Raw genomic sequence first — 438316 nt, 5'->3', positions numbered from 1 at the left:
CTTCCCAGTGCTGCTAGAATTCTCTTAATGTAACATGACCCTGATTATATCCCTCTTCTGTAAAATCCTTCAGTGCCCCAGTAGAAAAATGGGCAAGGGCCTTTGTAACAGACAGCCCTCAGAGGAACAACTGCAAGTTAACATGAAGATTTTAAAAGTTCAGAGTCAAAATACTGATCTGTGCTAACAGATAAACCTCAAAAACATTATGAAAGTGAAGGAAGCTAGATGCAAAAGACTAACAGTTTCATTTATATGAAATGTCTAGACAGGGCAAATTTATAGGAACAGAAAGCAAAATAGCAGTTGCCTCTGGGGGTGGGAGCAGGGATTCACTGTATATGGCTCTGTGGAGGAGATTTTCTAGGGTGATAGAAATGTTCTAAAAGTGGATTATGGTAATAGTTGCACAACTATATAATTACTAAAATCATTGAACTGTACACTTACATTGAATTTTATGAAGTGTAAATTATCCCTTGAAGCAGTTTTAAAAAAGGTTCAACCTCAGTAGAAAAGTAATTTAAAATGCTTTCTCCTTGTCGAATACTAAAATAATAATAACATTATTATTATACACTGAAAAAGGTATGGGAATGAACACTCATACACAAGTGGCTGGTGTAAAAGTGGGTGTAAACTTTCTGAAGGTAATTTGACAGTATGCATCAGAGCCTCAGAATGCTCATATACTTTGACTCACTTCCAGATGTATGTCCTAATTGGAAGGTGTGGATATATAAACACAAAGAGATATTTATATCTTTACTATTTGTAATGGAAGAATTAGAAACAACCTAAATGTCCAACAATAGGAGATAAATTATAGAATACTCATCAATAGAATACTGTTTAACTATTTAAAATGATGATGCAGATGCCTATATGTAATAAGTGTCAAAAAGATGTTTATAAATATAAGTCAAGAGAGAGTACAATTATGTATAGAATTTAAAACATTTGTGTATATATATGTATATATTTGGAAGTTTATATAACATGAATTTTGGGCATCTCTGGGTATTAGGACTATTGGGTGTTTCTTTTCTCGTTTGTTTATCTGTATTTTCTAAAGTTTTTAAAGGTATCATGTTTTATGAAAAAAAGCAATAAAAGTTTTTTTTCTTAAAAAAGAAAATATCTTTCACTGACTTCTCATGACTTTAACTATAAGGATCCCTTTTGATAATATAACAAAGTCCTTTGGACCCTCACACAATAGTAGTTCTGTTTTTAGTATTTATTGATTTATAAAAATAATGACCAAAAGCTACTATAACTTCTATACCACTTATACATAGCTTTGAATATATTATTAAAGTATCTACAAACATTTAAACAAGCGCCCCCCACCCCCTGCACACACACACACACACACACACACACACACCTTTTAGACCTATTTATTTAGTCTACATTATAAACTTTGAAACAACTCTGTGGTCTGCAGGTTGGGAAGGACCAACCTAGAGAATAAAACAGAAATGCTTTAGCTTGGTAACCAAGGCTTTTTATTACAATCTTTATACCTTTCGAACCTCACACCAGTTCATACAAAACTACTAATTCTCTCTTATTCCATCTGCTTTTGTACATGCTGTGCCCTGAGCCTGACGTGCCCTTTTCCTTTTGTACACTTGACAAATGTTTATCTTTCAGGACATTGCTTGGAAATCAGCCTTCTTAACTGCCTCCCAAATAGTTTAGGTGCCCCCTTTTCTGTGCTGTCCACTTCACACATGCTTTTATTGTAGCATTTACCACATTGTATTGTAATCACTGGCTGTGTATATTTCACCATCCAGAGGAGGAAGTTCACCTTTGTACCCACTGCTTCTAGCACATTGTCTGCAATAGAAGAGGTGCCTGCAATCTCAGTTGAATGAGTGCACAGAGAAAGACCCAGTCCTTGCCCTTAAGGCACGTGTAGTCTAGTTAGGGAGAGGTGCCTGTCTAATATATGATTAGTCCTATAATAAAATATGTGAATGAGCACACAGAAGAGTTAATGATTAATTTTGACTTGGTAATTAGGAATTGCTTTCCAGAATAGGGTCCATTTGAATTAAACTTATTTTGACAAGTTGCAGAAAGGAGGAATAAAAGCCTTGAGTCCCTTGTTACACTTTAGAAATTCATTTTGTAGAAAAATGGAAATGACTCACCAGTTACTCCCTGAACTTCCAGCTCTCCAGCTACCCTCAGCCCTAGCTAAGCCTGGTTCCCACTGCCCCAGCTTCCCTTTCCTCTCATCTCATTGTCAAAAATCACTGACAATAAATTTCCTTTTTAGGATGCTGAGTTGGCACTCTAATCTGGCAAAGAGTTTGCTTACCTGGTCAGATACATGTTTGGGTGGTAAGAAAAAGTGCTATGTGAGGGCATGGGAGAACTGATTTCTAATCCTGGCTTTGCCATAGAATCACTGAATAGACTAGCTTTATGACACATTCACACTTTTTTTTTTTTTAATTTCATTTACTTATTTTTGGCTGCATTGGGTCTTCGTTGCTGTGCGCGGGCTTTCTCTAGCTGCGATGAGCAGGGGCTACTCTTCACTGCGGTGGCTACTCTTGCTGCAGAGCACGGGCTCTAGAGCGCAGGCTCAGCAGTTGTGGCGCACGGGCTTAGCTGCTCCGCAGCATGTGGGATCTTCCAGGACCAGGGATCAAACCCGTGTCCCCTGCATTGGCAGGCGGAGTCCTAACCACTGCGCCACCAGGGAAGCCCCACATTCACACTTCTTGGCCCTCAGTTTCTTCTTTAGCCAAATTGGAGGTAGTTAGAATAATTATACCTCTTTTACCTAATTTATATAATTTTTAGAAGAATATATAACACTATGTAAAAACACCTTATTAAGCTGTGATACACTGTACAAATGCTCAGTCTGGGGATTATATCATTACATTCCTGAAAACACTTCCTGGAATTGGCCAGACTCCTCCTATTGAGGGGCTGTACAGCTTAAGAAGAGAAGCATGGCAGTGGGTTGGGAAAAGAAATCTTGTCTTGTACAGTCAGGTGAATGGTTTTCAAGTGAGTGTGGGTGATAAAACATCTGGAAATCATAGAAACACAAAATATTGATGCATTTAATTACATCATACAAATCAGGACTACTTAGTCCTAGTTAGTCCTGACTTTTCTGGCAAAACCATGATTATGTTATATGTATACAAATAAAAAGTAAAGGAGATATCCTACTCCTCAGCTCTTTCCTCAGTCTAAGCCCAAAGTAGGGTTACTTGAGCCCTTTACTCACTGTAGTAGTCAGGGTTCTCAGAAAAATAGAACCAATAGGAGACAGGTAGATAGATAGATGATGATAGATAGATAGATAGATAGATAGATAAATAGATGGATAGGAAGGTATCTTAAAGAATTGATTCACGTGATTGTAGAGGCTGGTAAGTCCAAAATCTGCAGGGCAGGCTGGCAGGCTAGAGACCCAGGAAAGCGCTGACGTTACAGGCAGCCCGCAGGCAGAATTCCCTCTTCCTCAGGGGATGTCAGTCTTTCTCTTAAGGCCTTCAACTGATTGGATGAGGCCCACCCACATTATGGAGAGTGATCTGCTTTACTCAGAGTCTATTGATTTCAGTGTTTATCTCATCTTAAAAGGAACTTCAGAGCAACATCCAGCCATGTTTGACCAAATGTCTGATACCACCGCCTAGCCAAGATGACACAGAATTAACCATCATACTCACCAACTTTCAAATCACAGCAGCAGGTTGCAAACAGTTTCCCCCTCCCTTCCTTATCAGTTTTCCAGGAATTTCTTAAGGCTGAATGTCCAATGGCGGTGCTGGGTATGCCGTGTTAGGAGATAGCATGTCATGTGATAGCAGGTCCAGCAGACAGCAGCTCTGAAACACTGAGACATGAGGCCCAACTGGGACAGCTTCCAGGGACGAGCCAGTCCGGGGGCCAGGAGTGACCTGCAGAAAGGGATCCTCTGGTCAGGCCATTGCTCAAGGCCCAGCAGCAAACAGTGCCCTCACAAAGCAGTTCTAATCCTGTCCATTGGGCCCAGCACCTCCCAGGTCACAGACTGAGCCAAAAGGCAGCATCAGGTTAAGTTTGAATGACAAACTTAACCTGACGCTGGTGAAACACTCAGAGGCTGTCTTTAATTACAGTTGAGTTTGTTCTCTTTTTTTCACATTTACAGGTTGTTCTAAGGTTTTCTTTAATTGTGTATTATGCAAAGGCCAAGTCTAAATCATCTCCGACAGCCCTGCTACTCTGAATCCTGATTCGAAATCTTGGTGAAGGTGTATTTTGTTGTTTCTCTAAGTCCTTCTCAAGTAGTTCTCTTGGTTCCTTTGTTTCTGATGACTTTTTGTCTAATACCTGGAGAATATTAATGTTCTATGGTTAATCAGATTTAGACTGCTGCAGGAATTGTGTTAGTTTATCAAGTTAACTCAAGAGGATTCTCTGGGGAAAAAAAGCTAAGGTTTGCAGAGGTTCCAGTAGTTCTCAACCCTGACCGACTTCACTGGGCTCAATACTGTACCAAAAGCAGCCAAACCTATTTCCCCAGCACTACTCAACTGTTTGGAAATTGCCAGTTGTTACTCTCTAAGTGTTTTGGTTACTGCTTTATCCTTAACACCTGTTACTTTGTCACATGGCGGATGGACGCTCAGGAAATACTTGTTGATGGAATGAACAAGATACCTGGTAGAATAATTTGTTGTAACAAATCAAACTACAAACAAAATAGAAAGTATGAGTGAATGCTTCTCTTGGCTGTGTATGGATAAAAACTATCTTAAGTTTATGAGCCATGGAGGAAATCATCTGGAAAAAAAGGTGTAGATTTGATTACATACATAAACCTGTTAAACTCTACAGATCAAAAAAATTATAAGCTACATTTAAGAAGAAATATCAAACTGAGAAAATATTGGCTACATATGTGGCATATCAATGTGAAAGTAAATAAGGGGGAGAAATCTAAGATTCCAGTTCAAAAATGGGAAGAACATAAAAACAGACAATTCACAAAAGAGGAAGTACAAATGACTAACAGTCATAAAATAATAGAAACCATTTTCTAACAACTACTATTAAGAAAAAGAAAAAATATCAGTGCTCATTACTGACTAGGGTGCACTAGTTGGTCACACTCCTTCATATTTGCTCTTGATCATCAAAGCCAAGATTTTAAAACTCAAAGCTAGGCATTGAATCAGTTTCTTTCTCTGCATTTTAGCTGTTTAGACCCTACCTTGGGAGCAGTACAAAACAAAAGCCCTGGGACTTCCCTGGTGGTCCAGTGGTCAAGAATCCGCCTTCCAATGCAGGGGACTAGGGTTTGATCCCTGGTCGGGGAACTAAGATCCCACATGCCACAGAGCAACTAAGCCTGCGCGCCACAACTACAGAGCTCTCACGCCTCAATGAGAGAGCCTGTGTGCTGCAAACTACAGAGCCCATGCGCCCTGGAGCCCGCGCGCCACAACTAGAAAAGAGAAAACCCGCAAGCCACGACTAGAGAGAAGCCCACGCACCACAGCGAAGAGCCCGCGCGCCGCAACCGAAGATCCCGCATGCCTCAACGAAGATCCCATGTGCTGCAACTAAGACCCAATGCAGCCAAGAAAAACCATTTTTTTAATAAATAAATATCCCAGAGCAGTCTAAAGCTCTAGGCTTAAAAAAAAAAAAAAAAAGCCCTCACTGCTGCTGAAATGATGGAAGAGGGGTAGGAGGACAAATAATTGAGACCTGTAAGATTAATATTATAGTATTATTCTATTACAAGTAGGTAGGGATCAAATATATTTGATTAATTTGAGGGGTGTAATCTATATGTAGTCCACCAACACTTAATCTCAGTCATTCATACCTTCAATGAAAGAATCATCAGTGACTACAGAAAATTATGAAATCAGTTATATTATTGATACTGCTTTTTATTGGGTATTGGTTTCTCAAAGGTCCAGAGAGAATGATGGAATATAGCATCAAGTTTGTTATGTATAGCTATGTCAGACAAGTAATTTCTTCTTTCAAAATTCTTTCTCTCTTTCAAAAAACTATCAGTTTATTCTAATTAAAATTTAATAGAGTTTTTATCATTAACACAGGCCTCAAAACTGAGAAAAATTACAAATCATGTGAGTTTCAGAATCTTTTTTTTTTTTTTTTTGCTTGCTAATCACAAATCACAATGTGAATTTCTACAAGAGCAGGGTGCCATGTCACAAAAGATCAGTCTGGCTTCAGAGTCTGTTCTTATTTTCCCTGTGTGGAGGACAGATGTTTTTTGTTGAATCGGGACCATAATTTGCATCTGGTAGGACAATGGGCCGTATTTTCTTCTCCTGTCCACACGTGGAAGCTACACTGACAACAGCAAGAGCTGCTCAGAGATAGATGCAAACTTTGGCTCAGTCAGTGCAAAATTCAGCCTGATTTTTAAAAGTAAATAATCCAGTTAACATCTAGTGAAGAGCAAACCAGCTAGTGGATTTGGAAGTTTCCTTTAGAATTTCTTGAAATTTTCCTTTGAAATTTCCAGCCCAGGGTATGAAGTAATTCCAGACTCTAATGAGCTTCAGAGGCCTCTCTGGCTGTAAATAAGAACCAAAATAATTGTCTATATTGGTTCCAGGACCTTCTTAGGCAGTAGATAATTTATTGTTTGTTATGCCCTATGTCCTGGTTTTCCCTCAGTGATTGATGTGTTCTCTTCTTTTTTCAGATGGCTTTTCTAATATTCACCTTTCTTCAAAATGATCCTGAAAGATGAGCCAGAAGTCCCATAACTGCTTTCCATAGGGGGAAGCTGGGGCCCAGAAAGGTTAAGCAAATTCCCTACCAGGGCAACAGAGGAACTCTAGGTTCTCAAGTGGCTATGGAAATCTAGTCAAAATGGAATGAAACTTCTGCTTCCTTAGGTTATCTTTCCTGTTTGTTTAAAATTAAATCCTTTCCATTTTATCAGTTCCTAGGAGATTGTTTTTGACACATGTAAATTTGGAGTCCCCTCTAATTGGAACCAGTTTTCTCCAGGACACCCCAGTCATTGGTTATGAGGCCTCTCCTCCTCATATAAACACAGCCCTCAGGACTTGCCTGGTGGTCCGGTGGGTCAGACTCCAAGCTCCCAATGCAGGGGGCCTGGGTTCGATCCCTGGTTGGGGAACTAGATCTCAGCATGCGTGCTGCAACTAAGACCTGGCACAGCCTAAATAAATAAGTAAATAAATATTAAAAAGAAAAGAAACCTAGCCTTTTAAAAATAAAAAAAATAAAAATAAAAATAAAAAAATACAGCCCTTGTCTGGCCAAGCAGGCCATTGCTGATCAATGTCACCAATATTACCCAGAGGATGTAGAGTGATCCGTTTAACTGCTGGCCCTGGAGTGTATTGTCTATGAAACCCATGTATTCAGGGGTTTTTCACTTAGTAAAGCTGTTTGAACATATTTACTCTCAGAGTTTTATTATTTACTTTTAGATTCCAAGATATTTTGATCATCTGAATTGAGAAAGAAAAATTTAACCTTGAGAAAGGAGAAAAAGTAGAGAGGGAGTTACTGGTTTTGTGAATTTTAGATTTTCCCAGGGAAAAAGTTGAAAAGGGGACAATTCTATTTTTAGGAGCACAAAATTCTTGAGCCATATGATGTACTTCCCTTTTCATAGAGTGAAGTTAGAAGGACTCTAAGAGATTTTTTTAGTCCAACCTCTCCACCTTACAGATGAGGAAATTGAATTCAAGTAAGTTTTGATGTGTCTTAGAGCCACTTCCCTGTCATTGTGTATACATTTACCTTATTTTTTTTTTTTAAAGCTGTGTAACATTCTATAAGGATGCATCTTAATTTATTTAGCCATATTGCTTTGAGGAATATTTTGGTTATTTCCAATTTTTTTCCACTATTATAAACAATGCTGCAATGAATAACCTTGTACAGGTGTCTTAGTATTTACTTAGTATTTTTACAGGATAGATAACCAGAAACGAAGTAAAAATTTTAGTAGAAATAGTCCTCTTAGGAAATTGTACCCATGGCTGCACATCCTTGCCAACACTGGATATTATCAAACTTTTAAGTTGTTTTTCTGTTTTTTTGTTTTTTCTTATTTTGGTCATGCCGCGAGGCTTGTAGGATCTCAGTTCCCTGACCAGGGATTGAACCCGGGCCATGGCAGTGAAAGAGCCGAATCCTAACCACCAGACGACCAGGGAACTCCCCGAATTTAAGTTTTTAAAATAAGTTTGGTCTTTTACATTTAGCTCATTGACCTATCTGAAACGTGATTTCCTGTGTTGTGTGAGATGGGGGCCTAACCTCCTCATTTTGTCAATATTGAGTGTGAGAGGAGGAGCGGAGCACGAGGTGTGGGAAGAGAAAGGAAGGCAGCTAAAGGCAACCACCAGGTTACACAATCCACTCATCAAAATAAAAGCCCTCAGCTTACCAGACCTGACCCCTGTGGACACCTTAGAAGGCCAGTTAGGGACCATGTAGAACGGTTGCATCGTGTATGCATTTGGGGATTTAACTGTACAGGCTTTTAAGCTTCTGAGGGCCCAGATACTAGCAACTTTAGGACATTTTAAGAGACTTTTAAATGTAATTTTCCTACCATGTCAACAATAAAACCTGAACTGTCTGTCTACCCTCCACCCAGCCCCTGCTCTAGATGTAGCTAGAGCATGCTGCCTTCTGAGGGTTCCGTTGCGTGCCTCACCCACACACAACCTCCAAGGATCTTATGAAAATGTTCCTTCTAGTAGCATATGTACACACATAGTACGTTCCGGAAAGGATTTTGAAGTTTTTCAGTGATTTTTTTTGGTACCCCTTATGTATATGTACCCAGCTGCCCTAATCCGTAACCCCGTTTCTCTCCACACTTCAGAATTCTTCTCAACACAGTGCTCTGGCAGCCATAACCAATTGATCAGTGTTGACCCACAGGTGGAATCAGTTTGCCATCTCTCGTCTAGGTCACTGTTAGTAAAAGTCCCATGGTATTAGTGGAAGATTTTTGTCTTGAGTGTACGCGTTTTATCACCATGATGTGCGTCAGTGGTCTCACCCAAAGATTCGAGACAAGGGTTATTGGAGGTGGTCTGGCCACCCGTGGAAAAATAGGATGTGGCTTTTTGGGGAAGAAGGTCCTTCCTTTTTCCTTTAAGGGCTGAGGTGAGTCATAATTCTTCCTGCTTTATCTATCAAAGGGCAGGGTCTGTGATATGATTTCATATCAAGAGTTCAGAGGTTGCCGAAGTGGGGATAGCAGATTCCTTTGGTGCCCTACCCACATTCTCTAGCACTCCCTGCTACGATTAAAGCACTTGGCTTCTGTGACTCCTCCTGAAGACTTTTGCTCTGGTTGCAGAACCTCACGTGGCTTGTGCACAGGGCAAGTGACAAGTGCTGGGCAATCCATGCCCTCAGGAGCAGCATTCAACCAGTAACAGGTGGGAATTATGGTACAACACTCCAAGGGGTACTCTGCAGTTTCCAAGGAGTCTCCCAGCTGCCCCAGTGGCAATGGGCTTGTGAATGCTTCCTCTCTATGAACTACCTTCCCCTCCCTGTCTCACATCCCCATTCCTCTACCGAGATCCCCTTCCAAATAACCGACTTGCACTCCAATCCTTTTTTCAGAATCTGCTTCTGAGAGAACCCAAACTAAGACAGGAGGGGACATCGCCTTTATAGTGGGGGATGACATATCTTTTTGAGCACTGATACTAGCTAACAAAGCATTTTAAGGAGCTACCTATGAGTAATAATGAAATGTAATTCTTCACTCGGTAAAGAGATGCAAAGATTCTTCTGTTTTTTGTAGAAACAAGGGAGCTATAAAAGATAGGGTAGGGAACCCCTATCGTACCTGACACCACCTAGCTGAAACATTGGGGGTGCTGAGCTTGCTAAGAAAATCTCCACAAGAGCCTGGGACCGCAGAGAGGTCCAGGCTCAAGCACCAGTAACTGTACCAGAGGTGGCAGTGATAAATAAAATATTACATTGTGATTTTTCCATTTGAAAAAATTATAAATATATCCTTATTTCAAAATAATATGTCACTTCAGAATTGCCAAACGTCGTTTGATGGTGTTATCTGAAAAAAAAGCACAACCTAAAAGTTGAGAATTATGTTTTATTCAGCAGGCATACTGAGGATATAAGCCCAGGAGATGGGCTCTCAGATAGCTCTGAGGGACTGTTCTAAAGAAGTAAGGGAGAAGCCAGGATATATAGGAGTTTTTGCAAAACAAACAAAAAAACCAGGTAGTCAAACACCAAAAGATTACTGTTAATTAAAAAAAAACAGACTTCTCAAGTTAATGAATTTAGTGCTTTTCTATGTATGAGAAAATGCAAGAGTCTGGGCTTAATGAAATTATTCCTTTGATATGCATCTTAACTATCTAGGGCCAGTATCTTTTTTTGGGTGTACTGCTGGAGGCAGTTGCAGTGACTGATGGCCTGATGGCTACAACATCCTTTGTTTGCTGATAAGGCAACATTCTTTGTCCACAGGGCCTCATTTTGGTCATAAATTCAACCAACATTTGGGAGGCATTTCATGAGCAATTTTGTCCCAAGTCACTAGAAAGTCTTCCTACACCAGGCAAAAATTCTGGGCCACTCACTGTGCTGATAATCTAAAATTCTCTGGATCGCCTGGTTTACGAGTTTAGTATAATCCAGGAAATGTTTTCCCTTGTTGCTTTTTCTCATACCTAGAATTGCACTATGATAATTATTCTATATAGAGCTACATATATGATCAACTATCTTGAGATGTCATTAATTTTGTTGGAGGCCAGGTTACACACTCGTAATGCAAGAGACAACAATCATAAAATAGGATATAAGTAATACAGCTAGCAACATTAATAAAGTCATAGTGCAACAGAGAGAGGCACAAGGCATAAATAATTTGAAAACAACAGAGAGAGCACATTAAAACAATGATTAGTATAACTATTTGTAATCTGGTCACAATAAGCCATCAGGTCCACAGGAGAACCAGGTGGAGAAGCCAAATTCTGGAAGGATCAGGTTGAGAGAAAAAGATAAATATTTCATCTTCTTTACAAAAGTATACTTTATCAGTTTGTTGTAGGTCATAATTAGTGTAAGAGGAAAGGTTTTCTAGAAAACAAAGATTAAAAGCCAGTATATTTTTTAAAAGTCATAAAATTATAAACCATATTTATCAGTTCAGTCCTGTGTAATTAATTCCTGTTGATCTGGATGAAATCATCAGGTTTTCCATTAGAGTTTTCAATTTCTTACCCAGTTCAGTGGTATGATCTAAAAGTTATCAGAAACTTATAATTGTTAAAAAGTCCTTTTTATGAATCTTCTTGAAGATCTTCATTTTACGAAAGCGTCAGAGTAAAACAATGATTGTTTATAAACAGCAAAATACTTAAAATGGCATGGTTAAAGATTTGATTATAATGCAATTGACAAGGAACTTGGATATTTCTGTGACATACAACATTTTAAGATAATAGCTAGAATTATGCCTGATAACCTTATACCAGGACATATCAGACTTTTAGGAATGCCACATAAATTTTGGAATACATACATATTAAAGTCATCTAACCTAAGAAGGTTTTTCTTTTCTTTTTTCTTTTTTTTACGTCTTTATTGGATTATAATTGCTTTACAATATTGTGTTAGTTTCTGCTGTACAACAAAGTGAATCAGCTATATGTATATATATATCCCCTCCCTCTTGAGCCTCCCTCCCACCCTCCCTATCCCACCCCTCTAGGTGGTCACAAAGCACCGAGCTGATCTCCCTGTCCTATACAGCAGCTTCCCACTAGCTATCTATTTTACACATGGTAGTGTATATCTGTCAGTGCTACTCTCTCACTCATCCCAGCCTAAGAAGGTTTTATCACCACTTATTTGACAATGTTTCTCATATAATTTAACATAAATAAACCTAGTTAATTTAATATCTCCCTTTGGGATGTTTCAGGGGCCCTTTGAAGCATCCCAAAGTTAGCTGGAGGTCAAAAGAACTTTATTTAGAATTTGACTAGGGGAAGTTTGTGAAAGATATCAAAAGGTTTTAAAACACTTGGTTAAATAGGATCCTAGGTTGCTGTGAAACAATACTTATTTATTCAACCAAAGTGACAATAAAAGATTTTTAAGGCAAATACAGATCATTTAGAAGGCAAATAAATTCACAGTTTGTTATTAAAAGTAGCTCAACATTCCAAGAAAACTTCGTTCTCTTAACAGAGAGAGAGAACCAAATTCCAGTCCTGCACCAGCCCACCCTCAATAACAAAATTTATTTACCTAATTATATTTAACCCAATCCCAGCCTACCATGTACAAAACTCTTCTCTCAGGGTTCCCTTTCTACAAACCTTCCACAACTTTCTGTGTCTGTATTAGTTTATCTCTTATTCTCCTGTTCCATTTAGAGATAACAAGCTGTAGGACAAAATCACCCTTGCCCCTTAAGAAAATGTATTTCCATTTTTCATACCTTCTCTTGTTGAAAACACACATCCTACTTTCCTTGCATACTGACATGTTTCCCTTATTATTTCTAGTAGCTTTATTTACATATTACAATTTTAACCCTTAAAAACTTTAATCTCTAGTGAAAACTGACAAGCTGCAAGTAATTGTGAACTGTTGGTCATACCAGCGTTTCCTAGTTGGCAAATTTAGGAATATTTCATAACCTCTAGAAACATACTTCTTCTGATAGCATAATTTCTGTTCTCAGTGTTGTGCAAGAAATGTGTCTAATAAACCCCAAACATCTTTAGTTTTGCTCTCATAAGAAGACAAAAGCAGACCTGTTTAGCAATTAATGTTCCAGTATTTTATCTTATTCAAAATGACCTGACTATTAAATGAATTCTCTTCATTTAAGTTAATTTAGCAAAACTAAGGTTTCAAGTTACCAAAAACCTGGAGAAACTATTTTAGATAGACATACCAAAACATAATTATTCCTAAAGAGTTCACCTGAAAACTCTTATCTCATTTACCTTTATTTTATAACTTATGAAAATATCATACCAAGTTATCATACCAGCTGCAATGGCTGATGGCTTGACGGCCAAAACATCTTTTGTTTACTGAAATGGCAGGCGACGTTCTTTGGCTACAATGGAACGATTGTAACTGTTCTTAGGTTTTGTTTTTTTAATTTAAATAATTGTTTAAATGTTCATGTTTTTATGAAATTATATTGGTAGAAGATACTGTTTTAAATAATATTCTTATCTGCCAGAATTAAAAGCTGCCAACCATTTGCCAGCGTCCCTCTTTTATTGGGCAGGGGGTGCGGGCACAGTGTCATGAAATCCTAAACTCTGGGAGCCACTGATCACAAGCCCACATGGGTACACCCTTTCTAACACAGGGGTTTACACAAAACTAGCCACGTAGTAAAGTCAGTGTAGTGGCTGGTCCCTGGCAGCACAGGCCAGCCTGACTGCCATGTGTTGGGGTGATAGCAGAGGCACAGATTTCTCACAGAATGTTCTTCTGGGGCCAGCTGGCAAATCCCTGGCCCCTTGAGCCCAATGCCTGTCCTTGGGCTCTTCACCTGGCCCCCAGGATTTCTCTGGGATGTTCCTAAGCTTAGTCCAAATGCTTCACTGCCCCTGCACCTCTCTCAGCACCGAGACGTGCAGAGAAGAGAGACTCCTCTTGCTTTCAGTCAATTCCCCGATCTCCTAATACCCCTGCTGGGGGTCTTCACATTGGAAAAGAGCCTGCCATCATAGCAAAGGCTATTTTTGTTCTTGATGATGTTGTTTTAACTGCTTTGAGGACAGAATGTCAATCTATTGTGAAAATTTATTGCAAATTATACTTATCATTCCATCCCTCAAATATGTTCCTCCAGTAATAAAGTGCCATGGTTTATCTGCACACAAATAAAATTCAAGCCCATTCATAATTATAAATTGATAGAAACCAAAGGTACCATTAATAACAAATAAGGAACACAACTTTGGACAAAATAGAAGATGATAGTAGCTAAACTGAGAATATTCTCACAAAAAGAGAAAGGCTAGGTAATTTTTTTTTGGTGTAAGAAATGCAATTCATAGGCCCTCTCACTTGTGAGCATAGATGGCAAAATCCTCCCAAAAAAATATTGGCAAACTGAATTCCATAAGACATAGAAAAAGGCTGTACATTTTAACTACCCTGAAATTTTTAACAACTCTGAATTTTTACTCCCCCCCCTTCATTTAATGTTTTTGACATCATATTTTGCATGTTTTTATTTTGTGTATTCCATAACCACTTATTGTGAATGTGGATGATTACACTACTTTTGTCTTTTAACCTTCCTACAAGCTTTATATGTTGTTGATCTACAGCATTTACTGTATATTTGCCTTTACCAATGAGATTTTTTTCTTTCATAATTTTCATATTTCTAGTTGTGCTCTTTTAAGGCCAGGTAATTTTTTAAAGAGATTGAGACAAGTACTAAAAATGAGGTCAATCGTATAAAAAGAGAATGCCTATTTCCTGGGTTCTGAGGAAGTGAATTAAATGGGAGCAGCTTTTTAAACTGAATAAGATGGGGGTAGGTGGGCAGCATCTTCCTGCCTCTTTTTACACATAGAGATTCCAGCATGGAAGATCAGAGGCATTGCTCTTCAAATTCTTAGACAAATTGTCCCTCTGGAAAAGCACTCTTGTTTTCTGTAAATAGTAATTTTATAGTATGTATCCAGTCTAGGTGGCAATGTGACCAAAGAAGCATTGGGCAAGGCATTCAGAAGATTCAACTGGCTAGGCCATTCTTGAACTGAGATTCCAGATGTAAGAGTTTGCTAGGGCTGCTGTAACAGAGTAGCACAAACTGAGCTTAAACAACAAAAATTTATTGTCTCACAGTTCTGGAGGCTAGAAATCCAAAATCAAAGTGTTGGCAAGGCTGTTTCCTTCTGAAGGCTGTGAGGGAAGGATCTGTTCCCTGCCCCTCTCCTTGGCTTGCAGATGGTTGGCTTCATGTTCACATAGTATTCTCCCTGTATACGTGCCTCTGTCCAAATTTCTCCTTCTTATAAGTACACCATTCATATTGGTTTATACCCAACCCCGCTTACCTCACTTTAACTTATATGTCTGTAAAGACCCTATCCGCAAATAAGATTACTTTCTGAGATCTTGGGTGTTAGGACTTTAATAAATGAATTTTGGGGAAACTCAATTCAACCCATAACACTGGCAACCTCTCTGGCTTCAGCTTCTCATATTTAGAGAAGAATGTTGGCCTTAATGCTCCTTAAGGGCTCTTTCAATCCCAGCTTTCCAAGATTGTCTCAGCCCTTTTGAAGCTGCCAAGTCTGGCCCCCCTATTTATGGGACTATAAATATAAAAATTTTCCTGACCCAAGCCTGCCAGCCAGTCCTGGAGGGCGGAAAATGAGAAGGGAAATGCTGCAAGGGTGGAGTTTTCCTTTAACCTTTTGTTATTTGCAGGAGTTCTGTAATCAGACAAACATTCAGGGCGTGGTGAACCGGGGGTCCTGACATCTGAAGGCAAATAAGCAAACTCGAATGACATTTGTTCTTTTCCAAATCCCAAGGTTTTCTGTGCTCCAACTATAGATGACAAAACTGTTCCAGGAGAGTGTTTTGTTCTCCCTGCCAGTTCATTAGTAACAGAACGGTTGCTGGGCTGTAATCCAGCCATGCTGACATCAGTTCCCCAGTAAAAGAAGGACAGAACTGGAGCTGGGTCTGTGCAGCCAACAGGGATCAGGAGGGCTCAGCTGTACTGACACGTTGGCAAAAAAAAGGGAAAGGAGGAAGGAAGGAAGGAAGGAAGGAAGGGAGGAAGGGAGGAAGGGAGGGAGGCAGGGAGGAAAAGGAGAAGAAAGTTGGGAAAGTTTATAGAAATGAAGAGGCCATCCAGGTTCCTCAAGGGACTCAGACAGGAAAGCAGGAGGGAGGGAGTGCTAGGCATGGTGATAACCCAAAATAAGTTCTGGCCAGCATCGTCTTCAGTATTTAGAAAAATTGGGGTTTGCTTAACCTATAAATAAAAACCATGAGTTTTAGAAACCTAACCTAACAGCATGTGTGTGAAAAGAAACCTATATAAGGAAGCTGAGCAGGACTGTAGTTATGGGAGGCCCAGTAACAGCCCACTTCCTTTCTCTGTGCCTTTTTTATTCATCTCTAAATGTGGGGATGGTAATACAATTGCACTCTTCTCAACTTAAAAATACTTTTATTCTGAATCACCTGACAAGTCTTCTTCCCCCTGCACAGCACTTATAGCCATTAAGAGATCTTCCAGAGCCCCTTTATCACTCTAGCAGGCCCTGCTGGAAGCTTCCAACACTCCAGATGCTAAATGCAGTCCGTAGCTCAGTCACCGACCCCTCACTATTTTCCTTGTCTTGATAAAATGCCAAATTTTTATGTTTAAGCTATGTTTTATTAGGAGCTTCCTGAGCTTTCTTTCCATGGAATTTCTCCATTCCCACTCCTGGACTTTCCTCCCAGCTTTTATGATATTAGAGAGTGAGCTTGCATGTCACTGTATGAAGTTTGAAAAGCCTGGATATTATATGAGTGTGTCCACATCTCACCTTCTGTTTCTGCCACCTGTAGCAGGGCAGGAAAGGGGGGGAAAAATCATCCTTGTGGCCCCATTCCCAGCTTCTCAGAGGCAGATTGTGTGCCTGATGGGGCAGGCACGTTCCTGGCTGCACAGTGGCTGAACAAAAGGTCTCTCTCTGCCTGAAGAAAACCAGGACACCAATGAGCTCATCACAAAAGAAAAATCTGGAGTTAGGTCGACTGAGGATGAATTATAACACATTTCAACAACTTACTGTGGCTCAACCCCATTTTTCAACTCAGTTACCCTTGATGTATGTATCTCGAAATTCTACATTCTGCCGTCTCTCCCCATCTATACCCTCAGATACTGACTCTTAAATCCTCCCAATTAAATTGGACTCTTGGATACTAAACTTGACTCTTCTTTAGAAATCGTATTTATTTATTTATTCATCCATTCATTCATTCAACAGCAAGGGTTGGGTGTCTCCCACCCACCAAGCATGGTGCTCGGTCATGGGGATGCACAGGATAATAGGAAAGGCTTCCTGCCCTGGAGGAGCTCCTGGTTCCAGGTCTCCTACAACCTATGAGGGCTCTGGATTTGGGTTTTGACTTTGACTTTTTGCATTTATAGCTTCCTTTCCAAGGAGGAACTTGGTTTTCTTGCTAATGCAGAACATGGATACTTGCCAAATCCCTGAACTCGAACAGACATCTGGTCCCAACTTCTCCTGGTTCTTCTTGTTTCTGAAGCCCAGCACAGCAGCCCTTTGCCTGGAGTTTCCATTTGAGTTCAGAAGTTTTGTCTACATACTGAAGGTTACATCCTATGGAGCCTCTAAGATGTTGCCTCTGTGGGATCTCTGCCCTGTTTCCTCAGCCTAACCACCACCGGACTATGACAGAGTTCTGAGAGCCCAGGATATCTGAGAGCTCAGCTGTGACAAATGAAAGTGGGAGCCAAAGGAGAACATTTAAGCTATTTCCCTTCGGAACCAATCCAGTCGGGCTGCATAGTCAGAGTGGTGTCTGGTGGCACAACCCTGCCAGGCCCCTGGGAGCCCAGGTCTGCCCGGCGCAAGCTGTTTGGCCACCCTTGCTGTGTCGCCTTCCGGCAGGGACAGTGAGGAGGTGGTTACAGTGATGTACAGAGGAAAGCAAGTGGGCACTGGGTACAGCCTATGCCTAAGAGGCAGTCGTACCTAGAAGGTACTCCTGCCAAAAGTGCTGCATGTGCAGCAGCGCAGGGGATGGAAAAAAAAATCCTTGTGGTCCCACTGAATCTAATCGGGAGGAAATAATCAGACATCCAAACTGTGGACATTCTACAAAACAATTGTCCTGAACTCTTCAAAAATATCCAAGTCAAGACACCCTACTATATAAAAATAGACAACTAATAAGGACCTACTGTACAGCACAGGAAACTCTTCTCAATACTCTGTAATGACCTATATGGGAAAGGAATCTAAAACAGAGTGGATATATGTATATGTATAACTGATTTGCTTTGCTGTACAGCAGAAACTAACACAACATTGTAAATCAACGATCCTCCAGTAAAAATTTTTTTATAAAAGAAAGAAAGATTAAAAAAAAACAAACAAGGGAGCTGTTCTAGACTAAAGAAAACTAGAGACATGACAGCTAAATGCAGTGCATGATCCTTGATTGGATCCTGAACTGAAAAACAATACAGCCATAAAAGACATTATCAAGGGCTTCCCTGGTGGCGCAGTGGTTAAGAATCTGCCTGCCAGTGCAGGGGACACTGGTTCGAGCCCTGGTCCAGGAAGATCCCACGTGCCATGGAGCAACTAAGCCCGTGCGCCACAACTACTGAGCCTGCGCTCTAGAACCCGCGAGCCACAACTACTGAAGCCCGTGCGCCTAGAGCCCATGCTCTGCAACAAGAGAAGCCACCACAATGAGAAGCCCTCGCAGCAAAACGAAGAGTAGCCCCTGCTCGCTGCAATTAGAGAAAGCCCGCTCACAGCAAAAATAAAATAAATAAAATAAATTTATTTAAAAAAAAAGACATTATCAAGACAACTGTGTGTGTGTCTGTGTGCATAGGAAGAGAAAGAAAGAAAAACAAATGTGGTAAAGTGTTAACGATTAGTAAATCCAAGTGAGGGATATATGGCTATTCATTGTACCGCTTTCTCAACTTTGCTGCAGGGTGGAAGAGTGGCAGTGAGAGGGAAGAGATGGCCTGAGCAGAGCGGCAGGAGCCAGGGGAGGCATGGCAGCTCCAGCCAGCTCTGGACCACGTTCCAGTCCCAGTGAAAAAGCAGGGACCTGGCAGGCAGACTGACCATAAACACAGGGAACCTGCAGCTTAGTGCACACCTGGGTCAATCCCACCATCTGGGGGCCAGATGTGGGTGCAGCAGGCAAATTCCAAGCCCACTAATAAGCAAAGAACTCTCGATAATGCCACGTGTAGCCTTCGGAGGCTCAGGACTGAGAAATGCTGAATGATCAAGTGTCGGCCGTTGTTCCAGAGGCCAGACAGGACTGACGCCAGCAGGAACTGACATGTCTGCGTGTTGTTGGCTGAGGAGCCCAAAAGCCCAAGGTAGGGTAAGGGCTCATTAGGAGGCAGGGGCCTAACTGGATTCTGTTTACCCTTAACTGGTTAAGTTTGCATTGCCAGATTAAGTTACTGATTAAGCCCACAGATGTACCCCTAGCCTCCCCCCCACACACATTTTTTTGTCTTCTATTCTGTATTTGTAATTCTTTCTGGCTGTCGCTGCTCCTCTCCTGGTTTTATGCCATTATGATGTGTGGAAACATCAGAAGACCTCTCTACAGTGTCTTAAAATGCCTGAGTACAAAGATGAACAAAAAAAATCTATCAAAGCTGGTTTTGGACTCAGTACTGTGATGTGTCATTTCCAAAGGTCAGAGAGCTGAGTGCTAAAGTGACCAAATTTCCAAGCCCTCTGGATTTGCCATCTTTTGGCATTTCCATAAGTTTTCTGGCCCCTAAAGGAATCGCTGATTTCTCTTTCCTGACTCTCTTTTAATCTCAGCTGTCCTGAGCAGAGCTTCCCCAATTCTGGACAGGACCAGCTGGTCAGCCCTCTCCTCTCCGGGGCTCCTGAGTTTTCTTCCTCTGTATGCGGAGATGTACAGTTCAGAAGGTCAGCCAGGGGTTGGTGTGACGGATCCAGCCAAGGGCTCTGCTCAGTTTCCACCATGCGGCTCAGAAACAAAGCAGCCACGATGAGTATTGCCAAGACCATGTGCTGAGAGCCAGGAGTAGATGAATTCCCGGTGTGAGTAAGGAAAACAGCAAGCGAGTTTGCTGCGACTGTGATTAACATGCAGGATTCCTCCGGTAAAAGGCCCCTCCTGACAAACCATCACATTTGCAGAAGTGGATTCAAGCAAACCCCAGTGGTTTTCAACCTCAGTCTCTTTCTCTCGCACACCCTCTCTCTCTTTTCCCTTTCTTTGGCAGCAAATCCCTATGTTCAAATATACATTTTAGATAAAAACCAGTACACAAAAGAGATCAAGATTCAGCCTGTCTGATTTTTTGTGGAGGCTGTGGACCCACGTGGCCCCTCCCCCAGTCACCCCAGGGTAATTTCAGGGTATTGTTCGGCCCCATGGAACCCACGGTTTGAAAACCATTGCTCTGGTCTGTCTTCCCCACACACAGAGGGAATACGGATCTTCTCTGATCTTGACTCCTCAGCTGCTCCCCAAACAACACTCCCCCACCCCTCCCCCAAACTGTTTTTATGCTTCAACACATGCCAAGAACTTTATCGGGTGAGATTTGTTGTATTTCTGTCTTAAAAGTTGGAAAGTGTCCTTTGATGGAAAATGAGTCTAATGATAACTTGTGATATCTTCAAAAAAGAGCATTGGCCTGAACTTAATGTATTTTATTCCCCTAGAAAAATAGAGGTGTGATCATGTGGTTTCATTTCCTTGAGGTCAAGAAGGCAGCATTTACAGATGGTTCTCTCACCTCCCCCGTGAGATGGGAGAACCCAGGCTGCGGCTGTCCTCACTGGTTCTGTTGCATTGGCTTTGTGTTAACGCAATATCTTGGATCGAATTGAACTTGCTTCATTTTTTGATTATTACACATGCTGCTTAATTTTCCTGCCATTGACCACTAGTTACATTTTCATCTATAACCTCAGATGCCATGGGACAGAAAACTGTGAGAAAGTTCATCTCTGAAGCAATGGAAAGTTCCCAGATGTGAGAACAACACAGCAGCCTATGGTGGGAAAGGCCACTAAACAGCTTTATTACATCAGCTATCACAAATAGCAAAGACTCTTGGGGTGGAAAAATTATTATTTTATAAGATTACCAGTCATCCCAGAAGAACAATGTGTTTTTAGCCATTCATTTCAAAGTTGGCTCATTCCTCAGCTACTTACTTATTTTTCCTTTTTTTTTCAATAGTGGTTAGACTGTATTTCTCTAGGCCACACCAGCCAGAATGCTGTGCACTCTGAATTTACAAATAGTGATGAGCTGGGTCTCTCCTGTTTTTATCCTCACCTCTAGTCCCCACCAATGCCCCTTCCGGGAGTCCCCAGAGAGCATCTCACCGGGACTCACCAAAAAACGCAGGACCATCGTGGGCTGCCACCACTGTCTTCCTCGGCCCTGTCCCTCTCCAGTGATGTCAACTGCCCAGCCTGCACTCCCCAGGCAGCTGTACGATGGTGCCTCAAGGCTGCCTCCAATGTCCCCAGCCAACAACTCCTCCAGGCACATTGCCACTGCCAATACACAGGGGCCTTCAGTGTACCATTGTGGAGAGGAATATTCTGGAGGTCATGAAGTTTAGGGACAAAATGGGAGAAAGTCCTCTCCCTTTTGGGTAATATATCTATATGAATGGAATACTGAAGCAGTACTATCTTTCATCCAGTGTCTTAGAGGATTTTTTTTGTTTGTTTGTTTATTTATTTTTGGCTGCATTGGGTCTTCATTGCTGCGCGCGGGCTTTTTTTAGTTGCAGCGAGTGGGGGATACTCTTCGTTGTGGTGCACGGGCTTCTCATTGCGATGGCTTCTCTTGTTGCAGAGCACGGGCTCTAGGCGTGCAGGCCTCAGTAGTTGTGGCACGAGGGCGTCAGTAGTTGTGGCACACGGGCTCAGTAGTTGTGGCTCGCGGGCTCTAGAGCACAGGCTCAGTAGTTGTGGTACACGGGCTTAGTTGCTCCGAGGCATGTGGGATCTTCCCGGACCAGGGCTCGAACCCGTGTCCCCTGCATTGGCAGGCGGATTCTTAACCACTGCACCACCAGGGAAGTCCCTCTTAGAGTTTTTAATGAGAATAATTATCTTAGCCCATTCAGGATGCTATACCAGAAATACCACAGACTAGGGGGCTTATAAATATCAGAAATTTATTTGTCACAGTTCTGGAGGCTGGAAGTCCAAGATCAGAGTGCAATCATGGTTGGGTTCTGGGGCGGACCCTCTTCTGCGCTGCAGACTGCTGACTTCTTGCTGTATCCTCACATGGCACAGGGAGCTAGGGAAATCTGTGGGGTCTCTTTTATAAGGGTGCTAATCCCATGCATGAGGGCTCCAAGCTCATGACCTAATCATCTCCCAAAAGCCCCACCTTCTAGTACCATCACATTGGGGGGTTAGGATTTCAACATCTGAATTTTAGGAGGACACAAACATTCAAACCATAGAAATCATGCTTTCAAATTTTACGCACAGGCCTTTCTCTTCTAGGACTCAGTCCTGGGTACATGGAGGCAAGACCAGGGTTTGGGGAATCCTGTGTTTTCGGAACTATGCCTCACACCAAAAGCCTTAATAAACTTTTCTGTTTAAGTCTGTCTTCCCTTAAATTAGTTCTCTCTCCCAAGTTTATTCTTCCTCTTAAAAATCCGTTTCTGACATCTGAGTTCACCAAACAGGCCCAGACACATCTGAACCCCAGCAGGGGATGGCTTAGGCTTAAGCTAAGGAGGCCATCGTTATATAACTTTCAAGTTTAAATTTACTGTAGGCTCTTTAGCCAATATGTATGCCTTTATTTTTCTTGAAACAGATAATATCAGTCATTCATTCCCAAGTTAGTCGTTTTCTTTTCTTTTGCCTTTTCCTTATGAGCTCTTGGATGTCAAAAGGCAGATTGGCAAGGTCATTACTGATCATTTGATTCATGCACATTAATTATGTAAGTATGAAGTGTATCATTCCTATTTCTTCCAGGTCAGCATTCTGTTTGCCTAAAATAAATTTACTCAAATGGATCTTTACTAGGATGTGGAGCAGTTGGAACCCTCATACATTGCTGGTGGGAATGTAAAACAATGCAGCCACTTTGGAAATCAGTCCCGCGGTTCCTCAAAGAAGTTGAACATGGAGTTACCATATGACCCAACAATTCCACTCCTAGGTATATACCTGTGAGAACTGAAAACATATGTTCACATAACAACTTGTATACTTGTGTTCATAGCATCATTATCCATCATAGCCCCGAAGTGGAAACAACACGAATATCCATCGACTGATGAATGGACAAATAAAATGTGATATATGCATGCAATGGAATATTATTCAGACACATAAAGGAATGAAGCCCTGACATATGCTACAATTAGGATGACTTATTTTTTATTGTAAAATTCTATGTATTTCACTAAATAAATGAGTATATATTGATATTTTTCATTTTCTTTTAGCTGGTTTCATCAGCTAAAACAGGAAAACGGTGGAGGTTTTTTCTTTTTTTAAATTGAGATGCAACTCACATAGCATAGCCTCCCCCCACCCCCCGCTTTTAATGCATACAATTCAGTGGTTTTTAGTATATTCACAGATATCTGCAACCATCACCACTATCTAATTCCACAACATTCTCATCACCCCAAAAAGAAACCTCATACCAATTAGCAGTCCCTCCCCCTTTCCCTACCCTCCAGCCCCTGGCAACTACAAATCTCCTTTCTGCCTCTATGGATTTGCTTGTTCTAGAGATTTCGTGTAAATAAAATCATATGATAGGTGGCCTTTTGTGTCTGCCTTCTTCTACTTAGCTAATGTCTTCAAGGTTCATCCAAACTGTGACCAACACAGATATATTCCTGCCTTCACAGGGAGATACGGGCAATTCAGTACAGCACACGGCTCTGTGGGAGCATGTGGAAGGAACACTCACTCAGACATGATGGGCCAGGGAAATCTTTCTGGACCCCTTGCTTCCTACTAGAGGCCTGAAGTTGAGCCAGAGTCAGGGACACAAAGAGCAGACTGAGGAGAAAGAGGAAATGGCATATGCAAGGACCCTGAGATGGGAGAGAACACAGCATGTTCTGGGAACTGAAAACAGTTCAGGTCCAATCTAAACATTTGGTCTGCGCTGAGTCCAGACTATTACATTTAGGAATTCAGCACTTTGCCAGGGTTCCAGCTTGTTCACACTTTATTCTGTGTGTCAGTCCATTAGAATGTTTTCAGCTGCAAGTAACAGAGGCTGACTCCCACAGGTTTAAAGATTAAGGACATTTATTGCCTCATATGACAGGGTGGGCAGACTTCAGGGTTGGTGGATTCAGTGGCTTAACAATGTCATTAGGGGGACTTCCCTGGGGGTCCAGTGGTTAAGAGTCTGCCTTCCAGTGCAGGGGTTTGATCCCTGGTCGGGGAGCTAGGATCCCACATGCTGCGGGGCAACTGAGCCTGCATGCCACAACTACTGAGCCTGCACGCCTCAACTAGAGAGCCCATGTGCTGCAAACTACAGAGCCCAGGTGCTCTGGAGCCCATGCACCACAACTACAGAGAAGCCCACGCGCCACAACGGAAGAGCCAACACGCTGCAATGAAGACCCTGCAACTAAGACCTGACGCAGCCAAAAATAAAATAAAATAAAAAACAACAACAAAAACAATGTCACTAGGGACCCAAGTTCTTTCTGTCTGTCTCTCTGCTAATTACCTGTTCAGCTTCTCTCTAAGGCAAGTTCCCCTTGAGGCCACACAACCTGGGACAACATGTTTCCCTGTTATTTTTCAACAAGAGAGACACTTACCTCTGTTTTCTGAAAGCCCCAGCAAGGATTCCCTGACATCTCATTGGCACAAGTTCCTGAACAGAGTCCTGGTGAGGGAGCAGTTACCATGAGCAGCTTGGATTAATTACGTGGCAATGGCTGGAGCACTGGGGAGTCAACCTCAGTGTGACCACACTGGGGACCCTAAACACAGTTGGGTGCCTTGGGCTGGCAATGCATTCACCAGCAGCTGCCTTGGGGTTCATCTCCCACTCTTGTATCCAAAAATATATCCAAGCCCAACTTCAAAGTAGAATGAGTAATGTGGTTTCTGTTCCACAGGTTTTGTGAGAACTGGCTATCATACCAACAAACTTCCTAAAAATTATCGGTAAACCTCTTTGTCTTTCCTCAGATTTCTACTCCTCACCACAGGCACTACATCTCTTTCTCTCTCTCTGCCCCGTCTTCCTCCCGAGACCTCTTACAGCCAAACTGGTTGTTTCCTCTTTTCCCACTCCCTTTCTTTAAATCACTTAGCTTGCATTTTCCTCTCAACACAAACTACTGCTGCCCCATGCAAAGGAACAGAATTTCAGGTAATTCTACTGTTCCTCTTGCATGTTTCCAAGGGCTTCAATTCACTCTGCCAAGAATTCATCAGGAGATCTGGACACTCACACTGGTGTCTCTACACACAAAGATCCTCATCACTTCAAACTCTTTCAACTCAATAAGCTTATTAATCATCAATCATTATTAAAATTTATGGGCAGTTCTCCAGAGATAAACCCACGCACATATGGTCACCTTATCTTTGATTAAGGAGGGACGAATATACAATGGAGAAAAGACAGCCTCTTCAATAAGTGGTGCTGGGAAAACTGGACAGTTACATGTGAAAGAATGAAAGTAGAACACTTCCTAACACCATACACAAAAATAAACTCAAAATGGATTAAAGACCTAAATGTAAGGCCAGACACTATAAAACTCTTAGAGGAAAACATAGGCAGAACACTCTATGACATAAATCACAACAAGATCCTTTTGACCCACCTCCTAGAGAAATGGAAATAAAAATAAAAATAAACAAATGGGATCTAATGAAACTTAAAAGCTTTTGCAAGCAAAGGAAACCATAAAGATGAAAAGACAGCCCTCAGAATGGGAGAAAATATTTGCAAATGAAGCAACTGACAAAGGATTAATCTCCAAAATATACAAGCAGCTCATGCAGCTCAATATCAAAAAAACAAACAACCCAAATGGGCAGAAGACCTAAATAAACATTTCTCCAAAGAAGATATACGGATTGCCAACAAACACATGGAAGGATGCTCAACATCACTAATCATTAGAGAAATGCAAATCAAAACTACAATGAGATATCACCACACAACAGTCAGAATGGCCATCATCAAAAAAATCTACAAACAATGAATGCTGGAGAGGGTTTGGAGAAAAGGGGACCCTCTTGCACTGTTGGTGGGAATGTAAATTGATACAGCCACTATGGAGAACAGTAGGGAGGTTCCTTAAAAACTAAAAATAGAACTACCATACAACCCAGCAATCCCACTACTGGGCATGTACCCTGAGAAAACCATAATTCAAAAAGAGTCATGTACCACAATGTTCATTGCAGCTCTATTTACAATAGCCAGGACATGGAAGCAACCTAAGTGTCCATCGACAGATGAATGGATAAAGAAGATGTGGCACATATATACAATGGAATATTACTCAGCCATAAAAAGAAACGAAATTGAGTTATTTGTAGTGAAGTGGATGGACCTAGAGTCTGTCATACAGAGTGAAGTAAGTAAGTCAGAAAGAGAAAAATAAATACCGTATGCTAACACATATATATGGAATCTAAAAAAAAAAAAAAAAGGTTCTGAAGAACCTAGCGGCAGGACAGGAATAAAGACGCAGACATAGAGAATGGACTTGAGGACACGGGGAGGGGGAAGGGTAAGCTGGGATGAAGTGAGAGAGTGGCATGGACATATATACATTACCAAATGTAAAACAGATAGCTAGTGGGAAGCAGCCACATAGCACAGGGAGATCAGCTCAGTGCTTTGTGACCACCTAGAGGGGTGGGGTAGGGAGGGTGGGAGGGAGACACAAGAGGGAGGAGATATGGGGATGTATGTGTATGTATAGTTGATTCACTTTGTTATACAGCAAAAACTAACGGCATTGTCAAGCAATCATACTCCAATAAAGATGTTAAAAAAAAATTTATGGGCAGTTCTATTTGGGGAAAAATAACTTCAATGTGGCTAAAATACCACAACCATGTCCAAAGAGAAACAAAAAATTAGCAAGTATTTGTAAAATACGTGACAATTCCCTTAATGTACATAATTACTTTTACCTTCACTAAGAAAAAGATGAACATCCCAAGGTAAAAGATATGAACTGTCAGTTTACAAAAGAGAAAGAGAAAAAGAGATAACGTTTATCTTAATTATGGCCTACTAGATTGGCAAAGATTTAAAAAATTGCTAACACCTGGTGTTGGCAAGAATCTGGAGCAGTAAGTGCTATTGATGAGATGTCAATTGGAACAACTTCTCTGAAAGTCGATCTGCATTTCTATCAATATTTAAAATATATTTACTTTTGATCAAGCAATTAACACTTCTAGGAATTTATTCTAAGGAACTATTCAGGCAAGGGCATAAAAATCTATGTACAGGATATTCATCATTACTCTTTTTATAATAGCAAAATTGAAAAATTTTACTGTCCAGCTATAGGGGGTTAATTTAATGAATTATGGGAAATTTGTGTTTTTAAAAACTTGCTTACATATGATTGTATCTCAAGACCCTAGCTCAGTGACTGGTACATATATGACTATTTATTGAATAAATAAGCAAATAAATATAGTAGATATTCTATAGCCTTTACAAATGATGATGCAAATTTAAATTCACTGAAATGGAAAGCTATCTGTCAACTATTGTTGAAAGGAAAAGCACAGCACAAAACGGCATGAATAGAATAATCTCATCTTTGCATGAAAAAGCATGTGTGTGTGTATCCACAGAAAAATGTTTAGAAGGCTATATACCAAAATGTAAATTGTGGTTCTTCCTAAATGGTGAGGTTATAGGTGGGTTTTTTTGCATTTTTCTTTTTACCTTTAAGTGATGTCTGGATTATTTATTCTAAGCATATATTACTTTTATGTAAGAAAAAGGAAATATGTATATTTAGTTAGAACAACAACAGCAATAAATATCTCTATGAATACATGTGCCAGAAACACATACACATGAAAGTAAGCATAAAGTACTTTGTAGTTTTACATATCTTGCTGCGATAACCTGAAGATGACAAAGTCCTTGTAGAAGCTTGCCACCAGGAAAACTCAACAAACTGTCAAAATTTTTTCCAAAAGTATACAAAAAGCCAAGTCACAGAGAGTTCTTCAGTAATACACTGTGTGATGACGTACTAGGTAGACAAGGAGGCAGATGGCACTGGCTTAGGCCTGGTCAAGGGGCCTTTCCTGGACTACAGGATCTAGGGGGCCCAGCTGTGGTCCTCCTCTGGCCACCATCTTCCCCACAGGCCCAGAAGTCCAAGGAGCCAAGCTCATCCACTTCTAGATCATGCTCCAAGCATCTGGGAACTACAACAGGTCCCTGCACCTGCTTCTTGCACAGCCTTCTTCCCGAAATGTGACCTCCAGAGGGTCACTGAGCTGGTAGTGTGCACTTTCCAAGCCCAAAAGGTGACCAACGGGTGTTGATCGGTGGAGGTATGGGTGACTGGGGTGTCCACACATGTGTGTGCAAGTATCCCAAGAGTGAGACCTGGGTTGGGCAAGGGGTGCAAAGGGAATGGGAATAGACCAGAGGCTGGTTTTCCACATTCCAGTGTGGAACTCTGAAGAACTCTGATAATGCCAAACTTGAAGCCAACCTTCCAGGTCATTATGAAGGTATATTTGTAAAGGAAGGGGGTTAAAATATGCTGTGTACAGCATGTTGGCTTAATTTATTATTTTTCATAATTGTATGCATGCATTGTACGCGGGCCTTCATTTGTATTCTTGCCCTAGGTTCCACAAATGTGAGGGACAGGCCTGGAGGCAGAGAACAAAATCAAGCAGACCAGTTTGTCATCTGAGAAAACTCATATCATGGGAGTGGGTCTGCAGAAGAGCATAGATGGTGCTCTCTCACCTCATGGACAACTTAGACCTAGACCTGTCTTGATGACATCTATGGCTTCCCAATACATCCACTGGTACCATCTGGACTCTAGTAAAGCAGAGAACCGATGATGAAAGGCCTAGAATATACCCAGTTCATCAGTGAAAGCAATGTTTATTAAACAACAATTGATAGGTCAAGTTCTTGCTAAGAATGGACAATAGGATCCCCAAACATTTGGGGTCTCAAGCTGTGGAGATACCTGAGACTTACATGGGAAAAAAAAACAAAAAAACCCCCTGCTTTCTAGAAAAGCACTGCTTCCTGGGAGTCCCAACTTGGGATTATGTGTGAGTTTGAGACAGAGTCAAAAATAATAACAAAGGACAATTCATAGAAAAGGAAATGCAATTACATTTTAAATATATGAAATATTTTCTACCTCACAATAAGAAACATAAAAAAATTAAAGCACACTTTTCACATATGTGTTATCAACGATCAAATGATTTGATAATAAACAGCATTAGGTTAGATGAAAGACAATTGGCAATCACATGCATTTTTGGTGGAAGTGTCAAGTGGTACATCCTGTTTGAAGCTATGTTTTGGCAACATCCATCAAAAAGCAAAATGTACATAATCTTTGACACAGCAATCTCATCTCGAGAAACTTATCAGATAGATACACACCTCCTTGTATAGGTGTACAAAGAAATTTGCAGCTTGTGTATTGTGTGGAGTAGGGGAAGATTGGAAACAACTTGAAATTTCATCAATAGGATACTGGTTAAGTAAATGATGCTTCATCCATTCAGTGGAATGCTATATTACTGTTAAAAAAGAAATAGGTTGCTTTACAAACTGCTTACAACATGTTTCAATATACGCAGAGAAAAAAAATTGTCACCAAGGATAGTACTGGGACAATTAAATTTCCTGAAGTTGCTCATTGTATCATGGTTAGGTACAAGAATGTCCTTGTTCTTAGGAGATACACAAACAAGTATTTAGGGATGAAGATGTCTGCTACTCACTCTGAAATGGTTCGGCAATAATAATAGTAACAATAATAATGATAATCAAAATTATCTATAGATATAAAGAGAATGCAATTGTGGCAAAATATTAATTGATGAATCTAGGTGAAAGGCATACGAGAGTTTATCTTACTAGTCTTGCAACTTTTCTGAAGGTTTGAATTTTTTAAAAAGAAAAAGTTTACAAAGAAAGAAACAAGAGGTGCAGAGCAGTCTATAGTGTACTACCTTTTGGGAGAAATGTATACTCTACCTCTGGAAGGAAACAGAAGCTGATACCAGTGGTTGCTTCTGGGATGGGGAATTGGCCTGAGGAATGGTGTAGGAGGGAGATTTACTATATAGTTTCCCTAACTGTACTGCTGGGACCACTTCAATTTTTTTTTAACTTGTGCACATATGCTTTATTCAAACTGAGAGAGAAAGAGAGAGAGACAGAGACAAAGACAGAAAAAATTGTTCAAAAAGTAGCCACAGCTACTAACCAAAAAGCACAACTTCACTTCCATTGCACAAATTGTTAGAAAAACTGTCACTTCTCCTAATCCATTTTAGGCATGCCCACATACACTGACTAAAATCAGTCTCATTCTAAAGAAATGAAGGTCAGAACAAAAAATACTGCTGCCCAGAAACAAGCACAGTTGATTTTTCCTGTTTCCTTGTAGCCTTTTCCCTGCACACATTTTTTTTGAACATAGTTGAGATCATACTTATATAACTTTATGATCTACCTCTTTTTTTGTCTTAATATTATCTCAAACATCTTCTCATGTTCTTGAAAACTCTTTTTAGACAAAAATTTTAATAGCTGAATGATATACTGTCCTGTGATGTCTTACAATGTATCTGACCATTCCCTGTTGTTGGACATTCAGATTTGCAGGGGTTTTTTTTCTATAATAAGTAAATCTGCAGTGAACATAATGACTTAAAACTCTTCATCTCTTTTCAGTTATTTCCTTAAGCTAGGTTCCTAGTAGAGAAACTACAGGGTCGTGGGGTATTAACACATTGAAACACTCTTGAGATGAATTGTCAAATTCTTTTCTTAAAAGATTGTTCCAACACTGCTTCTTGCAACGCCAAGGGCCTTCTAAAGTCTGTGGTGACGGGAGCCTCAGTCGCTGTGGACCGGGCTAGAAGTCGGGGAGCTGTGTTGCGGTCCCTGCCCTGCTACAAAGCAGCTGTGTGATCCTGAGAAAAGCAATTTTAAAAATGATTCTAAAATATGTGTAAACGTTACATGATTTTTAAATCACTTTCACATTTTTTTCGCAAACCTCACAACCACCCCCTGAAACAGCAAGGAGATATTATTCCCACTTGAAATATCGGAAAGTGAGGCCCAGGACACTTAAGTGATTTTTCCGGGGTCACAACTTGTAAACATGGAACACACAACTTCTGGTTCCTTCTTCAGAATTATTTCTATTATCTCACACTGCCCCTTTCTTTTCATCTTGTCGTACAATCATTCTGGATCTCAAGATAGGGATTGTCCTAGAGCTTCCCAGACTTTACTGTGCATATATCCTCAGGGGAGGCTTGTTACTAACATGCTGATTCTAATCAGGAGGTCAGGGTAGCACTCAAGAGTCTACATTCCTAACAAGCTCTAGATGAAACAACGCTAGTCTGTGGACTGCACTTTGAATAGCAAAGTACAAGTCAGTCTCTTAAACTTCTCTTGGCAAAATGTTCCACATTTCAGTACTTTTCACCTAAAAATCAAATTGTTTCATATACAGAAGCCATTTATCATATAGAACCCCCCAGATTCCAGAATGTATAGATCCGTAGATGAGGATCAATAACTGACCACAGCCTGGATTCCATAATTTTCTGCCACAGTGTCAAGTAATGAAGCTTTAAAAAGAACATAAGTCTGATAAAGAAGCTCTTCAAAACAAAGGACCAGCCCAATACTGAGTATGACATTTGGCTGGGGAGGCCAGAGCTATCCACCCAAGAAGTTGTGAGAAAAAAATAATAGATTGACTGTATTGGTTAATTATATGTGGCAATTGATGGAAGAGTTTAAGGTGAGTCTTTGAGGTTGCAAGGCTGGATGATAGGTAAGTGATGGTACCATTAGCAAAAATAGGGACATCAGGAGATGTGCTGACTAGAAAAATAGTCATAACAACAATTGCCCCTACCAACTTATATCCTGGCATGGCCCAGAATATTATGATTGCAATAGCAGAAGAAAGATTAATTTGAGATAATTTTGTGTTAACTTTCTGATTATTAGTTAACATTCTGTCTTTTGACTATAAAAACAGCTGCTGGTCAACAGATGAATGGATAAAGAAGATGTGGCACATATATACAATGGAATATTACTCAGCCATAAAAAGAAACGAAATTGAGTTGTATGTAGTGAGGTGGATGGACCTTGAGTCTGTCATACAGAGTGAAGTAAGAAAGAGTAAAACAAATACCGTATGCTAACACATATATATGGAATCTAAAAATAAAAATAAAAATGGCTCTGAAGAACCTAGGGGCAGGACGGGAATAAAGATGCAGATGTAGAGAATGGACTTGAGGACACGGGGAGGGGGAAGGATAAGCTGGGACGAAGTGAGAGAGTGGCGTGGACAGACATACACTACCAAATGTAAAATAGATAGCTAGTGGGAAGCAGCCACATAGCACAGGGAGATCAGCTCGGTGCTTTGTGTCCACCTAGAGGGGTGGGATAGGGAGGGTGGGAGGGAGGGAGACGCAAGAGGGAGGGGATATGGGGATATATGTATAGCTGATTCACTTTGTTATACAGCAGAAACTAACACACCATTGTTCAGCAATTATACTCCAATAAAGATGTTAAAAAAAAACAGCTGCTGGGCTTATACTTGGTTTTCTAGGGGTGATGGATATGCATAGATTTCTTCCTCCTCTCACCCTTCCAAACAACTGTCATTGGTAACACAATTGACTAGGAATAGAGAGAAATTTGCATGCTTGGATCAGGGCCAAACTAGTTTGTCTCTGTGGGATTCAGACTCAGAAGTGCTATCGAGAATTCCCGCTCTTTCCCACTCTCAGCACATATAGTTTTATAAAGGATTTAATCTAATACTGATTTCATCCTGATTTAGCAGGATCCACTAGAAACTTCCTTGCTGGAATCTTAAATTGTTTATGACTGAGTTCAGCTCACAAATGCACTGGCTTCATTGCCTTGCGGAGGCCTTGATGGCCTCAGAATAGCACAGTTATTTGCAGCAAAGGGCAGACCTTTGTACTGCACTGGCAGCCTCTCCTCGGTAGAGCTCGTGGGAGCCTGAGAGGAAGAAGCCCAGACACGCACGCAACTTCCTCCTCTGTTCATCAATTCACTCCATTGTCTTTTCTTGGTGGCTTGACCTCGTGCCACAATTGTAAGGTATCTTAGGAAATTCTGAGATGTAAATTTTAGCTCTTGCTGTACAGACAGAATATTTTTAATTAAAAGGAAAGCAATAGTAGAAACATATTTTCAAAGAAGAGGGTTGGATTCTGTTTAAGCCACATGTCTTCATCAAATTCCAACTGGGATAGTTCCATATGCGGATTTTTTTTCTTCTCACTTCTTACCTCGGATAATTAACAAGAATTTGTGGAACACCACTCTGTTCAGAGCACAATAATAGTATGCCACTGTTTAGAGTTCAAAACAAGGCGCTAATTCAATAAACCCAATAAAAGAATTTGGTGGGGTTTTTCCCCCCCCCTTTTGGAATAGACATTTTAATCTGAGCAATTAACTGTATTTCAAAGGTAGAATTATGTGGCATCATAGAGCATGATTCATCATAAATTTCCAGTTGACTATGGAAAGAGATGGGACTGTGATATGAAGCCACCAAGAAAAAGATTTATCTTCATTCCTTCCTCTCTTCTGGCTTTTGACAGTTTTAGTGGTGGGAGAGATGCTCCAAGCCTAAAGAAAAGACAGATACATCAGTATCTGTCACAGTAGAGATAAGTAATAAGTCCTCAGAATAATTCTGTTTTTGTCTGGCCATTAAAACCTGCACTGTACATTTTTAAAAATTAATTAATTAATTAATTAATTTGGCTGTGTTGGGTCTTCATTGCTGCGCACAGGCTTTCTCTAGTTGCCACGAACGGGGGCTACACTTCGTTGCGGTGCACGGGCTTCTCACTGTGGTGGATTCTCTTTTTGCTGAGCACGGTCTCCAGGTGCACGGGCTTCAGTAGTTGTGGCTCATGGGCTCTAGAGCGCAGGCTCAGTAGTTGTGGTGCACGGGGTTAGTTGCTCCGCGGCATGTGGGATCTTCCCACACCAGGGCTTGAACCTGTGTCCCCTGCATTGGCAGGTGGATTCCTAACCACTGCACTACCAGGGAAATCCCTGCCCTGTGTATTTATCACTCTTTTCAATCATTTCTTGGGCCAGTAAGCCTGACATAAGCAAAGAAATTAGTTCAGATATATTGTTAATCACAGGATAGCCTTAGAGAAGAGGCAACTGATTCAGAACAACTTATTATTTCAACCACAGTCACACAGCAGGAAAACACCCCAAACCAAATAAATTCCCCACAACTTGCATAAGAACAAATCCACAGAAAGAGAAGATAAAGCTCTGCAGGAAACCAGCTAGATTGCATTTATTACTTCTGCTGTTTGGCAAAATCTTTTTGACATATACTTTTTAAAACTTTCTTATCTATGGGACCAGTGGAGTTCTTTGAAATGTCACTTCACCTTGACATTCAAAATGATGACCAAGCTTAGTTTACTGGCTGTGTCCAAACACAGGAGAGAATTTAGGTAAAGTTTCTGGTTTGGACCAAAGAGAACATTTTTTGGTAATCTGGAGCATGTTTCATTTATGTTTCACTTTCAGTAATTGTTTGACAGAGACTAAACTATTTGTGTTGCTTCAAGCTTTGCATTTATGTTTTGGGATATTGTACCAAATCTTTCAAAATATCTGATTTATTAAGTTGTATAGAGCCCAGATATCATTTGAAGGTAATATAGTTTGCCAACCAAATAATAATAATGATGATGATGATGATGATGATGCAGGAGGCTGCAAATAAGAAAAGAGTTTATCTGGGGTCTTAAGAATTGCATTTCAAGAGACACAGATTTGGGTAACTCCGAAGGAGTGTTCCGCAGAAGAGAAAGAGTCAGGGGTTTATACAGACAAAAAGCCACAAGTTTGTTAAAAGTTGCCTGGAGAGAATTATGATCAACTTGGCATGAAAATATTTGTCCTTAAGGAATCACTAGTTGTTTTAAGGTAGGGGTCTGATAAGTAGATAGACTGTCAAGAGTTATTTTAGGATAAGGGTCCGATAAGTATCTTGAGTTTCTGGCTGGTGTTTTTGATAACTTCATCAGGTCAAAAGTTCAGATTCCATCCAAGCTGAGATGTTGCATAAGTCACACTTCCTAAGAGTTCCATTTAAGAGTGCTCTCTTAGCAATACCAACTCCATTTTGACTTCCTTTCGTAGCTTTTACCTGTGATTATAAAGTTAAATCCATTGGCATCAAAACCTCAAACTGTTCATTCTTATGTCCTTAGAAACATGGTTTAAAATGTTGAGTATGACATGAATATATCCCCAGTTGATATTTTCCTTATCTTGCAGGACATCATAGAAGGCAGTCTTAGCATCAATGACAAGCTGTGTTATTATTTTTAATTGAAAATTTAATTGAGGTAATTGTAGATCCACATGCAATTGTAAGAAATAATACAGTGAGATCCTGTGTACACTTTGCCCAGTTTCCCCCAGTGGTAACATGTTCTAAAACTATAGTACAATACAACAACCTGGATGCTGACATTGATACAATCCAGTTCTACTTGGACTTGTGTGTGTGTGTGTTTATTTATACAGTGTTATCATCTATGTAGTTTTGCGTATCCACCACACAGTCAAGATACAGACAGTTCCATCACCACAAGCGTTCCTTATGTTGTCTTTTGTAACACACAGTCTTCCCTCCTACCCCCCAAACTGTATTATTTTTTGACTTACCAGTTAGTTCTCCATGTAAATTGGAAAGCCAGTATATATAGTGATTAAGAATGGCTCAGAAGTCCCCGTTGCCTGGGTTTGAATCCTGACTCTGCCACCATGCCAGGTAATGTACATACATGATCTTATTTAATGCTCACAAAAGCCTCCTGAGATAAGTATTCTTGTCCCTGTTTTCATATGAGGAAACGAAGCCTTAGAGACATTAAGTATAATACAGAATTTACCCAAAGTAACACTCTAGTAAACATTTTCGCAAGTTTCAAAATCAGATCCATCTGATCCCAAAACTGATGCTTTTCCACAATAGCAAACATATTAATTACAAGTGTTCCAGTTAGAGCATTGTGCTGGTTGTTAAGCTACTGTCTCAACCTCAAACTCACCCTACTCTTCACTGCTTTGCGTTACAAACCACAACTCTCCGTAGCCAGTTGGCTCCCCGATAGGTTCTGCAAATAGAAAGCTGTAAGGGGACAAGTTACTGGCTCCTTGCCATTTGTTCGTTGTTCCTATCAGCATCACCCTGGAAACAGCTCTTTACCCTGGCAGTGGCAGTTCCTTCTAGTGGATTCCAGTTTGCAAGTTGTCTGCATTCCCAGCACCAGCGTCATTTCACACACTCAATGGTGCCATGCCATCCAACCACACCCCCTCCCAGAGATCTGGGTCCTGACTCCTCTGGATCTCTCCTCTGAGTTCCTGAGGCATCTTATATCTTCAGGCCCCACCCCCATGGTTCCAAATTTTAATAATCCAGCCTCTACCTTTTGCTCCTCCAGTCCTAAACATGGTAATCACCTCCTGAAGTTACTTACTTCTATGATATCTTAATGCTCTCTTTTTGTCCAGCACATGGTAAACAATTCTTTATATTAAATTCTCTCTGTTAAAATAATTGTTCTGCTTTCTGACTCCTGATTGGACCCTGACTGGTACAACTAGCTAGCTCATAATTTGGAAATTTATTTGCAAGATTGACCAAAAGTGTGGCAAAATTGTTTCCTCTAGCAAATAGGACATGTTATAATGTTAAGAAAAAATATTCAAAACTTTAAAAATAAGGCAAAATGATGACTGTATGTCTGTCCTTTCAGTGTCACACTGGCATTGTCTAACAGGCCTACCCACATAATTACATACTTCTCTAGAGAAATGCACCTTTGTTTAACTTATTATTTATTATTGCTTAGGGCCTACACTCTGTGAAATTAGACATAAACTTGTAGAAGATTAAGTGGTAAATGATTTTTGCAGAGTAGAGTTGTAAATTATTTCTGTTGGATAGAAAAAGGAATCACAAAGTTTATAGTTTTATTACCCTAAGGGCACTGAAGTTTTAAAAAGCTAATAGACTTTATTTCTTAGAATTTTAGGTTCACAGATAAACTGAACAGATAGTACAGACAGTTTAATATATGCTCTCTCCTCTTTACCCCACCTCCCTTGTTTCCCCTATTAATAACATCTTGCATTAGTGTGGAACATTGTTACAATCGATGAACCAATATTGATACATTATTAACTAAAGTCCATAGTTTACCTTACAGTTTATTCTTTGTGTTGTACAGTTCTAAGGGATTTAACAGCTGCATAATGTTATGTACCCACCATTACAGTATCATACAGAATAGTTTCACTGCCCTAAAAATCTCCGGTGCTTCACCTATTCAACCCTCCCCACCTACCCTGAATCCCTGGCAACCACTGATCTACTTATTGTCTCTAGTTTTGCTTTTTCCAGAATGTCATGTAGTTGGAATCACACAATATGTAGCATTTTCAGCCTGTCTTCTTTCACTTATGAAAGAATAATAATAATATGAACTTAAGGTTCCTCCATGTCTTTGGAGGTCATTTCTTTTTATATCACAGTTTATTCGTCCATTCACCTATTGAAGGACATCTTGGTAGTTTCCCTGTTTTTAGCACTTATAAATAAAGCTTCTATAAATATTTGTGTGCAGGTTTTTGTGTGGACATAAGTTCTCATTTGTGTTTGCTGGATCATATGTGTGGACAAAGAATGCGGCCTGCCATATCAGTAAACAAAGGATGTTGCAGTCATCAAGCCCTCTGCAGCTGCCCCTGTCAGTGCACCCTGAGAGCATTCGGGAGAGAGAAAAACGGGATACTGGCTCTAGATAGTTAAGGCGCGTATCAAAGGAGTAAGTTCATTAAGTCCAGATTCTCACATCTTCCCATACATAGAAAAGTGCTAAATTCATTAACTTGAGATGGCTGTTTTTTCTTTTTTCTTTTTTTTTTTTTCTAAAGTGGAAAGAGTTGACAGTTTTTTTTTTCTTTAATTTATTTTTTTTAATGATATTCTTGTCTGCTTACATTCTTTTTATGTATGTATGTATGGCTGTGCTGGGTCTTCGTTTCTGTGCGAGGGCTTTCTCTAGTTGTGGCAAGCGGGGGCCACTCTTCATCGCGGTGCACGGGCCTGTCACTATCGCGGTCTCTCGTTGCCGAGCACAGGCTCCAGACGCGCAGGCTCAGTAGTTGTGGCTCACGGGCCTAGTTGCTCCACGGCATGTGGGATCTTCCCAGACCAGGGCTCGAACCCGTGTCCCCTGCATTGGCAGGCAGATTCTCAACCACTGCGCCACCAGGGAAGCCCTGTTTTTTGTTTAATTAGCAGTAACCTTCTGACATTAGACTGCCTTTTTTTTTTTTTTTTTTCCTGAAAACTCCTGTGTATCTTGGCTTCTCCCTTACCTCTTTGAAACAGTCCCTCAGAGCTATCTGAGAGGCTATCTCCCGGGCTGAAGTCCTCAGTAAGCCTGCCAAATAAAACATAACTCTCAACTTTTAGGTTGTGCATTTTTTTTCAGTCGACATATGGTAAGGGTATATTTAGCTTTATGAGAAACTGCTAAACTGTCTTCCAAAGTGGCTGCATCATTTTGCATTCCCATCTTTTAAGATTTATTAATTAATTAATTTATTTTTGGCTGCATTGGGTCTTTGTTGCTGTGCACGGGCTTTCTCTAGCTGCAGTGAGCGAGGGCTACTCTTCGTTGTGGTGCGCGGGCTTCTCATTGCAGTGGCTTCTCTTGTTGCAGAGCATGGACTCTAGGTGCGCAGGCTTCAGTACTTGTGGTGTGTGGGCTCAATAGTTGTGGCTCAAGGGCTCTAGAGCACAGGCTCAGTAGTTGTGGTGCACAGGCTTATTTGCTCCGCAGCATGTGGGATCTTCCCAGACCAGGGCTCGAATCAGTGTCCCCTGAATTGGCAGGCAAATTCTTAACCACTGTGCCACCAGGGAAGTCCCTACATTCTCATTTGTTTAAAAATCTAATTTAGCAATCTTATTCCTGAATTCTTTCTTCCCAAAACTACATATACTTAGCCTCCTGAATTCTCTTATGAACCAGTTTTACCATCTTGATGGCTCCCCAAGTAATAAGGTAAATAAACATTTGGCATGTGCTCATTTAAATATTTGGGCCATGTTTTTCACTTTCTAAATATTATACTTTGACAATAATAGCCAACCATATTTCCCACATGAAAGATGACCCTGCTGATTCACCCTTCTTTTATTTTTCTAAGGCATGGTAATGACCTTTACAGTCACACTCTGAATGACTTTCCCACGTGTGAACTCCCATGTAAACTGGCTCAACAACCCTTCGAAAAGTTAATATTTTACAAATGCAAAAGAGCACCTGGTGAACATTCCAGTAAACTGATCCATAGATGTGTTTAAAAAAAAAGCTTCAATTTGGGAACCAATTACTGGATAAATGCTAAGTCATCCTGGCATAAATCCGATTAAAGTAAAATTTTCAAGTCACACAGCCTCCTTTTTTCTATATGTTTTAAAATTTGGTGGCCTCTGTTAAGGGAGAGGATGGAAATCAATCCTCTGCAACTGTGTCTTAGGCTTATATCCAAGAATTAGAATGCTTACAGGGTTTTGAGGCCTACAGGCTGAATTCTGACACTACACAGACCGTCCACAGGCAGGGTAGAAAGAGTAGAATTACACGTCGCAGTCAGGGAAGCTAGGGTGCATGGTTTGAATGTCAAGGGCATTCTTGGGCTTGCTGCAAACCTCATTCTGATTCGTCCATTTTCAGATTGTTGAGCTGAAGTCTTTTCCCCTGCAGTTTTAAGTTATTCCAGACCATGGATAGAATGGTTCACTCTCCCCACTCTCCTCAGATGTGGAGCCCCTGGGCAGCAGCTGGCACTTTGCATATGTAACTTGCACACATACCCTCCTCAACTAATGTAAAGGTCCCAACATAAACATTAGTTCTCACCAGTGTTCCAAGGATTTTAAAGGCTTTGGTGCTGTAAAAAAAATATTTAGTCAGCTTGTGACAGCTACAATCCTGCTCCTGTTTCAGCTTTTAAAAAAAAAGAAGGAAAAAAAAAAAAAAAAAGGAAACCATACTCATTTCTTCCTTCCACAGCTCAGTGAAGTTCCAAAAAGTAGAAAGAATCCCTTAGCTTGCCTCATTGGTAGAAACGCCTGGTTGGGACATTCCTTTGGGCACTTTAGCTGAAAACTGCATACCTCTGGGACCAAAGCATCCCTGCTTTAGTCGCCAGTCTCAGAACTGACTGTGAACTGTCTACAGAGATAGGAGAAGTCTGTGCAAACCCTCCCAGAGAAAACAACACAAACCACACCTGACCCCAGATGGAGGTTGCATTTCCAGAGAGAAAACACAGCCACTGAGATAGTAGCATTCCTCAGGATCTCTTTATTCTGACTGCTGAGCAGGCAACCACCTTTTGGGGAGTGCTTTTTCTGTTTCCATCATATCCAGGGAAGTGTAGGAAACTCTTTCACCCAGTGAAATGAGACAGTGGCCAGTATGACACACTTGGTATCCTTCTCCAAGGTGCCATCCTTACAAGAGAAGGAACCCTGCCCTATAGGAAATGGAAAAGCTGATGGGGCCTTTTCTATCTAGGATACTCATGGCTGTTTTCCTGCTGGAGACTGTGCTTAATTCCTTGTTTCACTTGGCAATGAGCAAGCGAGGAAAACAAGGGTATTAATATGATCATTGACATTTGAACTTCCTGGGTACACCCTGTGCTTGTACCCAAGTGCTGAACAGAATTTTTAAAAAAGATTATCTCTGTGTGTGTACGAATGAGACTAAAAGTTGCCACAAACTTAAATCATTCATTTTCCTTTGTCCCAGAAAAACACATTTTTGTCTCTGTGGCATTTGAATCAACTATTCTTTCCTTTCAGAGTTTTGGCATTTGAAAAGGTTTTATGTCATGAAATGACTTTATTTATGTATTCTGCAACTCCTGCCACAAAGCCTTAGGGCACGCCAATTAAAAACACAACAGCAAAGAAGTGAAGCAATGTGATGATTTTCCATCAATGAAATGATTTCCATCAGCAAGCTCCTTGCAAAATGACACTGCTATTTGGTGACTCAAATGCCATAAATCTGATTCTTTCTGGGTTTGTGGCAAATCTCACCTGCTGTGGTCTTGGCTGGTGACATGGGATTTTGATCCGGCTGCCATTTTTTGATCCATGGCCCCCATCTCTCCTTTCTTAGAAAGGTGGAAAATCAGCAGGGCTGTAGGTGCTGGAAAAACAGAGGTCCTGGTTGCAGTCTCCTGTGGGTTGTTCCATAGTCCATTTATGGACCATGACCTATAGAATTCAAATTCTGGGACATCTGAAGTCTGCCCCATATTCTTGGCATTTTAAATCTGCCCACAAGAGAGTTTACCAGAAAAGGGATCTCTGAGGTGAGGAGCTGGTGTCTACATCTTTGCCTCAAACGGTCAACATTTCTCAGAACAACTCAGCTGGGAACTCTTCTGAGAAATAAGCTGACATCATAGAGTTGAAGGACTTATTGCCTCAAGACTCTAATGCTCTAGAAAATTCAAAGCCACTATTTGTTTAAAACTGACTCTAGCTTGGAGTCAGATGCACTGATGCCTCCTTACAAGCAAATGGAGGACTTGTGCCCCAGGAGCAAGTGTCCTCTGCTGTGAGGGATTCCAGTGTCAGCAGTTTGTGTGATTTATACAGTGGTAAGAACACATTTGGTGGAAACCCCCCAGCAAAAGCAATTCATATATCTATCCCTGTTGCCTTTCCCCCACCTACTTTGGCCTTCTTAAATAGCCTAATCTACCTAACTGCATGTTTGGCATTCTGAAAATGCAACATTAACAGTGACCAAAGAGAATAAATTAAAGATAGAAGACGTTTAGGTGTTTGAATGACCTAATCAAATCTCTAACAACTCCCTCCCTGACTCCCTACCATCTTCTTCCTTTTTTTTAAATTAAAAAGTAGAGGTAATTCCCTGGCAGTCCAGTGGTTAGGCCTCCACGCTTCCACTGCAGGGGTCACGGGTTCTCCCTTGTCAGGAAACTAAGATTCCGCAATCTGTGTGGCACAGCCACCAAAAAGAAAAAGAAAAAAAGACAAAAGAAAAAGCACAGAGAGGACCTTCAAGATGGCGGAGGAGTAAGACATGGAGATCACCTTCTTCCTCACAAATACGTCAAAAATACATCTACATGTGGAACAACTCCTACAGAACACATAATGAATGCTGGCAGAAGACCTCAGACCTCCCAAAAGCCGTGTGGCTGACAGGGCCTTGGTGCTCTGGCCAGGTGTCAGGCCTGAGCCTCTGAGGGGGGAGAACCAAGTTCAGGACATTGGACCACCAGAGACCTCCTGACCCCACGTAATATCAATCGGCGAGAGCTCTCCCAGTGATCTCCATCTCAACACTAAGACCCAGCTCCACTCAATGACTAGCAAGCTCCAGTGCTGGACACTCTATGCCAAACAACTAGCAAGACAGGAACACAACCCCACCTATTAGCAGAGAGGCTGCCTAACATCATACTACATTCACAGACACCCCAAAACACACCACCGGACATGGTCCTGCCCACCAGAAAGACAAGTTCCAGCCTCATCCACCAGTCCCCTCTACCAGGAAGCCTACACAACCCACTGAACCAGCCTTACCCACTAGGTGCAGACAACAAAAACAACAGGAACTAAGAACCTGCAGCCTGAGAAAAGGAGACCCCAAGCACAGTAAGCTAAGCAAAATGAGAAGACAGAGAAACACACAGCAGATGAAGGAGCAAGGTAAAAACCCACCAGACCAAGCAAATGAAGAGGAAATAGGCAGTCTATCTGAAAAAGAATTCACAGTAATAATAGTAAAGATGATCCAAAATCTTGGCAATAGAATGGAGAAAATACAAGAAACGTTTAACAAGGACCAAGAAGAACTAAAGAGCAAACAAACAATGATGATCAACACAATAAATGAAATTTAAAATTCTCTAGAAGGAATCAATAGCAGAATAACTGAGGCAGAAGAACGGATAAGTGACCTGGAAGATAAAATAGTGGAAATAACTACCACAGAGCAGAATAAAGAAAAAAGAATGAAAAGAACTGAGGACAGTCTCAGAGACCTCTGGGACAACACTAAATGCATGAACATTCAAATTATAGGGGTCCCAGAAGAAGAAGAGAAAAGAAAGGGACTGAGAAAATATTTGAAGAGATTATAGTTGAAAACTTCCCTAATATGGGAAAGGAAATAGTCAATCAAGGCCAGGAAGCACAGAGAGTCCCATACAGGATAAAACCAAGGAGGAACACTCCAAGACACATATTAATCAAACTATCAGAAATTAAATACAAAGAAAAAATATTAAAAGCAGCAAGGGAAAAGCAACAAATAACATACAAGGGAATCCCCGTAAGGTTAACAGCTGATCTTTCAGCAGAAACTCTGCAAGCCAGAAGGGAGTGGCAGGACATATTTAATGTGATGAAAGGGAAAAACCTATAATCAAGATTACTCTACCCAGCAAGGATCTCATTCAGATTCGACAGAGAAATTAAAACCTTTACAGACAAGCAAAAGTTAAGAGAATTCAGCACCACCAAACCAGCTTTACAACAAATGCTAAAGGAACTTCTCTAAGCAGGAAACACAAGAGAAGGGAAAGACCTACAATAACAAACCCCAAACAATTAAGAAAATGGTAATAGGAACATACATATCGATAATTACCTTAAACATAAATGGAATAAATGCTCAAACCAAAAGACATAGACTGGCTGAATGGACACAAAAACAAGACCCATATATATGCTGTCTACAAGAGACCCACTTCAGACTTGGGACACATACAGACTGAAAGTGAGGGGATGGAAAAAGATGTTCCATGCAAATGGAAATAAAAAAAAGCTGGAGTAGCAATTCTCATATCAGACAAAAGAGACTTTAAAATAGAGACTATTACAAGAGACAAAGAAGGACACTATATAATGATCAAGGGATCAATCCAAGAGCAAGATATAGCAATTGTAAATATTTATGCACTCAACATAGGAGCACCTCAATACATAAGGCAAATGCTAACAGTCATAAAAGAGGAAATCGACAGTAACACAATCATAGTAAGGGACTTTAACACCCCACTTTCACCAATGGACAGATCATCCAAAATGAAAATAAATAAGGAAACACAAGCTTTAAATGACACATTAAACAAGATGGACTTAATTGATATTTGTAGGACATTCCATCCAAAAACAACAGAATACACTTTCTTCTCAAGTGCTCATGGAACATTCTCTAGGATAGATCATATCTTGGGTAACAAATCAAGTCTTGGTAAATTTAAGAAAATTGAAATCGTATCAAGTATCTTTTCTGACAATGCTATTGGACTAGATATCAATTACAGGAAAAAATCTGTAAAAAATACAAACACATGGAGGCTAAACAATATGCTACTAAATAACCAAAAGATCATTGAAGAAATCAAAGAGGAATTCAAAAAGTACCTAGAAACAAATGACAAGGAAAACACGACGGCCCAAAACCTATGGGATGTAGCAAAAGCAGTTCTAAGAGGGAAGTTTATAGCAATACAATCCTACCTGAAGAAACAAGAAAAATCTCAAATAAACAATCTAACCTTACACCTAAAAGAACCAAAAGAAGAATAACTAAAACCCAAAATTAGTAGAAGGAAAGAAATCATAAAGATCAGAGCAGAAATAAATGAAATAGAAACAAAGAAAACAATAGCAAAGATCACTAAAACTAAAAGCTGGTTCTTTGAAAAGATAAGCCAAATTGATAAACCTTTAGCCAGACTCATCAAGAAAAAGAGGGAGAAAACTCAAATCAACAGAATTAGAAATGAAAAAGGAGAAGTAACAACGGACACTGCAGAAATACAAAGGATCATGAGAGATTACAACAAGCAACTCTATGCCAATAAAATGGACAACCTGGAAGAAATGGACAAATTCTTAGAAAAGCACAACCTTCCCAGACTGAACCAGGAAGAAATACAAAATGTAAACAGATCAATCACAAGCACTGAAATTGAGACTGTGATTAAAAATCTTTCAACAAACAGAAGCCCAGGACCAGAAGGATTCACAAGAGAATTCTATCAAACATTTAGAGAAGAGCTAACACCTATCCTTCTCAAACTCTTCCAAAACATAGCAGAGGGGGGAACACTCCCAAACTCATTCTACAAGGCCACCATCACCCTGATACCAAAACCAGACAAAGATGTCACAAAGAAAGAAAACTACAGGCCAATATCACTGATGAACACAGATGGAAAAATCCTCAACAAAATGCTAGCAAACAGAATCCAACAGCACATTAAAAGGATCATACACCATGATCAAGTGGGGTTTATCCCAGAAATGCAAGGATTCTTCAATATATGCAAATCAATCAATATGATAAACCATATTAACAAACTGAAGAATAAAAACCATATGATAATCTCAATAGATGCTGAAGAAGCTTTCAACAAAATTCAACACCCATTTATGATAAAAACTCTTCAGAAAGTGGGAATAGAGGGAACTTACCTCAACATAATAAAGGCCATATATGACAAACCCACAGCCAACATCATTCTCAGTGGCGAAAAACTGAAACCATTTCCACTAAGATCAGGAACAAGACAAGGTTGCCCACTCTCACCACTATCATTCAACATAGTTTTGGAAGTTTTAGCCACAGCAATCAGAGAAGAGAAAGAAATACAAGGAATCCAAATTGGAAAAGAAGAAGTAAAACTGTCACTGTTTGCAGATGACATGATACTATACATAGAGAATCCTAAAGATGCCACCAGAAAACTACTAGAGCTAATCAATGAATGTGGTAAAGTAGCAGGATACAAAATTAATGCACAGAAATGTCTTGCATTCCTATACACTAATGATGAAAAATCTGAAAGAGAAATTAAAGAAACACTCCCATTTACCATTGCAACAAACAGAATAAAATACCTAGGAATAAACAGACCTAAGGAGACAAAAGACCTGTATGCAGAAAACTATAAGACCCTGATGAAAGAAATTAAAGATGATACAAACAGATGGAGAGATATACCATGTTCTTGGATTGGAAGAATCAACATTGTGAAAATGACTATACCACCCAAAGCAATCTACAGATTCAGTGCAATCCCTATTAAATTACCAATGGCATTCTTCACAGAATTAGAACAAAAAATTTCACAATTTGTATGAAAACACAAAAGACCCCGAATAGCCGAAGCAATCTTGAGAAAGAAAAATGGAGCTGGAGGAATCAGGCTCCCTGTCTTCAGACTATACTACAAAGCTACAGTAATCAAGACAGTATGGTACTGGAACAAAAACAGAAATATGGATCAATGGAACAGGATAGAAAGCCCAGAGATAATCCCATGCACATATGGTCACCTTATTTTTGATCAAGGAGGCAAGAATATATAATGGAGAAAAGACAGCCTCTTCAATAAGTTGTGTTGGGAAAGTTGGACAGCTACATTTAAAAGAATGAAATTAGAGCACTCCCTAACACCATACACAAAAATAAACTCAAAATGGATTAAAGACCTAAATGTAAGGCCAGGCACTATAAAACTCTTAGAGGAAAACATAGGCAGAACACTCTATGACATAAATCACAGCAAGATCCTTTTTGACCCAGCTCCTAGAGAAATGGAAATAAAAACAAAAATAAACCAATGGAACCTAATGAAACTTTAAAGCTTTTGCACAGCAAAGGAAACCATAAACAAGATGAAAAGACAACCTTCAGAATGGGAGAAAATATTTGCAAACGAAGCAACTGACAAAGGATTAATCTCCAAAATATACAAGCAGCTCATGCAGCTCAATATCAGTAAAGCAAAAAACCCAATCCAATAATGGGCAGAAGACCTAAATAAACATTTCTCCAAAGAAGATATACAGATTGCCAACAAACACATGAAAGGATGCTCAACATCACTAATCACTAGAGAAATGCAAATCAAAACTACAGTGAGGTATCACCTCACACCGGTCAGGGCATCATCAAAAAATCTACAAACAATAAATGCTGGAGAGGGTGTGGAGAAAAGGTAATCCTCTTGCACTGCTGGTGGGAATGTAAATTGATACAGCCACTATGGAGAACAGTATGGAGTTTCCTTAAAAAACTAAAAATAGAACTACCATACGACCCAGCAATCCCACTACTGGGCATATACCCTGAGAAAACCATAATTCAGAAAGAGTCATGTACCAAAATGTTCATTGCAGCTCTATTTACAATAGCCAGGACATGGAAGCAACCTAAGTGTCCATCAACATATGAATAGTTAAAGAAGATGTGGCACATATATACAATGGAATCTTAACCATAAAAAGAAATGAAATTGAGTTATTTGTAGTGAGGTGGATGGACCTAGAATCTGTCATACAGACTGAAGTAAGAAAGAGTGAAACAAATACCATATATACATATATATGGAATCTAAAAATAAAAATAAAAATTGTTCTGAAGAACCTAGGGGCAGGACAGGAATAAAGACGTAGACATAGAGAATGGACTTGAGGACATGGGGAGGGGGAAGGGTATGCTGAGACGAAGCGAGAGAGTGGCACTGATATATATACACTGATATATATACACTACCAAATGTCAAATAGATAGCCAGTGGGAAGCAGCACATAGCACAGGGAGATCATCTCGGTGCTTTGTGACCACCTAGAGGTGTGGGGTAGGGAGGGTGGGAGGGAGACGTGAGAGGGAGGGGATATGGGGATATATGTATATGTATAGTTAATTCACTTTGTTATACAGCAGCAACTAACACAACAATGTAAAGCAATTATACTCCAATAAAGATGTTAAAAAAATAAATAAAAATAAATTGCAAAAAAAAAGTACAGCATATACACATGGAAAAATAATTATTAGAGCACAAATAATTTTTTAAAATCTTTCATAGTTCCATGAATTAGAAACAATTATTGTAACAGCTTTTTTCTATGCAGAAATTTTATGTATTTTGTATTATAAATCATATATATAATATTATACTGTATTATAAATTATCACACATTCTATAAACAATTTACGTAAGAAATAAAGGAGAAACTAACATTTCCTAGAGTCTCAACCCACAACAGATGATAATATTATCTACTATATATCAAGATTATATATATTATATAAAACATAAAGTAATTGATATATACAATATCTATATTGATATATACTGTCTAATATATATCTACTACATATTATTTATTATATATAAATCACTTGATATTTTTACCAAATGGCTTATACTATATATTCTGTTCTGTAATTTGCTTTTTTTCACATAACAATATATCTAGACATCTTTCAAAGTCCAGATGTAAGTATCAACTCCATTTTTAAAATGACTATATAGTATCCCATTGCATGAGATGTACCATAGTATTGTTTCTAATCTCTACTGAGAAAGATTTGTTGTTCCTAGTTTTTTGATATTGTAAACAATGGAGTAGACATCCTTGTATATTTATCTTTGCACATCTATTTGGGAAATGGAATTGTTGGATCAAGGGACATTGTGCATATATTTTAAAGTAAAATAATAATTACATTATATATAATTATGTCCTTCACTTCCACTAAAGATTATATCATTTCATGATCTCACATTAACTTTGTAAGTATCAATTCAATGCAAAATGTCTCACCCAGTGAATTCATACTTCTAAGCCATATGAATACTGTATACATGAGACACTTACACCTCACTGTTTTTAACTACTAATGCTAGTGGCTGGCTTTAACCACATCCTGTGTGGGACTCAGTGTGGCTATAAAACATGTCTTATTTGAGGCAAACAAATACATAAGCAATTTTTAAAATTTTCTTTATATCTGTAAAGATAGGAAAAGACACAAAAAGTCACATTCCATAATTTTACTAAGGGAATAAGCCAATGTTTCAAAGATGAAAAAATATTTCTTGATAGCACATGTAAGCCACCTAAGATTTTAGTGAAAAGTCTAAAAAATAGTCATTTTTTAAATCCATCCTGTATATACTACTTTACATCTGCTAATACTTCAATAAAATATTTTTAAAAATAGTCATGTCAGAGCGAGAGGATGCTTCTAGCTAAAATGGTTCTTTAGCTGTTAACCTAGGAAACCACAGTGTTTCCTGATCATAATGTTTGCTGCCCTGGTTTCTCATCCCCTGGTTTATGCATACATTGTTCCTGGCTAACAGGTGTCAGACAGTTTCAAACCACGGTAGTTAATAAACACAATACTTAAAATGCAGACTAATGAGCCTGTTCAAACCCATGTCTCCAAGCTGCATTAAATCACACCTCTATCAAGAGCCTGATTCCCAGAAACATGAAGTGTATCGGACCATGCAATTCTGGAAACTTTTATTAATCTGCTCTTTGTAAAGCACTGTCCATAATCCAGGATTTTTAAAAATGAGTAAATGGAACACTTTTTTCAAATAAAATTTTATATAGAAAGCTAATATTTAAAACATTAAAGAAAACTGCTCAGGTCCAAGCCAGATCCAGGCTCACAGCCCCACTTCTCCAGCTCTTTCCCCAGGACTGTGGTCCTTGAGGTGCATCCTCAGACAGCAGTTGGGTGTAAAATAAGCAAGAAATAAAACAAAATAATAGATGAGATATTGATAAGGAGAAGGGCCAAATCTGCAAAAAACGAATTCTCTTTTTTCCCAAGAAACAAATATTCACTGAATGAATTTTTTTAAATTAATTTTTGGCCACACCCTGTAGCACGTGAACTTCCCACGACCAGGAATGGAACCCATGCCCCCTGCATTGGAAGCACAGAGTCTTAACCGCTGGACCACCAGGGAAATCCTATTGAATGAATTTATAACCAATTCTGTTGACCTTAACACACACATCTGAATGTGCTCACACAAACATCTGAATTAATACATGCACACATATTCTGATAGACACTCTAACATACAATAAACATTTTGTGACATTGTTATAATTTTCTAACCAGATTCTTTCTCCCCTTCTTTCTTAAAAATAGAGCTCCATTTTCCCCCCTCAGGGAAGTGGTACATTTAGTTAATAATACTACTTTCCCAGATCCTTTGCAGCTAAGGTGGCAATATGACCCAGTTCTGGCCAACAGATATTAGTAGAATCTAACAGAGCATTTTAGAATCTAGTAGAACATCTGTGAACACTTTGTGAAAGGGATAGATGTATCTGGCTCGCACCTTAACTTGAATATAATCAAGAAGGGGTCCAACCTTTTTCTGGAAGGGGGATAAACTGACAAGCTTCAATAAGAGTACACAATTTCCTATGCGGGTTTCAGCAAATGTTCTGCTTTCTTTATTAGGTTTACTTTAACTAAATTTTCTAGCACTGCCAATCATATTGCCATTTCATATATGCTGTTGTACTTAGCATCATATTTCAAGTTTCTAACAAATTTGAAATGAACACAATCTAATATAATTCTGATTTAATACTCCATTTAGGCTTTCTTGAGTTATTAATTCTTTTAAGGTTCAGAAGAATCTTATATAATTTTGTCTTCCTTATTGTACTAAAAGTTCTTCTTACATAAAAACACATAGGTAGACATAATTTTTAAAACCCCAAATCTTGAATTCAATTATAATCAGAGGTCATTTATTATCTTAACACCTGGTATTTGACTAATATTAGACCCGCTAAACCATTCCCTGTCCTATTTTTTGGAATCTCCTTTCTTTTAATTGAAGTATAGCTGGTCTACAATATTATGTTAGTTCCAGGTGTGCTACACAGGGATTTGACATTTGCATATATTATGAAATGATCACCACAATAAATCTAGGAACCATCTGTCCCCATACAAAGTTATTACAATATTATTGGTCATACTCCTTATGCTGTATACTTCATCACTGTGGCTTATATATTTTATAACTGGAGGTTTGTACCTCTTAATCTCCTTCACCTATTTGTCCCACACACACCCCTCCCCTCTGGCAACCACCAGTTCTCTATCTATGAGTCTTTTCATTTTGTTTTATTTGTTTGTTTGTTTTGTTATTTAGATTCCACATATGGTATTTGTCTTTGTCTGACTTTTAAAAAAAATATTTATTTATTTATTTATTTGGCTGCACTGGGTCTTAGTTGCAGCACACTGGATCTTCGTTGCCATGTGTGGGATCTTTGTTGCAGCATGTGGGATCTTTTAGTTGTGGCATGTGAACTCTTAGTTGCAGCATGTGAGATCTAGTTCCCTGACCAGGGACTTATTTCAGTTAGCATAATATCCTCTAGATCCATCCATGGTGTGGCAAATGGAAATATTTCATTTTTTAATGGCTGAGTAATATTCCATTGTATATATATACCACATTTTCTTTATCCATTCATCTCTCAATGGACATTCAGGTTGCTTCTGTATCTTGGCTGTTTTAAATAATGTTGCAATGACATTGGTATATATAACTTTTAGAATTAGTGGGTTTTTTCTCCTTTGGGTAAATACCCAGACGTGAGATTGCTGGATCATGTGGCAGTTCTACTTTTAATTTTTTGAGGAACCTTCATACTGTGCCATAGTGGCTATAACAATTTACAATCCTACCAAGAGTGCATGAGGATCCTCTTTTCTCTACATCCACATCAACACTTCTTTGTTGTCTTTTTGATAACAGCCATTCTGACAGGTGTGAAACAGTATCTCATTGTGGTTTTGATTTGCATTCCCCTAGTGATTAGTGATGTTGAGCATCTTTTCACATGTCTGTTGGCCCCCTGTATGTCTTCTTTGAAAAAATGTTTATTCAGGTCCTCTGCCCATTTTTTAATTGGATTGTTTGTTTTTTTGATGTTGAGTTTTATTAGTTCTTGGTATCATTTTGATATTAACCCCTTATCTGATGTGTCCTTTGCAAATATCTTTTCCCATTCAGCAGGCTGCTTTTTCATTTTGTTGATAGTTTTCCTTTGCTGTGCCGAAAGATTTTTAATTTGATGTTATGCCATTTGCTTATTTTTGCTTTTGTTTCCCTTGCCTAAGGCGACAGATCCAAAAACATTGCTAAGACTGGTGTCAAACAGCATACTGCCTGTTTTCTTCTAGGAGTTTCATGGTTTCAGGTCTTACATTTAAGTCTTTAATCCATTTTGAGCTTATTTTTGTATATGATGTGTATATATATATGAGTCTTTTGCATGTAGCTGTCCACTTTTCCCAGCACCATTTGTTGAAGAGGCTGTCTTTTTCCCATTGTATATTCTTACCTCCTTTGTTGTAGATTAATTGACCATATAAACATGGGTTTATTTCTGGGCTCTCTGTTCTGTTCCATTGACCCATGTGTCTGTTTTTGTGTCAGTACCATACTGTTTTGATTACTGTAGCTTTGTAATATAACTTGAAATAGGGACATGTGATACCTCCAGCTTTGTTCTTTCTCAAGATCGTTTTGCCATTTGGGGTCTTTTGTATTTCCATACGAATTTTATAATTATTTGTTCTAGTTCTGTGAAAAATGTCATTGGTATTTTGATAGGGATTGTATTGAATCTGTAGATTGCCTTGGGTAGTATGTTCATTTTAACAATATTAATTTTTCCAATCTATGAGCATGATGTATTTTTCCATTTATTTGTATCATCTTCAATTTCTTTCATAAATGTCTTATAGTTTTCTGAGTACAGGTCTTTTACCTCCTTGGTTAGGTTTAGTCCTAAGTATTTTATTCTTTTTGATGCAATTGTAAATGGGATTGTTTTCTTATTTTACCTTTCTGATAGCTCTTTGTTAGTGTATAGAAATGCAACAAATTTCTGCATATTAATTTTGTATGCTGCAACTTTACTGAATTCATTTATTAATTCTAATAGTTTTTTGGAGGCATCTTTAGGATTTTCTATGTATAGTATCATGTCATCTGCAAACAGTGAAAGTTTTACTTCTTTCCAATTTGGGTTCCTTTATTTCTTTTTCTTCTCTTATTGCTGTGGCTAGGACTTCTAATACTATGTTGAATAAAAGTGGTGAGAGTGGGCATGCTTGTCTTGTTCCTGATCTTAGAGGGAATGCTTTCAGCTTTTCACCATTGAGAATGATGTTAGCTGTGGGTTTGTCATATATGGCCTTAATTATGTTGAGGTATGTTCCCTCTATACCTGCTTTGTGGAGAGTTTTTATCATAAATCAATGATGAATTTTATCAAAAGCTTTTTCTGCATCTACTGAGATGATTATATGATTTTACTACTTTTGTCTTTTAACCTTCCTACTAGCTTTATAAGGGGTTGGTTGATCTACCATCTTTACCATATATCTGCCTTTACCATTGAGATTTTTTCCTTTCATAATTTTCTTTTTTGTAGTTGTGGTCTTTTCTTTTCTCCTTAGAGAAGTCCCTTTAACATTTTTTTGTAAAGCCAGTTTGGTGGTGCTGAACTCTTTTAGCTTTTGTTTGTCTGTAAAACTTTTTATCTCTGTATGATACCTTGCCAGGTAGAGCATTATTGCTTCTTCTTTTTTCTTAAATATAACTTTATTTATTTATCTATTTTTGGCTGTATGGGGTCTTTGATGCTGCACACGAGCTTTCTCTAGTTGCAGTGAACAGGTCTACTCTTTGTTGAAGTGCACAGGTTCTCATCGTGGTGGCTTCTCTTGTCGCAGAACATGGGCTCTAGGTTCATGGGCTTCAGTAGTTGTGGCACGCAGGCTCAGTGGCTGTGGCTTGTGGGCTCTAGAATGCAGGCTCAGCAGTTGTGGCGCATGGGCTTAGTTGATCCAATGCATGTCGGATCTTCCGGGACCACGGCTTGAACTCGTGTGCCCTGCATTGGCAGGCAGATTCTTAACAACTGCACCACTAGGGAAGTCCTTGTTTTTTTGTTGTTGCTGTTGTCTTGTGTTTTGGTTTTCTTTTTCCTTTCATCACTTTAAATATATTGTGTCACTCCCTTCTGGCCTGCAAAATTTCTGCTGAAAAGTAAGATCATAGTCTAGGGAATTCCCTGGCAGTCCAGTGGACCAAATATCAGTTGCTTGTTACATTAGATTTCTACCACAGTTTTGTAACTAAAAGTCTAGTATTACTGGGAAAACAATTAAGATTTAGGAGAAAGCAGATGTATTGAGATTAATGGGTTAATTTTTCACTGTAAGTTGGTACATTTAGTATTTTTATTTATTAAAATTCCATGAAATCAAAATTTCTGTGTAACTAGTCTCACTCAATAACTAGGACATATAATTTTTTAAATCAAAAATTAAAGTGTTGATGTACAATATTATGTTAGTTTCAGATCTACTATATATTAACTTGACATTTGCATACATTATGAGATGATCACCATGATGAGTCTAGTGACTATCTGTCCCCATACAGAGTTATTTAAAGGATAAAAATACTGGACTTCCCTGGTGGCGCAGTAGTTAAGAATCCACCTGCCAATGCAGGGGACACGGGTTCAAGCCCTGGTCCAGGAAGATCCCACATGCCGCGGAGCAGCTAAGCCTGTGTACCACAACTACTGAGTCCGCGTGCCACAGCTACTGAAGCCCGCACGCCTAGAGCCCGTGCTCTGCAACAAGAGAAGTCACCGCAATGAGAAGCCTGTGCACTGCAACAAAGAGTAGCCCCTGCTCACTGCAACTAGAGAAAGCCGGTGCACAGCAACAAAGACCCAACACAGACAAAAAAATAAACACTAATTGTCTTTGTTTTGGGGGTATTAAATTATTGTTGATTTTTTCATCTTTTTTTCTTTTTCATTATCCATACATTTCTAAAAGAATGAGCATTCAGGGACCTCCCTGGTGGCGCAGTGGTTAAGAATCCACCTGCCAATGCAGGGGACATGGGTTCGAGCCCTGGTCCGGGAAGATCCCACATGCCGCAGAGCACCTAAGCCCGTGCACCACAGCTACTGAGCCTGTGCTCTAGAGCCCACGAGCCACAACTACTGAAGTCGGTGTGCCTAGAGCCCATGCTCCACAACAAGAGAAGCCACCGCAATGAGAAGCCCGCGCACCACGTCGAAGAGTAGCCCCTGCTCTCCACAACTAAAGAAAGTCCGCGCACAGCAACAAAGACCCAATGCAGCCAAAAATAAATAAATTAATTAATTAATTAATTTGAAAAGAATGAGCATTCATCTTTTTCTAAGTTGAAAAAGAAAACAAAGTTAAAATTAAAATATAAACCAAGGGTTTGTTTGCTTCTTTTTCTTTTTAGAAAGAACATTGATAATGCTAACCATAAAGGGGGAAATTGACACATTTGTCTGGATTGTATTAAAATTAAGAATTTCTGCTCCTCAAAAGACAACCAATATATCCAACTGCAAAGTACTTCCCAGATCCAGTTCCAATGTGTGTGTGTGTGTGTGTGTGTGTGTGTGTGTGTGTGTGTGTGTGTGTGTAGGCTTCCCATACCAACAACCAATTCTTGGATGCCCGCAGGTTGTTTGAGAATTCAAAGCAATTCTGACACTATCTACCTGGAGGTAGAATCAGATTCCACAGGTAAAGAGCTCAGTCCCACAAGACCACCCTCTGCTTTAGACACCCAGGTTACCTGTGCTTCTGACCAACTGGCTGCACAAATGGAAGGTTCCGATGACTCCCTGCAACTCAGGGTGCCAATTGCAATCCAGGTTGTTTGTTACCTGTACTTCTGAGCAACTGGCTAAAAATCAGAGATTCCCATACCCCCTCCTTTGTTTCGATTAATTGGCTAAAATAGCTCACGAACTCAGAGAAACATTTTACTTACTGGATTATCAGTTTATTATAAAAGGATATGATAAAGGATACAGATGCATAGGACAAGGGATGGGCAAAGGGCCAAGAGCTTCCATGCCCTCTCCACAGGGACCACTCTCCCCAAATCTTCACATGTTCACCAAGCCAGAAGCTCTCCAAAGCCTGTTCTTGTGAGTTTTTATGAAAGCTTTATTACATAGGCATGATTGATTAAATAATTCGTTATTGGCAATTGATTCAACCTCCAATGCTCTAATAGGCCCTCTGCACAAGTTGCTTATATGGCTTATATGTCTATAGCACTTGCAGCTAAGTATGCATAGCATTTGTTCTCTATTTTCCCCTTTAAACAAATCTTCTGTGGTAGGCAGAATCATGCTTCCCCTCCAAAGGTATCCATGTCCTAATTACCAGAACCTGTAAATACGTAATTTTATATGACAAAAGAGACTTTCCAGGTGTAATTAAATTAAGAACTTTGAGGAGATTATCCTGGGATATCTGGGTGAGCCCAAACTAAAATCACAGGTGTCCTTGAAACTGGAGAACTTCACCCAGATGTGGTCAGAAGGAGATATGACGATTGAAGAATGTTCAGAGAGGTGCAATGTTGCTGGCTGGGGGGATGAGGGAGACCATGAGCCAAGGAATATGGGCAGCCTTTAGAAGCTGGAGAAGGCAAAGAAATGGATTCTCCCCTAGAGCCTCCAGAAAGGAGCACAGTCCTGCCAACACTTTGATTTTTTAGCCCAGCGAGACATGTTAGAATCCTGCCCTATAGAACTGTAAGATAACACATGTGTGTTGTTTTTAGCCACTAGTTTGTGGCAATTTGTAATAGCAGCAATAGAAAACTAATACACCTTCCTTCTCCTGATTGTTGGAAATGCATTTTTTAAGAGATATGTCATGCTTTCACCCCTTATGAGCCGCCACTATCGGCAGCAGCAATAATGATCCTAGAATGTCAAAAGTTTGGCAAGACTGGGAGTTCTTAACTGTATTGCATCAAAACAGATATGCAAGGAGTAAAGGGCACAGAGGGCTTATTTACAGTTCGACCTCTTCACTGTCCTTGGAGGCTCTGTGCTGTTTGAATGAAAAGAAGTGCTGTTTCTGCAAGGTACAGAGATCAGGGAAATGCTCCTACATATACCTGCCCTTGGTGTAACAACAAAAATAACTTCATAAATAGGCAAATCATTCAAGTAAACACATGGCATGCCAGTGATTCTAAAAACCCATTCACACATCTGAGAGCTGGTTATACCTCCCTGAACTGGGGCCAAGAAGATGATCTTTCCAAGGTCCCCAACAATAAGAGAATAATATAACAAGCAGAGAACTCTGTTGTTATTAACAAGCCAGCAAAATAATAACTTGAGAGTGTGCCAGTCAATGGCAACCTACTCTCTCTACCCATATTCTCTGATAGGACTTTTGATTTTTTTTCCAGTTGTTTTGAAAGTGTTATGTAAATACAGCTTTAAGAGAGGTTTCTTAAATTCTGGAATTTAAGAATTTAGGAATTCTGGAACCACCATTAGAGCTAATATTTGATACATGACATTGACACATCATAGTTTCTGGATACTTGCTAATTTGGGTTGAAAATTGTTTGGCCTTATCTTGTAAAGTTGAACATATGCACACCTGTGTTAGTTTCCTATGGATGCTGTAGCAAATCACCACAAACTTGATGGCTTAAAACAACAGAAATTTATTCTCTCACAGTTGTGGAACCAGAAGTCCAAAATCAGTTTCACTGGACTGATTCAAACTGTTGACAGGGAATTTTGCCTTCTTCTCTTCTGTCTGGAATCAAATCTCCTTTTGCCTCCCACTTATAAGGACACTTGTGACTGCATTTAGAGCCCACCTGGATGATCTAGGATAATTTCCTGATCTCAGGGTCCTTCACTTAATCACATCTGCAAAGACTCTTTTTCCATGTAAGTTAACAAGATCTTTGGGGGCCATTGTCAGCCTACCACAATACCCTAGCCATTCCACTCCTATTAAATGCTCTAGAGATACTCCTGCCAAAGTGCACCAAGAAACATATACAAGACTGTTCATACGTGTATTTTTCGAAGTGCGTTTTAAAAGTCCAAAGGAAACCACCCAGATGTTTGTTGATAGGTGAATGGAGTAATAATGAGTGGCATATTCACCTAAAGAGAAATTTATCCATTAGTGACAATGACTGATCTGTAGCAACAGGAAGCATGAATAAGCAGTAGAAACAATGGTGAGTGAAAAAGCAAATCCTCACTTACTAATGTACATGATATGATACTGTTTTTATAAAGCTCAAAACATGTAAAATATTAACCAGGGACAAATATGTGGTAAAGTCATGATTTTCTTTTAAATAAAGGCAATGATAAAGACAAAATTTAGAATGCAGTAACCTCTGGGTTAGTGGCGGTAGAAAATGGAGCAGGCTGGGGGTTTGGGATTGGGAAGGAACACTCAGGTAACATCAACAATATTGGAGACGTTTTAGCTCTTACGTTGGGTAGTGAGCCCTAAGGTGTTTATTTTCTTATGCTTTACAATTTACACACATTACAAATATTCCTTTATATGTATCAAATATTTTTAAAAACCCTAAGGTAATGGACCTAGAGGGTAGTATGCTAAGTGAAATAAGTCAGACAGAGAAAGACAAATACCGTATGATTTCACTTACATGGGGAATGTAAAAAAAACCAAAACCCAGAAAAACCCAACCAACCAAACCAAACCAACCCGAAACAGACTCATAGATACAGAGAACAAACTGGTGGTTGCCAGAGGGGAGGAGGGAGGGAAGTGGGCAAAATAGGTGAAGGAGAGTAAGAGGTAAAAACTTCCCGTTATAAAATAAACAGGTCACGAGGATATAATGTATAGCACAGGGAATATAGTCGATAATACTGTAATAACTTTGTATGGGGACAGATGACTACTAGACTTATCATGATGATCATTTCATAATGTATTTAAATGTCAAATCACAGAATTGTATACCTGAAACTAACATTGTATGTCAATTATACTTCAATAAAAAACCAAAACCAAAACAAACAAACAAACAAAACCCTCAAAAAATCCCCATGGTAATTAGTGGCATTGTGTTAGGCATTTTTTGAAGCTAGGTATATAGACTCAAGCTGGTTACAGAAAACAGAGGGACTTATCACAAGGATTCATATGGATAAGAACTGGGAAGCCTCTGGGATTTGAAGCAGCTGAAGTATTGACTTCGATCTCCTCCGTTCTTGTATGCAAAGGGGAAGAGTCTGGTGCAGCAAGGCTGGTTCAGCTATAAACAGGTTATCTAACAAATTCTTAACTTGCTGGTAGCTTCATTTTTGAGAGCAGTGTTTCCTCCCTAAATATAACAATCACACAGAGTAATTAAAAAAATTACCAGATTTAATAAATCAGAATTTTCAAGACCCCAGATAATCTGCATATTTAATAAGCATAGCAGGTGATTCTCATTATCAGGGAAACCTGGGAAATTTCTGGAGCATTGTTTCTCAAACGTTAATGTGCACAGGAGTCACTTGGGATCTTTCTGAAATGCAGATTTTGATTCAGTAGGTCCACAGTGGAATCTGAGTGTGCCTTTCTGAGAAGCCTCAGGTAATGCAGACACTGCCAGTTGAGGGCACTATTTGAGCGGCAAGTTTCTAGAGCTCAGTATAGTGTCACAGACCCCTTTTGAAAATCTGGGGGCTTCCCTGGTGGCGCAGTGGTTAAGAATCCGCCTGCCAATGCAGGGGACACGAGTTCGGGCCCTGGTCCGGGAAGATCCCACATGCCGCGGAGCAACTAAGCCCGTTCGCCACAACTACTGAGCCTGCGCTCTAGAGCCTGCGAGCCACAGCTACTGAGCCCTCATGCCACAGTTACTGAAGCCCACACACCTAGAGCCCATGCTCCGCAACAAGAGAAGCCACTGCAATGAGAAGCCTGCGCACCGCAACGAAGAGTAGCCCCCGCTCGCCGCAACTAGAGAAAGCCCGCACGCAGCACTGAAGACCCAACGCAGCCAAAAATAAAATAAATTAAAAAAAAAAAAGAAAATCTGGGAAGAGCTATCTATAGACCCATTTCTCAGCAAAATTTCACACATAGAATTTTACAATTGCAAAGGGTTTGGAGCACCCCTGGACACTGTCCTTAGGCCAAGGTTAATAGGATACACCATCAACCTGGTTCTGATGAAATGACAGGAGTCTTTGAATAATAACATCCAACATTTATTGAGCACCGACTATATGCCTTGGCACTATGCTAAGAGTTCTAGACGTATCATCTCATTTAATCCTCACAACAAACCTATGAGGAAGGTACTGTTATCATTCTCATCTTACAAATAAGGAACTGGTGCATAGAACGTTTTAAGTAATTTGCTCAAGTGTATTCAGTGAGTCTGATTCCTGAGCCCAGGTGTTGAATTACTACGTTGTACTGCAGTCTTAGTGCATAGCAATTACTTTGAAGAAAGTAATTTATTTTATTAAAATCTGTCTGGAGAGTGAAAATGTGGACTGACTAGACCCGAGGTTTTCAAATTCTGACGGGCATCAGAATCTCCTGGGGCATTTGTTAAACATGATAAAACAATGCTTGAGTTCCATCCTAGCATAGAATCTCTGGGGATGGGGAAGGGAATTTGTGTATTTAACCAATGCCCCAGATGATTCTAATGTGTAAAGTTTGAGTATCATTGCCATAGATTTTACAAAGGGCAGTGTTTTAAAAATCCAAAGGTAAGCTGAAATTTGTTATGTGAGAAACTCTGAAAGGGAAGGTGGCTCTGAGGGTTAGGAAGTTCCTAGAAATGCTTTTCTGACTCTGATATTAATGAGGAAGAAAAGCAGGGGAAGTTTCCTTTGCAGTCCAATCAGGAGTATTCCATAATACAGTCACTTAGAAGGGGACAGATCCACTTTTTCTTAAAGTTTATGATATTTATTACTGGGGTTGTTTACAGAAAATAATCTCTTTTCCACTATTAAAAAAAATTTTTTTTATTCAAGTATAGTTGATTTACAATGTTGTGTTAGTTTTGGGTATACAGCAAAGTGATATCTATCTATCTATCTATATATATCTTGTTGGTTATCTATTTTATATATAGTAGTGTGTATCTGTTAATCCCAAACTCCTAGTTTATCCCTTCCCCCCTTTCCCCTTTGGTAACCACGAGTTTGTTTTCTATGCCTGTGGGTCTATTTCTGTTTTGTATATAAGTTCATTTGTATCCTTTTTTCTTTTAGATTCCACATATAAGCGGTATCGTATATTTGTCTTTCTCTGGTTTACTTCACTTAATATGATAATCTCCACTGTTAATTTAGACATAAGAATAGGTGTTTGTCTCATGTAACCTCCTTTTAGAACTTTTACTTTAAATACCATAAAACTGTCTATATCTGGGAAAATACTAGTATTTTTTTTTAAATGTGAGGAGGGAGGAAAGATTCACTTTTTAAAGTACAGTTGGCCCTTGAACAACGAGGGTTTGAACTGCTCGGGTCCCCTTATACTTGTTTTTTTCCACTAAATGCATACTATAGCACTGCCTGATCCCCATTCGGTAGAATGCATGGATGTTGAACCTAGGATACGGAGGGTCAACAGTAAAGTTATTCTCGGATTTTCAGCTGAGGGTCAGCTCCCCTAACCCCCAAATTGTTCAAGGGTCAACTGTAGCTCACATTATCGAGGACACAAAAATATACTTATAAAGTGGTGTCATGAGCCTGTAAGAAGAGAGGAGGGAAAATTAACCCTACTCCTCACCTCTGCCCCCAGACAAGCTTAAATTTGGGGGGAAAAAGCTAGAATAACAACAGAGAGCGTGGGGGGCATAGCTTGACTCTCTCTTAGACTGTTGTTTATTTTTTGTTTTCTGTTCATTTGTTTATTCAAGCAATTTATCAACAACAACAAAAAAAACTGCATGTGATTTCATTGGGCCAAGTACAGCTCTAGGAGCTGGGGATACAGAGGTGAAGAAGGCTTACTCCCTTTGCTTTAAGGAGGTGAGTTAACCAGTTATATCAATACAGGGATGAGGTTTAACAAAGCACAAACTGGGGGTTGTGAACAGAAAAGAAATTAAAAGATGAGAGAAGGGAGAATTTTAGTATGATTTCTAAAACAGCTGAAGAAGGTGGAGTCTGATTAAAGACTAGTAACTGGATGGCAATCCTACTCAAGATTTTTTTTTTAAGAAAAATATATACGATGTCTTTAAGGCTATAGATATTTTATAGGCAATTAACTTCTCTACCTCTGGTGATATACTATTTTAAGAGATGGTTAAAGGAATAATTTGTGAGCATCCTAGAGAAAGGAAGTGGTGATAACCTGAGACCAGAATAACTCAGCGAGACCAGCCCCATCTCTTTGGTAGATTAGGGAACCATGGTAAATTTGCATTTGAGTGGGTGGTAGGGAAACAAATAATAGATGTGGATTCACAGAAATCTTTGTTTTTGAAAAAATATGTATTGTGTGTCTGCCTAGATCAGACATTTGCAACAATTGCACCTACATTTTTATATTTGATTATCACAATAAGCCGATTAAGGAAATATTGTCTTCCTAAAAAAACAAACAGAAAACTCAGGCCCTCCAAGCTTGACACTGAAGGAGAATCTTGGTGGAAGAACATCTTGGTGGAGCTGGTTTGTCCACCCACAAGGCCTCCAACTCTGATCCTAGGGATTCACCTCCTTTTACGGAGGTGAATTACTCTCGCAAGTACTTTCCTCACATTTGTAGACTGGCTCAATTATAATAGAAGGCTTTCCCCTTAATACTCTGCAACAAAGCTGAAAAAGGGCTGGAAGCCATAAACAAGATTTTAGGAACCACAGAAGATAACAAAATGGAAATAAACACAGAAAAGGACTTGAAATTAAATATGGTTTACAAAATAAGGTTTATTCATCTTGAATTTACAGCCCACTGCAGAGTATGACTTCCTCTCACTACTAGATTACTTGTTTTAAATGACTGTTTTAAGCATGTCGTTATGTATTTTCAGTGATGTATTTTTACCCCCAGACACACTTTAAAGCTACAAAGTGCTATAACCTACCTTCTAGAACCTTATCTTCTACTAGTCTTCAATGTGAGTTCCTTGTTTCACAGCCTTTCCTACTCAAAGACCCCAGAATATGTCACTTGTTTTGCCTCTATGCTCAAACCATTCTTCAACATCCATTCTAGATACGAAAATTGTTTTATTCAGGGCTTTGTGGTTTCAAGGACCAGAAATTCAATTAAATTAGCTCAAGTAAAAGGCTTTCTTAGAGTAGTATGATATGTGATTTCTCAGAAGTAGTAATCAAAGTACTCTTGAGCCTTGTATCAGTTGTGAATATTTGAGACTTAAGCAATTTTTTTCCCTCACATTAGAAGAAATCTGGAGGTAGCCAAGTTGCTGGTTGTTTTAGTAGCTCAAGATTAAAAAGACCAGTGATGTTCCTCTTCTTGACCATTCCCTCATGATCACAAGGTGGCTGCTGTAACTCTAAATATCATGTCCATGTTAAAGGAAGGTAGGAAGCAGAGGGAAGCGAAACCAGCCTTTTCCTTTGGTGAGGAAAATAAAAACTTTCACAGAAATCTGCCAGTAGACTTCTGCTTACATTACATTTACAATAACTCTGTCACATAGTTGCTTATAAAGGAAGTGAAATGACAAGCCACATATTGGAAGGAAAAATTTACAACACAAAGAATTGCTACTGAGAATATAAAAAGAACTTCTATAGTTTGATAAAAATAAGATAAACAACCTAATAGAAAAACAGGCAAAAATGTGAATAGGCAATTGACAGAAGAGGAAACATTTTTGGTGAATAAATTTAGGAAAAGATGCCCAACCACATTAGTGATCAGGGAAATGCAAATTAAGACTATGTTGAAATATAGACTATATCTATTAAATTACCCAAAATTAAGAAATCTCAAAATATTAAGTGTTGATGTAAATGTGGAGTCTTATCTACCATTGGTGGGGGTGGAGTAAAATGGTATAACCGCCTAGCAATCCAATCTGGGATTTTTCAGTGAAGTTGGATTTTTGCATACCCCATGATGCAGCAGTTCCACAGCTAGCGATTCCACACAGGAGACATGTACATGAATGTTCACAGCAGCATTATTTGTAATAGCAGGAATGGAAATAACCCAGATGGTCATTGTCAGAAGAATGAATAAAATGATACATTTATACGATACACCTGCAATGATTGCAGCAACATGAATGGGTGTAAGAAATGAGTGAAAAAAATCAAGGGCAGAAAACTACATATATGGCATAATGTTTTTAAAAGATAAAATACAAGAAGGCTAAACAATATATATTTTCAGAGATACATACACGTGTGGTCATGTGTTTTTGAAAAAACAAAGCAAGAAAAAGATAAACACAAAATTCAGGATAGTGGTTACTTTTCCTGAAGCAGGGAACAAGAAAGGGATTGAACACACAGGTAGATTCAATGATACCACAATGCACTAGGTATTAAGTTGAGTAGTGGATTCCCAGTTGTCTATTATTATGCTTCATAACTTACTTATATGTTATATATATATTTATGTATCAAATGTTACATAATAAAAAACTTTAATAAGGTAATAAATAGCTTTGACAATAAGTACAAAAAGGATTATATCATATTGTGAAATTATTTTTGGGAGGGAGACACATGTACTAGGGAATCAGACACTTACATTTTTAATTGTTTTAGTTTTACAATGTTTTTTGAGTATAATAAACACTACATTTGCTTCAGTCCAGGTGGGGAGAAAGGACATAAGCACATACAAACACAAATGCTCTAAAGGAATTTATTCTTATTACTGTGCAGAAACTTTATAAAATAAAAAGAAGTACGCACTGTTGGAACAGAGAGATGGAGACGTACCAATAACACTATGTTAAAGAACAGTGCCAGTAGAGGTGTGGGGACAGAAGTGAGACTACACAAGTATTTAAGGAGAAATTAAAAGGGAGGTTGTAGATTACAGTCTCCTTTTCAAAATGCTTAGTAATAAAAGAAGAGAGGAAATTAGTTTCTCTCTTCTTCAGAGATTCTTCAGGACTATTCTTCCCAAGCCCACTCTATTTTGCTTTTGTATTTGATGGCTGTATTACAGAGACAAAAATACAGACCCCAGGACAAACTTTGCTAGGCATTTAAGAAAATCTCTAAGGTTTCATGTCCTATCCAGGGACACACTAGTACCTACCCCCAAGGGGGTGTTAATGGTGTCACTATATAATCAGTGTTTCCTTTTTATTATTTTCACCATCATTTCAAGGTTACTTAACTCATTCTCAATTCTAGTGATCACACTAGAACCCAATCATGATAATAAACCAAAACAAATAAACAACACTCTCTCCAAAAACTAACAAAACCCCCACCTCAAAGCAAAATGACATTTCTTAATCATTCTCTCAACTGAAGACTTACTGCTTATAATCTGCACATAGCACAGATCCCGTTTAAAATCACAGGGCATGACAATGCATTTTAATGGACTTTGCTTTGTTGATCTTTTTTTTTTTTTTTTTTCCCATGCTCATCGACTTGTGGGATCTTAGTTCCTCAACCAGGGATCAAACCCAGACCCTTGGCAGTAAAAGCACAGAGTCCTAACCACTGGACCGCCAGGGAGTTACTTTCCTGTTGATCTATTTTTAAAGCTATTATTTGTAACTCCTCCAAAGGGAAAACATTTCTTATTAACTGTCTTCTTTACTAGCTTCTCACCTAAGAAAATGGCTGTTGGTGTGGGAGAGACAGGAAAGAACAATGTAACTCTCACCTTCTTGTGAAGTCTCCAGAGCTCCCAGGTGAACACCCCGTCCCCTTGCTTGCCTCCTGTACACCAACACACTTCTATCACGATATTCAGCTAACACATGCCAAACACTTACATACCACAAGTAAGTTCAATTCACTGTGGCCTTACAATTTGGGGTCCCTGTAACTCTGGAAGTAAGGGAAGTCAGAGAATAAACAATGGCACATCTTTCTCGGGTATAAAGTGTTTAATGGTTTCAGAAGATATTTAGACAAAAGGTGAAATCCAATGTTCACATTCCTTTTAAAGAAAAACATGCTTCTTCAAATACATTTTTTTGCTTGTTAGGGGATCACTTGGGGCAAGATATTCAGATTCCCTGAGGGTGATAGTATCTCTCCACTGATTTTATGACTGTTTTGCAGGCAAAGTCAGAAGTACTAGGTAACAGTTTTCAATTTGTCTCACATCTTATGAATGAGGAGAGATACCAATGGTTAACATCTGTAGAGGGTTTAAGCTTTTAGAAAACACTTTCATGTGTATTTTTTCTGGACTTTATCACTTCTTGACTAGAACACAGAGCAGGGATTATCAACATCCCAATTTTACAGGTTAGGAAACTGAGATTACTAAATTTTGCTAGGGTCCTCCTGGAATCAGGGGTGAGAGGAATAAAGAAAACTCATTCTGACACTTGTTAAAGTGGTGAGGAAGACTTTATTCCAAACTATTGCAATAGGGGGTCATAACTTGCAACAGGAGAAAGCAATTGTGCTCAACTCCGAAAACAGCAAAGACATCTGGGAGTTTATCACAGGCAACAGACAAGCAGAGTGAGCGGGTTAGTGGATGGAAAATTAAGAGAAGACATTAAGGGTAGGGGGATTCCTGCTTAAAGGCAGGCCAAGGACTTATATATTAAAGGACTTATGTATAAAGGAATTTGATCACATATGAAAAGTAACCAGATACCAAGGGTACAGGGATGACTTAGAATTCACGCTAATACGGGGCTCTGCCCTACCAGATTCGAAAGCCTCAATGGAGGCCCAGGCGAGTAGAGGGCTCAGAGGAGCCTGGCTAAAGTTTGGACAGGGAGAGAGTCTTTGTCACTGACTACCCCGTTCCTCTTTATTACCCAATCCCCATGAGGAGAGCTGGCAGGCAGCGGGGTCGAGGGTCCAGCTCTCCCCACGAGTCAGCAATAACCGGCGGCCAGGGTTGCGGAGGCCAGGTTAGGCGACCACCGGCAGAAAATGGATCTGAGCAACACCCCTCGCACCGCACGGGAGGTGACCCCACACTCCGCCCGTCCGCCGCGCGGCCCACTTGAGGGGCGGGCTGCGCAGGTCGGGCGGGGCGGGGCCAGAGGCGCCGATTGGCTGGCGCGCCCCGGCCTGGTGTTTCCCCGGCCCCGCCCCGTCACCCCTCACTGACCGCTCCGCCTCTGCTGCGCTCCCCAAGCCCGCGAGGCCGCGCGCAGGCGGGTCCCGCGCTGCCCCGCGGGAGGGGCCGAGCCCGTGTTCCTCCTCCCTACCGGTCCCCATCCTTAAAGCACGAGTCCGGACGCCCCGCCTGTTGGAGACGGCGCCTGGACCTGGACAGTGAGCAGCCGGGGCGGGCCAGGGCCGACTGAGGAGGGCCTGAGGCAGCGGACCCGCCGCGGCTGGCACACGAGCCTCTCGGCCCCGACTGAGTGGTTGCGGGAGCTGCGAGGGAAGGGGTCGCGGGCGCCATTGCTGCCCGTCAGAACGCCGCAGGGTCCCCGTCAGGCCTCGGCTGCTCTCCCCCGGCTGGGAGGAGCCGTCGCCAGTCCCCGGCCCGGTCTCGTGAATCGGGTGCCTAGTCTGCCGCCCGCGCCGAGACCATGTTTGACAAGACGCGACTGCCGTACGTGGCCCTCGATGTGCTCTGCGTGTTGCTGGGTACGTACGCGCCGCCGGCCGGAGGGGCGTGTGCGCGCGAGCCCGGGGTGTGGGTGCACCGGTGGGTTGCGGGTGTGTGTCCGCTGGGAGGGGACTCGGCGAGAGCCGCGGGCGGGCGTGGGGTGGGGGTGTGTGTGTGCCTGACGCACGAGCCGTGCCGGGCGAGACGCTGGGGGCGGCTTCCGCAGCCCGGGGACCCCGCTTCGCAGCCCGCACCCCGGTTCCCGCGTGGCCGCTGCTGTTTGTCGCCCGGCGGTGCGCTGAGCCCACCCTGCTTGGAAGCTGTTCACGCCTCTGCGCTCCATCCCTTGCTCTCCTGTCCTCTGTTTCCCCTTCCACTCCCAGCCCGGAGCGTGGGCTCTTCCCCTCTCGGCTGTAGGGAAGCCTGGTCACTGGCTCATCAGGTTCAGTAGCGAAACAGGAGGTTTGATGCATTGGGGGTTCTCAGTAACTGGCGCCAGTGCCAGGTTTATCTTACTTGTGGGAAGCCGTTTAAATTTCCGTCTATAAAAGACTAGAACTCTCCTAATTAGAAGGTGTTATTTACCAGCTTGTAAATTGTCAGGCTGTAAGTGGGTGTGATGATGCCAGGTTTCTGCCTATAGGTTTGAAGAACCTTGCTTTTTGGGGGCTGGAGTGGGGATGGTGTGCCCCAGACCTGCTGTGTCCTTCTCTGCACAGACCTTGCCATTGTGTAGCTTTCCATCTCCTGTGAGAGCCCAGAAGGAGCACTAGACATTTCTTTGGCTGCAGCAAATTTGGCGTTGTCTTCCTGACAGAAGAGTTCAGTTGTGGGTCTTCTGGTTGCCAGTTGCTCTTTTATTTTGACGAGAAAGAATTGAAGTCATTTGGCCAAGGGATAGGCGTTGGGAGGAGAGAGTTTCACCTTTTCAGTATGTATTGTGTAAGGCAGTATCTTTGAACTATTTATGTGTTATGGAAAAAACGACAAGAACACCTGCTCGATGTTTGGGTAGTCCTACTCATGGTTGAGTATCGAAGTAATGGTATTGGCAAGTTCTCAGCGTTGGTTGGAGAGCTGTGACTTTAGCATCCTAGATGCAGGTCTGCATAATGGCTTTTCAGTGATAGGAAATTTCCCCCGGTTTTAATCCAGTATTCCACTCTCTTGCCTCAAACGTGACCGTTTAGGTGCTGGCAGTCTTGCCGAATTTTTACAAATTCTGTTACCTGTTTTCTGAGGAAAAATCTCTTTTTTATGAAGCATCTTTATTGTTTACGAAGACACTTACTGTATAGCTCCACAGTGAATTTTAGGAATTCAGTTTAGGAAAGGGAAACACGATTTTGGAACACTATTTTTATAGAAGCACAAGTGATCCTTTCAGATGTCCGGACATATTCATAATTACATTAAATATATTCAAATTTATTTTCAGTGAAAAGCTTACCTTGGTAAAGATGTTATATTTAAAAATGTATTTTAACTTGTACTGAATGTTAGTGGAGGTTTGTTAAACTTCATTTATATTATAGTGAAGGGAGAGGAAAATGTTTAGTCATAAGTGACTGATAATTCTAATATATTGGATATTATTCTGTCATTGCCACATATTGTGTACTGTCAGAATTATATATAAACTTCCCCTTTTCCTACCTTGTGGGAGTTGGTAATTTATGAAACAAACGTCATGTTTTCTCTTTGGGCCAAACACTGAACCAGGATAGACGAAACATAATACTGCTCTGAGGTAGCTCAGTGTTATTAAACAGAAAGCCATATGGTAAATCTATGTTTTGTTTTGTTTTAATTCATGTATAATGGAGGAACCTATATGCAGTACAACTTTATAAATTGTAGGTTCTTGCAGTCTGTATTTTCAATATGATGGAAACATCACATAATTGTCCTATAGAGGTAAGAGTAATTTTATTGCTACATGGACCTGACAGTTGCAGAATTTATGACGGCTCTCAAAAAAGATAAAATTGTGTTTATGATTTTAAGTATTTTTGATGGTTTTGGAAAAAGCTTGTTTTGGGGACTTATGCATTTAGTATCAGTATCAGATACTGATACCGATCTATTTGAAACACATTTTATATGTTCTTGTGTTACTAGAGTTTTAAAGTAATTGAGTGTATTGTCAAGATAAGCCCAGAATTCCCTATTCCTAAATAGAAAGTGAAGTGTTATTTTAATTTGGTATATACGATGACATTAGATTTAACAGTATCAACACTCCATTACAAGCAGCAATGAAGGCGAACAGTGATGCTAGAGATACAAAGCATTTTCATGCTGAGTTTTGGGAGATAATATATTTTTATAGCAAACTCACCTTTCTAGTGGAGTCTAAGGGTCCACTTTAAACCAAACTTTAAATTTGGTTTTCATTCACCTTACTGACAGCAGGAGATTGGCGGCCTAAAATCGTGATAGCTCAAAGAGGGTTATCAACCTGGCATTAACTTTTTTCTTTTTCTTTGGAGAACTACAGGTGAGATTTGACTATAGCAACAAAAAGATGATTAAGCACTTCATAAGTACAGGGTTATGTGAAAGTGATTCATAATTATAATGTGAATATGTTCCAGGTTCTGTTAATGATCACCCAACATCATATAGTGTATCCATTTGATATGCTGATATTATGTGATTGTGTTACATGGCTACTGTATAATATTACAGAAGGTGACGTCTGTTGAAGTGATAGTTAAACATGCTTGTGGGGGGGGTGTGGGTTGTGCATGCGCGCACGTGTGTATACGCGTTTCTACCCCAAATCAGTGTTATCTATCACTGCTGTGAAACGTGAGTTCCTCCACATAATATACCCAGATTATTAGTTCCTTTAGTGGATCTGGTCAATTCTTGGAAGAAGAGTGAGAATTTTGAGAGATGATGTGTATTTGATTCCTTTCTGAGATGGAGCGTGGTCTTGCCATCTTTCTCTGGCTCTTTTGATAATGAGTTCTATGATTGTAGAAAAGGCCATAAATACCATCTGAGCACACAAGAAAAGCTGCTCTACAGAGACTGGTAGTGGGCTGGTATGAAAGCTGTGTTTTTGCTCAATGTTTTAAACCATGTCCTGAATAAAACTTATTAGTGTTTAATTGCTGAGGGTCATTCTAGATTTTATGCACCCTGGCATTGGGCTGCCAGTTAATGGACACTGAGTCCACTAATTGATTCAGTGCACATTGATTGAAGGCTAACTCTGTTCCAAGTTCATGTTAAGTGCTAGGGATACAAAGATGAATAAGACAATCTGTGCCCTAAAGGAGTTCAGGGTCTAATGAGGGAGAAACAAACAAGAGTCACAACACATCATGATAAGTGTAATAATGAAGGTATGGAATAGATGGCCTTTGAGTACAAAGAAGAGAGTTGCTCTAGATGTGATCCATTAAAGATAAAAGGGTTGTCTGTTTATTCTTAGAGATGCAGAAATGACAAAAATTACCTAGGACTACTCTTAGAATCTTTTTTTTTTTCTTCCTCAACTTGATATAGGGCAGTGGGAACCCAAATAAGTACCTGTGTTTATGACTTTTTTGCAGGTTCTCATGATGCCTAGAAGATTTGGGTGGAACTGGCAAAACCTTTTTATGTGCCTGTGTTTTGCTGGGTGGCGGTCATTTGGAATATCCTTCTGTATTGTATATTCTCCTTTTGCCCCTTCAGATCTTTTCTCCACCCTGCTCTTGCTTTTTGGTTTCTGGTTGGCTTTGACCAATGGGACAAGAGCAGGAGGCCTGGAAGAGCCAGTTTACTCCTGCTGGATTTGTGTTGCCAGAGCTGTTCTGTGTTTTGTGAGTAGGTCACAGCTTCTATTCAGTGGCCTTCTGTGCCAGCCAGCTACAGTTACAGATCTTTCTGGGTTCTGGTAACCCTTTACTTGCCCCTTTAGGCCTAGAGATGATAATGACTTCCTCATGTTGCTGGTGTGGGAGTATTCCACCATCCCCTGCTGCTTTCCCTAAACCCTGCCTATACTTTTGAAGATGATTCCTTCATTAAATTCTCTCTTGAAAACCTTATTTGGATGTGCTGTTTTCTCTCCAGGGCCCTACTGATAATACTCATGTTATGTCCAAACAGATCTGAGGTAACTTCCCTTTCTGCACTTGACACCAGTTACAGTTTCCCATAATAGCAGGTGATACAGCAACTCATGGGCCGCAACATGGGCTTTCTTGGAATGGAGGGGGTCATGGTTACCTCAGCATGCTGCAAATGTGGTCTCATCATTATGCCAAATCAGAGTCAATAAATTTAGGGGAAAATGTGGCAGCAAAAAACATTGGCAGCCATAGGTGGTTGTGGAATCCCTGTTACTTATTCTTCTCCAGTAATTATGCTGACATCATCCTGCCCCTTAAGTAGTACCCCTCAAGAGTGCTCCCTTTCCTGACCCTGAATCTGGGCCCCTTTCTCAAGGAAAAATCAAATACTTAATGAAAGAGTCTCACTTGCTAAATAGTCTGCAGCCTTCCCTTTTCTCCTAACATTTATTTGTTCATTCACTCATTATTGGGTGAATTCACTCATGTATTTGTTTCTTATCTAGTAGGTGCTGGGCATTCTGTTAGATATCAAAGAGGTAAATAAATAAATAGGACATAGTGCCTATCCTACTTGCCATTTCAACTTCTGTTAACTTCTATTCAGCAAACTTCTTTTGCTTCTGATGAAAGTTTACTGTGCTCTCTCTCAAGTTTACTTGTTTCTCTGTTTTATGTAACTGTTCTCTTTCCTCTCAGCCACAGAGAGAGAGAAGGAATCTCAAAAGATGAACAAAAATTTGTCAAACTGGCATATTCTTGGGTCAGACTGGCCTCCTGTTGCAAGGCTTTTTCTACCTTTAAATGGCTAGTTTGGAACAAAAGCAGAGGCCTGGAGGAAATTGATAGTATTTGGCTCTAGTTGGTTTTATACAGTTGACTTTAAACTTAAATTTACCTTGCTTGGAATAGAGTATGGAAATATTCAGAGAGCATTCCCCTCTATAGCTTTTATGAAAAGTAATTTTTTCCTTTATATTCTTTTTGAATTACATCCTTTTGGAAACTCATGGACATGCTATGAAGCTTTATTAATTTCTTTCTTGTTTAGTCATTTTTGGCTGAGTTCTACCAAAGTTTCCTATGTGTTACTTAGCTTGTGGAATTATTCTAATTCTTTTTGATAAGAAATTAAAGTTTAAATTGTTACTGTTTACCCTGCTAAAAAAGAAGTTGGTTGTAAGTCATTAAACACCCACATTTTAAGTGAACCAGTTAACATGTAGCTTCAGTTTTATGGAAAGGAATTTGGAATGTTAATTGTTTGTTTCCTCCTAATTTGGGTGGCTTAATTCAGCATATGAGATGGAAATATACAGTCCATATAATAAGCTAGTTAGGGATTATATGGACACTGTCTTGCCTCTTTTCTTATTTTCTTTCCGAAAAAGCATTCATTCAGATATTATGAGCAGTGGTTACAAGTAACTTTCTTCTTTCTTTTTGGCCCTCTTCTTTTTCTACTTACCTTATTTTTCATTTTCACTTTTTCCACTCCAGCCTGCTTTCCTTCTTCCCTTCAACCTTCTTACTGTCTAGGTTTAAAGCCCAGATGGCTCAGAGTTGTTTTTTACTTAACTGAAACTAGTCTAACATTGGGAATGACTTTTTCTTTAAAACATTAGATAGCACAGTCTAGTGACGGACTCTGGATCCAGACTGCCTAGGTTCACATTCCAGCTGCTCCATTTACTAGCTGTGTGACCTTGGGCAAATTTCCTCTTTGTGCCTCTGTTGCCTCAGCTGTATAATGATAAAAGTACCTACCTTGTATGGTTGTTGTGAGGCTTAAATGAGCCAATATATAAAGGGCTTAGAGCAGTGCCTTGCACTTAATGTCCACAATATGTTTGTCAAATAAAATTAATCATCTATAATCCTACTATAACAACATCATTATTTTAGTAAAAATAACATCAACATCGTTTTGTAATAGGGACAAAAACACAAACTCTAAACCGTTTCCCATGAGTACTCATGGAATGTCTTTGAAGCTTACAGAACATCTTGAAATAGTAGTGTTTTATCATTCACATGTAAAAACCACATATATGATCTTCAGGTAGTGGTAATCCCAGCTATGGTAGAAATCGATCTGTATAGTCTATGGTAGAATGTAATTAAACAAATGGAAAAACTGTTACTTTATACAGTGGTTAAGTCCTGAATTTCAACTTAATCAAGAAAATGGAGTTAGCCACACTCTGGTCACCTTCACTGTTTTTATTATCCAGGCCTTGGAAATGATTGAGTGACCATGTAAAAAAGTAGACTTAATATTCCTAAATTTTTTGAATGACCTTAATTGTGTATCCTCATTTGTGTAAATTCTATTGTTTGAATTCCTATCTGCAGTTAAGCAGGCAGCAAAGAAAAAGCTATTGTGTAATACCTCTTCATACCCCCTCTCCCTCTTACCCCTGTTTTTCCAATCAGGTTTTATTTATTTATTTATTTGCTTGCTTGCTTGCTTGCCGTGGCACGCGGCTTGTTGGATCCTAGTTCCCTGACCAGGGATTGAACCGAGGCCCCCTGCGGTGGAAGCGTGGAGGCCTAACCACTGGACCTCCAGGGAATTCCCTCAGATATTTATTTTGACATATGTTTACCTGATACTATTTTTTATGTTGTGTTTAACACAATGTTAAGTTTTTAAAATATCTGACTTTGCAACATCCTTCATTTATTTATTTATTAGCTATTATGTGCTAAGTACAATGCTAGGAGCTGTAATAATCACTGTGAAAAAGATAGGTAAGGTCTCTATGCTAATATATAAGACAATTACAGATGTTTGTGAATGCCATGGAAGAATGAAAACAAGGTTAGAAGAGAGTGAGATGTTGGGGGGTGGCAATCTCAAGGAAGGCTTCTCTGATGAGGGCATTTTTGATTTCAGATTTAAGGATGAAAGTTAGTTGGTCATGGAGGAGCTGCAAGAAGATGATTCCAGGCATAGGGAAGAGCAGGCGTTGAGGGCTAAAGGGGCAAAGGGCATTTGTAACAGAAAAGAGGCCGGTGTGGCTGGAATATAGTATGTATCCATGATATTCTTAATAGTGAACTTTGTAACTTATTTCTAAATGTCAGAGTGGATAATAATAGTAACTGACATTTACTTAGTGCTCACTAGGCCCTGTGTGGCTGTGAGGTCTCTAAAAAACCCGCTCACGGAGGATAGCTTGTTCATCTTCATTCTGTAGATGATGGAACTAAGGCCTAGAGTAGTTGGGAAACTCCCAGTGTAACTCAGGTAAGAAGTGGTATGGTTGGGAATTGGGAAATGCGTTTTTAAGGATTATAGCTTTTTTTTTTTTATTTATTAAATTTATTTATTATTATTATTTATTAAGTAGGCTCTTATTTATTTTTGGCTATGTTGGGTCTTCGTTTCTGTGCGAGGGCTTTCTCTAGTTGCGGCGAGTGGGGGCCACTCTTCATCGCGGTGCGCGGGCCTCTCACGATCGCGGCCTCTCTTGTTGCGGAGCACAGGCTCCAGACGCGCAGGCTCAGTAGTTGTGGCTCACGGGCCTAGTTGCTCCGCGGCATGTGGGATCTTCCCAGACCAGGGCTCGAACCCGTGTCCCCTGCATTAGCAGGCAGACTCTCAACCACTGCGCCACCAGGGAAGCCCAAGGATTATAGCTCTTGAATTCAGATTGACTGGTCCAGATTTGAGAAATGAAGAGGGTGAGGAATGAAGGATTGAGGGAATTAATTGGCTGTAAAAGCAGTGGTTATTTTAGGTGGCCTAAATGTTTTATGACTATGTTCTATATGGTGTGGCTGCAGAGTCAGTTTCTGCTCATCATGTTTTGAGCGTGTGTCTGCTGTCCAAAGGAGGCACTTTAAGTTTTCATAAGTCAAACGCATAATAACTACTAAGAGTTTGCTAGGAGGGTATGTCATACTGGAAGATGTAACTGATTTGCCCTGTTCAGTAGCATACCCACAGACTTCTTCTTCAAATACGTTGTTGTAGTAGGCATTTCTACTCAGTAAAGGAAGACCTTTGTCCTTCATTGCATTTCACGTGAGTCATGTGTATAGAGTTCAGAGTCACCTTTCGTAACTCATTCCAGCAGATATAGTTAGAGCCTCATGGTTTAGTTCTCAGTTGTCACTGCTTGGAAATGTTTCCTGAGTCTTTTTTCAGGGTGGAGTGCCCAGGAAAATGACATATAGGAAATGTGTAGCGGATGAGCTCTTGAGTTAATTGGCAGCTTGTTAAGCCAGGTTCTGCCTTGCCTTTTGGTTCATTTACGTCAGCAGGAAGAGAGATGGGTTGGCTGCTTAGGTGCTTGAGGTAGATGAGAAGAAGAGAAGAAAAACGTTCCTTATTGAATGAATAAATGAGCCTTTGGTAAATGTTTTACATAAACTCATGAATCATCACAGAACTGTATGGTATTAGCCTATGGTATTAGCCTCATTGTATGCCCTAGCACTGGTAATACAAAAATGGGTGAAAAAATAAAACAAAACCCATGGATCTCAAATAGCTTCTTGCTTACTCTGGAAGACAGACTCATAACAATGACAATACTGTATGGTAAGTTGAGTGCCTGATATGTCACAGCACTTTGGTTACTAAGAGTGAGTGAGATAGGGTCTCCATCCCCAAGAGGTACACAGAACACTGTAAGGGGAGAGAAGTAGGAATTTGAATTAAGTCTGTCTGTATTTCAAAATAGGTTCTCCTGAGACCACTGCTTTTACTTTCCAGCAGAGGTACTGTAAACCTTTGGGAACATCACTCTTGGCTAGTGCTAAATTCTGGAAATAATTCCTGTAGATAGTTCAGAATCCATCTATATTACTGGGTGGAAACACTGTAATACCGGTGCTTAGGAAGTGCGTGGCGCATGGTAGGCATTCAGATATTTGTTGCCTGAGTGAGTAGGCAATAGACTTGAGGCAGCCACTCTTCTGGGGTTGGAATTCTCACTCCATCTATTACTAACTGTACGACATTGGGCAGGTTGCTTCAACTCTCTATGAGTTTTGTCATCTAATGTGGAAAAAGATGATGATAATAGTGTCTTTCTCATAGTGCTGTGAAATTAGATGAGATGATGTATGAGACAGTGTATGTGAAGTGTTCAGCGTATTCCTTGCCTGTGCTATTGTTGTTATCATTATCATTGTTAAGTTAATAAACCAATTTAGTACCACTGACCCAGTCTGTTATTTAAACTTGATACCATGTGCTGGAGACTTTTCTTTTGGAACATTATTTAGTGTAGTTCTAGCTTCAGTTTAAGCAGCATTTAAATTGGAACCTGGTTCATATTTCAGTTTTTAGTGTCCAGATCACTATGGGAGATGTTTTGATTACTTCTAACCTGTTTCTTTCTGGAATCAGATACCTTACTCAGATCTTCTCGTTTTACTTCTAGGTAAGCAGTATTCCCACAGCTCATAGACAAAGTACCCAAATGAATGTTTGTGGTTGTAGAGAGAAGAGCAGACTAGAAATACGAATAAACAAAGGTGTGTGTGAAGTGGGAATGGCATGGTTGAGATAGTCATAAGTTCACTTAGTACTCAAATTTTAAAACATGAAGATTTTATTTCTTGAATATAAACTGGTCAAAAGCTAATAACTTGCAATACAGGTTGAAGTATAGCTGTAATACAGCTAAACATAACCAGTTCTTATAACTTCTCTTGATCAATAAGAATTTTTCCTTTTTTTCTTTCCATAGAGTTTTAAAAATAAATGTATATAGTGATCACATCCATCTGCAGTGTTCTTGGATAGTCCTAATTTTAGGTAACAGTCTTCTTCATAGAGGCAGTTTGTTAAATGTATGACTAAATGTAATTTAAAGTCATACTTTTATAATATTTTTCTTAAAAAAACTATTAAACCACACTTTTTCAAATGACATCCCAATTTGATTTAGAAAATATACCTAGCATGGTTATGCAGTGCAGCAGAAGCAAGTGACGTTTATTGTATTTTACTTTTTTAAAAATGGCATTGATACAAGAGAGGAATTTTGAATATGCTCCTTCTCAGATATTGTCTGTGTCTAACCCAGTGGCCCAGTTGGAGAAAAGGTCTCTTAATTTGTGATGTTATCAAAACTTGTTAGGCAAGTTATGGGTAATACTCAACTTTATAGCTAGTGTTGGATATCTACATTAATATGAGAGAGATTCTAAGTTCTGCCATTGAATATAGTTTAATTACTAATCAAATCTAATAAATAAATAAACTACCTTTTAAGAAGATAAGTTTTTGCATTAGGATTTGACATTGTGGATGATTTTTCACTGAATAACAATTTTGTTTATGTAACTTTTTTTAAAGGGTTCAAAGTGTGGTCTGGTAGTGAAAGAGGTTGGCTTGGAAGTCAAATTCTAGTCTTGCTTCTGCTACTCTCTCTGATCACATGGGCAAGATCACCTGGGCTCCTTTGTCTACTTATATGTAAAGTATAGTGAGAATAATGTCTGCCTTGCCTATCTCTCCGGATTATAGGGGTGAGCAAACCTTGCTTATTAAGGAGAGTCAGTAGCTGCAGAATATATTGGAGCAGTTGATACCACTGGACTCAGGGTAGGAAAACAAAGAGCACATGGTAAATGGGACATTTTGAGCAACTGCAGCAGACTTGCAGGAGATCAATTATAAATCTAGCCTGGCCATGAAGGCAGTGAGTGTTGTCAGCAGAAAATAGGAAAAAGCTGAAGACTGATTGAAGTATTCAGGAAGTAGTGATATAAGAAAAATGGGCCCTGATACAAAGTAATGTAGGCCCCCTGCTTGAGCCTCTTCTTTTGCCACACATAGGTATATGACTTTATCAGTGACCAAATGGCTCATGAAATCTTGCAACTAGTTGGTTACTCTTATGTCAGCCATATTGTGAGAAATCGTAACATATGCTACCTTGAGAAGCCAAAGCAAAATATAATTTGGTCAGACTCACTGAAATTTCAGTGAAGGGAGATTTTCAGGTTTAAAAAAGATAAAGAATAATGTTCACCTACTACCAAATTAAAAAGAAAAAACGAAAAAAGAAAGAAACCACAATTCTAACCATCTGCTTAGTATCAGGAGATTGTCATCTGTATGAACAGCAATTTGTCTTCGGCTAAGACTATCAAATTCTTTTGGCAAAGATCTGAAATGCCAGGGGAATGTCTTCTAACTTTATATCCACCTGTGCTATATTCTATTCCAGTGACTTGCAGAATAGTAAATAGGAGAGAGGTGTTCTTTGAAATAAAATAATAACATAATCTAGGATTATGTTTCTGTTTTCCTCAGTACTAGTCTTGCAGTTTGTTAGCCAGTTAATGATTGGAATGGTGAGACCTTAATGTTACTGTTTAGCTGTAGCTGGCAGAATGATTCATTACTACGTAGGGCATTGGGATATAGCTATCATTGAACAGTTAAGGAATTTTGTCTATCCTATAGCCCTGGAAACCCACCACCAATTAGAAGTATGTACATCATAATTAAAATACCATGGCCGAAGTTGTAAGAAAATCTTGACAAAATTGAGTCCTATTTAAGAGTCATATTTTTTGTTGGCTAATAATTTAAAACTTACACTTAAAAACATTGAGTAGTTGTGACTGAAATTTTAAACTCGTAAGCCTCTGTAGCCCAAAGGCCCTGATGTTGGCTTTGGCTAACTTAATTTCTTCTGATAAAAAGGGAGGCAAAGAGGAGAGTGAGGAAAAGGAACGTTTAAAAAAACGAAGAAGTAAATATTGCTATAGTCTGTTTTTACCTTCCAAGAGGAAGTCAGGAGAGGGTGAAGCTTCTTTGAGAGGAAGAGGGCCAGTAGGATTAATCATGAGGATGTACCTCACAAGGCCTGAGATTGCTGCCCAGTACAGAGACTGTAGTGGAGGTTCTGATTTTCAGTTGGATAAATCTAAGGGTCACATTTATAGTGATTTAAATTTCCTGAAGTAAGGAATTTGTCCTTTAGGTTGATCAACTATAATTCAACCTATGTTTAGGATTTACTAGGAAAAAAGCAGATTGCTGGAAAAATTTTGTTATAGTTACCCTTACTTCATGTCCTCAGACTTTTCATAATTAAGAATGAAATATTGAGATTGGAGGGGAATTTCCTGGCGGTCCAGTGGTTAGGACTCGGCTCTTTCACTGCCGTGGCCTGGGTTCGATCCCTGGTTGGGGAACTAAGATCCACAAGCTGCCCAGTGTGGCAAAATCAATCAATCAATCAATCAAATTTTTAAAAAAGGAATGAAATATTGAGGTTAGAAGACAGCATAACTTGGTTGAGTATTTTGTAAATTAAAAGCAGAAGAGTTTGAAATTTTGAACTGTCAGGTACATCAAACAGAATTGTGGCAGAAATGTTATAGCTCATATAGGGGCTAGCCATAGGCATGTTTTAGTGTATTATCTGAATATAATTCAGAAGAAGGTGTTTATGTTCTAGGAGATAAAGACATATTAATACTGTGTATAATAAAGGGGGTGAATGGGTACTTTCTGAGGGGGCTAGCATCATATCTGTGCAAACTATAATTACTCAAAATAAGAGGGGAATGGACTGTTGTATTATTTTAAAGCAGTTTAAATGTAGGGTGTTACTTTGCAATTTCAACAGAACTTTATTAAAATATTTTGTATGTTATCAAGATACTAAATAAGTTTCCATTTATTTTTACTAATGTATAAAAGTTTTACAGAATTATTTTATATTGATAGGATGCATAAAAGTTAAAGAATATGGACACTGGAAACATACTGGTCTGAGTTTGAATTCTAGTTCTGTCACCTACCATTAGGGTAAATCACCCAAGTTGACAACTTCAGTTTCTTTATCTGAAAAGGACTGGGTCTTCATCTGTATGTTCTCCTTGACTGTGATGCAATGTCCACTACATAGTAGGCATTTGTTTATTCCAGTAATATTAGTTCTTCACATATTATGTGCTAGGCTCTGTCTTAGGCAGTGGAGATGCATATAATCACACAAATAAGTATAAAAATGAACCAATAAGTGCTATGAAGGAGAGGTATGGGTACTATGAGAGTTTATAAAAAGGGTTTTGAATAAGGAGGATAGGGTAGCTTTTTAAAATGATGACTTTGGCTGCAGGGAGGAATAATAGATTGAAGCTGGAAAAGAATGGATTTAGGGAGATCAGTTAGGAGGCTGTTGCAGCCGTCCAAATGAGATAATGGTAGTGAAAGTAAAGAGGTGCTGGTGGAAATGGAGAAAAGTTTGAAGGGATTTGTGAGGTATCTGAGAGGTAAAATGGACAGGTTTTGGTGACATATTGAAAGTGGAAAGTCAGAGAGAAATGTCAAAGATAGTTCTGAAAGTTCTGGCTTGCATAATTGGATAGATGTTGGTTTCTGTAATAACTGAGCTGGGGAGCACTAAGAGAGAACCCATTTGAGATGGGAAGGGGGATGGAGATGAGATAGTGAGTTGGGTTTTCAGCATGTTGTGTTTAAGGTGCCTTTGAATTTTCCAAGAGGAAGTATCAAGTCCTTGTTTGGATAAATGGGTCGAAAGCCCAAAGGAACTGTCTGATTTTGGGAGTCATTGGCATATTCATGGTAATTGAAGTCATGAGAATTGATGAAACCTCAGGCAGAAGTTATAAAGTGAAAAGGAAAGAAGGTTTAGGACTGAGCTATGAGAAACACCAACTTTTTAGATTGGTTGGAGGAAATGAAAAATACCAAGACTGAGAGGGAGGGAACACTTTAAAAACCAGGAGAATGTTTCTGGAAAGCCAAGTGAAGAGAATGCTTCAAGGAGAGAGTGGTAACAATGTCTACATTCTCCTGAAATGTAAGATAACACTTGGAAAGTGTCCACTGGGTTTAGTTACACAAAGGTCATTGATAACCTTATGTAAAGCCATTTTTAAATTGGGGTGGGCTGGAGGCTTCCCTGGTGGCGCAGTGGTTAAGAATCCGCCTGCCAATGCAGGGGACACAGGTTCAAGCCCTGGTCCGGGAAGATCCCACATGCCACAGAGCAACTAAGACCGTGTGCCCCAACTACTGAGCCTGCGAGCCGCAACTACTGAAGCCCGTGCCCCTAGAGCCTGTGCTCCGCAACAAAGAGAAGCCACCGCAATGAAAAGCCCACGCACTGCAACGAAGAGTAGCCCCTGCTCGCGGCAGCTAGAGAAAGCCCACGTGCAGCAGCAAAGACCCAACGCAGCCAAAAATAAATAAATGAAATAAATATATTTATTAAAAAAAAATGTTAAAAAAATAAATTGGGGTGGGCTGAGAAGTGAGTAGTTGGTGAAGTGGAAATCTGTAGCTATTGGTAATTCTTTTAAAAAGTTGCACTTAGAAGGGAGAGTGTAGTAGCCAATAGTCTGGGATAATAGGTTGTCATGGTTTCCTGTGATATGCTCAATGGGGGAAGAAGGATCTTGCCAGATAGAGGAACCATTTTTAGGTCAACGGTATAGGAATAGTTGAACTCTTCTTACAGAACCCTCTTTACTGAGAACACTGGATTATTTGATATCCTTGTTTTCCAAAGCAACTGTTACCAAATGTGGTGGAGTTTGGGATATGAAGCCTGGTAGACTTGGTTTCAAAATTCTGCTTTGCTATGTATTCTTGCTTCAGGTCACACGAATTCTTATTTAGTCTTGTTGAGCTTCAGTTTCTTCACTTGCATAATGGAGCGAATACTGTCTACTTCACAGGTTTGTTAGGAACAAATGAGAATCTATGTAAATAAAGTACGTGGTACTTAGTAGGCATTCAACAAACTAATATCTGCCTGTCTTTTTTTTCTTGCTTCCCATAGCAGCTGCTGTTTATTGTGTAGTTTCAGCGTTGCATGTTTGCTCTTAGCCATAAAGGAATAATTTGCGGGAGTTCTTCCTTCTTGCAACTTATCTTCTGTATAAAATAACTCGAGTGGTACAAACATAGATTTTTGGGAAAACGGATATATGATTTGCTACTGCAATGATAACTATTAAAAAAAGAATTTTACCAAACTTTTTGGCTTTTGTGCCTTTTTAAAAAAGTGTGTGTGTTTTAAACAAAGCTTACTAATTTAGATATGCCACTTTGGTAACTTCCTGCCAAAGTTAGAGTTTTTATGTTTTCCTTCTGAGACACACCTTAGTATAACTTTATTTTAGTTTCTGGAACCTTGCCATTTGGCATAATTTCAGACTAGACATGATGGATCCACATAAATACTTTTAAGATTTAAAATACACAATACATTTTTTTTTATAGGTGGGGGCATGTGAACTCTTAAAAGCAGTTGCGGTCTCAGGTCTGGATTTTATTTGGTTGTTTAAAATTTATTTGTAGTTTTGATTCTTGAATTACTTCTTATGCATATTTTGTACCAAAATGGTGAAATCAAGTCAGTCAGGTTTCTTTTCTACAAGTTCAGTTGCTAAAGCAATCTCCTTAAAGGATTTAATATCTGCCCCCCAACCACCACCATACACAGTCTCTAAAGAGGAATTAATTTATGTATATACCCTTCTAGACAATGACTATTCTAGAAATTCTATAAAGACATTAGAGTGCCAGCTTTAGTCAAGAATCAGTATGATAGTAAACATACACTTTTTATTCTTTGGAATATAGGTCTTCCTGCTGAATGGGAGAAGTTGTCTCTTGCCCAGTTGCTAATAAGGGAGACTTCATTGGTTAAGGGAAGTTTGTGGATGGTATTGCTGAGACTGGAAGTCTCATTGGTTCAGAGAGAGAAGTAACTTAATCAGGTGATCTCACCTGAACACAGGACGCTTTGTCTTATAAGCTTAAATAATACTGAGATAAAACCCTACAGGTCAATTTCTTTAAGCTAAAGACTAAATAAACTCTGTAGAAACTATGTTTCAAAGAGGAACCTTCCCCTGATTCACTCTTACATATATTTTAAAAATTTATTTATTTTATTTATTTATTTTTGGCTGTGTTGGGTCTTTGCTTTTGAGCGTTGGCTTTCTCTAGTTGTGGTGAGCGGGGGGCTACTCTTCATTGTGGTGTGCGGGCTTCTCGCTGCGGTGGCTTCTCTTTGTTGCAGAGCACGGGCTTTAGGTGCGCGGGCTTTAGTAGTTGTGGCTCGCAGGTTGTAGAGCGCAGGCTCAGTAGTTATGGTGCACGGGCTTAGTTGCTCCGTGGCATGTGGGATCTTCCCGGACCAGGGATCGAACCCATGTCCCCTGCATTGGCAGATGGATTCTTAACCACTGCGCCACCAGGGAAGCCCCACTATCTTATATTGTCTTCTGAAATCTTTTGGCTTTGGATAAACCTTTGAAGAAAGATACAGTAGTTAATATTTGATGAAATGTTCCTGTGTATCTGTTTATAGATTTTCTTTAAAAAAAAAATTAATTAATTTATTTTTGGCTGCGTTGGGTCTTTGTTGCTGTGCACATGCTTTCCCTAGTTGCCGCGAGTGGGGGCTACTCTTCATCGTGCTGTGCGGGCTTCTCATTGCGGTGGCTTCTCTTATGAAGCGCAGGCTCTAGGCGCGTGGGCTCAGTAGTTGTGGCGCACGGGCTTAGTTACTCTGCGGCATGTGGTATCTTCCCAGACCAGGGATTGAACCCGTGTCCCCTGCATTGGCAGACGGATTCTTAACCACTGCGCCACCAGGGAGGTCCCATGTTCATAGATTTTCCAAGTTAAAATAACTTTTTCACTGGAGGAACTTCTTATATCTTGTTTCTTTCCCCAAAGGTATATAGTTTGTAATATATTTTGCTATTTGTACTTCGGAAATACATAGTGTTTCATTATATGGATTCAGCATAATGCATTTAACCCCAGTTTTCAACATTTGAGTCTTGGATATGGAATAACATCATTAGTAAAATCTAGATTAGTTTTTTCTTTTAAAATAATTATTCTGTGATTTCCAAATTTTCTAAAATTAACATGTAATAAATTGGTAAACTCTAAAAAGCCCAGAAAAGAATATAAATATCACTACTAATCTTACTGCCACCCAGAGATGACCTCTTTTAACATTTTGCCACCCAGAGATGACCTCTTTTAACATTTTGGTTATATATCTTTCCAGACACTTTTTAAAAAAACCTGTGCTCTAAGTGGAAATACACTGTCTTCAAATGAGCTAAAGAAGACTGTTAGGAAACTTCTCAGAAGAAATGATAGATCCCTCCCCCCACACCCCACCCCACCCCCCCCGCCAAAAAAAAAATCTGCCTAAAGTCCTTGTAGACTAAGCTAGAAGTCTGTATTAACTGAGAATATCCTTCCAATGTTGAAGAAAAAAAGAAATTTCAGACAGAATTCAACATACAAACCAATACAAGTCATTCTTTGTAATCATGTATGTATCCAGCATAACTTTGATACTAACATGGCAAGGACATCTTATATATATATATAAACATCCATATATATATATATATATATATATATATCCACATATATATATCCATTCTCTCTTATGAAAATATTAAGAAAAAATTAGGAATAGAATTTTACCAAACTGAATCTAGTTATCTAAAAGACAGTATATTACAGTAAAGTTTGATAAGGTCCCAAAAAAATCAACTGAAATTTTAGAAGCAGTTGATTTTATTGGACGTGACTGGAAAATTTTTAAAAATTGATTTTGAAGAAAGAAAATATTTTTCCAAATGCGCTTATATATACATCTATATCATTTATTGAATAAATCTATTTATATTTACATATTTATATTTATTTTTATATTCAATAAATATAAACTGTAGGTATAGTAGACATCAGACTCTGTATTCAGTGTTAGGCATCTGTTTTAAACAAGATTCATTTCTTGCCCTCAAGTAGCTTGCAGTTTATTGAAAATATAGTTGAGGCCTAGTGATAGTGGTAAGAAAAAGAAAAAAAGAGGGAGGAAACAATTAAAAGCATTTTCATTAAGGGGAATAGACAATTCCTAAGCAGGTATTGGTATGAAATAGAGTGATGAGTAGATCATACAGTTTTTTTTTTTTTTTAAAGATTGATTGATTGATTGATTGATTGATTGCTATGTTGGGTCTTCGTTTCTGTGCTAGGGCTTTCTCTAGTTGGGGCCAGCGGGGGCCACTCTTCATCGCAGTGCGCGGGCCTCTCACTATCGTGGCCTCCCTTGTTGCGGAGCACAGGCTCCAGACGCGCAGGCTCAGTAGTTGTGGCTCACGGGCCTAGTTGCTCCGCGGCATGTGGGATCTTCCCAGACCAGGGCGCGAACCCGTGTCCCCTGCATTAGCAGGCAGATTCTCAACCACTGCGCCACCAGGGAAGCCCCGATCATACAGTTTTATGTCTTACGTTGTTCTGTGCTGTCATTTCATGTCATGTGATATGATGCGAAATTATATTAAGGAGTAGAGAGACCACTTACTAATGGCAGTACTTGGATTTAGGAGCCTCATCACATTTGTCAGTTAAAAGATAACCTAGCTACGATGTGGCACATGGACTCGAAAACTCAAGAGGGGCTTCAAGAGTATAAAAAATTATCATAACACTTGTGAAAATTAATCAGAATAAACCAGGGAAATGACTGGAAATTTAAAAGAAGTATGTGGACTGTGAGGGAGAGGAGCAGTAGGAACTCTCATTTACTGCTGGTGGGATTGCAAAATAGTGCACCCAGTTTGAAAGACAGTTTGGCAGTTTCTTACAAAACTAAACATACTCTTGCACAGGATCTAATAATCATGCTCCTTGGTATTTACCCAAATGTAAAAAATCTTATGTCCATACAAAATCCTGCATGTGGATATTTATAGCAGCTTTACTCATAATTGTCAAAATTTGGAATTTTTGGAATTCCGAAATTTTGGAATTTGGAAGCAACAGTGATATCCTTCAGGAGGTGAATGAATAAACTATGGTACATCCAGACTAAGCAAAAAGTCATGAAAAGACATGGAGGAACCTTAAATGTATATCACTAAGTGAAAGAAACCAATCTGAAAGGGGTACATACTGTATGACTTCCACTATTTGACATTCCAGAAAAGACAAAACTATGGACAATTGTTGCCAGGAGTTAGAGGAGAGAGAAGGATGAATAGGTGGAGCATAGTGGATTTTGGGGTCAACGAAACTACTCTTTGTAATACTGTAATGGTAGATGCATGTCATTCTACATTTGTCCAAACCCATAGAATGTACTACACCAAGAGTGAACCCTAATGTAAAGTATGGACACTGGATGACAATTATTTGTCAATGTAGGTTCATTAAGTGTAACAAGTGTACCACTTTGGAGGGATTATTGTTAATGTGGGAGGCTGTGCATGTGTGGGGAAAAGAGGTATGTGGGCAATCTTTGTACCTTCCACTTAATTTTGCTGTGAACCTAACACTGCTCTGGAAAAAATAAAGTCTATTTAAATAAAAAAAAAATAAAATAGATAACTAACAAGGACCTACAGTATAGCACAGGGAACTCTGCTCAGTATTTTGTTAATAACCGAAATGGGAAAAGAATTTGAAAAAGAATAGATACATGTATATGTATAACTGAATCACTTAGCTGTACACCTGAAACTAACACAACATTGTTAATCAGTTATGCTCTGATATAAAATAAGAATTTAAAAACAAACAAACAAAAAAACCTGTGCTCTAAAAAAAAAACAAGTTGGGATATTACTTCATGTACTCTTTTTAACATAGTCTTGTACAAAGTTACTTTTAATGGTTATGTGTGTTTCATTGTTTGTATTTGGCATAATCCACTTTACCTCCATTTTTAAATACTTAGGTTATTTGCAGTTTTTGTGCTGTAATTCTGTATACAACATCTTAGTAGAAACTTTGGAAAACCTTCTCGGGTCGCCCATCCCAAACTATCTCAGTGTGTTCTGGCCTTTTCTGCCTGCTTCTCTCTCTCTTCCAGTACTTCCTTCTTTAACAGTAAGACCAGATCAGGTGGACAAGCTATTCTTCAAACAATTTATTAACTATCAGGCAATGAACATGCTGGCCTCTGTGAATTCAGGGATCAGAGAGAGACATAGACCCATTTTACTTGCCAGAGATAAATAATTTCAATACATCAGTTAAGTGTTGTGATGATTTTATGTATGTATCAGGTCCGTGGGAACTCAGAAAGAGATCAGTGGTTGTGAAGGCAGTAGGCAGAGGAGAAAGATCTGGGAATAAGCATTTAATTAAGCTCTCTTCATATGCCAGGTAATATGCTAGGCATCTTACTAGGCTCTTAGTTTACAACAGGTAGGTACATAAATTATATTTATTTGCAGCCACCATATGAGGAAACTGAGCTTAGATAAGTAGATAATTTGCCCATGCTCACTCAAGTAGTAACTGGGAGAATGCCCAGAGTAAACCCAATGAGGTGTATCTGACTATAAAGCCTCAGCTCTATCTGGGATCCCACCCTGCCACACCAAAGGAAAGATTCCAGGAGGAGCTGAATAGAAAGAAGCTAGAATGGCAAGTAGATGTCAGCTAGGTGGAGGGGGTGGGGTCATTGTTTGGAGCTTGGCAAGAGGTTTGAAACAAGTGAGGGGAGTCGAGAGAGGTGATATGAGGCTTAAGCCAACATTAAGAAAAAATTTGTATATAGTAAAATTCACTCTTTTGGGATACAGTTGTGTGAATTTAGACAATTCAGAATTTAGAGTCATGTAACCACCACACAATCAAGATACAGAACTAGTCTCTTCCCCGCCCCCCCCCCCAAATTCCCTCAGGCTTCTCTTTTGTAGTCAACTCCTCCCACCATTCTCCACCTCTGACAACCATGGGTCTGTTCTTCATCCTATAATGTCATATAAACGGAATGTCATATAATGCCGTATAGTAAATGGAATCATACAGTATGTAGCCTTTTGAGTCTGGCCTCTTCACTTAACATAATGCATTTTTAATTAGGTGGCCATTAATGATGTAAATGTTACCGTATAATTTTGCTGAAGTTTTTTGCTTATTTCAAAATGTGCTTATATCATCTCCAAGTCCAGCTTCATGTAAACAGAATGTTTTGGGTTTTTTTTTTGGCTGAGAAATGATTAATAGTTATAGCTTCAAATATCAAAGAAGCCCAAAATAGATTCCTGATAAGTGCCCAGGAGAAAGTAAAATAGAAAAAAATCAGCTGTCTCTCCCCACACCCTACTGTGTCAGCCATCTCCTTGCCTTTTGCATGTAGAAATCTGCATGGAAAGTTTGCTACTGAGTGTGACCTTTGCCAGCATGAAAAAAAAAGGGAACAGCTGTTACCATAAGAGGGTGGAAGGAATTAATGTTGTTCCTGGCCAGTTGGCACTGTGTGCCTTTCTGGGACAGTAACAACAGGTGACCAACTTCTGCTTTTTATTTTTGTTATCGTATAAATAAATAGGCTAACTTGTTTTTTGTGTGGAAATCTCAGGGTCCATATTAAAATAAACTGCCCACGTAGTTGTCCTGGATTTTTTTTTAAAACTGTTTAAGTACTTACACAAATTTATTTTAAGTGTCTTAATGAACTAAGAGAGTCCAAGGTTGAGGATATTATAGGTAATTATTGACAGAAAACCACAAAGAGTAAAAACCTTCTTTGGTAAATGTCACTTATATCTAAACTGCACTTTATCCCTTTTGTTCCAACTTAAACAGAAAACCAACAAGATAACTAAGTACTTTTTATAGTAAAACCATGTCAGCCACAGAGAGGTGGCGACTACAAGCCAGTGACCAGAATGTAGGTGTTCCTAAATGCCGAGGGTGCACTGTTCTTTGAACTCTTGCCCCTGGATACTTTGTGTGCCATCTCTGTGAATCACACCCAAATATATAGTGCTCTCGACCACTGACCCCTCCCATGTAACTCCAGGCTCTTCACCTTCTCCCCCTCTACCTTGCACAAACTCATCTTCTTGAGGTACAGCTTTCATCAAGTCCTTTCTTGCTCAGGAGCCAGTGTTGATTTTTCATTTCTTTTTGAAGCATATCCAAATTATTTACCTGGAATTGAAAATCCTTATACTGTAGTTTCGCTTTGCCCATTCATATTTCTCTTATTCCTCATTTCCCTCTACCCTATTATAGTTGGAGCATCCTGTTGTTTTTGTTTTTTAAATTGTCTGGCAACAGACTGAGCTCAGTTATCAATCTTTAATTCGTTACTAATTGTTTCCCATTGCAGGTATTTTGAATATTTTTTCTACTCTGTTAAAACCTCCAGTTATCTCCTGCTCTCCTCATTTTTTAGCAAATGGTACCATTTCCCACTTCATTTAGAAGGCTTTAGAGTCAGATAAGTGCATATTTGAATCCTGGATGCATCACTTACCATCAAGGCTGGTAGACAGTATGCATATGAGTCTTCCTTTCCCTGCCCACAACCCTCCCGTGGACCTCCTCAAGATCCCACAACTAAAAGGTTGAAGCAGAACTCAGCTCCTCCAGCACCAACTGGCATCTGTTCTGAGTGGCCAGTGCTGGTGCAGTACTAGTTGTTAAACATTTTTAATTTCACCCTTATTACATGTATGACTTTAAGCTAGTTATCCTCTCTGAGTCATCCTCTCATCTTTAAAATGGGGATAATAATACCAAGGTGACTCTTTGTTCATTCATCAAATATTTGTTGAGGGCCTGCCTTGTTCTAAGCACTGTCTTAGGTGCTTGGGGTATATCAGAGAACAAAACAAACATATTCATGCCTTCTTGGAGCTTGTGTTCTAGTATTCTGAGGATTAAATGAAAATTACTGTTAAATGTTCAGTATGGTGCCAGACCCATAGAGATGCTCACACTGTTTCAGCCCCCTTTCTTCCCTTTTGCCACACTGTTTTCATCAGGGCCAAAGGGCCCAGGGGAGTGTGGGGGGGGGAAAGGGTGAAGCCAATACTAATAACTGGATATGGCATCCCCAGAGAGTAACCAGGACCTGACTACATTGCATAGCAATACAAATCAAACAGGAAACACTAAAAAAACCCCAACACTAGCCAACCCTGCTCTTGATGAGTTGATAGTCTTGGTCGTCTGTGTATGCTTACATTTCCTCTCATCTCCTGTGGATCCATCTCCATCCATTCATCCTCATTCTCAAGTCCTCCTCTCCCACCACCTGCATTTCACCACATCAGCTCACTATATCACATCTTTTGCACCATAGAGAAGACCAAAAAAATCATTAACCTTCTTTTGCAGTATTCGTCCTTCAAGGTGTAGACCAAGTTCTCCCCCTTCCTTCCTTTTTATCACAAGGCATTTAAAAGTTTCTACCCACTTACTCTCATTCTCTAATTCTTTGCAGTTTTTCTGTTTTCACTCAGAGTACTGCAGTTCTTCTATCAGGATTCATCAGTGACCTCTTGTGTGTTCTTTTTCTGCTTAGCTTTTTAAGTGGCATCTGCTATTGTTAAGACGATCTGAACCCAGAAGGCTCACGGCCTCATTGACCCAGGGTTTGAATCCTAATTCTGCAACCTAAGTTGCCTTGGGTAGGTTTCTTCATCTTCAAAATGATGTAATAACATTTCCTCTTTAAAGTTACTAAAGACCATCTAGCATACTGTCAGGGAGTTAAGTAAAAACTGTTATTGACATTTTTGAAAAGTGCCCCCTCATTTTCCCTGACACTATTCTTTCATGTTCTTTACCCTACTTACCTGGTAGTTCATTGCTTATTAGTTGGTTATGTTGTCTTTCTTTTTTCTTTCTAAGATTATGGTTGTTGTCACTTTCTCTGATCTTCATAAAATCTCATGGCTTCAGCTATCCCCTTTATAATTGAAATTTCACATATTCATCTTTACTCTGCATTCTCTCTCGAGTGTCAGATTATGAATGTCTAGCTGTGTGCTAGACATGAAACATTTGTCAAATGATCAGGACTAAGAATCAGGAAGGAGTCTGCATTTGATCTGTAGAGGAAACAAGCTATCCTATCTGGCAGACTTACTAGTTTCACTTAAGTTGGTAAAATTTTAAATGACTTTCTTTACTTTTGGACATCAATGATCCTTTATAAAGGAGGGGAAGAAAACCCTTTATGTTCAGAAATAACATACAACTCCTGTCAATTGGCAGGAAGATTTTTCATGTGATTCTGGAAAGATTTGCAACACCTGTTTCCAAAGAAAGCAAGAAAAATATTGCATGTTTTTCTCTCCAAAATGTATTTTGTTCAAACTGAATTGGACACCAAATAAAGAACATTCCTTAAATTTGGAATGAATAGAATTTTCTAAAAACTGCTCAGGTAACACAAAGTAGTAAAGAGCCAAAAAAATTTTATTTACTTTTAACCTTGGACTTCTAAAAGGAGAAAATGAAAGGGTTTGTAGAAGCAAATTTCACGAAAGTAACTGTAGACTTACTTGTTAGACCCAAATATACATGTAGAGAAATGAACAAACATGGTTAAATTTATATATGCTGGATTTTTTTTTTGGAAGGGAGAATATTTCTTACATATGGGTTTTATCCATTACCTTTCTGGTGAAACATCAGCTCCTAGAAGCAGTTCCCTCACTGTTTATTTTTCTTGTAAGTTTGCTGTTTATTTTTCTTGTAAGTTTTGCTGAGGTTTCTTATTTCTCTTCCATAGTTTGCCTCAAAGTGTACTTACACATTAGGATGGCTCAATCAATTCAAGTGTAGTAGATTAAGATATATGCTAGGTCACACAGAGCAACTCCACCTTCACCCCCAGTCTGACCAACAGAAGGAAATCAGCTGTTTGTCTCTACACAGACCAGCTTAAGCTCATAGAATCATGGATTGAAAAGGGACTGGAGAGATGTCATTCTTCTTTTTCATTTGTAGCTAAGAAACTGAGACCCTGGTGGTTAGTGTCCTTTCCTAAAAGAGAGGTGGTATGATATGAAAAGAAGAGGAACTTTTTGTTAAAGTCCTGGCTTCCCTCTTTACCAACTGGGTAATACTGGTATCTGCCTTAGTACACACCCAAGAGCTGTGTACTCTTGGGTGAGTTGCTTAAGATCTGTGAGTTTCTGATAAAATTTAGCTCAGAGATATAGTTAGTGCCGTTTCAAATTTTTAATAATTTGCTGTATTTGGGTTTTGTTTTCTTAAACTTGAGCAAGACTGATTATTTTGTCAACCTGTAAAAACTCATTTGGTGGGGCTTCCCTGGTGGCGCAGTGGTTAAGAGTCTGCCGATGCAGGGGACATGGGTTCGAGCCCTGGTCCAGGAATATCCCACATGCCGTGGAGCAGCTAAGCCCGTGCGCCACAACTACTGAGCCTGCGCTCTAGAGCCTGCGAGCCACAACTACTGAGCCTGCGAGCCACAACTACTGAAGCCCGCATGCCTAGAGCCCGTGCTCCGCAACAAGAGAAGACACTGCGATGAGAAGCCCGCGCATCACAACGAAGAGTAGCCCCCACTCGCCGTAGCTAGAGAAAGCCTGCGCACGGCAACGAAGACCCAATGCAGCCAAAAATAAATAAATAAAATAAATAAGTTTATATTAAAAAAAACTCATTTGGTTTTATTGATCTGATTTTTTGATAAATTGATCTGATTTTTCCTTTTTCTATTTCATTAATCTCCTATATTCTTTCACTTTCTCGAGCTTTTAAAAGATAAGTTATTGTGTTGAATGTTTCATTAATTTCTAATGTATAAATTTAAGACTACATTTTCATGTGTAGTATTTTAACTTTATACTTTAAATTTTGATTTGTCATATTTTCATTCACATCAAACTGTTTTGTGGTTTATATCTTAACTTTTCTATGACTTAGTGACTTGGAAGTTTTCAAACATGCAGATTTAGGGGGATACTCTTTCTTTCCCCTTTGTAGAATTGTTAGGGATAGAATATAGGCAAATATCTGGCAAATAGTAGGTATTCAACAGATATTGTACTTTTCTTTAAAGAAATAAACTTTGACTCTTGAAATTAGAACAGGAAACATAATATTGCAATAAGTATGTAAGTAATACTAAAAGTGACTTTAGTTCTATAATATACCCAAATAAGGAGACGAAGTATAAAGAGCAAAGAGGGATGATGGGAAGAGGGTAAAATTGGGAGGAGGGGAAGGAGGAAGGAGAATTAAGGGAAGATGTAGGAATATCAGGTTGAATTAATTCTAGTTTCTTTGAGGTCATATTCTACTGATCACTTAGGTCTGTGAACTTTAGGATATTAATTATTTTTATTATGTTTCATATACTTTTATAGTAGAAGTGTCCATAGATGACCGTTTTTGGGTGTGTGTGTGTGCGCAGGTTGTGAAACTATATGGCAGAAGTTCATGTGTTTTTGAGGAGAGGGTCCATAGTTTCATTAGAAACTTAAAGGGGTCTGTGAACCCCAAGAAGTTAAGAACTGCTACTTTAGAGACTTCACTATGTGGGATAACTCGAGAAGCCTACCAGGAAAGAATTCTGTTTTTTCCTGTTCTAACAGTAATGACTACTACCCACTTGAGAGAGACTGAGTGTTCCTTATAATTCCTTAGGTTAGAAGCAGATGATCAGGCGATGTACTAAGAACAGAATTTAGCTTTTACTGAAGTGAAACTTAAAACTATATTGTATTTTATAAGCATAAGTATTGTGCTGCTTGGAATGAATTACAAAAACCTACATGCCTTTGATTAGTATTATTTGTATACAGCTAAGCCGAGTGTTCATGGCCTCCATTCAGGGTAGGAATAATTCTGGGAGTTAGAAGAAGCAGTTGGTAGTTGCTCCGCAGATGGGGTGCTGTAAAGGTGGGCTTTGGGCAGCCAGAGACAAGAAGGCACTCTGCTGGGTTAGAGATTAAGGGCTTCTTACCCAGGACAGAAGAGTGGGAGGATTTGAGGTTGGTGAGCCAGGTAGGAGAGTACCCCAGACAAACTTGACCGGCCCTCTTCCTTCCCCTTATAGGAAGGTTAGTTGCCTGGAGAGAGAAGCCAATTCAGGGTTCTTAAATTTGAGGGATGCAGCAGGGACAGGTTCTTAAAGGAAGAAGCAAGCCAAAAGTATTCTTTAAAGGAAGCAAGCCAAAAGTATTCACGTAGGGGAATTTTATTCTGGGCATTGGCTCACAGTTAAATCTGTGTTTACTCAAGTACTTCATAATTATTTCCTCTTAAGTTAGGGAATCAAAGTTAGTTTTGCTGTGTATTAAGTGTTAATGAAATTTGATGGCTCTCAACCTTAGTTTATTTTTAACCCCCTAAATCTGCATTATCCATTATGAAAGCCTCTAGCCATATGTAGCTATTTAAGATGAAATTAATTAAAATAAAACAAAAAATTAGTCCTTCATTCTCACCAGCCACATATCAAGTGCTCATTAGTCGAGTGTGACTAGTGGCTACTGTATTGGACAGCATGTTGTATTGGTTATTTTTGTCATCACAGAAAATTTCATTAGACACTGCCCTAAATGAAATTGTTTATTTTCTTTCCTCTGTCCTCCATCAGACTAACGGTTTATATTAATATGTAATCAATTTTGAGGTTTTGTTTAAATCAAAAACTTGAATGACCCACTGGAGTAATATTCCTTTGCTTATGACATAATTAAAAAGACAGTGCCACCCTTTTAGAATGATCTGCCTGAGTACCATTATTTTATAAGATTTTTCAAGAAGTGGTGACTAAAATAAGTATATTCATTATGGCTTGTATGTGATTACCCCTGCTAAACTGATGACCTTCTACTAAACTGATGACCCTCTAGATTATTTCTGCTGCCTATAAGATAAGCATGTTCTGGAAGGGCCTAAAGTGTTGTAACAAAATTTCTAATGTCAAAAAATCTTAGACCTTGGAAATTTGTTTTGTACACTTTTTAGGAGATACTAAACTTATAGCTATTATGATCTACCTACTTCATATGTGGTAAATCATTGTAGTTCTCAAAAGTTGCAAGAGAGGAAAACCCCCAAAAGTAATAATTTCACTGTAGGCCTACTTCTCTGAGAGCCTATCAATCAGGCATAAAAGCCAAAGGATAATTTCTGTTACTTTGTTACTATTACTTTGTTTTTTGTTTTAAACAGAATAGAAAAATAGGCTTTTTCCTTTGCCCTGGTTTCAAACAATCTCTTTACCATAGATGGGACTTTTTCAGTTAAGTTGCATGTATAACAATTTCAGGAAACACAGCGAGAAAGGTTTCATTGTGATAAAGTGTTTTTTAAAATTCAAAATTAATGATCATGATCTTTTGTTTTATTATGAAATATTCAAACATGGAAGTACATACAGTGGAAAATTAGTTTTCTACCTGATTTGTATTAATACCATCTGGAAATAGCTACTTGAAAGTTGGTTATATATTCTAGGCTTTCCAATGTATATTTAGACATAAATGCAAGTAATTTGTTTTATATAAATGAAACTATACTAAATATAATGTTTTTACAGATTAGTTTGCCTACTAAACAGTATATACATATACATATATTTCTGTGTATATGATTCATACTCATGCTATTGATTAGGTTTAAAATTTTTTTCCCCAGATTTTATGGTAGGACATCTAAAGCATAAATATGTTTTATATGAAGATAATATACAGTTGTAGTGTATGTGCAGCTGCTTTAGCATGATAGTGACCTATATGTGCTCAATACATGTTAATTTCCGTTCGTCTTTTTGGACATATATGAGAAAGGCCGTGGAAGATGATTAACTGGTTTTTTCACTATAAAGCAAACCTTTCTCTTAATCATATTTGTGTTTTGTGATTCAGGTTTATAAATTACTACAAGACTAGCAGGGTTGCTATTTTAAGAGTCTTGCAAGCTAGGCTGCCCCAACTATTTTAGGTGCTTCTGGTAAGAGCAGATATTTCCTAGTGCGTAAGAGACCACATTATGATTTATCCTTTTAACTGAGAGGGCACAGTATAGTATGTACTGTAAAGTTGTACAGTATGTGAAAACGTTTTACATGGGAATCTTGGAACAAAGTCCTTTGCTAACTTTGAAGATGTATAGAATGGATGCTGAGATTGGGAATTCAACACTTCTTTTATGGAGTAGGATATGTTATTTTGTGCTTTGTGATAAAATTTCAGGTCTGATTGTTTCTGTAGGTTCTAGAGAAGATATTAGGAAAAGATGGATCGAGAGCTGATTGTTAATTATTTGTAAAGTCCTATTTTGAAGTATTATTGCTTTATACTCCTCATTTCATCTGGAAATCTGATCCTTCTGCTTTCCTGCAGGGAATTTGTGGACATCTGTTTTGGGTGGATCAGTAAAGAAGATTGAATTGGGGTCCCAACTCCTTTTTTCATTGAGAAAAGAGTAGGGGGTGCTGCTGAGAGAAGTGCTTCTGCAATAGCCATGTCTTAAGCTTTGCTTGGAGATAATGCTGGACTGTACAAAAATTGCCTTCAAGATTCCAGGAATTTGTGAATCGTAAATTTCTTTTAGCAATTAACGTGGGTGTATCAGTCTTTTTATCTTTATTTGTTAGCACTTTGTGTTCCCAGTGGAAAACAAGCTTGAGAAATAATTGTTAGAATATAGAATTGGAAGTGCTTCCCTAGCATGTTCTCAGACTTAAGATCGTTAACCAGTTTTGTTTGTGTTTTGTTCTTTTCTTGGTTTATTTGTTTTAACTTGGGTCTTGTGGAGAGAAAAATAACTTAAAACTTTTCAGGACCTAAGTTTATAGTTATACAAAATTATTATTATGTGCCTCAGAGGCTTTTGCATGCTTGTTTATTCATTGGTTCATTTATTCATTCAACATATATTCCTTGAAGTGCTTACTATAGGCAGGATTGTGGGGGAAGTCTATCAGTTAGTAATCTACTCAGGGTAAAGGACAAATGGAAAATGTATTTTGTAGAGAGTCCAAAGGCTGAAGATAGGGGTGGGGTGTGTGTGTGTGTGTGTGTGTGTGTGTGTGTGTGTGTATTTAAGAGAGAGATAGACACACATCCATATATACATATACAGAGACGTGGTCCATAGTTCTGTGGGAAAAATCTCCTAAACATTTTTAGAACTGTCTTTTCTTCTTTTTCCCACTGTTATTTCTTTATTTCAAGCCCTCAACATCTCTCATATACACTAGTATTTCTTGCCTCTGGACTTTCCTCTATTCTAACTTCACACTTCTTTTTCCTTTATACAATTTTTCCCAGAGTCTTTTCCCCCACTAAGGCAGAGATTGGGTTGTGTGTCTCCTGTTACCCACAGAATAGAGTCCAAACTTCTTAATATATAGTCTGAATATAGATTCTGTAAATAGTCCCTTTATTAAACTCTCCTGAGTTATCTACATTTAGTTACTAGACTCTATTTCATGCTGAGACCCTGACGGGTCTTACCTTCTGCCTCCCGGTTCTGGATAGCTTTTTCCCCGTGTGGACCTGCTCTCGTCGTTGTCTACCTTGTCCTCAGTACTAGGAGGCTCACTTTGCCCTTTGGCTTCTAGATGGGTTTGAAGAATGGGAAGCGCTGGAAGGAGAGTGGGGTTTCTTCTCCTGGAGTCCTCCTGCCAACTCCTGTCACGTTGGCTCTCCCAGAGGTCATACCTCTTTGAACCTTTTAGGTCTAGGAGTGGTTGCAGCTTCAGAAGATTGTACTATCTCTTGACTTTGCCCTCACCATACCTTGTAAATAGTCCCTTATTAAGCTCTTCTTAAGTTCCCCAGTTTGGGGGTGCTGTTTCCTGCTGGGATCCTGACTGCTACATTGTCTAAGTCATCTAAGCTTCAGTTCCGTTTGCAGTTACAGCTGTGTTATTTTCCAGTAGCGCTTATCTCTCTCTTATTAAAAATTTTGTGGTAAGGTCTTTTTCATTCCTTTCCTTTTTTAGTGTTTTTAGGCCTTCCCTTTAAAAAATTTTTCCTTTCCTGGCACTGTGGCTGCCGTGTCATAGGAATTGAAATGTCTGAGTGAATAATGAGAGGAGATTTTCAAGAAGATGGACACTTAAATTTCCCTGTGGTATCTGAAATTGAGAAAATAGGGAAAGGTGTAGTGGGTACTGAAGTCAGTATAGTTACTTTAATAATGTCTAGATTTATATTTCATTCTTTTCAAAACGTAAACTTAGGACTTGTTTTTCTTTACCTTTGCTTCTACATATTAGAAATTAACATTGTTTCTCTTTAAAATGCATTTTAGATTTATTCCATTGGAATATTTTGTAACAACCTGTCTTTAAGGAAGTATGTACTATATATAAAATGGGAGATATTTCAATTATTACTTAATTGGAGAAGAATATAGGAAATAAATATATATATATGTATGTATCTATCTCCAGGTATTCATTTATCTATCTTCCTCAATATAGCTTAGAGAAGATGTGCTAAGAGCAGACATACAGTAGCTAACAAATGTGTTTATTAGCAGTATTGAACTTTTAAAAGTGACTTCTCTTAAGGGAATTTCAATTAAGAGAAAAATACCCTAGAATTATGATTAGTGTCAAAAATAGTTTCTATATCCTTTATATATAAAGGAAAGAATATACGTGTCCTATGAAAGAGTTTGTTTTGAGAAGAATCTTCCTATAATACTAACTTTGACATAGAACTCTCTATTACTACCCTAAAAAATTACCACTGAAAATAATTTCTGTGTAGATAGAGAATATTTCATTGCTTTTTAGAGTAGAGGTGTCTGTTTACTCTGGGGGGATGGCTGTGCCTCTGTGTGTGTGTGTGTGTGTGTGTGTGTGTGTCTGTGTCTCTGTGTGTGTGTGTCTGTGTGTGTGTGTGTGTGTGTTTCTCTGTGTGTGTGTGTGTGTGTGTCTGTGTGTGTGTGTGTCTTAGTCTGCTTGGGCTGCCATAACAAAATACCAAAAACTAGGTGGCTTAACAACAGAAATTTGTTTTCTCAGAGTTCTAGAGGCTGGGATTCTGAGATCAGGGTGCCAGCATGGTCAGGTTCTTTTGAGGGTTCTCTTCCTGGCTTGCAGATGGCCACATTCTTGTTGTATCCTCACATGGCCTTTCCTTGGATGTGTGCGTGTGGAAAGAGAACTCTCTCTCTCTCCTCCTTTTCTCATAAGGCCACCAATCTTATTGAATTAGGACCCTACCTTTATGATCTCATTTAGCTTAATTACCTCCTAAAAGTCCTATCTCCAATTATAGTAAAATTGGGAGTTAGAACTTCAACGTAAGAATTTGGGGGGACAGACGCAATTCAGCCCATAGTGGTGTGCGTGTGTATGTGTATATATAAATCATATGAGTAATAGAGGAAATCATTGTGATATATTTAACTTGAAGAAAGAGATTCATGCTTAGACAATGACAACCCAATATTGAAACTCATTATTGAAGTTTCTTCATAAAGATGTGGTGTTAGTGGATGTGGTGTAAGATATTTTCTCACAGAGTATATATGACACCTTTTTTCCTCAGACCTCATTGTCTTTACTCTGTTCTCACTCTTCTTGATGTTTTAGCATTGACGTCCTACATTTAACCTAGTACAGACTTGATACTCTAAGCTACTTTCATTGGCTTTTTGTATAACAACATTGTCTTCTCTATTGTTCATTCTTGTGTTTAAAGAATGGTCAATATGTTCTGCTGAATGAGAGAGACACAGCCCCTGCCCTCTAGAGCACGTAATCATCTCCCGTCCCTCTCTCTCCTGCAGTCTCTTTTCATGATTTCACTATGGATATTAGTCCTTACCTGATTGTTTTTATTGATCTCTGTTAGTCTTGACTTTAGGCTTTCTCTGAGACTGTTTTATTCTCCTGGCTTAAGTTACCACCTCCAATGCCAACAATCTGCAAATCTGTCTCTACTTCTGATCTTCATCCTGCATTATATTCCTTTCGCCGTTCAGTGAATTTTTACTGAGAGCCAACTGTGTGCCTGGTCCGAAGGATACAAGAATGATATAGTCTTTGTCCTCAAGTTGCTGACAAAATGCAAAAAGCAGTTTAAAATACTATGTAATGGGTGTGTGTCCAAGGTGCCATGGAGCAGATAAGTAGGGAGTGCCTTACTTATCAGGGAAAGGGAAACAAGGGGACAGGTATCCCCAACAGAAGGCTGAACATATAGGTAGGTACCTAAGGTTTTGAAAACATAGTATGTTCAGGCAACAGGAAATGGTTCAGTGTGATCGGAGCCTTAAGAGCTGCATGGGGAAGAGTGAAAGATGAGGCTGAGCTTTTAAAGTGTCAGATTACCCCAAAGGCAATATTTTCAATACTCAACTAATTTTCTTTCATCATAAACCAGCTGCCCGTCCCAACTTCACATTTTTGTCAATGGGACCATCATTCTCCCTATTCCCAAAGCCTGAAGTGTCATCTTCAGGTCTGCCTCAACGATTGTGACCAGTCCTCAAATTGAGTCATTTCCATATTCAAAACACTCTTTCTTGTGTCCTTTTCTATTTTCCCTGTCAGCATACTACTTAACACTTAATTAGTAGATTATTTCAAAGCTGTGTTAAATGCTCCCCTTTCTAATTTTTTTTTAAAGTTAATTTTTAAAACCCCTTATTTTACTCTGTTACTAACCCTGAGCAAAAGAGGACAGTGATATTTTATTTATTGCTACAGGATAAGTCCTTTCTTAGGCCAGTATTTTAAATACATAATTCTTTTTGTTAAACCCCAAAGTCTCAGGTTCTCTTCCTCCCATTAAAAACCACACAATTGTGGAATTAAGAGTAATCTGCAGAGAAGATTTTGTTTCATTAACGTTGAGTTTTTATTATGAACATAACATGTATTTTATACTGAACAAGCTTTTTCAAAGGACAGGTACCCCTCACCCCAATCATCTTCCTTGTCACAATTCTGTTAATTTAGCGAATCACTTGCCTCCATGGGAGACATTATGTATACACTGACTCTAGGAACAGATAGCCTGTGTTGTAATCCTGGTTGCACTACTTACTAGTTCCAGCAAGTGTCCTCATTTCTTAAAGCCTCATAATAATTTTATGTGAAAAAAGGGGGCAGTGATGTTACCTACTTCACAAGGTTGAGGTAAGGATTGAGTTAATCTGTGTAGCCTAGTGCTTGGCATGTGTGAGCACGCAGTACATGTTCGCTATGAAATGTTATGTACCTTGAAAACTTCTTGCTCTTTCTCTCTGTACTCTTGTTGGTGTGACCTCATGCTGCTCTTGCATCCCTCTACCACTAAATGCTCTCCTTGAGGCCCTCCCTATTGCCTATGATTTACCTGCTGCTTCAAGTTCAGCTCAGTTGCCTGTTCTTTAATAGTCTTTTTTGAAAACTTAATTAATGTATTTAATTTATTTACTTTTGTTGGGTCTTTGTTGCTGCACGCAGGCTTTCTCTAGCTGTGGCGGGCAGGGGCTACTCTTAGTTGCAGTGTGTGGGCTTCTCATTGTAGTGGCTTCTCTTGTTGCAGAGCATGGGCTCTAGGCACACGGGCTTCAGTAGTTGTGGCATGTGGGCTCAGTAGTTGTGTCTCGTGGGCTCAGTAGTTGTGGCTCATGGGCTCTAGAGCGCAGGCTCAGTAGTTGTGGCGCACGGGCTTAGCTGCTCTGCGGCATGTGGGATCTTCCCGGACCAGGGCTCGAACCCGTGTCTCCTGCTTTGGCAGGCAGATTCTTAACCACTGCGCCACCAGGGAAGCCCTAATAGTCTTTTCTAACTACTCCAGTTCACGTTGACCTCTGAATTCCTATAGGGCCTTTTATATCATTTTAGAAATTAGTCATATTTTCTCTTTTATGGTATTCCTTTTAACATTTACATACAGTAAAATGTACTTTTTTTTTGGGTACAGTTCTGTGAGTTTTGACAAATACTTAGAGTTGTGGAATTACCATCACAATCAAGATATAGAACAATTTCATCATCCCTCAAAAATCTGTCTTAGTATTATTACTTTTAAAACTGCTTCCTGAGTATGCATTCTGTTGCTACATGTACAATTTAGGCTCTTGAACCGAGTGCCCGTTTTACACTAATTGTCTCCTCTATGTATGGCATACTCTAGTATCAAGGATATAGTAAGTAGATGCGTGACTGTTTGAATTGTATAAAACAAAGCCTAAAAGTGTGGTAAATTTAAACATACTAAGAAATTACTAATTTAAGTTATTTAACTTCTCTTTGGTCTTTCATTTTATTTGGGTGAAAAATTTCAAATGAACATTATTCCTGTATAACTTGTTAAAGTGATTTTGGAGCCTTGCCAGGGCCAATAAAAACCATTTTTAATTTGTCTTCAGAAAACAAAGGGCTTGTTTCTGTTCTTATTATCAGATATACTTACAGTTTCTATTTTTTTCTAACCCTATTAATTTAAATTTTAATATGAAACAAAATCTTGTATCTTTTCCCTCCTTGACTGCATTTGGCTGTTATGATGTATTATTGATTATTAAATATATTTACTGAGTTTTGTCTTTTTTTCTTAAACATATTTAATGTATTGAGCAATTCAGTTAAAAATGAATTACGTACAACATGTAAAATACAAAACCTTCCTGTTCTCTCAACTTTATTTTTTCACGGGCCAATGTTGCTGTCTTCCCTTGGGGTTTCCTTTATTGATTGTCCCTAAAATCAGAGGTCAACGCAAGTAAGAGAATTTAAACTTGATAAAGGTGGGGCTGATGTGGACAAGCTAATGATGCCTGGTTTTCTCAGTCTTTACTCTTGGATGTAATGGAATAGTGATCCTTTTTCAGAAAGGGCAAAATACGGTTAAGATTTGCATCCCATTCAGTAGACTTTACTTCCTAATGAAGTGAATTGAATTTAACCATGTGTGTCTTTTTTTCCCTTCTCTAACAGCTTCCATGCCTATGGCTGTTCTAAATTTGGGCCAAATATATCCATTTCAGAGAGGCTTTTTCTGTAAAGACAACAGCATCCAGTATCCGTACCATGACAGTACCGTCACAACCACTGTCCTCAACACAGTGGGGCTTGGTTTACCCATTTCCTGTGTAAGTAAATGAATAAGTAGGTAGTGATGGGTTTGTTGTGCTGGAGGTTTTATGAAGTGATCGAATTGGGGTGGGGGTAAATCCATAGTACTGTCGTCACCAGTGTTGGTGTGGTGAATGATTGCTTAAAGAATATAGCCACTGCTTCAGTCCAGGGCAGTGTTTCTCCAGTTAAAGGGAGATATTGCCCCAAATAACTTGATGTCATCATAAAGAATTATAGAATGATTATTTTAGAATGAAGAGTTCATTTAAGTCATTTTGGATCAACACTTTTCAGTAGACAAGTGAAGAAACTTAGGCCCAGATACTTGCTCAAGCCCAGTAAGCTATTTTACGGCAGAGCTGAAACTAAGATTATGCTTGTTTTATCATGTTAAATGGAAATTGAGGCCACAAAAAAGGAGATAGATTTATTTGTTAAATTTGAGAATACAGCTCATCAGAAAGAATGTAAATACATATGCAAAAGAAGATCCTCAGAATATATCAAAACTATATCACTGTTTTTTAAGTTGTACCATTCATCAGTTTGTAGGTTAATATTGGGTTTCATTACTTTAAATAACTGGACACTTTGCTTCTAGGTTAAATTTCACAAACTAGCTTAAGGTTGGCACTTGAGATATTGTGCTTACTTTCTCTATCCTTAGTTCGGATTCCTGCACCTTGCCCTGTGTCTCTCTGTGTGAGTTGGAAATGGATGAGAAGAAGCAGAATAAAGATTTACCTCCTTGAGTGTCTTGGGAGTCCAGCAGATCATGCCATACTTCTCTTTCGACAGCTTGTCTCTCGTCAGTTGCCTTCCCCAGATAGTTGACTTACATTTTTTTTATTGTTTTAGCAAACTCTGAAGCCGTATTTCCACAGTGGGACAGACTAGCTTTTCTTTCCCTATTTTGCCCCCAAATTGGCTAAGAATAATAGCCTTGTTCTTTGGTTTTTCAGTTCATATTTGAGTTCATTTTGCTTTTTTTGGCTAGCATATTATTTTTTTATTTTTTGGTGATGTCTTTAGCACAGTATTCTGAAGGTGAAGAGAACTTGGATTTAGTTATGTTTCAAGATATATTAAATATTTCCACATGCAGTCTATACATCCTAATTTGATTAAAGCCACTTTTATAGGAGTAAAACGGAAAGAAAATTTGGGGTTAGTTTAAGGAAATATTTGCTTTTTTCCTAAGAAGTAAACTCTATGATAACTGGTAACCTCTATTTTAGCCACCAGGCTTATGAAACAATATGCAGGAAAGCATATAGATAGATGGAAGAACATTTATGTAAACATATCTTAATGTGCAAAAAAACCTTTACTCTAAGTTCATTAAAAAATGTGTTATTTGAAATCCTGTATGTCTCCATTGTATGAAGTGTTTGCCTATTAAAATTCTCTTACTCTAGGATGTGGATTACTCCCATTTTTGATTGGGGATTTTAGCGACATCATTCTTGGTGATTATTGTAAAAAACACAGAAATGTCAGTAGCCTTTTAAACCAAAATTTAGAGTAATGGACTTTGGATTATCCTTTTCAACTGTTGTGGTGTGTGTGAATGCAACAAAAAAAACCCCAGGATTTTGTATTTCAGCACAAGTATTTTTCTAGCATTGATTATTATGTAGATTATTGCTACAAGTATTATTAGTGTGCTATATTAAGTAGATAATATACACAGTTTTAAAGGATAAAATACAACTTGGAAGAAATATTTTCCCCTATTTTTGGTATTCTAATTGCTTTCAGATTACTTTTTTAAAATCACTTTTACTCCCTTTATTAATGTCTGAGGAAAATGACAATACAGGATAAGTTTTGGGGATTGCATTATTATATAATACTGCATCTCTAAAGTTTGAGATTCGGCAATATTTGGGAAGATGAGGGAGATCATTTACTGTGGATATATGGAGTTTCTCAAGGTCTTTGTTTTTGGCATACAGTTTGAAAAATCATATATCTTTAGGTGACTGTCCCAAAGGAGGTAAATGAGGCCCAGTTTTTTAAAAAATTTTTGAGTAGCTACTTAAATGGTAATAAAAAATTGCTATGAAGAAAAGAAATGGATGGGTTAATAATATGTTTATTTTTATAAGCTGTAAAGTAATATATAAGTAAAGTGTTATATATGGCAAAAGTGGCCATAAGAGCCCTGCACTGTAGGAGGACATTGGTGTTTGTTGGGTTTTATGGCATGACGAGTCTCTCGTGCCACCCTTTCCTGTACTAGTCCAGAAAGCTTGTATCAAAATGGCCTATTGCCCACACTTGAATATTTTAACTCCTTTGTTTCCATGTTGACGTTAAGTGCTGTGCTGCCTTTTCCCAGTTTCCCCCCAATTGGACAAGGCAATAAGCCTTGCTAGGGTAAGAATGGTCTGTTTTGCTCCACTTGTATCCTTAGTGTCAAGCACATTGCTTGGTATGTAATAGGTGTTTAATAAATATAGATAGAAAAATTTAATGAAAAAATACTAAATGTGAAATGGAATAAGATTGTCACTTATGTTTAATAATAATTACTACCTTGAAAATTCAGCTTAGCTCTTTGGAAATATATTGTATTTCCAAGTCATCTCTTAATATCAGATAACCTCATTAAAATAGCTTTTCAGGAAAAAAATGGAACGCTATCATACTGAATATATATCCTGATTAGAGATATCTTAAAATATGGGGGAACGTCTACTGGAATGAAAGAAATATGGTATTATGGAGCTTAATTTCTTAGGTTGGAAAAAAGTTTTATTTCCTTGTTTACTTATTCCGATGTGGAGCTGTATTTTTTTGTCTACATTGTTGTGGAAAATACTGCTTCAGTCCGTTCATATGAGCATTTATTCCAGTACCCTTTTTTTATATAATTGTCACAAAATGAAGTAGTACCAGATGCATCCCTAAGTAATTTGTTATAATCACAAACATTTTCTTTGTTTAAAACTGCTTTTTATACTACCGTTGGAAGAGGTAATGTAAAGATTTGGTATATTAAGTATTTGTCGTACATCCATTTTACAGAACGCTTGAAAATATTTTGATAAATTTTAATATATTGGATGAACGTAAAGGAAAGAAAAGTTATATAAATATTGAGTATATACTGCCAATAATGAAAACTAAAGCTCAGTTTCACATTAACCAAGCTTACTGAATTCCACTGCTGGTTTCCTAAATGCTGTGGCTTTTTAAAGGATTCACAGGAAAAAATTTCTGCTCATAAAATCTTCCTTTTTTTAAAAAATAAATTTATTTATTTATTTATGGCTGCATTGGGTCTGTGTTGCGCGCAGGCTTCTCTAGTTGCAGCGAGCGGGAGCTACTCTTCATTGCAGTATGCACGCTTCTCATTGTGGTGGCTTCTCTTGCTGCGGAACTCGGGCTCTAGGCGTGTGGGCTTCAGTAGTTGTGGTGCATGGGCTCAGTTGTTGTGGCTTGTGGGCTCTAGAGCGCAGGCTCAGTAGTTGTGGCACAAGGGCTTAGTTGCTTCGTGGCATGTGGGATCTTCCTGGACCAGGGCTCGAACCTGTGTCCCCTCATTGGCAGGAGGATTCTTAACCACTGCGCCGCCAGGAAGTCCCAAAATCTTCTTTTTAAAAGTAGTTTCAGGGAATGTTACGAATGCCTTTGCTAAAGGTTAAGTCAACAGCTGTTGCTTCACACACTGAGTACATCTCTATTAAATTACTAGACATTGTCTTTTAACTTTTCTACTGCATGTATCTTGACAAATCTGCAGGATTTAAGTGGGTTAAATGTTATTCCTGGATGGGAATTCTGATTTTTGAGAAACCCTAAAATCTCTTTCTACTAAGTGAGCTTCATCAGTGAATTATATGTGATAAGAAGATAATTGAGGGCTTCCCTGGTGGCGCAGCGGTTAAGAATCTGCCTGCCAATGCAGGGGACATGGGTTCAATCCCTGGCCCGGGAAGATCCCACATGCTGCGGAGCAACTATGCCCATGCGCCACAACTACTGAGCCTGCACTCTAGAGCCCGCGAGCCGCAACTTCTGAGCCCATGTGCCACAACTACTGAGCCCATGTGCCACAACTACTGAAGCCTGCAGGCCTAGAGCCCGTGCTCTGCAACAAGAGAAGCCACGACAACGAGAAGCCCACGCACCACAACAAAGAGTAGCTCCCGCTCGCCACAACTAGAGAAAGCCCGTGCATAGCAATGAAGACCTAATACAGCCAAAAATAAAAACAAATAAATTTATTTAAAAAAAAAGAAGATAATTGAAATTAAAATGTTCATTTTGCCTCCCACCAGGAATTAAGTCCTTTTACAGAGCATCTAAACTTGCACTCAGAGTTACACCCCTACCCCTGCCACTTTTTCAAGCAGAAGTGACATAATTTTTTAATTTGTTAAATATTGAACTGGCAGAATGACCAAACAAAAATATTTTTGATGGATGTAATGAGATTAATATGCAGTTATGTTAAAATATATGAAAAAGGTCAAATTTATCTTTTTCATTAATTCCTTTTTATAAAATAGGCCAAATATATATATATATTTTTAAATAAACCTTTCATCTCTGAATACATGAAAATTCTAGCATGGTAATATCTGTGTTTTTCTGTTATGGACCAAAGAGTTTGAAGGCAGAGTATATCAGTATAACTTATTTTGGGAATGTCATCTGTTATACTTTAGGTAAAAGTGAAGTGAAGGCATTTGTGTTAATATTTCATAAGTTTATTTTCCTCTTTCATAAATACTATTTTGAAAACTCTAGCTGGGGGTATTATATACTCTACTTTTTTAGGTCCTAGAAAATTGGTTGAACTTGTGACATTGTTTCCTTGAACATTTTTGTAATTAAAAATAAATTTGCAGCTTGGATTTGGCAGTGAGTTTTTAGATAACAACGCCAAAAGCATGGTCCATGAGAGAAATAATAAGTTGTACTTAATTAAAATTAAAAACTTCCGCTCTGTGTAAAGCTACACACTGGGGGAAAATATTTATAAAACACATATCTGATAAAGGACTTGTGTCCAAAATATACAAAGAACTCTTAAAACGCAACAAAAAACAAACAGCCCAATCAAAAAGTGGCAAAAAAGTCTGAATAGACACCTCAGTGAAGAAGATATACAAATGGCAAATAAGCATATGAAAAGATGCCCCATATCACACTTCATTAGGGAATTGTAAACTAAAACAACAGTGAGATTCCTCTACACATCTATTAGAATGGCTGAAATTTGAAACACTGACGACACCACATGCTGTGAGGATGTGGAGCAACAGAAGTTCTCAGTCACTGCTGGTGGGAATGTAACATGGTAAAGCCACTTTGGAAGACTCGCAGTTTTTTACGAAACTAAACATAGGCTTACCATAGGACCTAGCAATGGAGCTCCTAGGTATTTACCCAAATGCGTTGAAAACTTATGTCCGCATAAAAACCAGCACATGATGTTTATAGCGGCTTTATTCATAATTGCCAAAGCTTGGAAGCGACTGAGATGTCCTTCAGTAGGTGAATGGGTAAACTCTGGTACATCCATACAATGGAATATTATTCAGCTAAAAATAAATCAGCTATCTAGCCATAAAAACACATGGAAGAACCTTAAACACATATTGCTAAATGAAAGAAGCCAATCTGAAAAGACTACCTAGTGTATGATTATAGCCGTATGACATTCTGGAAAAGGCAAAACTATGGAGATAGTAAAAAGATCAGTGGTTACTAGGGGTTGGTGGGAGGACAGAGGAGGAATGAACAGTTGGGGTACAGAGGATTTTTAGGGAAGTGAAACTATTCTGTATGATATGGTAATGATGGATGCATGACATTATGTATTTGTCAAAACCTATAGAACTGTACAACAGGAAGAATAACCCTTAATGTAAACTATGGAGTTAATAATAATGTATCAATATTGGTTCATCAGTTATAACAAATAAACCATACCAATGAAAATTGTTCGTGATAGAGGAAATTAATTAAAGGTGGTAGTTATGGAGAGGGAGTGTATCTTTTACTCTCTGCTCAGTTTTTTTAATAAACCTAAAATTACTTTAAGAAATAAAGTATATTAATCTTAAAAATTTTGAAAAGAAAAAAAATTTGCTCACAAAGTCTGGTGAAATGTCAGTGCTCTTTGTCCAAATAATATTAGTAATGATGATTATCCTCATAGTTAGTGAATAATTTATACATTCATTGCTAGGAATAGGATTACTTGATAAGATGTAAAGAGTAAAATTTCAGGGCTTTGCTTCATATAATTTATCTATTTGTTAACTCATTTTATGTGAGTATTTGTTTTGCCTTGAGATCATTGGTTCTTGCCAAAGGAAAGGAGTGCAAAATTGGTTGACAGTTAAATAAATAAAATACTTTTAACTTATAAGACTTAATATCTAGTGAAGACTTAAATTTAGAAAACATGATAGTACTTAAAAATTCAGCGCAAGCTTTCAGTTTTTATAATGAAACAAAAAACAAGCAACTGAAATCTTGTCATAGTCCTATAATTAAGAAAATATATGTGTGGGATGTATTTAGTTCATTTTATGTAAGGGACCATTACCATTTCAAGTTTTATTATGTAGTAGATCTATATAATACATTAAAAATTTTTTGGCTCTCTGAAAAATAATAGGTTGAGTTTAGCATCTTTTAACAGTGAAGATTTTATCTAAATACAGGTTCACAGTCCATTATCCGGAACTCTTGGAGCCAGAACTTTCTGAATTTTTGAAAGGTTATATGATTCATACACCTTATGTAATGCCCTCAGCAGGGTCTAGGACAGTACCTTGTAATCAAAGACACTAATTTTTATGTAGTGAAATAAGACTAGTCAAAATAAGTGGGGTAAATAAAGGCTGGGGTCATTCCTTCATTTGTTCACGTTAAGTTTTGCCATTAGATAAGTTCAGGTTAGGCTTTGGTGCCAAATGTCATGAAAGAACTAGGATTTTGAGGGCTTTGGGTTTTAGAATAAGGGATTATGGGCCTTTTAATGAAAGCTGATTTAAAATTATTTATTTCTTAGTCATGTTATGTGGTTACTTTAAACAAATATTTGAAAATCCTAAGTTTAGTTTTTGTTGAGAAGCAGGACCTATGGTTAAAAGTGTAGGCTTAGAACTGTTTATGCGAAACGAACTCATTTGTGATTGGAGCGCAGGGTTAGTGATGTAAACCATAAAAGATGAACATGTCCAATGCAGTACAGTGATTTTTGAATATTACCTTATTCAGTAATTGTGAAGTATGAGCCTAAATATTACACTGTAAAGAACATTTTGGTGTTTCCCTGTAGCTACAAATAGCTTATATTTCATATTTGGCTTTCTGGAAAATCACTTAATATTCTACTCTAGCCAAATTATTGTGGGCTCCATCTTTAAATAAGAATTTTAAAGCGTCTCCACCATTTCTGTCAATTATCTTTAAGCTTCCATATTTAGAATGAGAATGAGATAGCATTTTAAAAATGGCAGTTTACTGCTTTATCGTGAACCTGTGTTTGTAACACGACAAGAAATGAAATTCTGTTTACTTGTAGAAAGAAAAATTTTTGTGTTTTTACACCTGTTTTTGGACTATGAACAGTCAACACCAGTTCAGAGTGTGGTTCAGAAAGGTAACCTGCTTTCGGAGGCAGGTCCCAATTGCTGCATCTCTGGCACCAGGGTAGGTAAAGCAGTGAGGAATCTTTTTAATCAGACTTTCCAAAGGCTGTCTTGGCTTAGAGGGCTGGGTGAGTGTGAGAGGAGATTAGATTTGGGATCTTGTTAAATCTAGGGAAATATAAGCAGGGGTCACTGGCAGGACAATAAGAGTGGGGAGGATGGTCTAGTGATTCACTGATTTTCTCGGTAGAATATGTGGGATTGCGTATGTTTTCAATCAAATACATTCTTATACTTGAGTATTAATCTTCTGATACACTTAAAGGCATCCTTTTAGAAGCTACCAAAATTTGAGAGAAAAAATGAAATTTCTGACAAATTAATTTCTCTGTAACTTGGGGGAGTATGCCCTTGTGTAATTTTAGCAGCAGATTTCCTGTTTCCAATGTGGAGAGTAACTGTTTTGTGGGACCCAGTAAGAAAAATCACTGGACAAGGAGATGGAAAGAGCAACTGCGAAGGCACCCATTTTGTTTACTGTAAAATTTTGTTTATTCCCTAAGAAAAGATTATAATTGGGTACTCACTGGTTTAGAATTTTTGCGTATATGGTAAATGGAAGGCTGTGTTTGTTCTATCATTTATTGAGTGTCTTTTGTGTCTGAGGTACTTCTGTGTTATAGATTCTTTCCTCATGACAACTCTCTGAGGTTGGCAGGTATTTCTCTTTTATAGCTACTAAGAGGCTAAGTTGGGATTTTAACCCTACCAAGTCTGCATCCTCTGTTGTTCACATTTTTTTTGACTATCCCTCCTTGTTTTCAGTGTGGCGTGGGTCTATTTTGATGGAAAGTAGGTAAATCCAGTAAACTCTTTTGGTTTTCTTTTTTTTTTTAGAAATTCACGTTCTTTTATTTATTTATTTATTTATTTATGACTGTGTTGAGTCTTCGTTTCTGTGCGAGGGCTTTCTCTAGTTGCGGCAAGTGGGGACCACTCTTCATCGCGGTGCGCGGGCCTCTCACCATCGCGGCCTCTCCTGTTGCGGAGCACAGGCTCCAGACGCGCAGGCTCAGCAACTGTGGCTCACGGGCCCAGCCGCTCCGCGGCACGTGGGATCTTCCCAGACCAGGGCTCGAACCCGTGTCCCCCGCATCGGCAGGCAGACTCTCAACCACTGCGCCACCAGGGAAGCCCTTTTGGTTTTCTTTTATCAGTTAAAAGTTGTGAATATGAGTCTAGGTGGTGAAGATTAGAGGAGAGTGGTGGGAAACTTGGGTTAGTGTGATAGCAGCCACCAAAGCATGTAGAGGAGCTTATCTGTCTAGGTTGACTTTATCACCTAGAAGAATTTCTGAATCATGATCTAGACTTGTTGAGTGAAAATCTGAATTTGAATCTTGTTTCCTAGCTCTACTCCTGAAATTCAGTATGACCTTATGCAAGTCACTTGATCTGTTCATATATATTTCTCTAACTATAAAAAGGATGCTTTTTGGTTTATCAGAAAGCCATGAGAAGAGGGTTTGTTTCTTTGATGCCAACACCTAACCTATCTCAAAGTCTGTCCTTGTTCTTAAGAAGAGAGTTCACTGATTTAACTCCCAGTATAGTAAACCACTTTGGTATTATACTTTGGAGAAAGGCACTGCCAATTATCCATCATTTATGCAGGAGTGTAATGCTTTGCTTGTATTTCTTTCCCTGATCTTTTCTCATTGTCTATCTTTACTACTCATTTTGGGCTTAAATATGCTTTTCTCTGGACCTTAAAGCAACTCTAGAAGAATGCATGGTCGTTTATTGTACTTGATATACTTCAGTAGCTTCCTTGGGAATTTTTTAAGAATAAACTGCTTTTCCCCCTCCAATTTAATAAGAAATTTTCAGTTCCCTTAACTTTTCTACCTCAGAGATACTGTCCTTTGTCTGCCTCAGCCATTTACCTCCCATGTCATATCCTAGTTGATGCCATTTCTAATAACTTAAACCCCTCCATAATCTGAATTTTAAGCATTCTACTCTATAATCACCACCTTTATGCAAATAGTTCCTGTCAATCACCAGCAATTTCCAAGTTGTTAAATCCAGTGCTCTTCAATCTTACTTGAATCTCTCAGCACCGTAATAAAACATTTAGAAATGTTTTATTTTGAAAAAATTGTAGACTCATAGAAGTTGAAAAATAGTTCAGAGTTCCCATGTACCCGTCACACAGCTCCCCCCGAAGATGACATCTTACGTAACTATGGTTAAATCATCAGTACTGTTAACCAGAATACAGACCGTATTCAGATATCACCAGTTTTTACATGCACTCTTTTTGTGTATGTGTATAATTCTGTGAAATTTATCACTTGTATAGATTCGTGTAACCATTACCACAGTCAGGGTTCAGAATTGTTTATCACCTCATAAAAACTCCCTCCTACCATCTCTCTGTGTCACATCCTCTCCCAATCCCTAACCCTTGGCAACCACTAACCTACTCTCTACTATACCTACTATAATTCTATCAAGTATGTTATATATATGGATTCATACAGTATTTATCCTTTTTAAATTGGCTTTTTTTCCCCTTGAAGTTACACCCTTGAGATCTATCCAAGTTGTTGAGTACATCAATGGTGTGTTGGTGTTTTTCTTTTCTATCGAGTAGTATTCTGATATATGGATGTATCACAGCTTACTTATCTGTTTGTCTATTAAGGAACATGTTGGTTATTTCCAGTTTTTGACTATTACAAATAAGACTCTATGAACATGTGTCTACAGGTTTTTGGGTGAATACAAGTTTTAATTTTTCTAGGGTAGATAGCCAGTAATAGGATTTCTAGGTCTTTTGGTAAATGTATGTTTAAATTTATAAGAAACTGCCAAACTGTTTTCCAGAGTGGTTGAACCATTTTGCATTCTCTCCAGCAGTGTATAATGTTCTGCATCTTCGCCAGCACTAGTATTGTCAGTATTTTTTATTTTTACCGTCTGTAAGTGTGTAGTAATATCTCATTAGGGTTTTCATTTGCTTTTCTCTAATGGCTACTGATGTTGAACACCTTTTCACGTGCTTGCTTGCTATCCATGCATACATACCTCTTTGGTGAAGTGTATGTTCAAGTCTTTTGCTCATTTTCAGATTAGATTTTTTGAAACTGTGTAGTTTAGGGAGATCTTCATATATTCTGGTATAGAAAGTCTTTTGTTGAATATGAGATTTGCAAGTATTTTTTTTTACCAGTCTGTAGCTTATCTTTTCATTTTCTTGAAAGTATCTTTTGAGAGCACAAGTTTTTGGGTTTTTTTTTATTTTTATTTTTTTATTTATTTATGGCTATGTTGGGTCTTCGTTTCTGTGCGAGGGCTTTCTCTAGTTGCGGCAAGTGGGGGCCGCTCTTCATCAAGGTGCGCGGGCCTCTCACTATCGCGGCCTCTCTTGTTGCGGAGCACAGGCTCCAGACGCGCAGGCTCAGTAATTGTGGCTCACGGGCCTAGTTGCTCCACGGCATGTGGGATCTTCCCAGACCAGGGCTCGAACCCGTGTCCCCTGCATTGGCAGGCAGATTCTCAACCACTGTGCCACCAGGGAAGCCCAGGTTTTTGGTTTTGATGAATCAAGTTTATGAATATACATTTTTTTCTTTTATAGACTCTGCTTTTGGTGTTATGTCTAAGAATTCTTCACCTAACCCTATTACGAAGACTTTTTTCTATGTTTTCTTCGAAAAGTTTTACAATTTTCTGTGTTCCGCTTATCTCTGTGATCCATTTTGTGTTGAGTTATGTATAAAGGGTGAGGTTTAGGTCAAAGTTCATCTTTTTTGTGTGTGTGTGTATAGGTGACCAGTTGTTCCAACATCATTTGCTAAAATGACTCTCCTTTCTCCATTGAGTTGCTTTTGTACCTTTGTAAAAAAAAAAAAAAAAAATTAGTTGGCTGTCCTCTTGTGGGTCTATTTCTGGACTCTGTTCTTGCTTCATTGATATACTATATGTCTTTCCTTCCTCTTATACCACACTGTCTTGATTACTGTAGTTATATATTGGTGGTAAAAAAAGATATACTGAGTAGCTTAAAATCAAATGGGAAAAAATAAAATACAGTACATTTTTCTAAAAAAAAATTCAGGAAGTATTACTCCTCCAAGTTTATTATTCTTTTTCAAATTTGCTTTAGCTGTCTAGTTCCCTTGCTTTTCCACATAAATTTTAGAATCAATCTATCTATGAAAAAATCTGGCTGGAATTTTGATAAGAATTGCATTAAAAGTTGTAGATCAATTTGGGCAGAATTGACATCTTTACTTTGTTAAATATTCCAATCCATGAAGATGATATGTCTTTTCATTTATTTAGGTCTTTGATTTTTTTCATCACTGTTTTGTAGTTTTCAGCGTACAGATCCTATATTTTATTAGGTTTGTACCTAAGTATTTCAGTTTTCTGAACTATTATAAATGGTATTGTGTTTTTAATTTTGGTTTCCAGTTGTTCATTGCTACTATATAGAAGTATGATTGATTTTTGTGGGTTGACCTTATATCCTGTGATCTTGCTACACACACTTATTAGTTCTAGGAGTTCGGGGATAGATTTCTTGGGGTTTTCTATACTCTCCTGGTTTTAATTCTACTTTAGTGGCTGCTTTTTCTCATTCTACTTTGCAACTTCCTTCTCTTCTTCCTGACCTTTTAATTTTGCAGTTCTCTGGGTATCAGTCCTTGGGTCCTCTTTTCTCCTCTATACTCATTCCTTGGTGATCTCATCCAGTTTCATGGCTCTAATACCACCTCTATGTTAAATTTATATCTTCAGCCTGGACCTTTCCCCCAGTGAACCTTACATACAACTGCGTCCCTGACATCTCTACTAATAGGCAACTCAAACTTGATGCATCCAAGTATGAACTCTTGGATTTATTCCTTGCTCCCCCTATTCAGTCTCTATAGTCTTCCTCATCTCAGTTAATCCAACTTTAAACTTTTGGTCTCCCAAATGGAAAATCTTAGGATCATTATTGACTCCTCATTTCTCACACTCATATCCAGTCCATCCATCAGTAAATACCATTGATGCTACTTTCAAAATAAATCCAGAATTTGACCACGGTAGGACACGTGCCATTACCTGCAGTCCCTTCCCAACTCAAGCCTGTGCCTTGTACAGAGCAGTAGGAACTCAGTTAATTGTTAAATAATTGAATTGAATAATTGCTTCTTTATTAGAGAAATCTCTGAGCTCTTTCTCTAGTTGAATTATAATGTCCCTTAATGTTGACAGAAATAACAATTATTTTTACATCTTCCTTAAGTGTCCTGCATTCTTAAGACTGTGATTATGGATTCTTAAGACTGTGATTACGGATGCCACTCTCTCCTGGGCACCTGATATGTTTTATATACATATAATGGCATACTATTCTGCAATAAAAAGGAACACAATACCAATCTATGCTACACCATGGATGAAACTTAAAACAAAAATTTTTCCTGGAGACATTTGTGTAGTTTTCACTGGAAGAGTTCCTCCCTTAATGTGTAAAAAAGTTTTTAACCATAGTTTCTCAGTTTTGCTGGACACTCCATCACCAGTCTTTCTAAAACAGTTGTTAGCATTTATATTATGGTTTCAAGATCCTGATTATTTGTGTAAGAGGAAGTTGAAGAAGATGTTGTGCGAACTTGATCTTATGTTGTCTTTTCCTGTCTCTGGTAAAAGGATGGAGAAGTGTTCTTGTGTGTTTAGTTTGTGGAAGCAATGAGTTATATATCACTTATTCTCTTTTGAACCATTATAAATATTCACTCGTAGAAGGTGGAAGGCTATATTTATTTGTGGGTGAGTATGAGTTTACTATGCGTAGAATCTGATTCTTAAATGGGCTAATACGACTAGCCACGTGGGCATATTAAAAAGCAGAATGTGGGAATGTAAAGTGGTGCAGCTATTTTGGAAGAGCAGTTTGGCAGTTTCTTAAAAAGTTAAACGTAAACTTACCACATGACCCAGACATTCCACTCCTAGGAGTCTACTCATTTAAAATGAAAATAATGTCCACACAAAGACTTGTACATGAATGTTTATAGTGATATTAGTCATAATAGACAAAAACTGGAAACAACCCAAGTATCCATTAACTGGTGACTGGATAAACCAAATGTAACATATACATACAATACGATACTATTTAGCAATAAAAAGGAACAAAATGCATGCTACAACATGGATGAACCTCAAAAATATTATGTTAAGTGATATAAGCCACTTACAAAATACCACATATTGTATGGCTCCATTTTTATGAAATGTTCAGAAAAGGCAAATCTGTGTAGATACAGAAAACATGCGAGTGGTTGCCTGGGGTTGGTGGTGGGAACAAAGGTTGAATGCAGATGGGCTCATGGGAATTTTTTGGGTAAGGAAAATGTTCTAAAACTGGATTGTGGTGATGGTTGCACAACTCTCTACATTTACCAAAGTCATTGAATTATGTATTTAGAGTGGATAAAGTTTTTGGTTTGTAAATTATACCTCAATGAAGTTGTTTTAAAGAAGGAAATGGAAATGAATTTTGTAAACTGAAGTATTAAGAGAAACATTGTATGACAAATGCAGTCATTTGACAAATGATGAAAAGGGATTGTTTTAGAAATGTAATCTTTCAGGTAAAAGGAAAAGGGTACTTGATTTGAATAGATGAAAGAGTAAATGGAACCCTTCACTTTTGCCCTAAAATCTATAGTGAATGTCAAAGATAGCATCAGATATCTTTAAAATTTTGCATTTCTGTAACATTTGTATACTGTGGCTGGTAGAATAAATAGGTGGTGTAAAAAAACTTTTCTGGAACAGTTTGTCAAGGACCTTAACATTTATATCCTTTGCTATAATTCCACACAAAAAATATATTCTAAGGAAATAATTAGAAGTGCAAACAAGGATTGGTATTTAGAAATGTTCATTATAGCATTATAGAGGGTAATCAAACAATAAAAACCTATATGGTCTCAGAGTAGGGGGAATGGTTATAATTGTTTTAGTTATGGCTCTGTTGGTTGCAAGGAGCAGAATCCCTTTCTAACTAGCTTAAGTGAAATTGGGTTTTGTTGAAAGGATACAAGGTACTTTAACAACCCCCCAAACAGCAAGATCAGTGCAGCCCTTTGGTAGCGGGGAACCAAAGCTGCTTTCACCTTTTCTCACTTTCGGGTCAGACTAGTCACTTCAGTTTTCTTTGCAGACCTGTTTTATCCTCAGCCTCTTCTCCAGCCAGTCTTCTAGTGCATTGATCAGTCCTGTTTGCCAGCTCTGACTGAATCAGTCTTTGTTCTAGTTCCAAAATTTCCAGAGCAGGACTCTAGACTAGCTCATCTTTTCCAACCCTAAGTGGGTCAGTGAACAACTGGTGATTTGGTCTTCCTCTCCATCCGTCTTTGGGGGGTCTACGTTCAGCTTTAGTTATTTAGTGAAAATGAAATGGCATTGGGTAATGACTTTGATGTAATACATCTCATGAGTTTATATGAGAGATTGCAAATATTAATATTAATTTAAAACATTTCTAGGGCCTTCCACAGAAGGCCCAGTCTCTTTCTTCACTTAAACTCTCAGAAGGATAGTGTGCATTTGTGGTAGATTCATGCTTATTTTCTTATCATTTCTTACTAAAACCTCTGTGGTCTGGTTTCCACTCCTTGTTCCTTATTGAAACCACTTTTGCTAAGTTTGGCGATTGAAAACCCATTGGACACTGTGGACCAATCACCACCTCCTGAAATGCTGTCTTTGGACTTGGTCTCAATGATGCCGCTTTCTCCTGACCTTCCCTCAGCCCAGCAAGTCTGCTGCCTCAGTGGATCCTCTTGCTGTGCTCATCCCTTTAGTATTGCTATTGCCCCATGCCTCGCCTTTCACTTCTTTTCACTTACACAATTTCTTTTACCGCTGTGACTTCAGGGGTGCTTTATATCCCCAAATCCTGTCTCTATACCAGACCCCTTCTGCTGAGATTCTGACTCTGATAACCAACACCTTTTTGAATATCACCACTTAGAGCCTCACCAGTTCGTGTTCTTTTGACACTTCATAGCTCTTTGTATCTCTGTTTATTCTCTGCTGTAATTATGTACTGTGCCTTATTCAACTTTGTATTCTTAGTATCATTTCACAGAATTCCTTGCACAATGGATTCACTCAGTATTTGCCCACTTGAATATTCCTGTTTTTAAAAATGGACTAATTATACTTGTTCGTGATTTTGTTTCCCACAAATTTTTTTTCTAAATCTGAGTAATTTCTTTTGTGGTCCAAGGGAAAAAAACAACTTACTGTTAATGGGTATGCTTAAGAACATTTTTCAATATATTTGGGTCTATTAATACAAATTTTTCTTGAGAATAAGGATAGAAAGCCTACTGAGTTTTGGACACTAATCATATGTGGATTTAATTTCTGTACTACATACCTTTTCTTACTCCAAAAGAAAGAAATGCTAATTGAAAAATTCAACCAATTCGGAAATATGCATTGTAGACACTGCAAGTTTCCATTATTATATATAGAGTTCTTACAAGTAAAATGAATTCTAGAAGTGGAGGTTCTTTGTAAATACAAAATAAATTTGCTCATTGAGTTAGAGTTGAAGGCTGAGCGTTTAGTTATTGCATAGGGCTGGCGACAATTAAAATCATAGATCTGAGTATTCACCTCCACGGTGTGTACTGTTAAGTGCAAAAGGTTTGTGCTGCAACTGTGGTATTTGTATTAAAGGCTTGGGCATTTCAGCCCTTCCTCTGTATGCAGACAATTTGGTGAATCAGAGGATAGTCTGAATTCAGATATGAGAGGTAGTATAAGGGTCAGTTAGCAAAGTCAGCTCTAGTTTAATTTTTTTTTTTAATGTTGCATTACTAGAAATATAGCTTTGGGAAACTTGTGAGCATCTTAAAGACTTAAAAAAAAAAACCCAACAACCATTTGCCTTTTTAATTTGCATCTTCACTAGATAAATGGTACATGAAGCAAGAATAAATTAAATTCTAATTACTCCATTTGCTAATAGAGAGCCTTAAGGGAAAAAGCCCTCTAATTCATAGTGAAAATGAAGTGTAAGGATTTTCTCTGACTTTCATTTACTTCCCTTTCTCTTCTCCTTCCCACCTAGTGTAATAAAATGAGCTAAGGCAATACTTTTTAACATGAACCTGCAGGCTAAGAGTTATTAGATTTATTTATCTTGTTTTATTTTATTGGTAAGAGATATCTTTCCTATAGCACCGTTTTTCATTCTCTGAAATTCACAGGTTCTAGCCACATTATAAACCTATTCTTTAATAACTATTTTGTTGGCTAGATATTTATTTATTGTTGTTTGAGGTGAAAATGTTTGTGCTCAAATGTTTTATTTTTTATCTTTTTTTAATAAATTTATTTTATTTTTGGCTGCGTTGGGTCTTCGTTGCTGCGCGCGGGCTTTCTCTAGTTGTGGCGAGCAGGGGCTACTCTTTGTCGTGGCGCGCGGACTTCTCATTGCGATGATTTCTCGTTGCGGACAAGAAATGGGCTCTAGGTGCGCGGGCTTCAGTAGCTGTGGCACGTGGGCTCAGTAGTTGTGGCTTGCGGGCTCTAGAGCGCAGGCGCAGTAGTTGTGGCACACGGGATTAGTTGCTCCGCAACATGTGGGATCTTCCCGGACCAGGGCTCGAGCCCATGTTCCCTGCATTGGCAGGTGGATTCTTAACCACTGAGCCATCAGGGAAGCCCTGTGCTCGAATGTTTTAAAATATTACTGGAAACTTGAAATTTATCTCCTTGTATCTAGATACTAACATTGTAGCTGACTAACTTATTCATTCCTCTTGAAAGATTAAGAATGCTACTCTTTGTTTTTTTCATTTATTTTATTTTTTAATGATTACCACAATAGGTTTAGTGAACGTCCATCATCTCATACAGACACAACATTAAAGAAATAGAAAAAAAAATTTTTTCCCTTGTGATGAGAACTTTTAGGATGAACTCTGTTAACAATTTATAACATACAGCAGTGTTAATTATCTTTATCATGTTGCACATCGCTAGTACTTATTTATCTTTTTTTTTAAACATCTTTATTGGAGTATACTTGCTTTACAATGTTGTGTTAGTTTCTGCTGTATAACAAAGTGAATCACCTACATGCATACATATATCCCCATATCCCCTCCCTCCCACCTTCCCTATCCCACCCCTCTAGGTGGTCACAAAGCACAGAGCTGATCTCCCTGTTCTATGCAGCTGCTTCCCACTAGCTAGCTATTTTATTTATTTATTTTTTAACATCTTTATTGGACTATAATTGCTTTACACTGGTGTGTTAGTTTCTGCTGTATAACAAAGTGAATCAGCTATAGGTATACATATATCCCCATATCCCCTCCCTCTTGCGTCTCCCTCCCACCCTCGCTAGCCCACCCCTCTAGGTGGTCACATTTATTTATCTTATAAATGGAAGTTTGTGCTTTTTGACTACCTTCATCTAATTCCCCTTCCCCCAACCAATGCCTCTGATAGCTACAAATCTGATCTCTTTCTCAGTGAGTTTGTTTGTTTGTTTTTGAAGTATAATTGACCTATAACATTATGTTAGTTTCTGGTATACAACATAGTGATTTGATATTTCTGTACATTTCAAAATGATCACCATGATAAATCTAGTTGTCATCCATTACCATACAAAGATAGAACATAATTATTAACTATATTCCCCACACTGTACATTTCATACCTGTGACTCATATATTTTGTAACTGAAAGTTTGTACCTCTTAATCTCCTTCACCTGTTTCTCTCCTTGCCCCAACCCCTTCGCTTCTGTCAGCCACCTGTTTGTTCTCTGTATCTATGACTTCGGTTATGTTTGTTCACTTGTTTTGATTTTTAGGTTCCACATACGAGATCATATGTCGTTCTCTGTTTGACTTACTTCACTTAGCATAATTCCCTCTAGGTCCATCCATGTTGTCGCTTATGGCAAGATTTCATTCTTTTTTATGGCTGAGTAATATTCCATTGTATATATACAGCACATCTCTTTTATCCATTCATCTTTTGATGGGCACTTAGGTTGCTTCCGTACCTTGGCTATTGTAAATGATGCTGCAGTGAACATGGGGTGCATATATCCTCTCTAATTAGCGTTCTTGTTTTCTTCAGATAAATACCCAGGGGTGGAATTGCTGGGTCATATGGTAGTTCTATTTTTAGTTTTTTGAGGAACTTCCATATGGTTTTCCATAGTGGCTGCACCAATTTACATTCCTACCAACAGTGCATGAGGGTTCCCCTTTTTCCACATCCTTACCAACACTTATTTGTTTTCTTTTGGATAATAGCCATTATGACATGTGTGAGGTGACATCTTATTGTGGTTTTGATTTGCATTTCCCGGATGATTAGTGATGTTGACTATCTTTTCATGCGTCTGTTGGCCATCTGTACGTCTTTGGAAAAATGTCTATTCAGATCCTCTGCCCATTTAAAAATCAGGTTGTTTGTTTTTTTGATGTTGAATTGTATATTTTGTATATTAACCCCTTATCAGATATATCCTTTGCAAATATCTTCTCCCGTTCAGTAGTTGGCCTTTTTGTTTTGTTGATAGTTACCTTTGTTGTGCAAAAGCTTTTCAGTTTGATGTAGTCCCATTTGTTTATTTTTGCTTTTGTCTCCCTTGCTTGAGGAGACATATCTTCAAAAAAATATTGCTAAGACTGATGTCAAAGAAGTTACTGCCTGTGTTTTTTTCTAGAAGTTTTATGGTTTCAGGTCTGACACTTAAGTCTTTAATCCATTTTGATTATTTTTGTTCACAGTGTGAGAGAGCAGTCCAGTTTGATTCTTCTCAATGTAGCTATCCAGTTTTCCCAACACCATGTATTGAAGAGGCTGTCTTTTCATTTTTAGTCTGTGTGTGTCTTTAGATCTAAAGTGTGTCTCTTATAGGCAGCATATATATAGTTCTTCTTTTTGTATGCATTCAGCAGTCTGTCTTTTGATTGGAGTATTTATATTTAAAGTAATTATTGATATGTGTGTACTTATTGCCATTCTGTTAATTGTTTAGGGGTTGTTTTTGTAGTTCTTTTCTGTTTCTTCTTTTGCTCTCTTTCCTTGTGATTTGATGACTATCTGTAATGTTATATTTGGACTCTTTTCTCTTTTTTATCAGTGTATCTATTATAGATTTTTGGTTTCTGGTTACCATGTGGCTATATATATATATATATATATATATATATATATATATATGATTATTTTAGGTTGCTGATCTGTTAAGTTTAAATGCTTTTTAACCACCCTTCATTTTTACTTCTCCCTCCCCCAACCCCCGTTTACTGTTTGTGATGTCATATTTTACATCCTTTTGTTTTGTATATTGCTTTGCTTATTTTGGATATAGATGACTTTACTACTTTTGTCTTTTAACCTTCCTACTAGCTTTATACATGGTTGATCTACTACCTTTATTATATATTTGCCTTTACCAATGAAATTTTTCCTTTCATAGTTTTCATAGTTATAATTATGGTTTTTTCTTTTCCACTTAGAGAAGTCCCTTTAACATTTCTTGTAAAGCTGGTTTCCTGGTGTTGAACTCTTCTGTTTTTTTTTTTTTTTTTAACATCTTTCTTGGAATATAATTGCTTTACAATGTTGTGTTAGTTTCTGCAGTATAACAAAGTGAATCAGCTATACGTATACATATATCACCATATCCCCTCCCTCTTGCGTCTCCCTCTCGCCCTCCCTATCCTACCCCTCTAGGTGGTCACAAAGCACGGAGCTGATCTCCCTGTGCTATGCAGCTGCTTCCCACTAGCTATCTGTTTGACATTTGGTAGTGTATATATGTCAGTGCTACTCTCTCACTTCGTCCCAGTGTACCCTTCCCCCTCCCCTGGTCCTCAGGTCCATTCTCTACATCTGCATCTTTATTCCTGTCCAGCCGCTAGGTTCTTCAGAACCATTTTTTTTTTTTTTGTAGATTCCATATATATTTTTTAGCATACGGTATTTGTTTTTCTTTTTCTGACTTACTTCACTCTGTATGACAGTCTCTAGGTCCATCTACCTTACTACAAATAACTCAATTTCATTTCTTTTTATGGCGAGTAATATGCCATAGTATATATGTGTGACATTTTCTTTATCCATTCATCTGTAAATGAACACTTAGGTTGCTTCCATGTCCTGGGTATTCTAAATAGTGCTGCAGTGACCATTGTGGTTCATGACTCTTTTTGAATTATGCTTTTCTCAGGGTATTTGCCCAGTAGTGGGATTGCTGGGTCATATGGTGGTTCTATTTTTAGTTTTTTTTTTTTTAAATGTTTTCTGGTCTTTCTCCCTGTCTCACTCTTTTTTTTTTTTTTAATTTATTTGTTTATTCATTTATTTATTTATTTTTGGCTGTGTTGGGTCTTCGTTTCTGTGCGAGGGCTTTCTCTAGTTGTGGCAAGCGGGGGCCACTCTTCATCGCGGTGCGTGGGCCTCTCACTATCGTGGCCTCTCTTGTTGTGGAGCACAGGCTCCAGACGCACAGGCTCAGTAGTTGTGGCTCACGGGCCTAGTTGCTCCGCGGCATGTGGGATCTTCCCAGACCAGGGCTCGAACCCACGTCCCCTGCATTTGCAGGCAGATTCTCAACTACTGCGCCACCAGGGAAGCCCTATTTTTAGTTTTTTAAGGAACCTCCATACTGTTCTCCATAGGGGCTGTATCAATTTACATTCCCACCAACAGTGCAAGAGGGTTCCCTTTTTTCCACACCCTCTCCAGCATTTATTGTTTGTAGATTTTTGATGATGGCTGTTCTGACTGGTGTGAGGTGATACCTCATTGTAGTTTTGACTTGCATTTCTCTAATGATTAGTGATGTTGAGCATCCTTTCATGTGTTTGTTGGCAATCTGTATATTTAGGTCTTCTGCCCATTGTTGGATTGGGTTGTTTGTATTTTTGATATTTAGCTGCATGAGCTGCTTGTAAATTTTGGTGATTAATCCTTTGTCAGTTGCTTCGTTTGCAAATATTTTCTCCCATTCTGAAGGTTGTCTTTTCATCTTGTTTATGGTTTCCTTTGCTGTGCAAAAGTTTCTAAGTTTCATTAGGTCCCATTTGTTTATTTTTGTTTTTATTTCCATTTCTCTAGGAGGTGGGTCAAAAAGGATCTTGCTGTGATTTATGTCATAGAGCGTTCTGCCTATGTTTTCCTCTAAGAGTTTGATAGTGTCTGGCCTTACATTTAGGTCTTTAATCCATTTTGAGTTTATTTCTGTGTATGGTCTTAGGGAGTGTTCTAATTTCATTCTTTTACATGTAGCTGTCCAGTTTTCCCATCACCACTTATTGAAGAGACTGTCTTTTCTCCACTGTATATTCTTACCTCCTTGATCAAAGATAAGGTGGCCATATGTGCGTGGGTTTATCTCTGGGCTTTCTATCTTGTTCCATTGATCTGTATTGCTGTTTTGTGTCAGTACCGTACTGTCTTGATTACTGTAGCTTTGTGGTATAGTCTGAAGTCAGGGAGCCTGATTCCTCCAGCTCTGTTTTTCTTCCTCAAGACTGCTTTGGCTATTCAGGGTCTTTTGTGTTTCCATACAAATTGTGAAATTTTTTGTTCTAGTTCTGTGAAAAATGCCATTGGTAGTTGTTGTTGTTTTTTTTTAATTTATTTTTATTTATTTATTTTTTTGGCTCTGTTGGGTCTTCGTTTCTGTGCGAGGGCTTTCTCTAGTTGTGGCAAGTGGGGGCCACTCTTCATTGTGGTGCACAGGCGTCTCACTATCGTGGCCTCTCTTGTTGCGGAGCACAGGCTCCAGACGCGCAGGCTCAGTAGTTGTGGCTCATGGGCCTAGTTGCTCCGCGGCATGTGGGATCTTCCCAGACCAGGGCTCGAACCTGCGTCCCCTGCATTAGCAGGCAGATTCTCAACCACTGCGCCACCAGGGAAGCCCCATTGGTAGTTTGATAGGGATTGCATTGAATCTGTAGATTGCTTTGGGTAGTATAGTCATTTTCACAATGTTGATTCTTCCAATCCAAGAACATAGTATATCTCTCCATCTGTTTGTATCATCTTTAATTTCTTTCATCAGTGTCTTACAGTTTTCTGCATATAGGTTTTTTGTCTCCTTAGGTAGGTTTATTCCTAGGTATTTTATTCTTTTTGTTGCTGTGGTAAATGGGAGTGTTTCCTTAATTTCTCTTTCAGATTTTTCATCTTTAGTGAATAGGAATGCAAGAGGTTTCTGTGCATTAATTTTGTATCCTGCTGCTGTACCAAATTCACTGATGAGCTCTAGTAGTTTTCTGGTAGCATCTTTTGGATTCTCTATGTATAATATCGTGTCATCTGCAAACAGTGACAGTTTTACTTCTTCTTTTCCAATTTGGATTCCTTGTATTTCTTTCTCTTCTCTGATTGCTCTGGCTAAAACTTCCAAAACTATGTTGAATGATAGTGGTGAGAGTGGGCAACCTTGTCTTGTTCCTGATCTTAGTGGAAATGGTTTCAGTTTTTCACCACTGAGAACGATGTTGCCTGTGGGTTTGTCATACATGACCTTTATTATGTTGAGGTAAGTTCTCTCTATGCATACCTTCCAGAGAGTTTTTATCATAAATGGGTTTTGAATTTTGTCAAAAGCTTCTTCAGCATCTATTGAGATTATTGTATGGTTTTTATCCTTCAATTTGTTAATATGGTTTATCACATTGATTGATTTGCATATATTAAAGAATCCTTGCATTCCTGGGGTAAACCCCACTTGATCATGGTGTATGATCCTTTTAATGTGCTGTTGGATTCTGTTTGCTAGTATTTTGTTGATGATTTTTGCATCTATGTTCATCAGTGATATTGGCCTGTAGTTTTCTTTTTTTGTGACATCTTTGTCTGGTTTTGGTATCAGGGTGATGGTGGCCTTGTGGAATGAGTTTGGGGGTGTTCCGCTCTCTGCTATATTTTGGAAGAGTCTGGGAAGGATAGGTGTTAGCTCTTCTCTAAATGTTTGATAGAATTCTCCTGTGAATCCGTCTGGTCCTGGACTTTTGTTTGTTGGAAGATTTTTAATCACAGTTTCAATTTCATTACTTGTGATTGGTTTGTTTATATTTTCTATTTTTTCCTGGTTCAGTCTGGGAAGGTTGTGCTTTTTTAAGAATTTGTCCATTTCTTCCAGGTTGTCCATTTTATTGGCATAGAGTTGCTTGTAGTAATCTCTCATGATCCTTTGTATTTCTGCAGTGTCAGTTGTTACTTCTTTTTCATTTCTAATTCTGTTGATTTGAGTCTTCTCCCTCTTTTTCTTGATGAGTCTGGCTAAAGGTTTATCAATTTTGTTTATCTTTTCAAAGAACCAGCTTTTAGTTTTATTGATCTTTGCTATTGTTTTCTTTGTTTCTATTTCATTTCTTTCTGATCTGATTTTTATGATTTTTTTGCTTCTGCTAACTTTGGATTTCTTTTGTTCTTCTTTCTCTAATCACTTTGGGTGTAAGATTAGGTTGTTTATTTAAGATATTTCTTGTTTCTTGAGGTAGGAGTGTATTGCCATAAACTTCCCTCTTAGAACTGCTTTTGCTGCATCCCATAGGCTTTGGATTGTTGTGTTTTCATTGTCATTTGTTTCTAGGTATTTTTTGATTTCCTCTTTGATTTCTTCAGTGATCTTTTGGTTAATTAATAGTGTATTGTTTAACCTCCATGTGTTTGTATTTTTTACAGTTTTTGTTCCTGTAATTAATATCTAGGTCAATAGCATTGTGTTTGGAAAAGATACTTGATGACGATTTCAATTTTCTTAAATTTACCAAGGCTTGATTTGTGACCCAAGATATGATCTATCCTGGAGAATGTCCCATGAGCACTTGAGAAGAAAGTGTATTCTGTTGTTTTTGGATGGAATGTCTTATAAATATCAATTAAGTCCATCTTGTTTAATGTATCATTTAAAGCTTGTATTTCCTTATTTATTTTCATTTTGGATGATCTGTCCATTGGTGAAAGTGGAGTGTTAAAAGTCCCCTACTATTATTGTGTTACTGTCGATTTCCTCTTTTATGACTGTTAGCATTTACCTTATGTATTGAGGTTCTCCTATGTTGGGTGCATAAGTATTTACAATTGTTATTTCTTCTTGGATTGATCCTTTGATCATTATATAGTGTCCTTCTTTGTCTCTTGTAATAGTCTTTATTTTAAAGTCTCTTTTGTCTGATATGAGAATTGCTACTCCAGCTTTCTTTTGATTTCCATTTGCATGGAATATCTTTTTCCATCCCCTCACTTTCAGTCTGTATGTGTCCCTAGGCCTGAAGTGGGTCTCTTGTAGACAGCATATATATGGGTCTTATTTTTGTGTCCATTCAGCCAGTCTGTGTCTTTTGGTTGGAGCAATTAATCCATTTACATTCAAGGTAATTATCAATATGTATGTTCCTATTACCATTTTCTTAATTGTTTTGGGTTTGTTATTGTAGGTCTTTTCCTTCTCTTATGTTTCCTGCCTAGAGAAGTTCCTTTAGCATTTGTTGTAGAGCTGGTTTGGTGGTGCTGAGTTCTCTTAGCTTTTGCTTGTCTGTAAAGGTTTTATTTTCTCCATCAAATCTGAATGAGATCCTTGCTGGGTAGAGTAATCTTGATTGTAGGTTTTTCCCTTTCATCACTTTAAATATGTCCTGCCACTCCCTACTGGCTTGCAGAGTTTCTACTGAAAGATCTGCTGTTAAACTTATGGGGAGTCCCTTGTATGTTATTTGTTGCCTTTCCCTTGCTGCTTTTAATACTATTTCTTTAATTTTTGATAGTTTGATTAATATGTGTCTTGGTATGTTTCTCCTTGGATTTATTCTGTATGGTACTTTCTGCACTTCCTGGACCTGATTATTTCCTTTCCCATATTAGGGAAGTTTTCAACTATAATCTCTTCAAATATTTTCTCAGTCTCTTTGTTTTTCTCTTCTTCTGGGACCCCTATGTTTCGAGTGTTGGTGTGTTTAATGTTGTCCCAGAGGTGTCTGTGACTGTCCTCAATTCTTTTCATTCTTTTTTCTTTATTCTGCTCTGCGGTAGTTATTTCTGCTATTTTGTGTTCCAGGTTACTTATCCATTCTTCTGCCTCAGTTATTCTGCTATTGATTCCTTGTAGAGAATTTTTAATTTCATTTATTGTGTTGTTCATTACTGTTTGTTTGCTCTTTGGTTCTTCTAGGTCCTTGTTAAACGTTTCTTGTATTTTCTCCATTCTATTTCCAAGATTTTGGATCATCTTTACTATCATTATTCTGAATTCTTTTTCAGGTAGACTGCCTGTTTCCTCTTCATTTGTTTGTTTTGGTGAGTTTTTACTTTGCTCCTTCATCTGCTGCATATTTCTCTGTCTTCTTATTTTGCTTAACTTACTGTGTTTGGGGTCTCCTTTTTGTAGGCTGCAGGTTCGCAGTTCCCGTTGTTTTTGGTGTCTGCCCCCAGTGGGTAAGGCTGGTTCAGTGGGTTGTGTAGGCTTCCTGGTGGAGGGGACTGGTGCCTGTGTTCTGATGGATGAGGCTCGATCTTGTCTTTCTGGTGGGCGGGACCGTGTCCGGTGGCGTGTTTTGGGGTGTCTGTGAACGTGGTATGATTTTAGGCAGCCTCTCTGCTAATGGGTGGGGTTGTGTTCCTGTCTTGGTAGTTGTTTGGCATGGGGTGTGCAGCACTGGACCTTGCTGGTCGTTGTGTGGAGCTTGTTCTTAGTGTTGATACGGAGATCTCTGGGAGAGCTCTTGCTGATTGATAGTACATGGGGCCGGGAGGTCTCTGGGTGGTCCAGTGTCCTGATCTCAGCTCTCCCACCTCAGAGGCTCAGGCCTCATACCCAGCCGGAGCACCAAGACACTGTCAGCCACACGGCCTGGTCCATAGTTGCACATAAAATGTGCTCCATTGTGAAGACTTTCAAAGCCAGAAACCGGAGGACAAAACTGTACTGCACAGCCAACTTTGTAACTATCTGCCCAAACAACCCTACTGCGTGGAGCCTTTCAGCTGCTCCCAAACGTTGATACCTTTTTCCAACTGCCAAGCACTGGGGCAGCCAGTGCTGCTTTGGGGAATTTTTTTTTTTTTAATATCTTTATTGGAGTATAATTGCTTTTCAATGTTGTGTTAGTTTCTGGCTTTGGGCCATTTTGAAGGGAAGGTCATCAGGACAGGTGATCCTGGCAACTTCTAGGGGTTTACCTGAAAATTCCCCGATCATGCTGGCTAGCCATGAGTAGCAAGGATCCTGGCTGGCTGTGCCAAAATTTGTTATGTAGTCCGAGCTTGTACTGGTGTTGAACTCTTCGCTTTTGCTTGTGTTTAAAACTTTGATCTCTCTTTCACATCTGAGTGAAAGCCTTGCCAGATAGAGTATTCTTGGTTGTAGGTTTTTACTTTTCATCTCTTTAAATACATTGTGTCACTCCCTTCTGGCCTGCAGAGTTTCTGCTGAGAAGTTTAGCTGATAGCTTTATGGGGGTTCCCTTGTAGGTAACTTGTTGCTTTTACCATGCTGCTTTCAATGTTGTTTCTTTATTTTTAATTTTTGCCGTTTTAATTATAATGTTCTTGGTGGGCTGCTTTTTAGGTTGATCCTGTTTGAGACTCTCTGTGCTTCCTGGACCTGGATGTTTTCCCAGAAGTCTCTTAAACTCTCCTCATTTGTTTTTATTCTTTTCTTTTTCTTTCTTTTGTTCAGTTTCAGTGATTTACACAATTCTGCCTTCCAGTTCCTTTGTATCATATAATGTTCTGTTGATTCCTTCTAGAGTATTTTTTATTTCAGTTATTGCATTCTTCAGTGCTGTTTGGTTCTTCTTTATATTTTCTAACTGTTCATCCATTCTTCTCACAAGTTCTTCGAGCATCTTTATGATCATTATCTTAAACTTTTTCAGGTAGGTTGCTTATCTCCACTTCACTTAGTTCTTCTTCTGGGGTTTTATCTTGTTTCTTTACTTGGAATGTTTTTCTCTGTTTCCTCAATTTGCGTAATTCACTGTTTTTATTTCTGTGTATTTGGTAGGTTGGTTACATTTCCTGATCTTGGAGGAGTGGCTTTATGTAGGAGATGTCCTCTGTGGCCCAGCAGTGTACTCCTCTCTGGTCACCAGAGCTTTGTGTTCTATGGGTGCCCTCTATAGGGGCTGCATGGGTCCTTCTTCTTTTGTGGCTGGCTGACAATTGTGGGTGTACTGGTTTGCGTCGGTGGCCCTCGGTCCCGTTGGCTGCCAGGCCCTGCCTTGTGTGGAGGCTGCCAACTGCTGGTGGATGGGGTTGGGTGGTGGGTGGGGCTGGGTCATGGCTTGGCTGGCTGCATGGCCACCCACCACCCAACCTGGTAATGGCCTGCAGGTGGTTGGCTGGATTCTGACATGGCTGGCCGAGGGGCCCAAGGTGTCCTGCAGCTGGTGTTGGCCTGCTGTTGGGCGGGGCCAGGGCCCTGGGTGTCCGGGGTGGTGCCAGACTACTAGTGGGTGGGCCGGGTCTTTACGCAACTTGCTGTGGGGGGGCTGTGGTGGTCCTGGGGCTTGGGTTGGCTTGCTGGTGGGCAGTGTCGGGGCCCAGGAGGACCTGGGGCTAGTGCCGGCCCACTGATGGGCAGAACCAGGTCCTGGGGTCTTTGGCTGTGGGGCCTGAAAGTTCTGGAGCTGGTGTTGGCCCCCTGTGGGCAGTGCCTGGGCCCAGAGTTTGTGGCTGCAGGGCCTTGGGGGTTCTGGGGGTGGTGTCTGCCACAGGTGGGTGGGGCTGGGGCCCCTCAGATCCTCGGGGCTGGTGCCAGACCCCTAGTGTGTGAGGCCGGGACTGGGGCTAGTGCTGGCCCACTGGTGGGTGGGGCTGGGTCAGATGACTAGCTGTGTGTGTGTGTATGTGAGTGGTTCCTGGGGGTCCCAGTGCTGGTGGTGGCCCACTTGTAGGTGGGGCCGGGTCCTGGGTCCTATGGTGGGTGATGTCATGTGCTGGGATGGCTGGGGGCTCAGGGGGTTCTACAGCAGTCAACCTGTTGGTGGGTAGGTCTGTGTTCCTGCGCACCTAGCTGCCTGGCTTGGGGCATCCCAGGGCTGGTGCTGTCTGGTGGGCAGGCCTGGTCTGCCACTGACTGGCTAGAGGGAAGATTCTAAAGTGGCACTTAGCAGCACCAGTGTCCTGGTGGTGGGATGAGCTTTCCAAAATGGCTGCTGCCAGCGTCGTTGTTCCCAGAGTGAGTTTCAGTTGTCTTCTGCCTCCTGGGAGTCTCTCCAAGATCAGCAAGTGGGTCCTACCCAAGCTCCATTCAAATAACTGCTTCTGCCCTGGGTCTTGAAACATAGGAGATTTTGTGTGTGCTCTCTTAAGAGTGGAGTCTTTATTTTCCACAGCCCTCCGGCTCTCCCAGAAGTAAGCCCTACTGGCTTTCAGAGCCAAACAGTCTGGAGGTTCATCTTACTTGTGTACACCCCCGGGTTGAGGAGCCTGATGTGGAGCTAGGACCTTTTGCTCCTTGGGGAGAACCTCTGCAGTTGTAATAGTCTCCCATTTGTGGGTTGCCTACGCTGGGAATATGGATGATGACGATACTGCATCTTCACCTTTTCTACTTGTCTTGTTGTGGTTTCTTCTTTATAGCTTTAGCTGTAGAAGATCTTTTCTGCTAATCTTCAGGTCACTCTTATGGATAGTTGCTCTGTAAATAATCATGATTTTGCTGTGCCTGTTGAAGGAGGTGAGCTCAGGGTCTTCCTTCTCTGCCATCTTGGCCACTGCTTGCATCATAAAGACTTCTAATGGTTTAACAGCTTGGCAAATTGGTTAACACAAAAAAATAAACTTTGGTTCATGTATTCAGAGTCTAAATGAAAAACAGGAAGATAAATAAAAAGAACCAGTAATGGGCTTCTCCTTTTCATTTGGCCCTTGTGGATTGAACACATTTGATACTTGTAGTCTATGCATTAGGCAGAGTGGCAGAAGCTTGGTTGTCATTGAGCCTTTAGGGCTTAGCAGAGTTGATGAGAAACTGTAGATGGTCATCAAGACTTGGAGCTTCATGGAAAGAACACCTGAATATACAGTGAGTATGTTAGCTTAGTGGTTATGGTATTACTGCTGGGAGAATGGGTCACTTAGGGAGAGAATCATCCATACCTGGAAAAGTCTTGAAGCAGAACTCATGTTGAGGGTTTCTGCTAAACTCTATCTCTTAGAAAGCAGTCCTGGTCAGTATTAATCAGGATGCCGGGTGCAGTGATGAAGTAAAGGAGGACTGAATTCTTAAAGTTCTGATTTAGACAAAAGTTTAGACATTTTGAGATGAGGAGATGAGTGTGAGGCATGATCTTTAGGGAAAACGTTGATGATGAAAAAAAGGGAGCTCTTTTAGGTGCTTTTGTGCTTGACTCCGTTGTCCATCTTTTCTTAAGAAGCTTGGTTTAAGTTTAGACTGCTTTCCATAGCAGCTCTAAACTTGCTGTAGACAGTACAGAAATGAGTGGATAAACTTTATTTAGATACTCCGATAGCTTAGCCAGTGACCGTGACCTGTCCAAATATGGTAGTAATATCAAGATAAAATGGGGAATGTCAAAATGCTGTTTTTAACCTTTTGGAAGTAAAGCTCCTGACAAAATAGTTTGAAAATAGTGTTGAAAACCCTATGATTAAATGACAACAAGAGCATGAGAAGAGATTTTTTTCCCCCTAAAATCAGTTTAGTGTATTTGGGCAGAAACAAAGGGAAGAAGTTGCTCTTGGTTAAATTGGTTGATAGAGGATTTGGAGGCATTGTTTCCTGTAGAAAAAAGATCTGTACCCTGAACTATAATTTTTCTAACTTCTGTTGCATGTGTTGCTGCATTTCCTTTTTCCATGTGCTCTTATTATTTTCGTGGCAAATGTGTTTTTAAACATGGTCTCTGGGATAATTATCGCCATTAATTAGTTTTGATATTCCTTTTTAATGATATTTTCATTTATTCCTTTTGCTAGCTGGATTGCCTTTTGCAATTCTTACTTCAAGGCATACCCCTTTCCAACGAGGATTATTCTGTAATGATGAGTCCATCAAGTACCCTTACAAAGAAGACACCATACCTTATCCGTTATTAGGTGGAATAATCATTCCATTCAGTATTATCGTTGTAAGTTAAATCCACTTTTCCAAGTTTATCACTTTTGGGCAATTGGCTTAGTTTTGTGTTAACCTGTTAATGATTGAATGTATAACCCTCTAAAACAATGTGTTTTTTTAACCTTTACTGTTATTTGATCAAAATAATCTCAGCTATTTTAAGTGGGGCCAAAAGAGCAACAATGTATAATCAGAAGAACCTTACTGAACATGTGTAGGTTTTATGCTAACCTTTGTAAGTCACTGTGATTTTTTTTAGAGCTCCAATTTGCTGTTGTTTCAGTAATGCAATAGATGACTATTATATCAATGTATTTCTAGCATACTTTTTACCTAGGATATTATTTTATAATTTATTGAGACTGTGCATATGAACTGACTTTCTAGTTACTGAGTTCTAGAAAAGTCTTAACAGGTGTTAAGACTTCATTTAACCCATGTTTAGTTTAGTTTAAAGAATTTTTAGGTAACGGCAGAAATAGGAGAGAGGAGCCCGAATTCTATATATAATTAGAAGTGAACATGACAAAGAATTTTTACTGGTACTAAAACACTGTAGTAATTATTGTTTTCTAGGATTTCAGGTGGGAATGCTTAGAGAATGTGCTCTGGGGAGAAGATATCAAGTGATTAGACTACATGATTTTTATAATCGCTTGACTTGGATTCTATGACTTTAATTAGTTTTATGCTCCATAACTTGTAACTTTAGAAATAAGATTTATGTTACAAGCAGGAAATATGGTCTCATCCAGGAGACAGGCCAAAAAGATAATAGCATAGGCTTGTCTGTTCTGGAGTTTATTAAAAAACAAAACAGATCTTCTTGATTTAGAAATTTAATGTCTTATTGCAGAATGATCACAGCTCCTTGTTAGCACTAAAAGTTAATCAACTCATAATTTGTGGTGTATAATTAATAAAAGAAAACCTCTGCTATACAAATGTTTGTTTCGCAAGACTCTGAGCTCCTTGAAGGTAGAGGGTGGTGCCTTGTTCATCTTGGTATCCTCACTGTTGCCATGGACCCTGGCATGTCCTACGTGCTGGAATGAAACTTGAGAGATTTTGCCGTAATGTTGGTGACTCTCCTACAGTATAGTGAAGTTTTAAGAAATCAGTAGTTTGTTTAATCTAGACAGATCTTTACACTGAGTTTTTACTATTAAAAGAAAGAAAGCCAAGCCTATGATCCTTCCATTAAAGAGGGAGTATGAGCATCAGGGTCTTTTTTTAAAGTATATGTTTCTGGGACTTCCCTAGTGACGCAGTGGTTAAGAATCCACCTGCCAGTGCAGGCGACACGGGTTCGAGCCCTGGTCCAGGAAGATCCCACATGCCGCGGAGCAGCTAAGCCCGTGCGCCACAACTACTGAGCCTGCGCTCTAGAGCCCGCGAGCCACAGCTACTGAGCCCGAGTGCCATAACTACTGAAGCCCGCATGCCTAGAGCCCGTGCTCTGCAACAAGAGAAGCCACTGCAGTGAGAAGCCCACGCACCACAACGAAGAGTAGCCCCCGCTCGCCACAACTAGAGAAAGCTGGCGCACAGCAACAAAGACCCGATGCAGCCTAAGTAAATAAATAAATAAATAAATAAATAAATAAATAAATAAATAAATAAATAAAATTAAAAAAAAATAAATTATGTGTTTCTGAGAGAATAGCTCTTTAAATATAAAAATTTTAGTAGGACTCTTCTGCAATTAGTAGCTGATTTCAGACAGGATTCAAGTACTCAAACACTGCTACAAATGTACTTGTCTTTCAATTCTACTTGTCTTTGTGTCTCAGTAAGAAGGATGCTGCATAAGCAAAACTACAGAAATCTGCTACAGACCAGAGGCCTGCAACAGGCCAGGGTGCTGTGTAGCCTGCACAGCTGGTGCAGAACCTGACAGGCACTCAGCTAGCAAAAGCTTGTCATTTGTATTTTATTAACTTGGAAGTTTTGATTATTTCACCATCACCTGTGAGAAAGTTATCTTTATAAAACAGCAAGTAAGTTGAGTGTAGTTTTCTGAAAAAAGAGCAGACTGTTTAAAGGTGCTGTAAAAGTACTTTTTTCATATCAACTGTATCAACAAAGACAAACACTGCTTAGGGCAGTGGTTTTATGTACTAATTTAAAATAATTTCAGTTTATTCATTAACTCAGCTTCTTTCAGGCAGCACTTGGTTAGACTTGTATATGTTTAATTTAATTTCTAGAAAGTAAATTATTTCTTTAGAAAAAAAATCAGGACTATGATTGGGACTTCATACCAGGCCTTTGATTTGACTTGCAAATGATCCACACATATATGAGTGAGTGAGGGAGCCAGGTAGAGAATCAGAATTAATATAGTTTCTCAGAAGCCAAGGGAGAATTTCAATAAGGACAAAATAGTCAGTGATGTCTTACACTACTGAGAAGTTAAGATTTGGTTTGATAAAAATCTGTTTGATCTGATGAGACCATTTTGACTTTTTTGGAGAGATATTCAGTAGAATAAAGGGAATGGAGGTATTTAGAGATATTTAGGAAGGAGTGGAAGTACGCCATTGATTTTAGACTGTTCTTTGGGAAGGTGGGTCCTGAGTGGAAGACACATAACTGTAGTGACAGTGTAGAGATGTATAAAATTATCTTGGTTGGTGGAGATATAAAGAAGATGGTGAGAAAATACTCTGGGACATAGGTTTTAAATGGTTGAATCACGCTGATTTAGATAATTATTAGCTTTGATCTTCAAAGTATTCTGTCTTACTCCCCAAACATCATCTTTAGTTCTTTAATAATTTATCCTGTCTTTATTTGGAGTAGTAAATAACGCGTGACCAGTAATCTCAGCTCTAGGATTAGGGCACAGTTAATTTAAGCGTGGACTTCACCAGAGGCTGAGTTGGCATAAATGGCTCAAAGGGCAAGATAAGGTGTTAAAATGAAACGAAAATATGTCTTGCGTGTGTAGTGCAGTGCACAGACACATCCCTGCATTTGATTTAGAAGAATTAATTTAGAACATCTCTATTGTCTGTTTTTTATATGATAAAAAAATGATGTAAGTCGACCTAGCATTTGTTGGCTTTAGAGCCCCCCACACCCTTTTCCCAGAATTAAGGGTTAAGTTTCAGCATATACCACTTCTGTAGATCAACTTTTAATCTGTGCGCAGTGCTCTGAATGTTCCTAGTGAACTGATTTTCGGTCATCAGTGGCAGGAACCAGGGTTTAGGTGGCCCTAAACAATGATCATTAGGACTAGGAAGACTCACAGAGACCAATACTTGTTTTTGGAAAGTAGTTGAGTGCTTACGCAAGAAGAGCTGACAACTGAGAAGTGGAAGTTTTGACTGCTCAAATTGTGGTTGACTAATATATTTGGTATATATTTCAAATTATCAAAGGTCAACTCCATAACAAAACATTAGAGATATCCTTTCTTGCTGCTAATCTATCAAGGCAGTTGCTGGAACACCTTAACAGCCTGAGGAGACTGTAATATACTTTAATTCAAGGCCTCTAAGGCAATCGCCGGGGAGAACCCTAAGCACAGTTGGGGAGGTATGGTATCCCCAGAAGTGCGTGTGGTTTTCCTCTCCTGTGAGGCCTGTTCTCAGCAAAGGTTTGATTAAGTCATTCACATTAAGGATTATAATGAGGAATATATTTCTATGGGGTTTAATGTGTTTAAACTAAGGGTGTTTACATTTTACCCAAGAGGCAGCACCTTGAATTGAAATTTACTGACCACCAGCTCTGTTTTAGGTCACTATGGTGGTACTAGCTTTCTATTCAACTAAAAATTCATTCTTGCTTTTGTAGAGTTCATAGTCTAGTTGTCAAAGGTATAACATTCTAATTATGGAATTCTAGGAGCCTTTGAGCCAGATGAGGAAAAAATTTTTGATATCAGGTTCTTGAAATCCCTTTCAGGAGGCAACCATTTATTTCATCTGTGGTAAGGCTCACCCTGAAGACAATTAGTCGTCACTAATGGAAATGTTTGAATGCTTTGTAAAATTGTTTATGTAAATTTAAGAGGAAGCAGTGAAACTCTTAAGTGAAACTTTGTGATTTATATCCACCCCCAACATAAATTAGCAAGCAGAATTTTTTTTGTTTAAGTGTTTATTTTGGTCTCAGGTAGCTAGAGCGTGGCTTATTTTATCAGCAATTGTAATTTTTTGTAATGTTGCCATTCAGTATTTTTTCAAATTTCTCAGAATATTGGCCTGTGAACTTGGGAAGTATTTGAAAACCTTTTTATGCCTTTAAAATAATTACACTGGTGCGTGCTCACACACACACTCTAATAGAATCTAGGAAGCATCTGACTCCCATTTTACAAAAGTCAGTGAAAATTAAAGAGGAAGGAATCACTTGAAATGTTGTCTTGGAGAAGGAGAGCATCAAGTGTGTGTTTGGTCTTTTAATGAGACTTGTTAAGGAAGCCAGCCAGCCCTAAATGTCTCCGGAGAGGCAGGACTGGGAGGCCTTGACAGCTGATCTCTGCCCTCTGTACCCTTTGGCCTCTGTGTTTGATCCCTGCTTTTATTATATTGGCTTTTTCCTCTCTGTGAGACTGTTTTACCCTTTTTAACATGATGAATATTTTTGATTCAAAGGAATGTTTGATGCAAATGCAGACTCTGTCAGATAAAAGTACTTATTGTAAGGGATATTCTAATTGGGAAGTTTGTATTCTTTGAAAAACCATGGTTTTTATCCTCCATGATACATCACTGTCTACTTATTAAGGCTCAGTTTAATTGAATATAAGAAAAGAAATAAGGTTTTATTGTTTCAAGGTAGACTTTGAAATTATTTTGGCTTTGCCATTGCTCTGTAAGCAAAATATCAGTTGATCTGATACCTTTTTTTGTGGTCTAGAATTAGATATCCTGTTCTCCATTTGAAAAGGAAAAAAGGGGGGAGGTATTTTTAAAACAAATATTTTATTGTGATTTACCATTTTCTTTTCTATTTTTTACTTTGTTTAAAGTGCCTGGTTGCTGCTTTAACATATTATTTTTCTGTTTTTTTTTTTCAGATGATTGTTGGAGAAACCCTATCTGTTTACTTTAACCTCTTGCACTCGAATTCCTTTATCAGGAATAACTACATAGCCACTATTTACAAAGCCATTGGAACATTTTTATTTGGTGCAGCTGCTAGTCAGTCCCTGACTGATATTGCCAAGTATTCGATAGGCAGACTGCGGCCTCACTTCTTGGATGTTTGTGACCCAGACTGGTCAAAAATCAACTGCAGTGATGGCTACATTGAAAACTTCATATGTCAAGGGAATGCACAAAAAGTGAAGGAGGGCAGGTGCGTGTTAAATTTTTAATGCTTGTTTTATCTTGTGTATTCTTGGAATAGAAGGTTTCAGTGATTGGAAGATGAGCCATCCACTAACTCAGAGAGAGAGAAGATAGTGTAATCACCAGGAGATGAACTGAGATCATGTTTGATCTATTTTCTCTACTTACTCTTTTTTCCTGTTTTATCCCTATACTCTATTTAAGAGCATTTTAATGCAACTCTTTTCATCTTCAGTGTGTAATAATATAAAATGAACCTTTTAGATCATACAGACCAGGGTCAGCAAACTTTTTCTTAAGGTGCCAGATAATAAATATTTTAGGCTTTGTGGGCCGTATGTTGACTGGTATCCAACTCTGCCTTTGTAGCAGGAAAAAGCAGTCACAGACAGTCCTTGAACAAATGGGTGTAGCTGTGTCCCAGTGAAACTTTATTTATTACATAAACAGTGGCTGCCCTGTGGGTTATAGTTTGCTTACTTCTGATCTAGTCCAACCAGATATGAAGCTCTGCTAGATCTCTTAGTATTCTTAGAGTATATTTTTTGTAAGGTAACTTCATTCATATTTTGATAGCTCTAGGTCCTCAGGTTGCTTTCTTATAACACACTTGTTGGGCTACTTTCTACATCAGGAGCACTGTTTAGACATGAATGAAAGAGAATGTTTGGAATCCAGAAGGTCTAATGCCTTTAATTTATAGATGAGCAGACAGAGGGCCAGTAACATTGAATAAAGCCACTAATTAGTAGCAGAGCCAATTCCTCATCCCAAGTCTCAGAATTATCAATCTTTCCTTTTCTATATGTTTGACCTTCTTGTATTTTAAGATAGCTGTTACCATTTTCCTTTATTTATTCATCCAACAAATACTTTCTCTCAGAAAAACATCCTCTGATTTTTTTTTTTTTAGTGTATGATTCCCAGACACTTTATTGTCCTTGTTAGTTCTTTTGTAAGTCACAGAGGCCTGCTAGTACCCCGCGGTATTTGCATTTAGTGGGGATGAAAAAACACCTTATTTAAGAGTATGCATTATGCTATGTGCTTGGCATTCAGCAGTGAACAAGACAGCTCTGGTGTCTATCTTCATGGAGCTTAGTCTAGCAGGGAAGACTTACATTAAACAAATGTTGACAATGGAATAGAACCTCCCTGTTGATAACAAGGCCAAAGAATAGACAGGCTGTTGAATGGCAAGCTCTGAGGTGATGATATGAGGCCTGATATGGGTGTAAAGTCTTAATGAAGGGGGGAAAGTGACTTAAGTGCTAATTGGTTGAGAAGTAGATAGTGGAAGGTGGTATTGTTGATTTGAGCTTAGGTAAGCAAACATTTTTTATATGAGGGAAAGAACGGTCCAGAAATGGCTTTGAGGAATGATGAAGATAATCAAGACCAACACTGGACTCTTAAGGTGTGGGATGTAGATATCTCATTCTCTGCTTTGATAGTAATACAGGGCCAAGCAGTGTCCTAGGGAAAGGCTCTTTAATTTAATGACTAGGAGATGTGAAGCTTCAGTGAAGAGTTTGAAGACACAGGGAAATACAGAGGATTTTAACCATAGAATTGGAATTCCAGAATGTACAGTGGAGGAGTTGGGTTGGAAGGGATAATTAGTGGCTTGGCTGAAGAAGAGAAAGCTTATTTTGATAGAGATTGCTTCTAATTTGCTGATCAGTTTGTGAAGAACTGCCATTTTGATATTAAGTCCTTAATCCATGAGTATGGTATATCTTTCCATTTATTTGATGTTCTTTAGTTTCTCTTAGCAATAGTTTTTAGATTTTGGTGTCCATGTCGTGCACACATTTTGTTAAATATATCACTGAGTTTTTAATATTTCTTGATGCTATTATGAAAGGGTTTTAAAATAATTTTTAAATTGATTTCTAGTTGTTATGTTTAGAAATAAAACAAACAAACAAAAAGTTGGTTTTTTTATATGGTTTTATTTGGCCTTTTATCCTATAACCTTGTTAATGTAACTTATTAGTTGGAGTAACTTCTTTTATAGGTTCTTCAAGATTTTCTCTGTTCCTCTTCATACTGTCTGTGAATAAAGAGAGTTATACTTCTTTTTTTCCCTTCTATATTGCCTTTTATTTCTTTTCCTTGCTATATTATACTGGCTAAGACTGCTAATACAATGTTGAAAGAAGTGGTGAGAGCAGATATGCTTGTCTTATTCCTGACCTTAGGTAGAAAGCACTCAGTGTTTCACCATTAAATATATTACCTATGTGTTTTCTGTAGATGTCCTTTATTAGATTTTTGTCATAAGTGTGTGGTTTGTCAGATGCTTTTTCTATGGCTGTTGAGAAGGTCATATTGTTTTTCTTCTTTATTCTCTCAATACAATGTATCCCTTTAATTTTGGAATATTAAAGCAACTTTTCATTCCTGGGAATAAACTCCACTTGGTCATGGTATATGAAATCTTTTTATATTAAGTGGATTCAATTTGCTAATGTTTTGTTAATGATTTTTACTTCTGTGTTCATGAGTGTTATTTGTCTATAGTTTTCTTGTAAAGTTGTTGCCTAGATTTGGTATCAATGTTTGGTATTAAGGTTTGGTAGAATTTGCCAGTAAATACATTTAGACTTGGAGTTTTCTTTGTAGGAATGTTTTTTTGAAAAATGGATGTAGGATTGTCAGGTTATCGCTTTCTTTTTTTTAAAAATTTATTTATTTAATTTATTTGTTTTTGGCTGCGTTGGGTGTTTGTTGCTGTGCGCAGGCTTTCTCTAGTTGCGGCAAGCGGGGACTGCTGTTCATTGCAGTGCATGGGCTTCTCATTGTGGTGGCTTCTCTTGTTGCGGAGCACAGCTCTAGGTGCGTGGGCTTCAGTAGTTGTGGCACGCGGGCTCAGTAGTTGTGGCTCACGAGCTCTAGAGCGCAGGCTCAGTAGTTGTGGCGCACGGGCTTAGTTGCCCTGTGGTATGTGGGATCTTCCCAGACCAGGACTTGAACCCGTGTCCCCTGCATTGGCAGGCGGATTCCTAACCATTGCACCACCAGGGAAGTCCTAGTTATCTCTTTCTTATATGAGCTTTCGTCATTTGCCTTTTAAGGATTTGTCCATTTATCTAAATTATCAAATTTATTGACATCAAGTTGTTCACAGTGTCTCCTCACTGTCCTTTTATTGTTTGTAAGAAGTGTAGAGCAAGCCCCTCTTACATTCCTGCCATTGATAATTTGTGTCTTAATCTCTTTTTTCTGGAGTGGTCTGGCGTGAAGCTTTCAATTTTATTAATCTTTTTATTAGTTTCACTGGTTTCTTTTGGGGTCATTGACTTTATTGTTTTTCTGTATTCAATTTCCTTTATTTCTGCTATTTTATTTACTTCTGCTTGCTTTCAGTTGTATATGCTCTTTTTTGTAGTTTCATAAGGTAGAAACCTAGATCATTAGCTATGTCACAAATTTTGATATATTGTATCTTCATTTTCATTTAACTAAAAATATTTTCTAATTTCCCTTGTGTTTTCCTCTTTGATCTACGGGTTATTTCTTTCTGTAATTTATTTCTGGTTAAATTACATTGTAATCATAGAACATACTTTGTATGATTAGAATGCTTTTAAATTTATTGAGGTTCATTTCATTGCCCAGCATATGATCTGTCCTTGAGAATATACCATGTGCATTTGAAGAGAATGTGTATTCTGCTGTTTTGGGGGTGGAATGTTCTATAGATGTAAATTTGGTCAAGTTGATTGATAGTGTTATTCAAATAATCTATATCTGTATGAATTTTCTACAGAGATGTTTTGTCAGTTATTCTTAGGCGTTTGAAATCTCTATAACTGTTGATTGTTTTTGTTCTTTCCTTTCTGTTAGCTTTTGTTTCATTTATTTTGTGATTCTGCTCTTTGTTGTATAACATTTCTAAATGTTCTTTTTTCCAGCTGTAGGTACCCTTTTCTGTATGAACTGTCTCTCTTTTTTTTGAATTTTTGAATTTTATTTATTTTTTTATACAGCAGGTTCTTATTAGTTGTCTATTTGATACATATTAGTGTATATATGAACTGTCTCTCTTTGTTTCTAGAAATATCCTTTACCTTAAGTCTATTTTGTCTGATAATAATATATAGCCACTCTCGTACTCTCATGTTTTATTGCTTGGATAGTATATATTTTCCATAAGTAAAACTTCTGGTTCATTTGAATCTTTGAATATAAAGTGCGTTTGTTGGATATTTAAAGTATGTAGGTCAGATCTTGTTTATACTTTTTAATCTAGTGTAAAAATCCCTGCTTTTTGATTAGAGTGTTTAATTAATTCACATTTAATGTAATTATCCATTGTGGACTTAGGTCTGCCATTTTGCTCTGTGTTTTCTATTTGTCTCATCTTGCTATCTTTTTTTTAAATTGAGGAATAATTGACATGTAATGTATTATAACATCATATTAGTTTCAGGTGTAATTTCTTTTTTTTCATCTCTTTTGATTTCTTTCTATTCTTATACTGCTTTCTTGTGTATTACACAAATATTTTTTAGTGTAAAATTTTAAGTATTCTACTGACATTTAGTCTAATTTTTTGGTTATTTTTTAGTGTTTCTCTAGTGATTACATCTTTTTGTCATAATTTACTTCAAGTTAATGCTGACTTTTTTAAATTAATTTTTGAATTTTATTTAATTTATTTTTTTATACAGCAGGTTCTTATTAGTCATCAATTTTATACACATCAGTGTATACATGTCAATCCCAGTCGCCCAATTCAGCACACCACCATCCCCAACCCCCCCCCCCCCCGCGGCTTTCCCCCCTTGGTGTCCATATGTTTGTTCTCTACATCTGTGTCTCAACTTCTGCCCTGCACACCGGTTCATCTGTACCATTTTTCTAGGTTCCACATAAATGCATTAATATACGATATTTGTTTTTCTCTTTCTGACTTACTTCACTCTGTATGACAGTCTCTAGATCCATCCATGTCTCAACAAATGACTCAATTTCGTTCCTTTTAATGGCTGAGTAATGTTCCACTGTATACATGTACCACAACTTCTTTATCCATTCGTCTGTCGATGGGCATTTAGGTTGCTTCCATGACCTGGCTATTGTAGATAGTGCTGCAGTGAACATTGGGGTGCATGTGTCTTTTTGAATTATGGTTTTCTCTGGGTATATGCCCAGTAGTGGGATTGCTGGATCATATGGTAATTCTATTTTTAGTTTTTTAAGGAACCTCCATAGTGTTCTCCATAGTGGCTGTATCGATTTACATTCCCACCAACAGTGCAAGATGGTTCCCTTTTCTCCACACCCTCTCCAGCATTTGTTGTTTGTAGATTTTCTGATGATGCCCATTCTAACTGGTGTGAGGTGATACCTCATTGTAGTTTTGATTTGCGTTTCTCTAACAATTAGTGATGTTGAGCAGCTTTTCATGTGCTTCTTAGCCATCCGTATGTCTTCTTTGGAGAAATGTCTATTTAGGTCTTCTGTCCATTTTTGGATTGGGTTGTTTATTTCTTTAATGTTGAGCTGCATGAGCTGTTTATATATTTTGCAGATTAATCTTTTGTCCGTTGATTCATTTGCAAATATTTTCTCCCATTCTGAAGGTTGTCTTTTAGTCTTGTTTACGGTTTCATTTGCTGTGCAAAAGCTTTTAAGCTTCATTAGGTCCCATTTGTTTATTTTTGTTTTTATTTCCATTACTCTAGGAGGTGGGTCAAAAAAGATCTGGCTGTGATTTATGTCAAAGAGTGTTCTTCCTATATTTTCCTCTAAGAGTTTTATAGGGTCTGGTCTTACATTTAGGTCTCGAATCCATTTTGAGTTTATTTTTGTGTATGGTGTTAGAGAATGTTCTAATTTCATTCTTTTACATGTAGCTGTCCAGTTTTCCCAGCACCACTTATTGAAGAGACTGTCTTTTCTCCATTGTATATCCTTGCCTCCTTTGTCATAGATTAGTTGACTATAGGTGCGTGGGTTTATCTCTGGGCTTTCTAACTTGTTGCATTGATCTATGTTTCTGTTTTTGTGCCAGTACCATATTGTCTTGATTACTGTAGCTTTGTTAGTATAGTCTGAAGTCAGGGAGTCTGATTCTTCCAGCTCCGTTTTTTTCCCTCAAGACTGCTTTGGCTATTCGGGGTCTTTTGTGTCTCCATACAAATTTTAAGATTTTTTTGTTCTAGTTCTGTAAAAAATGCCATTGGTAATTTGATAGGGATTGCATTGAATCTGTAGATTGCTTTGGGTAGTATAGTCATTTTCACAATATTGATTCTTCCAATCCAAGAACATGTTATATCTCTCCATCTGTTGGTATCATCTTTAATTTCTTTCATCAGTGTCTTATAGTTTTCTGCATACAGGTCTTCTGTCTCCCTAGGTAGGTTTATTCCTAGGTATTTTATTCTTTTTGTTGCAATGGTAACTGGGAGTGTTTCCTTAATTTCTTTTTCAGATTTTTCATCATTAGTGTTTAGGAACGCAAGAGATTTCTGTGCATTAATTTTGTATCCTGCAACTTTACCACATTCATTGATTAGCTCTAGTAGTTTTCTGGTGGCATCTTTAGGATTCTCTATGTATAGTATCATGTCATCTGCAAACAGTGACAGTTTTACTTCTTCTTTTCCAATTGGTATTCCTTTTATTTTTTTTTCTTCTCTGATTGTCATGGCTAGGACTTCCAAAACTATGTTGAATAATAGTGGTGAGAGTGGACATCCTTGTCTTGTTCCTGATCTTAGAGGAAATGCTTTCAGTTTTTCTCCATTGAGAATGATGTTTGCTGTGGGTTTGTCGAATATGGCCTTTATTATGTTGAGGTAGGTTCCCTCTTTGCCCACTTTCTGGAGAGTTTTTATCATAAATGGGTGTTGAATTTTGTCAAAAGCCTTTTCTGCATCTATTGAGATGATCATATGGTTTTTCTTCTTCAATTTGTTAATATGGTGTATCACATTGATTGATTTGCGTATATTGAAGAATCCTTGCATCCCTGGGATAAATCCCACTTGATCATGGTGCATGATCCTTTTAATGTGTTGTTGGATTCTGTTTGCTAGTATTTTGTTGAGGATTTTTGCATCTATATTCATCAGTGATATGGGTCTGTAATTTTCTTTTTTTGTAGTATCTTTGTCTGGTTTTGGTATCAGGGTGATGGTGGCCTCCTAGAATGAGTTTGGGAGTGTTCCTTCCTCTGCAAATTTTTGGAAGAGTTTGAGAAGGATGGGTGTTAGCTCTTCTCTAAATGTTTGATAGAATTCGCCTGTGAAGCCATCTGGACCTGGACTTCTGTTTGTTGGAATATTTTTAATCAGAGTTTCAATTTCATTACTTGTGATTTGTCTGTTCATATTTTCTATTTCTTCCTGGTTCAGTCTTGGAAGGTTATACCTTTCTAAGAATTTGTCCATTTCTTCCAGGTTGTCCATTTTATTGGCATAGAGCTGCTTGTAGTAGTCTCTTATGATGCTTTGTATTTCTGTGGTGTCCCTTGTAACTTCTCCCTTTTCATTTCTAATTTTATTGATTTGAGTCCTCTCCCTCTTTTTCTTGATGAGTCTGGCTAAAGGTTTATCAATTTTGTTTATCTTCTCAAAGAACCAACTTTTAGTTTTATTGATCTTTGCTATTGTTTTTTTGTTTCTATTTCATTTATTTCTGCTCTGATCTTTATGATTTCTTTCCTTCTGCTAACTTTGGGTTTTCTTTGTTCTTTCTCTAGTTCCTTTAGGTGTAAGGTTAGATGGTTTATTTGAGATTTTGCTTGTTTCTTGAGGTAGGCTTGTATAGCTATAAACTTCCCTCTTAGAACTGCTTTTGCTGCATCCCATAGGTTTTGGATGGTCGTGTTTTCATTGTCATTTGTCTCTAGGTATTGTTTGATTTCCTCCTTGATTTCTTCAGTGATCTCTTGGTTATTTAGTAACGTATTGTTTAGCCTCCACATGTTGTGTTTTTTACGTTTTTTTCCCTGTAATTCATTTCTAATCTCATAGCGTTGTGGTCAGAAAAGATGCTTGATATGATTTCAGTTTTCTTAAATTTACTGAGGCTTGATTTGTGACCCAAGATGTGATCTGTCCTGGAGAATGTTCTGTGTGCACTTGAGAAGAAAGTGTAATCTGCTCTTTTTGGATGGAATGTCCTATAAATGTCAATTAAATCTATCTGGTCTATTGTGTCATTTGAAGCTTCTGTTTCCTTATTTATTTTCATTTTGGGTGATCTGTCCATTGGTGTAAGTGAGTTGTTAAAGACCCCCACTATTATTGTGTTAGTGTCGATTTCCTCTTTTATAGCTGTTAGCAGTTGCCTTATGTATTGAGGTGCTCCTATGTTGGCTGCATATATATTTATAATTGTTATATCTTCTTCTTGGATTGATCCCCTGATCATTATGTAGTGTCCTTCCTTGTCTCTTGTAACATTCTTTATTTTAAAGTCTATTTTATCTGATATGAGTATTGCTACTCCAGCTTTCTTTTGATTTCCATTTGCATGGAATATCTTTTTCCATCTCCTCACTTTCAGTCTGAATGTGTTCCTAGGTCTGAAGTGGGTCTCTTGTGGACAGCATATATATGGGTCTTGTTTTTGTATCCATTCAGCAAGCCTGTGTCTTTTGGTTGGAACATTTAATGCTTTCACGTTTAGGGTAATTATCGATATGTATGCTCCTATGACCATTTTCTTAATTGTTTTTGGTTTGTTTTTGTAGGTCCTTTTCTTCTCTTGTGTTTCCCACTTAGAGAAGTTCCTTTAGCATTTGTTGTAGAGCTGGTTAGGTGGTGCTGAATTCTCTTAGCTTTTGCTTGTCTGTAAAGCTTTTGATTTCTCCATGGAATCTGAATGAGATCCTTGTCGGGTAGAGTAATCTTGGTTGTAGTTTCTTCCCTTTCATCACTTTAAGTATATCATGCCACTCCCTTCTGGCTTGTAGAGTTTCTGCTGAGAAATCAGCTGTTAATCTTATGGGAGTTCCCTTGTATGTTATTTGTCGTTTTTCCCTTGCTGCTTTTAATAATTTTTCTTTGTTTTTAATTTTTGCCAATTTAATTACTGTGTGTCTCGGCGTGTTTCTCCTTGGCTTTATCCTGTATGGGACTCTCTGCACTCCCTGGACTTGGGTGGCTATTTCCTTTCCCATGTTAGGAATGTTTTCGACTATAATCTCTTCAAATATTTTCTCTGGTCCTTTCTCTCTCTCTTCTCCTTCTGGGACCCCTATAATGCGAATGTTGTTGTGTTTAATGTTGCCCCAGAGTTCTCTTAGGCCGTCTTCATTTCTTTTCATTCTTTTTTCTTTATTCTGTTCCGCAGCAGTGAATTCCACCATTCTGTCTTCCAGGTCACTTATCCGTTCTTCTGCCTCAGTTATTCTGCTATTGATTCCTTGTAGTGTAGTTTTCATTTCAGTTATTGTATTGTTCATCTCTGTTTGTTTGTTCTTTATTTCTCCTAGGTTTTTGTTAAACATTTCTTGCATCTTCTCGATATTTGCCTCCATTCTTTTTCCGAGGTCCTGGATCATCTTCACTATCATTATTCTGAATTCTTTTTCTGGAAGGTTGCTTATCTCCACTTCATTTAGTTGTTTTTCTGGCGGTTTATCTTGTTCCTTTATCTGGTACATAGCCCTCTGCCTTTTCATCTTGTCTGTCTTTCTGTGAATGTGGTTTTTGTTCCACAGGCTGCAGGATTGTAGTTCTTCTTGCTTCTGCTGTCTGCCCTGTGGTGGATGAGGCTATCTAAGAGGCTTGTGCAAGTTTCCTGATGGGAGGGACTGGTGGTGGGTAGAGCTGACTGTTGCTCTGGTGGTCGGAGCTCAGTAAAACTTTAATCTGCTTGACTGTTGATGGGTGGGGCTGGGTTCCCTCCCTGTTGGTTGTTTGGCCTGAGGCAACCCAACACTGGAGCCTACCTGGGCTCTTTGGTGGGGCTAATGGTGGACTCTGGGAGGGCTCACGCCAAGGAGTACTTCCTAGAACTTCTGCTGCCAGTGTCCTTGTCCCCACGGTGAGCCACAGCCACCCTCCCGCCTCCGCAGGAAACCCTCCAACACTAGCAGGTAGGTCTGGTTCAGTCTCCCCTGGGGTCACTGCTCCTTCCCCTGTGTCCCGATGTGCATACCACTTTGTGTGTGCCCTCCAAGAGTGGCGTCTCTCTTTCCCTCAGTTCTGTCGAAGTCCTGCATTCAAATCCCAGTAGCCTTCAAACTCTCTGATTCTCTAGGAATTCCTCCTCCTGTTGCTGGACTCGCAGGTTGGGAAGCCTGACGTGCGGCTCAGAACCTTCACTCCAGTGGGTGGACTACTGTGGTATAAGTGTTCTCCAGTCTGTGAGTCACCCACCCAGCAGTTACGGGATTTGATTTTATTGTGATTGCGCCCCTCCTACCATCTCATTGTGGCTTCTCCTTTGTCTTTGGATGTGGGGTATCTTTTTTGGTGAGTTCCAGTGTCTTCCTGTCGATGATTGTCCAGCAGCTCGTTGTGATTCTGCTGTTCTCACAAGAGGGAGTGAGAGCACGTCCTTCTACTCTGCCATCTTGGTTCGTCTAAACAATGCTGACTTTCTTATGGCAAAATTAGCCCTTTGTATACAGTATAGCTCTGTGCCCCCAGCCTCCACATGCTTTGGGTTATTACTGTCATATATATTACATCTGTATACATTATAAACTCAACAAAATTGTGTTGTAATTTTTGCTTTAAACAGTCACGTTTAAAGAAATTAATAGAAGAAATTAAGTGAAAGTCTCTTTAATGATTAGGAGACGTAGTGAATCTTCAGTGAAGAGTTTAAAGATACAGGAAAATACAGGTTTCTATGTTTATAGAACTGGATTTCCAGAGTGCCCAGTGGAGGGTTTGGAATTCCAGTTACCATCTGGTGTAATTTCTCTCAGGCTGAAGAAATTTCTTTAGTATTTTCGTGGCTCAGGTTTGCTAGCAACAAATTCTCAGCTTTTTTTTTTGGTCTGGAAATACCTTTTCTTTGCTTTAATTTTTCAAGAATAATTTTGCTGGATATAAAATTCTTTGGTATTTTCCTTTCCAAATTTTGTAATATGTCATTGCACAGTCTTCTGGTTTCTATCGTTTCTGATGAGAAATAATTTGTTAGTTATATTCCCCTTTATGTGATGTATTATTTTCTCTCATACTGCTTTTGTTAATTTTACTGTTTTGTGTCTAGGTATGGTTCTGTCTTTATATTTGTACTACTCAGAGTTTGTTGAGCTTCTTTATAGGTTTCACCATTCTAGTCTTAGTTCAGTACTTTTTCATCAAGCACTATGCCTGTGTCTTTGAGAATATCTTTCCTACATTAACCAACAGAAAATAGACAGGAAAACTCGAATGTTTTTCTCTCAGCCAGGGAATTTAAGAAAGTCACTGTGGTGATGAGTGTTTACCTAAACTCCAGAAAATGTTTTTGTAAATGCTTCTTAAAGTACACAAATTCATTACACATGTATTGTTTTTCTGGTTCAGGTACATAAATCTTAACTCAAACTTTTTTTGTGACCTATCTTATTGAGAGATTTTTCTTTCTTATACAAGCCACTTGGACAAAATTTGAAGTAATATAATTTAGTTAAAATGGTATTAAAAGAATTACATTTTTCAGTCCATATGTGTCATCCTCTCTATCTCTTCCTAGTGTACCCAAATTGGCCAATGTGTACTATTACTCTCATTGTACTTTTGACTTAAGTACACTTGGGTTTTTTACCCATCATCATTTCACATTTCTACATCAACCTACAAGCAGTTTTCCACTTAAAGTCCTATGTAAAGGTCAGGAAAACAATCTCCTCCAAAGCAGTATGAATATCTGGATAACTCAAATTGCAAAGCTATGTATATTGCAAATAATTATTTTATTATTTTTTTTAAACCCTTCAAAGACTTCCCATCACTCTTTTTTCTTTTTTAAAATTTATTTATTTATTTATTTATTTATTTATTTATTGTTGGCTGTGTTGGGTCTTCGTTGCTGCGCGCGGACTTTCTCTAGTTGCGGCAAGCGGGGGCTACTCTTTGTTGCAGTGCGTGGGCTTCTCATTGCAGTGGCTTCTCTTGTTGCGGAGCATGGGCTCTAGGCACATGGACTTCAGTAGTTGTGGCACGTGGCCTCAGTAGTTGTGGCTCATGGGCTCTAGAGCACAGGCTCAGTAGTTGTGGTGCACGGGCTTAGTTGCTCCGCGGCATGTGGGATCTTCCTGGACCAGGGCTCGAACCCATGTCCCCTGCATTGGCAGGCAGATTCTTAACCACCGCACCACCAGGGAAGTCCCGCAAATAATTATTATCTATAGTTTTCAATGAAGAACATCTGTTAGTAAGTTTTGGGGTTCTGAAACAAGGATAAAGGAAAATCAAACATAGAAATGAAATTTTAAGAAAACTGTATCTTATGAGAAAAATGTGATTTCCATCAGTGTTTCCAGAATGAATTAGTTGTTGCTGGTTTCAGAGCTGTATAACTTCGGTACATAACTGTGGCTTTGTGTTGCTGTTCTATTGTGGAGCATAGTTTGGTTGGATACAGACTTTCCTATTCCTTTTCTCTTGAATTTTAAAGTCAGGATGCCAAGAATGCAAAAACATTTCAGTCTAGAACCGTCTATAAGTTTATTAGGAGTATGGTGTAATCTGCTCTTTTATTTATCTCCACAGCCTGCCCCCTGTAAGTTTTTAATTATAAAATTATAATGTTTGATAGAGGGAAGAGAACATAGGCACCCAAAATGAGTCATTTTTGTTGACTATAAATGAGTCAGAGTTACATCTTAGGATGAGAGTACCCTTTTGCAACTTTGGTTTTTGGTCTTGATTTTTTTCTCATTTGTTCTCTTATTTCTTTTTCTCTTTCTCCCTCCTCCCTTCTTGCTCATGTGTACACTTTTGTGCTGTCTGATATCACTGATGTTGCACGACTTTTACTGGGCTTCATTTGTGGTGACCATTGGGTCCTAACATAGAAGTGAGAACATAATGGACTAGAATGGAATAATTGTAATATCCAGAGAGTCCTATTCATTGTTTAAAATCAATACCCTTGAATTTACTATGAAATAAAAGGGGCTTATAACTGTAACAGTAGGACTTCCAGCTGCTGTTGCTTGTGCCAATGAGAATAGCATTGCTCTCAGTTTTTGAAAAAAAATTACTGACGATCCCAGATAGTTCAGACCTGTATCTCCCTTCGGAGGTCGAGATTCTCTTTAGAGAATCAGTGGCTCTCACATATCAGTGGTTCATTAGAATCACCTGGAAGGTTTGTTAAAACAGATTTCTGGGGCTTCATCTCCAAGTGTTTGATTCAGAAGGTTTGGGGTAGGGTCTGAAAATTTGTATTTCTAACAAGTTCCCAGATGCTGCTGCTGTGTTGATCTTGGGACCACACTTTGAGAACCACTGCTTTATATCACCTGTATATGGGAACACGACCTTGCATGACATCTCAGGCTGTGAGAGCTGATATTCACCCTATAGGGTGAATTTAAGATTGTGCACAGTGAGCTGGTCTGTTTATGATAATACAGTATAGAAACTATTGGCTTCTTTGAGAGATTTACTTTTTTTCTGGCTTTTATTTAAATTATATTTATTTAGAATAAACTCAGTGTTCCTGATCAATTCCTAGTGACTGATCTCTGGCTGTGTGAATCAGATATTCAGCACAAAGTTGTTTCTGTTTGGATTATAGCAGCTTATATTGCTTAGACGTTTAATTGCAATATGTTTGGTCGAGTGGGAGAAATAATTTTCCTTTTCTCTCTCTCTCTCTCTCTCTCTTTATTTATTTACTTATTTACTTACTTATTTATTTATTTATTTATGGCTGCATTGGGTCTTTGTTGCTGCGCGCAGGCTTTCTCTAGTTGCAGTGAGCAGGGGCTACTCTTCTTTGTGCTGCGCGGGCTTCTCACTGTGGTGGCTTCTCTTGTGGAGCATGGGCTCTAGGCGCGTGGGCTTCAGTAGCTGTGGCTCGCGGGCTCAGTAGTTGTGGCTCACGGGCTCTAGAGTGCAGGCTCAGTAGTTGTGGCACACGGGCTTAGTTGTTCCGAGGCATGTGGGATCTTCCCGGATCAGGTCTCGAACCCTTGTCCCCTGCATTGGCAGGCTGATTCTTAACCACTGCGCCCCCAGGGAAGTCCCTCCTTTTCTTTTTGTAATGCAGCCCACATGCAGGTAAATAAAGCTGAAGTTTGAGGGTGTGCCTTCTGGAATAGTGAAAAACCATTGTAACTAGACTGGCTGGCTGTGGTACTAAGTACCTGGTAAAACCTGCTTTATACTTTGAGAGAATGGCTTCTTCTGTGTAGCCTAATTGTAAACATCACTGGATAAGCCTTTATGCCTTCAAAAAGATTCATTTGTTCAGGCTGATCTGTATTTCTCAAGCATGTGTGTATCAGTAAACTAAACAACCTTCTTTTTAGTCATATCTGTATGGAAATATCAATGTATAGAATGAAAGAGAGGATGATTTTAAAAGATCCTTCACTCTAAGAGCATTAGTATTAGTGTATTTAATAGGAGGTGACTTCAAGGCCAGCACCTCTTTCCACCTCCTCTGTTCTGAATAGCAAGCAGTACCTGACAGTTTAGGTTGTAGCTGTGACTGCTTGTTCACCCCCATACCACCCTGACTCTTTTTGCCCCTGTGTTTCTCACATTTAGCCACATTGGAATCATGTGGACAGTTTGTTAAAATAACAGACTGCTGGGCCTCACCCTCAGAGTTTCTGATTCAGTGGGTCTGGGGTGGGGCTCAAGACTTTGCATTTCTAAAAAAGTGTTCCCAGATGGTGCTTTGGCTGCTGATCTGAGAACCACTGCTTCAGCGTATTCCAGGGAGTTACTGGAATTCAACTAATACCTATTACTTGTAAGTCCTAGTTAGTGTAAGCGCTACCAAGGTGTGCCTGTTGCTCTTGTGGTGCCCACTACGTAGGAGCTGAGACATGTTTGGAGATTGTGTGGGTGATAGAAAGTGATACGTGCCTTAAAGGAGTGAAGATAAAATGCTACATGAAATCAGAGGGTGGTAATACTACTTCTAGTAGAGGAGGCATTTTGGAGGATGAGTAAGGTTTGAATGTGTAGAATTGGGAAGGAATATATCTCAGGTCCAGGGAGCAACATGATTAAAGGCTGGAGACTTAAGAGTATACAAGCAGTATTTTATTAGACTTAGTTTCAGTATAACCTGTTTGATTTTTGGGGTTTTGTTTGTTAAATTATAAAGGCAGTCTGGGGCATTTAAAGCTAAGGAAACGTTTCCTCTTTGATTAGAAAATGAAAATGTAGTTGTACAACATGATACCTAATTTTTATGCAAAATTCTGATTTAGCCTGTGTTGCATTCATGCATTCCATATAATTTTATCTGTTTTAATGTGGAAATAAAAGCAAAGGATTTTCCCCCCTTAGATTTAACTTGGTGCCTCATTCTTTTTCCTGAGAGGCGGAAAGAGTTGAGTCTACGTGTGACTCTGTTTTGGCTGAGGTGCAAGTTTGCAAAGATATGAAAGAGCCTTTCTTCACTTTCTGTGACTCCGTGCCACTATTTATTGGTAAATATTTGTATACCATAATTTATTTTAAAAACCATCAAACATCCTATCCCCAGCACACACCAGACTAGCAATACTCTTAAGTTTTAGATGTTTGACATTTCATTCTATTCCCCTCCTTCCCTTTTAAATGCTTGTTTAGAGAATTAATTATGAACAAATCCATCAGCTTTTTGAATTACCCCTTGGATTTTCTTCTCAGTTTTTGAATTAGAATGTAGGTCTTGCAATGGATATATTAAGATGACACATATCCTTGGGTTTTAATAAATCAACCAGTGCTTTATATTAAATGTTAAAAGGCTACTAAATCATATTAATATGTCATCAGCTGATTACTTCATACTGATGCTTTGTACCTTCTCCTTAGAACTCTTGAATTCCACATTGCCACCTTTGAAATATGAAAAAAAATGTTTCATAGATATATTAGTGAGTACTTTTTCCAGATTAAAATATAATGATAAACCCCATGGATCAAGTGGTAAAGTGTAAGTTTTCATTCAAAATAAATGTGAACGATACCCTTAGCTATTTTCCTCTAATAGCAAATAAATATTTTTATTGAGAGGTAGGAAGTAAGTTGAATTTGTGAACAGCAAAACAAGCCTAACGTATGGGTTTTATTAGCTACATATTCAAAGAATTGAAATCTGCATTTGAGTGATTTTTAAATAAAACACAGTATTTTTCTGTTTTAAGTAGGTTTTGTGATAAAAAGAGAAGATGGAAAACAGGAAAAGCATCATCATTCCCTTGGATGTGACTATCTTCAAAAAGTACCCAAACTGTTGACTTAATCCTGAGTGTATTCCTACTTGAGGTCAAAATTACTTTTCTTCTCATTTCTCTCCCTTTGCCATTGAAAGTGTGGTTCTCTGCTCTGATCAGCAGGCTGGGTGTCACCTGGGAGCTTGTTAGACATGCAGAGTCTTGCATCCCAGCATTGGCCCTACCCGTAACCTCTCCATTTTGAACAAGGTCTCCGTACATTAGTTTGAGGAGCAAGCCCTGCTCTGTCTTGTGACTTTGCTGTACCAAATGGCACTAGTCTCACCTGGACCAGCTGATTTCCTAACAGGTTACTACTGGTCAGTAACGTAATGACTTCTAGGTGCCTGGATCTTGCCTTTCTTGTGATGCTGTTCTCTACTGAATAAGTAGACAGAAAAAGCTTGTGTTGCTGTGGGATTTTTAACGCTACTCTTTTGGGAGAGTGAGGTTTGGGAAGACACTAGATAACATTATCTAATAACGTTACTATTCATTTATATAATAAATGAGCTTAACATGTATGTACTTGGCTAACTTTTTCTTTTATTTTTTCTTATGTAATCTATTGCAGCTGCAATATTTTGCTTCTCAGGTAATGTTTGGAAATTTATGAAGAAGTTGGGCAGTTTTCAAGATTTTGTTTTATTGAAGGATAGAAATGAATCTTTTAAAAATTGAGAAAATTCTTCATATAGGCAATGGAAAGTAGCATTCAGACAATACATAAAACCTTTTTCCTTATTTGTCAACCCTTGTTGTTTTGCTTTGGGTTTTGGCCACTTACATTTGCTTTGAGAATGCTTTTAAAAAACTTAAATTGTTTTCTATTTACAACAGAATATATCTGTCACTTCATCATTGTGGATATCATCTGCTCCACTAATCTGATTGCTTTTGATTGTAAAGTAAAAAAGGTCTCTGGACATTTTACACACATTATTAAAATGTTTGCCAGATGTGTTGGGAAACATGCATTAGGTACTGTATGTTTAAGCTCGTAACATTTTGACATTGAAACTCCTAATTCCCCTGAACTTTGATGATAAAGTCAGAATTCCTAACCACTGTAAGGGGAAACACAGCAGAGGGCAATGCTGTTAAAATCAGATAATTTATCGTATGTGGCTTGCTACAATTTATTGGCATAGACTAAGCTAAGCATAGCATTTAATTACATGATGAAATTATCATGCAAAGATAACATATTTTCCTTAGTTTTATTTTATGCATTTTGTTCAGTACAAGTAACAAGACACAAGATTGCTGAGGTGTACTTCTTGTGGATGGTGGGGGGATGGGCAGAAAAGGTGGATTTGTATATAATGTTTAAAATATGAAAAGTGTAAGAATTTAATATTTTCTGGGATAATTAAATAAAAATGATTATTCAAGAGATTAGATTCTACTTTAGCTTAAAAAAATAAATTGAGCACCTACCCTGTGCGTGATAATGGTGTTGGGTGTTAGGGATACAAGATGAATTAAGATGTGATCTCAGCCAGGGAGGATGAGAGTTTACCAGCAATTTTTCTTTTGTTTAGCTGTACCTTCCGAATTTTTATAATGAACATATCTTATGTAATAAAAAAAATACAGAAATTCCTATTTAAAAAGTCTTGTTCCACCCCTACCCATCTGATATATTGGAGGAAGAGAGTACAGTTATAGATGATTTTACTGTAAGAAGGTTGGTGCTAAGACAGACGTGTTCATTGAGTGCTGATGATTTCTCCTTTGTAGAGAAAGAAAGGGCAGTAACTTCAACCTAGCTGTTCAAGAAAGGTTTCTTGGAGGAAACAGTGGCTCTCATATAATAATTATTAAAGAAAAGTGGGAAGCCCAGGCCAGGCAGAGGGACGAATAAGCGCAGAGAGTGTGAAACATGGTGTGTGCTGGGAAATTTAAGTAGTTTTGTAGCAGATGAGAGATTGGTGGGGCTTATGAAGGGTCTGTTATTCAGCAGTTTGTGCTCATGAAGGGTTTGAAACAGGAGAGTAACTCTGTTTTTATACTTGTAAAAAATATTTAGCTTTCCTCCACTTAATTCTAATCTAAATATATACTAAAATGGGTAATTTTAGCAGGAATCGATATAATTTTCTTTTCTCTTAACAGCAGAAGGAGTTGAGATACTAAAGGAAATGTGACTTTTCTGCTTTTCTCCATCATGTAGAAAGAAAGGTTTCTCTAAGTGGCACTCTGCTAGTCCTGTAGCCTGAGCTCTACTGATATAATCTGGTCTAATCTGAAAGGAACCAAGAGTGACCTGTCTGGCCAGCTTCCTGTTGGGCTCTAATAATTTTACATCTATGTGGGCCTTTGTCTCTTCTCTTGCCACTGGCAGTGTCTGCTTCAGCTCAGATCTAAAGTTCTGCATTGGTGCAGTTCTAAAGACAGTTTTATTGATGTCTTGAGCCTCATCCTTCTTGACCCTGGTGCCCAAGGGTTGGTGGTGATTTCATGTTCTGTGTTAGGGCTGGAAGTGGAGCGTTCTAGCTAGGTGCTAATAGGCTTTCTTGGCCTTGGTGTTGTCTTTTTGGGGGAGGGCTTAAACTAAAAATCTCTCCATCTTGCCTCTAGCTAGCAATCCTGCCTCTTAAAAAAGATAAACAATGTTGAAAGTGATTTAGAACTGTCTCTTCCTTCTGTCTTACTCTGAAATCTTTTCCCTTTTAGCCAGTAGTCTCCTTGTTCAACTGTTTTCAAAAGGAGGTTGGTAGGCAAGGTATTATTAGTTGCCGCGTCGGAATACTTCACACTGTGTCCTTTGTTTAATCTACCGCTTGCCGCTTGTTTCCTTTTTAACTGGCTTAGATAAGGTGGCTTAGGTGATTTGGAGTCTTTTTGCACCAGGTCATGAATTTTCCCCCATGCCAAAGGAAACTTGTGACCTCTCTTCCCCTAGTTAGTGCACCTATGCATGTTTTACCCTTTGTCATACCAACTCTCTCCTCATCTGTTGTTAGAGTCACACAGTTTCCCTGATGAGAGTTTGGAACCATTTCTTCCCGTCACCTGATATTCAAGACACGCACAGTTCTACTTTCCTTTATCTGAAGGTTCTCAGCAACTTCCTACTTTCCAGATTCCTGCGTTTTGCAAGATTCTTCCCTAGACAAAAGACACATGATCATTTGTTTTTAGTCATCAAATGGTTCATTAAATCAAGAGTTAAAAATACCCTATGCATGAACTAATTGTCTCCTACTTTTTTTCTCCTTTTTTTCATTTTCCGTGGTCCTGCTGGCTTCTCTCCCTTAAGTTTCGTGATCTAATATCTGTGGATATTTGATTGTTTGGTATATGATTAACTGATGTTAGTGGCTATGCAGTGGTGTTTGATGCTTTAATATTAATGAGTAAAATTGAATAGTAACATGTGACTTATTTCAGATAGGCATATTACTTTTATGTATAAAGTGGCTTGGTTAAAATTGACCCCATATAATGTGGCATAGCTTTATATAGAAATATAATAAAATCATGGTAAAAATAATTCAAGGAATGTATGACAGGGTTTTTGCTGCTGATGAAATAAGTTTTCAATCTCTGGGTGGTTCAAGGATATAAGATGAATTTACATTATTTTTTGTTGTATTTTATTTAAATTAAATTGGTTGGGATCACCTTATGTTCCTCCACCATTTATTACCTTTGTCTTTGTATCCTTTAGAGCAGAGATACTCTGCAGTTCTTGCATTTCTAGATAGTCTGATCTCTTTAAAAAATCTTCCTTCTTCAAACACTCAGTATTAAACTAACATGTGTATTGGCTCTGTTACTTGTAATAACCAGAGTTAATATACTGAATTTCAGTGGTTTTAAATTATGTGCATATTTTTTTTATTGGAAACACAACTTGTGATATTTAAAAATACACATAAATGTCCAAACATTTGATTGAAAGATGTGAAAACAGGCTTCTAGGGCCTGAGTCACTGCTGGGTTCTGGGCATGAACTTATAGGTAGAGAGCTGCTTTTGTTTTTGTTTTTTAAATAAGGACAAAGTTTATTTTTTTAAACTTTATTTATTTATTGGTTGATTTTTGGCTGTGTTGGGTCTTCATTGCTTTGCGTGGGCTTTCTCTAGTTGCGGTGAGCCGGGGCTATTCCTTGTTGCGGTGCGCGGGCTTCTCATTGTTGTGGCTTCTCCTGTTGCAGAGCATGGGCTCTAGGCGCCTGGGCTTCAGTAGTTGCGGCACGTGGGCTCAGTAGTTGTGGCTCACAGGCTCTAGAGCACAGGCTTAGTAGTTGTGGCGCATGGGCTTAGTTGCTCCGAGGCATGTGGGAATCTTCCCGGGCCAGGGCTTGAACCCGTGTTCCCTGCATTGGCAAGCGGATTCTTAACCTCTGCGCCACCAGGGAAGTCTCGGGGAGCTGCTTTTTTACTCCAAGTAGTAGCATGGTTGGCAGAGAAGCTCTCAGGGAAACTATTGCTCAGGAAGAGGAGTTTGGGGTGGGGTGTGTGTGTTTTTGTGTGTGTGTGTGTGTGTGTGTGTGTGTAGTGGGGAAGAGGTTTGTAGGAAATTTATAGCAAGCATATTGAAGATACTTTGATTACCATTTAAAATATTTTCATATATATATATATTATCCCTATAATAACAGGTTGTGTTTCTAATATCATTACTGTAAAATGTGAAAGTTTTTTTTTTTTAATCCCCATTTGATAGTTTTCCCCAGAGCCACTGTTAACAGTTTGTGTATCCTTTCTGTTGTTTTCTATGTATTTTTACATTAAATGTGAAATATAGTTTATGTGGTTTACATAAATGACATTTTAAAATATATCCTGGAGATAATTTTTTGTCGGTTCACATAGAGTTACTTAATTCCTTCTAGCTGATTTGTAGTATTCAGAAAAACAGTGATAGAATCATCTCTTGGGTCCTTGAGTTGCCAGCAGTGTTGCAGCAAACATCTTTGTGCTGGTGCTGTGTTTCTCTAGGATGCCTTGATGCCTTGAAGTGGAATTACATATAGATAGATACATTTAGATAGATGTTGCCAGACCACCCTCTTAGAAGTGTGTGCTTGTATCAATTGAGTATGAAAGTATTAATTTGTCCCATTTTATAGCCTACTTGAGTCCCCAGGTATCTTAGATGTGAGTTTTTTTAAGATAATAACTTGATATCTCATTGCTTAAGTGTTTAGTAACAGTTATTGGTTTTACAAATCCTTTTGAAATAAAGTAGGATGAATATGGGGAAATTGTTCATTAAGGGTCATTCCTCCTATGTACCGTTGTGTGGGACATATTTTAACTTTTTTACTGGATCAGTCCATGTTTAAAGGTTATCACAGAAGGGAAATTTAACATGTCCTTCAAGTTAATTTGCTGTTATGTAAACTTTATAATCAGGAAATAACGTTTGGAGAAAATGCCCCATTTTGCAATTTGACTTCCTTTTATTTGGTCTTTATAGCATACAAAGAACAAATTAGTATTCTCTTAAGATGATTATTTGCACGTAGATGACATTTATTTTGTCACAGATGGTCTCAGTTCTTCCTCATATAGTCACACATGTTGCCATGTATAAGCAGCGACCCCTGTTCTTTCTGATGGGTGCGCCCTGCCTGGAGGCGGCAGGGTTAACGTTGACGCTGCGCTTGCCTGCCATTCACAGGGGTGGACTCATGGTACGGTGGGAAAGAGTTGGGAAGATGCAGATTTAAACCTCAAAGTGATGTGACTTTTGAGCTAGTTGCTGAACCTCTGGGAGGTTCCGTTTTCTCTATGTGTAAAATAGGATTGACAGTTCCTATTACGGGGGTTTTTGTAAAGAGTGGAAATTCTGTGTATTAAGTACCTGAACATAGAAGGTACTCAATAGCTTGTCACCATTAACAGTCTTTTGACAACCTTTCTGCTTTAGAACGCTTTAGGAAGCAATTTTAGGATGAATTTTAGGAGAAAAAAGGAAGTTCTCCTAATTGCAACAGAGCCACTTTGGCATACCCAGTGAACTGGTGGAATAGTAATAATTGGAAACATTTGTGAGTGCTGGCCACTTTATAATTAAAAACAAACTGTTTTTGCCAAACTATTGTGTCTCCTAGTAGAGCAGTTTATTTTCGATAACATTTTATTGGTTCTAAGTCTTGTTTAAAAAAAGATTGCTTCTAAAGACGCAGACGTAGAGAATGGACTTGAGGACATGGGGAGGGGGAAGGGTAAGCTGGGATGAAGTGAGAGAGTGGCATGGACATATATACACTCCCAAATGTAAAACAGATAGCTAGTGGGAAGCAGCCACATAGCACAGGGAGATCAGCTCGGTGCTTTGTGACCACCTAGAGGGATGGAATAGGGCGGGTGGGAGGGAGACGTAAGAAGGAGGAGATATGGGGATATATGTATATGTACAGCTGATTCACTTTGTTGTAAAGCAGAAACTAACACACCATTGTAAAGCAATTATACTCCAATAAAGATGTTAAAAAAAAAAAGATTGCTTCTATTTCTGGCAATATGGAGGATTAGAAATGCTTACTGATACAGTTCAACTAAACATGCTAGATGATATAGCACACATATACATATGCACATGTTTGTATTATATATTAAAATATACATAAATCTTAAAATACATATAAATCTTTTAAATAAGTAGCTGAGCTGGTGGGAGAGTAAAGGAATTTTTATGAGGCTGGGGTCAGTTAATGCTGTAGATTTGATGTGTGCCCTGAAAGTACCTGCCAATTCCTGGTAGCCTAGAGCCTGAGTTTTGATAGTCTCTGAACATGGGGCACAGGAGATAAAGGCTGAGGCCAGAGCAGTGTAGAAAGACAAATGGAAGGCCCGTGGATACTATAAGGACTGTCAAAGGGCAACATCCTCCCAGGAGGAACCATCAAAAAGAATTCTTAATCATAATATCATACTTGTACTCTTCTGAGGCCAGAATTCATACTATCTGTGTGGCTTAAAGAAAAAAAAAAAAAGGAGAAGTTTGAAGTGGATTGATAGTGAATCCAGCAGAAGAGAACACATATTTCTGGAAGAATTCTCTTTAAAGCAAGGACTCTTAAGCTTCCCTGCATGCAGAATCCCAAGAATATGAGCTCATACTCTAATATAAATGAACATATAATCTATTCTAAGTGAGAGTCAGCAGATAAAACAAACTACATAAACTCTCAAAGATTGCAGATATTAGAATTACCCTATTAGAATATAAAATCAACATATCTGCTGTATAGAAGTAAATTAAGAAGAGACTGAGAAGATGATGTAGGATCAAGAGAATCAAAATTCACTAGAAAGATTTGCAAAAGATCCAAAGAGATCTTCTATAAATGATACATACATAGTAATTTAAATAAAAAAAACCAGATTGATTAAGCAGATTAGACACAGTGAAAGGGAGGGAAGATATACCTGAGGAGACTAAGATTAAAAATAGAAAAGAAAGGTTAAGAGATGTGGTGGGATAGAATGAAATGTCTAACATGTTGAATCAGAATCTCAGAAAATGATAATAGGATGGAGGATACATAATTCAAAGATGAAATGATTGAGACCTATCTATCCAAAACTGGTGAAGTATACAAATCCTCAGACATAGGAAGCCAACGAATACTAAAACAGATAAAAGGAAATTCTTACTTAGAGACATGATAACAAAACTGCAGAATATTGCAGACTTTGGGGGTAGAGGAAGCAATTACAGAGAAAAGACATATAACTCAGAAAGGCATGGCAGACATATGGCTCACATTTTAACAGCAAATGTAGAAGCCAGAAGATAGTATGATGATATCCTCAAAGTGATGAGAAAAAAATCATCAACCTAGAATTCAGGGTATCATCATTCAAGAATTAATGCAAAATAAAGACATTTTCAACTAAAAGAATAACTAAAGGTGTAACCGTTTTGTGTTTTTTACTGTCTTGTGAGTTGGGAAGAGGAAAGGAAGAAAAGTCAGGTGGTAGGGGAAGAGCAGTGAGGTGGCTAGGAGGTTATTTGTGATTTAACCTCCTGGTGAACCCCAGAATACTTAGTAAATTCCATTAAAAAATTAAGAAACACTTTGTGTGAGTTGATTGCTTCTGATGACTGATAAAAGCTGGATTTGGTTGTCTTTGCAGTTTGTAAGGCTGAATGCTGATGTCGATGTTATGGTGAATTGAGGAGTAGGAACTCAGACCCTGGGGGGGGGGGGCGGATGGCTGTGAACACTCTTAAGGCTGTGGTTTTGGGGTTCAGACCAGGTTTAATGAGTTCTCCCAGGAGAAAGGGATGCCCTGGCTGACAAATGTTAAGGAAAAAAGTCATCTTAAGTTTGCTATTTGGAATAGAATCCCATTCACAGCAAGTTACATAGACAAGACCAGTCTACTTGCTCATTGTTTACTAGACCATGCCCTGGAGTTAATGCAAACAGCTGCATTTCAGAATATATTTTTATCTCTGTAAATTTTCTTTTTGAATAGTCTTTCATAAGCTTTGATGGAAAGCTAGCTTAAATTGTTACTGTATGTATCTACTTTGATCAGAGTGGCTATAGTGAAGTGAGATGGTAGTCTAGGATTGGTTAAAATCTTAAGAACAGAGCAGGGTTCTTAGACCAGGGCCAAAATCTTAAACTTTTCAGTTGAGGTCACTGTGATGAAAACAATCTGCATTTTGACTACTCTTTGGATTTTATTAAAGTATCCATACAATTGTTTGTTCATTTGTGAATTATGGACATAATAAAATGCCCTTAAAAGCTGTATCTCCTAGAGACTTCAATAAAGAGATTTGTATGGAATATGAAAATAATTTGAATTCATGTTTTCGGTGTTTTATTGTTTTCTTTTGAATGGAAATAAAAGCCAATGTTACCGTGATGTGTTTGATAATTTACTGTGGGTGAAGACTTAGAGACTGAGTCTCTAAGCTCTCCCTTTATGTTTTTAATCCCTGTCTGTCGAAGTCAGAGCCAGACTTCTTTGGCTGATCTTAAACTGGATAAAATATCTGTTTACATATTCAGAATAAATAACTAAAAACATTTTGTTTTCAACTAATGAAATCACCCTGTGAATGAACCAGAGGTGTTTGAAGCCATTACATGAGTTTGGTTTTTATGATTTTTGTGGCACAATCTACAGTGAATACTCTGAACATGGAGTTTCAGTGAAACTTTTAACTTGCTTGGCTTTGAGAACATTTCTGTGATCATGGTCATGTTGGCTTGATGGGACTTGACAATCCTTGAAATTGGCTTTTATTAACTTTAGGCTCTTCAATATAACTTACTGAAACTAGCCATAAAATATACAGAACTCTGCTCAAATTATCTGATTTAAAACAAGGATTTGTATTGATCTTTCGATAGCCAAGTAGTTGGGAAGGCTAAAAGTGATTTATTTTTCTTGTTTTACATAGATTAAACCCAGGATAATTATCAAGTTTCATTACGTAAATCCTATTTGGCACAGGAAGTTGGAATATTCTCTTTTTTAGGAATGTATCTGATTATAAAAGAGACTATCGTAATTCTTGGTGGAATCATCATCAGTATCTGCATAGGAAATCTCCACTCTCCTACTTACTCTCAGTTGCCAAACGTACACACATGACTTTCTGATATGTGTTTTAGGAGTCTTTTCTCCTCTCTGAATCAGGGGAACCAAACTCCTTTTGAACCAAATAGGGTATAATAAGTAAAATACTTAAGAACCTGGTTCCTCTTGGTTTTGTTCTTAAGTGCAATAGAATTAAGTTTTGTAAGCATGCTGTCATTTTTAGGTAGAAAGATGATACCTAGATGTTTATAGACTATAATATTGAAAGAGCTGGTTCATTTGGTACAGGACTATCCGTGCACAGTGTGAAAATAAATGTCAAACAAAAGCACTTACTCTGGTGGGAGATCTAAGGCAAGATGCTAAAATAACACTTTAAAATTTTTGAATTTATTTTTTAAAAAGTAGTCAACTTGTGAGTGTTCCAAAGGAGGTATTCATTACTGCTGTTCAGGGACAAATCCTTCAAGTGGAAAATAAAACTTAAATCATGGTCACAGAAGTTTTTATGTAATAAAGTCAGGCCACTTATGCCAGTTATGGCTTGTCATGTATTACTTCAGAAATGCTTGGCAAGTTTGTTCTCAGCGACTCATTACCCATCCTAAAAGTATCAATAAAATGATACTGAGTAGAAATCGGACCTCAGACCCTCCTAGGACTCTTTAACTGCCCCCTGCCCCACCCTTCTGATTTCTGAAGGTAAGGGGAGGGAGCTGTGTACACTGGGGAGGTAAGGAGATTTATGAAATAAAAAATATTCTTGGTCTGTAGGAGAGAAAATTAATGTTTCTCTTCTTTCTCTTCTAGATTGTCCTTTTACTCGGGCCACTCTTCGTTCTCCATGTACTGCATGATGTTCGTGGCAGTAAGTACTTGGTGTCTGTTGCGGGTGGCTTACGTGCTGCTTGCACTTCGTGTGTTCAGGTTTGGTGTCCTCTCCTGTGAGACCCCTCTGACCCCCTCATCGGCTTCACTTCTCAGTCAGCTGTGAGCCGTTGCTGGCTGCACTAAGTCCCGAGGAGAGCTGGAAGCCTGTGCTCCTGCCAAAGCCAGTCACAATCGTTTGAAGCAGCTTCTTGCCCTGCATTTAGAGGAGGCAGGCAGGCGCGCTGTATAGCAAGCTGCGAATTGGGAACCTTCAGGATAATAGGGAGGCTTTACTCCTGAAGCAGACAAGTGGTCGAGGACACTTGTCACTTTTCTGACAGTGGTAGAGGCCTAAACCGATAACCATCAAGTCTGCAAGCCTGGTGCTGAGAATGAGGTGACGTGTCCCCTTACTTTGGGACACATTTTCTGAAGAGGTTTTCTGGAACATACGAACAGCTTCTGCGTAATCTCGGCAGGGCACTGCTCTGGTACACAGGCCGAGGTGACTGCTGCTCCTCACAGCCTCACCGGACCGAGAGCCCTGGCGTCATCTGCGTGGCGTGGGTGCCGAGCAGCCTGCCTTCCCTGGGGGCTGCCGGGGTGGGGACTTCTGATTACTGGATGTGAAGGCAGCTGTTGTTGCTCCTGTTCGAGCAGGTTTTATTTTCCTTCCACTTTGTGAAACATCTCCCAGACTGCTTTCCATGGGACTAGAAAGGTTCTAACTTCAGGGAGAGCCAGTTGCTGCTTCAGGAGCTTGTCATCTATACAGTCTCCCGATGGCGATTCTGATTGCACTTGCATTATGCAAAGTCAGCAGTGAAGAGTTAGAGAAGACTGGCACCCATATTTTGCATATCAAACTAGAGATGAATGTGTAGTGAGAGTAATTAGTGGAAGACCAGGCTTTAGGGTACACACAAGGGGTCTTTAAAAGTCAACTTAATTGACTTTTATTTTTTATAATGTCTTCTGTGTCTGTGTGTCTCTCTGTATGTATAAAATTATCAAGATTTGGTGGGAAAAGAAGGGAGAGGAGAAGATCTCTACCTTAACAGATCAGCTGTAATTTTTGTCTTGATTTTCTTTGTAAGTGGATTTTTTTATATAGTTGTGCTGTGTAAATTTGTTGTTTCCCATTCCCCTTCCCCCTCTGATCACATTAAGTGCTATATGATATTAAATTCATGACATGGATTAAAGATTCACGATGTGTATTGTTAAGAGTAGCCTGCTGGGAGTTATTTGGTTTCATTTAGAGAGAATTTAACATCAGTTTTACCAAATCTTCCTTTTTTTTTTTAAATTCTAATTTATTTATTTATTTTTGGCTGTGTTGGGTCTTTGCTTCTGTGCGAGGGCTTTCTCTAGTTGTGGCAAGTGGGGGCCACTCTTCATCGCGGTGCGCGGGCCTCTCACTATTGCGGCCTCTCTTGTTGCGGAGCACAGGCTCCAGATGCGCAGGCTCAGTAGTTGTGGCTCACGGGCCCAGTCGCTCCGCGGCATGTAGGATCTTCCCAGACCAGGGCTCAAACCCGTGTCCCCTGCATTGGCAGGCGGATTCTCAACCACTGCGCCACCAGGGAAGCCCCTCTTCCTTTTATTTGAAAAAAAAAATTCCAAAAAATGAAAGAACGTAAAATTTATAAAACGTAAAAATTGCAGATGTGTTATATAAAATTCAAACCCAAACTTCAAAACCTTTTCAATAGAGCTAATTTTTGGCTTCTTCAACATTTCTGGAAATTGCAAGGCTTTCATCTTATGTTAATTTTGTGAGGAAGCAACAGTGTACCAATTCAGTAGAATTTAGAGCTCCCTTTTTAAAATATTCACCCAAATGTTTCTGAAAATGTGCCATGGGAAATGTGACTTATTTGACGGTAGTAACAGCAAATACTGTTCTAGCAATCTCTGTTCATTTATCTTTCTAGGAAAAATTACCTGTTTTCTAAAGGGAGCCACCATATTTTTTTCTCTTTAAACAGGAAATGGGGACTGGGGGAGAAGGGGAAGGCTGGCAATGGCTAGAGCTATTAATATATCCTGAGAACTTTTCCCAAAGCAAAGTTTGTGACTATACTGAACAGCTTTTGAATGTTTGTATCCCCCAGAGCCAGACATCACCAGGGCTACTTTTGTGGTTTGTTATTAACTCACCTGTGTGTCAGTATCTTTAAGTCCCGTTTTATGAGAGAGAACTAAGAATCTGAGGTTTGGTTGATATTGATGATGATTTGCATTTACACTACTCTTAATTTTTGACTCCTTCTGAAAGCTCCCATGAAGTAGGAGTGGAGGGAGGATTGCCACCCTTTCACAGATGGGGAAATAGGGGCCTTGGGAGGAGGCTGCTAAGGTCTACAAGCTCTCTGGGAATCTCTTGTTAATCAGGCTCCCTTGCTTTGTTGACTACTTGAGCTGGACCCTCGTCCAGTTATTTCGAAGAAGGTCAGGTGATGCAGATCTCTGAAAATAAAATGGTGACATATAACTTCCACCGTTTTTTTTTTTATAAATTTATTTTATTATAAATTATTATTATTTTTTTTGGCTGCTTTGGGTCTTCGTTGCTGCGCATGGGCTTTTCTCTGTTTGCGGCGAGCGAGGGCTACTCTTCGTTGTGGTGCACGGGCTTTTCATTGCGGTGGCTTCTCGTTGCAGAGCATGGGCTCTAGGCACGCGGGCTTCAGTAGTTGTGGCATGCAGGCTCAGTAGTTGCGGCACGCAGGCTCAGTAGTTGTGGCTCGCAGGCTCTAGAGTGCAGGCTCAGTAGTTGTGGTGCACAGGCTTAGTTGCTCCGTGGCATGTGGGATCTTCCTGGACCAGGGATCGAACCCGTGTCCCCTGCATTGGGAGGTGGATTCTTAAGCACTGTGCCACCAGGGAAGCCCGCCACCCACTGTTTTTAATTTCAAAGAATATTCTCAGCTGTATCATACTCCATGCCTTATATTTATTTTTGCTCTTCTTCTTTGCTCCTTGACCCTTCTTAAAATATCTGTATATTCGCTCAAATAGAAACTTTTACTGAGCTCTTTTGTGAAATATGAAATTAACGTATAGAGGATGAAATTATAGAGGGCCTCGATGGCCAGCCCACTCTGTGGACACCCAGGAGCAAACGAGGAGGCAAATTAGGGCTATAAGCAGAGGGCAGATTACCTCAACTTTAGTTTGGTGATTGGGTCAGTATCAGCTATTTAGATGTAAAGGTATAATGCAAAAGAAAAAGTTCAAATAGGTTTGTCATAGACCAGGAAATTTTTGGAGAAGCAAGCAGACCAGAGCAGCCATGCGCTGCGTTTCAGTGACTCTGAGCAGTGGAAATATTTAGTTGATGTGGATGTAGACTCCAGCTTTTATTTCAGCCCCTGAACACACAGATGTCTCCTTGCCTTCCAGCGTTCACATTTATATACCACACTTAACCACTACGCCCCCACCCCAGATTCCTTAGGCAATGACTCGTCTCGCTCCCCGAGGCATCTTGGCATCCATGTGTCAGTCCCAGATTCGGGTGGACATGTAGTCATTTAAATCCTCTCAGGACAGTTTTTGATAGCCAGAACTTCCCTGTCAGTTCCTGACACCCAGAAATTAACTTCTGGTTACAAATGTCTCTTAAAGAAAATACCTGACCATTGTTCTGCTCAGGCAGGGAGTGGAGCCCTGCACACTGTACAGCGCCTGGAGTTAGACCTGTGAAAACCACCGAGGTTGGCGGCAGCGCAGGGTAGGGTCGCACGTAGCCAGTTGATGTGCTTAGTGACTCCCCTGGCGTTTGGCCACGTGCCAAAGAGTCCAAATTTACTTGATTGTTCAGGAAAAGAGGAATGGGATGAGACTGTCCTTTTTCCAGTACAGTAAGGAATACACTGAAGTACTTTTCCCAGCACTGTCATATTTTAGCTGTAACCCCAGAGTGTTTCTATCACTGCCTGTTATGAAATTTCTATATGAAACTCTACAATAGGAACCCAAGTACCTCTCAGTGTCAGTGCTTCAGCTTGGCTTCCCTCCCTGCTGCAGAATGCCTTGTATCTGGGCCTTGCCCCCATCTCTGTGTTTAGATAGTGCTTGCCCCCATCTCTGTCTTACTCAGACCCTCTGACACCACCTGCTTTCCTCAGCATTTGTACAGTCCCTCATCTGGCATTGACCATACACTACCTAGCACTGTTGATATTTCATGAAGATGTTTCCCAAACTGTGAATTAATGTGAGCATTGGGCAAATGGCCCATAAACTACATGAATCCTGCCTAATTTTAAAGTAGGATTTGAGATTTAAATTTAGGAACTCTGTGAATCCTAAAGATGGTAAAATTAAAGTCTAGAGAAGAATAAACTGAGGCCTGCCTTGCAGTGCTCTCCTGGCCAGGTCTCTCATCAGATGAAGGTGGAACAGCACAATGTGCCTGGCTTGGTATTAGAAGCAATGTTTCAAAATAAGTAGACCAAGGTATATTTCTTTGTGTTGAGCATGCTGTTGCTAGTCTAATTCAGGGGTTGGCAGATTTTTTCAGTCACAGGTCAGATAATATTTAGGCTTTCTAAGCCAGGTGCAATCTCAGTCGCATATTCTTTTTTTTCAAATAGCCCTTTAAAAATGTGAAAATAATTCCTTGACTGTGGTTGAAAATGAGGGGGGGACCCTCTTATTTTTTTTTATATGATTTTTAAAATTTTATTTATTTTATTTACTTATTTTTGGCTGCATTGGGTCTTCATTGCTGTGCATGCGCTTTCTCTAGTTGCGGTGAGCGGGGGCTACTCTTTGCAGTGCACGCGCTTCTCATCGCGGTGGCTTCTCTTGTTGCGGAGCATGGGCTCTAGGCGTGCGGGCTTCAGTAGTTGTGGCACGCAGGCTTCAGTAGTTGTGGCTCACGGGCTCTAGAGCACAGGCTCAGTAGTTGTGGCGCACGGGCTTAGTTGCTCTGCGGCATGTGGGATCTTCCCGGACCAGGGCTTGAACCCGTGTCCCCTGCATTGGCAGGCGGATTCTTAACCACTGCACCACCAGGGAAGCTGGAAACCCTCTTATTTTAAGAATAAAGTACAGGTGTACCTTATTTTATTGTGCTTCACTTTATCACACTTCACAGATAGTACGTTCTTTGTAAATTGAAGATTTGTGGCAACCCTGCACCAAGCAAGTCTATGGGTGCCATTTTTCCAATAGCATTTGCTCACTTCGTGTCTCTGTGTCACATTTTGGTAATTCTCAAAATATTTCAGACTTCTTCTTTATTACTGTTATATCTGTTGTGGTTATCTGTGATCAGTAATCTTTGATATTACTGTTGCAAAAATATTACAGCTCGCTGGAGGCTCAGATGATTGTTAGCCTTTTTTAGCAATAAAGTATTTTTAAGTTAAGGTATGTACTCTTTTTTAGACAAAATGCTATTGCACACTTAATGGACTGTACAGTATAGCATAAACATAACTTGTATATGCACTGGGAAACCAGAAAATTAATGTGACTCTCTTTATTGCGATATTCAGTTTACTGCAGTGGTCTGAAGCCAAACCCACAATATCTCCAAGGTATGCCTGCATTAAGAGACTTTATGATGCAATAGCATTTTATAGTTAAGTGTTACAAGGTCAGTCTCGGAAAGGCAAAATAAAAATGAACCAGCTTCAAAAATCTTGTTCAACAATCAAATTTTAAAAATGAGGTTGTACAACTAGATCCTTTAATGGAAGCTAAATGTTTTTTTTTCTTCAGAAGTTTTAGACAGCAAAGAAAGGTGATATCCTACTCTTCAGTGATAATAAAATAATGGAAGAATGTTCAGTGATAATAAAATAATGGAAGAATGTTTACATAGTGTCACAGACATTGAGTTTACTTATTTTTTAAAAAAGTGTAATTTTTTACACAAAAGGAAAAATGTGTACACCTTCTTTTTTCCAGTGTGGTCCTGTGCACTGGCAAATCCTCACTGTTTATTCTGACAACGTTGTCTTTGTGACCCATATCGTGAGGCTCTTCATAAAGTGGCCCACAAGTGTTAGCTTCTCTGTGTTTTGGGGGAGGCCTCTCTGCACTTGGCAGTGAAGCGTTTGCTGCCTGCACGGTGGAGCTTCTTCCTACAACGCTCCTCTCTGGGCTTGAATATCTAGTTATTTTGAGCAAATTGACTCCTGTCCTTCCTGCCCTAAGGAATAAGAACATTGCCTTTATGAATCTCTAGTAATATCCCAGCTAAGCAGCTTTTATTTCTTTAAAAATATCAGGCATAGTAGCTTATATTCAACCCATTTTCAGTAGGTTTTACTTTGCTATGAGAGATTGGACACTTTATCCTGCATTGAGCCATAAGATTTACATGGGGTTTTCCTGACCAGAAGCCCTACCTGAAGAGTGGCATTTGCTCATTTTGGAGGCAAAAACTACCCCTGAAACCTTCCTTTTCACAAAGGCCAGTGGTGAGGCCTGGTTTCAGTGAGAGCATTCCTTGGAGGATAGGATATTGGTCAAGTCGCAAGGCTAATTCTCTTCAAACTAGTTTCTGCTTTCTGAAACTGGGCTCTGCAGTCAGTGGTTGTAATTGATTTGCTCTGAGCTCTTGATTTGACTCACTGGTCAGGTTCAAGACAGGGAGGAATAGATAGACCTCACTGCAGTTTCCTTTTGGGGCCTTGAGGTTAACTCCCTCTCCCTATCACATCCTCCTGTGGTATTTGTCTATCCTCCTCCTTTTAATAGATGAAAATGGGGGGAGGGAGGAGTGTAAAGGTTAGTGAAGTATATGCTGTATCTTTGTCTTTCCTGTTAACTCTTTCATTTCCCAACTTGTGTCTCCTGGAAATCCAAGGCCTGTTGCATTTTCCTGTATGTTAGAGCAGGGATGCCACCAGGCAGGTTCATGTGTTCTTTATAAAACATGACTGTTCTCTTAAATATTTCAGGACACTGTTCAAATTTGTGGGGGAGGTAGGCATAGGAGGTGTAGTCCTTTATACGCGAGCGAAGACTGGACACCTAACTGGGGATCCTCCCCCATCCATTCTCTCTCCTTGGCTCACCCTTGTGTTAATTCCCTTTGCTTCTCCTCTTAAAAACTTAGTTACCACTGCAAATCCAGCTCAGTGTAAATCCCCGGATTAGGCCCTCTTTTCTACCTGCCTCTTTATGTCTACAAGTCTTCCACTGCTGACTGGCGTTTTGTGGATTGCCCTAGTGACGAAACTCGCCAGCTGCATTTGTTTTCATCCTTTGTTCCTTTGCTGTCCCGCACTGGGGCTTCATGAATCCTGTACTATTACAGCGTGAAGCTTTTGCTTCTGGGAAGCACCTCAGTGAAGCGCTGCAGGTTATTGCTTTTGTTCTGCCGTTTCCACCGTGTCTTTTATTTCTAGTTGTGAACTATTTTGGAGCTTTTTCCTTCACCAGAAAGTTGGATGTTAGGATTGGGAGGCATCCAGAGGCTAGAATCTCTCATCAAGCAGTACCCCCTTCCCCCCAGTGAAATACCCACTGGGCAGGTCAGTTAGCTAGGCCAAAGTGAAGCATGTTCAGAGAAGAATCTTAGAATGGGCCTGAGAGCATGATAGATGAGTCATTCGGCTTAGGGGCTCACACCCTTGTACTGTTTGCAGAAAAAAAGTCATAGACGTAAATCCCATGCCTAGTGCCACAGTTCTCTTGTAATGGTGCCTTCAGTGGACATTTAGTATGTTTGTTCTGATGTGGGATTTTATTTTTCTAAGTTTTTCTCCTTGTTTGAACCCAGGTGTACAAACAGCCTGTTTTCCTTTTCATTTGAAACGTACCTTTTTAAAAAGTAAAACTCTCTATCATTTGAGTCACAGAAATTCAAATTTAAAAATAAAACAAAACAGGATTTTGGTTAAACACACAGAGGAGGCTGTTAACTGGCTTTTTTTTTTTAACATCTTTATTGGAGTATAATTGCTTTACAATGGTGTGTTAGTTTCTGCTGTATAACAAAGTGAATCAGCTATACATATACATATATCCCCATAACCCCTCCCTCTTGCATCTCCCTCCCTCCCACCCTCCCTATCCCACCCCTCTAGGTGATCACAAAGCACCGAGGTGATCTCCCTGTGCTATGGAGCTGATCTCCCTGTGCTATGCGGCTGCTTCCCACTAGCTATCTATTTTACATTTGGTAGTGTACATATGTCAGTGCCACTCTCTCACTTTGTTCCAGCTTACCCTGCCCCCTCCCCGTGTCCTCAAGTCCATTCTCTAGTAGGTCTGCATCTTTTTTATCTTTTGGTTGTGAGCAGCTGACTTATGTAGATCTCCTAGAGGAGAGGATGGTTTATAGTAAAGACATACATGGATTAGAACAGGCACACCACCAGGAACAGAACTTTTTCCATGTGTCTCACTGACCACCTGGTTTTTTACAGTGTGGCTGCCACTCCACACCGTGGCTGCTTCATCCTTTTCTATTAAATGGCTCGTTCTTATCTAACCATAGCTTTTGCTTCCTCTTTAGTTTGCAAGTAGCCTATCATGTATCCATTAGGTGCCATTTCTACAACTTCTGAAAATAGAGAACTCCTTCTTACTCCCAGCGTAAATCCCAGAGGGCACATTACAGCCCAGCAGATTTCTAGGTCAAGCCTGTTCTAAGTCATACTCAGTGCCCTCCCAGAAAACAAGGCAGGGCTATGTGGTCCCCTTCAGTTTTGTCTGTGGATCAGCAGTTTTCCCCAGAGGGAAAATTGAAAGTTTTTAAAAATAATTAATTAATTAATTAATTTTTGGCAGCGTTGGGTCTTCGTTGCTGCACGTGGGCTTTCTCTAGTTGCGGAGAGCGGGGGCTACTCTTCGTTGCGGTGCACGGGCTTCAGTAGTTGTGGCTCACGGGCTCTAGGGTGCACGGGCTCAGTAGTTGTGGCTTGTGGGCTCTAGAGCACAGGCTCAGTAGTTGTGGCGCACGGGCTTAGTTGCTCTGCCGTACGTGGGATCTTCCCGGACCAGGGCTCGAACCTGGGTCCCCTGCGTTGGCAGGCGGATTCTTAACCACTGTGCCACCAGGGAAGCCTGGGAGAATTGAAAGTTGTAGATGCTGCCACTGAACCAGTCTGGTACCATATACAACATTGGATATGGAGTTCTGTAAGTTCTAAATCTTAAGAGATAAGCAATTGAATGCCTTACCTCTAATGGGTTTAGTGCACATGTGATTAACATATGCATGTGTGGGAAGAAGGGGAACAGTGGAGGTTGCAAAGGCAGGGACCTACAGAGCCTTTTTATTATCAGCTCCGGTATTAAAGCATGAGCTGTCCCTGTATCTAGTTCTAACGTAACAGGGCTGAGGAGCATCAGATAGTCAGCTCCTCTGAGACAGGGAAAGATGGAGGAATGGAGACTTCTTTTTAATGAAACATATGTACTTTCTTCTCCCCTCTAAAGGAAAGGACAAGGAGTAGAATTTTAAAAGTTATAAATCCACAAAGTCAAAGAATGGAAAAGGAGACAATAAGCAAGAGGTAAAGATTCTGGAAAGCAGTTAAATGAGTGGTAGGAGGAAGCCAAGTCTCTAGCGCCTCCAGAGAGTGGGAGCTTAAAAGATTTGCACTGCAGAACCTGAGAAAGGATGAGGAAGTGGAGCCACCAGAAAGACAGCATGGTGTGCTTTGTTGGACCGGCTCATGTAGGACAGACTTCTGGCTGGCAACATGGGAGGGGAGTTGTCGAGGTCTGGAGTTGTTTAGGGCATGTCAACTGTAGAACTCAGTTGACCCAAGGTTCAAGAAACTCAAATGTTTACCGCCTTGGGGTCTACTGAAATGGAAGAGTCTTCCCAGGGAAGAGCAGGGCTAGAGGTGGTGCCCAGCTTTTGTAGAGCTACATTGAGTACCCTGGACCCAGGGAAACACAGAACAGGCATATAGGAAGCACACTCAATTAACCAACCTCACCCAGAGCTGAGAACTGTTCTGTGACCAGAGCCGGCACTCAGGCCATATGGCCGTTAGTCAGCAGAAGGGCCAGAACACAGAGTGGAGCACAAGGTTAGGTGTATGATCACAACTGGGGAATCCCAGAGCTCCCACAGGGGGAGTGACCTCTGGAGCCACACTGAGGGGACCATCTGTACTTGGGTAGACGTGTAAGAAGAAACTAAGTACTTAGAGGGTAAAGGGTTCACCTCAAGTATATTGCAACTTATTTGATTACTGATCCAAAGTGAATGTTATTTTCACAGGGATGTTGAGGAAGAGATTGGGGCAAATTAATACTTATTTAACAGATGTCTGCAGGCTACCTAGTGTCAAAGTCAGGGTTCTTTCAAAGGAAAGTATTGTTAGAGGGATTTTAGAATCTTAAGTGAGGAAGAGCCTTAAAGTTCTGTCTCTGAGTTTCCTTTAGGTTAGGACTAGCTTTACGTCCATTTTAGAGGTTTTTTTTTGCTTTTTGGTTTTTTTTATTGCTGTGTCGCTAGCAGGGATGGGTGCAGTTCTCCCTAAGATGTCTGCATTCATGTAAGTATTTGTAATTCTTAGGTATATGTTTTTATAGTCTGAATAACCCATGCCTTTAACCCTTATCTGAAAAGGTAGCTTAATAATAACCAGAAGAGGGTCAGTTAAACTTGATATATGAAACTTGGCTTCAGCCCTAGTCAAGGAACTGTCCTCCTTAAAATGAACAAAAAGTTTCCAATTAAAATAGAACGAATGAGGTGAATCTTATCTGGCATGGCTGTGGTACCTAATTGGGCTTCAGTTGGCACATGTCAACTTTGTTACAACCAGAACCAACGATCTTCCCAACTCTAGAATCTTGAGACAAGCCTCTTACTCCTTATGTTTTTATAGCTTCAACAACAACAAACAAAAAAAGGGGAGAGGAGCTCTACAGAAAGCCAGTAGCACTTCAGCCAGCTAAACAGTCCAACTCAGTTAAACAACTGGTATGCTCTTTTAGGGTTAGATGTTTATACTATAAAGTACTTGATAAAATTAGACAACCTCTGGGGCTTTGCCAGGTGCTGAGAACTGAACACACACAGCAGTGCCCAAAGAACTGGAAATGGATTTGTGTATCTGTTTTAAATAGGCAGCATCATTGGGTACAGCCACATAATTAAATGCAGTCCTCAGAAAACAATTTAAGTATATGAGCCATAAATTACTGAGCAGAGTTTTTAAAAATGAATATTAAGAAGTATATTCTTATTGGATAGAAGTTAGTTAGGAAAAAATTTTTTTAAAAAAAATGAGACTATATTGGCTGAAGGAGTTCATAGGAAACTATTCCAAATTCATTCTACATTACAATCTTTAGGGATGCACCCGAAGTCAGAGGCAGGCTGACATGGCAAAGGCAAGATTCTCAGGTCTGATTAGAAAAGTCATAGAACTTAAAGGGTACAGGTGCTATTGAAAGAATAGACTCCTTTACTGGATCAGGACTAAACTACAAACTGTATTATTTACTTAGGCAGATTATTGTATTTACTTATAAATACAGATTATTTATTTAGTCTCAGTTGCTCTGTTAAATAATTTGAGGCCAGAGGAGCTCTCAAGTAAATTGTTTGGGTGAATTAAGCAAACTTAGTTCCTAGATAGGCTGGGTAGAAAATATAGTAGCCTGGCCCAGGGTAAGGGCAACCTGTGCTCAGAATGCTAGCAGTTGATCTCAAGACTCTAAACTAATGACAGTTATAATTCAAACTGGAAGGTGAGGAGCTGCCCCCTGAAATCCTAGAAGGTCAGAAACACTTACCTTGTTCATAATTTGAAGAGTGGTCTAAGTAATAAATTATGTTACTAGGGCAATAGTTTTTATTCTTTTAATTTTTTATCCTTTTGGTTTTGTTTTAGGATTAATTTTTAGGTATTAATGAGTACAAGAATGCTTGCCTAAAGCCCTGTTCCATATATAATAAATAACAGATTATTTAATGAATATTAATACTTAGTGACTGTCATTTTAAACATCAGTCCTTTAGCAATGTGGTGATAATTAATATAAAACATAGTCTCCAGTTGGTATGTTAAGCTCTTTTCTTTCTTTATTCTTATCTTTTCTGTTAGCTTTATCTTCAAGCCAGGATGAAGGGAGACTGGGCAAGACTCTTACGCCCTACACTGCAATTTGGTCTTGTTGCCGCATCCATTTATGTGGGCCTTTCTCGAATTTCTGATTACAAACACCACTGGAGTGATGTGTTGACTGGACTCATTCAAGGAGCTCTGGCTGCAATATTAGTTGTAAGTATACAGGGCAGGAGCCTGAGAAACACTTGGATAAATAAGTAGAAAAAAATGTCCCAATGAGAAAACTATTGTAAGGCAGAGAATGTGGCTCAATAATTGCTACTGGGTAAGGACCCCAATGTTATTAAAAGTCATTTTAGGATAGATAGCAAATAATACCTACGTTACTTACTCCTTGCAAAAGTTATTTAAAAATTTACTAAATTTTTTTTTTAATTGTAAAAAGCTCTGGCTATAAACAGTTTTCTTTTTAGTGTGAATTGAAAAAAAAAACCAAACTGATTTACATGAGGAATGACACTTTCATTAAGGGCTAGCAGAGTGAAGCTATCTGCCCAATACATAACAGAGCAACTCTCAGAATGTCCTTAACAAAAATTCCTGTTAGCCACTAATTTATTCGTACTCTTAACCTGTACCCTGTAATGTATATCCTTTTGTTTATATTTATTTTTTGCACACTGCTTATTGCAACTTTGTATATGGTTTTTAAACTTATTTAAAATTGTATCATTAAATACTTTGCCCCATTCTAAATGTTACCTGTTCTATACAGGCTGTATATGTATCAGATTTCTTCAAGGAGAGAAGTTCTCCTTTTAAAGAAAGAAAAGAGGAGGACTCTCATACAACTCTGCATGAAACACCAACGACAGGGAATCACTATCGGAACAGTCACCAACCTTGAAGGTGGCAGAGTACCCAGATGAAGCTGGCCTGCTTTCTAAAGGAAAATGATTGCAACCAGAAGGCAAGAGGATGCGTCCTTCTTCCCAGTATACAAGCCTTTAAGGGGACTGCTGCTACTGTACCTCTTGGATGCCCACTTTACCTGTGTGTATATAGTTACATTTAACACAATGGTTATCTAATAGCTCTAAGTTCATTACAAAAAATTTCAAGCCTTTCACTAAAACAAATGCCCCACCTGTACATTTTTTTATTAAAAAAAATGTAATGCTTATGTACAACTGTGTATGTAATATGCTTTCTTAGAATGATGCTTGATTTAAATATAATACATCAGACAGGTGGTGAACAATTTAAAATCCCACATTCCTTTAGCTGACTCTTCATAAGTAGAGGCTGGCAGCAAACACAATATCTCTCTTGATTTTGGTGATTCCTAAGAGAAAAGAAAATACGGTTTAAATTTTCAAGACCACAGAGAATGTAATTCCCCTCCCCTGGGGTTTTGAAGACAGCACAACAATCCTGATTAAATTTGGTGAGAGGGCAAGCCTGGAAATTACAAAACCTTGCTTGCCTGAAAGACACCTAGAGGAGTTCACAGCCACCTCTGAGAGATGGGAAACTTAGAAACCAGACCCCTGTTCTCATGACTCTTGAATCTAAAGTACCCCGTGTGTGCAGGGGTGTCTAAAATTATTCAGAAAGACCAGAAGGACTAAGCTGTCCAAGAAGTTAGTTGACCCAAAAGCATGAATTTTTCAGCCTGCAATGGAAGGCCCTACATTTCAGTTACCATGTGAAATTCTTTCTGGACTAAGGACAAACAAATTTTATCATATAGAAGTTTACAAAACTAGACTTAAACGTGGAGTGATTAAAGAGGTCTGCCTCTATTTAACAATGTTGAAAATATAAGCCAGTTTTCATAAACCTCTTCTTAGGATACTAAGTTGCTAGCAGAATCACTAGGTTTGACTGTGAGCAGCTAATAACTCAGAGCAACTATGTGGCTGCTATTCTTTGATGTTTTAATTCATAGTCCTTTTTCTTGGCCAGCATTCAGATGGAATGAAATTATTTGCAAGCATGTATGCCTCCCCCCATTACTACCACCTTGGTCTAGCCGTTCTTTCCTGATCTGGTCTTCCTGCTTCCACCTTGCTAATCTACAGACTTGCCTGTGATACAACAGCAAGAACTGCCTTGTGAAACCCAAGTCAGAGCACACCACTCTTGTGTTCAAAACCTCCAATCATTTCAGAGGAAAAAGCTGAGGGCTGGGAGCTACATGACCATTTCTTTTCTTCCTCCAACCCCTACTATTCTACTCACTGTTCAGCCGTGCTCCATCCACACTGGCCTCTTGTTGTTGCTTAAGTATATCAAGTGTCTATGAAGGACCTAAATGCCACCTTCTGAGTAGGGGACCCTAGGCCATTGTATCCATCCTCCAATTCCCCACTGTCTCTTCCTTTGTTTTTATTGCTACCTGATATATTTTAATTGTTGACTTGTTTACTGTCCACCTCCCTGCACTAGAATGTGAGCCCCATTAAGGCAGGGGTTTGTATCTTTTTTGTTCACTGCTGTATTCCCTGGTGCTTAAAACAATGTCTGGCACACAGTAAGTGCACAATAAATATTTTGAGATTTTATATATATTCATTTACAAACTTTTTCCAACACACACACACTGATATTTTCTTTGAACACTACGAAATGGCCCTTCATGGCAATCCAGTGAAGAGCATCAGAAAATGTTCTCCTAGGTTGTGGTCAAGAGCTCAAGTCTCAACAGGATTTGCCTAAATTATTAGAAAAAGCTTATGGGCTGGATACTGACCTTCTGAAAATTTATTTTCCAGCTCAGTGTTTCCAATGGCTTTTGCTGCTTGACACATTTGTCGAAGTAGTTCTTCCAGGCGCCTCATACAACGAATTATGCTGCCTGGACAGAAGAGGAAACAAATCACTTGTAAAGTGTAAATAATCAGGAATAGCAGAACTTTTGTGAAGATGCAAGGAAGGTGAACATGGGATGATTAACTAATAGTACTTTGAGGGACTTCTCCTGCAGTAAACCAGTAGTAAACATGACTGGTGACTGCTAGGCACCAGGAAGGCTACAAAGATGAAAAGTTTAATTCCCATCCTTGACTAATGGTAGAGTCATGGATTTATTATAATGTGTTGACACTTGCTGTTAGAGAGGTAACTAAACAAAATGCCCTGGGAGCACAGGAGAGAGCAACATGGGTGAAAGGTAGCAAAGGTGACATATAACTTGGGTCTCTTATGAATGAGGTCCCTGTCAGGCAGTGACAAGGGAAGACCACTGAGACAATGTAGGAAAGCAGCTATTCAAGGACCCTGAGTGTGGCCTACTACGGCCTCTGGATACTATCCTGTGAAGAGAATGCAACAGGGAATTTTTAAGCACGGGGATTAACAGGATCAGATTTGTCATTTTAAAGGTGCAATCAATCATTCTTCTGGACCTTAAATAGACTCTTTTCATCAGTGCTTTCCTCACACAGTGCATCCTCAATGAAGCATAAAAGAGATCAGTCTCTTCCCACTGGATGTGACTCCCTGTCTGCGACAAGTGTTTGCATCAAAGGTGAAGTTGTAAACACAGTTTCACTTCTGTCAGACTTGCACGAGGAGGGGCCTTGGGATCCTTTCTCTTAAGTGCTACCTGCCTAAGTTTAAAACTCTTGGATTTCATTTTTAATGTCTGAAATACATTAGGAATATCAGTTCTCTCTGATATGCAAGCTGTTAACTCACACTTCAGGTCCTTATTTAACTCCTTGCAACACTGGAAGAATTCATTAACATGTATCAAGTTCTTGTAATACACTCCATGTGCAGTGTTGAGGGCTCCTTTTTACCTTTTAATGCCTTCCACATTATGGTACAATGTGCCCAAGGGAGAAAAACAGTAGAGATTTAACTCATAAAGCAGAAGGGAATTTGAGCTTAGACAAAGGCAAAAATATAAGCCATGTACCTAAGAGAGTCATCAGGATTCAGCAGGAAGTGCCCATGTACATGTACAGCACCTTTTCTCTCTGAGAAAATGTTGCACAAGGGCCTGGGCTGGTAAGGACAACATGCCTGGTTTCTGAACCCACCTATGGGCCAGAGTAAGCAGAACACAGAGATGCTAGTTCACAGCGAGAGGTTTATGGGATGAGATTGGTCAACAAGAGGACCACCAGCACGTATGTCAACTTGAAAGATCAATGGGGATACCTCTCTTAAAAGGATGCTATCATCTCCTACTTATAGGATGTTCACCTAATCTAGACTTGGTTATAAAAGGAGTGAGCTGAGACACCTGGAGTTAGAGGAAAGAAGACTGGATGGTGACTTGGATACTAGGAAAGATTCAGCTAAGTAATTAGCTCTATGATCTAGGCCCTTATTCTACTCTTATTTCCCCTTCTCATTTGTAAGGTAAATGATGATAAATGCAATTTAAACAGAGGGCTTACTTTACCTAACTGGATTTGTCTCACTTGAGATATGAGATGCACAAATTCTGTGACAGGGGCAAAGCTCTAAAGGAATGTAAGGTCATAATACAGTCCTTGAACCAAAATATTCAAAGTTCATACTTTATTGTCCTTCCTCTTCTCCCATTAAAAGGTCCATGGAGTTCTTGGAGAAGTAGGGTCAAGACTGATATCTCACCTCCACATATACATACATCTTACCATAATCCTGGCTTTCTTATTATAGGAGAGTAAAGTAATTGATGTTTATAATAAGACTTAGGCATCAAGGAAAGGTGAAATAAGGCTGAGCATGTTTCGAGAAAAAAGGGTGATGTCCAACATTTTCTGAGTACTTTGTGGCAGGTCTATAATCTATGTTTTGTGTAAATTTTCTTGTTTGACCCTTACAGTTCCATGAGACAAGTACTGTTATCCCTATTTTACAAAAAGGGAAAAGAAGAAGCTCAGAGAAATTATAACTTGACCAAGGTCAGAGCCGGGAGTATATGATGGAGTCAGGATTTAAATCTAGACAGTAAGATTCTACAGCCTAAGCATTTAACCATATTATATTATAGTGCCTCACAAAAATGATTTATCTATATTTTCTATAAAAATACTACTTTCATAAATTTCAGTTTTAATTAAATTCAGTCTATACATTTAAAATAATCGAGAAAAAATTGTAAATATTTAGTAAGATTTTCAGGTCATACTCTAAGCTCCTCACTTCTGTTATAAATCTTCATTGCCAGGTAATGCCAAAGAATTTGCAGTAATGGGTTTCAAGAAGTAGGAAGTGGAAATTGGCAAGTAGGATCCAGTCACAAAGAGTCTGTTTTCTTAATTCGGCAATCAGAGTAATGACTTGTGATAATTTCAGTGAAATGGGGGACTAGGTTACTATGGCTCAAGAAGGAAATGGGAGGTAGGGAGTTGAAGATGGTCTATTCTCGACTACTCTTTCCAAGCCTGGCTTGTGAAAGGATTGAGGGACTGAGGATGATGACGACAACAAGATAACTTCCTAAATAATGACGGCAGCAGCGAACACTTATTGACTACTTGTGCCAGGCACTGTACTAAAGGCTCTACAGGCATGATATTAACCTCACAATACGAGATAAGAGCTATTATTATTAATTACCATTTTATAGCTAAGGAAACAGGCACAGTTAAGTAACTTGCCCAGGAACATTCATCTAGTGAGTGGGTAGGATTTAAGACCAGGATATATGCTCTTGCTCTTAAACACTGGATGTTATGTTGGTAGCTGGAGAAGACATGGATGAGAAATATAAACACATTCATATGCTAAAATGGAAGCAGAAAGGACGTGATTCAAAGACTGAGAAGGTGCAGAAAACAGTGGAAGGCGGCCCTGGAACTGAGTGCAATTTCCTCTTAAGAGGAAAATAAGGGAAAGGATATATGCCATGAATTTCTAGGTTAAGACAGACCTAGTGGCATCTCCCTTTCCTCTGAAGCAGGAGTGATCACCTAGAAATCTGGGGCAAAGTTGAGGCAGATGCTTAAGGAGAGCGGTGAGGATCTGGAATTGCCTCTAAGAGAAGTCTCAGAGCCAGAGAGAAGTCCTGCGTGGAGGACATAGTCTCTGGACGTGGACAGACCAGGGATTACATGCATGATGTTAACCTCATAATATGAGATAAGAACTATTACTCTTCCCACTTTATAGCTAAGGAAACTAAGTAGTAGATGGCATCTACTACTTGAGGGACTGTACGAGCAAGCTGTGGGAAAGACTAAGTGAGGTAGAATGTTCAAAGTGTACCTAGCTGGTGCTCAATAATCTCCTCCTCCTCCTGCTACTTCTATTATTACTAGGAAGGTTTAATGTGATTCTGAGGTTACAGACTATGGCTTTTGATGACACCAACTATACAATTATTCTCCAGCAGAACTCTGCTGTGAAAGTATAGGAATAGAGAAAGTGAATTATTAGACTGATCCAGGTTGGTGGTGCATAAGGCAGATGGAAAAACAAGAATATCAGTTGCTTCCTAATTCTCTCTCCATGACTAGAAAAAAGGAACTGTGTTTCAGAAGGAAAGTTCTCTGTAAGCAGTGGCTGTGTCCTCTCCACAGCAGGTCTCCAAGAGAATGAGGAAGCAGCTATGTGATATCTACCTGGTGTTTACTTCCTGTTACTGAGACAACTCATTCTGACACCAATAAACTATACTAAGATTTTGAAAATTAACAGAACAAATGCTGCTTCTTTTACTAGCAACCTTTAACAGAAAAAAATAGTGATTTCACAGAAGATGTTGTTTCCAAGCAGGAAGAGACTGTCGTTAGCCACTTCCAACATTCTACTACCATTTTACAAGTGAGAAACCCTAGAGGTGGTTAATGCCATTCAGGTTCAGGTTAACAGTTTTACATCTAGGATTAGAAAAGAAATCTGATACCCTCATCGGAAATGGCAGAGAGAACCGTATTAGCCACCCTTTAGAGCAATGGCTTCCCTTTAAACTCTGAGGCTAAGAGTTCATGGAAGAAGAATCTTGGACCTTTACAAGCTAAAACCTTTATAAAAGTTGAAGATACCAGTTTGTTTTTGCTGTGACCGTGGCTGAGAAAATTATGGACAGAACCAGGGAAGGAGAAAGCTCAATTAATGGCCCAAATGAGGAAAGGAGAGAGGGAGAGAGAGAGAGAAGGAAAAAGAGAAAGCAGGTCTGAATGGCATCTGGAGGACAGTTACCTGGGTGAGACAGGATAAAAATGCACAAAACAGCTTGAAGTTGCAATGGGGGAAAGGATGGGGCTGAAAGCAAAACCATGAAGCAAACACAACCAACCAGCTTTACAAATATGGGTAAGAAGAGGATTAGCCTATTCCCTAGGAACAAGAGGCTGCCAGATGGACACCAGCCACTGTAGGATCAGAAGGGGGCATCTCCTAGCTCCACTGTAAATTCATGACTTGAAAAATGGACAGCACCTCTTTATCTCTTCCCCTGGATGAGCGTTTCAGCTCCTACTCCCTCTGCCATTGGGCACCCATGTGCAGGCACAAGCAACACAACAAGGGCAGGTAAGGAGCCTATCTCCCACCCACTGCATCCCAGGAAGAACGGTGCTCCTCTACTGCTTAAAAATCTTTTGATACCATTAATGCAAATGCTAGTAGGAGCACTGGTGAGTCTGCTTCAGTCCGGATTCAAACATAAGGTTCTGGATGGTCCATGTGTGATATTTCTGTATTAGGATAATCACTTGTAGACCCTAAGTTTTATCTTTAAAGGTATTATTTCACAAACTTCAGTCATTAGCGTATCACTCATTTTTGCTGTAACACTTTTTACTTAAGTAAATGAAAGCTGCTCACTTATTTTTTATAAATAGGCCATAATTATAAAAACAACTGTTACAAACACGAAACAATGCTATCAATTCCAGCTAGATACTATTGCCAACGAAAAGTTGATCACCCAGACATATTATAGGCACCTCAAACTCAACAGTTCCCAAAAGTAAACTCAATACTTTCCTTCCAAATCTTCTCTATTAACATATTAAAAACTTTAAGTTTACTCATCTATAAAGTGGAGATAACAAGAATTCCTATACCTAAATGGGGTTATTGTGAGAAATGAATGAAATAATGCATGTAGGGTGCTTAACAAGTGTCAGTAACACAACAGGAGCTCAATAAATGTTGGCTATATTCGTTATTTCTGTTCTCAGGTGCTAGGAATGCTGAGCTCCAGTCCTGCTCTCACTGGAAGAGGAAATCCAGTCGCAGTAACTTCTGGGTGTCTAGAGAGAGGCTGGGGGCTGGAATGTAATGAAAGTAATGAATATTGCATGACTCATGCAGCCAGATATTAAATGTGTATTTTGCAAACACTTCTATTTGAAGAGAATTAAATTAGGTAATGGTTAAAAATGTAAATATATATAGGACTTTAAAAAGGAACAGAGTGTATTCCACAGGTCATTTAGAATTGAAAAGAAATCCTTTATAAATCTTCTGCTGCGCAGGGCATCGGAGAGGCAGGTGCCCTGGCTCACAAACTCTGTTTTGACTGATTTCAAATGTGTACTGGGAATCACAGATAACCTGATATTGTTTTGGTATTTCTACAAATTGAGAAACTCATGTTAATAGCCAGGATCTGCAAAAGCTATCAGAGGCCAAACCACATGAAGTATATTGCTAAGATAAGCTAAAGAAACTAAACGAATGTCTGAGCGAGTGAGCACTGCCACACTTTGTAAGCACTCCCACTCAATTTCTGGAAAATGAGTTCTGACAGTTTCAGATGACATGAGAACAATTAAGAAAATGAGGCCAGGTGGTACAGGGTTGCACATAAAATGGCTGTGGCTGCTGGCCTCAGTCTTGTCAACAAATCACCGTGTGTGTACAAACACTGTCCATAGCTGCCTGCAGCGTAAAGGGGATGAATGAAGCCTACGGTGAAGAAGTGAATTACCCAGCATACTTCCTACCTACTGCAGTTCTCTGTAATACAACGGTTCTCCTTACTCCCAGGTTTGGAAATCATTCTGCCTCATCAATCAGGACCACCTAGATTAAGTGTTAGATAAGAGATACAAAGCCATGACCCATCCCCCCAGGCTATCTGAAGCTGACCAGAAACATACACAGTAACAACCTAACGGTTTGTTACAAATCTTTTTTTCTGGTCTTGCCAGAGTGGAAAGCAGAACTGAATTCCTACCAGTCACTGCCTTTTGAAGAAAAATTGTGGTAAAATACACATAAAATTTACCACTTTAAAGCATGTACACCAGTGTCACTGCCTGTTTTTATCCTCAGATTTACATCACCACTCTGGAAAAAACTCACAGTGAGATATAATTCACATGGCATAAAATTCACCCTTTTAATTAAGTGTACAAATTCAGTGGTTTTGGGTATATTTGGAATTGTACAACCATAATCACTATCTAATTTTAGAATCTTCTTATCACTCAAAAAGAAACCCATATCCATTAAGCAGTCACACCCTTCCCCCCTTCCACCAGCCCATGGCAACCACAAGTCTACTTTCTGTCTCTACAGATTTGCCTATTCTGGACATTTCACATAAATGAAATTGTACAATAGGTGGCTTTTGTGTCTACCTTCTTTCACTTAGACCCTTAATCTGGTCAAAGTTCATCCATATTTTAGCATGAATCAGTACTTCACTTTTTTTTTATAGTAGAATACTGTCCCATTATATGGATAAAACACAATTTATTCACCCACTGATGGACATTTGAGCACACATGCTTTAAGGGTAATTTTATAAACATCAGGCTCATGAGGTTCTTAACATCATTCTAATTGAGGATTGAAATCAACACATTTCTTTATCTGGAGAGGTATTTATTTCTACCTCCAGCTTTCTGGCATTCACAAAAGTGGTTCCCCACAGTTCAGGCCCTGAATCTGATTTAATAACTCCTATCTACGTGGTTATTGAGGCCTGAGGTTAGGATCATAATTATATTTTCCCGCAGTCATTTACCACTAGATCCCAGCTTAGGCTGAAAACATTCCTGGAGGGCAGAGGCTGTTGCTTGCGCTGCACCCAGCACAATTCCTGATCCCACTAGGGTCTCAGTTAATTATTCATTAAATGAGTAAGTATCAGGTACTAATTCTTAAGTCATTTAGTACTAAAACTGTGCCAAAATTTAAACACAGAATAGATACATACTAATAGAATGTTACTCTATTATTATTAGCAAAAGTATTTTAAAAAAACAAATCCATTGGAAAATCCCTTCTAACACTGATGTACCCTCTCCTAAGAAAGGGTAAAACTATGCTAGTGGAAAGGCATTTGAGAAGACCATGTGGTGGGGGCAGAGAGTAGGAATGTGCCAAACAGCATTTGCTTTAAAAACCTAGGACAGGGACTTCCCTGGTGGCGCAGTGGTTAAGAATCCACCTGCCAATGCAGGGGACACGGGTTCGAGCCCTGGTGCGGGATGATCCCACATGCCGCGGAGCAACTAAGCCTGTGCACCACAACTACTGAGCCTGCGCTCTAGAGCCCACGAGCCACAACTACTGAGCCTGTGTGCCACAACTACTGAAGACCGTGTGCCCTAGAGCCTGCGAGCCACAACTACTGAAGCCCGTGTGCCCTAGAGCCTGCAAGCCACAACTACTGAGCCTGTGTGCCACAACTACTGAAGCCCGCACACTCTAGGAACCACATGCTGCAACTACTGAGCCCGCACGCCTCAACTACTGAAGCCTGTGCGCTCTAGGACCCGTGAACTGCAACTCCTGAGCCCGCGTGCCACAACTACTGAAGCCCGCGCGCCTAGAGCCCATGCTCCACAACAAGAGAAGCCACCTCAATGAGAAGCCCACACACTGCAACAAAGAGTAGCTCCCGCTCGCCGCAACTAGAGAGAAAAGCCTATGCAAAGCAATAAAGACCCAACGCAGCCAAAAACAAATCAAAACAAAAAAACCTATGACAGGCAGAAGTACAGTAAACACTTTCAAGTGATAATTCGTCATAGGAGCTTTCCTGATGACATGTGCTTAGTGGAAAGCAAACCCTTCATGCACAGTGAAGACTACAATATTGTTTTTGTATAGACAGAAATAAATAGCAATGGCCCTGTCTAGGTTACAATGGATCTATTACAATGGATCAGTAGACTGAAACCCTAGGCTGTAGCCCATACAGATATACTTTTAATTGTTATCCAAATTTAATTGGTGGAAATAAGAAACGATTATATTCTATCATTTTTTCCAGGGTGATAACAGAGGCAATAATTATTTATGTGAAGTGTTCAAAATTCCTCAACTGAATCACAGTATAAACTCTTCTCTTACATCAGACATCCCCCAAACATATGGTGTTAATCATTACAATGTTAACTAGCTCCAGCTAATGTTTGAAAAATACTTAAAACTACTCCTGAGGCTCATGACATGACATGATCAGACACTTGACCAGAGCACATTAAAAAGTTCCAATGCAGTCATTTTCTGCCTGTAAAAATAAAGACACACTATACTATGGGCTAGAGCTTTGATTATAGTATTTTTCCAATTATATAAAGCATGTACAGTAACAAGATGAGGAGAGAATGGCAATTCTGAAATGGATGCACTAAACAACATAGTAAAAAGAAAAAAAGGAAAAAAAAAACCGTTGTGGCGGGGAGACATGGTATGCTAGAGAAAAAAATATCCTAAGTAAATCAAGGTTCTCAGTTATTTTTTTGCTGTTTAATTACATAATTTGCTTTTATGAGCTATCCCAATTTTAGAAAGAAAAGGTATAGCTGATATAATGGTATCATGAAAACTGTGTTGATGTTAGACTCAATTTCAAGTCATAAACTGAATCCCTCAATTTTTAATCTTAGATTTCTCAGCAAACTGTGACACTGAAATAGCCTCAAGGAATTGAAATAGATTTCAGGAATTAGATTTCAGGAACTGAAATAGATTTCAGGAATTGCTAGTATGTTGCGGAAAACATCAACTCATAGGTGGCAGAAATACAAACTGTCAGGACCTCCCTGGTGGCGCAGTGGTTAAGAATCCGCCTGCCAATTCAGGGGACACTCGTTCGAGACCTGGTCCGGGAAGATCCCACATGCAGCAGAGCAATTAAGCCCGTGTGCCACAACTACTGGGCCTGCGCTCTAGAGCACGCGAGCCACAACTACTGAAGCCTGTGTGCCTAGAGCCCGTTCTCTGCAACGAGAAGCCACCGCAATGAGAAGCCTGCACACCGCAACGAAGAGTAGCCCCCGCTCGCTGCAACTGGAGAAAGCCCGTGTGCAGCAATGAAGACCCAACCCAGCCAAACATAAATTAATTAATTAATTAATTTAAAAAAATACAGACTGTCTTCAATTTAGCAGTTTAGGATTTATCTGCCATACTGTGGTAACTTTTTCATTTAAGTACATAGAAAAATAATCCACAAAGGTAATTTTATAAGGCTTCCTATATTTCTAGGCCTATTGTCCCTTCATTTTTCTTAAACAAACAAAACAAACAGTACACCACTATTGTTTTATGCCATTGTGTTTGCCTTCTCAGAGAAGCAGATATACAAATATGAGCTATTACATTAACAAGTCATAGAATTTAGGCACAGAACAGTGATTAGTTTCATCCTTATGTTCCAAAAAGAAGTTAGACTGAAGAGTGGTGATGCTGTACTTGATTGCCTTTGTGTCTCTGAAACACACAAGCTGTCATACATCTACCTGGGTTTCTGCGTGTTAAGCAATGTTCACAGGTGAGATGAGGATGTCATGCTTCCCTCTTCTCACAGCCTCAACAGTAGCTACCCACCATCAATTATTATAGACCTTATTACCATTCCTACAAGCATGAATTTTCAGTGGATAGAGACGGTATAATTTTAGGTAGTCTTTAAGAAGTCTCTAGGTGGTCCAAAACTCAAAGATAAGGTATTATGGTTCTTAGATGAAGTTATCAACTATCATGTGCTTGTAGTCACAGAGGCCAGAATTCAAATCATAGTGCCATCATGTAGTACATACACCTCCATGACCTTGACCAAATTATTTACCTTTTAAAAATCAGTTTCCTTGCACAAAGTGCAAATAATATCTACTCTGATGTGCTACTTTGGTGATTAGATCTAAATTATATAAAATGCTTATTAGCACAACTCCTGACACACAGTAGTTACCTAATAAATAATGACCACCCTGGTAACAGAATACAGTATTCAGAAAAAGATTCTGGGACCGTAACACTAATGACCATTTAATGGAGGCTTAGAAATAAACTTTAGGGAAAGGACCAGAACAGCACACCGTAATTAAAAAATAATATACTATAAACTATAATATTTAAAACCTTAAAACCCATTAAAATTCAATGTAGTGGGGCTTCCCTGGTGGCGCAGTGGTTGAGAGTCTGCCTGCCAGTGCAGGGGACACGGGTTCGAGCCCTGGTCTGGGAAGATCCCACATGCTGCGGAGCAACTGGGCCCGTGAGCCACAATTACTGAGCCTGCGCGTCTGGAGCCTGTGCTCTGCAGCAGGAGAGGCCGTGATAGTTGAGAGGCCCGCACACTGCGATGAAGAGTGGCCCCCGCTTGCCACAACTGGAGAAAGCCCTCGCGCAGAAACGAAGACCTAAGACAGCCATAAATAAATAAATTTAAAAAAAAAATTAAAAAAAAAAAATTCAATGTAGTGAAGTAAAGGCTCATAGTTGATTCTGTTGCAGAGATTCATAAACTCAGTAATCTATTAGTCTTTAATAATATCGGGTAAAAAGCATAGTATACACACAATCGGTATGTAACACAATCCACCATTATAAATATCTACAATCTGCGTTAAGCCAATCTTTTTGCAATGAATACAGCATTTCTAAATATGGTTTTCTTTAAATATTGTGCTTATTATTTGCTTCTTGTAATTCACTTATAATTACTCCTTATATATTCCCTTTACCTTTACTTCTTCATTTAAAATTTTTCTTCAGTTGAGTAACAGTTCTGATTGCTTTTAGAAATGCAATGATGGACAGCATTTTTAGCTCTGCTATTTTTTGGTGGAATTGCATAGCAAGCCATTAGGTTATTACTAAGAGAATAAAACCAAAAGTAAAAATACCCACATAAATAGGCCTTATCTGTGATTGCAGAGACTCTGGCACAGGATCATAAACTGTTATAATAAGCAGACTGAGCTTATTAATTAATACAAAGGATTCGTGGAGAATATTTTTGATTTACATAGGCAGATTTCCTTTTATTATCAAAAATTAAAAATAATATATTATTCTTGTTTAGTAAATCAATGCCATCCTAAGTATATTTCTTATATCAGAAAGAAATGTATGTGTACAAAATTTAACCATACCTTCAAAGACATCTGTCATTTTGCAGATATGGGCAAATGTAGCTCCAGTTGCCCAGGTATATACTACATCCATTAAGTGAGGTTTAAATGAGCTTAGGTAAGTCTCCTCATCAATTTCCAATTTGGCTTCTGCTGAAACTTTTGCAATTCTTTTAGCACATTCCTTTGAAGATAAAAGATATACTTAAAATTTCTTACTTAAGATCTCCCATATCACTTTTTCTTTAGGTTTCCAAAGTCAGTATTCTACAAGGTTCCTTTTTCTTCCTAGGTAATAAGCCTGCAATTTGGATACTCTGCTTCTAAGTAGCCACAGTGCCTGTTCCACTGCTGAGTAAAAAATGTAAATCTTAATATTTCCTTTTCCTTACAATAGGAAGTTAGATTTCATTCTTTTCTCCTTGGTAATCGAGAAGGTCAAAAACTCCTAGGCCTATTAAGACTTCCCTGATTCTGGAAGTTTAAATTTCTTAGTAATATTAAGGAATGTTAAATGTTCCATTAAAGGGGCCTCCTTTTATGTTCACTTTTCATTCCTCTCTTGCAGTGTCTTATAGTTCATCTTTCCCTGTCTAATGTTGAAAAGACAGATAAAACCATTCTTCCTAAGAAAAATAATAAAAGAGACCAATTCATTACTATAAACTACTGTGGCTTTGAGGATCCAGAAATAAATCATTTCTTAGGCTAAAACAGATTTTAAAACCTGATTTTAAAATTTGTTGTAAACTGAGATGGAAAAATGTATAAAAAAGTAAGCTAACTAAATCTATCAAGATGCTATTCTTAACACCAAGGAAAACGATGCAGACACTGAATTGTTGGTATAGCCTATCTACACTATGCAATGTTAAATCTGTGCTCCCAGCAACTCTATATAACTTAACATTCTGGTGAGGGAGAATGTTTGATTTTTAAAATAAAAATTACAAATGATGTTATCAAAACAGCAGTAAATGACAAGATTAACATCAAATGATATATTTAATCCTGAAGGAAGCTGTCTCTGTGGAATAATAAATATTATGATTAGACTGTCACAAACGTTTATTTCACAACATACTATTCATAAAATATGTAGTTCAAAAAAATCTTACCTGCATTTGACGAAGTGGTCCTGCTAATTGCTCTGTTAATTTGGGCATCTCACTAGACTATAAAAGAAAAGGAAGATTGTATGTAAAACCCAAGTTTAAAATGCAGTGTATACTATCTGCTTTTATAAACAAAACAAAGCTTTCATGATATCCATTAATTTCAAATTATAAGACCTCAGTCATTAGCATTTAGTTTCTAATCAACTTAGTTTGTGTAAGCAAAATTACCACTCCTCTCATCCTGAATTATACTATTCTCTTATATTTCAGAGGAAAATATTACATTGCTAAATTTGCAAAGTGTGCTAAACTAGCTATTTTCTGTGACCATAAATGGAACTGAAGAAGAGAAAATATTGTAAACATGCATAGTAGTTTAGTTACATCAACATTTATAAACTGTTGTATCATACTTTGATTTTTGAAACAGTTTGGCTTCTAGGCAACTCTCACTCTGTGGAAACTAAAAATCTTGGAGAAAGAACATTAGAAATAATGTCCTCAATTTTAGTTTTACCCAGATATTTCTAGCTCTCTAACCACTTTTAAAATATTTAAAAGTTTAGATGAGTTTCAGTAGTCTTATTATTGTCTTCCCACTAGTGGAAAGTCTATCAATTTCTCAGTTAGAATAATGAGAGTTTCAGGTCTATTACTAACTAGTCAAATAAACTTGGACAAGCTGCTTGAATTCTGTGTTAGTTTCTTATGCTGTCAAAGAGAGTAAGGTCCTCAAAACCTATAGACTTGTGATTAGAATAAAGTTATTATTAAGGAACAAATTTTGACAAAGATAGACTTACTATACAAAAATAAAATTATTACAAGAAAGGTATGTATGTAGATATGTATGTATATATGTGTGAGACAGAATTTAAAGTAATTATAGGTAAATTTTAAAAAAGCAACTATAGGTTAGTTGTAATAGATCTGCCTTTATTTTGAGCATCAGTATTTATATAGGACTTGGTTTTGATTTGTATCATGAATGAACTCCACATCTCAGTTTAGTGAAAAGTACACAAGACTTAAATGTCTTTGACATTGTGTCCATTCACAATCAACAGTTACTGATCTCTTCCCCTCTCCTGGTCACTGTAAGTAGAAGGCACTGGTCCTGACGTAAGTAAGCTACGTGTCATTTTACCAATATTCTCCTACCAGGTGAGTGCAGTTTGCTCCCTATCTCTCCTTTAGGTCTCAATACAAATGGCACTCTATCAGTGAGGCCTTTTCTAATCACCTTACTTAAAACAGTAACCCCAGCCCTTGCAACAATTTCTATCTGCCTCCTCTGCTTCACTTTTCTCCAAAACCCTCATCACCTTTTGTCATAATGTGTGTATTTTATTTCTTTATTGTTTATCTTCATCAACTAGCATACATGAAAGTATCATGAAAGCAAAAATTTCTGCTGTCTTTCTAGTGTCTAGGTATCTGCATTGCACAGTGGGTGCTTAATAAATATTTGTAAGATACTTGATATTTATATTATAAACACTGTGTAATCTTTAAATTACTTCTAATGATATAAAAAATAAGGGGGCACAGTATTAGAAACAACACGTTTTAAAACAGAAGTTATCAGCATTTATGACAAGTATCTTCCTATATTTACCTTCCTTTCTGGCTAGAAAACATACTTTTAAAGTATCAACAGAATTCCACGGTACTTTCAGTACAATTATCCATTTTGATGTTGAAAGGCACCACCACAAGAATTGATGACACTACATATAACATAGCGGGGCTTCACTGAACAAATCTTAACTACATTTAGTGACATCTTGCCCCAAGATTTAAGAGTTGTGTTTTGGCTAGGCCCAACTCCGGTGAAGAGGTAACATACATGGCCTCTCAGAAGACAGGATTTTTTTTACTGCCACATTAAAAAAAAGCACAGTATAAGAAATTAGCCACAAGACAAAGTTTGACACAGGCAGAAGATCACCAATCCCCAAATAATCTCTTAACCTTATATCTGTTCAAAGAAAACTGGACAAACATTCTAAACAATTATCTTGGAAATTAATGTAATAAAATTTTGAACCTAAGGAAAACAACAGCCAAACATAATATTTTGTAAAGAAATGCATTCCTCACATGCAAATTAAATTACTTCATGGGTGCACAGCAGGCATTCTTACGAGAGCATAAATCATTTTTGGGTCACTGTCCTATTTGTAATCATTGCCACTGCAGTTGTAATTCTGATCTGTAATCAGAGAGCTGAGAGAAAATACCTACCTCCTCCAAGAAGTTATGTATTTGATCTGATTAATAAATAAGGAAATAGTTAATGGATAAACAGATCGACAGCAGAACTGCAAAACAAATTTGTCTTACACAATTTACTTTTTTAAAAGTTAAACTAAGTGTATATGGTAAAAGGTTCTCTAAAAATTTATATAATAGCAACATTATTTTTAGAAGGTAAATGTGCTTGTCTTACTCTTATTTTGTCAATTTTATACACAATGAATAAAGTTTTGAATTTGAAATGTGAAACATGCATTTTACTTTTTAAAATAAATCATACTGGCTTTTGCAATAAAGTAAACGATGATTAGTGTCCTTCTGGTCCATCCGGCATTTCATTTTTTGATTTCTTAAGAGCTGGTGAAAGTCAACTAACTACTCACATGAAAAAATTACTGCCAAGCCAGTGATGAGAATCGTATGGCCATTATCTCAAATCTTGCCAATGAAAACTAAGACTTCAGCCTCTAGTACAATCAGCTGCCTCACAGTTATTCTCCAAAATTGAGAGGAGGAATATTAATTCAACCTCACTCCCTTTTCATTTTTACTAGTTTTGCCTAATTTTACCTTTTCTTTTTCCTTCTGGACTGTCTGACTAATCTAGACCTTCAAATAATGCACTGGGTTATAGAACAAATTTTTAACTTGGAATCTGATTAATGATTATTGTCTATAAATAAAATTCTAGTTTACTTTCTTTTCTGATAATATACATTTAATTAATTCTCTCTTACTAAATTTGGGTTATAGTTACATTGATTTCTAATAACATTACCTATAATATATAAATATGCAGGCATATTTTAAAAATTAAAATACCCATAATATTAAATTATAAGACATGTAAATTAACAAATAAGATGTGCTAAATCTATTAACTCACATTCTCTTGAAACACAAAGCAGCTTAGTAGTGCCGTTGCCTGTTCTGCAGATAGGTCATTGAAAAGGCCATTAAACATCATCTCAGTTAGAAGGAGCTCATCAGCACTATACCACCATGAACAAACAAACAAAAAATAGGGAGTAAACTCCAAATGTCAGAATATAAAAACACACACATGTACTCACACATCCTTAAGATATAGTTTTAAATAAAATATGTTATTTGAACATGAGGACTAGTCAGTGAGGAGTGACAAAGATTTTTAACTAAGGAAATGGCAGGTCTTTATATTTACCAATATATGAATAATAAACGTGAAATGGGTGTTTCCTATAAAGAGCCCATTCTAGCAAATACCAAAATGCAGATATTCATTGAAATAAAGAATCATTTCTTAACTCTCAGAATACCAGAAAAATTAGTCATTAGCATTTATTACCCAGGTCCAAGGACCTTTTAAATGGTTTTCAACTCAATTCAATTATTTTACAAATAATTTAAAAAATAGACAATGAAAAACAACTTTATAGAAATCTTAATTAGAATGTACCCATAGCAGATACACATTTTATTCACAGTTTCCTAGTGTTGAGAATGTTATAAATTGCTGCTCATCAAGACTGTTATCTATGAATCTGGAGTATATCCATCTAGTAAATACAATTTCAGATTTCAAACATATCTATAATAGGTACTAGCTTATCATTTTCTGTTTCTTCTTGCACTTGCATTGTCAAAACATATTACTGACTCCAGATTTTAAACACATCTCTTTTAGGTTCTAGCTTACCCTTACTTTTGGTTCTTCTTTTGCATCATCTAAATACAGTATTTTAAAAGACTATGACAAGTCATAATTTCACTGAAGAGAGAAAGGCCATCTTCTTTGCTCCATAATTGTACATTTTCACATTGAGATTTTAAAAAATTTTTTATTTTATATTGGAGTATCGTTGATTTACAACATTGTGTTAGTTTCAAGTGTGCAGCAAAGTAATTTAGTTATACATATATCAATACATATATCTATTCTTTTTCAGATTCTTTTCACATATAGGTTATTACAGAGTATTGAGTAGAGTTCCCTGTGTTATACAGTAGGTCCTTGTTGATTATCTATTTTATATATAGTAGTATCTGTATGTTAATCCCAACCTCCTAATATATCTGCCCTTACCCCCCAGCCCACCTTTCCCCTTTGGTAAACCATATGTTTGTTTTCAAAGTCTGTGAGTCTGTTTCAGTTTTGTAAATAAGTTCATTTGTATCGTTTTTTAGATTCCACGTGGTGTAAGAGATATCATATGGTATTTGTCCTCCTCTGTCTTAGTTCACTTAGTATGATAATCTCTAGGTCCATCCATGTTGCTGCAAATGGCATTCTTTCATTCTTTTTTTATGGCTGAGTAATATTCCATTGTATATATGTACCTTATCTTCTTTATCCATTCATTTGTAGATGGACATTTAGGCTGATTCCATGTCTTGGCTATTGTAAATAGTGCTGCAATGAACACTGGGGTGCCTGTATCTTTTCGGAGTATGATATATGACCAGGAGTGAGACTGCTGAATCATATGGTAGCTCTATTTTTAGTTTTTTTTTTTTTGAGATTTATTTTATTATTTATTTTATTTATTTTTGGCTGCATCGGGTCTTCGTTGCGGCGTGTGGGCTTCTCTCTAGTTGTGGTGTGCGGGTTTTCTCCCTCTAGTTGTGTTGTGCATGCTCCAGGGCGCGTGGGCTCTGTAGCTGGGGCGCGCGGGTTCCAGACCACATGGGCTCTGTAGTTTGCAGCACGCAGGCTCTCTAGTTGAGGTGCGCAAGCTCAGCAGTTGTGGCCCTTGGGCTTAGTTGCCCCGCGGCATGTGGGATCTTAGTTCTCTAACCAGGATTGAACCCACGTCCCCTGCATTGTAAGGCAGATTCTTTACCACTGGACCACCAGGGAAGTCCCTCTATCTTTAGTTTAAGGAACTTCCATACTGTTCTCCATAGTGGCTGTACCAATTTACATTCCCAGCAACAGTGTAGGAGGGTTCGCTTTTTTCTACATCCTCTCCAGAATTTGTTTGTAGACTTTTTGACGATGGCCATTCTGGCCAGTGAGAGGTTATACCTCATTGTACTTTTGATTTGCATTCCTCTAATAATTAGTGATGTTGAGCATCTATTGATGTGCTTTTTGCCATCTGTATGTATTCTTTGGAGAAAAGTCTATTTAGATCTTCTGCCCATTTGACTGGGTTGCTTGTTTTTTTTGTTATTGAGCTGTTTGTGTATTTTGGGGATTAATCCCTTGTTGGTGGAACTGTTTACAAATATCTTCTCCCATTCTGTGGGTTGTCTTTTCATTTTGCTTATGGTTTCCTTTGTTGTTCAAAAGCTTTTTAAAGTTTAATTAGGTCCCATTTGTTTATTTTTATGTTTATATTATAAAAACAATAGATTTATATTATAAAGATTAGAATTATTTTCATCTCTTCGTCATCTGTTTTTTTATCAATTTCCTTGTATTTACAACTATCTTCAGTATTTGACCAACTAAGAATTGTATCAAGGAAAATTTTGCCACAAATACAAAAGATGAAAGATAAAGTCACAAGTCCGTTTTAGCAAAATGGGATGGCCCAAGTTCTTATCACAAAACATTACATAACTAAGTCCTTTATGTTGACCAGAAAGGAGAGTAAAGTTATAAAAATCTTAAATTTTTCTTCTTGTTCTTAGAAATATATTATTCACTCACTGACTCTTGAGTGTGAGAATTTACCTAGGGTCTGAGATTTTGCTTATATGATCAATTTTACCATCATCACTTTGCCTCGAGTGCTTTTTGTCTCTTTGTGTTAATTTTCTGATTTGCGTAATAATTGCAAAAACATCTTTTTCTGTTATTTTTCTCTTTGCCATGTGGATGACAAATGAAAAATTCTGAATTCTCAACTGTGTTCAACGAAAGCTGAAAAAAGACTACAGTGATGGTGTCTCTAGAATTCTATAATCAAGGTTCCATAGAGTATCTTACATTTATAAAAGGGTTTAATGGATCCATCCAGTAACTATAAGGGTGTTACTCTTTAAAAAAAAAAAAAAAAAAGAAAAGGAAAAAAGGGCAAATTTCCTATTTTTCATAAGATTTCTAAAAAAGAATAAAGTCATGAACTATCAATGTTTATAAACAGTAATAACTACTCAAAAATAAAGTCAAAAACTAAACACAGGTTCCTAATGGTAAACTGAGAGTTAAGTCAAGACAAAAGGACAAAAATACAAATAAGGCGAGACTACGTCTATAGTCTAATGCGGGAGGCAGATAAGAAAGATAATAATCACAGGACAGCAATTTAATAGAGATTTATATAGGCAATTATGCAAAAAAAAGTTGAGGAGCCTAAAATCAAACTGAAGAAACTCAAAGCAAGTTTCAGAAGATCTTAAAAAAAAATTATGCAGGAACAGGGAGCAAGGAAAAGGTCATGTTAAATAAAAGAAACACCATGTGTGAAATGTGGCAAGAGACAGGATAGAAAGGGAAAGTCAAGAATACACTAAATTATGGAATTTATTCTGAAAGCAATACAGAATCACTGAGAGGCTTTTACCAAACAATGACATGGTAGGATTTATGGTTTGGAAAGACTATTCTGAAAGCAAGGGTATAAAGGATGGGTTGTAGAGACTTATTAACAGGATGCACCTTAGTCAGTGGGAATAGTTAAAACAGCACAGAGGTAGGAGAAAACAATCATGAAGATGTGAGAAGAGAGCTAGAAGGAAGAGGAGGAATCTAGGACGACTCCCCAGTTTTTGCCTTTAGTGGCTGGGTCTTATTCAGCAAGACAGACCAGAGGGAGAGGCAAATTTTGGGGGAAAGGTAACGTACTTCGATATGTGATATTGTTATCACTATCTCTCTAAATATTCTTTCTTCTAAGACTAAAACTAGCTGTAGATATCTAACAGAAATTAATTTCTATATTAACTATTAAATATCAATACTACATAACATCACAAAGAAATAATTCCAATAACATTAATTTTGGCATTCAAATCAGTAGATTGGTGTTATAGTCTAAATTTAATCCTGGGTAAATGATTAACCTTATAGTGCCTAGGTTTCTTTAAGTACAAAGTAGGAAAGCTTAATTTTATCACAGCTTAAAGGAAAACTACAAGCCTGTAGGCCAAATCTAACATGAAGAAACGTTTTATTTCGCTTGCACAGGGACTTAAAAAAATAATTTTGAATTAGTCTGTGAACATTTAAAAATCAAGAGATTTCACCAAAAAAAAAAAAAAATCTGGATTTTTGACTTTTCTAAGTTGAATACTCTGATATCACATTATTCTGTAATAATTAATTGGGGCTGGGTAGTCGCTGCCCCCTTCTGGTGGCCTAGAACTGTCCTGTTTGCCACAGAATCTTGGCCCCTGCCGATATCTGAATTCATATCTGAACCAGATGATCAATAAGAACAATATGAATAAGTCTTCATCAGGAATATACAAAACCATCTACAAGGCTTGTAATTCTCTGGCCCCATCCATTAGGGCCTTGGTGAGAACATAAAAACTGTTTCAAGATGTCTTTTATGGACTCATCGAGAATAATGGTCATGACTATGGCAAAATAAGTATCTTCAAGATGATGGCAGTCAAGTGGGACCCTGAGCCAGAACATCTTAAAGAGCCCTTCCAGCATTTTGGACCCATAGAAACAATCAGAGAGAATGAAATGACTTCTGTTTTAACTCATTTAGTTTTAAGGTCATTCGTAATCTGGTAAAAGATTACCAAAATAGACAACAGCTTATATCCAATTTACAAAAGTTTATATCTGATTTCAAGCTGTGGCCTATAATATGCTATACTCTAATACCCTACTGTTAGACCAAAACTTTACATAAAAAAGGATAATGATTATTAGATTAAGTTTCAAGGGGGGAAAATGTTCATAATTGTAAAAATAATTAAAAGTATACAAAAACCATATATAAACTAAGGTTACAATTATGTAAAAAGTCCACAATGCATTAAAATAAAGAAAAAGGAAACATACAAAAGTACTAATGGTGTCTGTGTTAATTAGTAGGATTCAAAAGATTTTTATTCTCCCTTTCTAATTTCTCAACTTCATGATCAGAACCTGTATTTTAATATGGAAGGCACTGTACAACTTTATATTTTTAATATAGCTCCTTTTCCAAAAGATTAATAGCCCTCATTTTAAAAACAGTATCCCATTTTAGAATCAGTTTTCTAGAACCAGGTTTTACCTGCTTATTTCACAAGCCACTCGTCCTTTCATCTCTATGACATCAGAAGACGTAGCAAATCCCAACCTCCTTAAAACACGTTTGCGACATTTGAGCTCATCCATTTGTAGGACAGTTCTTGCTTTCTTTAGTTCTCGCTTTGCGGATTTAATGTCTATTGCAATCTAAGGCATATAAAAGTACAAAAGAAGTTCAGTAATAAGGTAAAAAAATGAAATGGTGTTTAGTCATGAAATGAAACAAAAAATATTATATTGGGGGCCGGGGGACATGGAGGAGAACACAGGAGTTTCTTACTGTCCCAGGATATTACACAAGAGGAATGATGTATCTGAGGTAGCAATGACACCAACTCCAGCTTTTCATCCTTAGGGAATGAGGGGGTAACTCAGAGAATAAGGAAAGAAAGATGAGAGTATATGAATCTTATCTCTCAACTACTTATATTTCCCTTACGATGCCCTGAGAAGTGTTGCTTCTCTTTGCCCTCAAATTGTATAACAAATCTGCCTAAGCTGGAAATGGATTTAGCAAAGAGAATGGGTCTTTATTCTACAGACAGAGATGAATGCCTAAAAGGAAAATGTTATTTTGAGGTCATCCTATAGGGTAGATGAGTTTTAAAATTCCATTAATCAGTAAATATTGCATACTTTTCAACTGTGACAGAGGATGACAGTACAAGAGCAAGAAAACACTGTGATCCTGAAGTGGAGGCTTGAAGTTCAGAAAAACACGGACAGAAAAGTTTAGGGATTGAGAAGTAGAAATTCAAAAGACTTTGGAATTTTGCAGATGATTTATTAAGCTTCAACTGAGGAGCAGAAATGTTGAAGGCAATGATGGTGGTCAGTAACTGATATTTGTTGACAGCTAACTATAAATCCTGTTTCTTCAAGTGCTTTACATTCTTTTAATTCTTACAGCAATCATATAAAGTAGGTAACTAATATTAAATGTGCATTTTACAGATGAGAAAACTGAGGCAGACAGAGATTACCAAGATCAAGATACTGGTCAAGATCACAGAGCTAGTGAGTGATAAAAGATGGGATTCAAACCCAGGCTATCAGACTAAACTCCTAGCAATTATTTACATTGCTATGAACAGATATATTGTCATAATGCTAGGAGGATAAGAAGAAATGCTTTATATGTTAGATAACTCTATACTACCTAGCATGATTTATCAGGCCTATCAGAAAAAAAAAATTTGTCTTCTAAAATTCCTTTAATTGAAGATGCACCTGTATTAGCATAGAAGACTGTGCTAAGTACCCAGAGGCATATAAAGCTTTAGGTTGGTAGAAGACAGTCTACTATTTAAAATTTTTACCATAGTAATTTTTATACTGATTACATGTTGAAATATATTTTGGACATATTGAGCTAAATAAAAATCTTATTAAAATTAATTTCACCTGTTTCTTTTCACTATTTTTTTAAAGTGGCTACTACAGAATTTAAAATTACATTAAGTGGCTTGTATTATATTTCTACTGGATAATGCTGTTCTAGATCTTTTTCTACATACTTTAAAAGAACACAGATATCCATGTCTGTAAATGAATAAATACACAGGTACAGGGGCTCTTCCCACAGAAGTGAGGTCAGCTTCCTTTTCCACTCAATACAATTAGGATTTCTTTTCCAAAAAGTACATATAAATTTACCTTGGGCTTCCCTGGTGGCGCAGTGGTTGAGAATCTGCCTGCCAATGCAGGGCACACGGGTTCGAGCCCTGGTCTGGGAAGATCTCACATGCTGCGGAGCAACTGGGCCCGTGAGACACAACTACTGAGCCTGCGTGTCTGGAGCCTGTGCTCCGCAACAAGAGAGGCCGAGATAGTGAGAGGCCCGCGCACCGCGATGAAGAGTGGCCCCCACTCGCCGCAACTAGAGAAAGCCCTCGCACAGAAATGAAGACCCAACACAGCCAAAAATAAGTAAATTAAAAAAAAAAAAAAATTTACCTCATTTTTTTTAATGGCCATGTTGATACCCACTGTGTGGATATGCATAATTCATGTATCTAATTTTCTACTGATGAACACTGAGGTTGTTTACATTCATTTGCTTTTTCAAACAATGCTACAAGAACATCCTTGTACTGCCTCACTTTGTAGTTTCAGTCTGAGAAATTGGGAAAGCTGAATCAGAGGGTATGAGCACTTAAAATGTTGACAGTTGAGGGGTCAGATTTTGAAGGCTTCCTAGGCAGGGCTAAGGAATGTCAAATTTATCCTGCAGTCGCTAGGAGGTCAGGAGGTCATTTAAAAAAAAAAAGACTTGTTTTTTCCCCCTAAGTTGTTAACTCTTTGTAGTTTTCTTTCATTAAGAAATGCAATATAAGCACATTACAGACAATGGGGGGTGGGTGGGAGTAGGATTACCTACTATAATCTCACTGCCCAAACACAACCACTTAAGGTTTTCCTTTCAGTCTTTTCTGGTGTGCATTTTTACTTTTGCTAAATTGTAATCATAGTCCACAATGATTTCAGGTCCTACTTTTTAAATTTAATGTTCCTGCATAAGCATTTTTTCCATGTATTGCAGTCTTCATAACAAGTTTATTTAGCCAGTCTTTCAACCAGACACTAGGGCCTTTTTGTTATATTTGAGTGGCTCAGATAATGCCTTTCTCTGTGGCTTCAAACCACCTTCTCCGTGGATACTTTCCAGTCACCACTCAACCAAACTCAAGTCTTTCTGTTCCTGTGTTGAAACTGTTAAGGATGATTCTGGTGGTCAGGTACGGAGTAACTGGAAGCAGGGAGGGAGCTGCTGCAATGGTCCCGGTGATAGATGAGGCCAGGATGACAACTGAGTATACTCAAGCTTTTTGTGTCTCAGTTTCCTCATCTTGACAAGAAACCTTCATGGTGGGCCACAGTGTGGTGTGCTACATGTTCACTGAGAACACACCTGCTGTGCCCAACATGGCACAGGGCCACATCATGTTAGCACACAAAAAGCTAGAAAGGGGCAGTGCTGTAAAACTATGAACTGAACACATTACTCTATTAAGCCAAGAAGTTTCTACTTATATTATTTATTCAATAAATACTAGGCATCTACTTTATAAAAATAGATCATTATGGGAAATATGGAAGAGTACAAATAAGCTAAAATGAAACACCTGAGCCTAAGGAGCTTAAAATCTAGTTTGTGAGACAAGAAGACAAACATGATAAAAGCAGCATGTGATAAAAGCTGAAAAAGCATAATAGCAAGGAGTTATAAACTTCAAGGAGGAAGTGACATTTGTAGATACAAAAGATTCTATTGAAGAGAAGTGGACAGTGGAAAGAAATGTGTTCATTTCAAAAAGCTTTTTCTAAATTCATTATTCAGAATGGCTGTAAGAATGCTTTTACTGGTTAGAGAATATAGCTAGTTAGCCTAAAAAGGTGAACTACTACTTCATACCACTAGGATGGCTATAATTAAAAATACAGACGAAACAAATATTGGTGAAGATGTGGAGAAACTGGAACTTTAATATATTGCTGGTGAGAAGGTAAAATGGTGCAGCCACTTTGGAACACAGTTTGGCAGTTTCTCAAAAAGTTAAACATAGAGTTAAACACAGAGTTACTCACTGACCTGCATTTCTATGCCAATTCCACCCAGGGGAAATGAAAAGATATGCCCACACAAAAATGTGTACATAAATGTTCATAGCAGCATTATTCATAATAGCCAAAAAGTGGAAAAACTCCAAATGTTCATCAACTGATGAGTGGTTAAACAGAATGTGGTATATATATACAATGGAATATTTTTTGGCCATAAAAAAGAATAAAATACAAATTCATGCTACATCATGGATGAATCTTGAAGATATTAGCTAAGTGGAAGAAGGCAAACACAGAGGCCACATATTGTATGATTTTTTTAATATGAAATCTCCAGAATAGGCAAATCCATAGAGGCAGAAAGGAGATTTGTAGTTGCCAGTGGCTGGAGGGTAGGGAAAGGGGGAGTGACTGCTAATTGGTATGAGGCTTCTTTTTGGGGTGATGAGAATGTTCTGGAATTAGACAGTGGTTATAGTTGCAGATATCTGTGAATATACTAAAAACCACTGAATTGTATGCATTAAAAGCGGGGGGAGGCTATGCTATGCGAATGGCATCTCAATTAAAGTGATCAACTTTTTTTAACTGGTAAGAGTTGATAGTTTACTTAAAAGATAGCTAGACATTTTCCTGCTTTAGCTGATGAAACCAATAGGAAAAGAAAATGAAAAATATAGACTCACTTATATAGTGAAATACTTAGAATTCTATGATAAAAGAGTTTCTGCCGTACCTGTGCTTTTTTTTCACAAAGCGTATACACAGTTTCCAAATTTGGATCATTGTGAAGTGGATGAGAATACATTCGATGCTCAAAAGCCTCTACTTTCTGGATGACTTTTTTCAGTCCTTGATCTTGAATGCCCATGTCATCAATAGGATCTAATAAGGGAACACCATCAGGAAAACGTTTCTGAACTTCCTGAAACAAAATATTTAAAATTCATTTTTCATCTTACATACAAAATTAGTTAAGACTAAACTAAATACTTCCTTTTATGTTTTTTCTATGTACAGACATGTATTATAATTTATTAATAATTCTAATATTTAAAGTTGAATAGTTCTGTATGCAGCACAATTTACTGATAAAGCCCATCATTGTGTATTTAGGTTGTTGTAACTTCTTGCCATTATAAATAATCCTGTATTGAACATCTCAAGTGTAAATGTTTTCAATATTCTGATTACTTCTTTGGGGCTGATTCCTAGGGAGGGCACTACTGAGCTGAAAGATATAAACTTTCAGAGGGTCCAGATCCCCATCACTAAACTTTTTGTAACATGATTTTACTATTAAATATAATGAACACGTGAGTTCAGGGAAGAGATAGGTCACTATAGGCTGGTATCCCACTGGGAGACTTTCAGGGTCTTGGATAGGGCTTAAAGGTAAGATAGGATTTGGCCAGTTAGAAATAAAAAAAGGGGGGGGGGAGTTACCCACAAAAACTTTTTATAAAACTGTCAAGAGAATTATTCATTTCAAGAAGCCCACCCATGGACCACAGCTTAAAAATTCCTACTGTACACTGAAAGCATCCTGCTTTCTCAGATTTTAGTACATAGCCTTCACTACATAGTAAATCCTTTTCAAATATTTATTGACTAACCAACTAAACCAACTAACAAAGTGCCTTTTGATTTTCCTACCGGAAAATAAAATTTTCTATAAAATCTTATTTTTTCCTATTGAAAATAAAACTATTTCATCCATGTATTAACTATACTATAAAGTAGTTAAAAGTCCTGGCACATGATTTTATACATAAAACTTTAAATACACTCTATAGTTATTTTCATTCATAACGAATAAAGCAAAACATATTTAACATACAATAGTGGCCATGTTTTCCTCTGTGAGCCCTCCTTTAGCCTGACTTTGTTGCTAGATTCAAAGAGAGGACAGTCTACATATAGATCTGCTGCCACTATCTTTGTTAAAAATGACTGCCACTATTGGTAGTGTTTATAGGTTTTCTGAAAGAAAGCAATATATTTAAAAGCAAATCAGCTGCCTTGTTATAAACCCTATTTATATTTACATAAAATTTATATTTAATTTATAAAATTAACGTGTATACCTGTATTGATTTTAAAACACTCTGTCTATTGTCCAGTGGTCGAAGGTCTTTAGGAATGTAAAGCCTAACACTGCTGATAGCAGACAGGAGATGCACCAAAACTGGAACTACCTACCAACAGAAAAGTTATATATATATGTTACAATTAAAATTGAACGTTTTCAAATTCTGCCATTTCTTAAATTTAGCTTGAATTCTTAAAAGGAAACTGCATTTACAATATGTGACAGGTATAATAAGTAGACAGTAATCACTGTGGAAGCTTATATCTTAGTAGAAACTATATTTAAAAAGTAAAAACAAATTCAAACCTTTAAGTAACAGGCAAACAAATGGTACATAAAAATAAGTGATTCCCTTAACACAGAATCCATATTTTATTCAGTTTTGTACCCTCAGTACTTGCTACTTTTTGAATACCTAAATGTACTATAGCACTACAGAGGAAGGAAAGACTCCTATTTAGGTCTATTTAGGTTTAGTTGGCCACGTAAGACTCATGTAATCTCTGGATGGGCCAGAATGAAGAGCTGAAAAGAGGTATTTCAAGCAGAGAAAACAGTATACTCCATTAGACATAATCTTGAAGAAAACATATCTTCAAACTTTCTTCCATGCTTTCTCCTGATAAGAATACCCTTCCCTCACCATGAAAAATACCATTTGCTTTCTTTAAATTTGCTCCCTTTAAATTCAGACTCTATAAACTGAGGAGAGGTTAACATTTTCACAGATCCAACTTTGTCAGCTTATTGGTCTCCTTACCTTTACACTGATCACCACTGGAAAAACAACTGTCATTCACTTGCTGATAACAAATATATTCACTGTGTTTTACTAAACAAAATGGTATAGTGGCTGAATGTGGGTTCTGGAGTCAAGACTGCCTGGGTTTGAATTCAGTCTTCAATTACTTGTGTGACATTGATCAAGTCACCTAGAGTTTTTAAGCTTCAGTCTCCCCATTTAAAAAATGAGGATAAACAATGGAACAGAACAGAGAGCCCAGAAATAAACCAACACACCTATGGTCAATTAATTTATGTCAAAGGAGGCAAGAATATACAATAGAGAAAAGACAGTTTCTTCAGCAAGTGGTGTTGGGAAAGCTGGATGACTGCAATTAAATCAATGAAATAACAACACTCCTTACACCATATACAAAAATAAACTCAAAATGGTTTAAAGACTTGAATATAAGACATGACACCATAAAACTCGTAGAAGAGCACAAAGGCAAAACATTCTGACATAAATTGTGGCAATATTTTTTTTAGATCAGTCTCCCAAGACAAAAGAAATAAAAGCAAAAATAAACCAATGGGACCCAATTAAACATGTATCTTTTAAGAACAAGCACCTTCTCCTGCATAGCCACAATATTATGAAATCATAAAAATTTAACAATAATACATCATCTAATATATAGTCCATATTAAAATTTCCCCAACTGATCCAATAATGTCCTTTATAGACTACTACCACTACTACCACGACTACCAACACCACCACCACCACCACTACTACGTTCGGAGCCAGGATACTACTACTACTACTTTTGGTTTCAGGATCCAGCCAAGGATCATTTATTACATTTAGTTGTCAGGTCTCTTAGTCTTCTTTAATCTAGAATACTCTCCACCTTTTTTTGTTCTTTTATGGTATTAACATTTCATATAATTTCAAATTTACAGAAAAATTGCAAGAATAGGATAAAGAGCTCCCATATACCTTTATTCAGATTCACCAATTATTTGTATTTTGCCCCATGTGCTACAACATTCTCTCTCTCTATATTTATGTATATACATATACACAAACATACACACCCATACAACCACAGTACAAGTATTAAAAGAGGGAAATTAATGTAGATACACTGATATTATCTAATCGACAGTCCATATTAAAATTTCATCTACTTTCCCAATAATGTCTTTTGCCCTCCCTTCTCCCCCACCACTCTATGGAGCCAAACTAGGATCATGCATTGAACCTAGCTGTAATATTGCTTTGTTCTTCTTTAATCTGGAACAGTTTCTCAGTTCTTCTGTGACTCTCAAGACACTGACATTTTTGAATACTATAGGCTAGTTATTTTGTAGAATGCTTCTCAGTTTAGGTTTGTGTAATCATGAAGAATCATCAGATTCAGGTTATGTATTTTTGGCACAAGTGATTTTTTTTGTTTTTTTTTGGTCTCAGTCCATTGGTCAACATTACTGGATTGGTGACAGTAACTTTGATTACTTGATTAAAGTAACATCTGCTAGCATTTTCTACTATAAGTTACTACTTTCCCTTTCACAATAAATTTATAGGGAGATAAATTTATAAGAAACTGGGGCTTCCCTGGTGGCGCAGTGGTTAAGAATCTGCCTGCCAATGCAAGGGACACCGGTTTGAGCCCTGGCCTGGGAAGATCCCACGTGCTACGGAGCAGCTAAGCCCATGTGCCACAACTACTGAGCCTGAGCTCTAGAGCCCGCAAGCCACAACTACTGAGCCCACGTGCCACAACTACTGAAGCCTGCGCGCCTAGAGCCCGTGCTCCACAACAAGAGAAGTCACCACAATGAGAAGCCCACACACCGCAACAAAGAGTAGCCCCGGCTCGCCGCAACTAGAGAAACCCGCACGCACAGCACCAAAGACCCAACACAGCCAAAAATAATATAAATAAATAAATAAATTTATATTAAAAAATTTATAAGAAATTTATAGGGAGATTCTTTATAGACTTTGTAAATATCCCACTCTTCACTAAACTTTCTTTTTTTTTTACATTTTTAAAATTAATTAATTAATGGCCACATTGGGTCTTCGTTGCTGCGCGTGGGCTTTCTCTTGTTGCGACGCATGGGCTTCTCATTGTGGTGGCTTCTCTTGTTGTAGAGCATGGGCTCTAGGCGTGCAGGCTTCAGTAGTTGTGGCACGTGGGCTCAGTAGTTGTGGCTCGCGGGCTCTAGAGCGCAGGCTCAGTAGTTGTGGCTCATGGGCTTAGTTGCTCTGCAGCATGTGGGATCTTCCCGGACCAGGGCTCAAACCCATGTCCCTGCAATGGCAGGCGGATTCTTAACCACTGTGCCATCAGAGAAGCCCTTCATTAAACTTTCAACTCACTAGTTTTAGCATCCATGGATTATTCTTGCCTGAGTCAAATATTACTTATGGTAGTTGTCTAACATTGACTCTTCTAACATCTCCATTCCTTCTACAGTATCTATTCTGAGTATATAAGCTTGTGGGTTCTTATTTTATTTTCATCTGATTATAATCTTTTACTATCATTATTTTTATTCTCAAACTGTCAAATTCACTTTTAAAGAAGACATTATGTGGACTGAATTGGCTTTTGAGCTGCCAGTTTGTGATCCATACAAATCCTAGATACATGGGCTGGCTGGAAAGAGAAGACTCAGGACATGAAAAACTGTCAATGATGTACCAGGTAGCCAACATCCAGAGGGAGAAATACACAATTTTTCTGTACTGAGGTACATGTACACAATCCAAAATGGCAGAAAAATTAAAAATAATTCACTTGACTTTAGATAAGAAGTGTACGGTTTACGCACTTGCAGTTGAATTATGCACAAGCTGCATTATGCAGAAGTATTTCCTTGAAAACAGAATAAACACTATCTGTGAAGACTTGATTCAGAAGGAAGACAGAAACTGCCCAATTTCTAATGCTGCTTCCCATAATAAGTTCCATCCAAGAAATGGTCAACTAAGTCTCACACTAATGACAAGAAAGAAACTATAAAGGCCCTCCTACAAATGTCTCCTTAAGTACAAGAAAGGGAGATCCTAAGACTTAAGTTCTGTAAATAAGAACTTAAATGTTTAAAAACCAAATGAATAGTTGCCATGAAATTATAAATCTCTACACTCACAAGGATTTAAAAACATGCTATAATATTTGCACTGTGCAGTTGATTCAACTTTCTAAACCTAATAACCTTTATAAAAGAACTTAGAATTCAGGCTCATCATGATGCAACATCGGTCTATATAAATCCAAATAATCATGAGGGCAATTATTAGAAAAGCGTGAGAATGCCAACAGTAGGGAGTATTTTTATTCTTAGACCTTTTTCTTTGCAAGTTTGTCATAAATCAATTTCCCCTTTTAAGATAAGCAAATGATAAGGTAAATAATATCAGAAGTCAGTACATTTTAAGTCAATACATTCTTTAAGTCAATACACTCTAAGTAAATTTCAACCAATGTCATCTCTTCAATTAAGACTATTAGCTAAAACACAATATGATTTTTGAATTTTTCATCTAAATCAGAATGATGTTTCCTGAACCAACTGAATTTTAATCAAGTCAAGGCAGACAAAGTTATTCAAACCAATGTGATTTTTATTAAATTTTAGATTTTTAAAAATTAAATTTGTGTCTTGATCTAATTTAAAAGCTGACTAATGTAATAATCTATTGAATGTAATAGATGCTTTCTCTAAGTTTATCCAGAAGAATGCCAGTGAAAATGGTGGAGCAAAGGCCTCCAAAAATCCTCTTCTCCATAAAAGCGTTGAGAATACTGGCAATTGTCAAAATCAACTTCTTCAGAACTCTGGAAATTAAACAAAGGCTTGCACCAATCCAAGGAGCGTTTAATTAAAAAAACCCCAAAACCAAAGAACTGGATGCTTTGTGATGTTTTAACTTACTCTACTCCCTCTCCCACTCAGCTCCACAGTAGTCTTGAAAACCAAGAGCCTGCAATCACTGAAAATCAGTCTGGCAGCCACCGGAAGGGACAGAACAGGGTTGAAATGACTTCAATAGGCCATTCCCAGAGAACTGTCAGTATTTCACCTGTTTGGTGGTCCCCTAGAAGACTTCATTCATTCACAAGAAGGTCATTATTTGACCTGACCCAGGGCTTGCCCAGTGCAAACAACCTTTTCCCTAGGGGCATCTGTTAAAAATAGTAAGAGGCAATTGTTTAACATCATGACTTTGAGGTGGTGGATAACAGGACAAATAACAGGTTAACCAAAAAGCTTAAAAAAAAGAAAAGAAAAGAAAAGATGGAGAGTAAGATGACCATAGGGAGATGTGAAAGGCACTCCTAGAAAACTAGAAACATAGAAGGCCTCATGCATGTGTAGGGCTGTGTTCACACTCCAAAAAAAAGAGCAGGCCCTAAACTCCCACCTCTGGGTGTCCTTAAGACTGAACACACAGGAAGTGAAGGCTAAGGTAGTGCTGTCAACTCTCTGGCTAAGTGTTAAAGGCATGCTACAATATGCATGCAGAGTCCCTAAGCAGAAACTGGTGGACTTAATGGTTATGGGCATTTAAGAAAGTTTTTGTCTAATTATTAGCTGACCACTAAGCTAACTAAGCAGGGACTTCAGTGGCCATGCACAACAAAAAATAGAGACTTAATTAACAGAATTCAGAAAAGTCTACAAAACAAACAAGCAAGCAAACAAACTACAACAAATAGCAACATAAAGAAACTTAGGTTTAATTTCCAAAGTTGCCATGTTATATTATATAAAATGTGCAATTTAAAAAAAAATTACAAAATATGTAAAGAAACAACAAAATATGGTGCATATACAGGGAAAAAGAGCAGTCAACAGAAACTGTCACTGAGGAAGTCCAGCTACTGCACTTAATAGAGTTTAAATCAGCTATTTTAAATATGTTCAAAGTTTATTTAAAATAAAAAAATCTGATTTCAATTTGTAATAGTACACTTTTGATGCAAACTTCTAAAGTGAAAAAACTGCTAAATCTCATTCTATCACCACTATTAAAGGGTATTTTGACTCTTAAGTAGTTTTTAGATAGCCTAAGTGTATAGTTGTGATCTGTAACCTTCTATTCTATGTCCTTTTATAGATGTTTTAATCTAATGCTGAATGATTCTAGAGAATTCTTTGCCTAGAGAAACAAAACAGAAATCAATATTCTAGACTTTGTAATTATGGTCTTTATTTCCTGACACTGAGTCTCATTTAACTCTTATGAAATGGCTGTGATAAGGGGCAGTGGTCAGAAACACTTGAAGCTGGCAAAGCCACAGTGACAAGAGCAATTTTTAGAATACATTGTCGGAAGTGTTAACCTCTACTAATCAACTGTTATCCAAAGCTAGCTATATTCTAAGCCATTTTGTTTTTCTGGAAAAATAAATTCAAGATTTATTTCACAGGTAAAAGAAAAAGTCACTTTAGAAAGTAGTCTTATACAAAGGCTGATCAAAAGCTAAATTTGACATTACACACACTCAAAGTTAGAGGAGGGAAAGATAACTATGGAAATTCTACTTCCTCCTCATATCTCATGTAAAGGAAATTGGGTTCAAACCTACCCTAAATAGTGCTACACAATCATGGCAGTTGAGAGGTGAGATTTCCTTATAAACTGCCTGTGGCGTTATTTCCCTGTGTCCAGGATTCCTACTCAAAATATTAATTTGCAAAAGCAAATAATATTATATACATATCCCATTTCTTAAGGTATAGTTCTCCTCCCTGTTTTATTCTATGCCTTTGTCATTCAACCATATAGACAGAACAACTTGGAGGTTTTTTTTTTAATTTTTAAAAATATATTATTTAACCAATATATTAAAAATATTACCATTTCAACATGTAATCAATATAAAAATTTATTATTATTTTTTTAGTTACTTGCTTTTTTTTTTTCTTGTTAGTCATCAATTTTATACACATCAGTGTATACATGTCAATCCCAATCACCCAATTCATCACACCACCATCCCCACCACCCCACCGCTTTCCCTGCTTGGTGTCCATACGTTTGTTCTCTACATCTGTGTCTCATTTTCTGCCCTGCAAACTGGTTCATCTGTACCATTTTTCTAGGTTCCACATATATGCGTTAATATACGATATTTGTTTCTCTCTTTCTGACTTACTTCACTCTGTATGACAGTCTCCAGATCCATCCAAGTCTCTACAAATGACCCAATTTCGTCTTGGAGTTATTTTTAAAGAGGGATGTTTTGTACTCTGCACATGTTGCTTCCACAGCTGGGAATGCAATTTTTGTCTGAAAAAAGTTCTAATATTCCTACAAATTTGCCTAAGTCTCATTACTTCTTTTATAAGACTATACACACACGTATCTTTGATGGTCACCTCTCTGAGCAAAAAATGCTCCCTCCATAGTTCTAAACCCCTTTAAGTCAGAGACTACATATATAATTCATGCTTACACATCCCCACCTTAATTTCCTTAGCAGCATATGCTGAAATAAACTGAATAAAAAAATGTTATTCAGCAGAGGAGAGACACTCAGTTTTGCCCCAGGGTACAGTGAAGACTTCCCTGTAGAGACTGTCTATTGAACTCAACAAAATCATATTATTAAGTACTGCAAAGCTTCTCAGTATCTTTAAGTAAAACAGGCACAGATGCTCATGCTTAATAAAATTTGGGCCTAGAACACAGCAGACAACAAACAGGTTTCACCTAAAATACTAACTCCAATGAATTACTCATTAGATCATTTTCTCAGCAAGAGTCTAATAAGCTTTGAGTGTAAAAGGGGCCCATGACTTATTATTAATATCTGCCATGAGAGAAGGAGAATGTTGCGATGCATGCCACATATTTGCCATTCCAACTTCAAAGATTCCTTTGGCCACAATGACTATATGCCAAATTGTGGGAATTTTAGCCTAATTTTAGTTAGGCAGTCAGTTGACAAAATAAATGTTAGGGAAAAGTAAATCATGTAAGTTTCAATGGTGGTGGAATTCTGGAGGAGAGCAAATTAGAAGAGTGAGGAACAAAGATCAAAGGCTAGCTGGTATTCAGAATTATAAATAACTAGACTTTTAAATCATTATTTTAAAATGTTTAATAATAAACAGTCTTTTTAAATACTGTCAGCTTTGAATCTCACATTCATTTCACTGATGCAAAGCAGCAGCCGATGATGCTACAGTGGCAGATTTTACTTTCCACAAACCAAAGCCTGTTATGACAAGTATCATTACAATGACATTTCCTAAAAGACCTAGCCAATACACCATATACTTAAAGCAGTGTTTAAAAATAACAAAATTTCAGTATGAGATTACTCTTCAAATAGATACTTGGACTCTCCACAGTAAGGCTTACCTACAATTATTCTATATTAATTATTTTAAAATGAAATAAAATAGGAGACATTTAAGTAATATGTGTATCTCATGTGGCAAGCTGAATGTTTTGCATTTAATTAAAAGCACATGTAAATTAAACGATTTTAAGGAAACTTAGGTAGAACTTTTTCATTATCAAAACACTGGCTCATTATTTTCAATCATTATTTTCACAGGAATGTAATAAACAATATGGATGGAATAAAGTGTAAAATGATACAATCGCAAAATAATGATAAAACATCTTTTTTAGCTCAGGTAAATTCCAGCTTCATGTGAAAATTTAAATTATTAAATTCTCTTTATCTTTCACTTTGTCACTAATTACCTTGCCATAATCTGATAAGGAGATTAATCATCCTACTGGTGTTAGATGGCTTTCACATACCTTGAAAACTTCCAATTAGGAAATCATGACAGTATGTTCATTATAATCACATTCAGGAAAACTAGTGATTATAAATAATGTACAAAATATGTGAAATCTGAAAATGAAAAATAAAGTACAAACCTGCATCTCTCCTTTCTCATCAGACTTAGCTGGTTTTGCAGCCTCAGTAGCTGAATTTTTCAAGCTCTCTTTGCTACAGCGCAGAAGTACTTCCACTACATATAAAGGATCCAGTTCACCAGAATTAGGCTAGAAAAAAACAGGATAAAAGAAGTTTATTAATTCTTAAAAACTGGCACACAAATTTTAAGTTCCATGTGTACAGGAACTATGTTCTCAGTATTTAGCACTATGACTTACGTAATGCACAATAAATGTTAATTTCATGAAATGAAGCCTGTCTCTTTTCATCCTTCAACATGCTCCACTGGATGAAAAAACACAGAAATTACTTGATAATTACAAATTTAAATGTTATGATCACTGTCAACTGATATGCCATTTTAAGTTTCTAATGATCGGTTTATAATTTTATTTCATGTTATGCCAGAATTAGAAAAAGAAACCAAAAGGAATTATCAGTATCAGAAAATGAGTATGTATCTTCAAATAACCTTAATTAAACAAGATGAAAAATATATTCAGAGCAGATTATTTTATTGCTTAGTATACTGGCACCTCTACTCTGTGGTTTCATATCATTTCATTAAAAGTCTTTTAGTCTTTTATATTCTCTAATAAAAACATGATTCTCAAAGACCTAACACTAATCACATCTTCTGCACTATGACAATTTATGTTTGAGAGCAACATTTTTCAAATAGTAATAGAAGACTTTTTTCTTCAGTAAAGAATTCCTCTTTGCTTTTTAATTCAATATTTGAATAATCTCTTTTGCATAAAATTAGATAAAGGGATAAGTTTTTTTAAAAAATTGAAGTATAGCTGATTTACAATGTGTTAATTTCTGCTGCACAGCAAAGTGATTCAGTTATACATATATATAAACACTTTTTTATATTCTTTTCCATTATGGTTTATCACAAGATATTGAATATAGTTCCCTGTGCTATACAGTAAGACCTTGTTGTTCATCCATTCCATATGTAATAGTTTGCATCTAACTCCAAACTCCTATTCCATCCCTCCCCAGACCACAAGTCAGACCACAAATCTGTTCTCTATGTCTGTGAGTCTGTTTCTGTTTCATAGATAGGTTCACTTATGTCATATTCTAGATTCCACATATAAGTGATACCATATGATATTTGTCTTTCTCTGTCTGATTTACTTCACTTAGTATGATAATCTCTAGTTCCATCCATGTTGTTGCAAATGGCATTATTTTGTTCACTATTTTGTTTTTGTTTTTTTTTTAATGACTGAGCAGCATCCCATTGTATCAATATACATACCATACTTTATTCATTTATCTGTTGATGGACATTTAGGTTTCCATGTCTTGACTATTGTGAATAGTGCTGCTATGAACATAGGGGTGTATGTATCTTTTTTAATTATAATTTTGTTCGGATATATGCCCAGGAGTGGGATTGCTGGATCATATGGCAACTCTATTTTTAGTTTCTGAGGAACCTCCATATTGTTTTCCATAGTGGCTGCACCAATTTACATTCCCACCAACAATGTAGGCAGATTCCCCTTAAGGGAGAGTTATTTTGATTGAGAGGGGAACATGGCAAGAAGTGATGATTTGTTCTCCTCCCACCCCCGCCTGCACAGTTCCTGTGCAAAAATGAAAAACTGTCAAGAAATGACCATGAATCCATTCCTACAATCTATTTCTGTAATAAAACTATCAATCTGCCTCAGAATAGTAAAATATATTTCCAAAACAAACCAAAAATATAATCATAATTATCTTAAACATCTGAGTACAAATTTCCTCAAAGAAAGCATAAGCTCCATTTTCCAATTCAAAAAGAAAACTAGTTTTTTCTCAGCACATATTTTTATTCAAAATATGGTTATTTTTAAAGAAGTTTTCAAACATTTTTCAGCTTGATACAGATTCAAAGACAGTATTTTCAATTAGACTTGTATCTGAAAAGATTATGTGTGTGTGTATATATATATACACACACACACGCATATATATATCTCTCTCTCTTAGTTAATACAAAATGAGTTTTAAAATGAGGTAAACAGTTATGACCAACTGTTAACTCTTCCAAGGGGCCAAGAACCATAAGGAGAATCAGTGATTATAATATTTAGCTTTCCAGAGGGGAAAAAACCCCTCTAAATAAGATGCATTTCACAATATGATGAATAAATTAACTACAAGGTGTTATAGGACATACGAGTATTTGGACAAAAATAACCTAAGATTTATGAAGAATCTTTAACGTGTCTAGACAATCTAGAACTCTGTTATTGGCTTTAATTCCAATTCTGTAGATTTTATTTATAAACTTAATATTCTCCCTATCATCTCATACATAATTATCTTTGTAGAACTACCAAAACCATTTACAACATTACAGAGATATTCTCAAGTGTTACTATGGAAACTCTTTTGAAAGCTTTCTTTATTGTTGCATTAAATGAAAACTTGCTATTAAATTTATTTCCTAAAATGATAAAACTTTTCTCAGCAAATTTTTTCTAGTTCTGTACTTTGGTGAAGGTGGGTCAACAATATCAACCTTCACATAAGAGAAATATAATTTTGATAATCTCAAGATTATAGAATGTAAAGAAACAAATACAAAATAAATATTGACAATGCATTTTTATCTCCTTAAAATGCTTCAAAATATTTTCTTCATCAGTATGTACTTTCCCTCTGTGGACAAAGGATGTCATGTCACCTGCCGTATCAGTGAGCAAAGAATGCTGCAGCCATCAGCCACTGAAGCCACCCCTGATGGTGCATCCTGAGGGGAGGGGAGCTCAGGATCAAGATAAACAGGCTGCCTGCCATCAAGCTATCAGCCTCTGCAGCCACCCCCAATGGTATACTCTGAGGGGATACAGGATGGAGAAAAACAGGGCAGTTAAGGTGCATATCAAAGGAACAATTTCAATAAGCCCAGACGCTTGCATCTTCCGATACATGGAAAAGTGTTAAATTCATTAACTTGAGGTGTCTGGTTTTCTTTAATTAACTGTAATCTTTTGATGTTCTGACTACCTAGTTTTTGTTTGTCTGCAAAAACTCCTATATATCCTGGCTCCTCCCTTACCTCTTCAAAACAGTCCCTCAAAGCTATCTGAGAGGCTGTTTCCCGGGCTTAAGGTCTCAGTAAGTCTGCCGAATAAAACATAATTCTCAACTTTTAGATTGTGCAATTTTTTTTCAGTCGACTGTTTCGGCAACTAACAAAGGGACCCAGAGCAGACTTCTCTCCTTTGCCTGAACTATATGAGGATCCGGAGCCTTGGTACCAAACCAGCTGAGGCCACTTGGGCCTGTTTGCCTCCTCGGAGAGTCCAGACAATTTGGGTGAGTCTCTTCTGGTTCTCGAATCTCCTACGTTTTATTTAATCTCCAGTTTATCTCCTGGTTCTCGAATCTCCTAAGTCTCCTCTTTGGAGGAGCAGGTTATCTTTGAAACTTTGTTTCAAGAAGAGGTACCTGGTTCACCCTCAGTTGAAAGATACTGGGGAGATTTTTGCTCAGTTTGGACACTGAGCAGGTTAACCTCAGCTGAAAGACACTGGGAAGACTTTTGCTTAGTTTAGACACTGAGTCGGTTATCCTCCGTTGAAAGACACTGGGAAGACTCTGCTCAGCTGAAAGACACTGAGTAAGGCCGGAGTGCGTTATTAGGTAGAAGACTGGCTTGTCATTTTTCCTTGAATTGGCTACTTTAACAGTTTATTGTAATAAAAGTGAGGTATCTCATGAGAGCTTTCTGCTCTGTAAAAGGAACATCTCCTCCCAGGTGGCAACGGCTTTCTCAGGCAACTAAGACGCTTGTGGGAGTGGTGGAGGCAAGCCCTCATAATATGCGGCTGCCCCTACAGGGAAACCCACTCACTTTAATTAAAAATTTGCTCTGCGGGGGATATGCATAAGAGTTGGTCACTCCATGATCTGAGCACCCACAGTGGTCTCAGGATACTGCCGGGAAAAACTGAGACACGTAAGAGAGCTAAACAGCTCCAGGGTAAAACCTAGAGCAGTTAAGCTCACAAACAGCACCCTGGCCCACCACAGGATTGTCACTACCTACTTTATCTCAACAAACTGACTTCAGAAGAGGGAACAAAACTTTCAAAACAAAAGGAGTGACAAATTACCAGGTTTATGTACATGCAAAACTTACAAGTACTTTAATTGGGGATTAAAGGAAATCTTGCCCTGAAAATGACTAAGATGGGGGCTCTTTTATTGCATATGCAGTTAAGTTAGAGAAATCCAGCTTGATAAAACATATTTTCAGAATTCTGACCGTAAAGAAAAAGTCCTTTTAGTGGGAACTTGCATTTATCTTTCCGTGTCTTTGAGAGGTAAATGTTCTACCCAATCTTCTTCGGCACTGTGTGTGTGTGTGTGTGTGTGTGTGTGTGTGTGTGTGTGTGTTCTGAGAACTTGGTCTCTGCCATCCATAAAGTACACATACGGTGTACATTTCACAGCCCATTGAACAGACTGGGATTCTGAGCAATCTTTTGTCTGACTGTGCCAACTTTCAGGGGGCTTTCTGCCATCTTAACCTTCCTTGTATCAGCCTGTACAACGAAGGTCTTTTACTATTGTGGGGAGTAAATTTTCTGGATTTTGTTTAGGTGGCTTGCTTCACACTGTCATGTGGGCATGCCTCTTGCATTTTATTGGTTTGAGTCCCTATTAAGATATATCTCGTTAATGGCCAGATGATGGATCTTTTAAATTTGAGAAACTTCTAAACTGGTAAATTTTTAGAGCTCTCATTATAAACAGCTGTTCTATTGGTACCTATGAAAAAATGAAATCAGAAGGTAGAAAAAGATAAAATGGCTAACCTGAGAACTCCTTTAATTTAACCCAAACGAAAAGAAAACATGGCTTGGGAAGCTTTATTTGTGCACTCTGCTTTCCCTTCATGGGTCTTACAGATGCTAATAAAAACACTAGGATAATTCATGTTAATTAGGTTGATTAACAGGGAAGTAAGAAAAAAACTGAAGAAAAAGTCTAGAGACTTCTTCACAAAAAGGTAGAAATTTTAAAGGGCCTCGTCCCAAATGGATAAAGAAATTTTTACATGGTTATTTTAAAACAGAATAAATAAAATGGATGTTAATGGGATTAAAACAAAAGGTTCTGATACAACACTACCTAAGATTGGATGGGTCAAAGGAACCCCCCTATTGGTCCCCAACATTAAAGGGCTCCAAACAAGTCTGGGGTAAAAAAAAAGTCTGAAAAAATTGCACTGAGATAACTGACCAACAATTGCTTGGGCCAATTAATCAAGTTAAAAAAAATCAACAAAGGGTCCTGAGTCCTTTGCCTCAACATCTCATTGGGAATCCCAAAGCCTTTTATATAAAAAGATTAAATGGTTGGGATAAAAAGAAAAGTTTCTGGACTCCTTATAAGACAAAGGTATGTTGATAGTGCCCTAATACAAACTAAAGTTAAAGGTACAAAAGTTGACAGAACTGAGATAAAGTTTATAAAATTTGGTATATTTAAATAGATCTAATATAAGATGGTTACATCTCTTTTGCCTAATTATATCGTGAGATAGACATGTTTCACTGGGGAATGCGTCCCCTGCCTGGAAGTACAGGACAGGGCATATAAATCTGCCCTTCAGACAATATTAATTAAACATACTAACAGAAACCAGTAGGGTTACCTGAACCCACACAGTAAAAGGAACACTCAAATACCTTAAACTCTAGTGAAAACCAACAAGCAGCAAGTAAAATTGTGAACTGTTTGGCATACCAGCATTTCCTAATTGGAATATTCCATAAACTCTAGAAATATCCATCTTCTTTCCTCAATATGGTGCAAGACTGGGAGCTAATATTTAGGGGCTAATAAGAAGAATAAAGATTTTGCTCTGTGTCTAACCTATGCAATCAGAAAGAGGGTCTTTGTTAAATGCCTTATGCAAGCCTTTGAAGGCATGAAAAATTGAACCATAAAGTTCTAGAACATAGAACTCAATTTTCAGTTTGGTTGGAAATCTTCTGATATTAAAAAAAAGCAAATTAAATAAAATATAGTTGGGAAAATCAATCTTTAATATAATTTTGGCAGAAGACCAGTTCTTCAGAGAATTAAAAGCAACTGTCTTTGTCTTGTAAATCTCTACAAATTAGAAATGTAAATACAGCCCACAGTGACTTGAAAGTGAGTCAAATTAGCTCAGTCTGGTAAAACCTGAAACCTAGAAGAAAAAGGCCACGGGGTGGGGGAGGTAGGACTTTTTAAGCTCAAGTCTCTGGAAAGGCTCCCTCACCCAAAATCTAATTCATAGCCTCCTTAACAGTTTATCAAGGACAAATACAAATCTTAAAAGCCTTTTCCACAAATAGTGAAGCCCTACTCATCTCAGCAAATTTAACTTATTCCAACTGTTATTTATAAACTAGTAAGTTTATATTTTAATACCTGATTCTTAACTAACCTTTCAATTAATTAATTAATTTATTTATTTATGGCTGTGTTGGGTCCTCGTTTCTGCGCGAGGGCTTTCTCCAGTTGTGGCAAGCGGGGGCCACTCTTCATCGTGGTGCGCGGGCCTCTCACTATCGCGGCCTCTCTTGTTGCGGAGCACAGGCTCCAGATGCGCAGGCTCAGTAATTGTGGCTCACGGGCCTAGTTGCTCAGCGGCATGTGGGATCTTCCCAGACCAGGGCTCGAACCCGTGTCCCCTGCACTGGCAGGCAGATTCTCAACCACTGCGCCACCAGGGAGGCCCCCTTAACTAACTTTTTAAAGTGAAGCTGTGAGATCTCTGACTTTGTCTGTTTATATGTATGTGTGTACATTATATATATGAGATGTCTCTACCTCTGGAAAACATTACCAAAATTAAACTTATAAAAGAGTTCTACTTAATCGACTTAAAAGTAAGTGCTTATAAACTAAATATTTCTAAATATAAAAGAAACTGGCCAGAATGAATTTCAGGTTCACATGATCTAGGAAATATCAATACAGACATGTTTGACTTTTATTGTACCTAGGTTTACTGAAGACCAATAAATTCATGTTATTTCTGTTATAGAGTTTGTCAGCAAGAAAAACTTTAACTTGGTATGATTTTCATAAGTTACAAAATAAAGGTAAATGAGATAAGAGTTTTCAGGTGAACACTTTTAGGAATAATTATGCTTTGGGTATGTCTCTCTAAAATAGTTTTTCCAGATTTTTGGTAATTTGAATTTTGCTAAGTTAAGTTAAATGATGGGAATTCACTGAATACCCAGGTTATTTCAAATAAGATAAAACACTAGAACATTAATTGCTGAACAGGTCTAAATTTACCTACCTCTGTCTCCTTACAAGAGGGAACTAATTTGGGTTTATTAGACACATCTTACACCACATTGAGGAAAGAAATTATGCTACGAGAAGATGGATGTTTCTAGGTTATGGAATATTCCAACCAGGAAATGCTGGTATGACAAAAAGTTCACAGTTACTTGCTGCTTGTTGGTTTTTGCTAGAGATTAAGGTTTTTAAGGGTTAAAATAGTAATATGTAGTTAAAGTTACTAAAGATAGTAAGGGAAACATTTCAGTATGTAAGGAAAATGAAATGTATGCAAAAGAAGGCATGAGGAATGAAAATATATTTTGTTAAGGGGAAAGAATGTTTTGTCCTAGAGCCAGTTGTTTCAAGATGAAAAAATAAGGGACAAACTAATAAGAGTACAGAAAACTGTGGAAGGTTTGTAAAAGGAACCCTGAAAAGGAGTTTTGTACATGGTCAGGCTGGGATTAGATTAAATTTGATTTACATAAATTTACATAAATGGATTTTGTTATCAAAAGTAGGCTGGTGCAACACTGGATTTGGTTCCTCTCTATTAGAGAACAAAGTCTTCTTGGAGTACTGCTTTTGATAACAGATTGTATGAGTTTCTTTGCCTTTAAGTGATCTGTATTTGTTTGTGAAATCTTTTATCACTCTGGTTAAGTGAACAAGTATTGTTTCACAGTGATTTTACCAAGTATTTTGAAACTTTTTGATATTTTTGACAAACTTCCCAAACATAAAATTCTAACTGAAGTTCTTTTGACCTCCAGCTAACTCTAGGATGCTTCAAAGAAATTCTGAGACATCTCAGAAAGGAATGTTAAACTAATTAGGCTTATACGGTATGTTAAATTACTTGAGGAGCATTGCCATTTACTGGAGATAAATCTTCTAAGGTTATATTGTATAGGTAAATGTCATTAATGTAGATATCCCAAAATTTAATTCCTAAAAATCTGATATGCCCTGGTATAATGTTATTAGTCATAACTCATAATTATCTTAAAATGTTGTATGACACAGAAACACCCAAGTTTCTTGTCAACTGCACTGTAATCAGATCTTTAACCATGCCATTTTAAGTCTTGTCATTTATAGACAATCACTGTTTTACTCTGATGCTTTTTAAAAATGAAGATTCATAAAGGAAGATTCATAAAAGGAATCTTTGGTAAATATTGTTCCTTTTAACTTTTAGGTCATACCCCTGAACTAGGGAAGAAATTACAAAACTTTAATAGAAAACCTGACGACTTCATCCAGATCAACAGGAATTAATTACATGGGACTAAATGAACTGATGTGATTTATAATTTTATGACTTTTCCTCAAATATACTGGCTTCTCAGTAAGTCCACCAAATAAAATATAATTCTCAGCTTTTAGGTTGTGCAAATTTTTTAAGTTGATGCCTCTCTCTCTAGCAAACCCAACTGACCACAAAAATCTTTGAATTAGTATTCTGACCTAGATTACAAAATTAATAAAAATGTACTTCATATTTTTAGTGAACAAATGTAAACAGCTCAATGGAAAAATCAGTTTCACCATCAATTTAAGCAGAATAAAATGAATGTGTTCCTCTCTATTCCCCATTCCATCTTTGCCTAAAAGAACTCTCATCAACTGGCACTATTTTTATACATGGATTAAGGACCAGTAGAGACAAATAATTAAGAAACCTATCCACAGTGTGTGTGTGTGTGTGTGTGTGTGTGTGTGTGTGTGTGTGAATGCAATATTCGCTATAATTTTTCTCCTTTAAAAATGTAAAACCTGTCAACTACCAGCATGACAGCATAAGGAGCTCCACAAACCTGCTCCCCACCAAAACTGGAGAAAATTACAAAAACCCAACCATTCAAAGTCTCTGGAAATGGTTCTAAGGGCATATAGCAAAGGAAGAAACATATTCAAGGAAATCTATGAAAATTCAGTAAGAATTTGTGATATCTAAACCAAGACCACTCCCCTCTCACTCCTTCCTAACTCAAGAAAACAGGAATTGCAGACTGGTGAAGCCCAGAACACAGGAGGGCTGCTCCGCCTGCAAATCTCAGGTAGAGGTCTATCTTCCCAGGAAGAGCATGATATCAACATTTCTTATCGTGCTCCCACCTACCTATTGCTAGGGCTAAGTTCTGGGCAAGTAGGGGATTGTAGGGGCTGAGAGGTGGGGGCTCCCCTTTTCTGCCCCGTCCCCACTGCTTAGCCAGAGACTATCTTGGGGGTAGCACTGCTGAGAATACTGGGGCCTCAAACTGCCCTTGTCCTGGCTTATAAGACGTTGATTCCATGCTGGGAGAGGCAAGCTGAGAAGATGTAAGGCTCTTATGCTCCACTTAGCCCTCAGGTCCTAAAGCAGGAGTGTTACCCAGAGAGAAGTGGACCACTGTTCCCACACCAAGCTTTAGAACTTGGCTCAGAGATTGTGCCTGGGGGGAGAAGCAGGCCTTAAAACAGCTCTTAATACCTTCCAAAAGAACGTGATTTCATTTACAATAGAGGCTGGGGAAGTTCAAACTTTAGAGCATGCTCCAAAACAGTGAAGGCCGTGGTGAAACACAAATGGAGGAAATCTGTAGAATCACTGGAAATACAGACAAAATGTGGAGGCCAGCTAGTTTACAGGAGAGAACCTGGGGTGCGGGGGAGGTGGGGGGGAAGCTAGGAGGAGCCTCCTGCAATTAGTGGGGCTTAACAGAAGGGTATGTTCAGGGAAAGACACAAAGAGACCCTTTTTAAAACCACTGTCATCCCAGAGTAACTATGGGCATATCCAAGGCTGTGCCAACATAAAAGGTTCAGCATTGTAGGGGGAAGAGGGAGGTGGAATACACTTCACTCAAAAAATCTAGCTGCTCATGAAACATATAAACAAGCAAATAACAACAATAAACCTGGCTTGGGGGGTGGGGAAAACCAGTACCAAGAGTGCTACAATATATTATTTAAAATGTCCAATTTCTAAGGAAAAATTATGAGACATGGACAAAGGCAGAAAAGTATGAACCATAACGAATAAAACAGAAAAAAAAGCAGGCAACAGAAAGTGCCTGTGAGAGTGACCACATGTTGGATTAAACAAAGTCTTAAAGGTAGCCATTATAAATATGCGCAAAGAACTATGGAACCATAATTAAAGAAGTAAAGGAAGGGACAATAATCAATGTCCCAATTTGATTGACAATAACAATCAGATAGAGAATATCAATAGACAGATATGATAAAAAGAACCAACAGGAAATTCTGGATTTCAAAAGTGAAATACCTGAAATGAAAAACTCACTAGAGGAATTCAACAGCATATGTGAAGTACAAGAAAGCATTAACAAATTTGAAGATAGGCTGGAAGAGATGATACAATCCAAAAACAGAGGGAGGGAAAAAAAAGGAAGAAAAATGAACAAAGCCACAGAGAAATGTAGGTCACCAATAAGAATGACAACATAAACATAATGGGAATACCAGAAAAAGAGGAAAGAAGTAATGAAAAAATATTTAATAAAATAATGGCTGAAAACTTACCAAAATTAATTGAAAAACACTACAGGAAATTCAATGAACTCCAAACAGAGTAAATGCAAAAAGATGCCCAAATACACATACCACAGCAAAAATGCAAAAACCAAACATAAATAGAAAATCTTGAAAGGAGTAAGAGAAAAACAAGACTTATTTTTTACAAGGAGACTACAATAAGGTTAATAGCAGAAACTTCTCAGGAGAAATGATGGAGGCCAGAGGCAGTGGGTTAGCATATTCACAGAATAAACCTCTTAACCAAGAAATCTATATGCAGGCAAAGTTATCGTTCAAAAACAAGCATTCCCGAATAAACAAAAAACTGAGAGAATTTTTTGCTGGCATACTAGCTTTACATAAAACACTAAAGGAAGTTCTTCAGGCTGAAAGTAAGTGACACCAGTCATAATATTGAATCCACATGAAGAAACAACTCTGGTAATGGTAATTATAAAAGACAAAATAATTGACTATTTCCTTTTCTCTTAAATGACTTAAAAACTCATTATATAAAACAAAATGTATATATTGAATTTTTGAGACTGTTGAGCCTATAACAGAAATGTAGTATATTTGCCAATAATAGCACAAAGGAAGTAGGTGGGAGCAAAGCAGTATTGGGCTAAGTCAATAAATCTAGATGGTAAGTTGAATTCATAGGAATTAAGAAAGACAACCAGAAATGATAAACAAGGTTAATATAACAGAAGTTATAAATATATACTTACTCTCCTTTCTCCTCTAAGCTTCTTTAAAAGCCATAACATTATCTAAAGTAATAATTATAACATGTATTGTTGGGTTTGTAACATTTATAGGTGTAACACCTATAACATATATACCACAAAAAGAGGGAAAATGGAACAGAGGCATAAAAGAGTAATGTTTCTATATCTAACTGGAATTAAGTTAGTATAAATCTGAAGCTTATTCTATTATGTTAATATGTATATGGAAAGCCCTAGCAACCACTAAGAAAATAACAAAAAATATAGGTAGAGAAAAAAGCCCATGAAATAAATTAAAATGTCACATTAGAAAACAGGTACTCAATGCAAAAGAAAGCACTAAAGGAGGAATAGAAAAACAAAAAAAGAAATGACACATAGAAAACAAAAAAAGACAGCCATCAATCTAGTCATACCAATAATAACATTAAATGTGAATGGGTTAAGCAGCCCAATCGATAGGCAGAGATTTTTCAGATTAGATAAAACAATATCCAACCATGCTGTCTATAGGAGACATAGCTTAAATTCACTGATACGAAAAAGACTGAAAGTAAAAAAGATGGAAAGAGATATAGCATATGAACAACAATCAAAAGAAAGCTGAAGTGGGCTATACTAATCATAAGATGAAACACACTTTAGCAGAACACAAAACACATAAAGCAAAAATTGACAGAAATGAAGGAAGAAATAACATTTCAACAATAATAGTTAAGAGACTTCCATACCCCACTTTTAACAATGCATAAAACAACTAGAAAGAAGGATCTGCAAGGAAAGAAATAGAAGACCTGAACAACACTCTAAAAAAAAACTAGACCTAACAGATACCTAAAGAACATCTCACCTCAACAGAATATACATTCTTCTCAACTGCACATGAAACATTCTGTAGGAGAGAACATGTTAGGTCACTGCACAAACTTCACTAAATTCAAAAGGAATGAAATAATATCAAGTATGTTCTCAACAACAGAATGAAATTAGAAATCAAAAGCAGACAGAAATTCAGGAAATTCACAAATATATGGAAATTAACACATTCTTAAATAACCAATGGGTCAAAGAACTCAAAAGGGAAATTAAAAAATGCTTTGAGATGAATGAAAATGAAGACACAATACGCCAAAATTCATGCAGCTAAATTCCTTGCAGATGGAAATTTATTGGTATAAACGTCTTATAAAAGACATTGGTATAAATGTATTATAAAAGAAGAAAATCTCAAATTAATAACCTAATCTTCCACTTAAAGACAACGGACAAAGAACCGCAAACTAAATCTAAAGCTAGGAGATGGAAGGAAATGATAAAGATTATAAATAAAGCAGAAATTAATGAAACTTAAAAATAAAGAAAAATCAATGAAACCAAGAGCTGATTCTTTGAGATGAACAAAACTGATAAACCTTTAGCTAGGTGAAAGATTAAAAGTATCAAAATCAGAAATGAAAGAGGAGGGTAAGCTGGGACAAAGTGATAGAGTGGCATGGACATATATACACTACCAAATGTAAAATAGATAGCTAGTGGGAAGCAGCCACATAGCACAGGGAGATCAGCTCGGTGCTTTGTGACCTAGAGGGATGGGATAGGGAGAGCAAGAGGGAGAGCAAGAGGGAGGGGATATGGGGATATATGTATACATATAGCTGATTCACTTTGTGATACAGCAGAAACTAACACACCATTGTAAAGCAATTATACTCCAATAAAGATGTTAAAAAAAAAAAAGAAATGAAAGAGGAGACATTACTAACAACTTTACAGAAATAAAAAGGATTATAAAGCAATATTATGAACAACTGTACACCACTAAACTAGGTAACTTAGATGAAATGGACTAATTCCTAAAAAGACAAATCACTGAAACTGTTTCAGAAACAGACAATCTGAACAGACCTATAACAAATAAAGAAACTGATTTAACAATCAATAAACAATCCACAAAGAAAAGCCCAGGCAGGTGACCTCACAGCCAAATATATAAAGAATGAATATAAATTCTTAAAAAACTCCTCCAAAAAATAGACAAGGAGGGGAACACTTCTTAACTCATTATGTGAGGCAGGCATTACCCTGATACCAAACCCAGGGAAAGACAGCAAAAGAAAAGAAAACTACAAACCATTATCTCCTTTGAATATGGGTGCAAATATCTTTAACAACATATTAGCAAACCAAATCCATTAACACAGAAAAAGGATAACAGGGAATGAACAAGTACGATTCATCCCAGGAATCCAAATTTGGTTTAGTATTTGAAAATCAATTAGTATAATATACTTCATCAGATTAAATACAAAAGAGAATAAAAAACAACCACATGATTATTTGGATAGGCATATAAAAAGCATTTGACAAAAAACAACACTCATGACAAAAACACTCAACAAACTAGGAAAAGGAAACTTCCTCAACTCAATAAAGGACACTTAAGAAAACATACTTAATGGTGAAAGAATGAATGTTCCCCCACCTCAGTGAATGTTCCCCCCACCTCAAGATTAGGAAAAAGACAAGGGCATCTGCTCCATCAATATTGTACTGGAGGTTCTAGCCAGGCCTATTAGGCAAAAAGAGGAAATAAAATGCATCCAGAATGGAAAGGGAGAAGTAAAACCACCTCTATTTGCAGACAAGAAAATCCTAAAGAACCCACTATTAGAACTATTAGAACTAATAAAGTTAGCAAAGTTACAGAATGCAAGATCAATATATAAAGTCAACTGTGTTAATATATACTTGCCATGAAATATTAAAAAATGAAATCAAAAGAACAATTCCATTTATGATAACATCAAAAGATTAAAATACTCAGGAATAAATTTAACAAAAGAAGTGCAAAATTTATACTTGGAAAACAAATTATTGTTGCAAGCAATTTCAAAAGATCTAAAAAAATGGGAAAACTTCCTATGTTCACAAATGAAAGACTCAAGACTTGTAAGCTGACAATACTCTCTCCAAAATGATCTAAAGATTAAATGAAATCCCTATCAGAATCCCAGCTAACTTCTTTGTAGAAACTGACAGATAATAAAATTCACATGGACTTGTAAGGGTCACAGAATAGCCAACAACACAATCTTGAATAAAGGTGGAGGTCTTACCAATCCATTTCTTCAAACCTTAACTACAAACATACAGTAATACAGACAGTATGGTACTGGCATGAGGATAAAGATATAGATCAACTGAACAGAACTGAGAATCCAGAAATAAACTCATGTGTCCATGATCATATGAGTTTTGACAAGGGTGCCAGCATCGTTTAATGAGAAAAGAATTTTCCAACAAATAGTCCTAGGACAAGAAAAAAGTTGGATTCTTAAGGCACATATAAAAATCAGCTCAAAACAGAACAAAGACCTAAATGTTAAGAGCTAAAACTATAAAACGTAGAAAAAAAACATAGGGGTAAATCTTCATTATCTTGATGTTGGCAGTGGTTTCTTATATATGACATCAAAAGCCTAAGTAACAACAACAACAAAAGAAATTGGACTATATCAAAATTTAAAACTTTCGTGCTTTAAAGAACATTGCCAAGAAAGTGAAGATGTGCAAGATGGCATCTCAGGTGTATTCTACTAAACATTTAGGGAAGAGTTAACAACTATCCTGCTCAAGTTATTCCAAAAAATTGTAGAGAAAGGAACACTTCCAAATTCCTTCTACAAGGCCATCACCACCTTGATACCAAAACCAAAGATATCACAAGAAAAATTAGAAGCTAATATCACTGCTGAACATAAATGCAAAAATCCTAAACAAAATATTAGCCAACCAAATTCAATACTACATTAAAAAGACCAAAACCGAGATCAAGTGGGATTTATCTCAGGGATGCAAGGACAGTTCAATATCCACAAATCAGTCAATGAAACACCACATTAACAAACTGAAGAATAAAAATCACATGATCATCTCAATAAATGCAGAAAAAGCTTTTGATAAAATTCAACACCCATTTACAATAAAAACTCTCAACAAAGTAGGTACAGAGGGAACATACCTCAACATAATAAAGGCCATATATGACAAATCCACAATTAACATCATACTCAATGGTAAAAAAGCTGAAAGCATTTCCTCTAAGATCCGCAACAAAACAAAGATGTCCACTCTCGCCACTTCTATTCAACACAGTAGTGGAAGTCCTAGCCACAACAATCAGACAAGAGAAAGAAATAAAAGGAATCCTAATTGGAAAGGAAGAAGTAAAACTTTAACTGTCTGAAGATGACATGACACTATACATAGAAAATCCTAAAGACGCCACCAAAAACTACTAGAACTCATCAATGAATTCAGTAAAGTTGCAGGATACAAAATTAATATACAGAAATCTGCTGCACTTCTATACACTAACAAAGAACTATCAGAAAGAGAAATCAAGAAAACAATTCCATTCACAATTGCACCAAAGAGAATAAAATACCTAGGACTACATCTTACTAAGGAGGTAAAAGACCTGTACCATAAGAAAACTATACTATACTATAGGGAAAGTACATGACAATAATGAAAGAAATTGAAGACAACACGAACAGATGGAAAGGAATATTGTGATCGTAGACTGGAAGAATATTGTTAAAATGACCATATTCCCCATGGCAATCTATAGTTTCCATACAATCCCTATCAAATACCAATGGCATTTTTCACATAACTAGAACAAGTAATTCTAAAATATGTATGGAAACACAAAAGACCACAAAGAGCCAAAACAAGCTTGAGAAAGAAAAACAAGCTTGAGAAAGAAAAACAAAAACTGGAGGTATTATACTCCCTGATTCAAAACTATACTACAGGGGCTTCCCTGGTGGCACAGTGGTTGAGAATCTGCCTGCCAATGCAGGGGACACGGGTTCAAACCCTGGTCTGGGAAGATCCCACATGCTGCGGAGCAACTGGGCCCGTGAGCCACAATTACTGAGCCTGTGCGTCTGGAGCCTGTGTTCCACAACAAGAGAGGTCACGATAGTGAGAGGCCTGTGCACCGCAATGAAGAGTGGCCCCCGCTCGCCGCACCTAGAGAAAGCCCTTGCACAGAAACGAAGACCCAACACAGCCATAAATTAAAAAAACCCAAAAAACAAAAAAACTATACTACAAAGCTACAGTCATCAAAACAGCACGGTACTGTCATAAAAAAAAGACACACAGATCAATGGAACAGCATAGAGTCCAGAAATGGACCCACGCTATTATATGGGCAATTAATCTATGACAAAGCAGGCAAGAATATACAATGGGGAAAAGACAGCCTCTTCAACAAATGGTGTTGGGAAAACTGGACAGCTACACGTGGAAGAATCAAACAAGACTACTCTCCCACACTATGCTCAAAAATAAATTCAAAATGGATTAAAGATTTAAGTAAGGTGTGAAACCATAAAACTTCCAGAAGTAAACACAGGCAGTAAAGTCTTTGACACTGGTCTTGGTAATAGTTTTTTGGATCTGTCTCCTCAGGCAAGGGAAACAAAAGCAAAAATAAACAAATGGGACTAAATCAAACTGAAAAGGTTTTGCTCAGTGAAGGAAACTATGAACAAAACTAAAAGCTCACCGACTGAATGGGAAAAGGTATCTGCAAACGATATATCCGATAAGGGGTTAATATCCAAAATATACAAAGAACTCACAAAACTCGACATCAAAAAAACCAGACAACCTGATTAAAAAATGGCAGAGGGCCTGAGTAGATGTTTTTCCAAAGAAGTCATTAGGATGGCCATCAGGTACATGAAAAGATGCAACATTACTAATCATAAGGGTAATGCAAATCAAAACCACAATGAGCTATTCACCTCACACCTGACAGAATGACTATTATCAAAATGACAAGAAATAAAAATGTTGGTGAGGATATGGAAAAAAGGGAACCCCTGTGCACTGTTGGTGGGAATGTAAACTGGTGCAGCCACTATGGAAAACAGTATGGCGGTTCCTCAAAAAAGTGAAAATATAACTACCAAATGATTCAGCAATTCCACTCCTGAGTATTTATTTGAAGAAAACAAAAACACTATTATTCAAAAAGATATATGCACATCTATGTTCCTTGCAGTATTACTGTGTATCTCATAATAGACAAGATATGGAAGCAACGCAAGTGCCATCAATAGAGGAAAGAAGATATCTCTCTGTCTCCCACACACACACAAACACACACACAGGAATATTACTAAGCCATGAAAAAGAATGAAACCTTGCCATGTCCAACAACATGGATGGACCTGGAGAGTATTATGCTAAATGAAATAAGCCAGACAGAGAATGACAAATACTAGATGACTTCACTTAAATGTGGAATATGAAAAACAAAACGAGTGAACAAACAGAACCAAACAGAAACAGAGTCACTGATGCAGAGAAAAGATGGCTGCCAGAGGGAAGGGGAGGGGAGGAGGAGAGAAATAGTTGAGGGAGATTAAGAGGTACAAACTTTCAGTTACTAAATAAATGAGTCACAGGCATGAAATGTACAGTGTGGGGAATATAGTCTATAACTATGTAATATATTTTCCTGGTGACAACTAGAATTATCATTACGAACATTTTGAAATGTACAGAAATATATCATTATGTTGTGTAATAGGAACTAACAGTGTTGTCAGTCAATTATGCTCCAAAAACAAACAAACTCATAGACAAAGAGATCAGATTTGTGGTTTCCAGAGGCAGGGGTAGGGGAAGGGGGAATTAGATGAAAGTAATAAAAAGATATAAACTTCTAGTTATAAGATAAATAAATACTAGGGATATAATGTACAACATGATAAATATAACCAACAGTGCTGTTAATTATAATGTTATAATATAATTATAACGTTATAATTATAACAGTGCTGTTATACATGAAAGTTAAGAGAGTAAATCCTAAGAATTCTCATCACAAGGAAAAAAGAGTTTTTAAATTTCTTTAATGTATCTACATGCGATGATGGGTGTTCACTCAATGTACTGTGGCAATCATTTCACGATGTATATAAGTCAAATCATTACATTGTACACTTCAAATTTATAGAATGCTGTATGTCAACTGTTTCTCAATAAAACTGGAAGAAAAAAAAACCCAAGCAAACCAATCAACCAACCAATTAATCTTCAATGGCCTGCCATTGCTTTCAAATATTTAAATCTAGACCCAACATACTCAAAATCTGTATTTTAAATACTTTTCCATGATTAACCTCAATACTTTTTATGATTTTACTCCTTCCCTTCACCGGAAATGTTCTGTGCCTGCTGCATACTACTTCCACCAGCGAATATCCATCAAATGAAATTCTACTTAGTGTTCAAGGTTCCATTTAAAATTTTCAATTCTCTTCCTTCTCAGGTGCCATCTCTAATAGCTCAGACAAAATTTCTTCCTCCTCCTGCTCCAAATGCACTTTGCTTATATCTTTACTAAATCATTTCATATTCTGCCTTACATTTTCATTACCTGCTTGCCTCTGTTCATAAAATGAGTAAGTACAGGAATTGTGTCTATAGTCAATGAATGCTTCTTAAATTAGAATCAAATGAGACAATGAGTGTGACAATACTTTGAAAAAAATTCCTGTAAATTATGAAAATGGTAATAATCTATTCAGTGGGATTAATCGTAGATCATTAATCAAAACTCCTATCACAAACCTATGAACTTAATTATTTCTCCACAGTATCGCAAAGTTCATTTACATATTTCAGGACTAACTTTCAATCCCAAAGCTTAATTCTCAATTGCCTTTACACATAGGCGAGACAAAGAAGTTAATGACAAAATCATGAAATCATCTCATGCAAACCCTTCATTTTAAAGAAAAGAAAAAACAGGCATGAAGATTCAGAACGTCTTGCCTGAGGTCATATACTGGCACCTGTTGGTTGGTGCCTATTGCAGGTAAAGAAAATATAATAGACGGGAAGCCTGATTTAATTTTGAGGTAATCATTTTTGTAACAAATTATCAAAATCATCCTTGACTTTATGTATATGTAATCTTTTCAAAGTATTTATATAAATAATGACCAAAAGCAACTTTATTATTGCCTTCATGTAGAGAGAGTAAGTAAAATTAACCAGCTTTCCTAAGTTCTTTCTTTTAAGTCTCTAACATATACCTGAATCAAAATTCCAGTTTTCAGTGTCAGATGCTAATTTTTTCTAATATTCAATTTAAATAGTAAATTTATAAAAAGGACTGGTGAACTCAGAGAAGAAATGTAAAACTGTCATGAAATTAAAATCTGTGATAGTGTTAGGAAAATAACCATACCACTTTAAGGATAAAATTTATGATTATTCAAAAAATTAATTCCTTATATAGAATTTATTACAGTTTCTCTTAAGGCAATGCTATTTCTTTCTTTCTTTCTTTTTTTTGGTAATGGCATTTCTAATCTGATCAACTTCCTGAGCCTGAAAAAACATTTCACTAAAAATTTATATACAATTCCACTTTTAGGACAACAGTTTACCTTAACATTTGATTTTTTTGAGAAATTCACCACTACACCCCAGCCAAAATCGTCTCCTTCATTCTTTACCTGAAAAGAAAGTAAAGCAAGTAAAAAGGAATGTTTATGTCCAAAAGGCAATTTAGATATCATGCCCACATTACAGGCTAATAAAACTTTGAGTTCTCCTGATAAAATATTTTTTTGAAAGATCATTGTTAAACTTAAAAAAAAAGGAAAAAAAAAGAAATTAACCCTACAGAAAGAAATCACTGCCAAATTTCAAGGGATTCCAGAACAGCAATAACAGGAATCTCTCAGTTGGCAAATAAATGTTAAAATGATATGGTGTATTTGTTTGGAGAATATCTGAAGTCTTTTATAGCTAATGAATTCATCCAGGTCTTAAAACTGCCTTATTCTGGGACAGCATTTCATAACTGGAAATATTTCATGTTAATTCCAAAACTGTCCACTTCAATTTATATCCCCCAAATGAAAATCAGTAGTGATTAAAAGGCCTTCACATGACCCCTCCTTCCTTAGTGCCACATGAAACAGGTAAAAGAATAAAATTAATATAGATTAAAAAACTACTGTATTTTACCAAGATAAGAAAAAAAACTGGAATCTTCATCCAAAAAATACTAAATATTGAAATAATTTATGAAAAAAATAATGACATACCTTTACCAAACGACCTGGTTGTAGAAATGGTAAGCAATATTTTGGTTTGTGAATATATTCTTCAATTTCTTTACCCAATTTGGCAAGCTGCTGCCTAATCTTATAATAGATGACTACACTTTCTTCATTTGGTATTACTATTTTATTATACTGTTCTTCTGAGTTCTTTACCTCTGTAAGTAAATAAAACACATACACAACATCACAAAATTATACATCTTACGTAAATTATACCAAAGATAAATCTTTTTTTCCTACTACAATTGTAGGGAAAAATTCAGACTGCTTAGGTTAGAAGCTTTGAGGAAAAGATTCAGAGAAAACCATAAGACATGCTGTCTAGTTTCTCCCTTCCCCATTAAGGTTCATGTTCTCTATCTCTTCTCACAGTTCCCCAACTCACTGTGACCTCAAAGTGATTCTGAACTGGAGTGCTTTTATCTGGTAAGTTAATTCTCTCCTGTGGATAGGGGGAGAAGACTATTTCTGAGAAATCTAGACCTACACTGTTGAACAAGCACTGCCCTGTAAAACTTTGTATTATGGTACAAATGTTCCATATCAGCACCTTCCAGTATAATACCCAGTAGACACTATGTGGCTAGTTAAATTTAAAATAATTAAAATTAAATTAATCATTTAGCTCTTCAATTGCACTAGCACCATTTCAAATGCTCAACAGCCATATGTGGCCGTTGACTTCTGTACTTGAAAAGCACAGAGAGAGTATTTCCACAGAAAGTTCTACTGGACAGCACTATTTTGAATCTCCTAATATGCTGCTTTAACTCAGCAAAAAACCCAATTTGTTAATGTCATCAGGCTTCCACCACCACCTGGGACTATGTCTCCTAAAACAGAAGACAGGAAATTCAACCATAGTTATCTCTCTACTCAGTCAGTGGCCAAAACACTAGCCCCTTTCAGCAACTGTCCTTTTAGTTACTCTAACTATCTCTGATGCCACTCCCTGCCCCAATTCTTGCATCTAGGGCTGACCTCCCTTCCTCACTCATTCCATTATGCCTCTTTCCCACTGTGAACAAACACTATTTTTACTTGGGTAAAACACACATAAAATTCACCATTAATGACATGTAGTACACTAACAATATATGAAACCATCACTACCATGTAGTTCTAGAATATTTTCACTACCCCAAAACTCCATACCCTTTAAGCAAACACTACTCATTCTTTCCTCCACCAGACCCTGGCAACCTTTCTGTCTGCATGAATTTGCCTATTCTAGATATTCCATATATACGGAATCATAATAGGTGTGGCTTTTATCTTTGGCTTCCTTCACTTAGCATAATCTTCTCAAAGTTCATCCATGTTGTGGCATGTATCAGTACATCATTTCTTTTAATAGTGGAATAATATCACACTATATGGGTACACCATTTTGTTTACCAGTTGATGGACATTTGGATTATTTCTACCTTTTGGCTACCGTTAGTAATGCTGCTATGAACATTCATGCACCAGTTTCTGTTTGAACGTATTTCCAATTCTTTTGCTTATATACCATGAGTGGATGGCATTGCTGGGTCTTAGAGTAATTCTATATTTAAATTGCTGGGGAAGTGCTAAACTATTTTCTACAACAACCACACCATTTTGTTAATTACCTAAAAAAAAAATACCCATCCTAGTGAGTGTGAGGTATCTCAATGTGGTTATGATATGCATTTCCCTAATGATGTCGACCATCTTTTCATGTACTTATATGAAAAGATGTACTTATATATCTTCTCTGGAAAAATGTCTATTCAGATCTTTTGTCCATTTAAAAATTAGGGCCAGTGTCCTTGTCCCCACGGTGAGCCAAGCCACTCCTCACCTCTGCAGGAGAACCTCCAACACTAGGAGGTCAGGAGTTCCATGGACCCTGAATACTGTGGATGGAAACCAATGTGATCTATGAACTAGGGATGCTTGTTTTTACATGAATTGCACTGAAGTTTGAATTCCACTCAAAGCTGTAGAGAGACTGTTCTGAGGACTGGGATAATTTCTGCAGTAACACAAGCCATGTGGCTGACAGGGTCTTGGTGCTCTGGCCATGTTTCAGGCCAGTGCCTCTGAGGTGGGAGAGCCGAGTTAAGGACACTGGTCCACCAGAGACTTCCAGGCTCCACGTAATATCAAATGGCGAAAGCTCTCCTAGAGATCTCCATCTCAATGCTAAGACCCAGCTCCACTCAACGACCAGCAAGGTACAGTGCTGGACACTCTATGCCAAACAACTAGCAAGACAGGAACACAACACCACCCATTAGCAGAGAGGCTGCCTAAAATCATAAGGTCACAGACACCCCAAAACACACCACCAGACACGGTCCTGCCCACCAGAAAGACACACCCCAGCCACATCCACCAGAACACGGGAACCAGTTCCCTCAACCAGGAAGCCTACACAACCCACTGAACCAACCTTAGCCACTGGGGGCAGACACCAAAAACAAAAGGAACTACAAACCTGCAGCCTGGGAAAAGGAGACCCCAAACACAGTAAGTTAACCAAAATGAGAACACAGAGAAACACACAGCAGATGAAGGAGCAATGTAAAAACCCACCAGACCAAACAAATGAAGAGGAAATAGGCAGTCAACCTGAAAAAGAATTCAGAGTCATGATAGTAAAGATGATCCAAAATCTTGGAAATACAATGGAGAAAATACAGGAAATTTTGAACAAGGAACTAGAAGAACTAAAGAGGAAAAAAACAATGATGAACAACACAATAAATGAAATTAAAAATTCTCTAGAAGAAATCAATAGCAGAATAACTGAGGCAGAAGAACGCGTAAGTGACCTGGAAGATAAAACAGTGGAAATAACTACCACACAGCAGAATAAAGAAAAAAGAATGAGAAGAATTGAGGACAGTCTCAGAGGCCTCTGGGACAACATTAAACGCACCAACATTCGAATTATAGGGGGTCCCAGAAGAAGAGGAGAAAAAGAAATGGACTCAGAAAATATTTGAAGAGATTATAGTTGAAAACTTCCCTAATATGGGAAAGGAAATAGTCAAGTCCAGAAGCGCAGAGTCCTATACAAGATAAATCCAAGGAGAAACAAGACAAGACACATATTAATTGAATGATAAAAAATTAAATACAAAGAAAAAATATTAAAAGCAGCAAGGGAAAAACAACAAATAACATACAAGGGAATCCCCATAAGGTTAACAGCTGATCTTTCAGCAGAAACTAGGCAAGCCAGAAGGGAGTGGCAGGACATATTTAAAGTGATGAAAGGGAAAAACCTAGAAACAAGATTACTCAAGGATCTCATTCTGATTCGACGGAGAAATTAAAACCTTTACAGACAAGCAAAAGCTAAGAGAAATCAGCACCACCAAACCAGCTTTACAACAAACGCTAAAGGAACTTCTCTAGGCAGGAAACACAAGAGAAGGAAAAGACCTACAATAACAAACCCCAAACAATTAAGAAAATGGTAATAGGAACATACATATCAATAACTACCTTAAATGTAAATGGATTAAATGCTCCAACCAAAAGACACAGACTGGCTGAATGGATACAAAAACAAGACCCATATATATGCTGTCTACAAGAGACCCACTTCAGACCTAGGGACACATACAGACTGAAAGTGAGGGGATTGAAAAAGATATTCTAAGCAAATGGAAATCAAAAGAAAGAGTAGCAATTTTCGTATCAGACAAGATAGACTTTAAAATGAAGATTATTACAAGAGACAAAGAAGGACACTACATAATGAGCAAGGGATCAATCCAAGAAGAAGATATAACAATTGTAAATATTTATGCACTCAACATAGGAGCACCTCAATACATAAGGCAAATACTAACAGCCATAAAAGGGGAAATCGACAGTAACACAATCATAGTAGGGGACTTTAACATGCCACTTTCATCAATGGACAGATCATCCAAAATGAAAATTAATAAGGAAACACAAGCTTTAAATGATACATTAAACAAGATGGACTTAATTGATATTTATAGGACATTCCATCCAAAAACAACAGAATACACTTTCTTCTCAAGTGCTCCTGGAACATTCTCCAGGATAGATCATATCCTGGGTCACAAATCAAGTCTTGGTAAATTTAAGAAAACTGAAATCGTTTGAAGTATCTTTTCTGACCACAATGCTATGAAACTAGGTATCAATTACAGGAAAACATCTGGAAAAATACAAACATGGACGCTAAACAATACCCTACTAAGTAACCAAGAGATCACTGAAGAAATCAAAGAGGAAATCCAAAAATACCTAGAAACAAATGACAATGAAAACACGACAACCCAAAACCTATGGGATGCAGCAAAAGCAGTTCTACGAGGGAGGTTTATAGCAATACAATCCTACCTCAAGAAACAAGAAACATCTCAAATAAACGACCTAAACTTACACCTAAAGCAATTAGAGAAAGAAGAACAAAAAAACCCCAAAGTTAGCAGAAGGAAAGAAATCATAAAGATCAGATCAGAAACAAATGAAAAAGAAATTAAGGAAATGACAGCAAAGATCAATAAAATTAAATGCTGGTTCTTTGAGAAGATAAACAAAATTGATAATCCATTAGCCAGACTCATCAAGAAAAAAAGGGAGAAGACTCAAATCAGTAGAATTAGAAATGAAAAAGGAGAAGTAACAACAGACACTGCAGAAATACAAAGGATCATGAGAGATTACTACAAGCAACTCTATGCCAAAAAAAAGGGACAACATGGAAGAAATGGACAAATTCTTAGAAAAGTACAACCTTCTGAGAGTGAACCAGGAAGAATTAGAAAATATAAACAGACCAATCACAAGCACTGAAACTGAGACTGTGATTAAAAATCTTCCAACAAACAAAAGCCCAGGACCAGATGGCTTCACAGGCAAATTCTATCAAACATTTAGAGAAGAGCTAACACCTATCCTTCTCAAACTCTTCCAAAATATAGCAGAGGGAGGAACACTCCCAAACTCTTTCTACGAGGCCACCATCACCCTGATACCAAAACCAGACAAAGATGTCACAAAGAAAGGAAACTAGAGGCCAATATCACCGATGAACATAGATGCAAAAATCCTCAACAAAATACTAGCAAACAGAATCCAACAGCACATTTAAAGGACCATACACCATGATCAAGTGGGGTTTACCCCAGGAATGCAAGGATTCTTCAATATACGCAAAGCAATCAGTCTGATAAACCATATTAACAAATTGAAGGAGAAAAACCATATGATCATCTCAATAGATGCAGAGAAAGCTTCTGACAAAATTCAACACCCATTTATGATAAAAACCCTCCAGAAAGGAGGCACAGAGGGAACTTACCTCAACATAATAAAGGTCATATATGACAAACCCACAGCCAACATCATTCTCAATGGTGAAAAACTGAAACCATTTCCTCTAAGATCAGGAACAAGACAAGGATGTCCACTCTCACCACTATTATTCAACATAGTTTTGGAAGTTTTAGCCACAGCAATCAGAGATGAAGAAGAAATAAAAGGAATCCAAATTGGAAAAGAAGAAGTAAAACTGTCACTGTTTGCAGGTCACATGATACTATACACAGAGAATCCTAAAGATGCTACCAGAAAACTACTAGAGCTAATCAATGAATTTGGTAAAGTAGCAGGATACAAAATTAATGCACAGAAATCTCTTGCATTCCTATTCACTAAGGATGAAAAACCTGAAAGAGAAATTAAGGAAACACTCCCATTTACCACTGCAACAAAAAGAATAAAATACCTAGGAATAAACCTAAGGCGACAAGAGACCTGTATGCAGAAAACTATAAGACACAGATGAAAGAAAATAAAGATGATACAAACAGATGGAAGGATATACTATGTTCTTCGATGGGAAGAATCAACATTGTGAAAATGACTTACTACCCAAAGCAATCTACAGGTTCAATGCAATCCCTATCAAACTACCACTGGCATTTTTCACAGAAGTACAACAAAAAATTTCACAATTTGTATGGAAACACAAAAGACCCCGAATAGCCAAAGCAATCTCGAGAAAGAAAAATGGAGCTGGAGGAATCAGGCTCCCTGACTTCAGACTATACCACAAAGCTACAGTAATCAAGACAGTATGGTACTGACACAATAACAGAAATATGGATCAATGGAACAGGATAGAAAGCCCAGAGATAAACCCACACATATGGTCACCTTATCTTTGATAAAGGAGGCAACAGTATACAATGGAGAAAAGACAGCCTCTTCAATAAGTGGTGCTGGGAAAACTGGAGAGTTACAGGTAAAAGAATGAAATCAGAACACTCCCTAACACCACACACAAAAGTAAAAGTCATGATGGATTAAAGACTGAAATGTAAGGCCAGAAAATATAAAACTCACAGAGGAAAACACAGGCAGAACACTCTATGACATAAATCACAGCAAGATCCTTTTTGACTCACCTCCTAGAGAAATGGAAATAAAAACAAAAATAAACAAATGGGACTTAATGAAACTTAAAAGCTTTTGCAGAGCAAAGGAATACATAAACGAGACAAAAAGACAACCCTCAGAATGTGAGAAAATATTTGCAAAGGAAGCAACTGACAAAAGATTAATCTCCAAAATTTACAAGCAGCTTATGCAGTTCAATATCAAAAACCAAACAACCCAATCCAAAAATGGGCAGAAGTCCTAAATAGACATTTCTCCAGAGAAGATATACAGATTGCCAACAAACATATGAAAGGACGCTCAACATCACTAATCATTAGAGAAATGCAAATCAAAACTACAGTGAGGTATCACCTCACACCGGTCAGGGCATCATCAAAAAATCTACAAACAATAAATGCTGGAGAGGGTGTGGAGAAAAGGGAACCCTCTTGCACTGTTGGTGGGAATGTAAATTGATACAGACACTATGGAGAACAGTAAGGAGGTTCCTTAAAAAACTAAAAATAGAACTATCATACGACCCAGCAATCCCACTACTGGGCATATACCCTGAGAAAACCATAATTCAAAAAGAGTCATGTACCACAATTTTCATTGCAGCTCTATTTACAACAGCCAGGACATGGAAGCAACTGAAGTGTCCATCGACAGATGAATGGATAAAGATGTGGCACATATATACAATGAAATATTACTCAGCCATAAAAAGAAATGCAATTGAGTTATTTGTAGTGAGGTGGATGGACCTGTCATACAGAGGGTAGTAAGTCAGAAAGAGAAAAACAAATACTGTATGATAACACATATATATGGAATCTAAAAAAAAAAAAAGAAAAAAAAAAAGAAAAAGGTTCTGAAGAACCTAGGGCCAGGAGAGGAATAAAGATGCAGACGTAGAGAATGGACTTGAGGACACGGGGTGGGGGAAGGGTAAGCTGGGACGAACTGAGAGAGTGGCATGGACAGACATACACTACCAAATGTAAAATAGATAGCTAGTGGGAAGCAGCCACATAGCACAGGGAGATCAGCTCGGTGCTCTGTGACCACCTAGAGGGATGGGATAGGGAGGGTGGGAGAGAGACGCAAGAGGGAGGAGATATGGGGACATATGTATATGTATAGCTGATTCACTGTGTTATAAAGCAGAAACTAACACACCATTGTAAAGCAATTATACTCCAATAAAGATGTTTAGAAAAAGAAATTACATTGTTTGCTTTTTGTTGTTGAGTTGTAAGTGGTCTTTATATATTCTGGATACTAGACCCTTATCAGATACATGATTTGCAAATATTTTCTCCCACTCTGTGGGTTTTCTTTTCACTTTATCGTTGGTATATATTGAAGTGCAAAAGTTTTAAAATTTAGATAAAATCCAATTTATTTATTTTTTCTTTTGTTGCTTGTACTTTTGGTATCTTATGTAAGAAACCACTGCCATATCTAAGGTTATGTAGATTTTTAGCTATGTTTTCTTCAGAGATTTATGGTTTCAGCTGTTTATTTAGGACTTTCAGCTATTTTCAGTTAATTTGTGTATATGGTGTGAGGTAAGGGTCCAAATTCACTTTTTTTGCATGTGGCTATCAATTGTCACAGCAGCACTTGTCAAAAATCAATTGACCACAGATATATGGGTTTATTTCTGGACTCTCAATTCTATGTCATTGACCAAACTCCTGTATTTAACCTGTGTGCTTTAGTTTCTTTACTCACAAAATGAGGATAACAATAGTAGCCATACCCCACAAGGCTATAGTTAGACACTGACAGAACATATGGAAAGTACTCAGCTAACAGTATAGCACACTGTAAACACTGAGGAAGGATATTACTGTATTATTATTATTTTAAAATTATCATCTTCAACCTTCTCACAGACTGCTCCCTCTAACTTCTGGTCTTTTGCACTCTCTTAGGCATTTAGTTTATTCTTTTGGAAAGACGGAAAGAAGAAAAAGGTAAATGTGATAGCCTAGGACCATGATATCAGGCATGGGAATAAGAGAAGCAAAGTTTTTGATTCCTGAACCCTCCTTAATACCCCACGCATATCCAACTTCTGGCTGAATTCCCACCCCACACAGTCATCCTTATACACAGCAAGAAATCCAATCTACTGCATGGAGACAGAAGGGAAAGATGTCGTCACCAACAACATGATCTTCTGATTAAAAACAAACAAACAAAAACCTATTAAAAGTTTGTTTCTCTCCCCAATTTCCCAGGTCTTTTCCTTTCTGCATCTATTCTAAGTAGATGACACCAACTTAAAAATTCACTTAGGAGGCATCCCATTTTAAAAGTAAAAAAAGAAAAAAAAAATTAAAGAAAGTATTTAGAAGTCACTTCTCTTCCTTCCCTCTTGAAGAGTACCCACCTGCCTCATAGGCAGCTCCTAATTTCCACTGGCACACTGTAACCCTGCATCCTGCTCCTGTGAGCTGACCACTAGAGAGCTCTGCCTCAAGGGACTTCCTTCCTGCAGACTCAGCTTCAAGAACCCTTGCCAGCCTTGCCAGCCCTCAGCTTACCTCTGTGCCCCTCAAGTTTTTCTACGAGCTTCTGTGAGCCAACCCTTGCCTGGACACCCTTATATCCTTAGTATTGAGTATAGCCTGGCCCCCAGGGCTTCAACACGGAGTTTATCCATGAGTCCTTTCCTGCAGAAGGTACAGCCACTTCCAATGACAGGAGGACTTCCTCCTGCCTCATTTCACTGTTAATCCTAGAAAATGACTTATTTTTGGAAAAGAATATGCCTTCCAGACAACTCTTGACTCTTCTTCCAATCACTGAGGATTTCTTACCTTTGTGTTCAGATTTATAGAACCGAGGTATGAAAGAATAATCTTGGGGTATGAGGGGTGGACCAGAATAGAACAAACAATATGCATTCAGAAAGCACTCCAAGAGAAAAAAAAAAAGGCAACTTAACAGCATTTCCCACCTATAAAGAGATAGAGAACAACTACATGGTGGCTGGTAGCTTTTTTGTTTTTATCAAAAGTAAATAGAGGAGGGTTGCAGAGCAGAATGAGCAAGAATTAGCTCCACAGAACATCTGGACTCAAGCTGAAACCCTAAGAGACTGAGCTAACTGAGGGTGTATGACAGCAAGGGCAGCTCACATGTGGTGAGAACTTTATAGCGGAATAAGCAGTTTTTAAAATTATTTAATCTGAGCCTCCTAATGCTTTTAAGTATTCAAAATAGTTATTATAATATCTGTATTATTCTGGGAGTCGAATCACAATTAGGAGACCTGACCCAAATCACATGCCACATGGGAGCAGGACCAAACATTAGAACCCTAAGGTCCAGTTCCAGGATTTCCCTCATCCTTAACAATGAATAAACCATCTCATTTTATCTCCAGCTGCTCAGGAATCTTTCCAAAGTAAATACTTACATATAAATTTGCATCTGTTGATGAAGACCATAATTTCATAAATAATTTTGGTAAAAAACCTAAATCCACAATTTTGTAACCATCTGTTTAAAAAATAGGATATATGTATCTCTATAACATATACTATTATTAAGTTCCTGCACTTGCGTTTGTAGAAAGGAGGCTTAGGTCAATTTGTGCGAAGAACTTTCAGCATGCAATCTACTGGGTCAACAGTTGGCACCAACTGTGACACTCTTCTCTACAGCTCTCCTTGCACTTGACTTCTCTCTTTCTGAGAAAAGTCAACAAGAGCAATAACAATACTTCCATTGCACTTGTCCCTGGTCAGACCTCCCATAGCAAATACTATTTACCTCTGGGCACCACATTTTAAGAAAGACACGTTTAGACATTTAAAAAGTTGGCTGAAAAAGGAGCTATAGGAAGAGACTGAAATGTTATCAGGGATGTGTGAGGAGACGCAGAGTTTGCAGACCATGTCCTCCTCCTCTAAGCCTATTTATTTGTATTAATTGCTTATTTTTAGTGACACCAGAGTCAGATCTGCCAAAAAGTCTGCTGAAGTATTGAGACATGGTCTCTGGAATTTTTAATCTTTTCTTCACTTTTTGTTTTTACCTCTAACTTCTGGTCTTTTGTACTCTCTTAGGCATATTGCATCATCCTGGTTATTTTTAAATGAACTGCATTACTTTCTACATGAACTGTATTCTTTTCATTTGAGAATAGAAGGCTATTCTTAACACGTTATGAGAGTAAACATTATCAGAAGAAGAAATGATTAAAAAAATTTGGTAGACTAAAGTCAATAAGAGGTTATATGAAAAGGAAAAATAGACACTGAAATGCTCATCTTGCTGCCTTACCAAAAGTTACAAAGTAACACTGCAGGTATCAGTGGAATACTAAATAAGCACTGACAGGAGAGATGATACACAAAGACTCTGCCTGATGCTTAAAATACTGCTCCCATCCTCCACTCCAAATCATTTCTGTTCTCAGACCACTTAACTAATGAATCAAAAGTTTGAGAGGCAGTTTAAGAAATCACATGTGTTTTGTATCTAGGACTCTAAATATAGATATATACCACTCCAGGAGGTTAGTTTAGGTGCAGCCCGCTTTTTCCCAAATTAAGGAAAGGATATCTTGCACGCCAATCAAAAAGTAGAGGAACCTCAGTATAATAAGCTGGTTTTCCTGCAGGGTACCGCCATAAGAAAGCCTCAGTATCTTAGGAAACAGCATGTGAGATATGTCCATAAACTCTTAAGACAGCCTGCAATCAATTTCCCCCTTTTGAGGGAGAGGGGCGATGCGGTTCCAAAATTATATTTGTATCATATAAAACGTGCAATAGATACAGACCTGTGAGTGATGGGGAAATGGACTGCTACTCCCAGTACCGAGCAAATTTTACCAAAGGTTAAAGTTTAAATGGCTTTACTGATGTATGGCATTACTATCATTAATTAAAACAAGCACTTACTGAGAATTTAACATAAATGATATCATTTAATTTTCATGAGTTTGATGAACTAGATATTATTCCAATTGCATAAAAGAGCAAACTAAGGCTGCAGTAGTCTGTATTCAAACCCACGTCTAACTCCACAGCCCCTGCTATTAACCATGGCATTATCTATTAATGAAACTAAACAAAAAGATTAAAATTAAATCTGCGTTTTTCTTTCCAGTAAAGGAAGAGTGAAATCCTAGAATTTAAAATAATTAATTAATTTTTGGACGCATTGGGTCTTCGTTGCTGTGTGTGGGCTTTCTTTAGTTGTGATGAGCGGGGGCTACTCTTCATTGGGGTGCGTGGGCTTCTTATTGAGGTGGCTTCTCTTGTTGTGGTGCATGGGCTCTAGAGTGCAGGCTCAGTAGTTGTGGTACACAGGCTTAGTTGCTCTGCGGCATGTGGGATCTTCCCAGACCAGGGCTCGAACCCATGCACCTGTGTTGGCAGGTGGATTCTTAACCACTGTGCCACCAGGGAAGACCCAAGAATTTTTACTCTTATGACTCACTGGAAAATCTACTGTGGATTCAGTAAATCAAAATGAAAAACATCTCATGTATGACAGCCATTTAAGTTTGTTGTAAAAATTAAAGCAGTGTATTTGTAAAATAAAGATTAATTCTGTACTTCCATAGATAACAGTCTACATTTTAATTTTGGTATACTTAAGCTGGTAAAAATAACACCAGGTCTCTTGAAAAGATTCTATGTATCGACAGCAAAAGGAATCATACTCTTCCAAGTAATAAGTGAAATGGAAATAAATTTCATTCAAGATGTATTTTGCAATTTAAAAGCACAGAGGATAGCCCCTATCACCTCTACCCATCTCCTCTTACACTACATGCTCTTTGGTCACACAGCTCAGCCCTGCAAAATACTAAAGGTGTTGCAACTACCCCACAGTTATCACTTTCATCACTTAAATTCCTACTTCTTCCACTAAAAAGTCTGTTATACTTTTGATATTTAGTCTATTTGTTGGTTCCAAATATTAGCAAAACAGGTCTTGCCCCTTTAAAAAGAGAGATAGGCAAAGCAAGGATAATTCAATTGCAAGAAGATTCAAGTATATGGTAGCAACACCAGGGGTCAGAGGTTATGTTAACAATCCTTTTAAAACATAAATCAGAACCACACTGAAAACAACAGCAACAACAGTTGGGGGGCTTGGGGAGACACAGGACAGGAGATGGAGAAATGGTGGCAATTTTTTTTTTTTTAAGATTTTTTTTTTTATGTGAATCATTTTTAAGGTCTTTATTGAATTTGTTACAATACTGCTTCTGTTTTATGTTTTGGTGTTTTTGGCCCTGAGGCATGTGGGATCTTAGCTCCCCGACCAGGGAGTGAACCCACACCCCCTACCCTGGAAGGTGAAGTCTTAACCACTGGACTACCAGGGAAGTCCTGGTGGCAATGTTTAAGCTCACAGTGTGGGTAGCAGAGTCTTGTTCAAAGTTATATCAAATAATCTGAGCCCAGCTATAAGTCCTAAGGGCTTTAAATAAATGGGAAACTACTTGGAGAATTCTCCCTCTATCCCCTGCTGTATCTGGGATATTTTCTATGGAATTACAAAAGAATAATATAAAGTGAAGTTTAAAAAGTAACTTACTTTACCAAAGGGGAAGGGTGGGGGAGGGATAAATTGGGAGTATGGGATTAACAGATGCACACTACCATATATAAAATAGATAAACAGGGTTTTACTGTAAAGCATAGAGAACTAGATTCAATATTTTATAATAAACTATAATGGAAAAGAATTTTTAAAAAAGAACATAGATATATACATATATATGTGTATAACGAAATCACTTTGCCGTACACCTGAAACTAACACAATATTGTAAATGAACTATACTTCAATGTTTTAAAAAGTAATTAAAAAAATCTGACATCTTTTTTTATATATAAATTTACCTATCTAATCTATCTAATCTATCTATCTATCTAAGGCTGTGGTGGGTCTTTGTTGCTGTGCACGGGCTTTCTCCAGTTGCGGCGAGTGGGGGCTACTCTTTGTTGCGGTGCACGGGCTTCTCACTGCCATGGCTTCTTGTGTTGCGGAGCATGGGCTCAAGGCACGTGGGCTTCAGGAGTTGTGGCTCACAGGCTCTAGAGCGCAGGCTCAGTAATTGTGGCGCACGGGCTTAGTTGCTCCATGGCATGTGGGATCTTCCTGGACCAGGTATCGAACCCATGTCCCCTGCATTGGCAGGCAGATTGCTATCCACTGTGCCACCAGGGAAGCCCAAAGGTAAGTCTTAATATCAGCCAGCTCAAGATTTTTTTCATCGTTGTCTTTTTTTCAGCCAGAGAAGTTACTACATCTATTCTCGTCATATTAAAAAGGGATGACCCACACTTTAATAAAAACAGCATGGGTTAGTTAGGAACAGGAGTCCAAGTCAAACCTGCCATCAATCAAATGTGCAACCTTAAATACAGACTTAACTTCTCTTATGCCTTATTTTTTTACATATGTAAAATGATGCCAAAGCTTCTTCCAGCTCTATAGTTTGTAATGAAGAAGCTCTCTTAATTAAGACCAAAGAAATTAAGAGGAAATAATTATGATGTCATCCAGGTAAGGGTAAAAAAAAATGAGAATTTAACTTACTTGGATGTTCCAAGCCTTTTCATTTTTTTAAGGTATATTATTACACTTCATTTACTTTCAGGTGCATAAAATAGAGTGGTACTGTCCTATCCACTTGTGATAGAAATCTCAAATTTGCCTTTATTGTTAAATAAATCATAGTACATTCATAAAATGAAAATATTATGCAGTTATTAAAAACCATACTTTCAAAGAATAATTGAAATTAAATTTTAAAAAGCCAGAATCAGTGAGTTAGTGAATGTAAAGCATTTAACACAAGGCTAGGCATATGATAAATGTTTAACAAATGATATCAACTATAATAACATCACTGTTATTAGCAAAACATTGTTAATCCTGACTTTGAAAAATAAAAAAGATGGAAGAGCCACGAAGTGTTAACAGTGGTTGTGTGGCTGTCTGTGTGAGATTACAAATGGTCTTAAATCTCCACTGTATCTTTTGCCAAATTTGGGTTTTGTTTTTCTTTACAACTATGCATTATTTTTAGAAGATTTACCCAAACCAAAATTTTAAATCTTTGCTTCTATTTTAGATTTTAATCAGTTCTATATGATAATCAGCCACAATCTTCTAGAATAAGGATCAACACACAATACACAATTCTACTTGAACATAGTTACAATAGAACACTTATTTTTTGGACTTAGAAAGCATTATATTAATTTTGAATATCATTATTCATGAATATGAATTATCATGTGATATGTCTATAACAATAAATTATACTAAATTTGAATTAACCATAGAATTATGTCCTGATAGTGTTTTCTTTCATTTTAAAATATTCTAGTTGGTTACAATGATTTGGCTTACCAGAAAAAAACCAATGGCCAAAGCAGTCAATAACACAGTAATTTTGCTATTTGGTCTACCCTAGCTAAATGAGGCTGTTATGATAATTTTATACTTACTCTCTACTACTCCTGGAATTGCTCTATAATGCTGAAACTGGTAGAAGGATTTTTCCAACATGTACTCAGGATTTATTTCTTCTACTCGTAGTAAGTTCAAAACCATGTTGTAGGTCAAATGGAAAGCACTATTTAGAGGATCAGCTGAGCCCTGAGAGAAAAAAACATGTCAATGTTGTAGATTTTAAAAATAAATTCATAAAAATATTTTTAACCTCCTGAACTGCGTAACAGTTTAGTCTTCACTAAGGAATACTACAGAAATGTATTAAGTTCTTTCCTTTAAATGACCAACACAAAGTGATAAAACAGTTGATCTTTGGGAAAGTGAAGGGGGGAAAAAATCACTAACTAGGACAGTAGCAGTTAAAATACTGTTGGCCAAGTATGTTTAGCTCTCTGCCTTCTAGGTACTTGACAGGATTACACATTTTGCCCTCAGTGGGGACGGCAAATAAGTTTCAGTAATGTATCACTTCCTGGTCAACCGCTGGTGTGAAAAGCTACATTTTCCCTGCTGGCACAGTGACTGCGAATGTTCAAGATGGTGGTTTCTCTATCAGCTTGAATCCCTAAACAATAATAAGCATAGTCACCTTTGTAAACGTGCAATGAACAAGAGAAACAAACCTTTAAGTTACTGAGATTTAGGTTTGTTACTGCAGCATAACCTAGCCTATGCTAATAGAGCACACTAAATTTATTTCAGAATGACATTCAGAAAAAATTAGTTATTTTGAAACTCTCAGCTTCCTGAAATGACATAAAACTGCCAAAATGTTTCCCCAAAATTTACAGACCAGTCTTTGTCAACACTTCGGTAATTCCTTTCTCCTCCTAATTGTGGCTGTTACCAAAGAAGAGCTAGTTACAATAGTGTGACCTTAACTTGCAACAAGGTTTATGTCCAAAATACTTCCTTGAGATCTAAACTTTTCTTACAACATTTCTTCAGGAATACTTTCTTCTTTTCTTTCTTTTTTCTTTTAATTTTTTTTTTTGGCTGCATTGGGTCTTTGTTGCTGCTTGCGGGCTTTCTCTAGTTGCGGGGAGCAGGGGCTACTCTTCGTTGCAGTGAGCAGGCTTCTCATTGCGGTGGCTTCTCTTGTTGCAGAGCATGGGTTATAGGCGCACGGGCTTCAGCAGTTGTGGCTCGCGGGCTCTAGAGCGCAGGCTCAGTAGTTGTGGCGCACGGGCTTAGTTGCTCCACTAAGGGGAGCATGTGGGATCTTCCCACAAGAGGGCTCGAACCTGTGTACCCTGCACTGGCAGGCGGATTCTTAACCACTGCATCACCAGAGAAGCCCAGCAATACTTTTTTCTAAATGCAAATACTTCCTAACATTGAAAATGGTTATGTAGTGCCCAAATGAGAATGACCAAATTCTTGGGAGATACATGCTGAAATATTTAGAAGTGTCACAAAACATGCAAATCTTTAAATGGCATAGTAAAATACACAAATACTGTTAGGGTATTCAGAGGCTTTTAAATTGAGGCTCATAAGCCAGCCTTATTGCATTCAGAATTATAAATGTATGGATATAGGATTTTATGAGAAGAAGGAGCAGAACTTTCAACAGTCTCAAATGGTGGTATTCCTTAACTCCTGAAAAATCAAGAGCCATTTACCCTAGGGGGTTAGTGAGTAAGTCCCTAAAAACTTAATTTTTATGCACTTTCCTTGAAAATAGGGCCAAAGTGAGATGTGGAGTTAGTATGAAAATCACATTCTTGAGGAAGAGAGGAATGAAAGACAACTTCAGATACTTCATAATTTTACAAACAGACCAACTTTTTACTATTCTATTATTTTTCTTTTCTACTATTACCTCCTTTAAGAAATATGGGGCTTCAATATTGCAAATGTTTATTTCCAACCTCAAGCTCTGCTTCTATATTCAAACTGCTGTAGAATACACCTATCTGAATTCTCCATCACCTTAAACTCAACAGCGCATTTTAACATTGTATCCAAGTGACCCCAGGACAACCCCTACTTATACCTGATATATTGATATAATTATTAATAGTCCCTTCTTTCAGTATTACAGTATCCTAATTTGATGCTATAAAATATGGCTATACAGCCGTTCCCCAGTGTCCTCGGGTTCCCCATCTGAGGATTCAATGAACTGTGGTTTGGAAAATACTTGGGGAAAAAAATTGCAGAAAGTTCCAAAAAGGAAAACTTGAATGTGTCATGCAGCACAGGCAACTATATACACTGTATTTATGGCTATTTAAATAGCGTTTACATTGTATTCCATACTATAAGTAATCTAGAGATGATTTAAAGTATACGAAAGATGTGTGTAGGTTATATGCAAATACTGTGCCATTTATGTAAGAGACATGAGCATCCTCTCATTTTGGTATTTTAATATACGTGGGGGTCTTGGAACCAATCCCCTGAGAATACCAAGGGAGGACTGTAAATACATAGAATACTATTTACTCTTAAAGAAGAAAATTCTGCAATATGTAACAACATGGATGAACTTTGAGGACATTATGCTAAATGAAACAAGCCAGTCACAGAAAGACAAATCCTGTATAATTCCTCTTATGTGAGGTATCTAAAATAGTCAAATTCATGGACTTAAAGAGTAGAATGGTAGTTGTCAGAGACTGAGAGGAGGAGTAATTGGGAAGTTACTAATTAAAGGGCATCAAGTTTCAGTCAAGTGAGATAAATAGAGATTAGCTATACAACAGTCAACAACAACATATTTTACAACATCATAATTTATTAAGAGGCTAGATCTCATGTTAAAGGTTCTTTCCACAATAAAATTTAAAAACGCTTTTTTTTAATGAAATGAAAGACAATAGAAATTTGCACTTATAGGGTAACAAATCTAGAGATGTCAAGTAAATGGAATGAAAAAATCTATACTAAAGGAACCAGATGCTGCCATTAAAATATTACCTCCTGACTCAATTATTTCCATACACAGAGTACGAGGTAAGAAAATGAGTGTTTATTATATGCGACAACATTTAAAGAAAATAACACAAATTTTCAGTCTTGACCATTTTCCTTACACAAAGAACTATAGTTATATGGACACTTAAAGATGGGTTTCCAAGTGTTAATCTTTAAAACTGAAAATAAGACACCATAAGATCACTCTATGAATATGTACAGATAAGCTTTGTCTTTACTCATATAGAACATTTAAAAAAAAAAAAGAGGGGCTTCCCTGGTGGTGCAGTGGTTGAGAATCTGACTGCCAATGCAGAGGACACGGGTTCGAGCCCTGGTCTGGGAAGATCCCACATCTTCCCGCAGAGCAACTAGGCCCATGAGCCACAATTACTGAGCCTGCGCGTCTGGAGCCTGTGCTCCGCAACAAGAGAGGCCACGATAATGAGAGGCCCGCGCACCACGATAAAGAGTGGCCCCCACTTGCCGCAACTACAGAAAGCCCTCACACAGAAACGAAGACCCAACACAGCCATATAAATAAATAAATAAATAAACAAACAAACGAACCCAAAGTTTAAAAAAAAAAAAGAAAGAAAAAAGAACTTTACCTATTTTTGCTTCAGCATACCAGGCTTCCTACAACCATATCTCAAATTCTCCATGCAGTTTCTAAGTCTTAGAAGTTGAACACAGTATATTTCAGAGATACTGACCTATGCACGTCTTAACATGTTTCGAAGATTTATTTTAAGTAGTTAATCAGCTGGCAGTTAATTTTATACTTTAATTCATGTTAAGTTTCCTATCTTATTGACAGTGTTCTCTATGGATATGCTTAATAATTCCTTACTATCAATACATGGAGAAGGAGAAGGAAAGCAATCAGGCAGGTCAAACTTCCTTGAGAAGCTCTTCAAAATAAAACAAAAATCTTAGACAATCCAAAACACAAATACTAAGCAAGCAAAAGGTTAATTTGAAATAAAGCTTATAAATTTAAATTTATTATTGGGATATTATAATCTCGCAACAGGATGAATTAGAATGGTAGATTGTAGAATTAATTTATTAAGCTATCTGGGCTTGCAAAGGTATAGGAAGATAACTGTGCATAATACTGATAATATCTGCCCTACTTCCTGCGCTGATAGGTGAGAAGTGGTTTGTGCAGTCGAGTGGGCAAATATAGAGGTATCTCAAATTTGGAGGGCAAAGTAAACATTTCTGCCCTCTGCAGATCTCCATCCCCTCCACTGCACGACTTACTCTTTTCCTATTAGAACAGAAACTAGGGTACAAAGTATCAGCAATTTGAGCAGTTACCCTCTTCCACCTTCCTAAGCCCAGATAGTTCAGTAAATTAACTCATCTACTCAGAGAGGTATTTGAACTGACACAATTAATTTCAATGTGGTCCTGAAGTATGTTTCTCAAATTCCTGGTGAAGGCACAGAAGCTTAACTTATTACCTTAAGTAGTTGTTTTCCAATCGTTGGGCTCATCTTTTCATCTACCATAAGAATTACAATTCCTCTGTCATCCATTCCCCTCCTTCCAGCACGACCAGACATCTGAATGTATTCACCAGAGGAAATCTGAATGAACATAATTAAAAATGAAAAGTTTAGGAGAAAACCTACTGAAAAACATATTCTTAAAATTATTCTTATCATAAAGTTCACAAGCACAAGCTACACATTCCAAGAAAGGAAACAAGATTAAAAACATGAACTTTTAGGAAAGTTTAAGTAAAAAGACAAAAATGCAAAACACTTAAGAATAATGTTGCAAAACTAAATTTTAGCTCCAAAATGATCAAATAGCTATAGAGAAATACTGGCTAATTCAATGGCATAAAAGATATCTTTGAACTATATATTCTGGAAAACAGGAAAGTTTAAGAAAGCAAACAATGACCCAAACTCTATTAAATACCAATTCTGTCTTGATTATAACAAATTTTCTTAATTTCCAAATGAGATTAATATAAAAATCAACACACACAAAAAGCACAATTTCTATTTTCTCAGTGTATGTCCTTGGCATTCAGAAGAGTCCATTCATCACTAAGAACCACCTAAGGGAGAAAGGTTAGTAAGTCTCCCATGCATAGTCTTTAAGGGTAAAACTGAGCCACCTGAACACTGGGCAAAGTTTTATCTTTAAGTACACGTATACTTTTTTCCTGTGGAAAGGGTCCAGCGTGTTCGGACTCTCAAAAAATGTTTCACTCAAGAAGAGTTACAAACCACTGTGCTACTAGAAGGCATATTACTGATAGCATCAAAAACAGACCTAACGACCTGGGACCAACCTTAAAGATCAGAAAAGAATATTTCAAAAAGGCAGTCCAATAAAATCTCAACAGCGCTCAAGGTCATCGTTACATTTTGACACATTATGATTTTTAGATTTCATAATTAGGATCTTGAATCATCAAGAAATGGTTGTTTTCTTAAATTCAATTACCCACTTTACTACATACCCTTCCCTGGGGTCCACTGGATGCCAAGGAGCATGTAAAGTCACGAAAAACTTATTTATTTATTTTCTTGTAGCATCAGTTTTATTCAAAGAATTAAGTAATTTTAAACTGATGATGAAGAATTTTAAAATTTACATTAACTTAAAATATAAAACATAGGAAAGACTTTATCCACGTTGCAATTAAAAATTATATTCTACATGAAATAATCTTCTTTTGACTTAAAAAAGTCACAAGTTACAGAAAGTTTCTGAGGCATTCTCAAAACTTTAGGGCCTTCTCAAAACCTAGAGGCCTTCTCTATGACGCCTCCCTGACCACTTATATACAAGTGACTTCTTTTCTTGTGTTCTATTCTTCCTATACATACTTCTCAGAGCCCATAAAATAAACTTCCACCTGCACTAAGTCTCTTCACAGTAGGGATTAGTTTGGTTTTGTTTTAAATTTAGCATTCTTAGTATCTACCATAGCTCTAGGCCCATAGTTTAAGTTTGGTAAGAAGCGATTACTTGCTTCTGGATTAAGGATTTATTTTTACTCCAATTCACCATTTCACTCATGATCCCAGCTTTTGCCTTAGAAAAGACATATGTGCAAACCTATTAAAAAAAAATCTCTATTTTAAACCTAAAGAGTAAAACAGTGAGCTACAACTGTAGCCACTACAGTAAAGGTGCTTTAAATCACTTAAAACTTGAAGAAATAAAAATTCTAGACGTATTTTAAATGTATTAAAGCATTCATGACTCATTTGCACACTTATCCCTCATCACCAAACTCTTTCACCTAAAGTAGTTTTTGGTTTTTGTTTTTGGCTAAAGAATAGAAATACAAAGGATCTGAAATTAAACTTTGATGAACTTCTCATATTAGCTCAGGTACAAGTTTTAAAGTATTCAGAACTGAAAATCTCAAAGACTACATGAGCCAAAATCACCTTAGGTAAAACAACTGAAGCTAAAAGTTATTTCAATATATGAATTATTTTACTTACCCATCGGAAATCCTTCCCATCAAATTTTCGGGCGCTTGTAAATAAAACAGTTCTAGCTGGCATGTTAATCCCCATAGCAAAAGTCTCAGTGGCAAATAAGGCCTAAATGAATAAATAATTATACAATTAAACACGTATTTTAAACTGAAAAATAGTTTCGTTAATAAATTACTCAAGTATAAATAAATCATTAATTTTAAAAATTAGTTGTTAATGAAATTCTACAAAAATAAGACATGCTACCCCAGGTGTATTTCAGTATTTTATATACAAAATTATTAAATTGACATATAATTATGTATATTATAGTAAATTTATAATATTTAATGTCCCTTGCATTGCAGAAATTTTTTAATTCAGGGAAAATAGTCTTTCTTTCTGTAATTCCAGTGGTGATAACTTGGAAAGACTACTACTGGTCTAATGGACAAAGCATTATTAAGCTGGAGAATATTTTTCTAAACACAGTCACATTTCTTGGTTTCTTCATTGATGATGCAGTGGTTTTAGAGACACCTTTAAAATCTCTGAGGGGAGATCAAAATCAGTGGCACTTTATGTTCACATCTAAGACTTTACCAACAAAGAGCACACAAAGGTATGTGTACAAGTTAAGTCACTGAAGTACTGTTAAATAATCTAAATTTTCATCCATAGGTAACAATATAAAAACACTTTATTTCATCAACTTAACAGAATGCTATTCATCTATTAAAAAGAATGAATAGCAATGCATATGACGAAATTGAATAACATGGGTAATATAATCACTTTTGTTTACAAACTAAATCAAATATTATTTGTATGTATCCTAGTGGATATTTCTAGAAAGTGAAGGGCAATGGTGGTCTTTAATTTTTCACTTTATGTACAGTTATTCTATTTGAATTCTACAATCCACAAGTATCACTTAAAAGATTCTTTCAAATGGGTCTCAACAAAACATGCAATCTATATAAGGACATCAACAGGACCTTACCAGGACCCAGGTGCAAATAGTGACCAATTCTTTATCTAAAATACCTCAAGTATGGTCTTTAGGGTGAGTAAGTTTCTTTTAAATATCCTAGTTAGTGCTGAAGTTCTCATGACAAATCTCTAATCTGATTTTTAAACATAAAATAATTTATGAATCATATAAAGGCTTACAACTATATTTTGGAGTTGTTTCCCATTTTCAACATCCCATTACTGGGTACAGACATCGACATAATATTAAAAGTTAAATCAGACTCTCTTTGGTTTAAATGAGAACATCCTAAAAACTCTTTCATAAGTCTAAACAGCAATTCTCCTTGTCTTTTCTAAACTAGTTCTTTTAATCTGTATACAGAATGGAGTCCACTTACAGTTATCACTTCAGGTCTGAAAATTAAACAGCACATTCTGGAAAATTCTACACTGTATTCAGTAATGATACCATTTCTTACTTTAAGACTAGGAAGAGAAACAAATGACTTTTACCTATAGTCCAAAATTTATGAAGTATAACACTGTATACAAAAATAAGTTCATTACCTAAGCCATTCTGTTTGACTTACTTAAAAAACAGTAACAATAAAAAAAAAAAGTTGCCTACAAACAGTGTTCTTGATAACTTTCAAATTGCTCACACAACACAATTTTAGGGCATAATAAATAAAATAAAATCATACCTTTATCAATCCTTCAGAAAAGAGAATTTCTATAGTTTCTTTCAAAATAGGAAGTAAACCACCATGGTGAATACCAATCCCCCGCTTCAAGAGAGGAAGTACATGTTCAACCTGCGATTGGATTCAATTTTATTTTTAAAAAGACGTGAGGAAAAGAACTTTTAAAATGTGAAACTAACAACATGAAGAAAAATGGGTAATCAAGAAAGAATGCTGTTTAAAGAAATGTTATATAACTTTTCCAGAAAAACTAGAAACCAAACCCATATTCCCACAAATTATTAAACTTAAAACACAATATAATTCTGTCCTAGCTTTAATATGAAAGGCATGTTTAAATAAACTTTATAAATGTTTTGCTTCCTCAAATTTTCCAGCATCACTTCATCTCCTCTAAAATAATTAAAGGTTATGACAGCAAAGTTTGCATCTGCACGAAATAAACTTAAAAAATACTGGCCAGGAGTTCCCTGGTGGCGCAGTAGTTAAGAATCCGCCTGCCAATGCAGGGGACACGGGTTCGAGCCCTGGTGCAGGAAGATCCCACATGCCGTGGAGCAACTGGGCCCATGAGCCACAATTACTGAGCCTGCGCTCTAAAGCCCGCGCGCCTAGAGCCCGTGCTCCACAACAAGAGAGGCCACCGCAGTGAGAAGCCCGTGCACCACAATGAAGAGTAGCCCCCACTCGGCACAACTAGAGAAGGCCTGTGCACAGCAACGAAGACCCAATGCAGCCAAAAAAAAAAAAAAAAAAAAAAAATACTGGCCAACTCAAACCAAAAGAAAATAAATAACTGTAAAGCATATTTAATATAAATATGTACTTTATCTAAAAACAAATGAATTACTGAAGAGTTCATTCTCATTAACACTATTAAATGCCATTAAATTTTACTATTAGAAGTGTGCTAGGATAACAAAGATGTATAAAGACATGGCTCAGCCCTTAGATACTAATAATTCAGCTGGAAAGAAAAATTACAATAAGATTTCATAAATTAAATACCATTTTAAATACCAAGAAACATGCAATTGCAGTCTTATCATAAATCCCACACAAATCAAAGCAATCATCTGTAAGCAGAGTATGACCTTCCGATTTTTCTTTTCACAAAATAAAACTTTCATATAGTATTAGGTTGGGCTAAAGCATTAGTTCTCAGTTTCGGATGCACATTAGACCAACCAGGGGAGTTTCTGAAAGATTCTAATGATCAGGACACACGCGAGACAATTAAATCAGAATCTCTGGAGTGGCAACAAGGCATCAGTATATTTTAGAACTCCTAAGGCAATTCTAATAGTCAAAAGAAAAAACCACTTTAATTAATTAAAGCAAAGTAGAAATCAAATTTCTCACTAAACTTAGGTTTGCTCTATTGTTTTGTTTGGTAGCCTTATGAATTAAGAAATTCATTGACTTAAAATTAGCATTAAAAATTTTGTAGTATTAGAAACAGAAGCAGTAATTTCCAGATCATGCTAGCTTTCAGAGAAAAGGTTCTTCAAGGCAGCAAATGTTTCCTTTTGTCACCTTCTTAGAAGTTCAAAATAAGAATCAAGGTATCATTTCAGTGCACAATGCAACATATTTACTGCAGTGTGCAAACAGTGCAATATATAATATAGCAACAACTCCAGGAAATACAAAGTGAATATATACTATCTGTAAACAGCCACAGTCTACTTAATGACATTAAACACACACCTGAGGGAGCTTTTTATCTTCATCTGACAAGCAGTCAATTGCGTTACTGAATACTTCTTCAACCATCTTCTTTTCTTCATCTAAGAGAGAAAACCCAAGTGTATATAAGTATCTAAATGAGTCAGTGATAACAAATTTCACACACAGCAAAGAATAAGAGTCTATAAAGAGTAAAAGACTCAGGATTTAAGATAGGCAGTAGGTAAAGTAGATCAAATTTTCTACATAATTATTTAATAAAATTCATTGCCTTTCAAAACAGATCTAGCAGAGTTAGTCCACGAATAAAAGTACTATCTTATAAAAGCAGTAACAGTAACTACGCTAGGTATCTATTTAAGTCAAAAAATTACAGGACACAGGGATTATTATTTCTCACTATTAAGGAAAGTAAGGCATAGAGCAAATAATGGGCATTGGTATTAACTGTTACATGAACAATTCCAAAGACTATGCTCTTAACCATTACACTGCCTTTTTATAAAGTGACTATTTGTCAATAAATATTTGTTGACTTTATCAATATAAAACCCTGCAACATCAAGCACATACAGCACTGGTAGTTATAAGAAAACATTTCTAAGTAGAGCAATTCACTCAGTCAAAAAAAATAAAATATTATTGGCTTTAGGAGGGTATATGGGTTATCTGTCATTGGTTATTTTTTACCCATGGATAAGTAAAAATTAGCTTTAAAATCATGGGATTAGTTCTGTGCCTTGATAAAGAAAACAAGACAACTGAAATTTGATTCTGCACAACTGAAGATATTATTTACTTCTCACTGCACAGGATTAGATATGTAAAAGGCTGAAATGAATGACAACTGGGTTGGTATTTGGCATGCTGCAATTTTTGCCTAGGCTATGCTACTATCTAGCTGTGTGACTTTTAAATGGTTACATTTACAGTTAATACATGAGAATAATATATTCATTTGCTAGAAGTTATTTTACGTTATTCAAAAATTATACCAGTTAGGTACAGGGGCAGGTCTTCCCTGTTTGGATTTCTAGAAGAATGAAACATAACAGAAGGTAGTCTGACCAAGAGACTAACCTTAAGTAATCAGACAGAAAACCACAATAACCAAAGAGCTATGGCAATGAAGTATAAGAAGGTATGAGCCTAATATTTCTTACTAGGGGTCTTTGGGTCTTATATAGAACAATGTATTATACTTACCTTCCAATAAAAGAAGACTGAAGAAAGGAAAAGAAATGATAAATTGAGGGCCTTAAAGCTTTTACAAATGTGATGTAACTACTGCTGTAACTGTAAGGTGAACTGCAAATTCTAGCAATACACAAAAATGTCTTACCAGAAATATATTTACACTAATTTTCACGTAACATTAAAACTATACTGAAATTATATAGTACCTGTGTTGAAATCTAATTTGGTCATTTGAAGTGCATAGGCTTCACAATCTTTCTTACTAAAACTGAAAATAATTACAGGTTGAAAGTTTCTTTCCATAATCATCTTCACAATCTTGAACACATTTGATGGTCCTGCAAAAAAGGTACATAAACCATATCCAAAAATTAACTCAAAATGGATTATAGACTTAAATGTAAAATCTAAAACTACAAAACTCTTAAAAAATATATAGGAGTAAACCTTCATGATGTTGGGTTAGGCAAAGCACTTTTAGATATGATACCAAAAGCATAAGCCACAAAAGAAAAAAACCCTGATAAACTGGATTTCACCAAAATTTAAAACTTTTGTACTTCAACAGACACCAACAATAAAGATAACCCTAACTCACAGAATGGAAAAAAATATTTACAAATCAGATATTTAATAAAGGTCTAGTATCCAGAGTAGAAAAGAATTCTTACAACTCAACAACAAAAAGACAATGTGATTTTTGAATGGGCCAAGGATTTGAATAGATATTTCTCCACAGATAACAAATGGCCAGTAAGTACAGGATCTTCATTAGCCAACAGAGAAATATAAATAAAAACCACACTGAGATATGACTTCATACGTACTAGAATGACCATAATCAAATAGACAGGCTACAGTAAAGTACTGGCAAGGAGGTGGAGGAAATGGATACCTCATATCCTTCTGATGACAATGTATAATGGGGCAGACACTTTGGAAAATAACTTGGCAGTTACTGAAAAGGTTAAACATAGAATTATCACATGACTCAGCAACTGCACTAGGTATATTCTCATGAGAAAACACGTTCACACAAAAACTTGTAGTACACAAATGTTTACAGCAGCATTAGTCACAACAATCAAAAAGTTGAAAACAACCTAACTGTTCATGAAGAATGAATAAATAGGGGCTTCCCTGGTGGCGCAGTGGTTGAGAATCTGCCTGCTAATGCAGGGGACATGGGTTCGAGCCCTGGTCTGGGAGGATCCCACATGCCACGGAGCAACCAGGCCCGTGAGCCACAACTACTGAGCCTGCGCGTCTGGAGCCTGTGCTCCGCAACGAGAGGCCGCGATAGTGAGAGGCCCGCGCACCGCGATGAAGAGCGGCCCCTGCTTGCCGCAACTAAAGAAAGCCCTCGCACAGAAACGAAGACCCAACACAGCCATAAAATAATAAATAAAATAAATAAATAAAGGGAAAAAGATGGTTCAAAAAAAGAAAAAAAAAGAATGAATAAATAAAATGTGCTAAAATCATACAATGGAATGTTATTTGACCATAAAAAAGAATGAAGTACTGACATATGCTATAACATGGATGAACCTTGAAAACAAGCTAAGTTGCAAAACACCACATATATCATGATTCCATTTATATGAAATGTCTAGAAAAGGAAAATAGAAATAGAAAGTAGATTAGTGATTGCCTAAGGCTGAGGGGTGGTGGGGAAGAGGTTGGGAGTAAATGAAGAATGACTGCTCATGGGTATGGGGTTTCTTGTTGAGTCAATGAAAATGTTCTAGAATTAGATAGTAGTTGCACAATTTTGTGAATATACTAAAATCCACTTAATTGTACCCTTAAAAATGGTGACTTCTATGATACGTGAATTGTATCTCAATAAAAAAACTGTGGTGATGGCTGCATAATTCTGTGAATGTACTAATAACTGTTGAATTGTATACTTTAATGGGTGAATTGTATATGAACTATATCTCAGTAAATGTCATAGAGGAAAAAGAGATTAAACCTTTATTCATCCAATTTTATCATACACTATCTAGATCTTTATACAGCCCCCTGAGGCGAAAAAAGTTAAATAAAAAAAACCCAAAAATGTAATTTGAAAACACAATTTACATGTAAAATTCTCTTAAAACAAAGTTCCAAATTACCCTTTGTTCCTCCTTTTCTCCCCTTCTGATCTCCTTTTGCCAAATCACCAGCATCTCGAAGTACCTGCATCGCAGTATTAAAATTATCTTCTCTGAAGTCACCCTGGAATCACAAAATTTTTCTATGTAACTTCATTAACACCTAATCATAATGCAAATATTTTTTCATACCTCAAAACAAAGCTTCCTCAAATAATAAATAATTTAATATAATAATATAACTGGGAAAAGCAAAACATAAGATACCTGAAACATGTCCAGAGCCCCTTATTCTCAAGGCATTTAAAAAATAGTGGAAAAGGAAGGAAATCTAATTCATGCATTAAAAAATACGAGTCTTAAATATAATTTTTGAGATAAAAATACATACACAAAAAACCAACAATAACTCTGGACCACAAAACTACTTAAGAAAAAAAACGGATCTCTGCCATTCTTCTCTAGTTTAAAGAAAAATGGGTATAAACAGCAAAGTATGATATTATAGATATAAGAATTATTATTACTCCCTTACATTTTCATCAACCACAAGGTGCAGACCATCTCCCCCTGCTGGAAAAATGTAGTGCTGTAACGGAGTAGGCCGATAATCTGTGTAAATTACATGACAAGGCTGTAAAAGCAAACAAAAGTAATTAACCATGTATTTTATTTCTTCAAAATAATACTATGTATATGACATACCTAACAGACCTTAAGGAGACAAACTTTTGAATTCAACATTTCAAAAAGAAAAAAGTTTTTTAAAAAAACCCTTAAGTCAGGAAGAGAAAAACGGGGAAAAATGAGGTCTATCAAATTATACTACCATCTGTTCAATTTTACTAATTCCCTAATCAGGGATAAGTATCAATACATGATTTGAGTTTCCATATGATCTTGGATCCATACCCTAGACCTGTGATGCCATAATTAAAGAAGACTTCAATTTCTCTGTAGCAGCAGTAATGGTGACACAGAATGCTCCCTGAGGTAAAATGGAACTTTTCTAGCCCACAGAGACTTTTCAAAGCCTTACTAAAACAGCAGGTTGATCTAACTCCTCCAGAAGATCCACTGTGTTTCTATCCTACAGAAGCAACATGGATGTTACAAAAATACCATTAGAGAGCTGATAAATGGATAAAAAATAAATTTGTCAGCATTCTGGTATAAAGGAAAAATAAGGGCAGAAAAATAAAATCAAGAATAAATTTAATTCAATGCAATCCCTATCAAACTACCACTGGCATTTTTCACAGAACTAGAACAAAAAATTTCAAAATTTGTATGGAAACACAAAAGACCCCGAATAGCCAAAGCAATCTTGAGAACGAAAAATGGAGCTGGGGGAATCAGGCTCCCTGACTTCAGACTATATTACAAAGCTACAGTAATCAAGACAGTTTGGTACTGGCACAAAAACAGAAATATTGATCAATGGAACAGGATAGAAAGCCCAGAGATAAACCCATGCACATATGGTCACCTTATCTTTGATAAAGGAGGCAAGCATATACAGTGGAGAAAAGACAGCCTCTTCAATAAGTGGTGCTGGGAAAATTGGACAGATACATGTAAAAGTATGAAATTAGAACACTCCCTGACACCATGCACAAAAATAAACTCAAAATGGATTAAAGACCTAAGTGTAAGACCAGACACTATAAAACTCTTAGAGGAAAACATAGGCAGAACACTCTATGACATACATCACAGCAAGATTCTTTTTGACCCAGCTCCCAGAGAAATGGAAATAAGAACACAAATAAACAAATGGGACCTAATGAAACTTAAAAGCTTTTGCACAGCAAAGGAAACCATAAACAAGACCAAAAGACAACCATCAGAATGGGAGAAAATATTTGCAAATGAAGCAACTGACAAAGGATTAATCTCCAAGATTTACAAGCAGCTCATGCAGCTCAATAACAAAAAAACGAACAACCCAATCCAAAAATGGGCAGAAGACCTAAATAGACATTTCTCCAAAGAAGATATACAGATGGCCTACAGACACATGAAAGAATGCTCAACATCATTAATCACTAGAGAAATGCAAATCAAAACTACAATGAGATATCATCTCACACCGGTCAGAATGGCCATCATCAAAAAATCTAGAAACAATAAATGCTGGAGAGGCTGTGGAGGAAAGGGAACTCTCTTGCACTGTTGGTGGGAATGTAAATTGATACAGCCACTATGGAGAACAGTATGGAGGTTCCTTAAAAAAATACAAATAGAACTACCATACGATCCAGCAATCCCACTACTGGGCATATACCCTGAGAAAACCATAGTTCAAAAAGAGTCATGTACCAAAATGTTCATTGCAGCTCTATTTACAATAGCCAGGACATGGAAGCAACCTAAATGTCCATCGACAGATGAATGGATAAAGAAGATGTGGCACATACATACAATGGAATATTACTCAGCCATAAAAAGAAATGAAATGGAGGTATTTGTAATGAGGTGGATGGAGTTAGAGTCTGTCATACAGAGTGAAGTAAGTCAGAAAGAGAAAAACAAATACAGTATGCTAACACATATATACGGAATCTAAGGAAAAAAAAAGCCATGAAGAACCTAGTGGCAAGACGGGAATAAAGACACAGACCTACTAGAGAATGGACTTGAGGATATGGGGAGGGGGTGGGGTGAGATGTGACAGGGTGAGAGAGTGTCATGGACATATATACAGTACCAAATGTAAAATAGATAGCTAGTGGGAAGCAGCCGCATAGCACAGGGAGATCAGCTCGGTGCTTTGTGACCACCTAGAGGGGTGGGATGGGGAGGGTGGGAGGGAGGGAGATGCAAGAGGGAAGAGATATGGGAACATATTGTATATGTATAACTGATTAACTTTGTTATAAAGCAGAAGCTAACACACCGTTGTAAGGCAATTATACTTCAATAAAGATGTTTAAAAAAAAAATAAAATAAAATAAATTTAGTACACATGAACAAAAGCTTGTTATAAGGTCCTTTAATGCTGCTAAAATCAGACTAGAAAAGCAAAAAGGAAATACAGTCAGTAAAAAGTCTGCGTTCACATGAGAACAATCAAATCACACTCTCAGGAAATGCCCAGCTTTTTCCCAGTACCGAGGTCTTAGAGAAAATTCTCTACTGTGTACTCGTGGTTCATTGTATGAATAGATAGTTTCCAAACCTGGTAGGTCATCATGATCAATTTGGGAGCGTTTAAAAGTTAAAGATTTCAAAACCCAAGACCCTACTCCCAGAGATTTTGATGTATTGGGTTTGAGATGGGACTCAGAAAATTCACACTTATAAAAAAATTAGTCAGTTGATTTTGATAAGCTTGCTCGATTTAAAAAGTAGTTTCACATTAAAATGTCTTCTTTATTCTAGGCAGCATCAGGAAAGAAAGTACAGGATATAGTAAGGCCAACTTGTAACATTTTAAATATTGAAAACATCAAAAAAGGGAAAGAAAATACCTGTTTATGTAAGTGGCAAATCCATTCAGCAAACTGCCGAGCATTTGGAATAGTAGCCGAAAGAAAGACATAGTGAACATTATCAGGAAGCAAAATAATAGTTTCTTCCCATACAACACCACGCTCTGAAAAATACAAATACACCTTGGAATTCAATGTCACTTGATTATTTTCTCTCAAGCTCAATAATCAGAAATACAGACCATGTTGCACAAGGAAATTTTTAGCCACAGACCCTTACTGTAAACTACTTTAGTTCTAACCATGAATTCATCTAGTAGAAAGTCAGTAGACTAAACCACTATAAACCCAATGTACTCTGAAATAACAGCCTGCAAAAAAGCAGTGCCAAACTGAATCCTGTTCAAACAGCCTAACAAGAGTCCCAGGACAATGGAAATAGTATTTCCATCTCACTTAGAGAAACAGAAGTTGTTGGCTTATAGAAAGTCACAGTAACGAATTTCAAAGAAACACCATTACTACAGCATATAGCATCATTCATCTAAATTACTATCATCATCTCCAGAGATGACAGAAAGATTTGATAAACAAAACTATAAGTCAGATGGAAAAAAAAAAGGAAAAATCCGTGTGAGAATTTCCCTCCCATAAATGAACAAATCAATACAGGATTCATGATTTAAAAACCAAAATAACTCTGTTTAGAACCTAATCTTATGAATTTCACAAAAGTGAAATTTTTAAAAAGGGTAAATGATTTCTTAAACTGCATTACTTTCACTATGAATACAGGTTAACTCACTGCTTTAATTCAAATAAAAACTAAGCTTTAAGTGTGTACATACTAAACATTTAACTTTTAAATGTGTTTGTTAACTTTCGCCCTCCAAGTCCCACCCAAAATTCCAAGTAAACTTACTTTTTCCATTACAGTAGTGCAATAGTTCAAGTAAAGGGATAAATATTTTGCTCAGTTTTATTTCATAATCCTTTTATTTTTTACCATAAACATGCACTTAGTTTTTTTAAAAAAATAAATAAAAATCAAGAATGTTAACCTTGTAGGCTACAAGTTTTGGAAATTCTTTAACATTAGTTATACTAGAGAGCTCTCTCTTAAAGGGAACTAATTTTAATTCCATTTTTAAAATGTGAATTTGCATTTTCTCACCCAGAAGTTGTTATTCTAAGAAGCTGTAACTGAATGAGATCCTACTGGAAATATCACATCACGTCATCCACAAATTAGTTTATGAGAACTCTACTCACATGGAAGATCAACAACTACTTGTTCAAAATTCCTAATGCCTTTTTTTTTTTTTAACATCTTTAGTGGAGTACGATTTAGTGCTGTGTTAGCTTCTGCTGCATAACAAAGTGAATCACCTATATGCATACGTATAGCCACATATCCCCTCCCTCTTGCATCTCCCTCCCACCCTCCTTATCCCACCCCTCTAGGTGGTCACAAAGCACCAAGCTGATCTCCCTGTGCCATGCAGCTGCTTCCCACTAGCTATCTATTTTACATTTGGTACTGTATATATGTCAGTGCTACTCTCTCTATTTGTCCCAGCTTACACTCCCCCCTGCCCATGTCCTCAAGTCCATTCTCTACCTCTGTGTCTTTATTCCTGTCTTGCCCCAAGGTTCTTCAGAACAATTTTTTTTTTTAGATTCCATACATATGTGTTAGCATACAGTATTTGTTCTCTTTCTGACGTACTTCACTCTGTATGACACTCTAGGTCCATCCACCTCACTACAAATTCAATTCCGTTTCTTTTTATGGCTGAGTAATATTCCATTGTATATATGTGCCACATCTTCTTTATCCATTCATCTGTCGATGGACACTTAGGTTGCTTCCATGTCCTGGCTATTGTAAATAGTGCTGCAATGAACATTGTGGTACATGACTCTTTCTAAATTATGGTTTTCTCAAGGTATATGCCCAGTAGTGGGATGGCTGGGTCGTATGGCAGTTCTATTTTTAGTTTTTTAAGGAACCTCCATACTGTTCTCCACAGTGGCTGTATCAATTTACATTCCCACCAACAGTGCAAGAGGGTTCCCTTTTCTCCACACCCTCTCCCAGCATTTATTGTTTGTAGATTTTTTGATGATGCCCATTCTGACCGGTGTGAGGTGATACCTCATTGTAGTTTTGATTTGCATTTCTCTAATAATTAGTGACGTTGAGCATCTTTTCATGTGTTTGTTGGCAATCTGTATATCTTCTCTGGAGAAATGTCTATTTAGGTCTTCTGCCCATTTTTGGATTGGGTTGTTTTTTTGATATTGAGCTGCATGAGCTGCTTGTATATTCTGGAGATTAATCCATTGTCAGTTGCTTCATTTGCAAATATTTTCTCCTTTTCTCAGGGTTGTCTTTTGGTCTTGTTTATGGTTTCCTTTGCTGTGCAACAGCTTTTAAGCTTCATTAGGTCCCATTTGTTTATTTTTGTTTTTATTTCCATTTCTCTGGGAGGTGGGTCAAAAACGATCTTACTGTGATTTATGTCACAATGTTCTTCCTATGTTTTCTTCTAAGAGTTTTATAATGTCTGACCTTACATTTAGGTCTTTAATACATTTTATTTTTGTGTATGGTTTAGGAAGTGTTCTAATTTCATTCTTTTACATGTAGCTGTCCAGTTTTCCTAGCACCACTTATTGAAGAGGCTCTTTTCTCCATTGTATATACTTGCCTCCTTTATCAAAGATAAGGTGACCATATGTGCGTGGGTTTATCTCCGGGCTTTCTATCCTGTTCCATTGATCTGTATTTCTGTTTTTGTGTCAGTACCATACTGTCTTGATTACTGTAGCTTTCTAGTATAGTCTGAAGTCCAGGAGCCTGATTCCTCCAGCTCTGTTTTTCTTTCTCAAGATTGCTTTGGCTATTCGGGATCTTTTGTGTTTCAATACAAATTGTGCAATTTTCTGTTCTACTTCCGTGAAACATGCCATTGGTAGTTTGATAGGGATTGCACTGAATCTGTAGATTGCTTTGGGTAGTACAGTCATTTTCACAATGTTGATTCATACAATCCAAGAACATAGTATATCTGTCCCTCCCTTTGTATCTTTAATTTCTTTCATCACTGTCTTGTAATTTTCTGCATACAGGTCTTTTGTATCCTTAGGTAGGTTTATTCCTAGGTATTTTATTCTTTTTGTTGCAATGGTAAATGGGAGTGTTTGCTTAATTTCTCTTTCAGATATTTCATCATTAGTGTATAGGCATGCAAGAGATTTCTATGCATTAATTTTGTATCCTGCTACTCTACCAAATTTACTGATTAGCTCTAGTAGTTTTCTGGTAGCATCTTTAGGATTCTCTATGTACAGTATCATGTCATCTGCAGACAGTGACAGTTTAACTTCTTTTCTGATTTGGATTCCTTTTATTTCTTTTTCTTCTCTGATTGCTGTGGGTAAAAGTTCCAAAACTATGTTGAATAAAAGTGGTGAGAGTGGGTAACCTTGTCTTGTTCCTGATCTTAGAGGAAATGGTTTCAGTTTTTCATCATTGAGAATGATGTTGGCTGTGGGTTTGTCATATACGGCCTTTATTATGTTGAGGTAGGTTCCTTCTATGCCTCTCTTCTGTAGAGTTTTTATCATAAATGGGTGTTGAATTTTGTCAAATGCTTTTTCTGCATCTATTGAGATGATCATATGGGTTTCATCCTTCAATTTGTTAATATAGTCTCTCACACTGACTGATTTGCATATATTGAAGAATCTTTGCATTCCTGGGATAAACCCCACTTGATAATGGTGTATGATCCTTTTAATGTGCTGTTGGATTCTGTTTGCTAGTATTTTGTTGAGGATTTTGCATCTATGTTCATCAGAGATGTTGGCCTGTAGTTTTCTTTGTGACATCTTCATTAGGTTTTGGTATCACGGTGATGGTGGCCTCGTAGAAAGAGTTTGGGAGTGTTCCTCTCTCTGCTATATTCTGGAAGAGTTTGAGAAGGACAGGTGTTATCTCTTCTCTAAATGTTTGATAGCATTTGGCTGTGAAGCCATCTGGTCCTGGGCTTTTGTTTGTTGGAAGATTTTTAATCACAGTCTCAGTGCTTGTGATTGTCTGTTTATATTTTCTATTTCTTCCTGGTTTAGTCTCGGAATGTTATACTTTTCTAAGAATTTGTCCATTTCTTCCAGGTTGTCCATTTTATTGGCATAGAGTTGCTGGTAGTAATCTCTCATGATCCTTTGTATTTCTGCATTGTCAGTTGTTACTTCTCCTTTTTCATTTCTGTTGATTTGAGTCTTCTCCCTTGTTTTCTTAGTGAGTCTGGCTAATGGTTTATCAATTTTCTTTATCTTGTCAAAGAACCAGCTTTTAGTTTTATTGATCTTTGCTACTCTTTCCTTCATTTCTTTTTCATTTATTTCCGATCTTTATGATTTCTTTCCTTCAGCTAACTTCAGGGTTCTTTGTTTTTCTTTCTCTAATTGCTTTAGGTGTAAGATTAAGTTGTTTATTTGAGATTTTTCTTGTTTCTTGAGGTCGGACTGTATTGCTATAAACGTCCCTCTTAAAACTGCTTTTGCTGGGCTTCCCTGGTGGCGCAGTGGTTGAGAGTCTGCCTGCCAATACAGGGGAAACGGGTTCGAGCCCTGGTCTGGGAAGATCCCACATGCCATGGAGCAACTACGCCCGTGAGCCACAATTACTGAGCCTGCGCGTCTGGAGCTTGTGCTCTGCAACAAGAGAGGCCACGATAGTGAGAGGCCCGCGCACCGCGATGAAGAGTGGCCCCCACTTGCCGTAATTAGAGAAAGCCCTCGCACAAAAACGAAGACCCAACACAGCCATAAATAAATAAATAAATAAATAAATGGATCATCACGTTTAAAAAAAAAAAACTGCTTTTGCTGCATCCCATAGGTTTTGGGTCGTCGCGTTTTCATTGTCATTTGATTCTAGGTATTCTTTGATTTCCTCTTTGATTTTTTCAGTGATCTCTTGGTTATTTACTAGTGTACTGTTTAGCTTCCACGTGTTTCTACTTTTTATAGATTTCTTCCTGTAAGTGGTATCTAGTCTCACAGCGTTGAGGTCGGAAAAAATATTTGATATGATTTCAATTTACCAAGGTTTGATTGTGACCCAAGATATGATCTATCCTGAAGAATGTTCCATAAGCACTTGAAAGTGTATTCTGTTGTTTTGGGATGGAATGTCCTATAAATGTCAATTAAGCCCATCTTGTTTAATGTACCATTTAAAGCTTGTGTTTCCTTATTTTCATTTTGGATGATCTGTCCATTGGTCAAAGTGGTGGCGTGTTAAAGTTCCCAACTATGGTTGTATTACTGTCTATTTCCCCTTTTATGGCTGTTAGCATTTGCCTTATGTATTGTGGTACTCCTATGTTGGGTGCATAAATATTTACACTGTTATATCTTCTTCTTGGATTGATCCCTTGATCATTATGTAGTGTCCTTCTTTGTTTCTTGTAATAGTTTTTATTTTAAAGTCTATTTTGTCTGATATGAGAATTGCTACTCCAGCTTTCTTTTGATTTCCATTTGCATGGAATATCTTTTTCCATCCCCTCACTTTCAGTCTGTATGTGTCTCTAGGTCTGAAGTGGGTCTCTTGTAGACAGCCTATATATGGGTCTTGTTTTTGTATCCATTCAGCCAGTCTGTGTTTTTTGGTGGGAGCATTTAATCCATTTACATTTAAGGTAATTATCAATATGTATGTTCCTATTCCCATTTTCTTAAATGTTTTGGGTTTGTTATTGTAGGTGTTTTCTTTCTCTTGTGTTTCTTGCCTAGAGAAGTTCTTTTAGCATTTGTTGTAAAGCTGGTTTGGTGGTCCTGAATTCTCTTAACTTTTGCTTATCTGTAAAGGTTTTAATTTCTCCATCGAATGTGATGAGATCCTTGCTGGATAGAGTAATCTTGGCTGTAGGTTTTTCCCTTTCATCACTTTAAATATGTCCTGCCACTCCCTTCGGGCTTGCAGAGTTTCTGCTGAAAAATCAGCTGTTAACCTTATGGGGATTCCCTTGTATGTTATTTGTTGTTTTTCCCTTGCTGCTTTTAATATTTTTACTTTGTATTTAATTTTTGATAGTTTAATATGTGTCTCAGTGTGTCTCTCTTTGGGTTTATCCCGATGGTACTCTCTGTTGTTCCTGGACTTGATTGACTATTTCCTTTCCCATTTTAGAGAAGTTTTCGACTATAATCTTCTCAAATATTTTCTCAGTCCCTTTCTTTTTCTCTTCTTCTGGGACCCTTCTAATTCGAATGTTCGTGCGTTAATGTTGCCCCAGAGGTCTCCTGAGACTGTCCTCACGTCTTTTCATTCTTTTTTCTTTATTCTGCTCCCTGGCAGTTATTTCCACCATTTTATCTTCTAGCTTACTTATCCGTTCTTCTGCTTCAGGTATTCTGTTATTGATTCCTTCTAGAGTATTTTTAATTTCAGTAATTGTGTTGTTCATCACTATTTGTCTGCTGTTTAGTTCTTCTCTGTCCCTGTTAAATGTTTCTTGTATTTTCTCCATTCTGTTTCCGAGATTTTGGATCATCTTTACTATTATTCTGAATTCTTTTTCAGATAGGCTGCTTATTTCATTTTCATTTATTTGGTCTTGTAGGTTTTTACCCTACTCCTTCGTCTGTAACATATTTCATTTTTTTCGGTTTTTTTGATGGGTGCTGCTGTATTCCTGTCTTAGTGGTTGTTTCGCCTGAGAAGTCTAGCACTGGAGTTTGCAGGCAGTTAGATAGAGTTGGTTCCTGATGCTGCAATGAGCACCTCCGGGAGGCCTCACTCAGATTGATATTCACTGTGGTCTGAAGTTCTCTGTTAGTCCAGTGGTTTGGACTTGGAGCTCCCACCACAGGAGCTCAGGCCCAACCTCTGGCCTGGGAACCAAGATCCTGCCAGCTTCGTGGTGCAGAAAAAAAAAAAAAAAAAAAAAAGAAGAAAGAAGGAAAGAAAGAAAAAGGAGCAATACAATATCAAGAATAAAAAAGAAAATAAAATCAGAAAGATAAAGGTATATTAGGAAAAATAAAACTATAATTGTTACAACTGCAACAAGGTAAAATAAAACCACAGCAGAAGGAAAAAAAAGCGGGGGGGCGGGGGGGGGTAACAAGCCAAAAGGAGATATCACTAACAAAGTATAAAGAATAAAATAAAATTAGAAAAATAAGATTAGGAAAAATAAAAATATAAAAGAATCAACAGCAATGAATCAACAACGTAAAACAGAGCCCCAATCTAAAAGAGGAAAAAGGAAAAGAAAAAAAATGGGAAGAAAACAAAAAAAAGCCTTGGCTATGCAGGCGGAGTTTAGGCAGGGGGTGGAACTTAGGTAGTGGCAGGGTTTAGGGTGGGGCAGGACCTAGGTGGGTGGTGGGGTGAGTGTGGGGCGGGGCCTGTGCAGAAGGGGAGAGGCAGCAAGTCGAAAAGAGGGCCTCTGGAGTGCGGGGTTCAGGAGTTAGGAGGTAGGGCCCTGACTGAGGGTGTGTGGGTGGGGTTTAGGCCCAGTTCGTTGGAAGGGTTCTCTGAGTGTAGAAGTAGGGCCTTGGGTGGGGGTGTAGTGGCGGGGCTTGGGCTCTGTGCTGTAGATGGGAGGCTCCGAGGGCAGAGTATTAGGTCCGGGAGCACAAAAGGCTTCCTGGTGCCTAAGCGGACAGGGAAAGCACTGGCCCTGTTCCCTTCTGTTCTTTCGCACACCTCCCCCACCATCTCCCCTGGGGTCTCCCCCATTGCCGCTGGACCCCTAATCGTGGGTGGGTCCTGCTGGGTGTAGAAACTACTTCTCTCCCCCAGCCACCCCTCAGGGGTGCTGTCCCAGAAGTCCGGCCTTTACTTTTGCTCCCCCTTTCCTCCCTCCCACTCCCTCAGGACCCACGTGGCTGGAGGGAGACTAGGTGAGCAGAGGATCAGGCCTGGGATCTCAACAAGTTCCTGGGGGTCCAACTGGGCAGGGGAAACCTGGACATGCTCCCTTTTGATCCTCTGCCCTCCCAATGGTTCCCCAATTTCCCCTGTTGGGCATGGGATCCCTTCCCCTCCCCAAGCCGCCCCTCAGGGACGCCAGTCCCGTCCTGCCTCCACTTCTCCTCCCACTTCACTCCCCCAACGCCCCACATCCTACACGGTCACTGGGGTTTCCTCCTGTCCCTTAGGTGTCCGTGGTCCCCCACTGGTACCTGGTAGGTACCCTAGTTGTGAGGAGACGTGAATTCCACATCCTCCTAGTACGCCATCTTGACTCCACCCTACCTAATGCCATTCTTAAATAAAATACATGCTCACATCTCAACAACACTACAGAATATACCTGAATCTCTCATGTAATGAATTTCATCAAATATGACCCAAGCAACTTCTCGCATAACTTCAGAACCTCTGTACAGCATACTTCTCAAAATCTAAAGAAAAAGGAGAAGATTTAGCAGGATTCTGACATACCAAAAGCTCTTCTTTCTAACAAGAAATTTTGGATATTCTTTTTTAACGGAAAGATTAAAATAATTTTAGGGAGATACATATCTCTTAAATACATAATATTCCTTTCCTAAATCCAAAATAAATGATTTCTCAAGTAAGTAATCAGATATAATCCATGGAGAGAATTATCATCTCCATATCCATTATCTTGAATAAGAAGCCACTTCCTTGCATGTGCAGCACTTAAGCCAAGACCTACACTTACTAGAATATGAGAATAACTTGAAGTTATCTTCTGTCTAACACAATGGATCTTATACTGTTATCCATTTTTTCTACCTCATCTTAACAATATGAATACTTTCTAGCAACCGTTATTCTGATTTCTGAGTTAAAGAAATCTTCCACGAATGCAAGAAAGTTTTGAGAATGGAAAACAAACTTACTTTAGGCACTAAGATGAAAAGTGAGCAATGCTTTTGGGTAACTCTAAAAACCAGAAGCTAATTTATGCTCTCTAGTGTACCATGTCTTTGTAGAATGCAAGGATATAATTCAAGCATGTACAAAAGTACTTAGTAAAGACAGCTAATAATGTCCAAAATGTAAGATGTTACGAAGATATGCAAAACTTAACTGTGATTATGGAAAGAAGCTAAACATAACTGGGTATTTTTTAAAAAGTTAGTTATCTATTTGTATCAACACTCAGATACAGAAGAATAAAAAATCACACAGAACAAGGAGCCACTACACATTCGAAAGTATGTACTCAAATCTTTGAAATTATACAAAACCATCAAATTATTTTCATGTCACTGACAATACGCCTTTAAAAACACTTTGTTAAGAAAAAACTGCATCTATATTATGACAAATAGCAGAAATACTGGTAATTTACAACTAAATTCAATTACTAGAACTTGTTTTAAGATGAACTCTATCCCTTTCGAGTAAATCTACTCAGACAGTAAAATGTTACATTTTTATCGATATAGAGCAAGTAATAAAACATTAGCTGTTTTAAATGAATTGCCACATTAATTAAAAGGAAAATTAATTAAATTGAGACACCATATAAATTACCTCTGTGGTCATAACAAGACAAGATGCTGTAGGATTAATAGTAACATCTCCAGTCATCAGACCAACATCTTGAAATTCTTCATACATTTCACGGTATTTCTGGTTACTCAGGGCCTTAATTGGGCTAGTAAATATTACACGCTGTTTTTCCCTTAAGGCCAATGCAATGGCATATCTAAAAATGTGAAAACAAATAAGAATAAAGAATTTACAAAACCATGTCTTTAGAAGTATGTGATTTTATAAATTCTATTAATATATAAATTGTGTCCAAACTTTCCCTAATTACGTATCTTAAACAGACTTTGCAGAATATTAATGTCTTATTGTATTTACTTTCAACAAACTATAATAATAGTAATAATGATGATAAATCTGAAGAATATTGGTCTAAATGAATAAGAACGTTTGAACTCTGGTCTCTTGGAGTTAATGTAACTTAATTACTAATACCAATGGATTACTAATGGTTATTACCCTATTCCTTGGAAGTAAAACACCTTTGTTTCTCTAGATGGGCCTCCAAAAGTTTACAGAGCCTCTGCCTGCCAATTTATACATACACAGAGTATAAATATTTAGGAAACACTGGAAAATTAGTTTTTTTGAGTTTCACAAATAAGTTAATCCATATGTATTCTTTCCCCACATGTATTAGTTATCAAGTCTGTCCTTCGTGTTTTTTTTTTTTAAATAAACATCTCTGACCTTTTTTTTGGTCAGCAAACTTTTTCTTTTTTAAAGACTTATTTATTATTTAAATATAAATTTTATTTTTGGCAGTGTTGGGTCTTAGTTGCAGCACGCAGGATGTTCACTGAGGCATGCAGCTTCTTTTGTTGCGGTGCCGGGCTTCTCTCTAGTTGTGGTGTGTGGATTTTCTCTTCTCTAGTTGTGGCGTGGAGGCTCCAGGGCGCATGGGTTCCAGACAGGCTCTGTAGTTTGCGGCACACAGGCTCTACTTGAGGGGCGTGAGCTCGGTAGTTGTGGCATGCAGGCTCAGTTGCCCTGTGGCATGTGGGATCTTAGTTCCATGACCAGGGATAGAACCCACGTCCCCTGCATTGTAAGGTGGATTCTTTACCACTGGACCACCAGGGAAGTCCCATCAAGTCTGTCCTTGACTGGAAATTAAGGCAGGTTCCAATAATTCTTCTGCAGAGATTAATAGGATGCAATACAGTTTTTCTTTTTTGAAGAAAATTCAGCAGAGTTAAGTATTTAAAAATAGACCACGAAATCAGGACTAAACTTAGCAGCATGGTAGATCCTCCATATTTAAGATACAGTTCCTATCCACAACAGGCTTATAACCTATTTGCAGAAATAAAAATATGGGATTTCCCTGGTGGCACAGTGGTTAGGAATCCGCCTGCCATTGCAGGGGATACGGGTTCGATCCCTGGCCCAGGAGGATCCCAGAGGCCGCGGAGTGGCTAGGCCTGTGCGCCCCAGCTGCTGAGCCTGTGCTCTGGAGCCTGTGAGCCACAAATGCTGAGCCACGTGCCACAGCTGCTAAAGCCCACGCTCCTAGAGCCCATGCTCCGCAACAAGAGAAGCCAATGCAATGAGAAGCCTGTGCACCTCAATGAGGAGTAGCCCCCACTCGCCGCAACTGGAGAAGGCCCGCGCGTGCAGCAACCAAGACCCAACGCAGCCAAAAATAAATAAATAAATAAAAATAAATTACTTAAAAAAAATTTATCCCAACCATGCCCCCCGTGAAATAAACAACTAAAAAATTAAAAGTTGTCCAAACATGATCAAATATGAATAGTAAGAGACATACATGAAAGAGAAAATATACAGATGCTACAAAAAATTAGAAGATGTAAAAAGAAACAGGAAAGTGATCAATACTTAAGTAAAAGAAGCAGTCACGAGAAACTGAGTGGGCCCAGATGTTGGACTTAGCAGACAAAGACTTCAAAGAAGCTATAACAAACAGGTCCAAAAAATGTAAGGAAACCATGTTCTAAGAATTAAAGGAAATAGGACAATGATTCAACAAACAGGCAATCTCAACAGACACCTGAAACTATAACAACATAACCAAGTGAAAACTCTACAGATGAAAAGTACAATAATTGAAATGAAAAATCCACTAGGTGGCTCAAGAGAAGATCTGAGATGGCAGAAGAAAGTATCTAAATATGAAGATAGATCAATAGAAACTATCAAATCTAAAGAGAGAAATAGAAGAAAAATAAAGACACTCAAAGATCTATGCGACAACCCCAAGTGTCCAAACATAAGTTCCAAACTGAGAAAGACGCAAGATAAATATTTGAAAAAATAACAATAAAAAAACTTCCCACATTTGTTTTAAAAAACATTATACATACCATAAGCACAATGAACCCAAGCAGGAAAAACTGTGGAATCTCACCTAGAAACATAGTCAAACTGCTGAAAGTCTTCAAAGCAGCAAGAGAAAAACAACTCAAAACATAACAGGAGAATACCATAATTAAGGCTTACTTCTGATGGGAAATAATGGAGTAGAATGAAACAATGTCAGCCGAATGAGTATCCAATGGTGAAAGAAAAAAAACTGTCAACCCAGAATTACATATTCAGTGACATTATCCTTTCAAAAATAAAAGCAAAATAAAGACATTTCCAAATAAAAACTGAGGAAATTCACTGCTAACACATCAACCCCAGAAGAAATAGTCTTAAAAAATTCTTTAACTCAAATACAGAGAAAAGAATAGAGTTCTAAAAATGATAAATATGTGGGTAAATACAAGACTGTATAGGGTTTGTGCTTCTTTTTCAATTAATATTTTTAAAAACATAAGACTGTTTAAAGCAAAAACATTTTAACATTGTATTACACTGGATTTATAACATATAGTTGAAATACATGTGACAAAAATAGCAGAAAAAAAGGAGGAAGAAATATTAGAGCAAAGTATCAATATTTTACAGAAACTGTGGCTGTGATTTAGTTAAAAATGTATACTGTAAGCCCTAGAGTAATCACTAAAAACATAACTCAAAGCTAAAAAAAAAATCAACAGAGGAATTAAAATAGTATACTAAAAAATATTTGTTAAATAGAAGCCTGTTAAGACATGAGACACATTACTGAAAAACAACAAAATCAACCACATCAATCATTAAATCAAATTATAGAAATCATAAAGTATCTTCTCCAACCACAAAGAAATTAAATTAGAAACCAAAACAGAAAGGTGTATGGAAAATCACCAAATGCTTGAAAAGTAAACATAAGAGGAAGCTAAGAGAAAATAAAAAATGAATTGAATTGAAAATAAAATATAACTACCAAAATTTATGGGATGCATGTAAAGCAGTACTAAGACAGAAAATTATAGTTTTAAACACATTAGACAGGAAGAATAATCTAAAATCAATCTAATTCCACTTCAAGTAATTCCCTGATAGACACAGATTACCAAAACTGGCTCAAGAAGAAAGCAAACTGAGTTAGGAATTTAAAAATCTTCCCACGAAGAAAAGCCTAGGTGGTTTAGATGGCTTCATTAGTAAATTCTGTCAAACATTTAAAGAGAAAATACCAAAACTACACAAATCCTTTCAGAAGACAGACCAGGAGGGAACACTTCCCAACTTATATTATCAGGTCAGTATTAACATGGTATCAAACCTAGTCAAAGACCTTGTAAGAAAAGAAAATTACACACCAAAATCCCTCATGAAGATAAGATTCAAAGATATTCCAGAACAAAATATGCACAAACTGCAACTGGCAACATCATATAAAATGATCATGTGCCATAAACCAGGTTTATTTCAGGAATATAAGGATGGTTTAACAAAAAATTGATGTAATACACCACATTAACAGAGTAAAAAGCAAATACCATATCCTTGCCTCTATAGATGGAAAAAGGATTTGATAAAATACAGTGCTTCTTTTCTAATCCTCAATACACTTATTTTTCCCAGCTTTATTAAGATATAATTGACATATAACATTGTATAAGTTTAAACTATATACTGTAAGATTTGTTACACATATATATTGTGAAATGATTACCACAATAAGGTTAATTAACATCTCCATCACCTCACTAATTACCTTTTGGTTTTTTTCTGGTAAAAGCATTTAAGATCTACTCTCTTAGCAACTTTCAAGTGTATAATACAGTATTTTTAAAGATAATAACCATGCTCTAAATTAGATCCCCAGAAATTACTCATTTTATAACTGGAAGTTTGTTTCCTTTGATCAATATCTTCCTACCTCCTCCACCCTGTCCACCCCAGCCCCTGGCAACCACCATTCAACTCCCTGTTTCAATGCGTTCAGCTTTTTTAGATTCCAAATGAAAGTGAGATCACACAGTATTTGTCTTTCTCTGACTTATTTGACTTATAATGCTCTCAAGGTCCATTCATGCTGTCACAAATAGCAGGATTTCCTTTTTTTGATGGCTAAATAATTTTCCATTGTGATCGACAGTGTGTGTGTATATGGATATAGACAGACAGATAGATATCACATTTTCTTTATCCATTCATCTGTTGATGGACATAGGTTGTTTCCTTGTCTTGGGTATTGTGAATAATAGGAATGCAGATATCTCTTTGAGATACTAATTTCATTTCCTTTAGATATATATCCAGAAGTGGGATTGCTGGATTATACTCTATTTCTAATTTTTTGAGAAACCTCCACACTGCTTTCCATAGTGACTGTACCAATTTACATTCCCACAACAGTGCACAAAGTTTCCCTGTTCTTCATATCCTTGCCAACACTTGTTATCTCTCGTCTTTTTGATAATAGCCATTCAAACAGGTGTTTTTAAATTTTTTTCATTTATTCCCAACTAAGAATAGAAAGGAACTTCCTCAACCTGATAAAAGGCACTTAGGAAAAAACTATAGCTAATATCACACTTCATGGTGAAACACTGAATGTTCTTCCTTTAAGATCAGGAACAGATAAGGATATCTACCGTCACTACTACTATTCAACAATGTACTGGATATTGCCAATGCAATAAGAAAAAGAAACTGAAGGGATAACATATCAAAAAGAAGCAGCAAAAACTGTCTTTATTCACAGACAATATGCCCACCTATGTAGAAAATTTTATGGAATATGAAAGTTACTAAAACTTGTTAGTAAGCAAGTATATTAACAAAGTGAGAAGATAAAATATCAGCATATAAAAATAAACTGTACTTCATAAGTCAGAAAAACAAATACTGTATGCTAACACATATATATGGAATCTAAAAAAAAAAAGGGTTCTGAAGAACCTAGGGGCAGGACAGGAATAAATACGCAGACGTAGAGAATGGACTTGAGGACACGGTGTGGGGCAGGGGGGAAGGGTAAGCTGGGACGAAGAGAGTGGAATGCACATATATACACTACCAAATGTAAAACAGGTAACTAGTGGGAAGCAGCCGCATAGCACAGGGAGATCAGCTCCGTGCTTTGTGACCACCTAGAGGGATGGGATAGGGAGGGTGGGAGGGAGATGCAAGAGGGAGGAGATATGGGGATATATGTATAGCTGATTCACTTTGTTATAAAGCAGAAACTAACACACCATTGTAAAGCAATTATACTCCAATAAAGATGTTTAATAAAATAAACTGTACTTTAGTATACAAGTCATTAACAATACAAATATGAACTTAAGAAAGAATGCCATTTGCAATAGCATGAAGCAATAAAATACTTAAGAGATTTATGAAAATGTAAGACCTGTACACTGAAACTACAAAATACTGCTGAGGGATATCAAAGAAGATGTGAATAATGAAGAAATATACCATGCTCACGGACTGGAAGAGTCTATAATAATGTTAAGATGAAAATTCTCCCCAAATTATAAATTCAACACAATCCCTATGCAAGCAGTCTTTTTTGGTAGAAATTAACAAACTAATCTTAAAATTTTATTGAAGAATGCAAAGGACCTAGAGGAGTCCAAACAATTTTCAGAAAGACTGATGTTAGCGGACTCTAATTACCTAAATTCAATACTGACTTTAAGGCTACAATAATCAAGATAGTGTGGTACTGGTATAAGGATACACACAGAGATCAACAGAATAGGAAGTCCAAAACCAAATCCATACATTTATAGTCAATTCACTAGGAATTCAATAGTCAATTCAATTCAAAGGTAATTTAGTGGAAAAATAACAGTTTTTCAACTAGAACAATTATCCACATACAAAAAGATTAATTTAAACCCCACCTTTACCTCACATCATACATAAAAATTAATTCAAAGGAAATCAAAGCTCTAAGTGGAAGAGCTAATACTATAAACTTCAAAAAGAAAATATAAGAGAAAATATTTGTGATATTGGGATAGGCAAAAATGTCTTAAGGATTGACATCAAAAGCATAATCAATCAATCCATAAAAGAAAAAACTGAGCTGAACATCAAAATAAAAATCTTTTGTTCTACAAAAGATACCATTAAGATAGTTTAAAGAATTACTTATGATGCAGTAAGACCAACATCTCAATTTTAAAAATCAGCGAAAGACTGAAATAGATACTTCATTTAAGATATACAAACGGATATTTCATTTAAGATAAGCACAGGAAATTGATACTTAACATTTATAGTCATCGTAGAAATTCAAAACCACTATGAGACAGTACTATATACACACTAAAATAGGTATAATCAAAAAAGATAATGACAAGAGGTGGTAAGGACATAGAGAAACTGGCACCCTCATCCATTATTGGTAGGAATACAAAATGGTACAGCCACTTTGGAAAACAGTCTGGCAATTTACTGAACAGTTAAATATATATTTGCCATAAAACCCAGCAATTACAGGTACTACCCAAGAGAAATAAAAACATGTCCACACACAGACTTGTACATGAATGTTTATATCAGAACTACTCAAAATGATCAAAAACACAAAACAACTCAAATGTCTATCAACTGAATAGGTAAATAAAATGTCAGGTATCCATAAAATGTAATACTACTTATAAATAAAAAGAAATGAACTAGTGATATATGCAGCATGAATGAACCTCAAAAATGTTATTCTAAACAGCGAAAAAAAAAAAGACACAAAAGACTCCACATTACATGATTTCATTTACATGAAACTTCTAGAAAAGGCAAAACTATTTAGACAAAGCTGATGAGTGTTTGCCTAGGGTTGGAGGTGGGAGTAGGTTGAAAGCAAACACACATAACAAAACTGTATGTATGGAAGTCTAAAACTGGAGAGGGTTGCACAACTGTACAAATTTATTAAAACTCACTGAACTGTATACTTTAAATGGGTGAGTTTAATAATATTTAAATTATATAATAATAAAGCTTTTAAAAAAAGCTTTACATAAAATAAAAAACCATCAGGGCCAGAAAACTACTTAATTACATAGATAATCTGGTACCAAAATGTTAACCCTAGCACCAGATTTATAAATAAAATATTATACTTGCTACAGTTACCAGCTAAAGCTGGAGTTTACCTTAAGTCCTTGAATCCCTAGGGGAAATCTTTATCTGAGATCCATGAACCACTCCCTGAAATTATAAAATATGGTATGTACATACAAATACATACCTCATCACATTTTTTTAATTGAGGTAAAATTCATACAACATAAAATTAACCATTTTAAAGTGTACAATTCAGTGGCATTTAGTACATTCACTATGTTGTGCAACCACCACCTCTACCTGATTCTGAAACATAATTCTCATCCTTCCAAAAACCCCATACCCATTAGGCAGTTACTTTTTGCTCCCCTCCTCTCAACATCCCCTGGCCTCCACCAATCTTTCTGTCTCTAGGAATTTACCTGAGATATTTCACATAAATGAAGTCATATGGGATATTTCACACAAATGGAATCATACCTACTGAATCTGGCTTCTTTTACTCAGCATGTTTCTGAGGTTCACCCACACTGTAGCATGTATCAGTACTTCACTGCTGTTACAGCTGGATAATATTTCATTGCACAGATAAACCAGATTTATTTATCTATTCATCAATTGATGGACTTCTGGGTTGTTTCTATCTTTTCACTACTGTGAATAGTGCTGCTATGAACATTCATGTATAAGTATCTGTGTATCTGTTTTCAATTCTTTGCAGTAATATACCTAGGAGTGGAATTACTGAGTCATATAGTAATTCTACATTTAACTTTTTGAATAAGTACCAGACTGGTTTCCACAGCAGTCCTCACCAGGTTTTCAAAAGTGTCTATAAACCTGGTGAATTTCTTAAACATCTCTTTATGTTCTCCTAACCCAGAGTATGAGAGCAGGTTTCAGCATATACATGAAAATTTCCCATACTGAAAACCAGTCTGCTTTTGTAGGAAAAATGAAAGCAAAGTTACACTAATGCCCAGAATTCTAATGACTATATATGTTGCCTTTAAATGGATAATGCACCAAACTACTGTACACTTTTCTAAGTGAGATAAAATAACTGAACTAAAAATAGTCAAACCTCTTCTATATTTGTGCCTTAGGAGGAAACTAACTTCTGACTTCAGCACCTTCTGAAAAGTGGACCAATAAAAAAATTAGTCCTAATCCACTGGACAAAACTAGGGCAGTACCTGACCATAATGTGTTTGAATCTCAGAAACAGATCAAGACTAATCTGCAATTGGCTGATGCCATTAGAATGATAATTTAAGATCCAAAGCTTCACTTGTCTAACTCCCCTGCAAAGAGAAAAATTTTGAGTTACATCTAAGCCAAGGTCTGGAAAGACTAATATACAATAACCAGATAGGCCCTGACTATCCCAAAGGACAATATTCCAGAACTCATGAAATATATCCACCATTATGCCAAGGTAAAGGCAATGATGAATAGGGAGACTGGAGCCATTTTTAAGTTTTCTTCCTCTATGATCTTCTTTACTCTTTAGGTGATCACTGTTAAGAATACCTAATTCAGCTGCTCAATAGGAAAGCTGTAATTTCTCCATAATGAAGAAATAAAATATATTATAAATTATTAATAGTTAACCTGCAAACTCAAATTGATTTTCGAAAAGATGCCAAGACTGAGGGGAAAAAACAGTCTTTCAACAAATTCTGAGGCAACTGGATATCCATATGCAAAACAATGAAGTTGGACCTACAAAAATGAAAAACCCTCAAAATGGATCAAAGACCTAATATAATAGCTAAAATTACAAAACTCTTAGAAGAAAATATAGGTGTAAATCTTCGTCACCTTGATTAGGAAACGGTTTCTTAAAAATGACACAAGCAACAAAAGAAAACAGATGAACTGCACTTCGTCAAATTAAAGACATCTGTACCTGAAAGGACACTCAAGAAAGTGAAAAGATGACCTACAGAATGACAGAAAAGTTTTGCAAATCATATATCTGACAAGGAACTAGTATCAGAATACAAAACAACTACCACAATTCAATAAGACCAACAACCCAATGAACAAGTAAAAAAAGACTTAAGCAGACGTATCTCCAAAGACATAAAAAGGCCAAAAAGCACATTAAAAAATGTTCAATATCATCAGTCATTAAGGAAATGCAAATCAAAACCACAATGAGATGTCACCTCACACCTGACAGAATGGCTATATCAAAGAGGCAAGAAACAAGTGTTGGTGAGGATGAGGACAAAAGGGAACCCCTGTGCCCAAGTGCCCATCAATAAATGAATGGATAAAGATGTGGTATATGCACATCCAATGGAATATTACTAAACCATAAAAAATGAAATCTTGCCATTTGCAACAACATAGATGGACCTAGAGGGTATTGTGCTAAGTGAAATAAGTCAGACAGAGAAAGACAAATACTGTATGATTTCACTTGTATGTGGAATCTAAAAAACAAATGAACAAACACAACAAAATAGAAACAGTTATAGAAACAGAAAACCAACAGGTAGTCACCAGAGGGGAGAATGGTGAGGAGAGGAAAGAAATAGGTAAGGGAGATTAAGAGGTAAAAACTTCCAGTTGCAAAATATATGAGTCATGGGAATGCAACATACAGTATGGGGAATATAGTCTAATAACTACATAATATCTTTTTATGGTGACATATTGTAACCAGACTTATTGTGGTGACCACTTTGAAATGTATAGAATTATCAAATCACTATGCTGTGTAATAGGAACTAACATAGTGTTACAGGTCAATTACATTTCAAAATAAACTTACAGAAAAAGAGATCAGATCTATGGTTACCACAGGTCGGGGCGGGGGTGGGGGGGGTGGGTTGGGATGAAGATGGCCAAAAGGTAGAAACTTCCAGTTATAAGTAATAGGGATGTAATGTACAATACAATAAATATCATTAACACTGCTGAAGATTACATAAAAAAGTTGTTAAAAGAGTAAATCCTAAGAGTTCTTTCTCATCACAAGAAAAAAAATTTTTTCTATTTCTTTAATTCTGTATCTATATGAAATGATGGATGTTCACCAAACTTATTATGATAATCATTTTATGATGCATGTAAGTCAAATCATTATGCTGCAAACCTTAAACTTACACTGTGCTACATGTCAATTGTATCTCAATAAAACTGGAAGAAAAAATAATTTAAAAATAATAAACTTCACATGATCAGAATCTAGAAACAATGCACATAATATAGGATTATACTAATACCCAGAGAACCTTAATCTTGTCTAGAAATAAGTAACATCATTGTGCTTTTTTTCTTTCTGGAATTCTTTTCAGAAACCTAATTAGTTCACCTTTAAAAATGCTTTGCATTATTCTGACTAACTTGTATTATGCTAAAAATCCACATTAAAAAAGTTTTTATTTAAAACAATCATAAAATAAATTTACTATATAATCAATTTTAAAAAAAAGGTAGTAACAAGTGTTGGCAAGGATATGGAGAAATTGAAGCCCTCATAAAATGATGCTGGGAAAATAAAATGATGCAGCTGTGTGGAAAAGTTTGGTGGTTCCTCAAAAAGTTAAACATGGTTAAATTAAACATGACCCAGTAATTCCATTCCTAGGTATATACTGAAGAGAAGTAAAACCATGTGTTCAAACAAAAACTTGTACATAAATGTTTCCAACAGCATCATTCATAATAGCCAAAAAACTGCGAATACTCATATATCCCATAAATTGATGAATGGATAAACAAAATGTGGTATATTAATACCACAAAATTAATCAGTCATAAAATGCAATTTGACTCTGATGTATACTACAACACAGATGAACCTTAAAATCATTATGCTTAGTGAAATAAAACAGAAACAAAAGGCCACGTATTGTATGATTCTATTTATATGAAATGCCCAGAAAAGGTAAAGTCATACAAACAGAAAGCAGACTGGTGGCTGAAAGGAACTGGGGCTAAGGAAATGCGGAACGACTGATTAATGTGTACCTGGTTTCTTTTTGCCATGGTGAAGGTGTTCACGAACTAGATAGTAGTGACAGCAGCACATATGAAGGAAAAAAAAGTTAACCCACAAAAGCCTATCTACAACAGATTGCAAAATCCCATCCACGTGAAAGAGCACAATCCATTTTCAGAATAGCCCAGTTCCTCTCAAACTTTAATGGACATATGCATCACCTGGTGATCTTGTTAAAATGCAGATTATGACTCAGTAGTTTTGGGGTGGGTCCTGAGATTCTGCCTAATAAGTCTGTAGCTGATACTCATGTATCTGGTGCAGGACCATACTTTGAGTAGCAAGACTCCAGAACTGTGGCCTTTAAATACAGTTTAGAAGAAAAGATACCTATCAAAAAATTTAAAACACAGGCAATATATGCATATTTATTTACAAAATTAGATAACTACTGCAGTAGTAGAGAACACACATTAAAAATAATGTAGAAAATACTTACTTGCAACATGGACTAACAAGGACTCGCTTTACCTATCCACCTGAAACAACTACAAAACATGACAAAATATATGAAACAATGATTTCAGACACTGAATAAAAGCATAGTAATCCTGGAGAAGGTGGAAGGAAATGAGGTAATTCCAGATTATTGTCCACAGAGTTTCCAAGTCACAGTTCCAGGAGATGGACCCTGGAGGTTTCCCTAAGTTAAGCAGACAGAGGTGGGAGCCTGGGGAGGCCATGGCAGCTACACTGCAGTGTAAAATAACCAGAGAAGAGACAGCTGGACAGAGGGAAAGCTCTGAACATCTGCTGAGCACTCCTGTGTTTTCAAGTAAGTAATAATCAGTGAATAAGTGTTAGGAAACAACCCAAAGCCAGGGGGAAACCAACCAAATGAAGCAGAGCTAAAAATAACCAGATCTTCACAGGGCTGGGAGTTATTCAGGTTCCCATTGGTCATGGTGGAAAAACTTATAATTCACAAGGTACTAGCTAGAATACCAAGAAATATATTAAATAGTGGAGAAAATTAGCCCTAGACTGAATGCTACTCTAGTCCTGCCTAAACTCATCATAAAAACAAGCCCTGAAAGGATTATATTTTTTTCCAAGAAACTATACCCCAGAACAAAGCTCAAGATGTTAATAGAAAGGGACATTCAAGATGGTGGAAGAGTAAGACGTGGAGATCACCTTCCTCTCCACAAATACATCAGAAATACATCTACATGTGGAACAACTCCTACAGAAACCTACTCAACGCTGGCAGAAGACCTCAGACTTCCCAAAAGGCAAGAAACTCCCCACGTACCTGGGTAGAGCAAAAGAAAAAACAAGAGACAAAAGAATAGGGACAGGACCTGCACCAGTGGGAGGGAGCTGTGAAGGAGGAAAAGTTTCCACACACTAGGAAGCCCCTTCACTGGCAGAGATGGGGGGTGGGCGGGGGGAAGCTTCGGAGCCATGGAGGAGAGCACAGCAACAGGGGTGCAGAGGGCAGCGGAAGGATTCCCACAGAGGATCAGTGCTGACCAGCACTCACCAGCCTGAGAGGCTTCTCTGCTCACCCGCTGGGGCAGGTAGGGGCTGGGAGCTGAGGCTCTGGCATCAGAGGTCAGATCCCAGGGAGAGGACTAGGGTTGGCTGCGTGAACACAGCCTGAAGGGGGCTAGCGTGCCACAGCTAGCTAGGAGGGAGTCCGGGAAAAAGTATGGAGCTACCGAAGAGACAAGAGACTTTTTCTTGCGTCTTTGTTTCCTGGTGTGCGAGAGGGGACTCAGAGCACCGTCTAAACGAGCTCCAGAGACGGGCGTGAGCTGCGGCTATCAGCACGGACCCCAGAAATGGGCATGAGATGCTAAGGCTGCTACTGCAGCCACCAAGAAGCCTGTGTGCAAACACAGGTCACTCTCCACACCTCCCCTCCCAGAAGCCTGTGCAGCCCGCCACTGCCAGGGTCCCGTGATCCAGGGACAACTTCCCCGGGAGAACGCACGGCACGCCTCAGGCTGGTGCAATGTCATGCTGGCCTTTGCCGCCGCAGGATAGCCCCTCATCCATACCCCTCCCTCCCCCTGGCCTGAGTGAGCCACAGCCCCAAATCAGTTGCTCCTTTAACCCCATCCTGTCTGAGCGAAGAACAGATGCCCTCAGGCGACCCACATGCAGAGGCAGGGCCAATCCAAAGCTGAACCCCAGGAGCTGTGTGAACAAAGAAAAGAAAGGGAAATCTCTCCCAGCAGCCTCAGGAGCAGTGGATTAAATCTCCACAATCAACTTGATGCACCCTGCATCTGTGGAATACCTGAATAGACAACGAATAATCCCAAATTGAGGCGGTGGACTTTGGGAGCAAAAATATATATATATTTTTCCTTTATCTCTTTTTGTGAGTGTGTATGTGAATGCTTCTGTGCATATTTTGTCTATATAGCTTTGCTTTTATCATTTGTCCTAGGGTTCTGTATGCACGCTTATTTTTTTGTTCTTTCCTTTTAGTATAGTTTTTAGTGCTTTTTATCACTGGTGGATTTCTTTTTTGGTTTGGTTGCTCTCTTCTTTCCTTCTCTTGTTTTTTATTACTTGTAAATTTTTTTATTTTTAATAATTATTTTTTATTTTAAAAACTTTCTTTTTTCTTACTTTCTTTCCTTTCTTCTCCCTTTTATTCTGAGCTGTGTGTATGACAGGATCTTGGTGCTCTGGCCGGCTGTCAGGCCAGTGCCTCTGAGGTGGGAGAGCCAAGTTCAGGACATTGGTCCACCAGAGACCTCCCAGCTCCATATCATATCGAATGGCGAAAATCTCTCAGAGATCTCCATCTCAACGCCAAGAGCCAGCTCCACTCAACGACCCAAGCTACAGTGCTGGACACCCTATGCCAAACAACTAGCAAGACAGGAACACAACCCCACTCACTAGCAGAAAGGCTGCCTAAAATAATAAGGTCACAGACACCCCAAAACACACCATTGGACATGGACGTGCCCACCAGAAAGACAAGATCCAGCCTCATCCAGCAGAACACAGGAACTAGTCCCATCCACCAGGAAGCCTACAAAACCCATTGAAGCAACCTTAGCCACTGGGGGCAGACACCAAAAGAAACGGGAACTATGAACCTGCAGCCTAGGAAAAGGAAACCCCAAACACAGTAAGTTAACCACAATGAGAACACAGAGAAACACACAGCAGATGAAGGAGCAAGGTAACAACCCACCAGACCAAACAAATGAAGAGGAAACAAGCAATCTACCTGAAAAAGAATTCAGAATAATGATAGTAAAGATGATCCAAAACCTTGGAAATAGAATGGAGAAAATATAAGAAATGTTTAACAAGAACCTAGAAGAACTAAAGAGCAAACAAACAATGATGAACAACACAATAAATGAAATTAAAAATTCTCTAGAAGGAAGCAATAGCAGAATAACTGAGGCAGAAAAACGGATAAGTGACCTGGAAGATAAAATAGTGGAAATAGCTACTGAAGAGCAGAATAAAGAAAAAAGAATGAAAAGAATTGAGGACAGTCTCAGAGACCTCTGGGACAACATTAAACGCACCAACATTCGAATTATAGGGGTCCCAGAAGAAGAAGAGAAAAAGAAAAGGACTGAGAAAATATTTAAAGAGATAACAGTTGAAATCTTCCCTAACATGGGAAAGGAAATAATCAAGTCCAGGAAGCGCAGAGAGTCCCATACAGGATAAATCCAAGGAGAAACACGCCAAGACACATATTATTCAAACTACCAAAAATTAAATACAAAGAAAAAATATAAAAAGCAGCAAGGGAAAAACAACAAATAACATACAAAGGACTCCCCATAAGGTTAACAACTGATCTTTCAGCAGAAACTAAGCAAGCCAGAAGGGAGTGGCAGGACATATTTAAAGTGATGAAAGGGAAAAACCTAGAACCAAAATTACTCTACCCAGCAAGGATCTCATTCAGATTCGACAGAGAAATTAAAACTTTTACAGACAAGCAAAAGCTAAGAGAATTCAGGACCACCAAACCAGCTTTACAACAAACGCTAAAGGAACTTCTCTAGGCAGGAAACACAAGAGAAGGAAAAGACCTACAATAACAAACCCCAAACAATTAAGAAAATGGTAATAGGAACATACATATCAATAACCACCTTAAATGTAAATGGATTAAATGCTCCAACCAAAAGACACAGACTGGCTGAATGGATACAAAAACAAGACCCATACATATGCTGTCTACAAGAGACCCACTTCAGACTTAGGGACAAAAACAGACTGAAAGTGAGGGGATGGAAAAAGATATTCTAAGCAAACGGAAATCAAAAGAAAGCTGAAGTAGCAATTCTCATATCAGACAAAATAGACTTTAAAACAAAGAATGTTACAAGAGACAAAGAAGGACTTTACATAACGATCAAGGGATTCCAAGAAGAAGATATAACAATTATAAATATTCATGCACCCAAAATAGGAGCACCTCAATACCTAAGGCAAATGCTAACAGCCATAAAAGGGGAAATCGACAGTAACACAATCATAGTAGGGGACTTTTAACACCACACTTTCACCACTGGACAGATCATCCAAAATGAAAATAAATAAGGAAACACAACCTTTAAATGATACATTAAACAAGATGGACTTAATTGATATTTATAGGACATTCCATTCAAAACAACAGAATAAACTTTCTTCTCAAGTGCTCACGGAACATTTTCCAGGATAGATCATATCTTGGGTCACAAATCAAGCCTTGGTAAATTTAAGAAAATTGAAATCGTATCAAGTATCTTTTCCGACCACAATGCTATGAGACTAGATATCAATTACAGGAAAATACCTGTAAAAATTACAAACACATGGAGGCTAAATAATACACTAGTTAATAACTAAGAAATCACTGAAGAAATCAAAGAGGAAATCAAAAAATACCTAGAAACAAATGACAATGAAAACACAATGACCCAAAACCTATGGGATGCAGCAAAAGCAGGTCTAAGAGGGAAGTTTATAGCACTAAAATCCTACCTGAAGAAACAAGAAACATCTCAAATAAACAACCTAACCTTACACCTAAAGCAATTAGAGAAAGAAGAACAAAAAAACCCCAAAGTTAGCAGAAGGAAAGAAATCATAAAGATCAGATCAGAAATAAATGAAAGGGCTTCCCTGGTGGCGCAGTGGTTGAGAATCTGCCTGCCAATGCAGGGGACACGGGTTCGAGCCCTGGTCTGGGAAGATCCCACATGACGCGGAGCAACTGGGCCCGTGAGCCACAACTACTGAGCCTGAGCGTCTAGAGCCTGTGCTCCGCAACAAAGAGAGGCCGCGACAGTGAGAGGCCCGTGCACCGCGATGAAGAGTGGCCCCCACTCGCCGCAACTAGAGAAAGCCCTCGCACAGAAACGAAGACCCAACACAGCCAAAAATAAAATTAATAAATAAATAATAAATTAAAAAATTAAAAAAAAAAGAAATAAATGAAAAAGAAATGAAGGAAACAATAGCAAAGATCAATAAAACTAAAAGCTGGTTCTTTGAGAATATAAACAAAATTGATAAACCATTAGTCAGACTCATCAAGAAAAAAAAGGGAGAAGACTCAATAGAATTAGAAATGGAAAAGGAAAAGTAACAACTGACACTGTACAGATACACAGGATCATGAGAGATTACTATAAGCAACTACATGCCAATAAAATGGACAACATGGAAAAAATGGACAAATTCTTAGAAAAGCACAACCTTCTGTGACTGAACCAGGAAGAAATAGAAAATATAAACAGATCAACCACAAGCACTGAAATTGAGGCTGTGATTAAAAATCTTCCAGCAAACAAAAAGTCCAGGACTAGATGGCTTCACAGGCAAATTCTATCAAACATTTAGAGAAGAGCTAATACCTATCCTCCACAAACTCTTCCAAAATATAGCAGAGGGAGGAACACTCTCCAAATCGTTCTACGAGGCCACCATCACCCTGATACCAAAACCACACAAAGATGTCACAAAGAAAGAAAACTACAGGCCAATATCACTGATGAACATAGATGCAAAAATCCTCAACAAAATACTAGCAAACAGAATCCAACAGCACATTAAAAGGATCATACACCATGATCAAGTGGGGTTTATCCCAGGAATGCAAGGCTTCTTCAATATACGCAAATCAATCAATGTAATACACCATATTGACAAATTGAATAAAAACTATATGATCATCTCAATAGATTCAGAAAAAGCTTTTGACAAAATCAACACCCATTTATGATAAAAACCCTCCAGAAGGTAGGCATAGAGGGAACTTATCTCAACATAATAAAGGCCATATATGACAAACCCACAGCCAACATCGTCCTCAATGGTGAAAAACTGAAACCATTTCCACTAAGATGAGGAACAAGACAAGGGTGCCCACACTCACCACTATAAAAGCAATCCAAAGAAATAAAGAATCCAAGAAATAAAAGGAATCCAAATCAGAAAAGAAGAAGTAAAGCTGTCACTGTTTGCAGGTCACATGATACTATACACAGAGAATCCTAAAGATGCTACCAGAAAACTACTAGAGCTAATCAATGAATCTGGTAAAGTAGCAGGATACAAAATTAATGCAAGGAAATCTCTTGCATTCCTATACACTAAGGATGAAAAATCTGAAAGAGAAACTAAGGAAACACTCCCATTTACCACTGCAACAAAAAGAACAAAACACGTAGGAATAAACCTACCTAAGGAGACAAAAGACCTGTATGCAGAAAACTATAAGACACTGATGAAAGAAATTAAAACATGATACAAACAGATGGAGAGATATACCATGTTCTTAGATTGGAAAAATCAACATTGTGAAAATGACTATACTACCCAAACAATCTACAGATTCAATGCAATCCCTATCAAACTACCACTGGCATTTTTCACAGAACTAGAACAAAATTTCACAATTTGTATGGAAACACTGAAGACCCCGAATAGCCAAAGCAATCTTGAGAATGAAATACGGAGCTGGAGGAATCAGGCTCCCTGACTTCCGACTATACTACAAAGCTACAGTAATCAAAACAGTATGGTACTGACACAAAAACAGAAACATACATCTATGGAACAGGATAGAAAGACCAGAGATAAACCCACGCACATATGGTCACCTTATTTTTGATAAAGATGGCAAGAATATACAATGGAGAAAAGACAGCCTCTTCAGTAAGTTGTGATGGGAAAATTTGACAGCTACATGTAAAAGAATGAAATTAGAACACTCCCTAAAACCAAACACAGAAATAAACTCAAAATGGATTAAAGACCTAAATGTAAGGCCAGACACTCTATAACTCTTAGAGGAAAACATAGGCAGAACACTCTATGACATAAATCACAGCAAGATCCTTTTTGACCCACCTCCTAGAGAAATGGAAATAAAAACAACAAAAAAATGGGACCTAATGAAACTTAAAACCTTTTACACAGCAAAGGAAACCATAAACAAGACGAAAAGACAACCCTCAGAATGGGAGAAAATATTTGCAAACCAAGAAACTGACAAAGGATTAATCTCCAAAATTTACAAGCAGCTCATGCAGCTCAGTATCAAAAAAACAAACAACCCAATCCAAAAATGGGCAGAAGAGCTAAATAGACATTTCTCCAAAGATATACAGATTGCCAACAAACACCTGAAAGGATGCTCAACATCACTAATCATTAGAGAAATGCAAATCAAAACTACAATGAGATATCACCTCACACTAGTCAGAATGGCCATCATCAAAAAATCTACAAACAATAAATGCTGGAGAGGGTGTGGAGAAAAGGGAACCCTCTTGCACCATTGGTGGGAATGTAAATTCATATAGCCACTATGGAGAACAGTATGGAGGTTCCTTACAAAAGTAAAAATAAAACTACCATACGACCCAGCATTCCCATTGGTGGGAATCTAAATTCATATAGCCACTATGGAGAACAGTATGGAGGTTCCTTACAAAAGTAAAAATAAAACTACCATACGACCCAGCATTCCCACTACTGGGCATATACCCTGAGAAAACCATAATGCAAAAAGAGTCATGTACCACAATGTTCACTGCAGCTCTATTTACAAAGCCAGGACATGGAAGCAACCTAAGTGTTCACCGACAAATGAATGGATAAAGAAGATGTGACACACATATACAATGGAATATTACTCAGCCATAAAAAAAAGCTATATTGAGTTATTTGTAATGAGGTGGATGGACCTAGAGTCTGTCATACAGAGTGAAGTTAAGTCAGAAAGAGAACAACAAATACTGTATGCTAACACATATATATGGAATCTAGAAAAAAACAAAAATGGGGGCTTCCCTGGTGGCACAGTGGTTAAGAATCTGCCTACCAATGCAGGGGACACTGGTTCGAGCCCTGGTCCGGGCAGATCCCACATGCCACAGAGCAACTAAGCCCATGAGCCACAACTACTGAGCCCGGGTGCCACAACTACTGAAGCCTGCATGCCTAGAGCCCATGCTCCACAAGAGAAGCCACTGCAATGAGAAGCCCATGCATCGCAACGAAGAGTAGCCCCCTCTCGCCACAACCAGAGAAAGCCCACGCACAGCAACAAAGACCCCATGCAGCCAAAAATAAATAAATGTATTTAAAAAACAAAACAAAAACAAAAAACAAAACAAAAAACAAAAATGCTTCTCAGGAACCTAGGGACAGGACAGGAATAAAGATGCAGATGTAGAGAATGGACTTGAGGACATGGAGAGGGGCAAGGTAAGGTGGGACAAGGTGAGAGAGTGGCATGGACATATATACATTACCAAATATAAAATACATAGCTAGTGGGAAGCAGCCACATAGCACAGGGAGATCAGCTCGGTGCTTTGTGACCACCTAGAGGGGTGGGATAGGGCGGATGGGAGGGAGATGCAAGAGGGAGGAGATATGGGGATATATGTGTATGTATAGCTGATTCACTTTGTTATAAAGCAGAAACTAACAAACCATTGTAAAGCAATTATACTCCAATAAAGATGTTAAAAAAAGAAAAAAAAGATGTGAATAGAAATGCAAAAATATTCATCACCCAAGGAGGTAAAATTCACAATGTCCCGGCAGGCATTAAAAAATAATCAGGTAAGCAAAGAACCAGGCAAATACAACCTATAATATGAGTAAAAATAAATAAGTAAAAAGGCATCCAAAAATGAGACAGAAAATATAAAATAGTAAACAAGGATAGTGAAAGTTACTATAGTATAACTATGTTCTGTATATTCAAGAAAATTGAGAAAAAATAAAACAGCATGTTTGGAAGAAATATGGAAAATATTAAAAGACCCAAACCAAACTTTCAGCAAAAAAAAAAATCTAAATCTAAGATGAAATAAAGTTGGTAGGATTAAAAGCATATTTGACATTGCAGAAAAAAAGATGAATAAAGTTAAAGCCATTTAAGAGCTGTCCAAAATGAAACACAGAGAATAAACACCAAAAAACAATAATAAATAAGAGTGTCACTAGGCTCTGAGACAACTTAAAGTCAACCTAAGTTTAACTGAAGTCCTAAGATTACTAGAAGGGGGATTATTTGACATAAAAAATGGCTGAAATTTTCCCAAATCTGATGAAAACTAATAAACCCATGATTTGAGAAGCCCAATAAATTCAAGCATAAGAAACATGAGAAGAATTATGTAAAGTCACATCATAATTAAACTGCCAAAAGTCAGTGATGAAATTAAAAAACAGCCAAACATCCCATCAGAGCCGTATGCAAAGCAGTAGGAAAATACTGACCTATAATGAAGGGAAAAGTCAATTAATTAAAACAGATCAGGGAGTAACACAAATGAAAGTAATAGTCACAAAAACATTTAAACAGTTTTTAAACTGTATTCTGTATGCTCAAAAAGCTGGAGGAAAGTTAAGTAGACACATGGAAAACAAACACACACAAAAATGAACTTCCAGGAAAGAAAACTATAATGTCCGAGATGAAAAAAATGCACTGAATAGGATTAAGGACAGATTAGATAATGAACAAGCAAAGATTAATGAATCTGAAGATAGAGCATTAGAAAAGACCTGAAATGAAATGCACAAAAAATGAACATAGCATTAGTGAATCATGATACATATTCATGACTGAAGGGAAATTTACAGCACTAAATGTCTGTATTAGAAAAAGGTCTGAAATCAAGGATCTCACCTTTCCTCCTTTAAAAAACTAGAACAAGAAGAGCAAATGAAGCCCAAAGTAGGTAGAAGAAATGAAATAAAGGTAAGAGTCTAAATTTACAGAAATCAAATAGAAAAAATTTAAACTTTTAAAGAGCACAGTAAAAAACAGTTATTTTAAAATTTCATTTTAAAACTAGAAAGTGAGCAAGAGAAGAAAGGAACAGAGACAAACTACAAAACAGCCAGAAAACAATTAACAAAATGGCAGTAAGTACACACCTATCAATAATAAAATGTAAATAGACGAATTCTCCAATCAAAAGAGAGTGGCTGAATGGATTAAAAAAAGAAGTTGCAGCTATATGCTGCCTATAGGAGACTCACTTCAGATATAAGGACACACAGACTGAAAGTGAAGGGATGGAAAAAGATATTCCATGCAAATAGAAACCAAAAGAACGTTGTGGTAGCTACACTTATGTAAAACAAAATAGACTTTAAAACTAAGACTGTAAGGACTTCCCTGGTGGTGCAGTGGTTAAGAATCCGCCTGCCAATGCAGGGAACATGGGTTCGAGCCCTGGTCTGGGAAGATCCCACATGCTGCAGAGCAACTAAGCCCATGCGCCACAACTACTGAGCCTGCTCTCTAGAGCCGATGAGCCACAACTACTGCAGCCCAGGCACCTAGAGACTGTGCTCTGCAACAAGAGAAGCCACCGCAATGAGAAGCCCGCGCACCGCAAGGAAGAGCAGCCCCCGCCTGCAGCAACTAGAGAAAGCCCACGTGCAGCAACGAAGACCCAATGCAGCCAAAAATAAATAAATTTATAACAATAAATAAATAAATAAAAAATAAAACTAAGACTGTAACAAGAGACAAAGAAGGGCATTACATAATGATAAAGGGGTGAGTCCAACAGGAGGATATAATATTTGTAAATATTTATGCACCCAACATAGGAGCACCTAAAGTATAAAGCAAATATTAACAGTCCTAAAATTCCATTTAAAAAGAAAGCTACTCACTCAGCGCATACAGTTTTTCCTGCTGATGTATGTGCAGATACTAGAACAGACTGATTATTATCAACACACTGAATGGCTTCTCTTTGAAAAGCATCAAGAATGAACGGGTATTCCTATAAAAAAAATTAGTATCTGTATGAAGACACCTAAACACATCATAGTACACTTAAAACCAAGAGACGCTACCCCTAGAAGCATTCTGGGAGCATTTCTTTATGAGTCTATATGGGAAATATGCCACCCACTAGAGAAAATTAGGAAGAATTAAAAAAAAAACTTTAACCAGACAGCATAGAAGTTATTTCTACTATCTGATCTTTCAATTATTATATGTTTACATATATATTAATTACAACACAATAATCATTACCATTTATCAAGAACATGCTTTATGGTGGGCACTGTGCAACACATTTTCCACATACTAATCTTCACAGCAACCCCTAACCTAAGTATAATTTCTTTTCACAGATGGGAACTCTGAGGCTCTGAAAAGGCAAGGCCTCAATGAAGTTCATTCAGCAAAGGCAGAATAATGTATCTATTAGACTTGAAGAGTTCATGTTTACCCCACCATACTGCCTTTTTTACTTAAGAAAATGACTTGGAAAATTTATATTACTCTTTCACCATCTATCAGGGTTTCAAAATCCATTTACTATCAGCAATAGAGTTTAAATTTCATTAGAAGCTTGTTCAACTCCCAAAACTATATGCAAAACTGATTGTACATATGCATTTTTTTCTAGAGAAAGATCAGTACTTTTCATTAGATTCATTAAAAAGGTTGAGAATTATTTTAATTTTTAAAAATCTTATCACATGATACTTGGTTTTCAGCATGGTTATTGACTTGGTTCTCACCATATTTGACTTCAGGTGGCGGCTTCTTAGTTTGTACATATACATGTGTGTATATACATATATACACACACACTGGGAAGTATAAGAATCTCATTTAAAAGTTTATCTTTAAGATTTTTAGGAAAACAGACTCACAAAACTGTACAAACCATACTGCCCAAAGTACAAACCTTTGCAGCTTTTCCAACGCGAGGTTTAAGTGGTAGATAATCTTCATCTGCAGGAAGTGCAACCTGATGTTAAAAAAAAAAAAAATCAATTTACTATTCGAGAATTGATGCATTCAACACTCCTTAATCAATGATGGTTTGAAAAATAAAGGTGATGAACTAAAGTGTTTCTGACAGTCTTAGACACTGTAAAATTAAATAACCACCTTTGAGAAAAAGTCAAAATGCAAAAGCTACAACATTCAAAAAACTTCTATTAGTGTTTATCTGATAGTAATCTAATTAAAAGCACTTAAGTCTATCTCCCAAAAGAAACTGTTTATTAAGGTCTAGGATCTATCTCAGCTATCTTTGTATTTTCTATATCTAATGTACTTCCTGACATTAATGAATGCTCAAAAAAGCAGAATGGACATAAAAAAGGGATGCCACTATATGAAAGAAAACTATGTGGAATAAAATGGTATTATTCCCTGCAACAGGAAACTAATTTTCCTCCAGTGAAGATTAAGATCTGGAGAGCAGTTCACAATATATCTAAATTCCCAATACGTAAGCGAATTAATGTATAAATAATCAACAAGGGCAAAGTACGGTACACACAGAAGTTAGAAATAATTTCTAAGAGCAAAATTTCAACAAACAAGTATGAGGTAAGATTAGCTGTCTTAGAAATATTAAGAGATTGTTGGTAAATTTGCAATTCTATTACAATCAAGATGATGTGTGTAGTGTTTCAAAAAGGAATAACTAGAACCTGACTGTAATTAAGTGAAACGATAAATTATGAAACTCAATGAACAATACCCAGTATAATAACTGTGTTAGAAGCAATGTGAAACTCTAAATAGAATCTATAAAGGGGCAGAATTTGGTAGTTTATCCAGCACACATTACGAAAGGATTAATTTGAGTTGTTTTTATTAATGAATGAACCCTTCCGGGGACAGGAATAGTTTTCATCAGTCTTCCCCTTGAGACTACATATTCCCCTTTATTATGACGCCAAGAAACTTCTAAGTAGTTTCTGACTCCTAGGTAGTTTGACAATAAGAGGACTACTTATCCATTAATTTAAGGGAATGTCCTTCTTTTGTTATACCATACCATGAGTATGATGAAAGTGATTCTACCCAAAGAGCACAACCTCTGGCGCACTGACAAAATCACAGATTTCGGAATCTGAAAATCGAAGACTAGACCCTAAATCATGGTGTGACCCTCATCAAGGTATGATCAACCTGCGGGCCCATACCTGGTTACTTGGTTCACCTCCCTCACATCTCTCCTGATACTTGCTATGACATGAACAAAAAACATTAACACAAAGCAATTTAGATTTTAGCATTTCTGAGATTTAATAGCAGCAACAACAAATTGTGTTTTCACATGTATGAGAATCAGAGTTTTGTTTTTATTCTCTGAAAACAGTCTGGGTAACACTAACTTATAACAGACAGGTAGAAGAGAAGCCTACAGAGACTAAGGAGTCAGAAAAATAGAAAACCAACAGAATAATCAAGAGTCAAATAGACTTAGCAATTAGTTATTGGTGATTTTTGCCAGAGCAGTTTGAAAGACATGGAGAAAGAAGAAATCTAACTATAGTAGACTAAAAGATGACTGGAAAGTTAGGAAGTTAAGCAGGGATTTTCTAAGCAGAGCACTCAATAACAACTCTGAAAAGAAAGGGACCATAACTTTTTTTGTTTATCTCTATATTCAGTGAATAATAAAATATACCTGGCACCCGAAAGATATGTACTGAATGAATGACTACAATGGGGAAGAAGAAACACAACACAGTGGCTAAAAAGCAACAAAGAACAAAAGAGAAGCTTCTGAATATTCATATGCTGATAAGAAAAGGAAAATAGAGAAAAGGAGACACCAGAAACAGTCAAGGGAAAATGGAATGATCCAAGTCTTTGTGGAGGCAGGATAGGATACAACCAAGAACAACTCTCCTCAGCCTAAACAACGCAGTGCCTTGTCCTTTGAGTTGATGTGACTCCAACTTGGTATCTTCAAACCTCTAATATAAAGTAAAAGGTAAGGTTACCTGCTAAAAATGTGAGAGGAGATAACAGAATGGAGGGCTTGAGGATAATCATGAAGGAGGACAGAAAGAACTTCTGACCTCTTGAGAGAAAAATTTGTGTGTGTTTGAGGTTTTTTCCCCATCTTTTTAAGACCACAGCATCAAATAGGGTCTAATATAAGTGTTAAAAGAATGATCTAATGGATATTATACCTGCCAAACTAAGTGCTATTCTAAAGGAACATAAGGAAATTTCAAGTAGAAAAACAGGTGTTTAAGAAAATAAGGTTCCAGATCTACATCAAAAGCAATTTTTGTTAATTTGGAATTACTCTGCTTATTTGATAAAGTCTTTAATAAGATTCCCCAATTAACTGTAGTAATAACTTATAAGGTTACATGGTAAAGGCAGAAGTCTTAATAGAAAGAACTAGTGTTAGTTTCCTTATGTCCCATATTTTTATAAATGCTCACTGATAAACGGTTACTACAAGCTATCAGTGACCACCATCTTGTGGCAGACAATGAAACTGCAATATATCAGTCATCAGAGCAAAACACAAAAAAGCACGGGACCTGCAAAATGTCACTGTTACTTGACTTTAGGAGCATGGGAATAAACATGTACTAAATTCCTACTCTGAAAAACAAAACAAAAAAACCAACAAAAAAACCCTACTCTGTGCTGGGTATCTTACCTAATTTTCTTACATAATCTTCACAACCACCCCAAGATGTAAATCCCATTATTCTAAACTTACAAATTAGAAAAACAATGTCAAAGAGGTTAAGAAATTTATCCAAGACTGTAGTTGGGAAAAGCGCTGTGTCAGTGTCTGAGCTCAGGTTTGAATACAAACCCCCAGCTCCTTCCACTAGACTACGTAAGCTGACTGCACAGAAACTACATATTGTTTCCAAAGCCCTTAAGGCTAAACTGCTTGTCAATCATCAGACTAGATAGTCCAAAGCAAAATCCCACTTAAAACACCAACTTACCATACACTGTTTGTGCTTACCTCATGTGTACACCCTTCAACAGTTTCAACTGATTGTACCTTGACCCTGGGCATCAAGTCTGACAAACTTAAAAAAAAAAAAAATTGTTAAAATTACATTAAAATAAATTACTGAGAATTATATATGCTGGGAATTCAAAATGGTGAGTTAGCATCTTTTATTACAAATACAAAACAGACTCCAAATGGATTATTCAAATAATTATGTCAGCTTAGTTCCAGTAACTATTTTGGATAAAAAGTACCTCTACAAAAGCATTATCACTGCTTCAAAACACAAAGCTGCTTATAAAAACCATTACGTGATAGGAAGTATAAAATAAACTAGCCTAATACAGATGTTGCTATAATTTATAGAAGTGTTCCCTCTTCTCATCAAAATCCTAAGTTATACTCATCTAGGTTCTCTGTTTAGACTCTGAAAAGACATGATTGTGGATAAATTGAAGAAAAATAGATGTATTTCTGCACTAGATCCACTATTATTGATTGTACTTTTGATTTTTTACTTTAAATCAATAACCATACTTTGGATAAAACCCAAGAATTACTACAATAAGCAACAATGATTTTAAATTATCAGTATTATTTTGTAACCTATTCCACTAGTTTGGACAAACAGTGCATCTTAAGTATTTCAGTGATACATCTACCACCATTTATAGTACCTACTTTTGCTAGCTACAACAACAGCTAACCGGTTAAAAAACAACAACAACAACAAAAAACCATAGGAGTAAATTCTTTATTGTAGTGCCAACCTAGAATATGGCAAATGAGAAGGGAAAAGCAAAGTCATGACCATCGCTACGAGAGGAAACAGGTCAACCTAAGAAATTGGAATTAATTTCTAGAAAGTTCCAACTTTTGAAATCAAAGAAACACCCAGCTATTTCAGCCACACATATCCCTGGGTCTCCCTCATTGACAGTAGTCTTGAGATTCATAGCCACTCTACTGCTACATGCAACAGTGAAAATCTAATTCCTTCTAATGCTCCTTCTCAAGGATTCCCTTCCATTGTGTCAGTTTTATTCTTTCCTTTTATCCCACTCTTCCAGTGATCCTCTTCTAAGACATTAACGAATAAATGAAATGGCATTTCTTCTTTTTAAAAAAATCAGGCTTCAAGATTCTTTCTTAAAATTGGATTCAAAAGTATTAAAAGCCTTTCTTTTCTATATTGTTTTCCATTTCCCCAAACTTACCTAATTGTTCTACAGTTATATGTTTATATGAATATATAAAGAATATTTATTTTCATTTCTCTAATTCAACAAATATTTTCATAAAGTAACAACATACAAGCAATTTTCAAAACTTCAGGCAACCACCCAACCTAAGAGTTACTAGCATTTATAACAATGGAAATACTACCTTAAGTCTTCAGTTATTGACTCTTCTACCCTGGGCTTCTTTCCAAAAATGGGTTCATCTGTGCCCTCGAAGTCTGCATCTCTCTTGTTTTTTCCAATATTAGTTGACTCAGATTGTAATTTACCATCAAAACGTCTTCTGAAAAGTGAACGGTTTAGAATGAATTCTGCAATAGCACTGCTTACTTTAAGGGTGACTCCGTAAAATATTATCCCATGTATAATATACACTATTAACAAAAAAAGTCATGTAAATAGATATTACAAATCAAAAGTGGCTAAAGCCCAGAATACTCTTATTTTAACTAATGAAACTGAATACTACTCCTCTTTCATTTCATATTTTCTTGGAAATTCTGTTCTAAAAATATTTTGCAACTCACACTAACGTAACTACTACTAATATAATATTCTTAAAAACTGTAAAATACCATTAGACATTTACGTGAACACTTTCAATAAACATTTAATGCTTTTCTAATGGCATAATATTACTATTTGGGAGAAAATTTTTTTATGTGGTTGGATTCACTGGTCAAAAGTAGTGACAATAAACGGTGCTTTGTGGATTGGATAACCATAGGGAAAATCAATCTGACCCCTATGCCAATTATACACAAAAATCAATATGGATATTAGATCTAATTGTGAAACGCAAAAACAACAAAGACTCTAAAAGATAAAATGAGAAAATTATCTTTAGGTATTACTAAACAGAACATAAAATTGTTAACCAAAAAGTAAGTTTGCTAAAATTGGACTGCATTGAAACTAAGAGTTTCTGTAAATCAAAAGGTACCATTAAGACAGTACAGAGAAAAGACAAAGTGGGAGGAAACACACATAACTGACAAAAGGCGTATGTATCTAAAATAATGGAAGTGACGGCTACAGATTAAAAAAAAAAAGATAACCCAATAAAAAAATGAGAAAAAGACTAGAACAGGCACTTTACGAAAGAGGATATCCAAATGATCAATAAGCATACGAAAAGGAGCTCAAGAACCATTAATTACCAGGAAAATGGAAATTAAAGTAGACTATATTACATCAGTGGCTCCAAAATTACTGATCTCAGAAATGAGAGATTTTGATTTTGATTTTCCAGTCTAAAAGTTATTGAGGATTCCAAGGAATTTTGTTTACGTAGTCTTATCTACTGATGTTTACCATATTAAATATTAAAACTAAAAAAAAGTTAGTATTTTCCCAAAAAAATTTTAATGAGAAAAATGGCATTGTTTTATATTTTTGCAAGTCTCTTTAATGTCTGGCTTAATAGAAGGCAGCTGGACTCTCATCTATCTCTACATTCAACTTGTTGTGATACAGTTTTTGGCTGAAGTATGTGAAGAAAAATTCAGTCTCCTATAGTTGAAAAAGAGCAGGCTTTTCAGATAATTGGGAATATTCCTCTGATCCCACACCAAACCTCAATCATACTTCGAAAGGTACTGCCAGAGCTACAGTTAAGAATTTTACAAACAATGTTGAGCAAAAGCCAGAAACAAAAGAACATATTCTGTATGAATCCATTTACATTATATTTACAAACAGAAAAAAAACTAACACATGTGGTTATCAGGTTAGTCACTTTACTGGGGGACAAAGAGGGATTTCTGCAATATTCTATTTTTTTGTCCTGAACAGGGCTTACATTGGTGTGTTCACTATGAAAATTTGTCCCATGACTTTCGCACTTTTTTTTAATATGTTTTATCTCAACAGAAAAATTTTTTTAAAAAAGACTCAACAAACAGTAGTATTGATCTATATGCTTGAATAACCTTTCCATAATGAAGTTTATTCCTTGATGCTTGGCAAAACCTGAAATATGTAATTCCTCTCACGCCCCATTTAGTGGAATAGGCATTCACAGCTGTCCCATATTACTTACATGAATCTCCTTTGGACAAGCGATCAATATCCTTGGCCCTCAGTAAAAGAAGACATATGAATGATAATTATGATCCCTCTAGTTCTAACATTTTATTATTCTGTCTGAATTAGTAAGCATCAACCAAAGCATTGTAATTAAACCTACTAGGAGTTGGTGACAACTATAAGACAAAGAAACATCATTCCTATACCTTTGAGAAGCTTAAAACCTAAATTCATTGTAGAATACTTTCCTTCAGAAGAGCTCCATTATTCTTTAATACTATATTCAACTCTCTATTCAACCGTATTCTTATCTAAACAATTGAATCTGAATCTAATCAAGTCTCGACATCAGCAGCTGTCCAAGATATATACATGCAAGTACCCATATAACTTTAAATTTCTAGTAACCATGTTAAAATAGTTTAAAAAAGAAACCAATTTTAATATATTTCATTTAACCCAAAATATACAAAATATTATTTCAGTATATAAAGATAAAAATGATGTATTTGACATTTTTTATAACAAGTCTTCAAGATACAGTGTATATCTTACATTCACAGAACATGTCAATTCTGATTAGCTACATTTAAGTGCTCAATAGCTACAGGTAGGTAGCAGCTGTTACAGGAGTCCCCCCCTTATCTGTGTTTTCCCTTTCCAAGAGTTCAGTCACCCAAGGTCAACTGAGGTCCAAAAATATTAAATGGAAAATTCCAGAGGTAAATAATTCATAAGTTTTAAACTGGATGCCTTTTTGAGTAGCATGATGAAATCTTGCACATTCCTGCTCCATCCCGCCTGGGACATGAATCATCCCTTTGCCAACAGTATCCAGCCTATTAAGTCACTTAGTGGCTGTCTAAGTTTTCAGATCACTGTTGTACTATGGCAGTGCTTGTGTTTAAGTAACCATTATTTTACTTAATAATGGCCCCGAAGCACAAGAGTAGTGATGCTGGCAATGCCAAAGAGAAGCCGTCAAGTGCTTACTTTAAATGAAAAGGTGAAAGTTCTCAACTTATATATTGATATAATTATTTCATTTTATTTTTAGTAACTGTTAATCTCTTACTGTGCCTAATTTATAAATTATGCTTTCGTAGGTATGTATGTATAGGAAAAATCATACTACATACAGGGTTTGGTACTATCCAAGGTTTCGGGCAACCACTGGGGGGCTCTTGGAACCTATCCCTCTCAGATAAGGGTGGGGGACTACTATAGATTGCATAGTTCCGCTCTGGATATAAGGACAGTTTACAGTAAATACTTGAAGATAAAAAAGCTAGTAAAATGACAGCATAAGAAAGCAAATTCAGGATGTGGAAAACTATACAGGACAAATGAGCTGGTTTCTCCTCTCATCCACCCCTCCAAAAGAAATCAATAGCGTAAGGAAAAAAGGGACTGTTGTAAAATGAAAGACTTCAGGGATATAACAACCAAAACAGTATAAGGGCTTTGTCTGGAACCTGATTCAAATAAACCAACTACAAAAAAATACCTTTGCGACAACTGGGGAATCTTACTGTGGACTGACTATTCAATGATATCAAGGAATTATTGTACATTTTGTTAGGTATAACAATGGCATGACAGTTATGTTGGAAAAAAAAGTCATAATCAACAAGAGATGCATACTGAAATATTTAGGGGGAAATAACATGATTAGTAGCATTTGATTTACAAAAAAAGGATGTGGGAATAAATTGACCATGACTTGATAATACTGAAGCTGAGTTATGCGTACATGGAGTTTTTCATATTATTCTCTCTCTCCAGACAATTCTCATAAAGTTTTTTAAAAAAGCACCCACTTAGTCTAGAGTATTAAATATCAATACAAAAGACAAGATCCTCTAAAGTTCCAGGATTTGCCCTTCTGTGTTATACAAATCAGATGGAAATCATGCTATACATATTGACTAGATACAAATAATTATGACAGTATGATAGTTACAATAAGGCAAATTGGATTTTTCCCTAAAAATACCTAGACGTCTAGGTCTAGTTAGAAGTGTTGGTAGTAAACAAAGTTCCGTAAGTTAATCATGGTCTATATTTTCTTATGTATTTCCTTTCTCTAATGTTCACATATTTCCTAGTAAAATTAAAATATAAATTGTTTTTATATCCTACAAATGTTCACTTTGGAAGGTTGCAGAAACAGCTTACCCCTAATACACTGCAAAGTGAATTTTACCTGAATAATTTTGAAACAAAATATTTACCGCAGTAGGAAATTATACATGTATCATCTTCATAACATCATAGTTGCCCATTCAAACTACAGAAATTATTAATTATTCCTGTTTGGAAAAAAATAAAAAGAACCTGTCCTCCTTTCTCATTTTCCCTGAAAAGTTCTCCAAGACTACTACACCCTCTAACTCAATGAGAGAGGAAGACTATTTTTCTCCTTTGTTTCACTCTTATGTGACATTTCAAACTCCTGATTGTTCTAATATCCCTCTAATCTCTATGTTATATGTGGGAAAACTATACTTTCCCACAGGAATCTCCACTTCAAGCAGTACCAATTGAAATAGCATCCAAATATATACCTACAGTTCTGGTATTTCTCCAAACCCAGATTAAAATTGCCCAATGGACACTTCAATATGGATATACTATCACTTCACTTTGTCTCTAGCCAGATTAATTTCTAAATCAAAATCTCCTATAAATTTCCCTATTTTTCTTCTTCCTGATATCCAAGTTCAAAACGTCTCTTTTGACCTTTTCCATTGTCTTCCTTAAATAAGGCCTGTCAATTTTTTCCTTCACAACATTTTATCTTTCCTTTTCCTTCCTTCTGTGACCTCCTGAGTTGAGGTTTTTATAATCTCATAATTAGATAACTGAAATACTTTTTAATTTACTTTTTACTATCAGTGTCTTTCCTCTTTCCATACACTGACTACTGATACCAAATTAATTTTTCTAAACTATCACTCTACCTATCCAGTCATCAAGTTAGGAAAAAAACACATGTTCACCTGGGTTTTTAAAATGAAATCAAAACTCATATGCTTGCTATTCAAGGCCCTTCATAATCTAAAACCAATTTATATTCTCAGGCTTATCTCTTGTAGTCCCTAAGCAAACACTCCGCCTAGCCCAATTTGTGCTACAAAACAAAACAAATCAAAAAAATTCTCAGCGTCAATAAGGAATCATCTCAACACAATAGCTTCTTGCATGTAAGGCTCTCTAGACATCACAAATAGCTCTCTTTCCTGAACTTTTATAGCACTTAACTGTATATACAGCTTATTGTATTTCAATCTCCTACTAACTCTTTAAAATATGTATCTGTACCACCTCCTTACCTCAAATAAAAGTTCCTTGAGAGCAAAATCATGTCTAATTTAACTCAAGCATCCATTGGGTATCCTCCCCCAAGGTCAAGAGTAAACTAATGAATCATCTTACTTTAAGTTTCAGGGACCAGTAATTTTTAAAATTTTTCTTAATAAAATCAAAGAAAGCCAGCATTTGAGAATCTATTATGTGCTAAACACTGTTAGGCGCTTACACATACTATCTCGTTTACTCCTCACAAAAACACTAGCGGTTGGCGCTATCACCTCATTATGGGCAAGAAAACTGAAGCTTGGAGACTGAATCTCTCTCCCTTCTCCTGCTATTTGCCCTTTCCCCTCCAAGTCAATCCAAGTCACATTTTCTAAGCTTCTTAACCCTTTACTCAACTGGTGATTCGTTTCCTGTATTGTGCCCAGTATTGTGCTGGAGCTGGGGGTACAGAAACTCAAGAGACAGCTGACCTGCCCTCACGACCCCAGGGCGCAGGCAGGGGTTGTAGTCAGGCCTTACGCACGCGTCAGGGAAATTGCAGCGGCAAAAGTACACGCTGCCTGCGGCCACCGGAGAACGCCAAGACCCAGCTTCCCCAAACCAACGTTCTTCCTCCCTCCTCAACATTCTTCTCAACCCCCTTCACTTCCCAACGCCACTAACGTACATCCTACTTCTCGTGGTCTTCAGAAGAGAGTGGGATTTTCTTCCCTCAGCACTGAGGAGAGAGAAAGAAAAAAAGACATCTCGGACATCTTCCTTACCCGGCCTTTTCTGCAGACCCTGGCGGCCCCTTCCATTTCCCCTTCTCCTTTTCCTTGTCTTTTTTGGCTCCGGGCGCAGTGGTCGAGTCGTCCTCAAACACGCTGAAGAGCTCATCCCCGAAAGCGTCCGCCATCTTTCGGAGCTGCGAGACCGAATCTCCCTCCTACCCACGATGCTCCGCGACCGCACCAACAGTGACGCCAAGCGAAGCCTCAACAGGGCCCCGTGGGAGACAAAATTAGTCGAGTCACGCAGCCCCGGAGACTTTTTCCCTGCCTCCTTTTTCTCCTCCGACCTTTCCTTTCTTAACCACCGGCGGATAGGCAGCTCCTTGGCTAAAGAGGGAGCGAGGCGAGGGTTCCCGGCACGCAGCAAACGCCTAGGTGGGCGGAGAGGAGGCGGGACCTTGGTGAGTCGGACCAATTGCGAAGCAGCGGTTGTAGCAGGGCCTAGAAGCCCGGATGGAGGACGGAAGGTGGCGGCGTGGGACTCGGGGAATGTGAAGAGCTTCTGGAGGCGGTGCGGGAGTGGTTCCGGGACCTGGACCGGGAGGAATCTTCTGCCGCAGCTGCAACATGGGCGGCAAGAACAAGAAACACAAGGCGCCGGGGGCCGCGGCGGTCCGGGCCGCTGTATCAGCTTCCAGAGCCAAATCCGCCGAGGCCGGAGCTGCCGGGGAGGCCCAAAACAAGAAGCCCGTGGTCAGGCCGCCCCCATCCGCCGCTACTAGCACCAGGGATCCCCGAGTCAAGCAAGGTACGAGCGGTCGGGCCCCGGCCTCCTCCTGAACCGCTACTGCCAGTCCCGGGGGAGAAGCCTTCGCACCTGGGCGGACCCTCGGTCTTAAAATTTCTATCTTTCACACCCGGAGCTGCTGGCTCCCCATCGGGTAGCCTTGTTTTTAGATCAGTGTGAGCTGCTTGGGCCTCCAGAGTTCCGACGGTAGCGTCCCCCACCTAACCTCCACTTCCATCTCCTGAGAACAAAAGAAATTTGCATTAGCTCCCGTTTCAGTGGGGATCCGTCCTGAGCCGTCATCTAAACTAGCGAGGCGAATGCAGAGAGTAGTGTGTGGAATTATTAACGCCCTAGAGCCAGACCCATTTTCTACTTGCTTCTCAAACCATTTTCAGCCACGATGTAGCGTTTCCACGTGTTATGGAAAAAATCAGTACTTAAGAATTTCAGCACTTACACACCGAATATGGGTAACCTATTGCAAAAATTATCAGCGATCTTTACCGCAGCAATGCATTTTTGCTTACTGTGCAGTTTGGTTTGATAACTCAATCTGGAGATTGCCGGTTCTGGCTGCAGATCAGCAGGCCACTATTACAGCTGATTTGGACAGTTATACGGTGTTTTGTTCTGCTTAGCTTGTTTGCTTGTAGTTCTTACTGAAATGTAAGTTTAGCAAATATTTGTTGAAAACCTACTGTGTATTTGGCATGAAGTTAGGGATGGGATGAGCAAAATAGACAAATCGTCTCTCCTGGAGCTTGCCAATCTAATGGCGCACACAGCCATGAAGTAGTCACACAAACGTTGCTTTATGATTGATTAAGTGCCACAAAGAAAAGCTAAGGAAGAGAATTTAACAGCGTAATCTCATTTTTACTGGGGAAAAGAAGGAGTAATGGACAGTCTCTTTGAGAAAGTGACAGTATCGGGAGGATGAATAGGTGTTAACGCTGTACAGAATGGGGGAAATAGTATTCCTGGCTGAGGTAAGGAACACTGTTGTGCAAAGATCTTGAGTCAGGAAAGAGCATGGGTCTTTAAGATACTCAGAATGTAAGCACTGCCTAAGGAGGAAAAGAGATGAGACTGAAGAAGTAGGCAGGTAACAAACTTTCACTTAGAAGGTGAATAATAATTCATTGCCCTACAATATATTGTAACCCTTTAACTACAAAGCTATTATGCCTGCAATTACAAGTACATAGAATTTCTCCTTAAGTATTCTGTGGCACTTTTACTCTGTGAATCAGCCTCTTTCTAACTCTCTGTCTTTTCTTGATATTCCTCTGAATTCTTTGAACTTTCTAATAGTCCTTTGTTGTATTCTTTGGCTTCCCATTCTCCCAACCCCAAAATATGACCATTACCGAAGGTGTCAGTCTGTGACAGTATGATTCTCTCTCTACAGCCCTTTCAGGAGAGTTCATCTACTTCCATTACTTCTGTCTTTTCTTTTGTAGATGACTCCTCAGTCAACACGTCCAATCCTGGTCTATTCCAAGCTCAAGTCAGCCATTTCTACATTTACTTGGACTTTTGGCCCTGTTTTGAAAGCACATCAAATTTAATAACATGGCTAATACTGAACTATACTTCTCTCCCCCAAACTAGCTTCTCCTGTGACTTCTTTGTTTCTATTTTTCCATATTCCTGTATCCAATGTCAATATTTATTTTTTATGTCTTCCTTTCTTCTTCACATCCAATCTGTTGTCAAGCTCCGTGCAGTCTTTGCTTATTTCTCTTCTATGTATGCCCTTTTCACTTTTGATTTATACTGTTCACACCTCAGTTTAGGCACTCATGAATTTCTGGAGTACCAACACAGCCTTCTAATGGGTTTCCCTAGCTGTACTCTTTTTTCCTCCTCCAGTCTGTCCTGCATAAAGCATCAGATTGATCTTTCAGAACCAGTGCTTTGATCACGTCACTTACCAGTTTTTTCTACAGCGTCTTCACTGACTCTGTGATAAAATACAAACCGTTCAGCTCGTCTAAGACCCCCTTTCTAGCCTTTTTCCTAGTTCCTATATTCAGCTCTAGCAAATCTGGTGTATTTTCACTGCTCCAAATGCAGCTGTTGGCTTTCTGCCTCCTCATGTTTATTCTTGCCGTTTTCTCTCATTGGAATGCTATCTATCCCTAAAGCTATCTACGAGAATCCTGTAATAACCCACCGCAGATATCAACTACTTTTTGAATTCTTCTGTCTCCACAGCTCATGTATATCATTGTTGTCTGAATCATTCTTTTTGATGTTTAGATCTTGCCTATGTGAGCAATTATACATTTTATCTATCCTATAAAATTGTAGGAGGTAGGAACAGTTTTATGGTTATGTATTAACATCCCTCAGTATCTAGTCAAATGCTCTGAATATAGTCATCCAAAAAATTTCTTGGGTAAGTGACAAGGAAAATTTCAGAGGAATTACTAAGACCAAGAAATCAAAAGAGAGAAAATGAGAGGTTATCTACCAAATTTGTAGAGAATATTTTATAACCATAAATCAATATACATAGCAGTATAAATAAACTGTTGCAGCAAGATTGCCACATGATTTTGTTTGTTTTCTTTTTTTCTGTCTGGATATTTTTATATTACATATAATAGGCCTACTTGGAAGAAAAAAGTGGAAAAGTACACAGAAAAAATTATCTCTGAACTCTTTGTTGTTCCTAATGTAAATGTAATTGCTTTACTCTGCTTCCATCTCTCTCTCTGGCTTTTCAAACAATTTGAAGGATTGTACATAGCATACTTTCTCAAAATTGGACTGTCATCTAGAAATAGAAAATGACTGGTGCCACGAAATGGTTCTTGGTACAATCCTGGGTATTCTTCCACTTCTATTTTATCATTTCTTTTGTTTATCAAATAATGTTTGAAGAGCTACTATGTGCCAGGCAAGATTTTAGGCACTGAGGATACCACAAGAACAAAACAGACTGAGATCACTGCTTTCAAGGGGCTTATTGGGGGCTGGTGGAGGGTGCTTACAACCATGAGGCTTGTGTTTGTGAAAATTCTTAAACCTAGTTGAGACTTAAAATCTTGAGAGAAATAAGACTAGGGGACTGATGTCATGAATAAATTCATAAAAACCGTTATAAATAATTTTTAGGGTCACCAAAATAAAATAGAAAAAGTGCCATGAACGTCAGAAAACAGTGACTTGGTAAAGAATAAATTGGGTGGTGGGGTCTGTTTTGGTTTAGAACAGAGATGGCTTTTCTGAGGAAACCTGCTGAGATGATTTGAAGCAACCAGTTATTAGATCTGGAGACAGAATGTTTGAGGCTTAGGCAACAAGGGCAAAGGCCCTAAGGTGGGAACAAGCTTGGCATGATGCAGGAAGACAAGAAGAAAGTCTGTATGGGTGGAGTGAGAGAGGGGGGACTGGTGTTTGTATTAAACGGGGAAGAGACCTTAGCTAAGATTAGTCAGGTAGTTTTGGCAGTGTGGATGGACTTCCTCACAGACCCTGACTGCTTAGACTATATCAGCTAACTCTAATTTATTCTCCAGATACGCTGTACTTCCCCTTCATAGCCTATTTGGGTAATTAGTTGCTTAATTACTCCACCAGAATATGAGCTCCATGAGGACAAGTTTGGGTCTTATTTATTTCTGACTGGATCTCTTGGCTGGTTTGGTTCCCCTTGCAGATGTGTACTGTTGGGCAGAAGGGAGCCACAGTGCCTCAGTGCACCTATCACCAGCACCAGCACCTCGAAGTGAATGTTTCAGTGATAGTGGGTCGTCACAATCACTGTAGGATGTAAAATGCAATACCGTATAAAAAGAATATATTCTATAAGAAAGAGTATTGGGCAACAAGAAATTGATTCTGGCTGATGCTTCTTTTTTCTTGCTAAGTCATCTTGAGGAAATCACTTAGTTTTTCTGTGCTTCAACTTTAATGTAATAAATATTTTTGAGAGCCAGTTACGTATGTTCCTTTGTTCCATGAACAGTCATTATAAATTTGAAACCCTTAGTGCTTTTGCCTTAGGGATACATTCTGCACACTAACTTCCTTATTTCCAGTCAGATTTCCAATAACTCCCTTCATCTAAAACAAAACCAAAACTTGTGGAGAAGGGTCTCTAAGCAGCAAGAAAGGTAGCTGCCATAAATCTTATGCACATTACTTGGCAGAAGAATGGGGACCATTTTTATTCCATGGCCTATTGACTTAGAATTGTATTTGAAAATAGGGTTACTCATTTACAAGTTTCAGTATCTATTTTCTTCTGGTGCCATCACTTTTTCCTAGGTAACAGATTAGAATTTGGGGGTGGGGAGTTATTAGGTTGACATTCTGAAAGGTGGCAGCTGACAGGAGAGAAGACCAAAGAATCACTAAATAGAAAATTAGAGCAGTCTCAGGGAATTGGGTAGCCTCTGCAAGCCTCTGAGCAAAGTCATAGATACTCATAATAAGTAATGCATCACGAAAAGCTTTGAATTTTGCTTATTGTATGTATTATGGCAGGAAGTGTAAATACAGTTTAGAAGGATTTCTATCATTGTTTTAAAATGCATTTCAGATTTTGGAGTTTTCATTCATGCTGACTAAAAATCTTACATGAACATGTTTTAGGAAGAATTTGAAAATGAAAGGGCCTTACTGGTTTACTTGATTTAATTGGTAATATCCCTGGCAAGATCTCATTATTGCTTCAGTTCCTCAGAGTATTGAATAAAATGAAAACATACCGTTTTTAGAGACCCTGATTGACACCCAGCGAATGCATAGCAGTATGGGTGTTCATTCCCCTCCTGATAGTCTGGGGACTTAGATCTTTTATTTGCCCTCTGGAAGTTTGCAGTATAAGCTGACCTCAAGGAAGTGATATGGTTGGACGTTTTAGGTGGAATGGTTGGAGGAGAAAAATGAGAGCTGACTGCAATCTTTAATTCACTAATTTAAAAAACAAAACCAATCGGGAATTCCCTGGTGGTGCAGTGGTTAGGACTCGGAGGTTTCACTGCTGGGGCTCAGGTTCAACTCCTGGTTGGGGAACCAAGATATCGTAATCTGTGTGGCGTGGCCAAAACAAAAAACAAAACCAAAAAACACTTATTAATGGAATTTACAATCTTACTTCTGTCAGTAACACAGGAACCTGAACTGTTTCTCAGTATTGTCTTGGTAATGAAACATTCATCCATCTGTACCTTTTCAGAAAGGGTTATAACTGGGGCCCCTCCATGGGTTTAGGGACCTCTAAAACTGATTAGTGTGCTAAATTTGTGAATGAATTTACTACAACTGATAAGACCCCCCAGAAATGGTTAAAGACTACTGATATATACTCTCCTTTATAACCATTGACATGAGTTTATGAGCAAGGTTACCAGGATTAAGGTAAAGTCTGAGACTAAAAGATGAGGAAAACCATACTATACCAGAATTGTTATTATCTTTTAACGTATTCTAGGTAGCTTTGGGTACCTTCTTAACGATAGCACAGAAGTAATTCAGGGACCCACCAATGTTCCTAGTTCAGACTGCTCAAATGTAAATAGTTATTTTCAAAAACTTTGGTTTTCCTTTTTAAATGCCTCATTATATTAACTAGCATCTTAAAATGAACAACCCAATGTAAGTCAACAGAGACTAAAATCCTGGACTTTATAATAAGCAACTCTTTAATGTTTAGGTTTCTCAAAGTGAAAAAAATCCTATTTTAAGGTTTATAAAAGCAGAGTAACAAGGTTTTGTACGATTCTAGGATTATTTTTATATAGCAGTGGTTCTCAAAGTGTGCTTAGGGGATCCTGGGGAATTTTTGAGACCTTTCTAGCAGAGGCTTAATGAGATCAAACTATATTCATAATAATTCTAAAATGTTATTTGCCATTTTCATGCTCATTTTCTCTCTAGTGTACAGTGACTACATGATGTGTGACATTACAGAAGACTGAATGCAGAAGCCAGATGTTAAGAGATTTGCAAAAGTAGAAAATTTTTTTGGTTTGGAAAATATAGTTATTTTTCATAAAAGTACTATATTAACATGTAGTAGGTTTATTTTTAATGAATTAATAAATATTTTTTAAAATTTCCCTTTTGGAATTTCCCTGGTGGTCCAGTGATAAAGAATCCACCTTGCAATGCAGGGGACGTGTGTTCAATCCCTGGTCAGGGAACCAAGATCCCACATGCCGCGGGGCAGCTAAGCCTGCGTGCCACAACAACTGAGCTCGCATGCCTCAACTGGAGCCCACGCGCCTCATCTAAAGAAGAGTAAATCCGCACGCCACAACTAGAGAGAAGCCTGCGCACCGCAACGAAGAGCCAGTGTGCCTCAACGAAGCTCCCACATGGGGCAACTAAGACCCGATGCAGCCAAAAATAAATAATAAATAAGTCTTTAAAAATAAATAAAATTTCCCTTTTAATTTATAGTATGATAAATATCAATATTATAACCTACATAAACAAAAAGTATTTGGGATCTTCAATAATTTTTAAGAGAGTAAGGAGATCATGAGACCAAAGTTTGAAAATGAAATGTATTCCTTCCCGGTTATTCATTGTTAGAAAACTGTTAATATATAGCATTTCTATTGACTGGAACAGACTTGGCAACTGTAGTGGGTTGAGTAGTGTCCCCCAAAATTTCATGTCCACGTGGAACCTCAGAATGTGATCTTATTTGGAAAAAAGATCTTTGCAGGTGTAATTAGTTAAGGATCTTGAGATGAAATCATCATGGATTTAAGGAGAGCCCTAAATCCAATGACTAGCGTCCAGAGAAAGGAGACAGAGATTTGCACACAGAGAGACAGAGGGAATAAGGCCATGTGAAGACCCATTTTAAGGAGGCAGACAAGCCAAGCAGTGCCTGGGGTCACCAGAAGCCAGAAGAGGCAAGAAAAGAGTCTTATCTAGAGACTTCAGAGGGAGTATGGTCCTACTGACACCTTGATTTTGGACTTCTAGCCTTCAGAATTGAGAGTGTTTCTGTATATTCAGCCACCAAGTTTGTACAGCAGCCTTGGAAACTAATATAGCAACCTTATACTCAGTAGGAGAGAATGATAGGAACTCCCACCTCCTTTTTGCCTTAGGAGGAGTGCTTTCTCTTCAAAATTACCCATCTTCTCTGCCAGGAATCAGATATCCTCTGAGAGGTCTTACTTCAGCTAAGTGCCAAGCATTTGCACTCTATGAGAAACTAGTTAACCTAGAGAGTGCTAAGCGGTAGAATGTTTTTGCAAATTTAGCAGAAGTATTGCTGACTTCCAGATTGAGTTATTTGGTAAAGTGGAAAAGAAAGAGCTGAAATCAAATATTTAATGTTTAGCGATCTTTAGAGGAAAATTAAAATAGTGTCATGGATATTAATCATTAAATTACCTTGACTCTTTATTGTCTGTTATATACAGGTCCGAAAATTTATAGTTTTAATTCTGCAAATGATTCTGGTGGTCCTGCAAATCTGGATAAATCTATTTTGAAAGTGAGTATCAAGGTTTTGAGTCATTTCAAGAAATGTTACCTTAAAAAAAAAAGATAAACTCTTAAATGTAAGCAAATGATGGGGTGTTTAAAATTTTTGTAAGTAGTACAATAATTCCTCATCTATACTAAATAAAAGTAAACCATACACATCTGTTGAGAGCCTGTAAGAAATTAAGGAAGAGCTGGATAAGGTCCAAACTTCTAAGTATATCATACACACCCTTTCAGGTCTGACTTAGTATTCTTTTCCAGCCTCCTCTCCATTACTCTTCTCCACTTAAAATTTTAGTTCATATGTCATTGTTCCCCCAAATCCCATATGATTTTAACGATTCCAGGCTTTTGTTCGTGGGCTCTCAACCTAGAATGCTCTATTTCCCTTTCTCCATTTATAACCTCTGTGAAGTCCATCATAACTCACCAGGTTATTTTCCTGGTGGTTCCATCAGCACTTCTTCCATCTTTTTAAATAATGACATGCTGGGTTACAGTTTATCTTTTTATATATGTTTCCTGTGCTAGACTGAATTCCTGAAGTATGTTTTTGTGCATTGCTCGTAGTGAGCATTCAGTAAAGATGTGATCAAGAAGGTATTTTTGAAGGTAGTTGGCTGTATAATCTTAGGTTAAACATATGGAAACAGCAGAAGGTAAAATGGCCAATAGGAAAAAATAGAAAACAAACTCTGGAAGCCAAAATAATTTGTGTAACCTAATTATTACAATTTATGTAAGTTTTTACTTTTACTTGATTTGCCCTCTTTTTAGTGTAGCATCCATTCTTTCAGGCAATGTGCTTGGGCTGGTTTACATTAAGGCAAATTTCTGGGTTCCATCCCCAAGGATTCTGATTCAGTATGTTTAGGATAGGGCTTAGGAATCTGTCTTTGTGGTGGCAATCTAAGGGTGGTCCAAGGACAGAGTCTTGAGACATACGGCTTCAAGAGGCTTTATAAAAGGATTTTTGCCTTGCCACATGTTGTTGCTTTTTCCGTATCCCATTTTTTCTTAAATATATGGTAGGAATGTGGTCCAGTGAATGGTATTCCAATATATGATAATCATTGTATCTGATTTCAGCTGAAATTCTGGGCTTGGTTGGAAGGGATATAGAAAACTGTGTGATTTGTTTCTAATTATTTAATTATTAAATGTTATTTAATAATTCATCTTGTAATTGATATGACCTTTTTGGTCTCAACAGGTGGTAATTAATAACAAACTAGAGCAAAAAATTATTGGAGTGATAAATGAGCATAAAAAGCAAAATAATGACAAGGGAGTGATTTCTGGAAGACTTACTGCCAAAAAATTACAGGTATTTTGCAAACTTTTTTTTAAGTTACTTACTTTTAGTGGAGCATTTTTAAGTCCGCTCCACATGTGAGATAAAATGACGTTTCAACTTCCATTGAAATTTCATGTAGATTAGTTCCATCTGCAAGAATAAGGAAGGAACTGTGCCAAAAACAAGTACATGCATTAAAATAGTGATATGAAAACTACATTCCCAAAATTATGTTGGACTTGTGGTGGGCACTTTGCTTACATTTTCTCTGACACACAATCCTGGAAGGTATTTTGCCCCATTTTTCAAACGAAGGAAATGAGGCTTGGAAGGATTACATAATTTATAGCCTGAGGTTTTTAATTACTAAGTAGCAAAGTAAGCAGAGTCTGGATTTGAACCCAGTCCTGCCCAGCTGTAAAGATCATGCTTTAGAAAGTACAATAAAAAGCTTTATGTATGAACATGTTCATTGAAGCACTGCTGATAATAATAAAAAAAAAAAGAAAACATCTTAAGTGGTCACCAATAGGAAAATAGATTATGATATGTCTACCCAGTGGAATATTCTGTAACTATTAAAATTGATGAACAGTTTCTAATAATTTGGGAAGATGCTTATGTTATAATGTTAAGTAAAGTTTTTACAAAATCATAGAAAAAATGACTGAAAGGAAGCATACTACACTGCAAACAGTATCTTTAGATAGAATATGAGCAGTTTCTCCTGGTCCTTTTTTATTTATCTATAGTTCTCAGATTCTCAATACAGTGAGCACATTTAACTCTTCTAACTGGAAAAAAAGAAAAGAAAAAAAGATATTTTTGAAGTTATAATTTGTGTCAGAGTTTCTAGTTTAAAATGAATGGGAGAATAGACTTAGTAATGAAAAAAGAGAAAATTGACAGAATGACTTTTTTACATTTCCCTTTCATAGGATTTATACATGGCTTTGCAAGCATTTTCATTTAAGACTAAGGACATTGAAGATGCCATGACCAACACACTCTTACACGGAGGTGATCTTCATTCTGCCTTGGATTGGCTCTGTTTAAACCTTTCAGATGGTAAGCAGTATTGTCATAAATGTCTTTCAGTTTATAAAACCTTTGAAATAATTTCAATGTTTATGATATTGGTATCAAGCTTTTGACTTGTACTTAAAATTTTTTTCACTGTTATAATTATTTATTTTTAGAATGTTCTTACACTTTTCTAGTCTTTTTAGTATATTCTTCTTAAAGGTTGTAGTCTGTGCAAGAAGAAATTATTTTTTTGTGTGCTGCTTTCAGTTGTTGACAGCCATTTTACAATGTACATAATACAGCAGATTCTCAGAGTTTGCCTGTCTGTAACCTGTCAGGCTGTGTATCCTCGTTTTGGTTTAGAAATTAGGGCTGTCTGGCTTTGGATAAATAATATTTAATTAAGCAAAGGGTCAAGGTTGTAATCTTTGGCAAGAACCTGGAATGCATATTGCTTCTATGACTGATTAAGGATACTGTCACATGTTGTGACAGGCAACCAAAGAGAGGGGAGGGTTAAGATTTTCTTATGGAAATTTAGGAGTCTAGCATATTGGGGGTGAAATAAATGGTCAAATAGAGGTGGGCTGGTTATCATCTAGAGAGTGTTCCCACTGATTTGATAATAAAACGAGGTTCATCATAGGATTTCTATTCCTAGGAGATGAGCAGTAGAATAAAATTAGGTGCTCTTTGTCTAGACAGGGTTAATGTGAGTGTTTAATAAATATTTGTGTGTTTTATGTATCATGTACATGTTTATTTTCATCCCAATTTCTCTTAAGATGCACTTCCTGAAGGATTCAGTCAGGAATTTGAAGAGCAACAACCTCTAAGTAGGCCAAAATTCCAGTCTCCTCAAATACAAGCCACTATTTCACCTCCACTGCAATCTAAAACCAAAAAACAGGAAGAAGATCCTAAGATAAAGGTAATTTAAGAATTAAACATTTAAAGTTGTATAAAATCAGAATGAAGCACACATAATAGTTCATAAGGGTATAAATATTAGGTTACAATAATGTTTTTACTTATTGAAAATGTCTAATGGGTTTGCCAAACTCTTCTATCACTGTCGGTTTCAGTTATCTATTGCTACATAACAAGCCACCCGAAAATGTAGTGACTTAAACCAAGAATTTCTTATGATTTTGCAGTCTGGACTGGGCTCAGCTAGGCAGTTCTTCTGCTCCATGAGGTGTCTCCTCAGACTGGAGCATCCAAAATGGTTTCTTTGCTCACATGACTAGGTGCCTCAGCTGGGAGCTAGCAAGGCATCTCTCTCTCCACTTGACTAGCTTAGGTTTCCTCTTATATGGTGATATTATGGTGGTCAGACTTCTTACTTGACATATGGCTTCCAAGAGCAAGTATCTCGAGATAGTAAGCACCAGTGTGTACAAATTTTTATCAAGCCTCTGCTTGTATCACTCTGGCTAATGTCCCATTGGTTGAAGCAAGTCACGTGGCCAATTCAAAATCTGTATGGAAGGGGATTACAGAAAGGCATTAATACTGGAAGGTGTACTTCATTACACTTCATTATGCATTACACATAACCACTCTGCATATCATAAAACATCTATGAACATGGGTGAACCTAGAGAACATTATGCTAAATAAACCAATCACAGAAAGACAAATACTACATTATGTCACTTATATGAGGTACCTAATGTAGTCATATTCATAGAAACAGAGAATAGAATGGTAGTTACCAGGGGCTAAAGGGAGGAGGGGCAAATGGGGAAATGTTGCTTAATGGTTATAAAATTTTAGTTATGCAAGATAGGTAAGTTCTATACAGCTGCTATGCAACATAGTGCCTATAGTTAACAGTACAATACTGTACACACACACACAAGAACACACAAAAATTTTTGGAGGTGATGGATATGTTTAGCACCTTGATCGTGGTGACGATATCATGGGTGTATGCATATGTCCAAACTCATCAAAATGATGAGTCTATATATATATGTATATATACAGTAAATAATTAACATTTTAATAATATGTACATTAAATATGTGCAATTTTTAATTTATCAGTTATACCTCAATAAAGCCTAAAAATAAACAGAGCAAAAATCTGTGGAAACATCATCCCCACAAAACCACTGTTTTTAAGGACAACACTAGTTTTTAACAGTTCTTTCATTTTTTTGCCTCTTTATGTAAATGTATTCTTCGGATCATGGAAGTTTAGACTTATTAATGTTGAGTTCCATTCATTTGTCCTTCACTGAACAGTAAAGAATGTGATTTTTGAGGCTTATGTGTCTACTGTTTCTGAGTGTAAAGAAATTATAAAAGCAGTGACACTTGATGATAGTTTTGACACCTTTTTCTAATTTTGATTTTTCAGATATTTGTGTTTTCTTTCTAGCCAAAAAAGGAAGAAAAAAATTTGGAAGTAAATATGAAAGAATGGATTTTGCGATACGCTGAACAACAAAACGAAGAAGAAAAGAGTGAGACTTCTAGAAGTTTAGAAGAGGAAAAATTTGACCCTGTGAGTAGAAATTTATATTGGGCTTCTAGCTGGATATACCTGACAAAATATTTAACTTTTATAAGACTTAGTTTCCTCATTTGTAAATTGAGGAAATAGTTGCCTCTATGGGTTTATGTGAGGATTAAATAAAATAACACTTAGGCAAAAACATGACACAAAATAACTGCTCAATATATGTTAATTACATTCCTCCCATGTTTAAAGAGATAATCACCAAGTATTTTTAAATGATTGTTCTGTGTAAGGAGTATGCTAAATTATTTGGATAATTTTAAAAAGCACCTTCCTTTATAGAGGAAACCCATTGCCTGGACAGAGAAAACTTACATATCATAAGATAAACTAAAAATATTAGGTTAAGTGAAAAAAGCAAGTTGGAGGAAGAAAATAACACAATACATATATCTGATAAAAGACTTCTGTCTAGAATTTATAAAGAAGTTTTAAAAGGACAACAGACAGTTTACAGAGGTAGATATATGGATAGCCAATAAACATGTAAAAATAAGTTCAACATCGCTAGTCATGGGAAAAATGAAAATGAAAACTGTAGTGACATACCACTATGTATATATCAATCAAAATGGCTAAAATTAAAAAGATCAGTAATACCAAGTGTTGGGAGGATGTGAAGCAACTGAATACTCATACACTGATTGTAAGAGTATAAAATGAAATGGTACAACCACTTGGTAAAACTGCTTGGCACTTTCTTATGAAGTTAGACATACACTTACCATATGACCTAACAATTTCATTCCTAGGTATTTACTCAAGAAAAATGAAAACGTCAACAAAAAAAGACGTGTACACAAATGTTCATAGCAACTTTACTAATAACAGCCAAACACTGCAAGCAACTCTCAAAAACATTATATAAGAATGAAAGAAGCCAGGCAAAAATGAGTACATGCTGAACAATTTCATTATATTAAATTCTAGAAAAGTCATCTATGCAAAATCTGTCTCTAGTGAGAGGAAGCAGGTCAGTGGTTGCCTGAGTCCAGGGATGGAGGAAAGAGATTGACTGTTAGGCATGATGAGGAAACTTTTGGGGATGATGACAATGTTTTATGTCTTGATTATGATGATGGTTACGTGGATGTATACATGTGTCAAACACATTCACTTATACACTTAAAATGACATTTTATTAGAAGTGAATCATACTTTTATAAAGTTGATTTAGAAAGACAAAAAGGAAGTTGCAGAACAGCATGTGTAGTGTAATGAACTCATTTGAGTAAAACAATATACACACACACATATATTTGCATTCTTATGTATGCAAAGGAAACATCGGGAGAGATACACAAGAAGCTATTACTAGTGATTAGGACTGGGGTTGGTAGGGTGGGAGGGAGACTTCTTTTTTATACTCCTCTGTATCCTCATAAGTTTTTTTAACCATGTGCCTGTATTAAAGTAATATAAACAAAAATAATTTAGGACAGTACACATGTTACTTTGACGTTCAGAGAAAGAGGTCTCTTCTGATTGGAGCATTAGGTCAATACTTCAAAGAAAAAAGTGGGACTTGAAGGATGCATGAAGTGTGCATAGGCAACAAAGAATGGGAAAATGACCCAGATGGGTGAAATATGTGAATAAGGGTACAGCAGTGGAATTGTGCAAGGGGCCTTTGAGTATTAAACAATAAACAGGATAAAATGTGTAGGTGAGTACTGGCCAATAGGAGTAAACAGGTGAGTTAAACTGAGACTAGAAGATTTTGATGCCCAGAAAATGAATTTGACAACTTTTCCTACTGATTGTGAAGAGTTGCTAGAAGTATGGGGGCAGGTGACCGACAAGAAGAATTTGACATTTTAGGGCAAATTTAGTAGTGTTTAAGGTGATTTGCAAAGGGTAGGGAGGCCATTTTGGCAGCTCTTGCACTTGCTGAGGTGTGAAATAACAAGGTGCCAAATTGGAATTTGGAAGAGAAACATTTAAAGCAAGAATCAGTAGAAATTGATGATTTACTGAACATAAAGGTTAAGAAGCCAAAGTCAGCATGAGATTCGTAGGTGGAGGGATGGTGGTATCAGTGCCATAGATAGGAAAGATTGAAAGAATGAGTGTAATTTAGGTGAAATTGAGGCGATAGCCAACCCTTCTATCTGTTACACTGTATTGATGTTTGCTTCTACACAAAATGGTCCCAGAATTCAGGTGGTTGTGCTTCCTTAGTTGTCTCTTTTCCCTTCGTCTCAGCGGTTGACTTTCATGGCAGCACTGCACATGCCTTCTTCTCCACCCCGAGCTTTAATGCTTCTCATCTGCTATCAACCTAACCTAAAGAAAAAAACAGTAATTTGAGTTTAGCTTTAACTCTGTCTAGTTTTTGCCCAGCAGAGTTAAGTCCTTAAGTTTTATGGCACCCATCTTCCCCAGAGGCCTTTTTTTTTTTTTTTTTTTTTTAATGTCCCTGGCTATCTTCCATAAGATAAAGATTATGGGAAGGTAACTTTCAGAAATTAGTATTATCCTATTATTGCATATGCAATCCTTTAAATACATGTATTTATAAAATATATAAAAATTTAATTTTTCTTTTTACAGAAATGAGCTCATACTTACATTTTATTCTGTAGTTTGTTTTATTTTATTTAACATGTCAAGGAAGTTTCTCCATGTGGATCACCCTCATTCTTTTGCTACCTCACTTTTTCTCCCAATGGCTGACTAGTTTTCTCTGTAGAGATGTACCACACTTGATTTCCAGTTTTCCTTTTCAATCAGTACTGCAGTAAACATCTATGTACCTGCAAATCTGCACGTTTGTATTATTTCTCTATGAAAAATTTCTAAAAGATTTGTTGGATCAAAGAATAAGATCAAAAGATCACAGGTTTTGATATAATACATTGACAATAGATAAACTAATCTTGCTCTTCTTTTTATTTCTTTATCATCATCTTATTTGGAACAACAGAATGAAAGGTACTTGCACCTTGCAGCAAAACTTCTGGATGCAAAGGAGCAAGCAGCTACCTTTAAATTAGAAAAAAACAAGCAAGGCCAAAAAGAGGCTCAAGAAAAAATAAGGAAATTTCAAAGAGGTAAACACTTTAAAATTCTCAGACGTATAAATATCTCTTCTTTATTGGCCTTCCTAGGATGGAGGTTGCCTCTTTTTAATATGTCTGCTCTTTCCTAACAGTTTATAATTGGGATTGGCAGACTTTTTGCAACAAGCCAAATAGTAAATATTTTAGGTTTTGCAATTTGTTATGATTACTTAACTCTGCTGTCACAGCATAAAAGCAGCCATAAACAATACATAAGCAAATGGTTATGTTCTCATAAAACTTTATGGATGCTGAAATTTCATATATAATTTTCACACGTCACCAAATATATCTTTTTGTCTTTTTCAACCAGTTAAACGTGTAAAAATCATTCTTAGCCCACAGGCCATATGGAAATAGGCAGCGGGGCTGGATTTGGCCTGCAGGCCATAGTTTGTTAACCTCAGATGTGTACCATAAAATACCATCTCCATTCAAGAACAAGAGGTGGATATAATTCCATGAGTATTTATTTCTAGTGAAGATGTTTTTCCTGGCCTTCTACATCTGTTAAGTAATTGTTCTGAAAATGTTAGTATATGATGTGAAAATAAATTGCCTCTGACTTCTAGCACAAATTCCTAGTAGGAAGTGTTGACTAATTGACTACAAGGAAAAAGAAGGAATGTTGTTTTTTTAAACCAATTTTTACAAAGTAAAAAGGCATGAAAAACAAATACAAATAAAACAAAAATAAGCATCATGGTTTTTTTGGTAGAAATGGAAACTTTAGAAGACCATCCAGTATTCAATCCAGCCATAAAGATTTCACATCAACAGAATGAAAGGAAGAAGCCTCCTGTAGCCACAGAAGGGGAAAGTGCTTTGAACTTTAATTTATTTGAAAAATCTACAGCTGTTACTGAAGAAGAGAAAGGTAAAATGGAGGGAAAGTGTTCCAGGGTATAATTTGTAAATAGAAAAATGTCAAGGACTATATAATTGAGAAATTGTTACTTTGTATTCCAGCAAACTACATAAGATGGCAGTAAAGTTATGCTTCCACATACTGTCTTGGAAAAGTAATAATTATGATAACTTGTATAGCATTTTGTAATTACAAACATCTTGCTTCGGCCTCATCTCTCTTCAGTCCCTCCTCCAAACTCCTGCCAGAATTATCTTTCCATAACACAGATCAAAATGTGAGTTTCCTGTTAAAAATTTTAATCACTTAGCAAGTTCAAACCCTGTATCATGGCACTGAAGATCCTTTCCACCTTATTCTCCCAGCTATGTACTACAGCTACATCATTTTTTAAAACATATATTGTTTCATGGCTCCATGACTTTGCTCATCCAGTTTTCCCCTTCTTGGCCAACCTTTCCCTTGCTAAGAGGCTTGAATCAAACAGCACCTCTTCTTTAAACCTCTGATTTCTGCTGTGCCACCAGAGGTGTGTAAGTGTGCTCTTCTTTGTGCTCATAGGTAAATTATTGATATAGCTAGTATATTTATCACTCTGTAATATAGTCAGTTGAGTCCCACACTAAATTGTCAGTTCTGTTAATTGTACATTCTTTCTACAAATATTTATTGAATTTTTATTGTTCATAATATCAGGTGCTACATGTACAGTTATTAGCAAAATAACTTGATCTTTGCCCTCTTCAAGTATACAGTCTAGCAGGGAATGTAAGCTTTAAACAGACACAGAAACACAATTACAAACTGATGTGTGCTGTCGAAGAAAGAAAACTGGCTTCCAATAATAGAGCTAATAAGGGGGCCTAATTTGCACTGGGGAAACCTTGCTGAGGTCTTGCTCTGAGATCTGACAGATGATTAGGTATTAGCCTGGTAATGAGTTGGTGGAAAGAACTTCTAAGGAAGGAGACAGTACATTGGAAGTCTAAGGTGGAAAAGAGCTTAGAGCATCACTATTCAACAGAACACACTATGATGGGAATGTTCTGTATCTGCACTATCCCATGTGGTAGCTACTAGCCAAATATGAGTACAGTTGACCCTTGAACAACGCAGGGGTTAGGGCCGCTGACCCCTGTGCAGTCAAAAATCTGCGTATAACTTTTGACTTCCCCCAAACATAACTACTAATAGCCTACTAATGACTGGAAGCCTTAGTGATAACAGTTGATTAACATATTTTGTATGTTATATGTATTATATACTATATCCTTATAATAAAGTAAGCTAGAGAAAGAAAAACATTATTAAGGAAATCATAACGAAGAGAAGATACATTTGCAGTACTGTACTGTATAGATTCTGTGAGTTTATGTTATGTATGTACAAGATGAATCATCTGTCAGTACCTATATCAACATTGTCTTGTATGATTCAAAACACTGTAGATGTTATATGTATTACTAACACTAGACATCAAAAATGAAAAGGCAATGTGCAGAAGAAATTCTTAGTTGTTTATAGGTATAATGATTCATGCACTGATAACGAAGAAGCAGCAATACGATTGCTTTAATGGTACCCTAGTGTAATCAATACAACTGCTTCACGTCACTGTTAGTTTAGCCTTATACACTAATGAAAGAATCATTATAAAATTTTTATGGCATACAGTATTACAGTACTATTCATAATATACTATTGGAAACATTGTTAACATTTTTTAAAAAACCACTTACCTATGATGATAGGCTGATATGCAATTTCTCCAATTATGAGAGAGAGGCATTCTGTAAGGTAAGGTAATTCTTTGAAAGCAAAGTTATAAAACAAAGAAAATAACACATTATTAATTTTATATTATCACCTCATGCCTGTGTAAGGATAGGCTATCCACTTCAATATAAGTCTTACACATGATGTTCTTCATGTGTATTTTTGTATATTTATTGAAAAAAAATCTGCATATAAGTGGACCTGTACAGTTCAAACCTGTGTTGTTCAAGGGTCAACTATATCGAGCACTTGAAATGTGACTAGTATAACTGAGAAACTGAAATTTTAATTTTAATTAATTTAAATTTAGCCACATGTGGCTGGTGGCTACTGTATTGGGCCAGGCAGGCTTAGAGCATTTAAGGAATTGACTCATGACCAGTGTGGCTACAGCATAGTGAGCATGGTGGAAGACTGACAACAAATAGGCACGGCTGGGCCACAGACGGCTTTTAGGCAGTAGTGAAGAATTTGGACTTTATCTTATAGGCAACATGAAGCCATTGACAGTGGTGGTAGTGGCAGCTGTTAAACAGAGAAAGGACATCTGATTTATATCTTTTCAAAAGATAGTCTACCAAACATTGTAATTCAGAGTATTCTAAACAATTCATCGCATGGATTGTATCATAGATATTTTACAATAACACATAACTTAAGATACTTTTTTAAAAAGATCCAGATTTTCACTGATTCTGTTCATCAAGAGGATTTCCTTGCATCACTTAAAGAAGAGCAGGCCTTTCTGTCTTTTTTTAAACCTATTCTCTTCTAAAAGTCTGTTCCCAAAAGTGAGAGAACATTAATCTCTCAAAAGAGACTGTATATTACTACATAACCATTTTTAAAGAACCAATCTTTTATCATTTTAGAGAAAAAGAAAGAACCTCATGATGTAAGAAATTTTGACTATACCGCTCGAAGCTGGACTGGAAAATCTCCCAAACAATTTCTGATCGATTGGGTCAGGAAGAATCTTCCCAAGAGTCCAAATCCTTCCTTTGAAAAAGTTGCAGTAGGTAGATACTGGAAATGTAGGTATGTTTTTGGTTAACTGAATGAACTTACAGAAAAATCTAAGATGAAAATCTTTTTTTTCTGATGAGTTAAGTAGATATTTAGGAAGCTAATTCCACATCTCAGCTTGATAGTGCTTATAAGTCATTATGTAGTATCATATCTTCCATGGGAATATTTAATTTAAATAATTAAACTACAGTTCAGTGTTAATGGAATTCTGACCTTTTTTACTTCATCAATTTTATTTTAAAATGTTTTTGGCTTCTTTGTAGGGTAAGGGTAATCAAGTCTGAAGACGATGTACTGGTAGTATGCCCTACAATCTTAACAGAGGATGGCATGCAAGCTCAGCACCTGGGAGCTACTTTAGCTCTTTATCGTTTAGTGAAAGGGCAGGTGAGACTTTTTAGACCTAAGCGTTTCAAAAATCATTTCTGGAGTAATGGGTATATTTTGTCAACATAAAACTGTATCTGCATGTGGAAGTTAGTTTTTAATTATGGCCCTTTGTGCCAATTTTCTCTTACTGAATGCTTCTTCTGATTAATCCTTGTTTCTGCTTATTTATAATCTTGACTTCCTCTCACTTCTAAACATAGTTCAGTCTTTCTCCTCTTAGACCAGAGGCTCTGAACCATTTGGTCCAGCTTTGTAAGCTGTACTAATTTACAGGTTAAAAAATAGTTGTGCTAGAGCGGTTGAATTAAGGAGAGTTTTTTTTTTAATTTTATTTATTTATTATTCACGGCTGTGTTGGGTCTTCGTTTCTGTGCAAGGGCTTTCTCCAGCTGCAGCAAGTGGGGGCCACTCCTCATCGCGGTGCGCGGGCCTCTTACGATCGCGGCCTCTCTTGTTGCGGAGCACAGGCTCCAGACGCACAGGCTCAGTAGTTGCGGCTCACGGGCCTAGTCGCTCCGCGGCATGTGGGATCTTCCCAGACCAGGGCTCGAACCCGTGTCCCCTGCATTGGCAGGCAGATTCTCAACCACTGCGCCACCAGGGAAGCCCTAAGGAGAGTTTTTAAACATTTGTTTTCCTTTAACGTTATATTGTCTCTCAACTTTAAAAAATTAGACACTGATTCCAGTTTTCACTTTTAGGTTATGTTGACTGTAAGCTTCCAGTTTAAGGAAAGATGAAAATAAAGTATTACTGAAGAGAGCACTTTTAAGAGAACACAATGCTCTTTTTTTTGGTTGGGGGGGTATTGTCAACATTTCCTTTTTATAATAAACGTATATGTCTTTCTTCATGGGGAATTAGAACTACTGAAAATTTAGGCACTGATTAAGTGGAACTCCAACAATAATTCTTTTCCATTTTGTGTCAGTAAAAGTTCTTAATGTCTTTATTTCCCTCATTTTCTGGAATAAGGTATCATAAGCTAAGCTTAATTGATGGAAGTGACTATCAGTGTTACAGAAATAATTGTGGGCTCTTTTATAACACAGAATTAAGATAACTTAGTTTCATCCAGTGGAGTTCATTTTAAATACTTTGACCTGTAATATTATACAACTGCTGGAATCTCAGAGGGAACTTTGTTTTAGAGATGCTTTATGGATCATCTGAATATTTAAGTAGCACCACTGTAGGAATAAATAATAAACATGTATTTAATAGTTTATTGTGTTCCAGGAATAAGCACGTTACATGATTAACTTAGTTTACCTCGGAGTATGCCTGTAGGGAGGTACTACTATTAGCCCCATTTTACAAATTTAGAAACTAAGACACCAAGAGGTTAAGTTACTTGCCCAAGGTCACACAGCTAGTAAGTCTAGAAGCCTGAATATGATATGCTATTTATAAATTTGCATCATATACATGTATATCTTATATTAAAGTAGTAACTTACTAGTTTAAGAGACATTTTAAGAAGAAGGCAGCTATCCTTTTAAGTTCTAACCTATTGAATTTTGGTGTCCAGTAGTTAGTGAAAATGACATAACTACTGTTTTTTCCCTTTATAGTCAGTTCATCAGTTACTTCCGCCCACTTACCGAGATGTCTGGCTGGAGTGGAGTGATGCGGAAAAGAGAAAGGAACAGTTAAATAAAATGGAGACCAATAAACCACGTGACCTTTTCATTGCCAGACTTCTGAATAAACTGAAGCAGCAGCAGCAACAGCAACAACAGCACTCTGAGAATACGAGAGAAACCTCTGAAGATCCTGAGGAATCTTGGGAAAATTTAGTTTCTGATGAGGATTTTTCTGCACTGTCCTTGGAATCAGAAAAGGCAGAAGATTTGGAGCCGGTTAGAAACCTCTTTAGAAAGTTGCAAAGCACACCTAAGTACCAGAGACTGCTAAAGGAACGGCAACAGTTACCCGTGTTCAAACACAGGAACTCAATTGTCGAAACTCTTAGAAGGCACCGGGCTGTGGTGGTGGCAGGTGAAACAGGGAGCGGCAAGAGTACTCAAGTGCCACATTTCCTGTTGGAGGACCTGCTTCTGAACGAGTGGCAAACAAGTAGATGCAGCATTGTCTGCACCCAGCCCCGGCGGGTCTCAGCGGTGAGCTTAGCCACAAGAGTGTGTGATGAACTGGGCTGTGAAAATGGACCTGGAGGAAAGGTGAGACACTGTCCAGCCTCACCTCAGAGAGCGCTGACCTCACTCAACCTGTGCCCTTGGGACCCAAATGGAGCCTGTGCCATATATGAGTTTTGACTGATGCTGTTTGTTCAGTAGCGTATCTCAGGTGTTTCTCATGTTTTCTTGGCTAGATGTGATATTCTGCCACTCTCCTGTATATGAAAAGGATTGTCAGTAATTATCATTAAAATTCTCACATAAAAGGAAAAATATATTCACTTTAATAATTGAGTATTCAAATATATTACATACTAAGTTGATCATTCAAAGAATATAAACACATGCAAGTATAACTGTAATATCAGACATCTCAAGTATTTGGAAATCTTTTCTGTGGGACGTATTCCTGAATGATTTTCATTAGTTCAGTGAACAGAAGGAAAAAACAATATAAAAGAAAATGCCAGACTATTTTCAAATCCTGTATATAAAAAAATAATAGAAAAAGTACCTAAATATCCACTGTCACACACTTTGCGATAAAAGTATGCACAAAACTGGCCAAACCTTAACCGGAGTGACTGTAAAGTATAGGAATTAATAAAATTGCTTTAGAACCAAATGTAATGAATTCCCAGTTCATATAACTCAGTTTACTTTGAATTGTTCTTTATAAATATGATACTTAACATCTTTGTCTCTATCTTTAAGTTAGGTATCCCTTCATTAAAAAAAAATTTATTTGGCAATTTTTCTTGGTTTCTCTCATGAAATGTAAGAGGAAAAAGGACATAATTTCTGTCTTATAAGGAATTTACATTAAGGGCATGGCAGACGTGTTTACAAATATAACAAAGGAATGACTGAAGGAGACGGAAAGTAAATGTGATGGGAATAGAAGTGACTTCAGGATTCCCATCAGGCACCACTGGTTTTTAATGGTTGCAGCTTTTATGAGATCTTGATAGAAAAGTAGACCAAATTGTAGGAGCTTCTCTAAAATTCTCTTCCTCAGTACCTCAATATTTTGCTCCAAGATAATTTAATAAGAAATTGATTAAATCTATTAATATTTTCATAATAATGTTAATGGTACTCAAAGCAGGTGAACAGCTTTTTGTTTCAAAACTGAAAAAAGGTTTTTCTTGTTTAAAATTGCCGAAACTAATTGTATAGTTTTATATAATTGAAGACCATGGGAAAGTAATAAATTGCACTAAACAGATTTACTTACACTGCTCCATATAGTAGCAGGATCAGCACCTGTACTTTTTAAAGCTTGTTTCCTAGATCATTTGTGAGAATCTAATGTTGGCCTTGTGTTTTCCCTTCAGAATTCTTTGTGTGGATATCAGATCCGGATGGAGTCTCGAGTGAGTGAATCTACCAGGTTACTCTACTGTACAACAGGGGTTTTGCTAAGAAAACTTCAAGAAGATGGTCTCCTAACTAATGTGTCTCACGTTATTGTAGATGAGGTGAGTTGATTCTGTAGTCATGTTCAGAAAAAAATTCTAAACATTTTTGTATTAAAAAGATGTTACTTCTAAAACTAGCTAACCTTTTTTTCTTGCTTATTAAATGCCAGACACTTTACATATAATAATTATTTAATTTCCTCTACATATAATAATTAATTTCCTCTAACAAATGTGTCTCCTGTAAATTGATTTATTTAACAAATGCTGTATAACATTTGCTATATGCAAGGTGCTATTTTAAGGACTTCATATATACAACTTCAATTAGTCCTTCCAGCAATCCAGTGAAGTAGATATTATTATCCCTATTTTACAGTTGAGGCACACAGAGGTTAAATAGCTTGCTCAAATTCACACGGCCAATAAGCTCTACAGCTGGGGGTTCAAACCCAGGCAGTACATCTGCAGCCATCTCTTACCAGTCTGCTGCCTCTCAGCTACATTTGTTAAAGGATTTTCTCGGATTCTTATAAAAAGCAAGGAATCCTCATCAGTATGTCATTTTCTCTATAGATATACCCCTACTTGAATCAAATTTGAATGCACACTAAAATTGAATTATGCCAAAAGTTTCACATTAGAATTATTTAAAATGGTATACTAGCCTAGTATATGTTAAACTGACTTGCTTTGTACATAATTTTTTGAAAAAGAAATAAGATATACAGCATTTCTATTATTCAAAAAAAATTTTTTTCTATTTTCCCTGATGTAAAGTTTCTATGAATGTCTGTTAATTCACCAAGTTCAGAAGGCATTAGTGAAAGTTCAGTCATTCTTTGATTTTTAATTAATAGACTATACATAGATTATTGGGTTATTTTCCTCATTTTGGTTAGTAAGTATTAGAAGTATAGAGAGATACAAAAATGAAAATAAAGATTATCTGTAGTCTCATCCAGAAAAAAAATTAATATTGACATTTGTGCATTTATATATGTGTATGTTTAGCATGTGTGATATTTATTTTATAATTCTTTCACATCATTAGATAGTCTACAAAAACACTATTTTTTAATAGCTTTATAGAAGTATAAAATTTGGATGTCCCATAATTTATTTAACCATTTTCCTGTTGTTGGACAAGTTTAGGGTAAGATGTTTTTAAATATAATAATTTTGGTAATAGATGAGTGATAGGAATTCATTTTTATCTAAGGAGTCTTTAATCTTCAGTGGGAGAAGGCGTTGTACTGTTATCACTAAGATGTCAAAAAGAAAGAGGATGTATGGCTGCTTGATTGAGCAGGCCCATTGGTAACTTGCTCCTGGCAGTGCTGGGTGGGGAATGGGGTGTCACAGTTGCAGCTGTGCATGGCTAAGACCTAGATTTTATCAATATCCTCAAGAATCAACTTAAGTCAAAATGCTAATTTATCTATTTATAATGAGAAATTTTTTACTGCTAGGTAAGATGAAATACTTATATCAGCCAGTCAGTAAGTTTTCTTGGAGCCCCAAATTATTAGAAAATTGATTGATAAATATATATCAGAATGAACCCTAATTTAAAAGTTAGACCAACTTCAGGGAGCTGTTCTTTGATGTTTTAGTATTAGCAGTCTGTAGGTGTGATTTACTGAATTGTGCTTCAGTGTGATAATGTCAACCTCTTGTTGAGAAGTACAGTAAGAGTAAGAAAAAACCCAGTGAAATTCATCATCATGTTAAATATAATGATGTAAGAGATGCTGGCATAGAGTTCATTACATTATTCAGGGCCTTCTTTATGAAGATGCTCAGGATAATACTTCTGGCTTTCTTATTAGGAATAGTTGTGCGATTTGTTTTAGTTTATGGTCAGTGTGTGAGTTAAGTAGCTTTTCCTCTGGCTGCTGGTATGTTTACAGCCAAACTTTTTGCCCACCTCTTCCAAGTGTACTTAATAAAGCATACATTTTTATTAGCTCTATTTTATGTTTTATCCTCATTTTTAATTTTCTTTTTAAAAAATGTCAGTATCTGTATAAATTACCATCTATTTGAGGAGGTTCCCCAGATCTGTTTCATCCATCAGGAAATCTTTCTTTCTTGAGCTTCAGATATAAATATCCTGGTCAAACTACCAAAGTAAAAACATCCAAGATTATTCCTTCTTCTTTCTCCCATATCCCCTAAATCCAATCACCTAGACTTTGTTGATTTTACTTTTCTCACATTCATTTACCTCTCCATATTCACTGGTATTGCCCTCATATAGGCTACCATTATCTCTTTTAATTAGTACAAAAGCCTCTAATAAAACTTCCTACATTCTGTTTTGCTCTCTTCTACTACATTCTTCAATTATAGCTGGAGTTATCTTTTTTAAAACAAAATTCAGACCACATGATCCCCCTGCTTTGAAATATCTTACTCACTACCCTGACTCATTAGGATAAAGTCTCAACTCCTTAACACGGTTTACAAGACCTCATATGGGCAGATTACTGAGTACCTCGCCAGCTCTATCTCTTGCCCGTTCCTCATCCCATGCTCAAGGCATCATTTTTGTTTCTTCATTTCCTGAAATGTATAATTATCCCCCTGTCCACCATGATTTTGCACAAGTTGTGTCCCATGACTACTTTTTCTCCCTTTATCATACTGTTCCTTTCTCCTCCTTTTTTTAAAACTCATTTCATTTCTCAGCACAGATGGCAGATATCTCTTAGTAGCCTTCCTGACCACCTGAATTAGCTACCCCTTGCTGTACAGCAGAAACTAACACATTATAAATCAACTATACTCCAATAAAAAAAAATAAATATAAAACAAACAAAAAAAGAATATTAGACCCCTCCCCCCCCCAAAAAAAATTAACTACCCTTCATATGTAATTTCAAACCATCCTCTACAGTATCCTCTTCCAAGGCTGTAAACTCTGAAATGAAAAGACTATCTTGGTCATTTTTTAATCCCCAGCATCTAGCACAATGCTTAGTACTGTTTGTAGTGAACACATGACCGCTGTTGCCTCCCTTCCGAGCAAATGAATGATCAAAACCGTTTTAATTTTTGTTATCTTGATGTATTCTGTCTTTTGTATGCTGCCTTAATCTCATAAAATAAAATGGAGTAGAAATAACTCCAGTACAGGAAGTTGGAATATAGACTGGTACATCCAGCAGATACTGAGTTCTGACAATGTCCCATGTTTTTTTATGCTCTATAGCAGGTTTACGATGCTCGTCCCTAAAATGCATCTGTTGGAAGGGCATAAGAGCCTTTTTCTCAGACAGTTGATAGAGAACCTGTCAGATTCCTACTAATCAAATTCCCCTTTTTCTACATAGTAGATAAACCATCTGTCTTGTTGCAGTTTTGTGTCTGTTCAGTTGTGTATTAGTAGCAGTGCTTTAAGAGTTACACTAGCTTCTACGTGAAATTTGAGAGACATCCTAATCTTATCAGCTGCACACTTACAAACATCTCCTGAGGTAGAGTCCTACTATCATAGCTACTCTTGTTCATTATATGCTGATTTTTACTGACTTCAGTTTTAGAGGGTGACTTTATTTTCAATTCTGAAGATCTGCCTTATTTGAAACATACAGCTTCTCTTTCTGCATGTACTGACTATATGTAAATATTGATTAACTTTTAGTAGATTTGAGTGTCTGATTGTTTTAGCCTATTACTTGACCTTATGATTTTTTTGTTCCCCTTATGCTAGGTTCATGAAAGAAGTGTCCAGTCAGACTTCCTACTAATTATCTTGAAGGAAATTTTACAGAAACGCTCTGATCTACATTTGATTCTAATGAGTGCCACTGTAGACAGTGGAAAGTTTTCTAGCTATTTCATACACTGCCCTATTCTGAGAATTTCAGGAAGAAATTATCCTGTTGAGGTAAGTTTTCTTTATAATGCATATGTAAACAGAAACTACATTCCCACCAGTGAGTGTCACCATAAGACAGGCCCTTAAGTGTGAGCCTAGAACGATTCCTAGGGTAGTGCAAGTCAAGAGAGGACCTGAAGGGCTTCCCTGGTGGCACAGTGGTTAAGAATCTGCCTGCCAATGCAGGGGACACGGGTTCGAGCCCTGGTCTGGGAAGATCCCACATGCCATGGAGCAACTGGGCCCGTGAGCCACAACTACTGAGCCTGCACGTCTGGAGCCTGTTCTCCGCAACAACAGAGGCCGCGATAGTGAGAGGCCCGCACATCGCGATGAAGAGTGGCCCCTGCTCGCCGCAACTAGAGAAGGCCCTCGCACAGAAACGAAGACCCAACACAGCAAAAATAAATAAATAAATAAATTTATTAAAAAACAAAGAATCTGCCTGCCAATGCAGGGGACACGGGTTCGTGCCCTGGCCCGGGGAAGATCCCACGTACCACAGAGTGACTAAACCCATGCGCCACAACTACTGAGCCTATGCTCTAGAGCCTGCGAGCCACAACTGAGCCCACATGCCTCAACAACTGAAGCCCACGTGCCTAGAGCCCGTGCTCTGCAACAAGAGAAGCCATGACAATGAGAAGCCCGCGCACCGCAACGAAGAGTAGCCCCCACTCACCACAACTAGAGAAAGCCCGCGCACAGCAACAAAGACCCAACACAGCCAAAATTAATAATAATAAATAAGTTAATTAATTTTAAAAAAAGAGAGAGAGAGAGAGGGAGGACCTGGAGATGGCCTTGGGAATCAGATGGCTGGTGCTGCCTTGACTGAGGGTGAGTGGGCTGGAAGGAGGATTCTGCTGACGAACGACATACCTCAGAGGTACACAGCGTAAAACACACTTCCATAGCAAAGGCATTACATCCAGATTGGGGGTAGCTGCCTAGCAATAAGGAACTCCTTTTTCACCCATCCCTCAAATTTAGGCTTGTCTTTGAAGCTTCCTTCTATTCTTAATGTTTGCCCTTTTGGTTCAGCTGATAAAGGCTGCTCTTTTAATTGGTTTTCACATGTAAAAAATATACACCATGATGTGCTTTGTCCTGAGACTACTAGGAATAGATCCATCTACATCAGCCAAGTTCTTCGCTACCAATAAATGCAGAAAAAAGCTTTTTTCGTAATATTCTAAATTAGCATTTGGTGACATTCAAAAGGTAACAATCCCTTGTTCTCTTTAAAATGATATTTACTGAAATGAATTTGAGTTCACTATTTATATGCCTTAATCTATGCAGGTTTTTCATCTTGAAGATATAATAGAAGAAACGGGCTTTGTCCTGGAGAAAGACTCAGAATATTGTCAGAAATTTCTGGAGGAGGAAGAAGAAATAACCGTTAATGTTACAAGCAAAGCAGGGGGAATAAAAAAGTATCAGGTAAAAATAAAACATTTTTGAAAGACATCTGATTGTGATATCCAGGGCACAAACTGCCATAAGAGTTTAAAAATATGGCTGACACAGTGCATTCAAATATAATCTGGTAGAAGAAGAACAGATATGATTATGAGCAAATTTTAAAGGTCATTTCTTTAAATCTTTGTTTCACTGACTCTAGTGTTTGGCTTACGATATTTACTTTATCTCAACACCTTAGATAGTCAGGATGGGGCAGGACCAAGATCTAGATCCTTGCCATTGGTTTTCCTAGCAGCCTCTGTCCTGACATGAGCCAACCTTAGCTCTATACTATCCAGGGCAAGCACGGATCTTCACAGAGAGTTAATTTACTTTCAATGACATAATTTTAGAAATATCACAAAAGCTACATTATCCTGCATTTTGGCCAGTGGTACTATACACAGTATTTTCATTATATCCACAATATTTCATTCATCTAATGGAAGCACAAAGTAGAAGTTACTTTATCCTTTAGTTAAGCAGATAAACCAAGGAAGCAAAAACTAAAATCTTTCCCTGAAACTGCAGAGATAGAAATTAGAAACTAAAGAAAGACTTTAAAAAATTAAAAGTAGTATTTCAAAGGAGATGATTGGAATTCAGCAACCAAAATAGAATCTAGAAGGAATGAGGCAGGTGTAAATTACTTAATAAAGTTATTATTACCTCTCTTGGCCAGGATGCTTTTCAGCTGCCACAGAACAATGCATCCATTGTTCTGTTTTTCTTCATTTCTTTTTTAATTTAGGGTTTACATGCCAAGATAAGAAGGTTTGCTATACTTAAGCGGGCTGTATGAAATGAAATTAATAGGAGAGATGAAATTTTATAATACTTTAATTCTGTTAAAAATTGTATTCTTGCTATATTTTAACAAAATAATAGTGACAATGAGAAAAATACAGATTTGAATGAATGCAAGTAGCTCCTTTTTTCCTTCTTTGTCTTATAAAAATACATAATATTTTTGTTCAGCTTTTTCTGATTGTGTTTCTTTTAGGAATACATCCCAGTTCAGACTGGAACAAGTGTTGATTTAAATCCATTTTACCAAAAGTACAGCAACCGCACTCAGCATGCTATTCTCTACATGAATCCTCATAAAATCAACCTGGATCTCATTTTGGAACTTCTTACATATTTAGGTATGTATCTATTTCTAATGTGTCTCCATTTGTTTTGATAAAACTTTTCTAACTGGAGATGTTCTATTAATATCTTATATGCTGTTCCTTATTTTTGAATATTGTATCTTTTTAAAAATTTCAGACAGAAGTCCCCAGTTCAAAAATGTTGAAGGAGCAGTACTGATCTTTTTACCAGGCCTTGCTCATATTCAACAGTTGTATGATCTCTTATCAACTGACAGAAGATTTTTTTCAGAACGGTAACTACAAATCTTCATTATATTCCTGGTAGTTTTAAAACAGAAAAATGTTTCGCACATTGAAACTCTTGATCAGAACTTTCAAAGTCTTTTCACCTTTAGTGAAAATTGTCCATGGCAAAGCTCTTTATTTTCTTTTAACATTTCTATTATAGCATTTTACCTACTAAAATTTTTAGGTACTATTTCTACATTTATTTTATTTTCTCAATATGATTAAGCAGAGGGAATCCTGTGGTTAAGAGTAAGATGGTGACTCCCCTCCCCAGCACGCTGGATGGTGCAAAACCCTAACAGCAGTTTATCATCCATACATTTTTTTTTTAAATATCTTTGAAGCACTTTTTTTTTCTTTTTAATAAATTTATTTATTTATTTATTTTTGGCTGCGTTGGGTCTTCGTTGCTGCGTGTGGGCTTTCCTCTAGTTGCGGCGAGCAGGGGCTACTCTTCGGTGCGGTGTGCTGGCTTCTCGTTGCGGTGGCTTCTCTTGTTGCAGAGCACGGTCTCTAGGTGCACGGGCTTCAGTAGCTGTGGCTCGTGGGCTCTAGAGCGCAGGCTCAGTAGTTGTGGCACACGGGCTTAGTTGCTCCAGGTTATGTGGGATCTTCCCGGACTAGGGCTCGAACCCGTGACCCCTGCATTGGCAGGTGGATTCTTAACCACTGTGCCACCAGGGAAGCCCATCCATACATATTGAATTGGCTTTTTACTATGCCTGTTTTGATACAGTTATTACCGCTGTTACGGTTATAACTTCAGCATCAGAATACATTTTTAAAATTCTTTAAACCCTACATTCCATATAATTCATTCATATTAAGTTTTTTCTCTTTGATGAGTATATATGGGGTTTCATTGTACCATTTTCAGAACTTCTGTGTGTGTTTAAAATTTTTCATAATAAAAAATTTAAAAATTGCTTTCTATTTGCAAATAAATTTTGTTATTCTTTGCAGTGTCTTCTAAAGAGAAACTCTTGCTAAGAACTATGATTTTAACTTTCAGATATAAAGTGATAGCTCTGCATTCTATTCTTTCAACTCAAGATCAAGCTGCAGCATTCACACTTCCTCCTCAAGGAGTCAGGAAGGTAAAATTCAGTACAGCAAATTTATATGTGATCCAACTGAGAATATTTCATAAAAGTGTTATGACTTTTTATCATCAAAGACAGTTGTTAATATTAAGTGCCTTATAGTGCATGCAGACTCCAGATGCTCGGCAGCTTAACATAATCAAAAGTGAACCCAGTATTAAAATTCAATTTATATTAGGTGTTTATGTTTATATTATATGTTATTAATAACTTTAGGGGAGTGGTAGTTTAAAAATATGGCATGGATGTTGCTTATGAAAAGAAAAATTACTACTATTCCTTAAAGAAGATATCACAAAGGATGTTGGATATCAGGAGCTACTTGAATCCTGGGAGGATTCTTTTTTGTTCTCTTTGCTACTCATCCCTGATTATTTTTGCAATACAGAGACCATTAGGTTAGGAAACAATCTAAGTATTTTCATCGTCTCCTCTGTTGGGATGCTGAACGAAGAGATACTTGGCAAAGAGAGTTTCTCAGATTTTGACCCTCTCTTAGGCGGGGGGCAAAAAAGAGCACAATGTAGAAACTCTGGGGAACACAGAGCTCCCAGCAAGAGCCTGCACTCTAATGCAGGAGGCCTGGGTTCTTGTCCCTAAGCTGCTGCCATGTCTGTGACCTTTGGCAACCCACTCAGCTTCCTTTCTCATCTTTAAACAGGAGCTGGATTAAACTTACGGTTTTCTAACTGTGCTCTGAAAACTCCAGGGGTTCAGAGGCTGTGTGCTCTGATCTGTAACATTTGGCTTCCCTGTAACATTTTGTCTTAAGAAAAGGATTCCACCTCTAAAAACTTCGATCACCTAGGTCCCATCTAAATCTTAATAATCTGGGTTCTGTTTCCTAGGATAAATGAGTAAGAAAAGCAAGCATTCAGTATTGAGATAGAGTGATAATATATTGAATTTGACCTAGAATTTCCTAAATGTTTTACCTCCAAAGACTCAACAGAAAAAAAAAAAAAGAAGAAACAAACAAAAAAGCCACAAGAAGATTGCACTATTCAGCCATCACCATTAAGAAATTTTGAGCTAGAAAGGGACTTAAGAAGTCATCTATTTTTCTACCTTGTAATTTGCAGGTCAGGTAATTGGAGGCCAGAGAGGTAAAATGACTTGCCCAGGTCACAAAGCTAATAAGTAGCAGAGCCAGGGCAACAACCCACCAGTTCTTCTTACTGAAGAACTATTACTTTTTTATCTACTTAACTGTGAAGTTTCTGCTGAGCAGTCTCCATTCTCTGATCCAATTTCCCATTCCATGTATGTCATTTTTAAGATGACTGACTAGAATTAGGGGACTGGTATTTTTGTTGGAATAAGAATCTATAACTTTAATTAATAAGCTAAGGTGATAAAATTAATTAGAGCAAATTTAAATTACACAGTAATAGCAATTAGATTGTGAATTTTTGTAAATAAAATTGTAATTCATTTTTTAAAATTCATTGGTTAAACTATCCAAAGGAGTTTAAATGATGGCACATTGCTGAAAGTTGTTACCTAAATGTTTTGGCTTTTTATTTTCAGATTGTTTTAGCAACAAATATTGCAGAGACGGGTATCACTATTCCAGATGTTGTATTTGTAATTGATACCGGAAGAACGAAAGAAAATAAGTAAGTTTGGATTTTCCAAATCAAAACATTTTTAACCTGAAAAGGGCTTGGGACTCTTGAATTCTTAGGAGACATCACAGAATCATTCCAATTTTAGTACATGTGCTGCTGAAGCAAGCATTAGATCACAGAACCATATCAGGAAAATCTCAAATGTCCTAATTCTGCCCAAAACAAAAAGTCTCAGAGAAACTGTAGGGAAGTTTAAAATGTCTGAGAATAAATGTTAAGATTCATGTCGGGGCTTCCCTGGTGGTGCAGTGGTTGAGAATCCGCCTGCCAATGCAGGGGACACGGGTTTGAGCCCTGGTCTGGGAAGATCCCACATGCCGCGGAGCAACTGGGCCCGTGAGCCACAACTACTGAGCCTGAGCGTCTGGAGCCTCTGCTCCGCAACAAGAGAGGCCGCGATAGTGAGAGGCCCGCGCGCCGCGATGAAGAGTGGCCCCCACTTGCCGCAACTGGAGAAAGCCATCGCGCAGAAACGAAGACCCAACACAGCCAAAAAAAAAAAAAAATTCATGTCATCAGTTTTCCCATAAGTAATGTCAATGTATCGCTACTTTTAGAAAAGTGCTGAGAAAATATTCAGAACATAAATTTTTATAAATTAGTTTATAAATTAATGTTTTACAAAAGCATTATTTATGGGATTACAAAAAAAAGAGCATGAGTTTTCGAATCAGAGTTGGATTATAAATCTATGATCTATAATCTTGAGCAAGTAATATGACCATCAGTTATAATCATCAGTTTCCTCATATGTAAATGGGAAAAATTAAAATTTCATAATTGAAAGTGCCTAGTACAGTAATTGGCACATAATAGATAACTTTAACTGAATCTTCAACAGAAAGATTATTACTTTATAAATGTTTTAGTGTTTATATTTCACAAATAAGGGAGACCACCTTAGTAGTCTATTGTAATCTATATACACTGTCCCTAATATTAGGAAATTTGAGCAATATTTGGAAGTGAGTGTGACTATCCAGTACAAAATAAACTCTTGATTTTTTTAATTGTACCTGTAGAGGAGGTGTTTTCAGGGTTGAACTGTATCTTGTGAAAGGTGCGTTGAATTGTAACGTTCACAGTGGCATTTCTCAAACTCTCAGAATTCTTATTGCATAATTAAGAGGCACTCTAATCTTCAACTTAATTTTAGAGTCAAATATTTCCAGTTTTTTCAGATTTTGATTTCAGTCAATTATGTACATATTCTCTCCTAAAACATTTCTCTAGGTACCATGAAAGCAGTCAGATGAGTTCTTTGGTGGAGACGTTTGTCAGCAAAGCAAGTGCTCTGCAGCGCCAGGGGAGAGCTGGGCGCGTCAGAGGTGGCTTCTGTTTCCGAATGTACACGAGAGAAAGGTATGGCATAGCCCGGAAATTAAAAACACATAAACCAGTACAGTGTGACATTTCTGATAGTATGTATTTAGTATTATTTTATTTTTCAGATTTGAAGGCTTTATGGACTATTCTGTTCCTGAAATCTTGCGTGTGCCTTTGGAGGAATTATGTCTTCATATTATGGTAATCCCAGAGGAACTTAGATGAATTTTTTGTTCTTCACCCCTTTCTGGGCAGGCGGGTGGGACGAAGACTTAAACTTATCTTACCTTCTGTTGCTCTAGATTTTCAAGTATTTTATTTACTCTTCTTTAATAAATGCCCCCTTCCCCCATCTTTTGTGAGTAAACCCACTGTGCTTTAAGTCTGCCATAGGCACTCATAGTTTTTAGATGAAAATATAGACTCATAACCTAGACCAGTAGTTCTCAACTGGGGACGATATTGCTCACCAGGGAAAAACTGGAATGTCAAGAAACATTTTCAGTTGTCAGAACTGGGGGGAGAGGGAGACCATGCTATGGACATCTAGTGGGTCAAGGCCAGGGATGCTGCTAAACATTCTACAGTGAACAGCACAGTCCCCTAAAACAGAATTATCCGGCCCCAAATAACAATAGAGCTGGACTTGAGAAATCCTAGCCTAGACCAAAGGCTTCCTACTCTGACAGATCTATAATATCCTTCAGTTCTCAGATTTTTGATTCTATAAAAATCAGAAATGAAGAAACTAAAAATATGGACTGGAAGATCTCATCCTCTTTGCTACTCCCTTAATAGACACAGACATTTATCCTCCTTGCTTAAAATTTTACTTAAATTTAGTTCCAGTTTGACCATCTCTTTGTTAATTCTTTCTGATCACATACTAATTTATCACTTTTTCAATCTGCAGAAATGCAATCTTGGTTCTCCTGAAGATTTCCTCTCCAAAGCTTTAGATCCTCCTCAACTTCAAGTAATCAGCAATGCAATGAATTTACTCCGAAAAATTGGAGCTTGTGAACTAAATGAGCCTAAACTGACTCCATTGGGCCAACACCTTGCAGCTTTGCCTGTGAATGTCAAAATCGGCAAGATGCTTATTTTTGGTGCCATTTTTGGCTGTCTTGATCCAGTGGTAAGACAAACAACACTGCTGCTTCTTCACTGTAAATATCATTTTGGCTGGGGACGTATTAAGTTTAGAAACAAATTTTAACTTTTATTTTATTTAACTAAACAGAATGTCTGTACTGACATTAAAACCAGGAAATCTAAATGCTTAATGAGAATTTCTGAATATTTAACTTTTTATATTTATATACAAGAAAATCATCCATTTACTAAGTGTATTGTAGGTACTATTTTGTAAAAGGGTTTTGGCTTGTCTAGACTTTTGCTATCAAACATCCCACTTGAAATATTTTTACTTAATTGAATATACAGTAAGTGATTCTTAGAGCGTTTTGAACTCCGCACATAAGTAGAATCAAAACTTCCTTTTTTCTGAGTTACCTCTGAGCTAGCAATTACCAGCGATTCTGTTTTCTCAAATTATCTCAGAATTAACAAACTTTGTGACTCTGAATCTCTTGGCTCATATGCCTGCTCTGCCATTCCAACTTTCCAGCTATATCAAGTTGTGGCCTTTTCTGGGACTACAAATCAAGGCTGTTTGAAAATGATATGGAGAGAGTATGACTTACTCTAGTCTCTTTTTTTCTAGTATCAGATATAGATACTCACCAGAATTGTGTTGAGTCCAAGAAATATCCTCTGCCATGACAGTTGATCTGAAAAGCTGCAACAACAACAACAAATGGGTTGTTATGTAGTCCAGATTATGTAAGAAGTATTTAAAGAGCATTGCAGACAATGGAAATTCAGGCTAGGAGTCAAGATCCCTGAGCTGTGGTTAAGGGATTTCTTTTAACTGTGTGACAGACTATAAATCACACAAATATTCATTTTTTTAAATCTCTGATTCTGGTGGTATTACTTCCCTACCCACAAAGATGGTGTAAAAGTAAAGTGATAAATGTTTAAAATTCCATAAAATGAAACTAAAAGTAACTAATTAAAATGAAAATATGTAGCTATTATAGAACACGATAAATTGAAAAGAAGAAACGTGCAACTTGAAAGTGCAATTGTTTTATGATTTGCTTTCTATTTCAAATCAGCTTTCAATATATACCTCTTTAATGACAAATTTTTTGGTTATTTATGGATAGGCAACACTAGCTGCAGTTATGACAGAGAAGTCTCCTTTTACCACACCAATTGGTCGAAAAGATGAAGCAGATCTTGCAAAATCAGCTTTGGCTATGGCAGACTCAGACCATCTGACGATCTACAATGCATATCTGGGGTAAAGAAATAATCTGGGTTTTGTCAGTAGGTCAAACCTGAGGGTATTTACTTTTTAAAAAAAATTATTTTTGACTTTTATTAAAAAGATACATTTAAGATTTAAATTTATTTTTAGTGACTGCATCTGTCAAGTTGAATTATTTTAAAGATTCACATTTTTATAATCCTAAAATTTACGAATGTACTCTGTATTATTATGTGTATATTACCTTGTACTTGAAGTTATGAATTTACTGTTATACATGAACAAAAAATATCTGTATTGTAATTGAAATTCTTACATACAATTGGCTAGCTCCTAAAACTTCCTCTTTTGATATGATTATAATGTAATTAAAGCTTTGGTTAGTACATCTGAAAAAGAGTTTGGAAGCATATTAAAATTTGGTCATTTTACTTATGTAGATGGAAGAAAGCACGGCAAGAAGGAGGCTATCGTTCTGAAATAGCATACTGCCGGAGGAACTTTCTTAATAGAACATCACTGTTAACCCTAGAGGTAAGTCTTAATGCAGCTATCTTAATTCAGGGTCATATAGTCAAGAGGATTAATTTGGAAAAAGAAATGCCTAGGATAGTGCTTGACACATAGTAAGGGTTTAATAAACATTTACTGAATTAATAATTTGTGATTTTTTGTTTTGTTTATCCCAGCAGTTAACCTGTATTACACAGTGATTCTAAATAGTATGTAACGATCATAATATATTCAGGAAATGATCAAAGATCCAACATGATTTCATAGAAATAACACTAGCTTGGGAATTAGGATAGTTGTCTATTCAGCAGCTCAGCTTGGGGAAGGTTAATTAAGTCTCAGTTTTTCATTTTAAAAAATAGAATTGAATTGGGGATATTCTATAGTTTTTCTTAACTCTGATAATCAGCTGTTATTTTTAATTATTATGGAAATTTTCAAACATACAAAATAGTATAGGGAACTCCTGGGTACTCATTTCCCACTTCCGTAATTATCAACACGTGCTCAACCTTGTTTTACTTATACTCCCGTTAATCCACTATCTGCCCTCTAGATTATTCTGAAGCAAATCCCAGGCGTCAGATTGTTATATGTCTCTGAAGTATAGGACTATTTTTTTCTTTAACATTACCATGCCTTGAAAAATAATTCCTTAATATCATCAACTATACAGTATTTAAATATCCCTGATTATCTCATAAATGTTTCTTTACAGCTAGTTCAAATCATGATCCACACAAGGTCCACACATTGATTGATATGTCTCAAGTTTAGTACATTTAAAGGGAAATGGTGTTTAGTGCAGACATGCTATAAAAGTATTCATAACCTCTCACACAATTCCCATAACCTCTCACATAATTCCCCTATTCTATGCTCATATTTTAAAAGGTTAAAAAATATTTTTATTCCCATATAATTTGACCAATTTTTGTGTGTGTAATTTAAAATAACTGCTGAACCTAGTACCTAAGCATCTATTAGGTGCTTAGTCAATATTTTTGAACTAATGAATAAAAACGAGATTATTAGATTAGCCTAACAGTGTACTTCTATAATGTCAAATATGCAGTAGACTTGAAGAATGCAAGAAAAAATAAATAAAAATAAAATAACTGCTGAGATGACAGCAGGGACTTTGCTAAGTGGAATAAACTTTGTCCTTCTTGAAGCAGAAAACGGGATAAATTGAAAAAACAGATGCCTCTGGGCCAGCTGACTGGGGTTCAAGATATGGAGAGCTAATCAACACTCCTTTATCTCGACTCCACTTCCTCCCAACCTCCAAGTTGCCTCCCACCCCCTTCCTTCTATGAGCCTTTTCTTCACCTCCCCTGGGCTGCAAGGTTTTCAATCTCTTTACCAGCTTTGTGGTGTGGCAGCAACTGTCTGTTTGGTCTTTCCTCTCCTGGACTTAAAGTCCCTTAAGTCCCAAACCAGAAGCCTAAAGTAAATCGTAAATGTACACTTCACCTTTTAATCACTTGTATCCTGTTTACTTTAAAATGCTCATCCTCCCTGTAGTATTTCAGTTGATTGGCACTGCTAGAGGTAGAGAAAGATTTTAGGCAACAAGTTTAGATTGTTGCCATTAATAAACTTCATCAGAGTTCTTTAGGAAATTAAGATGTTTCCCAGAGACAAATGAAGAAGGTTCTTGCAGTCTAGGATCAGAGTCCTCTGTAATTCTTCCTTACTGTTCTCTATGTGACCATCCTTATTGAGTAAAAATCTTGAAAGGAGAGCTACTGTGGAAGTAAATAGACTGAATGAAAATGCGTTCAGGTACATTTTTATTGCTCTCACATTTTAGACATTCTTATTTTATGACATCTAAAGTCTTGGGAAGATAATCTATACAAAATCAGTTGATGTTATGGAATCAGATGACTCCATTTAATCCTTGACTTTCCAGTATCTTCCTCCCTAATGTAATTTGGGCTGTAGTTAACTAAAAATTTGGCATACTGTTAATCTTGTTTTAATTGATGTATGGTTGATTTACAACATAATATTCATTTCAGGTATACAGCATAGTGATTCGGTATTTTTATAGTTTATACTCCATTAAAGGTTATTACACAATAATGGCTATAACTCCCTGTGATGTACAATATATCCTAGTTGCTTGTCTGTTTTATACATACTAGTGTATATCTCTTAATTCCACATCCCTATCTTGCCCCTCCCCCTTTCCCTTCCTCCACTGGTAATCACTTGTTTGTTCTCTGTATCTGTGAGTCTCTTTCTGTTTTGCTGTATACATTTGTTTATTTTAGATTCCACAAGTAAGTGATATCATACAATATCTGTCTTTCTCTGTCTGCCTTATTTCACTAAGCATAATACTCTTTAGATCCATCCACACTGCTGCAAATGGCAGGATTTCATTTTTATTTTTACTAAAATGTTTTTTTGAATTTTATTTTTTTTAATACAGCAGGTTCTTATTAGTCATCTATTGTATACATATTAGTGTATATATGTCAACCCCAACCTCCCAGTCCATTCTACGCCACCTCCACTTTCCCCCATTGGTGTCCATACTTTTGTTCTCTACATCTGTGTCTCTATTTCTGCCTTGCAAACCGGTTCATCTGTACCATTTTTCTAGATTCCACATATATGTGTTAATATGATATTTGTTTTTCTGACTTACTTCACTCTGTATGACAGTCTCTGGGTCCCTCCACGTCTCTACAAATGACCCAATTTCGTTCCTTTTTATGGCTGAGTAATATTCCATTGGGTATATGTACCACATCTTCTTTATCCATTCGTCTGTCGATAGGCATTTAGGTTGCTTCCATGACCTGGCTGTTGTAAATAGTGCTGCAATGAACATTGGGGTGCATGTGTCTTTCTGAATTACAGTTTTCTCCAGATACATGCCCAGTAGTGGGATTGCTGGGTCATATGATAATTCTATTTTTAGTTTTTTAAGGAACCTCCATACTGTTCTCCATAGTAGCTGTATCAATTTACATTCCCACCAACAGTGCAAGAGGGTTCCCTTTTCTCCACACCCTCTCCAGCATTTGTTGTTTGTAGATTTTCTGATGATGGCCATTCTGACCGGTATGAGGTGATACCTCATTATAGTTTTGATTTGCATTTCTCTAATAATTAGTGATGTTGAGCAGCTTTTCATGTGCCTCTTGGTCATCTGTATGTCTTCTTTGGAGAAATGTCCATTTAGGTCTTCTGCCCATTTTTTGATTGGGTTTTTTGTTTTTTTAATATTGAGCTGCGTGAGCTGTTTATATATTTTGGAGGTTAATCCTTTGTCCGTTGATTCGTTGGCAAATATTTTCTCCCATTCTGAGGGTTGTCTTTTCGTCTTTCGTCTAAAATTTTACTATAATATTAGATATTTATGGAACTTGAGGAATAGTAATATATTAAGACATTTCTTCACAAGTGTTGGCTGGTGCTAAACTTGAAAATAAACTGATATATTAATAAAATGCATAATCTGAACAGTTGGCTAAACTAACAAGATATTATTTATACAAAGACTAATGCACAAAAATATATACTTTTTAAACAAATAAATTTATTTATTTATTTTTGGTTGCATTGGGTCTTCGTTGCTGTGCGCAGGCTTTCTCTAGTTGCCGTGAGCGGGGGCCCCTCTTCGTTGTGGTGTGTGGGCTTCTCATTGCGGTGGCCTCTCTTGTTGTGGAGCACAGGCTCTAGGAGCGTGGGCTTCAGTAGTTGTGGCATGCAGGCTCAGTATTTGTGGCTCGCAGCTCTAGAGCACAGGCTCAGTAGTTGTGGCGCATGGGCTTCATTGCTCTGCGGCATGTGGGATCTTCCCGGACCAGGGCTCGAACCTGTGTCTCCTGCATTGGCAGGTGGATTCTTAACCACTGTGCCACCAGGGAAGCCCAAGATATATACTTTATGCTGCTGGCTTTACTTAGTAATATGATGGACTAGGAAAATATTTAACAAATATTAATATTTGTAATAAGGCTAAAAATGAAAAATTTTAGCATGCCAAATTTCCACAAAGGCTGTTTTTAATTGAGGTATAGTTGATTTACAGTATTAATAAGTTTCAGGTGTATCACAGTGATTCACAAATTTTAAAGATTATGGTTCATATATAGTTATTATAAAATATTGGGTGTATTCCATGTGCTGGCAATATATCCTTGTAACTTACTTATTTTATACATAGTAGTTTGTACCTGTTAGTCCCCTATCCCTATCTTGCCCCTCCCTCCTTCCCTCTCCCCACTGGTAACCACTAGTTTGTTCTCTATGTCTGTGAGTCTGTTTCTTTTGTGTTATATTCACTAGTTTTATTTTTTAGATTCCACGTATAAGTGATAACACACAGTATTTGTCTTTCTCTGTCTGACATATTTCACTAAGCATAATGCCCTCCAGGTCCATCCAAGTTGTAGCAAATGGCAAAAATTCATTCTTTTTTTATGGTTAAGTAATATTCCATTGTATATACATACATCATCTTCTTTATCCATTTGTCTATTGATGGACATTTGGGTTTTTTCCATATCTTGGCTATTTTAGATGGTGCTGCTATGAACATTGCAGTTCATGTATCTTTTCGAGTTAGTGTTTTTGTTTTTTCCGGATATATGCCCAGGAGTGAGATTGCTGGATCATGTCGTAATTCTGTTTTTAGCTTTTTGGCATCCTGTCAATTTTGATAGGAAACAGTAATATAAAATACAAGGTTGGTTGGCACCTTCTCTATTTTAATTATGATCTTGTCTCTTTTCAACAAACCAATCCAGGATGTAAAGCAGGAGTTAATAAAGTTGGTTAAGGCAGCAGGATTTTTATCATCTACAACTTCCAGTGGCTTGGAAGGAAACAGAGCCTCACAGACCCTTTCCTTCCAAGAAATTGCCCTTCTTAAAGCTGTACTTACTGCTGGACTGTATGACAATGTGGGGAAGATAATCTATACAAAATCAGTTGACGTTACAGAAAAATTGGCTTGCATTGTGGAGACAGCCCAAGGCAAAGCACAAGTACATCCATCCTCAGTAAATCGAGATTTGCAAACTTATGGATGGCTTTTATACCAGGAGAAGGTAAAGTACTCATTCTTAAATTCCAATATTCAGGGCATTATTCTAGAAATCAGTTATAAGAAATTAGGATGCCCAGCAGATATCGTATTTGGTTCTTAAATTGAGCTATTCATGTTTGTTTATATTCGAAATCAAGACGTACATGGTTTCTCAACAAAAACATGTAACATGTCTTTTTTCCACATTTCCAAATAAGGGAGATATGGGATGGGATAGAACTATATATGATGTGGCAACAGTTTGAGTCACAGTGCAACCTAAGATAATTTAATAGCAAATATTTGTAGATTACAATTAAAACAGTCAGCCTTTTGAATCATAGCTCATTAAATAAAGATCCATAATTTCAAGCATTGGCTTGAATAACTCCCAGCATATCATCAAACTTAAATGTGTAAAACGTGACAAATTCCTGACTAATGGCCATTGCTGAACCTTGCTTTAGAAACCAGACACTCTGAAACTTAATCATAATTTTATTGTTGCATTAATTATTCAACAGCATTAGCATAAAATTGCTTGTTCATAGTCTCATTTATGTTCAAGGTATATAATTCAGCCTTACAATTAATGTTTAAAATCCTTTTAATAGTATAAATGCACAGGTGGTGACTCTGATTATTATAAAATTGACAAATTATGCACATAAGAGAATGTAGACATGTAGCTTTATAAAACCTGACTTAAAATATATAGTAGCAAATTATAGAAAAATGCTTACATGAAACAGATAAATGAATTTTTTATATTTTTAGGCTGTAAAGTGTTTTTTTCCTCTCTGTTTTTATGCAGATACGGTATGCCCGAGTATATTTGAGGGAAACTACCCTAATAACCCCTTTTCCAGTTTTACTTTTTGGTGGTGACATAGAAGTTCAACACCGGGAACGTCTTCTCTCTGTTGATGGCTGGATCTATTTTCAGGTACATGCTACAACTGACCTTACTGATTATATTAAAATTTCTACTTCCAGTACCACTGAGGTAGTTTTTTTAAAAATTTTATTGGAGTTTGCGTAACTTCTTCCAATAATTTGACTTAAAATAGAAGACTTAACTTATTTTATCTTGCCTATATGGTTTTAAATCTGTTTAATTTGAAAATCAAATTATATTGCTATTACAGATTCCATTTATTGTCAGTAATAATTATAATTTGCCATGTGTTGTATACTTCAGTAGTTAACTTTACATGGATTATCCCTAATTTAATACCCTAACAGTCTTGTTAGATAATTTCTATAGTTTCTTTCTATAGACAAGGCACTTAAGCTCAGTGAGAAGTTAAATAACTTACCTAGGTTACATGGATTGTTAATGGTAGAGCAAGGTTTAAACCTAGAACTATCTGATCCTCAAACTCATGCTCCTTCCGCTATATTGTGCCACCTATAAAGAGACACAGATTCATAGCTTAAATGCATATTGTCACATTCTTCATTCTTCTCTGGAAAAATTAGACCAACCAGTGCTACCGGCAATAAGTCTATTTCTCTGTAACTCATCAACATTGACCAGTTTAAGCAAATCTGATACATTCTGCTGATATACCATGATAGCTGTTTGTCTAAGACTGAAGATGTAAATTTTAAAGGCAACTTAAAAAATAGGTGCAGTTCTCACAAAGAGGCTGAGGTGGTAGTAGAGTTCTATAACTGGATTGTGGTGATGGTTGCACAACTCTATAAATTAACTAAAAATCATTGGATTGTATACAATGAGTAAATTTTTTATAATCTGTAAATTATACCTCAATAAAGCTTTTTTAAAAAATTCCATTTTAAAAACTGTAGTAAGAGAAGAAAACAAACAATTGAAATAATGGTTGCTTTATTTTGGAAAGAGATATCAAATTTATGGGTACTTAATAAGGAAATTGAAGTTTATGTATCTTAGCTACAGGAAGTGATTTATTTATATTTTTCCCATAACGTTTTATATTAAAGTCAAGATGTGCTAAAGCATATTGTAAGGTATACATGCTTAATTTGATTTTACTTAAACACATTCCCACTCCCTGGGATTAACATTGTTCAATTTGTTATCTCCTCTCAATAGGCACCTGTTAAGATAGCTGTCATTTTCAAGCAGCTAAGAATTCTCATTGATTCTGTTTTAAGAAAAAAGCTTGAAAATCCTAAGATGTCCCTTGAAAGTAAGTGTTTGATTATAATGTAGGTAGAAAACAGTATACTTTTAAACACTGGCATACACTATAGCTCACTGAGGCTTAAATTCCATGTGATTAAAAATTACTTTAATAAAATTTATTTTATGCTGAATTCCATCAGACACAGACAGTTCTTCATTATTCACAATCTAGTTATTCTCTTAAGATTCTTCTGGTTTACTCCTTCCTCTTCTATGCTTCACTTCTAAACTTCTGGTCATTTCACAGAAAAAGGATGATAAAACTGAGCATTTGTAATTTTGCTACTAGTTTACATACTAGTAAACCAGTGATAGTTATTATAAAAAATAAGAAAGAGGGACTTTCTCTGAGGTTCCCAGCATGTTTTCTCTACCATTCTCACAAATGCAGAGCTGTTAGTCTGTATAAAATATGTACATTATCCTTCAACAGAAATCTGCAGTGGACACCTGAGTTGCCACTTAGTCTGGTATAGTGTTTCCCAAACCTGCCAAATAATCAGAATTATCCTGGCAGTTGTTAAAAGTACAAAGTCCAAAGACCTACTCCAGGCATACTGAATCTCCTCTGTGGGAGAGGCCGATGGCCATGTTATTATTTTGTAATCTCTTTTAATCTGTAACACTTCCCCTCTACTACCCTCCCCATTTTAAAATTTTTAATAAACTAGGTTATTTTTCTGGTAGAATTTCTGACATTTAGGATTTGGGTGGTTGCATCTTCATGCTTTGATTTAATGTGTTTCTCTGTCTCTCTTTTTTTTTTTTTTTTTAATAAATTTATTTTATTTATTTGAATTTGGCTGCATTGGGTCTTCGTTGCTGCGTGTGGGCTTTCTCTAGTTGCGGCGAATGGGGGGTACTCGTCTTTGCGGTGCACGGGCTTCTCATTGCGGTGGCTTCTCTTGTTGGGGAGCACGGGCTCTAGGCGGGCGGGCTTCAGTAGTTGTGGCGCGTGGGCTTCAGTAGTTGTGGCTCGTGGGCTTTAGAGCGCAGGCTCAGTAGTTGTGGTGCATGGGCTTAGTTGCTCCGCAGCATGTGAGATCTTCCCGGACCAGGGCTCGAACCCGTGTCCCCTGCATTGGCAGGCGGATTCTTAACCACTACACCACCAGGGAAGTCCCTCTGTTTCTTATATTTCCTGTAAACTGGTAGTTATATCTAGAGAGTTGATTAGAATCAGATTTTCAGGAAAAGAATATTTTTTGGTTGGTGCTATATTCCTCTCATTGCATCACATCAGTTTGGTTTTCCTGCTTTTAATGATGTTAAGAATTGATTTATTTGTTCAATGTGATTATATTTAACAAGTATCCCAGTTAATTCTCATAGTTAGGCAAGGTGGGGAGCTACTGGTCTAGTGCTACTACCCTGAAGCCTCACATTCTATGTTTATTTGCATAACTGAAGGTGAATGAATAAGCGCTAAACTGTATTAGTTTTCCTATACTGCTGGAAACTTAGATCAGGTCTTGACATATTAAGAGATGTGAGCTCTTTTCTTGAGGAACTTTGTGCACTACAACTCAGCCTTAGAAAAAATTATATTATATAAAGGACAGGTTGAACCTCAACTTTTAAATTAAGAAAAATGAATTTTAAAATGATTTCACTGTTTCTCTTTGCCATAAAAGAGAAAGCAGAACTTGCCCTCTGATGAAGCATATATTTTTGACTTAGGGGGGAGGATAAAGTACATTAGTGTCCTCTTTCTGGACTTTATAGTAAGAAAAGTTGGGATATAACACCAAGCTGTTGAAAAAGAAATAACCGAAGTTACTCTTGTACTTTCTTTTACTCTACTCTTCCTCAGACTAAAAATCATGGTTCTTTCTAGACCTGCCATGTTCCCCTTGCAGCAGGTGACCTTTCTTTTCCTTTTCCTTTTTTTAAATGCCACTGTAGCCTCTGGGAACCAGAGTGTCAGGCCATGTGCCCCGTTATCAGAATTCTCCATTGCAATCATTGAAACATAGACCATTCTCTTACTGAAGTATCTAATAAGATACAGAATTTCAGTCTTGGAGGCCTGATAATTACAATTATCCAGAGAGTAGTTAGGAAGTCACAATATCAGACCAACTGTTTAAAAGTGGAAGCAGCTGTTAAAACCTCTAGCAAATAATGTAGCCTCTATTGGTCTATTCATCAGATTAATTGGTGTTTGATTCCTTTGTTGTGTGGAGAGGTCTGTCACTTTGCCATTGACACCTCTCCAAGAGCACTTCCCAGTTAAATTTCTTTGTTTCCTTTGGACTAAACATGGAGAAATGGATAAAGAGTTCCTTATTCCTTGCCGATACTGTTGGAATCCTGACACGTTCTGAAGTATATGGAAGAGTCAAAAAGCCTTTAGTATATTTGAGCCAGGTGAAAAAGTTAGGAAACTTCTGTCTTAAAAGAATTTTTAAGGAAATAATTCCTTATAGAGGACCAACAGTTATATCACATCATCTCTTCAGGCCTTTGCCTACTTTTTATCAAAGTAGGTGTAATACAACTATAATGATAATTAAAATAATATTTGTAGGGCAACAAATTATATTAGAGAGGCATCTCTAGTTTTACAGTGAATATTGCTGTTAATTCTGTATTCTAATTTAAAAGAATCTTTTAATGAAGTATATCTGTGGTTTACATGTGTATATATTGGAAAATTAGTCAGTGATGAATTTATTCATGGGAGTTTTTTCTCCTTCCATCCAGATGACAAGATTCTACAGATCATTACCGAATTGATAAAAACAGAATAATAATTGAAACTGAAATTCATGGTCAACTGCTTTAAAAATTAAGATGAAGACAAAGTCATGAAATTATGTGAAAATGGACCATCCCATTAAGTATTTCAGTACTTAAAATGTTGGTACTAGCCATAAGGTAAAGGTGGCAGAAAAAAGCACATACTTTAAACGTGTAATTTTCTAATTTCTTTTTAATGATGATTATTCTCAATGTATTTGCCACTACATTTACAATAAATTCTTTGGTATCATCCATGTTGTATACATCATTATGTGCCTTATGGGCAAGGTCTGTGTCTATAGTATCTATAACTTTGTGTTGTGATTCTCTTTGTACCCACCTCATCCTCTCTATCAGTCCTTGATGTCTAGAGAGTTTAGACCTTCTTGACCCAGAGGAGGAAATGAGCTCCAAAACCAGTTGTAATTGAATTTCCACAAAAAGGAACAACTTCACTTACTTAATATTTGATACTCAAAGTCAAAACCTAATAAGGTATACACTATTAATAGATGCCACCTATATCAGTAACATTCACTAAGTACAAAGACATAGTACTGGAGGATAGGCAGCTATAGCTAATGCTACTGTCAACTCAGGGATGAGTAGCTTGCACCATTTTCCTCAATCATAAGCTTTGATATCACTGCTCTTGAACCCTTTTTCTACCCATAATTGGATTGATAAGGTCGGTAACTTTGAGATAGTAAAACATGCTTAGAAATTTTTCAGTGGTTTCATTTGTTTCACTTACTGAGTATCTTTGAAACTCCATCTTGATTATGTAGAGGAATTTTCCGTCAAGATTGTTAAGGAACTTAAAGTATATTTTTGTGTAAACCAAAGGCAGAAATTGTATCTGAGGGACAAAAGATTAGAATTGAGTAGGAACGGAGTCTAATTGCTTGACTCTCATAGTAGGCATTCAGTGAATATAGTTGACCCTTGAACAACACAGGAGTACCAACCCTCCATGCAGCTGAAAATCTGCCTGTAACTTTTGACTCCCCCAAAACTTAACTACTAACAGCCTACTGTTGGCCAGAAGTCTTACTGATAAACAGCCGATTAACATACATTTTGTATGTATTTGTATATCTAACATACATTTTATACATTCATGACATACCTAACTTTTTCTTAATTTTTTTTTGATATTTCTAGGCTACATGGTTCATCTGCAAGTTTTTTAAATTGTTGCAAATCTTCAAAAAAACGTTCCAATATATTTACTGAAAGAAATCTCTATAAGTGAACCCACAATACAGTTCAAAACTGTGTTGTCTAAGGGTCAACTGTATTTGTTGATGAATGAATAAAAGAAGCTGTAACTTTCACTTTATGTGCAGATGAAACTGAAAATATACTTAGTAGTTATCGGTAATTTTAGGTTTCTACTTGACAGCAAGGAGTCAAATGTGACTGTGGTTAGGAATCTCTGGCTAGTGCCATTAACAGAAATGGAAGTGTTAGGTGAAAGAGCTAGACTGGGTGCTGGAGGCAGTTCCACCTGTGACTGACGGGGACAGAGAAATTGTGGAGTCCTGCTGGTGGAACTAATGTTGATAGATTACTTTGTGCAAGCTACTGCCCAGATGTCTTTTGTTTGCTGACTCATTTAATCTTCACAACAATCCTGTTAGGTAGGTAATGCATTATCCCCGTTTTACAGATGAGGAAACTGAGGCATGAGGAAGTGAAATAACTGGTCCAAGATCACACTGATAGTAAGTGGCAGAAGCATTATGGCTCTGGAGCCATTTACGTTTCTGAAATGTAACCATTCCTTTGAAAATGTGAAACTGGCTCACATCAGGATTAGGATCATAGGGTTAGAGTCTTTCACACAGAGGTGATAGTTAACAATGTGGGAATGAAGATAATCACCAAAGGAGAGAGCAGATAGAAGATAAGTAAGGTTAAAATCTTGGAGAAGTCCGTACTTCCAAGTCCATTCACTCCTTTCCATCTCCTCAGCCATCACACAGACCCACATCACCATCATCTTTCACCTATATCACTAGTAATCTCCAAACTAGGCTCTCCTCTTCTTACCCCTCTCTAATCCATTCTCTCTACAACTGTAAGAATGATCTTTTGAAAAGATATCTGTTGCTTGGCTGAATAAACCCTTTACTGGCCTCCCACTGCCCCTAAAGTATGAAGTTCTGAACATGCCTACAAAGCTCTAAGTGATCTGGACCTTGCTACCCTCCAAACTCCTCTCCACTCTCCCTCTTCTCACAGTGCTCCAGCCACACCGGACTCCTTTTGAATCCTAGAAGATGCCAAGTGCCTTTTTAATCATTTACATGTGCTGTTCTCTGCTGTTCTGGTTCTTTACCAAATAGACTTTACCTGCCCCTTTGCTATCTCCACAGACCATCCTATGGACTTCCTCACTGACCACCCTTCTGAAGTATATCTCCCCTTTTAATCACTCTTACAACACAGTACTTTTCTCAGAATGTACCATCTGCTTCTTGTCTTCTCCCACTAGACCATATGCTGCACCATGACTGTCTTCACTCGCTATTGTGTACCAGGCCCACTGCCTGGCACATCCAGGCATTCAATAAATGTCTGCTGAAGATGAATGAGGTGTGAGGAGAGGCAGGGTAGGGCGTTCTTACTGAAGTAGACAAAGGAAAGTTTCTGGAAGCAAGAGTATTGGCAACAGATGTTACAAACTAAGAAAAGACTTCCAGATTTCATAAATAGATCAAGCTTTTGAGAGCAGTTTGAATTAAGGGTGGCGAGGAAGGACACTATAAGAGGTCCCACAGCCACCTACACATTTGGTGGTTTGCTAGAAGGACTTGCAGGGCTCAGAGGCTATCATTTATTGCAGAGAAAGATATATAACAGGATCATAAAGGGAAAAAGACACATCACGTGGAGTCTGGAGGAATCTACGCACAGGCCTCCTACGTGTTGTGCAATGTCTCTGCCCAGAGAAGCCTGCTGGAGACTCGGAGTCCAAGGATTTTATTGAGGGCTGGTTACAGGCACAAAGACCATAATCATAACTATCAAAATTCCAGACACCCAGAAGGAAAGCAGGCATTCAGTGCCCCAAGCAGGCAAAAGTGTTATCTGAAAAGCAAGGAACACTTCAAAAGCCAAATTCTCAGGCTCCAGCCAAGAGCCAACCCTGCAAGTAGGCCCTTCTAAAGACAGCAACCTCAGGCCTGCTATGTTAAAAACTCTTCCCTGCACAGTCACAAAGCATAATTTTTAGGGAATGAATACAAACCAAAAGGTGGTGCACCAAGTAAAGAATACTCTTTATAGATGTGATGAAGAAACAGAGAACACATAAGAGGCTGAAGAATGAGATATTTTAGGATAGGAAGACCCTCACTGATTTGCAGACGAAACAGAAATAACTAGCAGAGAGTAAAGATAATATTAGCATTGGAGGGAGCCCAAGAAAGGACTAAAGAAGAATACAGGGAACAACTTGGAAAGGCTTTTTGGCTTTCCCCACCCAGCAATGCTTAGTGACTTGAGGAGATAAGCCTCTAAAGTTAATAAAGGGCTTTTTTGCATTCAAGTGACCTTGGGTTCTTAGAATGAAAGAGACTGTCTCATTGAAATGGTTGACCAAAATGCTTACATACAGGCAAATGGGTCCAGAAAAAAGGCCATGGACCAAGAAAACAGGGAGAGGCTGAAAGTTTAGAGGTCAGGATCTAATCCCAAATTCATTGTAAGTGAAAAGTAAGGAAACTGATTAAGGAAGAGAATTTCATAATTTAAAATCTGAGATGCAATTGTTCCAACAATAAATAAACCCAAAGGGCTTCCCTGCTGGTGGAGAGGAAAATGGAGATAAGAAACACTGAAGGTAGGTCCAGAAGCAGGATAGCCAGCACGTAGGTTCATAAGTGGGGATGCAGGAAAAGGATGGAGAAGACCACGCCAGTTGCTATGGTTATTGGGGAAAGTGGGAAGGTGCCCTGGAGCTTAATACACAGTGGCAAAAATAAAAAATAAGGAGAGAGTCATATGAGAAAATGCATGCTCTTCAGGTTAGGGGTTGTTGAATCCTGGTGGTGGTACAGGAATATGCCCACCTCTTCTCACTGAATCAATCTAACCCACAAGACATTTTAAAATATAAGGAATAGTCTATATTGGGGAGGATTAGCCAGAAGGAAAGGAAATATTATGAATGGAAAGTAGATTTCCATTAAAATTTTTTTAAATGGAGTATTATGTGATAAGCACTTAACTAAAAGCTTTATTATATTCTTGTTTAGTCCTCACAACAATCCTGAGGGGAGATGGATAATATATTTCCAATTTACAAATGAGGAAATTGACGCTAAGCAACTAAATTTTCCGAGGTCGCTCAGCTAATGAGGAAAAACGAAAAGACCATTCCAAAATAATCTGAGCAGTATACTGGTGTAAGGATAGACATATTAGATCTATGGAATAGAATTGAGAGTTCAAAAATGTGTTAACAAATACAAACTACTGTACATAAAATAGATAAGCATCAACGATTTACTGTATAGCACAGGGAACTATATCAATATCTTATAATAACCTATAATGGAAAATAATCTGAAAAATATATACAACTGAATCACTTTGCTGTACACCTGAAACTAACACGATATTGTAAATCAACTCTACTTCAAATAAAAAAAGAAATAAGTAAACCCATCTGTCTGTGGACAGCTGATTTTCAACAAGTGTGCCAAGACTGTTCAATGGGGAAAGAACAGTCTTCTCAACAAATGGTGCTGGGACAACTGGATATCCATATACAAAAGAATGAATCTGGACCCTTACCTCACACCACATACAAAATGTAACTAAAAGTAGATCATAGAGCTAAGTGTAAAAACTAAAAACATTTGTCATTTAAAGCACACTATCAAGAAAGTATTTAAATGACAACCCACAGAATGGGAGGAAATATTTGCAATCACATCTCTGATAAGGGACTTGTATTTAGAATATATGAAGAACTCTTACAAGTCAGTAATGAAAAGACAATCCAATTAAAGAGTGAGTCTTTTGGTGGTATAAGAAGAAGGCCTGGACAACCAGAACCCCTTTTCTGGATTGCTTCCATCAATGCTTTGTCCCTGAAGACAGGAAGTACCTTGCCAGTAAGGAACTGCCTTTTAAAGTTCTTTTGATATCGGACAATGCCCCCAGCCACCCAGAACTCCATGAGTTCAACATTGAAGGCATAAAAGTGATCCTACGTGCCCCCAAACATAACGTCTCTAATTCAGCCTCTATATCAGGGGATCATAAGGACCTTTAAGGCTAATTATACATGGTACTCTATGAAAAGGAGTGTCACACTATGGAAGAGAACCCTGATAGAACAACAGGAAAGTCTGGAAGGATTACACCATTCAAGATGCCATCGTTGTTATAGAAAAAGCTGTGAAAGCCATCAAGCCTGAAACAATATATTCCTGCTGGAGAAAACTGTGTCCAGATGTTGAGCATGACTCCACAGGATTTACTACATAGCAGGTCAAGGAAATCATGAAAGAGAGAGACTGTGGATATGACAGAAAAAGTGGAAGCTGAAGGGTTCAAGATATGGATCTTGGAGAGATTTCAAGAGCTAACAGACACCACACCAGAAGAATTAACAGAAGACAACTTGATGGAGGTGAGTGCTTCTGAACCAGTGCCAGACAATTAGGAAGAAGATGTAAAAGAAGCAGTGTCAGAAAACAAATTGACATTAGACAATCTGGCAGAGGGTTCCAATTATTCAAAATTGCTTTTAACTCCTTTTATGACATGGACCCTTCTGTGATACAGGCACTGAAACTAAAGCAAATGGTAGAAGAAAGATTGGTACCATATATTATAGAAACATTTTCAGAGAAATGAAAAAGCAAAAACGTCAGAAATTATAATGTATTCTGTAAACTTCACCAAGTGTGCCTGCCTCTCCTCCCTCCCCTTCCACCTCCTCCTCCTCTTCCACCTCTTGTCACCCCTGAGACAGCAAGACCAACCACTCCCCCACCTCCTCCTCCTCAGCCTACTCAATGTGAAAATGACAAGGACAAAGACCTTTATGATGACCCACTTCTACTTAATGAATAGTAAATAATCATCATGTCATACAGCTAATAAGTTTCTCTGTTGTGTATGTGTGTGTCTTCATGTGGAAATCTAATAACTATACAGCAAGAACTGTATGAGACTTTTTTGTGACATCATCATCATCACCTAAGTATTCATCATGTAGAACATCGTGTGCAAGACTAGTATTAAAGTGGATAGCCTACCCTTATATAGGCATAAGGTGAGTGATATTTAATATAAAATTAACAATGTGTTAGTTTTCTTACTGTGTATCAGCATTAGATAAGGGGGGTCTTTTTTAAGTAACAATGTTTCCAATGCTATATTATGAATATGACTGTAATACTGTATGCCATAAAAATTTTATAACGATTCATTCATTAGTATATAGGCTAGGCTATAGCAAAGCAATTGTATCAATTACACTAGGCTACCATTGAACTATCATATTGCTGCTTCTTCATTATCAATGCATGAATCATTATACCTGTAAATAAATATGAATTTCCTTTTCACATTATCTTTCCATTTTTGATATTTAGTGTTAGTAATATGTATAACATCGACAGTGTTTTGTATCATAATAGACAATATTAAAAAAAAATAGACAATATTGATGTAGGTACTGACAATTCATCTCATAAACAGAACAATGTAATTTTACAGTATCAATAAACACAGTACAGTACTGTAAATCTATTTTTTCTTCTTTATGATTTTCTTAATAATATTTTCTATTCTCTAACTTATTGTAAGAATACAGCATATAATACATATAACACAAAATATGTGTTAATCGATTGTTTACATTATCAGTAAAGCTTCTAGTCAACAGTAGGCTATTAGTAAAGTTTTGGGGGGAGTCAAAAGTTATATGTGGATTTTCAACGGTGCAGGGGGTAGGTGGATGGTTTGCACCCCAACCCCTACATTGTTCAAGGGTCAACTGTATATTGCGAAATACTCACCACAATAAGTCTTATTAACATTCATCACCACATATAGTTACAAAAATATTTTTCTTTTTCTTCTTCTTTTCTTTTTTCTCTTTCTTTATTCCTTTTTTGTTCTTTCTTATGAGAACTTTTAGGACCTACAGGACTTTGTCGGCTCCAGTAAAGATGGCAGAATAGAAGGACGTGAAGCTCACCTTCTTCTACAAATACATCTACATCTGAAACAATTCTTACAAAATACATACTGAACGCTGGAAGAATATTTCAAACACCCAAAATCACAAGAAAGATCTCCACATAACCAGGTGGATCTTGGACTGAGGACAAAATGGCAGAGTAGAAGGAAGTGAGCTCACCTCCCCTCATGAAAGCACCAAAATCACAACTAACTGCTGAACAACCATCAACAAAAAAGACTGGAACCTACCAAAAAAAGATATTCTACTTCCAAAGACAAAGAAGAAGGAGGGGCACATTCGCAACACAAGCAAATCCCATACCTGCCGGGTGGGTGACCCACAAACTGGAAAATAATTATATTGCAGAGGTTCTCCCACAGGAGTGAGAGTTTGGAGCCCCATGTCAGGCTCCCCAGTCTGGGGGTCTGGCATAGGGAAGAGGAGCCCCCAGAGCATTTGGCTTTGAAGGCCAGAGGGGCTTGATCATGGGAACTCTACAGGACTGTGGGAAACAGAAACTCCACTCTTAGAGGGTACACACAAGGTCTTGTGAACACCAGGACGAGGGGAAAAAGCAGTGACTGCATAGGAGCCTGTACCAGACCTACCTACTGGTCTTGGAGGGTCTCCTGGGTAGGGGGCGACTATGCATCACTGTTGGGACAAGGACACTGGTGGTGGCAGTACTGAGGAGTACTCATTGGCATTAGCTCTCCTGGAGGCAGCCATTTTGATGCCAAGACCTGACACACCCAACAGCCCATAGGCCCCAGTGCTGGGACGCCTCAGACCAAACAACCAACAGGGTGGGAAAACAGCCCGACCCATCAGCAGACAGGCTGCTTAAAGTCTTCCTGAGCCCAGAGCCACCTCTAAACACACCCCTTGAGGACTTCCCCGGTGGTCCAGAGGTTAACACTCCATGGTCCCAATGTAGGGGGCACAGGTTTGATCCCTGGTTGGAGGAGTTCCACATGCTGCAAGGTACGGCCAAAAAAAAACAAACAAAAAACATCCCTTGACATGGTCCTGCCCACCAGAGGGACAAGACCCAGCTTCACCCACCAGTGAGCAGCACCAGTTCCTCCCACCAGGAGTCCTGCACAAGCCTTAGACCAGCCTCACCCACCAGGGGGCAGACACCAGAAGCAAGAGGAACTACAATCCTGAAGCCTGTGGGACCGCAAACACAGAAAGTTAGACAAAATGAGATGGCAGAGGAATATGTTCCAGACAAAGGAACAAGATAAAACCTCAAAAGAACAACTATGTGAAGTGGAGATAGGCAATATACCTGAAAAAGAATTCATAGTAATGGTAGTAAAGATGATTCAAGATCTCGGAAAAAGAATGGAGGCACAGACCAAGAAGATACAAGAAATGTTTAGCAAAGAGCTAGAAGACATAAAGAACAAACAGAGTTGAAAAATACAATAACTGAAATGAAGAATACACCAGAAGTAATCAACAGCAGAATAAATGAGGCAGAAGAATGAATAAGTGAGCTGGAAGACAGAATGGTGGAATTCACTGCCGCAAAACAAAGGAAAAAGAATGAAAACAAATGAGGACAGTCTAAGAAACCTCTGGGACAACATTAAATGCACCAATATTTACATTATAGGGGTCCCAGAAGGAGAAGAGAAAGTGCCTAAGAAAATATTTAAAGAGATAATGGCTGAAAACTTCCCTGACATGGGAAAGGAAAGAGTCACCCAAGGCCAGGAAGTGCAGAGTTCCATACAGGATAAACCTAAGGAGGAACACACCGAGACACATATTAATCAAACTGACAAAAATTAAACACAAAGAGAGAATATTAAAAGCAACAAGGGAAAAGCACCAAATAACATACAAGGGAATCCCCATAAGGTTATCAGCTGATTTTTCAGCAGAAACTCTGCCAGCCAGAAGGGAGTAGCATGATATATTTAAAGTGATGAAAAGGAAAAAACCTACAACCAAGAATACTCTACCCAGCAAGGCTCTCATTCAGATTCGACAGAGAAATCAAAAGTTTTACAGACAAGCAAAAGCTAAAAGAATTCAGCACCACCAAACCATCTTTACAACAAATCCTAAAGGAATTTCTCTAGGCGGAAAAGAAAAGGCCACAACTAGAAATAAGAAAATTATGAATGGGAAAGCACCCAGTAAAGGCAAACATACATTAAAGGTAGGAAATCATCCACACACAAATATGATATCAAAACCAGCAATCATGAGGAGAATACAAATTCAGGATATTGGAAATGCATTTGAAATTAAGACACCAGCAACTTAAAACAATCTTGTATATATATAGACGGATATATCAAAACCTCATGGTAACTGCAAACCAAAACTCTATCAAGACAATAGATATACACACAAAAAAGAAAAAGGAATCCAAAAACAACACTAAAGATAGTCATCAAATCACAAGAGAAGAGAACAAAAGAGGAAGGGAAGAAAAGAGACCTACAAAAACAAACCCAAAACAATTAACAAAATGGAAATAAGAAACTATATATCGGTAATTACGTTAAGTGTAAATGGATTAAATGCTTCAACCAAAAGACATAAACTGGCTAAATGGATACAAAAACAAGACCCATATATATGCTGTCTACAATAGACCCACTTCAGATCTAGGGACACATACAGACTGAAAGGGAGGGGATGGAGAAAGGTATTCTATGCAAATGGAAAACAAAAGAAAGCTGAAGTAGCAATACTCATATCAGACAAAACAGACTTTAAAATAAAGACTGTTACAAGAGACAAAGAAGGACACGACATAATGATCAAGGGATCAATCCAAGAAAAAGATATAACGATTGTAAATATATATGCACCCAATATAAGAGCACCTCAATATATAAGGCAAATGCTAACTGCCATAAAAGAAGAAATCAACAGTAACACAATAATGGGGGACTTTAACACCTCACTTACATCAATGGACAGATCATCCAGACAGAAAATCAATAAGGGAACCCAGGCCTTAAATGACACATTAGACCAGATGGACTTGATATTTATAGAACATTCCATCCAAAAGCAGCAGAATACACATTCTTTGAAAGTGCACATAGAACATTCTGCAGGATAGATCACATGCTGGGCCATAAAGCAAGCCTCGGTAAATTTAAGAAAACTGAAATCATATCAAGCATCTTTTCTGCCCCCAACACTATGAGATTAGAAATCAACTACAAGAAAAAAACTATAAAAACACAAACACGTGGAGGCTAAACAAAATGCCACTAAACAACAAATGGATCACTGAAGAAATCAAAGAGGAAATTAAAAAATACCTAGAGGCAAATGAAAACAAAAATACGACAATCCAAAACCTATGGTATGCAGCGTAAGTAGTTCTAAAAGGGAAGATTAGAGCAACACAATCTTACCTCAGGAAACAAGAAAAATCCCAAATAAACAATCTAACATTACACCTAAGGCAACTAGAGAAAGAAGAACAGACAAAACCCAAAGTTATCAGAAGGAAAGAAATCATAAAGATCAGAGCAGAAATAAATGACATAGAGATGAAGAAAACAATAGCAAAGGTCAATGAAACTAAAAGCTGGTTCTTTGACAAGGTAAACAAAATAGATAAACCTTTAGCCAAATTCATCAAGAAAAAAAGGGAGAAGGCTCAAATCAATAAAATTAGAAATGAAAAAGGAGAAGTTACGACGGACGTCACAGAAATACAAAGGATCATAAGAGACTACTACAGCAACCATATGCCAATAAAATGGACAAATTCTTAGAAAGGTACAATCTCCCAAAACTGAACCAGGAAGTAATAAAAAATATGAACAGATCACTCACAAGCACTGAAATTGAAACTGTGATTTAAAAACTCCCAAAAAACAAAAGTCCAGGACCAAATGGCTTCACAGGCAAATTCTATCAAACATTTAGGGAAGAGTTAACACCTATCCTTCTGAAACTATTTCAAAAGATTACAGAGTAAGGAACATACCCAAACTCATTCTATGAGGCCACCATCACTCTGATACCAAAACCAGACAAAGATACCACAAAAAAGGAAAATTACAGGCAAATATCACTGATGAACACAGATGCAAAAATCCTCAACAAAATACTAGCAAGCTGAATCCAACAATACATTAAAAGGATCATACACCATGATCAAGTGGGATTTATTCCAGGGATGCAAAGATTTTTCAGTATCCACAAAGCAATCGTTGTGATACACTACATTAACAAACTGAAGAATAGAAAACATATGATTATCTCAATAGATGCAGAAAAAGCTTTTGACAAAATTCAACACTTATTTATGATAAAAACTCTCCAGAAAGTGGGCATAGAAGGAACATACCTCAACAAAATAAAGGCCATAGGGACTTCCCTGGTGGTGCAGTGGTTAAGACTCTGCACTCTCAATTGCAGGGGGCCCAGGTATGTTCCCTGGTCAGGGAACTAGATCTCACATGCATGCTGCAATTAAGAGTTTGCATGCCACAACTAAGGAGCCCATGTGCCGCAACTAAGGAGCCCATGTGCCACAACTAAGGAGCCCACGAGACACAAGTAAGGAGCCCGCCTGCCGCAACTAAGACCCGGCACAACCAAATAAATAAATATTTTAAAAAATAATTTTAAAAAAACAACAAAATAAAGGCCGTATATGACAAACCCACAGCTAACATCATACTCAACAGTGAAAAGGTGAAAGCATTTCCTCTAAGATCAGGAACAAGACAAGGATGTCCACTCTCACCATTTTTATTCAACATAGTTTTGGAAGTCCTAGCCACGGCAATCAGAGAAGAAAAAGAAATAAAAGGAATCCAAATTGGAAAAAAAGAAGTAAAACTGTCACTGTTTGCAGATGACATGATACTATACTTAGAAAATCCTAAAGATGCTACCAGAAAACTACTAGAGCTCATCAACAAATTCGGTAAAGTTGTAGGATACAAAATTAATACACAGAAATCTGTTGCATTTCTATACACTAACATCAAAAGGTCAGTAAGAGAAATTAAGGAAACAATCCCATTTACCATCACATCAAAAAGAATAAAATACCTAGGAATAAACCTACCTAAGGAGGCAAAAAACCTGTACTCTGAAAACTATAAGACACTGATGAAAGAAATAGAAGATGACACAAACAGATAGAAAGATATACTGTGTTCTTGGATTGGAAGAATCAATATTGTGAAAATGACTATACTACCTGAGGTAATCTACAGATTTAATCCAATCCCTATCAAGTTACCAGTGGCATTTTTTGCAGATCTAGAACAAAAAACCTTAAAATCTGTATGGAAACACAGAAGACCCTGAATAGCCAAAGCAATCTTGAGAAAGAAAAACGGAACTGGAAGAATCAGGCTCCCTGACTTCAGACTATACTACAAAGCTACAGTAATCAAAACAGTATGGTACTGGCACAAAACAGAAATATAGATCAATGGAAAAGAACAGAAAGCCCAGAGCTAAACTCACACACCTGTGGTCAATATATCTACAACAAAGGAGGGAAGAATATACAATGGAGAAAAGACAATCTCTTGAATAAGTGGTTCTGAGAAAACTGGACAGCTACACGTAAAAGAATGTAATTAGAACATTCTTAAACACTACACACAAAAATAAACTCAAAATGGATTAAAGACCTAAGTGTAAGACTGAATACTATAAAACTCTTAGAGGAAAACATAGGCAGAACACTCTGACATAAATCACAGAAATATCTTTTTGTATCCACCTCCTAGTGTAATGAAAATAAAAACAAAAATAAACAAATGGGACCTAATTAAACTTAAAAGCTTCTGCACAGCAAAGGAAACCATAAACAAAATGCAAAGACCACCCACGGAAAGGGAGAAACTATTTGCAAATGATGCGACTGACAAGGGGTTAATCTCCAAAATATACAAACACCTCATGCAGCTCAATATAAAAAAAAAAATACCCAATCAAAAAATGGGGGAAAAAAAATGGGCAAAAGATCTAAATAGATATGTCTCTGAAGAAGACAAACAGGTGGCCAAAAACCACATGAAGGGCTTCCCTGGTGGTGCAGTGGTTGAGAGTCTGCCTGCTAATGCAGGGGACACGGGTTCGAGCCCTGGTCTGGGAAGATCCCACATGCCGTGGAGCGACTAGGCCCTTGGGCCACAACTGCTGAACCTGCGCGTCTGGAGCCTCTGCTCTGCAACAAAGAGAGGCCGCGATAGTGAGAGGCCCGCACATTGCGATGAAGAGTGGCCCCCGCTTGCTGCAACTAGAGAAAGCCCTAGCACAGAAACGAAGACCCAACATAGCAATCAATCAATCAATCAATAAATAAATCTTTAGAAACAAAACAAAACAAAAACCACATGAAAAGATGCTCAACATCACTAATTATTAGAGAACTGCAAATCAAACTACAATGAAGTATCACTTCACACCAGTCAGAATGGCCATCATCAAAAAGTTGACAAACAATAAATGCTGGAGACGGTGTGGGTAAAAAAGAACCCTCCTACACTGTTGGTGGGAATGTAAATTGGTACAGCCACTATCAAAAACAGTATGGAGGTTCCTTAAAAAACTAAAAATAGAGGTACCATATGATCCAGCAATCCCACTCCTGGGCATATATCTGGAGAAAACCGTACTTTGAAAAGATACATGCACCCCAATGTTCACTGTAGCGCTATTTACAATAGCTAAGACATGGAAGCAACCTAAGTGTCCACTGACAGATGAATGGACAAAGAAGATGAGGTACATACATACAATGGAGTATTAGCCATAAAAAAGAATGAAATAATGCCATTTGCAGCAACATGGATGGACCTAGAGATTATCATACTAATTGAAGTAAGTCAGACAGAGAAAGACAAATAGCATATGATATCACTCATATGTAGGATCTAAAAAATGATACAAATGAACTTATTTACAAAACAGAAGCAGACTTACAGACTTTGAAAACAAACTTATGGTTACCAAAGGGGAAAGGTTGGGGGGAGGGATAAATTAGGAGGTTGGGATTTACATATAAACACTACTATATATAAAATAGATAATTAGCACAGGAAGCTCTACTCAATACTCTGTAGTAACCTATATGGGAAAAGAATCTGAAAAGAAATAGATATATGTATATGTATAAATAAATCACTTTGCTATACACCTGAAACTAACACAACATTGTAAATCAAGTATATTCCAATATAGAATAAAAATTAAAATAAGATATACAGGACTATAATTCAAAAAGAGACAAGTACCACAATGTTCACTGCAGCACTATTTACAATAGCCAGGACATGGAAGCAACCTAAGTGTCCATCAATAGATGAATGGGTAAAGAAGATGTGGCACATATATACAATGGAATATTACTCAGCCATAAAAAGAAATGAAACTGAGTTATTTGTAGTTAGGTGGATGGACCTAGAGTCTTGTCATAAAGAGTGAAGTAAGTCAGAAAGAGAAAAACAAATACTGTATGCTAACACATATATATGGAATCTAAAAAAAAAAAAAAGTTCTGAAGAACCTAGGGGCAGGACAGGAATAAAGACGCAGACAGAGAGAATGGACTTGAGGACACGGGGAGGGGGAAGGATAAGCTGGAACGAAGTGAGAGAGTGGCATGGACATATATACATTACCAAATGTAAAACTGATAGCTAGTGGGAAGCAGCCACATAGCACAGGGAGATCAGCTCAGTGCTTTGTGACCACCTAGAGGGGTGGGATAGGGAGGGTAGGAGGGAGATGCAAGAGGGAGGAGATATGGGGATATATGTATATGTATAGCTGATTCACTATGTTATAAAGCAGAAACTAACACACCATTGTAAAGCAATTATACTCCAATAGAGACGTTAAAAAAAAAAAAAAAGATCTACAGGACTTTGGCTTTTATTTTAAGTGAAATGAGGAGAAACTGGCAGGTTCTGAACAAATGAGTAAAATAGTCTTGACTTGGATTTTAGAATGATCATACAGTCTGCTGTATAGAAAATAAATGGCAAGGGACAAGAGGGAAATTGAGAGATTCTTTAGGAGGCTACTGCAATAAGAAACAATGGTGGCTGGGACCAGGGTGGTAGCCCTGGATATGGGTGAAAAACAGTGATTCTAGAAGATACAGCTGATAGGATTTGCTGATGGCTTGGGTGTGAGGTGTGAAACAAAGAGAAATTTTAAGGATGACTGTGGATAGAGCAGTTTTGGGAGTGAAGATCTGGAGTCCTGGCACTGGACTATTACTCTCAATAGAATCAAAGGTCCAAAAAGGATACAGCAAAAAGCTAAAGGAATGAATCAGATTTGGGAAAAGGTGGAGATAAGCTGGATGAGAAATAGGACGTTGAAAAGAAGGCTAGAAATACATTAGGAACATGGAAAGGTTAGTATGAATTTACAAAATATTGTCAGAGCAGCGTCTAATTCCGAGTGATCACAGGTTACCTTTCGTCCTCACACAGCAGTAGAATGCTATCCCACTAAGAATGAAGCCATATAAGACTGTCTGACAAAGCTGAGGGCACTGACTGACCATTCAGTCTCAGAGTCATCCACCTAAATTCTCCACAGAGCCAACAAGAAGCATGTGTTTACAAGAAAAAAAATCACAGAAATTTTTTTTCTATAACCTCAGTCTTCTGTTAATACTCCCAAAAGGAAAAGGTGTTGTGACACTTTTTCATAGAACATTTAATGAAAAATAAACAGTAGTAAAAGTCTATTAAAAAGTAGAGAATAGAAACTGGAGAAAGTAAACCTCCCACTTGCCTTCACCAAGCCACTGGTTTACATATCCTGTAATGCATTACTGTACTGTACTGCTCCTTCCTCGTCAATGCCTCCCACAGCTCCGGGGTACCCACTATTCTGACTTATGTACTATTAGCTTTCCCTTTTAACTGAAATGTATACGTTGACTTACATTTGGGGTTAAGTCTATCATCTTGCTTTTTGTATTCTATTTGTCATATCAGTTCTTTGTTCCTTTTTCTATTCTTTTCTGATTTCATTTGGATTAATCAAGTATTTTTGTTATTCTATTTATCTACTCTATTAACTTAAGTGTTTTGTATTAGTCTTTTAGTGATTACCTTAGAGCAGCATAATGCAATAAAAATTTCTATCTTGATAGAATTGTTCCGTAACTACACTCTCCACTGTGGTAGCCACTAGCCACGTGTGGTTATGGAGCACTTCAATGTGGTTGTATGACTAAGGAACTAGATTTTTACTTTAACTTTAAACATAAATAGCGACATGTGACTAGTAGCTACTGTATTGGAGAGCACATCTCTAGACATTAAATATGCATCCTTGCCTTCTTACAGTCTACCCTAAATCACTACATTTACCACTTCCTGAACAGTGCATGATTGTATTAATCATGTTTTTTATTTCTGTATCTTATAATGTTTTGACATTTAAAAAATCTTGCTGACCAGGGAGAAACTGCCCTTCCCGGGGCTAGCCAATTCTTAGAGACAGCAAAGACCTTGGGTAGGAGCACGCCTTTCATGGGCAAGCCAACTGATCCTGAGTTTATATTCCCAATGACCCCCTTTACCTAACTCTTGCAGACCAAGCTAGTATTTCCCCTGAACTAAATCATCCCAGGGCCAGGTACTAGGCAATGACAGATCACCCTGTAGCCCACAGCTAACTGGAATTATTCAAACTAGCCAATGCTATGCTGTTTACTCTGAGGGTTGCCTTTCCCACAGAAACCCCAGTAAAGACTCTGACCTAGGCTTTCCCCTCACTCCTAGTTCTGCCTCCTGATGAAAATCTGGTGCTCCTCATATGGCATGACAGGCCCCCTTCTCTCAGGAAATATAAGTAATAAATTTTTTTTTCAATGGCATTGGCTTCTCCATGTTGTTCAACTCCATAAATTAAAATCCCACACTTATAAATAAAACAATTACGCTTACAACATTTAACTTCATTTAACTCTCCCACCATTTGTGCTACTGTTATCACATATTTTACTTCCACAGGTATTCTAAACACCAAAAGATTATTGTTACTATTGCTAGTATTTTTTATGGTATAGATCTTCTGGTAATGAATTCCTTCAGCTTTTGTTTGCCTGAAAACGTCTTTATTTCACCTTCATTTTTTTTTCACCTTTTTTTTATGGATACCTTCACAGAATATAGAATTCTAGGTTGGCAGTTTTTGTTTTTTCCTTTCAGCACTTTAAAGATGTTATTCCATTGTATTTTGACTTTCATGAGTTCTACTGAAAAGACATCGATTAGTATTATTGTTGTGTTTTGGAAAGTTAATGTGTCTTCCCACCCTCACCCCAACCATACTATCTAGCTCATGAGAATTTTCTCTTTACTGTTGGTTACCAGCAGTTTGACTATGAAGTGCTAGGATGCATACACATACATCCTGCTGGGAATTCACTGAGCTTCTTGAATCTACTGATTTCTTCTACCAGTTTTGGTAACTTCTCAAGCATCATCTCTTCAACTATTGCTTCTGAACTCTTCCCTCTCTTCTCTCCTTCTGGAGCTCCAATGTCATGTATGTTAGACTTTTTGGACTGTTAGACTATACTTTTGCATCAAACGTGTTGTTTTTATATTCTGTGCTTCCAACCTCCTGCCATTCTTTTTTCTCCGTAATTCAGTTTGGATAGTTTCTATTAATCTGTCTTCAAGTTCACTGATCCTGTTTTCTGCTATATCCAGACTGCTGTTAAAGCCATCAAATGAGTGCTACTTTCACATAGTGTGTTCTTTAATTATAATATGCTCATTTGATTATTTTTTATAGATTTCAATCCTCTGATGAAATTCTTCTCTGTCTGTCCTGTGTATCCATGCCATGTGTTTTCCTTAACATACTTATAATAATTATTTTAAGTCCTTGTCTACAAACTCCAATAATCGATTCATCTATATTTTACTAAAGTAAAACTATACAATGAGATGCTGGAAAGGAGTCACTCCTCCAGAAGTGTCAGAATGAATTATGCAAATGAAAAAGAAGACAGACATGCCAGGAAAGATGTAATTATTCACTGGGCTCTGGGGTGAGAAAAATTGGAGGTATTTCTTGGACAAGAAACCGGACCCTGATGATAGGTCCACTAGGGAGGACACAATTTGAAACATAAACAGAGAAAGTATTTTCTGCTGACTCATACAAAAGGCAGATTCCAATGAAGAGTGCCCTGTCAACTCAGTCCATGCCACTCAGACACTAGGGAGACCAATCCAAGTGTCAGGTTAGAGTCATAGGTAAAGAAGACAACTTCACCAGAGTACCAGCCTTAAGAACTAGCTGATAAGTACGCATTAGTTAGACAAACCAAACAAGACCAAGAAAAATAGGTCCAGGATAAGGGCAGGGCTTATGGGGTGATAGTCTCAAAGAACTACTAAAAGAGATGAAGAAAGAGATTTTAAAGTTAGGTTTGGGCAGACTGGCCCTCAGGTTATGAATCTCTGAGGCCATATAGAAAGGGAATTGCTATATAATGGTGTTCATGGGTAGGGTAGCTGTCTAACAAGTAAAATTCAATCTAGCATAGAGACTTCACATACCTGGAAAACACTGACTAAGAAATATAATCTAGGAGCAAATAGGAATTCGACTAGAGTAAATAATGGCACCAAACTAAAATTCTCTCTAGCCAGGAGTCCAAACAACTAGATGAGGACAAAGTCATACAACTAGTTAGTAGAGCTTTACCCTCAGTTTTCTAGTCAATATGTTTGTAAAAGATTCTACCTCAGCCTCTAGAAAACAAAAGAGAAAAGGGTCGGGTGAGTGAGGCAGCTGTGGTCCAATGGGAGTATTTGGACTCTCTGAAGTAAAGGCCAAACAGAATCAGGGTTGTCTGCCCGTGTTAATCCACTGGGTTTTCCTTTGTGGACAAAAAAAAAAATGTTGCCTGCCATTTGAGTAAACACGGAGTGTTGCGCCATCAAGCCATCAGCTGCTGCAGGGACACCCCAGCCCCCTGACCCTGTCCCCCCCCAGTGCACCCCGAGGGGAATTCAGGATGGAGAAAAACAGGATACGGGCCCTAGAAGTTAAGATGCATATCAAAGGAATACTTTCAGTGAGTCCAGACTCTTGCATCTTCCCATACATAGAAAAGCACTAAAATCATTAACTTGAGAAGTCTGTTTTTTTGTGACTAGCAGTCCTCTTTTGATGTTAGACTACATGTTTTTCTTTGAAGCAAAAATTCCTATATATCCTGGCTCTTCCTGTACCTCTTTGGAAAAGTTCCTCGGAGCTGAGAGGCTGTTTCTGGGCTTCAGTCCTCTGTAACATCCCTGAATAAAACATAATTCTCACCTTTTGGCTCGTGCATTTTTTTCAGTTGACATCTTTTACTAACCCATTTTGATAAATCCAAAAGCTATATCGATTTTGGCTTACAGTCATTTTGAGATAAAGTATTCTAAAACAAATGACCTATACCCTTCCAAAAGGTCACAGCGGGGCTATTTTTATTACCTACTTCATTTCTACATAGAAGACAGAATTTAGAGACTGGTGGAGACACACACACACACACACTTCACATTTAGTTGTAAAATGGAATTATTAATTTACCTCAAACCACAGTCTGCTGAGAGCTATTAATAAGCAAGTCCTATTCTGCTTGGTTACACAAGCCCTTTCTCTTTCTCAGCTGGTTTAACATTACTCTATTCATCCTAAGTCCCTATGGACAGGGGTCCCCAACCCCCGGGCCGCAGAGCAGGAGGCCAGCGGGCCAGGCAAGCTAGTGAAGCTTCATCGGCTGCTCCCCATCGCTGGCATTACCGCCTGAGCCATTCTCCCACCCCACACCTCACCCCCCCACCCTGTCCGTGGAAAACTTGTCTTCCACAAAACCGGTCCGGGTGCCAAAAAGGTTGGGGACCACTGCCTATGGACAAAGGCCTAAGGGGAGTGGTAACACCGCTGGCAAGCCCAGCACCTCTGGAGGAGGGAGAGTGTTGAGAGGGGTTGAGATGGGAGCTGAAATATAGCGCAAAAGGGGAAAAACTGAGCGGTGTAAACTTAAGATTAGTTGGCTTTGGGTGGGGGAATCTGCCTAGGAAAGAAGAAAATAAAAGGGTGTAGGGAGAAATGGGAGGGTGCAGGGAAACACTCTATTTATAGAAAAGATGGGGCATTTGAGGATATAGGAGATAGCTTTGCCCTTCTGTTTATGGTTTTGGGCCATAAAAGTTTGTGCTAATGTAGAGAGAAATTTTTCCGTTGCATCTTTAACATTAGTATCCTAACATTTCTAAATAAATGCCAAAAATCTAAATGTCCAAAACCTTAGATTAGTTGGCTTCAGGAAATCACTTTGGAGTGAGGGCTGTATGTCACTGTACACAAAACTTCCTGGAATACTTTAACTAAGTAAAGAATGGCATATCCATTTGATGGGAAACTCTGAGGCTATTAAAAATCATGATCTTGGGGCTTCCCTGGTGGTGCAGTGGTTGAGAATCTGCCTGCCAATGCAGGGGACACGGGTTCGAGCCCTGGTCTGGGAGGATCCCACATGCCGCGGAGCAGCTGGGCCCGTGAGCCACAACTACTGAGCCTGCGCGTCTGGAGCCTGTGCTCTGCAACAAAAGAGGCCGCGATAGTGAGAGGCCCGCGCACCGTGATGAAGAGTGGCCCCCGCTTGCTGCAACTGGAGAAAGCCCTCGCACAGAAACAAAGACCCAACACAGCCAAAAATAAATAAATTAATTAATTAATAAAATCATGATCTTGATGAATATTTAATGATTTGGGGAAAATGCCATGATACAATGTTAAGTGAGATAAAGCAGATAGGACAGAGACAGTGTGATATGTTGGCTGAACTCTTTCCTCTTTCTGAGCTTACGAGGAGACTACAGCCCAGCCTCCCTTGGGTTATGCAGGGATCATGTGATTGGATTTCTCATCAATGGAAATGTGAGCAAAAATCATGAATCACATTCTAGTCTTAGGCAGTAAAGAACCACTGCAAATTTGCCAAGCTCACTCTCCTAAACACAGGGCTGGAAGCACAGAGCTCCAAAGATGGTGATTTGCAAACCAGAAGCAGCTCTGATCAATCTATCTCCAACTCACTGTTAGAGGAAAGCTGACCAGGAGAGCTGCCTGACCTGCAAGACTGTGCTAAAAACAAGAAACTAACCTTCGTTCTGTTAAGCCATTAAGATTAGATTTAGTTGTTAGGGCAACGAATACACTAGGATACCAAACTATATATATGAAAAGCTTAATTTTGTTAATAAAAAGTATATACAAAAACATATATATGTATGTATTGCATGTATGTGTTTGGATATATACACACAGGTAACTGAAAGATACATACTGAAATGTCAGTGTTTTCTGTTATAAAACTGTAACTGTTAAATTCTCTATTCATTATGAGATTTTTCTAATTTTATTGCAATAAACAGACATTACTTTTCTCGTCAGGAATATACAACAAATGTTATTAATGAAAAAGCACGAGGCCAGGCTAAGGGCAGACACTGAATGAACACTGGTAGATGAACTGAAAAGTATTCCGGTGAGTATCTGATTGCCATATTGGAGGAAGGGGTGCATGCTACTGTCACTGCTCTTCCTGGAATGCCTAGATATTTTAGTGATTGTACATCTCCAAAATAAGTCAGGCGCATTCTCTAAACATGTTACTTTGGTTACTTACAGTTTCCTTATTTGTATGTTAAACTTGTATTGTGAATATCACCAAAAAGACAACCTCCAATTGGTCTTTGAATTTCAAATTGATGTTACAACATAAAATACAGGAGAGCACAATGTCTGGAACAAAAACCAGATTCTCCACAAATGGTTCACACACGTATAACTCCGGGCCGATGCAGAAAGAGCAGACATAATCAACATACAGAAATGCAGGTTATAATGCTGAAGAAAAATGAAAATTTGTCAGTCTCTCCAAAAGTACTAGGAAACATTGTTCCTGAAGGATATAACTTTAACACCCAGACTTGCCACATGCGGAGAAAATCCAACCACTCCGTCCATTCATTTCAAATCCGCATAGTTGAACACACTCAGAGACTGGCTGGTGCCTCCCAGTAGGGCAGCCTAACCTGCTCCATGCTGAGTGCCTTTGTTAACTGCAGGCCCTTGGTGCCTTTTCTCATAAATTCTAAGAAACATATGACTAGGCGTCCCTCACCAGCTGCTCTGTTTTGATCTGCACCCTGTGATTTGACATCCAAGTAGGCGCATTACATATTGTGCCCTTCAGCCTTCCCCTTTGTTGTTTTTCAATAGGACCAGCTTTGCTTTACGTTTGGGACAGGGGGTTGTTTTACCATGGACTGAAGATACTAATTGCTGCCTTCTTTGTTTTCTATGTGGTAGAGAAAGAAAAGATATGATAGATCTGCCCCTATCTAACACAGAAGTCTGACGTTATGTTAACATAGGACGCCCCACTGGGCAGAAGAAGACCCTTCTGCAAGCTAGACCTTCATCATTTAAAATAACACTAATAAACACAGAGATGTACTAGCTTTATCTTGCACTTGGTTGGGAAAAATCCATTGTATACAGTAAGTCTACTTCACACTCTCACTCCTTTGCAGTTCACCTCAACATAACTACTTTAGGAGGATTTAAATATCATTATCTAAACATTTGTAGGACCTCCACCCCTCTCCAAGAAAACACTGCTGCCAAACAATGGCGTAGCAATTTAAGCAACATTATGAGAAATCCCACTTAGGCACTGGATTTGCACAACATTAAAAGAAAAAGACTGATATCCTGACCTTAGCAACACATGAAGTGAGAACTCTCTTCAAAGAGGCATTCTTGACCATCCAGTTTAAAGTGGCCACCCATTCACACTCTAGGCCAGCACACTTTAAAATCTCTGCAGAGAACTTACCATGGCCTGCTATCGTTTATATTTTATTGTTTTACTTTCAACCTCCCCTCTCCTCCCTCTATATGACCTTGTGTGTCTTACCACTGCTGCAGATCTAGAGCAATGCCCAGCACTTAGTAGGTGTTCATTAAATAGTGATTGTGGAGGAGCAGAGACAGACAACTACAGTGTTCAGGTACAGTTATATTCAAGTAACAAGACAACTCTTTAAAAGCTTCCTTTAGGGACTTCCCTGGTGGTCCAGTGGCTAAGACTCCACGCTCCCAATGCAGGGGGCTGGGGTTCGATCCCTGGTCAGGAAATTAGATCCCACATGCCACAACTAAAGATCCCACATGCCACAACTAAAGATCCCACATGCCGCAACTAAAGATCCCACATGCCACAACAAAGATCCCTCATGCTGCAACTAAGACCCGGTAGAGCCAAATAAATAAATAAATATTTTTAAAAATAAAAAAGTAAAAGCTTCCTTTAGTGATTGTCTTTGATCTGCTGCTTCATGTGAAACACTGTTTGCACCAGGAATGGAAGGTGGGAAGAAAGCTGCACTTTTTAACAGGCAGTAAGTCTCGGCTAAAGAACAAAGGTGCCAGCTTCCCTCACTCCTCAGGTCAGCCTGCTTTCTGAGACCTCCTACTCCTAGCAAGGCCACTAGATAGCAGAACTTACACCCTCCAGACAATTAACTTCTGTATTTATTTATTTATTAATTATTGGCCACACCGCGGCTTGCAGTATCTTCGTTCCCCGACCAGGGGTTGAACCCAGGTCTTCGGCAGTGAAAGCAAGGAGTCCTAACTACTGGACTGTCGGGGAATTCCCTCTCCAGACAATTTAAACTCGTCTTTTCAGTACCGTGCTTTCTCTGAGAAGCTAAGTGAACTGTCACTTCGTTACACGATCACCTCCTAAGAGGTGGCTGAGTCACAGGAATCAGACACAGTCTGTGCTCATCACACTCCAAATGGCTTCACACTTCCTTTGGCCTCAAAGCCTTGCTTCCTCTCCCAAGCTCTCAATTCTAGCTCAGCTTGAACCTCTAGGCACATACTTGGGCAAGACAATTCTGGCTGGCCTGCTAAACCAGACTGCAGAGCCTCCAAGGTTTATCATGAGAAAGCGCAACTAGCTCTGACCATGTGGGCACCTCCTTCTTCTGGGGGCTCTATCCCCTCAGCTTTGTCCTCCTTCAACGCAGTGGCCCAAGGGTGCACTCAAAGCCTTCCCTTAGTTCTCCCTTAGCACTTCATAAACACAGAACAGCATCAGGATAAAGGTCCAGACTAGAATCACAGACTCGGGTTTAAGGCCTGGTATTCCACTTACTAGCTGTGAATCTTCAAGCAAGCTCCTTAATCTCTCTAAAGAGTCTCTCATCTGTAAAATGGGGACGATAACTGTATCTAGCTCATATGGTTCAGGTGATGATTAAATGCTACAGCAAATAAAAGTGCAGCCTAACAAAGCATAAGAACGCAGCGAATGCTGGCAATAACAGGCTCCTACAAGATGTGCCTCTATTACCTTTTTTACCTCACCTGCTAATCCCCTCACTCCAACTCACTACACTGCGCTCCTCACTGTTCCTCCTCACGCTAGGTTTGCTCGTGCCTCAGGGCCTTTGTACTGGCTATTTTATCTGGCTAGGATGCTTTTCCCCCAGATGCCCACCTGGCCAACTCCCCCACTTCCTAGAGGTCTCTGCTCAAAACTTCCTAGTGAGCTTTATCTGACCAACTTATTTAATCCTGCAACCTGCATGCCAGGACTCTCAATGCCCCAGTCCCTATATGGTTTGTTTCTCCCTGTACCACCACCCTATATACGCTCCATGAAGGCAGGGATGTTTGTCAGTTCTGTTCCCTGATATAAACCAAGTTCCAAAACAAAAGTCTCACATATGAAGCAATACAACTTTGCTCCCAGAGTACCCAGGCCCTCTTTTATTCTACCCACTCTTTCCTAATGTCCACATGAGAGCTATTGCTACTTTTCAGGCCTCTCCTAGGGGCCCTGCTTTCTAACTTTCAGCTCATCTGCATATGAAAAATGGCATTTAAAAACAGATAACACATATGCATAGTTCAAAATTCAGAAGTTAGGTGAAGGTATACAGTAGAGTCCCTCTCCCTTTTCTTGTTTTATTTAACACTCTATTTTGAAAATCTTCTCTATCAGTCCATAAACATCTTCCTCATTCTTTTTTTTAAACTGAACTATAGTTGATTTACAATGTTGTGTTAATTCCTGCTGTACAGCAAAGTGATTCAGTTATACATATATATATATATATATATTCTTTTTTTATATTCTTTTCCATTATGGTTTATCATAGGATACTGAATATAGTTCTCTGTGCTATACAGTAGGACCTTGTTGTTTAGCCATTCTATACATAAAAGCTTACATATGCTAACCCCAACCTCCCATTCTCCATCCCTCCCCCAATACCCTCCCCCTTGGCAACCACCAGTCTGTTCTCTATGTCTGTGATTTTGTCTCTGTTTCATAGATAGGTTCATTTGGGTCATATTTTAGATTCCACGTATAACTGATATCATATGGTATTTGTCTTTCTTTTTCTGACTTACTTCACTTAGTATGATAATCTCTAGTTGCATCCATGTTGCTTCTTCGTCATTCTTTTTAATGGCTACACAATATTCTGTTTTTTAGATGTCCCTTATTGAAGACAATCAATATTTTGCTTTTAACAAGGATACTGCAATAAGTATCCTTTTATAAATGTTTACAGATCTTGCCAAATTGTCTTCCAAAATGGTTGTACCAATTTACACTCTCACCAACAATATATTGAGGCCCTATTTCCCTATATCCTCTTATCAAAGGTTTGGACTTTTATCAATCAGATTAAGTGCAAAATAATATCTCATGATAGTTTTAATTTGCATTTTTTCTTATTATGAGTGAATTTGAGCATCTTTTCATATGAGACACATTTTCCTGTGGACTATCTATTCAAACATTTGCTCATTTTTCTATTAGATTGCCACTCTTTCTTACTGATTTTATAGAAGTTCTTTAGATTTTAAGAAAATTGGGCTTAAGAAAAAAGGAAAGAAACAGCTAACACAGATAAAACATGAAAAAAAGAAAATTAGGCTCAAGTCTGTGACATAAGTTACAAGTATTTTTCCAGTTTTGACTGAAAATACATCTTTCCCTGTAAAAACATTTTTTTTTACTTTTACATAATCAAATTTATCAATCTTTTATAGTCTCTTGGTTTTGTGTCATAATTACCCATTCTGAGAATATCACAAAATCTGAGGCATGCCACTTTAACATCTACCATCATGAGCAAATCTCCTTAGACACCTCACTACCTGGGGGTACAAGCACAAGAGAGAAACATTTCCTTCTTGCAGATTACCAAAAATTTCCCCCTTATTGTGGTTTCTTTTGGGGAAGGCACACCTTTTCTCCAAGCAAACAACACCAGGAATGACCTCAGTCTTCAGGTAAGACTCTGCTCTCTATACACTGGTAGTAGCTCAATAAAGCTACATAACACATTCCTAAAACAAGTCTGATAGTAAAACAACATCTTGACTGTTTCATAAGTAAATGTCAACACCCTAAATGTTATATCCACAGTGCTAGAAGGGCTGTTCCCTCCTGATACCCCTGAGTCTACATGGGCAACCCCACCATCTAAAAGGAAAACAGCAGAGTGAGTATCAGACTACAATCACAGTTTGAGGAAATGCTTTGAAGGCTCACTGAAGCAAGTCACTTAGTCTCTTAGATTTCAAGAGAGCTGGGGCCTGGGTTGGCCTCAAGCATAATTATGCTACTGTGCTTACTACTCTTTTAGGTTTTCTGATCCAGGCCCTGGAAGGACAGGCTGCTGCTGGAGAACCTCCCAACCCAATATTACATCTTCCTTCTCATAGCTGGAATTCAGCATCTGAATGTGGCAAAAAGACATACACTTTACAGAAGTAAAATTTCTTAAATGTTAGCCCAGGTAATGCTTATTTGGAGGGCTATATCTTTAGTTCAACACTCCAAAGACCCGCCTCACATCTCAAATTAAGTCCAGTGGAACTGTAGTATGAATAGCCTCCTTGCTCCTTACAGCTATAAACATATATCAACGTATAATTCAGATACATATGAGATATTATATATATGTAATACATATATTATACGTATCAACAAACTGGATGACAGGTATTATTTTCCTCAGCCACCCTGGATGGCAAAATAACCCACATACCTCAGCTGGAAAAACTCAATAATTATAGCAGCACATAACTCATATTGAGTACTATGCGGGCACATTATATGCTTTATCTAATCCGCACAACAATTTTATGGGATACTCTTACTACTTCATTTTTTTTTAACAGCTGGGAAAACTGAGGAATGAAAAGGTTGAGTAACTTGCCCATGTTTACGGAGCTTGTGCACTGCATACCCAGGCTTAAAACCCAAGGAGTTTGACTCCAGAGCCAAAGCTCTTAACCATTACATGCTACCACCTGTGCCAGGCAGATTGCCACAGGCGGATTGAGTTGGGAGAAAAAGTACACGTATGCACTAAGGGAGAAGCAATGCACTTGAGCATGTGTACTGAACCCTTAATGAACTGGTAATTGGCAGAGCACCAGGAAGGCAGGTAACAAAGAGATGGCCTTTTCCCCAGGTGTGGATGCCTGTGGACATTTAGACGTGTAAGTAAAATGTCTGGCTTTTTAAAATGTGCTGAAAATTCCTGCCCTTTGTTTACTAAATACCAGCAAAACTTGTCTGATTTCAAGTACCTTAAATACTTCTCAATTTGGGCACTTAAATACATTAATAGAAAATAGAGTCTTAAGCAAGTATTTTTAGTGACATCAAAACCGAGTTTAAAGACCATGTGAGGTGCCAACAAAGTTGTCCATATCTAAGTAGCAACCCACTTGCTTTGTTTGCTGAAACAAGGTACTGTCAGGAAATGCGATCTTCCTACTTCAGTCCCCCAATCCCAGACCTGGGGCAGCATGAGGGTAGGGGTTTTGACAGAAGCTAAAGTGCTAAACTGGAAAAAATAAAAATAAAAAACAAGACAAGGTTGGTTCCATTATATTAATACTCACTTGCAGATTTCATAAACAACACCTGAAAATAAGCAGTGTCAAATCGTGGCTAAGCAGCTTTCATCATAGCAGCCTGGGTTTAATTAGGTTTTACATTTTTAAAGTATTTTAGGTTTGCCTAGTGCCTTTAAGGTGCATTGGGCCCTGGTCCCAGAAAGATTAAAAAACAGAAATTAATTTTAAAGACCCTTCATAGGGAAAATAAAATGCCCTTAGCTTGAACCACAAATACTGTACCTAAAGGCCTCCAGTTTCTTTTCCTCCAATCCATTTTCCACATATCAGAGTAATTTTTTTAAAACAAAAGACAGATCGTGTTTCTCCCTTGGTCAAGCATCTTCAATCGCTTCAGGTAAAGTCTAAACCTTTAATGTAGCCTACAAGGAACTGCACGATCTTGCTTCTGAAGGAGTAGAGCATGGTGATTATGGAGCAAAGAGCTAGGCTGTCTCCATTTGAATCCAGTTCTGCCATTTACTATCTGCATGACCTTGGGCAAATTACTTTTCCTGTCTATGCCTCAGTTTTTCTTCTCTGTAAAATGGGGATAATAATAGAATCCATCTCATAGAGTTGGGAAGATAAAGTGAGTATAATATATACATATAAAAAGCACAACACAATCCCTGGCACATAAGAAGTTTTATATATTAAAGTTTTATATATTAGCTACTATCTCTTATCTCCCCTGTTTCTTCTCCTCCCTTCCCCCCCCCAACTCTGTGTTCCAGCCATTCTGCATCAGATAGGCCCTAGAACGTCCCAGGAATCATGCTTCCAGACCTTCCCACATCCTGTTTCTCTATTTTAAATACTTGCGGCCAAATCTCCCTCTTATCTTCTTTCCACCCCCATCCTTCTATCTTCGCTTAACCACCACTTGCTTTGGGAAGCCTTTCCAGTCCAGGCCAGTTGTTTCTAATATGGGCCCCCAAGGCCCCAGGTAGGACTGCCAGAGGTTAGGAGGTCCAGTTAAATATGAATGTCAGATAAACAATAAATACTCTTCTAGCATAAGCATGCCCCATGCAATATTTGGATTTCAGATAAACAACGAATGAGTTTTTAGTATAATAGGTACTATGCAATATTTGAGATACTAAACACTTATTTATCTGACTTTTGAATTTAACTGGAGTCCTGTATTTCATCTGTCAACCGCACACCCGGGATATCCTCCATCATAACCCTTATCACACTTCAGTAATTTAAAAAGTATGACAAGTGGTTTTGTTTCCCCCACTACAGTGATAGCTCTGCAAGGGCAGGGCCCAGACAGCCTTGCTAACTGTTTTAGACCTGGCATGGCAGGCATTCCACAAGTACTGAGGAATAGAGCCATCAGGCCAAAGCTCAGGGTCCCCCTATTACGAGTTAACAGCAGGCAAACTCTCTGGGAGGACAAAGCATTTTCAACAAGGTACCACTAGCCTCTTGTCCACAGGTGGATAAAATGATGGTACTGCTTTTCAGAATATCTCCAGTGTGATAATATCGACTCCCCAGTGACAATTTTAAGGTGACCCCACTATCTAATATTCAAAAAAGGACTTTGCGTTTTCACACCTATTTCACTTGACTCTTAAGGCAAGTATTAATATCCACAACTAACAGGTGAGGAAACAGAGGCTCAGAGAAGGTAAGCAGCTTGCCCAAGATGACCAATCAAAGAGAGCGACCATTTTAACCCGAGGAGTTGACTGTGCACTCTTCCCACCATACCACATGGCCATCTGGGCCAATTTAAAGAATCAGAATTCTTAGGTCCTTCCTCCTCACCTAGACACCCTCTCAAAGAAGAAGTCTGATACCTGACTCCACTCCACAGATTTAATTGCTCCTCCTGTAAAAGTTCCCCAACAATTGCCTGAGAGGAGACAGGGAGGCCTGGCATCTGTATTTTGAAATACAGGTAAGTCTTAGCTAATCTCTCATGTTATAAATGACATTATTTAGGTCTGAAGACTAAAGACCTTGCTCAGAATTACAGGAAAATAGGAGTAACACTGACTGGAACCCGAAATCTGTCCCTTCTCTTTTACCTGAATCTCTAGAAGACACCACCCCACACTCTGCTAAATTTCTGGAGACAAGGATTTACATTTTGATTACATATATTTGTCAGCTTTCTTCTGGAATGAAAAATGGCTGAACCTGCTCGCCAAACAGCACCTAGTAACTCACCTCTTCGAGCACCTCTGCAAAATTCATCAGCCGGAGGGTATGTGGGCTTTCTGCCGCTGGGAGATGCCTGTAAGGCTGACTAGATGTTACTTGTGCCCCTTCTCCTGAAGGGTCTGAGCCCGAGGGAGATTCACTCAGGCCGGAGAAGGGCTGCCGCTTCTACTAGAACAGGAAGCTGCCAGGTCTAGTCCAGTCTCTCTCACCGCCCCCCCTCCAGCTCTACTTCCGTAGGCTTCTGAAGGAAGCTTCCTCAAAGGAAACTTCCACTTTGAAGGAGCGGAAACAGGAAGCAGGGAATAACCGAGAAAGACTGGGCCGCGCGGGGCAGGGGGTCAGAAGCTAATGACCTAGAACATAGCAGGCGGTGAGCAATTTAATAAAGCTAGAAATGCAACCCTCCAACAATGATAAGTTCTTAAACCGCTGCAGCTTACTTGGTTTGAGGGGAAAGTGCGGAGAAAATATCACAGGGCTGCAGACCTGCTGCTGGAGGTTCCTCGGGCAGTCTTCTGTTTGGAGCACGAATACCGGCTGGCTGGCTGGACTGGCCCCTAGATACGCAGCAGCATCGAGGAACCTGCGGAGGCTGTGCTCCCCAGCCCGGCGGAAGGAGGGATACCGGCTCCTCAGGTCCTGCCTAAAACGAAAATCACAAACGCAACTGAATTATAATTATTGTTCGTATGGGTCACGGAAGAAAACGTCTGTGCTGACAGAATTCTAGCTGGAGCCTTCGTCTGGAGCTCGGAAGAGGACCTTTACAAAATTACCGACCTGGTTACAGCCGGCATAGAAGGTGTTCGCACTTGTCAAAACCATCTGGCCAAGGACGAGGAGATACCCCCCCGGGGAATCTCTTTCTCGGGCGCGGTTAGATTCCCTCATCTGGATCCGGCGTCCACCTGGCCTAGCTGCCGCCCCACCCCACCGCTACCCCACGCCGCGCGCGCTCAGCTCCTGCCGCAACCCGAGCTCAGTTGCCCGGGTAACAAGGGATGCACACGGAGCGGGCCGCGCAACGCGAGTGCCCCCTGCGCGCTGTAGCCCCTCCTCCGCCTTGCAGACCCGGGTAGCTGAGTGTGCCAGCAGCGCGCTCGGGAGCGGGTCTTTAGCCGGGAAAGCGCGGTTTTCGTGCCGCTCTGGGCTCAGCCAGTGAGAAGCCGGGGGTGTGGCTGAGGCAACCTGCAGGCAGAGTACTTATGGGCTCGCCGCGGCTCAGGCCTGGCCTTCTTCGCACTCTTGCGCACGCGTGTCCACACCACCGCAGCCGGGGAGTCGGAGAACGGCCACCCGGCTTCATCATGGTGACCCCCTGCCCCACCAGCCCCATGAGCCCCGCCGCCCGGGCTGGGAGGCGGGACGACCAGAACCTCCGTGCCCCGGTGAAGAAGAGCAGGCGCCCACGCCTCCGGAGGAAGCAGCCGCTGCAGCCGCTGAACCCGTGCCCGCTACCCGGAGACTCTGGCGTCTGCGACCTGTTCGAGTCCCCCAGCTCCGGCTCGGATGGCGCAGACAGCCCCGCGGCGCGAGGCTGCAGCCCCCTACCCGGTCCTGCCCAGCAGCTGTTGCAGCTAGATCTACAGACCTTCCGCGACTACGGTCAGAGCTGCTACGCCTTCCGCAAGGCGCGGGAAAGCCACTACCACCCGCGGGAGTCATTGGCGCGGCAGCCACAAGTGAGGCGCTGGTAGAGCCAGCTCTCCACCGCCGCTCCTCTTCCTCTCCCGGGCTCTCTCCTTTTCTGCTCTGTCTGCCCTCCGCGGCGCCCCGGCCCTCGCCAGCCCGGCTTCCACCCCCGGTCCCAGCGGGAAGGGGCTTTGGAGGGCCGGGCCACCAGCCTCATTTTACAGATGGAGAAAAGCGGGGCCTAGACGGCTTAAGTGACCTGCCCGAAGTCTCCAAACTGTTTAGCAGGGACACGGTAGAATGCAGATTAGTTAAGACAGTTTCTAGGTTCGAGTCCAGACTCCTACCGACCCCGGCAAGTTACTTCACGATCCTAAACTTGTTTCTGCATTTGCAAAGTGGTGACCTCCCTGCCCCCCGCTGATTGTTGAGAGGATTACACGAGGTAGCGTGTATCCGCGCTCGGCACGGCGCCAGGCACGAATCCCGGCGTCCTGGCTCCTAGTCCTGCCTGTGCTCTTTCCGCAGCAGCGCTGCCCACCTCTTCCCGTTTCCAGCGCCTTTAGGTTTTTCCTCTGTTTCCTGCCTCCCTCCGGGGACGCTCCCTAGGTCTTCGTGCCCTGTCCCTTCCACAGCCGCTCTCAGCCCTAGGCTCAGCTGGCCCGCCTCCCTCCTCCCTCCGGCAGGTAACGGCGGAATCCCGCTGTAAGCTGCTCAGCTGGCTAATCCCCGTGCACCGCCAGTTCGGCCTCTCCTTCGAGTCGCTGTGCCTGACGGTGAACACTCTGGACCGCTTCCTTATCACCACGCCTGTGGCTGCAGACTGCTTCCAGCTGCTCGGGGTCACGTCCCTGCTCATCGCTTGCAAACAGGTACCTCCACGCGGCGTCTCGGGGCCAGCCAGACTCCCGGCCGCTCTCTGGCCGCCCGGCTGTTCAGCGCACACGGTTGAGTGCTGGGTTCCCTGAACTCATTTTGCAAACTTACATGCCCCACAGCCTTAACTACAGAATTCCCCCCAAAACGAACAATCCTTTCACCCAGCCCCCAAAGAAATAGGCCACGTGTCAACAGCTCTCTGTAGCCCCTCTATTCTAGTCTCCGAAAAAAAAAATCTTCAAAATTTCTCAAACCTGTTTTCAGCGTTGCGCTGGAAGGACACCCCAGATGATTACGGTGGAAGTATGGAGAGGCGAAGCCCCAAATATCTCGCTGGAAGGGATGGGGGAAGTCCTGGTTTTCTCCCGGTTGTGAGACTGGGTGGGCCTCCGGCCCTGGATGCTGCGAAGCGAGGGATGAGCGCCCCTGTGTTACAGGTGGAGGTGCACCCGCCGCGCGTGAAGCAGCTCCTGGCCCTGTGCTGCGGCGCCTTCTCCCGGCAGCAGCTCTGCAACCTCGAGTGCATCGTGCTGCACAAACTGCACTTCAGCCTGGGCGCGCCGACCATCAGCTTCTTCCTGGAGCATTTCACGCACGCACGCGTGGAGGCCGGGCAGGCAGAGGTCTCCGAAGCCCTGGAAGCGCAAGCCCTGGCGCGAGGGGTGGCGGAGCTGAGCCTGGCTGACTACGCTTTCACCAGCTACACCCCCTCCCTGCTGGCCATCTGTTGCCTGGCACTGGCAGACCGTATGCTGCAGTTCCCTCGCCCGATGGACTTGCGCCTGGGCGGGCACCCCGAGGCGGCGCTGCAGGACTGCCTGGGCAAGCTGCAGCTACTGGTGGCCATAAACAGAACGTCCCTGACTCACATAGTGCCCCTCCAGATCTGCGAGAAGTGCAGCCTGTCCCCGAGCTTGAAATGAAGTAGACCCTTGGTCTCCTTTGATCCCCTGGCCTGGCTGCTGGACCTCTCCCATTGCTTTGAAAGAATGCAGTATTGGCCCACAGAGAGGGGTTCAGGCCTCCCACTTGGTCACCAGGTCATCCTGCAGGTTGTAAATAGTGTACGATTGTAGCGTTTCATTGTTTATTTATTTTACTAACAGCGCACAAGAGAAGAGACGAGTCTTTCCCCAGTAAACAGGCTGTCTGCGGTGGTTTGTCTGAATACTACCAATGCGAGCGTTTGTCCACGAAGAGGGAAGGTGAAGGCCGTCCGGGAATAGAGGCGGTCAGTAACCATGGAGGGCTCCTCCCTCCCCCCAGGCATCTCTGTTTGGGAACACCAGGTCTGGAGAGGTTCCTGTAGACCGAGGTTCCAGTTACAAGGCGAGTCAGGGTCACTGGTTGGCCTGTAACTGGTGACCTTGTTAGGAGGCTGAGGACTGCTCACTCCTAGAGGTTCAAAGGGCGAGGTGGGGTGTGAGGCTGAAAAGAACCCACAGCAGTCGATGTTGTCTAGCGGGGCCAGGGGGCACACTGCTGGTGCAGACGATCCCAGGCTGAGAAGCTTTGGGGACTGCACACTCCCACTAGCTGGGGCAACCAAGAGTTACCCTGACAACTGCCAGATGTGGGAAAATGAAGGCTTTGCAGGCAGTTATGGCCATTGCAAATTGAGTCCATTTATCCTGCAATCACATGGTTGAACAGTTCTCTCTTGTCTAACGCCTACTATGTGTGAGCCCATGGTAACAATGGTGCACTAGTAATCATGGCTATCATTGAGTGCTTACATGTACCAGGCACAGTGTTCAGCATTCATTATTTCAATCCTTCAACAGTTCTACTAGGCAGAGTCTATTATCCCATTTTTCAGAGGAGGACACTGGGCCACAGAGAGGTTAAACAACAGTGGAGCAGCCAGGATGTGAGGGCAGGTGATCTGAGTCCAGAGTTCCACCCTCTGCCACATGCTCAATTTCCTCCACTTACAGGTTTCTGGAAATGCTCAAAAAAAAAAAAAAACTCTCTTCCCAAGGTAAGTGTGGGACAAGTGATCTGTTCAGTGCCCTCCATTTAATAGGGATTATGGAGAACATATTTGGAGAGCCAGTACAGTCCTTGCCTCCAGTCATGTTACAGGAGTCATTTTACAGATGGGAAAAGTGAGTCAAGAAATGCGACAGAGGCTTGCTGGAGTTCTGTGACTCCACAGCTGTCCCATCATCTTCATTCTCACTGTTGTGAATCTGCTGTAGACCCTGAATCTGTAACCTCCAGCAAATTTCTTAACCTCTCTGAGCCCAACCGCCAACTGATAGCGGGGCTATTATGAAGCTATTAGGAGATTGCTATGAGGTAGTATAAAGTAGTGCTTAAACACTTGGACTCTGGAGTCAATTTGCTATGTGACCTTAAGCAAGTCACATATCTGTGCTTAAGTCTTTCCTGTAAAAATGAGAGTAACAGTAGCATTTACCTGGTAGTGTTGAGGTATGGATTTAATGAGATGTTCTCTACAAACCCCTCAGCACAGGTCCTGCCTGGCACATAGCAAGTCTTCAAGAAGGCTAGGGGCTTCCATGGTGGCACAGTGGTTAAGAATCCGCCTGCCAATGCAGGGGACACGGGTTCGAGCCCTGGTCCGGGAAGATCCCACATGCCGCGGTGCAACTAAGCCCGTGCACCACAGCTACTGAGCCTGCGCTCTAGAGCCCGCGAGCCACAACTACTGAAGCCCGCGCGCCTAGAGCCCGTGCTCTGCAACAAGAGAAGCCACTGCAATGAGAAGCCCACGCATGGCAAAGAAGAATAGCCCCCGCTCGCGGCAACTAGAGAAAAGCCTGCGGGCAGCAACAAAGACCCAACGCAGCCAAAAAAAAAAAAAAAAAAAAAAGGCTGGTGGCAGCCTGCACAGTGATGGGGTGTGGGGGAGGAGTTACACAGAAAAAAAAAAACACTCGGTGAAAAAACAGAAAGCAAATACAGGAAAATGTTAATGTTACTGTTGTTCATTGTACTGTGTTTTTCAAATTTTCTGTATGGTTGAAAAAATAAACTTTTGGCGGAATAAGCTCAGTCATGTTCTACTGCATTTAGAATAAATCTAAATGTATGACAAATGGCCCAGATAAAAAGCAAACTCAAAACATACTTAGAGAAACTTCCTTGCACTTCTTGTGCACCCAAGTACTCTCCAGAGACAGGAGCACCTTACGAACCCTACTCTCCTGATATGTTGATATGCTAAGCTCTCCAGGAACTTTCTCCTCCTTGGCTCAGGGAGAGGGAAGTGGTGATCCCCGAGCTGTTTGAGGAAATGCTGGTCTGTGATGGTGAAAAGGAGGAGGAAAATCATATCATCTGTTCCAAGTTCCAAAATATCTGGAGCTCTCAGCCTGGCTATTAGGGGATGGGGTACCTCTGCAAAAGAGTGATTTTGGGGGGAGTTGTCTTCACCAGCCTTTACTCAGCTAAGATTGATATGGGTGATTTGGTTCCAGAATCATCCAGACCAGGAATCATGTAATCATGCTATTCCAGCTCCTGTTGCCACAGACAATCTATTGTACATTTTTATGCACACTGCCCGTATTTTCCTACTCCCATGTGTAACTCATTGATGGAAAATGGGCCTGTTTTGGATCTTGCCATGTGTAAAAATCTCCCCAAAACTCAGCTAAGAGCTTCCCCACTCCTTTTACAGACTGGGAAGTCATTAAGGATAGGGATGGGAAATGTACTGACTAGTGGCTAGACTACTCAGGAACCAGAGGAAGTAAGAGACAAAGCCAGCAAGAGGCTGTGGGAGGCTGGAGGTGCAGCTGAAAAGGCGCCTCAAAACAGCAACATTAATTTATCCACACCAAGCACCAGTCGTATTACATAAACAATCTCATCTTCACAGCAACTCCTCTGAAGTTAGTGCTATGTTTTTCCAAAAGAACTGGGGTTCAGGTACCTGGTGGAGCCTGGGTTCTGACCCTAAAGCCAGAGCTTCTTCCTCACCATCAGCGACACCACACCAACTCTAGCTGGCTGACTTCACTGGGTTCCTGCATCTATAGATGGCTCAGAGAGTCTCTAAGTCTATTCTAACTATATCATTGGATTGCTTTCCATCACTGTTGGGGGGATCTTGTTTATTAATCCAGATAATAGGTGCAAATAAAAGAGGATCTTTCACTACTCCTATGAGGTGTAAGGCACCAATTTAAGGTGCCCAATAGGGGGTCACAAAGATTTCAATTTCAGATGATTTTTCAAACTGTATGGATATGAGAGTGGTCCTGAAAGAGACCCCTCACCCAAGGATCTAGAGATGCCCCTTCCTGGGCGAGGCTTCCGGCTTCGGAAGAGGAGCCAAGACTCCGGCTGAGCAAGCAAGGCCGGTTGTACAGAGAGTGACCAAATGCCTCGAGTGGACATGTGTGACCCACTTTTTTAAAGGCTGTGCTCAGCTGCTGCTGCCTGAGAAAGTGCCGGGTAGGGGTACGGAGCGGGGCTCTAGGCATCAGACCAAGTGGATGTCAAAACCAGGAGGGCTCCCTAGCCTTGGGGGAGGGGACTTCCGTAATCTGGGGCTGTTCTGGGGAGTCCCTGCTGGACTTCTACAATACATCCCCAGCAAATCCTACATGGCGGGGCAAACGCCGGGGTCTGACTTTGGTAGTTGACACTCCAAGTTTGTTTCGTGCCTTGTGGCTGGCGTGGGAAGAAAATGAAATAAGAATCGTTAACTTTTCCACATTCCCGCTGTCTGTACGCGGAAAGGCGGTACCCAGCGCTAGGGACCAGTAGGGGTTGTCCTCCCCTCCTCTCCTTTCTTATGGCGTGGCCGGGAGGCTGCGGCGCCAACGCGAGCCAAAAGAGCGCTCGCGGGCCCGGGCCCCGCGCTCGCGGCTCCCGGGGGAAGCCGCGTTGCCAGGTTGGGTTTTAACGCCTCCGCCCGCGCACAGATTGTCCCGGGCTGAAGGCGCCACCGCTGGCGCTCAGGCGCGAGCCGCCCCGCCCGCGCGGCGGTCCTCCTACTCCACCCCGCCTTCCCTCCGCACCTTCACAGTCGCCCCTTAGCCCCACCCCGGCCACGCGCCTCCCCGACTTCTGGCCGGCTTCAGAGCCTCGGGAGCCCTGGGTGTGGGGTCGCCATCCCGGCCCGGCCGCCGCCTCCGAGCAGTCGACGCGGGGCTCCAGGCCTGAAGCGGGCGGGGAGGCAGGATGCAGGCGTGCGGGGGCACCGCGGCAGGTCGCCGGGCCTTCGACAGCATTTGCCCCAATAGGATGCTGGATCCGCGAGGCCGGCCGTTCGGCAAGCCCGGGAAGCTGGAGAGGAAGGTGGGGCCGCGGAACGGAGCCGGGCAGGGTCCTCACACTCCCGGCAGTGAGGGCTGACCCGCGCTCACCGTTTCTGTGCCCGGCTAGTTCGCCCCTGGGCGGAAGCTCTTTCTCGGTAGCAGCGGCAGCAGCCCGGTGTCGGTGTACGAGGATCCCCCAGACGCCGATCCCGCTGCGCTACCAGGTGATACCGGTGGTCCTTGCGCAACCCCTCGGGTTCCCCACGCCAGGTGGGTGGGGCGCGCGGGGCTCAGAATAGCTTTTCTCCCTGGGGTTTCGGAGTCCTGGCAGCGATGCCAGCGGCGAGCCCTTGCGGGGAGGCTTAGGGTCCGCCCGGCGCGTGTCTCCGGTTCTCCCCGCGCAGCCCTCACCACCATAGACCTGCAGGACCTCGCTGACTGCTCCTCGTTACTCGGGTCCGACGCGCCGCCTAGCGGTAATTCGGCCGCCTCACAGGTACCTCTCCTGGCGGAAACTCGCGGCCTCTCGAAGGCCAAACTTCGATTCGGGAGTCAGTTCTCAAGTTGCCTCAAAGAATCCTTTTGGGTGGGGAGCGCAGACACATCTGGCTAGCGGGGGGAGATGTCCTGCAGAAATCCAAGCCTCGAGGATTAGAACTTCCTCCTCCCTCCTAGTATGTTAACGGTGGCCGCATTCTCAGAACTGTTTTGACCAACTCTGGACAGGGAAGCTCATCTGGAGGGCTCCCCTGCCAGACGGGTCTCCCATTCCCCTCCCCATCTATTCCTTGGAGCTGCGATAAAGCAACGTGGAGGTTGCGCACTGAGGGACCAGGTGGGTAGATGGGAGCAAACGTTGCTCTCTGGGCACCTATCTGTTCTCCCAACATGCCTTTCCAGGCCATTCATTAACCATTTTCATTCCCTGGATGTCTAAGGAGTGTAGAGATCGGAGAATAACTTCTCGATCAAGACTGGAAAAAACGAAGAGAATTTACATTTGGAGGAAGTGGGAAGAGTGACAGATGACTCGAAGAAATCTGACTGAAAACGTTGCTCTCTACAGAGATGGCCCTTCAGCAGTTGGGTACTTTATAAAAGTCCTTTTCGCCCCCTGCAAAGGCTGCTGTCACTTACTCCCATGGGGCAAAGAGGCATTTCCCCCCAAAAACCTATCTTCTTACTTGCATCCCATTTCTACCACTTGCCATGGCTGAGACTCCCCAGCCAGATGATGGCGCTTCCCAGCACTGGTGTCTGGGAGGCCAGAAGCCTGCCTCATCGATGGATATGAATGCATCCATCGATGCATATGAATGGATATGAATAGCTAGATGCAACCTCCAGGAAGGGTGTCAGTTCCAGGTTCCTGGCAGCACGTGCTGGAGATATGAGGTTTCAAGGGGAACAGACCAAGTACAGAACTCTCCAGAGGAAATGACCACCTCCTACAACTGGGGTTGGTGTGGTGGAGCAAATCTTCCCAGGGCCTCTCTAAGTGCCTCTTAGAATTGGGATAGAGCCTAAGGAGACTCAGGGTAGGTGGCAACTGAGAGCAGAGATTGTAAAGGCAACAGGTAAGAGTGGGAATTGCCCTGCAAAGGCCATTCTCCTGTTCTTTTAGGGTCTGGATGCTCAAATGAAAAAAGACAATACATAAGCATCTTTCAACGGACCCAGAGGGCTACATCACGCCCTTACTCCAACATGTTTATTTTGCAAGAAAAAAGCCAAACCAAACCAAACCAAACAACAACAACAACAAAACCAAGCAGGCTCTTGCTGAATTTTTGCTTATGTATACAGAACTTAAATTTGACATCACGCTCTGCGTTAAGTTTTTTGGTTTTGTTTTGTTTTTGTTTTTTGGCTGCTGTTTGTGTTGGAGAAATGCCAGGTTTTTACCTAATTGGGAAGATAGGATTCAAAGTTTCAAGGACAGAGCTCATGCCCGATGGCCCAAGCAAGAGGTCCAGGATTTTTCCCGCGGGAAGGCAGAACTGGTACAGAAGGAGATATATCCCTAGGGTAAGATTCTGTGGGGGAACCCCCTGGCCAGTGCACACTCTGGTTACATTTCTCCTTCCTGTTGGGGAAAGTGGACAGAGAGAGGAAGTGCTCTACAAGTGTTGGAGGTCCAGAATAGGCTAAGACCTGGGATAGCACAGGAGGAAGCATTTCCTGGGTGCCTGTCCCTGAGTTGGCCTCTAGTCTCCTCATGGTAAGGGCTTTTCTCTACTGAGAGGGAGCCCTTTTAGCCCTTGGGAAATGTCTCATTTCTGACTCCTTCAACCAGGGAAGAACTTGTGCTTCAGGATTTGTCTGGGGCCCTCAGTCTTTCCTTTCTAAGCTCCCTTCCCCTTACAGACTCATTTCTTAACTGGTGCTAGAGGTCTCCCTGGTTGAAGCTCTCCTCCCTGAAGGAAACTGATACTTGTACATTCTTTGAAGTTAGAGTCAGAATAAGTTCCTCTTCTCAGAAGTATCTGAATAGTAAAGAAGGGTGTTTGGGAGAAGAATATGATTAACCCAAAGGAATAAAAAAATTGATAATAGTGGAATCAGTAGAATAGATATTTCTGATGGGCATACTGGATGCACCCATCACACCGTGCTCCTTGAGAGGCTTCTTTCCCCTTCCCAGAACTGTCTTCATTGGAAACCAGGCTTTCCTAAAAGAGAAATAAAAGCTAGAGGCAATGAGGTATAGAGGAAAGAGGACTGAAATAGGCACCAGCATTCTGGGGCAGAAGCTCCAGTTTCACTATTTCAGAGCTGGGTGGCTTTCGACAACGCGATTTCTCTGCGCTTCAGCTTCTCCATCATGGGAGGAGTCACTTCCTGGGCCCTGCCTGCTTCCTACATTGGTGTGAGAATTAACAGAGAGACTCGATGTAAAAGTTTGTGTCAACTCTGTCCACGAATTAAGGGAATAAGAAGTTTCCTGGTCACCAGCCTTTTACAGTCTCCTTCCGTCTCACGCACCCAGGCACATTGCAGGAACCGAGGAGTGTGTCCAGTCCAAGATGCTGGTGATGCATCACGCCGTACGGGAAAAGTCAACTCCAACTTTTTGAGAAACAGAAGAGCAAGAGGGTCCACGCCTGCTGCGTGCTGAACAGAAGCACTTTCCATAGCATCCCTGGCCCCTCATATCTTCGCCTACCTTTTCTCTTTCTGTGTGGGGAGAGGTGGTTTAGTTGTGACTGAGCCTTGGCGGGATACGCGGACTCGAGTTACTGCTTTGGATGCCCCTGCACGCTGGCGGGTCTTGGGAGGAAGGACGGTGTGTCCGTACGCCAGGCTCTCAGCTCTTAGAGCTGTGGCTCCTTGGCCTGTGGGAGGTAAGTCGGGGCTGAAGGTCTGCGGGCGCACTAGCAACGCGCCTGGTTGGCTGGTGACCGGCCAATGAGGCGACGCCGGACTGTGCAGGCTGCCAGAGGCCGGGCGCGGGGCGGCTGTGCTGCGCGCAGCAGGACCGACGCGCGACGCAGCAGCGCGCAGTTTCAGCGCCCGGCAGGACCCTCGCGACCGGGTCCCCGCTTCGTGCGTCCCTCTCCCCACCATGGCAGTGCAGGCCTGCTGGATTCCGTGTCTCGGGCAGGGCTTTGATTTTCAGGTACAAGTTTCCGCTGCGAACGCGAGTGCATGCAGACCTGCCATCGAGCCCGGGGGGTTAACTGTCGGTCTAGGAAGTGTTCCAGACCCGCCAGACTCAACATTAACTAGTTTGTACCTCTGGTTTGTTTCAGAACCACTCCCTGCAAACGGCAGCGGACTTCGATCTGCAGGATTTCAGAGACACCGTGGATGATCTCATTGCAGGCAAGTGCAATCTCTTTGCAGTTAAATAACGGCGGGGGTGTCCTCTACCCCTCAAATCTGACTAGTTCGGATTTCGTGGTCCTGAAAGTGGTAAACCCTGTACCTGTCAACGACTCGCCAGCAACTCATCAAAGGGTCTGGCTCATCCATATTTAACCCCCCCCCCTTTTCCTAATGGAGAAGATGAGTCGCTGGATCTATAGCGCTTTCTCAGTTTGCCCATGTGAGTTCTGGGAGAGAGAACCCTACGCTGTGATGTGGGCTGGAAGACGCTGAGTGACAGGAGTGTGCAGAGTAGGGCATTTGTGTGACTTCAGGCAAGTTTGACCTGGCCACCGTGGAAATTCAGTTCAGATCATCTCAACAGGCATTTATTGAGCGCCTGCTGTGTATGTAGAGGATATCAGGAAGAGCCTGGGGATCGTAGGGATTGCAGAGTGAGGGGTGCTTTATTAATAAAGAAAAATCACGTAAACCCTACAGCCGCGTGATATTTTGTCCCTGCAGTGAGCTGGGCACGAGTCTGAGGCTGCAAACCTAGCTCCCTCTCTTCCTCTTCATCAGACTCATCCTCTTTGATGTCGCCTCCCCTGGCGGGCGGAGACTTCCCCTTCTCTCCTTGCGACGTACTGCCGTTTGGTCCCTGTCTCTCCCCACAAGCCTTGCAGTCACCGCCGCTGCGCCCTCCCGACGTGCCCCCGCCAGAGCAGTACTGGAAGGAGGTGGCCGACCAGAACCAGAGGGCGTTGGGGGACGCACTCGTGGAGAATAACCAAGTAGGGACACTGGGCTGGTGTCCAGGAGTCCTTGGGGCGGGGGCAGGGCATGGGGCCCCGGGAGGAAGCGGAGTTGCAGGAGCGGGAATGAGCCCCCTTGGACGTTAGAACCAGTGGACGAGTTTACGTAGCTGCTGTTGCTCCACTGGTTCTACCTCAGTTTACAACGTCACGAAGTGGGAATAATCTTACCCACCAGATTTTTAATAGGGCCACCAATATTTACTGAAGGCTTTCTATATGCCTGGTATTGTGCTTACCAATTTACTTTTCTCATGAATTACTCACAGCCATTGAGCTAGATACTTTTACCAGCCCCATTTTACAGATAAGGAAACTGACTTATAGGAAGGCTGAACTTCTGTATCTGCCTGTTGCCCAAGTCAGCACTCCTCACCGCTACACTGAGGATTAACTGAGAAACATTTTGTCTAAGTGCTCTGTAAAAATAAATAAATAAATAAATAAATAAATAAAATTATCATTCTCACCAGTGTAAACGTCCTTGGGGCCCCAGTTTCTAATTAGACGTTAGGATCTGGGTTCACTTTATGAAGAGTGTACAGGCGAGACCGAGCAGGGTAGCCTATCCCTGAATGTTTGGGTCTCCTCCTGCAGCTGCACGTGACGTTGACCCAGAAACAGGAGGAGATCGCCTCACTGAAGGAGCGGAACGTGCAACTGAAGGAACTCGCCAGTCGGACACGGCACCTGGCCTCGGTGCTGGATGTAAGTGGGGCGCGCGCGTGTAGAACACTGCAGGAAGTCGGAAATGTTCTGTGCACCTCCCACCCAGCTCCCGGTGTTGGGAGCCGGCGGAGGTCGGGGAACAGAGAGGACCGCTGGGAGCTCGCTGAGTCACTTGCAGGTGTTGCCTAAGTCGGCCGAGTCGCGCAGTTCGAAGTGCGCCCAGGTCTCCTTTGAGCGCCCAGCACGAGGCGAGTCCGGATGGCCCCAGGGCGGCGCTCCTCCCCATCTTTTTGTAGAAGCTGATGATCACACAGTCCCGGGATTGCGGGGCGGCAGCCGAGCCCATCCTGCTCAAGGCGACTTCCAAAAGGAGCCTGGAGGAGTTGTTCAGCGCTGCGGGGCAGGATTGCGCGGAAGTGGACGCCATCCTGAGGGAGATTTCTGAGCGCTGCGATGAAGCGCTGCAGAGCCGCGATCCCAAGCGGCTTCGGCTGCAGCCCGAGCCCCCGAGCACGGACGGCAGGCCCGGGAACCTGCACGGCGCCTTCCGGGGGCTGCGCCCAGACTGCAGCCGGAGCGCGCTGAACCTGAGCCACAGTGAGCTGGAGGAGGGCGGCTCCTTCAGCACCTCCATCCGCAGCCACAGCACCATCCGTACCCTCGCTTTCCCCCAGGGCAATGCCTTCACCATCCGGACAGCCAACGGGGGTTACAAATTCCGCTGGGTCCCCAGTTGAGCTGGGATGTGGTCCTCCGAAACACTGCCTTCTATCCAAACTGAAGCCCCTGTAGGCTAAACGGGAGTAGCTGAAACCTGGTTTCTCAGAAGAACTCCACTTGCAGGGCCGACGCCAGCCTGAAACTTTTTTTTCAGGAACAAAAACGTTTTGATACTGATGCACTGTAAAATTCTGGTACAAAATACTGTCTAGTCCCTCCCCTTTTCACAGCGAAACCGTGTGTGTATGTGCGTGTGTGTGCTTGCATATGTATGTGTATACATACACTTATATGTCACAGTCAATTTTTAAAGTATTTATTTTTAGCAGCTTTGAATTACGTACTTTTTAGAGCTGGAAGGGACCTAAAAACCACTTAGGTATTTTATAATTATAATAATGCCCTACTTTCATACGAAGCAAAAGGAGGCTCTAAGAAGTTAAGCAATTTTCTACAAAGAGAAGCGTCATGGGAACCTTCCAAGTGCTCTCGCTAGTCTTTTAAAGATTGTAGGTCCAGAGGCCAGGTCTCTGGGTGAACGTTTCAATACATCACTCACTTCCCCTTATCACTTAATTTTGTTACGATTGGAATCTTTCATTTTAGCTGCCAGAATAAAAAATTAGGAGAGGTTAGGGTTAGGAATTCCTAAACCCTTGTCTTAGGGCAGGCAATAAAACAGAGGAAGGTGAAGATTCTCAGAGTCGATGGGTTATTGACAAAACAGGTGCTAAACACGTTTGTTTGTAATGATCATTTACATAATTTTGTAAGATTTATGATAAATGTTTATATTAATTATGTATAGTTTTATTTGTCTAGACAGAATAACCACAGAAAAAGCAAACTTAGTAAGAAACACACATTGTTTTAAGAAAATGGTACATCCCACATGAAAAAGAATGTGCATATTTTAGGGTGTTCATATTTTGGGGGGGCAGAAACCAAGTGTGGAAACCTTGGTAAAAGTAAAACTATCTATTTGAATTCCATGGATAAAACTGGGGTACACATTCATGTTTTATATTTCTTGGCTTCATCTTCTAAGAAAAACTTAGGTGTTATATGGTGCCTTCGCTTTGCCTTTTCTTTATCCCCTTTTGCGTAGGCTTCCTTTTTCTACTCTGTTGTGAAGTTTTGTTAATAGAGTATGTCAAGTCGTGATTTGTCCTAAGCTCCACAGTTCTCAACAAGAGGGCTGCTTCTTGCGTTTGGGGGCTCAGCATGGGCAAGTGTCCAACCCTGTTACACCGCATTGCTGGTTCTGCCATCCGAATGCCATCTGAATGGAGAGATCAGGTAACAGGTGAGCTGGGCAGGCTGGCGGAACCTGCTTCTCCAGTTTGTCCTGTGTAACTGTTATCTGTATTTAAATGGCCATTTTGAAAACAAACAAGAAAGTGATAAAATAGAGCACATTTCCTCATACTTTGTCTAACAAATGGACTCTTACAAAATACACTGGATGGTTCAGAATTCTTTTTTTTTTAAATTTATTTATTTTATTTATTTTTATTTTTGGCTGTGTTGTGTCTTCATTGCTGCACGCAGGCTTTCTCTAATTGTGGCGAGTGGGTGCTACTCTTAGTTGCGGTGCGTGGGTTTCTCATTGCGGTGGCTTCTCTTCTCGCGGAGCACGGGCTCTAGGCACGTGGGCCTCAGCAGTTGTGGCTCACGGGCTCCAGAGCACAGGCTCAGTAGTCGTGGCGCACGGGCTTGGCCGCTTCACCGCATGTGGGATCCTCCCGGACCAGGGCTCGAACCCGCGTCCCCTGCATTGGCAGGCAGATTCCCAACCACTTTGCCACCAAAGAAGCCCCCATAATCTTTTTGTCAGCGTAAATATAAAGTTACTACAGTTCAGCATCAGAAGAAACAGAAAACAAAAACAAAACCCCTTGTTTCAAGAAACAATCAGCTTGTTAAAAGTTCTTTTCCTCTCCACTCCTCAGTTAGTATCTTCATAATGCATTAGCTTCAATGACAGAAAACTTAAAAAATTATCTATATGTATTTTTCTATTTGTCTTATGCCTGGAATTTTAAAAATTACAGGAGCTATCAAGACTTCTGTGCGTGGTAGTAGGTGGTTTTACGGCCTTCCCCATGCTGAATGAGCCCACAAACCAGAGCTTCTTTGACCTGGTGTTTTCCTCACTTCTTTGGGAAGCTAACCACCCAATGACTGAGTGCTTATACTAGCAATGAAGGGAGCTGTGCCCACTGATTTATGTCCTTACATTCCTTACATGGTGCGAATTCTTTGTACTGCTTGTTGCTGATTTAGTAGGAAACCTCAGTTAGAGCAACTTTAAACCAAATCTTAGCCATTGTCTCCATGATTCTTTGAGCCTATATTCAGCTATGTGATCTAGCCTAGCTCAGGAAGACATGTTAGCCTGAAATTATCCCAATAATTCCTTCATTTCAAATAGGACCAGGCACTGTTCAAGGTGTTCAGGAGATAGTCATGAACAAACCCAATTCCTTGCTGTCATGAAGCATGCATTCTAGTGGGGGAGACAGATACTGAACAAATAGTATATAATGTCTGACAATTAACATGTTATATAGAAAATAAAGCAGAGTCTGGGGATAGGATGTGACAGGAATTATTATTTTAGATAACATGGTTGGAGTGTTTCTAAACAGTTTCTATAGCAGCAAAATCAGTTTAAAAAAAGAGGCACACACACTTTAACTGAATTATTTTTTAAGGAAGTGACCTCATAATTGCAACACTTAGATGTTGTTCTAAAGTAGTGGTTCTTAAATTGTAGCATGTATCAGAATCATCTATAGGGCTTATTAAAACCCAGCTTGCTGGGCCCCATCACCAGAGTTTCTGATTCAGTGAGTCTGGGTAAAGCCTGAGAATGTGAATTTCTAACAAGCTGCCAGGTGATGTTGATGCCTGGGTCTAGGACCACCTTTGAGACCACTGTTGTAAAGAAACTTTTTAAAGATCACTTTAAAAAGGTTAAAACAAACAAAAACCAATTCACCTGATGTTATGCAAATAATTCTTGTGATTTAGGATTAAGTTTTTAATGATAGAAACCATACTACATTCAAACAAGGGCTATATTTCAAAAAGTTGGAAGCGACAATAATGTGCTTTGAAAAATGATGTTAGATGACCCAGAAGGTAGCTTCAATGATGAAATGAATACCTTCAATGAAGGACTTGTTGTTGAAGATAAGTGTGAAGAGTCTGAATAAAATTACTTATGAAATGTGTTAAAGAAGCTCAATTCAATTGACCCCTACTGTGGGCAGAGAGATCAGGACCTAGTCCTAATTCTTCTAATTAACTCAAAGGTCACTTAGAAGAATAATACATAACAGTTGAAGAATTATGGTATCATTAATTTATAATATTAGCTAATGATATTTTTGTGTCTATGTTTAACCTAAAGGAGAACTAGGCAGTATAATGATATTTAAAGAATTTAAAATTATTTGGAGCAATGATATGACCAATAAGGGATTAATATCCAACATATATAAACAGCTCATACAACTGAACATCAAAAAAACAAACAACCCAATTAAAAAATGGGCAGAAGAATTGAATATACATTTTTCCAAACAGGAAATGTAGATGGCCAACAGGCACATGAAAAGATTCTCAACATCGCTAATCAACAGAGAAATGCAAATCAGAACCACAATGAGATATCACCTCACACCTCTAGAATGGCTATCATCAAAAAGAACAAAAATAACAAATTTGGCGAGGATGTGGAGAAAAGAGAATCCTTGTGCACTGTTGGTGGGAATGTAAATTGGTGCAGCCACTGTGGAAAACAGTATGGAGGTTTCTCAAAAAACTAAAAATAGAACTACGATATGACCCAGCAATTCCGCTCCTGAGTATATACTTAAAAACCCCCAAAACACTAACTCAAAAAGATACATGCACCCCAATTTTCATAGCAGCATTATCTACAATTGCCAAGACATGGAAACAATCTAAATGTCCATCAACAGATGCATGGATAAAGAAGATATGGGGGTATATATACAATGGAATATTATTCAGCCATTAAAAACAATTTTGCCATTTGCAACAACATGGATGGACTTGGAGGGCATTATGCTAAGTGAAGTAAGTCAGACAGAGAAAGACAAACACTGTATGATATCACTTATATGTGGAATCTAAAAAATACAACAAACTAGTGAATACAACAAAAAAGAATCAGACTCATAGGTATAGAGAACAAACTAGTAGTTACCAGTGGGGAGGGAGAAAGGGGGAATATAGGGGTGGGGGAGTGGGAGGTACAAACTATTGGGTGTAAGATAGGCTCAAGGATGTATTGTACAGCACAGGGAGTAAAGCCAATATTCTGTAATAACTGTAAGTGGAAAGTAATTTTTAAAAATTATATAAAAATAAAAGTATTTTTAAAAAGACACTAAATTTTGATAATAAAGATTCAAATTCATAAAAATAGTTCATGCACAAGCCAAAATGTTCACTTAACAAAAGAAAATCATTATATCAATAGTTTGCAGTTTACACTGGTTGTCTCTATTTTTTTTTTAATAGATCTTTATTGGAGTATAATTGCTTCACAATACTGTGTTAGTTTCTGTTGTACACCAAAGTGAATCAGCCATATGCATACATATGTCCCCATGTCCTCTCCCTCTTGAGCCTCCCTTCCATCCTCCCTGTCCCATCCCTTTAGGTCATGGCAAAGCACCGAGCTTATCTCCCTGTTCTATGCTGCTGCTTCCTACTAGCTAACTATTTTACGTTCAGTAGTGTATATACGTCGATGCTACTCTCACTTTGTCCCAGCTTCCTCCTCCCACCCCGTGTCCTCAAGTCCATTCTCTATGTCTACGTCTTTATTCCTGCCCTGTCACTAGGTTCATCAGTACCATTTTTTTTTTTTAGATTCCATGTATATGCGTTAGAATATGGTATTTGTTTTTCTCTTTCTGACTTACTCCACTCTGTATGACAGACTCTATATCCATCCACCTCACTACAAATAACTCAATTTCATTTCTATTTATGGCTGAGTAATATTCCATTGTATATATATGCCACATCTTCTTTATCCATTCATCTGTTGATGGACATTTAGGTTGGTTCCGTGTCCTGGCTACTGTAAATAGTGCTGCAGTGAACATTGTGGTACATGTATCTTTTTGAATTATGGTTTTCTCAGGGTATATGCCCAGTAGTGGGATTGCTGGGTCATATGGTAGTTCTATTTTTAGTTTCGTAAGGAACCTCCATACTGTTTTCCATAGTTGTTGTATCAATTCACATTCCCACCAACAGGGCAGGAGGGTTCCCTTTTCACCACACCCTTTCCAGTGTTTATTGTTTCTAGATTTTTTGATAATAGGCATTCTGACCAGTGTGAGGTGATACCTCATTGCAGTTTTGATTTGCATTTCTCTAATAATTAATGATGTCGAGCATCTTTTCATGTGCCTCTTGACCATCTGTATGTCTTCCTTGGCAAAATGTCTATTTAAGTCTTCCACCCATTTTTTAATTGGATTGGGTTTTTTTTGATATTGAGCTCCATGAGCTGTTTGTATATTTTGGAGATTAATCCTTTGTTGTTTCATTTGCAAATATTTTCTCCCATTCTGAGGGTTGTCTTTTTGTCTTATTTATGGTTTCCTTTGCTGCGCAGAAGCTTTTAAGTTTAATTAAGTCCCATTTGTTTATTTTTGTTTTTATTTCCATTACTCTAGGAGATGGGTCAAAAAAGATCTTGCTGTGGTTTATGTCAAAAAGTGTTTTCCCTATGTTTTCCTCTAAGAGTTTTATAATGTCTGGTCTTACATTTAGGTCTTTAATCCATTTGGAGTTTATTTTTGTGTATGGTGTTAGGGAGTGTTCTAATTTCATTCTTTTACATGTAGCTGTCCAGTTTCCCCAGCACCACTTATTGAAGAGGCTGTCCTTTCTCCATTGTATGTTCTTGCCTCCTTTGTCATGAATTAGGTGACCATATGTGCGTGGGTTTATCTCTGGGCATTCTATCCTGTACCATTGATCTACATTTCTGTTTTTGTGCCAGTACCATACTGTCTTGATTACTGTAGCTTTGTGGTATAGTTTGAAGTTGGGGAGCCTGATTCCTCCAACTCTGTTTTTCTTTCTCAAGATTGCTTTTGCTATTCGGGGTCTTTTGTGTTTCCATACAAATTGTAAAATTTTTTATTCTAGTTTTGTGAAGAATGCCATTGATAGTTTCATAGGGATTGCATTGAATCTGTAGATTGCTTTGGGTACTACAGTCATTTTCACAATGTTGATTCTTCCAATCCAAGAACATGGTATATTTCTCCATCTGTTTATGTCATCTTTGATTTCTTTCATCAGTGTTTTATAGTTTTCTGAGTACAAGTCTTTTGCCTTCTTAGGCAGGTTTATTCCTAGGTATTTTATTCTTTTTGTTGCAATGGTAAATGGGATTGTTTCCTTAATTTCTCTCTCTGATTTTTCGTTGTTGGTGTATTGGAATGCCAGAGATTTCTGTGCATTACTTTTGTCTCTGGCAACCTTACCAAATTCATTGATTAGCTCTAGTAGTTTTCTGGTGGCATCCTTAGGATTTTCTATGTATAGTACCATGTCATCCACAAACAGTGACAGTTTTATTTCTTTTCCAATTTGTATTCCTTTTATTTCTTTTTCTTCTCTGATTGCTGTGGCTAGGACTTCCAAAACTATGCTGAATAAGAGTGGTGAGAGTGGACATCCCTGTCTTCTTCCTGATCTTAGTGGAAATGCTTTCAGTTTTTCACCATTGAGTATGATGCTTGCTGTGGGTTTGTCATATATGGCTTTTATTATGTTGAGGTACGTTCCCTCTATGCCCATTTTCTGGAGAGTTTTTATCACAAATGGGTGTTGAATTTTGTCAAAAGCTTTTTCTACATCTATTGAGATGATCATATGGTTTTTATTCCTTAATTTGTTAATCTGGTGTATCACATTGATTGATTTGCATATATTGAAGAATCCTTGTGTTCTTGGGATAAATCCCACTTGATCATGGTGTATGATCCTTTTAATGTGCTGTTGGATTCTGTTTGCTAGTATTTTGTTCTGGATATTTGCATCTATGTTCATCAGTGATATTGGTCTATAATTTTCTTTTTTTTGTGATATATTTTTCTGGTTTTGGTATCAAGGTGATGGTGGCTTCATAAAATGAATTTGGGAATGTTCCTCCCTCTGCAATTTTTTGGGAGAGTTTGAGAAGGATTGGAGTTAGCTCTTCTCTAAATGTTTGATAGAATTCTCCTGTGAAGCCATCTTGTCCTGGACTTTTGTTTGTTGGAAGATTTTAAATTATGGTTTCAATTTCATTACTTGTGATAGGTCTGTTTATATTTTCTAATTCTTCCTGGTTCAGTCTTGGAAAATTGTACCTTTTCCAAGAATTTGTCCATTTCTTCATGGTTGTCCATTTTATTGGTACATAGTTGTTTGTAGTAGTCTCTTATAATCCTTTGTATTCCTGCGGTATCAGTTGTGATTTCTCCTTTTTCTTTTCTAATTTTATTGATTTGTGTCCTTTCCCTATTTTTCTGATGAGTCTAAGGGTTCATCCATTTTGTTTATCTTCTCAAAGAACTAGCTTTTAGTTTTATTGATCTTTGCTATTGTTTTCTTCTTTTCTATTTCATTTATTTCTGCTCTGATTTTTATGATTTTTTTCCTTCTAGTGACTTTGGATTTTCTTTGTTCTTCTTTCTCTAGTTGTTTTAAGTGTAGGTTTAGATTGCTTATTTGAGATTTTTCTTGTTTCTTGAGGTGAGATTGAATTGCTATACACTTCCCTCTTAGAACTCCTTTTGCTGTGTCCTGTTGGTTTTGTGTCATCATGTTTTCATTGTCATTTGTTTCTATGTATTTTTTAATTTCTTCTTTAATTTCTTCAGTGATCTCTTGGTTACTTAGTAGCTCACTGTTTAGCCTTCATGTATTTGGTTTTTTTTACAGTTTTTTTCCTGTAATTGACTTCCAATCTCAGTGTTGTAGTCAGAAAAGATACTTGATATGATTTCAACTTTCTTAAATTTTCCAAGGCTTGATTTGTGTCCCAAGATGTGATCTATCTTGGAGAATGTTCCATGCTCACTTGAGAAGAAATTGTATTCTGCCACTTTTGGGTGGAATGTTCTATAAATATCAATTAAATCTATCTGGTCTATTGTGTCATTTAAAGCTTGTGTTTCCTTATTTATTTGCTGTTTGGATGATCTGTCCATTGGTGTAAGTGGCGTGTTAAAGTCCCCTACTATTATTGTGTTACTGTGAATTTCTCCTTTCATGGTTGTTAGCATTTGCCTTAGGTATTGAGGTGCTCCTATGTTGGGTACATAAACATTATAATTGTTATATCTTCTTCTTGGATTGATCCTTTGATCATTTTGTAGTGTCTCTCCTTATCTCTTGTAACAGTCTTTATTTTAAAGTCTATTTATCTGATACGAGTATTGCTACTCCAGCTTTCTTTTGATTTCCATGTGCATGGGATATCTTTTTTCATCCCTTCACTTTCAGTCTGTATGTGTCCCTAGGTCTGAAGTGGGCCTCTTGTAAACAGCATATATATGGGTCTTGTTTTTGTATCCATTCATCCAGTCTGTGTCTTTTGGTTGGGGCATTTAATCCATTTACCTTCAAGGTTATTATAGATATGTATGCTCCTATTACCATTTTCTTAATTGTTTTGGGTTTGTTTATGTGGGTCTTTTTCTTCTCTTGTATTTCCCACCTAGAGAAGTTTTTTTAAGCATTTGTTGTAAAGCTGGTTCGGTGGTGTTGAATTCTCTTAGCTTTTGCTTGGTTGAAAAGCTTTTGAGTTCTCCATCAAATCTGAATGAGATCCTTGCTGGGTAGAGTAATCTTGGTTGTAGGTTTTTCTCTTTCATCACTTTAAGTATATCCTGCCACTCCCTTCTGGCCTGCAGAGTTTCTGCTGAAAAATCAGCTGATAACCTTATGGGGATTCCTTTCTATGTTATTTTTTTTGTTTTTCCCTTGCTGCTTTTAATATTTTTTCTTTGAATTTAATTTTTGTTAGTTTGATTAATATGTGTCTTGGTGTGTTTTTCCTAGCATTTATCCTGTATAGGACTCTCTGTGCTTCCTGGATTTGATTGACTATTTCCTTTCCCATGTTAGGGAAGTTTTCGACTATAATCTCTTCAAATATTTTCTCAGACCTTTTCTTTTTCTCTTCTTCTTCTGGGACCCCTATAATTTGAATGTTGGTGCATTTATTGTTGTCCCAGAGGTCTCTGATATTGTCTTCAATTCTTTTCATGCTTTTCCTTTATTCTGCTCCTCTGCAGTTATCTCCACCATTTTGTCTTCCAGCTCACTTATTCGTTCTTCTGCCTCAGTTATTCTGTTACTGATTCCTTCTAGTGTATTTTTTATTTCAGTTATTGTGTTGTTCATCTCTGTTTGTTTGTTATTTAGTTCTTTTAGACCTTTGTTAAACATTTCTTGTATTTTCTCAATCCTTGCCTTCATTCTATTTCCGAGATTCTGGATCATCTTTACTATCATTACTCTGAATTCTCTTTCAGGTAGATTGTCTATTTCCTCTTCATTTATTTGGTCTTGTAGGTTTTTACCTTGTTCCTTGATCTGTGACATATTTTTTTGCCATCTCATTTGTTGTTGTTGTTTTTTATGAGTGGGATTGTGTTCCCATCTTACTGGTTGTTTGGCCTGAGGCTTCCAACACTGGAGTTTGTAGGCTGTTGGGTAGAGCTGGGTCTTGATGCTGAGATGAGGACCTCTGTGAGACCTCATTCTGATGAATATTCCCTGGGATCTGAGGTTCTCTGTTAGCCCAGTGGTTCTGACATGGAGCTCCCACTACAGGAGCTTTGGCCTGACCCCTGGCTCATGAACCAAGATCCCACAAACTGCATGTGGTGGTAAAAAAAAAAAAAAAGAGAGAGAGAGAGGACAAAAACAAAGTAAAAAATAAAATTAGACTAGGAAACTATCAGATATGCTAGATAAGAATATAAAAATAAACATATAGATGAATCAACAACCGGAAGGTACAACAGTACCATAATAGTAAAAGAGAGAAGAGAAAAGAGAAAAAAAAAAAGGGGGGGACAAAAGGCTTTGGCTGTGGAGGGTGGGGCCTAGGCAAGGGCGAGGTTTGGGCAGTGGGCAGGGCCTATGCTTAGGACCCACAGGGCTGGAAAAGACCTTGGGGGCTGTGGATGGTGGGGCTTAGGCTCAAGGAACAGAAGGGGCCCAGGCGTGCCCCCCACCTCTGGTCTCAGAGGGTGGGGGATGTCACCTGGGAGCCCAGCAGGCTTCATGGGCTCAAGTGAGCAGGGCAAACGCCCTCTGCTCCTCTCCCACTTCTCCTGGAGGGCCCATCCCACCTGCCTCTCTTGATCTCCCCCACCTCCCTCCTATGCCCCCCGGACCTACATGGCCTGGAGGGGGCTTTGGAGTGGGGGTACTGGCCTGGGAGCTCAGCACGCTCCCCAGGCCAAGTGGGCCAGGCAATTGCCCTCTGCTCCTCTCCTGCTCCTCCTGGAGGGCCCCTCCCACCTACCTCTCCTGATCTCCCCGGCCTCAGGGGTGCCGATCCTGTCTGGCCTCCACTTCTCCTCCCCTCTCTGTCCCCACACATTCTACTGGTTCACTTGGGGGTTTCTCCCATCTCCTTGGGCGTCAGGGTCCCCTACCAGTGGCCAGCAGGCGCCCTAGTTGTGGGGAGACACTAACTCGTTGTCTTCCCACACCGCCATCTTGACTCCGCCCTCTCTACACTGGTTGTCACTATTTAAAAATTTACATACATGTGAAAATTCCAACCGTTCACTTAAAATGAGAGAATTGAAATAACTCAAGTTACGTTTCTTTGCTTAGTCACTCACTGCGCCAGCAATGTTCAGTTTTAATCTCCTGTTTAAATGCAAGAAAATGCAATACCGCAGGGATGAATGACATGAGCTTTGACTAATGCAAGCTCACAGAGCTCAAAACATTAGGAACTCTCTCTCTTGAAGACATGTAATTGAGTCCCTGTTTTTTGAGCAATGACTGTATGATGGAGATTTTCCCGATTAACTGTCAATGTTTATAAGAGGATAGGAAATGAAAGTGTGTTAATATGAAGCTTCCACCTATAGTATTAAAATTCAACAATGACCACAGAATTTAGAACTTAGACCAGCCAATAAAAGATTTCTTCAGATAGGAACATTTTATCCCAGATATTTAGAATTACCCATCCTACATAAAAGACTTGTAGTTGTTTTTTTTATTGTTTTGTTAAAGTCTCCAGACAATGTATCCTCTTAGTGCTGGCACTTGGAGTAGACAGACTGCTCCAGATGACCCTTAATATGCCACAGGGAGAAGTTGTGGCATTCCATTTTATTAGTTATTCATGAAAAAAATTATTTGGAGCAAGAATCATCGGCTGCGTGATCCTGTAGGTCACATGACTGAATCTAATCTGTTAATCTTACTGTGTCCTCCTTGAAGTAGATGCTGTGGGCTGAAATCTGTGCCATAAGTGATAAGCATGATGCCTTGGTTTCAGCATAGGGATTTATGGGACATGACAAAATTAGGGACTTGAAGCCACCTACATGTTGAAAACACTCACAAACAGGTTTCCCTAAATTAGTTCTTCCTTCTCCCCTCTCCCTTGTTCTCTCTCTCTGATCTTTGCATCTCACAGAAAAGAGCACCAGTACTATAAAGTCTGTGCCAGGCAGTTGAGATAGGAATGGAGTTTACTCGATTTTTAAGATAAGGGTTTATTTTCAACACATAATAAGTTGAGACAGGAGTTGCTAACATTTGTTTCAGCTGCTAATGATGCTGTCAATGAACCAGACTTTATCTTTCTGCTTTATGCCCCCCTAACTTGTTAGCAGTTTGTCCTCATGCTCAATGTTTCATGACCATAAGGTTACTGCTGTAGCTCCAGACATCATGTCTGCATTCAAGATAAAAATAAAGAGTACAAGGTTTCACAGATTGAAAGGGAAGACAAAAACTCTGCCAGAAAACCCCCAGGTGGACTTTCATTCAAGTCTCATAATCATACCTGAGCCCCTACTTGCAAGGGAGGCTGGGAATCTAGTTTCTCACTCTTCTAGCCAATATAGTGAAAGGTAGGCAAGGGAGAAGGGAGTTGGGAAAAGCTCTTACCCTATCTAACTAACAGTATCTGCCACAGAGGTTTAGTTGGTCTCAGTAATATAGGGAAACCTAAAGAGAAAAGACAGGAGGAATGTGTCCCCATGACACCAGAGCTTGGCCTCCCCAGCAGGAAGTGAGGTGGGCTTCCATCCTGAGAGAGGGCCCAGGATAGTTCTCGGCCTCCCTTGGGGACCTGGGAGCCTGAAAGGGAAGGAAGCACTCAGAGTGGTGCTGCAGCTGGAACCTGAGGCCTGGGTATGTGATGAGAGTCTTTGAGTGTGGGAGCCTCTGGGAATAAGATGAAGGAAGTGATTGGTACTCTGGTTGGATTCTCCTTAATACATTTCATCTTCATCTTTTAACTAAAAAAATGGAAATAAAAATTTTATGCAAGGAAAATATACTCATTGTAAATACAATGAAGTAACGAGTGGTAATGAAAGTACAGTGAAGTAACAAGTGGTAATCCTACCAACTAAAGATACTATTCTGAATATTTTGGTATATTTCCTTTCAGAAATTTTTAATGTATACACATATGTGAGTGCATAAGTATGTTTGTGTGTATTTAAAACTTGGATCCTCTATACATATTATTATTTTTTAAATAAATTTATTTATTTGTTTATTATTTATTTATTTTTGGCTGCATTGGGTCTTCGTTGCTGTGCTTGGGCTTTCTCTAGTTGCAGCGAGCAGGGCCTACTCTTCATTGCAGTGCGCAGGCTTCTCATTGCGGTGGCTCCTCTTTGTTGCGGAGCACAGGCTCTAGGCGCGCAGGCTTCAGTAGTTGTGGCTCACGGGCTCTAGAGCACAGGCTCAGTAGTTGTGGCTCACGGGCTTAGTTGCTCCGCAGCATGTGGGATCTTCCTGGACCAGGGCTCGAACCCATGTCCCCTGCATTGGCAGGTAGATTCTTAACCACTGCACCACCAGTGGAGTCCGGCAGGTGGATTCTTAACCACTGCATCAGCAGGGAAGTCCCTACATATTATTATTGAATAGCAACAATTGACCATTGTATAGAAATGGTCAAGGGTTCTGGAGTCACATAGAGATGGACGGTTGCTATCCTGGCCCTGCTGGGATGGGCCAGCTGGGTGACTTGAGTCTGAGAGCGGGCCGCATTCCTCAGTTTTGCAACTGGGACTATAGAAGTTGTGCGATTGATTGAGGTGATGCATCTCAAATGCTTGACACAGTACCTGTTACTTGATGAACACTATAGTTATCTGTTTGTATTAGTTTTCTATCGCCACTATAACAAATTACCATAAACTTAGTGCTTAAAACAACACAAATTTATTATCTCACAATTCTGTAGGTCAGAGATGGTTAAGCTGGGTTCTCTGCTCTGGATTTCTTGGAAATCAAGGTGTTGGCCGGGTTCTTATTTAGAAGCTCTGGGAGGACTCCATTTCCAAACTCAGTCTGATTGTTGGAAGAATCCAGTACCTTATGATTGCAGGACCGAGGTTCCCATTTCCTGGCTTGCTGCAAGCCAGGGACTTGTCTTTGCTCCTAGAGATGTCACTCTGGTCCTTGCATTTGGACGCCTATATATCAAAGCCAGCAATGTGTGTCAGATCCTTCCCACTGGAAGCTCTCTGACTTTCCCTTCTGCTGTATCTCTCTCTTGCTTCCAACTGGAGAAAATTGCCCAAGAAGTAAAACTATAAGCATGAGTTAGATGTCAAAAGTGTGGGCATGGGTTATCTGGAGAGCAAAAATGGTGTCCTTGCTCACGGCTGAATTCTGGAGCCTATTTGTCAAATGGAGGAAGCTAGAGAGCAGCTTTATTAATGAGTGCTGAAGACATTCACAACAGTTTAACCCTTCTAGACAATCGTGGGGAGGAAATCAAGAAACAGGGAAATAAATCCAGTTCTTGCTTCCCAGTGGAATTCCCTGTCTCAAGGTACCTCAGACTGAGTTATAGAAGGAAAGTTGCCAGGGTCCTGGAGGCATCTTTGTCCTGATGCTGTGCAAAAATTTCCCGTTGGGAAAAGATGCATTGATTTGAGAAGAGAGCATTTCATGCACATCTCAATGTCCTGCAACTCTGCCCAAGCCTAAAAATGCATCCTTATAATGTGACCACTAGCCTGTTAAAAATGCTATTTAAAAGTTCTACATTTTTTTCTAATTCATTGGGTTAACAGAGTTTTTCTTGCCATCCCAAGTACCTAACAGATCTTTTTCTGAGAAATTCCATTTTCATATTAAGGGATACCATCTTCATCCAGTACCTTTCTCTGTCTGGAGTGAAGTTTAATTCACTAATTTATTGAGGTTCTATATTTTATTTTCATCTAGTTGTTTATATTTTATTGCCACTTACATCCAAAATTGATCTGAGACCATTTGTAATGAAAACTTACATGAAATACGGCAGTTAAAGTTGAGTACCATTAAATGTAAGGAAATCAGCATAGTTAGGGTAGTAATAATTTGCTTTGATTCAATCATACCTACACTTAAAGACCTATAGCCTTCCTTTAGGCAAACACCTGTTCAAACTTGCATAACTAACAACTGTTTTCAATATTTACTTTTAGCTGCTTAACAAAACACAAGGTAAATCAGACATGACAACTATTTACATTTATTCGTACTGTACTGATGTAAGGGAAAAGAAACACCACAGATTTACTTAGGATTTATATGGGCAGTCAAGTAATAATTAGAAATTTCATTTAGGTATAGGATGTGGAAAATTCAATTATTTCTAAGCCATGCCATGGTTTAAAGCAAATACAAATACCATGTTCTGTGAGGGATAATGATAGCTTTGAGCACTTGTATAAGATCATGCCTAACTCTCAAGGCTTCAAGATTTGTCTTTCATTTATTTGTTTATAATGGAAATTCCTAATGTAGAAAATCCCTCTTGGGGTGCTTCCAAACTCATCATGATCGCCCCTTTTCTGGGAAGAGACCTGAGTACACAGGGCTGGGTCTGTTTAGTTTAGGTTGTCACCCCCCTCTTGCCCTCATCATCCACATCACCAACAAGGAGATTCTTTGGTTTTAAACAGAACTATTGAGATATATTTCACATACTATATAATTCGCTGATTTGAAATGTACAACTTAATGTTTTTTAGTATATTCAAGGGTTTTGCCATCATCCCCACAACCTAATTTAAAAAGTCCCTTCTATAAGAAGTACTGTACCTGTTAGCTGTTACTTCTCATTTTCCTCCCCAATCCTCCAGCCCTGGGTAACAACTAATTTATTTTCTGTCTTTATAGTTTTCATAATCTGGACATTTCATATAAATGAGATCATATGTATTTTTTTGTGACTAGCTTCTTTTTTTTAAAATTTATTTTTGGCTTCCTTGGGTCTTCATTGCTGTGTGCGGGCTTTCTCTAGTTGTGGCGAGCAAGCAGGGGCTACTCTTCATAGCCATGTGCGGGCTTCTCATTGCGGTGACTTCTCTTGTTGCGGAGCATGGGCTCTAGGCATATGGGCTTCAGTAGTTGTGGCTCGCGGGCTCTAGAGCTCAGGCTCAGTAGCTGTGGTGCACGGGCTTAGCTGCTCTGCAGCATGTGGTATCTTCCTGGACCAGGGATCGAACCAGTGTCCCCTGCATTGGTAGGAGGATTCTTAACCACTGTGCCACCAGGGAAGTCCTAGCTTCTTTCACCTACCATACTGTTTTTAAAATTCATCCATGTCATAGCACATGTCAGTACTTAATTCCTTTTTATTGCCAAATAACATTCCATTGTATGGACATTTTTGTGGTTATCATGGAAAATGTTGCTATGAATATTTATGTACAAGTTTTTGTGTAGACATATATGTATTTTCATTTCTCTTGGAAATGAAATACCTAGGAGTGGGATTGCTGGGTCATAATGATAACTCTATGTTTAACATTTTGAGGAACTGCCAAACTATTTTCCAAAGTCTTTGTTCCAAAGCTGCACCACTTTACATTTCCACCAGCAGTGTATGAGGGTTCCAGTTTCTCCACATCCTTACCAACACTTGTTATTGTTTTTCTTTTTTGATTATAGCCACACTAGTGGGTGTGATGTAATATCTCATTATAATTTTGCTTTCCATTTCCCTAATGACTAATGATGTTGAACATTCTTTCATGTGCTTATCGGTCATTTGTATATCTTCTTCGGAGCAAAGTCTTTTCAATCCTTTGCCCATTTTAAAATTAGGTTATTTCTCTTTTTATTGTTGAGTTGTAGGAGTTGTTTATATAGTCTGGATACGAGTCCCTTATCAGAAAAATGACTTTAAAACACTTTCTCCCATTCTTTCTGGTTTGTCTTTCCTGATGCTATCAGTTGCAGCAAAAATGTTATTTTGAAGCAGTCCAATTTGTTTATTTTTTGTTTTGTCACTTGTACTTTTGGTGTCATGACTAAGAAACCATTGTCCAACTCAAAAATCACAAAGATTTACTCTTGTATTTTCTTCTGCGTTTTATAGTTTTATCTGTCAATTTAGGTCTGTGATACATTTTGAATTAATTTTTGTACACAATGGGTATTCAAACTTCATTCTTTTTGCATTGGATATCTAGGTATGTCAGCATCATTTGTTGAAAACACTATTCTTTTCCAATTGGATTGTTTTGACACCCTTGTTTAAAATCAGTTGGACATAAATTTGAAATCAGGAAGTGTGAGGTCTTCCAACTTTGTTCTTTTTCAAGATGGATTTGTCAGTTCTGGATCTCTTGCATTTCCAAATGAATTTTAGCACTACCTTATTATTTTCTGCAAAAACCCCAGCTAGCTGTGGTTTTGATGGGGTTGTGTTGAACTTATAGATCAATTTGGGAATATTGCCATCTTAACAATATTAAATTTTCTGATACATGGATATTTCCCCTTTGTTTAGATCTTTGCTAACTTCTTTCAATAATGTTTTGTAGTTCTCAGTGTACATTTTATACATCTTTTGCAAAATTTTTATCTAAACATTTTATTTTTGTAACAGCATATTGCTATTGTAAGTGGAATTGGTTTCTTAGTTTCATTTTCAAATAGTTTCATTGCCAATGTATAGAAATACAACTAATTTTTGTATATTGATCTTGTATCCTATAACATTGTTAAATTAGTTTATTAATTCTAATAGTTTTTTAAAAAATAGATTCTTTAGAATTTTCTATATACAAGATCATGTCACCTGCAAATAAAGATACTTTTACTTCTTCCTTTCCAATCTGAATATCTTTTATTTCTTTTTCTTGCCTAATTGCCCTCACTAGTACCTCTAGTACAAAGTTGAATAGAAGTGGGGTAAGCAGATATCTTTTTGCTTTTCCTGATTTTAGAGGGAAATATTTAGTCTTTCCCCATTAAGTATGATAGTTAATCTGGATTTTTCATAGATGTCCTTTATCAGGTTAAGGAGGTTCCCTTTATTCCTACTTTACTGAACATTTTTAATAAACGGGTATTGGATTTTGTCAAATTTTTTTTTTGGGTATTTATTGAAATATAATTTATGTGGGTTTTGTCCTTTATGCTATTAAAATGTTTTATTACCGTGATATTTGGACCCAAGAGATTCTTGATGTACAATAAGTCAATCAGAATTCCCTTTCCTGGGAAAACTCAACCTTGCAACTTAGGTTTAGAGACTAGTAGTCATTTTAATGGCAAAATGCTGGGGAGGAGATCCAACACTTGGTAACATCAAAACTTTGGGAGTAGGCACCATTCAGGGAAGAGGTCCATAGTGGAGCATTCCAGGTGGTGACCATCAGTGAAGTGAGTTCTGATTCTTGGAGGAGATGCCCTGTCTAAGAGAAGTTGGTGAAACTCTTCATGTAAAGAAGCGGCCACTTCGGGGGGTGGGGAAGGGTATAGGGCAGAAAGACACTGACAGCTAAGGAGCGGACAACCCCTCTCCTTCTTCTGAGTACAAAGAAGAGGGAGACCTTTAGATTAGGGCTGAGTGTCAAGGAATTGTTGATAACTGGATAAAACAATTCTTCCTGAGTGATCTCAAGGCTCTGGGGGGAAACCAACAGATATTCCTACTTACACTGAAGTCAGGAACACTTGCAGTATAAAGTCCTCTTAAAAAAATTACAATAGTCAGAAACCTTATGATATTATTAACTATATTGTTTCTATAAGTTAAACATATTTTTGCTTTTCTTAGAGTTTGTTTTTTAAGAAAATGATAAACTTTTAAAACTACCACAGCTTTAATTGTTATTGATCTTTGTGAATATTATCTTTATGCAATTGAATCTTCTCAGCCTATTGTAAATCTTAGATTTCAATTAATTCCAAAGGGTATAATATATTGCTCAACTTTTAAAACACAAAATACAAAATGTGGCTTTTGTTGACAGACAAATATGCATTTGGTTTGAGACACAGTGTGGATGGTAAACATGCTTGCTCATCATCACACTGGAGGGGACTTGCATACTTGGTGCAAAACAAAAACCAACCCATTGGGCTTCCCTGGTGGTTCAGTGATTAAGAATCCGCCTGCCAATGCAGGGGATACGGGTTCGAGCCCTGGCCCGGGAAGATCCCACATGCCGTGGAGCAACTAAGCCCGTGTGCCACAACTACTGAACCTGCGCTCTACAGCCTGCGAGCCACAACTACTGAAGCCCGCACGCCTAGAGCCAGTGCTCCACAACAAGAGAAGCCACCGCAATGAGAAGCCCGTGCTCGCCGCAACCAGAGAAAAGCCCATGCTCAGCAACGAACACCCAACACAGCCAAAAATAAAAAAAGTAATAAAATAAAATAATAAATAAAAAAAACTAACACAAAAAAACAAAAAACAATCCATCGTGTACCTTGATGCCTCCTACTCACAATTTGGTGTAAATAAAAGGACATTTATAAAGTTGTGACCAAAATTAAGGCATACTCTTCTTGTGAATATTAATAACATTTGAAGAAACATAATAATCTAAAAAATTTACTGTTGACTGACTTTCACCATTTACTACATTTGCGGGAGGAATGGGTAGGAGGGAGAGAAATGTCTTCCAAAGGTCACTAGGTTGAAACAGCTGTCATCCTTCCCATCAACCTAGGTCAGTTTAGTGTCCCTAGAGATTAGGTACATAGAGCAGAAAAGAGAAATGAGTGAGAGAAATTTTTTTTTTTTTTGGACAAACCATAAATTAATCTTTCCCCAAAAGTAGAAAAATAGCAAACTATCTACTATTCAAAAGCAACACATATATAGAATTACTTCTAAACATGAAAATTTAATCTAAGTGTCTCCATCTTCCCTGCAAATCTTTAGATTTTATAAAAATATTTATGAGTAAGAGATCATAAAATAAAAGCATAAGGACCTTAGAAAATGTAAAATGAGCCTTGCAAGTGCATTGTATTTCTTCTTTCATTTAAAAAAAAATTTTTTTTTTTTTTGCTTTATTGAGGTATAATATAATTGTAAGACATTTAAAGTGCACATTGTGGTGATTTGATATACGTGGCTACACATTGTGTAAGTATTCTCCCCCATTGAGCTAATTAACACATCTAACACTTCATAAATTTATCTTTTTTTTTCTTTGTGAGAATCTCTTCATCTTTAACTGACTAAACTAGGAAAGGAATTTAAGTAAGTATGAATGTGCTTACCACATTCATTCTGATTTATATAACTATTTATATTAAAAATACATTAGTTTTCTTCTTATGACAGTAATATATGTTTATTGTAAAAAAGAAAGATAAATCCAGCCATTTAATAATTCATTAATTTAACTAATATATGCTGAATACCTACTCTGTGCTAAGTATTGGTTATATATTGGTGAATAAAACAGGTGTGGATCTCCTCCCTGTGGAGCTCAGAGGCTAGAGAATGAGATATTCAATAAACAGTAAACACATAACAAAAGTAATTTAAAACTGGAATAGGTACCTTGAAGAGAGAGTCCAGAGATAGAGAATAATAGCAGAGAATCCACTTACATGAGGGAGCTCAGGGAATGCCTCTCTGAGGAAGAGAATTGTAAGTATTAAATTTGAAATTTTATCAAAGCCAAACATACACGTGATTTAAAAAATTAAATAATAGAGAAGAACTTATATGAAAAATGATGATCTGCCTCTCCTCATCTTCCCATTCCCACCCTACTCACCAGATACAGCCATTTTAATCTCATTTGGCTGTTTCCCCGTGCTAGTTGCTGCCATATCTAAATCGTTGGTTTTCAACACTGGCCCTCATTGGAATCACCTGGGGTGGTTGAAACAAGTACCAAATATGTGGGCCTCACCTTCAAAGATTCTACTTTATCTAGTTGTGATGATGTCAATATTCTGCTTGGGTTACAGAACATGCTTTGTAAGATTTTGATCTTTTGAAATCTACTGATATTTGTTTAATGACCTGGCTTATGGTTTAAATTGGTGAATGTACCATATGCATTAAAAAGAATGTGTATTCTGAATTTATTGGGTGTAGTCTTCTTTAAATGTCAATTAAGGTGGCTGATGTTGTTGTGATAATTACCATGTTATCTTGGCTGTGATAGTTTCTAACACTTTTTCTTGCTTTTGATATCCTGGGCAGTTTTGAGGAGTACTGATCAGGTATACTTTAGCATGCCCCTCTACTACTGGAATTTATCTAATGTTCTTCTTGTGATGGCGGGGGGGAGGGTTGTGTTTTTTGGAGGAAGATAATACAAAGTGCCATTTTCATCCTATCATATCAAGGGTACATTCTATCAATATGATCTATGACTATTGATGTTCACTTTATCACTTGGCTGATGGAGTGTTTGTCAGGTTTCTCCACTATAAAATTACTCTTTCTTCTTCTCACTATGAAAGCCACTATGTATATCCCATGCTTAAGAAATGGGGAGTTATGCTTCCCTTCCTTTGGGGTGGAATATCTACATAAATTATTTGGAGTTTTTCTGCATGAGAAATTTGTCTCTTTTCCTCAATATCATTTTTATCAATGCTATCTATCTATATATCATCTATCTACCTATTTACCCATTCAATCATCTATCAGCTCTTTCCTTTTCAAGTTAAACAAACAAAATTAATAAAAATTATCTTGCTCTAAAAGACTCAGTATTATTTCTAAATCTAAATTGACAAGTCTTTTCTTTATCTGAGTGGAATAATGTTCATTATATTTGCTTTCATTTTGACTAACATTTGGTTTTTACCTAAAACTTTACAGTACGATTCTCTATAACTTTTTATTATTTATTTTTGCAATGATTTAGTCTACATGCTGACACTATTAACTTTATTTTAGAGATGAAGGAACAAAATAGTTAAAATGCCATTACTAAGTTCTCAGAGCAAACCAATGAATGAGCTGCCTCTACAGTTGACTCCTAGCTTTGCCCTCACATCACTGGGCCTTGTTAAGTTTGTCTCTGTAAATTTTAGACTTCTAAGAAAAAGAATCTTTTTCATTTGTTTCTTGCTTTTGGTCCTCTACTTTAACTTTCCCCTGTCTTTGAATAGTGAACTTTAAACACACTTCTGTCCGGAGGGAAGAAATTAAAGCTAGATTTTTCTGCAATGCTTTGGAAACCACCACTTAGCAAAAACTAGAAAGAAAAATCAGAATATCACTTTGAAAGCAAGATGAACACCAGTATTGCACAAACAAAATGTAAACTGCAAATCCAGCAACAAATAAAGAACTTACAGGTGTTACTACTTAGAGAAACGTTACCTTTAGTTTCTCTTGTTTCTGTATTGAAAGCAAGACATGTTTGCATTTAAATTTAGAAAGTTTTGGCGATACTTATTCTTAAAAGTAAACACTCCACAGTGAGTGGCTCAACCATAATGCGTGTATACCAGGAATGGAGAGCTCTGCTACTTGGAGGGAATGGAGAGAAGAGGATGAGTGGTGGAGGGGGAGCTTGGCATGAAGAACGAGGTTGAGGAAATGGAGTTATGTGTTAATCTTACTTTTACGGAAATTTTTAAATGAATTCAAAGTTGTTAAATGAATAACGAAAACAGCTATATTATAGAAAAAAATCTTTGTGTAGTTGTAACATAAAGAAATTCGAGCATCTAAAATCACATCTATAACAGGAGAATGGCATTTGTATCTGGGTTTAGTGTAGAAAATGATTTACTCAAGAAGTTATTTTATCTTCTGCACTAAGTACTTAAAGCACCCTAAAGCTAGTTACACGGTGGCACAAAAATGTTTAATAGATTTATATTGGAGGGAGAATTTTTATAGCTAGATTGGAAACCTATCAACTAAATGGAACTACTAAATCAATTCAGAATGACAAATTAAAACTAAGAATGTCAAAATGCAATAGAATAAGTGTCCTTATTCTATTAAATGTGTTATATTTATTGGTAACACATTTTTATCAGACCAGCTTATGGACTCTAATATAGTATGTAATATTGACAGGAGATTTTTCAGTTAATCAGGTAAATAGTGGCTTATTAAAAGGTCTTACTGTCTCTTAGCTTAGGCTTGTTTTTATTTAATTAATTTTGGGGGGTACAGTTACAGTGAGGAGATTTTGGCTGAACATAAGATCTTGCCCAGAATGGTATCTATGAATATTTGTTGGCTCTACTAATTCAGAGTGCTTCTCCTTAAAAATACCTGAAGAGATTGTTTTACCTTGAGAAGTTCTAAAGAAGACCGATTGAAGAGACTCCACAGTCTATGAAATGAATCAGATATCATTTGCAAAAAAGTATATGCACAGCTCTCAGATGATGAAGGGCCTACAGCCACAGAGTGTATTTGCAGTTAAGATTACTCCGGACTTCCCTGGTGGTCCAATGGTAAAGAATCCGCCTTCCAATACAGGGGACGGGGGTTCGATCCCTGGTCGGGGAACTAAGATCCCACATGCCATAGGGCAATTAAACCCGGGTACCACAACTACACGCAACACAACTACAGAGCCCATGTGCCCTGGAGCCCGAGTGCCACAACTAGAAAAAGAAAATCTGCACACCACAACTAGAGAGAAGCCTGCGCACCACAACAAAGAGCCCGCGCCGCAATGAAAGATCTTGCATGCTGCAACTAAGATCCGACACAGCCAAAAAAATAAAGAAAATAAATAAGTAAATTAAATAAACATTAAAAAAAAAGAATTACTCATTTCTCGAAACTAAAGAGTCACGACAGCTGATTCGATATGTGATCCTGGACCAGATCCTGTACTGGAGGAAAAATGTACTATAAATTACACTATTGGGTCAATGGATAAAAGTGGAGTAAGGGGTGCATATTAGATAAAAGTATTGTATCAGTATTAAATTTCCTGAATTTGATAACCATACCCTGATTATGTAGGTTAATTTCTTTGTTTTTAAGAAATACATGTTTAAATATGAAGGGTGAAAAGAGACATGAGGTATGCACCACTTTCAAATGGTTTAGAAAAGTAAACTATACACATATCTATATTTATACACTTATCTATTATCTATCTATTTATCTATGTATCATCTATCTATCTATCTAGAATGATAAAGAAAATAAGGCAAAATGTTAAATTTGGTGAATCAGGATAAAAGTTAAACAAGAGTTCTTATTATTCTTTCTTTTTTTTTTTTTAAAGATCAAATTTATAGAGAGAATGTTTTGCTTATTTCTTTTAAATTTTATTTATTTATTTATTTATGGCTGTGTTGGGTCTTCGTTTCTGTGAGAGGGCTTTCTCCAGTTGTGGCAAGTGGGGGCCACTCTTCATCGCAGTGCGCAGGCCTCTCACTATCGCGGCCTCTCTTGTTGCGGAGCATAGGCTCCAGACGCGCAGGCTCAGTAATTGTGGCTCACGGGCCCAGCTGCTCTGCGGCATGTGGGATCTTCCGGGACCAGGGCTTGAACCCGTGTCCCCTGCATTGGCAGGCGGATTCTTAACCACTGCGCCACCAGGGAAGCACCCTCTTATTATTCTTGTAACTTTTATGTAAGTTTGAAATTATGTCAAACAAAAAGTTAAAACACACACATATTAAATTTTTAAAAGTTGGAAAAAAAAAAAGAATTAGTCATTTCTCAGCAGGGTGATGACGAAGCCCTGGGCCAGACTGCTTCATGTAACTTGTCCTTGACCCAGACTCTTCTTTTTAAAATCTCCCTCTTTTGTATCATTCCTTGTCTACACCAGTCCATGTGAAATTGATTAGTTCTTTGTATCTGAAGTGATATGCTAACTGCAGAATTTGCAATCTATTCACAGTGACCTAAAGTTCAGTCTTTCAGATCTGAACTTTCTACCTCAACTACAGAGACTCCATTAATTAAACTCTGTCGTGCTGGCTGATTCTGTTCTCATTTCTTCTCTTTTTTTAAAAAAAATAATAAATATTTATTTCTCACAGTTTTGGAGGCTGGGAAGTCCAGGATTAAGATGCTAGCAGATCTGATGTCTAGTAAGGCCCCACTTCCTGGCTTATAGACAGCTGCCTTCTCGCTCGTCCATCTTTTTGCTCCATCATCCTCAGGTTGTTGACTTGTCTTCTTAAGATGGTTCCCTTCATGGTCCCCTTGGGGCTCTGTAGTTCCACGTGCAGAAAGCAACATCTTCTAGTGAAAAGGGAACTGTCTTCTCCCACGTTGATTTAGAGCAGTTCCTGAGATGGAAATTTTCATTCAGGGAGGTTATGGGTGGTTGCTTTCAGGAACAGGACCTGATACGGATGACAGACAGGACTGGCCAGCAAGAGAAAATTGAGCCAAGATGCAGCTGCAGCAGAGACCTCAGCTGATGCCACAGGGCACATTAGAGCTGGTTGAATCCTGAGTTTCCCAAGTTGAGACAAGAGGCTGGACCTATGTGCCTCTACGTGGACCAGTCACTGGATGCAGGCTTAACCTTGGCCATAGACCTCTTGGAAGTTGCAGGAGTGAGAGCTTCTGTCCTGAAGGGGGGTCTGGGTGGTGCACCCAGCATCCACTACACATGTCTATTTTCATGAGCAAAGACGTATTTCCCACATGCCCCTTCACGTCCCCCTGGCTGACATTGCCTCATATCCATTTCTAAACCATTTAGTGGTAATGGCAATGGAGATACCAGGACTGCCTTTGACTGAAAAAGAGTCATACTCGGGATAACTTTGGTTTCTCCTGAAGGATGAAGCTGCCCTGAAGGAGGTGAATAAAATCGGGTATGTTAGCAAGGAAGGTGGAGGGTGGGATGGCCATTCGGTCGCAACAGAATCTGGTCCATGTAATACTGAATATTTATCTTTCTGATTGATCAATGCTCAACACAGTGGAGGGAATTCCAGTTACAAGGTGTCTAGAAATATGTGCATCTCTCAGTGCTTATGGGCAGAGCATACAAGGAGGAGATAAAGGCCTGCTTCCCATGGGAAGTGCCAAGCTGTGGCTGCATTTGTGATGTAGGAGGAAAGGTTTCTCTCCTCTATACGGTGACTTTGAACAACATAGGGGTGAGGGGTGCCAATCCTCTGCAAAGGGGAAAATCCACCTATAACTTATCGTAGGCCCTCCCTATCAGTGGTTCTTCTGTATCTGTGGTTCTGCATCTTATTCAACCAATCGTGGATCTTTTTATGCTGTAGTATTTACGATTGAAAAAAATCCGCATATAAGTAGACCTGTGCAGTTCAAACCCATGTTGTTCAAGGGTCAACTGTATAAGCTGTATTTAAAATGGTTTCTGTGAAAGTTGGCTGAAGGTTCCATTGTCCTGGCTCCCAAGGAGTCCAGATGGACCTTAAATGTTCCCATTTCTTTTTTTTGAAGGTTTTTAAAAAAAATTAATTAAGTTATTTATTTATTTTTGACTGCGTTGGGTCCTCGTTGCTGTGCGCAGGCTTTCTCTAGTTGCGTCAAGCAGGGGCTACTCTTCGTTGTGGTACGAGAGCTTCTCATTGTGGTGGCTTCTCTTGTTGCGGAGCACAGGCTCCAGGCACGCGGGCTTCAGTAGTTGTGGCATGCAGGCTCAGTAGTTGTGGCTCGCGGGCTCTAGAGCGCAGACTCAGTCATTGTGGTGCACAGGCCTAGTTGCTCTGCGGCATGTGGGATCTTTCCAGACCAGGGATGGAACCCACTTTCCCTGCATTGGCAGGTGGATTCTTAAACACTGCGCCACCAGGGAAGTCCCATAAATGTTCTCATTTCTTATTAGGCAAACTGATGTGATGTAGGAAATTTAAGTAAGGTGATGCTCCTTTAACTTAAATATATTTTACCTGGAAAGGCTTATTAATACTTGTGCATACCGTCTATGAAATGATTCCTAGTATATTATCACTCACTGCATGAGAAGAGGTTTTATAAATAGCCTTGGCTTTAACAGAGAAAGAAAAAAATCTTCCAGGCTCAAACATTACCTCAAACATAGGCTCAAAATATTCTTTTTTTATTACTTAGGAGATCATGTACTTGGGTAAACTCATTTGGGTTTGTTTCCTCATCTGAAAAGATAAAAAGAGGCTGGGGCCTGATAGGCTGAAATCTTCTATGGTTATTAGGAAGCAGAAAACATTTCCTTTTTCCTTTGAATCAAACTAATGATTACCAAGTAAATAGAAAGACATTTGAAAACACTTGTTTATCTTGGTTTTATCTTAAGAGTGTTTACTATTGCCAATGTAAATGTTGAACATTTTATTTTTATGTGCTAGAACAACTGACAGAAACAAATGAAGATTTAAGACAAAGGAAAAAACTGAGAGGCTGAGTTGTATTTTGGATTTAAAGCTACTTTTGTGTCAAGACAAGTACATTGTGCAGAATGAAGTTTATATGGTCAACAAATGAAGAAACTGCAGATGCCTGGTTGTTGAAAATCCACTTTTGTTTATCAATACAGAAGAATTTAAACGTAAAGTGGAAGAGACTAAAGTTATTCCTGTATATACAAAGTGAAATTGAGAATTGAGGCAATTGGTTTTCCGGATGTTTTCATAAAAAGAAATTTTTGACTTGCAAAATTTTGAAAATTGCTTCACTGATCCATCTTACTCTATATACAAAGAAAACATCTAAGGTATTTTGTAATGGATTTTAATTTATTTATTCTAATTTTAGCTTTTAAATAAAAATATAGGAAATCTCCATGGTATTATTAGAGTCCAGGGAACCTTCTGCTGGTAAAATGCTTTTATGTGTAGAAACAGGTGGGCATTTTAGGAAACATTTTCAGATTCAGAAATGGAGTTGGGGGAAGAACTACAAAAAGTAGGGTTCATTCAGGAGAGCTGATGCCAAGCCAGGGAAGGCCTCCTGCTCTCCCCAGTACATCTCCCTCCCCTGAATCTTCTCATTTCACTTAGATACGTGGTCCAACTTTCCTCTGATTAAAGATGAATTTGGGTTAATAAGTAGTCTCATTTAAAAATATGATTTTTTCCATTATAACAGTAGTATGTGTTCATTAATGCGGTTGTAGGAAATAGAGAAAGTAATGAGAAAATAGAGAAAGTAATGAGAAATTACCTCTAGTTTCACCCCCCATCATGAGTAAACAGCTTCTTTAACTTTCTCTGGAAGGAATATGGGGCTGTTTGGCATTCCTGAGTTAGTGCAATTTTGTTGTGCTGGGTTGTTTTCCCCCTCCTTCCTACCAAGCTCATATGCATTTATTTATTTGGCCAGTACATTGAACATCTCCTATGTGCTGAAAGGCTAGGAAGGTAGAGCCCCTCTCCCTGAGGAGCTCACAGTCTACTGGGGAAAAGCTGTATCAACGAAAGAATGAGCAGTTTGACTGAAGAGGAGGGAGACAGGTTGCTTGGATCCAGGAGTACTTTGGACCCAGGACAGGTCAAGGCAGAGCTGTGAAAAGCATGACCATTCTCTCCCACAAAGTACCAGAGAAAGTGGTCCAGAATTGAAGGTGGGAGGGTGGCAAAGATAAATTCAAAATAAAAAGTTTTTCTAGGTAAAACTAATTGCAGGTTTTAAAGTCAGAGTAGTGGTTACCTCTGGTGAGGGGTATTGACTGGTGAAAGAGAATGAGGAAATCTCCTGGTGTGGTGGAAATATTATGTCTTTATCTGAATGATGGTTACACAGGTGTATTCGTGCGAAATAAATCATCAAACTATACACTTAAGATTAGTGCCCTTTATGTGTGTATCAGTAAAAAAGTAAAAGCTTTTCCCCATAGGTCTGGCCCTCTGACCACAGGAGGAGAGGTTTAAGAAAGTCTCACTCTCTGCTGTACTACATCACTCTGTCAGCACCCAGGACTCAGACTTGTATTATTAATACAGTGGTTCTGCTACATTATAGGTTTAAAAGGTTTTGTGGATTAATTTTGGAAGTTAAATACCATTTAAAATTAAGTCTGTAGGAAAGTGCAATTGACTTACAAAAGAACATCGGGCGTGCAACTCAGCAAACAGTCATGGAACACCTCTGCTGTGTAAAGAATGGTGCTTTGTGCTGAGAAAGTCTCCAAGATGAATGAGACCAGGATCCTATTGTCTAAGTGTGACCTTTCCTTGGTTAGAGTCTTTGCCATGTTACTATTGGTTGAAGGTTTGATTTTTTAAGTTTTAGAAATAATCCAAACATGGCCATCAGGGAAATGCATATCAAAACCACAATGAGACACCACGTTATACTCACTGGAAGGCTATGATTAAAAAAAAAAAAAGACAGATAAAAAGTGTTGGTGAGGCTATGGAAAAACTGGAGTCCTCATATATTACTGGTGGGAATGTAAAATGGTGCAGCCACTTTGGAAAACAGTTTGGCAGTTCATTAAAAGTTAAACATAGAGTAACCATATAACCCAAAAAATTCACTCTTAGGTATCTACCTAAGAGAAATGAAAACATGTCCACACAGAAACTTTTGCATGAATGTTCATGCCAGCATTATTCATAATAGTCAAAAGTTGGAAACAACTCAAATGTCTGTCATCTAATGGATGAATAAAATATAGTATGGCCATGCAATTGAATATTATTTAGCAATAAAAAGAATAAAGTACTGATACATGATACAATGTGTGGATAAACTTTGAAAACATTATGCTAAATATAAGAAGCCAGTCACAAAGACCACATATTGAATGATTCTATTTATATGAAATTCCAGAATTGGCAAATCCATAGAGACAGAAGATAGATTAGTGGTTGCCTAGGGCTGGGGAAAGGGGGAAATGGAGAGTGACTGCTCAAGGGTAAGGGATTTCTTTGGGGAGGAGGTGATTAAAATATTCTAAAATTGATTGTGGTAATGGCTGCACAATTCTGTGAATATACTAAGAATCATTGAATTGTACACTTTAAAATGGTGAATTTTATGCTATGCAAATGCAGCTGTTAAAACACACTAAAAATAGTGTCTTTGAAGAAAGTAGCAAGAAAACCTTAACACTAACATTTAAGCAAAAATTTTGAGTGGTTAAGAGCTGTTCTGGAGCCCTTGGGGTTATTTATTTATTTATTTATTTATTTATTTTTGGCTGCGTTGGGTCTTCATTGCTGCATGAGGGTTTTTCTCTAGTTGTAGAGAGCGGGGGCTACTCTTCATTGTGGTGCGAGGGCTTCTCATTGCGGTGGCTTCTCTTGTTGCGGAGCACAGGCTCTAGGCGCGTGGCCTTCAGTAGTTGTGGCACGCGGGCTCAGTAGTTGTGGCCCACGGGCTCTAGAGCACAGGCTCAGTAGTTGTGGTGCACAGGCTTAGTTGCTCCAGGGCATGTGGGATCTTCCTGGACCAGGGCTCGAACCCATGTCCCCTGCATTGGCAGGTGGATTCTTAACCACTGTGCCACCAGGTAAGTCCCCTGATGACCTTTTTCAGAGCTCATGTCAGAGCTCAGTAAATGTTAGCTATTATCGGTAGAGAGCGCTAACATTTTTAAAGTACCCTACATACATTTTCTCACTTGATAACACAAGTACTCGGGACATTTACATTCTTTCTGCCTCAGTAAAATTTTGAGCAGCTTGTTTTTTGGCACTGGAGACTCTCCTGGTGTCTGTCACTCTGTCTCATCCCTGTTTAACCCTATTTGATTCTTACTTTTACTTAATTTCTGCTAAGATGTCAATAAATAACACTGAATAATGTGACCCAGCCAAGAAAATTTCCATGTTAAAAGAGAAATCTTAAAAACCAAAGAAAGCTTGTGGAATCCAAAGGAAAGGCAACTCTACAATAGTATCTTTTTCCTTTGCCATTACATAGCATTACTGCGGCAGCCTGATCTGCCCACTCCTCAGTAGGGTTCTGATTTTTATTACGATTTAGCATGTATATTGTGCCTATTCTAAAGGTAGCTTAAAAGTCCTAAAAAAATAAGAATTTTCTCATAAAAAGGAATTTACACTTCTTTTCTTTAGATTTGTTAGGCCTCATGCTAATAAACCAAGATTTAAAATCTGTTTTAATTCTGAGAATTTTATTACAAATTCAAGTATTTTATTATTATTTTTTCTTGTTACAAAATCAATGACTGCAAGTGAAAAGAGTAACATAAAACACCCATATTTCTCCACTTTGATGGGGACTTCAGACATTTTTGTTACATATATACATACAAATATATACTTAAAAGAACAGGAATCATCCCATTGTACACCTGTTTTTTCTCCTACCTAACAGTAGTGATGATTCTTCTTTTTTTAATTTTATTTTTCTAATTTTTAATTTTTTAAACATCTTTATTGGAGTATAATTGCTCTACAATGGTGTGTTAGTTTCTGCTTTATAACAAAGTGAATCAGCCATACATATACATATATCCCCATATCTCCTCCCTCTTGCATCTCCCTCCCACCCTCCCTATCCCACCCCTCTAGGTGGTCACATAGCACAGAGTTGATCTCCCTGTGCTATGCGGCTGCTTCCCACTAGTTATCTATTTTACATTTGGTAGTGTATATATGTCCATGCCACTCTCTCACTTCGTCCCAGGTTACCCTTCCCCCTCCCCGTGTCCTCAAGTCCATTCTCTATGTCTGCGTCTTTATTGCTGTCCTGCCCCTAGGTTCTTCAGAACCTTTTTTTTTTTTTTAAAGATTCCATATATGTGTGTTAGCGTACCGTATTTGTTTTTTTCTTTCTGACTTACTTCACTCTGTATGACAGACTCTAGGTCTATCCACCTCCACCTCACTACAAATAACTCAATTTCGTTTCTTTTTATGGCTAAGTAATATTGCATTGTATATATGTGCCACATCTTCTTTATCTATTCATCTGTTGATGGACACTTAGGTTGCTTCCATGTCCTGGCTATTGTAAATAAAGCTGCAATGAACATTGTGGTAGTAGTGATGATTCTTTTATGATTTTTATTTCTGAAATATTTTAATGACTTCACTTCATTATACAGATGTGGAGTAATTTATTTAACCAACACCCTGTGGCTGGATATTTAACAAATCTGCATGGGATCATGCACATTTCTACAATTATCTCAAAAGCAAACAAAATGCTAGGAAATTAAGGGAAGTAAGGCATTTCTTCCAAAATTCAGCCTTTCAGGCCTTTATAATGGTGGTACAGTTTTGAGTTCTATAATCTAAGATAAATATTGAAAGCTGAGGATTCAGAAGAAGACAGTAAACAAAGCATTGAGAAACAGGAATTGAAATTATTTAACCTTAAGAAGAGGAAGCTTACAGATGACTATATATTTATTTATATAAAAAGAATATCCCACAACACCTTGTATTTTCCTATGTCACTCTCACAATCTGTCAATATTAGAATTATTATTGTCCATGTCTCCTCTTTACTTTTAGTCTGAGAGCTTTCAGAGGGCAGAAATGATCTCACTTCTCTGTTTACCCTGTAGTGTGTGCTGTCTATTGAACATGATTTGAACATAATCATGACATCTCAAAGAAATAGAGAGCAACCAGAGCTTAGCCCTGCTTACAGTCACTATGTTAATCTTCATAAGCTTCTGAAGGAACTGCAAGCCATGTGACTCTGTAAATATTGCTAGTATGCTACTGTGTGTTTCTTATTCCTATGAAGAATAATTTAAGCTTTTCCTTGCTGCCTTACTCTAGTATATCAGGTCCTTGTGTATAATATTACTGAAATGTAAACACAATTGTGTTGAAATTATGACCCACTAGCTAATTTGAACTATACAAAATGTTAACTAAATGCTTCTGTATTTACACAGGTATATTTACTTATTGGATAAACATAGTTGGAAGTGTTTCATTTAAGTGTGATGATCTGATCCTCTTGTGCTGCAGCTGAGGGGCAAGTTTTCCACCATAGTGATACAATTCAAGTTTTCTGGGTATTTTAAAAACTAAATATCTAGGAGATAAAGCTGTGAAATCTCAAGAAAAATTAAGAATGGCACACAGCCAATTCATGTCGTCAAATTATGCTCTCCAACTTTGAGGGTGGTTGTAAATTTTACCAGCCTTTTGAGCAGTAAGGTAACTGTAAACGTTTAGGTTGTTTGAATCACAACTTCCTACATTTGATGACAAAATAATTTAGATGGCTTGTACCTTGCTAAAGTAGGTCTGATTCTGGTGTGAGTTGGTTGGTGTTTTTTAACAGGAAACAGAAAACATCCTTGATGAGATCTTCGTTTTTGTTTGGTAGCAGGTAACAAAATAAAGGCTCGTATTTAGTCAAGTCTCCAGTTAATAAAGGCAAACATCATACCTTGACTACTTACATGTTGTCCCAGAAAAAAAAAAAAAAAAAAAAAAGCAGAGAAACAAGTTTATAAACGCTTCGATTCCCTAGCAAAACCAAGTAATCTGGAGTTGTGGGAGTTAAATATTCTTTTAAAATAGCTCCTTTCTTTAGTCCACTGCTGAAGTTTGTAGTACAGTGGCTGAACATAGCATTCAATAAACTCTAGCCATTAGTTTTTTTCAAGAAGACAATGTCTTAATCTAAAAACTTAGTCAAAAAGTTAATGGGTGCAGCTACAATAGACAATAAATTTGAGGAATCAAAGTGAAAAGAAAACGGCAATTAAGAAATGAAAGGCAGGGGCTTCCCTGGTGGCGCAGTGGTTGAGAATCCGCCTGCCAATGCAGGGCACACGGGTTCGTGCCCCGGTGCCGCAAAGATCCCACATGTCGTGGAGCAACTAAGCCCGTGCACCACAACTAGTGAGCTTGTGCTCTAGAGCCTGCGAGCCACAACTACTGAGCCCACGCGCCTAGAGCCCGTGCTCCCAAACAAGAGAAGCCACCGCAGTGACAAGCCCGTGCACCCCAACGAAGAATAGCCCCCGCTCGCTGCAGCTAGCAACTAGAGAAAGCCCGCGTGCAGTAACGAAGACCTAACACACCCAAAAATAAATAAATACATAAAAAGAAAAAAGAAATCAAAGGCACCAGGATGCATATTGTTGCCTTTTTTTTTTAACCTAATAAGATAGTCCTGTATTTCCTGAAGAATTTAGTGAATTAATTACTTTTTCTTGTTCACAGTGCCACCTTCAGGAAAGACAAGTTTCGTTTTAATTTAGTGCAAATACATCCTTATTGGATTGAGCTACGTCAAATACCTGAAGATTAGGCATAATAAAGACAAAGTTTGTTTTAGTTTAATTGATTATCATGAGAATATCTACTCTGATTTTTTCTGCCTGGCTGTGTTAATGCAGAAGATCAACTGTAATTTTAAAGTTTTGATGTGGGGCATTAAAAAATTGATTAGAAAGGGAATGCATATGGTTTCTAATTTATTTTCTTTCAGGGCATCATACTTACATCATAATATATAAAGTATGCAATTTTAATGTTATATACAGGAGATTTAACAGTCTCCCTTGATAGTTTGTTCCTTTAATCAGTCTCATAAGGGAATTTTCTATTATATTGAATGAAACATGAAATTAAACTATTACTTTTAGTATTTAGAATAGTACCCAATGGATGAATAATCGGTTGAGGAAGCTGGAGTAGTTCAGATTAAACAACCTGGGGGAAAAGGGGAAGAGCTGCAAGACCTCTCCAAGGCTGCATTGTGCAATATGATAGCCACTGGCCACATATGGATACTGAGCACTTGAAATGCAGATAGTATGAATTGAGCTGCGCTACAAGAGTAGAATACGCACAGGATTTTGAAGGATTAATACACACAAAAAATCTTACAATATCTTATTAATATTTTTATATGGATTACATGTAGAAATTATGTTTTCTTTATATCAGGTAAATAAAATAAATTATTTAAATTGATTTCACCTATTTATTTTTACTTTTCTTAATGAGGCTACTAGAAAGTTTAAAATTATATAGGTGGCTTGTGTTACATTTCTTTTGGGTAGCACTGCTCTACAGCCTACATATTATAGTGGCAGTAGCACTCATAACAATGATAGATTTACTGAGCACATACCATGTGCCTGGCCCTATACTAAGTGCTGATAAGAAATCTTCAAGTAAAGTTCCATGATCACT

General features: G+C 38.2%; 6 protein-coding genes and 1 long non-coding RNA gene across 27 annotated transcripts; 4 read left to right on the top strand and 3 right to left on the bottom strand.

Annotated features, from left to right (window-relative positions):
* The first annotated feature begins 67236 nt into the window (after positions 1 to 67236).
* PLPP1 (phospholipid phosphatase 1) lies at positions 67237 to 180998 on the top strand. 2 transcript variants are annotated; one of them, XM_082382465.1, is made up of 6 exons: positions 67237 to 67705; positions 103426 to 103580; positions 139390 to 139670; positions 166361 to 166418; positions 178468 to 178644; positions 179207 to 180998. In XM_082382465.1, the coding sequence occupies exons 1-6, from the start codon at positions 67648 to 67650 to the stop codon at positions 179336 to 179338; spliced, it is 861 nt and encodes a 286-aa protein (XP_082238591.1). In that variant the 5' UTR covers positions 67237 to 67647; the 3' UTR covers positions 179339 to 180998. The 2 variants fall into 2 exon arrangements, with proteins under 2 accessions (XP_082238591.1, XP_082238592.1); XM_082382466.1 differs by lacking the exon at positions 103426 to 103580 and adding an exon at positions 134213 to 134364 and having other exon boundaries at positions 67238 to 67705.
* LOC309624474 lies at positions 75128 to 99418 on the bottom strand. Its single transcript, XR_014241957.1, has 2 exons — positions 84751 to 99418; positions 75128 to 84719 (listed from the first exon to the last, which is right to left on the bottom strand). It is a non-coding gene; the product is annotated as an uncharacterized lncRNA (long non-coding RNA).
* MTREX (Mtr4 exosome RNA helicase) lies at positions 179597 to 312593 on the bottom strand. 3 transcript variants are annotated; one of them, XM_082382215.1, is made up of 27 exons: positions 312245 to 312593; positions 306277 to 306414; positions 304900 to 304966; positions 301840 to 301902; positions 300806 to 300918; positions 278263 to 278437; positions 277067 to 277157; positions 268764 to 268888; positions 265826 to 265924; positions 265312 to 265414; positions 263395 to 263526; positions 262013 to 262092; positions 260303 to 260413; positions 258648 to 258749; positions 256635 to 256760; positions 252234 to 252384; positions 237310 to 237482; positions 236644 to 236712; positions 216575 to 216703; positions 207917 to 208027; positions 206566 to 206754; positions 202249 to 202412; positions 196968 to 197073; positions 193823 to 193879; positions 192726 to 192888; positions 181187 to 181291; positions 179597 to 179776 (listed from the first exon to the last, which is right to left on the bottom strand). In XM_082382215.1, exons 1-27 carry the CDS (start codon positions 312376 to 312378, stop codon positions 179724 to 179726), a joined length of 3129 nt encoding a protein of 1042 aa, XP_082238341.1. In that variant the 5' UTR covers positions 312379 to 312593; the 3' UTR covers positions 179597 to 179723. The 3 variants fall into 3 exon arrangements, with proteins under 3 accessions (XP_082238341.1, XP_082238343.1, XP_082238342.1); XM_082382217.1 differs by lacking the exons at positions 300806 to 300918; positions 312245 to 312593 and having other exon boundaries at positions 306277 to 306348; XM_082382216.1 differs by lacking the exons at positions 179597 to 179776; positions 181187 to 181291; positions 192726 to 192888; positions 193823 to 193879 and adding an exon at positions 193893 to 196095.
* A 96-nt stretch (positions 312594 to 312689) lies between these two features.
* On the top strand, positions 312690 to 359864 carry DHX29 (DExH-box helicase 29). 4 transcript variants are annotated; one of them, XM_082382185.1, is made up of 27 exons: positions 312690 to 313001; positions 320387 to 320460; positions 321667 to 321780; positions 322689 to 322818; positions 323562 to 323707; positions 325165 to 325290; positions 328232 to 328358; positions 329086 to 329244; positions 331884 to 332049; positions 332304 to 332427; positions 334005 to 334613; positions 335909 to 336052; positions 339711 to 339887; positions 341184 to 341324; positions 342349 to 342493; positions 342618 to 342735; positions 343743 to 343827; positions 345364 to 345452; positions 346698 to 346826; positions 346916 to 346991; positions 347704 to 347928; positions 349025 to 349161; positions 349569 to 349662; positions 354414 to 354716; positions 355509 to 355640; positions 356775 to 356871; positions 359574 to 359864. In XM_082382185.1, the coding sequence occupies exons 1-27, from the start codon at positions 312821 to 312823 to the stop codon at positions 359618 to 359620; spliced, it is 4095 nt and encodes a 1364-aa protein (XP_082238311.1). In that variant the 5' UTR covers positions 312690 to 312820; the 3' UTR covers positions 359621 to 359864. The 4 variants fall into 4 exon arrangements, with proteins under 4 accessions (XP_082238311.1, XP_082238312.1, XP_082238313.1 ...); XM_082382186.1 differs by lacking the exons at positions 312690 to 313001; positions 320387 to 320460; positions 321667 to 321780; positions 322689 to 322818 and having other exon boundaries at positions 323602 to 323707; positions 325144 to 325290; XM_082382187.1 differs by lacking the exons at positions 312690 to 313001; positions 320387 to 320460; positions 321667 to 321780; ... (3 more) ...; positions 328232 to 328358; positions 329086 to 329244 and adding an exon at positions 329381 to 329512.
* On the bottom strand, positions 323714 to 392853 carry LOC309624388 (uncharacterized protein). 12 transcript variants are annotated; one of them, XR_014241867.1, is made up of 6 exons: positions 390799 to 391172; positions 390459 to 390661; positions 356014 to 356105; positions 348537 to 348591; positions 330975 to 331025; positions 326003 to 327591 (listed from the first exon to the last, which is right to left on the bottom strand). XR_014241867.1 is itself a non-coding variant. In XM_082382559.1 (5 exons), exons 1-4 carry the CDS (start codon positions 390907 to 390909, stop codon positions 331008 to 331010), a joined length of 387 nt encoding a protein of 128 aa, XP_082238685.1. In that variant the 5' UTR covers positions 390910 to 391172; the 3' UTR covers positions 326003 to 327591; positions 330975 to 331007. The 12 variants fall into 12 exon arrangements, 8 of the variants coding, with proteins under 8 accessions (XP_082238685.1, XP_082238683.1, XP_082238681.1 ...); XR_014241866.1 differs by lacking the exons at positions 330975 to 331025; positions 356014 to 356105 and adding an exon at positions 323714 to 324257 and having other exon boundaries at positions 327409 to 327591; XR_014241865.1 differs by lacking the exons at positions 356014 to 356105; positions 390799 to 391172 and adding an exon at positions 392784 to 392853.
* CCNO (cyclin O) lies at positions 391164 to 396890 on the top strand. 4 transcript variants are annotated; one of them, XM_082382445.1, is made up of 6 exons: positions 391164 to 391700; positions 392337 to 392522; positions 392967 to 393152; positions 393636 to 393760; positions 394467 to 394510; positions 395004 to 396890. In XM_082382445.1, exons 1-4 carry the CDS (start codon positions 391224 to 391226, stop codon positions 393753 to 393755), a joined length of 969 nt encoding a protein of 322 aa, XP_082238571.1. In that variant the 5' UTR covers positions 391164 to 391223; the 3' UTR covers positions 393756 to 393760; positions 394467 to 394510; positions 395004 to 396890. The 4 variants fall into 4 exon arrangements, with proteins under 4 accessions (XP_082238571.1, XP_082238570.1, XP_082238569.1 ...); XM_082382444.1 differs by having other exon boundaries at positions 394467 to 396890; XM_082382443.1 differs by having other exon boundaries at positions 393636 to 396890.
* A 737-nt stretch (positions 396891 to 397627) lies between these two features.
* MCIDAS (multiciliate differentiation and DNA synthesis associated cell cycle protein) lies at positions 397628 to 413747 on the top strand. Its single transcript, XM_082382584.1, has 7 exons — positions 397628 to 397806; positions 397894 to 397990; positions 398171 to 398262; positions 401519 to 401591; positions 402156 to 402367; positions 402986 to 403096; positions 403354 to 413747. The coding sequence occupies exons 1-7, from the start codon at positions 397690 to 397692 to the stop codon at positions 403792 to 403794; spliced, it is 1143 nt and encodes a 380-aa protein (XP_082238710.1). The 5' UTR covers positions 397628 to 397689; the 3' UTR covers positions 403795 to 413747.
* The last annotated feature ends 24569 nt before the right edge of the window (positions 413748 to 438316 follow it).

Source organism: Balaenoptera borealis (genome assembly GCF_965194805.1).
Source record: "Balaenoptera borealis genome assembly, chromosome: 2".
In the NCBI taxonomy this organism is placed as follows: Eukaryota; Metazoa; Chordata; class Mammalia; order Artiodactyla; family Balaenopteridae; genus Balaenoptera; species Balaenoptera borealis.
This window is presented reverse-complemented; position numbering and strand designations above follow the sequence as displayed.

Bases quoted from the DNA above. Each gene is read 5' to 3' on its own strand.
- PLPP1 (XM_082382465.1), top strand. From the start codon at position 67,648: ATGTTTGACAAGACGCGACTGCCGTACGTGGCCCTCGATGTGCTCTGC. The intron at 67,706-103,425 runs GTACGTACGCGC...CTTCTCTAACAG, and splicing joins TGTGCTCTGCGTGTTGCTGG to CTTCCATGCCTATGGCTGTT. The intron at 103,581-139,389 runs GTAAGTAAATGA...TTTTTTTTTCAG, and splicing joins TTGGTTTACCCATTTCCTGT to ATGATTGTTGGAGAAACCCT.
- MTREX (XM_082382215.1), bottom strand. From the start codon at position 312,378: ATGGCGGACGCTTTCGGGGATGAGCTCTTCAGCGTGTTTGAGGACGAC. The intron at 301,903-304,899 runs GTAAGCACAAAC...TTTTAACATCAG, and splicing joins TTGAAGGGTGTACACATGAG to GTTGCACTTCCTGCAGATGA. The intron at 252,385-256,634 runs GTAATAAGTTAA...TTTTTCTCTCAG, and splicing joins TTGGAAAACAACTACTTAAG to GGCTCAGCTGATCCTCTAAA.
- DHX29 (XM_082382185.1), top strand. From the start codon at position 312,821: ATGGGCGGCAAGAACAAGAAACACAAGGCGCCGGGGGCCGCGGCGGTC. The intron at 347,929-349,024 runs GTAAGACAAACA...ATTTATGGATAG, and splicing joins TTGGCTGTCTTGATCCAGTG to GCAACACTAGCTGCAGTTAT. The intron at 355,641-356,774 runs GTACATGCTACA...TCCTCTCAATAG, and splicing joins ATGGCTGGATCTATTTTCAG to GCACCTGTTAAGATAGCTGT.
- LOC309624388 (XM_082382555.1), bottom strand. From the start codon at position 390,909: ATGAGGGAATCTAACCGCGCCCGAGAAAGAGATTCCCCGGGGGGGTAT. The intron at 348,592-390,458 runs GTAAGCTGCAGC...TTGTTGTTGCAG, and splicing joins GCACTTTCCCCTCAAACCAA to CTTTTCAGATCAACTGTCAT. The intron at 327,592-348,536 runs GTGAGTATCTAT...TTTTTTCTTTAG, and splicing joins TTGGACTCAACACAATTCTG to GTTAGGTTGATAGCAGATGA.
- CCNO (XM_082382442.1), top strand. From the start codon at position 391,224: ATGGGCTCGCCGCGGCTCAGGCCTGGCCTTCTTCGCACTCTTGCGCAC. The intron at 391,701-392,336 runs GTGAGGCGCTGG...TCCCTCCGGCAG, and splicing joins CATTGGCGCGGCAGCCACAA to GTAACGGCGGAATCCCGCTG. The intron at 392,523-392,966 runs GTACCTCCACGC...CCTGTGTTACAG, and splicing joins TGCTCATCGCTTGCAAACAG to GTGGAGGTGCACCCGCCGCG.
- MCIDAS (XM_082382584.1), top strand. From the start codon at position 397,690: ATGCAGGCGTGCGGGGGCACCGCGGCAGGTCGCCGGGCCTTCGACAGC. The intron at 397,991-398,170 runs GTGATACCGGTG...CTCCCCGCGCAG, and splicing joins CGATCCCGCTGCGCTACCAG to CCCTCACCACCATAGACCTG. The intron at 398,263-401,518 runs GTACCTCTCCTG...GGTTTGTTTCAG, and splicing joins GTAATTCGGCCGCCTCACAG to AACCACTCCCTGCAAACGGC.